The sequence below is a fragment of the Scyliorhinus canicula genome, chromosome 9, assembly GCF_902713615.1.
Source record: "Scyliorhinus canicula chromosome 9, sScyCan1.1, whole genome shotgun sequence".
In the NCBI taxonomy this organism is placed as follows: domain Eukaryota; kingdom Metazoa; phylum Chordata; class Chondrichthyes; order Carcharhiniformes; family Scyliorhinidae; genus Scyliorhinus; species Scyliorhinus canicula.
The window spans coordinates 24,382,973-24,852,487 of NC_052154.1; the positions used below are offsets into that span (position 1 = coordinate 24,382,973).

At 45.6% G+C, this 469,515-nt stretch overlaps 2 protein-coding genes across 3 annotated transcripts in view; both read right to left on the bottom strand.

Annotated features, from left to right (window-relative positions):
• Positions 1-114,972: 114,972 nt before the first annotated feature.
• On the bottom strand, positions 114,973-370,207 carry LOC119971159 (c-Maf inducing protein). 2 transcript variants are annotated; one of them, XM_038806355.1, is made up of 21 exons: positions 369,514-370,207; positions 236,919-237,044; positions 222,910-222,960; positions 193,681-193,842; positions 193,297-193,338; positions 190,311-190,373; positions 189,550-189,630; positions 174,912-175,015; positions 174,506-174,610; positions 172,950-173,336; positions 160,544-160,609; positions 159,439-159,465; positions 154,260-154,308; positions 149,791-149,898; positions 145,623-145,739; positions 139,421-139,561; positions 137,535-137,582; positions 124,353-124,499; positions 120,381-120,486; positions 117,502-117,572; positions 114,973-116,579 (listed from the first exon to the last, which is right to left on the bottom strand). In XM_038806355.1, exons 1-21 carry the CDS (start codon positions 369,808-369,810, stop codon positions 116,526-116,528), a joined length of 2,352 nt encoding a protein of 783 aa, XP_038662283.1. In that variant the 5' UTR covers positions 369,811-370,207; the 3' UTR covers positions 114,973-116,525. The 2 variants fall into 2 exon arrangements, with proteins under 2 accessions (XP_038662283.1, XP_038662282.1); XM_038806354.1 differs by having other exon boundaries at positions 149,773-149,898.
• A 91,534-nt stretch (positions 370,208-461,741) lies between these two features.
• Positions 461,742-469,515, bottom strand: part of LOC119971160 (gigaxonin-like) — a 58,615-nt gene continuing 50,841 nt past the window's right edge. Inside the window, 5 exon segments of the mRNA XM_038806356.1 lie at positions 461,742-463,518; positions 463,521-463,580; positions 463,583-463,663; positions 464,554-464,616; positions 464,619-464,662. Coding sequence (XP_038662284.1) covers positions 463,481-463,518; positions 463,521-463,580; positions 463,583-463,663; positions 464,554-464,616; positions 464,619-464,662 — 286 coding nt within the window. The 3' untranslated portion in view covers positions 461,742-463,480.

Here is a 469,515-nt window from a genome sequence, read left to right on the forward strand (position 1 = left end):
CAACGGCCGGTAGCCTTCATGTTTAACAACACGCAGCGGGGCAAGATCAAAAATGATAAAATCTTGCGGTGGAGAATCGAGCTCCCCACCTATAATTTGTATCGCCCTGGCAAACTCAACAAGCCCCCAGACGCCCTCTCCCGCGGTACATGTGCCAGTGCACAAGTAGACCAACTCCAGGCCCTGCACAACAGCCTTTGTCACCCGGGGGTCACACGACTGTACCACCTCGTCAAGGCTCACAACCTTCCCAACTCCGTCGAGGAAGTACAGACAGTCACCAGAGACTGCCAGGTCTGTGCGGAGTGCAAGCCGCACCTCCACCGGCCGGACTGGGTGCGCCTGGTGAAGGCTTCCCACCCCTTTGAACGCCTCAGCATGGATTTCAAAGGGCCCCTCCCCTCCACCGACCGCAACACGTATATTCTCAGTGTGGTCGATGAGTACTTCAGGTTCCCCTTCGCCATCCCATGTCCCGATATGACGTCTGCCACCGTCATCAAGGCCCTCAACACAATCTTTGCTCTGTTCGGTTTCCCCGACTACATCCACAGTGACAGGGGGTCCTCATTCATGAGCGATGAGCTGCGTCAGTTCCTGCTCAACAGGGGTATTGCCTCCAGCAGGACGACCAGCTACAACCCCCGGGGAAACGGGCAGGTAGAGAGGGAGAATGGGACGGTTTGGAGGGCCATCCAGCTGGCCCTACAGTCCAGGAACCTCCCAGCCTCTCGCTGGCAGGAGGTCCTCCCTGATGCACTACACTCCATCCAGTCACTACTGTGCACCGCAACGAATAACACACCCCATGAACGTCTTTTTACCTTCCCCAGGAAGTCCACATCCGGGGTGTCGCTCCCGTCTTGGCTCACAGCTCCAGGACCGGTCCTGCTCCGCAGGCACATCCGACTCCACAAGGCGGACCCCTTGGTGGACAGGATACACTTGCTCCACGTCAACCCCCAGTATGCCTACATGGAGTTCCCCGATGGCCGCCAAGATACTGTCTCAGGGACCTGGCACCGTCAGGTTCCAGCCAAACACACTTCCCCACCCATGCGCCACCCTCCCCTCCCCCGGCGCTACCAACATTAACCCCACCAGGTCCATCCCTCCTTCCCCTGCCCACGCAAGAGGACGAAGAAGATTTTGGCATGCTCCCGGGGTCATCTGACTGCAGGCCAGCACCATTACCGCCAGCACCACCGTCGGTGACACCAGCACGACATCACTGCCACCATTATGTCACTCCCAGAGAATAGTCAAAGCACCGGATCGACTGAACCTCTGATGGGCACCGGACCGTCAAAATGGACATTTTGTTTCCTTCCCCACTCATTTTATAAGACACTGTACATAATTCTCAACATTGTATATAGTTTCACACCAGCCCCGCCGGACTCATTTTTAACAGGGGGTGAATGTGGTGAACCACTGTGTGCACCTCTATTAGGGGATGTACTACAGGTTCGCCGGTAGCCCCTGCCGGCTGGCTCCATCCACTAGGAGCTGTATAAATATGCGTGTCCTCCAGTGATCAGCCATTTCGCCAGCTGCAGCAGGAGGCCACACATCTGACTGCAATAAAGCCACAGTTGTACCCAATGTGAGTCTTTGTGCAATTGATCGTGCATCAGACTCACCCTGCAAGCAGAACTAATCCCTGAGGCTCCCCCACCTCCTGGCGCTGCCAGTCCTGGAGGCCCGCTCTGGTCTCGGCCAGGGTCTGCATACTCGCAGCCATGGACCACAGGGAATGGCCAATTGCTGTCTGGACTGTGCCACATCACGCTGCGACTATGCCACCACCTTGTTGACACATGTAAGCGTGGTCTCACTTCCTCGCCCTCGCCCAATCTCCACCCTGGCGACCTGCCTTTCCTCCAGGCTGCTGACCACGTCCAGAGCCCTCTGCTCTGCCATGGTGAGGGGCCCACAGGTCCGACGGACCCCTCCTGTCTTCTCCCGCTCCCAATGGTTATGGGTGGCGGGGAAACAGTCTGACGCATGCAGCCCAGGGGGTGGGTAGCTGGTGGCCTCGGTTACTAGGGCACCTGGCCATGGCGGCCGATATGGTTGCCGGCATGTGATGGAGGGTGTGGGGTTGGCCGCCATCCGGTTGGGGGGGTTGGGTTATGGGTGTGTGGGACGGTGTTAGTGCCAGGGGCACAGTGTTGCCTACTCACCCTGGTCACCCTGTTGAGGTTGTGCACTTTTTTCCAGCACTGCTGGCCGGTACGGACGATGTTGCCCACGGCCTCTGCCACCTGCGCCCAGCCACGACGAATGCCGTCAGCCTCCTTCCCAGCCAGGGTACAGTGTCAACCAGGGGAGCGTCTGTAGGAGGGTGGGGATGGGTCCCGTCAGGGGTCATTTGTGTTGTGGGGCAGGGGTGACCCATGAGAGGCTGGGTCTGGGGTTTTAAAATACTTACTCTGGAAGTAGAAGTGATCTTTTTCACAGTAACTATCAGGGTAAAACTGGCAGAACCATCCAAAGTTAATAACTTAAGTCACTTCTGTTGGATGGTTCCCAGCCCAGCGTAGTTGCCCACAGGATGTTAACACATCTGGACAATTGTCTGGTAAACCCCCATGTGGGAACTTCCTGGAGAGAATCCCAACGCATCATTGTGGTACCGCCCAAATGCGACACCGAGGAACCAGGAAGTTACGGCCCAATGCCTGAGTCATCAGGTCTTGAGTTCAAACACCATTGCACAACTTGAAATGAGATGAAATGAAAATCGCTTATTGTCACGAGTAGGCTTCAATGAAGTTACTGTGAAAAGCCCCTAGTCGCCACATTCCGGCGCCTGTCCGGGGAGGCTGGTACGGGAATCGAACCGTGCTGCTGGCCTGCTTGGTCTGCTTTAAAAGCCAGCGAGTGATTACCAAATTGAGGCTGATGGCCTGGAGAACTGCTTTCCAAGAATTTCATTTCAAGTCAAATGTCAAACTGAGTTCAGGGACGCAATACAACAAAAACATTTCAGAGTCTGATTTCGGGCAGGTTTAGCAGGATGTTTCTTGATGCTGAAAGACCCCACTATTCAACAGCACTTTGCTGTTCTATTAGTCTCGGCGAGGCACGTTAAAGCCGCACTTCAGTAATTTCCTGTACCCGGATGCAGCCAATGCAGGAAGGCTGCCACTGATCGGGGGGCCATTTCTAAAGACATGGACGGTCTTTTGACCCCGTTCAGTGACCCCAGCGCAGCCTCCGAACCCCCTACTTCACCCAACTTATCTCTTCCGGGGTCCTGACACTGGCAAAATGGCACTGGGCCAGCTTGGCAGTGCCAGGCTGACACCATGGCAGTGCCCGTGCCAGCCTGGCAATGTCACCCGGACACCTTGGCAGTACCAGGGTAGAACTGCAGTGTGCCCAGGTTGCAGTGCCATGGTGCCAGGTTGTCAGTGCCAGGGGGCCAGGCTGTTAGTGTCAATGGGCCAGGCTGTCAGTCCCAAGGGGCTAGGCTGGCAGTGTCAATAGGCCAGGCTGTCAGTGTCAATGGGCCAGGCTGTCAGTGTCAATGGCCCAGGCTGTCAGTGTCAATGGGCCAGGCTGTCAGTGTCAATGGGCCAGGCTGTCAGTGTCAATGGGCCAGGCTGTCAGTGTCAATGGGCCAGGCTGTCAGTCCCAAGGGGCTAGGCTGGCAGTGCCAAGATTTTCAGGTGCCAGCGGGAGTGTCAGGGTACCACCCTGCCCTGTCCCTAGCCACTTAGAGGTCTATAATGGCGTGGGAAACCCTCCCAGGTACCATTACGACTGGTCCATGCTTGTAGAAACCAGTACTGAACAGCGCCCTGGCGACGTCACCCAGGCGTGGCTGTGAGGTGAATCCAGCGAGTGCATATTTAAATGAGCCTAAGAGAACACTACAGCACAGGGACAGGCACTTCAGCCCTCCCAGCCTGCGCTGATCATGATGCCTGTCTAAACTAAAACCTTCTGCACTTCTGGGGTCTGTATCCTTCTATTCCCATCCTATTCATGTGTTCATCAAGGTGCCTTTTAAACGTTGCTGTCACATCTGTTTCACCACCTCCCCGGCAGCATGTTCCAGGCATGCACCACCCTCTGTGTAAAAAACTTGCCTTGCACAACTCCTCTGTACTTTGCCCCTCGCACCTAAATCAATGTCCCCTAGCAATTGACTTTTCCCCCCTGGGAAAAAGCATCTGACTACCCACTCTGTCCATGCCACTCATAATTTTGTAAACCTCTATCAAGTCGTCCCTCAACCTCCGTCGTTCCAGTGAAAATATCCGAGTTCATCTAACCTCTCCTCATAGCTAATACACTTCAGACTAGGCAACATCTTCAGTACCCTCCCAAAAGCATCCATATTTTTTGGTAGAGTGGCAATGAGAATAATATACAATATTCCAAATGTGATCTAAGAAAGGTTCTGTACAGCTACAAGCATGACTTGCCAATTCTTATACTCAGTGCCCTGACTGGTGAAGGCAAGCATGCTGTAGGTCTTCTTGACTACCTTATCCACCTGCGTTGCCACTTTCACTGATCTGTGGACCTGTACGCCCAGATCTCTCTGTCCACCAATACTCCTAAGGGTTCTGTATAACTCCCACCTTTGTTAGGCCTTCCAAAATGCATTATCTCACATTTGTCCAAATTAAACTTATCTGCTATTTCCCCGCCCAATTCTCCAATTGATCTATATCCTGCTTTACTCTCTGAGAATCCTCTTTGCTATCCGCAACTCCACCAATCTTTGTGTCATCCGCAAATTACCAATCAGGCCAGCTACATTTTCCTCCAAATCATTTATATATACTACAAGCAGCAAAGATCCCAGCACTGATCCCTGCGGAACATCACTAGTCACAGCCTTCCATTCAGAATAGCACCCTTCCACCACTGCCCTCTGTCTTCTATGACCGAGCCAGTTCTATATCCATCTTGCCAGCTCACCCCCGGTCCCGTGTGACTTTACTTTTTGTACCAGTCTGTCATGAAGGACCTTGTCAAAGGCATTGCTGAAGTCCATGCAGACAACATCCATGCCCTACCCTCATCAATCATCTTTGTCACTTCCTCAAAAAACTCAATCAAGTTAGTGAGGCACGACCTCCCCTTCACAAAATCATGCAGCCTATCACTAATAAGTCTATTTGTTTCCAAATGTGTTTAAATCCTGTCCCTAAAAATCTTCTCCAATAATTCCCCTACCACTGGCGTAAAACTCACCGGCCTATAATCTCCTGGATTATCCCTGCTACACTCCTTATACAAAGAAACAACATTGGCTATTCTCCAGTCCTTTGGGACCTCACCTGTAGCAATGCAAAGATTTCTGTCAAAGCCCCAGCAATTTCCTCCCTTGCATCCCTCAGTATTCTAGGGTAGATCCCGTCAGGCTGGAGACTTAACTACATTAATGCTTTTTAAAACACCCTACATCCCCTCCTTTTTGATATCAACAAGCCCCAGAATATCTACACACCTTTCCCCAGACTCATCATTCACCAAGTCCATCCCTTTGGTGAATACTGATGCAAAGTACTCATTTAGTACCTCGCCCATTTCCTCTGGCTCCACACGTAGATTCCCTCCTCTGTCCTTGAGTGGACCAATCCTTTCTCTGGCTACCTCCTTGCTCTTTATATACATATAAAATGCCTCGGGATTCTCCTTAATCCCATTTGCCAAGGACTTTCCATGACCCCTTTTAGCCCACATGAGACATCACAAACGTCACGAATCTCACGAGAGGCCTCTCGTGATATTCAATGACCTCATCACAATGCCAAGTCAGGCATGGCGAAGCTGGTAAATCGCACCTCAGGTGGATGTAAAATATCTTAAATGTACTATTCAACACAGAGTAAGGCTTTCTTCTGATATTCTGGCCAACTGCACAAACAGCAAAAAAGCAGATTAACTGGTTATTCATCGAGGGCAGCATGGTGGCCTAGTGGTTAGCACAACCGCCTCACGGCGCTGAGGTCCCAGGTTCGATCCCGGCTCTGGGTCACTGTCCGTGTGGAGTTTGCACATTCTCCCCGTGTCTGCGTGGGTCTCGCCCCCACAACCCAAAAAAATGTGCAGAGTAGGTGGATTGGCCACACTAAATTGCCCCTTAATTGGAAAAAATAATTGGGTAATCTAAATTTATAAAAAAAAAAACTGGTTATTCATCTGATTTAATGGACGTTTATGTGCAAATCTATGAGCTGACATGCTTTCTTTTATATATCTATTCATTCAGGGTATGTGGGTGTTGCTAGCAAGGCCAGCATTTATAGTCCACTCCTAATTACCTCTGATATAGTAATGGCGAACTCCCTTCTTGAACCATTGCAGTCTATGTGGTGAAAATATTCTTTCAGTGCTGTTAAGAAAGGCCATATTGGGGAATGTAAAATATGTATGCTGGCTAAAGGGGGCGGCCACAATTGTTGTTATGAAGATGCTTACCTGTAAATATTCATGTTAAATTTTTGTGTTTTCTTTTTTTTTTTCTCTCTCTCTAATAATTTGTAATTTGTCATATATAAAATATGAAAACTCAATAAAAAACATTTATATAAAAAAAAAGAAAGGAGTTCCAGCATTTTGACCAGCAACGATGAAGGATCGGTGATTTATTGCCAAGTCAGCAAGTGTGACACATGGAAGGGAATTTACAGGTGATGGTGTTCCTCTGCACTTTGTCCTCAGTGATAGAAGCTGGTTTGACAGGTCATGTCGAATAAGCTGCCGGGTTTCTGCAGTGCAGCTTGTAGATGGTGCACACTTCAGCCATGTTACACCAGTGATGGAGGAAGTGAATACTGTATTTAAGGTGATAGATGGGATGATGTTCAAGTAGGCTGCTTTGTCCGAATGGATGTTGAGACCCTTGAGCATTGTTGGAGCTGCACTCACTCACACAAGTGAACAGCATTCTAACACACTCCCGACTGTGTCATGTTAGAAAGGCTATGGAGAATCAGGAGGTGAATTACTCACTATGGAATTCCCAGCTCCTGACCTGCTCTTGTAGCCATGATATTTATGCATTTAGTCTTGTCAAGTTTCTAGTCAATGGTAACCTCCAGGATGCAGGTGGTGGGAGGATTTGATGATGGTAATGCTATTGGTTGTCCAGGGTAAGTGGTCAGACTCTCTTGTTCATGATGGTCATTGCCTGGCATTTGAGATGATTGAATACGACTTGCCGTGTGTCGACTCAAGATTGGATGTGGTTCAGGTCTTTCTGCAAGCGGGCACAGACTCCTTCATTAACTGAGGAATTGAGGGTGGTACTGAAAGCTGTATAATCATCAGCAAACGACCTCACTTCTAACCTTACGAAGAAGAGAAAGTCATTGATGAAATAGCTGAAACGATGGGCCTTGGATATTGGCCTGAGGAACTCCAGCAGGGCTGAGGAGAACACCAACAATCACAAGAATCATCCTTCGTGCTGGTTTGACTCCATCCAGTGAAGAGTTTTCCCCTCATTCCCACTGACTTCAATTTTACTAGGACGCCTTGATGCCACACTCGGTCAAATGCTGTTTTGATGGCATGATAGCACAGTGGTTAGCACTGTTGCTTCACAGCTCCAGGGTCCCAGGTTCGATTCCCAGCTTGGTCACTGTCAGTGCGGAGTCTGCACGTTCTCCCTGTGTCTGCGTGGGTTTCCTCCCGGTGCTCCGGTTTTCTCCCACAAGTCCCAAAAGACATGCTGTTAGGTAATTTGGACATTCTGAATTCTCCCTCCATGTCCACGAACAGGCGCTGGAATGTGGCGACTAGGGGCTTTTCATAGTAATTTAATTGCAGTGTTAATGTAAGCCTACTTGTGACAATAAAGATTATTATTATTAGGCAGTCACTTTCACCTTTGCTGTGTAATCTAGGTCTTTTGTCCAAGGTTGGACCAAGGCTGTAAGGAGGTCGGCAGCTGAATCCCCTTGGCAAAACCCAAACTAAGCATTAATGGCTTTTTATTGGGAAGTACCACTTGATGACATTGGGAATGATATTTTCCTTCACTTTACTAATGATTGAGCATTGCAGATGGGAAGTAATTGGCTGGATTATATTTGGTCCTGCTTTTTGCGAAGAGGACATATCTGGATAATTTTCCACGCTGGCTGGTAAATGCCAGTGTTGTAATCATACTGGAACATCTTGGTTGAAGAGGTGGTTGGTCTGGAGCATGCATCTTCAGCACAATAGTATGGGTTGCTGTCAGCGTCCCTGCCTTTGCTGCATCCATTGTTACCATGTGGAGTGAACTGATCCAGCTGAAGACTGGCATCTACCATGGCGGGGATGTCAGGAAGTGGCTGAGATGGATTATGGACTTGGCACTACTGGTTCTGAGGATATTCGTAGAGGACAACCCCAGTCCCACCTCCTGTCAGTTACAAATATACAAACAATGTTGGACAGGTAAGGACACACTGGTCCATCCAGCCTGTAGCGCACAATAACGATTTCTTGTGTGTCACATTTCCCATCCCACTCAAAATAAAACAATGTGCGATCCTGGGGAGAGAAAAAAAAAACAAGTCAACTTGAGCGTGGAAAATACCTCTCACTCCCATCTAAGCGATGGAAACCCGTCCAGACGATCACTGGCTCTGAATTCCTTTTATAAGACATGATGACCACTTCAACCAGAAAGAGATCCACTTTGTGCTTGAAGGCATTCAGCAAGCTGACGTCCAACACACAAGGACAAACTGTTCCAGAAATTCATTATTATCTGGAGCAACCTCCTCACATCTAATCTAGACTTGCCTTTCACAACCAGACCCTTGGTCCTTCCTAACCAGTTTAACATAGAACATAGAACATAGAGAAATACAGCACAGAACAGGCCCTTCGGCCCCCGATGTTGTGCCGAACCTTTGTCCTAGATTAATCATAGATTATCATAGAATTTACAGTGCAGCAGGAGGCCATTCAGCCCATCGAGTCTGCACCGGCTCTTGGAAAGAGCACCCTACCCAAGGTCAACACCTCCACTCTATCCCCATAACCCAGTAACCCCACCCAACACTAAAGGCAATTTTGGACACTAAGGGCAATTTATCATGGCCAATCCACCTAACCTGCACATCTTTGGACTGTGGGAGGAAACTGGAGCACCCGGAGGAAACCCAAGCACACATGGGGAGGATGTGCAGACTCCGCACAGACAGTGACCCAAGCCGGAATCGAACCTGGGACCCTGGAGCTGTGAAGCAATTGTGCTTTCCACAATGCCACCACGCTGCCCTTAAGAACAAATTCATCTACACTCCATTATTCTACCGTAATCCATGTACCTATCCAATAGCCGCTTGAAGGTCCCTAATGTTTCCGACTCAACTACTTCCATAGGCAGTGCATTCCATGCCCCCACTACTCTGGGTAAAGAACCTACCTCTGACATCCCCCCTATATCTTCCACCATTCACCTTAAATTTATGTCCCCTTGTAATGGTTTGTTCCACCCGGGGGAAAAGTTTCTGACTATCTACTCTGTCTATTCCCCTGATCATCTTATAAACCTCTATCAAGTCACCCCCCCCCCCCCCCCCCCCATCCTTCTCCGTTCTAATGAGAAAAGGCCTAGCACCCTCAACCTTTCCTCATAAGACCTACTCTCCATTCCAGGCAACATCCTGGTAAATCTCCTTTGCACCTTTTCTAAAGCTTCCACATCCTTCCTAAAATGAGGCGACCAGAACTGCACACAGTACTCCAAATGTGGCCTTACCAAGGTTTTGTACAGCTGCATCATCACCTCACGGCTCTTAAATTCAATCCGTCTGCTAATGAACACCAGCACACCATAGGCCTTCTTCACAGCTCTATCCACTTGAGTGGCAACTTTCAAAGATCTATGAACATAGACCCCAAGATCTCTCTGCTCCTCCACATTGCCAAGAACCCTACCGTCAACCCTGTATTCCGTATTCATATTTGTCCTCCCAAAATGGACAACCTCACACTTTTCATGGTTAAACTCCATCTGCCATTTCTCAGCCCAGCTCTGCATCCTATCTATGTCTCTTTGCGGCCGACAACAGCCCTCCTCACTATCCACAACTCCACCAATCTTCGTATCATCTGCAAATTTACTGACCCACCCTTCAACTCCCTCATCCAAGTCGTTAATGAAAATCACAAACAGCAGAGGAACTGATCCCTGTGGTACGCCACTGGTAACTGGGCTCCAGGCTGAATATTTGCCATCCACCACCACTCTCTGACTTCTATTGGTGAGCCAGTTCCTTATCCAACTGGCCAAATTTCCCACTATCCCATGCCTCTTTACTTTCTGCATAAGCCTACCATGGGGAACCTTATCAAATGCCTTACTAAAATCCATGTACACTACATCCACTGCTTTACCTTCATCCACATGCTTGGTCACCTCCTCAAAGAATTCAATAAGACTTGTAAGGCAAGACCTACCCCTCACAAATCCGTGCTGACTATCCCTAATCAAGCAATGTCTTTCCAGATGCTCAAAAATCCTATCCCTCAGTACCCTTTCCATTACTTTGCCAACCACCGAAGTAAGTCTAACTGGCCTGTAATTCCCAGGGTTATCCCTATTCCCTTTTTTGAACAGGGGCACGACATTCGCCACTCTCCAATCCCCTGGTACCACCCCTGTTGACAGTGAGGACGAAAAGATCATTGCCAACGCCTCTGCAATTTCATCTCTTGCTTCCCATAGAATCCTTGGATATATCCTGTCAGGCCTGGGGAACTTGTCTATCCTCAAGTGTTTCAAAATGCCCAACACATCTTCCTTCCGAACAAGTATCTCCTCGAGCTTACCAGTCTGTTTCACACTGTCCCCTCCAACAATATGGCCCCTCTCATTTGTAAGTACTGAAGAAAAGTATTCATTCAAGACCTCTCCTATCTCTTCAGACTTAATACACAATCTCCCACTACTGTCCTTGATCGGACCTACCCTCGCTCTAGTCATTCTCATATTTCTCACATATGTGTAAAATGCCTTGGGGTTTTCCTTGATCCTACCCGCCAAAGATTTTTCATGCCCAGTTTAATTGGAGAAAACCACCCAAGGTGAAAAAGAAACATCGTGGAGGAAACAGACTGTTACCGGCTAGTTTACGGCCTAAAAAGAATTACAGCCCACCCAACCCCAAAGAGAGAAAGAGAAGAGGGCCTGGTACCACCATTATTCAGTGTTCCCGTTTTGGTCCGAAAAGTGTGAAGATTGCCCTCTCAAAAACGCAGTTTCATTTGTGCAAGAAAGGAGGCCATTTTAAATCAGTATTCCATAGCAAACAGCTTTTAACCGAATCATTAAAGGAAAAACAGCCAAGATCACGTGCCGTCCAGAAAATTGAAGACATGCAAGAAATGGTAGAAGGAAAAGAACCAGAAGTATCATTCTTGGGAAAGATTAGAAGATCAAATGGAAACTATAGGAGTGTAGGTGTTACGGTCAACAGCCATAAAACCAGCTTCAAGTTAGACACTGGAGCAGGAGCTTCAATTCTGTCAGGCACAGAGGAGTGGTTACATCCAGAGGTGCTGCAGCTAGCGACCATAAAACTCCGTGATCCAGGAGGCATTCAGCTGAACTGTCCAACTCCAGCATAAAGGAAGAGAAATCAATGAAACTTTGTATGTGAGTCACAATCAAGAGTACTCACTGTGAGGGCGGAAAGCTTGCACAAATTTACAACTTCTCTTTAAAGGAGATGAATGGGAACACCAGAGGAGAAAACTCTAGAGGAAACCAGACAGACAATTTCCTTGGCACAGCAGGTGAAGGAACCAGATAAATAGGTGCAAGGCAAGCACAAATCTACAGCAGATGCATTATCATGTAAATCTGAACAGCTGGGCATAAATCTTGTTGAGGAAACAGAGTCATATAGCTCGCTCACAACAAAATTCTTACCAGCAATCACACAGAAGCTGAACAAAATGTGCCAAGCACAGAAATCAGATGAATAATGTTCTGAAAAACAGAATACTGCAAAAATGAATGTTCAGAATATGTTCCTAACAATATTACCCGATAACGGTACTTTGACAACACAGTCTTTGCAGTATTTTGGATGACATAGTAACTCAGAGAATCATCATAAAATCTCTACAGTGCTCAAGGAGGCCATCTGGCCTACCGAGTCTGCACCAACCCTCTGAAAGAGCACCTTAACCAGGCTCTCACCCTATTCCTGCAACCCCGTAACCACACATCCCTGGACACTAAGGGGCGATTTAACGTGGCCCATCCACCTAACCTGCACATCTTTGGACTGTGGGAGAAAACTGGAGCACCCGGAGGAAACACACGTAGGCACGGGGAGAACATGTAAACTCCACACAGTCACCAGAGGCCGGAATTGAACTCGGCCTTGCACTGTGAGGCAGCAGTGCTAACCACTGTGTCACCATGCCACCGCAAACTCACGATGCGAGATTGGTTATACCAAGAGTCTTCAGACTCAAGATTCTTCATAGACTATACCAGGGAGACCTAGGCATTACAAAGTGTTATACTGGAGCATAAAATTCAATTTGTTGGCCAGGAATTTCAAAATCACTAGAGGACATGGTTTTGGGCTCCATCACCTGTGCAATCCATCACCAAGAGCAGACAGAACCTTTTCTGGTATCACCATTTCCATCCAGACCCCGGGAACATCTCAGAATGGGCCAATTTGAGCTCAAGGAGTTTCTCATGACTCCAGATGGATTGAGGCGGAATGTTTTCATGGAACAACTTCTGAAACATTCGTCAATACACCACAAGAAATCTTTTGCCACACGTGGCATTTCAGATTTTGTCATTTCAGACAATGGTCTACAGCGTGCGAATGAATGGTTCAAGAAATCTACAGAAGATCACCGATTTGTCCACTCAACTCAATTCGTAAGCAATTCGCAATGCCGAGCAAGGAGTAAAAGTGGTCAAAGCTTTGTGGAACAAGAATGATGGCATCAACGTAATACTGTGCTTTCACACCACCACAGAAAGGGTTAACCCTTGGGCAGCATGATGGCGCAGTGGTAGCACTGCAGTCTCACGGCGCCTAGGTCCCAGGTTCGATCCCGGCTCTGGGTCATTGTCCGTGTAGAGTTTGCACATGCTCCCCGTGTTTGTGTAGGTCTCGCCCCCACAACCCAAAGATGTGCAAGGTAGGTGGATTGAACACGCTAATTTGCCCCTTAATTGGAAAAAATGAATTGGGTACTCTAAATTTAAAAAAAAAGAAAAAAAAAGACATGCTGAATCCCTTCAGAAATCCAAATGGAAAGAAGATTATGTACAGAATTCACTATTCTTCCCCATACGCTACCATCACGTTTAAAATTCCACTGATATCATCAGAGTAAGGAGAAGGAGGATGAGTATTGCACCAATCAGTCAAAGAATTACAACCAACACTATTGAGTGCATGAGTTACCAGAACTCCTATCAGGCAAAACGTTTGGATCAGAGACCAGAATAGAGAGCGCCAAGTACTGGAAAGACACAACGTTTGAGGTCTTACCTGATTAAAACAGAGAAAGGGATAGTAAGAAGAAATAAAAGCACACTCATACCGACAGTGAGATGATCGTCAATTGAGTGGACTGACTAACCTTTTGATCAGGAAGAAAACCTGCTCAGAGAACCAACCGTCTCTGAAGGTTCATAGACCTACTCAAAAGAATCCAAGAGAGAACAAGGAGTAACTGACCCTTATGCAATCTCAGAGAGAGTTCGGAGCAAGGTTGGATAGATTAGTGAAACCACCACAATGCCTCCCTCTGCGAACCAGTGATGAAGGCCGAGACTTTGGGGAGGGATGTAGGATAATGTAAATAGCATTTACTGAGACAGAGATTTGGGGCGGTGGGGGAGATGTAGTCTAAAGGGTTAATATTGAATATGTAAATATTTAGTCGACATGATCGGCGACGTAAAATCACATGATAATAGAGCATGGAGAGAGATGGTTCCATGTAGAGTTTCATGCAGAGATTACCTAGCATAATGTTGAATAAGGGTTAGAGGCCAGGATTTTCCAGTACCGTCATGGCGGGACCTGTCACAGGAGATTCGGCTGTCCAGCCAAAAGTAATTGACTTTCGACAGGACTGGACATCCCGGTGGCAGGTGAGGCTGGAAAATCCTACCCGGAGTTTGCTAATAGTATTTCCTCCAGCCTTGACTGAAAGTCCAGGATCATGACGACCACATTCCAGACCAAACCCAACAATAACAGAGCAATTATACAACCTGGTAGAATATTTGGTTAGTTAGTTAGAATCGCATGATCAACAGTGTAAATTGTAGAAAGGCATCATTATAACAGTTGTGAAGGGCTTCTCATTCTAGGAAAGAGGTTTGCCAGCAGTGTTTTCAGACAGGTAGTTCTCTCTTTAACATAGAAACATAGAAAATAGGAGCGAGAGCAGACCCTTCGAGCCTGCTCCGCCATTCAGAATGATCATGGCTGACCACCCAACTTAATTGCCTGATATCGCCTCACCCCAGTCCCTCTGACCCCCTCCGCCCTGGGGGCTATATTTAACTGCTTCTTGAGAACATACATGTTTGGGCCTGAACTGCTTTCTGAATTAGCAAATTCCTTCTCTGTTATCTGCAGTTCCTCATTCTGCCAACTGAGGGAGCTAAACTGATGCTTCAGGAACTGAACGTGTCCTGCCCACCCCTGCAGTTAACATTTCAGATTATTTGGTGTGCTGATTACACTGACTAATACTCAAGCGGAAAAACTTGACAAACAATTTGATTTAAGAAATCTATTTTCACAAATGTATCAGATTGAGCCACAAACAAACATTTTTTTTAAATCTCCATGATTTTTACCATTTTTGGACTCGCTGTTAAATAATGAAAAATGTTGTGAAATATCCCTGTTTTATATTCATACCCAGATTTCAGATCAAAATGTTGCAATTGTGCTGTTTGTATTGTTAAACAATTTCGTGGAAAGAAGCATTAAAAGTTCATGATTGCCTTTGTCTTGCCCACATGTGGGGCATCTGGTTCTGAAGGGACATCTTATCCATTATCAGATGGCAGGAGTTACATTCAGCCTAATAGGGGTACAGTTGGAGGAATTCTTGGCCCAGGACCTCCCACACACATGCTCCAATGGTGGCGTTGTGTGAAAAAATAACCACTTTCCTGGCAGGAACTTTACAATCGTCACAAGAGAGTGACCAGACATCTGGGTCCTGCTCAAACACCTAATTTTCAGCAGTTCTTCTGTCTGAATTACGTCCTTCACAACTTCAGGGATTTTACAGACAGATTTGATGTGCAACATCAAAGCTGGGGGTTGGGGGAGGGGGGGGGGGGGTGGGGGGGGGGGGGGAACAAGGTGGCACAGCTGCCTCACAGCGCCAGGGACCCGGGTTCAATTCCAACCTTGGGTCACTGTCTGTGTGCAGTTTGTACGTTCTTCCCCTGTCTGCCTGGGTTTCTTCCGGGAGCTCCGGTTTCCTCCCACAGTCCAAATGTGTGCATGTTAGGTGGATTGGTCAGACTAAATTGCCACTTGGGTCCAAAGGTTAGGTGGGGTTAAAGGGATAGTATGAGAGCTTGGGCCTAGGTAGGGTGTTCTTTTAGAAGATCAGTGCAGACTTGATGAATGGCCTTCTTCTGCATTGTAGGGATTCTATGACTCAATGATGTTTTGGGGAAAACAAATATGTAAGACATTCTAATTGATGTGAAAGGGCTAGTTTGCATTTAATCAGTACATTAAGAGAAACAATTGTCATCAAATCACAAGCTCAGTGGCCGAATTGCAAATCAGATATCTTGTCCAAGTATTCACTATTTTCTTTTTTTAAATTTAGTGTACCCAATTCACTTTTTCCAATTAAGGGGCAATTTAGCGTAGCCAATCCACCTACCCTGCACATCTCTGGGTTGTGGGAGGGCAGCACGGTGGCGCAGTGGATAGCACTGCTGCCTCATGGCTCCGAAGTCCCAGGTTCGATCCCTGGATCACTGTCCGTGTGGAGTTTGCAAATTCTCCCCATGTTTGCGTGGGTTTCGACCCCACAACTCAAAAAATGGATTGGACACTCTAAATTTCTTTTTAAATCTTTGGGTTGTAGGGGGTAAATGTGCAAACCCCTCACCGACTGTGACCCAGGGCCGGGATATAACCTGGGACCTCGGCGCCATGAGGCAGAAGTGCTGACCACTGCGCTGTCGTTATCAATATTTTTCCCTCTTCTGGACTGTGATAGAAAGATTCAACAACGCTCGTTAAGAAAACAAAACAAAGCTTTATTTGCGAATTACAACTACATGCAGAATGGCTGAAACTTGGAGTCGGAGAGCAGTCAAATACAAGCTGCTGGATCCTTCCCAAGTCTGCGCTGTTACAGAGAAAAAGGACAATATTTATACATTATATGAATCAAGATTACGTGAATTCAGCTTGGTCAGGAATTTGATCAGAAGTAAAAACATAAGCAATATCATAAAACTGGCGTCACCTTGCTGACCTTTCAGGACTCGGGGTCTCATATCATTATCTTGTCTTTTGACCGCATGTTTAAGAAACGGAGCAGACTTATTTAAGTATCGTAAGAGACTAGTTCTGGCCTATCTTGTCGTATTTAGACTGCTTTGGGTTATGACGAGTTAGTTTAATCAGAGTTTACAGAGTCAGGCAGTTTTTGGAACAACTTGACCTTTCCTGATCTTATTCAGGCTATGTGAGCTCGGCTTTTTTTACATTGTACCAAAAGTTGACCGGTTTTCCCAGAATGCCATTAGTTACTTCGTACAACATCACAGCGCCACCGTACTACCCAGTATTCACTGTTAATACCATTTATTTCTGGGTTTTATTTTTCTTCATGGGCTGTGAGTGCTATTGACAAGACTATCATTTGTTTCCCATCCCTAGTTACCCTTGAAAAGGTGGTGGTGAACAGCCTTCTTGAACCGCTGCTGTCTATCTGATGCTGTTAGAAAGAGACTTCCGGGTGTTTGACACCGGGACATTGAAAGAACAACAATATAGTTCCAAGTCAGGATGGTGTATGGCGTGAAGGGGAACTTTCAGACTGTGAAGTTCCCATGCACCTGCTGCCCTTCACCTTCGAGACCAGGGTTTGGAAAGTGCTGCTGAAGGAGCCTTGATGAATTGCTGCAGTGCATCTTGTGGACAGTACACACAGCTGCCATTGTGCACTGGTGATGGAGATAGTGATTGTTTAAGTTGGTGGGTGGGATAACGATCAAGCGGGCTGCTTTGTCCTGGATGCTGTCAAGCCTCTTGAGAGCTGTTAGAGCTGCACTCATCCAGGCCAATGCAGAGTATCCCATCACACTCCTGACTTGTGCCTTGTAAATGGTGGGCAGGCTTTGAGGAATCAGGAGGTGAGTTACTGGCCACAGAATTGCCAGTCTCTGACCTGTGTTCGTAACTACAGTATTTATAATGCTGGCTTACTTAAGCTTTTGGTCTAACCCCCCAGGATCTTGAAGGTGGAGCATTCGGAGATGGTAATGATAATATTTTGCAATATCTAACATCCTCATTCAATCTTTGAACAAAACTAAAATGCTGGTCATCTAAAATAAAAACAGAATATGTTGCAAGTACCCAGGAGGTCAGGTATCATCATTGAGGAGAGAAGCAGAGTTAATGTTTCAGAATGGGGCTGAGAAAAGATAAACATGAGCCATTTGATAACAAGGGAGAAGTGGTTTCTGGCTCTTCAATTTATTTTTTGCACAGATTTTAATTTGCCATGTAAAAAATATTTTCTCCTTCAATTCCTATCCTCCATTGAGTCTTATCTATTGAATCATTGAGTTGACAGATGGCTGTATTCAAAAGCAAAAGTCACATTCAGTAAATGCACCCACAAAATGACACAGAGCAAGAGGTGAGGAGGATAATGGTCGGGAAAATATGGAGGGAGAAATAAAACCTGGTAACTTTAAACTTAACCTGCTGCTCAAAACTGACTGGAAGTAACTGCGGTTAAGACTGAACAACTGGTGTCAGGCGCTCAGAATACTTTTACTATTTCCCCAATGCCATGTAAAGTTTTCAACCTGGCCTCCAGGGCCTGACACACCTGAGAGACCAGTCGCTTTGGCTCAGGCCCTACCGAGGGGGAGGCCTTTCTCAGGACTATGTGGCTGATTGGAGCAAGAAATCCCATTGTCCTCATCCAATGCCTGCGTGTGGATGAAAGGCATCAGAATCTGTCTGCTTCAATAGCACGGAAGAGCTAATGTAGTGCATCAGGGATACCAGTAAAATAGAAATAGGATTGACTATCTCTTTGTGTCTTCTGCTGAAAAATATTCAGCTTTCTTCCCTGGGATATCAGGGGGAAACTCTGCTGCAAAGATGCTCTAAACCACAAAGCTATAGATTTTGTGTTCTTTCAGTATGATGCAGTTTTTAAGGCGTTTTAACTAAGAGTTGATCTTGAAAAAGTGCCGTATTGTAGTAATAACAGTATATGATCATTTGACAGATGGAGCATTTAATATCATACTCAGGCGCAATATTGGGAGGTGTCAACTTTCACATAAAATGTTAAATGCTCTTTCTCCCGGCTTACAAGCAGAAACTCAAGCGGGAGAATCCAGCTAAGAAGGTTGTGCAGTGCTGGTCCGAGGAGACAGAAGAGCTCTTACAGGACTGCTTAGAACTCAGCGACTAACTTAAATGAGTATGCCACCACCGTCACAGACTTCATCAGCAAATGTGTGGACGACTGCGTGCCAAAGAAAGCAGTACGTACATTCCCCAACCGGAAACCATGGCTCAACCGCGAGATTGACTCCCTACTGAAGGACAGATCTGAGGCGTTGCAGGCAGACGACCCTGACCTACAAAAGAAATCCAGGTACGATGCCCGGAAAGACATCCGAGATGCCAAGAGAGAATATCAAACCAAGCTAGAGTCACAGACAGAAACTCGGCGGTTGTGGCAAGGATTAAACATAACAGGCTACAAAGCAAAGCCAAGCAGTATCTCTGGCAGCAGCGCACCCCCTCCCCGATGAACTCAATGCATTCTATGCTCGGTTCAAGCAGGTAACCAACAATCCACTGTCGAGTGCCCCAGCAGCCTATAATTCACCCATACCCACCATCACAGTTTCCGAAGTCAGATCGGCTTTCCTGAAAGTGAACCCGCGGAAGGCGACGGGCCTGGACGGGATTCCTGGTCGTGCACTCAGAGCCTGCGCAGACCAGCTGGCAGAGGTATTCACAGACATCTTTAACCTATCCCTACTCCACTCCGAGGCCCCCATCTGCTTCAAGAAAATCATCATCATACCGGTACAAAAGAAGAACCAGGCAACGTGCCTCAATGACTACCGCCCGGTGGCCCTGACTTTAGTCGTAATGAAGTGCTTCGAGAGGTTGATCATGAAGCGCATCACCTCCATGCTCCCGGAACGCCTTGATCCACTTCAATTCGCATACCGCTGCAACCGGTCCACATCAGACACCATTTCCCTGGCCCTACACTCATCCCTAGAGCATCTCGAAAACAAGGACTCCTACATCAGACTCCTATTTATTGACTACAATTCCGCCTTCAACACCATAATCCCAGCCAAGCTCATATCAAAGCTCCAAAACCTAGGACTTGGCTCTCCACTCTGCAACTGGATCCTCGATTTTCTGACCAACAGACCACAATCAGTAAGAATGAACACCAACACCTCCTCCACAATAGTCCTCAATACCGGGGCCCCACAAGGCTGCGTACTTAGCCCCCTACTCTACTCCCTGTGCACACACGACTGCGTGGCAAAACTTGGTTCCAACTTCATCTACAAGTTTGCTGACGATACAACCATAGTGGGCCAGATCTCGAATAACGATGAGTCAGAATACAGGAGGGAGATAGAGAACTTACTGGAGTGGTGTAACGACAACAATCTCTCCCTCAATGCCGGCAAAACGAAAGAGCTGGTCATTGACTTCAGGAAGCAAACTACTGTACACACCCCGTCAGCATCAATGGGGCCGAGGTGGAGATGGTTAGCAGTTTCAAATTCCTAGGGGTGCACATCTCCAAAAATCTGTCCTGGTCCACTCACGTTGACGCTATCACCAACAAAGCACAACAGCGCCTATACTTCCTCAGGAAGCTAAGGAAATTCGGCATTTCCACATTAGCCCTTACCAACTTTTACAGATGCGCCATAGAAAGCATCCTATCGGGCTGCATCACAGCCTGGTATGGCAACTGCTCGGCCCAGAACCACAAGAAACTTCAGAGAATCGTGAACACCGCCCAGTCCATCACAAGAAACTGCCTCCCATCCATTGACTCCACACCTCCCGCTGCCTGGGGAAAGCGGGCAGCATAATCAAAGATCCCTCCCACTCGGCTTACTCACTCTTCCAACTTCTTCCATCGGGCAGGAGATACAAAAGCACAAACAGACTCAAAAACAGCTTCTTCCCCACTGTCACCAGACTCCTAAATGACCCTCTTATTGACTGACCTCATTAACACTACACCCTGTATGCTTCATCCAATGCCAGTGCTTATGTAGTTACATTGTATATCTTGTGTTGCCCTATTATGCATTTTCTTTTCTTCCCTTTTCTTCCCATGTACTTAAAGATCTGTTGAGCTGCTCGCAGAAAAATACTTTTCACTGTACCTCGGTACACGTGACAATAAACAAATCCAATCCAATCCAAATTAAGCAAAAGAGTTCTCCCCAAAGTCCTGGCCAGCATTCTTGCTCAAACAACATCACAAGAACAGTACTTTCTGCAGAGAAAAAGAGGAAGTAGAGCACTTAACTGTCTTTTATGTGGCCCAGAAGCTGTCAATCATAGCTAGATGCTTATAAACATCTCAGTTAGTTTCACAGCTGACTACTTGAAAACCACTCAAGCGTAAAGGGAAATAAATGAAACAATCCAGACAGCTGAGTGTGTGTGGAAGCTGTCAATCACAGCGTAGTTAAAGCAATTTCACATAGATATGAATGAAAGGTTGCAGGGGGTATTTAAAGCCAGCTGGCTGGTTTTCCATTTCAAGAAATTGACAGGTGCTGCTTCCTCTGCCTGAGCCAGCATGTGTATTGCACAGGTGAGTTTTAAAGCTATGATTTTTCTTCACTGCCTCTATCTGGACTGCTCTCTAGCTTCCAGACAGGGGTCTCTCTTTTGGGGGCCTTCCAGGAAGGGGTCTCCCTTATAGGGGGGTCTCTGGTGGGTGTCTCTGTAATTAGGGGGTCTCTTGTGGGGATCTCTGTAATTTTAATATTAATAATAATAATGATCTTTATTGTCACAAGTAGGCTTACATTAACAATGCAATGAAGTTACTGTGAAAAGCCCCTATTCGCCACTTTCCGGCGCCTGTTCGGGTACACAGAGGGAGAATTCAAAATATCCAAATTACCTAACAGCACGTCTTTCAGGACTTGTGGGAGGAAACCAGAGTCCCCGGGGGAAACCCACACAGACACGAGGAGAATGTGCAGACTCCACACAGACAGTGACACAAGCTAGGAATCGAACTTGGAACCCTGGCGCTGTGAAGTAACAGTGCTAACCGCTGCATCTCTGTTGGGGGTCTCTTGTAATTGGGGGTCGCTGGTGGGGTCTCTGGTGTGGGGGTGGAATTGCATTGCGGGGAGAAGGGACCAGTCGCCTGTCTTTGCTATCGGGCCATCCACTTAAAACATGGCCTGATAGCAGGGATCGTGAGAGAATCCTTCCCAATCCCCGACATGCATATCTTGCGTGGCACAGCATTGTGAATCGCTTTTAGACTGGCACTCCCAGTGCGAGAGCAAATCAGTGGCGATTAATTTCCAGTGGGATAACATAGGACGCGATCTAACAGCTGGCCAAGCCCAACTCGGGACACGAGGCCTCTCACAAGATTTACCTGGCTCATAATGCCTCATGGGATCTAGCGGAATCTCACGAGACATCGCAATCTAGATCTCGCCCACAATGGACATGGCTAAATTTATATATTCAAGTGTGCAGTCAGGTTCACTTGAATATGCTCTCACCCAGGAGTGACCTGAGGCGTGGGATCTAACCCCCACACCTTGGAGACCCCAGTGAGTGCCACTTAGCACTAGCCCAGGTAGAACGGCACTTCCGGGAGTCTCACAGGTGATTTGAGGGTCCTGGATGCTTTGGGCAAGGGTGGTACCCTGGCACTGCCGATGCCACCTGGGCACCTTGACACTGGCACACTGGCAGTGCCATCTGTGTGCCACCTTGGCACTCCTGGCAGAGGTGCCAAGCTGGCAGTGTCAAGGCATTTTGCCCGGACTGGGGATCGGGCCCGGGTTCCTCTGCCGTTATGAGGTCAGGTCCGGCGGGGGGGAGACTCGATATTACCGTTATAACTCAGTTGGGGCATTGGTAAGGGGGGGTCCGAAAGATGCGGCGAGGGGTCTAGAGATCCGGAAAATCTCTTCCTGCACTAGCGAACAGAGCTCATTAGTGTAGAAAATGGGACTAAGTGTGGTCTCAGTGGAACATTCCTCGCTGAGGCCCCCAAATGAAGCAGAGTCCTGGTTAATAGCGGGGCCATTCACGGCACTACCAGTGCTGGGAAACATCAAACTAAATGTGCTCGACAGGGGACTTTTTCATTTCCGTTAAATCGCACCCTAAATCTCCGAAACAGAGAACCTTGCTCCGGATATCTGGTCGATGTCACATTGCTATTTATAGGATTTTGCTGACTCATGTGGTTCCTATTCTGCAGGGAAAATATTAGTCAAGACATCAGGAGGAATCCCTGCCTTTCTTTGAGATAGGGACATGGAAATGAATCTATCCCATCTGACGGAGCTGACAGGGCCTTTGGCTCACATTCAGCTTCTGCCTTAAATGTGTCGATCTCACAGATTAATTTCATTATTCCGCCAGCATTTATATAGGTAGCGCTGGCAAAAAGCTGAGATGGTAGTCCTGATAGTGAAAGCGTATAAATGGAAATAAACTAAAGATAAATCTTGAAGATTTCAAGTGATGGGGCTGCGACTCTCTCCTTTGGCAACTTGTTCCATTGTGTGATTGTCCTCGGGAAGAAAAATTGTTGATAAACTGCCTTGCAAACAAATGATATTTGTAGTATGTGTGAATGGCCACCTTGATGTTTTGTCATTACCAGAGGGAATCGTCAATTACCACTCGTCCATTTCACATTTTATAGACCATGGTCAGCCTTCTTTACTCAGTCCTTTGCTGTAATGATTCTTATTTCACATCTTTGATTAAGGGTGTGACACTGGCATATTGCAGGGAAGGTCTTTGCTCGGATTGCAGATCCTGTCGTCATGCATTTACCCTGGAATACGCCCAAGGTGGATGTCACTTTTGGATTGAACATTGTCTGTTGTGACTCACTGTACGAGCTGATTTACGAGTGGCAGCCTCTTCCGCAGCAGGCACAGATGAACAACGTTAGCCCGAGGTCGACTGATAGATTTTTCTATCTGCCCGTCTCTCTGTTCCACCATTTAGTTATTTCTTTGTCCTCTGCTGTTTCAATGCCATTCTTGCCAATTTGCCCCCAGGCACTCCTAGTCAGCAGCGAAGAATTCCGATGCATCGACTCCGATCCTGATCGACTTGAGGTCGTGCTTGTAGACATCCTTGTATCACAGACGTGGATGACCTGAGACTTTCTGGTTGATTAAGCCATCAGAATGTTCTGGTCACGCCGATGGCATACTCGTGCCATGGGTTTCACAGCGGTGAAGGCTGCGCTAAATGGGAAACCCCATTGACAATGGCAAACCAGAAGATCCCAGCAGCAGTCAATGACACTGCGCCTCCCGCTGCTGCGAAACACATGGCAGATAACGCGGTTAATCCCGCCCCCATGTCTTTGGGGGTACGGCCGTCATCCATTTGGCTCACATGACCCAGTCAATGGAGTGTCCGCTGACTCGTGGTGAAGCATACTGGTCTTCCCGCAGTGCGGCTTCAGAACTGACAGATCAACAGTTGACATGATTGTCTCACTTTGGGAGTTCAAGGAGAAGTGTGTGTACAGCGCAGACCTCTCTGCTTTGCCTTTGTAGACCTTACCAAAGTCTTTGGTCTCATCAGCAGAGATGAACTCTTTAAATTGTTGCGGGAAATAGGCTGCCCTCCTGGACTCCTGGGCACTATTTCTTCTTCCCATGAGAACGAGCAGTTCCAATCGAGCAAATCAGACACCTTCAAGATCAGCAATGCGGTAAAGCATTCTGCCGCCAACTCTCTTTGGTACATTTTATCTCCATGCTGTCATTGTACATTTTCGGGAACTCAAATGTGGGCGAATGCTGTTCACCTGTGCCAGCTGCGGAAGAGACTGACATCCACAAATCGGCTTCTGTCGTCTCAACAGGCAACATTCAATCCATAAGCGACATACATCCCGGGCACAATCCATCGTCTCCCATGATGGATGGATACCATTCATTGTTGAGTATGAGGAACAAAAGTTTATTGAAAAATCTACCTGTTGGGCCAATTGGAATTTATTGCTGATAGGTTTTTAGCTGCTAATCAGAGGCTATTTGCTATTCTCATTGTCCACTTGACACACCATCAAAACTATCTAAACTTGGAGTAAAATGGAACTATCTGCTCTATGTATTCGTGTTGAGTGTCCTCGGACCTTTGTTAGTTTAACGTTTCATTTTGTATTATTTGTTTTATTTTACATTAGTCATATTTCCAAGATAGGTAAAACGTTGGTCTTGACCTAATAGTGGACTCCTGCCACATCTGTTGTTTGGTTATCTATTGCAATTTACACACAACTAGACATTTGCTTCTACGACGTGTGGAGAATAGAGTTTAGGCTTTAAGCAAATAATATCCAACCAATTATTAGTGGCCCATGTTCGCCCCAGCAAGATTGTTGGATCTGGAACATTTAGGTTCACTGAAAGAAAATTACATTTCCCCATATTCCCGAAAGTATTATATAACATTGCAGCGTTTGGTTCGGATGTGAGCCAACTCCTCGGATTTCGAAAGTATGTAGCTGGGATTAATCAATCCCAATCAAGGAAGAATAATTTGCTCTGCCGATTATAAAATGTGCAATCAGTTCACACGAATTGAAAATATTGAGAAATTCCCAGGACAATTTAAATATGGAATGTTATTCGGCTTCATTTGCCATCTTTTAAGATTATTTTGCAAAAGATTAAGCTATTCATATTAATTTGGCACCTACAAGACCCTGAATCTGGATTAGTGCTCAACGAAGGTATGGAACATTCTGTTCTCTATATTTGTCCGATATTTGTAATATTATTCAATGGTTGTATCCAGATGGAAGTTCGCTAAACTATTATTACTGGGAACTATATTTAGCCCTGATGCCACCGCCACCGGGTGTGGTGGCGGTGGCATCTCGAACATGTTAGGAATCGTCGAATGTGCCAGGGTGAAGGCGTCGTGCACATTGCCTGGGTATCAGGCGCAGACATGTATGATGCGCAGCTGATGGTCACTTATCAGCAGCACATTCATCAAGTGGAGCCCCTTTCAGTTTGTGTTGAGCGGTCTGTCATCTGCAGCTGCTCATAGGATGACATGCATCCTATCAATCACCCATCGTTTGCACCAGTTCAAGATTCCCAAGTTGGCTGCCTTTCTTGCGGCCTTCTGGAGTCCGTGTACAATGTATACGTTGCATGTTTTAGCCTGCACCCCCTTTTTAGTTTCTTATCAAACCTTTTAATAAAGTTTTGGTTGCACTTCAGCCTCCCGCTCCTGATCTGTAGGCACCAGGTGCGGAGAGGGGAGGGACGACCACCTCGTGAACCTGTTCCTGGGCCTGACACAACTTGCCATTAGCAGATCCAGGCAGCGGTTAATCAAACGGATCATCCAGCCCAACTGTCTGCCCTCTTCCGCTGGATGTCCCTGGAGAGGGAAAATGCAGTGACCACTGTCACCATTATGGCCTTCCGTGCCCATTGGTACCACAGGGTCTGGGGTACTTTATCAACCACTTTAATCACATTTTGATTTGAGTTTTTAAGTTTCAGTTATCTTTGTTTTGGTTTGGGCAGTACCACATTAAGGAGTGGCCCCTTTTGATCTGTCCCTTAATTTGTTTGCTTTAGTTTATTTCGTTGGAACTTAAAAATGGTTCAAGACTGAGGGAACTGGCATTTGCACAGGATGAATGGATCATTACCACTGCCAGGATAGCAGACATTCACCAACATAACATGCTAAGTATGGTTGCATACCAAGTGTGCATTCACGGAGTGGGATCCATTGTGGCCGCAGTTACATTTTGGCATTTAGGTGCAATGTCTGCAATTGATGGCCCCCCTTTCCATGGAGCAGTTAACTGGCCTGACAAGAGCACACATACTGATCAGAACAGCAAACTCCTTTCCTTTAACATAACGAGCATCAATCACCTCCCTCATGGCAAACTGGAAGATGTTACAGATGTCACCTGCTCCGGCTTGGAACTATCCTGATGGCAGGAATTTCAATGCCATAAGACCTTCTCAGACACTGGCCGCATCACCCTTGACCTGCCGTGAGGCTGCAGGTCTGCCAGAAAGAGGTGGCAAATATCCATGAGCACTCGCTTTGGCTGGGTTAGGAAACACATGGCAGGGCCATGACTGTGCTGAAGACCGTGGGGAAATAAGGCCACTTGCTGGGAGACTTCCTTTCCCTCTTCTCTGCCTGTGAGCAGCGTGTCCTCTTCTGTGCTATCTCTTCTGCATCTCTATCTCATGCTGCAGGTCAGGGGCGTTGGTCACCAAGGGACCCATGAGGCAAAGGTCTGACCTTAAACTAGGGCCTTCTATTTGTGCACGGCCATTTCCTGTTGACCTCAATAACTTCTAACAGCTCTGAAAACCACCAAGCATTTCTTCAAATTCAGACAAAGCTACAGTTGGAATTAAACTGCAGCTAACCTGAGAGTACTTGATGATCTCTTTAAGAAGCCCTGGGAGAGAGATCTTTCCTGCTACTGAATGGATATTTGGCTGGGCATGTTTAAGGGAAGGTGTTCGGAGCAGCGAGTTCAAAAATGGCAATTCTAGCTTCAAATACAATTACCGCACTGACTAATGTTACAATTCGTGCTCTTCATACTTGCGACACAAACTCTGGAGGAGGTGGTGGAAGCAGGGACGATAGTGACGTTTAAGGGACATCTTGACAAATACATGAATAGGATGGGAATAGAGGGATAAGGACCCCGGAAGTGTAGAGGATTTTAGTTTAGACGGGCAGCATGGTCGGCGCAGGCTTGGAGGACCGAAGGGCCTGTTCCTGTGCTGTACTTTTCATTGTTCTTGTTCTTTGTTCTTTTATAAAACTTGCACAGGCCAGGTGTTACCACATGCCAGGCCGGAAGTGTGTGTATATGGCGCAGCCGCCATTTTGGGTCAAAAGAGCACACATAGCATTGAGCGTCAGGCAATATGGAACCAAATTTTGCAGCCTAAAGGTTTTAGGTCACCTGACTCTACGAATCATCAAGGGAAGCAAAGGATTAATAATTGTTCCTATTTGACACTTACTGTGATCAAAGCAGTTAGATTGGGTGGGGATTAATAAATGTTGGAGGTGAGTGACAAAAGGAGTTATATTAAAATGGAGACATAATTTAGTTGAAATTTTAATTGAGTATATTCAGTAATTTTCAATTTCACAACCTCAAATTGTTAGTTAACCTTACTCGGTGATCCACTGCAGCATTTAAAAAGATAAATTTAACTGGGTGTCCCCCAGCATTTGTTGACAAAGTACAGAAATTCTACAACAGTGAGACATTTGCTAATCCTCACTTTAAAAAGAGTGGGCAGTTTGGTGTATGGGTAGAGCAGAATATAATTATATTGGCCCAGACCCTCTGGTTTCTGTATAGTTAGATGCCAGATACACCCTTCAAGATATGGCATGGGACTGCTCAGAAGTCCCAACGTAATGACTCTGTGGGAATTGCCCAAGAAGCTTAAATGTCTGATGGGCAATTCCCTGTTCCTTAGGATCCTCCAAAGAGATTTCCAACTCTGAGTAGAAGTTAGAGATTTTGAATAGTTAATGTAATAATAATAGCTTATTGTCTCAAGTAGACTTCAATGAAGTTACCGTGAAAAGCCCCTAGTCGCCACAGTCCAGCGCCTGTTCGGGGAGGCCGGTACGGGAGTTCCGATGTACTTACCAGAATAGTTATCCTAAGGCAGATTAATGCCTTGTCTAAAACTGAGTATATCTACAACTGGGTCAGTTGTCCCCCCCCACAATGATTTATACTGACATTCCCCCCATCGGCCTGACTACCCAACTCTTCCCAGAATTAAACATTGCCTCCAAAATATTAACATGAACTATGATATAGGTATTGATTACAGATGTTAAAGTAGACTTTAACTGGAGCACTGTGTTGAATTGTGGCCACTGCATCTCAGGATGATGTTGGGACTTAAAGAGTTAAATTACGAGGACAGGTTGTATAAATTTGACTTGTATCCCCCAAAACTTTGAAGGCTGAGAGGTGCAGGTCCTTAAAGTGGCAAAACAATTCGACCGAGTCCCCCTCTAGTGGAGGAATCCAGAACAAGGGCATAGAAGGTTAAAATGAGAGTTGGAGCTCTGCAGTGAATGCAGGAGGTATTTATCACACAAATGGGATTCGAGGTCGTGCCCTGACAGGTTTTACAATGCATGTTGTTAGGAATGTGGGACATTAACGAGATTAACAGTGAACTTGAAGTAAAAATAAATAACAGCCAAGTGACTAGACTAGCAGGCATCTAAGAACAAAGAAGAACAAAGAAAAATTACAGCACCCACCACCCTCTGCGTACAGAACTTTCCACGTATATCTCCCTTAAACTTTTCTCCTCTCACCTTGAACTCGTGATTTCTAGTAATTGAGTCCCCCACTCTGGGAAAAAGTTTCTTGCTATCCACCCTGTCTATACCTCTCATGATTTTGTAGACCTCAATGAGGTCCCCCTCAACCTCCATCTTTCTAATGAAAATAATCCTAATCTACTCAACCTGTCTTCATAGCTAGCACCCTCCATACCAGGCAACATTTGGTGAACTTCCTCTGCACCTTCTCCAAAGCATCACTTCCTTTTGGTAATGTGGCGACCAGAAGTACGCAGTATTCCAAATGTGGCCGAACCAAAGTCGCTGGAGGAATAATGAGATGCTATTTGCCCAGTAACAAGATTTGCAGGAGTCTAGCGACATTGAGGTATGAACGGCCATATCAGAAACACTGTTTACCAGAGATCAGTGGGACTACACAAATAAGAATTTTGAAGTTCAAGGAATTTGAGTGAGGTAGACAGCAGAATCCACAGAAGGGTATATCAAAGAGACTGAACAATATAACTGCTAGCACCCAGGGGAAAGGGCTAGTTCTCTTTCCTACAGTCGGACAGGCCGGTCCCATCTACGACCTGAACCATGGAGACCAGTTCCACCAAACATTTAGAGCCACGGCATATTGCGGATATTCTCCTTGAAAAGAAGATGTTTCATGCCGTTACTGAACCAGGAAGAGAATGTTCTCAGGCTTGGTCAACTGAGTGGTATTGTGTGATAACTATTAACTGAATTTGTCCAATAGAGTTACTAAAATTGGATGTTACTTGGGAAAAAGGTGTGTCTCGGTGAGTTCAAGGAATGTGGGTATATTTTGAGAACAAGAGGTAATTTCAGATAACTACTTCAGAGTGCAACTATAAATATATTTCACCCTATCCAACAAGCTTTTCTACTTCAGATAATAGGATGTGTTTAGTTATTCATATACTTAAGTGTCATATTGTATATTAGTCTTTTGTTGTGTGTTTTTTTGTCTTTTCTTTTACATTAATAAATATTCTTCATTAATTGTATACACAGCGACTGGACTGCTTTCTCACTGGGTTGTACATTGTTTCTTTATCCTTTGGGGTTTTCGGCACTCTCCCAAGTAACATCAGCGGGATTGTAATAAATGTGTCCGCCCCGAGTCCAGGAATTCTGGGAGAAATGCCCATGCGATTGAGTCTGGAAAAGGACCTCCTAACTTCTACAATCTTTAAATTGTCAAACTGAAGTCAGGAGTGTGAATAAAGGTGCACTGAAATCCTAAATATCTGACTGCAACATTGAAATAAGGCTACAATTTCTGCAAGGATAACTAGTTCAGGGTGCAACTATAAATATATTTCACCCTATCCAACAAGCTTTTACAGATCTCTGAGAAGTGGAAGCATCTATGAGTCTTAAGACAATAGTATTCACTCCCTTTCCTCAAATATATTGAGTCAGCCTTCGATCCTGCCCCACAATCCCTCTCCCCTAAAAAGGTTGCAGTAGTATAGGAAACAGCTGGATTTTTAAATAAAGGTAGCGCCAGGGTTCCAGGTTCGATTCCCGACTTGGGTCACTGTCTGTGCGGAGTCTGCATGTTCTTCCCTTGTCTGTGTAGGTTTCCTCCAGACGCTCCTGTTTCCTCCCACGGTCCAAAGATGTGCAGGTTAGGTGGATTGGACATTCTGAATTCTCCCTCCGTGTACCTGAACAGGCGCCAGTCACAGTAACTTCATTGCAGTGTTAACGTAAGCCTACTTCTGACAATAAAAGATTAGTTTTAAAAATAAATAAAAAGAATGTGGCGACTAGGGGCTCTTCACAGTAACTTCATTGCAGTGTTAATGTAAGCCTACTTGTGACACTAATAACGATTATTATTTTTATTATTAATGACTTTCACAGTGGTTGTGGCAAATCCTGCTGAATACCTTCTTCCCAATCGTTATCCAATAATATCAAATTGGTTTTGAGGCATCCAAAATCAAAGTGAAGCTCGTTTCACTGAACTGAATGTTCCTCAATCACGAAGGTAATAGGTTCCTTTCACCACTAGATGGGGGCACATGCTTGCAAAAGGGCAGAAATTAAAAACAAGTTTGCAATGGAGGAAATTGCAAATTTTGAGAACTGTTGATAGTGTTCCACCAGACTAAAACAAAATTGGGCTTCACAAGATAGCAGATAAGCTCAAGTAGTCCTGGATTGATTTCACTCCCACTGTTTGTGCACATGCCAGAGAATCATAGAATGGTTACAACACAGAATGTGACCATTCATCCTGTCGTATCCATGCAGACTCCACTTCCCCATCATTTTCCTCAGAACCCTGCAATTCTTTTTCTTTCCAGATGCTTACCTTATTCATATTTGCAAGCCAAAATTGAATCTCTTCCTGTCGCGCTCTAACCAAGTCTTTTCCTCAAGTCCATTGCTACTTACTTTAAATTGGTGTCCTTTGGTTTTTGCTCCTTCTGCAAGTGGGACCAATTTCTCTCTGTCTGCTCTGTCCAGACCCCTCGTGATTTTCAGCATCTCTGCCAAATTTCCTCTCAGCATCCTTTTCTCTAACGAGAACAACCTCAGCGCCGCCAATCAATCCACATAACTGAGGTCCCTGAAACGATACTTGTCAATCATTTCTGCACCTTCTTTAAAGCTTTAACACCCTTCCTCATATGTGGTGCCCATAATTGGACACAATACTCCCTTTTAGGCTGAACCAGTGTTGTAGAAAGGTTCACCATAACATATTTGCTTTTGTATTCTATGCCCCTAAGCCCAGAATCGTGTGTGCTGTTTTTAATTTCTTAACCTGCTTTTCCACCTTCGATGATTTGTGAGTGCATACTCCCAGAACTCTCTGTTCTTGCAACCCTTTTTTTTATACGGCCTCTCGCCATTCATCTTATCGAAATGTCCCACTTCATATTTGTCAGATTGCAGCTGCACATATTTGCCCATTCCACCAGCTTGTCCATGTCCTCTCGAAGGCAATACTTCCAAGTTTTGTGTCAGCTGCAAATTTTGCAATTGCGCCCTGTCCATCTAAGTCCAAATCCTTAGGATATATCGGGAGGGCTGTAGTCCTCTTACCAAACCCTGGGAACCAAACTGTATACCTTCCTCCAGTTGGAAAAACAATCATTCACCACTACTCATGGGTTCCTGTCGCTCAGCCAACTTCTCATCCACGCTCCTATTTCTGCTTTTTATCCCAAGGATTTCAATTTGGCTGGTAAGCCTGTTACATAGCAGTTAATCAAACATCTTTTGGAAGATTATGTCCACCACATCAACCACACACCCGTCAACAAGCTTCTCTGTTACCTCATCAAAGAACACAATAAAGTGCTTTGCAACTATATTCCGGCACAGTTGCAGTTTATTGAGAGGTCAAGGTAGGAGATAAAATTTGCTCAATTTACTGTGCAACATTTAGTTTTTAGTTCGAAAGATAAAGTTCAATGTGATTTCAAGGTTCTGTATTTTCTTGTTATGCTAATTCTTCACTCTGCTCTGGAATCAAGAAATTGCAGCCTTCGAAAGCTTGCAAAAGTCCAACACAGACTGTTTTAATATTTATAAGTACCGGGGGTAATAGATATAGGACAGAGGTCAGAGGTGGGTTTTTTACGCAAAGAGTGGTGAGGCCGTGGAATGCCCTACCTGCAACAGTAGTGAACTCGTCAACATTGAGGGCATTTAAAAGTTTATTGGATAAGCATATGGATGATAAGGGCATAGTGTAGGTTAGATGGCCTTTAGTTTTTTTTCCATGTCGGTGCAACATCGAGGGCCGAAGGGCCTGTACTGTGCTGTATCGTTCTATGTTCTATGTACTTTGCAGAGAAGCCCTGGGCTGGATTCTCTGATTCTGAGGCTATGCCCCCATGCTTGGAGTTTTACTCCAGAAGAAATGGCATAAAACGAGCACCAATCTTCCGTTTGCTGGGAGGCTAGCATGCCGACAGCGTAGGGCACCTGGCTCTACCTGCCGATACGGCATGGAGAATTGCTGGGTCCGTGGCCGCGCATACGCATGGCGGCGGCCTAGAGAGGCTGCGCCGTGCTACATTGCGGAGGCCGCTTGTGATGATATGATCTTCTTACTCGTCTGCCATTGGGCCAGAACGTCGGCTTACCATTGGCCCTGGTCGGTCATGTGCCTCTCGACCGATTGGCCGAGAGGCTGAGTTAACCACGCCTCTATCAACGAGGTATAAATGCTCAGAAGCCTGAGGATCGTCCCTTTCCACTGTAGACGATCGCCAGGCTGTGTTCTAGTTAATTAAAGCCTGACATTGGTAAATCACTCGCCTCACGTGCAATCGATGGTGCATCACCGCTCGCGTACCCGGCCCGCGAAATAGTGCCCACCCCCCCCTTTGGCGGGCTCATGCAACTCGGACCACCCCCACCACAGTGCCCCCAGTTCCTGATGAAGTCCCTTCTGGACACGGATCAGCCCTCCCCCGGCTGTGGCGGCGCCGGACTGAGTCCGCAGCCATCATGCCGAGTTCCTGATGGATGGGACCATGAGAGACCCACGCCGTCGGGAAATCGACCGGTCGGGGGCGGAGCATAGGGGGCGGCCCTCAGGCAATGACCTGAGGCCGTCGATACGTCGCGCAGCGTACTCTTTGGAGGGGGCGGAGCATCGCTAACGCAGCGCTGCCCGCGATTTGGTTGGGAACTGTGATTTTCTGGCCAATCGCCGAACGCGATTTCAAAGTCGGCGACCAGAGAATCCAGCCCAGGGTCTAAAGCATTGGTTTCCACACGTGTGCATGTGGACACGAGTGAGAAATGGGCATTGTCAACATTGACATATGCCTGGTTATTTAAAGGGTAGTCCTGGCTAGCCAAAGGAAGGTGGTGAATTCAATGCACCACATCAGCATGCTGAGAAAGTTTTGATTTTCGCGGTCAGGGTGAAGGATTGATGCTTGTCATTCATTATACTTACAGCTGATCTTTCACAGGCTTTTGAACAGTAACTGATGGTTATTAGAGCTCCATTTGAGTACAGTGCCCTTTACTGAGGATCTGTGTCAGAATTGAAGGAAAGCAGTGTTCTTGGAGGCATCTGGGAGGTTATAGAGATGGGGGTTGGCTCATTTAAATATACTATCTGGTTCACGCCTAGTGAGGGCGAGATCAAGATCATGACGTCTTGTGAGACTCCGTTAAATCTGGCGAGGTGTTTCGAGTGTAGCAAATCTCGCGCGCTTTCAAAGGCCTCGCCCTGACACCAAGTTGGGCATGACGAGGCTGTTAATTCACGCCCGCTGTTTCTGTGCCTCGCTATTAATTCTTGGGCAGTGGCAGAGTCAGTAACCTCGAAGATTTGTGTTCCTGCCGCTCGTTTCAGTGCCTTCTACGGTCTCCACAGCTCTACCCACTACAACATTTAATGTACTGAAAACTTCGATCCTCCGTTTGAAGTAGGCCCCAGGAACTCACTCGTATCCAATAGGATCATTTTGAAAACCTTTTATTTGTACTAGCAGTTGTGACGATTCTCCGGATGATTCGCCGACGCCATGCTACAAACTATACGATGTCCAAGTATTTACTTTAGAGTTGTTTTTATTTGTCACAATACTGAATTTGCCTTGGAAGGTCAACGATATTTTTCCCGAACTCACTCCTGAGTCGACTATCTATCTTATCTATGTTCCTCATTATTTTATAGACCTCTATAAGATCACACCTAAGCCTCCTAAGCTCCAGGGAAAAAAGTCTCAGCCTATCCTAACTCCATTATCATTGTCTCATGCAACTACCAGGATTGTAGAAGCTGGTCCACATAGGTCTTTTTCCATCTTGCAATTCCTATATGTTGGTATAAATGCGCAGGATATCTGTAAAGGCAAATTGAAATATGGTTTGGGAAACTAACGGTGGAAAGTATAATTCGATGCTATCTTCAAGGGAACAGAATATCTTTGAGGAAGATTTCCTCGGCCATTGGGGAAGAGATTTAAGCTAAAGCAGGGGGATGGGAACCTAAATTGTAGTCCCAGTGTACAGGATGTTGAGAGTAGTGAGGTCAGGGATAGGGTTAAAAGTTCGAAAGAGGGCACCGGCAAGCAAGACGCTGGTTTGAAGTGTGTCTACTTCAACGCCAGGAGCATCCGGAATAAGGTGGGTGAGCTTGCAGCATGGGTTGGTACCTGGGATCTCGATGTTGTGGCGGTTTCGGAGACATGGGTAGAGCAGGGACAGGAATGGTTGTTGCAGGTTCCAGGATTTAGATGTTTCTGTAAGAACAGAGAAGATGGTAAAAGAGGTGGGGGGGGAGGGGGGGGGGGGGTGGCACTGTTAATCAAGGAAAGTATTACGGCGGTAGAAAGAACGTTTGAGGACTCGTCTACTGAGGTAGTATGGGCCGAGGTTAGGAACAGGAGAGGAGAGGTCACCCTGTTGGGAGTTGTCTATAGACCTCCGAATAGTTCCAGAGATGTAGAGGAAAGGATTGCAAAGATGATTCTCGACAGGAGCGAGAGTAACAGGGTAGTTGTTATGGGGGACTTTAACTTTCCAAATATTGACTGGAAATACTATAGTTCGAGTACTATAGATGGGTCAGTTTTTGTGCAGTATGTGCAGGAGGGTTTTCTGACACAGTATGTAGACAGGCCAACAAGGGGCGAGGCCACATTGGATTTGGTACTGGGTAATGAACCCGGCCAGGTGTTAAATTTAGATGTAGGTGAGTACTTTGGTGATAGTGATCACAATTCGGTTGTGTTTACTTTAGCAATGGGCAGGGATAGGTATATACCGCAAGGCAAGAATTATAGCTGGGGGAAAGGCAATTATGATGCTATTCGGCAAGATTTAGGATGTATAGGATGGGGAAGGAAACTGCAGGGGATGGGTACAATCGAAATGTGGAGCTTTTTCAAGCAACAGCTACTGCGTGTCCTTGATAAGTATGTACCTGTCAGGCAGGGAGGAAGTTGTCGAGCAAGGGAGCCGTGGTTTACTAAGGAAGTTGAAGCACTTGTCAAGAGGAAGAAGAAGGCTTATGTTAGGATGAGACATGAAGGCTCAGTTAGGGCACTTGAGAGTTACATGTTAGCCAGGAAGGACCTAAAGGGAGAGTTAAGAAGAGCGAGGAGAGGACACGAAAAGTCGTTGGCGGATAGTATCAAAGAAAACCCTAAGGCTTTCTATAGGTATATCAGGAACAAAAGAATGACTAGAGTAAGATTAGGGCCAATCAAGGATAGTAGTGGAAAGTTGTGTGTGGAATCAGAGGAGATAGGGGAAGCGTTAAATGGATATTTTTCGTCAGTGTTTACACTGGAGAAAGACAATGTTGTCGAGGAGAACACTCAGGTTCAGTCGACCAGGCTAGATGGAATTGAGGTTCAAAAGGAGGAGGTGTTAGCAATTTTGGAAAATGTAAAAATAGATAAGTCCCCTGGGCCAGATGGGATTTATCCTAGGATTCTCTGGTAAGCCAGGGAGGAGATTGCAGAGCCTTTGTCCTTGATCTTTATGTCGTCTTTGTCAACAGGAATAGTACCGGACGACTGGAGGATAGCAAATGTTGTCCCCTTGTTCAAGAAGGGGAGTAGAGACAACCCTGGTAATTATAGACCTGTGAGCCTTACTTTGGTTGTGGGTAAAATGTTGGAAAAGGTTATAAGAGATAGGGTTTATAATCATCTTGAAAAGAACAAGTTGATTAGCAATAGTCAACACGGTTTTGTGAAGGGTAGGTCATGCCTCACAAACCTTATTGAGTTTTTTGAGAAGGTGACCAAACAGGTGGATGAGGGTAAAGTGGTTGATGTGGTGTATATGGATTTCAGTAAGGCGTTTGATAAGGTTCCCCACGGTAGGCTATTGCAGAAAATAAGGAAGTATGGGATTGAAGGTGATTTAGCTGTTTGGATCAGTAATTGTCTAGCTGAAAGAAGGCAGAGGATGGTGGTTGATGGCAAATGTTCATCCTGGAGTTCAGTTACTAGTGGTGTACCGCAAGGATCTGTTTTGGGGCCACTGCTGTTTGTCAATTTTATAAATGACCTGGAAGAGGGTGCAGAAGGATGGGTTAGTAAATTTGCAGATGACACGAAGGTCAGTGGAGTTGTGGATAGTGCTGAAGGATGTTATAGGATACAGAGGGACATAGATAAGCCGCAGAGCTGGGCTGAGAGGTGGCAGATGGAGTTTAATGCGGAAAAGTGTGAGGTGGTTCACTTTGGAAGGAGTAACAGGAATGCAGAGTACTGGGCTAATGGCAAGATTCTTGGTAGTGTAGATGAACAGAGAGATCTCAGCATCCAGGTACATAAATCCCTGAAAGTTGCCACCCAGGTTAATGGGGCTGTTAAGAAGGTATATGGTGTGCTAGCCTTTATCAGTAGGGGGATTGAGTTTCGGAGCCACAAGGTCATGCTGCAGCTGTACATAACTCTGGTGCGGCCGCTCCTGGAGTACTGCGTGCAGTTCTGGTCACCACATTATAGGAAGGATGTGGAAGCTTTGGAAAGGGTTCAGAGGAGATTTACTAGGATGTTGCCTGGTATGGAGGGAAGGTCTTACGAGGAAAGGCTCAGGGACTTGAGGTTGTTTTCGTTAGAGAGGAGAAGGCTGAGAGGTGACTTAATAGAGACATATAAGATAGTCAGAGGGTTAGATAGGGTGGACAGTGAGAGTCTCTTTCCTCGGACGGTGATGACATAGCTTTAAATTGAGGGGTGGCAGATATAGGACAGATGTCAGAGGCAGTTTCTTTACTCAGAGAGTAGTAGGGGTGTGGAACGCCCTGCCTGCAACAGTAGTAGACTCGCTAACTTTAAGGGCATTTAAGTGGTCACTGGATAGACATATGGATGAAAATGGAATAGTGTAGGTCAGATAGGCTTCAGATGGTTTCACAGGTCGGCGCAACATCGAGGGCCGAAGGCCCCGTACTGCGCTGTAATGTTCTATGTTCTGTGTTCTAAAGTTGTCATTTTGTTTTCTCGGCAATTCCACAGATGCGTCAATCCGATGCTCAAAAAGGATGTTTTTTTTTTAGCTTCCATAATTTCTGGTGAAGTTCTTTTTCAAGAAATTCTTGGAAAAACATTGCATGGTGGTTCCAAAGCGTGATGCATGGCGACAGGGATATATTTATTTTTCCTGTTGACATGAAAAGACAGAAAACAATTTGGAAACCACTCACGGAAGTTGGCTTTCAATAATCAAAATGAATAAACTCGTCATTCATTGAAGCAACAGATAGCTGCTTTAAAAGAGAAAGGAGAGCTGATAGAGGATTTCAAAGCCATATCGAGTTTTGTTGAGGTAAATGGGATGAAATTCTTACCATTGATCAGTAACCACAGGGCAAAAATTTAAGGTTATCAGAAAAGAGCAAGGTTAGGGTATTTGTTTTTCTAATGTCAAGATTTATGAGGGTGTGACATGTTTTACCTGAAACAATAGTGGAAGCAGAATCCATAATATCTGTAAATTTTAAAAAGGAAGTAGAAAAATACTTGGAAATAAGAAAGATTATGGGACAGGGCTGAGTAATGGAACTAATTGAGTCAGTCTTTCAGGGAGACAACACAGTGTACTAAATAGCATCCATCTATAAACTTTTTTTTGTTCATGGGACATGAGCATCGTAGGCTGTGCCAGCATTTATTGTCCATTGCTAATTGTCCTTGATGGGCAGTTAAGATGTGGGGCTGGAGTCACAAATAGGCCAGACCAGGTAAGGATGGCAGATTTCCTTCCCTCAAGGACATTAGTGAACCAGATGGGTTTTTACGAGAATCGACAATGGTTTCATGTGGACTTTTAAGTCCAGATTTTACCATCTGAACCTGGGCCCCCAGAGCAGTACTCTGGGTCTCTGGATTACTAGTCCAGTGACAATACCACTACGCCACTGCCTCCCATATTGGACCTATTCCATCGAACGTTTAGAGCCACGGGTAGATTGCAGATATTGTTCTCCAAAAGATGCAGTTTCATGCCTTCGCTGAACCAGGAAGAGATGTTTTTCCTGACTTGGTCACCTAAGCAGTATCATGTGGGAACTAATGACTGGATTTAACCTATATAGAATGACTAAAATTTTATGTTGCTTGGGAAAAGGGATGTCTGAGTAATTTCAGGGAACGTGGGTACATTTTGGGATCGAGAGTTGACATCAGATAAAACGGTGTGTTTAGTCACTAATATACTTAAGCATCATCGTGTAAATTAGTCACTTGTGTGTTTTTTTCTTTTCTTTTACTTCAATAAATATTTGCAGTAATTGATTACACAATGACTGGACTGGTTCCTCACTGTATCGTACAGTGTATGTTTCAAATAAATATACACCAGTAAGAATTAGTGTTTCAAGTTATTGTTCAGGGTTTTGAGTCACTATCACAACTCCCAATTCTGCCAGGAGAAGCTGGACGGGAAAAGAGAGTTGCAAAGATGCAAGTTTACGAAGGAGCAAGGTACAATTCAGATAACCACAGAATTGGAACAGAAATAATTTCTTACAATGACAGATGTTAAGAGAACAGAGGCCAATGTATTGTTCAGAAGCATTCAAGGAAAAGTAAACAAAGTATTCTGAGTTAATGACAATTGCAGGAAAATGGGACAGCGACTTCAGAGGAAAATGGAACATTTTGATGTCACTTTAATACAGTCTAGTTAAAGCAATTGTACAAAGAAATCCTGAAGGAGTTGGTGTAAATGCTGGATTGGATTCACTGTTCAAAGTGGAGGTGAAGCTCTATCTAAAAGAGCCATTTGTAAAACCTGGATTGGATTCCAGAATGCGAACTATGGGTAAGAAAAGTGTCCACCATCGCCATAATTTGCTGACAGTTGTGCAGCTAGCCAGGCAGTCTCTGTCAGGGCCGGGGAGTAGTGGAGGGGGCCAGGAGGTGAGCTGTGGGGTCAGGATGGGGGGCACGGAATACCATTGCCGCAGACGGCAAGGCAGCCATGCAACTGCGCACACCGCTGTCTGGGATGAGTGTGTGTGGGGAGTGAAGTGTGTATATGCGGCTGCAGCTTGTCAGCCTTCTGAGTGTCAACCATGGACCCGGCGAATCTGGCACTGCCTCCCATTGGAATCAGTCGTGTTTCACATGGCACCGGTGCTAGCCTCTCAACGGCCACTGAATCAGGCCACATGAGGCACCAGTTTTGTTGTCATAGAACTCCACGTATCCTGCCCCAGCGTCAACACTTAGTCTCAGAAATGGAGAATCCAGCCAACAGTCTTTTTAGCCATGGTTATAACATACTAAAGCCTTTGATGCTGACTACTTGTTTTCCCACAGATCCTGTGTTGTTGGCCCTTAATGCTGAATCCTCCTGGGCTTTCATTAGTAGGTTTGTGATGCATACAAAATGATTTGGGGATTCTAGTAGTACATGCCAAGCATTAATTGGCATACTCTTCATAAATCTTACTGCTGCACCAGCAAAAGATATTGGCTCAACAACTTGTTTCCCTCTCTTGAAAGTCAAAGAGAAAGGGCGCGATTCTCTGCAAAGGCGGAGAGTCGTGAAGGCTGCCATGAAAACGGCCGTGTTTCACGGCAGCCTCCGCGCCCCCTCCCGGGACCCGATTCTGCTCCCCGGTCGGGGCTAGCATCGAGGCCCCGTGAACTACGGCATTGCGGGCTTAACGAATTTAGCTAAGCACGCGCGCCAATGTTAGCGACGGCTGACGCGTATGATGACGTCAACCGCGCATGCGCGGATTGGACGACTGCAACCCGCGAATGTTCGGATGACGTCATCCATGCATATGCGTCAGACCCGCGCATGCGCCGACCGTAATGCCCCTCAGCCGCCCCGCGGACTGATCCAGCGGGGCGGCGGAGTAACAAAGAGTGCGCGGGGTAAGTACCCGCTGCCCGTGATCGGTGCCCACCGATCACGGGCCCATGCCACCCTTGGCACGGCCGTGGTGCGGCCGTGCAAATCGGTGGCATGGTTGTGCAGAACGGCACTTTGGCGCCGTTTTCACGAACTTGTATAGCAGGTGTATTCAAATTCGTGAAAACGGCCGTAAAGGCCTTGGAAATCGGCCCATCGGCCAGGGGAGAATCGCTGCTCGCCGTAAAAAAAACGGCGAGCAGCGATTCGTGTCGGGGGGGCAGGTGTGGGGGGGTGGGAGAATAGCGGGAGGGCGTCGGACCAGCGTCGCCATAAAAATTTGCGCCGCCCGCTATTCTCCGCCCCGTCGTGAGTGCGGAGAATCGCGCCCAAAGATTTTACATTTAATATGAGGCAATTTATGCTGAAAGCATCAATAAAAGAAAGGTAGATACTGAAGAACAATCTTTAATTCATTGTCCCAAATCTATTACACCCCAAACAAGAGTCCCAATAATATAGTGATAAACAGAACCATTTAATATGGGAAAGTTCCACTTGCCAGAAATTGTGTATGCTTTGTTTATGACAACAGTATACTGATCACACATTGCATTAGTCTTCAATTCATAAATTACATTTTATAGATATCACTGTTTCAATTTAATTCTTCCTCCATGTACATATTCCCATTTATCATTTTGGTAGTTTGCTTCTTCCCCACATCCTCTATTCAAAACTCCATCAGAAAAACAGTAGACTTGCAGCCTTACAACTATCTCAATGGAAAGTATAGTTGTGATTTCAGTTTCCTTATTCTAAACACAGCATAGAGAAATTGTATCATACTGACTATTAGATTACACTTTAGCCTGGGAACAAAGACTAAATAAAAGATGCAGTGTTACTGTTATTAAAACACTCAAGTGGGTAACATCTAATTTCACAAATATTAGCACCACAAAAGCAAAGAAGCCTGATGCTGTTCTCATCATTAAACCAGTGAACACATGCTGCTAAATCCATACTCTAAAACTCCACTGCCAGTGTCCTACAGCACACCATGTTCAGCGTGACCATTACTCCCGATTGTGCTGATATACATTGAGTCCTTATCTGCCAACAAGATGGATTGGCCACGCTAAATTGCCCCTTAATTGGAAAAAATGAACTGGGCACTCTAAATTTTTTTTTTTTTTTAAATATGAAGATAGTAGAGGGATTACCTAAAACTGACCAAACCAGGGGACTAAAAAAAGTCCGACACAAAATAGATAGAGAGGCTTAGAACCTCCAATTTATTTCTTTCATTCTTGTATTCAAATCCCTTCAGAGCCTTGCTGTTCTTTCTGTTCACACTCTATTCAAGCCCTCAAGATTGCCAAAACCTCTCTTCTCCCAACTCTGCCGTCTTGTGAATTTGTCTTCCTTTCATCACGCAATTGGTGATCATTCTTCAACCATTTCAGCTCGAAGCCTCTCTATCTCTTTCTTTTGGACTTTTCTAAGTCCCCTGGTTTGGTCAGTTTTAGATAATCCCTCTACCATCTTCATATTTAAAAAAAAATATTTAGAGTGCCCAATTCATTTTTTCCAATACAGGGGCAATTTAGTGTGGCCAATCCACCTAGCCTGCACATCTTCGGGTTTTGGGGCGAAACCCATGCAGACACGGGCAGCACGGTAGCATGGTGGTTAGCATAAATGCTTCACAGCTCCAGGGTCCCAGGTTCGATTCCCGGCTGGGTCACTGTCTGTGCGGAGTCTGCACGTCCTCCCCGTGTGTGCGTGGGTTTCCTCCGGGTGCTCCGGTTTCCTCCCACAGTCCAAAGATGTGCGGGTTAGGTGGATTGGCCATGCTAAATTGCCCGTAGTGTCCTAAAAAGTAAGGTTAAGGGGGGGTTGTTTGGGTTACGGGTATAGGGTGGATATGTGGGTTTGAGTAGGGTGATCATGGCTCGGCACAACATTGAGGGCCGAAGGGCCTGTTCTGTGCTGTACTGTTCTATGTTCTATGTTCTACACGGGGAAAATGTGCAAACTCCACACGGATAGTGACCCAGAGCCGGGATTCGAACCTGGGACCTCGGTGCCGTGAGTCAGCAGTGCTAACCACAGTGCCACCGTGCTGCCCCTACTACCTTCATAATTAACTCAACCTCGACTATTGTCTGATTACATGTAGGTCTCTTGGCATATATTTTGGCATTATAGATGCAATATAATGCAAGTTGATGTTGCTTAAACCCTCATCAGTCAGACGTTAATAATGCAGGTAGCAGTTAGTAATGAAAATTTTGTTCTCATACTTTTTATTGAAATATGCATTTATGTCTAGGAGTACAACAATTTGAAGGGTCAGTGAGCTTAGTTGGCTCAGCTGACACATACAGGTCAAAAACCTCCTCCATAAGGAAACAACAACGTACCTCCCAGATACCAGGACACTCGTTAGTTAAAGACCTGCTGGACACGGGCAACCTAGGGAAGGGAAATTGTGGGGACCTGTACGGCAGACTGTTTGAGGCAGTACGCTGCCCCCAGGACAAGACAAGGGAAAAATGGGAGGAGGAACTAGGCATAGAAATGGGGGGAAGGACTCTGAATCGAAGCACTGAACAGTGTGAACTTCACCTTCACAGGGCTTAGCCTAACGCAGCTAAAGGTGGTGCACAGAGCGCACCTAACCAGAACCCGAATGAGCAGGTTCCGTGTGTCAGTGGAAAGCCATGTGTCGCCAACACTAAGAAAAAAAATTACCTACTTACCTCAGTTCAAAAAGCACAATGTTATCTCTGATGGGAGCAGCAGCCTTCGGCCTGCATCAGGGTGGTCTGTGCAGATTCCAGCGCGATGCAGGATGAGTCTAGCCATGCCCCCTTACAATAGGGCCGGAATGGGAATGCCTATCAAAGTCATTGCTTTAAACATCAGTTTTGTATTGAAGACAGAAAGAAGTCTTACAACACCAGGATAAAGTCCAACAGATTTGTTTCGAATCACTAGCTTTTTGAGCACAGCTCCTTCCTCAGGTGAATGAAAAGGTGGGTTCCAGAAACACATATATAGACAAAGTCAAAGATGCAAGACGATACTTTGAATGCGAGTCTTTGCAGGTAATTAAGTCTTCACAGGTCCAGACAGAGCAACTGGAGAGAGGAATAATCAGAGGTTAAAGAGGTGTGAATTGTCTCAAGCCAGGACAGTTGGTAAGATTTTGCAAGCCCAGGCCCGATGGTGGGGGGTGAATGTAATGCAACATGAATCCAAGATCCCGGTTCAGGCCGCACTGATGCTTGCGGAACTTGACTATAAGTTTCTGCTCGGCGATTCTGCGTTGTCCCGCGTCCTGAAGGCCGCCTTGGAGAACGCATTCCACATGCATGAGTACGGCCTCAATCGGGACCTTGGATTCATGTCGCATTGCATCACCCCCCACCATGGGGGGGGGCAAAGCGAGTATCTTCATGAGATTCTCAATCAATGGTAACACCTCCTGCTGGGCCCTTTGGCCAGGAGCTGACCAGCTCAGAGACAGTGGCTGCTGGGAAAGAGGCGGCACCATCAGGGATGCAAGAGGTTATATCACATGGACAGGGAAGGGTCTGGGGGGGGGGGGGGGGGGGGGGGGCAACACAGAAGGAATTAGGGTCCCTCTCCCTCCAACACTGCTAACGCTACCTCAATCACCCCCTTCTCTTATGCATGTTCCTTTTTTACTTGTTCTATGCAGCTGGCCATCAGCTTGATGTAAGATGTGTTTATTAACATCTTTTAAAAAAATTTGTGTTTTATCATTGGTATATTTATAGCTTGTTTACTTCAGTTATTCCGTTATAACTATCTTATATTTAAATGTGTTCGATGTTGCAAGAAGACATTTGGAGAAGTCTGTAAAGTTGAATGGAAAACATTTATTAAGAAAAATAATGCGAAAATACAAAACGTTGATCTCCTGTTAACATTTAACTTAACTTTTAACATTAGCATCTTCAATATGATATTCTGATTAATAACTACCTCAACTTTTCCAAGTTTCATGCCACAAAATACATTTTTTTACTTTAACACAGCGGGCAATAAAATATATATATTTTTATTTCAACATAGCAGTTCTGTTGTCTTATTTTTGTAAATAGAGAGGGAGGGGAGAAAGGGAGTGTTTGGACATATCAATTGTCTGATCCAAATCCTGGTTACACCCCATTTTTACTGTGAACAGTTCTGGGCACCACACCTTAAGAAGGATATTTTGGCTTTGCAGGGAGCTCAATGCAGGTTGACAAAAATGATACCTGGATTACACGGGTTGAGTTACGAGGTGACATTACTTAAATTATACCCGTTTTCACTAGAATTTTAATGGTTAAGGGGTGATCTGATCAAACCATTCAAGATATTAACAGGGAAAGACAGGGTAGAGAAAGATAGAAGTCGTTATTCTCCCCCCCCCCCCCCCCATGCCGGGTAGGAGAATCGCCAGGGCACTGCGCGAATCGCTCCACGCCGCCCGACCCCCGCGCGTGATTCTCCCACCCCCCGAAACCAGCGCCGCGCGATCCACGCCAGTTCGCTCAGAGAATCGCCGCAAACGGCGAGCGCCGATTCTCCAGCGAAGATGAGCTGAGCGCCCGCTCCGACACGACAGGGTCCCGACGGCAGCGACCAGGGGTGGATGGCGCTCGGCGGGCGGTCTGTGGGGGAGGGAGGGGGGCTCCTTCAGGGCCTCCGAAGGGGTCTGGCCCGCAATCGGGGCCCACCAATCGGCGGGCTGGCCTCTCCCCCCCCCCCCCCCCCCCAGGCCTACATTCCGCCGTGGCCGGCCCCTGAACACCCACGCTATATTGTGTCGGGGCCGGCGTGCGTAAGAAATTCCCCGCGCATGCGTAGGATGCGCGGCCCAACTGCGCATGTGCAGGATTCAGCTGCCCCAACATTTGGCGCCGCGTAGGGAAGCTGGAGCGGCGTGAACTGCTCTAGTGCCGTGCTGGTCCCCTGTGGGGGCCAGAATAGGTTGTGCCCGGGCCTTGTTCGCGCCGTCGTGAAACGCATCGGCTTTAACGACGGCGCGGGCACTTGGTCCGCTGAGCCAAGAATCGCCCCCAAACTATTTCCACTGGTTGGAGATTCTAAAACTAGGGGCATAGTCTACAAATTAGCGCTGGACAGCTGGGGAGAGATGTTCGAAAGCATTTCTTCACGCAAAGGACGGCAGAGGTTTGGAACTATCTCCCACAAACAGCAGCTCAAGCTGGATCAGTTGTTAAGTTTAAATCTGAGATAGATAGATTTTTGTTAAACAAAGACGTTAAAGGACTTGGGCAAAGGCAGGTATATGGGGTGAGGTCTTTGATCAGCCATTATCTCATTGAATGGTGGGACAGGCTCGAGGGACTGAATGGCCTACTCTTATTCCTATGCTTTTATGTTCCTAATTGTCATCTAAGACATGAAACTTTTGCATTTCCATGCTTTGTTTCAGCTTTCCAGCATCTGCGGTATTTTGCTTTTTGACAAGATTAACTCGTAGATCAGTCGAACCATGTCATAAAACGTATTCATGAACCAAGGATATATTAATAGAATAGTAACTGTACTGAAGGAAAGACGTCTTGTCTCTGGCATCACTATTACATGCGAGAGAGTCATCTTCTGAGAAATCAGAAGCACTAAAATAGTAGAGACGTAATGTTCCACCGAGACTTTTCACATAATTTCTGACAGTAAAATAAATGTCCTTGTGGCAAGGTTCCCAATAGATTTCTTGTACACAATGACATTGTATTCCATTGTACAATATGACCCAGTAGTAATCCATTAATCAATTACTCCACTGTCCCACAAGGTCGAGTAATTTAGACATGCTGAGCTGAACAACGCAAAAGCTTCACGTATTAGATTCAAGCCACTCATTGCCTGATTGAACAGTTAATATTTGTCTGAAGCATCACATCCAGATATCAGGAATACTTTTGCAATAATATTTCAGCATGAATTATAAGATTACTTGCCATTGTTTGCTGATGCAGAATATAATGCAGAAAAGCAACAATACCAATAATTTACATTTATCCATAGGCTTCAACATAATAAAAGGTTCCAAAGCATTTTGCATGAGTGATATTAAATAAACTTAGAAGCAAGCCACAGTAGCAGATATTGTGGCAGATGGACAAATGCTTGGTTAAAGCGCTAGGTTTTATGGATTTATGAGGGAAATCATGTTCGACAAACCTACTGGTGTTTTTTGAGAACTAGTAGAATTGAACCAGTGGATGTGATGTATTTGGATTTTCAGAAAACTTTTAGTAAAGTCCCACATAGGAGGTTAGTGTGCAAAACTAAAGCTCATGGTATTGTAGGTAATATATTGCTCTAGATTGAGAATTGGTTAGCAGGCAGGAAACAGAGAGTAAGATTAAATGGGTCTTTTTTGAACTGGCAGATGGTGACCAGTGAGGTCCCACAGGGATCAGTGCTTGGACCCCAGTTAGTCACAATATACATCAATGATTTGGATGAGGAAACTAAATATATCATTTCCAAGTTTGCTGATGACACGAATCTTGATGGGAAGGTGAATGGTGAGGATGATGTTAAGAGGCTTCAAGGTGATTTAGGCAAGTTGAGAGAGTGTGCAAATACATGAGGCTGGATTCTCGGTCCTGCCACGGCAGATTTCTGGTTCAGCACACCGGCGGGATACCCCGTTTTGCCGGCTGGTCAATGGGGTTTCCCATTGTGGCGCAGCCCTACGCCATCAGGAAACCCCCGGGCTGCCAGAAAAATGGAGAATCCAGCCCATAGAGTATGATAGCGGATAAATGTGAAGTCATCCACTTTGGATGGTGAAACAGAATGGCAGAGTATTATTTAAATGGTGATAGATTGGGAAACCCTGATGTCCAAAGGGACCTGGGTGTCCTTGTACACCAGCCACAAAAAGTAAGCATAGGGATACAGCAATCTGTTAGGAAAGGCAAATAGTATGTCAAAGAGATGAAAGTGCACTAAGTGCATTCCAATCGCTCAAGCATGTGATTTCACAAAACTTACCACTCTTTGATGTGGTTAATCTTGACAAACATTGGAGTTTCACCACTTAGGCCACCGAAGAATGAAGGGATATGAAAGGATCAAAGCTGAAGATGTTTTTTACCAGCTGTGAATCACGAACCACTACTCCAAAGCCATGAATAGATTGCAGACAGTGGATTTGTGGGAACCAGACACAGGCACAGCTGCTCTCCTCCCAGGAATGGACACATGGAGCTGCAATGGAGCGAATTGTTCTCTAGCTTCCAAGCAGGGGTTCCTTTTCAGTGGGGAGGGGAGGGGGATCTGTGTGTGGGGACTCTTTGTGTGGGGAGATTTGTGGGGGGGGGGGGGGGTTCCTTTATGCAGGGAGTCCCTGGGTGAACTCACTATTACAGGGGTCCTTGGAGGGTCCTTCCTATTACAGGAGTGCCTGTGGGGGTTTCCCTATCACACGGGCCCTTGGGGGAATCCCCAACACAGAGATCCATGTAGGGATCTCCCTATCACAGGGACAAGTGACGGGAAAAGAGAATGGCTCGTCGCTGAGAAACACAAAACTGGGTGCCCTGGGAATCCCGCCAAGATCTCCTAAAGAGATCAATTTGAGAAGTGCACTTCAAATGTTTAATGCTTCTGACAAAAATGACGGTATGGATTGGAGTGATTTGTGGTCCCAGGTTCGATCCTGGCTCTGGGTCACTGGCCGTGTGGTGCTTGCACATTGTCCCTGTCCTGTGTTTGCGTGGATTTTGCCCCCACAACCCAAAGATGTGCAGGCTAGGTGGATTGGCCATGTTAAATTGCGCCTTAATTGGAAAAAATGAATTGGGTACTCTAAATTTATTTTTTTTAAATGAATTGGAGTGATTTGTCATGGTTTGATTTTTAAAAGGTACAAAAACTGTCAGTCTTTTTCTGTTTTGTTTTGTCTTCAACACTCCTCATCGTTTCCACTCCATAAATATGATTTTAAGTGGGAAATGTATTTGTACATTACCCTTTATTTTGTCTTCATTAAGAAAGTGAACAACAACCACGCCCATATGTTTTGGGCGTGCCCAGCATTGGGGGAGTTTTGGAAAGGGGTAGCGAGGACGGTGTCGAGGGTGGTGGGATCCAGGGTCGAGGCAGGCTGGGGACTCGCAATTTTTGGGGTTGCAGTGGAGCTGGGAGTGCAGGAGGCGATAGAGGCCGGTGTTCTGGCCTTTGCGTCCCTAGTAGCCCGGCGGAGGATCTTGCTCCAATGGAAGGATGCGAGGCCCCCAAGCATGGAGGCCTGGATCTCTGATATGGTGGGGTTCATTAAATTGGAGAGGGTGAAATTTGCCCTGAGGGGATCAGTACAAGGGTTTTTCAGGCAGTGGCGGCCTTTTCTGGACTTCCTGGCGGAAAGGTAGGGAAATAGGCCGATAGCAGCAGCAACCCGGGGGGAGGGGGAGGGGGGGTAAGGATTGGGGGGAGGGAGAACTGTGCACATGGGTTTGTGGAGGGTGCTATCTCTCTCTTTTTTGTTTTTTTCTTTTTCTTTGTTTTTGTTCTTTCCTTTTGTTTGAAGTTGCTCTTGAAGCTGGGGAGGGTATTGTTCATGGGGTGTCACCGCGGTTGTATGTTAATAGAGTTAAGATGTTTATATTTTGTATTTTGTAAAAATTTCAATAAAAATTATTTAAAACAACCCTTGATACCCTGGATCAGATTTTTTTTTTTAGTTCAGTGATTAGCACCACTGCCACAGTGCCAGGGACATGGGTTCAATTCTAGCTTTGGGTGACTTCTGTGTGGAATATGTACATTCACCCCATTTCTGCGTAGGCTTCCTCCAGCTGCTCCGGTTTCCTCCCACTATCCAGAGGCGTGCAGGCTAGGTGGATTAGACATACTAAAATTGCTCTCATTATCCAAAGATATACAGGTTAGGTGGGGTTACGGGGATAGGGTGGGGGTCTGTATCGAGGTGTATGGAGCTCTTTCAGAGGGTTGGTGCAGATTTGATGAACTGAATGGCCTCCTGCATTGTAGGGATTCTATGATTCTATAATTCATGAAATGCCGACCTGTACACTGTTGCGCCTTCCAAAATGCACACTCGCCCCAGGGCAAGCTCCTTATACAGCACATTACAAACTCCTGTATTTAATCAAACAATTCTTTTAAGTGTTCCAAATGCTCCTTCCACATTTGACTGAACACCACCATATTCTAATCAATTGTTTAGTTTTGTTGCTGGCATATTCTTCATTCCAAACGGCATAACCTCAACCTGAGGCAGAAAATTTGAAGTTATAAAAGCCAAAACTTCCTTCGCCCTGTCTGAGAAAGGGACTTCCCAATACCCATTAAGTATGTCAAGTTTGGTCAGAAAATGTTGCTTCTCCCAACCTTTTCAACTGTTTTCCAAACAAGGAATAGGATACGAATCTGACTTTGTAACTGCATTGCCTTTTCTATAGTCCACACAAAATTGTTGCGTTCCATTTGGTTTCAATACCATCACAATAGGTGAGCTCCAAGTGAAGTGAATTGCAATTCACTTCAATTCTATAATTGTTAAGCATGCTTTAAATCTCCTTTTGTACCTGTGCCAACTTTAGTGAATTGAGTCTTTATTGATGTTGCGTCATTGGAATAGAATTTCCTACATCTACATCATGCATAATAATTATTTTTGTACTTCGTAGTTTGTTGCCACAAAAAGCTCTATGTGACTGTAACAACTCTTTCAGGTCACCTTGATTTTCCTCTGGGAGGAGGCAGCTTGGTGGCACAGCGGTTAACAGTGCTGCATCACAGTGCCAGGGAGCCAGGTTCAATTCCGTTCTTGGATGACTGTCTGTGTGGAGTTTGTACTTTCTTGTTGTGTCTATGTGAGTTTCGTCCGAGTGCCACAGTTTTCTCCCACAGTCCAAAAATGTACAGGCTAGGTGGATTGGCCATGCTAAATTGCCCCTTAATGTTCAAAGATATGCAGGTGAGGTGGGGTTATGGAGGTAAGGTCGGGGTAGTGGGCTTAGGTAGGCTGCTCTTTCAGAGGTTTGGTGCAGGCTTGATGGGCCAAATGGTCTCCTCCGACACTGTAGGAATTCTATGGTTCTATGGACTTTCTAAATGGTGAGGTAACCAGAGCCAAGTGGCCAGTAGGACGCTCAAAACCCCACTTCAAGGATGCTTGCAAGCATGTCATGAAGGCCGTAAGCAGCAATTATCACAATTTAGAGTCAATAGCTGACAACAGAGGAAAGTGGTGACACCTCTTGTGGGCTGGCATGCAACACCACGGTGACCAGTGACAACAGCAGCTTGGCAACAGGCACCAACATTGAAAACAATAACCCAGAATGGCTCTTGGTAGCTTCATGTGCAGCTTGGGGTAGAAGCTGCCTCTCAAAGACTGGCCTCTTCAGCCATCAGAAAAGGTGAGCCCAATGAAGACGCCACATCTGAGATGGATTGGTTTGTTGCAGGTCCGTCATCTTTCCTAGATGGAAGGATGCCAGAAAAAATATCCACTCACTTACACAGTGTTAAAATTAGACTTGTCTTTGTATCAGTTAGCTTTGTATTCATCACTAACTCTGTCTCATTATCTTTAAGTACCCCAATTAGCTTTCTTGTTTTTATACAAACCATTGTGTACCTGTGAAACCATTCACACTGGTTGCCAAGGAAATCAGGTAGTTAATGGCATTGGCTGTGTCTTGGGGAAATGAGATCCACGTGGAGACGCTTATGTCATGCTGGAAGCTCTGGTAACCTCAAGTATTTTTTTAAACTGGGTGCATTGAAGTATTAAACTAATGGATACTGGATTGTAAAGTTTGTTCACTGTTTACTTACTGGACTTTAACATTTTAGTGAATTTTTTCTTCACTTTTAGCTCACTGGGCTAATTCGCTGGCTTTTAAAGCAGACCAAGCAGGCCAGCAGCACGGTTCGATTCCCGTACCAGCCTCCCCGGACAGGCGCCGGAATGTGGCGACTAGGGGCTTTTCACAGTAACTTCATTGAAGCCTACTCGTGACAATAAGCGATTTTCATTTTCATTTCGTGACAATAAGCGATTTTCATTTCATAATTAGACTAGCTGACCTCTATATTGTAATTCAGTGGTTTCCTTGAAATGATTCAGTTAATCAAGTCTTGGGTGTCATTTGGATTGATAAGGCCTATTGTGCAACTGTTGTATTAATGTAATTATGTATCTAGTGGTATTAGCTAAGCACAAATGATCAAATTTCTCATCTTCACAGCTTTATTTGGACATGTAAGTTCTTGTCTTTTGTTGTAAAGTGAAAGGCGGGAAAATGTACCCCGACTGACCTTGACCAGTTTACGGTAACCCTTTCATTACACGGTTCATTAGACGGTGACATAGACAAAGGAGACAAGATTCAGGTGAAGGTCCAACTTTATTGAACACTTTATTACGGAAAACAATATAAACAGTCTCAAATCTACACTAGCTATCCACCTCTGACACGCGCTCCTGAGGATTCGCTACTACACTATCCATGGATTCCTATCACTATATCTGAACTGTTTGTCTGAAAAAGACTGGTGATATCCATTCAATAAAGGCTGTTCTGCGGTCTTTGAGAGTTAGCTAATGTTTCAGGATATGCAGTCACCGAATGGCCTCCTTCTGCACTGTAAATTCTATGATAATCTATGATTTGAGCGTCCCCTTGTTGTGTTTGGTCCTTTGTACTTCACGAAGGAACTCACCAAACACTTTGACTAGTCCAAACCAGAATCTTTTATTAAGTCTTGTGTGGTAAGATAGCAATCTGATACAGAGCACGTAGGACAACACTGTAGCATAGTGGATAGCTCTGTTGCTTCACAGCTTCAGGGTCCCAGGTTCGATTCCCGGCTTGTGTCACTGCCTGTGTGGAGTCCGCACATTCTCCCCGTGTCTGTGTGGGTTTCCTCCGGGTTCTCTGGTTTCCTCCCACAAGTCCGAAAGACATGCTTTTAGGTAATCTGGACATTCTGAATTTTCCCTCTGTGTACCCGAACAGGCGCTGGAATGTGGCGACTAGAGGCTTTTCGCAGTAACTTTATTGCAGTGTTAATGTACGCATACTTGTGACAATAAAGATTATTATATCTTATTATATCATGGAGTCTGCTAACTACTCCTCTGGAACTTGCACCTATCACTGACCATTTACAGGTACGTCTTATTACCCTTTCAATCTTCTTCTGAAGACAGCCCTCTGTGATGCCCTTTATATCCAAATCACAGGTCACATGGCCTTGGTCTAAATACAGCACGGTGTGTCTGTACCGCCACCTGCTGGTTGGAGGTCGCACACCATCCAACTATGATATAGCCCATAGGCATACTACCACACACCATTCTTCGAGGATTGGTTCTGGTCTTGGGCAGTCTCGCCAGGGTGGTGTCTCGGAAGATGCTGTTGAAGAAGGTGCAGAGGTAGAGAGAGAGCTGGGATTCTAGGTTGTCCTTTTTATACCCCTCTTCGCGCCCTTCTCGAAGGTTCTGTATCCGATACTAGTTTCAACCGGGGGAAGGAAGGTCCAATGAGGTGGCTGCTGCCCATATTTGGAGGCCATAGAACAGGGTTTGGAACCTTCCACTATTAGGTGTTGTGCTGCTCACACCATCCATCTGACCGCTACTGAGCTGGGTGCCACTAAGTCTACGCAGAATTTTCCTAACAAAGCAGGTTCTCTGGAGGTATAAAAAATGGTTCATTCTGAAACAATGCAGCTTCACTGGATGGGTAAACAATGGTTCGTTCTGAAACAACATGGCCATTAGCACCTGGTCAGGCAATCTTAGATCTGTCTGGTTTTGATTGGAAGTTAGTTGTCTAAGTCTTTGCTGCATAAATACAGTCTGTTCCAGCTCTGCAATTTGCAAATTGCAGGGTTTGTCTATGTTTAAACTTGGTGTTCACATGTCGTGTTTTTATCCATGTTCATGAAAATAAAATATCAGTATTTCTGTAATAATCAGGAGGTCATGGGTCACCTGGTCACAATTCGTAAACATTTTTAAAAGTTTTAAATATTTTATTTCTGATGGTTTTTCAATGTTTGCTCATAAATGCTCATGTATACCACGAGCCAACGAGTATTTTACCGCCCAACAAATGAGGTAGCACACTCAGAGTTAAGGGTATAAAAGGGTTACCATATATGAATAATATGTTAATATTTCCATATGCTACAATCTGGTTTGAAGTTAAATAGTTGGAAACTGTTCTGACCACAGGGATGGTGCCCCACTTGACCCGGAGTTACAATACAGGTGAAATTAGATTTAATTTGAAATACCCAGGGACCTTGGTTGAGCCCAATAAACTACAGTCACCAGGTTTGTAACTTTATAGCACAAGTAACATTTTATTATGTACAGTATTATAGTTAAACCGACTGAAAATCTAACTGCCTATCTATTATCCATTTCCCAACCCCACTTTCCTAACTCACCCCACTCTCTACACACACATACACACAGACAAACAACACAGAGGGAAAAGGGTGGTGGAAAGCAAAATAAAATATAACATTAAAAGGATAAAGATCGCTGATGCACTTTCATTTGGGTAACTCTTCCTTCTAAGCTAGAGAGGGCGAGCTCCCTCAAAAGCTGGTTCCTAATGTCGTAGTCAATATTTTCCCGGCTTCTGGACTGTGATAGAAAGATTCAAACATGATTCATTAGGTAAGCAAAACTAAGCTTTATTTACGAATTACAACTGCTAGCAGTATGGCTGAGACTTGGAATCGGAAGGCAGTCAAGTACAAACTGCTGGGTCCATCGCAAGTCTGCGATATCACAAAAGAATAAGACGATTTTTATTATAGGATCAAGATAACATGAATACAGCTTGGTCAGGAATTTGATCAAAAGTAAAACATAAGTAATAATCATTATAATGGCGTCACCTTGCTGACCTTTAGAGGACTTGGGGTCTCATATCATTATCTTGTCTTTTGGTACATGTTTAAGAGATGGAGCAAATTTGTTTAAGTACCGACAGATACAAGTTTTTAGCTTATCGTATGTATTTAGACTGCTCTGGGGTGTGACGAATGAGCTTTATCTGAGTTTAGAGTCAGCCAGTTCTCGGGTCAAGTTGACCTTGGCTGTTTGTATTTGTGCCTTAGGTTATGTGAAGTCAGTTTAAATTCAATTGTACCAAGAAAGCTTGACTAGTTTTCCCATCATGCCATTATTTGCTTCGCACAATACCACACTAAGATACACTCAGTGCCGAAGAGTCTAGCTTCTCTTTTCCAAAATACAAAACCTGGGAACTCAGGGCGAAATTCTCCGCCCCCCACGACGGGTGGGAGAATAGCGGGAGGGCCTTCCCGACATTTTTGCTGCCCTCCCGCTATTCCCCTCCCCCCCCCCCCCCGCCGAAGTCCCGACCCGAATCGCTGCCGCCGTTTTTTTACGGCCGGCAGCGATTCTCAGCACGTACCACGGCCGTGCCAAGGGTGCCATGGGCCCGCGATCGGTGGGCACCGATCGCGGGCAGCGGGCCCGCTGCCTGCGCACTACTTGTCCTTCCGCCGCCCCGCAGTATCCATTCGCGGGGCGGCTGAGGGGCAACCCGGCCTGCGCATGCGCGGGTTTCGCGCAAAAACGCGATGACATCACCCGCGCATGCGTGGGTTGGAGTCTTCCAAACTGCACATGCGCGGCTGACATCATATGACGCGTCAGCCGGCGCTAACTCCGGCAAGCGGGCTTAACGATTTTCGTTAAGCCCGTCTTGCCGGAGCCTACGGCGTCGGGCTGCTAGCCCCGACCGGGGACAAGAATCGGTCCCCGGTCGGGAAGGGGCGCGTATTTCCGTAAAACCCGCCCGGGTTTTACGCCAGCTTTACGATTTCTCCCGTTTTGGGAGAATCGCGCCCTCAGTCGCAAATTTAAGTCGACAAATTTAAGTCGAGGATGAAACAATTCCAAGCTGATCCATACATTTTCTGGTCAAAAATAAAATGTAACTGGATGTTCAGACTCAGAAAGACTGCAAGTCCAATTGGCCAATTCTACCAGGAACATGTAAGACTGGTACAAAAGGTGAAGTCGCACGGGATCAGAGGTGAGCTAACAAGATGGATACAGAACTGGCTAGGTCATAGAAGGCAGAGAGTAGCAATGGAAGGGTGCTTTTCTGATTGGAGGGCTGTGACTAGTGGTGTTCCGCAGGGATCAGTGCTGGGACCTTTGCTGTTTGTAGTATATATAAATGATTTGGAGGAAAATGTAACTGGTCTGATTAGTAAGTTTGCAGACGACACAAAGGTTGGTGGAATTGCAGATAGCGATGAGGACTGTCAGAGGATACAGCAGGATTATCATTGTTTGGAGACTTGGGCAGCGAGACGGCAGATGAAATTTAATCCGGACAAATGTGAGATAATGCATTTTGGAAGGTCTAATGCAGGTAGGGAATATATAGTGAATGGTAGAACCCTCAAGAGTATTGACAGTCAGAGAGATCTTGGTGTACAGGTCCACAGGTCACTGAAAGGGGCAACACAGGTGGACAAGGTAGCCAAGAAGGCATATGGCATGCTTGCCTTCATTGGCCAGGGCATTGAGTATAAAAATCGGCAAGTTATGTTGCAGCTGTATAGTACCTCAGTTATGCCACACTTGGAGTATAGTGTTCAATTCTGGTCGCCACACTGCCAGAAGGATGTGGAAGCTTTAGAGAGGGTGCAGAAGAAATTTGCCATGATGTTGCCTGGTATGGAGGGCATTAGCTATGAGGAGAGGTTGAATAAACTTGGTTTGTTCTCACTGGAACGAAGGAGGTTGAGGGGTGACCTGATAGGGGTCTACAAAATTATGAGGAGCATAGACAGGGTGGATAGTCAGAGACTTTTCCCAGGTAAAGGGGTCACTTACTAGGGGGCATAGGTTTAAGGTGCGAGGGGCAAGGTTTAGAGGAGATGTTAGAGGTAAGTTTTTTACACAGAGGGTAGTCAGTAGCTAGAACTCGCTGCCGGAGGAGGTGGTGGAAGAAGAGACGATAGTGATGTTTAAGGGGCATCTTGACAAATACATGAATAGGATGGGAATAGAGGGATAGGGACCCCGGAAGTGTAGAAGATTTTAGTTTAGACGGGAAGACTTGGAGGGCCAAAGAGCCGGTTTCTGTGCTGTACTTTTCTTTGTTCTTTGTTCTAAAACACTGTAAACAAATACGAAATGCATCTGATTACCTTCATAAAGTAGAATGCTAAAAGAGTGAATGTGCATTATTAGCAACGTCCTCGGCACTTTTTCCCATGGAGCTTTATTCAAACTCCCATAAATTATGCATATGGATGACTGAAGATGATGTGTAAGGGTAACTCAGAGAAACCCTACAGTCACCAGTGTATAGTGAAAATGGGCACCAAGGTATTGAAGATGACTGGGCGATCTTCAGGGATATATGGTATTCTAATGCTCGAGAGACCCCTGCCCTACCTCTCAGAAGCATCAAGATTAGTTTGACGTAACCCAGAAACCGCAGGTGGAGAAATATCACCTCCACAGGGGTTACCTCAATGTCAAATCACCAGCATCAAGCACGGTGCCAAACAAAAAAGGAGGTTCAGAGAAAAGCAAGTGTGGTGATTGTCCCTTTCATCTGCTGTGTGGCCCTTAAAGGGACAATCACTACATCAAGGGACAATCACCACGCAAGGTACATGGCCTAATCAGAAAGCAGGTTAACTTCAGTCATATGAAGACCCCAAAGACTGGAAGAGTCTACGATGATCTGAAATCTGTTATTGGGCCATGGCCTACTGATTCATCAGTAACCCTCAGTAATGAGGTCAATACTGTTCACACGATAGCCCAACTTCTAGAAATCGGGGTAGAGCACTTTAACCACATCTTCACTTGGCCTTCATTCGCCAATTAAGAAGCAAATTCTGTTGCCACAGGTTGCCATCAACTGCTCTCCAGATGACCCTTCAATGCCATTAGAAACAGTGAACACAATCAAACTCCTGTATCGTGGCAAAGCTCAAGGAGTTGGTGCTACTCCAGCTGAGGTCACTGCCTGAGCAAGAAGCGCACTGAATTATTTTAGTATATGTGTGCCTCCTCTGTAAAAGCAGATAGGAAGTCACCAAACGTGGGACAATTGTAGAGGAATATCACTCCTCTCCATCACAATAAAATCTTCACCACAATCCTTCTTAACCACTTGCTGCAAGATCTGACCCAGAATCTGCTGCCAGATAATCAATGTGTTTTCAGAAAAGGTTGAGGAATAATTGATATGTTTGCAGTTAGACACCTCCAGGAGAAATGTCAAGAAAAAGATGGATCTCTAACTCATGTTTGTTGACTTGACCAAGGTCTTTGACATAGTCAGCCGTGAGGGCCTTTGGAAACTAACCAGAGAAATTCAGCTGCCCTGAGAATTTCAACACAATGGTTCAGCAGTTCCATGATGGAACATGTCAAGATACACAAATTCTTAAAGATCATGGAGTGGGATTCTCTGACCCTCCGCGCCGGAATCGCGCCCGGTGCGGGGGCGAAGAATAACTGTTCACGGCAGAAAACCGGTGCGACGGTGCTTCCATGATTCTCCGCCGACCCGCCAGTCACGTGCGTACGGTCAACGCAGCGCCGGTCGGGGGCCGTTGGAACAGGCCCCCGCAGCGAGAGGAAAAAATCCGGAGTGATTCTCGCCTGTTTTCCGGCGGGCATGGGGTCTTCTTCCCCAAAAGGGAGAATCCGGCCCCATGGGTGCGATTTAACGTGCAAGAAACAGAATCCTGTTTTGGCCGCATATATCGGACCCCGCTATCGAATGAGACTCTGTCGTTTTTTGGGGGGCTTGGTCGGGAACTCCCCACCGAGGCCGCACTTACATTATTTCCTGCACTGACAAGCTCAGCTCGCCAGCGCAGGAAGAGATCGGGGCGCCAATTTTAAATGCCACCCAATCTTGTGACCCCCCTCGGATACCCCAGGGCAACTGGAAGATTCAGAGATCTGACCTGAGGTCCATCCTCTGTATCTGGTCTGTTGTAAAACGCATCACATCTTCATCCCAGTTTTGTACTCTATTATTGAGCTATACTGAATGAACATTTCCCTATTTCGGTTTGAATAAAGTCAACTAGCTTTGTTCATTCCTTCAAAAACTCCAACATGAACAGATTTACCCTCAGTCGTAAATTCTTCAAAACATTTGATCAAGTTGTGATGAGGCACGTATGGCTGTTTTATATATTATTGTATTTACTCACTGTTACTGCTGTTGTGTTGATGTTGTTGTTGTTGGCTATGCCTGTAGCTCCGCCCCTCTGAGAAGGTATATAACCCATCGATCCGGGACAGCCTCTCAGTGCGGGAGGAGCTACTGGTGGGCACAATATAGCTGATTAAAACCACAGTTCTTCTTAACTAACGTTTCGACTGGATTGATTGGTATCAATTTAATCAGCTAGAATTCTTTTACGATGGAAGCCGTTTTAAAACCAGAACGCCTCGATCTTGACCCACAGGCGCCGGAGGCTACGGCAATATTTGAGCATTGGCTCAATTGCTTTGAGTCCTACCGCAGCTCCTTCGCCGCCGAGGTCTCCCCGGAAATTAGACAGCGTCTCCTCAACGCCCGGGTGAGCCACAGGATTTTCCAGCTCATCAGAGACACGGCCTCATACACGGAGGCAGTGGAGCTGCTCAAACGGCAGATTGTGAGGCCGGTGAACGAGGTACTCGCTCGACACCTCCTGCCCACACGGCATCAGCACCAGGGTGAGTCACTGGCTGAATATCTGCGTGAACTGAGAGTACTCGTCCGCAGCTTCTAGAAAAGGGGGCCCTCAACCTCAAGGAGACTGTGAAGCTGGCAACCTCACTGGAAGTGGCCTTCCAGAGCCTGAATTCCTTCCCATCCGACCACGCGGCATCCTCTGAGACGTTGGAGGCGCTGCCATCACCCAACCCAGGCGTGCCTTATTCCTGCACTGCGCGGCAGCTGTCCAGCTCCGGAGGACCATACTGTTACTTCTGCAGTCAGGGCCAGCACCCCAGGCAGCATTGCCCGGCTTGCAATTCCATATGTATCGAGTGTGGCAAGAAGGGGCACTACACTAAGGTATGCCTAGCTAAGCCTAAAAATCAAAATCAAAAACCAAAAGCCTGTCAACCCCAGTTTGAGACTCACAGACCCCGCAGCGTGGCATCGTGCCTGCCCGGAGCGCCCTCTGCTGACACGTCACTCACCGCGTGAGATCCATGGGTGCCGCCATCTTGTCTGATGTCATCGACACCGAATGCCGCGTGCGATCCATGGGGGCCGCCATTTTGTCCGACTTCATCGACACTGCCATTTTGCGACCAGCTCGACACTCACTGCCATCAACTCAGCTCCATTCAACTTGACCAGTCCCAGCATTGCCATCTTCAAAGCTCGATGATGGCCATCGGCCTCGACAGACAGGAGACGTCCTGCCTCTTCGACTCCGGGAGCACGGATAGCTTTGTCCACTTGGACATGGTAAGGCGCTGTTCCCTCCAGGTCCTCCCTGTCTCACAAGTCATATCCCTAGCTTCTGGATCACAGTCCGTGCAGATCCGGGGGTACTGCACCGCCAACCTGGCAATACAGGGCGTCGAATACACCAATTTCAAACTCTACGTCCTCCCCCATCTCTGCCCCCCTCTCCTACTAGGTTTAGACTTTCAGTGCAACCTCTGTAGTCTAACCCCGAAGTTCAGGGACCCGTGCCCCCTCTCACCAGCCTCGCGACCCTGAAGGTCGCCGCTCCCTCGCTCTTTGCGAACCTCAGCCCGTCGCCACCCGGAGCAGACGGTACAGTGCTCATGAGAAGGCCTTCATCACGTCAGAGGTCCAGAGACTCCTGAGGGAAGGGATCATTGAGGCCAATAATAGCCCCTGGAGACCACAAGTGGTGGTCGTCAGGACCGGGGAGAAACACCGGATGGTCATCGACTACAGTCAGACGATCAACCGGTACACACAGCTCGCTGCGTACCCCCTCCCGCGCATATATGACATGGTCAATCATATTGCGCAGTATCAAGTCTTCTCTACAGTGGACTTGAGGTCTGCGTACCACCAGCTCCCTATCCGGCGGGAGGACCGCCAATACACTGCCTTTGAGGCAGATGGCCAGCTCTTCCTCAGGGTCCCTTCGGCGTCACCAATGGGGTTTCGGTCTTTGAATGAACGATGGACCGAATGGTCGACCAGTACGGGCTGCAGGCCACGTTCCCATACTTGGATAATGTTACCATCTGTGGGGCAGCACGGTGGCCTAGTGGTTAGCACAGCTGCCTCACGGTGCTGAGGTCCCAGGTTCGATCCCGGCTCTGGGTCACTGTCCGTGTGGAGTTTGCACGTCCTCCCCGTGTCTGCGTGGGTTTCGCCCCCACAACCCAAAAGTATGCAGAGTAGGTGGATTGGCCACGCTAAATTGCCCCTTAATTGGAACGCCTCAGTATGGATTTCAAAGGGCCACTCCTCTCCATTGATTGTAACGTGTACTTTCTGAACATTGTTGATGAGTACTCACGTTTTCCTTTTGCCATCCCATGCACTGACATGACCTCTGCCACAGTCATCAAGGTCCTGCACAGCATCTTCACCCTGTTTGGTTTCCCCACTTATATTTACAGCAATCGGGGATCCTCATTCATGAGCGATGACCTGCGTTAGTACCTGCTCTGTAAGGGCATCGCCTCGAGCAGGACAACCAGCTGCAACCCCAGGGGAAATGGGCAGGTGGAGAGGGAGAATGCTACGGTCTGGAAGGCCGTCCTTCTGGCCCTACGGTCTAGAGGTCTCCCAGTCGCTCGCTGGCAGGAGGTCTTCCCTGACGTGCTCCACTCAATCAGGTCACTGTTGTGTACTGCCACTAACGAGACCCCTCATGACTGTCTATTTGTCTTTCCCAGGACGTCGATCTCCGGGGTCTCGCTTCTGACTTGGTTCACGACTCCTGGGCCGGTACTCCTCCGGAAGCATGTGAGGAGCCATAAGGCTGATCCCTTGGTCGAGAGGGTTCACCTCCTCCATGCAAACCCTTATTACGCATACGTGACACACCGTGACGGGCGGCATGACACAGTCTCCCTCAGGGACCTGGCCACCGCGGGTACCCCTGCTCCCATCATCACCTCACCGCTTCCTTCTACCTCCCCATCTATCCCATCAACTCATCCGGTGTCCATTAGCACCACCCCTGCGCCGTCACCCTGTCCGGGACCCTGTTGTGAGGACAACGTGCTCCTGGAGTCGAAGGTCTCGACGCCAGCGCCTCCACTACGATGTTCACAGTGGACAATATACCCTCCTGTGGGACTGAACCTATGAATCCACTTCACCCCCGCCGGACTTTTTTTTAAAAGGGGGTGAATGTGGTGAGCCACATATGGCTGTTGTATACAGTAGTCCCCCTTTATAACGCGGGTGTTGGGGTCCAAGACCCCAACCCGCGTTGTATCCGAGCCGCGGATATCCATGATGGGGGTTTTAAATTTATTTAAAAATCTATGCTAGCGCTTCCCATTGTGAGTCTACGGGGGGCGGGGGGAGAGGTCAGACCCCCGTAGACTCACAATGGGAAGCGCTAGCATAGATTTTTAAATAAATTTAAAACCCCCATCGTGGATCCAATTAAAATTTCAGCGGCCGGCTCACTTTGATCCGGAGAGGGAAGCTGCTCTCTCACTGAAACAATCAGCCGGCCGCTGAAATTGACACTGCCCGCTGTTCTCTCCCTCCAATCCAACTTTTAAGTTTTAATGTTTCTGATTGGAGGGAGAGAGCAGCCGGCAGTGTCAATTTCTTTTTTTTTCCCTCCAGCTCGCCCCCTCTCCCCCCACATCCTCCAACTAGACCCCTCTCCCCTCCACACCCTCCGCTCGCCCCCTCTCCCCCCCCCCCCACACCCTCCTGCTCTCCCCCACAGCGTCCAGCTCGCCCCCCCCTCCCCACACCCTCCGGCTCGCCCGCTCCCCCCCCTCTCCTCCCCCGTCCCCCAACACCCGCAGGGCCCTCCTCTCTCCCCCAACACCCGCAGGGCTCTCCTCTCTCCCCCAACACCCCCAGGGGGGTCTCCCCCACACCCGCAGGGGGGTCCCCCCCACACCCGCAGGGGGGTCCCACCCACACCCGCCCCCCCTCTTCTCCCCCCCCCACACCCCCCTCTTCTCCCCCCCCAACACCCCCCTCTTCTCCCCCCCCAACACCCCCCCTCTTCTCCCCCCAACACCCCCCTCTTCTCCCCCCTCTTCTCCCCCCTCTTCTCCCCCCCCTCTTCTCCCCCCCTCTTCTCCCCCCCAACACCCCCCTTCTTCTCCCCCCCCTCTTCTCCCCCCTCTTCTCCCCCCCCAACACCCGCCCCCCCTCTTCTCCCCCCCCCGACATCCGCCCCCCCTCTTCTCCCCCCCAACACCCCGCCCCCCCTCTTCTCCCCCCCCCAACACCCGCCCCCCGCCCCTCTTCTCCCCCCCCCCCCCCAACACCCGCCCCCCCTCGGCAGTGTCAATTTCAGCGGCCAGCTGATTGTTTCAGTGAGAGAGCAGCTTCCCTCTCCGGATCAAAGTGAGCCGGCCGCTGAAATTGACACTGCCCGCTGCTCTCTCCCTCCAATCCAACTTTTAAGTTTTAATGTTTCTGATTGGAGGGAGAGAGCAGCGGGCAGTGTCAATTTCAGCGGCCGGCTCACTTTGATCCGGAGAGGGAAGCTGCTCTCTCACTGAAACAATCAGCTGGCCGCTGAAATTTACACTGCCGGCTGCTCTCTCCCTCCAATCAGAAACATTAAAATTTAAAAGTTGGATTGGAGGGAGAGAGCAGCCGGCAGTGTCAATTTCAGCGGCCGGCTGATTATTTCAGTGAGAGCAGCTTCCCTCTCCGGATCAAAGTGAGCCGGCCGCTGAAATTGACACAACTGACAGTTGGGGTCCATAAGTCCATAAGCGAACCGCGGTATTGCGGAGCGCGGTATAACGGGGGACTACTGTATATTATTGTATTTACTCACTGGTACTGTTGTTGGGTTGATGCTGTTGTTGGCTCCGCCCCTCTGAGAAGCTGGATAACCCATCAATCCGGGACAGCCTCTCAGGGCGGGAGGAGCTACTGGTGGGCACAATATAGCTGATTAAAACCATAGTTCTTGTTAACTACCGTTTCGACTGGGTTGATTGGTATCACAAATATATTTTCAAACCTACAACCTCCACCATCAAGAAGGACAAGGAAAACAGAAGAGAGCATGACCACCTCCAAGTTATCTTGCAAGTCACACACCATCCAATCTTGGACAAGATTGTTCTTTCATCATTGTTGGAAATGTAACTATTTATATTCATGACTTTATTTTACAATACAATGTGATATGTATAATTGTTTAGAACATTTAGCAGTCCATCACTAATTCAGTCTCTCAGGTTTACGTCTCTGCCTTGTTGGTCACCTGAGCAGTGGTTGAACTTGTGGCCGTTCCATTTTCATCTATTGTCGCAGTTGTTTCCTGTTGTTCTTCTTGAAATTGTGCGTTTTTACTTCGTTCTGGCTCTGCATACTGAAATGTTTCTTTTCCAATTGTTTTAGGATTGCACACAATGCCTTCTTGATGTTCCATTACAAAAGGTTGCTGAACCTTCAGCAAAGCTCTCCTGTTTCTCCATAAGACTGTTCCATCATCAGTGATGATTAGATACGAATGAGGACCTGTCTGTTGCAGTACCTTAGCATACTTTAACCATCCGTTCCCATCTGATCTTCCAGCCTCACTGTATCATCTTTTTGCAATGGTTGGAGCCTTCTTGTGGATTTGTCATAAAATCTCTTTTGCCTCCTTTTTTTTTGCAAAATCAGTTTCCTCTTCAATCTTCGACTAACTGGTTCTTTCTGGGGCAGCACGGTGGCGCAGTGGTTAGCATTGCTGCCTCATTGCTCCGAGGTCCCACGTTCGATCCCGGCTCTGGGTCACTGTCCTTGTGGAGTTTGTACATTCTCCCCGTGTTTGCATGGATTTCATCTCTACAACCCAAATATGTGCAGGGTAGGTGGATTGGCCATGCTAAATTGCTCCTTAATTGGAAAAAATGTATTGGGACTCTAAATTTATCTTTTAAAAACTGGTTCTTTCTGCAGTTTGAACTGAATCTCCGTACACTGTGTGCAGTTTTTTGCCATTACTTGAAGATCACGGTTGGTGCCTAGCCAATAAACTGTATCCTTGGCTCTTTGCTTGCACTTTACTATTCCCAAGTGCCCTTCATGGATTTTATACAGAATCATCGACCTTAATGATTGCGGAATTACAATCCTTTGTTGTCGAAGAAAAAACCCATTTGCATCACTTAATTCTGCCCTTAGATTATAATAGCTGGAGCAGGAACCTTTAGGACATCTCTTTTAGAGATACTTAATCACCTTTTCTATGACCGTGTCTTTGTTCGTTTCTTCCTTTATCAGTCTTGATCTGTCATCAGATACGGGAAGGGAATCAGTGACACGATTCACATGGACTTGAACATCCTCATCCATCTGACGTATCTCTTCCATGCCTGTGGTTCGAGATAGTGCTTAAGCTACAATTAGATGCTTGCCTGGCGTATAGATTAGAACAAAATCATATCTTTGTCGCTTCATCATCATGCGCTGTATCCTAGGGAACATCTCGTTCAGATTTTTTTAAATTATTGCAACAAGTGGTCTGTGGTCAGTTTCCACTAATAATGTTGGTAGACATATACGTAATCATGGAACTTAGTAAGACCTTAACTGAATCTAAGCATTCTCTTTCAATTTGAGCATACCGTCGCTCTGTGTCAGATATTTACCTTGAAGCAGAGGCAATCGGAAGCCAATTTTCATCATTATCTTGTTGCAATAACACTGCTCCCAACTCATCTTTCGACACATCTTTCAATATCTTCGTCTTCTTTCTCGGGACAAAAAATGACAGCACTGGCGCTGTTGCCAATGCTTCCTGTATTGCTTGCCATTCCCGTTCATGTCTAGTAGACTATTGGAATATCGAATCTTTCTTGATTGTTTCTCTGAGGTGTGAAGTTTTTGCTGCGAGATTAGGAATACATTTTCCAACATAATTTATCATTCCTAACATTCTCACACACATGCACACACAAATGCACACATGCACACACGTATGCGTGCACACAGATGCACACATGCACGCACAAACATATGCACATTCACACGCACATGTGCACACAAAAACGGACACACGCACACGCACAAGTGATTATCTCTATGCCTCTCCCATAATTTCATTGTCTTTTTTTTTTAATTTAGAGTACCCAATTCATTTTTTCCAATTAAAGGGCAATTTAGCCTGGCCAATCCACCTACCTTGCACATCTTTGGGTTGTGAGGGGCGAAACCCACGCAGACACGGGGAGAATGTGCAAACCCCACACGGACAGTAACCCAGAGCCGGGACCGAACCTGGGACCTCGGCGCCATGAGGAAGCAGTGCTAAACCCTGTGCCACTGTGCTGCCCTTTTATCACTGGGTCTTTTGTTTAATCTTGACTCGCTTCCTCTCTTCCTGCGTCTTGAGTGTTTATTTAAACTGGATTATCTAAATGCAATGTTGCTGGATGGTTACACAAGCACAAAATGATGCCTGGTTGGTGTAAAGTATTTGGAACTCGTGTTGCCACAAGCTCTGATCACTGTTTCAGGCACCGCAGCAACATAACCAGCAGCTCGAAGAAGCAACAAGCATTAAATTACTTTTCTTTCCGATGCTTTGAAATGTACAGGGAGTTTCCACCCAGTGAAACAATTTGGCAGTAAATGATGAGCAGGGGAACACATAAGAAGAAAGTCACAACAGTGATGTACAACTTTTAAATGTATATAACAGATGTCCAACAGGCTTTTGGAACGGGACAAATATTGGAGCCACAAAAAAAAAAGGAGGGGTTTCCTGTAATTGAGGTGTGTCTGAGTTCCCCCTGTGCCGAGGAGCACAGGGTAACTGGGAAGATCACAAAATGTTACCAGTGGGACCAGGCCTCAGTTTACTGATTGCCTTGCAGCCTAACAAATGTTGCTCATGGTGCTGGCAGGCCCCCTGAATCCTATTTAAAATGGAAATGTGACCCTTAAAGCAAGGTCGCGTCCATTGCTTTGCGTTTTTACTCTCATACTTCTGTAGGGAAGGAAGTCATAGAATCATCGAATCTCTACCGTGCAGATCGAGGCCATTTGGCCCATCAAGTCTGCACCGACACTCTGAAAGAGTACTCTACCCAGGCCCACTTCCGCGCCCTATCCGCTGCAACTCCGTAGCCCCATCCCTGAACACTAAGCGGCAATTTAGCATGGCCAATCCACCTGACCTGCACATCTTTGGACTGTGGGAGGAAATCGGAGCACCCGGAGGAAACCGACGCAGACACGGGGATAAAGTGAAAACTCCACACAGACAGTCACCCGAGGCTGGAATTGAACCTGTAACCCTGGAGCTGTGAAGCAGCAGTGCTAACCACTGTGCTGCCGTGCCGCCCACAAGTCTAAGAAATGAGTTGGAGAGCACCCTCCAGAGTGTCTCCCTGATGATCCTGGTGGAGGATAGCAGGCCAATTCTTCCCCAGCACAGGCAGAAGACTGCCTAAGGCCACTACCCATCAGGCCTGGACAGAAGTGGTTGGTGGTATGATTGTCAACGGATCACACCCAGGATCTGGCTTCACTGTATGAGGAGGTTCACTGGCCACTGTGGTGAATGTATATTGCTTAATTCACACTATATAGCATTATGTCCTTGCGGGCTCTCTCTGTGAGCCGTTGCGCGGCTTTGCCCAGTGGGGAGATGAAGAGCTTGTACAGGGCTCCACCCTTGGCTTCGCCCATGGCTCTGCCCATGGCCCCTCCCACTACCGGAAGTATAAAGTGCTGCAGTCTTGTGAGTCTGCCCTCAGTTCTTCTGGTCGCAGGCAGGCTCAGTTGTAAGTCTATTAAAGCCACCGTTTACTTCTTCTCGTGTCTCGAGTGAATTGATAGTCACATCAATTTAATAAACCATTATGGAATCAGCCCTCAAACCTGATCGACTAGAACTCAACCCGCAGGCTGCTGAAGCGAAGGAAATCTTTCTACACTGGCTTCGGTGCTTCAAGGCCTACCTGACTGCGTTGACTACCTCCGCTACTACTGAAGAGCAGAAACTCAGTCTACTGCACGCACGGGTGAGCCATCGCATCTCTACGCAACTCGATAGTACCGACTCGTACACCGAGGTCCTCGCTACACTCGACCGACTATACGTGCGGCCTGTAAATGAAGTCTACGCATGGCAAATTTTCACTACCCGCCGCCATCTAAAAGCCCTTGCACGGGAATGTAACTTTCAGGCTGTAACTGCCTCCCAGCATATGGAACTTGCTGTCCGTGATGTGTATGTTGCAGGGGTCCAGTCTAACCACGTGCGCCAGTGCCTCCTCGAAAAAGGGGCCCAGAACTTGGAGGACACCGTAGCGCTAGCAACTTCAATGGCGTTTCAAAGTTTGAACTCGTTCCCCGCAGACCACGCGACCCCATCGTGGACCCTCGGCCAGAGACTGCTCCAGGCCTGTGCCGCGCGGCCACCCACCCACTATGGAGTGCCAGCATGCCATTTTTGCGGCCAGCCCCGACACCCATGGCAGCACTGCTCGACCCGCAACACGACCTGCAGCAGCTGCAGTCGAAAAGGACATTATGCTAAGGTATGCCTGTCTAAATCTAACCCTCTAACTCTCCTGCTGTCCAGAGCAATCGCTCCCCCAACTCACAGGCCCGCAGACCCCGCAATGTTGCAGTGTGTCTGCCGACTCCACCTCCACCCGACATGTGCGAGTCATGGAGGCCGCCATCTTGGGCGCCATCTTCCTCGCCACCCGCCACGTGCGATCCACGGGGGCGGTCATCTTGGACGCCATCTTCTTCATCGCCCGCCACGTGTGATCAACGGGGGCCGCCATCTTGGCCATCACCCGATGTTCGTCTTGACGACTACGACCTCCGCGGACAATCATCACGGGGCCACTCCAACACTGCTGATCAAGCTACCGACTACCCACAACCCAACGCAGTCACTTTGGACCAGTCGCGGCCAAAGCACCTCAGGAGCTCGATGATGTCCGTTCAGGTCAACGGATACAAGACACTGTGCCTCTTCGACTCCGGGAGCACCGAGAGCTTCGTGCATCCAGACCTGGTGAGACGCTGTTCGCTCCCTATCTTCCCTGCACGGCAAACTATCTCCCTCACCTCGGGTTCGCACTCGGTTTAAATACAAGGGCGCACCGTTGCAACCCTAACAATACAGGGCACCAGCTACTCTAATTTCCAGCTGTACGCACTCCCAGACCTCTGCTCCCCCCCTCCTACTCGGGCTCGATTTTCAATGCAATCTTAGAAGCCTCACACTCAGCTTCGGCGGACCCCTACCTCCTCTCACTATATGCAGCTTAGCGACTCTAAAAATGACCCCCCTCCACTCTTCGCTAATCTCACTGCTAACTGCAAACCCGTAGCCACTCGCAGCAGGCAGTATAGCCTGTAGGACAGGGTATTTATTAGAGCCGAAGTCCAGCAGCTCTTACGTGAGGGAGTCATAGAGGCCAGTAATAGCCCCTGGAGAGATCAGGTGGTGGTCGTCAAGACCGGGGAAAAGTTCCGGACGGTGGTTGATTACAGCCAGACCATTAACTGGTTCACGCACCTCGATGCATACCCCCTCCCCCAAATTGCAGACATGGTCAACCAGATCGCCCAATACCGCATATTCTCCACGGTGGATCTGAAGTCTGCATACCACCAGCTCCCAATCCGCCCGGAGGACCGCCACTACACGGCGTTCGAGGCAGATGGCCGCCTCTTCCATTTCCTCCGGGTTCCCTTTGGTGTCACGAATGGGGTTTCGGTGTTCCAACAAGCAATGGACCAAATGGTGGACCAGTACAGGCTGCGGGCCAGGTTTCTGTACCTGGATAACATCACCATCTGCGGCCATGACAAGCAGGACCACGACGCCAACCTCCACTGATTTCTCCAAACCACCCAGAAACTCAACCACACATACAATAAGGAGAAATGTGTTTTCCGCACAACCAGATTAGCTATCCTCGGCTATGTCGTGGAAAACGGAGACCTGGGTCCTGACCGTATGTACCCCCTCTTACAACTCCCTCTCCCTCATTGTTCCAGGGCCCTCAAGAGGTGCCTTGGATTTTTCTCCTATTAAACCCAATGGGTCCCCCAGTATGCGGACGAAGCCCGCCCACTATTTAAGACCACACTCTTCCCACTGTCAGCCAAGGCCCACCAGGCCTTCAACTTCATTAAGGAGGACATCCCCAAAGCCGCCATGCGGGCGGTGGATGAATCCGTCCCCTTTCAGGTGGAGAGCGATGCCTCAGAGGTCGCTCTCGCCGCCATTCTGAACCAGGCAGGGAGACCAGTAGCTTTCTTCTCCCGAACCCTCTCCGCTTCGGAACTTCGACACTCATCAGTCGAAAAAGAAGCTCAAGCCATTGTGGAAGCCGTACGGCACTGGAGGCACTACCTCGCAGGGAGGAGGTTTACCTTCATCACTGACCAGAGATCGGTTGCCTTCATGTTCGACAACTCGCAACGGGGCATTGCCTCGAGCAGGACTACCAGCTATAACCCCAGGGGGAACAGGCAGGTGGAGAGGGAGAACGCGACGGTCTGGTAGACCGTCCTATTGACCCTACAGTCCAGGAATCTCCCAACCTCCCACTGGCAGGAGGTCCTCCCTGACGCGCTCCATGCAATTAGGTCCCTCCTGTGCAGAGGCACTAACCAGACCACTCACGAGCGATTATTTGTTTTCCCTAGGGGCACTACCACGGGGGCTTCGCTCCCATCTTGGTTGAGGACACCGGGCCCGGTTCTCCTCCGGAAGCACGTCCGGACACTTAAAACGGACCCACTAGTAGAAAGGGTACTACTGCTATACTCGAACCCACACTACGCCTTTATAGAACACCCCGACGGCCGTCAGGACACCGTTTCCCTCCGGGACCTGGCACCTGCAGGATCCACCACCACCACCGTCGAGGTCCCCCTCACACTACACCCCACCTGGCCCCCCATACCCTGCGCCCCACGCCTACAGGTTTCCTGCACCCCCCTTCGCACTGGTCAGGAACGAAGCTCTGAACGAACCACCTCCGGAGTCCACCCTCAGATGCACACCGCCCGTCAGCACACAGCCATCCGAAGAGGCTGCAACCCCAGTGCTCCACCGATCCCAGCGGACGACTCGGCCACCGGACCGGCTCAATCTGTAGACCCGTCACCCCCGCCGGACTTGACTTTTTTACAGGGGGTGAATGTGGGGAATGTATATTGCTTAATTCACACTTTATAGCATTGTATCCTTGTGGGCTCTGTCTGTGGACCGTTGCGCGGCTCTGCCCACAGGGGGAGATGAGGAGCTTTTACAGGGCTCCACCCTTGGCTCCGCCCATGGATTTGGACCGAGCGATAGTGAAGGAACAGTGATATATTTCCAATTCGGAGTGGTGAATAACTTGGAGGGGATCCTCCAAGTGGATTCCCAGGTATCTGCTGCTCTTGTCCTTCGAGATGGTAGTGTTTATCAATTGAGCTGGTCGTTATTCATTTGTAATGTCTGCCAGCCACTTTAAGATCACCATCTCATGCAATTTCTTGTACAAACAACGACCTAATCCTTTTCTGGGGAGGGCTCAGCAGATACAACAGGCATGCATGCTTCTGAGCTGCTTTTTTATCCTTAGTACTCACAGTCAATTGTGGGGTTGGAAGGTGCTGCCTAAGGAACCTTGAAGAATTCCCGCAGTGCATCTTATAGATGGTACACACGGCTGCCACTGGTCGTCGGTGGTGGCGGGATTGAATGTTTGTGGAAAGGGGAACAATCAAGCAGGCCGCTCTGTCCTTGGTGGTGTTGAGCTTCATGAGTATTGTTGGAGCTACATTCATCGAGGCAATTGGAGAGTATTCCATTACACTCCTGACTTGTGCCTTGAAGATGGTGGACAGGCTTTGGGGCGTCAGGAGGTGAGTTACTCACCGTAGGATTCCTAGCCTTTGACCTGTCCTGGTAGCCACAGTATTAATGTGGCTATTCCAGTTCAGTTTCTAATCAATGGTAACCCCCAGGATGTTCATTATGCATCAATAAAGAGTTTGTGTAATCTCATGGCAGGGTGGACAGGGATTCATCTGCCAAACTGTTACCTTGTGGGGTTGACGGTCCTGGTGCCTTATTAAAATGGCACCCACATTGACATTCACTCAGTGCAGGCCAGGCATGTTGTTTCATTCTGTTTCTCATTGCCGCTCAAAAATCAAAACCCTCCGCTCGGCGATTCAGTGAAGCCTCCTGGAGATTATCCTTCCGGCTGTCCAGGAAAGGTGGGATGTCCCTTTCCTCGGGATGGAGCAGGAGGTGTTCCCACTTGACCAAACCAGCCGAGGCTGAGGTCGTCAAGGAGATCAACACCTGTGGCCAACAAGAAATGACTGACATACAGTGCAGGAAAAGGATGAATGATCTGATGCACTCCATCAGGGTAAGTGAAATGTTACTCACTCCAAACTAACACTCTTACACGAGCATGGGCAGTGTGAAGGTTATAGTCCACAGGGTTGTTACACACCACCAGCAGGTGGACACGAGTACTCACTGTTTGCCAGCCACTTTAAGATCACTATCTCACGTAAGTTCTTGCACAAATAATGACCTAATCCCTTAATGAGGAGGTTTCAGCAGATACAACAGGCATGCAAGCTTCTGAGCTGCTCTTTCTTCTATAGTACTCAGTCAATCCAATTGTCTTTATGCAGGACAAGGTAACACACCACTGACAAGAAAGTGAAGACCAGAGCGGAAACCCCAGAGCTGAGGACACTCTCCTCCCATGAAGAGCAAGGAGCAGAGCTCGCTGGCGGGCACACGTTTCGCTCCTGTGCAGAAGGTGAGGTTGGCCTCCCCCAACAAGCGACTGAGGGTCCATGCAGCATATATCAGCCACAATCAGATAATGACTGTGTGTCCTCCACTGTAGGCGCCTCCCTGGTCAATCACTAATTCTCTCTTCTCTCAATTCCAGCTCCCAGTGAGGTGGAAGAAGACCTTCAGCAGGCCACCTCAGATGAGGAGACCAAAGTACAATCTGGTGACGACCCATCACTGTATTCACCTGCACCATTCAACACACCTTGGTAGAACCTAGTTCTAGAGTAGACTTGGGTTTACAGTCATGGTGGTCACCTCACAGACATGTGTTCACAGCAGGCAGAGGCAGTGACAGCTGAAATCTCTGACACGAGGAGGACTGCTGGGATCTGGGCCCCTGCTAAGTCCGAGTCCGATGGCAAACCTCTGGAATCAGCCCTCACAGAAATGTTGGAGATGCAGTGAAAGGCACAGGAACATCAGACAGGGTTATAGAACATAGAACAGTACAGCACAGAACAGGCCCTTCGGCCCTCGATGTTGTGCCGAGCAATGATCACCCTACTTAAACCCACATACCCGTAACCCAACAATCCCCCCATCAACCCTACACTACGGGCAATTTAGCATGGCCAATCCACCTAACCCGCACATCTTTGGACTGTGGGAGGAAACCGGAGCACCCGGAGGAAACCCACGCACACACGGGGAGGACGTGCAGACTCCACACAGACAGTGACCCAGCCGGGAATCGAACCTGGGACCCTGGAGCTGTGAAGCATTGATGCTAACCACCATGCTACCGTGAGGCCCCATTTGTCAGAGGTTGTCACCTAACTGGAACAACGGACGTATTTTGAGCAGGTAACTGTGGAACTATTAGCACAACATTGGAGATGAGGAGTCCCAATGTGGCACTGCTGCCTCACGCCGCCGAGGACCCAAGTTCGATCCTGGCCCCGGGTCGCTAACCATGTCCAGTTTTCATATTCTCCCCATATCTGTGTCGGTCTCACCCCAACAAACCAAAGATGTGTAGTGTAGGTGGATTGGCCATGCTAAATTGCCCCTTAATTGGAAAAACTAAAATGATATGGGTACTTAAAATTTTTTTTTTTAAAGAAATGAGGAGTCTCAATAGCTCTGCCTTAGTCCAGAGCTGGCTGGACAGATATCTCGCCTACTAGTCTTTTGTGTTTGGTTGACTGGAATGTTCATACAATGCAAGCCACAAATCAGAAGGTTGATGGGTTTGTCCATTGGAACAGTTTAGAATCTTCCGGAACTACCAGCATGTGACCAGCTGTGGCCATTTTATCAGCCCAACAATTATCCATTTGAGGAGAATATGGAAGAGAAACAATTTTTTTCCTTCATGCCTCCTTGACATGGCACATCCTAGCACTTGCATAACTTTAAAATGTTTCAGAAATACATTTCTATTAAAAGACACCAAAATGTACATGAAACCATTTTTATAATGAAGGAAGGATGGACTTCAAAACAGAAGTTTTGCCAAAATCTCTGAAGTAAATAACAAGGAAAAGAAACATATTTCGCACAGATGTACGTTGGCTATACAGCATTTGGAAACGATTAATTCAACAGTTAACAATTAACAAATGCCCCTATAACTTATTTAGCATTTCCAAAGTGCACTGACAATTTCAATTCACTGAGGGGATTGGTGTTGCTTGTACAGCTTTCAGTGTAAGTGAATCGTCAGAAGCAGATACATTTTATTCCAATGTTTAGGCCAAATATTATTTGGAAACTGGATGATTCAAAGGTTAGCACATATGTCCTTCAGCTCTGGAGATGGTATTGAATCCATGCCTGGCTGAACTCTCTTTCACTCCAATTACTTTGGCAGGTCTCAATCCGCTTCCCAGTGTTTCTGAACCCACACATTTGGTTGTATGTCAGAATAAATTGGAACTGAACTTGCAAGGCTGGCTGGTGTGGAAAACGGAGGAAGATTTTCACAAGTGCAGAATGCTTTTCTCCTCTGTAGTTGAGGTAAAGGCATTTTAGGATCAATGCCTGATCTCCATATGTATTGGCACTGATCATATGGAACATAGAACATACAGTGCGGAAGGAGGCCATTCGGCCCATTGAGTCTGCACCGACCCACCAAGCCGTCACTTCCACCATATCCCTGTAACCCAATAACCCCTCCTAACCTTTTTGGTAAGAAGTCTTACAACACCAGGTTACAGTCCAACAGGTTTGTTTCAAACACTAGCTTTTAGAGCACTGCTCCTTCCTCAGGTGAACCATTCACCTGAGGAAGGAGCAGTGCTCCGAAAGCTAGTGTTTGAAATAAACCTGTTCAACTTTAACCTGGTGTTGTAAGACTTCTTACTGTGCTCACCCCAGTCCAACGCCGGCATCTCCACATCACGGCAACCTTTTTGGTCACTAAGGGCAATTTATCATGGCCAATCCACCTAACCTGCACATCTTTGGACTGTGGGAGGAAACCGGAGCACCCGGAGGAAACCCACGCAGACACGGGGAGAACGTGCAGACTCCGCAGACAGTGATCCAGCGGGGTATCGAACCTGGGACTCTGGCGCTGTGACGCCACAATGCTATCCACTTGTGCTACTGTTCTGCTCATGAATATTTTCTCCAGGTCATATTTCAGACCATAGACAGAGATTGCATAAACTGGACCCACATTCCCTCAAATTAAGAGGGTTAGAGTGAAGGTTTGTTGGACTTGATAGGACAGAGAGAAAGAGCAACTTTTCCAACTGGCGTAACATGAGCTTAAAATCTGATCCAGGCCATTCAGGAGAGAAGTTCGGAAACATGTCTTCATACAATGTGTAAACCAAAAGGGAAACTCTCTCCCGCAACATCAAACAGTAGATGCAAGTTTAATTAATAATTTTAAATCAAAAATTGATAATTTTTTACTAGCTAATGGTAGTAAGAGATATGGAACCAAGATGGATGAATAGAGTTTGGAAGCATGACCTAATTGAATGTTGGATAGCCTTGAGGTGCTGAGTGACCTGCTCCTGTTCCTGTATCCCGTTGTCCTAACAGTACCTAATTAGAGCATGTTTATGACTTTGCTACAAAAATACAAACCAGAGAAAGGGAAGTGGAGTTGGGAGGGGAGATCAATTGGGGAGTATGGAGTGAGGCACTGCGAAGGGTAAAAGGGACTTTCTCTTGTGCAAGGATGAGCCAGATACAGTTTAAGGTGGTGCACAGGGTGCATATGACTCGAGCGAAAATGAGTGGGTTCTTTCAGGGGGGTAGCAGATGAGTGTGAGAGGTGAGCCCACTTAACAAGAACCCGTATGAGTAGGTTCTTCCCGGAGGTGGAGGATAGATGTGAATGGTGCCATGAAGGCCCGGCAAACACGGCCACATGTTCTGGTCTTGCACCCGACTTGCGGGTTACTGGACAGCCTTCTTCGAGGAAATGTCCAAAGTGGGAGGGATGAGGTGGAGTCATGCCCAAAAGTAGCGTTATTCGGGGTTTCAGACCAGCCAGATCTATTCCTAGGGAGAAGGGCGGGTGCCCTTGCCTTTGCCTCCCTGATTGTTTTCATTTATTTTTTTGTGCGGGGTGTGGGCGGGGTCCAGCGAATCATGCACAAATGTTTTGAAGTTGTGAAAAATTGGGAAGTTTCTGGGCGGGAGTGTTCGAGGTCTTAGCCAGGATAGCGAAGGAGGAGGTGGACTCGAACACTTAGGTGGAGATATTTGGGGTTTCAGAGAAGCCGGAGCTCATGGAGAGGAGGGAGGCCGATGTCTTGGCTTTTGCCTCTCTGGTTGCACTGCACCAAATTTTGCTGGAGTGGCGGTTGGCATCGCCACTGGGGGTAGCAGCATGGCTGGGTGACCTGTACGACTTACTGTGGTTAGAGAAGATAAGGTATGAGTGGAGGGGCTCAGCAGGAGGATTTGAGAAAAGGGGGGGATGTTTGTTACTGTGTTTGAGGAGCTGTTGGTCGCAAGGGGGTGGGGGGAGGGGGAGGGGTCCCTCCTCAATTGTAGGTGCTCCTTATCATCTAAATGAGTTTCTTGCAATAAAGCTATGTCAACTCTTTCCTTTTTAGGCAAAACATTTTTCTTTTAATAGGATTATGTATTCCCTGCGCATTCCAGGAGCAAAGTTTCAAAGGAGCTACCGCTCACTCAGCCAAAGAGAGTATATGATATTGACACAAAGATTTTAAAAAAGGCTTACCCCCGGGTCACTGTCTGTGTGGAGTTTGCACGTTCTCCCCGTGTCTGCGTGGGTTTCACCCCCAACCCCAAAATGTGCAGGGTAGGTGGATTGTGAAGGGGGTGTCTTGCGATGAGACCCCTTAAATCAGATAGCTAGGATAACATTAGAATAGTTCGACAGAAGTTAGTTTATTGAAGATTGAGACTAATCATAGAAAGACTACCCAGTAATCATTATTAACCATTAAACATGTATTCTTAGGACAAAGCAGTAACACACATTTAAACTCTTGCTAAAAGCAGTGGCCGCAATGCATGATAGGATTTAAGCTAACTCACTTGCCCATGTTCTTAAGACAAACAGAATCAGACAGAAATAATGTGGTCAGCAATAATATAGCCAGCACAATAAGCAGTTCTTATCAGTAGCCCCAACATCCTGCGCTCAGACAAACAATGAATGCAGGCAGGAACCACTGAGATCAGGGAAAATGGGGGGAGAAGAGTACAAGAAGTAGCAGATGCAAGAATCCTGGAGAACAACAGATGGCCATTGGACAGGATGGGGTTAAATAATGAGATGATCACGCAGTCACCATTCTCCATTAAGCAATATTCATTCGTCAAGGTTAAAATCAACAGCTACAAGGATTGGATTGAGTCCAACTGGGGTGGGCTACTGATTTTTGGAAATTGTATGACTGTAGCACCTTAAACAATGTAAAGTAGAGTGGTTTTGGAATTTATCCAAATCATTCTCACTCGTACATTGACCAAGCTTGAAAAATAAAGCCATCTTAACCAGAGTTGGTGTGTCAAAGAACAAAGAACAATACAGCAGGTCTTGTGTTTAGCTGAGCCTCAGGAAGAGGTTAGTAAAAGCCTGTGTAAAAGCCAGCTCAATACTCAGTCCCTGAAAACAATCCTACAGATTGGCCATGGTAAATTGCCCCTGAATTGGCAAAAAAAAGAATTGGGTACACTAAATTTATTTTTTAAAAAGGCTTACAAGCCTGAGCTTTTCACATCTTGCTCAGGGGTGCACCAACACAAAGCTCCCCATCTCCAATTATCAATTATACCAGAAGTGCTATTGACACATTGAAATGTATTTTTCTAGGGTATGAAACCTGCCTGTACACCTTCAGCAACCAGTTAACAATTCTTTAACCACAATATATATATTTTTTAATCACGTGAAGTTGTGAGTACTAAGTGGGTATTCCTTATCAAATGTGAGGACCCATAGGACTATACCTACAGGCTTTCCATCATTACACCAAGGAGACCTTCCCTCAAAAAAGAGGAGGTACGGTCTACCACAACAAAGATGAGTATCGAATGCCCTTTCTGCATTCTGACCCCTCCCATTTAGACTGTAGCCACTCGTCCATACCCAGCAGTGGCCCTGCTCAAATTTATCATGATTCAAGCATAGCCCTAGTACCATACACACTTGATAGTGCAGTCCTTAACCAGAAGGTTCATGCAGAGGGGTATTTTCTATTCAAGATAAAAATAAGACCCTGGCATTCTTAAGGATAAAACAATCATTGTGGTGCTCAAACTACTAAATCATCCCTATCAGCATGATAATAACAACTGGAAGGAATTATAATGACGACTTGCGATGACGGCCATGGTGTGAGTTGTCGTACACTGGGCAACTCCTACTTGAAGGTGTGGAAAAGAGCTCTTTTTACCTGAAATCAGGTGTAATTTCGATGGAAAAGCATAACTGAAGGTCGGAGAAGAGGTCCTACCCCTCCCCTGCCGAGAGTAGCATGGCTGCTGGTTACCAGCACTGGCAGAAGAAGGTGAAAGACCTGGCCAAGGAGTTGGAGGAGACCTGTGGCGCAGCAGCTAGTGGAAAGATGGTGGACGGGGAAGGGCCAGTGCAAGCAGCAAAGATGCAGATGGAACAGTTGATGGCCTTCATCAAGGAAGAGTTCCGTCAGCAGAGGAAGGAGGTGCACGAGGATCGATCAAAGACCATCGAAGGGCATTCCTGAAGGGCTCGAGGGAGAGGGTGGAAAATGTCTGGAGGCTCAGGGGTTGCAGATCCAAGAGATGGAGAGGATGATCTCTGAACACAGTGATAGGGTGGTGGCACTGGAGGCAGAGGTAGGGCTCTGAGGAAACCTTTCCAAGATGTTGAGAGCAAAGGCAGAGGAGCAAGAAAGCAGGTTGAGGAGACAGCATCTGCGAATGGTTGGCCTGCTTGAAGGAGTGGAAGGCGTGAGTGTCACAAGGTACGTTTCGAGGATACTGGCGGGTCTGGTGGCGGAGGGGGTGCTGCACAAGGCCCCAGAGATTTTTTTTTTTTTTTTATAAATTTAGATTAGCCAATTATTTTTTCCAATTAAGGGGCAATTTTAGCGTGGCCAATCCACCTACTCTGCACATCTTTGGGTTGTGGGGGCAAAACCCACGCAGACACGGGGAGAACGTGCAAACTCCACACGGACAGTGACCCAGAGCCGGGATTGAACCTGGGACCTCAGCGCCGTGAGGCGGTTGTGCTAACCACTAGGCCACGTGCTGCCCTACAAGGCCCCAGAGATGGACAGAGCTCACAGATCTCTGAGGCAGAAGCCAAGAGCTGGGGAGCCGCTGCAGGCAGTGATCGGGAGACTCCACATGTTTCTGGTGAAAGGGAAGATCTTGCAGCGGGCCAGGAAGAAGCGGAACTGTGAATGGGAGGGGAACAAGATCCGAATATACCAGGACATTGGAGCTTAACTGGCAAAATGGCATGCGGGGTTCAGCAGGGCCAAAAGAGTGCCATATCAACGGCAGATCAGCTTTGGGGTGTGATGACATGCATAAACAATCTTGTATAAAATAATATACATGACCTCCGACCAGCAGGTGGTAGTCTAAACCTGCCACAAGTGTAGTGATGCACATGAGTAAAAAAACGTGGTCCCAGCACAGGTGGCTATTTTGAGTGGTCAACCCGACGCTCCATTTCATGCCAGTGAATGGAAAGATATGCTCCAACTGTAACAGCAAAAATCATTTTAGAACATAGAACAGTACAGCACAGAACAGGCCCTTTGGCCCTCGATGTTGTGCCGAGCCTTGTCCGAAACCAAGATCAAGCTATCCCACTACCTGTCATTCTGGTGTGCTCCATGTGCCTATCCAATAACTGCTTGAAAGTTCCTAAAGTGTCCGACTCCACTATCACAGCAGGTAATCCATTCCACACCCTAACCACTCTCTGAGTAAAGAACCTACCTCGGACATCCCTCCTATATCTCCCACCCTGAACCTTATAGTTATGCCCCCTTGTAACAGCTACATCCACCCGAGGAAATAGTCTCTGAACGTCTACTCTATCTATCCCTCTTATCATCTTATAAACCTCTATTAAGTCACCTCTCATCCTCCTCCGCTCCAAGAGAAAAACCCTCGCTCCCTCAACCTTTCCTCACAAGTCCTATCCTGCAAACCAGGCAGCATCCTGGTAAATCTTCTTTGCACCCTTTCCAATGCTTCCACATCCTTCTTATAATGAGGTGACCAGAACTGCACACAATACTCCAAATGTGGTCTCACCAGGGTCATGTATAGTTGCAGCATAACCCCACGGCTCTTAAACTCAAGCCCCCTGTTAATAAACACTAACACAATATAGGCCTTCTTCACGGCTCTATCCACTTGACTGGCAACCTTCAGAGATCTGGGGACATGAACCCCAAGATCTCTCTGTTCCTCCGCATTCCTCAGAACCCTGCCGTTGACCCTGTAATCCGCATTCAAATTTTTCCTACAAAATGAATCACCTCGGACTTATCAGGGTTAAACTCCATCTTTCGGCCCAGCTCTGCATCCTATCACTGACTCTTTGCAGCCTACAACAGCCCTCCACCTCATCCACTACTCCACCAATCTTGGTGTCATCAACAAATTTACTGACCCACCCTTCAGCCTCCTCCAACAAGTCATTGATAAAAATCACAAATAGCAGAGGACCCAGCACTGATTCCTGTGGTACACCGCTGGGAACTGGTCTCCAGTCTGAAATTTTTCATCCACCACCACCCTCTGTCTTCTATGTGATAGCCAGCTATTTATCCAATTGTCCAAATTTCCCTCTATCCCACACCTCCTTACTTTCTTCATGAGCCGACCATGGGGAACCTTATCAAACGTCTTACTAAAATCCATGTATACGACATCAACTGCTCTACCTTCATCTACACACTTAGTTACCTCCTCAAATAATTCAATCAAATTTGTAAGGCAAGACGTACCCTTCACGAATCCGTGTTGTCTATCCGGATTAAGCTGCATCTTTCCAAATGGTCATACATCCTACCCTTCAGGAACATTTCCATTAATTTACTGACTACCGAAGTAAGACTAACCAGCCTATAATTACCAGGGTCATTCCTATTCCCTTTCTTTTACATTGGAACAACATTCGCCACTCTCCAATCCTCTGGCACTATCCCCGTGGACAGTGAGGACCCAAGGATCAAAGCCAAAGGCTCTACAATCTCATCCCTTGCCTTCCAAAGAATCCTAGGATATATCCCATCTGGCCCAGGGGACTTGTCGACCCTAAGGTTTTTAAAAATTGCTAATGCATCCTTCCTCAGAACATCTACCTCCTCCAGCCTACCCACCTGTATCACACTCTCATCCTCAAAAACATGGCCCCCTCTCCTTGGTGAACACTGAAGAAAAGAATTAATTCAACGCCTCTCCTATCTCTTCTGACTCCATGCACAAGTTCCCACTACTGTCCTTGAATGGCCCTAACCTCACCCTGGTCATTCTTTTATTTCTCACATAAGAGTAAAACGGCTTGGGGTCCTTGATCCGACCTGCCAAGGACTTCTCATGCCCTCTCCTAGCTCTTCTAAGCCCCTTTTTTAGCTCATTCCTTGCTACCTTGTAACCCTCAAGCGACCCAACTAAACCTTGTTTTCTCATCCTTACATACGCTTCCTTTTTCCTCTTGCTGAGACAGTCAACCTCTTGTGAACCATGGTTCCCTCACATGGCAATGTCCTCCCTGCTTGACAGGGACATACCTATCAAGGACACACAGTATTTGTTCCTTGAACAAGCTCCACTTTTCATTTGTGCCTTTCCCTGACAGTTTCTGTTCCCATCTTATGCTCCCTAATTTTTGCCTAATCGCATCATAATTACCCATACCCCAATTATAAACCTTGCCCTGCCGAATGGCCCTATCCCTCTCCATTGCAATAGTGGTCACTATCTCCAAAGTGCTCTCCCACAAAGAAATATAACACTTGACCCGGTTCATTACCTAGTACCAAATCCAATGTGGCCCCACCTCTTGTCGGCCTATCCACATATTGTGTCAGGAAACCCTCCTGCACACACTGTACAAAAACTGCACCATCCGAACTGTTCGACCTATAGAAGTTCTAATCAATATTTGGAAAGTTAAAGTCACTCATGACAAGTACCCTGAGACCTCCACACCTATCCATAATCTGTTTTGCAATTTCTTCCTCCACATCTCTATTACTATTTGGGGGCCTATAGAAAACTCCTAACAATGTGACTGCTCCTTTCCTATTTCTAACATCAGCCCATATTACCTCAGTAGGCAGATCCCCCTCAATCTGCCTTTCTGCAGCCATTAAACTATCCTTGATTAATAATGCTACTCCTCCACCTCTTTTACCACCTTCCCTACTCTTACTGAAATATCAATACCCCGGAACTTCCAACAACCATTCCTGTCTCTGTTCTAACCATGTCTCCTTAATGCCCACAACATCGTAGTCCCAAGTACCAATCCTCGCTCCAAGTTCCCCTACCTTATTCCGGTTGCTCCTTGCATTGAAGTAGACACACTTCAACCCCACCTTCCTGTCTACCCGTACACACCTGCGACCTTGATACCCTCCTCAGTACCTCATTACTCTCAACATTGGCTTCTGGACTACAGCTCGTTTTCCCAGCCCCCTGACAAATTAGTTTAAACCCCCCCACCCCCCCGAAGAGTTGTAGCAAATTTCCCTACAAGGATATTGGTGCCCCTCTGGTTCAGGTGCAAACCGTCCTGTCTGTACAGGTCCCCCCTTCCACAGAATGTGCTCCAATTATCCGCATAACTGAAACCCTCCCTCCTACACCATCCCAGCAGCCACGTGTTTATCTACACTCTCTCCCTGTTCCTCGACTCGCTAGCACGAGGCACTGGCAACAAACCAGAGATGAGAACATGGTTTGTCCTGGCTCTCAGCTTTCACCCTAGCTCCCTAAATTCTTGTTTTAAATGCCCGTCCCTTCTCTTACCTATGTCATTGGTACCGATGTGTACCACGACTTGTGACTGTTCCCCCTCTGAAAACACGGTCCGAGACGTCACGGACCCTGGCACCCGTGAGGCAACATATCATCCGTGAGTCTCTTTCGTTGCCACAGAACCGTCTATCTGTCCCTCTAACTATCAAGTCCCCAATAACTATTGCTCTCCTGCTCTCCCTTCTGAGCCACAGGGACGGACCCAGTGTTAGAGATCCGTTCACCCTGGCTTACCCATGGTAGGTCATCCCCCTCAACAGTATCCAAAGCGGTATACTTGTTACTGAGGGGAACGACCACAGAGGATCCCTGCACTGACTGCTTCCTCCCAGCCCCTCTCACTGCCACCCCTCTATCTTGATTCTTTGGAGTAACTACATCTCAGAAGCTTCTATCTATGACCACTTCTGCCTCCCGAATGATCAGAAGTTCATCCAGCTCCAGCTCCAGTTCCCTAACATGGTTTCTGAGGAGCTGGAGATGGGTGCACTTCCCACAGGTGAAATCAGCAGGGACACTGATGGCGTCCCTCACCTCAAACATTCTGCAGGAGGAACATTGCACTGCCTTCCCTGCCATCCTCTCTAGATAACTTGCGGATAGAACAAGAAAAAGAAAGAAAGAGTTTACCTGATATTCACTCAACCCCTTAGGTTAGAGGAGGTGGAAGGGTGGGGGACACTACAAGTCTCGGGTTTAGGAATCGCCCAACTTAAATACAGGTAAAAATAAAACACTTAAGCAGCAACAACTGCGCCCCGCACTATAACAGCAATCAGCTGTTATGGGCCCGCGCAAACAATTTAAATATTTACTACTTACCCAGCAGTCACTCTGCCTTCACTCCGACCAGATTCAGCTGGAGGAGCAGCAAGAGCGAGAAGGAGGGAAGCTGTGATTGGAGGACCTGGAGTAGTCATCCTGGATGACGAGGCCGACATGTTCAATGGTGGAACGTGGGCATCCTCTGGGAGGGGTGCGGTACGTTTCAGCGCCGCCGTTTCAGCGCCAGGACATTTCAGCGCCAGAAAAAAAAAATTCTCCAATGTTGTCATATAGTTATGACAGAATTTTTTTTGAAACTAAGCAATTTACAAATCTGTAAGTTCATAAAATGAAATAAAACTCAAGTGTTAACTAAATGTTTTTATTGTAAAAGATCCACTTATAAAGATCCAAAAACAGTACATTAAAACAATTTACAAATCTGTAAGTTCATAAAATCAATCATTAAAAGGAAAGTTCATTGGACATTCATTGGATATTCATTGGAAAAAACGCATTTAGTTTGTTAAATTGTGCCCTATTGAACGAAGGTAGTCAATTTCATTCCTGCTGCCATATTCGGAAACAATTTTCAATATCCTCTCATCAGCTTTTCTATATTTAAGTAATTTTAATTGAGGTTCATTGCCAGCTAAAAGTTTCTCGAAGTGCTCGTCTCTTCCCTTTTGAACATGCTTAAGGACATCAATGAACTTCCAGATAGTTGGGTGTGACATTAACAGTTCACTTTTCAATCTCCTGTTGGCCGCCTCAGCATAGTTATTTGTTCTGTCATCCCCATCTAATGTTCTTTGATACATATTCCACATCTCGGTAGGAAATTAAGGACTTAGTCTGCCTGCTCCTCGGCGATTAGGACGGCCGATATAATTGTCTTCGAAATAGTTTAAAACCGGAATTAACTCCTCCAGTAAATTACCTGCTAAAGAATCCACGTGACTGTCAAGGTCGTCAACTGGCACAAAACATAGGGCAGTTATCATTTTCGAATGTAATGCAAAATCGGGATACAGACTCAGTATATTTTGAGACAGATGAAAAAGGCAGCCTCTTACTTCTATATTGGGGAAGGAGTCTTTCATGGCAGTAAAAGCAGCGCGTTCAAAATCACAATTGATAATGGCAGGTCCTGCATTTGTAATCATCTCTTTTACCATCATAAATAACAGCATATAGGTCGCATACTGTTTGTTTTGTAAAAGCGCGTACAATACAGGGTGAACTCCGTTATTTTTCCTAACCATGATGATATAAACTTGATAAAATAGGTGTGGTGCTACCGCAAATGTTCCGTCAGCATACCAAGTCGTGGAAGTTGCCATGTGTTCTAACCAACTCTCTCTCCCAAATATAATAATCCGTTCGTTGTTCGTACCACTATCCTTTAAACAGAAATTTTCCTCGGTTTCTGGGGTGGGTTTATACATCATGTATTCATGAGGTAACTGAAGCTCTTGAATCAATCTTGGATTATCGGGGACCTGATTAACTTCGTCTCGTTTTCTACGAATAATTTTTCGCATTGCCTGCCTGTTTGGTAACTGTGCCATACCTGCCACGGACATTTTTTCAATGCACTTGTTGATAATCGTACTTGGAGGCTCACAAGTCTTTTCAGCCCGGTGTCTCGCATCAGTTATGACCTTTTCCACTTCGATAGCAACTGCAGATGGGGGATGAGTATGTTCGTTGATCTTTTCGATCACCTCTCTTTCTAACGTGTGAATGCGGGCCTTGCACCTACCATCCTCATGGCATCGCCAAAACTTAACTTGCTTTTGTTTCTTGCTTTCTTTGTCAAAACGATATATAAAACCTTCATGACAGAACTTCTCTCTGCCTCGCTTGCTTTTCACTGATTCAGCCATGGGTTTAAAGATATGGAACTTACCAAATTTACCAAAAGAAATTTACCAAATAACTAAGTAAGTATAAAAACTTCTTAACTAAACTCTAACTTTATCTAAACAGTAATCATAATAAAACTCCAACAAAATCTAAAGACAACCAAATAACTAAGTGTAAAAGCTGGTATACCTGTGCCATAACTGTGACCATACTCAAGAATGATTTCTGAATGAATGAGCGCTGAAACGTCCTGACGCTGAAATATTTGGCGCTGAAATATTTGGCGCTGAAATGTCCTGGCGCTGAAACGGCGGCGCTGAAACGTCGGCGCTGAACTGTCCCATTCCCCTCTGGGAGACCCAGGGGAAGAAAGAAAAGGAAGAGAATGATGGAGCACCAGGGAGCTCAGTAAATAAGGAACGGAGCAGGCCTAGGGGAGCCAACTATACTGAGAATGTCAGGGCAGCAGCCGGGGAGAAAAGGTCAATCCTATTTTGATTTTCCTTTTCTGCCTGTGATGGTAAAAGATTTAATAATATACATATATAGACTCCATAAATTAGCATTTGCAACTTCAATTCGTAATGGAAACTTCCGTTTCAATCAAAATTGCTGTTACCCACGCTCCACATGTTTTCTCTGTTCTGGTTTTAAACCATTAATGGACAAACCATGTGTTGCCAAAAAATGGCTCTCCTTTGCAAAATAAGTTTTTAATCTAGCTTTAACACATGGTCCGCAGACTATTTTGATTTGATTAAATTGGCTTGTGATGGGATGAGCTGCCATACTGCAGACAGTCTTTCTGTAGTTTGTGCTATCTTATATATCCAAAGAAGGAGACTGTGTGACTGCCTCACTGAAGAAAGGAGTTAGTGAGGATGAAAAGTAGCCCTCAAGAAAATCTGCAAAAGAGCTCTCGGGAGAGTTGGGGGGGGGAGGGGAGGGGGGAATGTTTTGACCCCATGTTGGCAGCAGTAAGAATGAGTGGGAGTCTGGGCTGGTTTCCAAGAACTTGATTTTGGGAATGATTGTTCTGCTCTGGATCAGTCGTGAACCAAAGACTTTGAGCATGATCTGACAGCTGTGCCAAGCGCGAATCTGAGTGAACCAGCTTGACCATGGTGGAGTCCGAAATCGGTGACCCCGCCGAGCACGAGATAGCAGGGAATGTACGAATGGGGTAGGCCTGGAGATACCGGGATATCGGGGTGGAAGCCCAAACTAAGTGTTGGTGTCACACCCTCTCCGATTCCTTACAGATGTCACGGTATGGATGATATCGAGGTCCCCGCAGTAGCTGCCCTCGCAGTGGCAGTCCAGGCGGCCAGGCAGAGGCTCGAGATGGCAGCTCATGTGCAGAGATCCGGCCCACACCCTGATGACCCGGCCGCCCATCAGGCTAGGGAGTGACCCAGAGGAGAAGGCCGGCCATGGTCCAAAGTGTACAGGCTTCAATGGCCGTTCAAAGAAATGTGCCACAGGAGGCTCCGCCTCAACAAGGGGACAGTGCGGCATCTGTGCCCTGTCCTTGCGGAATTGGCACCACGTGGAGGAGGAGGCTACCTGGTCGTGGTGGCTGTCAAGGTCACTGCAGCCCTGAACCTTTACGCCTCGGGTTCATTCCAGGGCTCAAGCGGGGATGTGTGTGGCATATAGAAAATATGAGCAGGAGGAGGCCTTTTAGCCTTCGGGCCTGCTCCGCCATTCATTATGACTGGTCATCCAATTCAATAGCCTAATCCTGCTTTCCCCCCATATCCTTTGATCCCCTTCTCCCTAAGTGCTATATCTAACTGCTTCTTGAAAACATAAAATGTTTTGGCCTCAACTGCTTCCTGTGGTAACAAATTCCACAGGCCGACTCCCCTCTGGGTGAAGAGATTTCTCCCCCCCTCTCTCCTAAATGGTCTACCTGTATCGTCAGACTGTGATCCCTGGTTCTGCACACACCCACCATCGGGAACATCCTTCCTGCATCTACCCTGTCCAGTCCTGGTAAAATGTTATATGTTTGTATGAGATCCCCCCTCATTCTTCTGAACTCCAGTGAATACACTCCCAACCGATTCAATCTTTCCTCATACGTCAGTCGCGCCATCCCAGGAATCAGTCCAGTAAACCTTCATTGCATTCCCTCTAGAGCAAGAACATCTCAGAGTGTTGAAAATAGATGGCAGTAGAGATAGTAGATGCATTGGTGTAATTTTCTAAATTTTTTGAATTTCTGCAGATTTGAAGGTATTAATCGCACTGTTTAAGAAAGGAGGGAGAGAGAATTGCAATTGTTTAGCGTGTTGGTGAGGCTACATCTAGAATATTATGACCAGTTTTGGTCTCCTTATTTGAGGATGTGATGGCATTGGAGGAGGTTTGCCAGATTGATTCCGAAGATGAAAGGGTTGAGGAGAGATTAAACAGTTTGGGCTTGTGGTAGTCGGTATTAGGGGTATTACGGTACCCTGGACAATGCTGTAAGACCATTGGTGTGGGAGGTACCTGAGTCTGCTGTATCATTGGTGAACCCTGCCTGCTGGTTCCGCCCAATAAGGCGGAGTATAAGAGCCCGTGTCTCCCCAGCAGCTGCATTCTGTACCTGCGCTGCTGGGGGAAACATCTAGTACAATAAAGCCTTCAATTGTCGTCCAATTTCGCTTCTGCAGTCATTGATCGAGCATCCGGGCTTATACTAGCTGGAGTTCAGAAGGATGAGATGGAATCTGATCCAGGTATATGAAATACTAAAAGTTTGATAAAGTAAACGTAGACCAAAAGTTCCCCCTTGTAGGGCAATCGGGAATCAGAGATCATGAATATAGGTTGAGAAGGGTAGAATTAGAACTGAGATGAGGAGGAACTACTTCTCGCAGAGGGTGGGGAATTTGTGGAACTCGCTGCCCCATAGTGCGGTGGAGTCATCAAATGGTTTCAAGAAAGAGATAGATATATTTCTGATTTTTAAAAAAAACATGTTAAAGGGATATGGACAACAGGTAGGGAGGTGGATTTGAGACCAGGAAGAGATCAGCCATGATCTGATTGAACGGCAGAGCAGGTTCGAAGGGCTGAATTGCCTACTTCAGCTCCTAATTCCTATGCTCCTATCCTTCCTCAGATAAGGAGACCAAAATTGCACAGAATATTTCAGGCATGGCCTCACCAAGGTCCTGTATAATTGCAGCAAGACATCCCTGCTCCTGTACTCTAATCCTCTCACAAAGACGGCCACCAAGGTGGAGATGGTTGACAGCTTCAAATTCCTAGGGGTGCACATCACCAAAACTCTGTCCTGGTCCACCCTCGTCAATGCTGCCACCAAGAAAGCACAATGGTGCCTATACTTCCTCAGGAAACTAAGGAAATTCAGCATGTCCACACTGACTCTTACCATCTTCTACAGATGCATCATAGAAAGCATCCTATCTGGCTGCATCACAACCTGGTATGGCAACTGCTCAGCCCAAGACCGCAAGTAAACACATCCCAGTCCATCACACAAACTTGCCTCCCATCCATTGACTCCATCTTCACCTCCCACTGTCTGGGGAAAGCGGGCAGCATAATCAAAGACCCCTCCCACCCAGCTTACTCACTCTTCCAAAATCTTCCATTGGGCAGGAGATACAAAAGTTTGAGAACACGTACGAACAGACTCAAAAACAGCTTCTTCCCCGCTGTTACCAGACTCCTAAATGACCCTCTTATGGACTGACCTGATTAATATTACACTCCTATATGCTTCCCCCGATGCCGGTGTCTATGTATTTACATTGTGTGCATTGTGTTGCCCTATATGTGTTTTCTTTTAATTTAATTTTATTTTCATGTACTAAATGATCTGTCTGAGCTGCTCACGAAAAATACTTTTCACTGTACCTCGGTGCATGTGACAATAAACAAATCCAATCTAACACACCATTTGCCTTCTTTATCATAGAATTTATCATAGAATTTACAGTGTAGAAGGAGGCCACTCGGCCCATCGAGTCTTCACTGGCTCTTGGAAAGAGCACCCTACCCGAGGTCAACACCTCCAACCTATCCCCATAACCCAGTAACCCCACTCAACACGAACGGCAATTTTGGACACTAAGGGCAATTTATCATGGCCAATCCACCTAACCTGCACATCTTTGGACTGTGGGAGGAAACCGGAGCACCCAGAGGAAACCCACGCACACACGGGGAGGATGTGCAGACTCCGCACAGACAGTGACCCAAGCTGGAATCGAACCTGAGACCCTGGAGCTGTGAAGCAATTGTGCTATCCACAATGCTACCGTGCTGCCCTATTTACCTCCTGTTGTAGCTGCATGCTTACCTTCAGCCATTGGTGTACAAGGACAGCCAGGTCTTATTGTATATTCCCCTCTCCCAATTTATGGCCATTCAGATAATTGTCTGCATTCTCATTTTTGCTACCAAAGTGGATAACTTTGCATTTCTCCAACTTACACTGCATCTGCCATTCATTTGCCCACTCACTCAACTTGTCCAAATCACTCTAAGGATCTCTGCATCCTCCTCACAGCTTACTCTTTCACACAACTTAGTGTCATCTGCAAATCTGGAGATATGACAATTTGTTCCCTCATCTAAATCATTAGTATATATTGTGAATAGCTGGGGTCCTTAGCACCGATCCCTGCGGTACCCCACTAGTCACTCCCTACTAATTTGAAAAAGACCCATTAATTCCTACTCTTTGTTTCCTGTCTGCCAACTAGTTTTCTAACAATTCAATACATTACCCCTAATCCCATGCACTTTCATTATACACACTAATCTCTTATGCAATACTTTGTCAAGAGCCCAACCAAAAGTCCATAAGTGGATCCGTGAAGTCACAGATAGCCTGTTTGCCTGGACAGCCAACTATATAAACTTTGACCTGGACCAGTCCGACCAAGATACCCAGACAGCAGGATTCTCTGCCATTGCTGTGATGCCTCAGGTCCAGGGGGTAATTGATGGCATGGATGTCGCTTTGTGGGCACCGGATGGTCAGGGTGCACCTTTCATGAGCAGGAGGGGGTTCCACTCCCTGAACGTCAACTTGTGTGCAACCACCACCTCATGATCATGCACGTGTGTGCATTCTTTCCCGGGGTGTGTATGACAGCTACATCCTGGGGCAGTCGGAGGCCCCCGGCATCTTCGAGGGACAGCCTAGGGTGACCAGTCAACTCTTGGGGGGATAAGGGATACCCGCTTAGGACCTGCCTAATGACACCAGTGCGGACGCTGGTGACAGATGCAGAGACCCAATATAATGAGGCCCATGTGGCCAACCGACTGTCAATGAGGGGTTCATTGGACTGCTTAAAATGCAGTACAACCCGCAGAGGGTTGGCAGCTTCCTGCTGGTCTGCTGTGCCCTCCACGACCTGACACAGTAGCAGGGTAACGTGCTGAAAGTGCAGGAGGACGAACATGCGGCCTTGTCAGAGGCGGAGGACAAGAATGAGCCGGACCAGGACTGGCTGGAGGACAAGCCCGGGAAAGACCTGCGGGAATAACCAGAAGAAGGCGGACAGGTGTTACCAGGGTCTGGCATGCTCGGAGGGCCAGCAAGGCCCTCATCATCACCCATTTCTTATGGGACATGGCTTGACCTGTCACCCCACCCCCTTCCCACCCAGTGTCTGGTCTCCCTCTCCTGTCTTCCACCACCCCCCCCCCCTCGAACTATCACACCCCCCTCTCCCAAACACCACCACCAATCGCCTGTTCCACCTTCCCAGGTCCTGTGTTACATCACTCCAGTGTGATGGGCCTGTGTCGGCACTGCCCGCGGGTCATTATACAAGGCAGGAGGGTGATGAGAACCCGCTGTGAGGTGAGCTCTGGTGCTCCTCAATCTGTGCCATAGTCTGACTCCTGTCTGTCCGCTGACAGCACACTCACACCCATCACCTGCACGTGTTATTGGACTGGATTTGTTTTATTGTCATGTGTACCTAGATACAGTGAAAATTATTGTTCCACGTACAGCCCAGACAGATCGTTCCATACATGAGGAAAAAAACATAAGACATACATAAATACACAATGTAAATACATAGACACAGGCATCAGGGTAAGCAGGCAGGAGTGTAGTACTACTCAGTAGAGAAGATGTGTGAAGAGATCAGACCATCCATAAGAGAGTCATTCAGCAGTCTGGTAACAGCAGGGAAGAAGATGTTTTTGAACCTGTTAGTGCGAGTTCTTTTGTATCTCCTGCCCAATGGAAAATGTTGGAAGAGTGAATAACCCGGGTTCGAGTGGTCACTGTTGATGCTGCCCTCTTTCCTGAGGCAGAGGGAGGTGTAGGCAGAGTCAATGGTATGCCTTGGGGGAGGCGTGTGGGGACAGATCTACGACCACCCTGCCCGGGTTTCTGGGGCCGAGGGAGGGCGGAGGAAAGACCGGGGAGGGGGTGCAGGCCAGCCTGCAGTGCAGAATTACGTGATAGAGGCTTCACATGTCTCGGGTGTTTTAATGGTGTACAACTGTGGCCTTACTGTTCCTAGTTACTGATTGTACAATCCCTCCCTTCCCACCCAGTGCCCTCTCAGTGATCCTCAATCTTATTAGCCCTCCATGCCACTACATTTAGAGGTGTCCCCAGGAGACAGCCTGCTGTTAATGTGACCTGTGCTCTTTGATGCCCCCGGCGAGCATCATCTGGAGGTCCCCAGCCGACATGCCGGTGGCACATGCCTCTCTGTGTCATCCTGATCTGCCCGCTGACTCCAAGATGTGCCATTGTCAGGAGGGAGGGACTCTGGAGAGCTGGTGACCACCGTTGTCTCCTTGTAGGGGGGGTGGAGCGTTGGTGAAGTGGAGGGGTGCTCGGGGGTAGCAGGTGGAAACAAAGTAGCTTTGTAACTAAAATAAACTCTGGGCAAATCTGGCAGTATTCCAAGAAAAACTACGAGAGGCGTTATTTAATGTGCACTCCAAATGGAGTCAAAGAGTCATCAGACTCAAAACGTTAGCTCTTTTCTCTCCCTACAGATGCTGCCAGACTTGCTGAGATTTTCCAGCATTTTCTCTTTCGTTTCAGATTCCAGCATCCGCAGTAATTTTCTTTTATTATTATGAATTGTCCATTCCAGGACTAAGTCCTGTGACGGGGGCGGGAAGCGGCAGTGTTTCTCACCACGGAGAAAGGCATGCCATGCTGCAGGGTGCCAACCTCATTAAATTTGCAGTCAGGGGTTTCCTGACATTTGTTGTGACAGGACAAGCTGGATGGTGCATGTCTTAGTGTCATATCCGGGCATCATATTTGAAAGGCGCCCAGACATCACGTTTACTCATTGTTGAAGGAGGAGATGGCCCACCGATCATAGGAAGCTCCAGCCCAGGGATTCAGTGATGCATCCTTGGGAGTCACTGGTCAAAGCAGTGGAGGCCAGAATGGGTGTCCTGTATCCAGAGGACAGAAGGAGGAACTCTGCATGGGAGGAGGTTTTCAGAGAGGTCAGTGCCCAGAGGCTCCACCAGAGGGCTGCCCAGCAGTGCCATAAATGGATGAAGGACCTCATTTGCTCCTCCAGCGTTAGGGAACCATCAGCTGCTCTCACTCACCTTATTGAATGATGGATGGGACATGCGCCTCAGTGGGAATGGTGCCAGCCATGCGGCAGATGCATAAAAGAGCTATCAGATGTAATAACGCTGGTGGAGCAAATGAGGTCCTTCATCCATTTATGGCACTGCTGGGCAGCCCTCTGGTGGAGCCTCTGGGCACTGACCTCTCTGAAAACCTCCTCCCATGCAGAGTTCCTCCTTCTGTCCTCTGGATACAGGACACCCATTCTGGCCTCCACTGCTTTGACCAGTGACTCCCAAGGATGCATCACTGAATCCCTGGGCTGGAGCTTCCTATGATCGGTGGGCCATCTCCTCCTTCAACATGACTCGTAGACCCACTGCAGTCCATCTAATCTGCAGGTGGAGAGGCGACTGTGGACCACTCAGCTTTCCATACAGAGATCCCAGATGCCATCCGGAAGGGGATTCAGCTTTGAGGGCTAACGAAATGCTTCTGTGAGCCTTATCCTTCTGTCTGTATGGGTCCACGATCTGAAGGCGCTGCCCCAGAACCCTTCTGGAACATACTGCAGTACATCAATCGCATGCCTCACAATCCAGTGAGTTATTTGTAATCATGGAAACATGAGAAAGATACATGAATCCAAATGGCTGTCAACTCCACCTTCTCTCTTTGTGCAGGTAAAGCTGAAGCACAACAGGAGAGAGAGAGAGAAAGAAGACAGCAAAGGGCCGGTCTGACCTCAAGGATCTCTTTGAGGAGCGGGCAGTCCAGTTGGCTGGGGAGGAATCAGATCGAGCCTGCAGGGATGAAGAGGTTAATGTGCAGCCTCCATCCAGTAATGATCCATGCATGTCACACAGAGACCTCAGGGTCATGTGCTCCTTCATATTGGAGGCAGCTCATGCCATCACTCACTCTCTCCTCTCTCACTTAAAGGTGCCAACAGGAAGATGGAGGGGGATGCAATTGGGGAAGAGGATGAAAGTGGACCTAGAGAGGCATCACAGCAGTCACCTGCATCCTCCAGCGGCACAGAGACATACATCTTAGTGGTTAATATGATCCTGGTGGACACGTAACTGCAGCAGGAGGTGACAGGGTCAACTAAGCTCACCGGAACTTGGAGGACTGCTGGAGAAGAGGCACCTGCGACGACCAAGTCTGATAATGAAGCTCTGGGATGGACCCTGCACGAGATGCTAGGGAAGCTACAAAAGGCAAGAGAACATCAGGCCGAGATATCAAAGGCCCTTACAGAGGTGCCTCAAGATACCTGCATTCCTCCAATTCTGGCCTCTTGAGCATCCCCAGTTTTAATTGTTCGACCATTATCAGCGGCACCTTTAGCTACCAAGGGATTCCCTCACATTTTGCCTGATAATGATTCTGTGAAGCGCCTTAAGATATTTTATACTTTGTAGCTGCTACAATAATGGAAGTCGCTGCAAAACTTCCTTGCAAATCTAAGAAAAATATTTGCTTCGGAACGTCAGTCAGGTGTGTTACTTACTGTCGCTGTCGCTCGGTTAAGATCCTGACAGCGCTGTAGTTGTTCCCACAACACAGCGGCTGCAGCAGTTCAAGAAGGCAGCTCACCACCACCTTCTCAAGGGCAATTAGGAATGGGCAATAAATGCTGGCCGATGCCAGCAATATGAATGAATTTAAAAAATACATAACCTTCTTTCCTTGCTTTATTTGCAAAGGAATATAACTTTAAAACTGTTAGTGAACACATTGGGCAGGATTTAATGCCCTTCCCCATGGCAGGTTTGATGGCAGGGAACAGTAAATCAGGCAGCCGAAACCTGCTGCTCTGATAAGTCCATGGTAAGAAGTCTCATGAGCTGCCTTCCCATCCCAGCATCAATTGAGATCCATAAGTGGGAATTAATGCCCAATTTCTGGTCTCATCCTGCTGTTACTACCCTTGCTACTGATCTCTCTTTCCCCATGATCCCAATCCTGCAACTCCCCCGACACCCCCTCCCCCTTGCCATCATTTGCCTGTGCCTGAGACTATGGCATCTTAGGTCTTGGGTGGGTGCATTAGCAGCAGTCGTTGCCACCTCATCATGGTGGCATTGCCGAGCAAGGAAGAACTGCCAAATCTGATTGACCAGTAGCTCTCAAAGAGCGGGTCTTCCACCCCTGAGCTCCTTGATTCAGTTAGGTGCTTGATTGGCATTTAGTGCCAATAATTTTGTGCCGATAATTAGTGCCAATTTGGGCGGCACTGTGGCACAGAGGTTAGCACTGCTGCCTCACAGCTCCAGGTTCAATTCCGACCTCGGGTGACTGCCTGTGGGAGATTGCACCTTCTCCCCATGTCTGCGTGGGTTTCTTCTGGGTGCTCCCATTCCTTCCCACAGTGCAAAGATGTGCATGATAGGTGGATTGTGCATGCTAAATTGCCCCTTAGTGTCCAAAGATGGGCATGGTAGGTGGCTTGTCCATGCTAAATTGCCCCTTCGTGTCCAAAGATGTGCATGTTAGGTGGATTGCCCTTATCAATTGCCCCTTAGTATCCAAAGATGTGCAGGTTAGGTGGGGTTACATGGTTATGGGGATAGAGCAGAGGAGTGGTCCAAGGAGGGGTGCTCTTTCGGAGGGTCAGTGCAGACTAGATAGGCCGAATGGCCTCCTTCTGTAATGTAAACTCTATGGATTCTATGAATAACAGCTGAGGTTTCCCGATTTGTAGTTAATTTCTTCAGTGATTCTACATCAACACTCAGTGACATGCTGAGTTTAAAAAAATAATTTCACACTGAGCTTAAATATTTATATAAAATGTTATTGAAACTTTATTGTGTTTTGTGACTTCTCACTTATAATCCTGTGAAGAATTCAAGCACCAAACTCCCATTTTGCCTGAAGCAGCATAAGGAAAGTTTTAACAGCCAATGCAACATGTCAGGGGGAGAAGGTATTAAGATCGCTGATCCCAAACCCTATACATGATGCAAAGGGAGCATATGAATTCTCTTGTGACTTGTGGCCATGTAGTACACGTTTAGTACTGCTGTTGAGTGTATTGTAACATCTGGAATAGCAACTGCTGCAATTACTTGTAATCGGCATATGGTAAAATGCCGATAACATTTTTGTATGCAAAAAAAAAAGACGAAGAACATCAGCAGAATCTAAATGTCGGTAATGAATGTGTTGATTACGCTGCAAAAAAAAAGATGTAGACGTATTCAAAATAGCCTCCAGAATGGAAATGGATACTGTAGATCATAAAACATTGTGTTATGAAAGCGAGACAGAAACTTTAAAGATATGCTTCTTGAATAAAGGATAAAAATAGTTACAGATGAGGGAGTTCACCCCTCGTAGGAATGAATTGTCCCCTGTCCAGCATCGAAATGTCTCTAGAATGACTTGAGGTATTGTTTATAATAGCTTGCCCAAAATACCATTAAAGGCATTAATCACTCACTGCATAAAGAGCTGCTTCCTGACATCGTTTCTGAGTTTGCTTTTTCTTTTTGTTCTTCTATTCTGCAGCCAAGCTTTAACTTCTATTATACAGATCAACTTTTCCTATTCCATTTTCCATATTCTGTAAAACGCTTCCCTCATTCATCTCTTTTTGTCTTGTTACAAACGCTTTCCTCTCCTTGCTTCTCACAGAGTCAGAATGTTTTACAGCACAGAAAGAGGCCCTTCAGCCCATCGTGTCTGCGTCAACATTCAAGCACCTATCTATTCAATCTTTTTAACATTTAAAGTGCCCAATCCTATTTTTCCCAATTAAGGGGCAGTTTAGCGTGGCCAATCCACCTACCCTGCACATCTTTGGGTTGTGGGCGTGAGACCCAAGCAGACACGGGGAGAATGTGCAAATTCCACACGGACAGTGACCGGAGGCCGGGATCGAACCCGGGTCCTCGGCGCCATGAGACAGCGGTGCTAACCACTGTGCCAGCCTGCAGCCCTCAACTATCGATTCTAACTCCCTCACATGGGCATTGATATTCTTCAGGTTTGACATTGTACTTAAGAAAATCATGGCATGGTCAGACAGAGCAACATGGTTTTACAAGAGGGAAATTTATTAGAGTTTTCTTTGAGAATGCAACTAGTGCGGTTAATTAAGGGGAGTCTAACCATGTAATATATTTGAATTTTCACATGGAATCTAAGCGTCACAAAAGCTTGATATGCAAAATAAGGACTTGGAGTTGGGATGATTTATTAGCCTGGATGGAGGATTGGTGAATACATGGATATATAGACACATAGAGGATAGGACAGGAAGCAGAAAATAAAGGATAAAAGGGGCATTTTAAAGTTGGCAGGCTGTGACTACTAGAGTGCTAGGAGGATCAATGCTGGGCCTCAGCTATTTACAATCTATATTAATGACTTGGACAAAGCGACCTGAGTAATTTGTCCAAATTTGCTGATGATAGAAAGGTAGTTTGGAATGTAAGCTGTGAGGTGTACACAGAGACGGGAAGGATATGTAGATAGCTAAAGTGACTGAGTAACAGGGTGTCATTTGGAATATAAGCTGGGAAATGTGCGCTTATTGATTTTGGTAATAAGACTAGAAAAGCAGAGTATTTTTTTAAAGGCATAAACTTTAAAAAGCTGATGTTCAGAGATATTTGTCCTCTTATAAGGAGCAGAGAAAGTTAGCATGCAGAAACAGCAAATAAGGATGAAGGCAAATTACATCTTCGCCTTCATGGCAAAAGGACTGGAGTCCAAGAACAAGGAAGTCCTGCACCAATTGTATCAGGCTTTGATGAGACCACAACTAGAACACTGTGCAATATTTAAAGAAGAGTATACTTGCCCTGGAGGCGATAAAGGTTTACTAGATGGGTTCTTGGGATGAGCACGATAGCATTGTGGTTAGCACAATTGCTTCACAGCTCCGGGGTCCCATGTTCGATTCCCGGCTTGGGTCACTGTCTGTGCGCAGTCTGCACATTCTCCCCGTGTATGCGTGGGTTTCCTCCGGGTGCTCCGGTTTCCTCCCACAGTCCAAAGATGTGCAGGTTAGGTGGATTGGCCATGCTAAATTGCCCTTAGTGTCCACAATTGCCCTTCGTGTTGTGTGGGGTTACTGGGTTATGGGGATAGGGTGGAGGTGTGGACCTTGGGTAGGGTGCTCTTTCCAAGAGCCGGTGCAGACTCGATGGGCCGAATGGCCTCCTTCTGCACTGTAAATTCTATATGAGAGGGTTGTCCTGTTTTGAGAGGCTGAGTAAATTAGCCCCCACTCTTTGGAGTTTAAAAGAACGAGAGGTGGTCTCATTAAAGCCTACTAGATTCTGAAGGGGCTTTACAGTGTAGCAGTTATTGCCTCTGGCGGAGAATCCTGAACTTGGAAGCACTGCCTCAGCATAAGGGGTCGATAATTTACCAATGGAAGGAAGAGAAATTTGTTCATTCAGAGGGTTGTGAATTTTTGGAATTCTCTACACCAGAGGGCTGTAGTTGCTCTGTTGTCGACTATATTCAAGGCGGGGATGGATGGATTTTTCATCTCTCAGGGAATTAAGTGATTTGGGGAGCAGATGGGAAAGTGGAATTGAGGTAGAAGCTGAGACATGATCATATTGAATGGCGGAGCAGTTCCAAAGCTTTGTTCGATCTGCTCCTGCTCAGGCTTCTGTTCATTTGACTCCCATCATCCGACTTCAATCCCAACTCCAAATTCCTTTCAATTGCAATGTTTTAAAAACTGGAATTGGTGTTGTTTGTTTGAGAAACATAGAAACAATATGGTAATACAGTGGCTCCGTTAAATAACAACTGTAGATATGCTGCTCTGGTTTCTAAATTTCCCACTTGCTACAGGGCCCTTGTCACTCCCAGCAAGTCACAATCTTAACATCCAGCCCCGAAATGGATTCTTCAATCTAATTGATTGAAGAGGCATGCTGGTGATTTCCCTGAGTATGTAAATAGGACAAGATCACCCAGAGGGGAGGAAGGGACTATCGGGAGTACTTGGAAAGTGATTGACCTTTGAGTGAGGTCAATGTAGCCTGGCTGTGATGCTCTGATGGTTGAATGGCCTACTGCCACTTACTGCCAAGGCTCACACATGTTGATGAGATATTTGGTTAAATTGGCAAAATACTACCAGTGCTTGGAGAACTGCAACCTATCGACAGGCAATGCCTTCAGGAGATCAAAGAACATACAAAAAATACAACTAAAATAAAAAGGCTGAATTTAATATTGATATCTCTCAGTGAAACCGCACCAGTGAAGAAATCTTATGCGCCAAGAATAAATAAATGTGGGGTTCTTTAATAATTACTCAAACAAACTCCTCAGTGTAAAATATAAGTGGTGCACTTGAATATATTTTTGGATTACTCTAGCAGTGATTTAAATGCTTAATAACTAGTGACATGCACCATAGTAATGAATGTTATGGTACTGCTGCTGAACACAAATGTGAAAATAGAACCAAAGGACACTTGCATCAGATGGTCAATATCATTAATGCAAATGAAAATTGCCGTGGATGCTGGCAGTCCCAATTAAAAGGAGAAAATGTGGCAAGTACTCAGAAGACCTGATAGTATCAATGCAGAGAGAAATAGTTCATACTTCAGGTCGATGACCCTTTGAAGCTCAGCGACCTGATATGCTGACTCTGTTATTCTCTCCTCCAACAATGCAAGACATGCTGGGTATTTCCAGCATTTTCTGCTTTTGGCTCACTTCCATTCATTTTGTTTACATCACTAAGGCGTGAAAAATCCACTCATTGGTGTCAATTGACAGGGAGTGGAAGCAGCTCCAAGCTATGGAAAATAATCAGGACTTGCAACAACACATGTGAAAAAATTTCAAATTGTATGGAGCGTATTGTCAAAAATAATTGGTAAGAGGGAGTTAACATTTATATCAGAATCTTGAGACTAATATTTGTGCTAACAATCTCCAGCTGGAATTGTATGCGTCACAGAGATTATTAACTACTGAAGTTTACTGGACACAAGGTTGTTCTGACAATTACCTGACGATAGTGCAACAGATCATGCCAAAAGTTGTGTACATATTTGGTCATTGTATCGTGCAGTGTCTCATCCAGCAGACCTACGTTACTAAAACAAGGACGCCTGTTCTAGGGAAGGAATCCAATTGAGTGCTAAAATATAAGCATGTCCTTAAGGCATTGCGTTCAGAAACCAGTTGGGAAAAATTAAGGAATACAGGGTAGGATCAAATAAAGGATACAGTTCTCAGTGTACATTGCGGACCATTAAACAATGGAGATGAGATAGCTGTAGAAATCTGCAAATAGTTCAGAGAGATATCGCGTGGTTTTAACAATTGCTAGATAACCTGAAATTAAGCTAATCCATGTGGCCAATGTAGGAGGGCTCACTCTTTGAATTAATCCAGGGCACTTCTCTAGATGAGATACGTTTCGTGGAAAGAAGGATTGAATCCTCAACTGGACAGTGTGGAAATAATGATGACATAGTTAGGTTCCATGTAGAAGCAGGAATGAATAATGAAAATGTCAAAATACAGCTGCTCAACTGGAAAGGGACAAAGATTAATGAGATAAAAGGAGGTCTGCCCAAATTAACTGGACAGAAAAGTTAGCAAACTGGTCAGAAGCAGAAAACTTTCCAATATCAGATGCGCTAAGTACAAAATAAGTACATTCACATGAGGCAAAAAAGATGCATTAAAGTATAAAGCTCTGTGGAGTGGAAGAAAGATTGCAACTTTATTAAAATTTAAAAGATAAGCATAGGATAAAGATGAGTTCACAATAGTGAAGGTAATCCTGAGGTCTATAGTAAGAATTCTTACAACTCTAGGTAAAAATCCAACAGGTTTGTTTCAAAACAAACCTTTTGGACTTTAACGTGGTGTTGTAAGACTTCTTACTGTACTCACCCCAGTCCAACGCCGGCATCTCCACATCCTGAGAACTATAGAAAGTGCAGCAGGGAGATCGAGAGGAAGATCAGTCAAGGTAAAAGACAACATGAAAGAACTAACAGAAAATATGCACGGAAATAATAGGGGCCTTTACAAACATTGTTAGGCCATTTAAGAGAGGGTAAGTCTTTATAGTGATGAAGGAGGGAACCTAATTGTGGAGGCCAAAGATGTGGCAGAGATATGAAATATATACCTCACATCAAGTTTCACAAATGATGGTGGAAGTGAGATCAAAGGTGCTCTGGAGAAAAATTGAACACTAACAATAGAAAAGGAATTGGTTCTGGAGAAAAATATTACAGTGTACAGATAAGTCACTCGGCCCTGATGGCATACACTTAACACTGTTGAACAGAGACTCTGACCACAGTCTATCAGTCCAATCTAAATAACTGTATTGTATTGTGAGACTGGAGAACAGTCAATGTAATAGTCTTGTTCAGGAAGCAAAATTAATAGGGTAACAATAGCTCTGCTTTTGTTCGTCATGGCATGCGAGCGTTACTGACAGGGCCTGCATTTACTGCCCAGCTTTAATTGTCCTCGATATGGTACTAGTAAGCCACCTTCTTGAACCCGTGTGGTGTTTATGATGTAAGTATGCCCGCGATGCTTTTAGGGAGGGAGTTTGATGGTTTTGATCCGGTGAGAGTAAAGGAATGGCAATGTATTTCAAAGTCAGAATGGTGTGTGACTTGGAGGGGAGCTTGTAGATAGGTGGTCGTATTCCCATGCACCTGCTGCCTGTTCTCCTTCGTGGTGGAGGTCATGGGTGTGGAAGGTTCTATTGAAGAATTGGCGAGTTGCTGCAGTGTATCTGGTAGATGGAACATACTGGACCACTGGTATGCTCCCCAAATTCTTATGGGAGAATGTGTGTGGGCCAAACTGGGTCGGAATGAAAGGTTTTGCAAAGTAAATGGCTCTGACAGCTTGATTGCCACCACAATTCCCGGCTTGAGCGAAATTAGTTATGGGGGAGATCGGACCAGCAAATTTGCCCACAGCGCTGATCAATCTAAGGCACTGAAAAATCTCGGGTGCGATTCAGCGGACTTGAGATAAAGTCCGCTGAACGGCATGTTTAGTTGGGTGTTCCTTGGTGCATCCCTGCTACTTAACAGTACTTTGCCATATCCTTTGGCATTGGGGAGATTTTTTTCCCTCCGAGGTTGCACTTTGGGGAATTTCCTGCTGAAATGTTCCGCACAGATCGGGGGGCCCATTTGACCAGCTGACACATCTCCTCCTCCTCCCCCCCCCCCCCCCCCCCCTGTTTTTGTGACACCCCCCCTCATACCCTCCAGCCTGGTGGAGGCCCCTGGGAAACCCACTTACACCTCCGTTACCTGGCATACCCCCTCCCCGGGCCTGACCCTTGGCAGTGCCAACCTAGTGCCTGGGCACCATGACACTGCCAGAGTGTCCAGGGAGCTCTGCTAGAGTGACAGGCTTCCAGTGACAATGTGGCCAGGTGATTGAGTGCCAGTGCATGCCAGCGTGCTACCCTGCTCTGTCCCAAGCCACCCGTGGGTCTCCAAATGCCGGGCACCCCATCCCCCCCACCCCCGGAAGTGCGGTAACGCCTGGTCCACGTTTGTGTGGACCAGTACTATAGGACTCAGTAAAGTGATTTGGAGAGGTGACACTGGAAGGACTGAGTTTAGGGGACTCATTTGTTCCCTCTGCACTTGAATTTAGAGTGCAGAATCTGGATGTCACGGGGACAGACACGAGTGTTATGAGAAGTATTGTGAGTATGCTCAGAAACTCACTGGAAGAAAACAGTTTGCAATTGTGCCAGTCCCAAGCGACATGTCTATGTGTCAAACCGGTGGTAACTCTTTATTGGTTCATGTGTCTGTAAAGATATTGCTGGTGTAAAGGAGTAGTAGGGATTTGAATCTTCTTCTTAAATTTCTATTCAGATCCCCTGTGGGGGCAACCTGGAGACAAAACCGACTTACAATTCCTCCCTCCACCATGAAAGTCTGCCTCTTAGAATTGATATTTGGGATAAAATTAGCGAGTCTTAAGAAATGGACAGTTTAGTGAAAGACAGCCTGCAGGAATTTGTCAAATTGCAAGCTGTCCTGAAGAATTTCCTGATTGGACAGAAAGAGGAAATATGGTGGATGTGGCGTCAATGGATTTTCAGAATGTGTTTGATCCCAGCACCTCACAAAAGGCATGATAGGTTGGTGTATGGTATGAGAGGAAATGTGGCATCACATATAAATGATGGTTGACAAACGAGAAATGCTGCTGCACCTGGAGAAGAGTGGAGGTGTTGTCCGTCAGAATCTGTGTTGGGCCCACCTTTGCTCTTAATTTTCCTACGGATGATTTGGATTTGGATGTAAGGAAAACAACATCAAAATTTACAGGCAAAAAAAAAAGGTTAAGCGTTTGGTAAACAGTGCAGCCGGCTACAAAAGACTTCAAGGTGACGTGCATTTGTGAAAACTATAGGCAGGTGACGCATTTCATTTACTGTGGATTAACGTGAGGTAATTCATTGTGGGACAAATATAAACAAGGAAATAGAGTATACAACTCAATCATGCGTGTTCCAATAACGTCTTTAAGATCCCAAGGCACGTCACAGGAGTGTAATCAAACATAATTTGATACCAGGCCACCCAAGCAAATGTTAGGACAGATGGCCAAAAACGTGGCTTCAAGGAATATCTTAAAGGAGGAAAGAGGTAGAGAGGCAGAGAAGTTTAGAGAGGAAATATCAGGGCTTCTGTGGCCTTGACAGCTGATGGAATTATTAAAATCAGGGAAGCTAAAGAGACGCGAACTGGAGGTTGAGCTAAAGACGCTTACAGAGCTGGGAGAGGCGAGACCATGGAGGGATTTGAAAACAAGAACAACCCTGAATATCAAGGGGTATACCGTTTGGATATACCGTTTGGATAAGGGAAAAAAGGGAGGCCCCAGAAGAGTACAGAAAATGCAGGGGAGAGGTACTTAAAAAAGAAATTAGAGGCATGATTCCAAGGTTTTGAGTTAAATATCCGTAGGCGCCGAGAAACATCTAGCTATTTAAGAACATTGTGCTGTTTATTTCGGCTTTGGGGAGATTCTCTCCACCGAGGGAACACTTAGAGGGATTTCTTGCGGGCGAGCTTTTGGAAGGCTGTCCCAATCTTTACACCACCTCACCTTTCAGGACCCCCAACCTCGAGGAGGTCCCCGGGAAACCACCTTGCCCCCCATCCCCTTAATTCCCCCCTCCACCTGGTAAGGCCACTCCGGGCCAAATTCGCGGCAGTGCCAACCTGGCACCCGGGCACTCTGCCTGGCACCATTGAATCACGGGAGACATTCTGAGGGTCCCAAACCCTGTCGCGAAATTCAACGGTCTTGTCCCGACATAAAGTCTGGTGCGACGAGATCGCTGAATCGCGCCCCAGGAGAGCGAAGAGGGGGCATGAGAAAACACTGGCGGGCAAAGTAAAAGAAAATCCCAAGGTGTTGTATAAAGTTATTAAAAACAAGAGGGCAACTAGGGGAAGAGGAGGGCCCATTAGGGACCAAAGTGGCAATCTGTGTGTGGAGCCGGAAGACGTAGGTGAGATTCTATGAAGCTTCGTGTGTCTGTGTTGACCATGGAGGACAATGTAGGTATAGGATCAGGGAGGAGGACTGCGATATAAATGAACAAATTAACATTGGGGAGGGAGGATGTACTACCAGTTTTAGCAGGCTCAAAAGTGGATAAATTCCCAGGCCCAGATAAGATGTCTCTGAGGCGGCTGCGGGAGGCAAGGCAGGAGATTGCAGGGGCTCTGACTCCAAATTTCAAATCCTCTCTGGCCACAGGAGAGTAAATGTGGTACCATTATTCAAGAAGGAAACTCGGGATAAACCAGGTAATTACAGGCCAGTGCATCTAACATCAGTGGCAGGGAAATTATTGGAAAACACTCTGAGGGGCAGAATTAATCTCCACTTTGAGAGGCAAGGATTAATTAGGGATGGGTTTTTTTTCAGGGGGAGATCATGTCTAACAAATTTGATTTGACTTTTTCGAGGCGGTGACTCGGTGTGTAGATGAGGACAATGTAGTTGATTTTGTGTACATGGACTTCAGTAAAGGTTTAAAGACAAGGTCTAGCTTGGGAGACTGATCAAGAAGGTGGGATCCAGGGACATTTGGATCCAAAGTTGGCTTAAGTGGCAGGAGGCAGAAGATGATGGTCGAAGGTTGTGTTTGTTACTGGAAGCCTGTGCCCAGTGGTATACTGCAGGGATTGATGCTGGGTCCCTTGCTGTTTGTAGTGTATTTTCATGATCTAGATGTGAAAATAAGGGGTATGATCAGTATGTTCGTAGGTGACTCGTAAATTGGTGGTCTGGTAAACAGCGACGAGGAAAGCCTTGGAATACAGGACGATACAGATGGGCTAGTCAGATGGGCAGAACAGTGGCAAATGGAATTTAACCCTGAAAAGTGCGAGGTGATGCCTTTGGCAGGACTAACAATGCAAGGGAATACATAATGAAATGTAGAATGAAGGCAGCAGGGTGGCGCAGTGGGTTAGCACTGCAGCCCCACAGCACCGAGGTCCCAGGTTCGATACCGGCTCTGGGCCACTGTCCGTGTGGAGTTTGCACATTCTCCCTGTGTTTGCGTGGGTTTCACACAACCCAAAGATCTGCAGGCTAGGTGGATTGGCCATGCTAAATTGCCCTTAATTGGAAAAAAGTAATTGGATATTCTAAATTTATTTTAAAAAAATGAAAGGTTGAATGTTAGAAAGCACAGAGTGACCTTGAGGTGCATATCCATGGATCCCTGAAGGCAGAAGGCCAGGGAGATAAGGGAGTTAAGATGGCATATGGAATACTTGCCTTTATTAGCCAAGGGACAGAATCTAAGGGTAGGGAGGTTATGATGGAACTGCAAAACATGCTCATTAGGCCACAGCTAGAGTACTCTGTGCAATTCTGGTCACCACATGATAGGAAGGATGTCCTTCCACTAGAACATAGAACATACAGTACAGAAGGAGGCCTTTGGCCCATTGAGTCTGCACCGACCCACTTAAGCCCTCACAAGCAGTTGAAGCACTTGTCAAGAGGAAGAAGGCGGCTTATATTAGGATGAGACATGAAGGCTCAGTTAGGGCACTTGAGAGTTACAAGTTAGCCAGGAAGGACCTAAAGGGAGAGTTAAGAAGAGCGAGGAGAGGACACGAAAAGTCGTTGGCGGATAGGATCAAGGAAAGCCCTAAGGCTTTCTATGGGTATATCAGGAACAAAAGAATGACTAGAGTAAGATTAGGGCCAATCAAGGATAGTAGTGGAAAGTTGTGTGTGGAATCAGAGGAGATAGGGGAAGCGTTAAATGGATATTTTTCATCAGTGTTTCCACTGGAGAAAGACAATGTTGTCGAGGAGAATACTCAGGTTCAGTCGACCAGGCTAGATGGAATTGAGGTTCACAAGGAGGAGGTGTTATCAATTTCGGAAAATGTCAAAATAGATAAGTCCCCTGGGCCAGATTCTCTGGGAAGCCAGGGAGGAGATTGCAGAGCCGTTGTCCTTGAACTTTATGTCGTCTTTGTCGACAGGAATAGTGCCGGAAGACTGGAGGATAGCAAATGTTGTCCCCTTGTTCAAGAAGGGGAGTAGAGACAACCCTGATAATTATAGACCTGTGAGCCTTACTTCGGTTGTGGGTAAAATGTTGGAGAAGGTTATAAGAGATAGGGTTTATAATCATCTTGAAAAGAACAAGTTGATTAGCGATAGTCAACACGGTTTTGTGAAGGGTAGGTCATGCCTCACAAACCTTATTGAGTTTTTTGAGAAGGTGACCAAACAGGTGGATGAGGGTAAAGTGGTTGATGTGGTGTATATGGATTTCAGTAAGGCATTTGATAAGGTTCCCCACGGTAGGCTATTGCAGAAAATAAGGAAGTATGGGATTGAAGGTGATTTAACGGTTTGGATCAGTAATTGGCTAGCTGAAAGAAGACAGAGGGTGGTGGTTGATGGCAAATGTTAATCCTGGAGTTCAGTTACTAGTGGTGTACCGCAAGGATCTGTTTTGGGGCCACTGCTGTTTGTCATTTTTATAAATGACCTGGAAGAGGGTGTAGAAGGATAGGTTAGTAAATTTGCAGATGACACGAAGGTCGGTGGAGTTGTGGATAGTGCTGAAGGATGTTATAGGATACAGAGGGACATAGATAAGCTGCAGAGCTGGGCTGAGAGGTGGCAGATGATGTTTAATGCGGAAAAGTGTGAGGTCGTTCACTTTGGAAGGAGTAACAGGAATGCAGAGTACTGGGCTAATGGCAAGATTCTTGGTAGTGTAGATGAACAGAGAGATCTCAGCATCCAGGTACATAAATCCCTGAAAGTTGCCACCCAGGTTAATAGGGCTGTTAAGAAGACATATGGTGTGCTAGCCTTTATCAGTAGGGGGATTGAGTTTCGGAGCCACAAGGTCATGCTGCAGCTGTACATAACTCTGGTGCGGCCGCTCCTGGAGTACTGCGTGCAGTTCTGGTCACCACATTATAGGAAGGATGTGGAAGCTTTGGAGAGGGTTCAGAGGAGATTTACTAGGATGTTGCCTGGTATGGAGGGAAGGTCGTACGAGGAAAGGCTCAGGGACTTGAGGTTGTTTTCGTTAGAGAGGAGAAGGCTGAGAGGTGACTTAATAGAGACATATAAGATAGTCAGAGGGTTAGATAGGGTGGACAGTGAGAGTCTTTTTCCTCGGATGGTGATGACCAACACGAGGGGACATAGCTTTAAATTGAGGGGTGGTAGATATAGGACAGATGTCAGAGGCAGTTTCTTTACTCAGAGAGTAGTAGGGGTGTGGAACGCCCTGCCTGCAACAGTAGTAAACTCGCCAACTTTAAGGGCATTTAAGTGGTCACTGGATAGACATATGGATGAAAATGGAATAGTATAGGTCAGATAGGCTTCAGATGGTTTCACAGGTCGGCGCAACATCGAGGGCCGAAGGGCCCGTACTGCGCTGTAATGTTCTATGTTCCGCACTATCCCTGAGCCCAATAACCCCTCCTAACCTGGTCACTAAGGGCAATTTATCATGGCCAATCCATTTAACCTGCACGTCTTTGGACTGTGGGAGGAAACCGGAGCACCCGGAGGAAACCCACGGAGACACGGGGAGAATGTGCAAACTCTGCACAGACAGTGACTTAGCGGGGAATCGAACCCGGGACCCTGGCGCTGTGAAGCCACAGTGCTATCCACTTGTGCTACCGTGCTGCCCGAAAGGGTGCTACTAGAAAGGGTGCAGAGGACATTCACCAGGATATTGCCTGGGCTGGTGCGTTTTAGCAATGAAGGGAGGTTGGTTAGACTGGGATTGTTTTCCTGAGAGCAGAAGGCTGAGTGGACCCTGATCGAGTTGTGCAAAATTATGAGGGACATAGATAGACAGGGTAGATATGAACAGAGGTTTTCCTCTTAGTAGAGGGATCAATAACCGGGGGCATGGATTAAAGGTCATGGGGCAGGAGATTTAGAAGGGATTCAAAGAAAAACCATTCCACCAGAGGGTGGTGGGAATCTGGAATTCACTGCGTGATCAGATGAGGGAGGAGGGAACGCTAACAGCATTTAAGAAGTATTTAGATGAGCACAAAAGGCCATAGCATACAAGGCTTCGGACCAAATGCTGGAAAATGAGAATAGGATAGGTGCTCGATGGCCAGCACAGGTGCAATGGGCAGAGAGGCCTCTTTTTGTGCTGTAAAAATCTATGAATCTATGACCTGCTGAATATTTCCAGCATTTTCTGCTTTTATTTAAGGTTCGAGGCAGATTTAATCGAGGTGTTCAGAATTAGGTGGGATTTTGAGGAGTGTAAATTGTTTCCACTGGCTGGTGGGTCAGTAACTAGAGGACACAAAATTGATATCCAACCTGTTCGGCTGTGATATGCATGTCCCTTGCTTGGATATCAAGTCTGGGGTGGGACCCAGAATGTCTGGCTCAGAGGCAGGGATGCTATTCACAGTACCACTAAGACCTGCATAATCACACAGGTAGATGATGCATTTTTGGAGTGAAAACATCTCCTAAACACAGCCCATTTTGCTCACCCAAGAATCCGTGTTGTATTTAATCCATCGGACATGAGTATGATGCACATTTTATGCTGCTAAGGAGCTCATTGGGAGTTTGAGTACAAGTTAGCACTGCTGCCTCACACCGCCGAGGACCTGGCTTCGAACCCAGCCCGGGTTCACTGTCTGTGTGAAGTTTGCACATTCTCCCTGTGTCTGCATGGGTCTCACCCCCACAACCCAAAGATGTGCAGGGTAGGTGGATTCGCCATGCTAAATTGCCCCTTAATTTAAAAAGAAATAGTTTACAAAAAAATAGCCTAAAGTTGGAAAATAAGTGTGAAAAGAAAGCAAATTACAAATGCGAAGTAACTAAAATATGTTTGCCAATAATCTTTTAATAAAATCATTGAAATATTGATAGAGTAAAAAAAAGCAAGCAGGCCATTTAAAGTTTTATTAAAATCATAAATATATCTTATTACAATATGAGCCAAGTAATGTTCAAATAATATAAATCAACAATATTAAAGCCTTATTGTACCTTTGCACAGAATATCATGTTTATGATCTACAAGGACAGGGACTGTCCTGCAGCAATAACTGTCTGTACAATGTTAGCAATAAATATAATGATCTTTTTATATTAGAGCATCCTCATAGTTGCAGCAAACCTATCCAATAGAGTTCAACTCCCTCAATGATTGGGAAAATAGAAAAGAAACATTATTAGTCAAGGCAAGTGGACAGTACTGGTGCTGCTGGTTTGTTGCATCAACTTCAATAAACCTCTTGGAAACCCACATTTGTATTATCTGAGGTCACATCAAAAATGTACACGCAGTATAAACAAGGGATTCAATCCAACGTACACAAAACAACAGACTAATATATTGAACTGTCTGCCAAATATACAAAATCTCGGTTTAAAGCAAATTGCACCGTAACTCAGTCACAACTGGAACATACAGATTTATTTAGTTTGCTTCAGTCACAGCCATTCATTGGCTGACTATGTGATATCAGCCCAATAAGTGCATGCATTACTAATGAAATAGAACCGTGTCAGATTTTTCCCGTCATTTTTAGGATCAGAACAAATTTACGGTGCTGTGGAAATTCTGCCCACACCTGTGAAGTTATATTGCTGGGAGACCAATTGGTTGCTCTGTATGAAACCTCTGGTGCGTCAGCCATTCAGCGAATCCAACTCACTTAATTCGCAACATCCCCTCATCGTGTGCATCTTCAAGTCCAAATTGACTTTACTATTTGTTTGACCGCTGAGTGAAGTACTGTATGGAAATAAACTAATATTTACCTCACTTTACAGCTTCTGCTTTAGTTGTGTCAGCATCACGGACTAATATCTGTATTCCACCAACATTTATATGGGTGACACTAGCTAACCAGGCATGGCCTGCTGAAATGGCCACCATTAAGTGCTATGACAGCAAAACCTCTTGGTGTCATAATACCCTGTTGGTATTCTTCCTCAAACAACAACAAATGCAGGAAACAAGAACCGACTGAGGCCGTAGAAAATATAGGTTACCCCCCATTCTCTGATAATACAGGATAACGTGAAAGTTCCCATTCTTCCTTTTAACAGTGACGTTTGTGTCTATATTCATAGCATGTACCATTGTAAGTAGGCTGACTGCAGAAATTAGCCAAGAGTTGTGAAACTTACTTTCGAATTAGCATTCATGGTCAGGTACAAGTAATTGCAAGACAGATAGTCACAGTGGGGGTGGACTTCATCACATAAAATCAGGTGGGTTTGCGTCAGATGTTTAAAATTTTAAATATCTGAACCCTGACACCAACCTACCGACTTCTAGGTTTTGTTGGGGTGGGAGAAATGATTTCAAAACCCGCTCCGGCGAGCTGGTTTGACAATTTAAATATTTTAACGAAGAAGGCAGCCTCTGGTTTAACTACAGCGGCTTAAGTGAGGTGAGGACAGTTTCAGGGTGAAACTTCACAGGGTTGCCATATAAGGGCCCGGAGGTCAGGTATCACACTGCAACCTTTCAGGGATTGGACCAAACCCCCCCACCACATGGGATCAGATAGCTTCAGCCCCGGAGGCAGGCACCTGACCACCATCACCTTTGGATATGACCTTCCTGTGGCTTGCTCCCCACCTAACAGGGAGGCAGCGGCATAGTAGCGTTGTCACTGAACTAGTAATCCAGAGATCCTGCGTAATGCTCTCTCATGGGTTTGAATCCCACCAGGGCAGATGGTGGAACTTGAATTCAATAAAAAAAATCTGCAATTAAAAGTCTAATGACGACCATGAAACCATTGCCGATTGTTGTCAAAAAAAAACATTTGGTTCACTGGATGGAAATCTGCCATCCTTACCTGGTCTGGCCTACACGTGACTCCAGACCCACAGCAATGTGGTTGACTCTTAAATGCCCTCAGGGATGGGCAACAAATGCTGGCCCAGCCAGCGACGCCCACATCCCATGAACGAATAAAGGAAAAAAACCTGGAAACCAAACCTGTGGGGGAAAGCGTGAGGGTCAAAAGATGAAGGAAGTGAATTAAAACTCCATAGCATGCGAGGAAATCTGGACTTCTATCCAAAATGTCATCCCGCCCCTGCCTATCTGACCCATCCCAGGCTAACATTTCAGAAGGAAAGTGGAAGCAACAATTCCGATACCCTATACACCGAAGGAGGTTTCCTTATATGCAAATAGGAAACTCTCTACATTTTGGGGACAATAAGACCAGTAGATGCCCTAAAATGTTAAAATACACAACGAATGCATTTACAAAAACTAAAATATTGATGCATTTTGTATCTAAAACGGGCTTCATTTGTTCCTAGTGCTTAAACATTTAGGTTCTCTCTTGTGCAAAATCCTCCTCACATCATTTTGTTTGTTCTACATATATACTAATTACATAGTTTGATGACAAATAGTTGATCGTCGAGACAGCTTAAATAAAGCATTCTATACAGTTTGTGATCACGGGTGAGAGGACCTTGAAATAGCTTGGTACAGTACACCTGCTGGCAGTTGCTATAGCACCCAACTGTGCTAAAATACCTAACACATGGTGTGAAATGTGTCTTGGCAGCAGCGCAAAATGGGCCCCAGCAGCCAATCGGCAGCCGCTTTATCACCCACCCAGATGTTTTGTACATGTTGAAGAAAATCAGGCAATGTGTAACATGGGCTTGCAATTTACTACAATCTGGCTGCTGCCCAAGGTGAATTTCATCCCTCCTCTGTAGTGTTGTATCAGCATCAATTGTTCTACAGCTTTACCATGTTGTGTGTGAACACCACGAAATTACTGAACACAATTTTGTTTAACATTTTTTGAATCAAATTGTCATCAGCAAATCAAAGAATGAGCGTGCAAAATGCCAAATGGTCTGGTCCGCTCCACAGAAAATGGCTGTGTTTGTACTAATTTTAGTCAGTTGATGTCGTTAAAGATCTGATGATAAAACAATAAAGTAGACTGACAGACCATAACAGCACATCTGTTTGCTCTCGGAGTTGATCCGTGTCAAGTTCAACCATATATCAGAATAAAAAGACAAACAGAGGAGGTTAGGATTGTTATTTAACCCATTCGGAAAAGAAGGACTTTCTTCGGCTGGTAAAATTCATACGTCAGTTCAAAGTCTTAAATCAGGGTTCATCCTTCACTTGTAGGTGAAAAATCAAAGAGCTGAAACATGGGCCGGGATTTTCCCACCAGGCCGCCGCATGTTGTTTGGCGGCCAAGGCGGTCTGCCAGCGGGATCTACCAGTCACGCCGTTGTCAGTGGGATTTCCCATTGGCAGCACCCCTCCTCGCCGGGAAAACAGTGCGCGGCAGTGTGGGACCAGAAATTCCCGCCGGCGTGAAAAGCCGGTAAACCCCGTCCATTAACTGTTTCTCTCTCCACAGATGTTGCCAGACTGCTGAGTATTCACAATATTTTCAGTTTTTAATCATTCACCGGCCTGACAAATGGTGGAGTTATTTTAAATTCAGAAGTGCTGGCCTTGCTATGCCAATTAATCAACACGATGGAATCCAACACCATTTATGTATGTACTCCCTGTAATGGCTATGCATTAAGTGACACATCCACTGGAAAAAGGAGAAGTGTGACGAACGGTTTGACCTGTTAAAAATGTAACTAATTTGCTACAAAGAACCTCCAGGCAATGTGACAGGATGCAGGCTTAACCAATGAGGCCCCACACAATGAGGACCCTAGTACGTGTGCTGCAATATGCAATTGCCAAGTACATATGATTCATCCAGCGCAAGGGCTATTGACCCGGAGATGTCACTTCTGTGAGTTCAATTTGTGACTGGGCATTGTTTTCAAAATAAAATGTTTGCACTCATGGTAATATGATTGTAGAAGGTTCAGGAATCTGTCAGTTGTGTGAATGCATCAATTAATACGTACATCCAGAATGAACCAGCATCAATGGACCAGCATCTCAATATTGGGACACATTCACAGGCAGAAAGGCAATGTTGGCATTATCATTCACACAACAATTAATCTTCCATTCGCTGCTAGTGATCAACTTACTGCCACTGAGTGCAAATTCTAACCTGCTTGGTGCCATACAGTCAAATCCTCTTAATTCAAAGTTGTCCAATGTTGAAAAAGAAATCTGAATCTAGTAAGTCATGTCGAGCCATTTCAGAAAAACAGAAGAGGCTTTTCTTGCATAATTTGGAGGGTGGCTAGCACTGCTGCCTCACAGTGCCAGGGACCCGGGGATTGGCCATGCTAAATTGCCCCTTAGGGTAGGGTTGTAGGAGTAGGTCGGGGGATTGGGCCTAGGTAGTGTGGCCTTTCGAAGGGTCAGTGCAGACTCGACGGGCCGAATGGCCCCCTTCTGCACTGTAGGGATTCTATGATTCTACAAATTTCAATTTGAAATTTCAAGCGAGTCACCTCAAGACGTTCACCTGAATGAACGTTTGTAACTAGCTCAGAATATTCCAACCAATTTTGCATAGAATCCCTACAATTTGAGAGAACGAAGAAGAATTGACATAATTGCCAATATAGGTTGGTCTTCAGTGCAGCATTGAGGGAACATGCAATCTTTTAGTTGAGATGTTAAACAAAGGTCCCAAGTGGTTGCATGGATGGGTTTAAAGATTCCATTGTATTATCAAAGTAGAGCAATGATGTTCTCCAGGATTCCCTGGCCAATATTTATCTTTCAACCAACATCAACAAAAACATTATTTTTTTTAAATACAAATAAGAAACTATATAAACTTCAGCAGAATGTGAAGATTAGGTCAATATGACCAACAGATGCCCTAAGATTTTTGGTCTTTCATCTAAACATGTTTTTGGGGAACTTTATGTGTATATTGCCTCTGTGTTTACCAACAAACCAATAGTTTTTTTAAAATAATTAATTCGTTATGGAGCAGTTGAGGCATGCTTAAAAAGTAAGGCATAAATGGATCTTCCTTTCCCATTCACCTGGCCTGGGTTCACGACCAGCTGAGTGACTGTCGAGACTCACTCACTGTCCAGTCTCAATGCGACACCATGATTAAACGAAACCAACTGCACAAGTGAAAGATATTCACTTACTGTTTATTTTGCCTGAAATTATTTCACATCTCTTTGTACAACAGCTACAGAACAGTAGTAAACCATCTGATAAAAGCAACAGTGCTGATGATAAACAATGGCTGTATCATTTTTTTTTTCCAAACTTTTTTTTTTCCACGCCTGCATCATCATGCAGTTTTGAGAGTCGATGCAGAACTCTGGCACACTAACCTGATTAAGACTTAACCAGTTCAAAACAAAAGGGAAAGTGGAAAAGCTATCCAGCAACAAGGTATAAAACAAAGAAGCCTGGTCTCCATTCCTGGATAAATTGTATACAAAACAAAATAAAAAGTACGCGTTACAATCTTTTTTTTTTGTGTTTTTTTTTTTGGGATGCTGTAAATTTTGCAATGCAGCAACCATGCTAAAAATGACGAAGATAACTTTGCTCTATACAACATAGGCTCATATGAAATAAAGGCAACGGAACAGAAAATAATCAAGACATCCCATTGCCAAAAGGACCGCTCATAGTGGTTGCTATCACAAAGAAAGTGGAGCTATTGGTGTTGTCACAAGGATTGCCACCATGACCGTGCAAATCACACATGCATGTTGGGACTATGCACAAATTGGGCAGAGCAAAGGAAACAAATTTGAATGGGGCAAAAACATTTAAGAAAAACAAGAAGTTATAAAGCTTTCTTTCTAAAAGCTTGAACGCAGTGAACTCTGGTGGAACCTGACCGCAACTTCAGAAAAAAGCGATTGCCAATTTGGCCTTTGTAAAGAAAGGTCAGTCTTTAAATTTCTTCCAAAGTTTCAGTCTATTTGTCTGGTGGCGAAGCAGAAAACCCATCTGTTGTGTTGTTTTCTGAATCTTTGCAAAAGTCGCAGTGATCCAAGAGGACAGACAAGTTCGTCTAGACAAAGTAAAACCATTTTAAAGAAGAGTTTCCAGGCTATTAGGCAGCCAAAATAACTAGTTTATACAGTACTATATGCAAAAAAAAAAACAGGTAAAAGAATTACAATCCATAAATAAGAGGCAGGTCCCAGACCTGTAATGTGAACAATTTTTAAATATGTGTGTGATGTAAAACTTATGTACAAAACAATAAAAGGAAAAATCACTTTGCACATCACTGCAAGGATTTGTGATGGCAAAGGTAATGTATCCGTTGAACAATTGATATCTTGAGCCAGAGACAATAGTGCGAACTTCCAAATTGGTTTGACGTTGGTCCGTTCAAGTCGATGAAATGAATAAGAGAGAAAGATATCTTTTTACACACAGCATGAACACAAAGGCAATTAATGACCAGGGAGGTTTCCTTTTTGTCGCCGGCTTGCTGCTACACATTTTTTTCCCGTCTTCAGAAATCAAAAAAGCATTAAGAATGAAGCAGGGTCCATTACGAGCCCAGCAGTGTACAGGCTTCTGGTGAAAGAACCCGAGCTGGCAATCTCAGCAATCCCTGGCCCAAGGTAAAAAGGCTGGAAAAGAGTTTCTTTTTTCTGATCCTTCCACAAAAAATTGATGATTTGTTGCTGACCATCCAGCGAGGACTTCACCAGGCTTCTGTGTAGCGGACATCCACTTCTTTGAGGTTTGGCAGCTTTGCCTATCAGACATTAGGTTGGAGAAAAAATATATAGTTAGTGTTTGATCGGACGTTATGGAATACATCTCTCTCACTAGAACCAGAGTTCCCTGAATTTGTCTCAACACTATTAATGTCTCCCCCTTTCAAATAAATGTTCATCTTATTTTAAGCGGTATAGTCTCTGGCTTCGTGACCACTCATAGAATTTACAGTGCAGAAGGAGGCCATTCAGCCCAGAGAGTCTGCGCCGGTCCTTGGAAAGAGCATCCTACTTAAGCCTACATCTCTAACCTATCCCCGTAACCCAGCCTAACCTTTTGGACACTAAGGGCAATTTAGCATGGCCAATCCAGCTAACCTGCACTTCTTTGGACAGTGGGAGAAAACTGGGGCACCCAGAGGAAACCCATGCAGACACGGGGAGAAAATGCAACCTCCACACAGGCAGTAACCCGAGGCCGGAATTAAACCTGGGACACTGGAGCTGTGAGGCAGCAGTCCTAACCATTGTGCCACCGTGCCGCCCCATCATCCCCAATCCTATGTCCACTCTCCCCAATCCAGTGTCCACCATCCCCAATCCAGTGGGACGCAGTTGCATTCCTTGAATCCTCTGCCCCAGGTACCATGTTCCCGTCGTTGCAATATTATCAGCATGCACTTTCAACAGTTTGCCGCACAAAATTAAAAAGCTTGATCATGCAAGGGCGAGTGTAATTAACCGACATGATGGCCTACTATGACAAATTATGGCCCATTGATTTCACATTTCCTGCCCTTTGGCCAATAGGTTAGATTCCCTCCCAGACAATCATTGGGAACTAGCCAGCGTTGCAAAGCAAGGTTTCTACTACAAGCCTCAATATTTCGTTTCCAATTACCTGGTTAGTAATAATCAGAGAAAAAAAATTAAAGATACTGCTTTGCACAGGGCAGTTACCTTCAGATCCTCATATGTATCAGCTGAGAGTTTGGTGCTGTTCATATTCAAGCTGCACAGACTTCTCATGGCTAAAAAAAAAGTATGAAAAATATTTATATACGAATGCTCAATAACAAAACAAAATTTAAAGCTGCAGCATCGATGGTTACATTTCATTAGCAGGCAAATGTTGTTTAAGAAGATGTCCCGTCGTAAAATCTTTTTTCAAACCAACAGATTTTAAACTATTCAATTCTTTTTCTAAGGCCTTGGTCTACATACTAGTTTTTCTTTGCCTCAGAGGATAATTATTAAGTAAGAGCAAAAGAGTTCCTCTTTGCTTTCTCTTCTCCAAGCCACATACCATCCTCCAAAGAGGGACAGGTTTGGCAACCGGATCTCTACCCTTTGTCAACTCCACTTTGAAAACAGCCACTCAGCGGTGTGAGAGAGAGAAAGCGGAGGTAACTCCAGGTACTCTTCCTCCCTCTGGGAAGTCATCTGGCTTCTTAGCAGCACATTCCAATGCCGCATAGGTGTGATGAGAGCTTAACCGCTTTATACATATAGGTGCAAAAAGGCATTCTGTCCCCCACTTTGAGGCTCCAATAATATACAACCCCATATTATCCATGGACATTGAAACCTTGGCAGATGGGTTTCAGTTCAGGTATCCGTGAGATTTCAATCTAAAAAAATATTAATCAGGGTACTTTCCAAATGGCAAAAAAGGTAAAAGCAAAAGAGGATCAAAGAGACGTGAGAGGTCCATGTACAGAGATCATTAAAATGTCACGGGCAGGCACAGAAAATAATCAAAAAGGCTATTTGAACACTGACCTTTTTATCTAAAGGCTTGAACACAAGGAGGTTAGAAGTTATAAGACACAGGAGCAGAATTAGGCCACTCGGCCCATCGGGTCTGCTCCGCCATTCAACCAAGGCTGATATTTTTCTCATCCCCATTCTCCTGCCTTCTCCCCATAACCCCTGATCCCTTTATTAATCAATGGCTGTACACAGCCCTAGTTATGCCATATCTGGAGAGTGTTCAGTTTTTGGCACAACACCCGAGGAAGGATATATTGCCTTGGAGAGAGAGCAGTGCAGATTTATCAGAATGATTCCAGGGTTAGACAATGAGGAGATTAAGGAAACACAATGGTATTCCTTGTGAATTAGAAAAAAGCTGAAAATGGGAGCCCGGCCTTTCAACGGTGAAGTCAGGAAATATTTCCACACACAAGGGTTTTAGAAACTTGCAGCTCTCTGGCACAAAAGGCATTTTAGGCGATCCCAATTGTTAACGCTAAATCTTGGATTTATAGACTCTCGTTAATTAAAGGTGATGAAAATGAGGTAAATCCGGATGTATGGATTCAGGTCACAGATCAGCCATGAATAGCACAGTAGCCTGAATAGCAAAACAGACGAGTGACAAAATGTGGGGGGGGGGGGGGGGGGGGGGGGGGAAGGGAATGCAGGGATGGGGGGGGAGTGTTGCCCTGTTGAGAGGACTTTCTTGTCACCAGGGTGCTTGCCCATGAGCGGGCAGGGAATGTCTGCTTGCTCCACGGAAGTGGGGAGCAAACTGAGGTAATGAAGGCTGCGACAGGCTTGGGGTGCTGTCTATCAGAGCTGGAGGATTCATGCCCCAATGATGGAACTGGGGGGTTGGGGGGGATGCAATGATGGGAGCGAGGGGGGCGGGGGATTCACAAGAAAGGCCAAACCAAAAGATACACCAACAGGGTTTCCTTTCCGCTCTAATGGGCCCAACGGCTTTAACTCATAATTATAAAATATAAACCCTGGGCTGGGAGTGCCTACATGTAGGGCTGCTGATGCTCCAGAGTTGCCTGCCCTCTGATTGGACAATCTGCAATGTGAGCCGGCCTGAGGTGGCTAATTAGATGCCCGTCTCCAGGAAGACTGGACCAGTGGGCGCAGTGCTGGCAATTGTGGGTTTCAGACCTTTGGTCCTGACGCCGAGGCCCTCAAGCCCATGAAAAAATCCAGCCCCAAGTGTCTGTGGCAGTGAGATCAGGCAGTAAAAACCCCACACAATGTTTTCCATCAGCGAGGATCAGGTCAATGAGAATGAAGAAAGCTGAAAATCAATTACGACAGCATGGTCTATAATTATTAGACGATTGCTGCCTCATATAAATCCTGTCAAACACCTTCCTTTAGCAATAGAGTACAAATGGGTTTGTCCATGATAAAATGAATCAAAATGTAGTCAAAAATTGTTACAATGAAAGATGGGGATTGTTAGATATAAATAACAGACCAAGATAAATCTAGTTCACCGTTTACCATCTGGCAGTTGCACAATGCAATGGTAATTGGTTTACTGATGGACCATAGCATCAATTTTGTTTTATCAGTCTACAAGACAGCCGGACATGAGATGAGAAAAATCCCAGTGGTGGAGAATCTTGGGACCCAGTGACCCAAAGTCAACTTTTTCCTTTCAATCATGCTACACGTGTTTCAAAAGGTCAATATTTAATATTCACAAGGGCAGTCAAGGAACCTGCAGCTACAAAGCAGAGTGATATTGTAATGTTCTATCATGGTTTTATTATCTATAATCATGTCCCACAGTATTGGACTATCGACTGTTTTCACAAAGACTTTGGATTTCCATTCTGCAAGGATAATAGGGGCCAGTTTAGCACAGTGAGCTAAACAGCTGGCTTGTCATGCAGAGCGAGACCAGCAGCGCAGGATCAATTCCCGTACCGGCCTCCCCAAACAGGCGCCAGAATGTGGCGACTAGGGGCTTTTCACAGTAACTTCATTGAAGCCTACTTGTGGCAATAAGCAATTATTATTATTATTGTTATTATATTGGCGTGGAAGCTATTGGCATGGACACACGCTATACTCACAGCTGAGGGCCAGGAGGCCCGTGTCGGTGACTGGCGTTTCACAAAGGTTCAGAACTTGCAGTGACGTGAGATGCTCAGAAAGAACCCGCAACCCTGCATCTCCAAACTGTAAAGAAAGCACAAGTTCAGTGAACAAAACCACTTCACAACAACAGCCTGACCACATCAAATGTCGTGACACAGGACTGCCAATTCATCTCAACTTCTTTAGAATTTCCGTTAACACGCAGATCTCCCTTTCATCAGGGTTACGCGAGGAGCATTATGACATTAAAAAAATTTACTTATCAGGTTTTAGAGAGAGGGTGCCTCAAAAAGAAGGTCCAAATTTGTAAACGTTTAAATAAAAAGATTGACTCAGCAGTCGGGGAGCCATTGAGGAGAAGGAGCCCCTGGACGGGCCGGCGGGGTAGCACTACTGCCTCACGGTGCCAGGGACCCGGATTGAGTCCAACCTCGGGTGACTGTGTGGGGGGTTTGCACATTCTCCCCGTGTTTGCGTGGGTCTCACTCCCACAACCCAAAGATGCGCAAGGTAGGTGGATTGGCCATGCTAAATTGCCCCTTATTGGAAAATAAAAAGAATTGGGTACTCTAAATTTATTTTTTTTAAATGCGAGGGTGGCATGGTGGTGAAGTGGTTAGCACTGCTGCCTACGGCACTGAGGACCCGTAAATTGCCCCTTAATTGTAAAAAAATAATTGGGTACTTTAAATTTATTTTTAAAAATGTGGCGTTTCAGGGATGGGGTGGGGGAGTGGACCTAGCTAGAGTGCTCTTTCAGAGAGTCGGTGTAGACTCGAAGGGCCTCCGAGGGATACTGACTCCCAACGTTTCTGAGTGCTTGGAAGTAGAATGGAACAGCCAGTGCAAACCCAAGAGCCAAATAGCCTCTTTCTGAGCTATACTACTCTCTGATTGCAATCTTAACTATACCTTCCATACAGTTGACACACATTGGGTGGAAGTTTCTATGTGTGGTCTCCGGAGGGAAACGAGGTGCGATTCCTGCCGGGTGGTTGGACATGATTCACATCCTAATCCACCTGGGCCTCAGAGAGATCTGGGCTTCCCAAGAGACAGTAACGGACCAACCCCCGCAACATCCGCTGGCTTTGGGGTTTTAATGCCCCCACCCACCATACTCGCTAGCATCAGAGCCCACCCTGCTGGTGTGGTGTCCGCACATCTCAGCACCTGTGCAAAACTTGCCCCCTTCCAAAATAATTTCTCAGAGTGGGTAAATTGGGATATGAATCATGCCCAACCACGTACCTCGGAGCCCCCCTCAGAACTCTCCCCCCTCCCCCAAAGGTGAGCGACACTCTGCTATGGGGTCGTCAGGTGCCCTGTCCCTGCACCCACCCCAGCCACCCCATTCAGATCCCCCCCTTTCAGTCCTTGCCCCACCTCAGGCCGGGCGAATAGGTCTGAAGATAGAATTCCCTCTGACCTAGGTTACATGTAAGATATCATATCAGATTGATAGCTGCATGTATTTCAGAATATAGGAGCAGGAGTAGGCCATTTGGCCCTTCAAGCCTGCTCCACCATTCAATCAAATCATGGCTCATTTGATTGTGGTCTCAGTTCCACTCTGCTGTCTGCCCCCATCACCTCAATCTATTGCCGAACAAAAACCTGTCTAAGTCTGTGTTGAATAAATTCAATGACCCAGCCTCCCCTAGTATCTATGTCCACAATTTTAGCTACACCAAAGATCACGGCCATTGTGCCGGACTGTTGCTGACACTGGAAACACCATGGGCGGGATTCTCTGATCCTGAGGCTCAGTGCTGACGATATAGTAAATGCCGCCACGCTTTCCGACGGTGTCAACAGGCCCCCAAGATCAGCGATCCTGTGCCCTACAGGGGGCCAGCACGGCACTAGGGCAACTCACACAGCTGCAGCTGCCGATACCAGCACCATACGGGCGCCGCGGGTCACGCATGTGCGCTGTGACCGGCGCAAACTCACGCATGCGCGATAGTTTCCTTGACTGCTCTGGCCCCGACGCAACATGGCATAGAGCTACAGGGGCCCGCAGTAAAAGAGGCCCCCACCAGGAGAAGACGGCCAGCCAATTGGTAGGCCCCGATCACGAGCCATGCCACGGTGGAGGCACCTCCCCGGGGTCGGTCCCCCCTTCACCCCCCCCCAAACCAGGCCGCCTCCCCGCAGGATGGACACCGAGGTCCCACCGGGTAGGACCACATGTGAACAGCGCCGTTGGGACTCGGCCTATCTCGGCGGCCAATCGCGTAGTGCATCCCCCGACTGGCGCCGCACCAACCGCGACAATGCCGCCGATTGTCTGGTCACCGGAGAATCGGCGGACCGGCGTCGCGTTAATTGCGCCTGACCCGGCGATTCTCTGACCCGGCCTGGGGTCTGAGAATCCCGCCCCATGTGTCCCCAGAAATCCGGAACATTATCACCCTTCTGCATGTCTCAACATTGTAAATTCATTGTCAAGAAAAGGCAGGCTGACATGCGGATTGGCCTGCACACAGACTTGCTCTACACTTTCCCCTCATTCTGATAATACTCTGGTTTAGACTGTTAACTCAGTGATTGGGTTATCACAGATTCAAATTCTTTAATTCTCTGCCACACTCTGTTAATGTACATCAAGATTACAGCCCAGCACACAATGTTACTGTCTTGGAACAACACAGGTTCAGGACATTATTCCAAACTGTTCAGACTTCCCCAGCAACCCACTGAAACAATGACATGGACCAACCCCCAGACTTCGAGCAATAAGCATATACCATCCCTCTATCTTCAGACCTATTCTTCCTTCTGAAGTGTTTGTTGTTGTTAACGTTTGTTGTTGTTAATTCAGACAGCTTTCGATTGAAAATGACTAATTAGTTTAAAACTCTTGTCAGCTTTAATTCAGCATCGAATCACAGTTCAAACCTGCCCTACTCGAGTAGGTTGCCAGGAAAAACCAAATATTCTAGAATAAAGTGACAGCTCTGAATACTTGCCTGGATTGGGTTAATGGAAACATTTTTATGTTATAGCCAGGCCAATTAATTATTAGGAAGTTTGTAACTTTGAAACTAGGAATAAGCTTTTAATTCCGCAAAGATAAAGGGCTGGATTCTCCGGCCTGCCGCACCACATTTCTGTTTCATCCCGCCGGCGGGATGCTCCGTTACGCTGGCCGGTCAATAGGGTTTCCCATTGTGGGGCTGCCCCACACCGTCGTGAAACCCCCAGGCTGCCGGCAAAATGGAGCATCCCGTCGGCAGAGAATCCAGACCCAACACTTTATCCGAGAGATAAATTGAAATATTGTGTCATGGTTTATATTTTAACTATTAGGCCCCCGATTGGCAGAGCAATGCCAAACATTCACCTGATTCTGCCAGCCAGAGGCCTGGTTCATTATTGGGTCAGCAACAACCTGCTGGTACCAAATGGGCACCCCATTGCTGTCTGAGTGGTGCGGAGGCTCACTTGGCTGAGGCTAACCTGGTTAGCACTGGGACTACGGCGCTGAGCACCCGGGTTCGAATCCCGGTCCTGGGTCACTGTCCGTGTGGAGTTTGCATATTCTCTCCATGTCTGCGTGGGTTTCACCCCCACAACCCAAAGATGTGTTGGTCAGGTGGATTGGCCACGCTAAAGTTGCCCCTTAATTGGGAAAAAAATAATTGGGTACTCTAAAAAAAATGTTTTTTTAATCTTTTTACTTGCTTGAAAATTGCTTCATAACCCAATAAAGTACACCGTCTAGTAAAACATCCACTCCTTCTCAAATGACAAGCGGATTCCAATTTAATACCATGCATGGTGAATGAATTGGAGCTTTAATTAATGCTGGACCACAAAAGAACAGAGATGAAAACCACGGTTAGAAATAATTAATGAAGCACTTGGTCCGTGATCTCCGAGCCAGGAAAAACAGATCCTTACAGAGGCCATCATTATCAGAGAAAAAACAAACTGCTCACCTGGGTAGACCACAGATTCAGCTGTTTAAGAGATGGCAGTTTGATTAGTTGTTCTGCACAGGCACTTGTTACATTAGTGAAGGCCAGGCTTAGGTTTTCAAGATTCCCGAAAGATCCTGAGCTGAGAAGTCTGGCTAGGTCTGCATCCTGAAAAACAAAACACAGAGCAAACATTTTAACGGTCGTACAACTGCACATACTCAAGAGGTTCACACCTGCATAGATTCGGTTTTAACCCCAATTTGTTTTCAACAGGCGCTTCCAGTGAGATTAATCTGGGTTTTAGCTTGCGACTGACTTTGAAGGAACTAAATTCTTCTTCAGCTATTGGCTCTTGTAGATATTCTCAAATCATGAAGAGGCATCTCCTATAAAGCAGGGCTAGCAATAACGTTCTGAAACCCGAGTCACAGTTGTTCATGGGTTTCGTATTTCAGTGCAAGCAATGGCATTCAGGATATGGAATGGCACCAATCTGCAGACAGATGAACGGTAGTCAATGTAAAATAATTATATTACAATTATTGTCCCAGGTTTGCGTTTTCCAGAAGAGCTGACATGCAAGATTTACAAAAAGGTGTTCTTCAGTTGCACAGTGCACAAAACGGAGGGAAAGGAAAAGGTTCCATCAACCCGGTACCTTTCTCAACCTCAGGCCATCCCAATCACAGCCAATCAAATACTTTTTCATCTGACGTGCAGTCATATTTTGTAAGTGAATGCAACAACCAACATGGAAACAATAAGGTCCCAAATAGCAATGAGATGTTCAAGTGGTGTTAATATTGGCCAGGACATAAGAAGAACTTCAAATGGAGAATCCCACCCAGGATCTTGGATTCCCACGGGAATGCCGACCTAGATTATATATTCAAACCTTTGGACTGGGGCTTGTCTCCACAATCTTCTGACTGAGAGGCAAGAATTCATCATCATTTGGATCAAACCTTTAGGCAAGAAGAGAGCTTTTTGCATTCATCCATTTGTGCATGTACAGAACCGCACTCCCACCTGGGGGGCTGGTTTAGCACAGGGCTAAATAGCTGGTTTTTAAAGCAGACCCAGGCAGGCCAGCAGCACGGTTCAATTCCCATACCAGCCTCCCTGAACAGGTGCCGGAATGTGGCGACTAGGGGCTTTTCACAGTAACTTCATTTGAAGCCTACTTGTGACAATAAGCGATTTTCATTTCATTTAGCTATCTTGGGGACGCTTTCAAGTGCTCATTTGCTGTCAGTACTGGTGTAAATATGAATAAATGCTACTTATTCTATTCTGGAACAAAATGTTTGACCTTTTCATTCGGATTGCCTGTAACATTGCCTGATTCCACCCCCGTCTTATCTCATCTGTTGCTGAAACCCTCAATCGTATCTTTATTACCGCTAGTCATGACCATACCAACACATTCCTTACTTGCCTCCCATGTCCTACCCCATGTAAACTGAAGGTCATGTAGTCCCTGTCCTAACACAGGTCAAGTCCTGTTCACTCATCAAACCATGCTCGCTTACTTGCATTGGCTTCTGGTTAAGTAACACCTACACTTTGAAATTCTTATACTTGTTTTCAAATCCAACCATGACTTGGCCCCTCTCTATCACTGCAATCTCTTCCAGCCCCTCAACCCTCTGATATATCTGTGCCCCTACAATTCTGGCTCCTTGAACATCTTTGATTTTGGCCAATCCACCAGTGGTGGCTGTATCTTTAGCTGACAAGTTGCTGTGCTTTCAAACTCTCTCCCTCAAATTACTCAACCTCTCTTAAGACACTCCTTAAAACCTATCTACTTCTTTCCCTGTTATCTCTTTATTTAGCTGTTTAGTAATACTCCCGGAAAGCACCTTAGAGCTGTCAAATGCATTAAAGCAGCTGTTAAATGAATGTATTTGCGATGGTAAAACTAAATTGCAAGTTGCATCTTTGTTTTTAAAATCCTGTGTAGTCTCGCCCATCCCTTTCTCTGTCATCTCCTGCAGCCCAACAATCCTCTGAGATAACTGTGCTCCTTAAATTGATGAAAGATTTAAAAGGAATGCAAATATTCACTTATTATTTTATGAAACTATCTTAAAATTGAATGGAGGGTTGTTATGCGACAAATAAATCACAATCGGGGCAGCAGTGATTAGCACTGCTGTCCCATGGCACCGAGGACTCGGGTTCGATCCTCGCCCCAGGTCACAGTCCGTGTGGAGTTTGCACATTTTCCCGGTGTCTGCGTGGGTCTCATCCCCACAATCTAAAGATGTGCAGCGTAGGTGAATTGGCCATGCTAAATTGCCCCTTAATTGGAATATCTTGTCTTATTCTGTAACACTCCATTGATTAACTAGGGTAGAACAAATTGGCACATCATTGTTTCAAGCTGGGAGACATTTTGATAACGTTGGGCTGTAACATTGGTAATTTCAAATAATTACTAGTGATGCACAGTGAACTCTCCTGTTTATGTGAATGTTCATACAGTTATAGCTAGAGTAAAATTCCAAAAATATTCACTGGATTTTATGAGGAAAGATATTAGGCCCTCAAATTGGAGTTATATTTGGAGTTAGCTTTTGGTAAGATCCAGACTGAAAGTGTAGCTGTTCTAGGTAATCAAAAGATGATACTATCATGTATTCTGCAGAAGGATATATTACTATAAGCTAACACAATGTGCTGGGTCAGTGGTTGCTATCCACATCAACAGCTTGCTAGAACCCTCAAGAGTATTGACAGTCAGAGAGATCTAGGTGTACAGGTCCACAGGTCACTGAAAGGGGCAACACAGGTGGAGAAGGTAGTCAAGAAGGCATACGGCATGCTTGCCTTCATTGGCCGGGGCATTAAGTATAAAAATTGGCAAGTCATGTTGCAATTGTATAGAATCTTTGTGAGGCCACACTTGGAGTATAGTGTTCAATTCTGGTCACCACACGGCCAGAAGGATGTGGAGGCTTTAGAGAGTGTGCAGAAGAGATTTACCAGGATGTTGCCTGGTATGGAGGGCATTAGCTATGAGGAGAGGTTGAATAAACTTGGTTTGTTTTCACTGGAACGAAGGATGTTGAGGGGCGACCTGATAGAGGGGCACAGACCCTATGCCCCTCATAATCTACAAAATTATGAAGGGCACAGACAGAGTGGATAGTCAGAGACTTTTTCCCAGGGTAGAGGGGACAATTACTTGGGGGCATAGGTTTAAGGTGCGAGGGGCAAGGTTTAGAGGAGATGTCCGGGGCAATCTTGGAGGGCCGAAGGGCCTGTTCCTGTGCTGTACTTTTCTTTGTTCTTTGTTCTTACAGAATTTGACCCTGAATTGTGAACTCTGGCTTTTATTCAGAATACACCATCAGTATGTCATCCTGACACAATTGATCCATTGCTGCCCATGCACACATTGGTACGTTGTAACTTAGCAAAATACAATTAAAAAGGAGTTTACAAAAGAAAGAAATATTAATAAATAACAACAAGAATTGTCCTACTCGAAGACACTCTCCTGATGGTTACTGAGCAAATATACGTTTCTGTGTAGCATTGAACATGCTAACCAGGAAGATCCCAGATTTGATCCGTGGATTAAGTCTGTGCTAGTTAATCACAGATAGCGTGAAAGTAGGATTTCTGCAACTGGACACTGAGTCCATTCACAGTGGCCCCATCTCTCTCTGAGTTCAGGATCAGCTAGCCTGTAACAAAACCATTGTGAGGGAGCAAACAGTCAGTCAGGTGTCCCATTTATGATCATTCCCCACTCACCGCTTCAAATGAGTGGATGTCAGGTGAGAAAAGAGCCAGGCTTAGCGGCAATAATAATCATAATAATCTTTATTATTGTTACAAGTAGGCTTACATTAACACTGCAATGAAGTTACTCTGAAAATCCCCTAGTTGCCACATTCCGGCGCCTGTTCAGGTAGACAGAGAGAGAATTCAGAATGTCCAATTCACCTAACAGCATGTCTTTCGGGACGTGTGGGAGGAAACCGGAGCACCCGGAGGAAACCCACACAGACATGGGGAGAACGTGCAGACTCTGCAGACAGTGACCCAAGCGGAAATCAAACCCAGGACCCTGGCGCTGTGAAGCAGCAATGCTAACCACTGTGCTACCATGCCGCCCCATTACTACATTAATGGGGCAGCACAGTAGCACAATGGTTCGCACCGTTGCTTCACAGTAAACATTACCACAGTCAAATAATATGCCAACAGTCACTGTTTAAATCACATATCAAGACTGACCACTTGGGGTAAGCTACTGCAGCAAGTCATCCAGCATATGCCCATGCCTTCAAGAGAGGAGTCGGGACAAAATTGATCCTGATCCTCATTCCTTAGATTTCCGCAGCTTGTCTGCCAGTCAGCTGGTAACTCGGTTATTGATGTTGCAAATTCCTGCAACCATAATGACTGCAGACACGCTGGCTGTACAGTATCGTTCATTGCCTCATTTTCAATACTGTGTGTATATGTTCATAGCTCTAATTGAAATTGTATTCAGTATATAGATCAGAACCATCAATAGCATGTAAAGAATGAGCAGTGTGTATTGGAGAAGGATAAAAAGTGCACCATTCATGTGTGTGAATCTATAACTCTCATGTTTGCAGCGCAGATTACTTTCAATGTCACTCCCAATGTGTATTTGGTTTCTCAGCTTGGCCCTCTTAAGCTTATTCAATTGATAGCGCTTAGCTATTGTGTGACCAGCTACGTAAACACCAACGCTTTTTACATGGTGATCATTGCAGGAACTAGTCATGCCCTGTGCATATTTAGAATGAATGACCTTTTGAAGGTTAGGGAGGATTTATATCGTCTTGAACATCTTTCCTCAATGTCAGTGTGATCTGCCTGACAGCACAGTGCTTATTTGCTACTGTCAACTTTGCTAAGATATAGTAAGCCTTCACTGCAGCTCCCTTATTGGATGGCGCACTCATTTTAATATATAAAAACATGGAATTAACTGGGTGTTAAATCAAAAGAGACAACGCCGCAGTCACCTCTTTGTTTCTGAACATCTGCAGTTTCACAAAGTGTAGTTGACTCCCAATTAAATCTAAATTAAGGAACCTTTCCAAATATCTCCTGGCAGCATTTGCACTTTTGCTCATTTTAGCAGAAAAGCAAGCATGGGCATGCATCCGTGTGTGATGCAGCTCCCAGGATTCAAACCCTTTCAACAATGAACTCACAACTATTGTGGGGTGGCAGTGGGAGGAAAACCACTTGTTGATTCAACTCATTAACTTCAGGTTGGCATTAGTGAGCACAAAAAATTTGCATTGCCATTTCAAACAAAAAAAGTTCATTGCGGCCGCCTGCGTAAAAAAACTTCCCCTAAGCTCTCCCTATCTTTATATCAAAGGCCTTTTTTTGGAAAGTGGACACGATCCTTTCTGACTTTGTATGGGTGGGGAAGGTGTCGAGGGTGGGGAGGACCCTGCTACAGAGGCAGAGGCAGCAAGGGAGGTTGGCGTTGCCGAACTTGTTCATTATTATTGGGCGGCGAATGTGGACAAGGTGTGGTGGTGGTGGGAAGGAGAAGGGGTAGAGTGGGTTAGGATGGAGGAGGAATCTTGTCAGGGGTCCAGTTTCAGGGGTTTGAGGGCAGCGTTGCCAATGGCTCCGAGCAGGTATTCAAGGAGCCCGGTGGTGCAGTCCACAGTGAAGATATGGAATCAGCTGAGGAGGCATTTTAGGGTGGAAGGCTGTCTGTGCTCGTGCCGCTGTGCGAGAATCATGGATTTGAATCGGGGGGGATGGATAGTGGATAAAGAAGGTGGAGGAAAGTGGGGCTGGTCAAAGTGAGGGATCTGTATTTGGAGGAAGGGTTCGTCAGTCTGGAGGAGCTACGGGTAGAGCTGCCGAGGGGGAGTGAGTTCAGATATCTGCAGGTTAGGGACTTTGCGCGAAAGGTCTGGAGGGGGTTCCCTAGATTGCCAGGATACATCCTGCTGGAGCGACTGCTGCTTCCGGATGTGGAAGGGGAGGGAAGAATTGGGGATATATATAAGTGGCTGGTGCAGCAGGGAGGCGAGCGGGTGGTGAAGGTCAAGGAGAAATAGGATGCGGAGTTGGGAGGGGAGATCAATTAGGGAGTGTGGAGTGAGGCACTGCGTGGGAAAATGCGACCTCCTCTTGTGCAAGGATGAGCCAGATACAGTTTAAAGTGGTGCACAGGGTGTATATGACTTGGGCGAGAATGAGTGGGTTTTTTCAGGGGGTAGCAGATGAGTGTCAGAAGTGTGGGCGGGGGTCAGAGAATCACGCGCCCATGTTTTGGGGTTGCGAAAAATTGGGAAGATTCTGGGCGGGAGTGTTCGCGGTCTTAGCCAGGATAGTGAAGGAGGAGATGGACCCAGACCCTATGGTTGCAATATTTGGGGTTTCAGAGAAGCCAGAGCTCATGGAGAGGAGGAAGGCCGATGTCTTGGCCTTCGCCTCTCTGATTGCACAGTGGCGAATTTTGCTGGGGTGACGGTCAGCATCGCTACCGTGGATGGCGGTTGGTGGGGTGACCTGTATGACTTCCTGCAGATAGAGAAGATAAAGTATGAGTTGAGGGACTCTTCAGGGGGTTTGAGGAAATTTGGGGGACGTTTGTTACGATGTTTGAGAAGCTGTTCGGGGAGGGTGTGTGTGTAAAAGGGGATAAAATCTGTACAGACTATATAGTTGATTGTTGGGAACAATAATAATAATAATTGCTTACTGTCACAAGTAGGCTTCAATGATGTTACATTGAAAAGCCCCTAGTCGCCACATTCTGGCGCCTGTTCGGGAGGCTGGAACTGGAATTGAACCCGCGCTGCTGGTCTTGTTCTGCATTACAAGCCAGCTGTCTTAGCCCACTGTGCTAAACCAGCCCCTGGAAGTATGGAAGTATGTTTCCCGGGGTGTTTATTTGCAGTAACCTGTTTTGATACATGTTTATAATAAAATAAACTTTTAAAAACACTTCCTCTTATCAAAACTGTTCATCATTTTTAACTCTTCTGAACTGCATGAAAATAGTCTGCATTTATGTAGTAACTCCCTCATCAGCTTCAACAGTCTCTTTTATATTGTCTCCATGGCCTTGACTGTTACAGGTTAAGATAACCGGGCAATGAAAGACTGAAGCATTATCTTTATGTACGTACAAGTTTTATTTATTTACTAGGACACACGCTGCATATTGTGCATCTCTAAACCAAAAGCCCCAATTTCAGTCTTTTCTATAGGTGAGCACAAGTGAACTCCCAGTTGATGCACACCAGAATGATCACAGAAAATACAGAGCAGGAGAGACCCTTCGGCCCTTCAAGTCTGCACTGACACATGAAAGACTCCTGATCTGCCTACCTAATCCCATTTGCCAGCATTTGGCCCATTGCCTTGAATGTTATGACGTGCCAAATGCTCATCCAGATACTTTTTGAAGGATATGAGGCAGCTCACATCTACCATCCTCCCAGGCAGGGCATTCCAGACCGTCACCACCTCAAATCCCTCCTAAACCTCCTGTCCCTCATCTTGAACTTGTGTCCCTCGTCATTGACTCATCAACTAAGGGGAACAGCTGCTCCGTATCCACAAAGAGTCATCGGACTCGAAACGTTAGCTCTTCTCTCTCCCTACAGATGCTGCCTGACTTGCTGAGATTTTCCAGCATTTTCCCTTTCGTTTCAGATTCCAGCCTCCGCAGTAATTTGCTTTTATTTGCTCTGTATCCACCCTGTTCATGCACCTTATAATCTTGTACACCTCGATCAGGTCACCTCTCAGTCTTCTCTGTTCCAGCAAAACAACCCAAGCCTATCCAAACTCTCTTCATAACTTAAATGTTCCATCCCAGGCAACATCCTGGTGAAACGCCTCTGCACCCCCTCCAGTGCAATCACATCATTCCTGTAATGTGGTGACCAGAACTGCACACAGTACTCCAACTGTGACCTTACCCAGCGCCGGCCCTAGGGTTGCTGGCGCCCCGGGCAAGCTGAACTTCGGCGCCCTTGGGGGCAGGGCCGGGGCGGGGCCGAGGGGGGTGCGGACCCGAGAGGGGGGGGGGGGGGGGGGGGGGGGGGGGGGGCGGGGGACCCGAGGGGGGGGCGGACCCGTGGGGGGGGGGGGGCGGGGGGAGCGGACCGAGGGGGGGGGGGAGCGGACCGAGGGGGGGGGGGGGGGGGGGGGGGGGCGGGGGGAGCGGATCGAGGGGGGAGCGGACCGAGGGGGGGGGGGGGGGGGGGGGGGGGGGGGGGGAGCGGACCGAGGGGGTGGGGTGGACCGAGGGGGCGGACCGCGTGGGAGGGCGGCCACCGCGCATGCGCTGGTTGGCACCGGCCCAACTGCGCATGCGCGGGACCCGAGTCTCTGGCGCCCCCTACCACATGGCGCCCCGGGCGACTGCCCGAGTTGCCGGTGCCTTGAGCCGGCCCTGACCTTACCAATTCTATACAGTTCCATCATGGCCGTCCTGCTTTTGTAATCTATGCCTCGATTGATAAAGGCAAGTAACCCATATGCCTTTTTACCACCCTATTAACCTGCCATCTGCCTTCTATGATCTATGGACTAATATGTCAAGGTCCCTTTGTTCCTCAGAACATCCCACTGTCAGGCCATTCATTGAATATTTGCTGGTCAAATTACTCCTTCCAAGGTGTATCACCCCACACTTTTCAAGGTTAAATTCCACCTGCCATTTTTCTGCCCATTTGATCATTATGTCTACATCTTCCTATAACCCAAAACACTCAACCTCACTGTTAACCATCCGGCCAATCTTTGTGTCATCCTACCCCCGCACATAGTCATCAATGTTGTTTACATAAATGACAAACAATAGGGGGCCCAGCACGGATCCCCGTGGTACGCCACTGGATACTGGCTTCTGGTCAACAAAGCAGCCGCCCGTCATCACCCTCTGATTCCTACAGCTCAGCCAGCTTTGAATTCACCTCATCAAGTTACCCTGTATCCCAGATGCATTTGCCTTCTTTATAAGTCTCCCATGCGGGATCTTGTCAAAGGCTTTGCTGAAACCCATATAAACTACATCAACTACAGTACCCTCATCTACACCCCTGGTCACATGCTCAAAAAATTCAATCAAATTTGTTAGGCATGACCTCCCTCTGACAAAGCCGAGCTGACTATTCCGGATTAAACCTTGCCGCTCAAAGTGGTGATAGATTCTCTCCTTCAGAATTTTCTCCAATAGTTTCCCTCCCACTGACGTGAGACTCACTAATGTGTAGGTTTCTGGCTTTACTCTGCAACCTTTCTTAACTAGTGGGACCACATTAGCTGTTCTTCAGTCCTCTGGCACCTACCCCATGTCCAGAAAGGAATTAAAAATTTGGGTCAGAGCCCCTGCAATCTCCTCCCTCACCTCCCACAACTTCCTGGAGATTTGTCCAGTTTTAAGCCTGCCAACATCTTCAATACTTTGTCACTCCCTATGACAATTTGCTCAAGACCCTCACAGACTCTCTCCCTGAGTTATAATAATAATAATCTTTATTAGTGTCACAGGTAGGCTTACATTAACACCGCAATTAAGTTTACTGTGAAAATCCCCTAGTCGCCACACGGCAGCGCCTGTTTGGGTACACCGAGGGAGAATTCAGAATGTTCAATTCACCTAACAGCATGTCCTTTGGGACTTCTGGGAGGAAACCGAAGCACCCGGAGGAAATCCACGCAGACACGAGGAGAACGTGCAGACTCCACACAGACAATGATCCAAGGCGGGAATCGAACCTGGGACCCTGGCCCTGTGAAGCAACAGTGCTAACCACTGTACTACCGTGCAGCCCATATCTACCTCCTCATTTCTTGGGTGAAGACAGATGTGTACGATTAAAATTGACATCTCTCTTAAAGTAAGATATTCAACACCATGCACCATACTAACGTGACCAAACCATTGACGCTCATAGATTTAGGGCCGAATTCTCCGTTCAGCGACACTGGAATCGGGAAACGCGATCAGGCGAAGAATTGCGAGTCAGCTGAACATTAAGGCCGGCGGCAGGCACCCAACGGAATGCCGTCCCTCAACAGCGGTGTGACTGCGTTCCACGCCGCACGCTGGCATGGGCATGCAAATTGTACAGTAAAGGCCATTGGCATATCATTAACCAGCCGGACTCTGCAATTATACGTCAGGAGGAATTACCGATGGCGAGGTTCACTTGTGGTATTTATAATCGTGGCTGCTGAGGGAGAGAGGGGGTCCATAGTGTGCAGAGAGTTGCGCCGCTGGCTGAGGGGCTTCTGCCAGGGCCATGGGGAGTAGCAAGGGGCGGCCAGGAGGTGGGCCATGGGTCGGGGTGGATGAGCACAGGCCACCATTGTCAAAGCATGCAAGGCAGCCTTGCGACTGCACACGCCACTGACTGCCCACTGTGAACCTAGCACGACAGGTCATATGGGTGCCTCCCCAGGCCACCCCCAGGTACCCTCGAGCACCAGCCAACCCATCAACGGCATGGATGTGCTCCAGCACAACCATTGTCATCTTCTTGGCTGGTGTGTGGGGAGTGGAGTGCCTATATACAGCTCCTGCTTGTCAGGCTCTCGAGCGGCAATCCCCACTCCGGCGAGTCACACTCCAGCATAAGTTGGAATTGCACAGGTTTCACGTGGCACCTGTGCCAGTCCATGAGGATGTTCAGGGACCGGAGCTGCTTTCGAGGCCGTAGAACTCGCGATTCAGTCCTGGCATCAGCACTTAGTCTCTGAAATGGAGAATCCGACTCTTAGTGTTACCTCACCTCTTTTGTGCTGTATGCCACTATCTATAAAACCCAGGATCACAATTCCTTTTACCAATTTGTCCTTTTACCGTTAAAGTTTTATGAAGCTTTGGAATTTTTGTGTCACAATTTCAGCTCACCGACTTAAAATATCACATTCCTATATAGGCAACAAATCAGGATTGTAACTGGGAACTGTGAAGACAATCTATCAGCAATAAAAAAACGATGCAAATAAACCCCCATTTCAAATATTTTTCTCCCAGAAACTAAAATTTGTAATATTGAAAATAAGGTTTGAAAAAGACATTCAAAAGACATTTAAAAATTACATATTTCACAACAGGATTATGCAATTGTCTTTTGAGTCTTAATGTACCTAGATTGACTCACTTTTTCCAAGAAAACTTTAATCTGAGAATTCTTTGCCTGTATAAATAATATTCTTCCGAAAAGTTTAACCGTCAGCTGAGATGAAGTTAAAACATCTGTGCCTCCAATTCCTAAGGTGCCATAATCGGAGCCTGTGCTGAGACTGTCTCAGCATGCATCAGCCTGATTCATCGTTCAAAGGGCAGCTTCCCTCAGGCCATCCCAGTCATTTCATGTTTGTTTTCCATAAGATTTGGAAATAAACTGGGGCGTGAGGTTTCAAATTTTTTCCTCGGTACGTTTTTGCAGAAAAAGACTTCAAAGAGAATGGCTGACAGAGAAAAACCCCAAAAAAATGATATGCAGCGGGGGATGATTACAGCAACCACCTCAAAATACGTCAGCTCCTGGTGACTCAATGTGCAATTATATTGCATGACACTGCTGAATCATACAGACTAAGGTGACCGTAGGTTCATCGACCAATGCTCAGTCAATCTCAGTGAGGAAAGGGGATTCTACAATTTCTCTCATTGGCCTCAGACTTATGTCGAACATTAGACAGGGAGTTCCCGCTCCAACGCCAGGATTTTGAGGCTCCCGCTCGCATTAACCATTAATGACGAGAGGAGTGCAAAGTCTTGCGAGATGCCCAAGGCTTGTTATATGTCGGCGGGAAGTCCTGTCATGATTGTTCCTTCCCAGCCAGTGATGTAACGGGATTCCAGATGTTTAACACCAGGGACCCTTCGGGCAGCATTGTGGTGCAGTGGCTAGCACTGCTGCCTCACAGTGCCGAGGTCCTGGGTTCGATCCTCGCCCCGGGTCACTGTCCGTGTCGAGTTTGCACATTCTCTCCGTGTCTGTGTGGGTCTCACCCCACAACCCAAAGATGTGCAGGGTAGGCAGATTGGCTTGCCCCTTAATTGGAAAAAAATAGAATTGGGTATTCTACGGTTAAAAAAACACCGGGAACCCTTTTAGAATAAATAATTATCGGGCCTCTACCCATGACGATACCACCCATTACGTTATCCATCCACATCAATGTGAATTATGACTGGTGTCCCATGGCGTGCACCTGGCAGGCTGACCGGGCCAGAGGAGCACAAGTAAGTGCATCGCTCGGGAGAAAGAGGGTCATGTCCAGGCAGTGCATTTACTTTTCTGAATCGGGGGTAGCCTTCAAAAATGTGCTCGACCTTTAAAAAGCTAAATTGCTGACAGAGCGGGCTTCCAGTGTATCATCACAGGACCGCCACTTGGGAGTTTTCTTTATCTATGACCCTGGCAATATGGCGAAGAAATTGGAGCAAACAGCTTTGATGCTGCCTTTCCTGCCCGCTGAGACACTGCATTAAAAATGAAAAATTCAGCTCCAAATTACTGTGCACTCGGATGAAAGCGTCGGATGTTACTACATTGAAATTGCCGGTATTTATTTTTACACAAGCAGTCCACTCGATTGCCTATCTGCTGCTAGCTCGACATATTTACATTGTGCATTTATTGTCTGTCTGCAGACTGCCTGGACTGTCTGCAGAATAATACTTTTCACTGTACCTCAGAACACGTGGCAATAAGTCCAAATCCAAATATTGAAAGAATCTATGTCCTCTGCTTCAACCCCTCTTTGAGGGGTTGGTTTGAACTCTGAATGCTGAGAGCTCAAGTCTTACTCTACCCCAAAGACTTGGGGCCAGAACATAGGCTAATGCTTCAATGCAGCGCTGTGGCTGCGCTGCACTGCCGGTGGGGCTGTTTCACAGAGTGGGCATTTGTCCTCTCAGCTGGGGAGAAAGGGTGAGAAGGAAGGAAGTTCTTTCCGGCCAATATTTATCCTTTAACCAGGATCACAGTTCCACAAATAAAAACAAGAGGTGCTGCCACTTTTCCACTACTTTAAAAGCTCCCCTAAATGAGTTCAGAGCTGAGAGCTACACACTGCGCTCACTGCTAAACTAGAAGCTACGGAAACAGAATAAGGGAGGGCCCATTTGTGGTTGATTGATGACACTGGGGTAAGCATAATTATGTATGGAAAACGTCAGTTTAAATTACAACTTACTGTGGATTTGGATGGCAGTGTTAGTCGTGTGGGTCCACCCTTCCTTTGCTGCAAGCACAAAGAATTCACATGAATGAGGGGCATTTATATGTCAGACACAATTTCACCTCCTTTAAACACACAAGATATTTTGAACACGCCGCTATTAAACTTTCCTCACCCTACCTCACTATTTGCAATATATGAGGCAACACAGTGGCACAGAGGTCAGCACTGCTGTCTCACAAGGACCTGGGTTCAATTCTGGCCTTGGGTGACTGCCTGTACGGAGTTTGCACTTCGTCCCCGTGTTTGTGTGGGTTTCCTCTGGGTGCTCCGGTTTCCTCCCACAGTCCAAAGATATGCAGGTTAGGTGGGGTTACGGGGATGGGGCGGGGGAGTGGGCCCAGGCGGGGTGCTCTTTCAGAGTGCCGACTCAATGGGCCGAATGGCCTCTTTTTGCACTGTAGGGATTCTATGGTTCTGTAGCAATTCTACAACTTGTGCCTTTGACATTAGAGACCGTGCCTGGGATTTTCCACTCCTATTCACGTTGGACGGTTGGGGGGGTGGAAAATATCATGAGAAGTGCAATGGTTTAGCTCACCGAGGCAAATCACTGGCTTTTAAAGCAGACCAAGCAGGCCAGCAGCACGGTTCGATTCCCGTACCTGCCTCCCCGGACAGGCGCTGGAATGTGGCGACTAGGGAGCCTACTCGTGACAATAAGCGATTTACATTTCATTTCATTTCATGTTGCGTTTTATGTTGGCATGAGCACTCAACACAATTGACCCCCTCCCCTCATCAGTGACAATGGACATTTCCCAATGTCCCCTCATTTGAATACATTAACATGTCATTATGGGGCCCCACCCACGGTCAAAAAATCCATGCACAGCGGTGTGACAGAAGAATGGTGTGTGCCACAACTGGCCACCAAAGGCATGCACCTGGCAGGCCGACCTCCCAGGGGAGCTCAGGTGAGTGCAGCACTCGGGGGGAGGGGGGGCTCATGCCCAGATACTGCCTGGGTAGTACCAGTGTAGCACTGCCAGGGTAGTACCAGTGTAGCCCCAGGGGAGTGCCTAGAGCAGTGCTCGGTTTAACTGGTTTGCTCGCTGTGTGCTGGATCGGCCTTTAAAAATGGTACCTCGGATTCTCCAGTTTCTAAGTTGCTGGAGGGGTGGGAAGATTAGAGGCCGCGACACATCGTGGAACCCTCCCCTTGGCTCTGAGTTGTGACCCTGCCTCTGAGCCACAAACTGCAGGTTCAGAATCTGATGGTCAGGGAAGGTGCATTGGTAATACAGCCCAACAGGTTGCATATCAAGCGGCAAATCCTTCCTACAGATGCGGATGGCAGCAGTAAGAGCAGGAGGGATTCCTGCGCTGCCAAGTGATGGAAAGGAAGTTGGGACTCTCAACTATCTATAGCTCCAGGCTACAGCATCCATGTAAAAGTGCCTGTTGCCGCAGCAACTTGGACTTCCTGAGTGAACTGTAACGTGGCACAATTATTGAGATGAGCAATGATAAAGAATGACATTTTAGGATTGGAGCCACAGCCTCTGTTGCATTGATGTCAGACGCAGAGTAAAGCTCCTTCTGCTCAGCTTTATAGCCTCAGAAGATTAAACCAATGCCACATTTCAATTTGCCACATCAGTCAGCCTTGCAGACCTACCACAATTGAACATCGAATGATAGACAGTAGAACTCCTCAAACTTCCCCAAATGGAGCGCAGCAAATCAAGGGAATTTTTGGGCACTTCCCAGAAACAAAATTGCTGCGCAGAATTGGAAAAGACACAGCAGCAATCTGTCGAACTGATGGCTTCGGTTGAGATTTGACTGTGGTGACGCTATAAATAAGTAGAGAATGCCATGTATTAAAGAAAACCTACCAGCTCTTTAAGCTCCCTTTGCCTGTCACAGAGCAGTTCATACATTTTCTTTCCAACATCTGTGCTTTCCAACGTGGAGATAATTTGAAGCTGTGTGTCATTGTTGTCTATGATGTTGTATTCAAGCATCAAACATAGGATCTAGTGTTGTGGTAGAAATTGAGAGAATTTTTTCAATTTAAATATAAATTTCCCACCTTACTGACAATGGAACTTCACAATATATCAGTCCTCAAACAAACGAAAGGGGGGGCAATTCTCCGCTGCTGTCCCACCTTGTTGGGAAAATAGCAGGAGTGCCCCTAAATGGGGTTTGTGAACAGTGCCCGATGTTCCTGACCCACTGCAGGTGACACAATCCGGTTCACGTCCAGCAAGGGCATGAATCGCAATTGTCATAGACATAGAACAGGACAGCACAGAACAGGCCCTTCGGCCCTCGGTGTTATGCCGAGCAATGATCACCCTACTCAAGCCAACGTATCCACCCTATACCAGTAACCCAACAACCCCCCCCCCAATTAACCTTATTTTTTAGGACACTAAGGGCAATTTAGCATGGCCAATCCACCTAACCCGCACATCTTTGGACAGTGGGAGGAAACCAGAGCACCCGGAGGAAACCCACACACACACGGGGAGGACGTGCAGACTCTGCACAGTGATTCAGCCGGGAATTGAACCTGGGACCCTGGAGCTGTGAAGCATTTATGCTAACCACCATGCTACCGCGCCCCTTTAAAATGGGAGCCCTGTTATTGATACTTAGTCATTTTGGGGTACAATTCCACCCAGTGACTTCCTAATGGTGACAGCTTTCTTTCAGAGGCGGCACTCTTGAGTCCGAGTCAAAAGGCCCTGTCCTGTTCCATTCCAGAGACTTGGGGCGCAATTTAACGGCCTCATCACACCCAACTTGGTGTCACGATGAGGCCACTGAATCTCGCGAGAGACCTCTCATGAGTTTCGTAACGTTCGCATCATCTTGTGAGACTCAGCTGAAACTTCGCGAGACGTCGCTATCTGAACCTTGCCCAGCATATTTAAATAAGTCACTAGGCTCATTTAAACATGCATGCGTTGGATTCTCTGGGCTCCCGCGAACTAACAGCATCCCCAGCAAGGCCTCGTCCGGGCACCGTTCAGTGCTGGTCGACACAAACGTCGACGAGACGTAACGTGCCCTGGGGGTTTCCCAGGCCATTGGAGACCTCTGGGTGGGCACGGCAGGGCAGATTGGTACCCATGCTCTCCCTCTGGCACTCAGGCATTTCCAGCCTGGCACTGCCAAGGTGCCTGGGTGGCACTTTCAGGCTGGAAGGAGCACTGCCAGGGTGGCAGTGCTGAGGTACCCTGGAGCCAGGGTGGCATTGCCAAGGAGCAGGCCTGAGGGGGCCATGCCCATTAAAGGTAGGATGAGGAAGGGTATGAAGATGGGGGTGGGGTGAAGGGTGGAAGTGAAGAGGTCTCAAAGTTTGGGGGAGTGAAGGGTGGGGGATCTGAAAGGGGGAGGCCTGAAAAGTGGGGTAGCCCTAAGCGACATCATAGCAGGCTGTTCTCACTTGGGGTGGGGGGAGAGGACAGTGTAATGCCCATGTGTGTGGTGGGTGAAATTGCCTGTGTATGGGGGGTATGGGGACCCTCAAGTGAATAAATAGGGGCACCGTTGCAATATGGCGGCCCAATCTCAGAGGAGTCGATCTCGCCGGTGTGTTCAGCTCAGCAGTGGTGGTAAAATTTTGAACTGTGGGCCAAACACCCTAAGGCCCAAAGTAATCATTAAATGTGGGTGAATACCAATGTGGATCTTACCCAAAAAGCCGGTGGGTAACACCCCAACAAACTCACCCAAAATGACACTTAGAAATATTTTGGTTAAATCGCGCCCTCAATCAGATAAACTAGGCGGAAATAGACTGACATTTTAGTACAACAGGAGTGTATCAGAGGTGATTGGACATTAAACTGAGGCCACAGTTACTGGGGTGGGGGTCCACTAAAAGCAAGAGCTCTCTTTGATTTAGGGCCTTTTCTTCACAGTCCCGTTAAGGATTCTTGTGAAAGCTTCTAAAGATCCGTTACAAATGGGCAAATCTTGGCCGGAATTCTCCGTCATTGGGATTTTCTGCTCCCGCTGACAGCGGGTTTCAGGGTGGTGTGGGGTGGCTTCCCACTGACAAGCGGTGAGAATAGAGAAGCCCACGGCCCGTGAGCAGCATGCAGCCAAAAAACACGCAGCTGGGGGATCAAAGAAGCCAGCCACCCCGTGTGGGGTAAACAAGCCCGATCCACATAAATAATCAGCTTAATGCTCGTTTCAGGTGGGCGGCCATTTGAAATTAAAAGTTTCCCAGTTTAATATGGCAGCCACTGAACAATGGGTGCACATCGGACACGAGACGTCGCCACCCGGTTTGCGAAAGGTTCACCCTCATTTTATACGCACAAGGTAATCTTTCACCCGCATTCTTACTACAAAATACTTGGGAATATGAACACATCTTTCCAGTAGGTCATCAGTGACATATTTTTCTGCTTATTTTCTAATTGATTGCCCATGGTATTGCTGAGAGAATGTCAGATGATAGAGAGTGCTGTACCATGAAACAGAGAATGTATTATTCATAGGTGGAGCTGTATTCGTCTAAAGACACAAAAGATTAATTGTTGCTACGTGAAGTAAACTGGAGGCCAACCAGAGAACGGTGCAAAGTCAAGTCTGTGAGATGCATTTATATGGGGCGGGATTCTCTCTGCCCGGAGCCGATTCTCGGCCCGCGATGGGCCGACCGCCCGTCGTGTAAAACCAGAGTCCCGCCGGCACCGTCCACACCTGCTCTCAACCGGCGGCAACCCGGCGTGGAAGGGTCGGGGCAGCCTGGGGGGAGGGGGTCCGACCCCGGGGGGGGGGGGGCCTCCGATGTGGCCTGGCCCGCAATCGGGGCCCACCGATTGGCGGGACGGCCTCTCTGGCTGCAGGCCTCCTTTCTTCCGCGCTGGATCCTGTAGTCCTGCGCCATGTTGCATCGGGGCCGGCCGTTGAAGGAATCCACTGCGCATGCGCCCGTTGGCGCCGGTGCCACTGCGCATGTGCGCATTGGCTGGTGCCACTGCGCATGCGCGGATCCCGCGACGCCCAGTTCACGCCGGGATCAGCAGCTGGAGCGGCGTGAACTGCTCCAGTGCTGTGCTGGCCCCCTGTATGGGCTAGAATTGCTAATCCTGAGGCCATGTTGATGCCGTTGAGAAATGCGACGGCATTTCCGACGGCGTCAACACTTAGCCTCAGGATCACAGAATCTCGCCACTGGTGTTTATAATGTAGTAAAACATCTTAAATTGCTTCAGAGGACTGTTATCAAATCAATTTAACACTGTGCAACATAATGAGAAGTTAGAACAGATGACCAACAGCCTCCCCGGACAGGCGCCGGAATGTGGCGACTAGGGGCTTTTCACAGTAACTTCATTGAAGCCTACTCGTGACAATAAGCGATTTTCATTTCATTTTCATTTCAAAAGCTTGGTCAAAAAGGAAATTTTAAGGACCATCTTAAAAGAGGACAGAGAGGTAGAGTCGTTGAAAGGTGTGGGGAGGAAATTCCAAAGTTTCGGCAGCTGAAATAATTTCCACCAAGGAAGGAGCAATTAAAAGCGGGGACTTTTTTTTTAAAGGCATCATTGTGACTACTGCGTTGATAAGGTATTCTCCAGGGCTGTTCCTCTTTTACTTTCAAATTTTTAAACTTGTTCTCTATTTATAAAATAGATGTTTTGGTCCAAATTTGCATTGAGCCAACCATCTGCAATACATTAACCCAAAATAAACTTGTTTATAATGAAATAGAAAAGCAGTACGTCACAATTATTAGGAAATGCACATAAATGTTGCATTTTTATTGTAAGATACATAAACATTGACAAGTGAAGAGATGCTAGCAGGAAAGACATACATCTGTAGATTTTAAATGTAGTGCAAATGTTTAAAAAAACTACTTGCAGCCTCACGGCGCCGAGGTCCCAGGTTCAATCCCGGGTCACTGTCCGTGTGGAGATTGCACATTCTCCCCGTGTTTGTGTGGGTTTCGCCCCCACAACCCAAAAGATGTGCAGGGTAGGTGAATTGGCTACGCTAAATTGCCCCTTAATTGGAAAAATGAATTGGGTACTCTAAATTTATAAAAATAAAAAATAAAACTACTTAATATAACTTCAGGGCCGCTGTCACTGTAACTTTTGTCCTTCCTACTTCAATCAGATGCAGCCAATTCCTGTTCCCAAGTATGTTAATGGGTGCCCACAGAGACGTTTTAAAATAGGCTCTGACAGCGAGCAATTATAATGAGAACAACTGCTAATGTCAGCTGTGTGCCCAACTTTCCCTTCGAACTGGAACTTTCAATGACACTCCCTTAAAATGCCAACTCTTGAGCAGGCCAGTGTTCAGTTTACAATATATTACCTTGCTTGACCATTAAGCAAACAATCTTTTTAAACAGGCTTCTGAAGTATATCAGACTACACGCATTACTCACAGAAACAAACGTTTGGCAGTGAACTCACTGCAGTGATTCAGTCTCTGGGGAAAGCTGAGTGTCACTTGTTCCGTTTCCTTTTGTCATCAGAAACCTTCCATTGAATTACAGCATTTTGATTCACTGTCAACTACCGATTATAATGTATTTAATGATAGCCATTGGGGTACAAAGCTGTCCCAGCTTGGATGTCAACACAGCGACTATTCTGTTGTTGGCACCATTTTCTTCTGCCGCCCCCCCCCCCCCCCCCCCGAGCCCTAAAATTAAAATTGTGCGTAATCTTCAATCATTTCCTATTTTTTTGCCTGGAATGTTTGTTGCGTCACATTTGATTCCCGTAATCTGTTCATTGCGAAGCAGCACACTCAGTGAATGCAAGATTTAACTGCCACTGTTGTTAAGGGAGATAGTTAGGGGCAGCACGGTGGCGCAGTGGCTCGAACTGCTGCCTCACGGCACCGAGGATCCAGGTTCAAAAAAAAAAATTGGGTCCTCTTAAATTTGAAATAGGAAACAAAAGATAAGGAAGATAGTCCACAACAGTACAGCCTTCTAGTCCAGAAGGTTTTACTTCAAATACAGACATAGGGAGCGATTCTCCGATATGGCGGCCAAGTGTTCGCGCCGTCGTGATCGCCGTCGCGTTTCACGACGGTGCGAACAGGGCCCGCGCACGACCTATTCTGGCCCCCACAGGGAGCCAGAACGGCACTGGAGTGGTTCATGCTGCTCCAGCCTCAACCCGCGCATGTGCAGGTGGGTCGCGGCACCCTGCAGATACGCGGGGAACGTCTTACGCGTGCCGGCCCCAACCCAACATGGGGTCGGTGTTCAGGGGCTGGTCGCAATGGAAAGTAGGCCCGGGGGGTGGGGGCGGACCACCAATAGGTGGGCACCGATCGCGGGCCAGATCCCTTCGGAGCCCTGCCCCCGCCCCCCGGTGAAGGAGCCGCTCACACCCCCCACAGCCCCCCCCCCTTACCCCAAGTGTTCCCACTGGCAGTGACCAGGGGTGAATGGCGCCGGCGGGTCTCTGTCGTGTTGAAGCGGCCGCTCGGCCAATCCGGGCTGGAGAATCGGCGGCCTCGCCGAATCTCCGCACCTCAGAGAATTGCGCGCCGGTGTCGGGGCACTGTGGCGCAGTTGCGCCGATTCACTGGCCTGGCGCGGGGCTGGGAGAATCGCCCGATAGAGTGCACAAAACGGAAAGTCCCTTCCCACTCACATAAAATTAAATTAGAAAGTAAAAGAACGCTTATTCCAGTTATTACCAGCCACAAAATGTCTAGACATTTTGGCCCTCTTCAATATTTGACATCAATATAGCTTCACATTATGACAACTCTAGTAAGGACCGAGAACTCAACATTCACACAGCCCCCCCCCCCCCAACCTCCATCCACCCAACCCGTGCAGGGAGTTTTCTGCAGGGCAGCTGGATCACCATTAGTTACTGATGGGATCTTTCTACGGCGCTTTACATGGTTCGCCCTTCAAACTGCCAGGGACAAGGGGTGGGGGGGGTTTACCATTCTTTTTAACCATGTTGTGAAACGAAGGTACACGTATATTTGCAATAATGCCCGTGACAACTGCAATTTGCAGCTCGGGTACATGCAATGTAAAACAATCATGAGGTTATATAACCCATGCACGAGGCTTACCTCTACCATTGTTTGGTTTCCTCTCAAAGCCAGCAACATACAGGGTCCCAGTTTATTCTCAGCCAACGATAACAGGAACTTCTTTGTCTTATAACAGGAACCCATTAAAATGTGCACCTGAGGAGAAAAACAATATATGACTGTACTTGTGAGACAAGCAATATATTACAACAGACACACACACACAAATATCTGTCATTTTATTGGTTTTCAATAGGACTCTATGGCCTGCAGGAACCTTGCTCTGCCTACTTTCGGGAAGACCTGCTGCACGAAGTGCCAATCTGGGCTCTGGCAGGCCTTCCCTGGGACCCAGGACCCCAGGGAATATCCCAACCTCTGAGCTGTCAGCCAATCAGAAGCTAGCAGCTGTGCTGAGCAGTACCATTGGGGAGAAGGTAGTTGCTGCCAGCAATGCACCCACCAAAGCCTGGGAATGGCAAGGAACCGAGGCCACAGGTAAATGATGGAGGGAGAGCCATTTGGGACTTCCCATAGGGGGAGTCCTCACCTCCTGCTGGGTGGATACCAGCAACGGTGGGATGAGGCCCTTTACTGGGCATTAATTGCCCACTTAAGGGCCTCAATGGGCAAAGGGGTGGGAAGGCTGTCCATGTGCTTTCCCACCTCAGGCCTCAGACTTGATCGGGGCAGACCAGGAAGGCGATGGTGGAATCCCCCCCCCCCCCCCCCCCCCCCCCACAATTAAATGCCCACCACCACTGAACCTGCTTCGGGGAAGGGCTTTAAATTCCAGCCATATAATCCAGAGATAATGAGCTGGGCTACGCAATGGTATGTGTGCCACACAAATAGGGTTGCTGGTTTCATGTCTTAGTCCTATACTGGAACCTTTCAATCTCAGTCGAGCTTCATCAAAGAGGCCCAGAGGGAAGGCAAGAGCACCACATGATCTCACTACTCCAACTCTTTCACCCTCATCCACAGGGGTGAAAGAGAAACAGAAACGGAAGGAGCAGCAGCCGTGACTTTCATTCGTGGCATTTACTTTTAACGGTGAAATGGTTCTTGATGTCAAGAAACCCATGATGTGGAGATGTCGGCGTTGGACTGGGGTGGGCACAGTAAGAAGTCTTACAACACCAGGTTAAAGTCCAACAGGTTTGTTCGAATCATTAGCTTTCAGAGTACAGCTCCTTCCTCAGGTGAAACCCAAATAGAGAGGAAAATGCTTTACTGAAAAAATGCATTTTAATTTTCTCACTCAATAATGTCATTTATATCTTGCTAACTGAAGCCATTTACAACGTGTAAAGTTCTGTGTCGCTATCTGCAGGCAAGAAAATTTGACCATGAACAAAGATGAAACAGATCAGTATAACCTGGCCCTAGCTGAAAAGGTGAATCTTTCTCACAGTGGAAACAGAACAATCACATTATGTAACAGCGCCTTCCCCTGTCTCCTTGGCCTACTGGCCTAACCAGGAATTCCAGCGGTGAAGCCAGAGTAGGCTCACTTGGTTCCGCCAGATATTAATTGCGGACTCCAAATGGTTCATATAAAGTTCAGACATGAGTGACGTTATGTGAAAGCATCATTGGAACTTGCCCGTGACAGCAAACACAATGGCCCCATTTATCTACTGAGCTTCTGCCCCTCAAGCTTCTCGTTATAATACAGCTACAGATTTGAATTTTTTGTTGTTGTGAATTTTCAGCTCGAGGACAAGTGCAAGCCACGACGTAAAGTTATTTACTCAAATTACAGGCCAAGTAATGTCCCTCACTCTTCGTTCTTTGTGTGGGTCTTGGTCATAAAGGCAGATATTTGCTGTAGGCTGGTATCAGCCATGCATCTTCAGGTAACTTAATATCTCCTAGCACAGAAACCAGCTTGGAGCTGTTGCCTGCCAAAAACCTGAGGAATAATTACATTATTTTATTAAGTTGGGCAGAAGCTCAATGGGGGTTGGGCTGTTACTGAGTCTGCCACAATACAACTACGTACAGTTGTTCAGCCTTCAGATATAGTATAGTGGTAGCTATGATAATAAGCATTTTGTGGAGACTAGGCAACCATGGTGTAGATAAAATATGAAGCATGAGTTCTGCTCCCTGATGTAGGCCTGTACAATTGCAATCCTTACCCAGTATGAGAGCTCCTGATAGTTAAATAAGTGCAAATGTCTGTTGTTCTAGACCAGACCCTACTCTGAGGGTCAGCATTTAACTGATGTAAAATGGGTCTTTGTGGTCCAGAAAATGGCTCACCACTCCATTTATGTTTTTTTTAATACATTTAGAGTACCTAAATCTTTTTTTGCCAATTACACGGCAATTTAGCGTGGCCAATCTACCTACCCTGCACATCTTTGGGTTGTGGGGGTGAGACACACACAGACACGGGAAGAATGTGCAAACTGCACACAAACACTGACCAGGGGCCGCGATCGAACCTGGGTCCTCAGCGCCGTGAGGCAGCAGTGCTAACCACTGTGCCACCATGCTGCCCTTACTCCATTTACGTTAGCTGTCACGCCCCTACCATCATAAATGGATATCACCATTGGGTGGCCAAGGAGACCACTTATTTCAGTTTAATACATTTCTATGATACACAGAGGATACCAATTGGCATTTTAGGGTAACAATGGGTAAAAATAAGCTTTTATTTTTTTATGAGGCCAGGAGTAGGAGTGTTCCTGCTTTAAAATGAAGGTGGGTTTCTGTCTCACAGGTTACCCGTTTCCCTCTAAGAGCAGGCCCATCCCTCAACCTATCGGCGGCCTGGGTCTTGGGCTGTCCAATATTGCAGCGTACACTGCCCCGGGGTCTCCACAGAGGCAAGGACTGAAGCCCGTGGCACGATCAGGTGGACTACACCCTCTGGCTGCTCAGCCACTCCACAGTCAAAATCAAGCGAGCAATGCCAACCACAGCACTGCCTAAACAGATCCCAGAATATGCGCCAGGGACCCGGGTTCAATTCTAGCCTTGGGTGACTGTCTGCGGCATTTACACATTCTCTCTGTGTCTGCTTGGGTTCTTCTGGATGCCCTGCTTTCCTCCCACAGTCCAACAATGAGCGGGTTGGGTGGATTGGCCATGCTAAATTGCCCCATAGTTTCCAAAGATGTGCAGGTTAGGTTGAGGGGCAACTGGAATAGGGCGGGGAAATGGGCTTGGGTTCAGTGTTCTTTTGGAGGGTTAGTGCAGACTCAATGGGCCGAATGGCCATCTTCAGCATTGTATGGATTCTATGATTCTACGAACATGGCTGCAATAAACCAGTATACCTTTGGACACTGCTGAAAATTACAACTTTCCTTCCTGCTGGTATTCCCATTGGAAGGCCACGGATCAGAAATTGAATACAGCTGTTACAGAACTCCAAGCACGTAATTTGAGTTTGACTTTGCTGGCGTAGCCTCTTCAGACTTTATATAATCGAGGACATCAGCCAAACATGTGTGGTGATACAGATCCGAAAAGGAATGGAGGGTTGTGCCTTTTCTCCCATGAAGAAAGGCAGACCGATGACCTTATAGAGGTGTTTAAAATTATGAAGTGGACACAGTGAGTGTTTCCTCTTGTTGAGGAAGAGCCTGACTGCAGGCCACCAATATCAAACAAGCCACCCAGAAATCCAGTAGGACATTCAGCCCAAAGTGGTGGGAACGTGGAACTGGCTACTACAGGGAGTGGTCAAAGCGAACGGTTTGATGTATTTAAGGGGGAGCTAGACATGCATATGAGGGACAAAAGGAATAGATGGTTAAGATTATCAATTTAGTCAAAAGAACATGGGAGGAAATTCAAGCAGAACATAAACACCAGCAAAGACCATTTGGGCTGAATGGCCTGTTTCCATGTCGTATAAACTATGCCATCGATATTTCCAAGCACAGTTTGGAAAGCGTTTCACTTACAGCTGAAGCAATTCCTGTCAGACTGTGTACTTTTGAGAATAGAATTAATTGGCTCACGATGGGACTATTAGAAGCAAACACATTGTGCGCAAATGAAACTTTCTATCACTCATTTCCAATAGATGACACAGCAGCAGTAGAGATCAAGGGCATGGTCTTTCACTGCAGACAATATTGTATAAATAAGTGTAACTTTAACTCAGTTTAATTAAGTGTTATTTTATGCTTATTTGTAACATAAACAGAAGGTATTAACTCACATTATTGCAAACACGTACCATACTGGCAAAAAGCTCCCCGTCATCGTCACAGGCTACTCCTCCTGGACTGTAGAGCTGGAACCAACCATCTTTGCCAGCCCGAACACTCAATAAACAGGAATGAACCTGCCAAAATACAATTAATCAGCTTGAGTGCAGATCCCTATATTTAAAATATGCTCAGTGACCCACATTGGACTGGCACTGGGTGATGTTGACTTACTTTTTCATTTCCAGATCAATTTAAAGTTTTCACAAGCAAATTAATCAGTCATTCTGTGTACATGGCCTGACTAAAAGGTGGTATTTGAGGGCAAATGAATGACATTATCGTAATTCAGCTTTTTACGTAAAAAACTTAGAATGTGGTGCAAAAAGTTCAAAGAGGCCACAGTGTGCTACATTATGTACATATACACACACACATATATATATATATATATATACACAGTATATACACACACAGACACACATATATATATATACAGTGTAAATAATTACATGTCTAAATGTATATCACATACACACAATGTACAGGTACTGAATGTCATTCTGCCTACTTTTCTGTGTGTTGCCCTCGATTATACATTGTATAAAAGTTTGTAAGGGCAGGAGACAGGGGGCTGGATTATCCGTCCCACATTTCTGTTTGAGCATGCCGGCGGGATGCTCCGTTATGGTTAATGGGGTTTCCCATTGTGAGGCAGCCCCACACCGTCGGGAACCCCCCCCCCCCCCCCCCCCCCCCCCCCCCGGCTGCTGGCAAAACGGAGCATCCCAATGGTAGAGAATCCAGCTCAGGGTTTCTGACTAATTTGCCAACATCATGGTGTGCAAAGGGATATATATATTCAGCATTGAGAAATTAGATACTAATCGACCTAATCCAAATTGATCAAAATCCATGGAAACCTTAAGAGGTCAAAAACTGCAATATGGCTCACATTGCAACAATATTCAATATATGGGGCCTTTGTTCTTGTGAGTCCAACAGCTCGATTTGTTGTTTTGTGTTTTCATTGTGGTCTACTTCTTGGATACCTGGTGACCCCTACTTGAAACCAACCCACAATTTCCTATTACTATGCCAAATGGTAATTATTCTATAAGAACTTGCCTTTATGGTCATTCTAACAAAAGGACAATGGCTAACCATAATTTTGAGTTGTTCTGCAAACGTGGCAGTGACTTTGAGGGATCATTGCATCCAAGCCAGGCTCCACTTAATGGGTGATGAATTGAAAACCTGGTTAACGATTCTTTTCCCCTCCATATCCAGCAATAATAAACAAAATAAATCATAGCCCATCTGATGCCGATCAGCAAACTCAACACAGGCGGAGAGATTTGGGACATTCAAAAATTTATAGGGCCAGAATTTACCACAAAAAGATTGGTGAAATTAGCAGCAATCTCTGTTATTTATGTGAAAACTAAACAACATGAGCAGGATGCAGAGGCAAGGTTAAATGTAAATAGCCAGATGTTGTTGGCCAAGCTGTTCCAGTCCTCTAAACTGTGCAGAATAAATTGAGGTGTGCAGAATAATTTGAGGTGATTTTGCACCTGTGTTTGCTGTGAGCGCAAATAGTGACTTTGTCAGCTTAGATTTTCCAGCATTTTCTCTTTGGTTGTAGATGGTACACACGGCTGTCATTGTTCGTCAGTGATGGATGGTTCGAATGTTAGTGGAAGGGCGAGCAATCAAGTGGAATGCCTTGTCCTGGATGGTGTTGAGCTTCTTGAGTGTTGTTGGAGTTGCATGCATCCAGGAAAGTGGAGAGTATTCCATTATATTCCTGACTTGTGCCTTGTAGCTGGTGGACAGGCTTTGGGGGGGGGGGGGGGGGGGGGGGGGGGTTGGTGGTGAGTTACGCGCCTCAGGATTCCTAACCTTTGAACTGCCCTGATAGCTGCAGTATTAATATGGCTAGTCCAGTTCAGTTTCTGATCAATAGTAATCCCTAGGATGTTGATTGTGGGGGATTCAGCGATGGTAATGCCATTGAATGTCAAGGGCGATGGTTAGATCCTCTCTTGTAGGAGAAGGTCGTTGCCTGGCACTTGTGTGGCGCGAATGTTACTTGCCACTTGTCAGCCCAAACCTCGATATTGTCCAGGTCTTGCTGCATTTGGACACAGACTGCTTCATTATCTGAGGAGTCGCGAATGGTGATGAACATTGTTCAGTCATCTGCAAACATCCTCACTTCTGGTCTTATGATGGAAGGTTCATTGATGAAGCAGCTGAAGACTGTTGGCCTAAGCCACTACCCTGAGGAACTCCTGCAGCTGAGATGATTGACCTCCAACCACAACCATTTTCCTTTGTGCCAGGTAAGATTCCAACCAGCGGAGAGTTTTCCCCCTGATTCGAAAGGGCTCCTTGATGCCATACTTGGTTAAATGCTGCCTTGATGTCAAGGGCAGTCACTCGCACTTCACCTTTGACATTCAGCTTTTTTGTCCAAGTTTGAACCAAGGCTGAGTGACTCTGGCGGAATCCAAACGGAGTGTCCGTGAGCAGGTTATTGCTGAGTAAGTGCCGCTTGATAGTATTGTTGATGACTCCGTCCATCACTTAGCGGATGATGGAGGGTAGACTGATAGGGCAATAATTGGCTGGGTTGGATTTGCCCTATTCCTTTTGTACAGGACACACCTGGGCAATTTTCCACATTGCCAGGTAGATGCCAGTGTGTAGCTGTACTGGAATAGCTTGGTTAGGGGTGCGGTCAGTTCTGAAGCACCAGTCTTCAGTACTATTGCCGGGATATTGGGAGGGCTTATAGCCTTTGCGGTATCTAGTGCCTTCAGCCATGTCCTGATATCACATGGAGTGAATCGTATTGGCTGAAGACTGACATCTGTGATGCTGAGGGCATCCAGAGAAGACCGAGATGGATCATCTTCTCGATTACTGAACGCAAGCAACAGTGATTGTACTTTCTGCATGTACCAGGAAATATCAATACATGCTCACATTACTTAAAACTAGTCTGCACCTAGTAATGGGGAGGTTTGCTATGGCTGAAGCAGTTGCTGTGATTCCTGTGGGAGCTGAATTTAATTAGAGAAATATGGCTGAAAATGGGAAAGAGAAGGCACCCAGGCTTTCATTGCTACACTGAAGCTATTGATGGAGAGAGAGTAAAGGAACGGTGATGTTCTATACCCATAGGAGGATCAGCAAACGGTGAAAAGCAGTGGGAGCAAGTGGCTTTGGAGGAATAACTAAGGGATAGAAAACAGAGAGTTGTGGAGAATGGCCATTTTGGATTGGTGGAAAGCATACAATGAAATTTCTCAAACTTCAGTATTATGATTTGGCCTTCGGAGTTCAGGGCACAATTTCAGAATTTGCAGACAACATGAACTTTGAAGTAAACAATGGGGAAGTTAGTCATAAACTTTATGAGGACATAGGTTGGCGCACGTGGCAGGTGACGTTCAGCACAGAGAGTTGTGATGTGATACATTTTGGGAGGAAGAATAAGGAGAGGAAAGTGTTTGTGCATAAATCCTTGAATGTAACAGGACAGACTAACAAAGCCATTAATAAATATATGGGATGTTGGGTTTTATATAAATAAACACATAAACTACAAATGCCCGGAAGTTATCCTCCACCTAGTTTGGTCCCAGCTGGAGTGTTATATCCTACTGCGGATACCACGCTTTAGAATGGACATGAAGACTTTGGAGAGGGTTCAGAAGAGATTTAGTAGAATGGTTCTAGGGATGAAGCATTGCAATTACATGGATAGACCGGAGAATGTGGCATTGTTCTCTTTCGAGCAGAGAAGGCTATGAAGAGATTTCATAGTTTAAAATCACGAAGAATTTAGATGTTTAAGAAACTATTTCCAATTGCTGAGGAATCAATAACTAGTGGGAATATACTAAAGGTGACTGACAAATGCACCGTGTGGTTAATCCTTTTTTTATTCAATGAGTGATATGGATTTGGGTTGTATCACTTGATGTTGTAGTGAGTACGGATTCTACTGTAGTCTTCAGAAAGGCAATTGTATAAAGGCTTGAAGGAGAAAAACAAATTAAAGGGATGTGAGGAAAGGTGGCCGGAGAGGGGGGCGCGGTGGCGGACTGGGCCTAACAGAATTGTGCTTCAGAAGAGCCAATAAAGGCTCATGGGCTGAATGGCCTTCTTCTGTGACTCGTTAAAAGGAACGCATGTTTAAATGTGACTTAGAAAGTATGCCTAGAATTTACTGTTGGTTAAAAAAGCAGACGAATACTTAACATGTGTGAGACTGTCTATTATTTTAGAGGAGACATTAACCACTCTTATGCTTCACTCCTGCTGTACATCCAGGGGCGGACCTGAACCTTTTACAGACTACAATAAATTGATTAGCTCCTGCATTGGAGCAACAAATATCATACATACTCTTGCCTGCTAATAATGTCATCTGCAACTTCTAGTTTATAACCATTTATCAAGCTATTTTATGGATTTTGCTCACCTCTTGTCTTGGGTCTTCAGCAAATCTCTGTATGACATACTTCAATTCCCTGAGAAAAATTACAAATAGGTAATTATAAACCGCTTAACTCCTATTGTCTTTACAAACAATGTAAATGTGCGATAGGAAGTTTTGCTAAAAATAGGCACAGTTTCTACCCCAGCTGCTGCTGACAGCAAGTGAACTTGGGAGTGAAAAATCACAGCAGGTTAAAAGACATTAGGCTAAGGTTTGATTAAATGTTTTCCAGATAAAAGCTTGAAAAGACCCCAGCTATTGTAACTTCAGATGATTGGACTCCTGCCCAACTGAGGGCAAGACTAAGTAGAGATACCTGAAGAGGTAAAATTCATCAAATTTATTTCCCAGGCACTTCAAGGTGAAAGGCTTTTTTCTTGTAAAAACGTTTTCTGTTGTAAATTTGTGAGTAATCAGCAAGTGTTGCTGGTGTGTCCGATTAATAGAGTGTGTCCAGTTCAACTGTAAATCTATCTATTTGTTTGAGCTCTCAGTAGGAATTGTGTAGAAACCAAGTAACATCACTAAAGCACTATCTTTGTGAAGACGGTATTTAATTAAACCTTTTTTTGGGGGTGATGGACTGACTGGGACTACATGAGTCTCATTATTTTCATCACATCCCAGTGACAGGGTGATGTATTTCAACACAATTTAAAGCTCAAAGCATTGTTTGAAAACATGATTTGTTGTGTGTTAAATTGAGTATTTTAGAATAGAATCATGCATCATAGCTGACACATTTGATTACTGTATTGTACTGATGTGTAGGCACATTTCCCTCTGGTCATAGTGAGCGGGAATATTGGTGGAGTGCATTAGTTTATACCAGAATAACATAAGGCATAGGAGCAGAATTAGGCCATTCAGCCCATCGAGTCTGCTCCGCCATTCGATCATGGCTGATATGTTCCTCATCCCCATTCTCCTGCCTTCTCCCCATAGCCCCCGATTCCCTTATTAATCAAGCAATCCCCTTATTAACCTAGAACACTAGATTTGTACTTGAGGTGCTGTTACCACAAGGCCACAGACTAAGAGATGGAAGGTGGACTTAGACAAAATAGCTCTTTCTTAGGACATAAGAACGAGGAGCACAAGTAGGCAATTTAACCTCTCGAGCCTGCTCCACTGTTCAATACAATCATGGCTGACCTCATCCTGGCCTCATCTCCACTCTCGGTCCATTCTCCATAACTCTTCAATGCATTACCAATTAAAAATCTGTCTAATTCCTCCTTAAATTTACTCACTGTTCCAGCATCCACCACACTCCAGGGTAGTGAATTCTACAGATTCACTATCCTTTGGGAGAAGTATCTTCAAATCTGTTTGAAATTCACTACCCTTTATCCTGAAACTATGACCTTTTGTTCTAGAATGCCCCACAAGAGGAAGCAACCGCTCTACGTCTATTTTATCCATACTGTTTGTCATCTTATATACCTGAATTTGATCTCCTCTCATTCTTCTAAACTCGAAATGAACCTCCTCTGAGCTGCCTCCAATGCCACTACATCTTTCCTCAAATAAAGGGATCAAAATTGTGTACAATACTCCAGGTGTGGTGTCACCAATGCTTTTTACAGATTCTAACAATTTCCCAACAACAGATATTAACTAAACTGGTCTGTAATTTCCCACATTCTACCTCCCTCCCTTTCTGAATAAGGGAGTTACATTAGCATTTTTCTAACCTTTCCCATGTCGAGGGAATTTTGGAATATTATAACCAATGGATCCACTATCTCCGCTACCACTTGCTTTAATACCCTAGGATTATAGACCATCAGGCCCTGGGGACCTGTCTGCCTTCAATCCCAATAGATTGGTGAGTACTGTTTCCCTATTGATGTTGACGTTTCTAAATTCCACCCTTTCTATTACCTCTAAATTACCTATTCCTGTAGGAATGATACTAGTGCATTCCACCGTGAAAACTGAGGGAAAATATTGATTTGGCACCTGCGCCATTTCTGTGTGCCCCACTATTAACTCTCCGGATTCATCTTCCAAGGAATCAACATTCACTTTAGTAACTCTTTTTCTTTTATGTACTTATAGAAGCCTGTGCTATCCTTTTTTGATATTTTGCACTAACTTTCTTTCGTAATTTACCTTGGGTCCTTTTATTACATTTTAGTAACCCTTTTTTTATGTTTGGAAGTTTCCAAATCTTCCAGCCTGCCACTGGCCTTTTCAACATGGTATACCTTAGTTTGTGACTTAAAATTCTCCTTGAGCTCCTTGGTAAGCCTTGGATGTTTTGTTTTACCTCGCTTACCATTTTTCTTCCTCTCGGGAATATATTTTATTTGTGAGGAATTGAGTATTTCCTTAAACAACTGCCACTGTTTATCAGCTGTCCTACCTTTTAGTCTTCCTGCCCACTCTAACCGAGTCAAATCTGTCCTCATTCCTATGTAGTTACCTTTGCTTAATTCCAGAATGCTAATGCATTCTGCACTTTCTTGAGCCCCAAACTGAATTTTGACTTTGATCATACTATGGTCACTAGTCCCTAGAGAATCCTTAGCTATGAGGTTATCAATTAATCCCTCCTCGGTAGCATTGTGGATAGCACAATCGCTTCACAGCTCCACGGTCCCAGGTTCGATTCCGGCTTGGGTCACTGTCTGTGCGGAGTCTGTACATCCTCCCCGTGTGTGCGTGGGTTTCGTCCGGGTGCTCCGGTTTCCTCCCACAGCCCACAGATGTGCAGGTTATGTGGATTGGCCATGATAAAATTGCCCTTAAGTGTCCAGAATTTGCCCTTAGTGTTGGGTGGGGTTACTGGGTTATGGGGATAGGGTGGAGGTGTTAACCTTGGGTAGGGTGCTCTTTCCAGGAGCCGGTGCAGACTCAATGGGCCGAATGGCCTCCTTCAGCACTGTAAATTCTATTACACAATACCAATCCTGTGTAGCCCGCTCCTTGGTTCGTTCCACAACATATTGCTCCAGGAAACAATCTCTAATACATTCAATAAACTCTCCCTCGAGGCTACCCTTGTCAATTTGATTAATTCATTCTATGTGCATATTAAAATCACCCATGATTATTGCTGTATCTTTCTTACAAGCTCCCAGTATTCCCTGGTTTATATGTGCCCCACTGCGGAACTACTCTTTGGGGACATATAGATTACTCCGACCAGGGAGTTCTTCCCTTTGCTATTTCTTACTTCTACCCAGACTGATTCCACATCTTGTTCTCCAGTGCTTATATCATTTCTCATCACAGCACTGATCCCTTTCTTCACCAGCAAAGACACGCCACCCCCTTTTCCTTTCAGTCTATCTTTCCGAAATACTGAGTACTCTTGGATAATTAATTCCCAGTCCTGGTCTCCTTGCAACCATGTCTCAGTAATAATCACCAAACCGTGCTCTTTTGTCTCTATTCATGCCGTTAATTCATTAATTTTGTTCCAAATGCTTTGTGCATTTAGTTACAAAGCTTTTAAATGTCACCACTCTTTTATAATTATTTGCTGCAAAACAATATTCACTTGTTCTGTCCCTCATCTTTATTTTCTCATTCTCCCCGTGTCAACGTGGGTTCCACCCCCACAACCCAAAAAGATGTGCAGGGTAGATGGATTGGCCATGCTAAATTGCCCCATAATTGGAAAAAACGTAATTGGGTACTCACATTTTTTTGAAAGTTATCACACAATTACATTGCAACTACATAAAAAGCCTCAGATTTGTACATATGCATGCACACATTGCTAAAGTGTATATCCAGAGCACTAATAACCCAGGCAGTATATAGGCACCCCGCCAATGCAGAAGGTATGATTTATACCACTGCGCACAAGCCTAGGAGCTGGAATGTCTCTCTCAATAAATCAATAATCAAATTTCTGAAGTATTCTATTTCAAGAGAATTCAATCACATTTAATCAAACAATGTGCAAATAACATTGCATGCTAAATCGTTCAAAAGATCAGGGGCAAGATCGATGCAGTTTAAGGTACGTCTATTGTGGGAGCCACTTTTATTTTCTAAATTAACACAAATGATTATGTATCAGCATTTAAAATTCAGTGGTTGCGGAATAAACAAGTGCATTATGACAACCTCAAAGAGTTAGCAGGGTCAGATCTAGCTGTATGTCTTCTGCTGAGTATCCCTTAGTTAAGGGGCACATTTGTACACCATATATTTGTTTAATGGTTTCTCATATGAACCAATAAGAATAGTTTGCTTACTGAGTTCTGGTGAGGTTGGGTGGGGAGATCCAGTAAATGTGCCTGAATATATGAAATAAATACAGAGAGATCTGGGAGTTCAGGTCCATTGTACCCTGAAGGTGGCAATGCAGGTCGATAAGAGTGGTCAAGAAGGCATACAGCATGCTTGCCTTCATCGGACGGGGTATTGAGTACAAGAGTCAGCAGGTCATGTTACAGTTGTATAGGACTTTGGTTAGGCCACATTTGGAATACTGTGTGCAGTTCTGGTCGCCACATTACCAGAAGGATGTGGATGCTTTAAAGAGGGTGCAGAGGAGGTTCACCAGAACATTGCCTGGTGTGGAGGGTGCTAGCTATGAAGAAAGGTTGAGTAGATTAGGATTGTTTTCGTTGGAAGACGGAGGTTGAGGGGGGACCTGATTGAGGTCTACAAAATCATGAGAGGTATGGACAGGGTGGATAGCAACAAGCTTTTCCCAAGAGTGGGGGTGTCAGTTACAAGGGGTCTCGATTTCAAGATGAGAGGGGGAAAGTTTAAGGGAGATGTGTGTGGAAAGTTTTTTACGCAGAGGGTGGTGGGTGCCTGGAACGCTTTGCCAGCGGAGGTGGTAGAGGCGGGATCGATAGCATCATTTAAGATTCATCTGGACAGATATATGAACGGGCAGGTAACAGAGGGAAGTAGATCCTTGGAAAATAGGCAACAGGTTTAGATAAAGGATCTGGATCGGTGCAGGCTGGGAGGGCCGAAGGGCCTGTTCCTGTGCTGTAACTTTCTTTGCTCTTTGAAATATCTCACAGTTCAGTACATTCTTGCACATGTACTTTACTATATATATTGTTCCACGCTTGGGATATTAAAAAAGACATTGAATTGAATGGTAATTCTTTCAAAACACTCTCTGTATTCAGGAAAATCTTGCCATTATAAATTAAAAGATACAAAATACATGACTTACTTTGTGAACTTCACATGTGCGAGTGCCCTGTTGATGAAATGTACAGACATTTTATACACACATCCGTAAATACAGTAATGTCAAATATATTGGTTAGCTCTGCGTGGTTTTTAGAATATTTTCACCAAAGACATCATAAATCCCAGCCACAATTTAGTTAGATACATAAAAAATAGTAATGAGACATATTTGTTGATAACTTAAGTTTTTTTAATGCTCCAGTTGAATAGGCAAGCAATGTATAGGTATCTCCTCAAGGGCATGTGTGGTTAGAATAATACGTGAGAGAACCTGTCAAAAGGCTATTCATTGGATCATGTTAGATTTAGCAATTTAGTCTTTGTGCACTCTGGGATCCTATTTGTGGGTCACTAGAAAACAACAAAATAAAATGACGATATGTCAGCCATTGTTTTCCTTTTCCTGGAGTTTCAGTTGAAGTTGCCTGTGCTAACTAGATGACATGATGTAGACACATACCGAGTCAGAAGAGAGCCTGATTAAAGCTTCTAATTCTGACCCTTGGGTTGTACTTTCAAAATTGCCATACTCATTATTCTGAGCCCCTAGCTATTGCACTGCACACAGCAGAGGCTACATTTTGTATTCCTCCCCTCGCTAAACAATACAGTTTGCATAGAGAATTATTGAATTCAAATTTCACCATCTGCAGTGGCGGGATTTGAACCTGGGTCCCCAGAGCATTACTCTGGGTCTCTGGTTTGCTAGTCCAGTGACAATACCACTACGTCACCGCCTGTCCATTGTTTTACCACAGCAACCCTCTCCAGTGAGGAGCTCTGGATTTCCCATTTTAATCGTAAGATTCCAAACATTCATGTGAGGAGTCTATCACCTTCACACTCTGGACTTACTTCCTCATCATATTCTTGGGTGGCTCTCCATTGCCATTCTACCTAAGATCTTGCAGCTTACTCCAGGACCAAAGCTAATCAAAATTTGATTTCCTTTTCTCAGCCATTGATTTATGTGCCCACATTACTATGTCCCTTACTCAGACAAATAGAAGGTAAAACTGGGATTTTTGCATAAAAGAAAATACATTGTAAAGCATTAGATATGCTCTCTGTGTTGCTATACTTACTCTTTGGGGAATGGAATAGGCTGGAGCAGGCTAGCAAGTGCAGGTCTCCAGTCATCATAATCTGCCCTATGGGACAAGACAGACAAGATATCAACTCCTGCATAGTTATACTTCTGTTTATAATTAACACACAATTTTTCAAACAAATAAAATAAAATATGTGAAATTACACCACATATTTCATTGTGGCTGATAACACAAACTTTTCCAACAAGGAATTGCTCATACAATGTATTATTCTAATCTGAGTGTGATAAACAAATAAGGTTCCGAAATCTATACAAGGAAATAGGAGCAGGAGTTGGTCATATGCCCCTTTGGCCCTGCTCCACCATTCAATAAAATCATGCTTGATCTTCAACGTCAATTCCACTTTACCATATCTCCATGTCCCTCATTCCCTTGTGTATCAAGGGTAGAATAAGAGCATTCTGATCATTGGTGCTGGTTATAAATGTCCCAGATTTTATTTGGTGTAAAACAATTTATTTGCTCAGAGAACGTATTTCACCATCCAAAGCGAGCAATTAACAGGAGTGAAATATGAAACCATTGGTGCGTTTGTGTGAATTATCTAGTGATAATTTATAGCTGCACACAGTGTTCTAGAACTGGTTTAAAAGTCACAATAAGACTCAAAGGGTCAACTGCGCTGAGTGTAATTATGCTATCAATGGATAAATCCTTGACGGCAGAAATGTCTGGATGTTTTGCACTTGAGACGCCACAATAAAAGAAAACTCACTCTGCTGCTGGTAAGTTACAGCCATTTCAAACTTTCACACCAGGAACTTGGTCAGATAGGTTGTTACATATATATAGGCCCCACTAATCAAGGGATAGCTCATCTAAGACGGAGATGAGGAGAAACCTTTCAGAGGGTTGTCAGTCACTGAAACTCTCTTCCTCAAAAGGCAGTATAAGCATCGACTTTTTAAGGTAGAGATAGGCAGGTTCTTGATTAACACGCAGATGAAAGGTTATTGGGATTAGGCAGAAATGTGGGCTTGAAGTTACAATCAGACCAGTAATGAAAATCGCTTATTGTCACAAATGAAGTTACTGTAAAAAGCCCCTAGTCATCACATTCCGGCGCCTGTTCAGGGAGGCTGGTACGGGAATTGAACCGTGCTGCTCCTGGCCTGCCTTGGTCTGCTTTTTAGCCCTGTGTGCTAAACCAGCCCCTAATGATCTTATTGAATGGAGGAGCAGGCTCGAGGGGCCAAGTGGCCTCCTCTTGAGCCCAGTACATATGGATGTATTGCTGTGGTTTTTCTCTTTCCCCCAAATAATCGGAGGAGTCTCAAGCACAGAACGATTGTTTATTGACCGATGCTTTGGGAGAGTCCAGCTTCAGAGATAGACCATCGGAGCTGATTCTGCCAACGTAAAGAATCGGGTAACATTTATACAGATGTGGTTACGTAGGAAAGAATATGGGCAGGGATTCTCCCCGACCCGGCGGGGAGGTCCAGGCATACCGGAGTGGCAGGAATCACTCCGGCGTCGGGCGGAATTCTCCACACCTTTAGGGGCTAGGCCCGTGCTGGAGTGGCTCCCGTTCCGCCGACCGGCGCCAACAGCCTTTGGCGCCCCGCCAGCCGGCACGAACGGCTGGCCGAAAGGCCTTCGCTGTTCGGCATGTCTCCACGCATGGGTCGGAGCGTCAGTGGCCGCTGACATCACCCCGGCGCATGCACGGTGGAGTGGGTCTCTCCCGCCTCCGCCATGCTGGAGGCCGTGGCGGCGGTGGAAGAAAAAGAGTGCGCCCACGGCACAGGCCCGCCCGCCGATCGGAGGACAACCCCTGGGGTCAGATCGCCCGTGCCCCCCCCCCCCCCCCCCCCAGGACCCTGGGGCCCGGTCCCGCCGCCTGCTCCCGCCGGCACCAGAGGTGGTTTAAACCACGTCAACGGGAGAGGCCTGACAGCGGCAGGATTTCGGCCCATCGCGGGCCGGAGAATCGACCGGCGCGGGAGGCTCACCGACCGGCAGAGCGCGTTTCACGCCCCCGCCGATTCCCGGGTGGCGGAGAATTCCGGCCACGGCAGGGGCGGGATTTACGCTGGCCCCGGGCGATTCTCTGACCCTGCCGGGGAGGGGGGGGGGGGGGGGGGTCGGAGAATTCCGCCCATGGTTTCCATTGGATCATGTCTGATTTACATTCTACATTAAATAAGTTACATTTGTGCACCTGGGCAGAGTGATTATTATCTACTTTTTCTACCCTTCATCTTTCTCTGGATCCCTCCCTAACCTCCCTACTTGGTGCCAGACCTTTATGCTGACTGCTGATGATGGTGCCACGTCAGGTTTTAGGTGACATCTTTATGAAATTGTCCTTTATTGCTTTAGTATACTGTACTAGACTATATAAATCCCAAATCCCAAAGAATAATTGTTAAATTCCCTAATAGATTGCTATTAGTAAACCCTAATCACTTGACTCCCAGCGGATGGCTATGGCACTGTGGAGCACAATCCTGCTGCCCTCTCTGAGGGTGTCAGATTCCATCTCTGCTGCTCCACAGTCTGAAGCTGGAATTTCTAATCCCAGTGAAAGGAGGCCATCCCCCAAGGCCACCTGCAGTTCCTTCCACTGAGAATCAGTGGCCTTCCACCAGCCAGGCTGCAGCCACCTGGGATGGACAGTGTAGGAGCACCAGGACCTCCAGAATTCCAAGACGCCATCAGTGGCATGCAAGTATTACAGAATGTTGGTGTGCAGGTACAGCACATAATTAAAAAGGCAAGTGGAATGTTAGCGTTTATTGCAAAAGGACTGGAGTATAAAAGTAGAGAAGTCTTGTTGCAATTGCATAGGGTGTTGGTGAGGCCACATCTGGAGTATTGTGTCCAGTTGTGGTCTCCTTATTTGAGGAAGGATGTGGTGGCATTGGAAGAAGTTCAGAGGAGTTTCACCAGATTGATTTTGGGGTTGAAAGGGTTGACGTATGAGGAGAGATTAAACAGTATGGGCCTATACTCAAAGAACAAAGAAAAGTACAGCACAGGCACTTCGGCCCTCCAAGCCTGTGCCGACCATGCTGTCCGTCTAAACTAAAATCTTCTACACTTCCTGGGTCCGTATCACTCTATTCCCATCCTATTCATGTATTTATCAAGATGCCCCTTAAATGTCACTATCGCTTCCACCACCTGCTCCGGCAGCAAGTTCCAGGCACCCACTACCCTCTGTGTAAAAAACTTGCCTCGTACATCTCCTCAAAACCTTGCCCCTCGCACCTTAAACCTATGCCCCCTAATAATTGTCCCCTCTACCCTGGGAAAAAGCCTCTGACTATCCACTCTGACAATGCCCCTCATAATTTTGTAGACCTCTATCAGGTCGCCACTCAACCTCTGTCGTTCCAGTGAGAACAAACCGAGTTTATTCAACCGCTCCTCATAGCTAATGCCCTCCATACCAGGCAACATCCTGGTAAATCTCTTCTGCACCCTCTCTAAAGCCTCCACATCTTTCTGGTAGAGTGGCGACCAGAATTGAACACTATACTCCAAGTGTGGCCTAACTAAGGTTCTATACAGCTGCAAAATGACTTGCCAATTCTTATACTCAATGCCCCGCTCAATGAAGGCAAGCATGCCATATGCCTACTTGACTACCTTCTCCACCTGTGTTGCCCCTTTCAGTGACCTGTGGACATGTACACCTAGATCTCTCTGACTTTCAATACTCTTGAGGGTTCTACCATTCACTGTATATTCCCTACCTGCATTAGACCTTCCAAAATGCATTACCTCACATTTGTCCGGATTAAACTCCATCTGCCATCTCTCTGCCCAAGTCTCCAAAACGATCTAAATCCTGCTGTATCCCCTGACAGTCCTCATCGCTATCCGCAATTCCACCAAACATTGTGTCGTCTGCAAACTTACTAATCAGGCCAGTTACATTTTCCTCCAAATCATTTATATATACTACGAACAGCAAAGGTCCCAGCACTGATCCCTGCGGAACACTACTAGTCACAGCCCTCCAATCAGAAAAGCACCCTTCCATTGCTACTCTCTGCCTTCTATGACCTAGCCAATTCTGTATCCATCTTGCCAGCTCACACCTGATCCCTTGTGACTTCACCTTTTGTACCAATCTTACATGAGGGACCTTGTCAAATTCCTTACTGAAGCCCATATAGGCAACTTCCACTGCCCTACCTGCATCAATCATCTTCGTGACCTCTTCGAAAAATTCCAAGTTAGAGACACGACCTCCCCTTCACAAAACCATGCTGCCTCATGCTAATACGTCCATTTGCTTCCAAATAGGAGTAGATCCTGTCTTGAAGAATTCTCTCCAGAAATTTCCCTACCACTGACGTAAGGCTCACCGGCCTGTAGTTCCCTGGATTATCATTGCTACCCTTCTTAAACAAAGGAACAACATTGACTATTCTCCAGTCCTCCGGGACATCACCTGAAGACAGTGAGGATCCAAAGATTTCTGTCAAGGCCTCAGCAATTTCCTCTCTAGCCTCCTTCAGTATTCTGGGGTAGATCCCAGCAGGCCCTGGGGACTTATCTACCTTAATATTTTTCAAGATGCCCAACATCTCGGGCGGAATCCCCCCCCCCCCCCCCCCCCGGCTGGGTCGGAGAATCGCCCGGTGCCGGCGTCAATCCCGCCCCCGCCATGTCCCGAATTCTCCGCCTCCCCGAGATTCGGCGGGGGCGGGAATCGTGCCGCATGGTCGGTGGGCCACCCGCGCCAGTCGGCGGGCCCCCGCGGCGTTTCTCCGGCCTGCGATGGGCCGAAGTCCCGCCACTGACAGGCCTTTCCCGCCGGCGTGGTTTAAACCACCTCTGGTACTGGCGGGAGTGGCGGCGCGGGCAGGCTCCGGGGTCCTGGGGGGGGCGCGGGACGATCTGACCCTGGGGGGTGCCCCCATGGTGGCCTTGCCTGTGATCGGGGCCCACCGATCGGCGGGCGGGCCTGCGCCGTGGACGCACTCTTTTTCTTCCGCCCTCGCCATGGCCTTCACCATGGCGGGGGCGGAAGAGACCCCCTCCCCTGCGCAGGTATGACGTCAGCAGCCGCTGACGCTCCGGCTCATGTGCGGATTTCCGCCGGCCGGCGAAGGCCTTTTGGCCCCGGCTGGCGGGGCGCCAAAGGCCGTTCGCGTCGGCCGACAGAGCGGGAGCCACTCCGGCGCGGGCCTAGCCCCTCAATGTGAGGGCTTGGCCCCTAAAGGTGCGGAGAATTCCGCACCTTTGGGGAGGCCCAATGCTGGAGTGGTTGACACCACTCCAATACGCCGAGTCCCCCGCCCCGCCGGGTAGGGGAGAATCCCGCCCCTTGTCTTTTTGGATCTCAATGTGACCCAGGCTATCTACACACGCTTCTCCAGACTCAACATCTATCAATTCCTTCTCTTTGGTGAATACAGATGCAAAGTATTCATTTAGTACCTTGCCCATTTCCTCTGGCTCCACACATACATTCCCTCGCCTGCCCTTCAGTGGGCCGACCCTTTCCCTGGCTACCCTCTTGCTTTTTATGTACGTGTAGAAAGCCTTGAGATTTTCCTTAACCCTATTTGCCACTGACTTTTTGTGACCCTTTCTAGCCCTCCTGACTCCTTGCTTAAGTTCCTGCCTACATTCCTTATATTCCACACAGGCTTCGTCTGTTCCCAGCCTGCTAGCCCTGACAAATGCCTCCTTTTTCTTTTTGACGAGGCCAACAATATCTCTCGTTATCCAAGGTTCCCAAAATTTGCCGTATTCATCCTTCTTCCGCACAGGAACATGCCGGTCCTGAATTCCTCTCAACTGACATTTGAAAGCCTCCCACATGTCAGATGTTGATTTGCCCTCAAACATCCGCCCCCAATGTCGGTTCTTCAGTTCCCGCCTAATATTGTTATTATTATTGTTATAACTCGCTGGAGTTTAGAAGGATAAGAGGGGATCTGATCGAGGTATATAAAATGCTAAAAGGGATTAATAAAGTAAACGTAGACCAAATGTTCCCCCTTGTGGGCAACCTAAAATGAGAGATTACACATACAGGTTGAGAAGTGGTAGATTAAATCTGAGATGAGGAGGAACTACTTCTCGCAGAGGGTGGTGAATTTGTGGAATTCGCTGCCCTCTAATGTGGTGGAGTCTGAGTCATTACATGGTTTCAAGGAGATAGATATATTTCTGATTTTAAAAACGGGTTAAAGGCATATGGGCAACAGGTAAGGAGGTGGATTTGAGACCAGGAACAGATCAGGCCCGAGGGTCTAAATTGCCTACCTCTGCTCTTAATTCCAATGTTCCTAAGCACACCTGATACCTCTTGATAAAGGGGTTAGCGTGTGCTCACTTACCGCCCTCAGGAATCACATGGAGCAAGCAGATCATGATGACAATCAGCGTGCATCACTGATTGAAGACTAATGGCCCCACACTTCAGGCTATACTCCCTTTTAACCTTGGAAATACATGGTAAACAGCAAGAAGGATGTCACATCAGTGCTATTTAAATGGATCATCAACAGCTCACAGATTAGTTGCTGGTTGACTACTTCTGGCTGTCGCTACAGTTCTACACGCTTTCTACATTCGTTTCAAGTTTCAAAAGTGAGTGGGGCGTGCTGACTTCAAACCAGCTGCACAAACCAGCTGCTGCCAATCACAGATGCCTGCGTAGCATTCCCTTTGAACTCGAGCAGAGGGGGGGGATGAGCAGAGGCCACGCCGAGCATAGCAGGGCAGGTCACCAGAAAAGGGGAAAGAAGCATCTGGAGGAGAAGGAGGCAGAACAGGACGCCATGTTGGAACCCTGAGGGCACCCTGTGCCCAAAGAAATGGGCACTATTGAGCACAATTCCTGACCCACATTAGCATCTTAAAAAGTGTCAAATACAAGAAAACATTCCGTAGAAATAATGAAAGTTCCAAAATTAACAGTATTTTAATGGCAGCGGTTTGGTGCAACTGTGCAAGATTTGGAACTGAGCCAATCATTGCAGACAGAAGGAAAGATTTATTCCGTGAGTTGGCCTCATTGTTACACAGCTATAATTTTTAAATACACTCTACCATCTTGTCTGGGAACAAAACAACCCCTTGATTAAACATGTTACTTGATTGTTAATGCCTCTGCTGCACAAAGACCCTTCAACTGAGCACGAGGATCACGTTTGCAGATTTTCCACGACCATAATGTAACAGGTGAAATTCGTTCTGCAAAACTAAAGTAATCTGTTCAGTCTTTTTAATGAAGTATGAGATCAAAGAACAAGGAAAAGTACTGCAATCGGAACAGGTCCTTCGGCCCTCCAAGCCTGTGCTGATCATGATTCCCTAACTAAAAACAAAACCTTCTGCCCTTACTCGGTCCATATCCTCTAGTTCCTCCCTTTTCATGTATCCATCCAGTTGCCTCTTAAATATTGCTAATGTGCCTGCTTCCACCACATCCTCTGGCAGCACGTTCCAGGCACCCACCACTCTCTGAGTGAAAAACGTACCCTGCACATCTCCCTTAAACTTTCCCTTTCTCACCTTGAACCTGTGCCCTCTTGTAATTGACACTTCCACCCTTGGAAAAAGCCTCTGACTATCCACCTTGTCTATGCCTTTCCAGTGAAAACAATCCTAGTTTATTCAATCTCCTCATAGCCAACACCCTCGAGACCAGGCAACATCCTGACGATCTTCGGAGAATTATTATCAGCATCTTGAGTCATGTAGGCTACTAAAGTTAAAAAGGATTCCACTGATTCAAATATGCAATTAAACACCTTCCTACTGCCTTAACTGTTGCCAGGTTTTAAAGCCATCTTTTAACTTTCCAATATCACTGAAGTGCTTTAGAATGTAAATTTAAAGATGAAACACTGGCCCGTAACGTATGGCGGTGTCAATTGAGTGGGATTGCCGCTCCGCTCGTAATCACTCACCTCACGATCCAGCTGCTCCTATTTCACCCGACCATCCAACTCAGCCCTAAAACTACTCCTGGCTTTGGCGATTAGGGTACCACAACAGTTAAGCCATTGCTCCTCTTACAGCTATCAAAATACACTGAGGGCCGGATAGTCCATTCTCTGCAGAGTGATGGCTGAGGCGAGGCAATGAGCATGCGGCTCGCCGACTGGACAGCTGGGTCTTTACAGCAGATAATCCAGCACTCTGCAGAAATAAATCTGGAGGAGGGTCCACGTCATCTCCCTGGCGGAACGGGGAGCAGAAAAGTCAGCAACTGTGAGTCAAACAGCGTTTCTTGCTGGAGCCACACTGCGCTCTCCAAGTCTCGCATCCATGTCACCGTTTGTGCTCACGGCGGACGCAGGCACAAAATCACAGCATTCGTTTCAGCTGCGTGCTCGTGACACCATAGGCGGGTACTGCGACCCCCCCCCCCCCCCCCCCCACCCACCGGGGGGCGCGGCGTGAATCCCGCTCCCGCCAGCTGCCAAATTCTCTGGCGCCGGAGATCTGGTAGCGGCGGAATTACGCCGCATTGGTCGGGGGCCGTTGGCAGCGGGCCCCCCACCCCCGGCGATTCTCCGGCCCGCAATGAGCCGAGTGGCCACCCCTTTTTCAGTCAGTCCCACCGGCGTATATTACAACAGGTCCTTACCGGCGGGTCCTGGCTCCGCAGGCGGCCTCCGGGGTCCCCGGGGGGGCACGCGGGGATCTGGCCCCTGGGGGTGTCCCCACGGTGGCCTGGCCCGCGATCTGGGCCCACCGATCCGCGCGGGGGGGGGGGGGGGGTGGCACTCTATTCTTCCGCGTCGGCCGCTGTGGTCCTCCGCGATCGCCGGCACGCTGATGAACCTCCCCCTCCCCCCGCGCATGAGCTGGGATGATGCCAGCAACACGGTGGCGCTCCCGCACATGCACCGATTTGCGCGGCCAGCGGAGGCCCTTCGCCGCTGCTTGGCGTGCAGCCAAGCCCCTTCCACGCCGGCCGGCATGGCGCAAAGCACTCTGGCGCCGGCCGAGCCCCTGAAGGTGCGGAGGATTCCGTACCTTCGGGGCGGCCCGACGCCAGAGTGGTTCACACTACTCCTTCGCGCCAGAGTTGACCAGCCTGCCAGTTTCTGAAGATTCTCACCCCATGTCTTATGCTGCAATTGTATAAGGTGTCAGTGAGGCCACACCTAGAGTATTGTGTTCAGTTTTGGTCTCCTTACTTGAGAAAGGAGGGTGTGCAGAGGAGATTCACTAGGTTAATCCCAGAGCTGAAGGGGTTGGATTACGAGGAGAGGTTGAGTAGACTGGGACTGTACTCGTTGGAATTTAGAAGGATGAGCGGGGATCTTATAGAAACATATAAAATTATGAAGGGAATAGATAGGATAGATGCGGGCAGGTTGTTTCCACTGGCGGTTGAAAGCAGAACTAGGGGGCATAGCCTCAAAATGAGGGGAAGTAGATTTAGGATCCAGTTTAGGAGGAACTTCTTCACCCAAATGGTTGTGAATCTATGGAATTCCTTGCCCAGTGAAGCAGTTGAGGCTCCTTCATTGAATGTTTTAAAGATAAAGATAGATAGTTTTTTGAAGAATAAAGGGTTATGGTGTTCGGGCAGGAAAGTGGAGCTGAGTCCACAAAAGATCAGCCATGATCTCATTGAATGGCGGAGCAGGCTCGAGGGGCCAGATGGCCTACTCCTGCTCCTAGTTCTTATGTTCTTATGTTATGTTTCAAGGGATGGGTCAAATGGCTGCTGCTCTCAAGTCTTCATAAACCAAGGATGACATACATGAGAGATCACATGACCATGGCAAGCCAATGGCCACAAAACACAAAGGCACTTCTCCAAACAGGTAGTATTGCAGGTACCCTGGTGGTGGGGGCAGAGCTTATTCCTGTAATTGAGCGGTTCTAATCACTTAAACTATTCCGTTAAATGCAAAAACTAAATCAGATGAGAGAACAAAAGGCTGATGTAATTATAGTTGCTAAAATCAATAAATGTTTTTTCAAAGCAAATTATTATTCCATAGTATTGTACATGCTCTTTTATCCACGATACATTGAGGGAACAATCAACATTTTTATCATAATCTTCTCCTCCTTCCCCACCCCCTACCCGAACACTCATTAAAAGGTGGGCTTCATGATGAACCAAAATGAAACTCCCATGTTTAAATATTTTACTGTCACAAAGTTTACAAGAATGGCTCCAGGAATTAAGTAATTTAGTAACAAGGTTAGATTGGAGATGTTGGGGTTGTTGCCCGTGGAGCAAAGGAGATTGCGAGGAGATTTAATGGAGTACTAGATTGGCAGGCTTGCACATGGTAGTACCCTCAATAACGACAGGCGAGTGTGGATTGGTAAATGAATGCTTTAATAAGCAGAGAACTAGCCAGTTACCGAGGCGTGTGCTTACTGAGTGCCACCTACAGGGTGTTACCTTATATACGGCTCCCTGGTGGGCGGAGCCGGAGGCAGAGACCCCAGGGTTCCAAACCCGGTCTTAAAGGGCATCACCTACATGGTACGGGTACAGTAACCATTCATCACAGACATGGTAGCTGAAGAAAAGCTGTTCCCATTAGCTGATGGTACAAGAACTTGGGAACACAAATAAAGGGTTTGAGACAAGAGATGCCAGTTGGATATGAAGAAGAACCTTTTAAAGCAGTGAGCGGTAATGACCAGGAGCTTGCTGTCTATGTGCAGAAATGACCCATGATTTGCAAAGGAAATTGGGTTGTGCACTTGAGACTGGATTACTCTAGAAAACGGCATGGTCTCAATTACCCCCTTTTGTGCTGTTGTGACAGCAGCTGCCAGAAGGTCAGAGTGTGGACATTTTCCACAGAGTTGACTGATTAAATGTCTTTGACATACCAAAACGGATGCTACGGACTTTCAATGGTTTGCAACTCTGGGGGTTGGTCATTGTTTCAGTGTTCCTCAGGCATTCTTATGCTGGACACTTGATGAGCATACCTGGAAAAGGAATGTGGGCGGTGGAGCGGAGAGGGGGGGAGAGAAAGAACGACACTCCTAGCATCTCATTGTACAGTTCCTGTGAAACCTCACAAAAGGCGAAACAGTGAATGATGAGCATGCTTTTCAGTGAGAGTCAGTTAGATGGGATCCAGCAATGTGAGGCCAGCATTGGTTTGTGCTGTTATTCTGCAGCAAATTGTGGTACAGTACCTGTATGTGATAGACAGGGGGAGCCTCTGACATGAAAATACAAGACGTGTATTGAAAATTTTAAAAGGAGACAGTCCTCATTTAAGAAGTAAAAGAATCACCTCAAAACTAGCAAGACAAAAATCGGCGAACATTTCAAAATTGAACAGAGCCATTATTGCAGCCCTAGACCGAGAGATTCAGCCATTTCCAGATTCATCTCTCCATTCGAGCTGCACTTCAGCTGCAACCATTGCAAGCACCACTTCTCGCCCCCTTGGAAAGGTGCTTAAAAAAAGAGAGAGTTAAATATTCATGGCCAGGACTAATGGAAGGGATCTGCATACCAAGACTTGTATTCCATCTCCCTGTTAAATCGTGTCCAAGTCACTGGACGCCACGGCTAACATTTTTTCAGGGAGAGAGGGGAAAGAAATCGCAAATAAGCAAACGATTGCTCATGATGGGCTATGCGGTGTACAAATGCTTTAGCCTGGGTATACAAATTTACAAAGTTGTGAAAGGTGGGATTCTATAGTATTGAGGAGCTGGTTTAGCACACTGGGCTAAATAGCTGGCTGTTAAAGCAGACCGAGGCAGGCCAGCAGCACGGTTCAATTCCCGTACCAGCCTCCCCGAACAGGCGCCAGAATGTGGCAATAAGCGATTTTCATTTCATTTCATTTTCATTTTGTATTGCCGATGCGGAGTGTGCACCAACTTATTCTTCTGTGCCCCCTTAAAGCAAGTCGAAAACCCCAGGGCTGTACAACAGCAGGGTAGCATGGTGGTTAGCATAAATGCTTCACAGCTCCAGGGTCCCAGGTTCGATTCCCGGCTGGGTCACTGTCTGTGTGGAGTCTGCACGTCCTCCCCCTGTGTGCGTGGGTTTCCTCCGGGTGCTCCGGTTTCCTCCCACAGTCCAAAGATGTGCGGGTTAGGTGGATTGGCCATGCTAAATTGCCCATAGTGTCCTAATAAAAGTAAGGTTAAGGGGGGGGTTGTTGGGTTACGGGTATAGGGTGGATACGTGGGTTTGAGTAGGGTGATCATGGCTCGGCACAACATTGAGGGCCGAAGGGCCTGTTCTGTGCTGTACTGTTCTATGTTCTATGTTCTATGAGCAGCGACTGGGTTTTCATTCCACTTTTGTCATGCTTTGCGAGAGAGGCATCTCCCTTCTTGCGTATCTCAAGACCTCTCAGTACATGTTAATCCTTGATTTAGAATAAATTAGGACATGCGACTTAGGATAATCCAGACGTGCTTTAGAAGTGAATCTACTTACAGCATTTTGAGGATTTCCACATAGCAGCTGAGGACCCGCTCAGCCTGTGAGCTCAGTTCAATGACCATGGTGCTACAAGCAGGGCTGACCAGCAAACAGTCAATCAGGCTGGGCTCACTGTCACTGTTGCTGCTGCTGCTGCTGCTGTTGTTGCTGCTGCTGCTGGTGCTCCCTTTCAGTTTCTGATTCACCATGTTGCTCCTTTCCAATTCCACGTGGATCTCGGTCGAGTTCACAATGATGGATTTCATCCGAGCGTCGGTAGTGATCTCCTGCGACACCAGGTCAGGACTGCTGTGCAAAAGCCGGAGTGGCAGATTCGGCTTCCGATCACACTGTTGTTGACAGCCATTACGTATTTCCTTCAGGCTGGGGGAATTGTCACGACTGCAGAAAAACACAGATAATTGTATGGGCTGTTCAATGTATAATTAGCTATTTGCTTCAACACAAAGTGCTGAACAAATAACCAGAGCCAGAAATATCTGTACATTTATTTATATAAAGCACGGCAAGATCACGCCTTCAATCCAAATTTAGTTCTCCTTTCTGTGTTTTTTATCATTAGCGACAGATTAATCAGTCCTCTCAGATTTGTTCTACTTTGTTCAGTAACCAGTTCACTTTCAGTAACAATGCTGTTGGGTTAAGGTTAGGGTTCGGTTCACTTTCGGTAACAGTGCTGTTGGACAGTATTTGCAAACCAACAGAACAATGAGAGATTTCAAGCCATTTGTTTTAGGAATGCTCTAGTCTCAGGATGGATTTGCAGCCATGACTTTTGCATTGTTGATATAGGCGTCCTAGCTTTCATCACTTGCCATATACTCTTCACGAAAATCTGCTTGGACATTGCACTGATTCTCTGGCTGACAAAATGATTGGGTTGCAGATCTCTCCTTAAGTTGAGAGAACTATGTTCCTCCATGGATCAGCCAACCTGACCAGCAGAAACAAGCTTTGGATTTTGAATATCTGATGCAAATGCACAGTCTGTTGCACAGCCTTGAGGACTGAAAGGCATGTGTTCTACGTCAAAGCATAGAGATCATCAAAAGACATTTGGCATATATTTTCTTCCTTAGGGAGGGAAGTGGGGCTATGGATTCATTTGTATCATGAAATTGTCATTCGAAGGCAGCACGGTGGTGCAGTGGGTTAGCCCTGCAGCCTCATGGCGCTGAGGGCCCAGGTTCGATCCCGGCTCTGGGTCACTGTCTGTGTGGAGTTTGCACATTCTCCCCGTGTTTGCGTGGGTTTCGCCCCCACAATCCAAAGAAGTGCAGTCTAGGTGGATTGGCCACGCTAAATTGCCCCTTAATTGAAAAAAATGAATTGGGTACTCTAAATTTAAAAAAAATTTTAAAAACTGAACAAAAAAAAAAATGAAAGTGTCATTCAAATTTGAGGAAAGTGCATGCTTACTACTGCATGGAAGAAGGGGGAAGACCAGAAGCTATGTTACAGCCTAGTCAGTCTAATGAGACACCGCTTCATTATTCAGTCAGTCCCATTTTGTCTGGAGACTTAAATGAACTTCCGACTTTCGTACAAACCTGTTAATAAACTCTTCATAACAAGAATAAATGGCAGCTAAGCAGACAGCTACAAGGTTTGGTAGGACCCTTGGATGGGGACACTGCCCAGTCGGACCATGCATACTGTAACACAAAATGTGAACAACAAATTTAGCTAAAAGCAGTTTATCCACTTAAAATTTTAAAATATCTAAAATGTGCAGTTATGTTTTTCTAGAATTATTCAATTGAAAATTTCATATAAAAAAATGATTGAATAATTAATGCAACTGGGTGTTCAATTAATTTGAACAGGAGAGATTATTTTAACCTGAACTAAATTATATTGCAGCAACCTTCTTCACTATGAAACCCTATTCTTCTAAATTTATGGTTTAGCACATATTTCAGCAGTTAGTCTGGAAGAATGTAAAATTGTAGGTACCTGTGAATGAATTTCTTCACCACCTCCATTCCAGCATTTAGCTCATTCAAAGCAAGAATGTACTCCTGAGTGAAAAGTCTCAGTCGAGGACACTTGCCAAAATCCTGAGGGACAGACAACACAACATTGTTTTGATTCATTGGCGTCCATTGTCACTCAACCATCTTTTCCAAGCACAGCCCCAGATCCACCAAACGGCACTACAAGATAATTTGTGGCAGAGTTGCATGGCAGCCCAAGTAGCAGAACACTGAGGAAAATGCTTACATGATTTGAGGTGCCAAATCAGTAAAGCAGAAGTGGCCAATGAGATTAACAGATAATTCTGGCAACAGGTCTGGGGGAATCTGTAGAGATAGAAACAAAGGTTGGAATTTTCCAGTTCCGCTAATGCGAATGGAGATTTCAATGGCTCCCCAGCAGCAAGGTTGGGGGGGGGGGGGGGGGCTGTCAGGTCCACCAATTAGGCTCAGAATACAAAGTACATAGAGGTTGGCATCAGGTCATATAGTAACCTAGGGCGGCAGTGATTAGCACTGGGAAGACGACACTGAGGACCTGGGTTTGAATCCAGGCCCTGGGTCACTGTCCGTATGGCGTTTGCACATTCTCCCCGCGTGGGTTTCACCCCCACAATGTGCTGGTTAGATGGATTGTTCACGCCAAATTGCCCCTTAATTGAAAAAAAATAATTGGTACTCTAAACTTATTTTTAAAAAGCGGATTTTTCAAAATGTTTATAGTGTTAATGAAAAACAGATTTTGCAGATGAAAAAAGCATTAATGCCAAAGGTTCTTCCACTTTTAAGAAATGATCTTTTTCTTCATCACCTTCAGCATTGAAAATGGCATTGGCTGGAGTAGCACTAAACCATATAAGTGTGTTCCAAGTCCCATGTTATATAGCTGTCTCAATCAGGTCAGAAATAAGGATGTTTTAATTGGGTTCAAAGCTACCTGGAGAAGGAGGAGGAAATTCTTCCAGAGTTTCTGCTCCTTATTTCCACCCATTGGCCCCAGTGAGCACATGCATTACATTGAATATGTAGAGGTTTGAATTCGGTTCTGACATTTCCACAATTAAATAGACTAGTGATGTTCATTGTACAGGCTGAGGACAGCCACCTGTGAACTCATGTGCCAGGCAACCAAGGACCCATATCCCAGAATGTCTGCTCTTCTGCACAAGAGGAGCAAAACTGGAAGAACAATATTTTACACCCCACAATTGCCTCCATATCAGTCCAATGAAAAGATTTGTGTCAAACCGTCAAAAAGAAAATCAAGGTAAGAACCCAAGGATCCCGAAGTTCACAATGCAAAAGAGGAACAAATATGGGCGGTTTGGCCCAACTGAACCTACAATGCTACACTGGGCAGCCACAGCCGAGAGGGTGGAGGGATGGTTACTAGACCCCAGCATGGAATCGTGGGGGGGGGGGGGGAAGATGGAGGAGTCCTCCTGCAAGGGAATGGCTCTTCGGGCCCTCCCCATGGCAGCGCTCACTCCCCCCCTCCCCCTTGACGAATTACACATCCTGCCCAGTGTTCCATTGAAAACATGGAACCAAATGAGGAAACACGTCAGCCAAACCGAAATGTCCCCATGGCGCCCATCTGTGGCAACGACAAATTCCCTCCAGCCATGCTCGACGCCATCTTTAAAAATGGAGAGAGGGCAGGGTGGACGTTAGCAGTCAGGGTCTTTTACATAAGGGACAGACCCATGACCTTGGGCAAACTGACGGAAGACCTGGAACTACCGACAGGACAGGGACTTTGCCACCTTCAAATTAAACACTTTCTCCACAAGGAGACGGCAAGATACGCCAGGGCCCCAGAGACACATTACTGAGGAACTAATAAACATGGACAGTCAGGAGGGGAGGGGGAACTGTAGAAACATCTATGGACGGTTACTGGATAGGGTAAAAATACCACTGGACGGAGCCAGATGAAAATGGGAGGATGAACTGGGAACAGAAGTGGGTTAGGGACCCTGGAGTGAAGCACTGAGCAGTGCCAACTCCACCTCCTCGTGTGCTAGGCTAAGCCTCATGCAGTTCAAAGTGGTGCACAGAACCCAGATGAACAGGTTCTTCCCGGAGGTGGAGCATAAATGCGAACAGTGCCAGGGAGGCCCAGCCAACCACACCCACATATTCTGGGCCTGACTCAGACTTGTTGGGTTCTGGACAGCCTTCTCCGAGGCGATGTCCACGGTTGTGGGGGTGAGGATGGAGCTCTGTGTGAGAGTGGCAGTCTTCAGGGTATCAGGCCAGCCAGAACTACATATGGGGAAGAGGCCCGACACCCTGGTTTTTGCTGCCCTAATCGCCCACCGTAGAATCCTGCTTGTCTGGCGATCGGCAGCACCACCCACAGCTGCAGACTGGGCTGACCTGTCGGAATTTCTTCACCTGGAGAAGATGAAGTACGCCATCGAGGGTTGGATGAGGGCTTTCACAAAGCAGGTGGGAGGGGGGGTGGCATTCATCAGCCTGTTCCAAGGCCAATACCAACTATGAATAGTGGGGGGGAGGAGGAATTGAGTTTCGGAGCCATGAGGTCATGTTGCAGTTGTACAAAACTCTGGTGCGGCCGCATTTGGAGTATTGTGTGCAGTTCTGGTCGCCACATTATAGGAAGGATGTGGAAGCATTGGAAAGGGTACAGAGGAGATTTACAAGAATGTTGCCTGGTATGGAGAGAAGATCATATGAGGAAAGGCTGAAGGACTTGAGGCTGTTTTTGTTAGAGAGAAGAAGGTTAAGAGGGGACTTAATTGAGGCATACAAGATGATCAGAGGATTAGATAGAGTGGATATCGAGAGCCTTTTTCCTCGGATGGTGATGTCCAGCACGAGGGGACATAGCTTTAAATTGAGGGGAGATAGATATAGGACAGATGTCAGAGGTAGGTTCTTTACTCAGAGAGTAGTAAGGGCGTGGAATGTCCTGCCTGCAACAGTAGTGGACTCGCCAACACTAAACGCATTCAAATGGTCATTGGATAGGCATATGGACGATAAGGGAATAGTGTAGAGGGACTTTAGAAGGGTTTCACAGGACGGTGCAACATCGTGGGCCGAAGTGCCTGTACTGCGCTGTAATGTTCAATGTTCTATAACAAATAAGAGCACACACAATGGAAAGGAGCAGAGGGTGAAGGAGGGAACCCAAGGGAGTCACAGAACGAATCAAGGGGAGAAAAGGGAGGAGGAAAGTGGTCAGGAAGGCTCCCCCCGATCCCCACAAGGACAACAACTAAAAACACATGCAAAACTCTTTGTATTTCACAAGTGACTTTATATGTAAATATCACGTGATTGAGCAGTTACACTGTAAAAACTGGAAAATACCAATAAAATTTTTTTTTTTTTTAAATCAAGCTTTAACAGTCAAAGCCAACCAACTGCATTGTAAAGTATGGCTGAGCTAAGAGTAAAGACACATACACATGCTGATTTTTATGAAAACTCTTGGCAGAAAGGGCACCATTGTCATTAAGTTCATTTGAAAAGATATTTAGGTTGTACCTAGCAATATAGGGAAAACGCCATTAAGAGTTTAATGTTGCTCAAATGCATTGAAACAAAATGTCTGTCCCAGCAGAGTTCAAAATATATTAACCAGCATAAGTTTCAATTAGCATAAAACAATGTGCCATATAACTCATGGGAAATCAGTTGCATTCATTATAAAAATATTTGCAGTAAAATTAAGCCAAAACCCTCCTTAGTTTGTTAATATTTAATGATTATATCTCTAATGGTTCTGAAGTTCTTACTGATTGCAGTGACTGGTGGCTATTTATCAAATCAATGTGCCAAACAGACGATTGTCCAAGTTAACTATTAAGTATCAGAACAAATTATTCAAAGAAATAGATTTAGTTTCACTGAACAGTGCTTAAAGTTTGGTCTCTGAATCAACAAACCCTATACTAAATTATTTTGAAATAATTAGAGTTAATTCTCGTGTTAAAAATCACAGAAAATTCATAGAAGAGATTGAGACAAAAGCATCTACATCCTTTCAGTCTCTTGTTGAAAGAAGCTGCTCTTTGCCAATTTTTCCGAAGCTAAAAATCTTCGAGTAAACAGTCGGACAAAACCTTCTGGCAATCTTTCATTTTAAAATGCTATTTCATTTTAAAATGCTAAGCAGGAACTCGCATAGCCCTTCAACTGTGTGGCCATATATACTGTCACTCACAGAATATAATTACAGACAAAATGAAAAAAACCTGAAATTTGTCATTGCCTTCCAACTCAACTGAAGACAGATGTTTTTAACATAACAGATACTCGTCAGTAAAATTGTAACTCCAGCAAGCATCTTCTTGCCATAGCAAAGGAACCTGCTAGGTTCCTGCTACTACAACATGGATTCCCATTACCCCCAATATCCACAGACAGCCTGTGGCTTAAATTAAAATTCCATCTTCAGTGAACACAAAATCTGTCACTGTCTGTTAATAAGTTTCAATATGGTTAAATGCATAGTGTGTCATCGGCCATTGAAAAATGGTGGGGTAAATAGATAAAGAATTCACCCACTTTCTCTGTCTGTTAGCTTTGAGAAAGAGTCATTGGACTCGAAACGTTAGCTCTTTTCTCTCCCTACAGATGCTGCCAGACCTGCTGAGATTTTCCAGCATTTTCTCTTTCGTTTAAGAATTCACCCAATTCTGTTTTAGGGAAATATATCGCCTCAGTTCTGTCAATCATAAAACACAAATAAAGGTGATACGGGTGAAAGCACAGCCTCTGGTAGACTTTACTTTCAACTACAGGAAGAACCCAGACAAAGTACGAGGGACTTCAAGATGAATTGCATTCATTTCCGATTTTTGTAGATCATTAGGGTTTAAATCAAAGGATTTATCCAGTGAGACCTTAAACAAGTGTGCATATCATTGTCTCATCTTAAATCCGTTTATGTATTACAAATTAACAGATTAGGAGAATGTGAGCTCCATGCTAAATCAATGCTCACAATAGGAATAAAAGAAATTTGTTCTATTAACTGACACCTCATTTTGATGGCATTTTGTTTGCACATTACACTCATGCTAGTAGCCTAGATACGTAAATTCAACACAAGCCGCTTCTGCCGCTCATGAATATCGCTGCCAAATAGAAGTTGGCTTTGATTGGGAAACCTAAGCTCCAATTAAGCTTGGATTAAACAATGCAAACCCTGAAGCTCTTTTCAAACTAGGATCAACACTGCAGAGATAAATGGACTCAGTCGTACCTGGGATTACCAGTTCACACTATGGCTGATCTAGACCTACTTATTACAAAAAGGAGCTACACTAGTCGTCTGTTGTACTGAGGATTTGGAGCTTTGAACTTTGGTGAAATACCCATGTTTCAAATTTAAACCTTTCAGTCAGTGGGATCTCTGCCAGCTATGATCTTTTCGCAACAGCTGTAATCTTGTCTCAAAAGGGCCTGATTTCTATCTCCTGTTGACAGTGAGTTCAATCACCCAGAGGACCAAATGGCGGCGAGGGAATTGAAGTTTTGTTGAACGGAGTACTGAAGGTTACAAACTCCTCCCCAAACCTGGTTCTTAGAGCACTGCACGTGTGTTAGTCAATTCTTACCTTGTTCATGTCAGAAAGGCTGCCCAAGGTCCATACGAACATTACGAACAGGGGCAATTTACTTTGGCCAATCCACCTAACCTGCACATCTTCGGGTTCCGGGGGTGAGATCCACGCAGACACAGGGAGAATGTGCAAACTCCACACGGACAGTGACCCGGGGCCCGGATTGAACGCAGGTCCTCAGCGCCGTAGGCAGCAGTACTAACCACTGCGCCACCATTCCAACCCCCACCCACGAGCTCATGATGGAGATTTATGCACCCTCCCTGCCCAACACCAAAACCCTCATGGAAACCTGTTGGCTGGCAACTTGGCATAGGCCTCTCCCGCTGCTCGGTGGTGGCAGGGCGAGATCTAGGGATAGGGTGCAGGCGTGGGTTTAGGTAAGGTGCTCTTTCCAAGGACCGGTGCTGACTCAATGGGTCAAATGACCTCCTTCTGCACTGTAAATGCTATTATTCTGTGATAACCAGGTTTGAGGAGGAGTTTGTAAGTGTTTCCTTCAACAAAACTTTAAGGTGAGTTTTCTAATGATGAATTCATATGGCGTTTAATTAGCACCAGGAAAACAGAGTGTGTTGATCCTATCTAGGTTTGTAAGAGCATCTTCAATTAAAATATGATGGGCATTGATGCTTTGACTGAGTACCTACACCCTCCCCTGCTCCCCTTTAGTGTCAAGGTACAAGCTAAATTAACCCGTGTGAAGAAAGAGCAGGCTGGATTTTACGCTTCCCTGCTGGCAGGTTTTAAGGCAGGGGGACATGTTAAATCCAGCGGCCAGTCTTCCAAAATCCACTTGCCTGCCCGACACTAGTGCAATTTTACCAGTGGCTGAGGGGCATTGGGTGTCTACTGTGGAGACTATCAACCCTGTAACCCCACCTAACCTTTTGGACACTTAGGGCCAAGTTAGCATGGCCAATCCACCTAACCTGCACATCTTTGGGCTGTGTGAGGAAACCGGAGCACCCAGAGGAAACCCACGCAGACACGGGGAGGAAGTGCAAACTCCAAACAGTCACCGGATGCTGGAATTGAACCCAGGACCTGGAGTTATGAGGCAGCAGTGTTAACCACAGTGCCACCGTTCTTGGAGCACTGCACTTGTGCTAGTCAATTTTTATAGATAAATTTAGAGTACCCAATTCATTTTTCCAATTAAGGGGCAATTGAGCATGGCCAATCCACCTAGCCTGCACATCTTTGGGTTGTGGGGGCGAAACCCACGCAAACACGGGGAGAATGTGCAAACTCCACATGGACAGTGACCCAGAGCCGGGATCGAACCTGGGACCTTGGCGTCGTAAGGCAGCAATGCTAACCACTATGCCACCGTATTGCCCCTTTGTTAGTCAATTCTTACCATATTGGTGTCATAAAGGCTTTTAGCCCAGGCAGCGTTCACAACACTCAGACGCCTAAAAACCTCCATTCTTTGTGGGGATGGATTATTAAATTCAAAAATGCTGATATTTTTCAAGGCAAACCCCCAAAGTTAATGCCTGATCATCTCAATAATATTAGAGATTGAACGCATGAATGTCTGAACTCAACGTGACCAGTGTTAGGCCAAACCAAGTATTTGTCAATAGTCTTTGAACTCAAGGTAGGATTATTGCAAATGTGGCAGTGACAGTAAAGTGCCTATACATACAAGGCCATTCTTTGTAAAATGTGAGGAGATTGCCTATCAACTTCACAAGACTTTGCAAAATAAAAGTGTTCTTGACACTTGTGTAAGTTAACCTTCCTATACAGGCCTTACACATCAAAATCACATTTTTTTAGTGGAAGTGAGAATATCAAATGTATCAGTTCCCACACGAGTGCTTTTGCTTGAGGACCACAAGCATGACCAAATTATAATGATACGTGACTTCACAGCTTCTCTACATCTGCAATGTGGTTGGCTCCTTCTTTACTTGACTTTGAAATCCATAAGCTCATGCAATGTTGACTCGATGAAAATATGACAACACACAAGGAGTACTTTGATCACTTGCATGCACAAATTGTAAAACATTGAAAGGCCATCAGTGTTAACGAATGAAAATTACGGACGTATGATAACCCGATGTCTGAAACCAATAGGCAAGATCCAAACAATGATCATACCCATTCATAATTTATTCATATAAGTTTAGTCCTACATGTGCAAAGGCTGTGTTGGATGAACAGAAGTAGAGATAGAACTAGCTGCAGGAAAAACAAGTCCCATATGTAGTTGCATCATTAACTATGAACCCATTTAAGGGAGGTTAAGTTGTACGAAACTGCATATAGGGCTCCAACAGACTGTGCTCATTTTAGGATGTACGTTCATAACTGCAGGTGGGGGCAGCACGGTGGCCTAGTGGTTAGCACAGCTGCCTCACGGCGCTGAGGTCCCAGGTTCGATCCCGGCTCTGGGTCACTGTCCGTGTGGAGTTTGCACATTCTCCCCGTGTTTGCGTGGGTTTCGCCCCCACAACCCAAAGATGTGCAGAGTAGGTGGATTGGCCACGCTAAATTGCCCCTTAATTGGAAAAAATAATTGGTTAATCTAAAATTTAAAAAAAATAAAAAATTTTAAAAAAATAACTGCAGGTGGAATATTCTGACACAGAAAAAAATAGTAGAGGTTCAGGACATTTTTGCAGCCCTGCCCAAGAGGCATCTGCTGTTTGCATGCCCGGCAATCTTACCAGAAGCAGCCAATTATCAGGCTGCTTCTGCATTTGCCATTCAATTAAGGCCAACGGGCAGGACCGTGACGCGGTAGGCAGAATGAGAGGGTCTGCAGCAGCGAACAGCCGCTAACCCCCCCCCCCCCCCCCCCCCCCCCCCCCCCCCCAAGATGAATTTACATTGCTGAAGGAGGTTGTTGAACACGAGGGCACCTCAAAATGGAGGCAATATTGGGTGGCTGATGAGCATGTTTAAAAAATGACGGTCAAATGATTGTGGCTATGGCTATTTTGACCTTGCGGCTTTGTCACTGGTGGTTTGGCAGGAGGGTCTGGTAGCCCTCCGACATGCTGTCTGGAACCCACCATCAAGTAGTTGTCAAGCTCCAAACTCAAGAGTGGGCCCCATCCAACATCAGGGAAGTTCCATCGGCCTGGGATAATGGTCCTTGACTGGGGCCCTAATTGGAGTGATTGGTTACAAACTCCGTGAAGTGAATTCTCATGCCAGGCCACCCCTGGAGAAATTGCTCAGAGGCAGAACAGCATCGGGGACTTGTCCTGATGGGGTTTTGCGATACTTCCCCACCATCCCTCTCCCTCCAAAGGACCAGGAAGATTCCGCTCTCTGATTATTCCACAAGTTAATGTTTGTTAGGACAAGTGGAAAGGAACTATCTCCTCCTTAAAGAGGAAGAGAAAATGAATCATAAAAACAGGATTCAAGCTGCTTTCAGAGACATGGTTAAGATCAAAGGAGATGGATTACTTTCTAATCTTAATCAAGAACAAGAGTACACAGCACTGGAGATTTGCCGGGGGGGGGGGGGGGGGGGGGGGGGGAGGAAATAAAGCAACAGAATTTGTGGAGACAAAAGATTAAAGTACAGCAAAAACAAGCACCAATCATTGTTGGTCACATTGTTTAAGGGCTCGTACATTTTGACCGTGGTGACCGATTAACCAATCTAATCATTTTTGGAGCAATATGCAATTTCCTATTTGCGTTACTAAAAAAAAACTCCTGTTACTCAATAGCTGATTCTGAAGAAAAAGGAGTGGCCTTATACAAGTTGGCATGATGCCTTTGAATTCCTCTGTCCTCCTACCCCAACCCAGAAAAATAAATAAAGAGGAGCTTGTGTCCCAAGCCAAACCACAGTTTTATCTGATTCAAATCTATTTTAGAAGTATATGCTGTCCGCCTCAGAAAAGCCAGTGTTGACGTTTATGGATTCCTGTGTGGATTCTAGTGTTTTACTAAACATAAAGAGCATATTTGTTGAGCGTATTCAAAGCTGAGATCAATAGGTCAGGCAGGAGTGCGGAGTTGAGGTGGAAGACCAGTCAGGATCTAACTGGATGGTGGTGCTGGCTTGCATAGTTTATTCCTGCTCCTATTCTCATGTCCTTCACACTAAACAACAGCTTGTCAAGTGAATTCTCTCTGCGTACAAAGTGGAAATGTACACTGGTGATAAACCTGTTTTCAGCTGGATTAATAAAAATTCACCAGGACACCACTCTCAAATGCATTCTAACTGAAAGGAAAATGAAAATGATGATGTCTCATTGACTGCCTGACTGCGCTGGATCACACAAGATTTAACATTTGCGATTGTCCAAATGTATTTTACTGGAAATTTGCACACATATACATTGTACTTTTTTTTAAAAATTCATTCACACGATGTGGACATCACTGGTAAGGCCAGCATTTGTTGCCCACCCCTAAACTGAGTGTCTGACTAGGCCTGTTCAGAGTCAGCACATTGCTGGGCATGCAGAGTCATATGTAGGCCAGGCTGGGTGAGGATGGCAGATTTCATTTCTTAAATCACGTTATCATACCTGTTAATGACAATCTGATCTTGCTTTTTAATAAATTTAGAGTACCCAATTATTATTTTTTTCCAATTAAGGGGCAATTTACTGTGGCCAATCCACCTAACCTGCACATCTTTGGGTTGTGGGGGTGAAACCCACGCAGACACGGGGAGAATGTGCAAACTCCACACGGACAGTGACCCAGCGGCTGGGATTCAACCCCGGGTCCTCAGCGCCACAGTTCCAGTGCTATCCACTGCGCCACATGCCACCCTAATCTGGTCTTTTTTACTGCTGCCATTACCAGTGCTAGCTTTTTATTCCATTTTTATTGAATTAATTAACTGAATTCAAATCCCCCAGCTGCCATGGTGACAGAACTCAAATCTCCAGATCATAAGTCCAAACTGCTGGATAACTAGTCCAGTAACATAACTATTACCATTACCATAATTAGATTACTAGTCCAGTAACATAACTATTAGGAAACCTACATTACTGGCCCAGTAACATAACTATTACCATTAGCATAATTAGATTATTAGTCCAGAAACATAGCCATGACTAAACCTAGATTACTAGCCCAGTAACATAACTATTACACTACCATTTTAGCAATTCTGACCATTGTTGCAATGGCATCAAACAAAGTTTGGGGTCCGAGTGTATTGCTGGATATATGCCATGGCTTCTAGCCTCAGGCGCTGGCACTTTCCTGGCTACAGGATGTCGTATCACGTCCCTGAATTCACATCAATACTTTAAAGTTATCACTGTAGTACTATACTTAATCATACAAACCTATTCAAATGGACTCACACTTCAGCTGACATGAACTTTAGTCTTCGGACAGTCAGAAATATTTGCTGAATTTACTTTCTTTAAACAAAGGAAAATGTTTTTTCTTGTATAAACCCACTGAGAAAAGAGACTCAACAAATATCATAATTCCCACAAATATTGCAAACACTACTGAAAAAGAACAGCACTGTCAGTGTTCCTAAATTCCAGAACTTTGAAGGCAAATAACGTGGCAAAATTGATGCTACTATACCCATCTTCTAATGTGGGAATTCAATGTGAATTGCAATACTTTACATGGCATTTTTTACAGCTGCTAAACCTCTGCTACCCATTTTGCCACCAGTCCGGTGGAGCTCACGATAGAAAATTCATTTTTTCTATACCCAATTATTTTTTTTCCTAATTAAGGGGGCAATTTAGCGTGGCCAATCAACCTAACCTGCACATCTTTTGGTTATGGGGGTAAAACCCACGCAGACATGGGGAGAATGTACAAATTCCACACGGACAGTGACCCAGGGCTGGGATTCGAACCCGGGTCCTCAGCACTGCAGTCCCAGTGCTATCCACTGCGCCACGTGCTGCCCTGAAAATTCATTTTTTGACATTCAGAAGTACAGTATCAGTTCGGCGGAATAGAGACAAAATGGCATGATAGTGACATCCGCCTTTTAATTAGATCCACTTTCTCATTAACCATTCCTTAGTCATATTGGGAAACCTATACGAGTTGCTTTAGTGTCTGTACTGCATTTATCCCAACTGAAATGTAATGAAACCTTCCAAATTAACATGAATAGATACCCATTTTTTACACACATCTTTGAGCTGTTCAAGGCTGGAAATGAAATATTACCCTCCTTCATAAAAAGTTTGAACATCAATGATTTTACATCAAGCACAACATTGGCTAGATAATTAATAAAGAATCCACTGCACTGCCCAGCATTAGAACTCAAATCCATTCTCTGACAAGCACTCATTCTTTTGGCGCCTTCCCTTGACACTGTCAACAATAGGGCCAAATTATTAATGGTTTCCTTACTAGAGTTGTTTGTTCCAAGATTTAAGTTACACATGATCCTGGTTTTACATGGCCTCTTGAAACAGTATTGTTCTACGTTAATTAATGCAACTCGTGCAAAGAAACACAAAATCGCACCCATAAAACACACTAACTTTAATAGTAAATCCATTTTGAGATGTTCGACCCACAGTTAACATCAGGATTCCCTAATCCTACAATTTAATACGCTGCGGTCAAGCTATATCCAATTATGCAGGAAAGAGCAAATGAAACTCTTCCATTTCAATAAACATTCCTTCTTTTCAATGCCAAGGAAAATGAAACTGCAATTCCATCAGGGTATATTTTACTCTGGTCGTTGCCAAGCTATGAACCAACGGCTGTGCTACACTGCCAATAACAGCAGAAAAGAAAATTGGGAAATGTAATCCTTGGCCCCTTTAGCATGACTTTAATCTGTCTTGTCCACCTCCGTATATTCCACAAATCAAGATACTGACTTCGTCGCCAGCATTGTTACCCTTGTTTGACAATGATGAGCAAGGTTTTTAAAGTGTCCATTTTACTATCGTTTATGCCATAATCAAATTTGAAATAATAAACATATATAACTATTAAACTTTTTTTTATATAGCCACGAGAATCCCATTCTGACAGTGCTTCCTTTTTTACAGTTATTGTTGGGCACAGCACGTTGTTGCTATGTTTGAGCAAAGGAGCAGCTGCTGTCAGACAAAACAAAGTCCAAGGTCCAGCTGGTCTGCCTCCTCCCATTCTGATGGTTGCATGATATAACGATAATGCAGAGTTGTTGACCAACCATGGCAGTCAATCGCCATCTATTAGTCGACAGCAGGCCTCGGCATGAGGTGAGGAAATGGTGGAATGCCTTGGGCACCAACTGTCCTCTTCCTTCTAAGCAGCTACCCGGGTGTCCGTCTCAACCCACTCATTCACTGCAGCTCCAAATATGGATCGGTGTAGTTACAATTGCAACACATTGATTCCTTCTGTCATAGTTAATTATTTACAGTGTCCCAGGCTGCGCCTGCATGATTCCCCTTTCACTGACGACATTATCCTGCATATGAACATAAAACTTGGAGAACAGAATTTATTTCTTTGGCATGAAACAAGAACAAAGTTTCTGCTTTTGATTCCAATTTTCCCAATGTCCTCAGTTTGACTATTGTTGTATACATGATGTTTTTCTATTTAACTTTGCATATTGTTGCAATTTTTGAGTGCTGCATGTGAACCGGCTCTCTTTCTCTCCTTCTCCTTTGGGAGTGTCCCAAACCATTGCATTTTTGTTTTGCACTTATGTTATGACTCAGTGTATCTAAGTTAGGCTGATGGAGGCATGTCCAACCTTACAGCATCACATAGTGTCCAAGTTCAGCCAGAACATCAAATTAAAATTGAAAGAATGCCTTGAACTACGCAAAGTAAACTATGCCCTTCGTGACAAACATAAATTATGAAGCAAAAATTTACTAGGAATCGAATCCTTATAGGATTGCACAGCAGGTCTGGCTTCAGCAAAATTTACAAGTGCGCAAGTAAATTGCCCAAGTCACTTTTAAGGTTTTCCTAAATTGGTGAGAGGCTACATAAATTCACGCTAAGACCCGCCTAGTGACACGAGCCTTCCATAAATGACCATGAAACTGTTGGAATTGGTATAAAATCCTAAACAGTTCATTCAAGTTATTTAGGGAAGGAAACGTGTCATCTTTATCCAATCTGACCCATATGTGGTTCCAGTGCCACGTCAATAATGCTCGACCCTTGGGTCAGAATTCTCTCAGCTGCTTGGAGGCAGGGCTGGAAGCTAGGCTGCTGGGGAAATTTGCCAAGAGATGCACTGGGCCAGCTCCCAAACACTTTTGCATCTCCACGGATTTTTGCTGGGACCGCCATTGGGGCACTAATGCCGACCCGCCCAATTGAGAAGTTGGGTAGGTGATTAACCTTGAATTTTACCACGGCATTCCTCTTTTCCCCCAGATTCGACTAGGATGCCTACTATGTCCATGACTGAACAGCGCAAAGGAGGCGAGGGGATTGGTTGGGGGGGGGGGGGGGGGGGGGGGGGGCCTCCCATGTTACATCAGGTCTACGATCAATATCACTAACAAATGGGATGCCTGCTTACAAGTGTCTGCAGCAGAACCTCAGGCAGCCTGCTGCCAGTGAGCACGCTGTGACATAAGAGAATCAGCGCAGTCTCTTTCTCTTCGCCTCCCTCTTGCACCCCCAGTCACGGTAGCTGCACTCTCCACAACAGCTGCCAGCCAACTTCACATGGTGGCTCACGATTGGTCTTCCTCATCTCATCAGTCCCAGCTGGATGAGGAATGCGAAGGCAGCTGTTAACTCCCATAAGGTCGCGATACGATGCGCGCAATATAAATAGTTGTGCTGCAGCCAGAGGCCACTATCTTCGAGCCACAAGCCTTCGGCAATCCGTTTCTACCAAATTTGAGCAACTTGTTCTGTGGTAAATTAGAAGCGCGAATGATACGTGTTCTCTTCCAGCTGCTATCAGAGCACATGATGCATTGAAACGCATCTATTGTGTGGACAGTTCATATTAAAGAGGAATCCTAACATTTCGCTGTCAGGGCAGATAGTTTTAGCTCCGGAAAACACATGGGTGTCGATGATATAGATTAAATACAAACGTACCATATTGTGTTTGAGGATTCTCTGAACCACAGGCGTGAACACTTCGATGACGACCATCGATCGAGGCCTCTCTCTGCAGTGCTGCAAAATAAAACAGTTTGAAACTTCCACTACATGGGGCATATGATCAGAGAATCACCATCAAAAAGGAAAGCTAATTTGTCTATCGTTCCGCTGCTGGCTCATTGTAAAGCAACCCAATCTGTCCTATTCCGCTGCAAAGACTTCCTTCACACGTAGATATTCAATTCGCTTTTGAAAGTTACTATTGAATCTGCTTATTTTATCCGATTAGAAGAACTGGTCGTATTGAAACAAAATTCTCCTCATCTTAGCTCTGGCGCCTTTGCCAATTATTTTAAATCTGTGTCCTTTGTTTACTGATCCACCTCCTCTGAAAACCCTGCATAATTTTGAACAATCTCAATTAAACCTTCCTTTTCCTTTCTCTGCTCGACAGAGAACAACCCCAGATCCTCTGGTTTCTCCATACCGGGGCCTAAATCATTAATCTGATTTAAAGAGAATCCTTCAGATAGCACTTGATTAATAACAAAGATCAGTCACACTCGCGAAATGGTGGATATTTCCATATGATTTACCTTAATTGGCAGCTGCACCTGTACAAAGTATATTATGCGGCTTGGTTCCAAGTGATTGGCAGCAAATGTAAATTTGAATTGAACTGTGTTGCACAGAACTGTTCTAGCCTTCCTCCCAGCAAGCACGAGCATACATAAAGAATGACAAGAGATATGTACCTTGCAGAAAAACTCGCAGAGATCAGGAGGAGGGTGGTTGTTTTCTAGCAACGGTGCGATTGCCTGAAGGACAGAAAGACAACAATTCAAATTATTCCACATTCCCGCTTTTGGCAAATCAACTTATCCTTCTTCAAAATAGGTTTGTGAATGGTTTCCAAAGGAAAGTTTGAAGGAAAGCACTTTCTGTTCAATGTCATTCCCTCACCAACTCTCTCTTGTGATGCACTTAGATTTATTATCTTGTAATGATCCTCAACGGGCTCCCTTCTGGTAACAAAGGTTACAGTGATGGTCCACAAACATTCTTTTCCAGCTTTATATCCCAGTATTACCCCCACAATAAGTTGAACTCTGCAGCAAAGTCATCAAAGTAGATCACTGGCAATTCCTCCCTGAGATCTTCCTTCTGCCGAAGGGCTGGGTGGGACAAAGGCGAGCTCCTAGTAATAGGCCTTCCCCACCAATGTTCATTAGTAAACCAGGCAGGAGGTCTTGTGCCTCATTTGGTAGTTCCCCTGCCTCTGAACCGGGAGCTCCAGGTTCGAGTCCCAAGGCAGGTCTCGCTAGCCCAAACATGAAGCAGTTCAAACAGGTTGACAATTATTCTGCTAATCCTTGCAACACTTCCCCCGTGTTCCCCGAAGGGAAACCTGTGCGTGGGGAAGATACAAAAACAAACAAGTGAACCAGACGATAACAAGAACAGAAAATGCTGGAGAGACTCAGGAGGTCTGTGGAGAGAGACTCAAACGAGTTAACGTTTCGTGTCTCCAACAGGGCTCTTCATCGGGGCCCCGATCAGAAGTGAACCATGCTAGCTGATTGATCATCAGCTCTACTCTGAAGTACTGTAGGACCCGCCTGGCTCAAATAGATTCAGTGGCAGCTGACTCTCCTGAATGTAACCCAATTATGTTAGGCATCATGAACAGCCAGGTATGGGAGATAAATTTATCCAAGAATGTGGAGATGAACAGGGCAAATATTCCAGTTGGGTTGCTCACATTGCAGTTATCCAGTGACGCTGTCTACATGCCTGCATTGTAATAAATAATCCTTGTATTTATACTGAGACATCATGTTGAAACATCTCAAAGCACTTCATGCAGAGTTACTTTTGAAGGGCAGTGACTGTTATGCAGGCAAATGCAGCAGCCATTAAGTAACAGCAGTGTCCCATAAACAGCTTTGTAACTTTGCTGCAGAAGTCTGCACCTGTTATAGGAGTGAAAGTAATTAGCAAAAGATGTGAACACCATTCAAAATATAATTACTGCCTCACGACTCTCTTAATACCCCACTGCCTCAGTAATGATATCTTGTTCTTTTTTTTTACACTGGGTCCAGATTGAACCACAATTTGCTCCAAATAATCATTGAGAAGATTAAAGCAATTTGTCTTCGTCCCCGTCAATCAACTCTGTCCCTCACTACCAATTCTATCTCCTCCCCAGTTACTGTCGCAGACTGCACCAGACTACTTGTATCAATGGAATCCTGTTGACCCCAAGTTGAGCTTCTGAAATGATACACTCTCCTTCACAAACTGCCTATTTCCACCTCCAAACCATATCCACTTTCCACCCCTGCGTCAGCACATCTGCTACTGAAATCCTCACCACTGCCTTTGTTATCTCCTTACTCAACTATTCCAGTGTGCTCCTGGCTGGTATTCAATCTTGCACCTATCATAAATGTGAACTCATTGAAAGCTCTGCTAATCACATACTAGTCTGCTCCCCACTACCCCTATGGTCACTGGCCTACATTAGTTCCCGGTTCACCAATGCCTAAAATTTATAATTCTCATCCTTCTGTTCAAACGCCTCCATGGCCTCCCTGCTCCCGAATGTTGTAATGGTTCTATAACACTGTAGCTCTGCAACTCAGAAAACTTTCCTTCAACTCCAATGCAACACATTGTCCCTCTCCCGCCCCACCTTTGACCAGTTACTGGAGGCCAGGTAGGCTCCATAGATCAGTACAGCACATGTTCCTCCTTGAACTCTCCCTCTCCCTCCTTTAAAGGGTCTTCTTCAAATCTTAACCAAGTATTTAGTCACTCTTCTTATAATTGCTTTTTGTTTTGCTTTGGGTCGATTCTTGTCTGCTTACACTTTGCGAATGTTTTTTACATTAAAGGCACTGAGGAAAACATAAAACTATTGTTGGATGCAGCTAGATGAACATTGTGGCCTCCTTTGCAGTGACCAATAATGGCATAATGTGGTGCTTTAAAAATACTTTGAGTTTTGACTTGTGTTCTATAGACAGTAATATCTCTGAAAAATGCTGCTCCAGATAGATACAGCAAGAACAGCTGTCCCTGGACAATGTTTCATTTTGCCAAAGTATTGGAACATTGACAGAACCTCTGAATGTGGAGAAACAATTAGGATTAACTGGACATTCAACGTCTGCACTGGTTATCATGACGTATGTGATGATAAGTGAATACAATGAAGGGATATGACATGTACACTGAATCTTTCAAAAGGTCAAACTGGTCAACATTAACTTGAGGCTCCCACTTTCTCACGCTGCTCTGAAAGAGCCACACACGCAGTTTATTTTCATCTATTTGGCTGTAATTACTATATTAAATATTTGCACTTTTTCTCTGTTGACTACTGGCCAAAAGGTTACTATTGTAGTAAAGGCCGGGAGAAAGGAACAAATTCTATAGGTCAGTGATCCAGGCACGAAACTTCAGATGGGAGAGAGGATTGGTAAAGGGTGTTGAGGTCAGTGATATCAATCAGCGTCCTTATCACTAAAATAATAAGCAGACACTTGGCAAGTGCTGAGCAATGGCTGCATTGATCTCCCTGTCGAGATGGTTAATCTTTTTATCAAGTGAGGAATCTTGCTGCGAGTGCTAACTTGTAAAATTTGCCCCAAACCTGCAGCCTCATTAGAGAGTACTGCAGGTCCTATGCTTCATCTGCATAATGCACTGAACACCACTCATATACACACTTACCACAATAATATTTTCATGCTCCTGGGTAGTTAGTTTGAGGTTCTGGAAGGGTATGAAAGAGGAAAATGAAATTTTTCAAAAAAAGAGTAATAGCTGAATTATTATAACATTTATATTTTAAAAATAACATTGGCTATAGCCAACAAAAATTTTTTTTATTTAACTTAACCGGCTTTAGATTCTGGACAACACCAAATTGTGGTCCTTTAATGTCAATCAAGAGTTAATAAGATAGTCCACTTTCCATTGCATTTCAAAACTTTCAGCAAAATCAATACGTTCTAAGATGGGCGCCAGGAAACAGCTTAATTTGAATTGGAATGACATGTGCCGAAAAAAGGCCCATTTCAAAATCATCTTGCTTGACTTTTATTTGGTGCATACCTCTGAGAGAAGTTTGGAAACTATCTCCAGTGGTGCTTGGTGAATGGAATCATCCTGAAGTGGTGAGAATAGTGCCATGTCCACGAGAGTCCGAATCTCCTTCAACACAACCTCCCAGCGACTCGGGTTACTAAGTACCTTCTTGTACTTGTAAATCTTTTTCTAAAAGGAAAGAGGAAGAAGGAAACAAATATGAGCGAAGAAATGGAAAACACTTGAAACGTGAGATGACGGTCAAAGAAATTAGACCTCTAAAGATTTCTAATTAAATTTAGCCCGCCTGCACTATGGATTTAGTGACCACAGCCAAGTCCGAGGCGAGTGGATAACGAGATACCAGTTTTATTGCAAAGTCTATTACGCTCTCCTTGGGCTCCCCGTTCCTCAGTGGGGGAGCTTGTACTCAATGGGGCTCACGGAAGAGTTAGTGCTTTGACCCCCTTGGGTCTCATGCGGGCTATATCTGCACCCCCCCAGTCTTGCATTTAAATCTCCGATGTGTGGCATTGGGTATATGTTCAGCCTGGGAGCCCCCCAGTTTGTAGTCCATGCGGGAAGATGGATTCTCCGTCCCCGTGCTGGCCGTGATTTTGGCTTTGGGGTGCAGAGAATCCAGCTCCACAAATTACCTTTGGAAAGGTATCAGTTATAACAGACGGGTATCCCTCTATGACAGGAACACACCATGGGTGGGATTTTCCAATAATGGGGCTATGTCCCCACTCCAGCATCAAAACACGGGCATTTCACTCTGGATTTTCCTGAAGAAAGCCCAGAGTGATTCTCCTACCTGGAGGGGGCTAGCAGGGCCCCGGAGTGCTTCCTGCAGCTCTGGCTGTGGATACGGGGCCCTACACATCTGGTCGGGAGTCCGCGCATGCGCACGGCGGCGGCCCCGTGCGTCATGGCGGACTCACACCGTGGACCGGCCCCAAAAATATAGGCCCCCCCCTCCAAGGTGGCATGCACCCGCGGATCGGTGACCCCCGATCGTTAGCCTGACTCCGCAGCCACCACAGGCCTTTCCCAACAGGCAAAGCGTGGTTAGCACCATGCCATCAGAAACTCGGCCAGTTTTCAGCGGTGAATTGCGGGGTGGGGGCCTCTGTCAATTGCCCCCTACCCGCGTCACGTAGACCGCTCAGGCGTGATTTACAGCAATTCTCTGGGGACCAGAGAACCGCAGGAGCGGCGTCGGACCAGATTTCGGGGTTGACGCCAATTCTCTGCCCCTGTGCCGATCGTGATTTTGGCGCGGAGGTTCAGAGAATCCCGCCTCTCGCATTTGTAGCTTTGTTGAAAGCTTGTGTACCCAACATATTTGGTGTGCATTGCATTTTCACCAAGAAGTGGTCGGTAAGTTAATGGAAAAGGTCCTGAAGGATAGGATTTATGACCATTTGGAAAGATGCAGCTTAATCCGGGGTAGTCAATACGGATTTGTGAAGGGTAAGTCTTGATCACAAATTTGATTGAATTCTTTGAGCAGGTAATTAAATGTGTAGATGAAGGTAGAGCAGTTGATGTCATATACATGGATTTTAGTAAGGCTTTTGATAAGGTTCCCCATGGTCGGCTCATGAAGAAAGTAAGGAGGTGTGGGATAGAGGGAAATTTGGCCAATTGGATAAGTAACTGGCTATCACATAGAAGACAGAGGGTGGTGGATGGAAAATTTTCAGACTGGTGACCAATTACCAGCGGTGTACCACAGGGATCAGTGCTGGGTTCTCTGCTATTTGTGATTTTTATCAATGACTTGGAGGAGGGGGCTGAAGGATGGGCTAGTAAATTTGCTGATGACACCAAGCTTGGTGGAGTAGTGGATAAGGTGGAGGGCTGTTGTAGGCTGCAAAGAAACATTGATAGGATGCAGAGCTGGGCCGAAAAATGGCAGATGGAGTTTAACCCTGATAAGTGCGAGGTGATTCATTTTGGTAGAAAAAATTTGAATACGGATTACAGGGTCAACGGCAGGGTTCTGAGGAATGTGGAGGAACAGAGAGATCATGGGGTTCATTCCTAAGATCTCTGAAGGTTGCCGCTCATGTGGATAGAGCCTATAGTGAAGAAGGCCTATAGTGTGTTAGCGTTTACTAATAGGGGGCTTGAGTTTAAGAGCCGCAGGGTCATGCTGCAACTGTACATGACGCTGGTGAGACCACATTTGGAGTATTGCGTGCAGTTCTGGTCACCTCACTATAGGAAGGATGTGGAAGCATTGGAAAGGGTGCAAAGGAGATTTACCAGGATGCTGCCTGGTTTGCAGGATAGGTCTTATGAGGAAAGGTTGAGGGAGCTAGGGCTTTTCTCTTTGGAGTGGAGGAGGATGAGAGGCAACTTAATAGAGGTTTATAAGATGATGAGGGGGATAGATACAGTGGACGTTCAGAGACTATTTCCTCGGGTGGATGTAGCTGTTACAAGGGGGCATAACTATAAGGATGGGAGATACAGGAGGAATATCCGAGGTAGGTTCTTTACTCAGAGTGGTTAGGGTGTGGAATGGACTGCCTGCTGTGATAGTGGAGTCGGACACTTTAGGAACTTTCAAGCAGTTATTGGATAGGCACATGGAGCACACCAGAATGACAGGGAGTGGGATAGCTTGATCTTGGTTTCGGACAATGCTCGGCACAACATCGAGGGCCAAAGGGCCTGTTCTGTACTGTTCTGCTGTACTGTTCTATGTTCTACGTTCTAAGTGCTCTGTGCTAAACTTGACAAGGGAGACCGACTGAAAGCTAAAGTGATAGTTTTTTTGAAACTTCCTGCATGCTCACCCCCTGCATCACTATCAGTTCATGCAACTTGTGGACCAAATTGAAACAAAATATGGAGGCCTTGTCATGCACAGTGAAGTGTGCTGCTTGAGCCATAGCAAAGTACTGGACAGCTTTTTTGCACTTCTACCAGAAATCCAGCAGTTTCCTGCAAAGAAATCTCAAATATACCCAGAGTTAGAAGATGTAAGCCGGGATTTGGATGTGGCTTTTCTCGCTGGCATTACTACTGGTCACCTGAACCTGTTGAACGAATCATTGCAGGGGGAAAAAATCACCTCTTGCCCACATTAGCTGCTCGTGTAAGAAAATTCATACTGCCCCTGCAGTTGACATCCAAGCAGTTACCTTCAAATGACTGCACCCACTCCCCAAGCTTGAAAAGAATGGTGGCAAAACACTGATCAAGGAAATAAATATGATCCATCATTACATCTACAAGCGCCGTCTACAATTTAGCATGGCCAATCCACCTAACCCGCAAATCTTTGTGACTGTGAGAGGAAACCGGCGCATCCAGAGGAAACCCACGCAGACATAGTGAGAACGTATGAACTCCACACAGACAGTCACCCCCAAGGCCAGAATTGATCCCGGGTCCCTGGCGTTGTGAGGCAGCAGTGCTAACCAGTGTGCCACCATGGATTCGATGTGTCGATACTTCACTTTCATTATGTTCCAGCACATTTTGCAATGTACCTTCTTCAGAATTTCTTTGAGCAGGATATGATGGAACAGATTTATTTCTTAGAAGCTAAAACCAGTTTCTTCGCATTACTGAGAATCTTGCCGTTTGATCACAATGGGTCTACACCCAATCAGCTTCTGCTTACGTTACAACTGTACGAACAGCGACTGACATGACTGCTAATGCTGGGGAAACACAGAATGGGGTTGAAACTGCAACCCCAGCCATTCTTTGATGATCATAAAAGTCATAATTGTCACCTGATAGTCACAAATGTTCAATTAACCGAATTAATCTTCAGTAATGAGTGAAGTTGCCCTGTTGATCTGGAGGTCCTGCTTTGAATTCAATCTCAAGCAAATGACCCCCATCTGTTCTATTCTGTCGAGCTGGTATTCATGACAATCCCCTTAACTCAAGGGTGAAAAGAAAATGGGGATAATTCCATGAGGCTAGAAGCTACATGTATTATTATACAGGGCCTGTTCTTTGCAGACAGAAAGTATATACTCGTTACAACTAAACAAAATAGGTGATAGCTATTTTCTGGTTCACTCCCCAGGGATTTGGCCAATCAAAGTTAACCTGCTTGGCTTGAATTTAAACAATGCTTGGCAGTCAACTGTCAGTCATCGGTTAACTGGTGCATTCTCCATAGCATCACCTGTACCAATCAGAGTCCACTTGCCAACCCAAACAGCATTCTCTTCTCAGTAAGTATAAATTGCTGTTCCCTTTACATTTGCTATTCTTGCGAATAGTCCTGATGAGTCCAAGATGAAAAGTTTCAACTGCATGTCTTTTTCCTTAAACATATACACTTGACCAAATGTTAAAGAGGGTCATGTGATTCCTGTTACCTCTCAGGGTGAAGGCATCATATATGGATGGCAGAGCCACCGACTAGGGATGCTCCAGGTTCAATCCACAGTAACTGCATAAATAAATAAAAAACTGGGCCAAGTGTATCAATTTCAATTGAAATAGTGATAGCTCTAATTGGTCTCAGGGCTGGTAGGAATTAAAGTCTGACTGAACAATTCAGCCCGGTCTAGTCATGGTCAAGCTGTCTTTCTAAAGGTTGTTTCAGTCCACAATTTTCCTCATTCTAAGGCACTTCCAAAATAACCATGAAGAGTAACGCAACTTTGGTCGACCATTGTGATCAACGTGAATTGTATTTTTTGTGCCAAATCACAAAGTTATTTTCACTGGTGATGGCTGGTGAGTAATCTCAAAGTTCTGAAGTAAAGATGTTCTTACTGTACTTCGGTCTCTCTGCAATCATATGACAGGAGAACTAATTACAAATACCGACCCCCCCCCCCCCCCCCCCCCCCCCCTCCGCAAAGTCAACAGAAATGTGCTGGTATGAGTGCAAAGGTTGCTCAGAAACAAATTTTTCAATTCATGTGAAAATGGCCATTGTCCTTGCTTTACATCCTCCACAGTCCCTGTCTGCTTCATAGGATTTACAGTGCTGAAGGAGGCCATTCGGCCTATCGAGTCTGCACCGGCCCTTGGAAAGAGCACCCTACTTAACCCCATACCTCCACCCTATTCCCATAACCTAGTAGCCCCACCTAACCTTGTGGACACTAAGAGGCAATTCAGCATGACCAATCCACCAAACCTGCACATCTTTGTGGGAGTAAACCAGAGCACCTGGAGGAAACTCACGCAGGCATGGGGAGGAAGTGAAAACTCCACACAGAGGAAGTGAAAACTCCACAACTCACCCGAGGCCGGAATTGTACCCAGGACCCTGGAGCTGTGAGGCAGCAGTGCTAACCACTGTGCCGCTGTGCCGCCTCCTGCCACCGTTTCTCCACAGCACCAACCTCAGCTCCATGCTATATGTGCTGTTGATCAGCCTGCGCCTTTGGCTTCCTTTGTTTGCCTCCTCTAAAGCTATATTTATATTGCCGCTATTTTAACTTGGATTCTCGGGGATTAACAGCTGTGAATAGGTTTCCAGTGCTCTCGTTGCCAAATCCAGCTGCTTTGTCTCTGCGGCAAAGATGTGGAACTATAGAAGATGGCCCTGTATGCGTACGGCAATCAGAAGGGAATTAGCAGAGTGAATGCCAGGAGTTGACTCGCAGGCACTGGCGGGTCTTCCGGAATTGAATCAAGGTCGAGCCAACATAAGTCCAGTTAACGCAACAGAAAGTGAGGTATCCCCTCCTAATGGGGAGAGGACGAGTGAATTAAATCTGATGCTGCACTGTGTTTGCACATCACTAACTGAAATCAGCACTTCTCATTGTTGTCACAGGCTGTTTAGCAGGAGCTGACTGATAATCCAATCATCACCTACGTGTATTTGTTTACATTCTGAATGTACATTGAACCATGTGAGCATTACCTGGATCACAAACCATAGCCTGCAGCAGCCACAGATCTTTGACAAGACATATATTTAATAAATAAGAAAGGATGTACCTTATTATAATTAAGAGGCTAGTTGGAGGGAGATCTCTTCACGTTAAGGTATCTGCCTTTAAAGGAATTATATCAGCATTTTAGCAAGATTCAGTTTGAATGTCTTGCTAACACGCAGTTGCAAAGTGTTCATTTATCTTTATTCCATACAAACAATATGCCCATCATGCCTGCGCTGGTTATTTTTTTAAAATAACCAAGTTTAGTTCCATATTCCTTTTTTAAAATAAATTTTGAGTACCCAATGATTTTTTTCCAATTAAGGGGCAATTTAGCATGGTCAATCCACCTAACCTGCACATCTTTGGTTGTGGGGGTGAAACCCACGCAAACATGGGAGAATGTGCAAACTCCACATGGACAGTGACCCAGAACCGGGATCGAACCTGGGACCTCGGCGCCGTGAGGCAACAGGGCGAACCCACTGCGCCACCGTGCTGTCCTTCAGTTCCATATTCCTGCCATAACTCTGTTAAGTTCCTCTTCCTTTAGTCTCCATCTAACTCCATTTTAAAATTATTTATGGAATCAACTTCCACCATCCTTTCAGGTCGAGGATTCCAGATCTCGACAACTCAATGAAAAACATTATACTCATCTCCTCTCTACTCTTTGTTCCAGTCACTTTGAATCAATGACTTCTAGTTATTGACTTACTTGCCAGAGGGAATATTCTCTCCCTATTTACTTCATCAAAACCTCTCATCATCTTGAAAACCTCCATTTGGTTACTTCCTAACCCTCTCGGTTTTGGTATAATATCCCATAATAATAATAATAATAATAATAAACTTTATTCATGTCACAAGTAGGTTTACATTAACGCTGCAATTAAGTTACTGTGAAAATCTCCTAGTTGCCACACTCTGGCGCCTGTTCGGGTACACAGAGGGAGAATTTAGAATGTCCAATTCACTTCGCAAACACATTTTTCGGGACTTGTCGGAGGATACAGGAGCACCCGGAGGGAATCCACGCAGACACAGGGAAAACGTGCAGACTCCGCACAGATAGTGACCCAAGCCGGGAATCGAACCCGGAACCTTGGTGCTGTGAAACAACAGTGATAACCAATGTGCTACCGTGCCGCCCTTGAGGCTTGGTTGGGAATATTCCACCATGTAAGAAATGGATTAATGATGGTTCCTGGTCATTAATTTTGTAGATGAAATCAAGAAAAATTATTATTTGTACACTTAACAGCTAATTCAGTGGGCATGTAAAATAAGTCTCAGAACTCAGCAGGGATGGACTTTCTTTTGCAAATTTTTCCCCAAGTTGGACTTTTAAATTTCCCACAATTGTATATTTTAACATAAACCAGCAATAATTTTAGCAAGACAACAGCCAGAAAACTGTACACATTAAATTTCATAACTTTAACAGTCCATATTTCTCTAAAAAAGCAAATTTACATTCAGGAGGGGCTCTGCTGGTTAAGTGTGTCTTAGTACATACTTCCCATTTAGTTTCCAAGTAACGTTTTGTCACAGTGCATAGCTGCACAATGTTTTATAAGTTTGACGAATCCAAATATTTGAAAATTTCATGCAGGCAATTTATTTTCAGAACCAGGTGCTGGTTGTATCTCATATCTGGTTATTATCATGTTGCCTCGTGTGGGACTTTCTGCTGATAAGGAGGTTGCCACATTTCCGATTCAAACAAGTTTTCTACACTTTATGAGAACTTCATTGACAGCCATGTGCTTTGGGACACCCTGAGGTTGTGAAAGATGCGATATAAATGGGAGGTTTTTCATCTTCCTTAATTCAGAGAATGCACCTAAAAATCAGAAAGGAGTGATGGTGGGTTTTTGTAGGGTAGGGAGAAAGATTGAACTGTTTATTGTGTGGCAGCTTCCATCCCATAACAAGAGGTGAACAATTAACCATGGCTAAGTGTCCAGAGTGACATGTTACCGATTGAATATAGATTCAAATTCTTCTAAGCTTTGCTCCATTTAGTGATTCAGTGTCAATTTGGGGAAATGTAACTAGCATTAGAAAGACTGAGCTCTTTTAGTTTTTAACCACCCTCTTGAAACTTTCCTTCTGAGACAAAACTTCCCACCACATTTCTGGATGAAATAATTACATCTATGACCAAAGCTATGACAGTAACAGAAAAAGCATCCTTAGGCAAAAAGCTCTTACGGCCTGCACAGTCATTTCTTGACAATACAATCATACAAAACAATCAGGACAGTGCAGGAGGCCATTCGGCCCATCGAGCCTGCACCAACCCTCTGAAAGAGCACCCGACCTAGGCCCATTCCCCCGCCGGAACCCCGTAATGCCACCTTACCTGTACATCCCTGGACACTAAGGGGCAGTCTTATCATGGCCAATCCACCTAACCTGCACATCTTTGGACTGTGGGAGGAAATCGGGAGCACCCGGAGGAAACCCACGCAGACACGGGGAGAAAGCGCAAATTCCACACAGTTACCCAAGCCCGTAATTACCCAGCGTCCTTGGCGCTGTGAGGCGCTGTGTTGACTTTGCATTCCTCTCATAACTGTAGTGACATTGAGTGTGGAATGTGTTAGCCAATGTGGAAAGGTTCATTCTGCATTTATATTACCATAGGAAATGGAAAATATTTTTGCCTGCGAATTGCAGGACCTAGACATCAAAATGGTTGAATATTGCTTGGCTGTACATATTGTGGCTCATAATAGTTGGCTTGATTACTTGTTTTCCAGGATGAGCATGTTTATGTTCTGCTGGATAATTGTTGCAATTACAGATCAACAGAGAACATGGAGTGAGTGGTCTAAACAGGCTTCTTGATCTCCCAAGAATGACACACAAGATGGTGCTGCGCAAAGACCACCGCTGTAATTAGAAGTTCTCCAAATGGATAGTCATACAATGTAATAATGTTAATAACAGCCATGACGTTGCTTATTAGGTTAAGGACCCTGGCTCCAAATTTCTTGAAAAACATACATTTAAATAACCATTTCAAGGAAATGTGGATGTTCTCATAGTCACTTTTAAACCACATCTGAATTTCCTCAACCGCGGCCCCAATTCAGTGAAACCTGCTTCTATCGCTCATTAACATAGCCCTACCACAATGTAAAAGACCAGAGAATGGAGGTTTTCTGAGATAATGCATGTACATTTATGACTAAAACTAAAGGTAGAATCCTAGCATATTTCTGGGGCAGTAGGCAGATTGTAAATATTTTATAAAATGTGCTTCTTGCTGAGACCTTCTCAGAATTTTTGAATTGGTTGTCACTGCATCAAAATAACTGGCATTCATACAGAAATGGTCTTATACCTAATGTTCATAAAAGATGGTTTGAAGGGTTTGAACATTTAAAATTCAAAATTTTCAAGAAGGCATGCGCTGAAGATTCCACACTATCCTCAATCCCCCGTTATTATTCCAATTGTGGTTTGTTTTGTGGCAGCATTCTGGCGTACAAATGCTGAGAAGATTCTCAGGAAATTTAACTGCAAGTTTCCAATGTCAGGATAGTCACGGGTTTAGGTGAAACTTGCCACTTGTGCCATTTGAGGAAATGACAGAAGTTTCATTCTCAGACTGAAGTGGCAGTGGACATTTTCTTTTAGAACTATGCACATGAATGTTTTCGCGGCTCAGAAACCTCCAGAATGTTGCAACCAGATCATACGAACGTACATACAAACATATTAAACAGGAGCAGAACTGGGCTATTCAGCTCCTCGGGCCTACTCTGTGATTCATTAAGCTCATGTCCGGACTGATTGTGTTTTGGATTCCACATTTCCATCTACCTCCGATTTCCTTTCATTCCCTTGCCAAAGAAGAATCTATGTATCACCGCCTCAAAAATTTTTAGTGACCCCCCAACTCCATTGCCTTCTGAGGCACAGAGTTTCAAAGTTGGACAATCCTGAGTGAAAAACAATTCTCCTCATCTCTGCCCTAAAGAGGGCGCCCCCTAATTTCAGAACATTTCAGGAAGGATGCGAAGCATGAGAGACGGTGCTGAAAAGATTGATGAGAATGGTTCCAATTAGGATGGAAGAAGTATAAAAGAAATTCAAAGAAACAATCCAACGAGGACAACGAATATGCAGTATTTCAGCACTGAAGATTCATTATGATTTGGGGAATTACACAGAATTTACAGAACAGAAACAAGTCATTTGACCCAACTGGTCTGTGTCAGTGTTTTTTGCTCCACACAAGCCTCACTCGTCCCACTCTGCCTAACCCTATCTGCACATTCTTCAATGTTTAGGAAGAGCTCCCACCTGCTCCCACAACAAATCTTATTAACTTCCAAGCTCAAGAGTTATGCAAACATGTTATCATAAAAAAGATAGCAGCAGAGGAGCTACTGCCAAGCAGAACATCGCTTGCCTAGTGAATGACAACAAAATGGTGACACTGAGCCTTTAACTTTAGTGAAACAGGAAACACTCTCTGGGTGTACCACTGACACATTCACAATTTGGAAGATGAGGCGAAAAGGAAAGTCTACCAAGAAGAACACAGGCCGGGATTCTCCCCTACCTGGCAAGGCGGTGGGTCCTGGCGGGACGGAGTGGCGTGAACCACTCCGGCGTCGGGCCTTCCGAAAGGTGCGGAATTCTCCGCACCTTTAGTGGCTAGGCCCGTGCCGGAGTGGCTCCAGCTCCGCCGGCTGGCGCGAACGGCCTTTGGCGCCCCGCCGGCGGAAGTCCGTGCATGCGTCGGTGCATCAGCGGCTGCTGATGTCATACCGGCGCATGCGCAGCGGAGGGGGTTCTCTTCCGCCTCCACCATGGTGAAGGCCATGGTGGGGCGGAAAAAAAAGAGTGCCCCCACGGCGCAGGCCCGCCCACCGATCGGTGGGCCCCGATCATGGGCCAGGCCACCGACGGGGCACCCCCCGGGGACAGATCACCCCGTGCCCCCCCCCCACCCCCCCAGGACCCCGACGCACGCCCACGCCGCCATTCCCACCGGCACCAGACGTGATTTGATTCCCTCCGGCGGGAACAGCCTGTCAGCAGCGGGACTTCGGCCCATCGCGGGCCGGAGAATCACCGCGGGGGCCCCGTCGACCGGTGTGATTCCCGCCCCCGCCAATTCCCGGGTGGTGGAGTATTCGGGCCACAGCGGGGCGGGATTGACGCCGGCCCAAGACGATTCTCCGACACCCCCCCCCCCCGGGGTCGGAGAATTCCGCCCACAATGAATAGACATTCAAATAGCATTGGAAAATAAAACCGAAGTCAGCCTAGTAGTGACCAATTTTGATATGCTAAACTGATTTACCATTCACTGTAACTTCATTGAAGCCTACTTGTGACAATAAGCAATTATTATTATTACTATTATTATTTCAATTCTCTGGATATAATGCAGTAGTTTTGCAGTATTGAAGAGGTTTTACCATCCAGAACCCAGGGGATTGCTCTGGGAACCAGGTTCGAATCCTACCATGGCAGATGGTGAACGTTGAATTCAATAAATCCAGCCAGCGACCCCCACATCCCATGAATTAATTTTTTTAAATTGCTCTTTGCTTCAGTAAAGACAAGTGAGAATTAACTTTAATATAGATGATCTTCCTCTGATGCAATAACTTTGCAGTTGTCCTCTTAATGTTTTTGTCCTATTACCAGCAGAATACAGACACTTCAGCATAAGATCAGTATCTGTCCAATATTGTGAACTGTTTCAACAGATAAAAAACTGCAGTGAATAAAGGCAGATATATGCCTGTGACAAATGGCAGATATATGTGAAATATTCACAATGGATATGTATATGTGGACTATTTCAGGTGAAGGACTGACAGTAAGCGGCCTAATTATGAGGGGCAGAGGCAGAGTGGATAGTCAGAGGCTTTTCCCCAGGATAGAGGGGTCAATTACTAGGGGGCATAGGTTTAAGGTGCGAGGGGCAAGGTTGAGTGGAGATGTACGAGACAAGTTTTTTACACAGAGGGTGGTGGGTGCTTGGAACTCGCTGCCGGACGAGGTGGTGGGAGCAGGGACGATAGTGACATTTAAGGGGCATCTTGACAAATACATGAATAGGATGACAATAGAGGGATACGGACCCAGGAAGTGCAGAAGATTTTAGTTTAGATGGGCAGCATGGTCGGCATGGCTTTGGAGGGCTGAAGGGTCTGGTCCTGTGCTGTACTTTTCTTTGTTCTTTGTTCTTTATAGCACACACTTTCAGTTTGTACAGGAAATGCAAGTTACCTTGGTTAAGGGGCCCTGTAGTTACTCAGAACATGGGCAAGGCCCAAGGTCTATGGTAATTACGGTTCCGGAAGCCTGTTTCAGGCCCCTTTGTGAAACCGGTCAATTTTCTCAGGTGCACAGCAGTCAAACCAGCGGTAAAACCGAGACTGCAGGAAACTGTCACCAAAAATAGTAAGTAACTTACTAGAGCATGAAACCAGGAATAAGACTGCTCCTCCTAACTCAATATTAAAATTACAGCCTACTTGCTCATCTCCCCTTTCCAATTTCCTTCCTTTCCCCCATCCCAGGCTGCCCACGGGTCCAGAATCAGCACCCCACTGGCCCACCTTCATCTTTTACATGACCGCTGCTCGTCCTCAAGCGCCATTGGTGTTCACCAGCATGATGACTCAAGAGGACCAAGTTTGTGTGGTCCTCTGGCACATCCGATTTGCTGGAGTGGCTCCTGCTCATCATCAGGTTCATGGTTGAAGTAGACCTCCCAGCCACTGTAATCATACACAACAAGAGCAAAACAGCTAAGAGTTTCGGAGCAATTCAGTACCTTTGACAGAGGAGAGCCGAGTGGTCTAAGAATGGTACATCTGGGAGGAGGGTGGGTGGGGAGAAAAGGGAGGAACTTTGTGTGATATTTGAAGGAATAGGAGAGGGTCAGGAGGAGGGCGAGAGAAGAAGCAAGCAGTGGTGCTGTGTTAATGGGTGAAACTCGGAGCAGCATCTTTAGGAGATGGGAGGAACAGCATTTGGAGCAGTATTTTAGTGGGTGGCCAGAATGAAACGTGGCATCATAAACTGATATGGGGAGAAGGAAAGTCGTGCCAGTATTAACTGAGGTTTTAGCTGTTAGTTTTCTTCAGTTCTGTGTGATGGGAATGTACATAGGCCAGGATTTTTTGCCACATCCTGGCAGGACCCGCTGCGGGAGATTCGGCAGACCAGCGAAAAGTCTATTGACTTTCAATAGAACAAAGAACAAAAGAACAAAGAAAATTACAGCACAGGAACAGGCCCTTCGGCCCTCCCAGCCTGTGCCGATCCAGATCCTTTATCTAAACCTGTCTCCTATTTTCCAAGGATCTACTTCCCTCTGTTCCCGCCCGTTCATATACCTGTCTAGATGCCTCTTAAATGATGCTATCGTGCCCGCCTCTACCACCTCCGCTGATAAAGCATTCCAGGCACCCACCACCCACTGCGTAAACAACTTTCCACGTAAACACATCCCTTAAGGAGATGGACTGGAACATCCCAACAGTGGCGGGTGGGGGGGGGAGCAGAAAGTCCCATCCTATGGGCGCGATTCAACTAATTGGGACCAAAGTCCTATGGTGAGCACGTTTAGCCATGTGTTTCCTGACGCTCACAGTGTCAGGAAACACATGGCTGTACAACACAACTCATGTTGTATTAGGGACCTCAGTGGGGAACGCGTGGTCGAGGCTGCACATCGTGTTGTACACGGAGGAGCTCCGCTCGCCGGAACTCTCCAGTGTAGCTAGAATGGCGTCTCGATCTCCGAATCACCCCAGGTGGCACTGCCAGGGTGCCCAGGTGGCACCAGCAGTGCCAGGGCAACATACTGCCCAAAGAGCATGCAGCTGCGGGCCTTCAATGCCCTGGGAGACGCCCACGAATGCCGTTCCGTCTGGTCTCTGTTTGTTGAGACCAGCACCAAACAGTGTTCGCCCGAGGTCTTAAAGCCTCAGGTACCCCAGGAATCTGCACATTAAAGTGAGATGAGCTGTCTTGCTGTAATATGTAGATTTGCCAAAGAGTGATCCCGCCCACAATGGGTGGGATTTACATTGCAATGTCTCACAAATTCGCAGTAGATCTCGGGTGCGGGGTCTCCCGGCTTTTATCGGCCACGCTGCGCTGCGGCGTGCTTACATTCCGCCGCGGCGTGGCAATTGGATCGCACCCTGTGTTTGCAGCAGTTTCAGTTTGAACTCAAACTTTAATACTGCCTGAGAAGTGACCACTGAAATGGGAGACTTTGAATCAAGGAACCGATTGCAGCACTGAATAAAATGGCAATCATCACCAGTTCGGGTCTCATCAATAAAATATAGTTATTAGAGCAAATCACATGGTCCAGAATGGAGGTCACTTTGTGAACTGTTACTGACTGCTGTTACATTTTAATGTTTCTTTGCAAGTCAAACAAGCTGAGACAGGCAGGTAAATAGCATCATCGGTGACGCACCGGATTGGCGTATTGATGAAATGTAAAGATCTACTACAGGACCTTATTAGCGTCTGCTCCCGGCACTACACCGTTAGCGATTAGGAGGTTGGTTAGCTCATTTGGCTGGACGGCTGGTTCATGATGCGGAGCGACGCGAACAGAACGCGTTCAATTCTCGGACCGGCTGAGGTTATTCGAGAAGGCCCCACCTTCTCAACTTTTCCCCTTGCCTGAGGTGTGGTGACCCTCAAGTTAAATCACCACCTGTCAGCTCTCTAAGGGGAAAGCAGCCTCTCGTCTTCTGGGGATTGTGGTGATATTTACATTTACTGTTAATGATTAAGCACACGTCATCCGTCCCAGAAAATCTAGGACACCAACCCCCTGCCCCAAAACAACCTCATGGCCACCCTGATTTTGAAGAACGTAAGATTAGCGTACCAACAGGTAGAATAATGAAACATAACTTTTATATTGCACAGACAAAATTTACCTATCTGTAAACGTCTGTAAACTGGGGTAGTGTTTTTTTTTTCGCAATTGAAGAACTTGAAAGCTCAAGGGTGGGATTCTCCATCCCGCCAGACCCGTTTTCTGGTGCAGCGTTCCTCAGCCGGCAGCGGGATCCTCCGTCCCGGCGCCGGACAATGTGTTTCCCATTAAGGCCACCCCCACGCCGTCTGGAAATCCGCGGGCGTGAGTGTGCTGCCTGTGAAGCGGAAGATCTCACCAACGGAGAATCCCACCCCTAATCTGTGCCGAGTGGGACTATTGGAATCCAGCACAGACACAGAGGGCCAAATGGCCACTTTCTATGTTGCATGATTCTATATTTAAGACAAGACATTCAGTTGCCCCAAATTCACCGACAGTTAATGCCAAAAAGGATACCTACGGTTAACTTTGACGGGAAATTGTCATCTGCGGGCTGGAACTGCTTCTGTGTTTGCCCACATCAGCACATTTGACACGCAACATTTTACTGTTTGCTTAACGTTGCACCTTTCAGATAGTTGCGGTAAAACATCAGACAGTGAAGACTAAGCTCAGATTCCAGTCCGTAAAACTCACCTTCCTTCATACATCACAAAGAAGATTATGCAATCATAATTATGCAATGATATTTGCATGCTTTTTTTGAGGGGGAAATGAGTTGAAGTGGGTGGAATAAAAATATTCAATGCAGCTAACTGAAATTATAATAGCAGGCACGATGAAATAGTTCATAACAAAACAACTTTAAAATATTTTAAAATTTAAAAGTGAGAGTTTGGACTCAATAATCAGGTCACCTTAAAATGCCTGGTTCACAGAAGCAAAACCGTTGGTTAGCATGAGCAGAATTGGGCTTGGCATGGCTTGTATTTAACAGGCACAACTTGGCCTTAAAGACCTGACTGTTTTGCTACATTACACTTAGAACATGAATCAAGCTGAAACCTGCACCGTGCATCGAATTCCAGCTCTTTCCCTTTGAACACCAGAAGGTTTCTGAGATCTTGAAGAATGGCAAGGCTTTGTTTCATAGCAAAAATCTATTCAAATTCTGAGTACAGTGTTTGTTAACTTTAGGTTCTGTGACTGTTGACCGAGTTAGTGATGCTTCTCATAAATGTTGAGGTCACTGTCTTACAACAAAGTGTGGAATTAACAAAATATGTGAAACAAGTTAAAATACTGTTGCAAAACATGAGCAAATGAGAGACCTCTCAAAGAGTATTTTGGTGTGATAGAAAAAGAGCAACCAAAATGTTTTGATGCCACTACTTTTCAGAATTTGAAACAGGGGGTGGGCAACATGCTTTCTCAAGCAGCATGCTGGAGACTTTTGTCATTCTTTCATGGGATGTGAGCACTGCTGCCAGGGCCAGCAGCGGCTGCATTTGGGAAAGTGATGGTGATCTGCTTTCTTGGACACCTGCAGTCCTGTTGGGAAGCAAGCGCTAGGTTGCTGACGCAGTGACAGTGCAGGAACAGCAATACAGTTCCAAGTCAAGATGGTGCATGACTTAGAGGGGAGCCTGCAGGCGCTGGTGTTCCCATGTGTCTGCTGCCCATGATGTCCTTCTAGGTGGTAGTGGTCACGGGTTTGGGTGGTGCTGTCGAAGGAGGCTTGGTGAGTTCCTGCTGTGCTTCTTGTAAATGGTGCACACTGCTGCCACTGTGCGCTGATGCAGCTGCTGCAGCTGCTGGATGTCTGATCTAACTCATGATCATGGAACTGTTCAAATAAAATAACAAGAGGCAAGAAAGCTCACCAAACATAATGATTCCTCTATTACTCCTTTAGAGTGATCTCACTTGATCCCCCATTGTCTCGAAGTTTAAAGAATTGTAAATGGGTAGGTTGCGAGCAAATCCACCTTAGTAGCAATAAACTCTGAACTTCACTCTGTATCTAGTTAGTTTTGGCTAACCTGTGAGTACATTTAAAAAATATAGAATTTTTAAACTTTTGTGACAAGAATCAGTACAAGTGCAAATGGGAAATTTTTAAACTTTTGGAAAGGAAAGATTAGATATACAATTGTTTATATATTGGCATAGAACACTTTGATAAATGGCGTTTCTAAGGGTTGCTTAAACTCAGCACACTTGTATAGCTATTTTACATGCTTTTTAAAGCTGAGTACTTCACAAGAGGCCAGTCTAGCAGGAGGTTTATCCTGAATACTATGCCTGAACTGAGGGGCCAACACGGACATTGAGGGGTTATTTCTACTTTGTATTTACCAAACCAGTGGTGCTCCACATGGAACACAAGGTCTGCATGTTGTATTGTTTTCTTTTTGACAAAAACAAGTTGTCTTTAAAGCTTTTAAAGCATTTATATTGTGTCAGACTGGTGTAAAAAAAATACCAGCTTCTATCAACACAGCCTGAAGATTCATACGTGGAATCTTGCAATTTTGTTAAACATAATTCAGGAAAGTCGCAACTGCATATCATCATGTGGTTGGATGATGTCAAAGACACTGTTACAGAAAGTACTGAGTTTTAACAAAAAGTTCCAAACACAGGTATATCTCATGAAGCAGATAATATGCACATTCTGTGGCGTTCCTATCTCTTTAGCCTTGAATGGGTTTGTGTGGGCTGCAAAAGCTTCTCAATGAAAGAGTAGATTTTGTAAGCTTTGCTCGAGAGCATTTTTGTATCATATAGGAATAAATGCACACATTCAAGAAAGTTTAGTTTCCACCAAAAGACGCAAAGCAAATTGTCCTGAGTCCCTCTGGAGAAACCAAAACAAGGTGCAACTATCTCAGCATGCATCAATTTTGTTTCCTCCAGATTACGGAGAAGTCTAGTTTACCCAACATTGATGCTCTTCTCTGTTTATTTGGCATTCTACTTTTTATGTGAACTTTGTCCTCATTAATATGGGGGATGTAAGTGCTAGGAAATGAACCGCCATCAAGCACTTCCAAGATCGGGTATAGCTGCAAAGCAGAACACCATTTCCTCCAGCGACGCGTCACAGCCTCAGAGAAATGGCTCCCTTCACCTTAGCGTGACACTCTTCGGTTTTCCGCACCGGCATTCTATGATAACATCGGCAATAGTTTTTGGCTCCGCGCCCATGCCCACGAGGAGCTGCTTTGGGATTGTTCAAAAACATTTCATATGGGAATCCGAACGTCGACGGAGCAAGATTTACCTTTAGCCTCTGGGACAATGGCATGCAATCCAAGCAATCCAATTGTTATTTGAATTGAATTGCTCACTGTGAGCCCGTTGAATGGTCAATGGGGCAAAAAAAAAAAAAAAAAAACTTCTTTGTGCCCAAAGAAGGTTTGAATAGAAGGTTTGAGTTCGGAGCACCGTCGAATACAAGGTTTGCTGCTTGAACACCTGTCACAGTCTGTGCGTTATGAAACTAATTAAGCCATTTGATCCCATCTAGCTACACCAGACTTGATGCAAGATACCAAAATTGAAAGGCCTGTGTTCAGCTGCCTCCAGTTTCCACCTTTCTAGTCCACTCCTTCCATTTAGTTTGAACAGCAGTGCCTCCTTTGTGGTTAACGTTGACGTCACAGGGTTATTTTGATGTGACGTTCCAACCTTTATGAAGGAGGAGACAATGTGACTCATTTCACACACAGATTTACTCTGGTATTTAGAGACTACCGAAGTACATTCCAACAAAACTCAATCTGTCAAAATGCCTGTCAGAAATATCTTGCAATTCTGGCTTCAAGATCTCAACTATTAATTTAATTTTCTCTTGGGATGGTTCAAACAACCTTTCTGCTTCCCAACTCTCACGTTTCTTTCGCAGAAAGTCTGGAAACACTTCTACCAGGTTCCAGCAAAAATATAAGCTGTCGGGCGGCACGTGGCGCAGTGGTTAGCTCTGGGGCTGCGGCGCTGAGAATCCGGTTTCGAATCCCGGCCCTGGGTCACTGTCCATGTGGAGTTTGCACATTCTTCCCGTGTCTGCTTGGGTTTCACTCCCACAACCCAAAGATGTGCAGGTTAGGTGGATTAGCCATGCTAAACTGCCCCTTAATTGGAAAAGTAATAATTAGAATTAGAACAGTACAGCACAGAACAGGCCCTTCGGCCCTCGATGTTGTGCCGAGCAATGATCACCCTACTCAAACCCACGTATCCACCCTATACCAGTAACCCAACAACCCCCATTAACCTTATTTTTTAGGACACTAAGGGCACTTTAGCCTGGCCAATCCACCTAACCTGCACATCTTTGGACCGTGGGAGGAAACCGGAGCACCCGGAAGAAACCCACGCACACAAGGGGAGGACGTGCAGAATCCGCACAGACAGATTAGATACTCTAAATTTATATTTTAAAAAAATAAACTGCTTAACGTTTCCTTCTCTACCCATTAGAAACTGCAGCATGTCTATAAATGTATTTCTGCTTTATGGTAGTTTGTATCATTCACTGCTGTGGTCTGGAATACAGGCCAGCCAAGGGTACCTTGGCTTGGTGCAGTAAGGGTAGAAAGCAGAAATCATTATTCCTCCATTCTCAGCCAAGCTGCCAGCTACAGTTTCTTGTCTGGAAGCAAGGGAGAACCATTTGGCATCTCACCAGGCCTTCCATGAAGCAGTATCGCTTGTGCTACGACAGGATAATCTTTTTGCACTATGTGCCAGCATAATTCTTGAGACATTTTCACATTTTGCAGGAGAACATACTTATTTGTCACAGCAGGCTTTACAAAAAACTGCCCTGTCCCAGTTTTCTCCCACTCTTTGGCTTCAGCTCCTGAGAAGGTGACCGGAGCATATCCATATGCACTGACAACACTGCCGTAACTCACCCGAGTAGCCATCCCTCTCAGTTTAAGCGTCCATACTCAAGAATGGCCTGCAGACTAATCAAGTGCAGGAAAGCAATACAGCTGGGCCTGCTCCCTCCACTTCTGCATAAGTACGCCGAACCAGCATGGACTAGCTAAAAATTAATAATCAGAACTTTAGCTTTAATTTATCCGTCTCCTTCAGCCAGTGGCACGGGTTCGACCTGCAGCACTCCAACCAAAGCTCGACTCGTCTTGCAGTCTTGCAAGACAGAAGCTCACAGATTGGAGAAAGCGCTAATTCCACAGCCGACACTCCAGTTCTGTATGGCTCCACGCTGGAAATCTGAGGGTGACCCCTATGTACTTTGTGAACATTTTTCTCTGCATGACTTCTTTTTTTTCCTGAATTGTTGTTATTATGGACCAACAGCCATTCCGTGAAATGCATTATTCTTGGCAACGCTGACAGGAAAATGTATCATCATGAACCAAATTAGCAATTAAATACTTCAGATTGGATTTCTGCACTGATGTGGAGCTCGTGGTATTCAAAATGTTGCAACTCCATTCACAAAGACTGCTGCTGATTTTCCACATGCCCTCCTGGACCCTCACCATAAGTCCCGCGAGTGCCAGCAGAATTCTCAGGGAATCAGTGCAAAGACTGAAAACGTCCCAACAGCTCTCTGGGATTTTGTCAGTCTCCCAGAGGCTGTGATTCATGAGGGAACCAATTACATAAGGAGGGAATAGCTTGGAGGTCTTGCAGGACCAATTTCAGGAGTTAGGGAGTAGGTTGAAATGAAGGATCTCCAGGGTAGTAATCTCAGAAATACTGCCTGTGAGGGCAGCATGTGGAACAATGGTTAGCACTAGGACTGCGGCGCTGAGCACCCGGGTTTGAATCCCGGCCCTGGGTCACTGTCCGTGTGGAGTTTGCACATTCTCCCCATGTCTGTGTGGGTTTCACCCCCACAATCTAAAGATGTGCAGGTTAGGTGGATTGGCCACGCTAAATTGCCCCTTAATTGGAAAACAAAATAATTGGGTACTCTATATAACAAAAAAAAGAAACACTGCCTGTCGCACAAGCTTCATCATTTAGGCAAAGGCAGATCAGGGAGGTAAATGCATGGCTTGAGGGATGGTGTAGAAGGGAGGCGTTTAGTTTTTGGGACATTGGGATCACTTTTGGGAAAGGAGAAAGCTGTTCAGAAGAGATGGGCTTCATCTGAGCCGAAATGGCACTAATCCCCTGGTTGAGAGAGTAAACAATGTAGTGGGGGTAGATTTAAACTTGTAATGCAGCAACGTGAATTGACTGAAGGGCCAGTTTTAGATGTACCAGTGAGGGCAAATGAGAAAAGTTGGAGAATAGGGAAAAGGAAGTGGCGGATGCTTGAGTGTTGACAGTGAACAAGAAATGGTTGCCCCCCAAAGGGCAAGAAAGAGATAAGGGCAGGAATAAATTCAATGTATGTAAATGCACAGAGTATAGTGAACAAAATTGGGGAACTGGAAACAGAACGTGCTCAAGGGGGATACGACATAGTAGCATTGACTGAAATGTGGCCCAAGCCAGAACAGGACTGGATACTTAACTGGGTTATAATGTTTTTAGTGGAAATAGGGTGGGTAAAAAGGGAGACGGTGTAGCAGTCTTGGTCAAAGATAGTATCATAGCCCTTGAACAAAATGCAGTTCCTGAATCAGAATGTGTGTGGCTGGACATGAGAAACAGGAAGGGAGCAGTTACCCTTTTGGCGATCTATTATGGACCTTCAAATAGTGGGGAGGAAGTAGGAGAGAGCATTTGTTGGCAGATCTGCAGGACAAGTAGGGTTGTGATATTGGGGATTACAATTAACCTTTTTGTAAATATAAATTTAGAGTACCCAATTGATTTTTTCCAATTAAGCGGCAATTTAGCGTGGTCAATCCTCCTACCCTGCACATCTTTTGGGTTGTGGAGGCGAAACCCACACAAATACGGGGAGAATGCGCAAACTCCACACAGACAGTGACCCAGAGCTGGGATCGAACCTGGGACCTCTGCGGTATGAGGTAGCAGTGCTATCCACTGCGCCACCGTGCTGCTCGGATTTCAATTGACCTGAGGTAGAATGGGAGAAGGCTAGAGTGTGGGGAACGGAAGGGGAGAAATTCCTGCAGTGTGTACATGAGAACTTTTTGGAACAGTACATTTCCAGTCTGACCAGGAAGGAAGCTGTGCTGGATCGGGTCCTAGGAAATGAGGCAGGTCAGGTGGAGTAGGTCAGGGTGGGAGAACAATTGGGAAGTAGTGATCATAATATAATAAGATTCACTATTAATTTGGAAAAGGGTAAAAATCAGTCACGAATTAAGATCCCAGACTGCAAAGGGGCAGATTTTAGGGGTCTAAAATTTGAACTGGAGCAGGTTGATTGGAAACACATTTTGGTGGAATAAACAGTGGATGAAAAGTGGGAGACTTTCAAAAGACAGATGAATTCCACCCTGCCCACAGGGTATGCACCTGAGGGCCTCTGATCCCCTGGATGACTCCCATGAGTGCCGTTTCGTCTATTCTCCGTTTGTGGAGACCAGTACAGAACGGCATTCACCTGGGGTCTCCAACACCACGGGAAACTGCATATTAGAGTGAGACTAGCTGTCTAGCTCTAATATGCAGATTTGCCAAAATGTGATCCCGCCCACAATGGGCAGGATTCACATTGCAGGGCAGAGTTGAGGCAAATAATATAGATGCATTTAAGGGGAAGCTACAGAAGCATATGAGGGGGAAGCTAACAGAGGATTATCCTTATCAGAGTTAGATAAGGAAGGATGGGAAGAAACTTGAATGGAGCATAAATGCCACAAAAATATTATAAATACCAAAAAGTTTATTTCTGATCTGTATATTCCATTTAATTCTTCAGCCCTTCAGCAGCTGTTACCTTAACAGTGGAAATTAGTCCTGAAATAAAGATGACTGTTTATTTGGCTCCGAGCACCTGGGCTCGAGGCTGTGTTTTCATGTTCTCAAAACACCTCTTGCCAACCAAGCTTCCAGTTACCCCTCTTAACCCTCCTTTCCAGGCTCAGAGTGCGTTTTCCTTCTTCCTCCTCCTTCAGGTACCATGCCCTAAAATGGCATTGTTGACTCTGGCCTCCTGTTGGATTGGCCCATGATTACGCTTCACGAAGTACTGATGTGGTTTGCCGATGCCTTCTGCATTATAGTTGATCAGGAAACTCTCCCACTCTCCCTTACCTATGTCATCAGTAAAGTGGAAGGATTTACAGGCCGGTTTGGCCACATTATGAACACATCTTCCATGGCCGTCAAGTCCTGACTTGAACCCGGAATTTCTGGCCCAAAAGGTAGGGATGCTACCCGCTGCGCCACAAGACTTCCCCATGTGTTGCCCTTAAATTAGCTCTAATTATGAAGCACCTTTGTTTACATTGAAGGCTCCTTTTGGAGTTGGAAAGCCTTTCTGCTCTTTCTGCTGTATACTATTTACATGTGTTAACTGGCAATCCTCAGTGTAGTCCCAGCAGGCAGACGTATTGTCGAGTTTGCAACTCATGGGAGATTACAGAACTGATGCTATATGTCTACTGCTGAAGTTTAAGGGATAGTTACTCTGATGGCAGCTCATGAGATTCAGGATGAAGCAATCTTCAATGCTGTCACAATGTCAGAGTTCGGGGGCGCAATTCTCCGCTCCCCACACCGGGTGGGAGAATCGCGGGAGGGGCCCCCGACTAATTTCACGACCCCCTGGTGCCCCCCGCGATTCTCCCACCCCCCGCTCGGAAGAATCGCCGCTCGCCGTTTTTCACGCCAACCAGCGGTTCTCCGACCCGGATGGGCCGAGCGGCCTGCTGTTCGCAACCGTTTCACGACGGCGGCAACCACACCTGGTCGCTGCCGTCGTGAAATCGCCGTGAGATGCCCGTTTGGGGCTTGTAGGGGGCCTGGTGGGGAATGAGTACCATGACTGTGCTCGGGAGGGGACAGGCCCGTGATCGGTGCCCACCTATCGTCGGGCCGACGTCTCAATCGGACGCATTATTTCCCCTCCGCCGCCCCGCAAGATCAAGCCGCCACGTCTTGCGGGGCGGCTGAGGGGAAAAACGGCCACCGCGCATGCGCGGGTTCGAGCTGTCAGCCGTCGTGACGTTAGCTGCGCATGCACGGGTTGGAGCCGGCCAACCTGCGCATGCACGGCTGACGTCACATAGGCTCCGCCGTCGCGTCATTCTCGGTGCGCCGCATTGACGCAAGCCCCCCAGGTGGGGGTGAATTCGGTGAGAGGAGCGGGCTCCAAGGCCGTCGTGAAACTCGGCCGAGTTCACGACGCGCCCCACATCCTTTGCAGTCCAATGTCAGAAGGTGCCTTGTGTCAGCAGTGAACATCACTGGGATAAAGGCACTTTTATGTCACGCCACTTCGAACTTCAAAGCCAGAAGGAGTGTTGTAGTAACCAGCACGGGATTTACGGGATGGGAATGATCGTCTTCCTCGCGTCCCTTGCGGAGTATGAGCTCCCCGTTAGAGGACGGGGGAAACTCACTCTATGTTCGGCACTGACCTGTTAAGACCCAGTTGTGAACTATTGTGAGCTGTATAATATAGCCTTGCCAACAAATCGAGGTTTCTTTGACACAACTGTGTGTGGACTCTCCACGACTTCATAAAAAGTGTCTTTCAATCCATGAGTCCAGAATCAGTTCAAATTCAGTCCTCTAACCCCTCCTCCCGCAAGTTGCAGGTAGGCTCTCCATCAGCCGAAGGGGCTGATTTAGCTCATTGGGCTAAATCGCTGGCTTTTAAAGCAGACCAAGCAGGCCAGCAGCACGGTTCGATTCCCGTATCAGCCTCCCCGGACATGCGCCGGAATGTGGCGACTAGGGGCTTTTCACAGTAACTTCATTGAAGCCTACTCGTGACAATAAGCAATTTTCATTTCATTTCATTGTAGTCTCATGTACATCAAAGTAAGAATAAAAAAAAGGGATGGTACAGCTCCCAAGGAACAAACACACTTGGTTTCTTTGATCCGGAGAATGAGAGTGGAAATTCTGTGGCAACCACGAATCAAAAGCTGAGTGTAGACATACCAAACAAAGAGGATAATAGATGTTTGATTTGCTCCTGAAGCACCTAGGATACACATTGCTCGGTATCTCTTGAGACGAGCCATGCCAGCAGGCTCAGGTGCAATGTCTAAGCCTATTAATATAATATATTGTGTACAAGGCGGTAATTTATGGGACACAAGGCTGGAGTGTTTATTTATTTTTTTGCTTTAAAGGCAGACTGCTTTGATAGTTGTGGGAGCTGCCTTGGGCATATTTATTTGAATCTCCGCCTGCAACGCCAACAGTTTATGAAAGGAGTGCCATACACTTTTCAATTGGATAAACCTGTCTTATGGATGGACAAGGCAAAAAAAATGTCACAACACTGCCGTCACATGAAATTTATGACTGGAATTCCTCCATTTACTTCTCTATTAGGCCCAATAAAGTTCTGGTCAAATCATAGAATCTCTACAGTGCAGAAGGAGGCCATTCGGTCCAGCGAGTCTGCACCGACCCTCAGAAAAAGCACCCTACCTAGGCCTACGCCCTCTCCCTAACCCATGTAACCCCAATTAACCATTTGGACACTAATTTTAGTGTGGCCAATTCACCTAAACTGCACATCTTTGGACTATGGGGGGAAACCCATTCAGATACGTGGCTAACTTGCAAACTCCACACAGTCAGCCGAGATGAGAAGTGAACCCAGGTCGCTGCTGCTGTCAGGCACCAGTGCGAAGCACTGTTCCACCATTCGCCAAATGAAGATGGAGATCGTCCGCCACAGGAATCACTGTGGTTGGGGCAGAGAATTCAACAGAAAAGGCAAAAAGCTAGCTGACCACAGGTGGGAATGTCTGGTCCCGGAGCGGGTGTGACGGGGGAACCCCGCCCAAAGGCTAGTGAGAGTTTCGTCCGGGACATTATAAAGGCCAAGTGTACACTCAATTAGCTTTCGAACCAAAGCCTTCAGCTTTTTAGGAGATGAAGAAACAAGCATTACCTTTTTCCAACTTCAGCCGCGAGGTTGGGCCTTTGAGTCTCACTTGAAGAGTGGCCTCTTGGCTGGGGATACTAAAGGACACCCAACGTCAGTGGAACAATACCCCAGCAACAAACAGCAATTTCAGGAAAGGGGAGAAGAATTGGAAAGAAGGAAAGTGAACAGGAATGAGAGGAAAAAGATTTAATCCCCTCAGCAGCGATCCTCATTTGCTGCCATTTTCCAATTCATTTACCACGTCAAACAAATATAGCAGAATGGTAGTAGGTCTTCCATTCGATTTGCTATATATCCAAGAAATACTGAAAGAGCAACATGTCAGGTTTTAATTAGCACCCGATGTTTTCTGACAGATTTTTCCAGTTGCCTCCTCTACCTCAAAGTTCTTTATTCGCCACTTTGTTATTTAAGACTCAAAGGGGCTGATCTTGAATTTATGAGTTAATGTAAAATATATGCTAGTGAGTTGACAGCCCGTTTTCCATCTCGCCTGAATTTTACTTTGATTAAAGTCAGTGGAAATAAAAACTGAGGGAAGTGTAAACTAGGCTGTTGAACTGATCTCATCTGTTTTAATCATCCGACACGTGAATTCAAAATCTACTTCAGATGTTTGCTCCTGGCTCAGTAAAGTGCACAACTGAACCATTCAGATCTAAGGAACCCAAAGTTTGCCCCCTGGTCTTTGTAAAGCTTGCCGATCTCAACTGGGGTGCTTGAGTTCCCACCTGGATGGCTACCTAAGACTTCCCACTTCGGACGCTGTGCTGGATTCTCTGTTGGCGGGATCCACCGTTTCACCAGCGGCGCACTCACGGCTGCGGATTTCTCGACAGCGCGGGGTGCCCACAATGGGAAATCCCATTGGACTGCTGCCAGGACGGAGAATCCCGCTGTCGGCGGGTCGGAGAATCCCCCGCTGTGCGTGTGAACACATGATGAGGATAAGGTCACAATCAGCTTCAATGTCGTTGAACAATTTACCATCACTAAGTGCCAAGGCTCACATATAAATATTAGACACTTGGTCAACGCACTAGAAGACAAATAGGTCCTTGGAACCACTAACAAGAGGGTCGATGCCACAAAGACAGCAAGAGAGGGGGAACAGAAATAAATGCTGAAATATCTGCAACATTGGACCCTGTAACACTGGCTCTGAATTTACACCATTGATAGTCATCAAGTTCCAGGGATAATATTTTTATTTCTAGTTTTAAAATAATAGCAACCATGACAAGTAGCACTTACCTGAAGAATAGCTTAAACTAGGTTTTGTAACGTGACACTCGTTTAGAGAAAACAATAGAATAAGCGGCTTACCGGCTGCGTATCGGAACACTCACTTAACTCTGCTGACGCAAAATTGAACCAGCGCTTGGGATCTCCAGCCCTGCTGAGGATACTCCAACAGGGTGCCATTCAATACTGGTCACCACAACCGGGAACCAGGCAGGTCAGCACTCGCAGAGGTCTCCCAGAATGGAGGCCCCCAGTAGCTGGTATCTGGGTCAGGTGGCACCCTAGCAACGCTGATGCCACTTGGGCACCTTGGCACTGTCAGCCTGGTATTGCCACCAGGATGCCAGTTTGGCACTGCCAGGGTACTCAGGTGGCACTGCCAGGCTGGCAAGGTCATTGTCAGGGTGCCAGCTTGGCGGTGCCTAGGTGGCATTTTGCCCATGCCGGGAATCAGGCCCAGAATGCCCTGCCTGTATCAGGTGGGGTTAGAGGGATTCAAGGACTCAGACACATGAGCTTGGGCATTGTGGGGGGGGGGATCCAAGGGTTACTTCTGGGTGTTGGGAAATTGGGGCGCTGGAGCTCCGCTCATCGGAGCTCTTCAGTGCAAGAAATGTGGATAAGTGTGGCCTCGGCGGGGCATCCCCCATTGAGACCTGAAAAACAAACAAGAGTGCTGTTAGTTAGAGGGGTCATTCCCAGCACTGCAAGCACCGGGAATGATCCGTCTAATCCCACCCAGATCAGACTCTGAGCGCAATCTTCCGGCCACGCTGCGCCGGAAACGTATTGCGTGACTAGTGAAAGCCGGGGGACCTGACTCCTGGGATTCACCCAGCTCGCAACACTTCACGAGATTCAACACAATCTTGTGAGAAGTTGCAAGAAGAATCCTGCCAACAATGGGCAGGGTCAGGTTTTGTCAAATCTGCTTATTAGAGCGAGGCAGGAAGCCGTACTCTAATGTGCAGATTTCCAAGGTACCTGAGGCTTTGGGATTTAATCCCTGGAGGCCCCCAGCAGAGTGGTGCCCTGGCACACCTGGTGCCATCTGGGTACAGCCTGGCACTGCCATGGTGCCAGGTTGGCACTTCCATGGTGTCAAGCTGCCATTTTTTCACGTGCGCTATTAGGCCGGGCTGGCCCATCGTGTGTGTTAGGGGGTGCGAGGGACCGCACCATGTTGTTTTTGGAATGGGGAAGGGGTCAGGGTTTTATTTGTGGGCCTCGGAGATCGGGACGCCATTTAAAAATCTCTCGCTACAACGGAGAGTTCCGACGATCAGAGTCCCTTTTGTAAAAAACGGGGCTATGTGCTGCCTTGGCCGCGCGTTTTGCATTTAGGCTCCTTATTCAATACGAGTCGCGTTGAACAGCCACGTGTTTCTTGGCACTGAGTGCCGGGAACACGTGGCTAAACGTGGTTAGATCACGCCCATAGAATTTCCAACCATTTACATTTCCAAAGAAGAATATTATAATTAACAATAAACACACAAATGCATCATTGCATTAGGACAATCTTAGTTAACATAGGCTTCTCATATCAGACTTTTACAGCTACAATCATTGTTTGCTTTGCATTCTTTTTGCCAATAGTATTGTATTTGACTTGTGTCATATTACTGGGTTACAAAATCCATACAACCTTCAGGACAGCTTAATGCAATTGCAAAAATAAATGGATAAAGATACTTTTGGAACACTAACAATTTCATACTTACTCCTGAGATTTACATTCTAGGGGCATACATCTATTCCCAAAGTAAAATCAATGCCCCTCACATACAAACATTCTTGGCTGCTGTCTTTAATTTGTCCAGTACTTTCCCCCATCAGTTTGGAATGGCCACAACAAGACGGTAGCTAATGGTCTGTCACAGCAAGGACGTCTGATTTTGTGCTTACTTACATCAAAACATTCTGCTTTTCGCTCACCATTCTTCGTCTTGTCCAAGATCAGCCAAGGTATCTGCTCCAGAGACACAACTAATGCTGCACTCTGTAACCAGTCACCATTGAAGTGGTTTTTGGACAGTGCATCATCCAACATTCCCTCTTTGTTCGCGAGTTGTTATCTGACGATGAATAGCAACTTATATGCACAAGTTCAAAGGTTTGAATCTGTTTCTCTCTGTTCTGTAACGCATAACATCAGAATTCCAAAATGCCTGCCCTAAAAGCTTTGATTTGTTCTTAAAGGTCATTCGTACAGATTGCTCATGAATTCTTACTAAATTGCTCTGTTACATGCTGCACTGTGAAGCCAATTGTTAAAGTAATTTTCAGATACTTGTCCATCTGCTTACCTTCCACTGTAGCGAATGAAACCACTGATCTCGCAGATAACTGTTTGCCGCCTGAAAAGAAGATGACAAGATGTTAATCACACAGGAAAATTAAACATAACATAAACACCTAATTACATAGATCGTTTAAGCCTGAGTGATCATACTGCACTGGACCATAACACAACCAAAGTGCATCAAAACAGCCTGCTTCTGAAAGCACTGCAACGTATATTAGAGACAATTAAATAAGTGCATTTTAAAGTTATCTAATAAATAAAAGCTTCAGTATGGACAGTGTGTGCCCTGGACTCACTGCTTAGAATTACAGAAGTTGCCGGCCAATAACAATTTGGGGTCAAATGCATTGACTGGAAAGTGACACACTGAGGAAAAATCTCTCTGGGGATTCGCAAATCTCCAGCTGAAGTTATGACTGGAAAAATCGCTGCAGAATTACTGAGCTCATGCTCATTAGGAGCTCAAGATCTTAGATTTTTGATTCCATGGTCGGACGTGTGACATAGACAAGAGCCAAAGAGAAAAGAATTGGTCAAAAGTTGGGTCCTAAAAAGTGAGTGTCAAATTCTTCACATTCTGCAGAAATACCTTTTGTTTAAAAAAAGAATCATCTCTTTAAAAGTGACCTTGTTTGGTATTGGCATCGGTATTATTAGTTGGGGCCAGTTTAGCTCCCAGCTGGTTTCTGATGCAGAGTGAGGCCAGCAGCGCGGGTTCAATTCCCGTACCGGCTGAGGTTGTTCATGAAGGCTCCACCTTCTCAACCCTTGCCCTTCGCCTGAGGTGTGGTGATCCTTCGGCCTATGCTCATCTGGGACGATGGTGATCTTACCTTACCTTTATTAGTTGGTATTGTTTCAAGGAGTGGATGTATTATGGGTAATTCTAACCCCCCTCCCCCGACACACATACACACACTAAGCAGGATGGGTGAGGAAGTGTTAAAAAAAATGAAAATTGGGAAACCAACCATAGAGCACCTTCAATGCATCCACTTTTAATGAAAGCGTATTGGATAGTGGGCGAGTAACCTGCTCTCTAGAGGTGGACACTGAATTTAAATACCTCACATTTTAAATGTTTAATGTTTTAAATTTAATGTTGGCTGCCTGTTGCCTGGGCCTCGTGAGATTGGACAGCTGAAGGGAAATTAGGCAGCTGGAAGCAACAGCCATCGTGCCTTTCCAGTACTGATTGTGGGTCAGACGTGCCTTCCAACACCCTGGACAACCCCCAAACTTGCAAGTAAACCACCCCATGATGAACCCTTCCCTCCCCTCATGCCAGCTCCCTCTCTGATGTCCACCATGTCGATTCCCCACTTATGGTATGAAGCTGCTGGTTGCATTACTGGACAACCATTCACCTTGGCTGTGGACAGGAAACAGGGAAAACATCTTTTAAATCAGGACCTGCTATTAAATTCAGATTGAGCTCCAGTAACCTGTGCTTCTGTGTTTCCAGATTATTATCACTCCTCCCCATTATTAGTGGGGTTATTGTCACAGAATGCATGTTCACCATTTTGGTGCTGATTTCAGGAGTTTCAGTTTCTTTGCATGTAAGTTCCTGCGGTCGTGGTGGTATTTATGTTTTCAGTTCCTGAAGAATTGGCTGCTCCTCACTCTAACTGAAAAACTGCAGATCAAATGAAATAGCTCCAACCTCTGTGCGGTCACAGAAGCAAAATAAAAATGGGAGTGAGCCCGGGCTTTGACGTTAATCCGTTGATGACAAGGTAAATACTGCAAGTCCTTGCAAGCTCTCGTCTCTCTGTGAAATATTGGCAGTGATTCTGGTTCCTATCTCCTATTACATTGCGCATTATTCCTGTTCTTTTGGATTTAAAAAAATTTGCAACACATAGCAAAAACTCATGACAAAACAAAAAATAACCATGTTGGGAGGCATATGCATGCACTCAGAGACTTTTTTCGAAGGTTGACTCATGTTGAAATGTTTTTTTATGTACAGATTGGTTTTTATTTTGGCAACTCAGTCCATTAGGAATTTTGCTCATTATTATCTTTCCGTGAATTAATCTTCAACAAAAAAGATTTGGGGCGATTCAGCAGCCTGGCCAGCCCGACTTGGTTTTGGGAACAGGCCGTTGAAGCATCTCGCGGGTTTCGGGGCACGGGAAACTTCTCGCGAGATTAAATGGAATCACGCGAGACATCGCAGCCTGGGCATGATCCAGATCAGAGCCTAATGGATTATTTAAATATGTGTTTGCTGGATTCACCCAGCGCCTGGGACTCAACGGTCGTGCTTGGGTGACCCTGCCAGAACATCATTTAGTAGTGGGCCACATAAACGTGGGCCAGGCTTAACAGCACCTTCCAACACCCTGGACAACCCCCAGGCCATTGGAGACTCCTGAGTGGTCGGGGACAGGGCAGGGTGGCACTCTGGCACTCCCTCCAGCACCTGGGCACCTTGGCATAACCATCCTGGCACCCTGGCAGTACCATCCAGCCTGGATGGCACTGCTCTCCTGGCAGACGCACTGCCAGGTTGGCATTGCCAGGGATTAGGCTCAGGCCGGCCTTGTCAGGGAGAGGGGGGGGTTCCTGGGGGGATCGGCATGGTGGGAGGGGGGGGTGAAGGGATTAATCGGGGTTATCGGACAAAATTCTTCCCCAATCTGAGAGGAGCTTTCCCTGCTGCCGAGCTTCAGCTCACCAGCAGGAAAGCTTTCTAAGTGTTGCCTCGGCGGAGTGAATCTCCCCGAGGCCAGAATAAAAGGGTAAGTGCTGGGTGGGGGCACTGCACCCTTCGCGAAACACCCCGCTCCATTCAGTGGACTTTTACTTCAGTCTGCTGAATCTCACCCTTTATATCAAAGATTCATTTTTAATGAATTTCTGCTCACAAATTACTTAACATAAGGCCATTTGGCCCTTCGAGCCTGCTCCATCATTCAATACTCCCATGGCTAATTTTCTACCCGAATTCTACTTATTCCCGCACGGTGCCCAGATCAGTTTATTTGCATTTCTGCAAGTTCCAGAGAATAAGACAAAACCGAATTGAAGAAGGTCCAAGAGGAATGATCATTCTTGACCAGTGTAATTGATCCATTAGGACAGGTTATAGATGAAATAAGAAAGATTTGCATTTATGCACTTTATGACTTTGGGATATTCCGAAGTGCTTTACAGTCAATTAAATACATTTTGATGTGTAGTCACTGGTGTAATATTAGAAACGTGGTGGTCTATTTGCATGATGACATGGCAAGGTCCCATAAACACAATGTGATAATGACCTGGGCCTGGATTTTCCCCTACCTGGCGGGGCGGGGGCGTTGTGGAGTGGCGAGAACCACTCTGGCATCGGGCGTCCCCAAAGGTGCAGAATTCTCCGCACCTTTAGGGGCAAGGCCCGCGAATGAGTGGTTTCCGCACCGCCGGCTGGCGCGAACGACCTTTGTCGCCCCGCCAGCCGGGGCCGAAAGGCCTTCGCCGGCCGGCGGAAGTCCGCGCATGCACCAGTGCGTCAGTGGCTGCTGACGTCATACCGGCGCACGCGCAACGGAGGGGGGTCTCTTCCGCCCCCGCCATGGTGAAGGCCATGGCGGGACGGAAGAAAGAGTGCCCCCACGGCACAGGCCCGCCGGCCGGTCGGTGGGCCCCGATCGCGGGCCAGGTCACCGTGGGGGTGCCCCCCGGGGCCAGATTGCCCCGCGCACCCCCCCCCCCCCCCCGCAGGCCCCGCCCTCGCCGCCAATCCCGCCGGCACCAGACGTGCTTTGATTCCCGCCGGCGGGAACGGCCTGTCAGTGGCGGGACTTCAGCCCATCGTGGGCCGGAGAATCGACGCGGGGGGCCCGCCGACTGGCGCGATTCCCGCCCTCTGCCGATTCCCGGGTGGCGGAGATAATGAATAATGAATAATGTCTTTCAGAATGAGTTGGATGATCAATTCTTTGAGGAAAAGGTTTCTTTTTTTTGCTAAAACATTTTCTCCCTTTTCCTAGAAGACACATCAGGGGTGGAGTTTCAATTCCCTGTGGGGGGGGGGGGGGGGGGGGGGGGGGGGGGGGGGGGGGAAGAGTGCCCCATGAGTGAACATCTGGGCATTTGTTTCGGCAGCAAAGCTGCCTGCCCTCTGCTCTCCTTCCTCTGCCATTCCTCAAGGCAATGGAAAACCCAAAAATATGGCCGCCAGCCATATTTGAGAATCATCCTCCAGACAGTTACTGCCTCCCCCAGAAGGCACTTGCTAATTGGGTGTCAAACCCACCTGCGACCCAATTAGGGCCAATATGTATCAAAATAGCATCACATTAGTGATGCCGGCACGGTTGGGGGGGGGGGGGGGGGGGGGGGTGGGGTCACAAATTTATCGAGATATCATGTTCCTGACTCCAGATTGAAAATTCAGCCTCATTACCGGCCAGAAAGTAGGTTGGCAACAGCATCCTGAGGTTGCTCCATCTGCCTTTGAAGTTGGCCAATAGGTCTTGTGTTGTGGGGTTACATGCAGGCTTGCCTCTAGCTTTTCCTTTTTTGCTTGTCGGTAAAAGCTTTCTCCCAGCTGGACAGAGCAGACTAGAAGTTAAGCATAGGAGGGTTCTTTTAGCCACGTGCATGCCCTGCTGCCCTGGGTCTTTAAAAACTAGGTGGGCCATCCAGTGCCATTGCTATCACTGTAGAAGAAGCTGTGTTTGCCTTCAAGCTTCATCTGGAAATCAATGCCAATCTTTGCTCACAAAAGAAAATCATTTCTGTAAATATTTAAAACAAATCCAAATTTATTTGAAGACGTTTAGAGAAGTTTTTTTTTGTGGCCACAGCCAATCTTGATGCAACTATCCTTCATAGCTGGGAAAAGAGCCAACATCCATTTATTTTATTTCTCTCGTAAATAGCATATGGGCAAACATTCCAGATTTCCTGGGGGAAAGATCAGCAGTTATAATGGCAACTGAGAGTTAGGGGTGGGTGGGAGGGTGGTGGGAGGTGGAGGGGGCAGACAGAATAGAGCTGCGGTAAGCATTTTGTCTCAAAAAAGTTTTATGGCCATTTTAGGAAGCAAATTCAAATGATGACAGCTTTTCCTTAAAATATTTAATAATGACTGACGCTGGAAATGAAATATTTCACCAGCTAGTATCGTATTTCCAAAATTATTCTTTTCACTGCTGGATTTTAGTACTGTAGATTTTACTGAATCCCTTTTGATGTTATAACTCTTGAAAGGTCTAGGTATTAATTAAGTCGTACAGCACTTTGTACCATAATTACACCTCCCAATCAAGGGGGGAAAACATTTAACTGAATAAAACTTTTTTTTTTAAATTAGGGGGCAATTTAGTGTTCCCAATCCACCTACTCTGCACACCTTTGGGTTGTGGGGGCGGAACCCACGCAAACACGGGCAGACTGTGCAAACTCCACACGGACAGTGACCCAGAGCCGGGATCGAACCTGGGACCTCAGCGGCGTGCGGCAGCAGTGCTACCCACTGCGCCACCATGCTGCCCATAACTGACTACAACTTGTACAGCAATGCATTCACATCATATGGGTCTGAAGGAAAAAAATTCGTTTGATGAAAAATATCGACACTATTAAAAAAAAGTTAGCTCAGCTCAGTTAGTCGGTTTAGCACGTGACGAAGGTCACCTAAAGTTACGAGTTTGTTTTGTTCACACAAAATATATTTCAAAATCTCCGAGGATAAAATGGACATGTTTATTAATTAAACTTAAATTTAAAAATGCATGGAAAATGACGCTTAAGAAACATTTTTTTACAACTATGTACATATTTTTACATTCATTCCTCAGCATAGCTTTCAGTTTTTCTGAGGTAAAATTACCTTCATTTTTTTTCCCTTTTTATTTAAATTTTAGAGTACCCAATTATTTTTTTCCAATTAAGGGGCAATTTAGTGTGGTCAATCCACCTAACCTACACATCTTTGGGTTGCGGGGGTGAAACCCACGCAGACATGGGGAGAATGTGCAAGCTCCACACGGACAATGACCCAGAGCCGGTGGAAAGCACTGGGACTACGGCACTGGGGACCAGTTCAAATCCAGCCCTGGGGGGTCACTGTCCATATGGAGTTTGCACATTCACCCGTGTCTGCGTGGGTTTCACCCCTACAACCCAAAGATGTGCAGGTTAGGATTGGCCTCGCTAAATTGCCCCTTAAGTTGAAACAAAATAATTCGGTACACTTAAATGTATTTTTAAAAATACAGATGCACTGATTAATCATTTTGAAAGAGCAATGTTAAAAAAAAAATAATGATTTACAGGAGCCCAGGGGTGGCACGGTGGTTAGCACTGCTGCCTCACAGCGCTGAGGACCCGGGTTCGATCCCGGCCACAGATCACTGTCTGTGTGGAGTTTGCACATTCTCCCCGTCTCTGCGGGGGTCTCACCCCCACAAACCCAAATATGTGCAGCGTTGGTAGATTGGCCACGCTAAATTGGCCATTATTTGGGAAAACAAATGAATTGGGTAATTTTAATTTATTTTTAAAAGTTACAGGAGCACAAAAGAGAATGAAAAATAATTTTAAAAGGTTTACAATTTGCCTCATCATGAATAAAATTTAAACCAATTTATCGCGAAAGGTTTCTCTGACCCGGAACAAATCTACTACTTCTGCTTGTATTCATCTCAAAGAGACATAAAAATATATTCACGTTAACGGAAAAACACACATATAAATATAATTCCGCTCTGTTGGAGTATGGGAGAAAAAAGGCAAGTGTTCTAGTCACAGAGAATAGGGATGTATAGACACAATGAGTACCCGAACTTTTAAAAAATAAATTTAGAAAGTATATTACACTCCCGCCCCATCTAGTAGTTATATAGCCAGCCACCCCTCCTTGAGACAATAAAGAGAAACTGCAATAGTGTTTAAACATTAAAAATCTTAGGAAAGTATCACTGAAGATTTATGTTCGCTGAAAACAATTCAGAAATTGCTCCCTTCACCATTATTTCTGTCTGAACTAGGACCCAGAGTTATGTACTTTTAAACGAACAAGACACGGTGGTTTTGCACAATCTCTACAGATTTACTATAAACATCGTATTGCTTTGAAATGGATGCTAAATAGACGAGAACCAGCCCTTGAAATTAACCCGGATTTTTTTTTTATCTCATTGAACAAACTTTGTGGTGTGTTATTCATTCAAAAAAAACTTTTCTATTGAGATCGGTTTCAGAGAAAGGTACTTTCATTGTAAAATCACTGTGTCCTACTATGCTGGGTTGCAAAGGGAACAATGTTGAACGTTTAAAAAAAAAATTAAATACGAGAGTCCCTCCTTTTACGAATTTTAAAATGGAGCATTAGCAATGATTAACATTCCAACCAATGACTGACCGATGCTGTTTGCAAATGGTAATATTTAACAATGGTATCATTATCATCAATAAACACAGGGGGCTTTTAGCAAATGATGTCCGTTGGCAAACAACCTTACAAATGACTATTGTGGAGATACTTTGTTTTGGAAATCCTTGCTGTGAAAGTGTACTGTTGAGTGTAATCAATTAAGCTAACAGCTAGTCCTTCAAAAAATAATAAGCACCGAGTGCTGGTTCCATTCCATTCCAGTCTTGGGGGTTTATTACTTAGTGAAATACAATGTGACTGGAACCACCTTCCTGCTATGCCACAAAGTAATTATTTGTGTTGTTGCACCATTAGACATGTCTAAATGCCAGATGACAGCCATCCTTAAACAGTATTTTCACTGGGATAATATAGCATTGCTGTTATCACATGTGTGGGGCCAGTTTAGCTCAGTTGGCTAGACAGCTGGTTTGTGATGCTGAGCGAGGCCAACAGCGGCAGGTTCAATTCCCATACCGGCTGAGGTTATTCATGAAGGCTCCGCCTTCTCAACCTTGCCCTTGGCTTGAGGTGATCCTGAGGTTAGACCCCCGCCAGTCAGCTCTACCCCCTCAAAGAGGAAAGCTGCTATGTCAGTCGTGCTCAGTTGGCAACATTCTTGCTTTGGAGTACGAAGGTTCTGGTTGAAATCTGATGCCAGAACTCAAACACAAATGTTAAGGCTGGAACAACTGAGTAATTGCTGCACTGTCAGAAGTGCTCTCTTGTGGATGAGGGGCGAAATTCTCCCATCGGGAGTAAGTGCCGACGCCAGAGTGAAAACCAGGGTGTTTCACTCCAGCGTCGGAGGCCGCTCCTCGCCCCCTATTCTCCCAACCCCAGGGGGCTAGGAGCGACGCCGCGTAAATTACGCACGCCGGGACTTAGCGCCGCGTCAAAGCGGTGCCGCGTAAATTACGTGGTCGGTGGCGCATACACGGTTGCTGTCCTCCCCGCGGGCGCCCCGCAAGACATGGAGGATTGATCTTGCAGGGCAGCGGAGGAAAACAGTGCGTCCTTTAGAGACGCCGGCCCGTCGATCAGTGGGCACCAATCGCGGGCCAGACCCCTGCTGAGCGTCCCCCTGGTGCTCGATCCTCCCCCCCCCCCCCCCCCCCAGGCCGCACACACAGCGTTCGCGCGCTGTTCGCACCGGCAGCGACCAGGTGTGGTTGGCGCCGGCATGAAACCGTCGGATTGGGCAGGCCGCTCGGCCCATCCGGGCCGGAGAATTGCCGCTCGACCGTTAGAAACGGCGAGCACCGATTCTCCGAGCGGCCTGTCGTGAAACGCGGCACGCCGTTTTGGGTGTGGAGGGTGTGGGAGAATCGCGTGCGTGTGCCAGGGCGGCGGGGCGGGAATCGCCCGGCACTCCCGCGATTCTCCCACCCGGTGTGGGGGTCGGAGAATTGCGCCCGAGATGTCTGCCGTGCCACATGCATGTAACGATCCCATAGTTTTACTTCAAAGAGGAGCAGAGGAGATACACCCAGTTTAATATTTATTTATCAATCAACATCACAAAAACAGATTGTTTGGCCATTCTCAAGTTGCTGTTTGGGATAACTTGCTGTGTGCAAATTAGCTACTGCATTTCCTACATTACAGCACTGGCTGCACTTCAAAAGTACTTCATTGGCTGGGGAGATGAGATGCCCTGGTGGCCATGAGAAGCACGATATAAATGCAAGTATCTCTATCTCTAAGTAACTAGATGGCCAAGCTGCCATTTTCCTGTTCACTGAAATGGTTCCCGTAGCAGCGAAGGCCTACAGTTTTCTTGTGAAATGAAGATCAGCAAGTTCCATTTCTGTCCACTTTCTGATGGGAGAATAGTACCTGCTGGGAATCTGAAAGAGGGAGGCCGGCACTTAGGTCTCTCCCTGGAATCAAAACTGAAGGAAGCGAGCCTAAATTAGGCTGCAGGTGGTTTTACACAAGCCTCGGAGGTCAGGCTGGTGAACAGTACTTCAAGTTAAAAATTCCTTATCCAAAATGCTTGGCGTCCAGCGTGTATCGGATTTCGGAATAAACTGCGCATGTGCGGCACACATTGGGAACTGCGCATGTGCGGAACATTGGGAACCGCATGTACAGTGTGTGTTGGTAGCTGCACATGTGCAGTGCGCGTTGGGAACTGCACATGTGCGGTGCGTGTTGGGAACTGAACATGTGTGGAACGCTGAAATGGCGCATGTGTGGCACACGTTGGGAACTGTGCGTGTGCGGAAAGTTGAGAACTGTGCATGTGCGGTGGCATTGGGAACTGTTCATTGCCCGGGAGCCTTGTGGGATTTGCCACTTGTGAAGTCACGGCGGCACTCGCAAAAATAGTGCAGAATCCGGAATTTTTTATTTTAGAAATTTCGGAGAAGGGGGGAATCCTGGATATGAATGCAAGATTTTTGTTCTTACAAGTCAGGTTTTTTTTATAAGGAATGATTTATTTCTAAATAATGAATTTTTGCTTTGCTTAATTGATAACAATCTCTCTCGGTTCAGGGAGTTGGAGTTTGAATGTCATTCCAGGTGTTGCATTTATAATCGACACTAATACGAGGGTAGCACGGTGGCGCAGTGGTTAGCATTGCTGCCTCACGGCGCCGAGGTCCCAGGTTTGATCCCGGCTCTGGGTCACTGTCTGTGTGGAATTTGCACATTCTCCCCGTCTTTGCATGGGTTTCACCCACCACAACCTAAAGATGTGCAGAGTAGGTGGATTGGCCACGCTATATTGCTCCTTAATTGGAAAAAAAGAATTGGACACTCTGAATTTTAAAAAAAATCTCCACTAATACTAAGCAGTGGTTAGCACTGCTGCCTCACGGCGCTGAGGATTTGGGTTTGATCCTGGCCCCGGGTCATTGTCCGTACATTATGATTCATGTTGAACCCAAACTGTTGTTTTTTTTAAAAATTTGAAATGAAATGAAATGAAAATCGCTTATTGTCACAAGTAGGCTTCAAATGATGTTACTGTGAAAAGCCCCTAGTCGCCACATTCCGGCGCCTGTTCGGGGAGGCTGAAACGGGAATCGAACCGTACTGCTGGCCTGCCTTGGTCTGTTTAGAGTACCCAATTCATTTTTTCCAATTAAGGGGCAACTTAGCGTGACCAATCCACCAACACTGCACATCTTTGGGTTGTGGGGGTGAAACCATGCAAATATGGAGAGAATGTGCAAACTCCACACGGACAGTGACCCAGAGCCGGGATCGAACCTGGGACCTCAGCACCGTGAGATTTCCCACTCCCCCATTTTTGCTGGCCATCTTGTCAGCTGCATAGCCCACCTGCTCTGGAATTCACTTCCTAATCCCCTCAATTTTCCATTTCCATTAACACTCTCCTTTCCAGAGTTTCTTGCCATATGACCCAGCTTTTGGTCAACCGTTCAAATATTGCCTTCTTCGGATCAACCCAGGTTTCTCTTTATAAATCGATAAAGCACAATGCGGCATGTTTTATCCACTAAAAGCACGATGGGCGTTATTTAACTAAATGAGAACAAAGTCCCATTGCCAGCACGTTTAGCTGTGTATTTCCTGGCGCTCACAGCACCGAGAAACACAACGCTAACGAACAGCACTCAGGTTAGATAGGGGGTCCTCAGTGGTGCAACGCATAGATGAGGCCCCACATTGCCCCGTTTTCAGCACTGAGGAGCTCCACTCGCCAGAACTCCTCGGTGTAGTGAGAGATCGGGATGTCATTTAAAACTAGCATCCTGATCTCTGGAGCCCCAAAACGACACCCCCCCCCCCCCCCCCAAAGAATCAACTCACTATGAGGGCGTCCTCTGGCCCCCTCCCAACCTCATGCAGGGCACCCCCAGCTCCATCGCCACTACGTGACAAATGCCAGCTTGGCACTTGGCAGTGCCAACCTGGTACCCTGGCAGTGCCACCTGGGAAATGCCAGGCTGGCTACCCAGGTGGCACTGCCAGGGAGCCCCAATGGCACCAGCAGTGCCAAGATACCACCGTGCCCAAAGGGCATGCACCTGGGGGCCTCCTGTTCCCTGGAGACCACCACAGCTGCCATTCTGTCAGACCTCTATTTGTGAAGACCAGTACTGAACAGCACTCGCCCGAGATCGCCAAGGTGAAGGTGATAGATCCTGATGCCTTGGGAAACTGCGCATTAAAGAGACTAGCTGTATCGCTCTAATATGCAGATTCACGAGTAGCTGTGAGCCAGGTGTATCCCATTATGCTCATCTAAATATGTCTGCTCTGTATTGAATCATGGAATCACAGAAGGAGGCCATTTGGCCTATCGAGTCTGCACTGACGCTCACTTACCGAGGCCCAAGCCCGCACCCCCGTTCCCCCATCCCCATAACCCCACCTAACCATTTGGACACTTAAGGGGCAACTTAGTTAATCAACCTCACTTGCGTATCTTTGGACTGCGGGAGAAAATCGGGAAACCCGGAGGAAACCCAGGCAGACATGGGGAGAACAAGCAAGCTCCACACAGTCACCCAAGGTCAGAATCGAATCCGGGTCTCTGGTGCTGTGAGGTAGCAGTGCTAATCACTGTGTCACCGTGCCGACTGGGGCCCGGCAACTAACGGCCTTCCCAGTAAGGCCTCAATTGGGCGCCATTGAGTAGTGGTCCACGCTTATCGTAACGGGATGTGGGGAAGCTCCCAGGCCATTGGAAATCTCGAGGTGGTCGGGCTCTGGGCTGGGTGGTGTCCTGCCACTCCCACTGGTATCTGGGCACCTTGGCACTGCCAGCCTGGCACTGCCCGCATGCCTGGGTGGCTCTACCAGAGTGTCACGCTGGCATTGCCAAGGTGCCCGGCTGCTAGGATGCCCATGCTAAGGGTTGGGCCCGGGGTGCCTTGCCCTCAAGAGGTGGGGCTCGTGGACCGGGATTCTCCCCTACCCGGAGGGGCGGGGGGGGTCCCGGCGTACCGGAGTGGCAAGAACCACTCCGGCGTCGGGCCTCCCCAAAGGTGCGGCATTCTCCACACCTTTAGGGGCTAGGCCCGCACCGGAGTGGCTCCCGCTCCGCCGACTGGCGCCAACAGCTTTTTCCGCCCTGCCAACCGGCGTCGGGGCTGGCCGAAAGGTCTTCGCCGGTTGGCATGAGTCCACCCATGCGCTGGAGCCTCAGCGGCGCGGTGGAGGGGGTCTCTTCCGCCTCCGCCATGGTGGAGGCGGCGGAAGAAAAAGAGTGCCCCCAGGGCACAGGCCCGCCCGCCTATCGGTGGGCCCCGATTGCGGGCCAGGCCACCGTGGGGGCACCCCTCGGGGTCCGATCGCCCCCCCCCCCCCCCCCCCCAGGACCCCGAGGCCCGCTCGCGCCGCCTGTTCCCGCCAGCACCAGAGGTGGTTTAAACCACATCGGCGGGAGAGGCCTGACCGCGGTGGGCCGAACTAAAGGGTTGACTGCACGGAAAAGTAAGACTGCATCCCTGTCGAGAGACCTTCTCCTGCCTTGTTCAAAACTTACAGATGGTGGAAGAAAGCGGAAAAAAAGGACGGCCCAAATCAAAAGAACGAAACGTAAGGGGAAAAAAAGATTATTTGGGAGTGTATTCCAGCAAGCTGAGAAAATTGTTCAAATCTATCGGGATCAGTTACATTCACCGAAGAGTTGGGTTTGTGGAGTCGCTTGCTGGGTGAAATTTGTTAAGAAATTCAAATGCCTCATTCAGAATCAATTTATTTGATTCAAATGTATCTAGGTTATCAAGTCTGATCAGAATATAGAGCAGCATATTATGTGACTGTAATGGCAAAGAAACCAACACCATTTTCCCCCTCATGAAATCCAAAAGTTGCTGTCAGTGATTCCCTGCTCCTCCGCAGTTTTTTTTTTTTTTTTAAATTTAGATTACCCAATTATTTTTTCTATTAAGGGGCAATTTAGCGTGACCAATCCACCTACTCTGCACATTTTTGGGTTGTGGGGGCGAAACCCACGCAGACACGGGGAGAATGTGCAAACTCCACACAGACAGTGACCCAGAGCCAGGATCGAACCTGGGACCTCAGCGCCGTGAGGCGGTTGTGCTAACCACTAGGCCACCGTGCTGCCCCGCTCCTCCGCACTTAACTGATGAGAATCTCCCATTTTGCACTGCAAAATCACTGTTAATAACAACAGAAAACATTATGCCTCCTCAATTTGAGTTGTAATTGGGTTTTTAACACACTAAGTCACAACTATTGCTTAAATGCCTCTCTCGCCCTGAAAAACTAATTAAATATTTGTGTGATGCCAAATTTTTCTATGATAAATTTTCTATTGTTTTCTTTATCTTTTAAGTTTATGATGGTTCAGCTTCTAATGTGTGTTTCGCAATCTTAATTTCACTCCCCTGTCATGAAGCACGCTGATGATATGTGCGAGGGTGTCCCTAAATTGGAACACGGGATCGTGGGGGTGTATAGTTTTATTTTGTGATGGCTGACACACAAAATGCTCGTTGGGAGAGGTAAGCGGTAATTATTAGTTTTAGCTAACCTTTCCCTCTGCCAAATCTTCAAACATTTGTGGTCACCTTCTGAATGTAATCTCTCAGTCCTCTTCCACCCTTTCTCCCTCAATGAACTGGCTGCAAAATGGTTCACAGTGAGGTGCTTGAATTTCTCTGAGGCCAGACGTAATACCTTACCTGAAGTAGAACAGTGCCTCCAGGGATGGTGAGCTGTAAACAGTATTTAGGTGCATTCTCCCATGACAACAGCTGAACGTCCTCAATAGCACTGTATGAGATGGCATTCTCCATATAACCAGCAGGCTGCAAAGAAAGGAAAAAATGTATTCTGCATTAAATGACCAGCTTAAACAGCAATTAAGAAAACAAAATCAGTTATTGTCCACTTTTCTTGCAGGTGCTTGGTGGCAGCATTGGGAGGTAAAGATGCCCAGTAAGGGTATTAATTTTGTCCGACCTATGGGGCCCAGTAATATTTGGTGGTCCAGCCCAGTGATTTATGTGGTGTGATATTCCCAGTCACAAAATGGAGCTCTCTCAGAAAGAGTGAGGCTATGCTGAAATATATTCCTTAAAAAGGGAGAGAAAAATACCTGCATACCAGCTAGGTCAGACGAGAGCAATACAGCTTTTGCAAAGGTTGCTCCAATATCGCTTGGAAAATATCTCATGAGAAATAAAGAATTTCCAGTGGCAGTTGAACATAATTCTAACAAACCGTTTTACCTTCACACTGATATTTATTTTTAAATATGGAAGTCAATCCTGAAGAAGGGGCATGTTGCATTCAAAACATTAACTTGGTTTCTCTTGCCACAGGAGCTGCCAGACCTGCTGAGTCTTTCTCTGACTTTTTGTTTTTATTTCAGGTCTCTAGCATCTGCGGTATTATGCTTTTTTTTAAAAGGCCTTTTGAAGGTCAAAAAGGCAAAACCCATCGCTTATCAGTTTGCATCAAAGTTGAAGCGTTTAGCCCCTGTCCTGTACTTGCACTAGGGTACCATCCAATGCTAGAAGCCCTGCTGATACTGAACAAGCACACATGAACCATGTATCTCTTAGCTGTCGTTAACAAGATGGACGAGCATTTAACGTCTGACTCTCCGCCTGTAGAACCCAACACTGAGAACCCTGCCCGGGCCATGTTTCTTTTGGCTCCTGACCAACATTTCTAATACTGAATATTTACAAAGAGAAAATCTTCTCTCTATAAGCTGCAACTTAATTTATTCACGTAAGACTTATGGTTTGCCATAACAAGCTACTCCCCATGACTTTGTACAATAATGGAAAACAGGCAACAAGTGAAAAGGTTGATCAATAGAAGAGATATATTTATCATCTGCTTACGAAAGAAACAACAACTTGCATTTATTAATGCACTTTTCATGACCTCAGGGCATCTAAAAGCACTTTGCAGCCAATGAAGCACTTTTGAAGTGTAGTAATACTGTGGTAATATCAGAAAACACTGCAGTCAAAATGCACACAGCACACAAAATGTCCCACCAAAAACAATGTGACAATGAACAAATAATCTGCTTTCACGTTTTTTTTTTGAGGAGTTAATATTGACCAGGATACCAGGAAGAATATTTCTGCATTTTTTTGAATCATGCCATGGGATCTTCTAGGGTCACCCGAGACCAGTGTTTTTCAAACTTTTTTTCTTAAAACCCATTTTTACCAAACGGCCAACCTTCGAGACCCACGCCGGCTGAACTTGGGGATCCATTTTTACCAACCGGCCGACTTTCGAGATCCATGCCGGCCAACATTAACACAATTAATAAATGCATACCTTAAAAAATCGTCTTTATACTGCTTTGTGCCTGATTTCAGCTTCTTCTTAATGGGCTGTTCACCAGAGACCCAGGAGCTCACACCAGCACATCTTTGTCCTGTTGTGGATTCTCCTGAACAGCTCACACCAGCGCTGCTTTGTCCTATTGTGGATTCTCCTGAACAGCTCGCACCAGCACATCTTTGTCCTGTTGTGGACCCCCCTGAACAACTCGCACCAGCACTGCTTTGTCCTGTTGTGGATTCTCCTGAACAGCTCACACCAGCACTGCTTTGTCCTGTTGTGGATTCTCCTGAACAGCTCACACCAGCACTGCTTTGTCCTGTTGTGGATTCTCCTGAACAGCTCACACCAGCACTGCTTTGTCCTGTTGTGGATTCTCCTGAACAGCTCACACCAGCACTGCTTTGTCCTATTGTGGATTCTCCTGAACAGCTCACACCAGCACTGCTTTGCCCTGTTGTGGATTCTCCTGAACAGCTCGCACCAGCACTGCTTTGTCCTATTGTGGATTCTCCTGAACAGCTCACACCAGCACTGCTTTGTCCTATTGTGGATTCTCCTGAACAGCTCACACCAGCACTGCTTTGTCCTGTTGTGGACCCCCCTGAACAGCTCGCACCAGCACTGCTTTGTCCTATTGTGGATTCTCCTGAACAGCTCGCACCAGCACTGCTTTGTCCTATTGTGGATTCTCCTGAACAGCTCACACCAGCACTGCTTTGTCCTGTTGTGGATTCTCCTGAACAGCTCGCACCAGCACTGCTTTGTCCTATTGTGGATTCTCCTGAACAGCTCGCACCAGCACTGCTTTGTCCTATTGTGGATTCTCCTGAACAGCTCACACCAGCACTGCTTTGTCCTATTGTGGATTCTCCTGAGCCACTCTCTCCAGCAGGTTTAGTTGTGAGACCTGGGCCTGTTTGCGTCTCTGGCCCTCTCTTCCTTATAACAAAACGATCCATTTAAAATTTTACTTGTTTGGTGCTGACAAAATGGGGGAATCGCAATCGCGGCCAAAGCACGTGACGCAGCATCTGGGGCGCGTGACCTGCTCTCTGCCTCGCTTCAGGCAGGAGGATTACATTGAATTTTTAAAAAATCTTCTCCTGCGTCAGCGCTGACGTCAGGAGGAGGCAGTGCTTCTCGCTGGGTTCAGCGCATGTGCACTGATGAGCAGGCACGTATGCGCAGTGCGCTGTCATTTCCAAAGCCGCTCACAGCCGTCATTGTTAAATGCGGCTGTTGCGCGATCGGGATCACCGTGATGGACGGCTCTGTGGCCCAAGTAACACCCGCCCGCGAGCCGCAACCCCCATTTTGAAAATACCTGCCGTAGACAGTTTAATGCCTCATCTGAGTAACACAATACACAACAAAGTAGTGCTCCATCAGCAACGTGCGGATGTGCCGTCCTACATTATGTGAAGTCTCAAGAGTGGGTCTTGAACCAACAACCTTCTGACTTAAGAGGTGACAGCACAACTCTGAGATGGGAGAGTAAACCATACTTTAGGTCAATCACAAGTGTATTTTGATCTGTTTACATCAGTTCTGTGGGTGTCCCCCACCTGCCAGCACTTAGGATCCATCCTCAGTGGTGCCGTGGTTAGCACTGGGACTTCGGCGCTGAGGACCCGGGTTCGAATCCCGGCCCTGTCACTGTCGAATCCCGGTCACTGTCCGTGTGGAGTTTGCACATTCGCCCTGTGTCTGCGTGGGTTTCACCCCCCACAACCCAAAGATGTGCTGGTTAGGTGGATTGGCCACGCTAAATTGCCCCTTAATTGGAAAAAAAATAATTGGGTACTCTAAAAAAAATTTTTTAAAGATCCATCCTCAGACCTAAAGAATGGACATTTGGTTAAGTTATTGGATGGTTGATGACAACTGCTCCCCAGCAAGTCTTTGGGAAGCAAGGATGCCAGGACTAAAATTTGGAGACAAAAACAAACATTTCACCAATAACCTATTAACCCATTTAGCCTATTGGAAGAAGGTAACCACCTAAAAACATTTGAGTGCAATCAGATGGAGATATTTCAGATTTGGAACGTTTTTGTAAAACAAGAAACACTTATAGTTTTGTATGACATACAGCAGGAATAATTCATTTACCCTGGGTTCCCTCGACCGCAGAAAAATACTTTTCACTGTACTTCGGTACATGTGACAATAAATCAAATCAATCAATCAATCAATCAGGCAGCTCTCACATCATGCCAGCTCTACCATATCCAGTGTACCATGATAGATATATAAAAAAGAATCATTTGGATAGCCCAAAAATTGTTGAAAGTATACTTTTAAGAAGTCTCTGCATCCTTCTCCAGTACAGCAAGCTTCCAAGAACTCGGCATTCCTTCCAGTCTGGTCTCTTCTATATCCAGCAGCTCCTCTCACCCACTCCCTTTCTCTTACTATTAGTCTTGGTGCTTCAGCTGTACATTTGAGTATTTCCTCTCCATTTTGGCTCAGTGTCAGCTTTTCTCTGGTCATGCCCCTACAAAGTGCCATGGGGCGGGGGGGATCAAGGAATATAGGGAGAGGGTGGGATCAGGCTATTGAGTTGGATGATCAGCCGTGATTAACGAATGGCAGAGAAGGCTTGAGGGGCCTCCTGCTCCTATTTTTCCATGTTTCTATGCGAGATGTTACCATGTTAACGGTGTTATCTAAATGCAAGCTGTTGTCGATGACGCACACAATCTGATAATCTGGCATCTGCCCGGCAAAGGCCATTCATCTTAATTTTATTTGTTATTTGCTAGTTTATCCTGGTTGAAGGGGCAATCTTCGAATGGCCAATCCACCTAACCTGCACACCTTTGGACTGTGGGAAGAAACAGGGGCACCCGGAGGAAACCCACGCAGACACAGGGAGAACGTGCAAACTCCACACAGTCACCCATGGCCAGAATTGAACCTGGATCCTTGGTTCTGTGAGGCAGCGATGATAACCACTGTGCCGCCCCATTAACACTCCTTATGTCCATAACAAATTTGTCCATATTTCCTTTGTATGGGCCTATCCTTGTCCTTCTACTCTGCCCCCTTTCCAAATCTATAATTCTGTACATTTCTACCTTGCTACAGTTCTATAGAAGGGTCATTTAGATCCAAAACCGCAACTCGGTTTCTCCTCACAGATGCTGCCAGACTGGCTGAGTTTATTTTCTGTTCTTATTTTATATATAAAATAACTCAGTCTGAAAGCCCTGATTCTGTGTCCTGATTCTGATGGCATTCTAGAATAGAGCAAGCTTTGTTCATGCAGTTTATCATATTATTAAAAAGGCTCAATGTAATTTCTGCTTGTGACTAATAAGTCAGCCAGTCACTAATTAGCCTTACTTGTTAATTCCTCTTCCCCCACTTCCAAGATGCAGGCTCTGACTCACGATGGAGCTATGTTCCCACAGCCATAGTCTTCAGACTAGGACTTCAGACTGCCAACAGGCTAGTCCCACAAGACTTAACAAATCTGCTCAATCCATTCTCCCCTCAATGCTTAAACAAGGGAACATCTGGACAGGAGTCACCAGGTGGCAACCAAGAAGGGGGTCTCCTATTTAAGACGCAGGTGAGGAGGAATTTCTTCTCTCAGAGGGTCTTTAGTCTTTAGAATTTGGTTTCCCAGAGACTGGGTTATTGAATATTTTCATAGCTGAGTTGGACGCATTTTTGATCTGCAAGGGTTAGGGCAGGGGTGGGCAAACTTTTCCATGCAAGGGCCACATTCAGAAATTCACAATTCACAAAGGGCCGCATAGTATATTAAGTAAAATAATTACTTCACCCGGTTATGATTCTGGGCACCTCATATAGAACATAGAACAGTACAGCACAGAACAGGCCCTTCGGCCCTCGATGTTGTGCCGAGCAATGATCACCCTACTCAAGTCAATGTATCCACCCTATACCAGTAAGTAACCCAACAGCCCCCCCCCCCCCCCCCCCCCCCCCCCCCCCCATTAACCTTAAAAAAAAAATTTTTTTTTTTTTAAATAATTTTTTTTTTTTTTAATTTTTTTTTTTTTTTAAATGACTTGGTGGGCCGCAGAAATACCTTTGGCGGGCCGCATGCGGCCCGCGGGCCGTAGTTTGCCCACCCCTGGGTTAGGGGAACAGGAAGGAGAGTGGAGTTCAGGCCACAATCAGGTCGGGCGTGATCTTACTTCATGAGACAGCAGGGCTCAATGGACTGAATGGCCTACTCTTGTTCCTATTTCTATAATGATTAAGGAGAGGAGTGCCAGTTGATTTGTTTTTCCTTTTTACAGCCCAACTGTCAAGGTTAATTGCTTCATCCCCTAAGTGGCACCAGCAACAAGAACAAATTACCTGTCAGTACTGGGGTCATTTTTACTCTGCCTTATCTATTATTTGAGTGGTAGGCAAGAGCACATTAACTCGCGAAACTAAGGTGTGTTGTTAATGCACTGGGGAGCTTTCAAATCACCCTAAAATACGAGTGCTAAGAACTCTTAATCGATGCACATGACCACGCACAATGGGAAAAGCTTTACAAAATTTGGATTGCTGCACAGATACGTCTGTACTTCATTTTATGGCATCTTACCCTCATTTGTTACAGCATGTTCAAGTTGCATGGCACCGTTAGGGAGAGGCCAAGCCAATATACAAGGCACTGCTATTGCCATCTTTGAGGTCTGGCGCATGAAATAACTCAATTCTTCTGAAGCAGCGACTCTAGTAATTCCACATAAATTATGCCACTATATGGAGTGTGTGCTTCTCACAAAAGGTTGGATAAAACTTCTGTATTAAAGACAAAAGCAGCTTTAATTCCAATAATAAGCCTCTGTTCCCGGGGAGGAAATGAACTCTATTTGTAAAATTCCATGAGGCCAATTCTTCCCCTGCACACAGGAAACAAAGACAGAAACTGGATACTAAAAGCTCATTAAACAGCACAAAATGGTGGATTACAAAAAGTAACTAAAAGTCACAAATACTGCAAGGTTGCGCAAAGTGCAAAATATTACTGGGCACTTATTACAAGTGATGAACTTGAATGTCGCTTTTCAGATGGAAAGTTGGCAGTGTCTTAAACACATGCCTTAATGACAATATTGAAAAGGAGATTCAAATATCCTGCGTTTGCACGTGATCACTCAAACAAAATTCACAAATCTCCGAATACTGAGTGTTGAGAAATAAATGTTTCAAAACCACACCAAAAAGTAGATTTTAATCTTCACCACCTGAGGTAATCTACCAGAATAGAAATTCAAAGCAGACAGATTACCATCCAGCTATTGAAGACACAAATTAACCCCTACAGCATCTTGACATTGGAAATAGATAAAGAGGTGACGGCATGGTGGAAAAGTGTTTGAAAATAATAAAAATAAGCAATGAGCTCATGACTATATAACTTAACTGCACTATGATCAATCAAAAAGGGTGTTTACCAAAAGAGAACGCTTGTTTAAAAATGCCCCTACATTCAAATGCTTCAGGTTTTATTAAAGGATCAATTGTTTCCTTGGAACAGCAGAGCTGCACAAGAGATATCAATAAACATACACATATTGACATGAGTGGAGAAGCAAGGGCCTTTTCAAGAAATTAAGTTGACCAGAAATCCGGCTCTCTCTTGCAAGTTTCTATGCTTATCAGGCAAAGGACATAACTTGTTTGAGTGGCCTCTCCAGATAACACATCAACTGGAGCAAAATAGTAAAACAATAAAAAGTGAATTTCATGATAAAAGGTCAGTCCTTTTATTGAATTAAAAATTTTTACTTTGATGCATTCTGTTGGGATAAAATGCTCACGGAAATTCTTGTTCAAAACACTACCTCAGCAATCATCATAATAGACATATAAATTGTGCTTTGCCTGCTAAATCCAGCTCTCTAGTCAACTTCACTTCTCAGAACAAGGTTTTTTAAAATAAATTTAGGGTATCCAATTATTTTTTTTCCAATTAAGGGGCAATTTAGCGTGGCTTATCCACCTACCCTTCACATCTTTGGGTAGTGGGAGTGAGACACACGCAGACACGGAGAGTATGTGCCAACTCCACATGGACAGTGACCAGGACCTTAACGCCATAAGGCAGCAGTGCTAACCACTGCTTCACCGTGCAGCCCCAATTGTGATTTATTTGTCGCATAACACCCCTCCACTCAATTTTACGTTATAGGATTTAATTTGCTATTTATTGATTGTTTGAAATAGGATTCTGTGTAGGTCAACGTAAATCTGGAAGCAAGGCGATGTAGTAATTTGATAACAAGTCAAGCAATTCATACTTTAGAACAGAAAGCAGCCACTGAATGGTAACACTTTAATCCTTTCACATGAAGTAAATAAGAAAAGACTGAAATTTGCTAGCAAATACCAGTGGCGACCAATTATTGACAATGCACAGAGACTTGAATTTTTTTATCAGGGCTTCGATTTAAGCTGTTTATTTGTGCCCATCAAATGGAGGGATGTCAGTGCTGGGAAATGAAACTCTTCCCAAGTTTTCAAGTACATGACGTCTGATTCAAGCATTCCATTTCCAAGTCAGGCAGAAGATGTGTAAAGCTCCTAGTAGTCTGTTCAAACAATGTGTCTCAGTTCCAGCCTCAGCAGAGCATCACCTCCTGTGCCAATGTGGCTTTCTTTCTACTTCCCACAGCGCCCATCTCAGTCTCCCAATTAGTGCAATTTTATACAACAGCTGCTTGTTCAGTAGGAACCAGGCAGTGTCTGCCTAAATACATTTCAGGCAAGACTCTAACAATCAACAGACAGGGTAGCTGGGATATGAAGCCAGATTTGAGGTGAACGACCAGTACCAAACATACAATGCGGTCTGAGATGACCAGGGTGGGGCATCATTTGCAGTGGTGGTTTTACTGGTAGGTGGGCCTCTGCTTCGGCGATACCGTTGGCGTTGGGGGGATGGTTGCCATTGTGTGAGTGAAGTTGTGGACGACGATATCGGCTCCCCAACAGTTTATTGGTGCTCACACTGGTGAATTGTGAGATGTCTGAAAGAGAATGGATGAAATGGAGAAGAAAATCCAATCAGTCGATGGGAAGGTTTCCTCAGTGGGGGCTCAGTTTCAGTTCTTGGAAGATCTGCCGCACGCTAGGTCAAACATCCTGGTTGATTTGGGGAGATGGGGCCAGAGAAGGATTAATCATGTTCCAGTCTCCTGAGGGGAGCGGAGGCTGATGTTCTGGCTGAATTTGAGAACTGGCTGCCATTCTTTCACTTTTTTTAAAATTTAGAGTACCCAATTCATTTTTTCCAATTAATGGGCAATTTAGCGTGGTCAATCCACCTACCCTGGTGTTGTGGGGGGGCGAAACCGACACAAACACGGGGAGAATGTGCAAGCTCCACACGGACAATGACCCAGAGCCGGGATCGAACCTGGGACTTCGGCGCCGTGAGGCAACACTGTGCCATCGTGCTGCCCCTATTCTTTCACAATCTCGATTTGATGGTTGGCCATTTCGAGTTCGACAGCGCGCTTTGCGTCTGGTCTTCAAGGCCTGATGTTTGTTGAAGACCCCCGACCATTCGTTATACTTTGTCTCATCCTTGGTGTTCACCGAGAAGAAATGGAGGCGGCCGGATACGACGGGTCTTCACCAGCAGCCAGGGTCCAGTGTCCCTTTACCGGAACTTCGGGACAATGAAATGGCGGAGGTGTAAGAGCGTTGGTGAAACCTTGGATGGATCCTGGTTGTTGCTTGACGAACTGGTCATGCCTTTTGCCTTTCCAAGCTCCATGGATGGTTATATTATCCTGCAGTTCAACATTAATCCTGAACTTTGTTCCCTTGTGATTTTATTTTGGATTTTATGTTATCGCCTTTTATCCTGACAAGGGTGTATGATATATGAGCACAGAGGCATTTGTTGCCTATTATACTGTGAAAGTCATGCTGTAATGTTTCCTTGGTGGAAATGGTTTAAGTTTTCTGGTGATGGTGGAGCCTCTGATTTGTCTGGAGAGGGGTGAGGTGTGTTGTGTTGCGAGTCTCCGCATGGTGTAAGAATCCTTGGCTTACTGGCTCCTGTTTACGAGCGTACACTGCCAAACCATACATAGAACATACAGTACAGAAGGAGGCCATTCGGCCCATCGAGTCTGCACCGAACTGCACTTAAGCCCTCACTTCCAACCATTCCCCTTAACCCAATAACCCCATCTAACCTTTCTGGTCACTGAAGGCAATTTATCATGACCAATCCACCTAACCTGCACTTCTTTGGACTGTGGAGGAAACTGGAGCACCAGGAGGAAACCCACGCACACACGGGGAGGATGTGCAGACTCCGCACAGACTGTGACCCAGCAGGGAATCAAACCTGGCACCCTGGCGCTGTGAAGCCACAGTGCTAACCACTGTGCTACCGTGCTGCACATGTCTTGTACCAATGGTGGTATCCTGGTGTTCCCCATTTTCTGAATGGTGTGTTAAGTCCCATCTGCGTTGATGTCTTGGGATGGTGTGTTAAGTCCCAATTGGCTTTATTTTACCCCATGAGGGATCCAGTGTATTATGTAGCTGTCTTTGTTGTCCTGCAGCGGATGGCTTTATCCAGCTATCTTGTGACCCGCCCCACCCCTGTTCTTTTTGGTATCCTTTAATCCTTTCATTTTCCATATGTAAGGAGTCACAAGCCAAAACAATGATAATGATTGACAATCTGAACCAATTGTATGAATATTTGCCGGTCTTCTCAATGTTATGTGGAATAATGATCATTCTGTACAGTATTTTGGGTTTTTTTTGTCTTGGGGTTAAAGAACTGGATCCTGCAAGGTACAGCAGCTCTCATATCCGAGGAAAAGACGTAATGTGTCACTGGTACCTGTGGTATAACTGGAGTTGGGGGAGGTATGTTTTGGTGCATGCCGGAAAGGAGCACGAGAATCTTATCCTATATTTTCATTGGCTATTTGACCAAACGTTACATGTCGAAGGTGTGTGCCATTTTAACCTGGTTTCACGGCTTTACCCTCTTCTTCCCCCATTCTCAGGTCACTCTTTTTCCTCGTATAAACGAAGGCACCAGACTTAATGATTAAGCTGAACTAATTGTGTTGCCCCTCTCCTGTCTTTTTCTGCATTCATGTACGCAGAAGCATTTATGCTGTACTGTACTAGTTTTGAGGTTATGTTGCATAATTTATAAACATGGAAAAACTCTTAATATAAATATATATAATATAAAGAACTATGCCGCCCTATTCCCAGGAGTCTTGATTATCCTGACTTATGAATGTGTTCTAATGATCTGCTATCTCTTGGGAATTTTCTGATGCGAGACAATTGAGGTGGGATCTTGTTGAGGAGACAAGATGGCTGCTGACTGAAGGCCTGATGAACCACATGTCAATCAGGTAGCGACAGGGTCAGTGGTAGTCCTTCCTCTGGCTCAGGCCCCTAGGGGCAGAGGTCTCGCCTAGTGACCAGCCTCTTGCGCCCAGCAGAGTGCCAAGGGGGCAGCCATGACTGCTGCCAGAAGAACACCTCAATGGAGTACCAGGATTGTGGAGTGATCGGGACATGTCCTGGGACAGGGGGCAGGGTGTGGGCGTTTTCGGAAGCAAAGGCAGGGGTGCGGCTCACAGCAGGAACTCCTCCCTTTCTAATGTCTAATCCCGCAATGAGACACTGGGTGCCTTTAATCACCCTCCACACCGGAGGTAACAAGCTGCTCACAGGTCGTAGGGTTCAGGTACGACATCCCTTAAGGACATGTCTCACCCACCTCCAAGTTCACCAACAGAATGAGCACAAGATTCCGCCCTTGGAGAATGTAGGGAGAGTACCGCAAGTTCAGTAGTTATCAAAGCCATTGCCCAATTTAATGCAGGGCAGTTTTTATACCTGCCAGCAGCAGTTGTATCCTGCATGAGCAGACATTCACATGTACAGTTGGGAAGCAGTGGTGTAGTGATATTGTCACTGATGACTAGTAATTCAGAGACCCACGGTAATGCTCTGGGGGCACAGGTTCAAATCCCGCCACAGCAGATGATGAAATTTGAATTCAATTTTTAAAAATAAATTTAGAGTACCCAATTCATTTTTTACAATTAAGGCGCAATTTAGTGTGGCCAATCCACCTACCCTGCACATCTTTGGGTTGTAGAGGCGAAACCCACACAAACACGGGGAGAATGTGCAAACTTGTTCAAATTGTGCCGTGATGCAGCAATGCTGTCAATTTTTAAACATCTGGAATTAAAAGTCCAATGATGATCATGAAACCATTGTCGATTGTCGTAAAAACCCATCTGGCTCACGAATGTCCTTCAGGGAAGGAAATCTGCCGTCCTTATCTGGTTTGGCCTACATGTGACCCCAGATGCACCCAGCTGTGCCGTTAACTCTCAACCGCTCGCCCACTGAAATGGCCAAGCAGGCCACTCAGTTCAAGGGCATTTACGGATGGGCAGCAAATGCTGGCCCAGCCAGCGACTCCCATATCCGAAGAACGAATAAAACAAAAAGCCACATTGACCCAGCTCAAGTGCCATTTGTTTCATGATGCACAGGTCTTGCAAAGTTGGTGACAACCTGAAAGTAAACACACCAGATTCACAAAACCAGCTGCCTGGAGGACAATGGGATTTAAACGAAAGAGGTGCTGACAATGCCAGCAAGTGCAGTTTCTGTGTGTACCGGCTCATTATGTACTGGCTGTGTTCGAACCGCATGTCAGGAACCTGCAGCACTTAACCAACATTAAAGAGGCTAGTTACTGCCACTGTGGCAGATGCATCTGATCCCAATATTAGCACAATAAGAAGGTTCGAGTTGAGTGAGCAAAATCAAAGTAAGCACTAAATCTTCACTTTGCACCAACAACATCAAATTTCAGCGACTCATTTTTTTGGGTTCAATAGCTCTAAAATTAAGCAGGCACTGAAAGGCTGACCTGATGGGGCAAATTGGTGCTACGAGACTGCATTATTCATGCTTCATAACTCTGCTGGGTTTTTGAATTACGTTACATATCTGAATAGGAATATATACATTATCAGAACATATAGTAATTTTATTAATATTTATATTTATGATTATCTTTCGGTTTATAAATTTATCATGGATTGGAACTGTATTATTAAATGTAGGCGAACGGAAAGATGTAATGCAACATGTGCTGGAGTCTGTTTGATAGTAAACCTGGCTGGTTTAATTGTTAGACCAAAAGGAGAGTCACATTGCGTGGTTCAATAACAAATGTTAACACCTGGGGCCATTGACAGTTGTTTCTAAGTCCACAGTGAGAAGACCCTGTGCTACAAAACCCCAGACGGTTGTATAGGTATCAGATTGTAAATAGTTGTGCTGGAATCTGTTCCTTTGTTTCGATGATGAAAAGCAGTGGTAATTCGAGACAGCTGATTACCATATCGACTTGGACACGGGGCTGATATGCTTCCCGTCACCATGAGAGGGAGGAGAGAGGTAGCCATTTTGAGATTAGATACAGGCCTCATTACAAACCCAGACAGGAAGAAGTTGCAGTTTTTGTCTTGGGTGATTTCTAAGCCAACAGAGAACGGAAGAAGATAAGACGATGGCCGTGTCTGCACCTTAGCTGGCATGCTTAAGGCATGAACGCATGAGAAAACATTGATTCCATTCATTCACCAAGCAGAATGCAGTGGGGATCTCGTGTCTTGTTTAAAAATCTAGCCCGCAAGGTGTTAAAATAAGGCTGGAGGGTTCGCCAGGATGAAGCTAGAGGGAGAATCGCCAAATAATACTCTCACGGTGTAAGATAGGGTGAAGGAAAGGATAGAAATGAAGTCCTTGGGAGCGGGAAAAACCTTTAGATGGATTCCAGGAGAATGTAACATAAGAGACTGAGTAATGTAACAAAATTGGGCTTCCAGTTGTCGAAACTGGAAAGGAGCAAATACTTTTTTTTTTAAATTTCCAATCAAGGGGCAATTTAGCGTGGCCAATCCACCTACCCTGCACATCTTTGGGTTGTGGGGGTGAGATCCCGCAGACACGGGAGAACGTGCAAACTCCACACGGACTGTGACCCGAGGGCTAGGATCGAACCCAGGTCCCCGGCGCCGTGACACAGCAGTGCTAAACATGGTGCCACCTTACCACCCGAAAGAGGAAAATTCTATTCTGTTGTTTGAAGTCCATGCTGCTTACAAAAAGAGAATAATGTTTAATTAAGTGTTTTGTTTTTAGTCACTGATACAGTAACGGTTCTTTTAAGATATACAATCTTGACGTGCAACCCTTTCAGCTAATAGCTGGAAGTTCAAATTTCTCTTTAGATTGTTATCGGTCTCTACAGAGATCGTAACAGTAAATTCAACCTTGTCTAAACAAAGTCTTTTTAAAAAGAGGAGAGCAGAGTGTATTGAATAACTGAGTATTCGTGGCTGGGATAAATATTAACTGAATAAACACAGAAATCCACAAATCATTTGGCGTAAGTTCTAAATGATGGCATGTATTATATCAAAAATGCTCTTCAAGTCTGTTAGACACAATACAGTAAAAAAAAGTTCCATAACAAACCCTAGATTGCAGACTGCTACTGTTTCACATCAGCCTTCCACAGCCCAGCTCCAGCGAATCCTTTAGATCCTGTCCATCACGCGGAGGGGGACATTCCAGCCCTTCCCACTGGGGTCTTCTGGTGCCCCCCCCCCCCCCCCCCCCGTGGTGAGTTCTTCGATGGTGGGACGGGTGAGCCACGCAAATTGGCTCACATTGGCTGGACCGGAAGAAATTCCACCGGAGGGAAATCGCAACCGCCTCAGCCTCCACCGTGTCCCGGCGGGGAGGGGTGCAGGGGGGGGACACGCAGGTCTTTTGTGAAACAATTCAAGTTGACCGCATTCTACAACATTACTTGACAACACTGGGAGCGTCCAACAACCTGTCAAAAAGTATTGAACACTTGAACCCCCTCGGAGTGGCTATTAGCAGCGAACTGCGACTCCACTCCGAATTTCTTACCCAAAATATGTTGCGATATTATCTTGCCCAACCTTCTGATTCAGGCCAGGTATGATCTTGGCAGTGCAGCGCATCCCCAGGGCACAGCATAGAGGGCAGCTCCGTCGCATACAAGGAGGCCATGCCCCCTTTTCTATGGCACTAGCTGCTGTAAACCAGGTAATAATATTCCTTAATAACAATCATCATTAGTGTCACAAGTAGGCTTACATTTATTTATTTTTTTACTTTTTAAATAAATTTAGAGTACCCAATTAATTTTTTCCAATTAAGGGGCAATTTAGCCTGGCCAATCCACCTAGCCTGCACATCTTTGGGTTGTGGGGGCGAAACCCACGCAAACACGGAGGAGTGTGCAAACTCCACACGGACCGTGACCCAGAGCCGGGATAGAACCTGGGACCATGGCGCAATGCTAACCACTGCACCATCATGCTGCCCACCAAGCAGGCTTACATTAACAGTGCAATGAAGTTACTGTGAAAATCCCCTGGTCGTCACACTCCGGCGCCTATTCGGGTGTAATGAGGGAGAATTCACAATGTCCAATTCACCGAACGAGCACGTCCTTTGGGACTTGAGGACAGCGGAGCACCCGGAGGAAACCCACGCAGACACAGGGAGAATGTGCAGACTCCACACAGACAGTGACCCAAGCCGGGAATCGAACCCGGGTCCCTGGCGCTGTGAAGCAATTGTGCCAACCACTGAGCTACTGTGCTGTACTAAGGGGCAAGGGGGGGGTGTTGGGCCTCGGTGGGGGCAGGTCAGTTAGGGCCAGGTCTCCAGGTGGGGCCTCGCCATGTAAGGGTCGGTTGGCGGACTTTTGGGGGGGGGGGGGGAGGGGAAGGGGAGGGAGCGGGGTGTCCGACTGGGCCTCCGATGTGGCCTGGCCCGCGATCAGGGCCCACTGATCGGCGGGCGGGCCTCTGGGTTGGGGGCCTCCTTTCCTCCGCGCCGGCCCCTGTAGTCCTGCGCCATGTTGTGTCCGGGCCAGCGCGTTGAAGGAGGCCACTGTGCATGCACGGGTGGGCGCCGGTGCCACTGCGCATGTCCTCATTGGCACCGGCGCAATTGGTCATGCGGGGATCCCGCGCGTACAGTTCGCACCGGGATCTGCAGCTGGAGCGGCACGAACCGCTCCAGCGCCGTGCTGGCCCCCTGGAGGGGCCAGAATTAGTCGTGGGAGCTGCCCGTTCACGTCTCGTAAAAAGCAACAGCGTTTACGACAGCGTGGGCACTCTGCCGCAGGATTGGAGAATCCCGCCCAGGGAGTCACTGATGCAACAGCATATTTGCCAGGAACATCATTGTACCCTTTTTGTACCTGAATGGCATGAAAGGAAATGTGAACAATTTATGTCAGGTATTATTGCCATACTAAACCGCACCAGAACCTTTGAACTCAGCTCTGTGAGATTACGAAGTAAATCAGGACTAACTGGGAACAGGAAAAAGATAATGGCATGTAAATGAGATGTAAAATGCCATCACATTTGGGCTAACTTTATTTGATTTATGAATGGGATGCCAAGCCAAGACCCGTTCTTACACTGGAGAAAACAAACTAATAATAAACTGAGAGACCATGCAGCATGGTGGTTAGGACTATTGCCTCACGGCGCTGAGGGCCCGGGTTTGATCCCGGACCACTGTCTGTGTGGAGTTGGCACATTCTCCTCAGGTCTGCATGGGTCTCACCCCCACAACCCAAAGATGTGCCTGGCAGGTGGACTGGCTAAATTGCCTCTTCATTGGAAAAAAAGAATTGGGCACTCTAAATATATAAATATATGGAATGAGAAAAGCTATTAACAGCAGACATCCAGGACTTCTGCAGGTAACACAGTTCCTTAATATTGTATAAAAGGACCTGACTCCCACAATCCCTGCAACGCCAAAAGTCCAGAATTAAGAAGACGTAATTCTGTCGAGACTGACTTACAATTGAATATGCAGAGGCGGAGTCCCTCCCGACTAATTACTGATTTGGGGAGAGATTTCTTTCTCCAAAGAGGCCTCAAGTGAAGTAGCTGCACACAGCAAACACAGGTTTCTGTTTGAATGCTGCTCCTCTGGGACTTCTTATGATACAAAGTTTGCCTTGTAAACGTCTGTATTTGGAGGCAGAGGGAAGTGAGACCTGGGTAAAGAAAGCATGATCACAGGCAGAGGACAGGAACCACCAATGGGACAAAGTTTAGAATCAGACATCCTGGCGCTGGGAATACACAGTAAAAGGACCATTGTTGCCACACCTAACTGATTACATGGTGCAACTATTTCATCCCAATCTTGTCTGCAATTACCAAATGTTTACTTTTAGCAAGACTTTGGTTATATAAAAAACATACGGCAATTGTTCACACTGCAGCTGATGTGGCAATGTACCCGCATCCGATGAATTAATAAAATAAATTCAAAGTCAAATGTGTTGAATTTCTTCCCAAAGCAGGTATGTTGTTGCTGATGGATCCGGGAATTCAATCACTATTAACCCAATATTGTGATGTCGCTTTTTAAAATATCAAAACCGGTTGCTAGTTCTCAAGTTACGAGACATTTTTTGTACTTTTACATGATATTTATATATATGTGTACAACAACTTATATTTCCATAACTCCAAAAAACCACAGAATTCCTACAGTGCAGAAGGAGGCCATTCAGCCCATCGGGTCTGCACTGACCTTCTGAAAGAGCACCCTAACTAGGCCCACTCCCTGTCCTATCCCTGTAGCCCCATAACCCCACCTGCACATCCCTGGACACTAAGGGGCAATTTAGCATGGCCAATCCATCTAAGCTGCATATTTTCTGACTGTGAGAAGAAACTGGAGCACCCGGAGGAAACGGGGAGAAAGTGCAAACTCCACACAGTCATCCAAAGTTGGAATTGAACCCGGGGGCCCCAGGCGCTGTGAGGCAGCAGGGCTAGCCACTGTCCCACTGTGCATCCCTTTCTTTAACATAACCTTGAAGTGTGAAGGCACTTCACAGGAGCATTGTAAAACAAAGTATGACACATAGCCACATCAGGAGGTATTAGGTCAAATGAATAAAACTTTGATTAAAGAGATAGTTAAGGAATGTCTTATGATACAAAGTTTGCCTTGTAAACGTCTGTATTTGGAGGCAGAGGGAAGTGAGACCTGGGTAAAGAAAGCATGATCACAGGCAGAGGACAGGAGCAAGGTTTATTCTCTCATGGAACGTGGTGTGATTAACAAGGTCAGCATTTGATGCCCACCCCTAATTGCCCTCCAACTGAGTGGCTTGCTTAGCCATTAAGAGTCAACCACATAGCTGAGCGTCTACAGTCACATGCAGACCAGATCTGGTAAGGATGGCAGATTTATTCTCCTGAAGGGCATTCGGGAACCAGGTGGGTTGTTTGTGACAATCCATGATAGCTTCACCATTACTGGGACTGGCGTTTGCTTCCAGTTTTTTAAAAATTAAATGAATTCAAATTCCACCAGCTACCATGGTGGGATTTGAATCCATGTTTCCACAGTGAGCCTGGGCCTCCGGATTACTGTTCCGGTGGAATTCCTACCAAGCCAGCGGACGAAATTCTCAGTTTGGGAGACAAAATGTTGACGCCCAGACTGAATTGCCGGCAGTCCGCATTACCATTGGGGGCACTATTTGTGGAGCAACTCAGGACACGCTAATGGACCAGCACTCTGCTGGCGTGAATTCCAAGAAACTCCCGGCCCAGAGGGCGTTCTAACTGCTGGGGCCGGAGTTAGCTGGGGCCGGAAGTAGCACCAAAGAGCCTGGCAGGTGGAGCTGTTCTTAAGCGCTCCACTTACCACTCACTCAACTGCAGCCATCAAAATTGTTCAGAGAAGACCTGCACCGCCCCTCCCCCCACCGAGGTTGGGAGACCGAGGTGGACCCAAAGCTCCATGCCAGTGAGAAATGGAGAGGGGACGGCACCCTCCCCTGGTGTGGGCCACAGACCCGAGCCTGCCCTCCTGATCACTGCCTGGGAGGAGGAGGCAAAGGCAGCCAGCACTGCCAGTCTCACCAGGAGGAGCCAGCTGGTGATCCAGAGGGGTTGGCAGTGAGGGGGGTGGGGGGGGGTCACAGGTGAGTCCTCTTCCCTGACAAGGGCAGAGAACCGGTGAGGATCCAAACGGCTGCGGATTAGGTATCCTCTGGTTGGTGTGAGTTCTGCTGATCTCCTTCCTCTGCAATGGGACAGCACTTCTGAGGAGAGTCAACACCTGGTGGGCCTCTGATGTGAGCTTGGCCCTTGATGATACAGCTGATGCATGAGGCTGTCCAGAGGGGAGGCCTGGGTGGGCTCCCAGATGACCAGAGGCCTTCTGGGCATTTAAAGGAAACAGGCAGCACTCAGCAGTGTGAGCAGCCAGGAGACTGTAAGTAGCACCATCGGGGTGGGTTTAAAAGACAGACTGCAATAATGGTGGTCTGAGCCAGGTTACCCCGATCCCATGAACATGGCGCCAAGTTATTACCCACGTCTGCCCCTAGCCCGGGGCAGCAATCCCCCAGCAAGCCCACGTGTTTTCAATGGTTTTTCAGTGTTTTTCTAGCCTTCCACTTCCCCTACGTAGCCATGGTACCCAGTCCATGTTTATCAATGTTTGTAGTTATTCACGCCTGCGAGACTTCCGCCCGAGAGGAGCAGAGCATCGCTGAAGGGCGGCGTATACGGTGTCCATCCCACTAATCACATTTAAATGCATGCAAATGCCTGTATTATGTGCACAGCTGACACGGGGCGCAATCTTCATTTTTGCCGAGAAGGAGGGACTGGATCATGCTGCCCGAATCGGTACTGGGCATGGACCTTGATTTTGGTCAGACACCTGATTCTCCATCCAATCACGGTTCGAGTTTGCGGCGTTGTGAAGCAGAGAATTTAGCGCACTTTCTCCCCACCAGCCCATTTGGTACAACCACGGTGAGGTTAGGAAGGGAAATCCAGAATTTTGATCCCACAACAGCGAAGGAACATCTTTCCAAGTCAGGCTGGTGAGTGGCTTGGAGGGGAACTTGCAGGTGGTGGTTTTTCAAGCATCGACTGCTCTTATCCTTCTAGATGGTGAAGGGCGCAGGTTTGGAAGGTGTTGTCGAAGGTGCCTTGGTGCAGAGCATCAAGAACAGTTCACACTGCTGCCACTGTGCATCAGTATGCACTTATCCAGGCAAGTGGGCAGTATTATATCATGCTCTTGACTTCTGCAATGTGAACAGAGGTTTAGGAGAGTCAGTGGGCGAATTACTCCCCTCAGCATTCACAGCCTCTTGGATGAGCATTTTAAAATCGAATCATTGCTTGACACACAGCCAGCTTAGGCGAGTAAGCACAGGGGTGACGATGAAATGGGAATTGTTGCGAGTTGAGACATGGGAAGCAGAGTTTTGCGTGACTTCAAGTTTTTGAAGAGTAAAGTGTGGGAGTCCAGTCAGGGATGCACTGGAATAGTGAGGTTGAGAGATACTGAAAGCATAGACAAATGAATAATATACTTGATGGACAGGTTAAAACGTCTATTATCCCCGATTCTCCGGGCCCCGAAAAGCAGCGTACTCGCTGCGTATCGCCTACCTGCGGCCATTGCTGGAGGCCCGCCCCACCATTCTCCACCCCCAACCAGCCCAGGTCCCGGTGGCGTGGATCTAACATGGCCCTGCCGGTCGGGATACTTGCGTGGCGGCTGCAGACTCAGTCCGTGGCCGCCCTGGTCGGGGACGGGCTGATCGGAGGCCAGGGGGGCCTTATACGGCACCGGGCAAATTTTGGGCGGGCAGTCCGGGTCGGGTGCGCGGCCGATAGGGGGCATCATGTTTAGAATCTAGCTCCGGGGTCGGAGTCCACCATGGAGCACGGCGCAGCCGCTGGAGGCCGCCGCCGTATGCATGCGCGGACTCTGACCCGGAAGTGCGGGGGGCTGTACCAGCAGCAAAAGCTGCTAGTTTCACGCGGGTTCACTACTAGCCCCTGCAGTGCTAGGAATATGTGGCCCTTTCACGCCAGTTTTTCTGAAGTGGAAGTCCACAGTTTTTACGACGGTATGGGGGCATAGCCCCAAAAACCGAGAATCCAGCCCATTATGTCTGCTTTTATTCATTCTTGGGGATCCATATATTATTGGGAATACTGGCACTTATTGCCAATCCCTAGTTGCCCTGGGAAGGTGCTGATAAAACAAAGTGGCTTGTCATTTCAGAGTGCAGTTAAGTTTCAATCGTATTGGCTCCACGGGCTACTGGTAGCATTACTTAGACCATAGCTGATTTTTGGTGATTTTATTTTTCTGTTGAATGCATGAAAATGTTTCATCCTTGAGCGAACATTCATTCCTTCCAGGGCAGATTCAAGTTCCACTGAGGTCACAATTTGTGTGAGGTCTATGATGGAACACCAGCAGCACGAGGGAATGAAGTTGGCGACTCCGTAACAATGGCAACCAAGACAATCAAATGGTTCATTGAGGTGGAATAAAGTAGGGAGGAAAGAGGGAAAATAAATTAACGGCAGAAGCACAGGAGTGAAGCCAAGAAAGGAAAAGTTTTCACAGGGTCAATACGTGAAGTAAGGATGAAGGATTAACAGAGATGATAAGCTTTTGTGTTTGCATGAGGGTTACTTTATTCCCTGCTTCACTTTTTTTTCCACTTTATATGGGAGGTGCTGCGTCTGTACAAGAGGCAAAGACGGCAGACTGAATTTCCCATCGAGGTTTGTGGTGAAAATACAGCCTACAGCTCTCATTCTCATTGCACTCCCTACCCATTCAACCTTCCACTCCACTCATGGGCGGCACGGTAGCACACAGTGGGTGGCATGGTAACGCAGTGGTTAGCTCCATTGCTTCACAGCGGCAGGGTCCCAGGCTCAATTCCCGGCTTAGGCCACTGTCTGTGCGGCGTCTGCACGTTCTCCCTGTGTCTGCGTGGGTTTCCTCCCACAAGTCCGTAAGACGTGCTGTTAATTAGGCATTCTGAATTCTCCCTCTGTGTACCCGAACAGGCACTGGAATGTGGCGACTCTGGGCTTTTCACAGTAAATTCATTGCAATGTTAATGGAAGCCTACTTGTGACACTAAAGATTATTATTATTAATCCATTTCCTTCCCTTCTATCGCCACCCTGACATCTTCCATTTCCAACTATCCACTCAACTTTTGTATTCTTCACCTCCTTTGGTCGGCTGCCACTTGCCTCACCCTGAACATTACCGAGAAAAAGAATGTGGAGTGAAATATTTTACCCCAAAGCATTTTAGTTGACATGTGGAGGAAAGGTTAGCACAGCACCATGTAGCAGGCATGGCAGAGAACCATGACAGACAAGTTGTAAAACTCCTATTGGAATTCCACCAAGCGGTGCCACTGGTAAACATAAGAATAGATATTTAACACGGGACTCTGGATAGGAAAAATTTACATATGGAGTACGATTTATTTGGTTTCCAGCTTATGGAGTAATAAAGTATTCATAGGAACAGGAATAGGCCATTCAGCCCCTCGAGCCTGTTCTGCCATTCAATGAGATCATGGTTGATCTGTGGCCTAACTCCATACCTTTGGCCGATATCCCTCAATACCTTTACTTAACAAAAAGTTATCTCAGAGTCACAATTAACAACTGATCCAGCATCAATTACCGTTTGTGGAAGAAAGTTTCAAACTTGTACCTTCTTTGAGTGTTGAGGTGCTTCCTAACATTTCGCCTGAAAGTCTGGCCTTAATTGTTAAACAATGCCCCCTAGTTCTAGAACCTCCAACCAGTGAAAACAGTTTATCTTTATCTACCCTGTCTTTCCCTGTTAATATCTTGAAGCCCCCTTAACCTTCTAAATTTGAATGAAATATTTGTAGAATCTCTCCTCATAACTTAACCCCTGAAGTCCAGATATCATTCTTGGAAACTGGGGTAGCACAGTAGCGCAGTGGTTAGCACTGCTGCCTCATGGCGTTGAGAACCTAGGTTTGATCCTGGCCCCTGTGAAGTTTGCACGTTCTCCCCTTGCCTGCGTGGGTCTCACCCCCACAATCCATAAACGTACAGGGCTCGTGGACTGGCCATGCTGAATTGCCCCTTAATTGGGAAAAAAAGAATTGGGTACTCTCATTTTTTTAAAAAATCATTCTTGTAAACCTACGCTGCACTCCCTCCAAGACCAAAATATCCTTCCTACGTTGGAGTGCCCAAATCTGCTCACAGTATTCCAATGGAGTCTAACCAGGGTTTTGTATAGCTGCAACATAACTTCTGCGCACTTATACTCCAGTCTTCTAGATATAAAGGCCATTCTTGATTGCTTTCTGCACTTTTCATGGCATTTAAAGATCTATGCACCTGAACCCCCCTCAAAACTGCGGTGGGGGCTGGGTGGGTTGAGTGCATAGATCCTTAAATGCCATGTAGTTAACAGTCTCTTATCTGGAATTTTATCAAATGCCTTCTGGAAGTCCAGTTTTCAGTGGAGTGCATGGACTAATTACAAAATGGAATATACTGACCAATCATGGTGTTTCTTTCGCACAGGGAGACGAAACTTAGTGTAATGTTCAAGGAAGTAGGGGCAAAAAGTGAAGAGATCACTCTGATATAATAAAAGGCCCATTTTAATGTGATCGCATTCAAAAATGCTTTCAATTGCTTTTATTGCTTTTTTTTTAAAGAAAAGGACAGTAATCTGGGAAGAATTGGAGATGTGTCGGTCACATGTGAGGTTGGCGGCAGTACATGCAGAGTAGCTTGGAGGTTTACACACCACCACGGGCAGAAGGGTATCATTACAGCATGGCAAGTTTACATAGTCATTTGCCAGCAAAAAATATAAACTTAAAGATATATGAGATTTTTAACAATACAAAAGTTAGCGATTCCAGCTTCAACCTGCAAAGTGACCCGATTGGACTCAGAGAGGGCTGAGCGCAGTAGGATCTGGTAAACGAACAGCACATACTCAATGCCCTTTGTTATGAGTTCCCATATTTTCCAGACCATTTAAGTGAATTAAAATGTTGCCATCCACAACTGAGCAGAGGCTCAATCCACTTCAATTACTTCATTCTTCAGGAATGACTCACGTTATTTTGCACGGAGCAGCAGTGCTCACAGGAGCAAGACATGCATGAGTAAATTATCACTTCCAAATTTACAGCTTTCGAAGAATTAATTTCAAGGCATTGCTGGGATTCCAGGATTCAGTTATTCATTACTTGTCAGTAACGCTTCTTTGATCAATGCGCAACTGCTGGAAATTAAACATCTCCTCCACTTTTTTGTCTGCAGTGGCAGCGGCAGATAGTCTAGGTCAAATATAGGGCAGGCAGACTTTCGTTCCCCTCCTCAAGGCACTGACGTACTGTGGTACGGTTTCAAGGATGCCCACAGCATAGCAGAAACGTTCAACAGAAATCAGCCAATTCTCAAGCATGCACTCCCGCAGGTTGCATTTACACCATGGGTTGAGCGGAAGTGCAAAGTGCTTTTCACTGAAATTGCAAGGTAAATTCAGAGCCTGGCCACAAAGAAATAATGAAAATCGCTTATTGTCACAAGTAGGCTTCAAATGAAGTTACTATGAAAAGCCCCTAGTCGCCACATTCCGGCGCCTGTTTGGGAAGGCTGTTACAGGAATTGAGCCATGCTGCTGGCCTGCCTTGGTCTGCTTTAAAAGCCAGCGATTTAGCCCAGTGTGCTAAACCAGCCCAGACAAAGAAGTAAGACAGCGTGCAAGTATTGAATGAGCTATATGTGGTGAGGCACGATACCTGGAATCATGAGGAAAGGCTGGAGACCCTTGGGCTTTACAGCATAGAGGTTTTTATGACGTCCCGTTATAGTACAGAAAAATTAAAAATTATGCCAGAATATTACTTCAAATTAAGATGCACAAGTTCAACTGAGAAATACGGATTCTGGGAGACGGAAATTTTAAGACAGGCATCAGGAAATTCTCATTAAAGGTTTTTGCAGTGTGGGGGAATTATCTGGGCATCTCCAGGTGAATGAGCTAAAAAGGAAAACAAATGGGTTTTCCTCACCAATAACTGTCCTGTGGTCCAAACTGACTTTGGAGCTAGGCCGTCAAGTTTTGTTAAACAGGCTAGTCCCACTTCAGCTGGTTGCTGGGTGGAGTCCCACTCCAGTGAGGCATCAAACCTAGTTGGCAAAGTACCCACACTCAATGCACTTTATTCTAAATTTGAATGTTAAGAAGGTAGTGATTCTCTCTTCTCCATGAACTAAATGCGGAAACCTGGGGCTGGTTTAGCACAGGGCTAAATCGCTGGCTTTGAAAGTAGGCCAGCAGCACGGTTCAATTTCCGTACCAGCCTCCCCGAACAGGTGCCGGAATGTGGCAACTAGGGGCTTTTCACAGTAACTTCATTTGAAGCTTACTTGTGACAATAAGTGATTTTCATTTCATTTTCATTTTTAATTTCTGACTGTGATTGTGGAGGAAGTGGGGAGAAGGGAAATGTGCGGTGAACAATCCTTAGCTAGATGTGCACGGAGCTCTCAGAACGGGACAGGAGAGTGAGAAGTTCAGATCAGGCAGCATCCAAGCAAAGCAAACCAGGGTATTTACTGCCACTTGGCTGCAAACTGAACTACAGATACCACACTTCATCGTGTAATTAGAATGTTAAGACCCAGAGCTAACAACCTGCATGTTTCAGTTTAAACTGTTGTTAACAAATGCCTATCCATATTGCATCGTGGCATTTACAGGCTTGATAAAGTATTCGTCGCTGATTCGCAAAAAAGTACAACTTCTTAAATAAATGTTCTTTCCATTTTGTTCAGCTATGCCATGGTGCCTAATATTACTCAAGTGCATGCTGATTTTCAACTAGAAAGAGAAAGAGAGGCATTGCCAGGTTATTGTGTCTCTCCTCTGGCAAGTCAAGGGCACTAATGATGCTGCCAAAATGTTATCTCAGCCAAAGCATCCACAAACGGAAACTCCCGCCAATCTGTGCCAGATGAAGTCAAGTATTTTATGTGCAAGAGACCACCTAGGTGACTTGGTAATGATCAACTTTCAACACTCCCGCAATGCCAGTCCTAACATTTCCATCGCAGAGCTTATTGTCAGAAATAATTCATCCTGTGATCACAGACTTTGCTGGGTGGCAACAGAAATAACAAGTGCTTTCTGCAGCATCTTTGGCAGGCTTCTCCAGACCCATGGAGGATTTTAGCAGCGCACGTATGTGGGAACCAACTCTCAGCATCTCAGGCAGGTTAGCTGCTGGAGGCCCCATTCCAAACTGAGCATGAAGGTGATGAAAAAACCCCACAAAATTTTCAAAAGCCAGTATTGGTGGAAAACACGACAAACCTCTTCCCAAAGCAAGTCCTCGTTAATCTTTCATGAACAGTTTGATGGCAATAATCCTTAAATTGAAAATAAAAGTGCTCATGCTGATGGTGCCCAACCACAATATGTCACAAAAGCTCTTCCAGCCCGACAACCTTCTGAGATAATCCGTTCCTCCAATCCTGGCCTGCTTGAGCATCCCAATTTTAGTCACTTCACCACTGCTTTCCGTTGTCTAGAATTTCTCTTGGAATTTCTTCCTAAATATCTCGACCTACCTCCCTTCCTTTAAGACACTACTTAAAAGTTTATGTGTCTCGGAATCAAATTTTATCTTATTAGACTCCCTGGAAGCTTTACTGTGTCATATTAATCAATTCTGACCTTGGGTGACTGTCTGTGTGGAGTTTGAACTGTCTCCCCGTGTCTGCGTGGGTTTCTTACGGGTGCTCCGGTTTCCTCCCACAGTCCAAAGATGTGCCGGTTAGGTGGATTGGCCATGCTAAATTGTCCCCAGGTGAGGTTGTGGGGATAGGGTGGGAATTGGGCCTGGGTGGGCTGAGGGTCAGTGCAGATGCAATGGGCCGGGTGGCCTCCTTCTTCACTGTAGGAATTCTATGATGATTCTTTGACAAATGCGTGTTGGTTTTGTCGTTTTAGAGATGGTTACGAATTACCTTGTGTTGCCCTATTATGTGTTTTCTTTTATTTCCTTTTCATTTCATGTACTTCATGATCTGTTGAGTTGCTCGCAGAAAAATACTTTTCCGTGTACCTTGGTACACGTGGCAATAAACAAATCCACAAGAGAAATGCTGGGAGTTACTAGCTGTGCATACTTGTGCAACTCCACAATCCGAGGTCCCAGGTTCAATCCCGCCTCTGGGTCACAGCCCATGTGGAGTTTGCACTTTCTCCTCGTGTTTGCATGGGTTTCGCCCCCACAACCCAAAGATGTGCAGGGTAGGTGGATTGGCCACACTAAATTGCCCCTTAATTAGAATAAATGAATTGGGTACTCTAAACTTCTTTAAAAAAAGGAGTGTCAGCCCAGATTCTGTGCTCACGTCCCTAGAGCAGAGCCCGAATCTATAGCACTCTGATCCAGAGACTAGAGAGCCAACGATTGAATGAGCGCTGACGTCACTGCTCAATGGCCATTCACTTAGTGACAATGCCCATGACATACTGCACAAAGAAGTAACTTCTTGAAACCTCAGATTGCTCAGATTAGCGTGCAGCATTGTAGGACATACCACAGGAAACAACATGCTTCTAGTCCCTAAATCATATATTAATAACAAGATTGGGAATACACTCATTGTTACATGGTGCTGCATCACATTTATCGGCAATACCTCTCAACAACAGCTCAAAGGTATTCAGATAAAATCAATGATATTCAAGGTTCGAGACTGAGATTACAGAGTTGAATGGGGTGGCCATTTTACACAGCAAGATCCCATAAGCAGCAAACGTAAAACCTCGACGCCAACAAGAAAAATCACAGAAAAAGATTCTACCTGAAGGTATATTTGAAATACCTCAGGAAGTGCAGAACTTAATTGATGGATTCAGACAAGCTCAGAAACTGCTCACATTTGAGATCGAATCTGAATACGTAACTGAATTACAGCCTTGTAGCGTTGAATCTTTCCCGTTCTGTGTTGGTGGACATGGTGGCCGGGGGCTGCCAGGAAAAATTGGGGGGCGGTGCATCCGGCTAGCTCCCTGATGCATTCCCACTGCTGGGGAACTCCCCTGGGGCAGACTGGACTGATTACCAGCTCCATAGAGATGGGCAGCCATTTAACATCACTGAGACCCCATTTAGGGACGCTTTCGCGATCTCTCGTCATTTTGCCGAAAGCAGGGTGGCCCTCCAGGGGTTGCTGGCTCAATGGAGATGGCCTCTCAGTTGAATGCCATGTGGCCATTGAAACCAGACGCTGCCTGAGGCATTCACAAAAGTGCAATCAGAGCCGAGCATGATCCAGTGCAGGGGTTTCCCCCACAGCCCAATTCACCTACCAACCAAGCTGCCAGTTATCTGATGATTGACGTGCAGGCCGGCAAAAGGTTCCCCATGTTGAGGCCAATTCCAACCTGCTTCTGCAGCACCCAGCTTTCCTGGTGGAACTCCAGAGGTTCCAGTGCGGCTGCATTCCGAAGGGGGCAAAAGCTTCGGGTGCCAATGAGGAGACTTCCACCGGGAAAATAGTGGGAGTTGGGTTCGCTGCCAGAAAATGTGGATTCTGGTCCACCATCTGGTTCCCAGGTCGTGCAGGAAATCCGAGCCACAGTTCCTTCTGATGTATTAATTACCCTCTATAATAACAGCCTCACACTTATGAAGCACTAATTTCTTATGTCGCATACTTCTCAAACTACAGCATTCCGATTTATATCTTATGAATGCCAAAGGACTTTTTAATTATATGTTTGAAAAGTAGTCACCCTTTAATTCTCAAGTTTCACAGCTGTTTAACCGGGTGTAATTTTCAGAGTTATGTTTGAAGCAATTTTATTTTTTGGTTCCTCAGATTTTAAAAATCCATTCCAGAAGCTTGTCATAAAGCAAGAGTCCTTCAGCTGATTGCAGCAACAACAGATCCCTACCCTCAGGGAGATAAAATGCCCCCCAGATGTGACAAGAGCTTAGGAGCTGGATGAACAACATCAAGCAGGAAGACAACTCCAATTCCTTGTTTTCCTAAATGAACGCTTCAGATATCATTTTTAAAATGACGCTGCCTTTTCGCCAACTTGTCGTTTTCTTCCACACCGAAATCTTTGGTGAGTCAAGGCAGTGAGTCGGGGCAACCTATTCAACAATATAAGGCATCACAGCTTAGCCCAGACCTCCCCTTCCCTCAAGCCTGCATGCATAGACCTTCCAACAGAGTTTACTAATAACAGCAGTCAGAAATCCCAACTGACATCAACTAGTCCACAACAGTTTGGGGATTGAATTTTGAAAGAACTCAGAGCAGGACGGTGCGGATTGACCACCAGTTTTAAGACCCTGCTTCAGAAAGGGGGATATGGCAGATTGCTGAAAGTACACATGTTTTGTGCCCCCCCCCCCCCCCTCCCTCCCCAGAAGTCAAGCGTCATTCCTCTTGTTTCAGTGCATTTATCAGAAATGATGTGGAGATGCCGACGTTGGACTGGGGTCAGCACAGTAAGAAGTCTAACAATGCCAGGTTAAAGTCCAACATGTTTGTTTCAAACACTAGCTTTCGGAGCATTGCTCCTTCCTCAGGGATTTGCGCGACCGGGACCGGGACTTCGAAGAACACTGATTTAAACAGAAGTACTCCCTCCCCCCCCCCCCCGTCATAAACAACCATGTCAATTGCAGGTCAATGTTTCTCCCGCAGATGATCATTTTCAGCCTGAGCACACAGTCCCTGTGTTGATAAGTGCAATAAACTATGTGAGCAACATGTGAGCAACAAGAACTCGGGTGGGCAGGGCAGCATGGTGTTGCAGTGGTTAGCACTGCTGCCTCACTGTGCTGAGGACCTGGGTTCAATCCCGGCCTCGGGTCACGGCGGTCCATGTGGAGTTTGCACATTCTCCCTGTGTCTGCCTGGGTCTCACTCCTACAATCCAAAGGTGTGCAGGCTAGGTGGATTGGCCACGTTAAATTGCCCCTTAATTGGAAATTTTAAAAAACAGATCTCGGGAGGGCACTATTACTGAAAATAAAGTTTGGGATAGTGGACTTTTATCCAACAGTAAATCAGTTTCACTCCAGACAATGAAAGACCCAGACTAACGAGTGCTCCAGGTTTGCTAAACAGGAGTTGCTACGAAGTGATTCGTTTGACCAGATGATACAAGCTTGAGCAAGGTGCTGTGCCCCACCCCACCCCTCACCTTTCATCTACTACACAATATAAGAATGTTCACGTAACATTTGTAAAAATATATAATTTACGATGCAACAGCATTGTGTGCGGTTTCTGTCAGAGCAGTGTGTGTACACTGGGAATTGCTTTTCAAACATAACATGAAGCGCACAAAGTTAAATGGTGTTGCTGGATTTGACCTTGAGAATGAGTCATGGTTCTATAGGCACAGGTACATTACTGATAGGGAGATTGCAGGGAGCTCTGAGCCCCACCTATGACTGAGAGATTGACTGAGAACTAAGCTGCATTTCAAAAATTACTTCAGAATGCATTTAATTTACTTCACTACAGGGTCACACTCCACACTGGCCTCGATAAAAAGTGCCTCTGATTTCAATTTTATCCTCAATTTTTAAATGCAATGCATTTAATAAACCAGGGTAAATAAAGATTACACCGAACATGAAATTACACTCTAGAGCGTGTGCAATACAGAATTCACCAATTGTGGCCAAAATCTCAATTAAAACAGATCTTACTTTGCACCACTCATGGTAAATCAAATTATATTGTTTTACAATTATGTGAACCTCACAGGAAGTAACTCACAACGTTTTATTTAGATGTGAAGATGAATAGTGTTTCACATGCCATGTCACTTTAAAGTTTAATTGCTGTAACCAAACAAAACCTGAAGTCAATCATTTTAACGGTTATTTGCTGATGGAGATTTGCAGACTGGAAGGTGCTTGTAGGTTTATAGATTCCGACAAAGAAAATTGCCCCATGATTACCTCTTGTACTTTTGACACATTGAAATGGAGAGTCAGAATTCTGCGACACACGTCTAAACAAACTAGATATGATGATATTTCCCTTGCTCCATCTTTTCTACTACCTCTCCACAAGCTGGGCTTCCAGCTCCTAAAGTGTTGACGACTTTCTAATTATTCAACTCAATTGTCATTTTTTAAAATCTTCTTTCACGGGATGTGGCCGTCCATTTCTCGCCCATTCCTAATTGTCCCTGAGAAGGTGGTGGTGAGCAGCCTTCTTGAATCGCCGCAGTCCATGAAGTGTAGGTACTCCCACCGTCCTGTTAGGTAGGGAGTTTCGGACCTTTTACCCTTTTGCAGTGAAGGGACGGACATATAGTTCCAAATCAGGATGGTGAGTGACTTGTAGGGGAGCTTCCAGGTGGTGGTGTTCCCATGTATCTGCTGCCCTTGTCCTTCTTGGCAGTAGAGGCCATGGGTTTGGAAAGTACTGTTGAAGCAGCCTTATTGAACTGCTGCAGTGCATCTTGTAGACAGTACACACTGCAGCTACTGTGCATCACTGGTGGAGTGAGTGAATGTTAAAGGTGGTGGAGGGGATGCCAATCAAAACGGCTGCTTTGTCCTTGGTGGTATTGAGCTCTTTCCAGAGTTGAAGCTGCTCTTATCCAGACAAGTAGAGTATATAATCACACTCCTGACTTACATTGTAGATGGTGGACAGGCTTTGAGAGGTCAGGAGATGAGTTACTTGCTGCACAATTCCTAGCCTTTGATTTGCTCTTGCAGCCACAATATTTATATGGCTGGTCCAGTTCACTTTTGAATCAATGGTAACCCCCAGGATGTTGATAGTGGGGGATTCAGTCGTGGTAATGCCATTGAATGTCATGTAGAGATGGATAGATGCTCTCTTGTTGGTGATGGTCATTATCTGACACTTGTGGCATGAATATTACTTGCTATTTACCAGCCTAAACCTAAATCTTGCACAAGTCTTACTGCATATGGACAGGGACTCCTTCATATCTGAGGACTCACGAATGGTGCTGAACATTGTGCAATCAACCGCAAACGTCCCCACGTCTGACCTTATCATGGACGGAAGGTCACTGATGAAGCAGCTGAAGATGGTTGGGCCTTTGAAGCTATGCTGCGGAACTCCTGAAGTAAAGTCCTGTGACTGAGATGATTGACCTCAACAACCACAGCCATCTCCTTTTGGCTGGGTATCACTCCAACCAATAGAGAGCTTTCTCCTGATTCCTAGTGATTTCAGTTTTGCTAGGGCTCAGAGTGGCCCAGGCGGAGCCCATATTGGGTGTCAGTGAGCAGGTTATTGCTGTGTAAGACAACTAGATAGGACTGTCAGTGACGCCTTCCATGACTTTGCTGACAATCAAGAGTAGAATGATGGGACTGTAATTGGCCAGATTGGACTTATTCTGTTTTTTGTGTGTGGGATATACCTGGGCAATTTTCCACATTGCCAGGTAGATGCCAGTGTTGTAGATATACTGGAACAGCTTGGCTCAGGGCACGGCTAGTTCTGGAACACACAAACTATTGCCGGAATATTGTCAGAGCCCATGTCCTTTCCAGTACCCAGTGCCAGCCATTTCTCGATATCACGAGGAGTGAATCAAATTGGCTGAAGACTGTCATCTGTGATACAGTGGACTTCGAGAGGCGGCTGAGATGGATCACCCACTCGGCAGCTCTGCCTGAAGATGGTTGCAAATACTTCAGCCTTTTCTCTTTCACTGATGTGCTGGGCTCCCCAATTATTAGGGATGGGGATATTTGTGGAGCCTCCTCCTCCAGTGAGTTGTTCAATTGTGCACCGCCATTGACGGCTGGATGTGGTAGGACTGCAGAGTTTAATCTAATCTTTTGGTTGTGGGATCGCTGAGCTTTCTGCTGCTTTTGCTGTTTGGCATGCAAGTTGTCCTGTGTTGTAACTTCACCAGGTTGACACATTATTGCTAGGTGCTCCTGGCATACCATTCTGCACCCTTCATTGTACCAGGGCTGATCCCCTGGTTTAATGATAATTGTTGAGTCGGGGATATGCTGGGCTATGAGGTTACAGGTTGTAGTTGAATACAATTCTGCTGCAGCAAATAGCATACAGCACCTCACAAATGCCCAGTTTTGAGTTGCTCAGTCTGTTCAAAATCTATCCCATTTAGCACGATGGCAGTGCCACATAACACGATAGAGCGCATGCTCAATGTCAAGACTCGGCTTCGTCTCCACAAGGACTGTGCGGTGGCCATTGCTACCAATTCCTATAATGGCAGGCGCATCTGTGGGAGGTAGATTGGTGAGGATGAGGTCAGGTATTTTGCCCTCTTGTTGACTCCCTCACCACCTGCCACAGACCCAGTCCAGAAATAACATCCTTTAGATCTCTGCCAGCTCGGTCTGTAGTAGTGTTACCAAGGCACTGAAATTCCTTACCCAGAGTATATTCCGTGTCCTTGCCACCCTAAGTGTGCTTTCCAAGTGGTGTTGAACATAGAGGTGTTCTGATTCACCAGTGAAGGGGAGAAGAGAGAGAGAGACAGACAGACAGACAGAGAGAGAGAGGATGGGGGACTCGGTGGTAACCAACAGGAAGTTTCCTTGCCCATGTTTAAAAAATTTTTTTTTTTAAGAGTACCCAATTATTTTCTTTTTCAAATCAAGGGGCAATTTAGCGTGGCCAATCCACCTAACCTGCACATCTTTGGGGTGCGGGGGTGAAACCCACGCAGACATGGGGAGAATGTGCAAACTACACACGGGCAGTGATCCAGAACCGGTATCGAACCTGGGACCTCGGTGCTGTGAGGCTGCGCCACCGTGTCGCAGTCCCAGTGTTAACCACTGCGCCACGTTCCGCTCTCCTTGCCCACGTTTGACCTGATGCCATAAAACCTCTTGGGATCTGGAATCAATATAGAAGACGCCCAGGACAATTCCCTCTTGATAGTATACCACCTGTGGTGGGCGTATCTTGTTGTGGGACAGGTCATGCCCAGGGATAGTGATGTCTGGCACATTGTCTGTAAGGTATGACTATGTATTAATGTTGCACCATATAGTAAAAATATAAGATGCTGGAAATACTCAGCTGGTCATGCAGCTTCTGTGATGAGAGAAACAAGAGTTTCAGGATATCAGAACTTCCTCTGCATTTAGAGGCTGCTTGAACATTTTGCCACAATAATTACAGAACAGAGTAGGGACTTCCTTAATGCAAATGACATTCACAATGGTGGCACTTAAAGGAGTTATAAAGTTCAATAAGGTATTTGGGGTGGTGCCACTGTAATGCTCGATCCAAGGAGAATTTAAAAAGATGAAATTAGCTGCATTTGGGAAACAGCTGTATCTTTGCAATGGGGAGATGACACTGTCAAGAGACTGTGGAATGACCCCATTGGCATGGCAACTCAAGGGGGTTCAGTGTTGCTTCTGACCTATGCAGTGTTTATCTGAAATGATATAACTAGAACATAATTAAATGTTACATCCCTATAAATCCCACAATATCAGCAACTTAAGCCCACAAGCACAGAACCAAAGCTGATAAGTTTCAATGGGCGGGATTCTCCGGTCACTCGGCCGCGTGTTTCTCAGCGGCGCGCAGTTCGCTGGTGGTGGGATTCTGTCTTCCCACTGCTCGTCAATGGGATTTCCCATTTAAGCCACCCACTCTGCCGGGAAATCCGTGGGTAGGGGTGCGCTGCTAACGGGAAAAGAAGAATCCCAACGGCCAAAGAATTCCGGTCAACATGTTTTACAATGTTATGGAATACCACAAAAGATAATGGGCGGGATTCTTCGGAAACCGGCGGGGTGGGTAACTCCGGCGCAAAGGAGTGGCGTCAACCACTCCGATGTCGGGCCGCCCCAAAGGGGCGGAATCCGCCGCACCTTCAGGGGCTAGGCCAGCGCCGGAGTGGTTTGTCCCGCGCCGCCTGGCTCGGAGGGGTTTGGCGCGGGACCCAGCGCCAACCAGCGCCAAAGGGCCTCCGCCGACCGGCGCGAGTTGGCGCATGCGCAGGAGCGCCAGCTTGTACTGCCGTCATCCCAGCGCACGCGCGGGGGGGGGGATTCATCTCCGTGCTGGCCATCATGGATCGGTACACCAGCCGGCGCGGAGATGTAGAGTGCCCCATGGCACAGGCCTGCCCGCGGATCGGTGGGCTCTGATCGTAGGCCAGGCCACCACGGGGGTTACCCCCCCCCCCCCCCCCGGGCCAGATTTCCCCCCCCCAAGGATCCGGAGGCCGCCCATGGAGCCAGGTCCTGCCGGCAAATACCTGTTGTAACATATGCCAGTGGGACCTGCCGAAAATGGGCAGCCACTCGGCCCAGAGAATCGCCGGGGCGGGCGCTGCCAACGGCCGCAACAGGCGCAGCGCGATTCCCGCCAAATCTCTGGCTCCGGAGAATTCAGCAGCCGGCGGGGCAGGATTCACGCCGCCCCCTCCGTCGATTCTCCGACCCAGTGAGGGGGTTCGAGAATCCCACCCAGTGAATATTAAAAATGTCAAATGGCTACTTTCTCCTCAATAAAACAGAGATAAACCACCTTCTCGAACCACAGGAGCCCAAGGACATGGGGTCATAATCTTAAAATTAGAGTTAAGACATTCAAAGGTGATGTCACATGCTCTTTCCCCTAAAAGCTGTTTAGTCTAGGTTAAATAAAATATCAATGCTGAACTAGGGAAGATTTTTATTAGATAATGTTATTGAGCGATACAGAGCAAATAGAGTTCTGATACACATCAGCCATTATCTAAGTGAATAGTGGAACAGGTTTGAGGGGCTGAATAGATTCCTCCTGTTTTGGAAACACTACATCTGATTATATCTTCTGGATTACTGTAAATTTAAATTAAGAACACTCAGTAGATGGATTTCGCTTCTAATTATTTAAACATGTGTGCATTTGCAGACTTTACTGCAACAAAAAAACTCCAGGGACTCCTTCAAAATCCTGCTGTATTTTTTAATATATTTAAAAGCCCTGCTGTTTTTGGCTTTTTCCTTTTAATCGCACATCACGATTTCTGTTTGGATTAACGCTAAAAAAAGTGCTAGTTAAAAAAAGAAAACTGATCAAAATCCTTCCACAATTGAAGGATCCATCCACAGAAAAGTGCCATTTCATTCAGGAGAATGGATTCACAGTGCTTCACTCAAGGGTTTGGTGAATAGATCTCTGTGGACTAGAGCCACTGCCCCTCATTGAATTCAGTCCTTTATTTCTTTACAGATGCCCTGTTACCACCTCCTTTTGCTTTGCATCAGCATCCCTTTTCCCAAGTACTGATGTTCCCTATTAGTCTTTTCCCCAGGCTCTGTTTTTATTTTTTTTAAACTGTTAAATCTGCCAATTCTGATCAAAGGGGTGGGCAACTCTGGACCGAGTACATAGGCTGCTGGGCATGGAGGAGCGCTGAGCACAAGGCCTGCCTCTGTGCTCTGACACGGTGTTTAATTAAATAAAAAATTACAATAAAAAGCAAAGATCTCTCTGCCCCCCCCCCCCCCCCCCCCCCCCCCCCGGCCGTCACACACACTCCCGATGCCAATTTATGTCAACCCATAACCCCCATGCACTCCCCACACCAATCCATACATACCCTTCTGCTCATCCCCATGACCTCTCATAACCCCTAAGCCAATTTAGTGCCAACTCATGCACCATCCTTTGCCCTTATCCCTTCCATGCCAATTCACCTAGAATCCTTGGGTATTTCCTGCGCAGCTTAGACATTTCCTGGACAGATGGACAGCTCCTTAACAGCTTGATAGAATCATAACCTCTGTCCCAAAGGACGTCTTACCTCTCCCTGAGGCTGCCTAATCTCTCCCAAAGGTGTCCTGCACCTTATCCAAAGGTGCCTTACCTCTCCCTGGCTGTCCAAAAAATCCACCAAGTTGAGACTTCCCCTTACCTGGTGTTGTCTGCACACCCTGGGGTTCACATAGCTAGACTTCAGAAATCAGACGTCAGTGGAGACAGCAGGTGATTTAAGTGGTCAGCTGCCTTCATGAATCGCACATGCATGAAGCCCAGCCCAACTCCAGTTGCAGCCCTGCAAATTGTGGGGTTTGGGGTTCTGACTTCAAAAACTCAACCATTTCCAGGAATGACCCTTGTATGGACTGAACAGATCACTCTATGCATCTTCTCTACTGTTGTTAGCGCTCCATGCCATATACTTCACCAGATGTCTGTGTCTATGTATTTACATTGTGTATTTATTGTACGTTCTATGTTTTTTCATGCATGGAATGATCTGCCTAGGCTGTACCCTGAACAATAATGTGCACTGTACCTCGGTACACATGGCAATAAATCTGAATCTAAGGATATCTGTCATGGTTAGAATCTAAGCCCGAGACTTAGTAATGTTGACCACAAAAGGGCGGCAAGGTAGCACAGTGGTTGCTTCACAGCGCCAGGGACCCATGTTCCATTCCCGGCTTGGGTCACTGTCTGTGTGGAGTCTGCACATTCTCCCCGTGTCTGCGTGGGTTTCCTCCGGATGCTCCGGTTTCCTCCCACAAGTCCCGAAAGACGTGCTTGTTAGGTGAATTCGACATTCTGAATTCTCCCTCTGTGTACCCAAACAGGCGCCGGAGTGTGGCGACTGGGGGATTTTCACACTTACTTCATTGCAGCGTTAATGTAAGCCTACGTGTGACAATAATAAAGATGACTATTATTAAAACTATCATTAAAAACCCATCTGGTTCACTGATGCCTTCAGAGGGATGTGGTCTGCCATCCATACCTGCCTGGCCTATATGTGACTCTAGATCTACAGCAATACGGTTGACTCTTAACTGACCTCTTAGATGGCCCAAGCAAGCCACTCAGTTCAAAGGCAATTATGAATGGGAACCTAATGCTGTCCTTGCCGTCGACACCCACATGCCATCAAAGAATAATTTAAACAGAACTACTTTTCGGAACAGTCTCCAATGAATTCCCAACCATTTTCTTACCTATGGTTCCAACACCACTAGACTGATCTCTGAAACCAAAAGGGCGACCTGCTACTCAAACTACAAAGGCCTCAGTTTCATCAAAAGGGTGGAGACCAGGTGTGAACTTGAAATTTACAAAGTGTAGTTCTAATTTTTTTGGCAATTTAACAGTAGTCCTTCCCCACCACATATATAAACACCGACGTTCTGAACAAAAATGGCCAAACATGATGCCACAATGACGATTCATTGATTCATTGCTCCAGGCGGACTGTCAGCGATGGTGGTGTATGTAAATGGTCAGTAATGTAATCCAGCATTTAACCCTGAGCAGGAAACAATTAGCACCTCATGATAACGTAATTTACAATTTAATGAGGTCAAATGATAGATTAAACTGTGTTACCTATTTTAGATCGCATTGAGGAGACATTAAAAAACAGTCAGTGAAGCGGGGAATGGGTGGGGGAAAGAATGTAACAATGTAGCCGTCTTCTTCCAAGTGGTAACAATTGCCATGTGGAAGCATTAAAAACAATGTACAGGGTTGAATTATGGTTGTAAGCAACAAGCATCTTGTCTAACGCATTTCGAGGCAAACAAATACCCCTTTCATAATTAAATGCCAAAATCCTCCCTTGGGCTTACAAAAAGATTTTTGGCATGGTGATAGGCAGTTGATGAACAGAATAGTTTGTCACTCTGCTTTATTTGTTCAAAATGTTTATCACAGAGAAAGAGATTGTGTTCATTATCTATCACGGCAACAGTGGGTTAAATCTATGGCTCTGATGAAGGACAACTATTCAGATAGAAAAAGCTGGTGCTCATTTAGTTCCCAAACGCTTATGTTGTTTACGTCAATGAGGTTAGACCCACAGAGAATTCTGCCAAAAGAAATGGAAAACTGAAGCTGGTTTTGGCAGTAATCGAGCTTTTGTGCTCTGAAAATTGCAGAATTATAGAAGTGTATACATTTGTTGAATTATTTTTTAAAAGGACAGTTTAACTCAATGTTCTACAAATCCTTGAGCGTTCCAGGAATGGTCAAAAGTTAAAATCGCATAAATCATTCCACAACCAAGTACTGGGTTATTATTGAAAGATCATTTTGTGTCCTAATGTGTTGCACTTCATGAGTCTTTTCATAGAATTTACAGTGCAGAAGGAGGCCATTCAGCCCATCGAGTCTGCACTGGCCTTGGAAAGAGCACCCTACCTAAACGCAGACCTCCACCCTATCCTCATAACTCCATCAAACCTTTTTTGGACACTAAGGGCAATTTAGCATGACTAATCCACCTAACCTGCACATCTTTGGACGGTGGGAGGAAACCGGAGCACCCGGAGGAAATCCACACAGACACAGGGAGAACGCGCAGACTCTGCAAAGACAGTGACCCAAGCCTGGAATCGAACCTGGGACCCTGGAGCTGTGAAGCAACTGTGCTAACCGCTGTGCTACCATGCTGCCCTGTGTGCTATTGTGCTGCCCAATAATTTATAAAATACTTTCAAGATTTGGGTTCTGCAAATCAAGTGATTTTGCTGCAACGTGAATAATATTTCAATGAACAGAAGGATCAACAATTGAGTCCAAAATGTCTGAAAGAGACTGTTCTGTTCCAGAAAAACCAGTGGATGAAGGATGGAACTGGAGTCCATCTTTACATACTTCTACATTTATATACAGAGTTACACATTACAACCATACACCTTCTAACCCAACCTAGACCCACAAATCCACTTGTGCTGCATCTGACTAGGTATAGAGATTCAGGAATATCAACGGCGAGATTTCTAAACATTTAGTATATCTTCTAAAATCTCCTTTTTTATCTAACCAACAGGTTAATGCAGACTTGATGGGCAGAATGGCCTCCTTTAGCACTACAGGGATTCCCTGAACAACCCCATCAACCTCATTCTTCCTCTGTGTCTAATCATAGGGGCTTGACTGAAGTCCCAATTAAAGTGCACTATCTGCATGCAATTAAACACTGCCAATAAACAATTAACATGGAGGAGCTTTATGGATTGTTAATGGTGCAAAAAAGAGAATCTTAGGAAATATACTAAATGTTCAGAAATCCTGCCCTTGAGATTCCTGGACCTCTATACCTAGTCAGGTGCAGCACAGGAGGATTTGTGAGTTTAGGCTGCTTGCATTACCCTGACAAGCCCTCTCCCCATGACTAGGACCTGCACCCAGAAGCAAGGATGGAAGACCAGCCAAGCTGCAGGAGCAGTACAGCCTACGCAGCCTCCTCCTGCTCCAAGGAGAGAGCTTGTGATGGAAAAGGCTGCCTATATTTTTACACTTTAGGGCAGCAAGGTGGCACAGTGATTAGCACTGCTGCCTCACGGCGCTGAGGTCCCAGGTTCGATCCCGGCTCTGGGTCACAGTCCGTGTGGAGTTTGCACATTCTCCCAGTGTGTGGGTTTCGCCCTCACAACCCAAAAATGTGCAGGCTAGGTAGATTGGCCACACTAAATTGCCGCTTAATTGGAAAAAATGAATCGGGTACTCTAAAATTAAAAAATATATATTTTTGAACTTTCATTCTCTTCTTTCATGCTCCTCCCCATTCCGACCGGGGCCAGGAAAAGGACTAGCAATGGCTTTTTCAAATATCCCTAATTTTCTAGCAAACCTACAGAATTGAGGTGGGGGGGGGGGGGGGGGGGGGGGGTTGCTTCAATGACTCCCTCACTCATCATTTCCATACTTGCCTTTTTTGCGGGCTCCCGTGGTAGGGACAGGCACTCTATTGTCCTTGGGGTCAGAGGGGATAGGAGGACATAGCCCCATAAATTCTGCAAATGTGAAAATGTAGGCCTTTGGGAATATTTAAAAAAATAATATAAATTTAGAGTACCCAATTATTTTTTTTTCCAATTAAGGGACAATGTAGCGTAGCCAATCCACCTAACCAGCACATCTTTCGGTTGTGGGGGTGAAACCCATGCAGACACGGGGAGAATATGCAAACTCCACACGGACAGTGACCCAGGGCCGGGATTCAAACTCGGGTCCTCAGCGCCGTAGTCCCAGTGCTAACCACTTGCGCCACCATGCTGCCCGGCCTTTGGGAATTTTAGTTAGAGGCAAAAGAAATGGGCGTGAATTCCTGGCCGTGCTAATCTGACCGTTACAAAGGGTACGAGCATAAACTAGCTACACAGAAGGAATGACAACCAGTAAACTGAGATTGGTGACATGGTTAAAAATGTGTGAGAAATTAACTAGACTGATCAGCCAATTTTGTGGCTTTGGGTTCCGTACGCAAATGCATGGCAGATAATTGCTGTTTTTACCATTAACGGGCACATGGTTTTCATGAAAAAGTGCTTGGTAAAATCTTTTTAACATTTATTTACAGACATACAATAAAACGAATCATGCTGAAATGTATCCATTATGACAAGTGTGAACCAACAATGTCCCCCTTTTCCAGACAAATCCTTTTTTTCCTGAAGACAGTGCCTCTTTAGCCACGATTGAATCTGCCTCCACCACAGCGTCCCTTATTCACTCACTGAGTAAAAGTTAATTTTCTTCACGACATAGTTGTTTTTTCGTCAGTCACTTCAAATTCATGGCCTGTTTCTTGGCCCTTTCACCAACTTGAACAATTGCTCCCGATCTACACCCAAAGCTGAAGGCCCAGAACCACTATAGCCACAACATGATGAGTATCTCCAAACTCTTTTAGACAAAACACTGCAGTAACTCAGAACATTTCGAAATCATTCCTGGAAAGCTGCAAAAGTGTGTAACATGGTTCAAATTACTGCGCATTGTATGAACCTCACAATTTGATTCACTGCCATGCAATTTCCTTCCAGGTTTATAACATTTTACATAATCATTTTAGCTCATGATATATTTCTGAAGAATTGCGGTTAATTTGGAGATGCTGGGCTGTTCTGTTTGGGGAAGAGAAGGCCGAGAGGAGATTTGAGAGAGGCGTTCAAAATAAGAGGGGTTTGGGAGGAGATCGGGAGCAACTGTTCACGTTGGCAAAAAGGGCCAGGAACCAGAGGCTGGCAAAAGAAACAACTTTGACGTGAGGAAAAATAACTTATACTGAGTGAGTGGGTTACGAACTGGAATGCGTGTGTGTGATGGAGGCAGATTCAATTGTGGCTTTCAAAAAGCACTGGACAGTCATCCCAAAAGGAAAATTGTGTCGGACCATGTGGAAAGGGCAGGACGCTTTGTGGCTGTACAGACACAAAAGGACCAAATGACAGCTGACTAGAACTTTCCTGAAGAAGGAGCCGTGCTCCGAAAGCTCGTGTTTGAAACAAACCTGTTGGACTTTAACCTGGTGTTGTAAGACTTCTTACTGTGCTCACCCCAGTCCAACGCCGGCATCTCCACATCATTTATATTAAAGAAGCATACAGCTGATTTTTGTTGATGAACTCCGAAAACACTTACATAGAGATAATAAGAAGGGTAGCAAAGATTTTTTATGTCAGATCTTCCGGAGTGTTGACAAAATTCATCCTGATATATAAACTGAATTTATTGCTGCCACAACAAACCTGGTCCACCATCCCACAGTGTCCTTTATGAAGCACATTACATGAGTCTCCAAAGCAACTCATGCTCCTCGCAATCTGTGCAGTGGCGGCTTATTTCTACAGTGTTGCAGATAGCACAGTCGAATGCCAAATGAATTTGGTTTCAAAATTCTGTCTTGTCCCAAATGGCAGTTCATGCACTTTAGAGAGTTATAAATTTAGAGTACCCAATTTTTTTTCCAATTAAGGGGCAATTTAGTGTGGCCAATCCACCTACTCTGCACATCTTTGAGTTGTGGGGGCGAAACCCACGCAAACACAGGGAGAATGTGCAAACTCCACACGGATAGTGACCCAGAGCCGGGATCAAACCTGGGACCTTGGAGCCATGAGGCAGCAGGGCTAACCCACTGCGCCACCGTGCTGCCCCTCCACTTTAGAGTTAAATTTTTAAAAATATAAATATATTTCTCTGAAGAACATTTACAACTGCAGCAAGATATTGTATATTTAAGAGTTGCATGATCGGTTCAAGGTAGAGATGAACAAACTCGTCGCAAAGTCAAGATAAACTAATATAAAATAAAATATGGGGGCTGTAGAGTTCTGACATGCAGTGTCTAGTATCACAGGGCTAGTGCACGGTCAATTCTAGCTCCACCTTAGCCGGAGTCACAACACAGGTAAAATTAGATTTCATTTAAAATACCCACGGCTGAGTTCAATAAACTGCAGTCACCAGGTTTGTAACTTTAAGGCCAGTGACCTTTATTATGTACAGTCTTATAATTAAACGGACAGAAAAATGTAACTGACAACCTAATACCCCTTTCCAAACCCCACCCTTCTCACTACCGCATTCTCTACGGGTCCTTCCTGATGATTCAGTGGGGTGGGACTCGGTTCAATTGGCTGGTGGACAACGAATTGACCAAAAGGCTTTCTGCCCGGTAACGGGTGGTGCCTGAGTAGAATGATTTTCAGAGACCCAAAGGAGCTCAGTTTTGAATCCTGGACACACAGGGACAAGGACTAGCTCCCTCTCTCCGTTCACCAGAAAGGCTGCGGGGGCAGAGTGGTTAGCACTGCTCACGGCACCGAGATACCAGGTTCAATCCCGGCTCTGGGTCACTGTCCGTGTGGAGGTTGCACATTCTCCCCGTATTTACATGGAGGGTAGGTGGATTGGTCACGCTAAATTGCCCTTTAATTGGAAAAATTGAATTGGGTACTCTAAATTTAAAAAAAAGAAAATCTTCAACTGAAAGCAAAGTTTGAAGAGGAGAAAGATGCTAAAAACAGCCATTTGAAACAAAAACTCTTATCTTTCGACATTCATCCCTATTATTTTCCCTCTGTGCTTGTCTGTCTTTTGTGTGTAGACAGATAGATAGATAGATAGATAGACAGACAGACAGTTAGAGAATGGGGGTAAGTTAAAGTGAGGGATTAGGAATTAGATAATAGTTAATCAGTTGTATTTGCTGCATATTTCATTATAGTTCTTGTTATAAATAAAAAGTAATTGTGTTTAAAATTACAAACCTGATGACTGTAATTATTGGGCAGACAATGTCAAAGACTTTGGCTATTTTTCTAATAATTATTGGTTAATTCAATTGTTTTGCGACTCTGGGTCAAGTGGAGCTGGAATTGACCGTGCACCAGCCCAGGGTGTCGTAGGAACACACATAGAGACAAATAACAGAGGGCAAAGGGTGGTTTAAAGGTAAAGAAAATATTAACAAATTAAAAGGACAAAGGATCTTTGAAGCACTGGGATAACTTCCAGTTAGTGTTTTTCTGGAGTCAGGCTTTCGTTTTGGTACTTCTTTGTTCTCGACTTGAGATGGTTTTCTCTGGCAAGGTTGTCTACTTTCTCTGCAGATTGCGGTCACTTCGGCATTACAGCAAAGATTTGCCAGGTAGTTTTAGAACAACAAAGCAGTTCTTTCCTTCATTAAGCAGGAGAGATACTGTTCCTTTCACTTCCAAGGTTCAGTCACTTCTGCCGAGTTCTCTCAGAAAGCATCAAGCAGGAACCAATCACTGACTGTTGTCAGGCAGAACACGGTCACTGGCCAACCCACCTGTTAGCCAATCAAACCAACTTCTTCCAAAACCGGTTCCCAAAGTTCACTTGGCACCAAAGAGTCTGGCCTCTTCTCTCCAGACATGAAACCTGGGATCCTGACAAGCAAGCCGCTTCAGCTTGAGTCTTCTGCTTAAGGACACATGCCAAATATGGGTCCACAGACCAAAAACAATAAAATGAATGAATTAGGAACAAAGGAAATAATAGGAAGTGCTTTTAAATACCGCTCCTCTTTAAGGGATCAAGCATCATTTCAAGGATTTTTCATCTCAAGGTATAGGACACAAAATACAAACCACACATCCATTCATCCTTCCTTTTCCACGACTTAACTTCCCCAATTTCTTATATCTGCCACTTATCAATACTTCAACACGTGACAATGCATCCACAATAATATTGTCCGTTCCAGGAATATGCACAATTTTACATTGAAAGGTTGCAACAATAAACTCCAATAAACAACAAAACAATCTTGCGTTCTGAGTTTTATCTTTTTCCACACATGCAACGGGATTATGATCAGTATAAACCAGGCTTTGCTTATTATCATGCCAGACATAAACTTCAAAATGCTGAAGGGCTGGTAGCAATATTAAGATTTCTTTCACAATGGTGGAGTATTTTCTTTGGCACAGACTTATTTGAAATGTATCCCACCAGCCTCTATATGCCTGACTCATCATCCTGTAGTAACACTGCCTGCTCCTACCTGCAAATCGCCGGCATCCATGGTCATTTTAAAGAGTCTGGAGTGGCGGTCAACACTGGTTTGCTAACAGTGCCCTCAATTTCTCAAAAGCTGTTTGACATTCTCCGGACCACACCATTTTTCCTTGTTTCTACAATATATTACTCAAAGGTACCACTATAGTACTAAAGCTAGGAACAAGTGTTCTACAGAACCCGCACATACCTAGCACTTTACCATAGTTGCTCTGAGCAGCACTCGTCCCTTCCCACAATGTGGACTAGGTAGATCTTTTTTGCTTTGGCAGCTCACTTTTGGCCAGATTGATGACTAGAGCGACCAACTGCAGTTGTTCCAATAACTCCTCCAATTGTTCTACATGCTCCTTCCATGTGTCACTGTAAACTACCACATCGTCCAGTGAGGCACCCTAGCTACTGCTTGATGTACGAGTCGTGGAAATGTCACTGATGTGTTTTTACATCCAAATGGCACCAGTGTACACTGAGACAATCCCCTGGATGGCACAATCTCCTTGGAAGCTCAAAGGCAGATATCACTTTAGTCTTGGGTGTGAAAAGAACCTGCCAATACCCCTTTAACAAATCAATTTTCAAAAGGCGTGAGGCACTGCCTATCCATGGATAGAGTCCTCCAACCTGGTAATCTGATACAAATACATCTTGCTGATGGCATGACCTTCTGATAGTCTATACATAATCGAGTTGTACCAATCGGCCTAGGTACCAATACGAGTGGCGAACTCCTGCTACGCTTAACCCAGCTCATTTAAATGCTTCTCCAACATGTATTGGATTTCCACTTCCAGCTGAGCTAGTTTCTGTGGGTTCAGTCGATACGAATGCTATTTTATCAGGTCAGAGTCACCTATGTCTACATCATGTTCAGTTAATGTAGTGCACACCGGTCTGTCCCTGGAATAGTTACTTGATACCTAAACTACGAATTATGCCCTGGAAAATTTTAGATGTAGATTGTACTTCTAATGGTAGGCCACAGTATGTGAAGAACCACATGAACTCTTCCACTCCTTAGCTGTAATTGTTCTTAAAGGTATAGCTTCCGCAAATCAGGTGGTCATATCCATGACCGTAAGAGTATACTGATGCCCTGCCTTTATTTTTGGCAATGGTCCTACATAATCTACTAATACCCAACTAAATGCTTTTTCACACACTGGTTTGGGTATCAAAGATGCTGGTCTAATCACACGTCGTGGTTTTCCTATTACCTGACATACTCTACAGAATTGCATTACATCCTTACGCAATGCCTGCTTACTGATGCTAAATTTTCCGAATGTCCACATGTCCTGCCATTGGTATCTCATGTGCAATCCACGGTATTTCCCTACAATATTTGGGAAGTATCACTATCTGATGAACATCCATTCCTCGTCCGCAAGTTTGAGGAATTCTCTATTTCCTGATCAGTACTCCATTCTTCACGTAATAGCACTCTAGAACCCTCTCCACCTCAGCTTACATGAGAGGTGACTGTGCTAATCTAGGGTCTGCCTCCTGGGCCTCAAACTCTTCCTTGGAATTATTATCATCCTCGAGGATAGTTTGGGCTAGTCTATCATCCGATGGTGGTGTGACTTTCATCTCTGGTGGTGGATCTTGTTTAACCAAAAATAAAACAAAATAAAAGGGAACAAAGGAAAGCCTCTTATACGAGTCAACACACGAGAAAAGCTTTACTTCATTTTGGCACCCATATTTTGATGTTGCGCTCAGCTGTTATATATTTTCCCCACAGAGTTGAATATTGTTAACATTACAAATTTGAATCCCATAAGCACCAATATCCCAGATGGGCAAATTCAATGTGAAAACAGTTAACTCATCCTTAGTGCCAAGTTGTTGCATTGATTTTCCATGCTAATTTAAAATAAGTGGTTCAAAAAGAGGGATCACCTCCTGTCCCTCTTTGGAAGCCCAGCAGCTCTGCACAACAGGCACTTTGAAAACCTAGGAACCACTATATTGATATAATTCGATGGGAAATACATTTTTTTTGTACAAATGGAAAGATAGAATTATTTTCCTGTTTTATTTTGTGATCCTTTCCTCGCTATTTTAATAATTTTTATTTCATTCTGGGGGTGTGGGCATTGTTGGCAAGGCCAACATTTGTGGCAGACACATGGGAACACCACTACCTGGAAGTTCCCCTCCAAGCCACTCGCCATCCCAAATAGCAACTATCCCGCCGTTCCTTCAGAGTCGCTGGGTCAAAATCCTGGAACTCCCTCCCCAACAGCACAGTGGGTATACCTACACCTCATGGACTGCAGCGGTTCAAGGCAGCTCACCACCACTTTCGCAAGGACAATTAAGGGATGGGCAATAAGTGTTGGCACAGCCAGTGACACCCACATCCTTTGAATGTTTTTTTAAAAATCTAATTGGCTTGAGAAGGCGATGGTGAGCCACTTTCTTGAATCTTTGCAGTCTGTGTGGTGTAGGTACGTCCACAGTGCTTTTCGGGAGGAATTTACAGGATCTTGACCCAAAGACAGTGGAAAAACGGCCACATAGATTCAATGTGAGACTTTGGGGAAAATTGCCTGTGATGTTATTTCCGTGCATTTGCAGTCCTTGTCCTTCCAGGTGGCAGAGGTGCGTTTTGAAGGTGCTGTCAAAGTAGATTTGTTGAGTTGCTGCAGCGTATCTTCCAGAGCGTACACACTACTGCCACTGTGCATGGGTAGTGGAGGAAGTGAATGGTTAAGGTTGCGGATGATTTGCCAATCAAGTGGACTGCTTTGTCCTGGACAGCGCTGAGCTTCATGAAGGTTTCTACAGCTGGACTTTTTTGGCTAAGTGGAAAGTATCCCATCACACTCTTCACTTCTGGTTTGCAGATGGTAGACGGGCTTTGGAGAACAAGGAGTTGAGATACTTGTCACAGAATTCACAACCTCTGGCCTGCTCTTATAGGTAAGAGTATTTATGTGGCCGGTCCAGTTACGTTTCTGGTCAATGGTGATCCCCAGATTTTGATGGTGGGGTATGGTTTGCACAGAGTTTCATGATTCATACACTTGTGAACAAAATAAATGAACACTTGTATTTACAGAGCCCTCAGGACACCCCAGAGTGTTTCACACCTCATTAAATACTTTTGAAGTGTAAGCAAGATGTACGTTATGTAGTAAGTGTGGCACATGGCAGCCAGTGTGTGTTCAAAAAGATCCCTCAAACAGCAATGAGATAAATTAGTCAGGTTTTTTTTAATGAACACATTTGAATGAATTATTTTAATGATCAGGTAATCTGTTTTTTTTAAATGGTTGAGGTGCTGACCAGAGCACATTTGTACCTCTCTCTCTGTTTATCTTTCATATTTTCTTCCTAATTCAAATTAAACCCCAATTAAGACTGGGGAACTAAGATTTATTGGTTTAAGGAAGTGAGACTGGCTTGACATCCAATAGCAACTGGCTGAGGTGATGTTGGGATTCCAGAGTTCCCCTGTTTTATATTAAAGGCAGTTAGTCGGTGGCACTGACAAGACTACACATCCATAAAGGCAAATCTTCTAACAGTGAACCCACTTTCCAATACTCGGAACAGGCAACACCAAGAAAACATGACACAGTTACAATCAGCAAGAGAGGAATAAACTCCAGACCCATTTTTAAAAACTTGAACTCTTTTTTAGCCGACCGAGAGTAAAAATGAACATACGTCACATATGCAAATCATATTGTTCAACTGGCGCTCCCAAAGCGTGACATTAAGCAGCTAATATTATAATATGAAGCTGTTAACTGTTTTACAGGAGCAAAAAGCTCTGTGGCATAAAACAGGAAGTGTTAAAAGGAAGTGTAATTGTTCTTTAACCCTATATTTCTACAAACATGTTTGTGCAGCAAACAGGAAATAGGTTGAATACATTTTAGCTAAAATAGCCACACTAAACAAGCACACTGTTAGATCAAAGATTCATACAGTGTAACATTTTGGAGGGAATACCAATTATCTCCATTTAGATCGTTATTCTTATGGAACATAAACAAAAGCAAACAAAATTTCAAGGGCAGCATTTTGGATCAGGACCTCGCTTTAGTGTCAGCAAACCTCTGGTCATGTCATTCCTTCAGCTATTACCAGGAAGTTCGAGTTTCTTTTTCAAAATGCAAAGGTCTCCACGGGGGATCATAACTGAAGGAGCGGAGCCCATAAAGTGGAGAAAAGCATTTCCTCTTGAGGCGCCCTCTCATCAATTTTTAACAGATTCAAAATTAAAATGGGCCATTGCGAAGGCAGGGCAGCCAACAGACACAGCTTTAGCCAGGTAGACGGCTTGGGGTTTGCTGAAAGGCATTCTGGAGAGTTGGCGCCCTGAATCTGCTGCCAGCGATCTACCTCCAGGCAACTGCCATAGAACTGGGGCCGCCAGATAACTGGAGATCTCTAGTCAGCTTCTGATGATCGGCCTAATTAGTGACCTGTCGCTCGTGGGTGGGTAGCAGTTCAGCTCCTGATTCAGATCTTCAGAAAAATGTCTCAGTAGGGTGCAAGGGGAAACAAGATGTACCAGTACAAGGGGTCATCCTTTCTCAATACTATAACCAAGGCAAAAGTCCTGCCCCAATCTCACTTATACTAACAGTTCCAGCTTGAATGAATTTGTTCCTGGTAATTAAGTGAAATCTAATGTCACTCTCCCGGGGGAACAGGATCATTTCAGCCTCTCAATCCAATTACTGCTGTGTTTCTTTGCCCATTTTGCTTCCAGGTGCAATGACGTTTGCGTTTATACCGCAGGCAAAGGAAGCATTTGCCACTACTAGTTAAGCAGACTAGCTTTGGTGGGTGCATTTGCTTGCAGTAACTAACATCTTCTTCACCAGCCTGGTCCTCGGTACAGTCAGAATCGGTTATTAGGCTGGCAATGAGCGTGCACATTTCAGTTCACCCGCAAGCACCCACAACCATCTCACATGCCGCCCTGACCCCTTACCCCTCTCTGTCCAGTGATTATAACAGGAAGCCAAGATTTGCTTTTTCCAAACCTGGTCAGATAACATTAGCACGTTCATTTCCCCATCAGACCTGAATGAAACTCACAACTAACTACACAGCCTTCAACATGACCCATCTTCTTTCAGTAAGAAATCTTACATCAGGTTAAAGACCAACAGGTTTGTTTCAAATCACTGGCTTTCTGAGCACTGCTCCTTCCTCAGGTGAAGGAGCAGTGCTCCGAAAGCTAGTGATCTGAAACAAACCTGTTGGACTTTAATCTGGTGTTGTAAGAATTATTACTGTGCTCACCCCAGTCCAACGTCAGCATCTCCACATCATCATCTTCTTTCAGGAATAGGCATCCCCAATTGAAGGGCCTTACTTTGTTGTGGATGACAATAATGAAAGAACTTGCATTTATAAATCAGGATGTCCCAAAGTGCTTTTTAGCCAATGAAATACTTTTGAAGTTTGGTCATTTAGTACAAGATAACTACATTGCGGCTAAGCTCTCCAATTCTTAGAATGGGTGCACATTGTGAGTAACCATCTAACTTACAGTTGTACTATTCACACTGGAACCTGGTCCCAGCCCAAAGCTTTGCCTTCGCAATGTTTGGAGAATGGTATAATGCTCACCTACCAGCCAGTTCCCATGACTCACAAAATTGCTGAATGAAGAATTTATAGGCCAGGAAATTGTTGAGCGAGATCTCGACCACCAGTTAGAGGGCAGGCAGGAAAACCCGTCAAGTTCTGTGCCGGATGCCTGACATTGTCTGAAATTGGCCAACAGAAATCCTCACAAGGCGTTTTGATGTGAGGCTGTTATTGGATTTCTATGCTAACTGGTAGCTGGAGCAGCAAGATCTTTGTCGGTGGGCGGGGGCACTTTGGCACTGAGGAGGTGTTGTGGCCGAGTCCTTTTCTCCTTGACTTATGGCACCTAGATTGGCAGCTCCTGGCCTATGAACTCTGTAATGCCCAATTCAACAGTCATATTGCTAGGTAAGCATATGGCGTTGTACTCCCAGTGCAATTACAGGTGCTTAACTGCCTATTAATTGCAGTTCCCGGATGATTTAAGATGATTAGTGCTTCTACTCTTTCATTAGCTATCTCATTGTGTGGGACGATTGAACCACATTTTAGCCCACAGACTAAAATGAATAGAATTGTGAGTGAACCAGTCGTTTTTCTCAAAAGCTTTAAGTAACCTACAGCTGAGGGCAGCACGGTGGCGCAGTGGGTAGCATTGCGGCCTCATGGCACCGAGATCCCAGGTTTGATCCCAGCTCTGGGTCACTGTACGTGAACGTAGAACATAGAACATACAGTGCAGAAGGAGGCCATTCGGCCCATCGAGTCTGCACCGACCCACTTAAGCCCTCACTCCCCCCCCCCATCCCCGTAACCCAATAACCCCTCCTAACCTTTTTGCTCACTAAGACCAATTTATCAAGGCCAATCTACCTAACCTGCACGTCTTTGGACTGTGGGAGGACACCGGACCGTCACCCGGAGGAAACCCACGCATACACGGGGAGAACGTGCAGACTCCGCACAGATAGTGACCAAGCGGGGAATCGGACCTGGGACCCTGGCGCTGTGAAGCCACAGTGCTATCCACTTGTGCTACCATGCTGTGTGGAGTTTGCACATTCTCCCCGTGTTTGCGTGGGTTTCGCTTTCACAACCCAAAAGATGTGCAAGGTAGGTGGATTGGCCACACTAAATTGCCCCATAATTGGAAAACAATTAATTGTGTATTCTGAATTTATAAAAACAAAAGTAAACCTACAGCTACCTCTCAATAACATCGATACATGAACTTTTGGGCTTATTCCATCAGTATTCTCAGGGTCGCCATGGCATACTGATCTATTAATTAATTCTATAAACCTCACAGATGGAAAACTGAAACTTATGACAAGTACAATGTAGCAGTTCTGTGCAATGTGTTTGGTTCAAAGGGATTGTTATTTAAGACACAAGTTGAAATTTCCTGTCATGCAACAGAAAATCTCCATGTGCGAAACACGTATTTCCTGCCCCCAAAACAACTCGGTGTTACAGTGGCAATGGTTGGAAACTTTACTGCAACCAGCTAACCCGTACCGGCGATAAAATTCACAGTAAAATACATTATGCATACATGCAAATTTGAGCCTTGGCACTTTAAGCGTGTTGAGTCAGTGCTATCGTGGCATTGGGGAAGTACATCCAAAATATTAAATGGCCTTTAAATTGTGTACTGACAGGTGGTGTGGTGAATGCTAAATTGTTGCTAAGAAACAAAGAAGATATTGTATGCATGGATGCGCCCTTACAGCATTTTGGAGTGTAGTTTCTATCTGTTTACATCACTGAAATCTGTCACGTTAGACAAGGTAATGTTTGTCTCAGCTTTTAGTACAAGAGCCCTTCGATAATGAGGGGTTCCCACACTGATTGGCATTCAGCAATTCTGGCTGACATTTTGCACATGTTAATGCATTATTAACAATGCAGAATTTCAACAACAGACGGGGAAATCTTTCACTCGCCCCCAACCCAAACACTTTTCACGCCCAACATCCATCGACTGGAGGTTCAGAAAGCAAACGAATATGGTGTGTTTTGCAGTAATACAGAATTAATTTTCAGCAGGTGAACTTTGTCGATGTCAAATTGTGTTAAAGAGGTTAAATGTGAAAAAGAAATTTAATTTGAAGCGATTATAAAATCAAGGCTGACTGAAAGGTAAGTTGCGAGAGGGACACAAACAGTTTGCAAAAGAGATACTGATAGGTTAACTAAGTGGGCAAAAAGTTGGCAAACGGAGTATAATGTGGGAAAATGTGAATTTGTTCATTTGGAAGGGAGAACAAAAGAACAGAGAATTATTTAAATGGAAGCAAACTGTAGAAAGCTGCGCCACCGTGCTGCCCACGTTTAGCACTGCTGCCTCACGGCGCTGACGACCCGGGTTTGATCCCGGCCCCGGGTCACTGTCCGTGTGGAGTTTGCACATTCTCCCTGTGTCTGCTTGGGTCTCACCCCCGCAAAAAGATGTGCAGGCTCGGTGGATTGGCCACGCTAAATTGCCCCTTAATTGGAAAAAGAAAAAATTGGGTACTCTAAATGTATTTATTTTTAAAATTCGATTAGCCTTCCTGATTAGCCGCTGCCCCTCTGTGCTAGCTTTCTGTGTTTCGAGGCAGTTCAGAGAAGTTCACTACAATGGTCCCTGGTATGGAGGGATTTTCTAATGAGCAAAGGTTAAACAGGTTGGGAGTCTTCTCATTGGAATTTTGAAGAATGAGAGGTGATCGCATTGAAACATCTCAGATTCTTAAGGGGCTTGACAGCGTAAATGTTGAGAGGATGTTTCCCCTCGTGGAAGAGTCTAGGACCAGAGGGTATAGTCTCAGAATAAAGGGGTGTCAATTTAAGTTTGCGATGATGAAGAATTTCTTCTCTCGGACGATGTGAGTTTTTGGAATGCCTTGCCACAGAGAGATGTGGGGGCAGAGTCCTTGGGCGCAATTCACCCAACGGGAGTCTAAGTGCCGACGCCGGAGTGAAAACCGGAGTGTTTCACTCCAGCTTCGGAGCCCGCTCCCAGCCCCGTATTCTCCCGCCCCCGGGTCATTTATGCGCGCTGGGCCTTGGCGACGCGTAAAAAGCGGCGCCGCGTAAATGGCGTAAATGGCATCGCCCGCGCATGCGCGGTTGCGTCCTCCCCGGGTCCGCCCCGCAAGAAGATGGCGGATGGTTCTTGCGGGGCGGCGGAGGAAAGGAGGTCCTACCTTAGAGGCCGGCCCGCCAATTGGTGGGCACCGATCGCGAGCCAGATCCCATCGGAGGCCCCGCTCCGGTGCAGGAACCCCCCCCCCCCAGCGTTCCCGCGCAGTTCCCGCCGGCAGCGACCAGGTGTGGACGGCGCCCGCGGGAATCTGTCATGTTGGGGCGGCCGCTCGGCCCATCCAGGCCGGAGAATTGCCGCTCGCCTTTTGCAAACGGCCAGCCGTGATTCTCGGCGCGCTGGTTTGGGGGGGGGTGGGAGAATCGCATGCGGGTGCAGGGGCGGCGTGGCGGGACTCGCGCGGCGCCCCGGCAATTCTCCCACCCGCCGTTGGTGGGGGGGGGGGGGGGGGGGGAGAGAATTCCGTCCCTTGTCTATATTTAAGGCTGATATCCTTTTTTTAAATTTAGAGTACCCAATTCATTTTCCCCAATTAAGGGGCAATTTAGCGTGGCCAATCCACCTACCTTGCACATCTTTGGCTTGTGAGGGCGAAACCCACGCAAATATGGGGAGAATGTGCAAACTCCACATGGACAGTGACCCAGAGCTGGGATCGAACCTGAGATCTCGGCGCCGTGAGGGAGCAGGGCTGACCCACTGCACCACCATGCTGCCCTGAGATCGATAAATTCTTGATCAGTGAGGGAATCAAGAGTTATGGGGAAAGGTCAGAAGTGGAGGTGAAGAATGCCAGATCAGTCACGATCCTATTGAATGGCGGAGCAGGCTCAAGGGGCCGAACAGCCTACTTCTGTTCCTCTTTCTTATGGCCTGATGTGTTTAAAATGTCACCAAAAGAAAATAAAGTAAGAAATTAGCAGGTTTGTTTTTTTAATAAACAAAGATAATTGTTCGAACAGGGAATGGAGATGAGCGTCAAATCCATAATAGGTTTTAATGGAGAAATGGATATACGTTTAAAAAAGAAAAATGCAAATGTCAGTGGGAAAGGGCAAGGGAGGAGGACTAAGTGGGTAATTGCTCTTTCTGCAGTATTCACTTTTCTCTATCCTTCCTGTGAGTGAGCTTCAGTGGCCGGTGGGAATTCATTGTTCTTGTTGAAGGAGCAGACGGAAACTGGGACGTGAGGACAGGCCGTAGGATCACGTGGCGTAGGAACAGGATCAGGTTGTGGTGAGCAGGGGCAGAACTCTGGGGAGTAGGGGCTCACTGAACGTGGGTAGGAGCAGACAAAACATTGGAAATAGTGGTGCTGACAGCGATAGTTCCTGAGCTAAAAATAAATTTAATTATACACTATTCAAACGTGGATCATTACATTGCAATACAAGGCTCACTCAACCTCTGAACCACATATCCTCCTTCAAATCCTCTTTCTAGAATCCAACTCCAGGTCATTGCTTTTATCTGATCCAACATGGTCATATACTGTTGTCAACAGCGTGTATGGTAATCTTTGATGCAACCCAAGTGTTCACCTTTGCCACCCTCCTCTGCGCTCTCCAAATGCTACATTGGCAGCTGATAACATCCAATTCTCTCTCACTGCATTCTTTATTAGCCCAAGGATCACTCTTTCAAATTGCCTGTCTGATATGCAGGTCAGAATAAGAGACATTTCCTTCAGCTGAGCATTTGCAAAACTGAGGCCATTCTTTACAATCCTAGGCCACACCTGACAGCTCCCAGCCCCGAGTCGACCAACTTACCAGATGAGTCAGAAAGGCAAAATCTACAATAAAAACATTCAGTGGGTCGGGTAGCGTCAGGGAGAGAGAAACCGAGTTAACGTTTCAGCTTAACGGCATTTCATCACAAACTCCGTTCAAAATTCCCTCTGTTCTGCCCGGCAAGGTAATTGGATATAAACTAAGTAACACAAATTAGCAAATAAAAATCAGGGAGGGAAAAAAAACTTTTCTGAACAATAATTATAAATGTCAGACATGGGCAACAATTCTGATTGGTACTAGAGTACTCACTTTGGTCGGGCTGTTTAGAACAAAGTGATTGAATGTACAAAAGACGTGAGGAAATATAGCTTCCGCGACCTTCCTAACATGTGTTTTCCACAATAATGCTTTTTGTTCGGTCAGGAAATTATAACGTCTGTCAGACACACTGCAGTGAATTACAGATCTGAACAATATAAATAGACATTATCAGCATACAAACAGGACACAGTTTTTACATATGGGGACCTTATCAGGTCATGTTATCAAGAACTGAACTCTTCCACTGACTATAATAAAGCTTCAGTTAAGACCAGTGAACAAATCAAGTTTTCCATTCATACTATTCTCCCTTGATATTAATAAGAAAATTATTCTACCTTTGCCTCCAAGGAAAGGCCTCGGATCATGTTGGTTTTTGGCAGACAATCAGATTGGCATTACAACAGTCATTCAATGCCAGGGTCTGCCTTATTCTGTAAAAACCATCACTGATAAATTAAATTGAGCGACATTTACCTTCCAATCCACAGGACAGACTTTCACAGCCAGAACGTAAAGGATATCTCGATAGCAATGGGGCGTTAGGAAAGTTCTTTGTTGAGCAGGAATGACCCACAACTCGCTTCCAGATGTGCGTTAGGTTGAACAAATGAAATGAAAAATGAAAATCGTTTATTGTCACAAGTAGGCTTCAATGAAGTTACTGTGAAAAACCCCTAGTCGCCACATTCCGGCGCCTGTTCGGGGAAGCTGGTACGGGAATTGAACCGTGCTGCTGGCCTGCCTTGGTCTGCTTTAAAAGCCAGCGATTTAGCCCAGTGTGCTAAACCAGCCCCTTGCATTTGGGGCTGCATTTTCCATAGCCGGCTGCCGGTAGCGGCGCTCCCAACGTGGTGGAGATTCCAGCTTAAGGGGAAGAATAGGGGGCAGCAGGGTAGCATGGTGGTTAGCATAAATGCTTCACAGCTCCAGGGTCCCAGGTTCGATTCCCGGCTGGGTCACTGTCTGTGTGGAGTCTGCACGTCCTCCCCCTGTGTGCGTGGGTTTCCTCCGGGTGCTCCGGTTTCCTCCCACAGTCCAAAGATGTGCGGGTTAGGTGGATTGGCCATGCTAAATTGCCCGTAGTGTCCTAATAAAAGTAAGGTTAGGCGGGGGGGGGGTTGTTGGGTTACGGGTATAGGGTGGATACGTGGGTTTGAGTAGGGTGATCATGGCTCAGCACAACATTGAGGGCCGAAGGGCCTGTTCTGTGCTGTACTGTTCTATGTTCTATGTTCTAATTGAATTGGTGCTCGCGCCACACGCCAACAGGAGGATGTAAATAGATCAAATTATGAAAAATATGACACCAAATTATGAAATGAAATGAAAATCGCTTATTGTCACAAGTAGGTTCAAAATGAAGTTACTGTGAAAAACCCGTAGTCGCCACATTCCGGCGCCCTGTTCGGGGAGGCTGGTATGGGAATTGAACCGTGCTGCTGGCCTGCCTTGGTCTGCTTTAAAAGCCAGTTCTTTAGCCCTGTGCTAAACCTTATCCACACCTCCATGATTCTACTGCCCTCTGGGCAAGGATTCATGTGGGCATGGATTGGTACAAGTATTTCCCAGCGTGGCACTGATGCAGTGGATCCCGTGGAGGGCCAAGCAGTGAGGATTTAAGGTAGGTGCCCCCAGGTCCATTGGAGGCCTCCCCCCCAAAACAGTGCAGATCCTGCCCCCCCACCCCCCCCCCCAGCCCTCAACCAGGCCCCTCCACCAGAGACCCCTCCCATAACTGAGACCCCAAAGTCACCCCTGCATGGAAGTTAAAGAGCAGCCAAGCAGAAACAATGAATGAAAAACTGCTTTAAAACTCACCTACAGCTGCTGCCTCAGGCAAATACAGCGGCAGCTGTAATTTCATAGAAAGCGAAAACGCAACACCAGGATTTAAGCCCCCTCAGATCCTTTGATCTGCAAGGTTCCTGTGCTCTTCAAAAGAAAAAAAGCTTTTATTAGGCTGTAATGGACAGCTTCCAGACAGCCAGATGTTTGGATTGTTTAATTTTATTTCCCTTCACACTTGAATGAATCTCAAGTCCACTGCTTTGAACCTGACCGCAATGTTTATAAAATCTAGGAGTAAAGCACATTCACTTCCTCTTCTTCTCAGCAGAAAGCACTTAACTGCTTTTCATGTGGCCATGAGCTGTCAATCATAGCTAGATATTAATGAACAATGTGGCTAGTTTACCTGGAATTGTGTTGTGTGTGTGTGTTGGGGTGGGGGGGAGGCGTGGGGGGGGGGGGGGGGTGCTGGCAGCTGCCTGAACCCGTTATTGGGCCACTCTCTCAAAATGGCAGCCTGATAGTGGGAGATGCAACGGACTCCTTCACCATCCCACTCATGCATAAATTTGCATTGCAAGGTGCAGTGAATCGCCTCTGAGCACCACTCCCAATGTGAGCGCAAACCAGAGACGATGGGAGGACAGTCTCCAAAACGGAGAATCCAGCCCATGGTGTTTATGATACTTCATTTATTCAGTGGATATGTTACTCCACTGATGTTCGATACAAGGGAAAAGGTACTGGATCAATGTGTACAGACCACACAATTTTGGACAAAGCCTGCTTCACATGCAAAAGAATACTTTGGATTTTCACCAAATAACAATATTGCTGTTCAAGCATTAAAATAACCAACGAACAAAATTAGAGCTTACAATATCAGAATTCTGTTACAATGCATGAAATTAAGACAGGTTGGAAAAAAAGTACCACAGGCAGAATTCTCCGATTCCCCAGCTGCTTGCGTCTTGGTGGTGCACCATTGGCTGGTGGCGGGATTCTCTCTTCCCGCCACTTGTCAATGGAATTTCCCATTGAAGACACCCCACACCGCTGGGAAACCTGCGGGCGGGCTGCACTGTTAGCAGGAAAAGAGAATCCCAATGATCAGAAAATCCGGCCCAAGTTGCCATAAAACAGTGACTTCTATCTATATCACTGCAGACAATAAGAACAAATAATGGAATTGGGAACAATCAGCTTCAATTGCCACTGCACATGAATGATTTTAGCTAACCTGAAGCGATGTAGAACAGAAATACAGAGGTTTAGTGAAGCTGTAGAATAAGTCCACTGCAGCAAGCCTAAAGTTGCAATCAAAGGTCTGCCCTATCCGATACTAATACACCACATACACATCTGGAAGATATGCGGAAACATGAGAATTTCCAATTAAAGTGTTCTGTCATATTAATTCTTTACAATAAGTCAACATTTTAGCTTTATGCAACTTCTGATCTATGCATATATTAGGTTTCTATTCCCTTCAGTGTAGAAGATTAGCCAAGAGAACTAATTCAGGTGTCCAAGATGCTTGAAGGGTAGATTGGGAGATGCTATTTTGTCAGAGTTCAGAATAGGGAGCCATAACTTTAAAATTTAAGGCAGGCCATTCAAGGGTGATATCAGGTATACCTCCTCACACAAAATATACCGGGGATCAGGGACTCACTTGTTCCAAAAGAATTGCTGAGGTCAGGCCAATTGAAAATGTTAATATTGAGATTAATATATTTTGCTCCGGGTACTAAGGCATATGGAACCAACATGACGGAGTTTAGGTATCGGTCAGCAATAATCTAACTGATGTTGGAATAGGCTCAAGATACCAAATGGCAGACTCCTGCTCCTATTATGAATTTCTTTAAAATATTTTTGGAAGAAAGCATTACTCAGATAAGTAACACTGTTATTAAGAGTGCAATTGTTTCCATAATGTAGAAATGGTTTCAGATACCGGAAGGGTGGCACGGTGGCACAGTGGTTAGCACTGCTGCCTCAGGCGCTGAGGACCTGGGTGTGAATCCCGGACCTGGGTCACTGTCTGTGTGGAGTTTGCACATTATCCCCCAGTCTGCGTGGGTTTCACCTCCACAACCCAAAGGTTAGGTGGATTGGCCATGCTAAATTGCCCCTTAATTGGAAGAAAGAAAGAATTGGGTACTCTAAATTATTTATTTTTTAAATTCAATCAGCCTTCCTCCCACAGTCCAAAGATGTGCAGGTTAGGCGAATTGGCTATGATAAAATTGCCCTTTAGTGTACCAAAAGGTAGGTGGGGTTACTGGGTTACGGGGATAGGGTGGAAGCGTGGGCTTAAGTAGGTTGCTCTTTCCAACGGCTGGTGCAGACTCGATGGGCCGAATGGCTTCCATCTGCAATTCTCTATGTGTAAATTCTATGATTCATTTTTTAAAAAGATTTTAGAGTACCCAATTCATTTTTTCCAATGAAGGGCAATTTAGCGTGGCCAATTGACCTACCCTCCATGCAGACACGGGGAGAATGTGCAAACTGCACACGGACAGTGACCCAGAGCCGGGATCGAACCTGGGACCTCAGCGCCATGAGGCAGCAGTGGTAACAACTGCTGCCTCCGTGCCACCGTGCTGCCCTGTAAATTCTATGATTCTATGGAACAATGTGTGCTATGGTAAAGACAGCAGTGTGATGAGACACTAAAGGCGCTGCATAATTGCAGGTTGCTGTTGAGTAAATGGTGACCTTGGAAGAAGTCATACAAAATGGAAGAACTAGCTTTCTTATTAAAGGCAGCAGTGACTACAAGAGAGTAACAATATAAATGAAACAAGACCACCTGTGAGCCACTGAACTACAATCACCTCTTCTCCAGTGCAATTAGTTTCAAACAATAGATCCTGATGCAAAATGTACCTTTGAAATGTTATGACCCAATAATGCTTGTAGCTTTTAAAAGATGAAAGTCGCATGTAGAAACCCTAGGCTTTAGATCCCTTTTATCTTTTCAATATTAGTCTAATTTATGAACAGTACATTTACTGATCAGCTGTAGCACTATTATGGAACAATCCTAAATGAAGTGTTCATTTACTGTGCATTCAAGCACTTTGCAATCCATTTGGTACAAGACCAAGGTCTTTCATTATACACTCATATACAAAACATCAGATAGGAGTGTCTACTATGAACTGAAAGCTAAAGCAGTCTCGGATAAACAAAGGTACATTTCACAAAATAAATTCTAAAACTGTCTTTAACAGCACGGTGGCACAGTGATTTGCACGGCTGCCTTATTGCACCAGGGACCCAGGTTCAATTCTGGCCTTGGGTCGCAGTCTATGTGGAGTTTGAAATTTCCCACATGTCTGCGTGGGTTTCCTCTGGGTGCTCCGGCTTCCTCCCACAGTCCAAAAATGTGCAAGTTATGCGGATTGACCGGTGATGAATGCACGGGAATACGAGGATAAGGTGGGGGAGTGGGCCGAGGTAGATCGCTCTTTTGGAGGGTCGGTGCAGTCTCGATGGGCTGAATGGCCTTCTTCTGTACTGTAGGGATTCTATACTCATGTACATAGTATAAAATTAAAACAACACAGAGACCTGAAAATTCATAGTGCATACCTGACCAATTTGAACTTCCTCTTTCGACAACTCAATTTTTGAGAGTAAATGGTTGTTTCTGGCAGGGTGAACCACATTTAACAGTAGCTATTCAAACAGGCACATGTTTAACAAAAATACAAAGACTAGCCAGTTTTCATTTTTACGCAGTCTAGGTCCACCATTATCAAGCTGAACATTCAGCCACAAGTTCATAAACCTTGGTAGCACTGCAGTCTCACGGCGCCAAGGTCCCAGGTTCAAACCCGGCTCTGGGTCACTGTCCGTGTGGAGTTTGCACATTCTCCCCGTGTTTGCATGGGTTTCGCCCCCACAACCCAAAGATATGCAAGGTAGGTGGATTGAACACGCTAAATTGCCCCTTAATTGGAAAAAATGAATTGGGTACTCTAAATTTATTTTTTAAAAGTTCATAAACCTAATTCAATTAAAGGTATTCTGCTGTTCAGTACATTCTTAAAAGCCACAAACGAAAGGGAAAATGCTGGAAAATCTCAGCAAGTCTGGCAGCATCTGTAGGGAGAGAAAAGAGCTAACGTTTCGAGTCCGATGACTCTTTGTCAAAGCCACATGTTTAACAAAAATATCTGTATTGCATTCTGTTCAATACTGGGATTATTTCAGGAACAACCAAATGCATAAAACAGGCAAACGAGCAGTCACATTGAAGATAGGTTTTTTTTCTGGATATGTTCAAGCAGCTATAGCTTTTGGCTTCACTAATTAACCAAGGTTTATGTTGGCATTAAAGAGTCCAATATGAACATGACTGCCAAGCACTGGAAGTAAGTTAAGCCATTACCAACAAAGTGAACCTCAGTCAGTGTAATACTTGGACAAGCCTCCAGACATTATTTTATTTCATCTCCAAACCTTAAACATGATCATGAATCTTTCTTCCAGGTTTCCCAGCTTCAACCATAGGTACTCACTCGCATGCAACGTATTCGAGGTGCAGCTTCTAAAGTGAACATTGGAGGAATAGTTACTTCTTGGCCTACCCTGGATCACCATTAATGATCTCAACCTCTCTCTTAAGATGCCACTTACAATTTCAGCCACGGTAGAGAGCAGAAAAGGGGTGAAAACTGTGTGGTAATACCACTGTATATATATGTGTGTGCCTCTATTAGGGGATGTACAATAGTACCGGCTATTACAGCTTTGTCGATAAGTCCCTGCATAGTTTGTCGGTAAGCCCCTGCCGGCTAGCTCCGCCCACAGGAGCAGTATAAATATCCAAGAGGTCTCCTGAGCTGCCATTTTACAGCTCCACTTGAGGTAATAACATCTCACGGTAATAAAGCCTCTTTTGTACCGTTTCGTGTTTCCGTGTGCAATTGTTAGCGCAACAAACTGAACCAGAGATTTCTTTGTAACAGCCTCTGAGTCTTGAGAGTCAGCTGGGGAACAATGAGTGACTGCAGAACTGAATTAACACCCCAAAAAACTCCTTAAATTCATGCAAACAACTTTCAGCGATTGTACTATCTGGTGCTACAAATGTTAGCTTGACCAACATTTTTTGCATAACGATGGCCTCGGAGCATTGGTGATCTATTGCAAATTTCTAAATACACTTCAACTGAATGTTCAAGGATCCATTCTCTCCACCTTACCACCTTACACCTCATACATGATTCAGAAAGCAATCTAAATGTCAAATCTAAATAAGGGGTAAAGTTGCACAATCTGTACTCTGATCCATTTCATAGTCTGTAAAGCACTGTCCTTGTGTTACATTTTGAGTTGTTTATTTTGGTCCCACTTTAATGAAGCACCCAATGACCCGTTACTCCAAAATTAGCCAAATAATCCATAAATTCGTACAGTTTAGTCAATTTTGAATGTTTAAAATTGACCTGAAATTAATAAAAGAATACAGTGACATTATGGACACGGTAGTTTTCAATTAAGTTTTATTATTGTAGCATCAACCGTCTCAGTATGACATAACTATTTTACAACATTTTCCCGCTGTCAGCCCTAGCTCAGAGGCAGCTCTCCTGCCTTTGAGACAGGAGGTTGTGGATTCAGACGCCACACCATGATTTGAGCTCATAATCTCAAACTGCCACTTGAATGCAGTACTGAGGGTGCGTTGCACTGTTGAAGATGTGGGCATTAGAATGAGACTCCTTCTTCCCTCGCATGGGTGGCATGGTGGCACAGTGGTTACCTCAAAGTGACATGAACCCAGGTTCAAATTTGGCCTTGAAGACCGTGTGGGGTTTGCATGTTCTCCTAGTGGGTTTCCTCCGGATGTTCCAGTTCCATCCCACAATCCGAAGATGCGCAGGTTAGGTGGATTAGCCATGATCAATGCGTGGGGTTGTGTGGGGGTGAGGCGGGTGAGGGGCCTAGGTGGAGTGCTCTTTCGGAGTGCCAGTGCAGACTCGATGGGCCAAATGGCCTCCTTCTGCACTGTAGGGATTCTATAGGTGAATACACCAAAATCCCACGGAACTATTTCAAGGAAGGGTTCTCTCTGTGTCCCTGTTAACATTTATCCCTCATGCAACACCACCACAGTAGTTTAATTGGTCATTTCCCTCACTGTTTCTTGTGCAATCTTACTACACACAATCTGGCTGCTCCATTTCTCAACACTGCCACAATGACTTCATTCCAAAATTAAATTGGGATGTCCGGAGGTGACAAAAGTGTTTAATGAATACAAGTCCTTTCTTAATTATTGTACAATCCTCACTGGGTGAAATAAGCAATAGACTGGGGCACTAGCTACAAATGTGTATGTCAGGTGATCAGTGCTTGATTAGCCTCATCGTTCCCCCTACTCTCTGTGATCTTCAAGCCCTGTGCGATGGGAAGGTAGTGGAGGTACCAGTGTGAGGGCACAATATGCGAGTAGGAGACTATGATAAGTTAATGCCATGGTGAGCCCGTTTATTCAAACCTCAGAAAACACACAGCGCTTGAAACCTTCTGAGGGCTTTTTAATCACCAACCCCGGCCTTTGCTACAATGCATACGTTATTGACTAATTAACATACCCTGCTTGTATTGGCTGATAAGGAAACATCAACTACTGGACCCGATACTGAAAGGTACTGAATGTGACACATTAACACTCATAGATACTGAATGTGACACACTTCCCCTTTCTCGGCACACATTATATTACTGTAGACTGAATTAAACAGAAGCATTTAAGCCATTTAGCTCGTCTCCAGCTACTGACACCGTAAGAAATCTTTGGCAGGACATGATGTGCCACATGCGCAAATGCAATTTATTCTTTTGTGCATAACCACTGCCAATTTGCTTAAGGGAACAGACACCTTTTTTAAATTCACAGGATGTGGGCATCACTGGTCAGGCCAGCATTTATTGTGTAAGAAGGTGGTGGGTGCTGAGCCAGCTTCTTGAATACAACCGAGTGGCTTGTTTCGCCATTTCTGAAGGAAGTTTGAAGTCAACTGCATTGCTGTGGGTCTGGAGTCCTGCATAGGTCAGAGCAGGTAATTAGCCACTTTGTCTAGAATACAATGTGACTGTCCTGGATATTTGTGATATAGAGATGTGACATTGGTGACATCGTGATCCTTAAAAAAGCACTTGAAAAAGCAGAGAACTCGCAGATAAATTATAGCTTCATTCACAACCTCAGAATGATTCCATTGATTAAAGTAGAACAATACAAGTCAGAGTTTTATACTATCCTGGTGCAATACCTCCTGCCATTAATGGATGGTAAAGTTAGGTTGTTCGGAGAACTTCTGGTGACGGCGGGCAGGAGGAAGTCGCACATTGGAGGGCTCCCGTTCGGGAACAGCATTTTCGGGGATTAAAGCCCGGTCCCAGGGGCTACAGAGGCGGCAAAAGCAGGGAGAAGGCACAGTGAAGAGAAATGTCAAAAACAAGTAAAAGGACAGCCGTGAAAAAAGCAACTGAATGTCCGTCGGGGAGTGGAAATGTCGCCACGGGGACGGCAAGGAAAATGGAGGCTGGGGCATCAGGGGAGGCCGCATTGCCCACGGCTGAAGAAATGACTACGGTGATGGCTGCGGAACCCGAAAGGCAGTTCACAAAGCACATGGTGGCGATGAGGAAGGAGATGGGGGAGGTGTTGAAAGTACTGGTGGAGGAGGCGATTGCCCCGGCGAGGGCGGCGGTATTGAGCGCAGTGGCGGAGGTGCGGGAGCAAGGTGAGGTGCTGAAGGAAGTGGAAGAGACATTATTGCAGCACCGTGATCAAATTACCTCGATGGGGAAGGAGATGCGGAAGGTGATAAAGATCAACAAGGATCTGCGAGCCAAAATGGATGACTTGGAAAACAGATCCAGGCAACAGAATCTGAGGATTGTGGGTCTTCCTGAAGGAGTGGAAGGCCTGAGGCCAACTGTGTATTTTGCCACGATGTTGGCGAAGCTATTGGGAGAGGGGGATGATCCCTCCCGATATCAACTGGATCGGGCTCACCGGTCGTGGAGGCCTTTCCGCCAAGGGTAGTGACTCTGTGTTTTCATAGGTACAGTGTGAAGGAGAAGGTCCTATGCTGGGCAAAGCAGAAGCGGGTGGTGCAGTGGGCTGGAGCTGGTATACGCGTATATCAGGACTACACGGTGGAGCTGGCGAGGAGCGGGCGGCCTTCAGCCGGGTGAAGAAGGCACTGTACATCAGTAAGGTGCAGTGCGGCATAGTATACCCAGCTAAGTTGAGGGTGACCTACAAATCCAAGGACTTTTATTTCAGGACGGCAGAAGCAGCAGAAGAGTTTGCGAAGGCAGAAGGACTGTGGCTGAATTGAGAAGTGGACATGTATCAATGTAGCCTCATGTAACTGTATTTTTTCACTGCAGTTGGTGTATGTGCTAAATGAGCTAACGTTGTATACACTTGGACAAGGGAAGAGATGGGACTTTCGCTTGCAATTATGGTTCTTGGGGCCTTGGGGGGGGGGGGGGGGGGTTGTGTGCTAAAGGGGAGTTCTAGGTTTTCCTGGGACCGGGCAAGGGGAAAAGAGACCCGGGCAGGTGCCGCCACGCTGGCTGGTTTAAGCCATCCAGTGAACGGGAGTGAGGTGGGGGGAGGGGCTGCGGCCGTCGGAGCCCGGCAGAACAGGGCCCGATGAGTCTAGCCGGGGTGGAAAGTTGGGGGGAAGGAACAGAGGTTGGAGGGGGGGGGGGGGGTGAGTTCTGTAAAAGGAAGTGGAGGGGAGGAGTCGGGGAGGGGGGGGGGGGGAAGGGCTCGCAATGCTTGGGTGTCATGTACGGTACTCTTTCGGGGATTGGATGGCATTGAATGTTAGGGGGAGGGGAGGGGGGGACTCTACAGGTCACCGGTGACCAAAGGCGATTCTTTTTTTCTGTTTTTTACTCCTTTGATTATCCCGCCGTGGGAGGGTTTGTTTTATTTGATGCTTATATTGCCAGTGGGGTCATTGTTTGGGGTGGTGGGAGGATGGGATTGTTGTTGTTGATAAGGGAATTGACTTTGTAGTTGTTACCGTTTACTGCTTGTCGGTGGGATGTAAACTTTGATGAAAATATGAAAATGGAGAATAAAAATATTTTACAAAAAAAAAGTTAGATTGTTAGGAATAGATATAGCCACCAGACAGCTTTGGAAGCAGAAAAGGAATTATTTTTTAAAAATTTGTAATGTCGCGAAAAATAACCTAAATCGATCTAGAATTATTTTTTAAAATATGAAGCACAGAACTCAAAGAAAATATGGTCAACAGGGAGATTTCATAGAATACCTACAGTGCAGAAGGAAGCCATAAGGCCCATCGGGTCTGCACCGGCCCTCCGAAAGAGCACCCTACCTAGGCCCCCGATCCTTGCTCTATCCCCATATCCCCCCCCCCCCCCCCCCCCCCACCTAACCTTTTGGACACTAAGGGGCAATTTAGCATTGGCCAATCTACCTAACCTGGGCATTGTTGGACTGTGGCAGGAAAATGGAGCACCCGGAGGAAACCCACGCAGACACGGGGAGAATGTGCAAATTCCACACCGGAGGGCCGAATTGAACCCGGGTGCCAGGGTGAGGCAGTATTAACCACTGTGCCATTGTGCTGTACAGATACAGTAAATAGTTCCATTCATGTACATGGTCCTAATCTACGGTAGGTTGCTACTTGGGACTTATTCGGTCCTTTCCTCTTATTGAGATTTACATGGCTTCTCTCTCTACGGCCATCATGTTTCCTCTCTCACATTGCACAACAATTAGATACAAATGGCCAAATGATTGACACGATTAAATACTGGAGGTTTAAAATTTGCTGACAAGACTTGAGCAACTTTGCAAATTAAAAATACATCTGATTCATGACTCGTTTTAATTGCAAAAGACAACTTCTATTGATAGTGGAAGTAAGCTCTGTGATGCTGTTTCCTAGGCCTAATTTTGTTGTAAGAAGGCATCTCCACACAGCTGCTGACGCCTGGATTGCAAAGACATTATCAATAGTGTCTGTGTATTTATGTTTAGTGAATGTCTGGCAACTGGGAGGTGTTGTTAAACATGAAGATACTTATCAGCTCACCTTCAATAAAGAATGTCATTGAGAAGATTGAAAAGATGAAATAAAAAGTAGAGCTCCAATGTGTGTAGGTTTTGTGTTCTTGCCTGCATTCTACCGGAGCCATGTTTATTGAAATGTTGTGGCAAAGTATTGAGGGACGCCCTAGAAAGCAAAACAAAATGGCACCACAGAAAATTTAATGGGGATCCCTATATACTTCCCAGCGATAAAGGTCCAGAAAATCCAACAAACCAGGATTCATGCTATGAACAGGGAGATCAGAGAATGAAAAGACAAAAGGGAAAAATAGAGTCATAAAAAGGTCAGTCTCATAGGGGGCAGACTAGTCAGGTCACTGAACGTCAAAGTGTGTCTGGTGGAAAATAAGAATTGCACAAGTAAATTAAATCTGCTCTTTGAAATCATGTTAACTTTTGTTCAAACAAATAGCAATAGACTGTAGAGCCTGGAATTCGGCAACAAAGTTGAAAAATTGCTGGAATTTCACAGGTCAATTGTGGAGCTAGAACAGTGGAATGATTGTTTCAGAATAGGCTCCTTGTCAGAACTGGGATGATTGACCTGCTCCATGTTTACACCATTGCTTGCTAAATTTGCATTTAAGCTATCAGGATGTTTTTATTTAACATGATGTCATATTTTCCAGGAACCAGAACTGTTATCAAATAAGACATGATTACATAAAGCAGGAGTGCCCTGCTGATAACATCAAAATACGGGCTGGCTGGTAGCTCTAAATCATTGCTAACTTTAGCACACGTACATTCAACTAATGCTTCACAAATCTCCTACCCAATGGACGACCATTTTAAAAGTGGTACTGGTGGAGCAGGCTGTGACAGCACAGTGGTTATGTTACCCCCAGCAACCCCAAAGGTCATCAGCTCCTAATCTCGCCATGGAAAACTGAAATGGAATTCAATGGGAGGGGGAAGAGAGAGATTTTGAGCACTCTCTCTCTCTCTAGACCAGGGAGTGGGTCTAGATGGGATGCACTTTTGGAGGGTCTGTGCAAATTTGATGGGCTGAATGGCCTCCTTCTTTTGGAGGGTCGGTGTAAATTTGATGGGCTGAATGGCCTCCTTCTGCACTGTAGGGACTCCATAAGCACAGATGAGAATGCAGGTCTTCCCACAATTGAATACAGCACAGTACATTGTATAGCGCCAAAAATCTAACAACATCAGTTATTAGATGTAATTTGTTTTAATATAAATTTAGAGTACCCAATTCATTTTTCCAATAAAGGGGCAATTTAGCGTGGCCAATCCACCTACCTTGCACATCTTTGGGTTGTGGGGGCGAAACCCACGCAAATATGGAGAGAATGTGCAAACTCCACACGGACAGTGAAGTGACCCAGAGCCGGGTATCAGATGTAATCTATGTTAAATATAAAATAATGAACTTAAGAGCAAAGACAAAAAGGCTTGCATGGGTTAGAGCAATATTTTTCCCAAACCACACTTAGTAGACCAAAAGAAACCTGCTATTTCCCAATTAATTAAGTTCTCAGGTAGTACCAATAACAATCTCAAAGCTTTATGTTTTGGAAAATACCAAATCCTCCTCAGAGAGAGACTTATTATATTAGCTGTAAACACTGAACTGCACTGTGCTAATCATGGGTCTTTCAAGATTAGCTGGTAAGCTGATTATTCAACTACTGAGGGGTCTGGGATCCTGTTAGTCATTGCGCTGATTTTCTCGGAAAGAAAAAAAACATGGTAACCAGTTCTCTCTTTATGACGTCAACTTCCCATCAAAAACTGGTTCAGACTGAATAAGATCTTCAGCGGTTGGTACAATGAGCTTCTATCTTCTATGTATCGATGATACTAGCCACTCACACATTGACAGGGCTCAAAACACATGCTGGTGAAAATGGTGTCTCTACTCGTGTCAAATCTTTTCATTCTTTACTGCAAAGTATTTCTCACCCAGAGTAGAATTTAGTACATGAAACCATCGATCATACTGTACATTTCCTTTAACCAACTCCATAATTAATGTATTTTATGTGCATCATTATAATTTTAATAGTGCTTTAACTTTATTACGAGTTTTCCTTTAGATTCCTTGGTGGAAAACACTTGATAGCTTTAAATTATTTCAGGACGGGAGACAAAACACTGCAAGGGTGTTGGTTTGATGTGAACTGCAGGAAATGATTTTTTGCACAATTACGACATCAACACTTTCTCTGCCAGCATTCAGTGAGTTCAGCATGCAGTTGGGATACTCAAAGTGGACTTGTACAGCAATTTAACAAAGATGGTACCACACTATGCTGCAGTAACAAGGTTAGCAGAGGGCAAAGTGGCATCACCAGAAAAAGGACTATCTGCCAAGATGCTACCGAATAAAGGTGGGGATCTCTGTTTTCACCGATTCCTGGGATTAAATCTACCAGCGGCACACCAGTTTCAGTCACTAAATCAAGCTCAAGTGCCACACCCGGCACTGTACATGGGTAAAAATAAATCTTTCAAAGAAGTCTACATGATTAGACGAAGGGATTGATTAAGCTCCACGTTTAGGAGTTCCAGCAAAATGTTTTGTCAAGGTTCATAGTTACTCAAAAGGAATACTATTTTGGCAGCAAAAACTCATATGACAAGCCGTTGACATAATCGTTGATTGAGAAACTGATTAAGTAAAGATGTTTTTTCTATCTGTGCAAATATCTCAGAAGACGCGGTGCCCTTTCACCCCATGATTCTCCCTTTGCTGTGGGTGTTGCCAGGCTGGACACTTCCTGCTGTTTGAAAGGTGGTCCCCCAGTCCCCACCTAAGCAGTTCTCCAGTAGGTGCTACGGCTTACCCACTGCTTAATAAATATTCCTCTGATTTATCTACTTTGTTTGCAAATGAGCCAGACCATTACTTGGCCTCGTCCCACAGGAGCACCGACATAATTAGTAATTCAGCAGAATAAGAGAGAATCAGGCTTGTATCTACTCCATGTGGAACTGTGTATTGGCGCAGTAACACTGATAATTGTTAAGACGTAGATTTAATAAACTACCACAACTCTCAGAAGGCTTCACTTCTACCCAGTTGTCAGCTTTCTCCATTTCACGTTGTGTGTCCTCTCAGCTGGATGAGCATGTGCGTAACATAGTCACCTGTGAGAAAGCAGCGATTCTGGATGACTGAAAGACGATTTGTAAAACTCACAGCACAAAGTTAATCTTTTGTATAATACTTTAAAATTGAAATGCTGCAAGATGGAATTGGCAAAGCTGGAATAAACAGTAGAACGGGTAGCATGCAAGTTTTAAAAATAGTCGCCCTCTCATTCTCCCCATGCTTGCGTGGGTCTCACCCCCACAACCCAAAAAGATGTGCTGGGTACACCAATTGGCCACGCCACATTGTCCCTTAATTGGAAAAAAAGAACTGGGTACTCCAAATTTATTTTTAAAAAGTCACCTTCTGTGGCGAACTAGATAACTCATAGAAAGTTTAAGCTCACCTGACAGCACTGTTTCCAGGCGCCATCTTCCCCAATTACAGTCACAATAAGGTCAACAATATTTCATTTACACCATACTTTACTCTTTAGGTATGGTCATAAATGACCTTGTTTCCATCCCATTTGATTGTAACAGTGAAACAATAAGAAGTATTGAAGTAATAAATCCAACAGTTTTTTTAAAAGTTCCTTGAACTTCAGCAAATGTTAGGATGATGGGAGGTCAAAGATGGATTGTGCAGTTTTAAGGCAGTGACATGTAACACACTTTTAAAAACGTAATTTTCTATTTCCAATGCCCTTTTCCAAATAAATATTCTTCCATTTCAAATGTTTGTCTCAGTCCCTTTTAAAAGCTATGATTCTTTTGTTGAATTCCATGTTGTAATAACCACCTATGGAAAAGATTCCCAGAGCCTTCTTCCTTTGTTCTTTCAAAAATGAGATTAAATTTATGTAAATGAATTAACATTCCATTGATCAATGGAAATATTTCCCTGTTTACTTTATCAAAGCTCCTAATAATCATGAACACCTCTATCAAATCTTCTTTCACCTTCTCTGTTCCAGTGAGATGCCCAGTATCACCACTTTTTCTTAACAAGTAAATCTCCCATCCATGATATCCATAAAATCCCTACAGTGCAGGAGGCCATTTGGCACGTCAAGTCTGCACAGACCCTCCAAGGAACACTCTACCGAGGCCCTGTCCTATCCCCGTAACCCACTGATCATGGCCAATCTACTCAACCTGCACATCAGTGGACACTAAGAGGCAATATTGCATGGCCAACCCACCTACTTTGCACTCCTTAGACCCTGGGAGGAAACTGGAGCACCCTGAGGAAGCCCATGCAGATACAGGGGGAACGTGCAAACTCCACACCGATAGAATACCCTCGGGCCCGATCCGCAGCGTGGGGAAAATGCTAGGTTGGCATGCTGGCAGTGCCTTTGCCAGCTGGCATTGCCACTCAGACACCTTGCCAGTGTCAACCTGGTACCCTGGTGGCAGTGCTAGGGTGCCCAGCTGGCAACCATGCCCAGAGGGCAAGCATATGGTGGCATCTGATCCTCTGGAGACCCCCACAAGTGCCATTACATCTGGTTCCCGTTTGTGGTGACCACGAGGATCTCCAAGGCAAGGAAGTTAGATCCCACACCTTGGGTAGATTGTAGGAATGCATATTACAGTGAGACTAGCTGTCTCACTCTAATAAGCAGATTTTCTAAAAAGTGAGCCTGCCCACAATGGGCAGGATTCACATTGCGGCGCCTCGCAAGACCTTGTTAGATCTCGTGAGGCATGGCAAGCCGGGTAGATCCCGGAAGAGGGATCTCCCAGCATCTACCGGCCGCGCGGCACTGTCTTTTCGGCACAATGCATAAGACAGATCTCGCAATGTGTGAAGAATTTTATCAATTATTCTGGCCCATGCTATTTGCATGGTTCAAGAACACACCCAGGTGGGGGCAGCACGGTGGCACAGTGGTTAGCATTGTTGCCTACGGCGCTGAGGACCCGGGTTCGAATCCCGGCCCTGGGTCACTGTCCGTGTGGAGTTTGCACATTCTCCCCGTGTCTGCGTGGGTTTCGCCCCCACATTCCAAAATATGTGCAGGATAGGTGGATTGGTCACGCTAAATTGCCCCCTTAATTGGAAAAAATAATTGGGTACTCTAAATTTATTTTAAAAAAAGAACACACCCAGGTACCAGCATTAGGGCCTTTTGTTAGATAGCAGTACTGTAATCAGAAATGCCGGAGGCCTGAAGTTTCCTAGGGGAGAGAAAATTCTTCAAAATATTGGCTTTTCTTCTCCTTCCCTCAGGGAACGGTGCAGACCTTCCAATGGGCGGAGGGTTCCAGAACAAGCCTCACCACCACATTTCTTTGAACACTCTTCCATTTGAGCACCGGAGAAAGTAAATTTAGAGGGAAATGAGGCAAGCGGCCACGGAAGCCTCCTCTGGCCTCCCTGTAATAATCAGGCTGGCCGTGACCGGCACTTATCGACAGGCACAGATTCTATTCCACTCGATTGTGGAAGCCATGGAAATTCTGGGGCAATGCTGTGGGGGCAGAGACTTAACACAACAGAATTGCTGCAGCCATTTCCTCTTCACTGCACCTGGGAACGGAGTGTACTCTACTGCAAAAGAACAGCAAAATCTCTCCTAATGTGTGAACATTGAATAAAGAGGGTCACGCACACTGAAAAAGTTTGGCATAAGTACCAATTTCACCTATAGCGCTGGTGCCTGAAAGCACTTATTTTGACCATTAAAGAAAAAGGTCATTTTAAAAAAAAATTTGAAGCAAAACAAATTCGCTATCATCTCAATTGCAGATCATGGCAACTTGCATCCCCTCAAACACATTGGAGTTGAGCTTCCTGTCAGTAACGCCTGTTTTTTCTCGGGTTTACCCGAAGTTGGAGTCACCAGGATAAAAGATCCCAGCATTCTAAAACCAAATTCCAAAAGGGTAATTTAGGGAGGCCAATCCCCCAAGTTGCGGGGCTGAGACCCACTCTGCACGGGCAGTGACCCGGGGCCGTGATCGAACCTGGGTCCTCGGTGCCTTGAGGCAGCAGTGCTAGCCACTGTGCCACCGTGCAGCCTTCAAACCCTGAATTTTTAGCCCAAATTATAAAATCGAGCATCTATGATCTTTTGTGACTGTTTAGAAAGCATTGCGCTATGGGTCAGCTCCTTCCATAATCACTGACCGCATTCACAAAATGAATAAATCCCCATGGGGATCCCCAACGTGAACTGCGCTCATTTTGCAGGTCTCCAAGGAGGCTCCCAAAATTAAGTTGCTTCTTTTGGACACAAAATCTCTTGTCGGCAAGTTTGAAAAGCTTTCGAATGTCATTTTTTAAAAATTACTACGAAACTAACTGCTTAAAAGTCGTATATAGTTATTAAAACCCGAGTTAACTGAAATTAAATGCTTATTTGTTGTGATCAAGCAGTTTTCAGGTGTAGCAATCAAACCGCTGCAAATTTTCACTCAGAAATATATCAAGGAATATATTATTAAAGCAATTTTTAAAAGAAATTTTTTAATATAAATTTAGTGTACCCAATTCATTTTTTTTCCAATTAAGGGGCAATTTAGCATGTTCAATCCACCTATCCTGCACATCTTTGGGTTGATGTGGAGATGCCGGCGTTGGACTGGGGTGAGCACAGTAAGAAGTCTTACAACACCAGGTTAAAGTCCAACAGGTTTGTTTCAAACAAGAGCTTTCGGAGCGCAGCTCCTTCCTCAGGTGAAGTTCTTTGGGTTGTGGGGGCGAAATCCACGCAAACACAGGGAGAATGTGCAAACTCCACATGGACAGTGACCCAGAGCCGGGATCGAACCTGGGACCTCGGCGCCATGAGGCAGCAGGGCTAACCCACTGTGCCACCGTGCTGCCCTCTAAAATTGTTTTAAAGCTTTGCCTGATTGCGCTGGTTCATGGCAGACTTTGCATCCAGCAATACTAAAATGATCTTGGGAGAGAAGGTCAAGAAAAAAACAACACATTTCAAGACAGGCAGAATTCTGGGAGCAATTTGATCACATCCAAAGGAAAATCAAAATACTGAAAGCTTCATGAGGAGGCTACACCCATCTCATGACTCAGATGTGTTTTACTGCTATTTGCTTAAGAAAGCAGGTTGGCCTTGTTTGATGTGTCAATTTAAACAAAAATATTTAGAGTAGCCGATTATTTTTTTCCAATCAAGGGGCAATTTAGCGTGGCCAATCCACCTAACCTGCACATCTTTGGGTTGTGGGGGGTGAAACCCACGCAGACACGGGGAGAATGTGCAAACTCCACACAGACAGTGACCCTGGATTCGGGATCAGACTCAGGTGCTCAGTGCTGTTGGCAGCAATGCGAACCACTGCGCTACCGTGTCACCCTATTTGACGTGTCTTTCTTCTGAAGAAAGTTAGAAATCTAACCAGACGTCGGCTGACAAAGTAAACTGAGTGTCCAATGCCTTTTTCTTTCGCGGACACACTTGTCACTACACTATAGTATAATAAAAACAGAGGATGCTGGAAATACTCAGGAGGTCAGCTGTTAAGAAAACAAAGAGAGTTTTAAGGGATTTATATTTGTATTGCTAACATTAGAAATAAGGTAATAATGCTAAGTGGCTTTAATTTAATGTTTCTGTGCCCGAAAGGGATTCATGCTGAACAAAGTTGCTTGGATGTGTGGGAGTTGGTTAAGTTCCAAATGTACCTAGAGAGAGCTACGGCGTTAAGAATAAATACACCATGGGCAGCACGGTGGCGTAGTGGTTAGAACTGCTGCCTCACAGCACCTCGGTCCCAGGTTCGATCATGGCTCTGGGTCACTGTCCGTGTGAAGTTTGCACATTCTCCCTGTGTTTGCGTGGGTTTCACCCCCACAATGCAAAGGCTAGGTGGATTGGCCACGCTAAATTGCTCCTTAATTGGAAAATTAATTGGGTACTCTAAATTTAAAAAAAATAATAAATACATCAGCAGTGGCTGCTTAGCAATTGTGGCCTTGTACGGTAGAGAAGCTTTTAAGTTTTGGTTTAGCTAATTTGACTGCAGTTGAAGATAGGTAGTGAGAGAGAATGCAGCTCTGCTAGAAGCAGCTGGTTCAGAAGGCTAGAGAGGGAACATCTCTCTCAGCCTTGCTAGAAGAAAAGCCATGCTATGGTGTAATGGTTAAGAAAACAGATGCCGGAAATCTGAAGTCCGGTTGCAGATTTTTGCTTTCGATATTTTGGAAGCATTGGTGCAAATCATGGTATTGTCAGAATAGATGCAACGGGGGGAAAAAAAACTTGGGAGAATGGAATAGAATCCTTACAGCAAGCACAGTGGAAGGAAACGGTTTTCAACGTAGCTGTGGGAGATACTGGGTTTATCGTGATAGAACAAATGATAGAAAGGTCAAGGAAGAGAAGTCCAAAGATGTGCAGGTTAGGTGGATTGGCCATGATAAATTGCCCTTAGTGTCCAAAATTGCCTTAGTGTTGGGTGGGGTTACTGGGGTTATGGGGATAGGGTGGAGGTGTTAACCTTGGGTAGGGTGCTCTTTCCAGGAGCCGGTGCAGACTCGATGGGCCGAATGGCCTCCTTCTGCACTGTAAATTCTATGTAATCTATGTAATCAAGTCAGGGATGGACCATGTGAAGTTGAGAATGAGTGGAAATTGGAAACAAACTAAATGAAATTTTCCAGCTTGGGGCGAGAGCAGGAAGCAGCTCTGAGAGTCACCAACATTGGATAATAGCAGGGGCAGCACGGTGGCCTAGTGATTAGCACGAGGTCCCAGGTTCGATCCCGGCTCTGGGTCACTGTCTGTGTGGAGTTTGCACATTCTTCCCGTGTCTGCGTGGGTTTTCCCCCCATAACCCAAAAATGTGCAGAGTAGGTGGATTGGCCACACTAAATTGCCCCTTAATTGGAAAAAATAATTGGGTAATCTAAATTTATTTTTTTTAAAACATTGAATAGCTGGGGGGTTTTTTAAATTTAAAAAAAAAATTTAGAGTACCCAATTCATGGCAACAGATGAGAGTACATTGTGCCCAAATCTTAAATCTTCCTGATGGTTGGATATGTATGTACGAATGAAGGAACGAGATTGCCTCCACATTCCTGTCTGCCTCAACTACAAAGCTATTTTACACAGGGGCGGGCAAGGCCCTGGACAGGAAGCCTGCCCTTGCCTCAATTGAGGGCCATAAGTGATCAATTATTGGCCGCGAATGGTTGTGGATAGACTGCAAGGTTCCACAAGCGCAGCAGAAGCAGAACATCCCAAAGCTTCATTTTAAAATGCCACCTAAAGCACCACAGACCAAGGAAAACAGATAGTAGGAAGTCAGAGCAGGGACAGATTCGTTCAAAGAAAGTTCAACTTCTTTAAAAATAATGTTTCTCAGCAGGAATCCCTTTAAACATTGCAATAGTGAAAATATAGGATGCTACAACATCGTTTTGATGAACATGTAGATTAATAAGCAAATTAACTTCACATGGGTATTGGATAATGCTAGTTTAATGTAAGAAAATGGGTTAGTCAATCCAGAGACATTATAGAAATCTGCAGCGAGTTAACAGATCACAGAAGGAGCAGTACTTGAACTGGCCTTAATGTTCCTGGGATAGGGATGGCAGAGGTTTTTTTCTCCTGATCACTATCTGCTGGCCTTTGCTGGAGACTACACATGCATGGATTTTTGATGAGGAGATTCTGGATGGGCTGTGATTCCCCATGTTGTCAAATAGCCTGCCATCACTCACTGTTTGATTCACACATGAAGAATGATGTGCCAGAGAGCAAGTGGTACCTATGAAACTGTAGTCAGATGGGGGGGGGGGGGGGGGGGGGGGAAGAAGCCAGTTTGAGCTGTGCTTCAGAACTAATTTGTTCACAAACAAAATTCATATTTGGCTCAGCTCTATGTGTGATCTTCAATTAATCAATAGCTAATACATATTTCACAGCTTATTATCTTTTTTTGTTGCGGAAAAGGTATTTCAACCGTCACATAGCTCTAAAGTTGACTTAATCTAACTTGACATGGATACTGTGACACCTCAGAAACAACATAATCTGCACGGTTTCTAAAGCTTTGTAGACTCTATTTTTCATGGCACTTTATCTGCACTTGGACCAAAATTCCTCTTTTATGAAGATTTGGGGAAAGAAATGCGCCGTGGCAGCAAAAGCCAATTCATTCGCGAAACAAAATGTTAGAAAGCAGAATACGAACAAGCTGTGGCAGTGATGTGATTCCATAAAGGACAGTGCCTTCAGGACAGTTACCACGAGGTCACAGTGAACCGATACAGAAGAAAGGAAAATCCATCAACTTTGACGGACCCATTCTTTCATTCACGGTGGTGGGTGTTACTAAAAATCTGGGCCGCACTCCAAAATCTTACAAATCATAGAATGCAATGCTTCCTTTTCACCAAATAAACTCCATGATTTCCAAAATTTCTCAAAAAGAGTCAAACGGTTGATTGCCACTTTTAACATAAAACCAATAGGACTCTTAACTCAGTACGTTGCCCTCAGAAGAGGGCATGAGGCCTAAATGTGATAGCACCTGAGAGCTGACAGGCGGGATCACGTTGCCCAATTAACCGACACTCATTAATTGTAATAAAGACAGCGAGAACTTTGTACTTTCTTGTTTCAATTATTCCAGAGCCCGAGTCAATGCTATCCACGTTGTTGAACGATTGGCTTTGTTGGTTGCCTCCTCCCCTTCCCTATCCTTCTTTCTCCTCATCCTCAGTTATTCACTGGTAGTTAGTGGCCAGAACTGTCCACTCATGCTGACAAGGTTGCGCAGCATACAGCAGGCCACCATTCACCTTGATGCCCACTCTGCTGAGGACTGGAGGAGCTCCTCCAGTAGTTCAAGCAACGGAAGCATTATTTTAGCGGTCTTCTCCATTACATTCTATGTCACAGTACGGTTTTGTATGCACTGGGCTTGTGGGTTGCACATCAGAATGATCAGTTAAATGATCAGCAGATACTTGTCCCCCAGTGTGCCCACACTTTGGTTTGATGTGGTGATTCAAACATCGATGTCACAGTGGACTGCGGCATCATGACCGCTGTCAGGACACCAGGCACCGGTGTGCATGGTTCATTAGCTATTATCACACACCAACTGGACCTTGAGGGAGTGGGAGTGGACCTTGTAGTCCTGGTATTGGGCAGAACTGGCATTCGACGCCTGCAAAGTGATGTGCACGCAGTCAATGACACCCTACGCCAAGGGGAAACGTGCAATCGAGCAAAGCCAAGTGCCTGTTCTACCACTGGCAAGAGACAAAAAATGTCATCAGCTGTCACTAAATAGGCAGCCTCAGTGACCTCCCTTCTCAACAGTGGACAGCAAACTGCAAGATGTTGCAAATAGCTCCATCTCGACACAGCCTCGAAGGAGCCAGATTCTTAAAAGGTCATCACCTCTGTTCATTCTCCAAGTTAAGCTATACACCACGGGGAATGCCTATTGGCACACCCATGCCTAGGAGCAACTGACTATTATAGAAACCTTAAAGTCAGCAAAAACTCTCTTCAGCACTTGCCACACCACTTCCTGCAAACTTTGCAACTTCCATTATACTCTTAAGCATGACATTCTAAGACGTCAAATGCATAAAAACATAAAACTTATTCCACTGTGAGGTCGTAAATTTACAAGCACCAGCAAATCCACAAGACCCCCCCCCCCCCATCGAAACACAATAAACTGTGGATGACATCAGAACTGACAGCAATTAAAGCAAATCAAGATCATGTCATAGACATCTTCATAGCAGAATAATGTGAAATGAAATGAAATGAAAATCGCTTATTGTCACAAGTAGGTTTCAATGAAGTTACTGTGAAAAACCCCTGCTTTGCATGTTACACGGTATGTTGCTTCTGTCAGTACAAAGCAACACTTTTTAAAAATTTTAATAACCCAATTATTTTTTTTTTCCAAATAAGGGGCAATTTAGCGTGGCCAATCCACCTAACCTGCACATCATTGGGTTGCGGGGGTGAAACCCACGCAGACATGGGGAGAATGCGTAAACTCCACACGTTCAGTGACCCAGGGCCGGGATTACGAACCCGGGTCCTCAGCGCCGCAGTCCCAGTGCTAACCACTGCACCACATGGCACCCTGTACAAAGCAACACTTGACTAACAACAGCATCTGCCTTGCAGTGAGCTCGGGTGGATCCACTAATTCTTAATAAAGCGTGGTGGAAACAAAATGATGCTATGATCCGTTGTAAAAACATCTCTTTAAAAGCTCTCACTTTGTTATGTTCATATGAGTTATACAGCAGTCTAAAACAGTTTCATTTAAAAATAACACTCAAATGGGTAGGGTACAAATCTTGTGTGGTGCAAACATACACATACACCCTACAAGCTGTGTGTACATCAACCAACATGCGAGCGAAGACTGTTTACAACTCATTGAGTAAACAGATCCAACCCTCTGAAGCAATATTAATCCAAGCGATGAGACAACTAATCCAAACTCTCCATCTGTGTGTAAAAAAGGACTTAAGGTCAGGAGCATTGCCAACCAGGCATCTGACGCAAGGCGAGGTGCTGTATAAACAGACCTCTGTGCAGCAATAAAACAGCAAGTAAACAATAGCACCCAGCGCACCAATAGTCAGGCATCTCACAACACACCAGAACCAACTTTGCTGCATGGAATATGCCCCAGAAAATCTGTTACAAGTTTGAGTGGACACAGAAGATGGATACAAACTGGAGTGCATGTGTACATACAAAGACTATGTTATCCGATTAAAGGAATCCCCAATCAGACTGTATATGTAAACACATCAGGAAGTTATGCAAAAAATGTAAATAACAGGCACAACATTGAGACATACGAGAAGGGTATTGGAGGTCTTTTACATCCCGTGCCAGTGAAAACAAATCAATTCCAGAGATCTGCGAGGAAGATTGTATGCAGGCAATAAAGCAGTCTTCCAGTCAAACCGGATTCATTTTGTTTTTTTCTGTCCAGGTAATAAATAGAAGTGCCTAATTTCCCTAGAATTATGATATCTATAAGTAATTCGAACTCCATCCCTTTTCGTCTACCTCTTTCCTCAATCTTTCCCAAACACATACCAAGGCTGGAATTTTCCAAACACCAGTCCCCCTCACCTCCGTTGGGGGGGGGGGGGGGGGGTGGCTGGCAGGTGAGTGGGAGGTATGGAAAATTGGGTGGCATGGTTGTTGGGTACGATGACTGTCACCATGCCTGCCTTAGCTGGTATTTTACCAGTGACGAGTGGTCCACTAATGTTTGGGCCAACTAGTGTAACGTACATCCTGGCAGCCAGGTAGTATTCTCTTTCCTCCCTCCCTTCTCCTGACGGGCTCTGTCAAAGTCATTCCAACTCACCTGCGAATCTGGCCTCCATGTCACTACTCTTGTTGGATTGATCGCAGTCCCAGCAGTCGCCACTGCACCTGGTGGCACTGTTGGGTCTGCAGAACTGCTGATTGACCGGTCGGGAGAGGAAGCACTCCCTTCCCACCCACCCCGCCCCACAAAATGTTAGCAAAAGCCACAACCTGAGTTATTTAGTCTGATTGTGGCTTACCAGCTGTGCAGGCATAGGCTCACCCCCTGACTATTCATCGGGTGTGGGGAGCAAAGCCACTGGTTCCATGAAAAACCCCTGCCCACAAACATAGCTCTCACAATGGCATTTGGACTCCCAGCTGGGGATTGCAAGATGTCATGGCCTCCAATTTTCTTTCTCTCCTGCGAACGATACGGTTGACATCAAGGGCTTGTTGCATAGAGGATTCACAGCAGTTGAATCTCTCACCCGTCAGCCAGTTATACTCCACAACAACACCTCACAGGGTTGAGAAACTAAATCATCCGCAGAGGGCGGAGTGTTCTAATCTAAAAGGGAAACAGCACACATTTTGCCGATTGACCTACAGCAATTCCTCTCTAACAATGCTGGCCGAAAAACAAATTGTGCCGGCAAATATTAAGTTACGGAGGGCGTGTTGCATGCTGTAGACCTGGAAGCTGAATCCAATACATATTTAGCTCAAACACAGTAAAAAAGGAAAACAGAGATTTTAGAATCTACAAACTTTGAAAATGCATGCAGCACCAAATGATACCCCTTAGAAATATCTGAAAGTGCTTCAAATTAAATGAATTATTTTGTCATCAACTTAGTTAAACAGGCAAAATGAACAACACCACAAACATCAGTGAGGAGACTTGCCAATCTGCTTTTAGTATTTATTAGTAAAGAAAAACAAATGCTGGTCCAAGTACTGAGAACATTCCTAACTCGTGTCTCGGGTTTGCAACATAAATTCAGCTAACCCAATGCATGTAGTGATGTGTTGGGTAAGATGGGTCTGCGAGGACTGCGTTTACTGTAGCAGTGAGAGAGACAGGCTTCCAACACTTGAAGAAATTTTATTGAACTCTTAACTATCATACATACTTTAACTGTGGGTTGACACTATGCTGACTTGAATGGAGACCTGTGGCTAACCTGACCAGACTACCTTACTACCACATGGTGTGTGTTCTAGTTGCTGCTCACGGGCTCTGACTGTCTCAGAGGCTGGATCCCAAGAGAGCGGGAAAACTAGTTCCCTCTGGCTTTTAGTGGTTGTGTCCTGTCTGGTGATTGGCTGCTGTGTTCTGTGTGTTCACTGGTCATCCTGTGTGTCCATCACTGCCTGCCTGTGCACCATCATATACCTGTGTGTATATTATGACATGTAGATCACAGAATCCCTACAGTACAGATGGAGGCCATTTGGCCCATCGAGTCTGCACCGACTCTCCAAAAGAGCACCCTACCTAGGCCCAATCCTCCACCCTACCCCCTAACCCTACCTAGGGGCAATTTAGCAAGGTCAATCCACCTAACCTGCACATCTTTGGACTGTGGGAGGAAACCGGAACACCCGGAGGAAACCCACGCAGACATGGGAACAATGTGCAAATTGAAATCGAACCTGGGTCCTTGGTGCTGTGAGGCAGCAGTTGTAACCACTCTGCCACCCAACATCTCAACAACTCAACACCTCTCTAATCATTTGCCAACCCTGCTCCCTCATTCCCTGAAGCCCTTCTCCGTCACTTCATCAAATTTGGCGCTGACATTGCTTCTGCCTCAACTACTAACCCGGGAAGTCAATTCCACTTCTTTCTAGCTCTCTGTGTAAAGCGGATTCTCCTGTCTTCCAATCAATCTCTCATATTTAATATTGTATCTATGGCCCCTCTTTCTTGACACCTCAACCACAGGCAACAATCTGCTTGTATATAGCTTCTATCTCCTACAATTTAAACCATGACATCTTTTGCATCAACCAGAGGCAGGCAGGCTGTGGTTTATGCATCACAAATTAACGACAGTGTTTGCAACACATGTTTGCAATAAGATCATAATCATAAGACCTATGACCAGAATTGGCCATTCGGCCTATGGAGTCGGCTCTTCCATTCAATGAGATCATGACTGATCAGATGTGATAATCCTCAACTGCACTTTCCCACCTTGTCCCCATAAATCTGGAATCCCTCACCAATTAAAAATCTATCGCAGCCTTGAATATATGTAGCGACCCTGTCTCTACAGGCAGGCCTTTGTGGTAAAGATTCCACAGATCCACTACCCTGCGAGAGATGAAATTCCTCCTCATCTCTGTCTTGAACGGGTGACCCCTTACTCTAAAATTATGCCCTCTGGTCCTAGACTCTCCCATAGAAACAACAACTCAGCACCTACCCTGTCAAGCCCCCTGAGAATCCTATATGTCTCAATAAGGTCATCTCTCCTTATTCTAAAGTCCAATGAGCACAGCCCAACCTACTCAACCTCTCCTCATAGGAAAATTCCTCCATACCTGGAATCAACCTAGTGGACATTCTCTGGACTGCCTTCTATGCTCGTATGCAGTATCGCTAGAGTGTGGGCATTGATCATAAACACAAAATTTCCAGGACAGCGTTTAGGACTCAGATACCAGAGTATCATCAAGTAAGCCAAGCTCAAACACGACGGGATCTGGGATACTTGACAATTAAAGTAAGTCTTTAGCAAATGTTCCTTATTTGCAGTAATCTAAACTAGCAAATCTATATAAACAAGACTCAAATTAAACATTACAAGATAAACCCTTAAAAGAAAAGCAATCAGTGGAACGCAGGAGCAGTCATTCAGCACCTGGGGCCTACTCTGCCATTCGGTTACATCAGGCCTGATGTGGTCAGAATATTCAGGGTACGTTGTGAATAGCACAAGCTACTGTTTAAAAGAATAAGGGAACCTAGTGAAGGCAGTCATACAATTCCTCTTGGACACAAGCCAAAGATGGCTCTCTTTTACTTGTCCATTAATAATTGCCCTGATCAATCAATTGTGGGCAGTCCGCACAATGTTCGATCTAATTAAGCTGGTTCCTGATGACAGAAAATAGTTGTTAGCTGCAACAGATAGCCATAGCTTTCCCGTTGATCCATTGCTCTGGAATGTAGATGTGTGGAATCCAGACGGTCACTACAAACAAACACCAGTCAACATTCCTGAGGAGCCGTTGTTAGTCTTCAAACCATAGAGCTTTGAATTGTTTATACAGTAATGGTTAATACATTAGGACACATAGACACTGGACAAAGAACAACTGCCTGTATTTCCATTTCACTTCAGGACAACACCAAGGAGCAGTTGTTGATGCCCTGACACAATGGCCCATTGAGCAGGACAACCACAGCTCCCCATGAACTGAGTTTTTAAACCCAATAATTTGATCAGTCTCTTACCACAAACATCCGCCTCAGATTGGTGATTTCAAAGGAATTGGTAGGGCCTTTCTTTTATTGGGTATAGAGAAACCAAAACCAACTTCATATTGAATATACAAAAGCATAATATTCTACAGAGGCTGGAAATCTAAAATAAGAACAGAAAATTCTGGAAATACTTAAAAGGTCTGTAGAGACAGAACAGAAGGGCCAGGATTTTCCAGCAGGCTTCAGGGCTTCAATTTTGGAGACCCGACCCCTCTCACTAGCAACAAGACCAGCGGCACAATCTTCCAGGAGGCGGCCTCCTAACTGGTCAACTCCACATTCTCTGTCCTATTAAGGACAGTGGGCTGTCTCCTGACACTGCTGGCCCAATCGAAGAGCTAGCAGCTCCAGAACCTCAGCAGCCCCACTGGGAAGGTGAGTGCTGGCTGAGGCAGGCCGAGGGAGAAGGATTTAATCCACAAAAATTCTGAGGGCTGAAACACCTCAGAGTCAAGGGAAAACTCTTCCAGAAGAAATCTTTTGGGTCACAGGTGTGGATTTTCCTGCCAGGGGCCCTGTCATTGGCCCCGGGGAAGCTGGCTTCATCAAGCTGGTGGCTTCCGTACATTGCGGAGGAGTGTTCTATCAGTGGAAACCTGCCAACAAGGGCAGAAAATATTGCTCCTATCGTGCCCTCACCATTAGAATGAGCTGCCTGCCTCCATGGAGTGGAGATCACCCCATCCTGGTGGGCGGAATGCATCAAGGAGCCGTCCGGATCTCCTCGCACAATCCTGACCCATACCACCACCAAACCTGCCATGGCAGATCCTGGACAAATCCACAAAATGTTTTGGGAGACTTCAGGAAAGGTCATCCAACTGACACAGTAATGCTGGGATATGGGAATATTGCAGGAAGGCAGAGTTGAGGTAAATGACCAACCATAAATCATAGTGAATAGTTAAGTAAACCCTTGATGGGGTGGCCGACTGGTTAAGGCGATGGACTGCTAATCCATTGTGCACTGCACGTGTGGGTTTGAATCCCGTCATTGCCGATTTTTCATCCTGAATAGTTAAATATGGGGTACCATCTTTAAAATAAGAAAAAGCAACAAAAACCTCAGCAAGTGAGAAAAATAGTATTGAAGCAAAATTATTTACAACGCCCGAGTTGACTGATCTCATTTTTTTTGGAGCAGTAATTTCACACGATTAGCATTAACAACAAAAATGGAAATTTGAGATATTTTATTTGTGATTTAACAAAATTGAAGTAATTTAGGAGAGGGGGAGGGAGAGAGAAAGCAAGAATGGCCTACTTCTGCTTCTATTTCTCATGATCTTATGTTAAGTCAAAGGCTTAAACCATTATTTGGATATTTTGGCCTGCATTTTCCTCAAATCCTTCCCCTCACCACACTGGAGGATTGGCACTGAAAGCCTGATTGCTATTCTGTTCCCTTTAGTAGGATAGATTCTCAGCACTAACAAGGATAGCAAAACTATTGGCTGAGAATAGCACCAGCAAGGTTGCACGGACACGGTCTTGGGCATAATGTGGGGAAATGTGAGGATATCGACTACAAAATGCTGCTGTACAGAGAAATCTGGGTGCCCTCAACCAGGAATCACAAAATAGCATGCGGAGTTTGCACATTCTCCTCGTGTCTGCGTGGGTTTCACCCCCACAACCCAAAGATATGCAGGTTAGGTGGATTGGCCAGGCCAAACTGCCCCTTAATTGAAAAAATGAATTGGGTACTCTAAATTTATACTTTTTTTAAATAGCATGCCGGTACAGCAAGTGGTTATGAAGACAAATGGAATGTCGGCTTTTATTGCAAGGTGGACAGAGTGTACAAGGAGGGATGTCTTTCTACCACTGATCATGGGATCACAGCAAGAGTACTGCATACAGTCTTAGTCTCCTTAATTAAGCGAAAATGTACTTAATGCCCACTTGTGGGACTCATCGTGTCGCTGCTGGTAATCACCAAATGGCAGGCAGGGAACTCACAATTTGGGAAGCCCAATCAGCAAATGCAGTTGGGTTGCTTATAAGTTTTTGGAGGGGTGGCTCTCTTGTTCAAAGGCATTCAGTGCCTGATTCAGGGACTGGGCATCAGGAAGGATGGGCAACTGCTGAGAGTCAACTCCATCTAGCCTTGTTGTTGAACCACCACCCCCGCGACACTCATCCCACCTCGTCACATTTGGTCGAGGGTCCCAAATCGACCCAGGGCTTCAGATGGATACACTACCTGCAGCAGCTGCTACCTACCCAACATTGCTACTGAGCAATGAAGAACTGCAAGCCTCTGATTGGCCTACAGATTTTAGTGAGTGGGAATTCTGCCCGTACGTCCCTTGATCCTGGGAAAGGCCCGCCGCTGTCCAGTTAAGTGCCTGATTGAAACTTAACGCAGCAGAGTTCCTAAAAACAAGCTACATAGGACCCTTGCGGGCGAGGGCCTCATTGCCAACAGGTCTACATTAAATTCCGCCTAATGTTTCCTCTCGTTGGGAGTGCGGAACTGGGGGATAGCATTTCAGGATGATGGTCTTACATTTATGACTGAGATAAGGAGGAAATTCTTCTCTCAGAGGGTCATGAATCTTTGGAATTCTCCACTCCAGAGAGCAATGGAGACTGAGCCATTGAATACAAGGCTGAATTAGACAGATGTTTGAAGAATAGGAGAGTCAAGGGTTATGGGAAACATGGAGGAAAGTGGAGCTGAGACTAAGATCAGATTAGCCATGAGCAGGGCAGGCTTACGGGCCCATTTGGTCTACTCTTGCTCCTAGTTTTTATGACTTTTTCATTTTGGCCTCCATCTGGGTCAATCTTTAGAAATAAGTGGCCGAATCCATTTCAAATTATATTTCATAAGTTCCTGAAAATTCTTTATGCATCTGCTCATTCCAATCTGCTCATTCCACGTGGAGTGCCCATACCCATCATGCATTGTATTATTCACCATAATCAATGGCCCACTAATAATTTCCTCTTAATTTGCACCTTTGAAATGTAGGAAGTTTTTTTATAATGGGTGCTCCTGTATTTTTGTTAACAAATGAAATATGCTCCGAAACTGTGTGGTGACGTGGAACTCAATTTCACGTAAAGTTTAACACATCTCAAATATATATCGTGAAGCAACATTTCTGCCAAGTTTCAGCAATAAACTTTAAAACAAAAACAAACTTCAGTGGCCGGATCATTTTCTTCACAAATGAGGTCATGTTGAAAGGTTGGCTTTGCGTGCAGATCCTCACGGACCAGATGGCACACCTCAGTCACTGCCCTCCTGCAACTCACACACTGCTGCTCTGTCTGGGTGACTGACTCACTCTGGCGCAGTAAGTCCATTTTCTGCAGTAGTTAATGCTGAAAGTGGTGAGCCTCTAACTCTGCCACAAGCTGCAAAATGACACAGTCAATTATTCCCATCTCACCCACATTCTGTGGGGATTAAAACTCCTCTGCACAAGTAACTTGTAACATTACCGTGCAGGTACGTGTAGCTCTTGCACTTCTCGGAGCTTACTTCCACCCAGAGGTGCCAGGTAAACAACATTATTTTCTTTTAAATTAACCCACATAGGAAAATAAACATCTTTCTTAACTCAAGGTTTGAACATGACCTGCACAGTCATCAACATGTTTGAACAATCTTTTTATTCATTCCCCCCCAATCTAATTACAGCCACTCCAAGCTAAGAATAATACTACTTAAGCTGTGGAAATGACAGAACACATTTCCCCCACGTCTACTTGTTCAATAAACCTTTCCCACATAGGATGACCTCCACTCTAATTTCTGTATAGAAGTTCACACTGTCTGATAAGAGTATGCTACTTAAACCGGACCGTGTGGTAAACACCAGGGGAAACCTTTACAGGAACTGCGTATATGCAATGACAGCAATTACTGGTCTTGGCTCTTGGGAGGTGTCATGACAATCCAGGTGGCCTTAATAAGTCCATGCTCAGCTCTCTGACCAGCTCTGAAGCATTTCCAGCTACTAGGTTACTAAATGTGTGAGTAATGGATTGAAAAGAAATGATTTCATCTGAACTTTTAGAATTACTGGCTTTGAGACTTGCAACTTTAAGGCTACCATGTAATGGCATTACTCAACATTAACTCAGAACAAGAGCTCCTTCGGTTTCCGTACCAAAGACATTTAGGAGGAGGTTATTCTGCAGTGTGGTGATGCAAGACACTACAGCATATTTGTCTATAAACTCTATTTCTACTCTGTCCTTTGTTGCAGATTCCTTAAACCCAAGGTAGAAAATATAAAAATCTGAACTGTTGTCAATGGCTCATTAAAGAAATGGATTGTCCAATGATTCATCCCGACTCGCTCCCTGTTCTAGGATTGATTAGTGGGCCTTTGCCAGAGTGTTGACAAAGATATCACAACTGGTTCTCACACCCCTAGCTAGGTAGTTCTTGCAGTAAACCTTTGCAGGAAGCAACTTGCATGGACAGGAATCAGCTCAATTACAATATCACAAGCCTGCCTGACGATATTTACTATCTTCAGTCTAGACTCAGGTGAAGAAAGGCAACAGAGACGGATTAATGAAGGGATGTCTATACCTCTGGTAGTATACCCAAAGATTAATCTGGGAAAAGATGGGAAGAAATGTTTGTATAATTGTGTTTTTTTCAAAACTTTCTCTATAAAGATCGAAATGTATTTTTATTAAGCACAGGTGACAAGTTTTTTTTGCCCGGGGGGGGGGGGGGGGGGGGGAGCAGTTGGATATCAGGATTGTGCAGAATCTTATGCCATTTCTTTCAAGCTACCGAAAAATCAAATCGTTTGGGAGAGTTTTTGTCCCCGAACATGGAGGTGTACATTTCCTCCCTTTGGGTCATAGCCCAATCACCCAAACTAGAGATTGTCAGATTGACAGAACCCGGGTCTGATAATGGTAATACAGAGTCCTGTTGATGATGAACTCTGCGCGACCTTACAGTGATAAAATGCTCCATGTCGAGTCTGGACCACCCTACTTGCCTGAACATCTACTGACAAGGTTATCTGGCATTAGGATGAGTCTTAGGGTCATTACAGCACAGAAGGTGGCCATTCAACCCATTGAGTCAATACTGGCTACCTGTAGAACAATTCAGTAAGTCGCATTCATCCCACAGCCTCAAGTGCCCATCCAACTTCCTTTTCAAATCATTTATTTTAGAATGCAACTGTTAGGCAGTTTTTTCAAAATTCCAGTGATAATTTGAGTTCTGTCAGTGAGACAAACTGACTGGCCAATAATCAACGACCTTGGAGGTCAGTGGCTTAGTTATCCAACTACCCAATCTGCTATAAACAGTTGACTCGGGTCTAAACTTCTACTGACATGTTTTTTTGCCATATGTTGACCTTTAACCCCCACAAAACCACAAGGAGGATGGTTATTGGTTAGTGAGTAGCATTGCTTTTCTTTGGTTCATCAGAAATATTCCTAGTCAGAATTTTCCGATTGTCTATCGCAAAAAAAACAATAACAGAGAGCTAACTAAATGGTCAAATCAAAATCAATAGAGTGTTAAATATTAAATACTGCACAGGGAAACCAATAGGCTTATTAATTTGCTGGCTGGGATTAATAATTTAATTATATGCATTGCTTGAGGTAACAGCTAATTTGCATTTTCCTTCCATATATACATTGTTTCCAAAGGAAAACCTATATCACGATGAGTGAAATAGAGAGAAAAAAATAGGTAATGGACCTGCTTGTATTATCTAAGATACCGCAAGCAAGTTACCTTGGAAACAAAATCATGCTCAGTTACCCTGGAAACAATGCAGTACTGTTCATCTTTAACCAACGGTGGCCTGACAGCCAAATCACTTGAGAGTTATTTTAAGTCCAAAATTCTACAAAATAATACCAGAAATATATAAAATGGTATAAAATTGAGAGATCGTTTCTTTAATAGCACAAATTTCTGACAGGCCTAAAGTCAGGTTTTGCATCAGCCCATGTTGGGCTGGGCCGGGCCTTCGCCAGAACATGAAAAGCAATGAGGCGCAAAACAAGCAGGCATTTGGGCACAGGGTGATCATTCCAGCCTTAATATTGCATACTGCAAACAGCAGTGAATCCAGTTCTTTGATTTTCAATTTAATAGAAGGTATGAACCCACATCCATTAAAATAGGTCTGACAGTAGCGCAGTGGTTAGCACTGGGGCTAAGGCGCTGAGGACCCTGGTTCGAAATGCGGCCCTGGGTCACTGTCCGTGAGAAGTTTGCCCATTCTCCCCGTGTCTGCGTGGGTTTCACCCCACAACCCAAAGATGTGCGGGGTAGGTGGATTGGCCACACTAAATTGTCCCTTAATTGAAAAATAAACTTAATTGGGTACTCAAATTTTTTTTTAAAAGTAGGTCTGACGATGAATCCTGACTAAAGGCCATCGATCTGAAATGTTGTCTGTTTTTCTCTCCACACATGCCGCCAGATCTCTTGAGCATTTCTATTTTTTTTTCAATAAACATATTTTTGGTATAGTAACAACAACAAAATAAACAATATACATGAAACTATAAACATAGTACAAAACCCGTACAGGTCCCACCCTTATTGACCCCCTGCTCTAATCTAAACTACTCTCCCCCCCAACCCCGTCTGCTGATGATTAATTTCCAGCAAAGAAGTCGACGAACGGTTGCCACCTCCGGGTGAACCCTAACAGTGACCCTCTCAAGGCAAACTTGATTTTCTCCAAACAGAGAAAGCTAGCCATGTCCGATAGCCAGGTCTCCAACTTCGGGGGCTTTGAGTCCCTTCATGATAATAGTATCCGTCTCCAGGCTACCAGGGAAGCAAAGGCCAGAACGTCTGTCTCTTTCTCCTCCTGGATTCCCGGGTCTTCCGACACCCCGAAAATCGGCACCTCTGGACTCAGCGCCACCCTTGTTTTTAACACCGTGGACATGAATGTCCGCAAACCCCTGCCAAAATCTCCTAAGCTTTGGACATGTCCAAAACATGTGGACATGGTTCGCCGGCCCTCCCACACATTTTGCGCACCTGTCCTCCACCCCAAAGAATCTGCTCATCTGGGCCACTTTCATGTGAGCCCGGTGAACAACCTTAAATTGTATCAGGCTGAGCCTGGCATATGTTGCGGACGCGTTGACTCTACTCAACATGTCTGCCCATAGACCATCCTCTATCTCCTCATCCCACTTGCGCTTCAGCTCCTCAGTCTGCGTCTCCTCCGACCCCATAAGCTCCTTATAAATGTCCAAGATGCTCCCTTCTCCTACCCACCCTCGGGAAAATACCCTGTCCTGAATCCCCCTTAGCGGTAGGAGCGGGAAGGTTGACCCCTGTTTACGAAGAAAGTCCCGCACCTGCAGATACCTGAATTAGTTTCCCCTCGCCAACCCAAAGGTTTCCTCCAACGCCCTCATACTTGGAAAGCTCCCCTCTATGAACATATCCCCCATCCTCTCAATCCCCGCCCTCTGCCATAACCGGAACTCCCCGTCCATACTCCTTGGGGCAAACCGGTGATTATCAGTTTGGGGCCCAGACCGATGCTCCCACATGCCGCCTCCAGTGGCGAGTGTTTCTATTCTTATGCTAAACTGAGTTGGAACACCAACTTGCAAAAAGTGCATGTTAAACACTTTCAGAGAAAAATCACAGCAGCGTCAAAAAGAAAGTGCGCTCTTTTAATTCCTTTAAACTTCTGTATTAGTTATAAAGATAAGAGGAAAAGTGATGAAAACATTAACTGACAATCAAGAATTATTCAATTGTGCTATGAACTATCTGGTTGTCCTCCAACTGGCAATGGCTCATGGGGGATTGACATGTAAAGCAGCCAATAACAGGGGTTCAGCAATTGAATGTCATGCGATGAAACCTCCGTGAAAATATCAAGAGGTGCCAACCTTAGACCTGAGGCAGTTTGTACGATATCACGCATAAACCAATCTCCACGCATCATAACTTCAAGGCCTCATAGCAATATTAACAAACGTAAGAGCCTCAATTAAATGTGGAGTAGTTTCTTTAAAACTTATTAGCCCTCATTCCACAAAGTAAATATATTTTCTTCCTGGTGGGAATAATAGAACTGAAAAGTTCCAGCTACATCAGCCATGATAGAATGGCGGAGCAGAATCGTTGGGCCGAATGGCCTAATTCTGCTCCTATATCTTATGAACTTATCAGTATAGATCACTGAACGTACTGAGCTACTGTACGGATTTAAATACTCTTTGCAGCCTTCCCACAAACAAACTGGTTACTCCTGACTGATCCAAGAGTGGTGACATAATTCACTAAGTAATGTACGATAAATGCTCGCTTCATGGTCACTTTGAAATGTTATTAGCGTCGCAAAAGTAAGTACGTTCCGAACTTTTGCCCAAGTACATTATTATTTTAAGCGTATACATACGTAGATGGTAATGGGTTAGCTCCTGAACATCATCATCTTGAACATTCTTTCACCCAGTCAGTTCCTGTACGCTGACAACTTAGAATACCGTTTGAATTTAATGACCATTAAGGGTGACGGCAATGACCAGTCGTTTCTATGTAACATTATTATTGGAAAAGGATTAGCATAAATTCAACGTTTTAGAATTACACTTTTTCTTGAAAAATGGGGATTAATAAAATCGCTCAACACAACAATGAATCATCATGACAATAGCTGATAGGCAATCTGGTGCTATGGTGACAGGCTTTGAATAGAGGGATTAACACAACTGTTAAATAGCAAGGGAATCACATACAAATGCAGCCACTCACATTCAAACAACACAATTTCTGTTGAGGGATAAATGTGGCCTGGACAGCATCGAAATCTTAACCAGCATCATTAAAGCAGGTTAATTGGTGATTCGGTTCATTGCTGTTTGTGGTGCCTGCTGTGCTCAAATGAGATGAGGCAATGGTAACTGACTTCAGGGGCGAAATTCTCCGAACCCCCGGGGGTTGGAGAATCGCCTGGGGCCGGCGCCAATCCCGCCCCCGCCGTGTCCCGAATTCTCCCCCCCCCCCCCCCCCCCCCCGAGATTCAGCGGGGGCTGGAATCGCAGAGCGCGGTCGGTGGGCCCCCCGCGGCGATTTTCCGGCCCGTGATGGGCCGAAGTCCTGCCGCTGACAGGCCTCTCCCGCCGGCGTGGATTAAACCACCTACCTGACCGGCGGGATTGGCGGCACGGGTGGGCTCCGGGGTCCTGGGGGGGGGCTATCTGACCCTGGGGGGTGCCCCCAGGGTGGCCTGGCCCGCGATTGGGGCCCACCGATCAGCGGGCGGGCCTGTGCCGTGGGGGCACTCTTTTTCTTCCGCCTTCGCCATGGTCTTCACCATGGCGGAGGCGGAAGAGACCACCTCACCTGCGCATGCGTCAGTATGACGTCAGCAGCTGCTGACGCTCCAGCGCATGTGCGGACTTACGTCGGCCGGCGAAGTCCTTTCGGCCCCGGCTGGCGTGGCGCCAAAGGCCGTGCACGCCAGCCGGTGGAGTGGGAACCACTCCGGCGCGGGCCTAGCCCCACAATGTGAGGGCTTGGCCCCTTCTCCGCACCTTTGGGGTGGCCTGACGCCGGAGTGGTTCACGCCACTCCGACACGCCGGGACCCCCAGCCCCGCCGGGTAGGGGAGAAACCCGGCCCAAAAGTATGGGCAACAAATGCTGGCCGAGTCAACCAAGCCCACATCCCGTAAAAATGATTTTATTTTTAAATGTCCAAGTTCATGAAGCATAGCTGTTGTTGTACTTTAGCATGATTTTCTCTGAACGTGCTGTTATGTAACTTTTCTGGAGTTTCAAATTACTACGGGTGCATGACTTCAAGCACAGGGAAAGTAAAATGCTGGACTATAGACTGAGAAAGAAGTTTTACTCCAGCTGTATGTCACAGTCTCTGGATTTCATCTACATATATTTTGATATTTGGTCTGAGTGGGCAGGGGAAAAAAGAGCAAAGCCTTTCTTCACAAGGTGTATAATGCCCTCGGAGACCAAGCATTGATGTTGCAAATAATTATTTATTTACTTAAATAAATTTAGAGTCCCCAATGATTTTTTTCCCAATTAAGGGGCAATTTAATTAATCTGCACTGTAAATTCTATGAAATTTTGTGTGGTCAATCCACCAAACCTGCACATCTTTGGGTTATTGGGGGAGGGGGGGTGGGGGGGGGGGGGGGGGAGGTGAGACACGCAGTCATGGGGAGGATGTGCAAACTCTACACAGACAGTGACCTGGGACCGGGATTGAACCCGGGTCCTCAGCGCTGTAGGCAGCACTGTTAACGCTAACCACTGCACCACCATGCCGCCCTTCCAGTCACAAATATTTATGATGAAAAAAATATCCTTTGGTAAACAGACATTATTTGTTCACCTATTATGGTGCTTCCTCTTGAGCCTTCCTTTGTTCCCCAGATACCAGTCCCTTTTGCATTGTTGATAGTGCCACTTAAAAATGTCTCTTTCACAGTTGGGTGATGAACACTTTCATGACAGCTGATGAATGGATATCTTTCGCTGCCTCGGTCCGAAACTCTCCGAATTCCCTCCCTAGATTTCTCTGGCTCTCTACCTCACTTTCGTCCTTTGAGACACTCTTAACCAAGCTTTAATTATCTTTTTGGCTCAAATTAATAATTTGTTTAAAATGCCTCTGCAAAGTTCCTTAAGATGTTTGATTGCATAAAGGTGCAATATAAATACTAGTTATTTTGTTTCTTGTCAAATATTGTCACACAAGAAGGTAGAAACATTAGACTTGTTCACCCTGGGTTGAATTCCATGCAAAACACCCTGTACACAATAAAGCCCTCACCAAGGATGTGTTACAGAGAATCCATCATTCTGATGTTCTCACCTGAGGTTACTTTCAATAAGGGGGCAATGCAAATGGTAAATATTTTCACAAGGATGAGCATAGTCACCATTCCCCTTTCCTTCTTATACGCCCAATTTTATTTCAAATAAAATTCAGATATAAATATCCGTGCAGAAAATATAACTGCAACAGATGATGTTATGAGTATTACCCATGTTGGTCAGTACCATTTGTGACCATTTCATAGATGTCCATCTTTGTGCCAAACATGTCTTCTGAAAAATTTAATGGGGTCTCATTATTCATGAATGATGAGTGATCTGGAATCTTTTATGTAACAGAATATACAGTCGGTCTCGCACCAAAATGTAGCTACCAAACATGAGTGCCTGCTCACTCACTGCTCACTGCTGTGTGTAGATTAGAACATAGAACAGCACAGAACAGGCCCTTCGGCCCTCGATGCTGTGCCGAGCAATGATCACCCTACTTAAACCCACGTAACCCGTATACCCATAACCCAACAATCCCCCCATTAACCTTACACTACGGGCAATTTAGCATGGCCAATCCACCTAACCCACACATCTTTGGACTGTGGGAGGAAACCGGAGCACCCGGAGGAAACCCACGCACACATGGGGAGGACGTGCAGACTCCACACAGACAGTGACCCAGCCAGGAATCGAACCTGGGACCCTGGAGCTGTGAAGCATTGATGCTAACCACCATGCTACCGTGAGTTCTGAGACTTCTTCTAATTACTGTCTAGCATGTGCTAAATGCATCGAATGGATTTATTTAGTGTCACCTTGAGGTTGGTAGTCAGTGAGCACTCAAGAGTAAATGAGCTAAATCCAAATGGGACTTCAGCATGAGTTTGCACCACAAGTAATCTGTAAACTTTATGTTGAGCATCTAATAACACTGATGGATGGAGCTCCAAAATTCAAAAGGTGTCACTCAATCTCATAATAATCAACCGTGCTTTGTTGAAAAACGTCCTAGGCATGCACTAATTCTGAAATAAGAAGGTGATCAATGCCAGGCCTTTCAACAGAACAGCTTCTCAATTTAGTGGCCATCATTCCAGTTCGGAAGCTTTCTGCATCATATTAATTGAGACGGTTCGGAGTGGCTTTTCACAGATTTAAGCAACACTTCATATATTTGAAAATTCTTGTGCCTAATGATGTTTCTTTTTCCTGTGGCAAATAGGTCATTAATCTTCTATATCCGAAACCCGGCAGGTTTGTTCAGGGTTCAACATCTGAATATGAAAGTAACAATACTTAGAGCAATAAACCAATACAACAGGAACAGGGTAAGATAAGTACTCTCTTTGCCAAGGGTTAGGTGGTCTATACAGAGGTTGGTATCGAATTGTTTTGCAATCATTAGGCCAACCAACATCACAATGATATAAATTACATTAAAATTGCTGTTGAAAGTCCAAACCCTCATCAGGATCCGAACAAATATAAAAACATAGTAAGCTGAGGTACATTTATTTATCTAAGAAACTAGTCCTACCTGTCCATTCACTTCAGGATATTACATATTTGGCACTGACTGGTAATATGACTTCATGAGCTTGCTGTACGCCAGGGCACAGGAATGAATGTCACAACAATCAGGAGAAGCCATTTTAGTTTTTGATGAACGGTAGGGTCTTTATGAAAGACTCATTTGTTGCCACTGTATTTGGCAATATATGGACGAATCAATTCCTAAACATTTCTTGGACTCCGACGCATGCATCAATCCAATCTCCTTGGTGTGATTCTGTTTTTCCAATTTTGGGTGGTGGGGAGGGGGGGGGGGAGAGAACGATCCTACGCTGTTCAGTTATTTAAATATGCTTCTGGGAGTAGCTCGCTGATTCTTGGAGCGGGAGCCAGGAAGGAAATCACCACTTCTGCTGTTAACCCATGGGGCAGAAATTCCAACTGCCCAATAACACTTGTTAATTTCACCAATAACCGAAACAATGGTTGATTGGGAAAAATCATATTTCTTCAACTTAAATTAAGCAATCTTTTATGGAAGAACTCTCGGGAAGTTACAGACATGATAAACTTGTAGCAAGGTAGTCCCTCTGGATCAGTTCAATGCAACTTCCTGACTCAGCAACAAGCATGAACACATTGTGAGAAAGCTTTGAATTTCTAAAGGTCATCAGGCTCATGCCAGTCATATAGAGATACCTATAAAACATTTTTAAACCCCCAGCTAAAAAAAACTGTGCTGTTAAGAGTCAAGGTACAAACATGAAGTGTCAACCGTGTTGTGTTCATGCTGTAAAGTTTGTCCAATAGAAGTTACAGCTACAATAATGGATTAACAATGCATTTGTTTTTAATGAAATTGAATATAGATTGTAATACTTTTTTGGGGGAGAAATCATACTTCACTAATTAATACCTCCATTAATGGCGACCATGAAACTACCATTGATTGTCATAAAAACCCATCTGGTTCACTAATGTTCTTCAGGGAGAGAAATCGGCCATCTTTACACAGTCTTGCCTCCATGTGACTCCAGAACCACAGCAATGTGATTGCTCCTAATTGCCCCTCTGAAATAGCCGAGCAAGCCACTCAGTTCAAGGGCCATTAGGGATGGGCAACAAATGCTGGCCGTGCCAGTGACACCCAGATCCCATGAAAGGATAAATGAGCACTTTACCTAAACTAAGTGTGATAGTTGCTGCTCGTCACCCTTTTTCCGGAACATTCCATTCCAATTGTACATGCACGGCCTCCTTATTACCAACTCTCCCTCTGTGCTGCTCCTTTGGCATATTATGAAGTTACTACTTTTGATAAATTTCCAGCACTTCAACTCACTTTTAATGAGCCTGGATATATTGGACCCTGCTTTATGGTGGAAAACATGACAAATTTTCCAAATCAAGAGTATAGTTAAATGTGAGCTGAGTACTGTACTTTAGCTGGTGCGACCGTGGGAGTGAATTCAACATAGTATTCTCCCCCCCCCCGCCCCACAGTTAGTTGTTAAAGTCTAGAGTGAAGTGAATCTAAGTTTTCTTCTTACAATTTTCCTTGGACAGAAATTCAGCCTCGGATTCATGCCGACAGGCCACATCTGGGCTGGAAATAAAGCACGCAAAATGGATGAGCAGGAAAAGACTTGTTGGCCTTTCAGTCCATGGTGACCAAACTGTTCCTCCGTCCCCTTCCCTCCATTACATTTTTGTAGTCAGGGATACTGTTCAGAGCTGGATTCAAGAGGATTGTGGTCTGTAGGAGTAGTTTTTCGATGTCTCTAAGCCACTCACCACTCCGGGAACGGCAGCATCAAGTGATTTAAAAAAATTGATTTCCCTGAGCTGTGATTGATATTGACGAGCACAAAATCCAACAACAAAATGGGAACTCATGATTAAGCATGCTTCCTGAAAGAAGATACATTTTCACAACCATCTGACTTTGGCAGAAGAGCCACAGAAACTTCAGAAAATGCTGTCAGCACCATAGTTCCTTGGTTTTAGTGACTCTTCCACCAAGGTTACAACAGACAAGTGAGAAAAACGTTAAGTTACCCATTCCCACTGTAAGAAATTTCAAGTTGTTTTGGCATCGATATCTGCCAATCGTGTTTGTAAAATCCCAAAAATGGATTATGACTATTCATGCTTCCCATGTGAAAAGCGGTACCATAAATATATAGATCAGTATTTATTTTACCTCCCTCCTTTATGTATGCATATGCCCAATTTGTTGACGCTACAGGTGAGTGGGCACTTTGTAATTAAGAACAATGGACCAGTGACATCAAAGATACAAATATAAATCACAGAAGGAACAAAAATGTACGGCTAGAAACAGTGAAAATTCTCACATAGGAAAGAAAGTAACAAGCTTAAGACTCCAGGTGGGGTGGATAGAGGTCCATGTGGTGCATGGGCTCGGGGAGGAGGGTGTTTGAATTGAGGCGCAGACTTCTCCTACTTTGGGACATCCTGCATGGTCTTGCGAGGATAGGTGGGCCGGAGAGTGTGCTTACAAATGACACCTGGACCTTTGAACCTGCTGGCTGACAGAGGCTGGACAAATCAGCTGCTAGCCCGCCAGGTGATTCGGAGGCAAACCTGTCTGTGCATAATCAATTAGCTTCCAAGAACAGAATCTGAAGCAGGGTTCCTCCATTCTGCCCAGCGGGAAAGGCGCCATCGGAGCAGCCCCAACACCACATTTAGTCTCAGAAATGGAGAATTCCGACCAGGGAATTCAATGAGCAACAAGTACTATCTTACAACATGAATGAAGTTCCTGCACTTTTAAAATGGATATGGCAGGATCAAATCATGGTGATATAATTGAGGAATTTTCAAAGCATGAAATGTCAGCAGTTTGTGAATTATTTTGGAATGAAAATTTAGCATACATTAAAATCATCACAATTGGGCAGCACGGTGGCGCAATGGTTAGCATTGCTGCCTATGGCGCTGAGGACCCAGGTTCGAATCCCGGCCCTGGGTCACTGTCCGTGTGGAATTTGCACATTCTCCCCATGTCTGCGTGGGTTTCACCCCCACAGCCCAAAGATGTGCAGGATAGGTAGATTGGCCACTCTAAATTGCCCCTTAATTGGAAAAAATAATTGGGTACTCTAAATTTTTTTTTTAATTTAAAAAGAAATCAACACAATTAAGTATCATTTTTCTTCCTTTGTTGCCAATGGTTGGCATTTAAAATGGCTGCCCTATTTCTCTGAAGTGCAGAGCAAAGGCTGGTCACTTTGTTTCTTTCCAGGAATAGACATGTAAGTTTACAAATGAATGTATTTTAACTAAGTTGTTTTCTACTTAGGAGGCGCGAGATATAGGGATGGAAGATGTGAAGGCACAGACTCGGAGCGATGGGATACAGACTCGGAGCGATGGGATAACATGATTATACGTGACATGAGGCACTGATTTGTTTTTAAATTAAAAGCCAGGAAGAAAAATTGTTACAGAATACAACACAAGACACTTCAATCTCGAGTGCCACGAAAGTGAAAAATGGCTTTGACTCAACAGTTTGTTCTGTTCGTAGACGATCTTTATGATCACTGTAAATAGCCAGAACTTGTTTGTCAGCAAGCAAAAGTGCCACAAATTCTCCCACTGCAGGTAGCTAAATAGAAAACTGAGAAGTAATGTCTTCCGCCATTTTATTGTAGCGTTATCACGGCGGCCTTCACGTTATTTCATTTTAGCTTTTGTGCAGCAGGAACCAGAGAGAGAGGAAACCAGCCATCAACAAAGTTACAAAGTCCTCTGGATTAGGAACTATAAATTAACTTTGTCTGACCATAGTTATGTGACAAGCACAGGTTGGCCACCACGCCCTAATCAATGGATGATTCAGTCTTACGTCTTTAGTTCAGCAGGGTGCAGTGTCATGACTTGTCGTCCAAACTTCTGCATCATACACCTTCTCAGGGTGCCGACTGTGATTTACTTGTCTCGATGTACTATTGTACCAGGAGCATGTAACAACAGCAGAACTTACTGCCAACTGCATATTTTCTAGGATACAGGAAGGGTGTATCAAGTTTTATATTAGATCCAGGAATATACACAATGGGTGAATAATGCTTCTTCCATATGGACATTCTAATATTACAAGGTCAAATTTACAGCTTGACCCCTCCTAAAGTGAGTTCAGTCACAATCAACAGCATTCAAGCCTTTATCGACCACTATTTGTAACAGGCCCTTTCCTCAAACCTTGACAGGAATGCTATTGACATTGAATGAGAGCTAGCTTTTGATGTTCTAGATTTGAAAAAAAATTTAAAGTACCCAATTATTTTTTTCTTCCAATAAAGGGCCAATATGGCATGGCTAATCCACCTGGCCTGCACATCTTTTGGGTTGGGGGGCTGAGACCCACGCAGACACGGGGAGTGTGCGGAAACTCCACGCGTCCAGTGACCCGGGGTCGGGGTCGAACCCGGGTCCTCCACGTCGTGAGGCAGCGGTGCTGAACACTGCACCACTGTGCCACCCTAATGTTCTAGATTGTTGAATCTAAATTAGAAATCCATAAAAATCTGATCACTTCTCCGTCCTTGTTCAAAAACTATTAGCCGAGTGCCCCAGAGAAAGGTGGAAAGCAGCATAAAAATCAATATGAGACTAATCCATTGTGACCCGCCTTCTCATTTTTCTGGTCCTGCATTGAGATAATGGGAGTTGTGAGTTCTACACCTTGCTGAAAAACTACTGACTTCCGTTAATGTAGACCTACCTTGCTATAATGTTGTTTGAAAAAATACATTTTGTCAAAGCTTTCCATCTGCACTCATCAGGGCAATTGCAAGAATGCCAATGTTTGGGGAAACAACAACTTTATTCTGCATTAGAGGACAGTGCTGATTGGTTGGCAAGTGGACTCAGCTAAATTTTAGCTAAACAAAACAAGCAATAGCTATTCATAGGTTTATTACACAGGGCAATGTCTTGACCATGATGTAAATTTCAAACAATGTTTGGCAGTTAATTGACAGTTGCTATCAACTGGTCTATTCTCCATGGCAATGCCTCTACCTGTCAAGTCCACTTGCCAACCAATCAACTCCCTCTTCTCGTACATGTTGTTTCCCCGACATCGCTATTCATAGAATCCTAGAATTCCTACAGTGCAGAAAAAGGCCATTCAGCCCACCGAGTCTGCACCGACCCTCTGAAAGAGCACGCTACCTAGGCCAACACCACTGCCCTATCCTCATAACATGATAACCCCACCTAACCTGCACATCTTTAGACACTAAGGGGTAAGTTAGCATGGCCAGTCCACCTGACCTGACCTGCACACGTCTGGACTTTGGGAGGAAGCCAGATCGTCCAGAGGAAACCCATACAGACGTAGAAAGTGCAAACTGCACGCAGACAATCACCCAAAGGTTGGAATTGAACCCGGGTACCTGGCGCTGTGAGGCAGCAGTGCCCACAATCTAGCGATTGTCCCGAAGAGTGCAAGACAAAAAGCTTTGACAAAATGTATTTTTTTCAGCAACACTCAGGTTCTGTACTACCAAATGACAATAAGGCTTTTTGTTCTCTAGTTCAAATTGTTATGGACTGCATGCAATAGCAAAGGCAAAGCTGCAGCTTGTCCACTGACCTTTTGTTTTTTAATAAACATTTTATTGAGATTTTTTTTGGCATTGTAACAGCAGCAATATAAACAATGTACATGAAAATATAAATATAGTGCAAAACTCCCCCCCCCCCCCCCCCACCCCCCACCCCCAAACAGGTTTGTCCATTGACTTTAAATACAAACACAGCCTGTCAGTGCCTGCTGTTAGCAACAATTGTGTCAACAAGATGTTGGTTCTTGCAGCCGTTCCACCAATAAAAGTAGAAGCATGGTGCACATGGCAGACCAGATGCGAGGCAGTGGCCGTTCTTTATCATAATGTCATGATAGTAATACTGATATTCTCATCAATTAGTCTCATTAATTCCAAATGTCAGTAAGCATGGGTTTGGGTAAACTAGTATACTGAAAAATGTACTCACAGATACATGGGATTGATAGTTACTGCCATTAGTTGAGGCAGTAGTATATTGAACAATGCGAAAATTGAGGGTTTAGAAGTCTATAGGTCCAGTTGTGTTCAGAAACCTGTAATAACATGAAGCTGTTTCAACATGGGGCTGTGGACTGGGTGTGACGGTGTAGACTACAAATTCTGTGTGGCCTGACACTGGGGAATAACAATTTATCATAATCTTGCTGGAAAATAAAGAGGATGCAAATCTAAACAGCTCAACATTAGAAATGACATGGCGAATAGTGCCTTCTAATTGCAATAATTTGTTTCTGAGCTACAAACCTTCTCCAACTGTCTAATCCAATTTGAAAGAGCTGTTAAATATATAATGATAATATTTAATAATCAAATATCAGGGTTTTTAAACTGGTGGTTTTTGCTGCTTTCCACCTTTCTCTGGGGCACTCGGCTAATAGTTTTTGAACAAGGACGGAGAAGTGATCAGGTTTGGGGGGGGGGGGGCTCTTTGAACCTCACTGGTCCCACTAGATACTGACAAAGGGAATTATATTCTACCCCGCACCCCTCTCCCCCACCGCCCCAAAAAATAAATTTACAAGGGAATGAGAATGAGAGATAGACTGGCTGACCATTTTTTTCTTCAACGTTCACAATAACATCGAAAACAGGGTCATCTGCGCAAGGGATTGAAACTTAAAAGAAAATACATCTTATACCGCATGTCAGTTATATTGCTCACAATCATTGCAGATGGAATTTTGTCTCATAGTGTTATTTCCTTGTGAAAATTACTTATCCTGTCTACACCTCACCAAAAACATATAGCATACACTAACATAATAATATTTGAGCAGAAGGGCTACTGGATCCTCTGGTCTACTCTTCCAATCCACAGAGCCGCAGAAAGTCATATCACAAAGAGACCATTCATCCCACTGGATCTACACCAGCATAGAGCCGACACAATCTAAAAATAACCTAATTTCCCTCCTCTCTTATCGTTCTCTGTTTCAAATATTCATCAAGTTTCCCCCAAAATATGCAAAATTCTTTGTTTGAACAGTCCCCGTGGTGAAGCATCACGTTTCAAACACTTCTATTGTCATTGCCATGAATAATTCGTGATGTCAATATTATAAATATTTACAGCTTTACCGTGAACCATTACATATTCGACCTAAAGGTGCAATTCTTTCTGCTCCTGTGACATTGCACCCAAAGATTTGACAATACAACACAGGTTGTTTTGGAAAAGCTAGTTCCATTGGGCAACTTGGACTGGCAACACAATTATATTAGCCGAATGAAGACCATGACAATTGTGTAGAATTCAAGCACTTGGGCGATTATTTAATATTTGCTCAGAGAGCGGTAGGGCACAGTCACTGTGCAGAATAAAGCTATCACTTGGGGTAAAGAGACATTCTACGTAAAATTAAACAGAATGACAATTGTTTCAAAAAAACAGAAAATGCTGGAAATAGAAAAGAGATAGAAGGTGTTAATATTTCAGGGCAGTGTTCTTTCATCATAACCGGGAAAAGTAGGCACAATGGTTAGCACTGCTTCCTCAGAGCGCCAGGGACCCAGGTTCGATTCAGAACTCAGTGACTGTGTGGAGTTTGCACGTTCTCCCCATGTCTGTGTGGGTTTCCTCTGGGTGCTCCACTTTCCTCCCACAGTCCAAAGATGTGCAGGTTAGGCAGACTAGCTCTGCTAAATTGCCCCTAGGTGGGTCTACAGGGATAGATTTGGGTCTGGGCTTAAGTAGGGGGCTCTTTCAGAGGATTGGTGCAGACTCGATAGGCCGAGTGGCCTCCTTCTGTTGGGGTTCTATATATCCAGAAGTAACGAAACAAAAGGTGGGTTTAGAGGAAGTATAAATGGGAATAGCAGAATCATTATTAACAGCTGTTATCTGGAAAAGCAGGGACAATGGTTATGACCTGAACTTAACATCGAGTCTGGAAGGCCATAAAATGTTTAATGATCCATGATGCACTCCTTGTTCCGCAACACCTCAATTTAAAAATTTGCCTCCTGGTTTTCAAATTCCGCCCTCTCGCGGCCTTGCCAATCCCTTTCTTTGTAAACTCTGCCAGACTTTGAATCTTCCAAGATCTTTGTACACCAATTCTGGCGTCTTACTCATCCTCGATTTTAACTGTTATACCACAGATGGCCATGCCTTCTGCTGCCTAGGCCTAAACTCTGGAATTCCCTCCATATTTTCCACCTCTCTACCTGTCACTCCTTCTGTAAGATACAGTTTAAAACCTTTCTCTTTCACCAAGTATTTGGTCACCTGGTTTAATATCTCCCTATATTTGTTTGGTGTTAAATATTGTTGGTAAGGTTCCTATGGTGCACATGAGGATGTTTTACTATGTTAAAATAGATAAGTAAATGCAAGTTGTTGAAATAAAATTTTAACATCCCTGAACAATTTTAGAATCAAATTTTTAATCAAATCAAATCAATTGGCATCAAAATGATACAAATACTAGTTTGTTAATCTGACAAGTGTGGCATCTCCAAAAGCAAAACACACAAGCCATTACACGAGTATAAATCAATATAATGCAAGCAGAACCTCTTAAACAATAAGCACATGTTCACAAAATGTAGGTCAGTTTTGAAAGTGAAATTCAAGTCTGTTGGCATTTATGTGGTTCACCTTGTGTTCTGAATGTCACTGACTGATGATGGTGACGAGACAGAGAGAAATTGCTGTTTCCTAAAAGCCTAAAGGAAGATTGCCGCCCCCGCCCAAATGATTGCTAACATTTGTGTCTTTGGTCTACATTAAAATTAATGGTTGAAGAGATTCACAACAATAACAACACAGGGCAGCACGGTGGTGCAGTGGGTTAGCCCTGCTGCCTCACGACGCCGAGGTTCCAGGTTCGATCCCGGCTCTGGGTCACTGTCCGTGTGGAGTTTGCACATTCTCCCCGTGTTTGCGTGGGTTTCGCCCCCACAACCCAAAAATGTGCAAGCTAGGTGGGTTGGCCACGCTAAATCGCCCCTTAATTGGAAAAATGAATTGGATACACTAAATTTTTTGATTTGGGGTTCATGTGGGAAAGAGGATACTAATTTGCAAATAAAACTGCCTTAAACCAGCCACAAAGATGGTCATTAGAAAAGGCAGCAAAGTGACCTGACGGCGCTGAGGTCCCAGGTTCAATCCCGGCCCTGGGTCACTGTCCGTGTGGAGTTTGAACATTCTCCCCGTATTTGCGTGGGTTTCACCCCTACAACCCAAAGATGTGTAGGGTAGGTGGATTGGCCATGCTAAATTGTCTCTTAATTTGAAAAAATGAATTTGGTACTCTAAAGTTATAAAAAAAAAGAAAAGGCTGCATCATAGAAGAATCAAAAATAAGTTTAAGCGGACATAATCTTGTCCATATACAGACACCAGCACACATACTCACACACACTCACTCAGTCACTCTCCTTAAGTAAGGTTCACTGGTTAGCGATCAAGAGCAGGAACCATGACTAATTTCCACCTCCCCTCTCCTTGAAGTAAGCATTCAGATGCCAAATACTTACACCCTGGTTGAAGTCACTCAATACACATTATAAATCAATAAACTTTCGAAGTAATTAATTTTTTTTTTAAAAAACAGGTATACAATTTGTGGTACATAAATATTTCTCCTTATCCTGAGCTTTGAGTTTTGTATATTTACAACAATATAGAACAGAGCAGTGAATGTGAAAGTCAGGCCTCGTCCTGTTGAAACCTTGGATTGATGAGCTGATCTCTCAGGCACAGAGCAAAATATCACCATGGCAACTTCAAACTGGCATAAGTAGAGCAGGCTTAATAAATGTAACCATTCTTCCTAGCTCATTTTGATTTGTGCATTACCTATATGATCATTATCCTCAATGTGCGCATTACAAAATGTCCGTATCTACTGCATGGTACAAGCTCCTCTCTCTTCATTTCAATAAACAGCAGCTCTTTTAACAAATGTAACTGAGGCACTGCACAGACATGCAGAACACCAAATGGCAATTTCAAAACTGCCGTTTCCCACCTCAGGTTACGTCTGACCTAGGTGAAGAAAGATGCAGAGCGAGGCATGAGTCAATGTCCCTCACAACTGGGATCTGCAGTCAAAATCAACAGCTGACACATCCAGATAGCATTTCATATCTTGTACAGAAACTATCTGTTATTAGTGCCGTGCTATTATCGGATTTGAATGTGTTAGAAAAGCGCGTTGAATTATGAATTTGGCGGACGTAAAAGGACATGGTTTCAAATAGGAGAAAAAAGGGTGAACCTGCTTCGCAATAAAGAAGTGAAAGTTTATGGAAAGGCTGAATCTGCTGAAAAAGGTCTGGTCAAAATTATTAAGAAAGTTGGTCGAGACAGTTAGGATATCACTGGAACATTCAATTGTAATTTTAGGACTGGTTTGCTGAAGTCTTTGTTGCGGAATTACCTCCATCCTCAGTACATTAAGAGCACATATGGGTGGCATGGTAGCACAGTGGTTAGCACTGTTGCTTCACAGCACCTGGGACCCGGGTTCGATTCCCGGCTTGGGTCATTGTCTGTGTCGAGTCTGCATGTTCTCCCCGTGTCTGCGTGGGTTTCCTCCGGGTGCTCCGGTTTCCTCCCACGTCCTGAAAGACGTGCTTGTTAGGTGAACTGGACATTCTGAATCCTCCCTCCGTGTCCCCGAACAGGTGCTGTAGTGTGGTGACTAGGGCGTTTTCATAGTAACGTCATTGCAGTGTTAATGTAAGCCAACTCGGAACACTAATAAAGATTATGATTATCACAATAACTGTGATGTTTCTTCAACCTTTCCATAACTTGGCTATCCACATTTTTAATATATAATTAGGGGGTGGTGCAATATAAGATCTTGCTGACAAATCAATAAAATTGACATTGTAAAGTGCAACCCAATTTACAAATACGGTAAATGTGGCAGAAGAAGTTTATGAAGTGGTGCCAGTTGAAAATTAGTCATTCTTAGCAGAGTTCAACCTGAAACCATTGCAAAACCACCATTTTGTTCATAAAATGGTCATTGAACCACATTCTACAATTTACAACTGAAGGAGAGCTAAAACACACTGAGGTTTATAAATTATCACTGTCTTTTTGGTACTAAAAGTCTGCTACGTGGGCCTGATCATTGGACAAGTCAACTAGACGTGGTAACTATTTAGTATTTTGTTTAGAATACATGGAAATGTAGAGGAAATTAGTGTTTGTCAGACAAGTGAACCACTCAATTCACATCTCCAATTATTTTTTATTATAAAGTCAAATTCAAGATCCAATTGTTAAGGCCCAAAGATCGAGGATCATTTTTTTGACAAAAGAAAACTGGAGCAACGAACAATTTGTGACTCGGTGTCTTAAGGACTTCATCCAAAATTTCACATTCATACACTTCCTGCAAGACTCGTGTATGATGTGTCCGGAAGGGGTTCCACATGGGCACTTTGGCAGGAATCCATCAATCTATAACAGTAGATTGACTGGCAGGCCAGCTGGCCAATCCTCAATATAGGGAATTGTCGGGTCCGCTGGTCAGCAGTTAATTGTGTGTTTCTGACAAGGAGGACACAGTCCAGAGATGGCAAAAATCTGATAAGCAAGTCAGATACGGAATGAGCCAATAGGAGCAAGGTCAGTCGAGGGTCTGACGAGCAGGTCCACGGAGCCAGAGATAAAAAGATTTTAAAAGTAAGTGTAAAAATAAGCTGGCTCATTTCATTAGTCTCACCCTCACAACCCAAAGTTGTGCAGGGTAGGTGGATTGGCCATGCTAAATTGCCCCTTGTGGTGAGCCACGTATGGCTATTGTATATATTCACTGTTGATCTATTGCTGTTATTATCGTTGTCACTATTATTGTACATACTCAGTTACTGTTGTTCCATTGCTAGTTATTGCTGTTGTTGTATTGATGCTGCTGTTGACTCCGCCCCTCTGAGGAGGTATATAACCGGTCGATCTGGGACAGGCTCTCAATGCGGGAGGAGCTACTGGTTGGCACATTTCTATTTGATTAAAACCACTGTTCTTCGATAACAACCAACTCGGCTGAATTGATGGTTATCACCCCTTAATTTGGGGGGGGGGGGGGGGAGAATTGGGTACTTTAAGTTAAAAAAAAATGAGCCAGCTTAAGTGAGGGGAAATCATTGGTTTTGGAATGTATGGCAGGAATTGAAAAAGAACCACAAATAATGCAGGTACAATGGGCGGGATTCTCTCAGCCCTAGGCTGGGCCGGATAATCCCCGCGACCGGGCCACGCCGGGGAGATAGATCCATGCAGACACGGGGAGAATGTGCAAACTCCACACGGACATTGACCCAGGCCCAGGATCGAACCCGGTTCCTCGGCACCGTGAGGCAGCAGTGCTAACCACTGTGCCACCGTGCCGCTCCTTTTTATTGTTTTTGACTCCATTCAAAGATCCATTAGACAGTTCCTTTAAGAACAACTTACCACCATGGAAAATTCAGGGTTGGTGCTACTTTGAAAATGTGAATCCCGACAGTGGCAATTAATAATAAGAGCAACATTTGGGTTGAAAAACTTTTATTCGTCCTAAAGAGAATGGTCAGTTTGCATGAGTTGCAGGATTTTCCTTTCTGAAGATGAAAACTGAAAAGTGGCGTACTGTACCAGTATGGGAGCTACCCAAATTAACTCAGTATTACTCAGTCAAATGACTGTGTGATTACCAGCCATTGTGTTGTAATCAGATGCAGGGTACTAGATCATATGATTCCTACTTGGACATTGCTGGTCTGTTCATTAAAGTATTTTTGTAATTGACTTGTAAATAATTGCACTGAAAATTATTAAGTGCCTTTATAATTTGTTTTAAAAAGGTTTCTCATTTTGGTTCCTGCTTAGGGAAGGGTTAAAGCTAACCAATGTGAAATGTCGCATTACAACTGTCCTGTGAGACTTAAAGGGAAGTGTTGTGACAGAAAGATCCGGATATGGTGAATTGAAGATATGATGCAGTTTCAGGATTAAGCAATTCACTGTTGTTTTTCCCAAACTAGAGATCCAAAAACCCTCCTCAGTGCTCTCATTTCAAATTGACAAAAACAATATTCCCATTACAGTACAAAGTTCTGGCTAATGAGAATCCATGCTTGATCTTTGGTTGCCTTCCTAGTTTACTGAGAATATATTCCTGCCTTTAAGTGTTCACATGTGTCATTCTTACGCAGTAAAATATCCCCAGCTGCAGTGAACAATAGAAAAAAAAGTTTAAAAGTAAGACGTGTGTTATCGTTCATTGTAGTGCATTTGAGCTCCATGCCAAACCTGCAGGTTGCAGAATATAGGTTCATATCAAATCATGGAACAGCATGACCTTGGACTGGTCATTATGTGTGCATCACTGAGTGAAAATGCTTTGAAATTTCCCACGATGCTATTGAATAGCAAAGATGCCTGGGCCACAGTCATCTTTTTTCATGAACATCGTGTCACTATTGAAAAGTTTAGAGTGATTAACCAATATTTGATATTTTACTAAATAGCTGCAATGTATTTCAAAGATGATTTGCAGATGTTCTTTTAAAAAATATATATCAAGGGCTGCAGGGTGGCACATTGGTTAGCACTGCTGTCTACGGCGCTGAGGGCCCAGGTTCGATCCTGGCCCCAGGTCACTGTCTGAGTGTGTGGAGTTTTCACATTCTCCCTGTGTTTGCGTGGGTTTCACCCCTCAACCCAAAGATGTGCAGGGTAGGTGGATTGGCCACACTAAATTGCCCCTTAATTGGAAAAAAAATAATTGGATACTCTAAAAATTAAAAAAAAAATACATCACAAAAATGTTCCTTCATATTCATCAGAGAACAGAGAAAATCAGAATGGGCTCCGTGTTATTTTTCTTAAATAAGTGGATATTGGGTGTGTTATGCAATGACCTGATGATTCACAGATTGGAATGTAAACAACATGTAAGAATTATTCCCAATTCAATCCTTTTAGATTCTCTAAAATAAAAGTGATATGAAATTAAAGGGCAATGTTAGCAGAATCTACTTTTCTGGATTCAGCCTTGTGCAGCTTGAATTCCTTCCCCATTTGAGCAAAAAGAAGGATTCAGTCTCTGCAAGATAAGCAACAATAATTCAGTTTCTACTCATCTCTGAATATCACTGAGGTCGGTACCAGTGTCATGCATAAAGGTAAAATCGCCATAGTCCCAAATGACCACAGGCTGCTTTCCCTTTTGAGGGGGAGAGCTGACTGGTGGCGATTTAACCTGAGGATCGGCACACCTCAGGGCGAGGGTCAAGGTTGAGAAGTCGGGGCCTCCATCAACAACCTCAACCACTACGAGAATTGAATCTATGCTGCATCACAAGCCTAGCCCACCAAGCTAAACCAGCCCCATGTACATGAACTACTGGAAGTGTGTGTGTGTGTGTGTGTGTGTGTGTGTATCTCTATGCTGTCCCTTGTTCACTCAAATGTCTTTATTGTCATTGTTTTAAAACTGGGATTATGTAAGTGGAAAGTCTCCGCTGAAAACATGGTTTAAATGTGCTGTAACTGCTTACCACATTAAGATTATGGTTCTGGGTCAATTCATGCGGGCATTTACAATTGCACCAAATAATGTGCATTAGGATAGGTTTAATACTTATAGGTGGTTCGGTGGCGCAGTGTTTAGCACTGCTACTTCATGGCGACGAGGACCCGGTTTGATCCTGGTTTGATCACAGTTCATGTGGAGTTTGCACATGCTCCCCGTGGCTGCGTGGGTCTCACCCCCACAACCCAAAGAAGCACAGGGTAGGTGAACTGGCCACGCTAAATTGCCCCTTAATTGGAAAATAAGAATCGGGTAATCTAAATTTCTTTTTCTTTTTAAATATTTGTATGTAATGGCCACACTTCAGTCGAGAAAGAAAAGGATTAAGAAAAAATGTCGGAAATAAAGAGGAAGGAAAGATCAACATATACCAAGCACAGAACTTCCTGCCAGTTAACTTCAGATTATTTCCCAACAAACATGAGGTAATGATGTCAAAATCATTTATCTTCATATGTGATCATCAACAAACATTAAGAAAGTGAAGCACAAGGACAATTGGTTTCAGCACTGGAAACCACAATAGGCTCAAAAGCTAGCTACAGACCAAATAGCCCAGCACGTCCTCCTCTATCCTCCATACCAATCAAATTTAAACAGTCAATATAGATAACAGCAACAAAACAAAAACTAATTTCACAGTTGAAGCTTGATAACTTCTGATGGTTCACAGTTTTTATGCAATTTAGAGAATATTCGTGGCCACACTTATTCAGTCCAGGGCATTTATTACGTTAATAACAGCAAGCTGATTATTGAAGCTTATAGTGGAATGCATTGTAGAGCATGTCAAAAGTCCTGCCAGATTTATAACCCACAGCTGCTATGCTTTGAGCAAGTAAAGGCAGGTCATTGCTATTATTAAAGCACTGCCCATCAACCTCATAGATGCACATACCAAAATATAGAAACACTCTTTGACAAAACCTGTGTGCGCCAGGTCATCATGCTCTCAATTTAAGAGTGTGTTGCCATAGGCAACCGTTCTACAACACCGTTTAGAAAACAAAATTAAAAAGGATTCATAAGGATGTTTAGTAGCAGAATTTTCTGAAGCCCTTCGACAATATGGCTGCGGCAGAAAAGTTGCAGGTCTCTTGCACTCTTTCTTTAGTACAGTGTTCTTCAAACTTTTTTTCCGGGGACCCATTTTTACCAACCGGCCAACCTTCGGGACCCACGCCGGCCGACCTGCACGACCCACCATTTTTTCTTACCTTGTTTGCTACTGACAAAAATGGAGGAAATGGTTTTGGGTCCTTTGGCCCTCGTACACGCTCCTCCAATGGAACCTGTGGATGAAGGTGAAGCCTTCTGGTGTCGGAAAGTATGGAGTCTCCATCTGTCCAAAGTTCTGCATTTTTTTTCCTGTAAAATTTTATCAAATAAACCCCCCCCCGAAGTTGTAAAAAAAATAAAATGAGTCATATAAATGAAAAAAATGAATAAAACCCGCTGAACTTGTAAAAAAAAGAATAAAATAAATGAAAAAAATGAATAAACTCCCCCCAAACTTGTAAAAAAATAAAATGAATAAAATAAATGAAAAAAAAATTAAATGAGTAAAATAAATGAATGAATGAATGAATGAATGAATGAATGAATAAATAAATAAATAAAAACCACTACAGAACTTGTAAACCAAAAAGTTGCAACCATTTAAAATAAATAGCGGCCGCACTGCGCATGTGTGCCCGATTATCGGCGTGCATGCATGCGCAATGCAGCCAATTTTTTTAAAAACATGTTCGCAGAATGCGCATGCGCACCGATCATCGTGCGTGCATGCGCAATGCGGGCGACTTATTTTTTTTTAACATGTTCGCGGCCGCTTGCAGTCGGCGTTATGAAAAGCCGGCTGCTGCGTGGGATTTGCGTGATTGGGAGCTCCGCGGACAATGGCTCCACAACCTACCCACAGATCGCACCTCCGACTTTGAAGAACACTGCTTTAGCATCCATATTGCAAATGAATGTAGGGTGCTGAATGGATATCAAGCTCCAGAATGGAATCAGCCATTCATCCAGAATTGGTTTGGACTTCATTTTGTGAACTTCACCTCCTACCTCCCATTATCTGGATTTGAAGGGCAAATTTCCTTCCTTATTACTTCTGAATAGTAATCCAGCAATCTCTGTTTTAAATGATGTGGAGATGCCGGCATTGGACTGGGGTGAGCACAGTAAGAAGCTTTACAACACCAGGTTGGACTTTAGCCTGGTGTTGTGAGACTTCTTACTGTTTTAAATGGGCGACCCTTACCCTGAGATTATGCCCTCTGGTCCTAGACTCTCCCACAAGAGGAAACATCCTATCAGCATCTAGCCTGTTACGCCCCCCCCACCCCCCCCCCCGGCCCCCACCGAGAATCCTGTATGTCTCAATCAGGTCACCTCTCATTCTCCTAAACTCCAATGAGTACAGCAGCTTCAACCTACTCAGCCTCAACTCATACGAAAATCCCTCCATATTGGTAATTAACCTAGTGAACTTTCTCTGGACTGCCTCCAATGCCGGTATATCTTTCCTTGGATAAGGGGACCAAAACTGTTCACGGTATTCCAGGTGTGTTTTAACTACTGCCTCCTATAGTGTTTTGAAATAAATTTAGAGTATCCAATTAATTTTTTTCCAATTAAGGGCCAATTTAGCGTGGCCAATCCACCTATCCTGCACATCTTTGGGTTGTGGGAGCGAAACCCACAGAAATACGGTGAGAATGTGCAAACTCTACACGGACAGTGACCCAGAGCCAGGATCGAACCTGGTACCTCGGCGCCATGAGGCAGCAGTGCTAACCACTGCGTGACTGTGCTGCCTCTTGCCTTGTATAGTTTTAGCAAGACTTCTCTATTTTTGTACTCCGTTCCCTTTGAAATAAAGAATGGCAGGCTTATGAAGCAGTCTCGTGTCTTGGAATACTTTTTACCCCCAACTCCTATCTCAATATCATCTTTATTACCTGGTATAACCTGCCAGTATCTTACGGGGTGGGACTACTTCACTTCCCCGTGAAGCTTGCAGAATACGAGCTCCCCCGCTAAGGGGGTGAGACACCTCTAGACAATGTGTAGTTGTCTATGTGGCTATAAGCTATAAGCTATAAAGCTGGCCAGTTAGGCATCGGCAAGGCAGACTCAGTTAGAATCCACCGTGCGATGCATATAATAGTGATTGTAAATAAACTAAGTTTCTTTGAACTATGTGTGGATTCCATCGTGACCTTATTAAATTACCCTTTCATCTGTATCACACCAAGTGCATCATGCATAGTAATATCACCACATAAACAATGCTTTTCTTGAATAAGCATATTTTGTTTATTTTTTTAATAAAACATTGCAAACATTTGGCAGTGGTTTTTAGGGTTGTGATCCAATTGAATGGAAACATGGATGCTCATAAATGTCTTGTGCTTCATTTTCAAAGTTTATCCAAAGACCCATTTAATTGAACTGCTACCTTGTAATATCACAGGCAACCATTTACTTTCCAATATGTATTGTCTATTCATACTGAAAAACACATAATGACTCAACATATGTACACCAATAAATAGAGAGGATGAAAATTTCCCTTCGTGTCTGCAAAACAACTGACTTTAAAAACTGACAAATGAGTACAAATTATCCCCTCACAAAATTTTCAGCTTGATGTTTAAACAAGGCTGGAATTTGGACTGAAACACACTGACTACTAATTGGACTAGATGCAACAGTTCTGCTCCTGAAACAAAAGGTTCAGTCTCTTTCCTGGTTTACAATCAGATTAAGCAGGGTCAACTGAGAAACAGGTGCCATGTTATAAAAGGTGTTTAAAATGCAACAAACTCTTTCCATATGACATTTCAACATTCAAATGGAGCAGAGGGTTGAGCATTACAATGCCTACTGCAAATTATCATTTGGAGGACACAAATGACCCATCTTTAAGATCAGTGCCGCTGAGAAAGTGGATTAGAACTGTATCCATTTTTACCTATTGTGTACAGGTAATTCAGCAGGAACACGATAAAACCAATGTTGCTGAAAATTGGGCATGACTAATAGGTAAGGTCCAATTTCTGGGATAGTCTAATGACTATAGGAAAGGCACTGCCTTTCACTGGCACATTGATGACTCATTTATCATGTCTGGCAACCAATCCATCCACAATGTGTGTGGCACCAACCTTCTCATGGAGTGACGACTTGGGAAAAAGGAGCTATTTTCCCATCTGTGCTCATCATAGAATTTACAGTGCAGAAGAATTTACAGTGCAGAAGAATTTACAGTGCAGAAGGAGGCCATTCAGCCCATCAAGTCTGCACCGGCCCTTGGAAAGAGCACCCTACCCAAGCCCACACCTCCACCCCATCCCCGCAACCCCACCCAATCTTTCTGGATTCTAAGGGTAAGGGCAATTTAGCATGGCCAATCCACCTAACCTACACATCTTTGTAAGAAGTCTTACAACACCAGGTTAAAGTCCAACAGGTTTGATTCAAACACGAGCTTTTGGAGCGCAGCTCCTTCCTCCTTCCTGAGGAAGCTCGTGTTTAAATCAAACCTGTTGGACTTTAACCTGGTGTTGTAAGACTTCTTACTGTGCTCACCCGAGTCCAACGCCGGCATCTCCACATCATACACATCTTTGGACTGTGGGAGGAAACCGGAGCACCCGGAGGACACCCGCGCAGACACGGGGAGAATGTGCAAACCTCTGCACAGACAGTGACCCAAGCCAGGAATCAAACCTGGGACCTGGAGCTGTGAAGCAACTGTGCTAACCACGGTGCTACCGTGCTCCCCCCCCCCCCCCCCCCCCCCCCCAATTGGGGGTGCTATAGATTTGTATTCAATGTCTTCCGATTGTCATTTATCACCTCCATAAATACTTAAAAACTTAGGGCAGCACGATAGCATTGTGGATAGCACAATCGCTTCACAGCTCTAGGGTCCCAGGTTCGATTCTGGCTTGGGTCACTGTCTGTGCGGAGTCTGCACATCCTCCCCGTGTGTGTGTGGGTTTCCTCCGGGTGCTCCGGTTTCCTCCCACGTTCCAAAAGATGTGCAGGTTAGGTGGATTGGCCATGATAAATTGCCCTTAGTGTCCAAAATTGCCCTTAGTGTTGGGTGGGGTTACTGGGTTATGGGGATAGGGTGGAGATGTTGACCTTGGGTAGGGTGCTGTTTCCAAGAGCCGGTGCAGACTCGATGGGCCGAATGGCCTCCTTCTGCTCTGTAAATTCTATGATGTGTGATGCTCATCACAACAGTAGGTGACAAAGATGCACCAACAAATCATCATAGTAAACTAAATGTACAGCTTCTTCTATCGAAATGTTACAGAGACTGCTTTGCCTTTAATGTTTTTTGAAGGAGTCGGGCACTGACTTCCTCCAAATGTCATACATATCAGTTTCTTGGCTGGCAAACCAAAATAAAATAGTACCAGAAATCCCCGATTATACAACCTGTCATGTCCTGAGCCATACAAAAAGCAGCTGTGTTTAGTGTGAATGCACAAAAATAATTAATATTAGGATAACTTGTTTAAAAAAAACAGCATTTGAAAAGCACAGCAACTGACTTGCAAGCTTTTAAAATTAACAAAAGCGTTTCTGCATGTACTTAATACGATGTTGAGCAACAATACAGGAAAGAAACAAAATTGATGCTTTTTTAAAAAAGATTAATTTTTACAATTACTTAGTACTGTATCCACTACAGTAACATTAACAATAGTTTAATTCCAAAGTACCTGCCACCCCTCCCCCGCTAACCCCCAATCTCAACTGCTTAGTACCAGTCCTCTTAGACTGTTGGTGAAAGCATATTAATTACGAGAGACGGCAGAATATATAATGCGACATTTCAAACTAAAATCCCATCTGTGTTTATTAAAAGTATTCACTAATTGTTTAAACGCCACTGGCGCTTAATGACATTATTTGAAATCTGAGTCACATTTATAGAGCTTCATCTCACCCCTAATTCATCGTACACTGACTTTTTTGCCAATGAAATGGCCAACAGGGTATTATTTTGTGTAAATTCATATCTGCCACAATGCAGGCAGCTCAACAGGCTGGTGGGCCTGATCACAGATTTTTAGCAGCCTCCAAAACTACCATTCCATGGATTAACTGCCGGATAGCTGATTCTCAATTTGGGCGACGAGGTCTACGTGAAGTCTTAGTAGTCCGTATGACTCTTCAAAGTCCGCCTCCACTGACTGTCAAGCCAATGCCATCAAAAGCTATTGCCTTGGTAAGCCGCACATGTACACATCGTGGAATTGGCCGAGACCACCTTTAAGTTTAAAGTTGCTGATATTACTATAGGTTAGCACACTATATCTTGTTTCTCTGATTTAAGGTTTATCTATTCGTGAGGCAAGTGATAAAAACAATCCTTCTCAAAGCTGCCTATTTTCAGATAATTCAGCAGGATAAAAAACAGCAAATAAAAAATATTAGCACAAATAGAACTGAGTTGCCCATTTTAAGGGATGGATTTCCAGAGGTCAGGGGTCATGTGGCTCCAGGAACCAGCATGCATTAGCCCCAGCTTTCTACACTAGTTTACGAATATTTGTAAGCACGCCTCTCCCTCTAATCCTGTTGCATTGAAGCTATTTATGTTGTTTCTGTAATGCGAGGTGAAAATTATATAAAAAGCACTGGTTTGCTCAACATATTTAAAGCAAATTTTCAGTTGACATATGGCCTGGCTAAAGAGTACAGATCTCTGCCCTTTCGGAGTAATGCAATTTAGTCAGGTTGGAAGTGACAGTGCCAACTGTCTGAAACAGCTGTTTTCAGATTTGTGACCCATTTATACCCTTCTCCATGTTTTCAGTATCAGACCTTCTGTATATTATGTGGTAATGAGAACAAAAAAAGGTTGAGACCAAGCTTTATATATATATACACACACTGTTCCAAGTCAGGCCTGGATCTGGATTCTCCAAAAATGGGGCTATGTCACCACGCCAGCGTTTCACTCTCGACTTTCCTTGAAAAAGTCGAGAGTGATTCTCCTACCTGCAGATGGCTAGTAGGGCCTGCAGTGGCCGCCCCGTGCAGCATGGCGGACTTGGACCACGGAGCGACCTCGAAAAGGTAGCCCCCCCCCGCCGACATGGTGTGCGCCCGCAGATCCGAGGCGCCCGGGCCTTTCTTGCCCCCCCCCCCCCCGGTGCTCGATCAACCCAACAGCAGCTGCCACCCGATGTTTCTCACAGGCAATACATGGTTAAAACCATGCTGTTGGGAACTCGGCCAGTTTTGCCCGGAGAATCACGGGAGCGGCACCGGCCACGATCCCTGCATAAAAATGGATTCTCCACCCATGCGCCAAACACAATTTCGAGGCGTGGCCGTGAGTATCCTGGGCGGGATTCTCCCCTACCCAGCAGGGCGGGGGGTCCCGGCGTAGCGGAGTGGCGCGAACCACTCCGGCGTCGGGCCTCCCCAAAGGTGCGGAATTCTCAGCACCTTTAGGGGCCAAGCCCTCACATTGAGGGGCTAGGCCCGCGCCGGAGTGATTGGCGCCACGCTGACTGGCGCCAAAACCGACGCCAACGGCCTTTGACACTTGCCGGCCGATGTCGGGACTGGCCGAAAGGCCTTCGCCGGTTTCCGCATGCGCCGGTGCGTCAGCTGTCGCTGACGTCACCACCGGCGTATGCGCGGTAGGGGGGTTCTCTTCAGCCTCCGGCGGAAGAAAAAGAGTGTCCCCACGGCACTGGCCCGCCCACCAATCAGTGGGCCCCGATCGCGGGCCTGGCCACCCTGGGGTACTATCGCCCCCCCCCCCCCCCCCCCCCAGGACCCCGGATGGCCCGCTCGCGCCACCAATCTCGCCGCCACCAGAGGTGGTTGAAACCACGGCGGCGGGAGAGGCCTCTCAGCGGCGGGACTTCGGCCCATCGCAGGCCGGACAATCGTCGCAGGGGACTCGCCAATCGGTGCGGCGCGATTCCCGCCCCCGCCAATTCCCGGGTAGCGGAAAATTCCGGCCACGGCGGGGGCGGGATTTTCGCCGGTCCCGAAAGGTATAAACCGATTAGGGAGAATCAGGATGTATCAAGATGGTTTTATGAAAGATAGTTGCGCCCGATGAATATAATAGAATAATTGAGCCCACAGAGCAGCACAGTGGTGCAGTGGTTAGCACTGCTGCCTCACGGCGCCGAGGTCCCAGGTTCGATCCCAGCTCTGAATCACTGTCCGTGTGGGGCTTGCTCATTCTCCCCGTCTTCGGGTGGGTGTTGCCTCCGCAACCCAAAGATGTGCAGGGTAGGTGGATTGGCCACGCTAATTTACCCTTAATTGGGAAATATGAATTGGGTACTCAAATTTATAAAACAAAATTGAACTATAGTGAAATGAGAAGGATTAATGGATGTTGTATAAATATATTTTCAACATGCATTAGATAAGGTTCCACACAAGATACCTAGTCAAAATTAACACCCATGAAATTGGAAGTAACCTGTAGCATGGATAAGAAACTGGTTAGGAGCATGTAAAAAATTGCTTACAATGCTAAGTAAAATGTGAAGGAGAGAGCAGAAAGTCGCAAATAGACATCAGTAGATTTAAGCAAGCAGGCAGAAAATTGGCAGATGTATTTCAATGTTGAGTGTGGACATAAGAAAGAATAGGAGATGGGAGTATAATCTAAATTGAGAAGCACTACACAGAATAGAAAGAAAGCTATTTAGGGATTTGGGTATATTCCTATGACAAGACTGCTCCCAGGTACAAAGAACAATCAAAAGAGCTCAACAGGGTTTGGGACATGAAAACAAGGACATGTTTATAGCGTTATTGGAAGCATTAATCAGACCTTTTTTGGTAGATTTGTGTTTTAGCTTTCACTGCCCCACCTTAGGAATGATATATAGTTTTTGGAGAAAGTCCAGTGACAGTTCATCAGAATGATACCCGAGACGAAGGGATTACGTTATGATGAGAGACTGAGAGTAAAACTAGTCTCCATGGTGGTGAGATGAACGATCCTCTTGGTTTGGAATTCACAGGGTAGTTAGGGAATGATTCTTCACATTAGTCAGGAAACCTAGAACTAAATGGACACAATCCCAGGATTTCAGTAAACTGATTAGAGCATTTATACAAACGGTTGTGAGTATGTGGAACACAAGACCTCAAATGATATATTAATTGAGGTGTTCAAAAAGGTGAGGAAAGGGCAGCACGGTGGCGCAGTGGGTTAGCACTGCGGCCTCATGGCGCCGAGGTCCCAGGTTCGATCCCGGCTCTGGGTCACTGTCCGTGTGGAGTTTGCACATTCTCCCCGTGTTTGCGTGGGTTTCGCCCCCACAACCCAAAGAAGTGCAAGGTAGGTGGATTGAACACGCTAAATTGCCCCCTTAATTGGAAATAAATGAATTGGGTACTCAAAATTTTTTTAAAAAGGAATACTTGCTAGTTATCATTCCGGTGAATGTCCATTAGACCTTCTCCAACAGTATTAATTGCGATGTAGACCTTCAACATCATTAATTGCTATGAAGACAGGGAATTGGGATCAAAATAATAAAACTGCTGTGGTTAAGAAAAGGCAAAGCAAGCTTAGTGCCGAATAGCCTACCACTGTTCCTAAAGCATAATACTCTGTAGAGTTCAAATAATAAATCTTAAGAGTGGAACTTGAGCAATGTGAGGACAATTAAAATGCTTTATATAGTTCTGAGGATTCATTAAAAAATATATATATTTAATTTCGGACATGAATAACACCAAATATACCCCTCCAAAAACAATTTCCTGCAAGCCATGTATATGACAAAGCTCCTACATTATATGATAATATGTAAAATATCTTGTGTTTATATTGTTACGGCCTATTACCAACAGCTTTCCAGGAACTGCTTAACGCATGTCCCTGTTCAGAGCATGCCAACAGGACTTACCTGGGCAAGCCACATCATGTTTTATTCTTCTTCGACACTAATGACTTTCTAAGGGCTACTTATCAATCTCATTTGCCCACACTCTTTGGCTAAAAAAGTTTGCATTCAATTACATGACTGTGACCTGCAATCAGTTTTGCAATAATTGCTATTATGAAAAGTGACGGAAAGGCACTGACACGTAATATGATGGTTACTTTGGTCAAGACAGATTAATAAAAGGGCAGCACGGTGGCGCGGTGGTAGCACTGCAGCTTCACGGCGCTGAGGTCCCAGGTTCGATCCCGGCTCTGGGTCACTGTCCGTGTGGAGTTTGCACATTCTCCCCGCGTTTGCGTGGATTTTGCCCCCACAATCCAAAAGATGTGCAGATTAGGTGGATTGGCCACACTAAATTACTCCTTAATTGCAAAAATGAATTGGGTACTCTAAATTTATTTTAAAAAAGACAGATTAATAATGGTCTACAAATGGCATGGGAGGTTGCAGACCTGTCAACATTATTGATCAGTTCCATTTAGGTGAATTTGAACTTAGCCTCACGTATGCCTACTAACTAGGTCAGCTAATAGTCATCCCTGTGTATTTTCCACATCTATATAATAGCATTTTTTTGGCTCAAATCTAGCATGTATACTGAATGACTGGACTAATACTATTAAAGGGACACTATTCTTGTGAAGACAAATGTTTGGCAACTCTTCTGAGAGGCAGAAGACTCTTCTGGCAATGTCATCATGATGGCCAAATAGGCATGCCATATTCATCATGTTTCAATTACTTTTCTGTCATGTTGTAGGTTTGCAAATAAATTAATGTTTCACAATAATTTTGATGACAGAAGCCTCTTTCTTAATGGGGGCTTCAGTGCAGGCTCTGGTGGGTATTAGTTCACAGTACATAAATACTACCACAATTGGTGCTAATTAGTGTAAGTGGAGGGGGAACTAGTTGAAAATAGGGAATTAAAAAAAATAAATTTAGAGTACCCAATTAATTTTTTCCAATTAAGGGGCAATTTAGCGTGGCCAATCCACCTAGCCTGCATATCTTTGGGTTGTGGGGGTGAAACCCACGCAAACACAGGGAGAATGTGCAAACTCCACACGGACAGTGACCCAGAGCCGGGATCGAACCTGGGACCTCGGCGCCATGAGGCTGCAGGGCTAACCCGCTGCGCCACCATGCTGCCCCGAAAATAGGGAAATTTTTAAAGGAACCATCTAGTTTATGTCGAAGTTCAAATGCAATTTATGCAAATATAAGTCCATTCATCTGCATATGCAAAGGGAATAGCACTGGCAATTCTAGCAGGAGCTTGGATGACTTTAGATGGTTGTAAAAATGCAACTGCTCATTAATGTCCTTTAAGGGAAGCTGCTGTGCATATTCAGCCTCGCCTACATCTGATTCCAGTCAAACATTACACAGTAAATTCTTAACGCCCTCTGACGTGGCTTAGTAAAGCACTCATTTGTAAAAACAATTACGACTCAACGAAGGCCCACCAGCACTTTAGAGAATCATCTAAGGATTGGCAATGGATACAGTAAATGTGGCCCACACCAGAAACAAGAACTTATATTTATATAGTAAGAAGTCTTACAACACCAGGTTAAAGTCCAACAGGTTTGTTTCAAACACGATCTTTCGGAGCACTGCTCTTTCCTCAGGAAAGGAGCAGTGCTCCGAAAGCTCGTGTTTGAAACAAACCTGTTGGACTTTAACCTGGTGTTGTAAGACTTCTTATTGTGCTCACCCCAGTCCAACGCTGGCATCTCCACATCATTATATTTATATAGCACCATTCATTTGGTGGATTCATTTTTTCCAATTAAGGGGCACTGTAGCGTGGCCAATCCACCTCCCCTGTACATCTTTGGGTTGGGGCGAAACTCACGCAAACACATGGAGAATGTGCAAACTCAACATGGACAGTGACCCAGAGCCGGAATCGAACCTGGGACCTCAGCACCGTGAGGCAGCAATGCTAACTAACCAATGAGCCATCATGCTGCCCTCTTATTTTTATTCATTCACGGGATGTGCGTGCCACTGGCTGGGCCACACTTTATCGCCCACCCATAATTGCCCTTGGACCCAGCAGCTTTCTGGGACCATTTCAGACTGCATTTAAGAGCCAACCACATTGATGTAGTTCTGGAGTCACAGGGAAGGATGGCAAATTTCGTTCCTTAAAGGACATTAGTGAACCAGATGGGTTTTTGCGACAATTGACAATGGTTTTATGGTCATCACTGCAATGGTGGTGCACCCCAATCAATGACTCACAACATTGAAATCTGCCCCCTGACACAATTCAGTGGAAGGCTCAGAGAACTCCATTTAGCCACTGAGGAAGCTTCCACCTGGCTTGGTGATTACAGCACATGCTAAAAAAAAAGGAATACTAACGCCAGTGCGAGAATCATGGGTTTGAGCTGGGGTGGGGGAGTGGATAGTGTATACAGGAGATGGAAGAAAATGGGGCTGGTCAAGGTGAGGGATTTGTATTTGGAGGAAGGGTGCGCCAGTCTGGAGGAGCTAAGGGAGAGGGTAGAGATGCCAAGGGGGAGCGAGTTCAGATATCTTCAGGTTAGGGACTTTGCACGAAAGGTCTGGAGGGAATTCCCTTGGTTGCCAGGATACACCCTGCTGGAGTGACTGCTGCAGACGTGGAAGGGGAGGGAAGAATTGGGGATATATGCATGTGGCTGGGGGAGCAAGGAGGTGAGCGGGTGGTGAAGATCAAGGAGAAATGGAAAGCAGAGTTGGGAGGGGAGATGAATTGGGGAGTAAGGAGTGAGGCACCGTGAAGCGTAAACAGGACCTCATCTTGTGCAAGCATGAGCCTGATACAGTTTAAGGTGGTGCACAGGGTGCATATGACTCAGGTGAAAATAAATGGATTCTTTCAAGGGGGTAGCAGATGAGTGTGAGAGGTGTGGTTGGGGGCCAGCGAATCACAAGCACATGTTTTGGAGTTGCAAAAAAATTGGCTAGATTCTGGACGGGAGTGTTCACAGTCTTAGCCAGGGTAGTGGAGGAGGGAGTGGACCCAGGCGCTTTGGTGGCGATGTTTGGGATTTCAGAGAAGCCGGAGCTCATGGAGAGGAGGAAGGCTCATGTCATTGACTTCGCCTCTCTGATTCACGGTGGCAAATTTTGCTGGAGTGACGATCGGCATCACCACTGGGGATAGCTGCTTGGTTGGGTGCCTGTACGACTTCCTGGAGAAGATAAAGCATGAGTTTAGGGGCTCAGCAGGGGGGGTTGAGAAGAGGTAGGGAATGTTTGTGATCGTGTTTGTCGAGCTGTTCGTCGCAGAGAGGTGGGGGGGGGATGAAAAAGGGGGAAAATCTGAACAAACTGTATAGTTGATTATTGCGAAGTATGTTTCCCGGAGTGTTTATTTGCTGCAACCTGTTTTGATACAAGTTTGTAATAAAATACATTTTTTTAAAAAAGGAACAGAATTCACAAAGACAGGCAATGGAATACGTGTGACTTCAAGGGAACAATTCAAGCTTTTTTTTTTCGCTGTTCAAAATTAGTACACTTGATTCTTTTTAAATTATCAGTCTTGTTTTATTTTAACTGTAATCACAGTATGTCCCCAGAGAACACAAGTAGTTCAGACAGTTTTGCTAATTATCAAAACAACCTCACCAGAACAAAATACAATGGATGAAATTCCATAGAGAAGTATTTGAAAAGAATGGGGGGACGAAAGGCATTCTCCTTGTTAAACAAATCACCGTTTACCACAATCAGTCAGCGTTAAATCCAATCTGATTACTCCTCAAGAAAACAAAAGGAGCACATGTTGAACTATTAAAAACTACAGTTCAGTTCAGAGGTCATGTCATTCTGGTGGTGGCTGTAGGCATTCTGGCGTGGTTAAGTTCACTGCTAGTTTAAGTTGCACAAGCCAGCCTACAGAACGTCAACTCATCAAATAGCTCTAAGCGATTCAAATACACATCCGGGTTGTGTTGAAAGTGATTCAGTGTTTTAGGACTTCCAGTCTGTGCTAATATAAAATGTGTAGCAAAAGTACTTGACATGAAATTGCGAATGACAAATTTTAAATTAATAGAAGCTAAGGCAATGTTTAAATCAAGGTGCTGCATTCAACTCTGAGGAATTTGAATGAATATAATTGTTACCAGTTCCAATGTGCAATAACCGATGCAAAACAAAGCAGTCCCTGTTTCTTAAAACCATGAACTTGTCCACTGTAACCCTACAATGGTTACAGATTTACGTTAACATGCATCTAGTACTCTGCAGTTCCAGCTCTTAGTATTAGTTTTGTCATATTTTTTGATTAATAAAATGAAATCTAACAAAACAGGTCATAAACCATTTTGATTACACATTCTATTAATTTCTATATATTTGGCCACCCAATGTGAAACTATGCCTAAGGTGGTTGTTTTTAATAGTTATCCTTTCAATTGTACACTGGCCTTTATTTTAGAATGGTGATTATTGTGTATTTATTTCTCCTTTCCTGAGGATGTTTACTCAGGAACAAACAATGGGTATTCTACACTTCAACCAGATGTCAGTTCTTCATGTGTGGACCAAAAGAGTGATCACCAACAGATCGTTTCACCATGAAGTGGGATTGCATTCAAATCTAATCCTGCCTTCACCAAACATTCACAGTCAGAGACACACACACACACACTTCCAGCAAGAGTGGTTGAACACTAAGGGGATCAGGGGTTATGGGGAGAAGGCAGGAGAATCGGGATAAGAAAATATCAGCCATGATTGAATGGAGGAGCAGACTCGATGGGCCAAGTGGCCTAATTCTGCTCCTATGTCTTATGTTCTTATGGTCTAATCAGGTACTCTGGCTGGTTACTCTTCCTTTTCAATTCAGGAATATTAAGACTAATATAAGGCTAACTTCACCATCTAAAATTGAGTGACAACGCACTGGCTGGGAATCATACTCAGATCCTTCTGGTCTGCACAGTTCAGTTCTGCTCATCAAAAACAATTGTGACTCATGTTGTTGCAATTAGTGGTCAAAAATAGAACAAAGGACTTTTTGGATATTAAACTACATCTTTGCGCAATACTTTTAAACAATTTGATTTAGTAGATGTACAATCTACTCCTTTTTTAAAATGTGAGGCAAATTTTACATGTGTCTCTTGCAACTTGCAAAACAGATTGCCAAAGTCAGGTACCCGTATGGGATCAACATCAATTCACTGGAAAATTGCTCTGATGTACTGATTTTTCTTTCCTTCAATCACTTTTTTACAATTAAATAGAGACCTAAATTTCAAGTAGTGGAACTGGGTGGTACATTAAATTAGCACATAGTGCTTTAACTTCCAGGGAATGCGTCTTAATCCAGCCTGGGATTACGGTTTGAAAGTATTTTCAGGCTATAGTATGTGAAATTAGCTTGGATAATCGTAAAGCAATTCCCAGTGGTCACGGAGCTCCAGCTATAGCACAGAATTACCCTTAATTTCACATAAACAATCCCTCAGGAGGAAGCAAAGGAGCTAAGGTGCAATATTTCTTCAAAAAGAATGCTTTACCCAACTGTTTAACTGAAATGACAAATTATTTCTTATCCAGTGCTACCATTTCTTGTTGCGGTGTCATAAAATGTGAATCTTGAATTAACAGTTCTGAAATGTTCACATCTATAAAAGCTGTAACTCATGTTTTTGGCTTAATCACATAATTTTATTTGAAGTGAAAATTCTCTTCAATCAGAAACCTCTAACGATTGTTTATGTTGCACTGTACAAATTTGCAACTGATCTTCCTTCTGTACCTATATAACCAGGGTACATAATTACCACGGGAACATAATTTTTTTAATGACATTCTACATTTAGCTATTAGTTGGTGAAAGAAAGGTACTCAGGATACATTTAAATCACAACATAGGCTAAGTATCTCCTGTGCTAGTGACACAAATATTGTGTTTGGAAGAGTCACTTCCCCCCCCACCCCCCCACACACACACAGCATGTTTCTGTTTATACACAATGACTGGAGTTAAAGATTTAATTTAGAGTTCAAATGAGCATAGTCATATTAGTCACCAATTCTGAACGGAGGCTACAAAGTGACACCCATTGTAAAGAGAGTCTAAAAAGGTTTATCTACACCAGTAAGGGTAATCTGAAGGTATGCAACACTTTCCAATTCATAGATGTGTCAGCTGGCCAGCACGTAATTTCACAGAATTATAGAAAACAGCACAGAAACAGTCCACTTGACCAACAGGTGCAAAGCAACCTCCTCTCACCCCACTTTTAACCCGAACAGTACATCCTTCTATTCCTTTCATCCTCCTGTTTATCTAGTTTCCCCCTTAACTGTACTTTTCACTTCAACTACTCCTAATGGTTGCTTGTTGCCCATTATAACAACTCCCCAGTAAAGACATTTCTCCTGAATTCCCTATTGGATTTTAGGGACTATATTAAATTTATGGCACCTCGCCTCTCCCAAATGTCAAAATATCTTCTCCAACTCTTCCCTATCAAACTGCGTCATAATCTTAAAGGTTTCCAACAGATAACGCATTAGCCTTCACTTTTCTAGAGAAAATAATCCCGAGCCTGTTCAATCGCTTGTGATAAGTGTAACCTTGCAGTTCTGGTATCATCCTTGTGGTTTTTTTTCTTTGCACCTTCATAAGTACCTCTATATCTGTTAGATAAGATGGAGGCCAGAACTCTGCACAGTACTCTAGCAATGTGGTTTAACCAAGGTTCTGTACAAGTTAGCATAGCTTCTCTTTTCAATTCTATCCCTCTCAAAATCAACCCTCGTGCTTGATTTTCTTTTTAAATGGTCTTGTTACTAATCCATGTGACTACTTCTAGTGCTCTGTGTCTGTAGTTCCAGATTTCTCTGCTCCTCTACCCCATTTGGACTGGTGTTTTCTAAAGTTACTTTATTCTTTCAGCACAATGTGCCACGCTTAAAACTAGTGGAGCCTTAAGACAACAGTGTAAACTTTCCCCAAAAGAAACCAAAGAATGTTTGGTGTATGAAGTAACCATGCTTTAAATCATGATTATTGCTATTGCCGAGAGAAATCAATAACTCACAGTCATCAATTCTTTCCACTCACGAATCACCTTGAAATAATAGTCAGCAAACAGGTTTTGTTTCCATTATCACTCAGAGTCCTGACATATTTTGTTTGCTTCGACTTTAATAAACCTCAATCAAGATAAAAATTGACAGCACAATATTTCATATTTCTTTGCCAAAATCTATGCAGCAGCCAGAGGGACCAACAAAAGGTTTCGGCAGGCCAAGTACTAGAAGTTTCACTTCACCTTTTAAAAGGAATATTTCATTCTAAATCAACTTTTGGTAAGTCTGAGAAAAGAGTTCAGACACACACTGATGCATATGATAAAGAGGCATTCATTATGTTAAGGTAACAGGAGAGGTATGGGGGCAGGTTGGTGCTCTGCTGCAAGCAACACATATCCCATTACAGCCCCAACTGATTCAGGAAAAGCAGGAGGGACAAAAGTACAGAAAATTGAAACAATACATTCTGGTGTTTCCACGAAACAGAGGCACATCTTTTTATTTCACAGTAATGAATTCAATATGTTTTATCGTTCACCAAGGCCGGACACGAAGATGAGACGCTATCCACACTGCCAAATTCTAAGTGCCTTTGAGCTGATACGACTTTCCCAGATCCCGATGGACAACAATAATGAAATGGTTGTTCCTATAGAAATGTAGTGGGTAACTATGTTTCTCAAACAACGTGGTTTACCAAGTAACCAGCAGGTTTTCTGAAATTTCCTTAACATTGTCCTATTTAATTAAAGCTGTTTAAACAGAATTAATTTTCATCCCTGTTTAAATACATTTCACGGTCATGTTAATGACGATTGGAATTAATTCTGCCATTTCCAGTTCTGCACTAATGAAAACTGGGGCGAGTTTGAAACAGTTTAGGTGGGATAAAATATCATTGTCTTTTCAAATCCAATTACCAACCAAGCCATTCTTCTTGAGAGTCCAAGCATGTACTTGAATATATGCCATGTGCTCAGGGAAAGTTTGGCTGACTCTTAGTCCCTTGCATCACTTTGGAGTTATTACCACCACTTGTTGGAAAAAAGTTTGCTCCGCAACAATTTTGTGTGAATCCCATCAGATCACCAAGTTAAAATAAAATAAACCCACTTCTTAAAAAGTGTATAATACATCAGTTGAGGCCCCATCAAGATGAGGTTTCCGTGCACAACTCACCATTTCCAATTTTTAACGGGCCTCAGTGTAAACATCATGACACAATGGGCATTCCCCAGTAAGGTCAGTACTTAGGAGCTGGGATCGTTTAAGTGGGATCTGCCCGAGGTGATCAGCAAAGCAAACGATAATGGACAACTTGACAATTCTTGGGATGCATCAAATTCTGCCCTCTTCGCCAAGTATCCTAATCGGCTCATTTTGTTTTGCTGCTGACTGTTCGTTTCAACCCATGTAATAATCATTTGTTAAAATATCCATTTGACAATTTTTTTTAAAAAGGAAGCACGCGCAGAACTTTTAGAAACGTTTAGGAACGCAGCACGCATTCCAAAATCTGATCAGCCAATCCCGCAAAAGATTACTATTCACAACATGTAGCATTTGAAACCTGAGGTTTGGCCTTTCAACGAGAGCATATCGTGGCAGTTACTGATTTGATACCAAATTTCAGATTTATAGCTCTTTTAGGGTGGCACGGTGGCTAGCACTGTTGCCTCACAGCACCAGGGATTCGGGTTCGATTCCAACCCTGGGTGAATGTGTGGAGTTTGCACGTTCGCCCTGTGTCTGCGTGGGTTTCCTCCGGATGCTCCGGTTTCCTCCCAGTCTAAAGATGTGCAGGTTAGGTGGATTGGCCGTGATAAGATTGCCCCTTAGTGTCCAAAGATGTGCAGGTTAACTGGGGCATGGGGGGGGGGGGGGGGGGGGGATATGGTGGGGGGGGGGGGGGGGGGGGCCTCGACAGGATGTTCTCTCAGAGGGTCGGTGTAGACTCGATGGGCCTCCTTCTGCACAGTGGGGATTCTGTGGATTCTATGATCACATTGCAACTAGAGACTGCTACAACGTAAATCTAATCCTATCACAGCAATAACGTCTGCCGTACGGTTTCAACTGTATAACTCTGGCTTTTATTTAATTAACAGTTGAAACGGTCGATCCCTGAGTACTTGTCGATATTTGATCATCTTCGAGCTTTCCTCTCCGCGTTTAAAAATAAAATCAGTGAATTTCCAGCAGTGTAAATGGTTGCCGGCGATCTCGGAAACGACGTAATTCTTACCGGATTAATGTCGATTGTTTTGTTTCCACAATGGGGGATGGGGGGGGGGGGGGGGGGAGGAGGTGAAGCAAGCGAGAGAGACCCTTTCAGTTGACTTTAACCATTTAACAAAGTAAGTAAAGTCGGCTTAACGTGGAAATAATCGCGGCCAGTTTGGTCTGGAAGGGGAATGTGATGGAAACGGCGGGGTGGTGAGCGGAATGAGCTGGAGACATGTTCAATGTTACACTGCAACCACTTCCTATTCGTACCCTCCGTGCGGCCTTTCGGCCCGTTCAGTCAAAAAGAGAAAGAGAAGAATGATTATTGAATGCAAAGTGTCGGTCGGGCAGGGCAATATCTGGAGCCCGGGCAACGCTGCTGGTATATTGCAGGGACTGAATGGTGGAACATTAGCCACTGGGGTACACTGTGTCCGCTTCCCAAAGCATCTCCCCAGAATCTCCCTCTCCCCCCCCCCCCCCCCCCCCCGGTCTCTAACTTCCCTCAGGAGGAGTTGCTTTGGACACTGAAATTTCAGCCAGTTGATCAGTTTCCCTCTTAGCGCGTCCGCTGGAAACTAAAAGGTAGCGAGAGAATGGATACATTCGGAAACTAACAAATGTGTCTAATCCCGCGGGTTTATTCATTTTATTCCCAAGTGCCTGCTGATATTATGAATTCTGGCTTCCACCTTCCTGACCAGTTGAAGCAAATAACGAAATATACGTAGCGAAAGGAGGGCGCCGCCAGGACAATGGGATTAATGCCTGTCCCATCAGTCCGCTGAAATGGCCAGGATCCGCGGTCAAGCGCACAGCATTAAAACAGGGTGACTGCGGTCAGTGAAATACCACCCCATCCATCAAAATGTTTAACGAAATAAAAATAAGCAAACATTTCAGCTCTAAAAGCCGCAGGGTCTAGTGCTGTGCCCAATAGAATGAAGCAGTCGGTTTCAGCAAGATAGCTTCCACCAATACCTCCCCACCCCCACCAAAAAAAACCCAAAATGTGCCACAAAAACATTAGTCATTTCTTTCCCAGGCTGGATGAAGAAAGCCCGGATGTCAATTCGAAATCACACCAACATTTTATTTGTCATCATCCATCACCAAACCTGGTTTATATATATTTTTTAAAACCTCAGCCAAGGACAAACATTCTCCTTCACCCTCTTCCCCAGCAAAGAGCAAGTGCTCTTTCCGCACACCGAATTAGCAATTCGTGGTCCATCGCCCACAAGAATCGCCTCCTGCCTTCTTGCTTTTCAACGTTGGTTAACTATCTTGGAGTCAACTCACACAACAAATCTCAGCAAATGTGTCAAAGGGTGGATACATTTAATTCGATACTGTAACAATGATTGCAGTTTGCCTGTCCATGATCTGATTGTATTAGACCATTTCTGAATGCCCAGCTCAAATCTATTTACTTTCGCTCTTCGCTGGGGATTTTTGTTTTGGGGGTGGGTGTGCAGATTTTAATCACGTGCAATCGGTGTCATTTTAATGATCAATTCTATCAATACACTGCACTGCAACTGTCTTAGCAATGCTCAAATCCTGGTGCTGCTCCCTTTTGTATTCTAATTAGTGTTTAGAAACACATTTGGAACTTGAGCCCAGATCAGAAAGAGGAAAATATCTTTTAAAAGAATTGCTTCGTTTTTTGGAAACGGGAACACAAATAATCGAGATTAAAACATGTGAACGAACCAAGGTCACGGATAACCAATAAAAATTCGTTTTGTTGCAAATTTTGTCATCACTTATTTCCTGTGCATATTTGTACAGCGTTGATTTTTTTAAAAAATCAATTTACTGTTGCGGGTGATCTACTTAACTAAGAATGGCAATTCAGTTGGAATGCAGTTTCAATGCTGTTGGAACACAGTGGCTTTCAATACATGCTAGCTCTGTCTTGTCAGCAACCCTTCATCATGAAGGGAGGTGGATGTCCACACTTACCGTGGCAGAAGCCAGGCTGTTGTCAGCCAGCGTCAAGTGGTGGGGCTCCCATCTCCGCAAGAATTTGGAGGTGAGGATCTTGCTGAGAAATGTCCTGGGGTGCTTGATCACGCACACCTGTATATCCCCTTCTTGCAGCAGTTTGTATCTCATGCCATTGGTACAGTAGTTCGCCCGCCTGCAAGGTGCTGCACCCAGTTTGTTGAGATCGGAAGCCGAGGACTCGGGCAGGAGGCAGGATCTCTCCTCGGAGCCCTGCGTGTGATCGCCGCCGCCGCCACTGCTGTTCAAATCCATAGCAGCCACCCAAGCACTCCCAGCCCGGGAGGGGAGGACGAGAGAGAGAGAGAGAGAAAGAAACAGCCGTTCCCTACAGCCAACAAAACAGATCCCCTTCTCCGTAGCGTCTTCCTCCTCCTTTGGTCCTAGATCCGGGTTGTAGGATAGAAAGCCATGGTTTCCAAAATAGAGAGGGAGGGGGGGAAGAAAACCTTAAACCAAAAAAAAACGATGGCGATATCCTTCACCCCCCCCCCCCCCCCAAAAAAAGGACAAAAAGCGAAACGTCACGATTCCTGTGCTGAATTGACTGAGGATAATGTTGGTACAAGAAGCCAGGCAGTGAACATTGCAGAAACTCTTTCCCAGCTGGTTGGTTTCTACTTGATCATGTGGCTGTTCACTGACGTCAATGGACTTGGTGAAACTGACCGGAGCGGATATACTGCGTGGTTTGAAAGGGATGGGATCAGAGGCGAGAAATACCCACCATTTTAAGAACCCGGTTGACACTTTTTGTGTGTGTGTTTGTGTGTAGGACAGTGTATCAAAAAGGAAGGAGGGGGGGTTAATAAAACCCCACCCAGCTGGGTTTAACTCATGCATGTGGCGCCGACACAAAGCAGCAGATCTCCACCCATGATATCGAGGGTGATTCCTTTGTGAAAGGTTTCAAACACAGCATGCAGATCCCCCCACCATTTTAATCCTTTTTGTGTGTGTGGCTGGGTTCATTTTTCTTGTGTGGCAATGACCCACAGCACCACCGGCTGCAGGTCACAGTACTGGAGGGTGGTTTTGGCTCACTGGCCCACCCCAGACCAGACACATGGCAAGCACAGCCTGTGTATCTATTTAAAAATAATCACACCATTTTTTGTGTGTGTGTGTGTTTCGCTTCGGACGGTGACACTGCGCTGCTTCTTTGAGCGGGGATTGATGTTTCGATAGCAGCAGCCAGAGCATCGTTTGCAATCTTACCGGATACTGTAGGCGTGCATGCCTAATCGTGAGAGCCAGTTCACGGGAACGGTCTGCAGAGCACAAAGTGGAGGAAAATCCACCATTTTTTAGGTGTTGCACTGTGTGCGGATCGAAACGAATGTCCTCTCATGTTTTGATATTACAGCAATAAATCACATTGGGAAGGTCGTTAACACAAATGCCAACAATTCAGGGCCGCCAGGAAGGAGTAATTGAATTTAAAACGGCAGTTATAGTCATTACAATCAATGTTAAGGGGGGGGGGGGGGAGAGAGAGAGTATGCAACATGACCTTTTGCATATTGGATAGTAACATATCTGGGAAGCCTAAATGTCCCACATGGGGGAGCTATAGGGCATTTCGATTCATATTCATCTGCCATTTGTAATCTGCTTTATCAAAATGGGATTTGGGGGGAAGCTTTGCTACAATTGATTGGCGAAGGATCAACACTAGATTCCTGTACATAACCTGTTCTTCCTCTACTCTCCAATAAGCGTTCAAATCAGTCAGTGATCACTCAACCACTAATCCAGAGCCCCAGGGTAATGCTCGGAGTCTGAATCTGGTCGTGGCAAATAGTGAAATTGAAATTCAATAAAAGTCGCAAATTAAAAGTCTAATGATGACCATAAAACCATTGTCCATTGTTGTAAAAACCCAATGGCAGAATTACCCATTCTGGGATTAATTTCCATATGGTGGGGGCTGGAGTGGGGGTGTCCGTCCCTCCCCGGAGGCCGCTGGGAATTTGTGCCAGATCACAGGACCCGGCATCATTAATTATGTAGTTGTTGTTTTCCCGATGGCAGTGGGGTGGGAAGTTTCATGTCCTGCTGTCATAACTGGGCGCCACTTTTAAAAGGTGCCCAGACAGCAACCTTGCCAACATTGAGGGAGCAGAAGTAGCTCCGGCGCCCAAATTCAGCAATGCCTTCCTGGGTATCATGCTGGACAAAGTGGAGGTCAAGAGGAATGTCTTTACTCAAGGAGGTTGACCAGTGAGTCAAATCCAGCATGAGAGGGAAGTCTCCATGTCATTCAGTGCCCAAGGTGTGCAGGACCTCAGTGCTGCGTGATAAAAGTAATGCTTCGTAGCCTCACAGCAGTCCATCTATTCTGCAGATGGAGAGGCCACAGGAACCCTGACCTTTCTGTCATAATATACATCCATGTATATAATGGAGAGCAGACAGGCAGTGATTGACACACAGGATGACCAGTAAGCACACAGATCAGAGCAGCCAATCACCAGACAGGACACAACCACTATAAAGCCAGAGGGCACCAGTTTTTCTGCTCTTTCGGGACCCAGCCTCTGAGACAGTCAGAGCTCCTGAGCTAGCCAGTGCAAACACCATGTGGTAGCTAGTACGTCTGGTCAGGCTAGTGTCAGGTCTCCATTCAAGTCAGCATAGTGTCAACCCACAGTTGGTTTGTTTGCACTGAGTGCTGAATTTGGTGCATTTGAGTGCTATAGTGAGAGTTTGGTGACTGAGGGAGTTAGGTGAGGAGGGAGTAAGGTGCTCCTTCCATTTAATTTCCGCAAAGAGTGAGATGGGAACCAGGGGTTTACAGAGAGTGCAGCTGGCTGGGATCAGAGTCGGAGGGCAGAGGTCCAGTTGGTCCACAGGGCAGCTATATTCTTTAAGGTAAGAGGGGATGGAGGCTAGGGCAGTTAGGGCAGTAGGATGTGGGTGGTGAGGGATACCACCGGTGTCCCCACTGACTATACCTGCAGGACGTGCACCCAACTCCAGCTCCTCAAAGACCGTGTTAGGGAACTAGAGCTGGAGCTGGATGAACTTCGGATCATCCGGGAGGCAGAAAGGGTTATAGAGAAGAGTTACAGGGAGGTAACCTCACCCAAGGTACAGGACAAGAGTAGCTGGGTTACAGTCAGGGGAAAGAAAACAAACAGGCAGACCGTGCAGGGATCCCTCGTGGCCGTTCCCCTTCAAAACAAGTATACCGTTTTGGATGTTGTTGGGGGGGAAGGCCCTAGCAGCCAGGTCTCTGGCACTGAGTCTGGCTCTGGGGCTCAGAAGGGAAGGGGGGTGAATAGAAAAGCAATAGTAATAGGAGATTCAATGGTTAGGGAAATAGATAGGAGATTCTGTGGTCGCGAGTGAGACTCCCTGGAAGGTATGTTGCCTCCCGGGTGCCAGGGCCAGGGATGTCTCGGATCGTGTCTTCAGGATCCTGAAGGAGGAGGGTGAGCAGCCAGAAGTTGTGGTGCACATTGGTACCAACAACGTAGTTAGGAAAAGGGGTGTGGAGGTAATAAACGAGTTTAGGGAGTTAGGCTGGAAGTTAAAAGCCAGGACAGACAGAGTTGTCATCTCTGGTTTGTTGCTGGTGCCACGTGATAGCGAGGCTAGGAATAGGGAGAGAGTGCAGTTGAACACGTGGCTGCAGGAATGGTGCAGGAGGGAGGGCTTCAGGTATTTGGATAATTGGAGTGCATTCTGGGGAAGGTGGGACCTGTACAAGCAGGACGGGTTGCATCTGAACCAGAGGGGCACCAATATCCTGGGAGGGAGGTTTTCTAGTACTCTTCGGGAGGGTTGAAACTAATTTGGTAGGAGAATGGGAACCGGATTTGTAGTCCAGCAACTAAGGTAGCCGATATTCAGGACGCCAAAGCGTGTATTGAGGCAGTGGGGAAGGGAACACTGACAAAGGAGAGTACTTGCAGGCACGGAGATGGGTTTAAGTGTGTATACTTCAACGCAAGAAGCATCAGGAATAAGGTGGGTGAACTTACGGCATGGATCGGTACTTGGGACTACGCTGTGGTGGCCATCACGGAAACTTGGATAGAAGAGGGGCAGAAATGGTTGTTGGAGGTCCCTAGTTATAGATGTTTCAATAAGATTAGGGAGGGTGGTAAAAGAGGTGGGGGGGGGGGGGTGGCATTGTTAAGGAGAGATAGTATAACAGCTGCAGAAAGGCAGTTCAAGGAGGATCTGCCTACTGAGGTAGTATGGGTTGTAGCCACCTAAGATGGACGCTGGGCTACAAAAATGGAGAACTGCTAAGGCTGCAGGGAGAAAACAGTCTTAGCAAGGACAAGCAGTTTGCAGAAGGCTAATTAGCATTCTGCACATACAGAAACCAGTTTATGGCCAGGTGCAGAATCTCAGCTAAAGGTGTAAATGGCAACAACGATTTGCATAGTAATGAGGTGATCCAGATCTAGGCCCACACAATAGAAACATTTAGGTTTGAATGGATACTTTGAGTAGACGCCCAGACGAAACGGCACCATGAGTATCCATCACAAAGCACCATAGAGACCGCCCCACCCATCGAGAAGCGACCCTCAGATTGGGGGGTTTGGAAAATATCGGTTGGGAGAAGACCCAATCGATATACAGCAGGTAGAGACCGCCCTGAAGAGGCACGGACTTTGGGGGGGACCTATAAAAGTAGACCCCGTATATGGTCCGGTCTGTTGCTTGGCTCCGGCTCTGCTGTTGTTGCTCCGGCTTGCTGTTGTTTTGGCTCCGGCTCTCTGCTGTCTTCATCGCTTTGCTGATACATTGCATCCTGACTCCAGTTCCATCACCAGCCGTTGAGCCACCAGCCATCGAACTGTAAGTTTCACCACAACGATCGCTACGTGAGCCAGACTTGCTAGACCCTGACGACCTTAAACATTTTGAGAGTTGCAGACCAAGAACGGGACGAAGGCCTCGCTCCCTGACCTTGCCTGTTCCTGTTTTAGATAAGTATTTTAGTCGTTTAGTTTAGAAGTAGCTTAGCCTCTTTAGCGTATGCATGTGTATTTATTATATTGGTTATAATAAATGTCAATTGTTTGAACTTAATAATCGGTGTACAGATTTATTACTTTGAACCTGACCTTGATATACTTGTGAGGTGTCTAAATACGGCACCTGGCGACTCCGAGCAGAAATACATACACAGAGCTGTAGTAGTGTTAAGCACACGGCCTTTAAACGGAGGCGTGTTAATACACTCCAATAAAACGCGTAATACACTCAAGTAAAACGTGCAACAGGGTTGAAGTCAGAAATAGGAAAGGAGCAGTCACCTTGTTGGGAGTTTTCTATAGGCCCGCAAATAGCAGCAGAGTTGTGGAGGAACAGATTGGGAAACATATTTTGGGAAGGTGCAAAAGTCACAGGGTAGTAGTCATGGGTGACTTCAACTTCCCAAACATTGAGTGGAAACTCTTTAGATCAAACAGTTTGGATGGGGTGGTGTTTGTGCAGTGTGTCCAGGAAGCTTTTCTAACACAGTATGTAGATTGTCCGACCAGAGGGGAGGCCATATTGGATTTGGTACTTGGTAATAACCAGGGCAAGTGATAGATTTGTCAGTGGGGGAGCATTTTGGAGATAGTGACCACAATTCTGTGACTTTCACTTCAATGATGGAGAGGGATAGGTGCGTGCAACAGGGCAAGGTTTACAATTGGGGGAAGGGTAAATACAATGCTGTCAGACAAGAATTGAAGTGCATAAGTTGGGAACATCGGCTGTTAGGGAAGGACACAAGTGAAATGTAGAACTTGTTCAAGGAACAGGTACTACCTGTCCTTGATATGTATGTCCCTGTCAGGCAGGGAAGAGTTGATCGAGTGAGCGAACCATGGTTGACAAGAGAGGTTGAATGTCTTGTTAAGAGGAAGAAGGAGACTTATGTAAGGCTGAGGAAACAAGGTTCAGACAGGGCGCTGGAGGGATACAAGATAGCCAGGATGGAACTGAAGAAAGGGATTAGGAGAGCTAAGAGAGGGCATGAAAAATCTTTGGTGGGTAGGATCTAGGAAAACCCCAAGGCCTTTTACACATATGTGAGAAATATGAGAATGACTAGAGCGAGGGTAGGTCCGATCAAGGACAGTAGCGGGAGATTGTGTATTGAGTCTGAAAAGATAGGAGAGGTCTTGAACGAGTACTTTTCTTCAGTATTTACAAATGAGGGGGGCCATATTGTTGGAGAGGACAGTGTGAAACAGACTGGTAAATTCGAGGAGATACTTGTTAGGAAGGAAGATGTGTTGGGCATTTTGAAAAACTTGAGGATAGACAAGTCCCGTGGGCCTGAACGATATATCCAAGGATTCTATGGGAAGTAAGAGATGAAATTGCAGAGCCGTTGGCAATTATCTTTTCATCCTCACTGTCAACAGGGGTGGTACCAGGGGATTGGAGAATGGCGAATGTCGTGCCCCTGTTCAAAAAAGGGAATAGGGATAACCCTGGGAATTACAGGCCAGTTAGTCTTACTTCGGTGGTAGGCAAAGTAATGGAAATGGTACTGAGGGATAGGATTTCTGAGCATCTGGAACGACACTGTTTGATTAGGGATAGTCAGCACGGATTTGTGAGGGGTACCATTGTAAGGGGTATTAAACCTGCATCGGACATTTCATCTAAAATCTGCTGTCCAACTTTAACTCATTACACTTTGTTTACTCTTCATTGAATTCTTCCTAACAATACCTTGGTTTCTGTTCACTTAATTCCAGTCATTAAAACATTCTTTCTGTCCCAATTCCATGGTTATCTGGACTATAACTTATACGTCAGGAAACCCTGCCTCATTACAAAATCTGTCCTGTCCAGTCTTTCTCCTAGCAGAGTTGAGAGATGATCACTCCACAAGATTCTAGCCCCAACAGATCTCAAATTACCTAAACTAAAACTGAAAAGATTTTATACCTTACAAGGACATCCAATGGTCACCTGTTTTTGCCTTTTATTTAGTTTTCACACCATAGCCCTCTCTGAGCACAATAGAAACTCAGTTGGAACCTAACCAACTCCCACACATAAAAACATCTTTGTCCAGCATGAATCTAACTACATGTTTTAACCTGCAAGGCACAAATGCATTCAATTAAACCCACAGAGAACTATACCTTACAAAAATAAATCCCTTAAAACTACCTTTGCTTTCCTAACACCTCCCCCTTTGAACAAAAGAAATCTTCATAATCATTAACATTTCTTTATACTGGTACAGTATATGTGATGAATGTAGGAATTTCTGATATATTGTATTATATGTATTTGGTGCAGTCAGGGTTAAAGCCTGGGTTAGTGTGTGTATGACTGCTGAAGTAGCGTTTTTAAAGAATCCTGTTTGAAAGGTTTTGGGAGCCAGAGTGCAATTAAGGCATAAAGGCTGATGGAGTTTTGTTTGGATTAAGGGGATTCCCTGTGGGGTTAATTGGATACATAGGCTGAAATTCTCCATTGTTGCAAACAACTTTTCCCGCCAGCAGCGCATCCTCGCCAGTGATTTTCCTGGTGGCATGGGGTGGCTACAATGGGAAATCCCATTTTCAAGCAGCAGGAGAAAAGAATCTCGCCGCCAGATGGTGGACTGGAGAATCCCATCCATTGTGTTTCAGCTTGGTAAGATGATGTAATTAATGGGAGGAGCTAAGTTACCAGGGATTTTGCAGAAAAGCAGTTTGGTTGAGTTTTAGATTAGGATGTGTGCAGAAGTCAAGCATCTGCTCTCACTGCTGTTCAGTTAAAGATATGTCTGTAGGCAGATTAACAGTTTTTTTTCCAAGCAGCAGAATTGTGTGGCTGGAAGGTGAGCTGAAACAAGCTGAGAAGCAGCTTCTGAAGAAATATTGCCAGAGTTTCTGCATTGTTCTGACAGGATTCAGGTATTTTCTTTAAAACAGTCTCAAAGACTATCTTTGTGGAGCAAGTATGCCAGGGTCTGCTAATTCAATTTTGAAAGTGGATTGAAAGCTAAAATGGTTTTGTGGGTTGAGTGGGAATAAATATGACAGTTAAAGGTTATTGTTTCACTGTATTGATTAGCATTGTTTAAGGGGTAATTGTCAGCTATTTTCTTGTGGGATGCCAAAGATATTTTAATGCTGTGTTAGGAATGAAGTTGGTTTTAATATAATGTATCCTTACTTTGCATGAAATCATTCCTGGAGCGAGACAGTCTCTCCTCAGAGTCTTATAAGATTAAAATAAAATATTGGGATTTCTGTCCAGTATCCTAGCCACTGTTGGGGTCTGGTCTGAGATCATAATAGTTACATCCACTTTACACAAACTTAACATGACAAATGCCTAACCACACAACTTATTACATCATGCAAGTACAGTTTACTTAATTCACAATTACACATGCCATATTATATAATTACAATGATTTACCCAAACAAAGACAATGGGAACGATTTAACAGGGCAGAAACAGAGTCCCATTTCAGGCACGATTAGTGGGGTGTTTCTTGGCGCCTGCAGCTCCAAGAACAACACCATTCTTTGGCCTTGATGAGGAACGCGTCGCCGAGACCGCACTCACATATCATAGAATTTACAGTGCAGAAGGAGGCCATTCGGGCCCATTGGGCTGCACCGGCCCTTGGAAAGAGCACCCTACCCAAGCCCACACTTCCACCCTATCTCCGTAACCCAATAACTCCACTTAACCTTTATGGACACGAAGGGCAATTTATCATGGCCAATCCGCCTAACCTGCACATCTTTGGACTGTGGGAGGAAACCGGAGCACCCGGAGGAAACCCACGCAGACACGGAGAGAACATGCAGACAGTGACCCAAGCCGGGAACCGAACCTGGGACCCTGGCGCTGTGAAGCAACTGTGCTAACCACAATGCTACTGTGCTACTAGCAGATCGGGGGCAAGTTTGAAATGCCACCCTGATGTATCGACCCGCCTCGGCCAACCCACCAAGGCCTCCGGACACTGCCCCCCCCCCCCCCCGCCCCACTGCACCTAACCTACCTCTTGCAGGATCCTCAAGCTTCCCCCTCACCCCACCTCTTAAGGGCAAGGCATCCCCAGGCCTAATCCTTGGCATGGGCAACCTGGCACCTGGGCACTTTGACACTCCCAACCTGGCACCCTGGTGGTGTCCTGCCAGCCTGGCAGTGCCACTTGAGCATCCTGACAGTGCCATTGCAAAGGTGCCCAATTGGCACTGCTAAGGTGCCAAGCTGGGAGTGTCATGTTGTCTGGCTGTTAGTGGGGGGTGCAATGGTGCCATTCTGCCCTGAGCCCAACCTCCCAGGACTGACAGGCGAGGCCATTAGTTCCCGGGCCCTGCAAGATTACTTCGCAGACACATTTAAATGAGCCTAATGAGTCACTTAAATGTGTCAACGTCAATCTCGCCCGATGAGGGTGGTCATGATGTCTCACAAGGCTTCATTAAATCTCGTAAAGCCTTTGAAGCATCACAAATCTCACAAGAGGCCTCTCACAAGATACAACGGCATCATTGCGTCACCAAATCGGGCGCGACGAGGCCATTAAATCTCATTCAATAACTTCAGCAGCAGCATCAGAATCTATACATGGTAACATTATCATACTCAAATCTTGAGTTTCTTTGATTTCTGATTTCCAGCTTTGAACTCAGCAAAGAATGTTTCATCGAAATCTACAGTGCAGTTGCCCCTTTCCTCACTTGTAGACATAGTTCCATTCTTAACACGATCCCGGCCCAGGGTCACTGTCCGTGTGGAGTTTACACACTCTCCCCGTGTCTGCATGGCTTTCACCCCCACAACTCAAAGATGTGCAGGGTAAGTGGGTATGCTAAATTGACTCTTAATTGGAAAAAAAAGAATTGGGCACTTTAAAAACGTTCCATTCTTTTCAAATTTAGATGCGGTAAATTTGCATTTGGATTTAAAACTGTCAAACTGTCGTTTTTGTGCATTGCCATCTCTTTTCTTATCTTGTGAAATGCTCTGTTAGCTGTTTCAAGAATATTGTTAAGATGCTTCTTTTGTTCACCCAAAATAGTATTGTACTCTTGCTTTGTTTGTTCTTTGAACTTTTTGTCATCTTGGGGTGGATTCTCCATTGCCCAATAGTGGGTTTCCCGTTTGCCAGAGTATGGAGCGTCGGACGAAAAGCTGGATCAGCCCGGGCACCAATTCTGTTCCAATGCTCCAGTCTCCCACCTGCGCCAGTGGCAGTGAGCTATAGGCCCTGCACCAGCGGGAGGAAGCATCAGCAGAACATACAACACAGAACCACATAAGCAGATACTAGATCAGAGGACAAAATACCTGGAAGAAGAGATAGGTTTAAGAAGGGAGAAGTTAGAGAGGCAGAGTGGTACAGGGAGAGAATTCCAGAGCTTCGGTGAAAAGGAACATGAAAGTCGACTTCCGGTGACGGCGAGCAGGAGGCAGCCGCACACTGGAGGGCTCCCGCTCGGGAATAGGTATTTCGGAGTTTTAACGCCCAGTCCCGGGGGCAACGGAGGCCGTAGGAAGGCACAGGGAGGAGAAATGTCCAAGTTTGGGAGAAAAACGGCCGTGAGAAAGGGGGTTAACAGAAGTCCGCCGGGGAGTGAAAACATCAGCGCAGGAACTGTCAGGAAAGCGGAGGCTGGAGCACCAGGGGAGGCCGCATCGCTCACAGCAGAAGGAATTATCAAGGTGATGGCTGTGGAATTTGAAAAACAGTTCACAAAACACATGAAAACGATGAAGAAGGAGATGGGGGCGGTATTGAAAGTGCTGGTGGAGGAGGCGATTGCCCCAGTGAGGGCGGCAGTATCAAGCGGAGTGGCAGAGGTGCGGGAGCAAGGTGAGACATTGAAGGAAGTGGAAGAGGCATTATCGCAGCACAGTGATCAACTCACCTCAATGGGGAAGGAGTTGGGGACGGTGATAGAGACCAACAAGAGCCAAAATGGAAGATTTGGAAAACAGATCCAGGCGACAGAATCTGAGGATTGTGGGTCTGCCCAAAGGGGTGGATGGCCCGAGGCCGACTGAGTATTTTGCCAGAATGTTGGCAAAGCTGTTGGGGGAGGGGGACGATCCCTCCCGATATGAACTGGATCGGGCTTATCGGTCGTGGAGGCCGACACCAAAAGCGACTGAGTCGCCAAGAGTAGTAACTCTGTGTTTCCGTAGGGAAACCGTGAAGGAGAAAGTCCTGGGCTGGGCAAAGCAGAAGCGGGTGGTGCAGTGGGCTGGAGCTGGTATACGGATATACCAGGACTTTACGGTGGAGCTGGTGAGGAGGCGGGCTGCCTTCAGCCGGGTGAAAAAGGCACTTCCTTCACCATTCAGCCGGGTGAAAAAGACCTACAAATCCAAAGACTTTTATTTTGGGACGGCGGAGTTTGCAAAGGCAGAAGGGCTGTGGCTGAATTGACAAATGGTCGTGTACCGATGTAGCCTCATGTAACTTTATTTTTTCACTGCGTGTTGGTGTATGTACTAAATGAGTCGACACTGTATATATTTGGACAAGGGAAGAGATGGGACACTCATTTGGTTCTTTGGGGTTTGGGTGTGTATGCGGGGGTTGTGTGCTAAAGGGGATTTCTTGGTTTTCTAGGACGGGGCAAGGGGGAAGGAGACCCGGGCAGGGCCTCCACATTGGCCGATTTAAGCCGGCCAGTGAACAGGAGTGAGGTAGAACAGGTTTTGGTGAGTCTAGCCGGGGTGAAAAGTTGGGGGAAGGAACCGAGGTTCGGGGGAGGAATTTACAAGAGGAAGTGGAGGGGAGGAGTTTGGGGGGGTGTCTACAATTTCTGGGTGTCATTCACAATACTCTTTCAGGGATAGGATGGCATTGAACATTAGGGCGGGGGAGTTGGGGGATGGACTGTATATGTCAATGGTGACCATAGGTGATTCCTGATACCATTTTCTTCTTTCCTTTCTTTTCCACCTTGGGATGGTTTGTTTTATTTGTGCTTATATTGTCAGGTGGGTCATTGTTTGGGGGGTGGTGGGAGGATGGGATTGTTGTTGTTGATAAAGGGATTGACATTGTATTTGTTACCGTTTACTGTTTGTTGGTGGGGTGTAAATTCTGAAGAAAATGCGAAAATGGAGAATAAAAATATTTATTAAAAAAACGTAACATGAAAGTTTTGAAGAGTCAGGCTTAGCTTCAGACAGTTCCCGGAGACACGGATGGAGTTGGTGGCTGGGAAACTGAACTTGTAACGGAAACCGTAATCAATGGGGGGTGGGGGTCGGGAGGGAGGTTTCCAAGTATCGTCGTGCCGTGTTTCCCAGCGGTAGAGGTGCCAGTCCATTGGTCTCTGCTGTCAACGAGGCTTCCTGTTCCGTGCACCCCCTGCCATCTGGAAACCTATGGCAGTGATTCACTGTCGCCAGGACCGGACAATACCATTGGCAGGACCAGACGTTCCCGCTGGCAACAATGGCCGGGAAATTCTGGTCAATGGCTTTGCTCCCCCTTGTATTTAATTAGGGGAAGTTTCTGTTCATGCAGAACTGGAAGTCAGATAGGCAGTCGGATTATTTAGCAACAGAGGAGGAGTCGAAATGATGAGGTAGAGCTGGATGTCGTCAGCTTACATGTGAAAGTTAATGCTTTGCATTCTGATGATGTGACCAAGGGGGAGGATGCAGATGAGGAATGGAAAGTAGCCAGGGATTGATCCTTGGAGGAAACCAGAGATTGTGGTGTGGGAGCAGGAAGAGAAGCCATTCCAAAAGACACCCTAGTTAAAATTAGACTTTTCATTTGTTATTTTTCATTTTGGTTCTGTGGCGGGGAAGAATCCTGTTTGGAGAAATTCAAATATGGAGTTCAGAAAAAATGGACACAGATTCAAAAGATGACAGCATGTCAAGGGCTTTGGAAAGCAAAGGGAGGTTGGAGATGGGGAAGTGGATTACAAGGACAGTTGGGCCAAGGTGGAACACCATTGTATAGCGTTTAGTCACTGACTGAAGGACACTAATGTAAATCTTTCAGTCATAGAAAGGGTGAATGGTTTGAGAATGAAAAAGAAAGTGGGAGGAAAAATGCATAATTGGGGGGATTAAAATACAATGATACAGAGCATCAAAGTACGATTACACAAATTAACTCAGGGGAAATTGGTGGCATAGTAACTAAAGATTGTTTTTTTTCTGTTTGTGGCCTTGACTTAAATCTACTCTAGACGGAAAGGATGGACATTTTCTGGCTGGCAAAATCCATTGTGAGATAAGTTTGTGTTTGTAGTTCAATACTTTTTCAAAATTGATTGATGGGTGCGGGTATCACTGTCATTTGTTGCCCAGCCCTAATTGTCCTGGAGAGGGTTGTGGTGAGCCACTTTCTTGAACCACAGCAATCCATCTGGTGTAGGTACTCCCACAGTGCTGTTAGGAGGGGAGTTCCAGGATTTTAACCTAGCGGCAATGAAGGAACGGCAATGTGTTTCCAAGTCAGGATGATGAGAAATTTGTAGAGGGAGCGGCAAGTGGTGGTGTTCTCATGCGTGTCGCGTCTTTTCGTCCGACGTCACTTCGTCCAACGACACTTCGTCCACGTCTTTTGGTCCAACGTCTTTTTGTCCGCCCGTCTTTTGGTCCAACGTCACTTCGTCCAATTATCCAATTACAAATTAACTCCGTAGAAAACCATTTAATTGATAAAATACAAGTATAGTACAGCAAGTGAATTTAATTGCTAAAATGCAAGTAATTGATAAAATGCAAGTAAAATGCAAGTTGAAAAATGCAGTTTAAAAATCTAAAAATGCAGTTAAAAAATCTAAAAGGTTACTAATTACTTAAAATTCCCGAAATTACTTAAAATTGATGTAAATTGTAAGCAACATTCCTCAAGAAATCAATTTTTTGAGGCGTTCAGTTATTTTCTTATATCGCGTACATGAAGTCGACTGATCTCCCTGAAGAATTTGAGCCTTTTTGCCTATTATGAACCATTCCTCTTCCTTCAGAGTTTTGATTAACCTCCAGATATTCAAATGAGCTTCACCCGCCGAACGCTTTATGGCAGAATGAAACCCCTCAGCAGCATTATTTGTTCTCGGTAGATCTTCTAGAACACGCTGATTAACATTCCATACAGCTGTCGGGAATGTAGGTGTTTCTCTCCTTCGTCTGGCACCACGTCCTCTCACAATGCCTATGTAAGTCAAGTCGAAGTAAACGATGAATTCAGCAGATATTTCTTCATCGTCTATCAAATCTTCATAAGCCTCTTCGACATCTTCAACGGGGAGGAAAGCTAATGCTGAAAAACGTCGAATTTTAAGACAGAATTCAGAGTCTGTATTGTATTTTTCTTTGAGGCCTAAATCGGTAATTTTTCGAAACACAGATTGGCTCAAATGAAACAAACATGCCACGACAGATGAATTAAGGAATGATGAATTAATTGCCTTGTGAACTGCAGCTTCGAAATCTGCCATGATATCAATCGGATCTGCATTAGGTTGCATAATTTTCAATTGGTCAAAGAATAATTCGTATGTCTGCTTTCTTTTATTCGGCAGTAATGCAAAGACCCGTGGTAGACTGCTACCTTTAACTTGTACATGAATGCAGAACAGTTGAAACCACTGTTGTGGCACAATCTTGAATGTCCCATCACATGCCCAATGACGATATGATGCTAAATCCTGAAGAGCACTTTCTGATGCGAATACTAGTAAGCGCTGTTGAACCTCGGCGCCCGAATCGTATCTCAGAAACTGTTCGCCACTGTCAAGTCTACAATATTTTTCAGGTATTTCAGAACCGTGTCTAGCCGCTGGATTAGCGGGAAATCCAGAATTTTTTTTCGGCACCTTTGAATAGTTCTTGAGACGACGGGTAACCTAGGGAGTTGAGAGCAGGTATTTTCTGATAGCTGCGTAAACTTGGCCGCGAGTATGCTACGCGAACTTGCTGCTATGTTTTCCACTGCTTCATGCTTTATTTCTGCAACTGCTTTTCTAGCATTTAACGAATCAACATCAGCTGGATGAAGGTGCTCATTAGAGAAATAAATAATTTTCGGCTCATTGTTTTCGGTTACCGTGTGAATCCGCACTGAACATAGCCTTCTTTTCTCACAACTCCAGTATTCTTTTCCTAGGTTTGGACTGCTCGAATGAAAATCGTAGATATAGTTATTTCCATCAGCTACTTTCCTTTTACTCTTCGTTGACACAATGAACTTTGCTTTTTCGGGATGGGCGAATTAAGAAAGAGAACGATAATATCTATCCTTTAACGAGGCTCGTTAAAGGAAAGAGACCGGTAATAAAAATCCTTTATTGCATAAAAAGTTAATGTGGGGAGTGGAGTGGAGTGCTACAAGTTACAAAAAGTCAAGTTACAAAAAGTCTTAGACAAAAAAAATTATTAGTAAACTTTTAGATTTTTTAACTGCATTTTATGATTTTTAAACTGCATTTTTCAACTTGCATTTTACTTGCATTTTATCAATTACTTGCATTTTAGCAACTAAATTCACTTGCTGTATTGTACTTGCATTTTATCAATTGAATGGTTTTATACGGAGTTAATTTGTAATTGGATAATTGGACGAAGTGACGTTGGACCAAAAGACGGGCGGACAAAAAGACGTTGGACAAAAAGACGTGGACGAAGTGTCGTTGGACGAAATGACGTCGAACGAAAAGACATAGCACCGTTCTCATGCATCCAAGTTGAGGTGAAAAGAGCCTTGGAAAGTTGCTGTACTGCATCTTGTAAGTGGTATCAACATAATGTTCTCAATTCAGAATTAATTGACACAGAGAGGTTAGTGTGGGAGACAGGAAAAATGTCAGACTGATGCAAAAGTGGATTCTCTTCCAAAGTTATGTTTTTGGATCAGACTAACTGGGCCTTTACACTGCTCTATCTGAACTAAGAGTGCGATATTCCAACACAGAAGGAAATATAGGGAATTAAGATAGTGAAAACATTCCCACTGTCATAATGGGAAGAATGGCTTGTTTTGTTACTGTACTATTTACTTTCCATTTACACTTAATAGCAACCTTCATTTCCTCAGGATGCCCAATGTTCTTCACAGCCATCAAATTATGTTTGATGTACAGTCATTACTGTAATGTCTGTAGATGCTGTAATTCACACACAGCAAGGGCCAATAAACAACAAAGATATAAATGATGAGGAAATCTGTAGGGTTTTTTCTGCAGTGTGTGTTAACGGCTAAATACTGACCAGTATTATCTTTTTCATCCTTAAAATGCAAAATTGACTGCAGCCAAAATGGTCAGATTATTGCAGCGGAATTTACCGGCTATTCACGCTGGCGGGATATTCCGGTCCCACCAATGGCGCCGTTGTCAACGGGATTTCCCATTGACAACGGCGGGATCGGAAAGTCCCACTGGTAGACCGCCTCCATGCAGTGGGTTAGTCGGTAAATCCCACCCGATAGTTTACTGAGAGTTAAAAATGACAAATGACACATTTGGTTTTTTTTAATTTTAGAGTACCCAATTCTTTTTTTATCCAATTAAGGGGCAATTTAGCATGGCCAATTCACCTATCCTGCACATCTTTTTGGGTTGTGGGGGTGACACCCACGCAGACACGGGGAGAACGTGCAAACTCCACACGGACAGTGACCTGGGGCCGGGATCGAACCTGGGTCCTTGACTCCGTGAGGCAGCAGTGCTAACCATTGCACCCCTTATATGACACATTAGTTAGACGGCAGAACCAGAGAACTGTGATGGTATATACTATATGTACATTACAAATTTCTAACACAAGAATGCCAAAGAACGCTCCTGCCCTTTTTGCAAAAGTAACCAAAAAGTACATACTCTATGGCTTAAAAATATTTTAGGTAACCTCCCATAAAGTTGCTAAATTTCAAATGACATTTTATGAAAAATTCCCATCAGTTCATTTCAAGCTTGAAAGAATTTACTGGAAGTCAGAGGCAAGTGACCATAATCTCTTACGTTTAGCATATGTTCATGTTTCAGTATATAAGCAAGTTTACACTTCCTCATTCAAGAGTTATGCGAGTGGCAGACAAGACATGCGATTTGTCTTGGAACTGTTTGGTACTAGTTCCAAAAACAGAACTTCCCCATTTCTCTACACTCCCAGCAATCATCACGACAACCCGCAAGTTATATTAAAATTGTTTGAGCACACTTGCGTTTTACGCTGAGTTCACAAGACGTTGCTGGGAAACACTTTAGGCCATGTTTCGACTGCCTCTTAAATGATGTGGTTCACATGGACTAAGTTGACCAACTCATCCCTTACTTTTTCTTGCCTTCGAAGTGACAAGACTGTTTATCAGATAGCGGGAAAAGGCATCAATCAGCAAATTAGCTGTTCCACAGGGACAAAGTGCAGGAATATCCAGAAGGCATACCATAAGCAAGGGATTTCCCGAACGAAGGATATCACATCTGGTGGATTTAGTGACATCACTCATTGTAACCTAAAGTGGATTTTTAAATTGATTTATGGGATGTGAGCTTCGCTGGCCAGCCCAGCATTTGTTGCCCATCACAAATCTACATTTAGAAGGTGGTGAGCTGCCTTCTTGAACCACTACAACCCCTGTGATGTAGGTACACCCACGGTGCTGTTAGGAAGGAAGTTTCAGAATTTTGACCCAGCAAGAATGAAGGAACGTTCATATATTTACAAATCAGGGTGGTGGGTAGCTTGGAGGGCAACTTGAAGGTGGCGTTCTCATGTATCTGCTCTCCATGCCCTTCTAGATTGTTGCTGTCGGGGGTTTGGAAGGTGATGGTAAGGAGCCTTGGTGAGGTCCTGCAGTGCATCATGCAGGATGCCACATGGCTGGCAATGTACGTCGGTCGGGGAGGGAGTGAATGTTTGTGAAAGGAGTGTCAATCAACTGGGCCGCTTTGTCCTGGATGGTGTCAAGTTTCGAGTGTTGTTGGAGCTGCGCTCATCCAGGCAAGTGGAGACTATTCCATCAGAATCCCGACCAGTGCGTCGTAGATGGCGGCCAGGCTTTGGGGAGTCAGGAGGTGAGTTACCTGCTGCAGGGTTCCTAGCCTCTAACCTGCTCTTGATACCACTTTAGTCAATGTCAAGGATAGGTGAGTAAACCGGTGATAACCATCATACTACAGACAGTATTAAAAGAAGACATGCAGATACTTGTAAAACAATCAGAAAATCCAACATTTAAAGGAACCGGATATGGTTCATCAGCAAACATGTAAGCTTAAAATAACATGACCGCAATTAATCATCACACAGTGGAAAATAAATTGCTGTGTCTACTAAGGAACTGCAATATTCCACCCGCCTCCTACACCAAAATCACATTTTTTGCATTTCTTTCAACATCTCCACTGTCATGGTGCAAAAGAGATACCACAATGACCTCATTATTCTCTGAAGTAATTTCCTGTCAGCTGTTTTATGTGAATTTTCTCAGCAGTAATTGAAGCTCCTATTTCCTGGTGTTGGTTCTTCATTAACTGGACAAAATGGGTGTAGGAAGCCCAGCTTATTTGGGCACTTTGCAATTTAGGTAACACCCAAAATTGGCAGGGGTTTGAAGCTTTTTAATCATGGTCAAATAACACTGTCAGGAATTTGACACCATTTTGGTCTCTACCTGCTTTGCTGCTGCCAATACTTCAACCCACCCATAAACCTAGTCAGTGGCATTTAAAGGGATTCTAGGTAAAATGCTAGAAAGTATGTTTGAAATTTGCTTCTATTCTATTGTAAACTTTGGTTACTTGGATAATCTTAAAGCTCTTGTGGTGTCTTTAGAAGGTACAGAGTGCTTAAGGGATTTCTGCCATCATTTTCCTTTTTAAATTTAGTGCCCAATTATTTTTCCCAATTAAGGGGCAATTTAGCATGGCAATCCACTCGCCTGCACATCTTTGGGTTGTGGGGGTGAGATCCACGCAGACACGGGGAGAATGTGCAAACACCACACAGACAGTTATCCGGGGCTGGGATTGAACCCGGGTCCTCAACGCCGTAGGCAGCAATGCTAACCACTGCGCCACCGTGCCGCCCAGGGTATTACTGCTCATGTAGGTCCCTCTGGCGCATGGAGAAGGAGGATGATGAGGATGAAGGAATACACAAAGTTGCAGCTTCTGGAAGTCCATCTAGAAGGGTTTTCCTCTTCCAATAGGGTGTACAGACCCAGGAGAATATACTTGCAACTCTCTAATCAATAGTGTATAAGAAGCTGCACTTCTCTACGGACGCCATTATAATGTTATCCTGCAATAAGATCTGCAAGCCATTGTCACAGCTGGCACAGCATTACCTATTGCAGTGAAGGTCAATACAGCCCTCAGCTTCTTTGTCCCCGACTCCTTCCAAGCTATCACAGCGAATATTAGCAATGACAATAGGTCTGTATTTAATGCTTGCATGAAGCAGGTGGAAGTAGCAGGGTGGATCCCTGGGATTTTCTCAGATTGCAGGATATGCCCAAATCTAGGGTTTCATTGACTGCACTCATTCTGTAGCTCCCTTTCCATTGATTCCAGTGCTTCATGAGTTGTGAAGGCATCCACTTCACTAATGTGGTACTGGGACGTGATCACCAGCAGTGCATCATTTAAATAAAAATAAATTTTTGGAGCTTGAGCTGGATGAACTTCGGATCATTCGGGAGGCAGAGGGGGTCATAGATAGGAGCTTCAGGGAAATAGTTACACCAAAGACTGGAGATAGATGGGTAACTGTAAGAGGGACTGGGAAGAAGCAGTCAGTGCAGGGACCCCCTGCGGTCGTTCCCCTGAGTAACAAGTATACCGTTTTGGATACTTGTGGGGGGGACGACTTACCAGGGGTAAGCCATGGGGTACGGGCCTCTGGCACGGAGTCTGTCCCTGTTGCTCAGAAGGGAAGGGGGGAAAGGAGTAGAACATTAGTAATTGGGGACTCAATAGTCAGGGGCACAGATAGGAGATTTTGTGGGAGCGACAGAGACTCACGTTTGGTATGTTGCCTCCCAGGTGCAAGGGTACGTGATGTCTCGGATCGTGTTTTCCGGGTCCTTAAGGGGGAGGGGGAGCAGCCCCAAGTCGTAGTCCACATTGGCACTAACGACATAGGTAGGAAAGGGGACAAGGATGTCAGGCAGGCCTTTAGGGAGCTAGGATGGAAGCTCAGAGCGAGAACAAACAGAGTTGTTATCTCTGGGTTGTTGCCCGTGCCACGTGATAGTGAGATGAGGAATAAGGAGAGAGAGCAATTAAACACGTGGCTACAGGGATGGTGCAGGCGGGAGGGATTCAGATTTCTGGATAACTGGGGCTCTTTCTGGGGAAGGTGGGACCTCTATAGACAGGATGGTCTACATCTGAACCTGAGGGGCACCAATATCCTGGGGGGGAGATTTGTTAGTGCTCTTTGGGGGGGTTTAAACTAATTCAGCAGGGGCATGGGAACCTGGATTGTAGTTTTAGGGTACGGGAGATTGAGAGTATAGAGGTCAGGAGCACAGATTTGACTTCGCAGGAGGGTGCCAGTGTTCAGGTAGGTGGTTTGAAGTGTGTCTACTTCAATGCCAGGAGTATACGAAATAAGGTAGGGGAACTGGCAGCATGGGTTGGTACCTGGGACTTCGATGTTGTGGCCATTTCAGAGACATGGATAGAGCAGGGACAGGAATGGTTGTTGCAGGTTCCGGGGTTTAGGTGTTTTAGTAAGGTCAGAGAAGGGGGCAAAAGAGGGGGAGGTGTGGCGCTGCTAGTCAAGGACAGTATTACAGTGGCGGAAAGGATGCTAGATGGAGACTCTTCTTCTGAGGTAGTATGGGCTGAGGTTAGAAACAGGAAAGGAGAGGTCACCCTGTTGGGAGTTTTCTATAGGCCACCTAATAGTTCTAGGGATGTAGAGGAAAGGATGGCGAAGATGATTCTGGAAAAGAGCGAAAGTAACAGGGTAGTTGTTATGGGAGACTTTAACTTTCCAAATATTGACTGGAAAAGATATAGTTCGAGTACATTAGATGGGTCATTCTTTGTACAATGTGTGCAGGAGGGTTTCCTGACACAATATGTTGACAGGCCAACAAGAGGCGAGGCCACATTGGATTTGGTTTTGGGTAATGAACCAGGCCAGGTGTTAGATCTGGAGGTAGGTGAGCACTTTGGAAACAGTGACCACAATTCGGTGACCTTTACGTTAGTGATGGAAAGGGATAAGTATACCCCGCAGGGCAAGAGTTATAGCTGGGGGAAGGGCAATTATGATGCCATTAGACATGACTTAGGATGTGTTGGTTGGAGAAGTAGGCTGCAAGGGTTGGGCACACTGGATATGTGGAGTTTGTTCAAGGAACAGCTATTGCATGTTCTTGATAAGTACGTACCAGTCAGGCAGGGAGGAAGGGGTCGAGCGAGGGAACCGTGGTTTACCAAAGAAGTGGAATCTCTTGTTAAGAGGAAGAAGGAGGCCTATGTAAAGATGAGGCGTGAAGTTTCAGTTGGGGCGCTTGATATTTACAAGGAAGCGAGGAAGGATCTAAAGAGAGAGCTGAGACGAGCAAGGAGGGGACATGAGAAGTCTTTGGCAGGTAGGATCAAGGAAAACCCAAAAGCTTTCTATAGGTATGTCAGGAATAAAAGAATGACTAGGGTAAGAGTAGGGCCAGTCAAGGACAGTGGTGGGAAGTTGTGTGTGGAGGCTGAGGAGATAAGCGAGATACTAAATGAATACTTTTCGTCAGTATTCACTCAAGAAAAAGATAATATTGTGGAGGAGAATGCTGAGACCCAGGCTATTAAAATAGATGGCACTGAGGTGCGTAGGGAAGAAGTGTTGGCAATTCTGGACAAGGTGAAAATAGATAAGTCCCCGGGGCCGGATGGGATTTATCCTAGGATTCTCTGGGAAGCCAGGGAAGAGATTGCTGAGCCTTTGGCTTTGATTTTTAGGTCATCATTGGCTACAGGAATAGTGCCAGAGGACTGGAGGATAGCAAATGTGGTCCCTTTGTTCAAGAAGGGGAGTAGAGATAACCCCGGTAACTATAGGCCGGTGAGCCTAACGTCTGTGGTGGGTAAAGTCTTGGAGAGGATTATAAAAGATACGATTTATAATCATCTAGATAGGAATAATATGATTAGGGACAGTCAGCATGGTTTTGTGAAGGGTAGGTCATGCCTCACAAACCTTATCGAGTTCTTTGAGAAGGTGACTGAACAGGTAGACGAGGGTAGAGCAGTTGATGTGGTGTATATGGATTTCAGTAAAGCGTTTGATAAGGTTCCCCACGGTCGTCTATTGCAGAAAATACGGAGGCTGGGGATTGAGGGTGATTTAGAGATGTGGATCAGAAATTGGCTAGTTGAAAGAAGACAGAGAGTGGTAGTTGATGGGAAATGTTCAGAATGGAGTTCAGTTACGAGTGGCGTACCACAAGGATCTGTTCTGGGGCCGTTGCTGTTTGTCATTTTTATAAATGACCTAGAGGAGGGCGCAGAAGGATGGGTGAGTAAATTTGCAGACGACACTAAAGTCGGTGGAGTTGTAGACAGTGCGGAAGGATGTTGCAGGTTACAGAGGGACATAGATAGGCTGCAGAGCTGGGCTGAGAGGTGGCAAATGGAGTTTAATGTGGAGAAGTGTGAGGTGATTCACTTTGGAAAGAATAACAGAAATGCGGAATATTTGGCTAATGGTAAAATTCTTGGTAGTGTGGATGAGCAGAGGGATCTCGGTGTCCATATACATAGATCCCTGAAAGTTGCCACCCAGGTTGATAGGGTTGTGAAGAAGGCCTATGGTGTGTTGGCCTTTATTGGTAGAGGGATTGAGTTCCGGAGCCATGAGGTCATGTTGCAGTTGTACAAAACTCTAGTACGGCCGCATTTGGAGTATTGCGTACAGTTCTGGTCGCCTCATTATAGGAAGGACGTGGAAGCTTTGGAACGGGTGCAGAGGAGATTTACCAGGATGTTGCCTGGTATGGAGGGAAAATCTTATGAGGAAAGGCTGATGGACTTGAGGTTGTTTTCGTTAGAGAGAAGAAGGTTAAGAGGTGACTTAATAGAGGCATACAAAATGATCAGAGGGTTAGATAGGGTGGACAGCGAGAGCCTTCTCCCGCGGATGGAGGTGGCTAGCACGAGGGGACATAGCCTTAAATTGAGGGGTAATAGATATAGGACAGAGGTCAGAGGTGGGTTTTTTACGCAAAGAGTGGTGAGGCCGTGGAATGCCCTACCTGCAACAGTAGTGAACATGCCAACATTGAGGGCATTTAAAAATTTATTGGATAAGCATATGGATGATAAGGGCATAGTGTAGGTTAGATGGCCTTTAGATTTTTTCCATGTCGGTGCAACATCGAGGGCCGAAGGGCCTGTACTGCGCTGTATCGTTCTATGTTCTATGTACCCAATTATTTTTTCTTCCAATTAAGGGGCAATTTAGCATGGTCAATCCACCTACTCTACACCTGCACATCTTTGGGTTGTGGGGGTGAGACCCACGCAGCCACGGGGAGAATGTGCAAACTCCACACGGACAGTGACCTGGGGCTGGAATCGAATCAGGGTCCTCGGCGCGTGAGGCAGCAGTGCTAACCACACCGCCACCGTGCCGCCCCTTCCAGCAGTGCATCATGTAAGTGTGTGTCTACCTTCTTGAAAACTGCCTTGATGCTTTTACATTGCACCAATGCTGCGTCCCCACCCCCGCAAGTGTTCCCCACAACACCCCTCTACCAATTAGTTTATAAGCTCACCAATTTGTTGCCATTTTTATTAAAGCACTATTGTTGTTGTCATTCTATCTATACAACCAATTAGGATCGACTACAAACAATGTCGTGGTTGTGTTGCGTTTAATCAGTTTAGATCAACATAACAGACATAACACACTAATTACATGCAAAACATACAACCGTGACAAATAACAAAGGCTCTTCCAGGCCAGATCAGGGGTGAGGAGGAGGACAGCAAGCCTGTGCCAACAACTCTTTGTGGGGCTGGGAGCTGGGTGAGTGAGGGAGTGAGGTGACAAGGGGAAGGTTGTGCTCAGTTTTCTCACTTTTTCACCCTGCAGACACTCCAATGCATCATGAAAGGAGAAAGTTACCTGGACGTATTGTACTGGCAGGTGGTCACACATCTCAGGATAGGGTCTTCCGATTTGGTCAGTGGTCAGGGGCAGGAGGACGCGCCAATGAATGAGGCAGTTAAGGGGATCCAGGGGGGCAGGAGTGCCAGCGTTTACAATTGTCTGACAGGATTGAGGGTTTTTCAGCTTGATTGGATGAAAATGTGGGAGCTGCGCGATGGATCAGCTGACTTTCAATGGTACCATGGTACAGGAATCCATTCAGGTGGTGGGCCACAAAAGGTTATGTAATAGTGGTAATAGGGGACAGTATGGTGAGAGGGGTTGACAATGTTCTCTGTAGCAAAGAGTGAGAGTCCAGATGGTTCTGTTGCCTGCCAGTGCTAGGGTTAAGGATATCTGCTCACAGGCGGAGAGGAACTGGCAGGGGGGTAAGGGGGGAGATATCCAATAGTTGTGGTCCATGTAGGTACCACTAACATAGGCCGGAAAAGGAAGGAGATTCTGCATCGTCAGTATGAGGAGCTAGGCTTCAAATTAAAAAGTGGAACCTCACAGGTTCTGTGAGGTAATAATATCTGGATTATTATCTGAGCCACGTGAAAATTGGTGAAAGGCAAACAAGATTAGAGAAATAAATGCATGGCTCAAAGACCGGTGTGGCAGGAGTGGATTCCATTTTATGGACATTGGCACCAGTAGTGGGGAATGTAGGGGCTGTTCCATTGGGACGCTCTACACCTAAACCGTGTTGGGACCAATGTTGTACCTGTGGTGGTAGAGAGAATATTAAACGGAATAATGGGAGCAGGGGAACAATTTTGGGAACATGTGGTTAATCAAATGGTTGAGACAAGGCAAGAGAGAAAGGTACTAACATGGCAAATGATAAACAGACGGTGACAGGAAGGGATAGAGAGTATAAATCAAAATGTAAATCAGCAGATAAGACTAGAGGTTACAAAAATATTAAAAATCAAAACTAAATGTATCTGAATGCATATATTTGAACAAAAGAGATGAACTGATCATGCAAAGAGAAATGAATAAGTATGTCCTGATAGCCATTACAGAGACATTGCTGCAGGATGACATAGATTTCAACCTGAATATTGAAGGGTGTGTGGCATTTAAGAAGGGCAGGAAGTTAGGAAAGGTGAAAAGGCAGCTCTGCTAATTAATGATAGTATCGGCACAATAGAGAGGGATGCCTTAAGTTCAGGAAACCAAAATGTAGAAGTGGTTTGGGTTGATATGAGAAATATAAAGGCAAGAAGTCATTTATGGGAAATGTAAACAGGCCCACATGAGAGGGCAGAGTATAAAGGAAGAAATAATGTGAGCTTGTCAGAAAGGGGTGTCAATCCAGAGGGCAACAAAATGCACATAAAGTTAGTTAAATAAAGGACAGAATAAACCTCTTTGTCCAGTAATAATAATAATAATCGCTTATTGTCACAAGTAGGCTTCAATGAAGTTACTGTGAAAAGCCCCTAGTCGCCACATTCCGGTGCCTGTTTGGGGAGGCAGGTACGGGAATTGAACCCACGTTGCTGGCATTGTTCTGCATTACAAGCCAGCTATTTAGCCCACTGTGCTAAACCGGTAAAGTAAATTAGCGCAGGCAAGACAAATGTAATGTATACAGACAACAACTGTGTACAAACAAGAGAAAAGCCAATAAAAAGATTTTTTTTAAAAGAAAGGGGTGTCAATAATTATGGGAATTTTAATCTACACATAGACTGGAAAAGTCAGATGGAGTTCAAAGAATGCTTTCAGGATAGTTTCTTAGAAAAACATGTTCTGGGGTCAATCAGAGAGCAGCATTTAGCAAGCAGATAGGATTAATTAATGACCTCATAGTGAAGGTGCCCTAGGTAGCAGCGAGCATAATATTATCAAATTTTACATTCAGTTTGAGGGAGAGAATAGTGGGTCAAAGATGATATTTTAAATGTAAATAAGGACAATTATGAGGACATGAAAGCAGAGCTAGCAGAGCATTGGCAATTCTGGTCGCAGCTATGCAGTGAGCAGTTGCACAAATGGTGCCTCCCACCCACCAGTGTACTTTGTTTTGGTCCTTTTTGCCTGGTTCATGGGTGCTGAAATTCATTTGGTTTGATGGAATCTCCACATAAAGATAATTGCCCAGTAAGTATAATATAAGGCAGAAGTCTGGCAAGGGATTTTTGTCAGACTCAAAAGCCCCTTGAGCTCAGTCGGGGGGAACATGCGGGGGCTTCTGCTGTATCGTTGACCTCTCCATAGTCGACTGAGCCATTGGCTAGCTTCTTGGCAAATTTAAGAAGCAAGGATGGGCAGTCACTGAGAACTTGGAGAAGGCAATGGAAGGGGCTGTGGCTCCTATCTGGTGGTCCTTGAAGAGGATGGACCGGCAGATAAAGGAGCAAGGTGCAATGATACAGAAGGTGGCAGTGGCACTCTCTGACCATAATGGTCGGATTAGGTGGACCACTCCAGGCACCAAAATTTAAGAATCGTTGGGCTATCGGAGGGTCTGGAGGGCTCAAACTCCACGGACTACATGTCCAAGCTGTTTGGCAAGTTGGTTGGGGAGGGGGGGGGTTTGCTGTCCCCTCCTGAATTGGATCGGGCCCACCGGACACTGAGGCAGAAGCTCAGATCTGGGGAGACACCACGGGCGATCATCATCAAGTTACACAGGTACCAAGACAAGAAACGGGTCCTGAGGTGAGCAAAAGGCCATGGAAACTGTGGATAGGAGGACCACATCATCAGGATACATCAGAACTTTGGGGGGAGAGCTGGCGTGAAGGCGTGCAGCATTCAATACTACCAAGGCTGTGCTGTACAAGAGTAAGTGAGATTTGTTGTGGTGTACCCGGCTCGTCTTTGGGTAACTTTCAAGGGGAGTGATTTACTACTTCGATGTGCCAGCGGATGCAAATGAGTCCGTCAAGAAGCTTGCATTGGGGGTGAACTAAAGTGCAAACAGACTAAGAAGTGAGATATCTGTCCACTGTTTGGTTAATCTGTATCTGCATTTACTGTGTATTGTGGGGAAGGGTACGGGGTTGTGATGTGGCTTTGTTGTTGGATTCTCGAATTTTCCCCACTACTAACATCTTACTGGTTTATAATTTCCTGTTTTCTCTCTACCTCCTTTTTTAAATAATGGGGTTACATTTGCTACCCTTGTAGGAACTGTTCCAGTGTGTATAGAATCTTGGAAGCTGACCACCAATGCATCCACTATTTATAGGGTCACTTCCTTAAGTACTCTGGGATGCAGATTCTCAGATCCTGGGGATTTGATTTGATTTTCCCAATCTATATGCAGATTAAAATCTCTTATAATTACCAATGTTCCTTTATCGCACGTGTCGCTAATTTCCTGTTTAATGCCATTCCCAACATCACAACAGTTGGGGGCCTATAAAGAAGCCCCCATTAATGCATTTTTCCCCCTTGGCATTTCTCAGCTCTTCCCATACAGATTCAACATCGTCGGAGATAATATCCTCCCTCATATTATGTTAATCTCCTCTTTAAACAACAATGCAACACCACAACCATTTGTTTTTTCTCTGTCCTACCTAAATACTGAATACCCTGAATGTTCAATTCCCAATCTTGGCCACACTATAGCCATGTCTACAATTAAGCAAACCATATATTTCAAATACCACTTATGTATAAAGCTGACGACCAGGTTTTACTTGCTGTCCTTGGAAAGAGAAATCTTTCTTCAGGACCAAGCTGAAAACTTTCTGCTCAACTTAGAGCCCTGGAAGCAACTACTTTGCCAAGACAGACCTGGCCCCTCCCCTTCACTACATCAACTGCACTCAAAGCACACAACATTCTTTTGTCTCTTCTTACAAGATGTGCCATGGTTTGTTTAGCCAGGCTCAAACTGTTACAACACTACATGTGACACGGTGGTATGTGCGGCATGGTGGCACAGTGGTTAGCACCGCTGCCTCACAGCTCCAGGGTCCCGGGTTCATTTCCGACCTCGGCTGACTGTCTTTGCGGAGCTTGTCTGATCTCCCCGTGTCAGCATGGGTTTCCTCTGGGTGCTCCGTTTTCCTCCCACAGTCCAAAGATGTGCAGGTTTGGTTGATTGGCCATGCTAAATTGCCCCTTCGTGCCCAAAAAGGCTAGGTGGGGTTACTGGGTTACGGAGATAGGGTAGAGGCATGGACTTAAGTGGGGTGCTCTTTCCAAGGGCTGGTGCAGACTCAATGGGCTGAATGCCCTCCTTCTGCACTGCAGATTCTATGATTCGATGATGATACATAAGCTCTCTATCTACAATCAGGTAATGTGGCTTTTAATATCCAGTAGCAAAACACCAGCCCTGCAAAAATCATGGATGATCTCACTTTTAATCTCAGCTCCAGCAGACATCGCAACATCATCCAAAAATACAACATCAGGTTCCACATGCAGGTTGGTGACGCCCACCACCTCTACCTCACCACTACCTGTCTTAAGCTCTTCCTTTTCTCTGAATTGTTAGACTGCTCGTCTGCCCGATAGTAATGAATGGGCAAACATTCCTTCAAAGTCTGGGAAGACCAAAACAATTGTCTTTGGTCCCAGCCTCAGACTGTTTCCTAACAAGTGACTCATTAATCCTCCTGTCAATTCTCTGAAGCTGAACCAGACGATGTGCAACAAAATAAAGCAAAATACTGCAGATGCTGGAAATCTGAAATAAAATGGAGAGAGAAACAGAGATGACATTTCATATCCATATGACTATTCTTCAGATCTCAAGAAAGGGAGAAGTGTGATGGATAATATACTGTCTAAGAGGGGGTGAAGGGCAGCACAGTAGCGCTGTGGGTTAGCCCTATTGCCTCACGGCACCGAGGTCCCAGGTTCGATCCTGGCTCTGGGTCACTGTCCGTGTGGAGTTTGCACATTCTCTCCTTGTTTGCGTGGGTTTCGCCCCCACAACCCAAAGGTGTGCAGGCTAGGTGGATTGGCCATGCTAAATTGCCCCTTAATTGGAAAAAATGAATTGGGTAATCTAAATTTTTTTTAAAAGGGGGGGGAGGGGGCAGAGCAAAGTAGAAGGTCAGATTGCAACAAAGATGTGTACAAGACAGAGGAAGTGTTAATGGCGGTGTGAAGGACTGTGGAAGGTAGTGATGGTGAGATTAAGGTAAGATAGTAGAATGTGTTAACAAGTCAGTGCACAGTGTAAGTAAAATTTAGGAACAAATTACAGATGGTCCAGCGGAGGAGGGGAGAGGGTTAGCTGTCGAATTGGGACAAAACATCTTTTGGATTTAAAAAAAGAGTCAAGATGGAGGAGTAAGGTCACAATCTAAAATTGTTCAACTTAATGTTGACTCCTGAGGGCTTTAACATGCTTAATCAGAAGATGAGGTGCTGCTCCTCCAGTTTGCATTCAGCTCCACTGAAACATTGCTGTTGGCCAAAGGCGGACATGTGGGAGTGAGAGCATGGTGCTGAGTTGTAATGGCAAGTGATAGGAAGGTTGGGGTCAGGCTTGCAGATTGAACATAGAACATAGAACAGTACAGCACAGAACAGGCCCTTCAGCCCTCGATGTTGTGCCGAGCCATGATCACCCTACTCAAACCCACGTATCCACCCTAAACCCGTAACCCAACAACCCCCCCCACCCCTTAACCTTACTTTTTTTTAGGACACTACGGGCAATTTATCATGGCCAATCTACCTAACCCGCACATCTTTGGACTGTGGGAGGAAACCGGAGCACCCGGAGGAAACCCACGCACACACGGGGAGGATGTGCAGACTCCACACAGACAGTGACCCAGGCGGGAACCGAACCTGGGACCCTGGAGCTGTGAAGCATTTATGCTAACCACCATGCTACCGTGCTGCCCCAAAGGTGAAGGTGTTCCACAAAGCGGTCACCCAGTCTGCTGTTAGTATCCCACGTTCTGAGCAGTGAATACATTAAAAGCTCCCCGTCAGGATTCCTCAGGATTAGCTCCCTCCATGGCAACCTGGACCACTCCCCCACCACTCCCAGCTCTTCACCCCCGTTCCATGGTACCTTCCCTTGCAATCGCAGAAGGTGTAGAATATAAATTGCCCTTAGCATCCAAAAATGTTAGGTGGGTTTACTGGGTTATGGGGATAGGGTGGAAGTGTGGGCTTAAGTAGGGTTCTGTTTCCAAGGGCCGGTACAGCTTGATTGGCTGAGTACCCTTCTTCTGCACTGAAAATTCTATGAATCTCCTCCATCCTCACTGTTCAAGGTCCCAAACATTCCTTTCAGGTGAAGCAACATTTCACTTGCCCCGCCATCAATTTGGGCCATAAATATTCCAGAGGTAAAACAGCAGGAATAATAGTGGCAATTAATTTCTGGAATTAACTCTATAATCTCTCTCTTCAGGTGGCATGTCCTTGGAGGGCATTGACCACCATGGACTTCCATATTAATCACAATCTAGAGGTGTGGCTCCCCCCTGTCTACATCAATGATTCCGAAGTGGAGATGGTCGATAGCTTTAAGTTCCTGGGGGGTCACCATCACCAAAAGTCTGTCCTGGTCCACTTACGTTGATGAAACAGGCAAGAAAGCCCAACAACGTCTCTACTTCCTACGGAAACTAAAGAAATTTGGCATGTCTGCACTGACTCTCACAAACTTCTACAGATGTGTCATAGAGAGCATCCTATCTGGCTGCACTACAGCTTGGTTTGGCAACTGCTCTCCCACGATCGCAAGAAACTCAGTCCATTGCATCACACAAGCTTGCCATCCTCCCATTGATTCTGTCTCCACCTCCCGCTGACTCAGGAAGGCAGACAGCATTATCAGAAACCCCTCCCACCCAGGCTTTGCTGTCTTCCAGACTCTTCTATCAAGCAGAAGATACAGAAGTCTGAAGACCCGCACATCCAGACATAGGAACAGCTTCTTCCCCACAGCTATTAGATTACTCAACAACTCTCCCTTGAACTGATCTGTTCCCTGTAAGAATACTATTCACGATGCCCGATGCTGCTCTTGTTTGGCCCTTGTTCCGCACTGTAACCAATCACTATTTGTTGATGTACCATTTGTCAATGTACTCTGTCGATTATTCTTTTGTCTACTATATACGTACTGTGTCCGTTCCCTTGAAAAGCAGAAAAATACTTTTCACTGTACTTCGGTACATGTGACAATAAATACCAATCAATCAATCTCGTTTGGTGATATATTCATCCAATTTGCCAGACACTTTTGAAAGATAATTTCTAGTCTACCTCAATTGCTTTTACTATCAATCTTTGCCAACCGCACCAGGCTTTCTAAATCTTGATTTCTTATTATGATCCCAAAACATTCCAACTGTCTCTTCTTGACCTTGGTCAGAAGAGTTAATTGATCTCTAATTGTACTAGCACCTCTTCAGTGGTAGTGTGACTTGTACACGATATCTTCATTATTCGCCTCAAAAACCACAATTCTACAGCTGCAATACTTCTCTGCAGTGTTTCTGGAATTCTGGGACAGATTTCTAGAACAATATGTTTTCGAACCAGCAAGGTAATAGGTCACACTGGTTATGGTGAAAAGTAACAAATCATAATTAGTTGATAATTTGATAGTAAAGGAACATCTTGCAAATAGTGACCATAATATAATTGAATTTGATATTAGGTTTGAAAGATAAAAATGAAAATCACAAAGCATGGATCAGATTTAAGTGAGCTATGAAGGAATGAGAAATAAAGTGACCACAGTAAATGTTCTTGGGTGACCATGCAGATAAATAGTCATAAAGGTATTCGGAAAATACCAAATCAATGTGTACCCGCAAAACGTAAATGCTCCATGTGGGAGTTCAGCAACCTTGGGGAACAAATGAGGTAAGGGACAAAATGGATATAAAATGAAAGGCTTGCATAAATTCAATGAGGTAAAGTCTAGTGGACTGGGAGAGTGATAAATAACAGCAATTGTGACCAACTCAGAGACTACAGTCTGCCACGTGTGGTGGCTTTATTGAATTGAATATAACATGGCTGCCCTCAGTCATACCCTTTTGGCAGAGGTCACATGACATTGGCAAGCTAGGTAGGACACTAAGTAACAATTGCATTTTAAAACCCAAACACTCCCCTATCCATAATGAACAGTAGACAACTTTTCATGCACTATCATGTGTAACTGTGAGTTACCCACTATACCACAACTGTTCTCATGCATTAATGAACTGTTCATTATTCCGGTTAATCTCTGCAGATATATTGCACAATATGTATTGCACAATATGTATTGCACAATATGTATTGCACAATTGGCAAGGGTAGACTCGAGGGAGAGTTTATTGAATGTATTAGTGATTGTTTCTTGGAGAAATATGTTGTGGAACCAACCAGGGAGCAGGCTATTCTGGATCTGGCATTGTGTAATGAGGAGGGATTAATTAATGACCTCATAGCTTTTTAAAAAGTATTTTATTTAGAATTTTCAACATTTTACATTTTACCATAACAAAGAACACAACTGACCTATTAAACCCCATACACAAGGAAAGCCCCCCATCCGCCGCCCCATAACAGTCCACGGTAGCCAGCTCACCAAAATGCAAAATAAACAAACCCCACCTCCTGGGGAACCCATCATTCTCCCCCCTTAGGACAAATTTAAACTTTTCCAGGGTTATGAAGTCCAGTAGAACTACCCGCCACGTCAAGACGCAGGGTGGAGAAGCTTTTTTTTAATAAATTTAGAATAACCAATTCTTTTTTTCCAAATTAAGAGGCAATTTAGCTAATCCACCTACCCTGCATATCTTTGGGTTGTGGAGGTGAGACCCACGCAGACATGGGGTGAATGTGCGAATTCCACACGGACAGTGACCTGGGGCCGGTATCGAATCCGGGTCCTCGGCACCGTGAGGCAGCAGTTCGAACCACTGCGCCACCGTGCCCCCCCCCCCCCCCGAGGGTGGCGAAGTTGACCTCCACCGCAATCAGTGAGGCGAAGGCTAAGACATCTGTCCCTGCACCCGTCTGCAACTATGGCTGGCCCAACACCCCAAATATGGCTTCCAGGGCACCATATCAATGTACAGGACCGCTGAAATGGTGCTAACAACTGATCTCCAGAACATTCCCAACTTTGGTCATGACCAGAACATATGTACATGGTTAGCAGATCCCCTTTCACACCGTTCACAGACGTCTTCCATCCCCTCAAAGAGCCGGCTCATCCTTGATTTTGTCAGGTGCGCCCTGTGCACCACCTTCAGCTGTATCAGCCCCTGCTGCACGCACAGGGTCCAGGCATTCACCCTCCACAGCATCTCTCACCCCAGTCCCTCCTCTAATGTCACCCCCAGCTCTTCCTCCCACTTAGATTTGAGACCCTCCATAGACACCTTATCCTCCTCCTAAATCCTCCCATAAATCCCTGAACCGACTGCCCTCTCCAGCCGCCTCCCGGTCCCCTGACAACACCTCCTCCAACAACGAGAGGGGGGCGCTATCGGAAAGGTTGAAAAAAACCTTTGCGTAGTCCCGCACCTACAAGTATCAAAAGCTCTCCTCCCACGCCAGCCCAAACTTCTTAGTTCAACTCCTCCAAGCTCGCAAACCACCCTCCCAAAAACAGATCCTTCATTACCCTAATCCCCTTCTCCTCCCATCCCTGGAACCTCGCGTTCATCCTCCCCTGCTCTAATCCATGATTCCCCCTAATGGGCATCACCCTCAACCCCACTCCCAGCCGGAAGTGCTGCTGGAATTGTCGGCAGCCCCCGCAATCCCGATCCCCTACACAAACCTGCCTCCACCCGTACCCACAAAGCCCCCACCTCCCTATTGTACCACCAAATCCTCTCCACCCAGTAATAATACATCAAATGCAGGAAGCCTAACCTGCCCCCACGCCTGACTATTGTCCCCTCGGCAGTAGCACCTTCCCCGCCCAAACAAATGAGGAAATCAGCCTGTCCACCCCGTTGAAAAACCTGTTGGACAAAAAGACTGGCATGCACTGAAATAGAAACAGAAACCGTGGCAAAATGTTCATCTTCACCACCTGCACTCGGTCTGCCAACGACGGAGGAAGACTATCCCACCTCCAACAGATCTGCCTTCACCCTCCCCACCAAGCTTAGAAAATTCAATTCCCGAAGACCTGTCCAATCTGAAGCCACCAGTACTCCCAGATGCCTAAAATGAGCAGCTGCCATACGGTATGGCAACCCCGCTACCCCGGACCCCATCCCTGGGGCGGACCACAAAATGCTCATTTTCCCCCCCAAGTTTAGCATTATATCCCCCACCGAGCAGCCCGGCTCCGAAATGTATAACAACAAATTGCCTGTGTACAAGGACACCCTATGCTCCAACTCCTCCTTCCCTATCTCCTTCCACAACTCCAAGCTCCTCAGCGCAATGACTTAAGGTTCTATCGCTAATGGAAACAAAAGGTGTGACATGGGGCATCATTGCCTCGTTGCCCGATGCAGTGGAAAATACACTGAGTTCATATCATTCGTATGCATACGCACCATTGGATCCTTGTACAGCAACTTCACCCATGCCACAAACTTGGGCCCAATCCCAAACTTCTCCAACATCGCAATAAGATAACTCCACTCAATCCGATCAAACGCCTTCTCCACATCCAATGCCACAACCACCTCCACTTCCACTTCCCTCTGCCGGAGAAAGCACCACATTCAGCAGCCGCCGCACATTCGACAACACTTTACGAACCCGTCTGACCCTCCCAAATCACCCTCGGTAGGCACACCTCCAGCCTTAGCACCAGTACCTTTGCCAGTATCTTAGTGTCTAAATTCAGCAGAGATATGGGTCTATATGACCCACACTCCACTGGGTCCTTATCCTTCTTTAGCAGCAATGAGATGGAGGCATGTTCCATCAATTTCGGAAAACCCCCCTGATCATCACACCCTCGAACATCTCCACCAACAGTGACACCAGCTTATCCTTAAATTTCTTATATAATTCCATTGGGAAACCATCCAGCCCCGCCACCTTCCCTGTCTGCATTTTCCTTTCTTCCCAATTACCACTTTCACCTCCTCTACCCCACAGCCTCCTCCAACCCCTCCCCCTCCAGTTCACCCACCTTCACTATAACCTCCCCAGAAACTCCCTCATCACCTGCTCATATTCTGGCCACTCCCAATTATACAGGTCCATGTAGAACTCCTCAAACACCTTATTAATCTGCTCGGGGCCACCACCAATGCACCCGCTCCACCCCTAAACTGAACTATCTTCCTCGCTGTTGCTTGCTTACGGAGCTGCCCTGCCACCATATGGCCAGCCTCCCCCCCCCCCCCCCCCCCCCCATACTCACAGACAGCCTCCTTCACCCTTCTCAGCTGGTGCAATGCTTTCTCATGGACTGTAGATCCAACCTTGCCTGCAACTCTTCCTCTTCACCAAGAGCCCTGGGTCCGGGTCCCTCCCTTCCACTTCCAGAATACCTTCTATCAATAACTGATATTCTCCCTCTCTTCCTTATCCACTTTAGCCTTAAATGAAATAACCTTTCCCGTCACCACTGCCTTCAGAGCCTCCCAAACCACCGACGATGAGACATCCCCATTACAATTGAACCCAACATAGTCGTCGATCACCTTCCCCATCCTAGCACAGAAACTCTGGTCCGCCAACAAACCTACGTCCAATCTCCACCCTGGTTACAGAGCCAACCCCTTCTCCAGGACCACATCCATCCAATGTGGAGCGTGGTCTGAAATCACGATTGCCAAATACTCTACTTTGTAAACTCCAGTGCCGCAACCACAACAAATAAATTAATCTTCGAGAACACCTTATGCACCGGCAAGAAAAGCAAGTACTTCAGGACCCTCGGATGAAAGAATCTCCACAGGTCAGCCCCCCCCAACTTCCTCATAATCCCCTTTCGCCCCCCCCCTGTTCCAATCACGTACCTACCCCCTGGTCTGCGATCACCTTCTCCATCTGAAACCTTATCCGCTTATCCACCAAAATCGCAATCCCATGGACCCTACTATTAAAACCCTTCCTGAGCCTTATCTGGTCCTTCACCCTCAGGTGAGTCTCCTGCAACATCACCACACCAGCTTTCAAACTCTTTAAGTGTGAAAAAACTGTCACCTTCTTTACTGCCCCCCCCCCCCCCCCCCCCCCCCCCCCCCCCCAACCCTCGCACATTCCACATCACCAATCTGACCGGGGGCCACTCACTCCCGCCCCGTCCCTTCTATCCACCATTCTCACTGCCCCAGGCCCTGCCCATCTGATGGGTCCCACCCCAGGCTTTAGACACTGCCAACCCTCCTCCGCTTCCCTGAAACCTCACACCACTTCCTCTTGCAAACACCTCACCCAGTATCCATCCTCTCCCCCCACCATTTACACCTCCACAGCCAGGCTCTAACAACCGTGTCCCCTCCCCCACCACACACGTTCACTAGCCAACCTTCATTTGCGAGCCCGGTGACCTCAGCCAGAGCCCCCTCCTTCTCCCAAAAACACACTCGACAACCTGATCCCCCAAGCCCAAAACCCTCCAACCCCCCCACCTCACACTCCCACCTACAGTAAACCAACCCCCAGCCACCCCCCCCCCCCCCAAGAGTGGGGAGAATACATCTACAAAGAAAAAACACCAAAACCGAAAAAACAATCATAAACCAGTGAAAAAAATCCAAAGAAAAAAGCGATCCCAATCCACATGATAGAATTTACAGTGCAGAAGGAGGCCATTCGGCCCATCGAGTCTGCAACGGCCCTTGCAAACAGCACCCTTCCTAAGCCCATACATCCACCCTATCCCCATAACCCCACCATCCTTTTTTGGACACTAAGGCAATTTATCATGGCCAATCCACTTAACCTGCACATCTTTGGACTGTGGGAGGAATCTGGAGCACCCGGAGGAAACCTCCGCACACACGGTGGGAACATGCAGACAGTGACCCAAGCCGGGAATCGAACCTGGGACCCTGGAGCTGTGCTCACCACTATGCTACCGTGCTAACCACCATGCTACCGTGCTGCCCTCATCCAAGTCCAAGTCCCAAACTCATCTCTGTCTTAGTCCTTCAACCTTCACGTACGCCTCCGGCTCCTCCGTCATCACAAACTAAACGTCCTTCAAAATGTGGGTCACCCTGTCACCCTCGGCTTCGCTGGGTGGACCATTTGAAACCTCACACCGCTGCTGTATAGCGCCCCTTTCACCTGACCAAAGGCCGCCTGCCTTCCCGCCAACTCTGCCGCAAGATTTTGGTAGATTCGTATACCCACTCATTCCCATTTCGCTTCACGCTTCTGCTTCACCCAACTCAAAAGCTTCTCCTTCACCTGGTAGCTGTGGAATCAGACTATAACCACCCACGGTGGCTCATTCGTTCTAGTCTGTGGCTGGAACGACCAATGGACTCTGTCCAACTCATAACAGGAGGGCTCTATCCTGCTCCCCCATCAACTTTGCAAACATGTCTGCAAAATACTCGGTCGATCTCCGGCCCTTCACCCTCGGGCAATCCCACAATGCTCAAGTTTTGTCTCCTCGACCTGTTCTCCAGGTTACTCCAGCTTGGTCCTTACCCCGTATTGACCTCCACCACCCTGCACAGTTCCTCACCCATCAAGGTGAACTGGTCGCTTTGCAGCGACAATGACTCCTCCACCCCCTTCATCTTCGCCGCTTGCTCCCGCACCTCCATCGCAGTCTTCGTCAAAGCCATGTTTATCGGGGTAAGCATCTCCTCTATCCCCTCTTTGAGCGAGGTCATCATTTCTCTCCGATGCATCTTGTAGTGCTTGGCAAATAGCCTTCCAAACTCCCTCGATCCCACTCCAGTCAAAGCTTCAATCGTAATGGGTGCGGCCCCCTCTGACGAGCCAGCATCCGCCATCTTCCCTCCTGTTGGGTTCACAGCAGCCCTCGCTGGCAGACTTTCGCTTACCCCCTTCTTTCACTGATCTTTCTTCTTGGTCTTTGACATTCCACTGATTCCTCAAAACTTCCCGCACTAACTCATCCAAAAAGTACCCGTGAGACATAAAAATTCAAAGAGCGAATTTCACCGTTTCATAGAATCAGAGAATTTACAGTGCAGGAGGCGGCCATTCGGCCCATCGAGTCTGCACCGCCCCTTGGAAAGAGCGCCCTATCTAAGCCCATACCTCCACCCTATCCCCACACAAGCTCCCTATCCCCGTAACTCCATCTAACCTTTTTTGGGCACTAAGGGCAATTTAGCATGGCCAATCCACTTAACCTGCACATCTTTAGACTGTGGGAGGAAACCGGAGCACCCGAAGGAAAGCCACTCAGACACAGGGAGAACATGCAGACTCCTCAGAGACAGTGACCCAAGCCGGGTATTGAATCTGGGACCCTGGAGCCATGAAGCAACAGTGCTAAACACTATGCTACCTTGCTGAACACCTTGATTTTTTTCATACACAGATGCTACTGTTTCTATTTTCTGTAGCTTTTTCGCTATTTGCAGAGTAGTTTGGGTGCAGCATTACATTAGTCTTTGAACTGAACTGGTCGCCATGCCTTCAGTGTTTCTCCACTTGAGATTGCCGTGTGTACACCCATGCTAGATTTGCTAGACTTCTGGATGATTTCTTTAGTAATTTTCACGACTGCCTCAGCCTTTCAGTTTGACTGGGCAAAGTGTGAAGATGGTATACATTGTTGAATTTCCCAATCCTTTGTGAAGAAGCTGAATTCTTCGTTCATGAATTGAGGGCCATTGTCACTCAGCACAATGCTTGGATTGCTGAAGTGTGCTTTCAGTCATTCTACTCCCTCACCTGCCATTATTGAAGTCAGCTGGTCTACGTCCTAATAGGCAGACTAGGAGTTAACAGTGACAAGATAATTACCACCCTCTCTAGTGAAGAAGTCTGCTCCCAGCTTTGTGCAGGGCCTGTGTGGGCAATCATGTGTCATCAGTGGCTCTCTATCTTGTTTTCTTTACTACTCGTTACAAGCACCACACTGGCGGATGTGGTCATCTCCTGTTGATTTAGATCACAGAGAGTGTAAAAAAGTTCTGAGATGTAAGAAAAATGAACTGCAGATGCAAGGCATGCCTAACTCCCCCTCTCAGGAATACACAGGCGCAATAGGTTAAAACGAGCTGAAGATCAGTGGTTTGACAGTCAGAGGTAAGAAGCAACTTAGTCTTCTGTCATCCCTGCAAAAAAAGGAGCTGATTTTTTTTCTCCCTCTCTCTCGCTCTCTTGCTGGAGGCAAGCAAGCAGCAAGCTGGATGAAAAAGGAAACCTCTTCTTTTACCCCTGCAGAGATAACCAGACCATTGCGTCTTTTATTATTTTTCCTCTAACTTTTTAGTTATTAATAAACTTCCTCAAGAAAATTGGGTTGGGAAAACCTATCCACGGGGACAGAATTTTCAACAAACCTTTGTGGCGACCAGCTGAGGGGTTGAATTAAAATGGGGACCAGCTCATTCCTCCTTACTGAGCAAGGTTGTAGGATTCAGTCTCTTTGTTGGGTTGTTGACTTCCTGAGTGTGATGGCTCGAGACATACACTGGAGGCTTTGAGTAGTTAACATAGGGGTTTACTGATGAAAGACAAAAGCAGTTAAGTAACAGGCAAAGAACTCAATATAACAGGTCAGATCACTTTGGTTCTGGGAGCCACACTGCCTAGTGTCAAGCTCCCATGGTCTCATGCAAACTTCCCATTGGCCGGGCTTTGCAGATTACCACACGATTGTCCTGAGCTGGTCACGTGGCCCCCTGAGTTTGCCCCCCTTAAAAGGGCTGCGTTACCACACAGAGCATGTCAAAGCATTGCCTGGCATTGAATCTGGAAGATTTGACATTCTGTTGTCGCATCCTCAACTTTTTTCACGGGGACTACTGCTCTTGACAGCATATCAGTGAGATACGTCTGTTTCCCTTCTTTGTATGTCATGTCCAGATGATATCTCTGTAAATGAAGTAAGGTGGCACGGTAGCACAGTGGTTAGCATTGTTGCTTCAAAGCACCAGGGTCCCAGGTTCGATTTCTGGCTTGGGTCACTGTCTGCGCAGAGTCTGCACATTCTCCCTGTGTCAACGTGGGTTTTCTCTGGGTTCTCCGGTTTCCTCCCACAAGTCCCGAAAGACGTGCTTGTTAGGTGAATTGAACACTCTCAATTCTCCCTCTATTTACCCGAACAGGTGCCATAGTGTGGCGACTAGGGGATTTTCACAGTAACTTGCATAGGCAGCACGGTAGCATTGTGGATAGCACAATCGCTTCACAGCTCCAGCTTCCCAGGCTCGATTCCAGCTTGGGTCACTGTCTGTGCGAAGTCTGCACGTCCTCCCCGTGTGTGCGTGGGTTTCCTCCGGGTGCTCCGGTTTCCTCCCACAGTCTAAAGATGAGCAGGTTAGGTGGATTGGCCATGCTAAATCGCCCTTAGTGTCCAAAATTGCCCTTAATGTTGGGTGGGGTTACTGGGTTATGGGGATAGGGTGGAGGTGTTGACCTTGGGTAGGGTGCTCTTTCCAGGAGCCGATGCAGACTCAATGGGCCGAATGGCCTCCTTCTGCACTGTAAATTCTATGATTGCAGTGTTAATGTAAGCCTACTTGTGAGAATAATAAAGATTATTATTCTAATTCTTCACAGACACTCTGCAGCAGATAGGAGTGTTTTGAGGCAAATGCTTTGAAGGTACAAAGATATATATTGAATTGGATTGGATTGGATTTGTTTATTGTCACGTGTACCGAGGTACGGTGAAAAGTATTTTTCTGCAAGCAGCTCAACAGATCATTCAGTACATGGAAGAAAAGGGCATTAAACAAAATTCAAGAAAATACATGAAAATACATAATAGGGCAACACAAGATATACAATGTAACTACATAAGCATTGGCATCGGATGAAGCATACTGGGTGTAGTGTTAATGAGGTCAGTCAATAAGAGGGTTATTTAGGAGTCTGGTGACAGTGGGGAAGAAGCTGTTTTTGAGTCTGTTCGTGTGTGTCTCAGACTTCTGTATCTCCTGCCCGATGGAAGAAGTATAGAGGGAGCAGGAGGACCTGGACAGGCTCAGAGAGTGGGCAAAGAAGTGGCAAATGTAGAAAAGTGTGAAGTTATGCACTTTGTTAGGAAGAATAGAGGCATAGACTATTTTCTAAATAGGAAAAGGCTTCAGAAATCAGAAGCACAAAGGGACTTGGGAGTCCTTGTTCACGATTCTCTTCAGGTTAACGTGCAGGTTCAGTCTGCAGTTAGGAAGAAAGAACAAAGAGCAAAGAAAATTACAGCACAGGAACAGGCCCTTCGGCCTTCCCAGCCTGCGCTGATCCAGATCCTTTATCTAAACCTGTCGCCTATTTTCCAAGGATCTACTTCCCTCTGTTCTCCGCCCATTCATAGGAAGGCAAATGCAATCATGCCGAAAAGGCTAGAATACAAGCTCAGGAATGTACTGTTAAGGTTGTATAAGGCCCTGGTCAGACCCCATTTGCAATATTGTGAGCAGTATTGGGCCTCATATCTAAGGAAGGATGTGCTGGCCTTGGAGAGGGTCCAGACGAAGTTCACAAGAATGATCCCCGGAATGAAGGTCTTGGCATATGAGGAACGGTTGAGGACTCTGGGTCTGTGCTCGATGGAGTATAGAAGGATGAGGGGGGATCTCATTGAAACTTGCAGAATACTGAGAGGCCTAGATTGACTGGACATGGAGAGGATGATTCCACCTGATGGAACCATCGATTCACTAGACACGTGCTTTAAGATATGAACAGTGGTTTTAATCTACTTACTACAGAGCCAGCCTGTTACCCGTTGAACTCTCGATGAACTGCAGGCTGGCTCTGGACAAGGGTATTTATACAGTAGTCCAGGGGGAGGAGTTGTGGGCGGAGCCAAGGGTGCATCCCTGTACCCCTGAGCATTCCCAGAGCTACTCCCCCTAGTGGTCACTCCGCTTTTGTACTCCGGTTTGCACTCCGCGGTGACCGCTTTTACCTCCTCGTTGGAGAAAGGCAGGTTTCGGGCTCTGATGTAGTGGGCGAGCCGGGTGACCCCCGGGTGGCAGAGGTCGTTGTGGATGACTTTCAGTCGGTCAATCTGCGCGCTGGGGCATGTCCCGCGGGATAGGGCATCCGGAGGCTCGTTGAGCTTCCTGGGTCGATACTTAATATCGTAGCTATAGGTGGAGAGTTCGATCCTCCACCGAAGAATTTTATAATTTTTCATTTTGCCCCTTTGCGAGTTATCAAACATAAAGGCGACCGATCTTTGGTCGGTGATGAGGGTGAACCTCCTACCTGCGAGGTAGTGCCTCCAGTAACGAATAGTCTCCACAATGGCTTGTGCTTCTTTCTCGACTGAGGAGTGTCGGAGTTCTGAAGCGGAGAGGGTACGGGAGAAAAATGCGACTGGTCTCCCTGCCTGATTTAATGTGGCTGCAAGAGCGACCACTGAGGCATCGCTCTCAACCGGGAATGGAGTGGATTCATCCACCGCCCGCATGGCTGCTTTGGCGATGTCCTCCTTGATGCAGTTGAAGGCCTGGCGTGCCTCAGCTGACAGGGGAAATCGTGTGGCCTTAAAGAGTGGGCGGGCTTTGTCCGCATATTGAGGGACCAACTGGGCGTAGTAGGAGAAGAACCCCAAGCACCGTTTGAGGGCCTTGGGGTAATGGGGGAGGGGGAGTTCTAAGAGGGGGCGCATGGGGTCCGGGTCTGGGCCCAGGACTCCGTTTTCCACGACGTAGCCGAGGATGGCAAGTCTGTTTGTGTGGAAAACGCATTTCTCTTTATTGTAGGTGATGTTTAATTTCTGTGCCATCTGGAAAAAACGGTGGAGGTTGGCGTCATGGTCCTGCTGGTCATAGCCGCAGATGGTGACATCGTCCAAGTACGGAAACGTGGCCTGCAGCCCGTACTGGTCCACCATTCAGTCCATTGCTCGTTGGAACACCAAGACCCCATTAGTGACACCGAAGGGGACCCGGAGGAAATGGAAGAGGCGGCCATCGGCCTCGAATGCCGTGTAGTGGCGGTCCTCCGGGTGGATTGGGAGCTGGTGGTATGCAGACTTCAGATCCACCATGGAAAAGAGCCGATACTGGGCGATCTGATTTACCATGTCTGCAATCCTGGGGAGGGGATACGTGTCGAGGAGCGTAAATCTATTTATGGTCTGACTATAGTCGACAATCATGCGGAATTTTTCCCCGGTCTTAACGACCACCACCTGAGCTCTCCAAGGACTATTGCTGGCCTCTATAAACCCCTCACTGAGAAGCCTTCGGACCTCTGATCTGATAAATACCCAATCCTGCAGGCTGTATCGCCTGCTACGAGTGGCTACGGGTTTACAGTCCTTTGTGAGATTGGCGAAGAGAGGAGGGGGGGGGGAGATTCGCAGCGTAACGAGGCTGCAGATAGTGAGTGGGGGCAGGGGCCCGCCGAAGCTGAGGGTGAGGCTCTTAAGGTTACACTGAAAATCTAGGCCTAATAAGAATGGCGTGCAGAGGTCGGGCAAAACGTAGAGTTGAAATTTTGAGTAGCTGGCGCCTCGGATTGTGAGTGTCGCGGCGGTGCGCCCCTGGATCTGGACAGAATGGGAGCCTGAAGCGAGCGAGATAGTTTGCCGCACGGGGAAAACGGGGAGCGAACAGCGTCTTACCAGGTCTGGGTGTATGAAGCTCTCAGTGCTCCTGGAGTCAAAAAGGCATGGCGTGTTGTACCCGTTGATTTGGACCTCTGCCATCGAATTTCGTAAATGCTTCGGGCGTGATTGATCCAGGGTGACTGCGCCGAGTTGCGGGTCACGTGACGAGCACCCGGGGAGGTCGTACTCTTCCGATGAGTTGTCCGAGCATGGAGATGCAGGTCGGGCCCGTGGATCGCACGTGGCGGGCGGTGAGGAAGATGGCGTCCAAGGTGGCGGCCCCCTTGAGTCGCACGTGGCCGGCCGCGTGGTGGAGGTTTGCCAAGATGGCGGCCCCCATGGATCGCACGTGGCGGGAGGGGGCAAGGTCGGGGCATAGGCTGCAGCGTTTCGGGCCCCGCGGGCCTACGGGTGTGGGGAGTAATTACTTTGTGCCGCTGGGGAGTTGGAAGCTGGGGCCCTTTTTGCGAGGCACACTCTCGCGTAGTGGCCTTTCCGCCCGCAGCTGCTGCAGGTCGATTTGCGGGCCGGGCAGTGCTGCCGTGAGTGCTGATTCTGGCCGCAGAAATGGTAGGCTGGAGCAGCATAGTGGCTGGCTGGAGCAGCATAGTGGCTGGCTGTGGCAGCATGGTGGCTGGGCAGCCGCGTGGCACAGGCCTGGGGGAGTCGCTGGTCGGGGGCCCATGATTGGGGCGCGGGGTCCGTGGGGAACGAGGTGAGGCTGCGGAAGGAGACCTCCATCGTGGTAGCAATTTCCGCAGTTGTTTCTAAGTCTTGGGCCCCCTTTTCCAGCAGTCGTTGACGCACATAATTAGACCTGAGGCCAGCTACAAAAACATCGCGTACAGCAAGTTCTCTATGTTCAGCCGCGGTAACCGTTTGATAGTTACAGTCATTTGATAGATTATTGAGCTCTCTTAAAAATTCGGCGAGTAATTCTGTATGCCGCTGGCGGCGAGTCGTGAACACATGGCGTGCGTAAACTTTGTTAATGGGCCTTACATACATCTTATCGAGTATCGCTAGCGCTGCAGTATATGAACCGGCCGAGTTTAGTTGCGTAGAGATTCTGTGGCTCACCCTCGCGTGCAGTAGACTTAACTTCTGTTCCTCTGTTGTTTTGGCTGTGCTTGCTTCTGCCAGGTAGGCCTTAAAGCACCGCAGCCAGTGGGAGAAGATTTATTTTGTCTCTGCATCCTGTGGGTCGAGTTCCAGGCGTCCAGGCTTGAGGGCTGATTCCATGATCGATCCTGACTGTTCTTAAGTAGATTAAATTGATGGAACCATCAATTCACTAGACATGTGCTTTAAGATATGAACAGTGGTTTTAATCTACTTACTACAGAGACAGCCGGTTACCCGTTGAACTCTCGATGAACTGCAGGCTGGCTCTGGACAAGGGTATTTATACAGTAGTCCAGGGGGAGGAGTTGTGGGTGGAGCCAAGGGTGGAGCCCTGTACAAACTCCTGCACATTCCCAGAGCTACTCTCCCTAGTGGTCGGATAACGCTACTGCGCTTACAATGGTATTGGTAAATACAGTGTGAATTGCTAAGTTACATTCACCACACCACCATTAGGAGAAACTAGAACCAGAAGGCATAGCTTCAGACTGAAAGGGCGACTCTTAAAACAGAGATGTGGAGGGATTTCTTCAGCCAGAGGGTGGTGAATCTGTGGAACTCTTTGCTGCAGAAAGCTGTGGAGGCCAAATCGCTGAGTGTCTTTAAGACAGAGTTAGATAGGTTCTTGACTAATAAAGGGATCAGGGGTTATGGGGAGAAGGCAGGAGAATGGGGATGAGAAAAATATTAGCCATGATTGAATGGTGGAGCAGACTCGATGGGCCGAGTGGCCTAATTCTGCTCCTATGTCTTATGGTCTAAGGGACTTGTGGTCAGAGATCACTGTTATTTTGTCTCTCCCAAGCAGGTATCGACAAAAATGCTGAAAAGAAAAACAACAGCCAGCCACTCTTTCTTGGTCTGAGCTTAGCGTTGTTCAGTTTATGTTCATGCCCTGGATCCAAATGCGGCGAGTTGTCCTTGCTGCATTAGGATTTCTCCAAGACCTACCTTGCTGAGATCACACTGTAAAGTGACTTTATCGCTGACTTCAGCGCTGATGTTGTCATCACTAGTTGTTTGATTTTAGTGAACGCTGCTTCTCGTTCTGTGCTCCAATACCACTGCACATCATTGGCAGTGAGCTTGCATAACGGTTCACACTCTTACGACAAACCAGGAAAATATTTTGCTAAATAGTTCACAAATCCGACAAATTACTTCACTGCTTTCACATCTGTCGGTTGCTGCACCACTGCTAAATCGCTCACCTTGTTGGGATCCCGGCAAAGAACCTTTACTGTCAGTACATGACCTATATTGACTTGACTTTAGACATTTCAATTGGAGTTTTTTCTTCTTCCGTTTCAGGTAAATCTGGCGAGCTGTCTCTCGCAATCGTATTCAATTCTGATCACGGTCAGCTATGTTTCTTCCATTGTGTTTCCACACACGCAAACGAGCAGATCATTGACTATGTCTTCCAATCTGGGAAGATCATGACTATCTGATGCTGTCTGTGGCGATACTCTTCTGGAGCCATGGAGATTCCCAAAGGCATACAGCATGCAGAATGCAGTTAGGGAACTGCTGCTATCATTCAGCTCCACTTGCTAATAACCATTCTTTGCATCGAGAGTAGTGAAGATCTTTACCTTGCAATTTCTGGTAAAATTCCTTCAATGGTTGGCATGGGGTAGTGAGATTTCTTCAGCGCTTTATTTAGATTATTTGGGCCTAACCAAATGCTCACAAGCAAAAACAATAGCCAGGCACTGTTTCTCCATCTGAGTGTTTAGTTTACATTAATTCCCTGGTTTCAAATGCGGCTAGTTGCCCTTTCCAGCGCCACAGTGCAAAGTGACTTTATCGTTGACTTCAACACAGATACTCTCAACATTAGTTTTTTTTAATAAATTTAGATTACCCAATTATTTTTTCCAATTAAGGGGCAATTTAGCGTGGCCAATCCACCTACTCTGCACATTTTTGGGTTGTGGGGGCGAAACCCACGCAGACACGGGGAGAACGTGCAAACTCCACACAGACAGTGACCCAGAGCCGGGATCGAACCTGGGATCTCAGCGCCGTGAGGCGGTTGTGCTAACCACTAGGCCCCGTGCTGCCCACTCTCAACATTAGTTGTTTGATTCTGTGCTCCAATACCACCGCACACCCTTGGCACTCTCAGTTTTCCAGATTGTTTCATTGCTACCATGCTGCTAATCCAGTCTGTAGCAGGTGTCACTTTCATGATGATTCCTCTCTTCTCTTCTATCTTCTTCTTCGACTTGACTTGAGGGCAGCTGGAACACTTCTTTGCAGATGGAATAATAATAAAAATAATAATTGCTTATTGTCACAAGTAGGCTTTAACAAAGTTACTGTGAAAAGCCCCTATTACATTGATCTTACTCTCTCTTTGTAATGAACTCCAATTGGCTTTATTGGTTGGCCAATTGGAGTATGAGCTCCCTCAATGGTAGCTCATTGAGGGGGCCCATATAATCACCTGTGTAGGCTTTGTGACCCAGTCTATTGACTGGACTGGACTGCTAGCAGCACTGTTTGTAGCTGCTCCTGTAATATCGTTATTGTAAATAAATATTGGTGTGGTGACGGAACTCCTGCCTCCCGTGGATTACTACATTCTTTGAGATTATATTCTCCAGGTAGACATCTAAACCCTGTAAACACAGCTTTGTATCGTCTAGCATCTGTGAAGTGGTCAATGGTTTTGTGTGTTGTGACACGTTGTGAATCTCTGTTGGCACATTTAGAATCATAGTATACCTTGCACATTCTCCCCTTGTCTGCGTGGATTTCACCCCTACAACCCAAAAGATGTGCAGGTAAGGTGGATTGGCCGCATTAAATTGCCCCTTAATTGGAAAAAATAATTGAGCATTCTAAATTTATTTTTAAAAATAGAATCAGAGAATCCATACAGTGCAGAAGGAGGCCATTTGACCCATTGAGTCTGTACCAGCCCTTGGAAAGAGCACCCTACTTAAGCCCATGCCTCCACCCTATCTCTGTCACCCAGTAATCTCACCTAACCTTTTGGACATGAAGGGGAAATTTAGCATGGTCAATCCACCTAACCTACACATCTTTGGAGTGCGGGAGGAAACCGGAGGAAACCCGCACCAAGTGGGGGTTTCAGTGTCTATCTCTATGTGTGGTGTGGTGTCCGGGCTTGGGGTATCATGTTGTGTGGTGGTGTTCGGGGCTGGTGTGGTGTGTGGTACAGAGGCTTGTAACGCGCGCAGTTGTAGGAGTCCAGCGATGATCAGAATGTAGGTCATCAGCCCTCTCTTCATCTTGCCTTCTGTCTTCCGTCTTCCGTATATTCCTGGGGGGTGCAAGCATAATATCTGTTATTATCTTCGGTTAATAACTTGTTTTACTTGTCTTTCTCACCTTAATCCAATTTCCCATTATGATCGTCACCATGTGTGACTCCCTGATTTTTCTTTGAAATAACATCTTGAAAGACAAGAAATACCAATTTTTAAAGTACCGTGATTCTCGCAGCTTGTGGTCGATGCAGGGAGTGGATGGACAATTTTTCCAACCAGTCTTCTCTTTACTTGCAACCAGTGGTGGTTGAGGCTTATCTTAACAAGCCGAATTTTAGGGCAGCCAGTTTTATAAAGTTTCTTCATCCCAGGGTAGTTCTTGTGTAGCATCATATGTGGCAACCAAGTGTGTCATGTGTGTAAATAGCAGGTGGGGAACGACCAGAAGGCCGCGAAAGGTAAAGAGTTGAGTGAACAGACTATGGCAAAGAACATTCTTTAAACCACAACAAAAGAGCAGAGAAGGGAAACTAAGACCTGCCAAAGACAGTGCAAAGTGTAGGGAACCATTCCAGAGTACTCAAAGTGACAGGAACATGAGGTGCGTGTGGGCTGCGGCAGTGCAAGAATGGGTGGAATCCCCAGGTAGGGCGGTGATCAGTGCCGTTGCTCCATTACCCAAGCTTAACTGACCGGATGCATTTGGGGCCCTCAGGCAGGGCGGGGATTAGTGCCGTTATTCCCTACCTGGGTGGCCTAAACGAGCGGAAAGAATTTGTAACACATGTGAGATCCAACAATTGTTCCTTTAACGGCCATTGGTCAGTAAATGGCGTCAGAAGAGTAACTATGACTGTATCAAGAAATTGGGTGTGAGGTAGACATTAATTAAAACCATGTAACAAGAAGAAAGAAAGAAGAAAAATAAAAAGGCAGGCAGGCTCCATCAGGAAGTAGGACACGGTAATTCTTATGTGGCTCCTTTTTCTCATCATCTGGACATCTCAGGGTTCTGTACCAAAAAGCGTTGTATAAGGATTACCATAACCAGAGTCAGAATATGAATCATCACCATCTCCCAGTTGCCAGACTCGTGTCTTCCGGTTTTGTGCCGTGGCCACGTGGGCCGTTGTGGAATCCGAATCGTCATGTCTAATCAGTGTACGAGAGTTGTCGCGGTGTCAAAAAGGGGTTCGTTTTTCATGAGGCGTAGGGGTGGTGGCAGTGAAGGGCAACTTACTATTGTCAGGCGGTGGCGGTGGCTCTGGCTGTGGAAGGGGGTATAGGGGGCCAAACATGTCTTGGTCGTGGTACTGGGGGCTGGAGTGACTGGGGCTGGGGAGGCTGTACCAGTGGGCAGTGATCGTTGTCAATTCAGGGAGGTTGGCGCTGTCGTCGGAGTCAAGCTCTAGGTGGAAGGTCATATCTGTGAGTGGAGGCAAGGTGGTCGGATCTGTGGGCGTGGACTTTCTGTCAGGTCTGGGTGAGGGTTGGACTAGGTTGTCGAAGGACGGGGCAGAATTGTCTCCTATTGCCAGAGAGATGTGGTGGAAGTGGCTACATTGGGTTTCATAGACTTTGAGCTGGTTGATGTGGAACCAACCAGTTTTACCATTGAGGTACATTATCTTGTACACAGAGGGGCTTACTTTGTCTGAAATGGAGTAGGGTCCTGCAGATTTGGGGGAGAGGAAAGAACTGGGATTGTAAAGGGAAACTATTACTTGCTGACCGACTGTGTACTCTACGGGGTGGGCTGTTTTGTCAAAGCAGGCCTTACTCTGCTTCCTTCTAGCGCCTAGTCGGACAGCTGCAGCGAGCTGTGCTGCTGTAATATTGTCTGCGACTTGTCGGGCCGCTTTTTCATGGATGAGGGCGGTGACTGTGGGGCTTGCCAAATTGAAACCTAATAAATATTCAATTCCTTTCATGGGCTGTCCGGTCATGAGAGTGTGGGGGGTGAAACCTGTGGAACTGGAAACTGTGTTCCGAATGAACATAAGAGCAAATGGGAGGGCTGTGTTCCATGTGGTATTATTCTGCTGCACCAACTTTCTAATGGTCACTTTTAAAGTGAAATTCATTCTCTCAACAATATCGCTGGATTGGGGGTGATTTGCTATGTGGAATTTTCTTTGATTCCAAAAATCGTTAGGACATTTTGCATGACTCTGCCGGTGAAATTGGAACCTTGGTCTGACTCAATGCTCCGGGGGAGTCCCCAGCGTGTAAATATCTGTTGGGTCAAAATCTTAGCGGTGGCCTTTGCTGTGTTTGTCCGTGAGGGAAATGCTTCTACCCATTTTGTAAAGGTGTTGAGTACCACTGATACGTATTTGAAACCATTTCTGCAGGGGAGGAGGGGGCCAATGTAGTCGAGTTACAAATTTGTCCATGGGCCATTAACAGGTCGGGTGTGTCTCAATTTTCCTTCTTGGAGTACCTTTCAGGATTGTTCTGTGCACAGATTAAACAATTCTCAACATAATGCGTGACATCGGATTTTAAATCGGACCACCAGCAAAATGGTCTTAAATGGGCAACGGTATTGTCCATCCCCTGATGCCCATGTCCGTCATGAAACTGGCAAATTATCTGGTTTCTCTCCTGGGTGGGGACCACATAAATTCTATTTCTCAAACCTATACCGTCCTGTACCATCAGTGAGTCTTTGCATTTGTCGTAGGGGGCTGGGAAGTTACCGTCTAAAACTTGTTTGAGAGTTTCGTCAGCCTTTTGGGCCTGGGATAGATCCTCGATATTGGTCTGAGAAAGCTGGACTGCGTGTATCGGTTCACTTTCGGGGGGGGGGTTGCCAAAAGTGACCGTGGTGTGATCCTGCCTTGGCTATTGGCCTTTACATTACCGGGTGGGGAAAAACGATGATGGCTTCTCACTTTAATAATACCGTATGTGCGGACTTTAGCTGTCCTAAGAATGTGTTTCAACAATGGGGCTGAGGGTAGGGGTTTACCATCAGCAGATGCGAATCCTTGAGATTCCCACAGGGGCAGGAATTCTGTCAAACTATTGCTGTCCGAATGTATGTCGCTGGGGTCGGGAAAGAATCTGGGTGTTGCACTACATATGCTATAGCTGCTAATTTGGCTGCTTGTGACCCTAGATGCCCTGGCAATTTTAGAGAGATTTCTTCCAATGCGTGTCCCTGTGCGTCTTCTACATAAATGCTCTTTATTCTCTTTCCATTTTCAATTGTGGAGGAGCCCTTTACATAAATCTTTAAAGCGTTGTCTATGGCGTGTGGATTCTGTGTTTTACTGCCTGCTCGTTTGTACAGTGACTTTGGAATAAAGGGTCCTGTGTGGTGTTGGGCTGCTATGATTTGGCACTCATGTGAGGTCCCTGCATACTGAAGATCATCTGCTGGAAATGTGTGGGTCTTTGTATGTTTGACTGTAATGTCCCTTCCTTGTAACAACAGTGTCCAGCGAGCTGCTCTGATCTGGCTGACTGAACAGTCCTTTAACCTACCATCTAACAATAGCTGCGTTGGGGTGTGCTCGGTTAAAATCGTACTGGGTTAAGGCCTGTGATATATGCAAAATACTGTACTGCCCTAAAGACTGCAAGCAAGTGCCGTTTGCAGGCTGTAAAGTCTTGCTCCACGGGATCCAAAATTCGTGAGGCATAGGCTACAGGTCCTAAGTGGTCATGTCTTTCCTGTCGGAGTACTGCTGATAGGGTTCGGTCGGTTGTTGCTCCTTCTATGGCATAGGGAGAGTGTGGGTCTGGAACTTGCTAAGCGGGGGCTGTGCCGAGGGCGCGTTTTAATTCATCAATGGCGTCTGTGTGCTGAGGAAGCCATTCCCATGGGGCGTTCTTTTTAAGGAGCTGAGTGGGGCTGCTTTTGTGGCAGAACCATGTATATGGTTCCTGCAATATCCAACTAATCCTAAGAATGACCGGAGTGCAGTGATATTGTGGGGCAGGGGCAATTTAACTACTGACTCAATTCGCTTCTGTTCGATCTCTCCCTTCCTGTGGGTGATAATGGTGCCGAAATAAAGAACCTTTTCTTTTAAGATCTGGGCTTTTTAGGGGTTGACCTTGCATTCCAAAAGAAGCTTTCCATGCTCTTCCTTTGTGTCCGTCTGTAGGAGTAAGTCATCCACATACTGTATAAGGCACTCGGGGCGGGAAAATTTGGAAAGTCCGTTGGCCAATTGTCGGTGGAAAATGGAGGGGGAGTTGTGGAATCCTTGTGGGAGGCATGTCCACGTATACTGCTGCCCTTGAAATGTGAATGTGAAATTATACTGACAGGTCTTGTCAAGCGGGATGGGCCAAAAGCCATTGCTGATGTCCAGCACTGTGAAGTACTTTGCCTGTACTCCCTGCTCGTGGCAACATGGCAACTCGGTGGGGACTCGTGGCAACGGTGGGGGCTGCTGAAGGACTGATCTTGTTTAGTTCTCGGTAGTCGATTGTCAGTCGCCAAGAACCATCGTGTTTTCTTACGGTCTAAATTGGGGCATTATTTGTTGAGGCTACTGGCCGAATTATTCCTTGATCTAATAAGCTATTGATGACTTTTAAAATCTCACCCTCGGCTTACTGTGGGAAACCGTATTGCTTCTGCGGCTTGGGATCGGGACCTGAAATTGTGACCATGCCTGGGATCTTCCCACAATCGTGTTTGTGTTGGACAAAGGCTGCTTTATGTTTTCTGAGGAGCTCTCTAATTGTCTGGTCTGTACTAATTGTTTGCGGATCAAACCAATAGTCTCCTACTGAGCAAATCCTATGTTCATAGTCCCCTACTGTGAGCGTAGCGGGAGCTCTCGCTGTTTGGCCATTTCCATACACATCTATTCACGGGATCAAAGGAAAGCACACCTTTTTCTTAAAGAAATTTAGAGTACCCAATTCATTTTTTCCAATTAAGGGACAATTTTGCGCAGCCAATCCACCTACCCTGTACATCTTTGGGTTGTGGGGGCAAAACCCACACAAACACGGGGAGAATGTGCAAACTCAACATGGACAGTGACACAGAGCCAGAATCGAACATGGGACCTCGGCGTCGTGAGGCAGCAGTGCTAACCACTGCACCACTGTGCTGCCCGCATACAGCACACCTGACCAGAACCCGAATGAACAGGTTCTTCCCAGAGATGGAGGACAAATGTGTCCCAACATTTCAACAGCTGAATTCTGGACCGCCTTCTCTAAGGTAATGTCTCAAGTTGTGGGGGTGAGGGTGAAGCCATGCCCAAAGGTGGCAGTTTTCGGGGTATCGGAGCAGCCAGAGCTACACATGGGGAAGGGGGCCGACGCCCTAGCTTTCGCTTCCCTAATCGTATGCTGGAGAATCCTGCTTGGCTGGCGATCAACAGCCCCACTCACAGCTGCAGATTAGCTGGCACACGTTTTGGAATTCCTCCACCTGGAGAAGATTAAATATGCCATCCGAGGGTTGGAGGGGGTAATTTGTCGGCTTGTTCCAGAATCTGTTCAAGGCCAACAACAGCCAATAGAGAGGGAAAACGGAAGGATTAGAAAGGGAAACGAAAGAAAGACAAGGAGGAATGTCAGGGACACACAAACCAGGGGGCAGGGGGGAGAAGATACAGAGCCTGAAAGGGACAAAAATAAATAACGCAGGTGGGGGGCAGCCCCCCCCCCCCCCCACATCCGGAAAAAAACATGACTGAAGCTGACGGAGGTAAAAAAGGAAGGGGGGGGGGGGGAAGGGGAGGAACGAGGAGAAATGAAATGAAAATCGCTTATTGTCACGAGTAGGCTTCAATGAAGTTACTGTGAAAAGCCCCTAGTCGCCACATTCCGCCGCCTGTCCGGGGAGGCTGGTACGGGAATCGAACCGTGATGCTGGCCTGCTTGGTCTGCTTTAAAAGCCAGTGATTTCGCCCAGTGAGCTAAACCAGCCCCTAAGGAGATGGGGGAACACCTCCCCAGAACCGATCAGGGAGGGCATTAGGGCGTGGGTAGGGAGGGGGGGGGGTTAGGAAAAGAGGGGCTGGTGGGGCAGAGGGGATGACACGCCGAACTACACAGCAATCATGTGTAAATAGAGAAATGTAAGAAAAGGCCTTTGTGTATTGTATAATAAATGAAAACGAACGGCGAATGTACATAATTTTGAAAATGCCAATAAAAAGTTTTTTTAAAAATTGAAGCTTAATGTATTCCGAAATGTTATTTGGCCAAAGATCAAATACTAATGAGAAAATGGCAATCACCAGAGGACAAATGGGCAGAAATACACAAAATTGTATTTTCTCCTGAGTATAGAAAAGAGGTTCTAGGGAGGCATGGTAGCGCAGTGTTAGCACTGCTGCCTCACGGCGCTGAGGACCTGGGTTTGATCCCGGCCCTGGGTCACTGTCCATGTGGAGTTTGCTTTTCTCTCCATGTCTGTAAGGGTCTCACCCCCACAACCCAAAGGTGTGCTGGGTAGGTGGATTGGCCAGGCTAAATTGTCCCTTAATTGGAAAAAGAAAATGAATTGGGTACTTGAAAAAAAAAATGTTAAAAATAATTTCCCATTAAATAGTCAGACAGGCCAGTTCCATCTGTGATCTGAGCCATGGAGTTCTGTCCATCTAACATTTCGAGCCATGGTAGATTGTAGATATTCCTCTCTAAAAGATCCAGTATAATTCCTTCACTGAACCAGGAAATGACTTTCCCAGGATTGGCCATCTAAGTAATATTGTGTGGTAACTATTAGCTGGATTTGTCCTATCAAGTTACAAAAATTGGATATTTTGTGGGAAAAGGAGTGAGTTCAGGGATTGTGGGTATATTTTGCAAACAAGAATACATGGTGTATTTCAGATATCACGGTGTGTTTAGTTATCAATATACTTAAGTGGCATAGTGTATATTAGTCTTTTGCTGTGTGCTTTTTTTCTTTTACTTTAATAAATATTCTTTAAAAAAAAAAAAATTTAGAGTACCCAATTATTTTTTCCAATTAAGGGGCAATTTAGCGTGGCCAATCCACCTAACCTGCACATCATTGGGTTGTGGGGGCGAAACCCACGCAGACACGGGGAGAATGTGCAAACTCCACACAGACAGTGACCCAGGGCCGGGATTCGCACCCGGGTCCTCAGCGCCGTAGAAAGCAATGCTAACCACTGTGCATAAATATTCTTTATCAATTGTTTGCACGACGATTGGATTGATTCCTCATTGGGTTGTATATGGTTCCTCACATTATTCCAAACAAATGTACACCATTAAGAACCAGTATTTCAAGTTATCCTTTGGGGTTTTGAGGCATTCTCACAGGTAACATTCGAGGTGTTCTTAACAATACACATGTATATTTAGACTCTGGATATATGTGTACGTGTCTGTATATGCATGTGTATATATATATATATATATATATGTGTGTGTGGGTGCATAAACATATGTCAAGGACTTAGATGAAAGAATAGTTTTTTTGAGTCGACACTGTGTGAATGGTAATATGAACCTACAAAGGGTCACAGACAGACTAATGAGTGCAGGACAATATGGTTGATGACATTCAATGAGCGAAAGGGGGAGGTCATCCACTTCGGATACAAGAAAGGTAAATTAAAATATTTAACTAATGGGATAGTTTTGGAGGGACAGAGGAACAATTGGCTTCTATGCACAAAACATTAAACTTGAATATGCAGGTACAAAAAGTAATCACAAAGGCTAAGGGAATGTTGACCATCTCAAGAAGATTGGAATTTGGTAGTGAGGAAGTGATGAATCAGTTTTGTATAGAACTTGATGGGAATCCAGCTGCCATACTGTACTCAACTTTGGGCACCAACCTGAGGAAAGATGTATTAGCATTGGCAGAGTTACAGTAGATCAGAAGGCCAGTCGTCTTTTGGCTGGCCAGCTGAGGTGGCCAGGGGCCTCCCAGGAGATTGTTCAGGTTCAGGATATGGGAGGTGGGTTAAATAATAATCTTTATTATTGTCACAAGTAGGATTCCATTAACACTGCAATGAAATTACTGTGAAAATCAGTGTCTGCGCCGGACAAAGTAAATGCGGCATTCGAGGCATTTTACCAAACGTTGTCTAGGTCGGATGGGGATGAGTCCTGGGGATGAGTCAAATATGGCGGAGTTTCCGGAGGGATAAGAGTGTCCTACAGTGGAGGAGGAGGATTGGAAACGCCTGGAGGAGCCGCTGGAGTTGAGGAGGTGCGGACAGCTATAGGAAAAATGCAGGCTGGGATGGGGTAGGGGTCGGATGGGTCCCAGTGGAATTTTAGAAAAGTTTGCTGACTGACTGATACCATTGTTGGTGGAAATGTTTGAAGGTTCGATGATGTGGGGGTCTCTTATGGAAATAATGGTCCAGGTGTCCATTTTGCTTCTATTAAAGACAGATAAGGACCCAGTGGAGTGCTGGTTGTACCGACCGACCTCCTTAATGAAGATCTTGGCAAGGTACTGCCGCTTAGGTTGGAGGAGAGTCTCCCTCAGGTTGTTGGGGAAGATCAGACAGGTTTAGTAAAAGTTGGTGTTTGTCATGTGCAGCTGCTGTTAAACGTAGTACTATGCCCGTTGGAAAGGGTGGGACAGGAGGTTAGCGTGGATTTGGATGCAGAGAAGGCTTTTGATAGGATAGAGTGGGGCTATTTGTTTGCGACGTTGGTACGCTTTGGGATCGGACCCAAATTTGTGGCGTGGGTCTGGTTACGATATAAGGTGCCAAAGGCTAGTGTCCACACAAACAACACGAGTTTGAGATATTTACAGCTGCACAGGGGAATGTCCCCTCTCCTTTTCGAGTTGATGATTGAGCCTTTGCCCGTCGCTTTGAGGAATTTGCATAAGTGGAGGGGTAGAGTGGGGGTGGCGCTGGGGAGGGGTACAGCATAGGGTCTCCCTGTACGCTGATAATCTCCTTTTGTATGTCACGGACCCGGTCCCCACAATGGTGGACATGATGGTGCTGTTGAAGCGGTTTGGGGCGTTTTCAGGATATAAATTGAATTTGGAGAAAAGGGAATGTTTTTCGATTACACCGCTGGGGAAGGGAGCCAATCAGGGGGTGTTGCCATTCCGCTTAACGGGCACTCATTCCAGGTATTGAGGGGTTCAGGGAGCTTGGGATTGGGCTTTTCGAGCCTGGTGAGCAGGATTAAGGCCGATTTTCAGAGATTGGATAGTCTCCCTCTGTCTTTGGTGGAATCGGTGAAGATGAGTACTCTACCAAGGTTTCTGTTCCTTTTCCAGTGTTTGCTATTTTTTTCTCCCAAAAGCGCACTTTGCGAGTGTGGAGCGATTGATTCCATCCTTCATCTGGGCGGGCAAGGTCTCAAGTATTCGAAACACGGTTCTCCAAAGGGTCCAGCAGTCAGTTGGGTTGACGTTACAGAATTTGATATATTACTATTGGGCGGAGTATGCGGAAAAGGTGTTGTGCTGGTGTGAGGATCAGGAGGCAGTTTGGGTGCAGATGGAGTCAGGTTTGTGTAGGGGGTCGGGGCTGTGGGCATTAGTGACAGCCTCACTTCCATTCTCCCCAGGGAAGTATTTGGATAACCACCCGGTAGTGGTCTCCACATTGAGGACATGGAGACAATTTCGGCACAACTTTAAATTGGGGCAATCTTGAAGGTGGTACCGATTTGTGCTGACCATACGTGTGAGCCGGTGAGGATAGATGCCACATTTGGAGCGTGGGACAATAGGAGATGGAAGGAATGAGGGATTTCTTTTTGGAGAGGCGATTTGCGAGCTGGGAAGAGTTATCGGAGAAATTTGGGTTCTCGCAGTCAGAAACCTTGAGGTATTTTCAGGTACATCGTTTTGCTGGGAAGATTTTCCCGACATTCCCAATAGTGCCGCTATCATCGTTGTTGGAGAGGGTGTTGTCATTTGCAAGGACAGAGGAGGGGAGTGCTCCGGGGATTTATGGGAGGATCTTGGTGGAGGATATAGTATCACTGGAGGGGGTTGGGAGGAAGAGTTGGGGGCAGAATTGGATGATGGTGTGTGGTGTGAGACGCTGTGGAAGGTGAATGCTACAGCTTCTTACGTGAGACTTGGGGCTAATACAGTTGAAGGTGGTGCACAGGGCGCACCTAACCAGGTTTAGGATGAATAGATTGTTTGCAGGAATGGTAGAGAAGTCTGAGTGCTGTGGGAGGGCCTGGCCAACGATGTGCACATGTTCTGGTCATGTCCTGAGCTCGTAAGATTCTGGGTCTACTTTTCTAGCACCATGTCGGCGATTCTGCAAATTGAATTGGAGCCCTGTCCCTTAGGGGCCTTATTTGGGGTGTTAGGTCTGCCAGAGTTGCAGATGAAATTGGGGGCTGATGTTCTAGCCTTGCCTCGCTGATTGCTCGCAGGCGGGTTCTGTTGGAGTGGAGGTCAGCTTCTCCACCCAGTACCTGGGGGATCGCATGGAGTTTTTGCACCTTGAGAAAGTCAAGTACACCGTGAGGGGGGCTATTGAGAGGTTCTACAAAAGATGGCAGCCGTTCATTTTGTACTTTAAAGAGCTGGTCACTGTCAGCTGTTAGGGAGTGGGTAAGAATTTTTGGGGGGGTTGGGTATTGTTGCTTTTATTTGTTTTACAGTTTTATTGTTATGTATTTATCAAAAATGTTGAATAAAAATATTTTTAAAAAAATCCTTACAGTAGATTCTCACCAGAACGATGCTAGGGATGACATGATTAAATTATGAGGACAAATTGCATAAACTTGCCTTGTATTCCATTGAGTTTAGAAAGTTGAGGGACGATCCAGTTTAGTTGATTTAAATAATTCAATATGTTAGATACAGAAAAACTATTTATTCTGGTGAAAACAGGGTATAATCAAGAAATAGGCTCCTTAGGAGTAAATTCAGAAAGTACCTTTTCACATAAAGGGTGGTGGAAATCTAGAACTTGCTCCTCCAAAAGATTATGGATGCTGGCTCAACTGACATGTTCAGGACAAAAATCAGTAGACGTTTAGAAAGATGTCAAAGGGGCAGCACGGTGGCACATTGGATAGCACTGCTGCCTCATGTCGATGAGGACCCGGGTTCGATTTCGACCCTGGGCCACTGTCAGTGTGGAATTTGCACATTCTCCCCATGTCTGTGTGGGCTTCACCCCCATAACCCAAAAAGATGAATCGGCCATGCTAAATTGGCTCTTGATTGGAAAAAAAGAATTGGGTACTCTAAATTTAGCAAAAAAATTAAAGATGGCAAGAGGTAAAAAGCCCGGGTGGGGGCTGGGGGCACTATTCAAATTAGCCATGATCCACCTCCATGGCAAAACAGGCATATTGCCTGAATGGCTTACTCATGATCCCACATTTGCAGAAGTAACAACACAAAAAGTTCTATTCGGTGTTTACTTCCATGCAGGAACTAGTTCCAATTATAGCCACCTGGGATGGCCACTTACAAAGGGAAATATGGCCACTTGCAAAGAATCACAGGAAATATGGCCAATGCAGGATTCAGGCGAATCAGAACTTAAGTGTATATTTGCCACTAGATAACTAGACACGATCGAAACCCCCAGCCAATTTGCATTCTAATGGCCCATTTCCCCAGAACAAAAGACTTGTACTCAGGTATCAGATACAGATACAGACTCATCGGCACCACTCCCTTCACCCAGGAAGCCCAAACAGCCAAGGTCAATGACCACTCAGGACACGCCCAGCCAGCAAGGCACCCGCCCTTTTATTGGCTAAAATCGAAGGCAGTAATCGAAGCCTGTCGAATTATTGGGTCCAAAGCTAAGGACTGCCCAAAAGAGCACAAAACCACTGAAGGATAAAAAGAGACACTGCCATGTGTTCAGTCTATTTTGGCCCCAGCGCACCGGCACTCTCTTGGCCCCGGCTTACGCCTAACACCAATTGGAGCATCACGACCAAAAGCAAGTTCAAGACTAATGATCGCTACCAGACAGATGAGCCCAGCAGAAAGGAAGTCACTTCTCAGACCCAGCCACGTAAGATCCGAACAAAGGCCTTGTCCCTCTGCACAAAGCCGTGTGCCTGAAGTTAAGTACAGATTGTTGTAGTGTTAGGTGTAATTTAGCTTGTGGTGTTTTATGTTGCATGTTGAAGTAATTCTTGTTTGTAAATAAACTATCATTGAACTTGAACTAACTAACTGGTTGTTTGGTCTTTGATCGATATCTGGTAAAACCTTGTGCTGGTACCATTTGATTCCTGGCGATTCTGAAAAGCAATATCATTAATAACTGCCATATCTAGTTAATTTGGCAACATTATTGGTGCCGATTGCTGGAATAGTATTCCACTCATTAAAAAGAGCAACACAATGACCTTTAACAATCCCACTCACAGTTCCCTTCTTTATTTATCATCCACCCCTATCTAATCTGATCTTGAATGTTGACGTAGTTGTTACGGACTGAATAGGAAAAGAAACATTTCCTCTGGTTGTGAGTTGGTGATAAGGGATTATTTTAATATGATTAGTGACAGCAAAGTTAGTTTTTTAAAAAATATATAAATTTAGAGTACCCAATTCTTTTTTTTTCCAATTAAGGGGCAATTTAGCGTAACCAATCCACCTGGGTTGTGGGGGTGAGATCTACATAGACATGGGGATAATGTGCAAACTCCACGCTGACAGTGACACGGTGCCAGGTCCTCAGAGCTGTGAGGCAGCAGTGTTAATCATTGCACGGGAGAAAGTTCTTTACTCAGAGGGTTGTTGGAATACTCCAACTATGCTGACCATACCTGCCACAATTTGTACAAATGCATGCCCTGAGACAAGGGGGTGATTCAGCAACCCCATTGTGCCCGGCACGAATCCACGCGCAATGGGTGAATCGCACGATAGCCCAAAACCTAGCTCCGCGCTGGGCGCCAGGGTGAACGCAAGTCAGCCGTCTCGCTTCATCCGGCGCAATCTGGATCTCAGCTTGCTGGCCAATGAAGCCTAACTGGCTCTTTGTGGCATTTTCTGATTTTATTACTGACAGAGTGAACATTGATCGGCTCCGTCCATCACATGATGCTGTCGGAGCTTAATGAAGAAAAGATAACAAATCATAAAATTGTGACTGTCGTGGAAATTTCTTCAGTATCTCTAATATTACATATGCAAACTTTTATAAGATGGCTATGTTTTAAACTGTCTCCTTTCATTCAATGTAAAATGCAATAGTGGAGAGGGCATATGAGCCCAGACCAAGCTTTATTGAAAGTATGGTGCAAATTCTTAACACCCAGAGACAAAGTAGAAGTAATCATAATTGTCACAAGTAGGCTTGCATTAACACTGAAATGCTGTTACTGTGAAAAACCCCCACACTCCAGCGCGGGTACACGGAGGGAGAATTCAGATTGTCCAAATTACCTAACAGCACGTCTTTCGGGACTTGTGGGAGGAAACCGGATCACCCAGAGAAAGCTCACGCAGACATGGGGAGAATGTGCAGACTCCACACATTCAGTGACCCAAGCAGGGAATCAAACCTGGGACCCTGGAGCTGTGAAGCAACAGTGCTAACCACTGTGCTACCGTGCTGCCCACAAAAGGTAGTCGGGCTTAGTAATAACAGGCGTACTGACTCGGGGAACCTCGACAGAGAGGGGGAGTCAGAGAGAAACACACACACAGAACCCCCCCCCCCCCCTCCCCCCCCTCTCTTGTTGTGAACATCAGAGGAAATGTGTTTTTTTTTGTTAGTCACCAGGCAAAATGCTGGTGAGTTCACTCTCTGGTCAGAGACAGGACTGTCGAGACACTGGAAGAATTGTCTTGGCATGGCCAGCAGAAGGAGACTGCTCCTTCTTTCTGGTAGGTGTTGCTTTGGGGATTCTCAGAAGACTGAGGGTTGCAATCTAATGGCTGCGCTGCACCCATTGCAGATCTGGGTGAGTCGGTCAGATAGCGGGTAAGGCCAAAATCGAGATTCGTCATTTAACCAGCCCGGTCCCGATGGCGAGTTCCAGATCTCACCCAGTGATGGCGAGAAAATCATAAACCGCAGTTTGCATTCATTTCAATCTCATTCGCGAGATTGAAGTCAAATCTAACGGCCTCTTGGGATCTAACCGGCTCCCCATCGAGAAACCACATTGTTGTCTCGTATTTCTTTTCAAAAATGTGAAGCTGGCGCAATGGCTGCTGACAGCACCTGAAAACGTGAGTACCTATTTCGATTCATGGACAGGAAGCTCAAATGCACTGGAGTTGCAGCCCCAGTGCTTGGGGGCGAGTGGGGAACACACCAGGGGGTTCGGCTTGGTCGGGGGGGGCTAAAGTCTTCCATGTCAGGGATCTCCACATGGCTGGGAGCGGAGGGCAACAAGGGATGAGGCCTCACAAGTATCAAGTGTAACATGTTTTAATAGTGCACACAATAGACATTTCCATTTCCCCTAACTACAGATGGTGTGCCTGCACTCCCCTCAGTGCCCACTCAATCTTCTTCATTTCATGTGGTCCAGTGCTACGTCTAGGTGTGTCCTCAGGATGCACATCAGAGTTGGAGGCAGTCTGCTGATCTCCACGTCCTGTGGCCTTTGATGTCCTTGGCGGACGTCTCCTGGAGGACCCAGAGCCAGAGGGCCACGGCCGACTTTTCAGTGTCACTGGCATCGCTGTACCCCCCTGTTCTGTCCATTGCCTGTGAGATTCACTGTGTCAGGAGGGGGGATTCAGAACAACTGGGAGGCCACTGCCATCTCCCTGGTCTCCAGTGCTTCCTTCTCCCTGATGGTGCCCGCTGGGTCCTGGGGGACTCCATGAGGTGGAAGGGCAGATTGAGTGAGCTCCAGAAGCCTCGAGTCATCAGGCGCTGCCAGTCCTGGAGGCTCCCTATTGTCAGCATCATGGTGTTGACGCCCTCAGCAATGCTCCTCCGTGACTGGGTCATACTCTGCAATGCATCAGCAATGTCCACCTGTGACGAGGACATCCTATCGAGGCACTCAACCATGGCTGTCACTGACTGAACCACACCTTGGCCACACATGGTGCGGACTTCGTGCACCAGGCATTCCATTGCGGTTGCCACCCTAGCAGTGCTGGCATCGGTGCAACACGGTGCCGGTGCCGGTGCCATCCCCTGCGCCGGTAGCCTTTGCGACTCCTCCAATCGGCTATGGATTCACTGGAATGTTGCTGACATCCCCCTCAGAATCTCATGGCCGCACCCTAGCGGGTGGCAGTGGCATGGTAGTATTGCCACTAGACTGATAAACCAGAAACCCAGCTGAATGATCTGGGGGACCAGGGTTCAAATCCTGCCACTGCAGATGGAATGAAAAGTCTTATTATGACCATGAAACCATTGCTGATTGTTGTAAAGACCCATCTGGTTCACTGATGCCCTTTAGGGAAGGAAATCTGTCGTCCTTACCTGGTCTGGCCTACATGTGACTCCAGACCCACAGCAATGTGTGTGCTGTTCTTTGTGGTGCTTATAATAAACAAAGCTAATATTTATTCCACTACTTATTACGGTTTGTTCACTATTCCTAAAGCAAGCAATATTATAACTAAACCTACAGTCTACACTATACTAACACTTGTTTCATGCACACTACCTTAAATTGGACTCTGCTCTGCTCCTTGTCTCTCTTTTTAAAAATAAATTTAATGTACCCAATTCATTTTTTCCAATTAAGGGGCAATTTAGCATGGCCAATGCACCTACCCAGCCCTTCATTTTGGGTTATGGGGGTGAAACGCACGCAAACACGGAGAGAATGTGCAAACTCCACACGGATTGTGACCCAGAGTCGGGATTGATTCTGGGACCTTTGCGCTGTGAGGCAATTGTAACCACTGTGCTCTCCTTGTCTCTCTAACCTTCTATCACCTTCTCTGCACTTTCACCCACTCTCCCGGACGCCCGAGAGACATTCCTTTTCATAGATCTGCTCCCCACCACCATCTAGTGGTCAGTTATAATATTACATTTTTAGACATTACGCATAATGTCACATCCCCCTTTCTTTGAACATGTTTGAAACATTTCATACATACATGTATGGGAATATGCATACATCAATAATGCAAGATTGGTACATGGAATTGCATATTGTGAAACCTTAACAATGTAGTCATTAACTTTTTACAGTTCATGAATTGAGTCTGTACTCAATATTCACTGTGGTAGTGTGGTACATAACGAACAAGTTCAATCGATCAGATTTTCGACTGGTTGAACCACTTTTGTTTTCTGACGTGGTCCTTTTTCTGTGCTTGTGGTGTTGATTTCTTGTCTCCTTTGACTGGAAAACTAGTTTGTTTTCTGGTTTATAATTTGCTGGAATGATACTTTTCCCCAAAGAATGTCCTGCAGTTCTTTGCTCAGTTGCTATCTGGATTGCTTTCATGACTGCACTGCTTGTCAAATGTGACTGCAAGTCGACTTCCGGTGGCGGCGATGACGTAGGAAGCCACACATTTGGGAGCTCCCGTTTTAAACGGACTTTTCGGCTCTTTTTAGAGCCCAAAACGGAAATTTTTCGACGTCTCCCGGTGGGAGAAGGTGTGCTGATCAACTTTCCCTGCAGTCCATGACTCAAACTCGGAGTGGAAAGGGGGAAAAAACAGCAGCAGCTCCCCAGAAAAAACGGGGGAAGGAATCCAAGATGGTGGCCGGCGGAGCTCCAGAGGAGTGGAAGCAGTGGGCCCAGGATCAACAAGCTGCTCTCCTGCGCTGTTTTACAGACTTCAAGGCTGAGGTACTGAGCTCTCTGCAGGAAACGAACAGAAGGCTCTCGGAGATTCAGACGACCCAGGGTGCTGCCATCAAGGAGTTGCAGATGCAGGCCACCGAACGAGAGGAGGAGGCCGGGATCCTCGTGAGTAAGGTGGAGGGGCACGAGGCACTCCACAAAAAGTGGTAGGACCGCTTCGTAGCTTGATCACCGCATGAGGCGGAAAAACCTGTGGATTTTGGGCCTTGCGGAGGGGCTGGAGGGGTCGGACCTGACAACCTACGTGGCTACAATGCTGAACTCGCTAGTGGGGGCCGGGTCTTTCCATCTGCCCTTGGAGCTGGAGGGAGCGCACAGGGTACTGGCCAGGAGGCCTAAGGAGAATGAACCCCCGCGTGCGGTGCTGGTGAGGTTCCACCGGTTCAGTGATCGGGAGTGTGTGCTGCGCTGGGCCAAGAAGGTGAAGAGCAGCAATTGGGAGAATGGGGTAGTACGGATCTACCAGGATTGGAGTGCAGAGGTGGCTAAGCGGCGGTCCGGATTTAATCGGACGAAAGAGGTGCTCTACAGGAAAAAGAAAGTTTGGAATGTTGCAGCCCGCGCGCCTGTGGGTAACTTATTCAGACCGGCATCATTATTTCGATTCCCCGGAGGAGGCGTGGGCCTTTGTGCGGACGGAGAAACTGGACTTGAACTAGGGGTTGGGGGTTGCGGGGTCGGTTGTAATGCTTTATTGCTGGTTTCTGCTGTTGCTCTGTTCTCTTTTTCTTCTTTTTTTTTGTACTTTTGCAATTTTGATATGGTTATTTATGGGGGTGTTGTTCGGTTATGTTTTTTTTTGCTGTGGAGCATTGTTTGAGTTTTGTATCTTGCGGGGAGGGTTGGGGGGGTTTGTTGTATTCTATGTCGGGTTGGGGGTATGGAGTGGGGCTGGTATTTGGGAGCTGCGTCAGAAGGGTGTGGTGGGGCAGTGCGAAAGCACGGGCTTTCCTCTGGTTTCCCGCGCTGCGGGGCTGGGGGGCGGAGACGATGACGGGGGAGGCGGGGCCTTAACTGGTTCTTCCCCGCGCTGGAGCGGTGCCTGGAGGAGAGATAGATTGGGGGATGATCCCACTTTGGGAGGGGTTGGGTTATTGGCGGGAGTTTCCGGGGTCAGCAGAAGTTAGCTGACCCACGGAAGTACAATGGAGAACGGTTCGCGACTAGGAGGGTTCCTAGCCTGGGGGGGAGGGGGGGAAAGGGGAATACCGGGTTGCTGCTGGTAGGGTCAGGAAGGAGCTGGTGGGTGCTGGGGGGGTGTTGTCGCTGTGGAGACTGGGTCGGGCAGGGGGTGCTGACCTGGGGCGGGCAGTCGACGGGCTATGGCTAGTCGACAGGGGAGGGGGGGGCGGGACGCCCTCTGATTCGGTTGGTCACCTGGAATGCGACAGGATTGAATGGGCCGTTGAAGCGGTCGAGGGTACTTGCTCATCTGAAGGGGCTAAAGTCAGATGTGGCAATGCTTCAGGAGACCCACCTGAAGGTGGCGGACCAGGTCCGTCTGAGGAAGGGGTGGGTGGCGCAGGTTTTCCACTCTGGGTTGGATGTGAAGAACCGGGGAGTGGCGATTCTGATGGGGAAAAATGTGTTGTTTGAGGCATCGGAGGTGGTGGCGGATAAGGGGGGTAGGTCTGTTATGGTTAGGGGCAGGCTACAAGGAGAGAAGGTGGTACTGGCTAGTGTGTATGCCCCAAATTGGGACGATGCGGGCTTTATGAGTCATATGTTGGGACGGGTCCCGGATCTGGAGGCGGGAGGTCTGATCTTGGGGGGAGGGGGGGGGGGGAAACTTCAATACGGTGTTGGGTCCTTCACTGGATCGGTCCAGCTCTAGGACGGGCAGGAGCCCGGCGGCGGCCAAGGTACTGAGAGGGTTTATGGACCAGATGGGTGGGGTGGATCCATGGAGGTTTGTGCGGCCGAGGGCAAGGGAGTACTCTTTCTTCTCCCACGTACATAGGGTCTACTCTCGGATAGACTTCTTCGTGGTAAGTAGGGGACTGATTCCGAGAGTGGAGAAGGCCGAGTATTCCGCCATTGCAATCTCCGACCACGCTCCGCATTGGATAGAGTTGGAGATGGGGGAGGTGCGGGACCAGCACCCGTTGTGGCAGTTGGATGTGGGGTTGTTGGCGGAGGAGGAGGTGTGTAGGAGGGTCTGGGCAAGTATTGAGGGGTACCTCGAGGTGAATGATACGGGGGAGGTTCAGGTGGGGATGGTCTGGGAAGCCCTGAAGGCAGTAATTCGTGGGGAGCTGATATCCATCCGAGCACACAGGGAGAGGAGCGAGAGAAGTGAGAGGGATAGACTGGTGGGAAAGATGCTGGAGGTGGACAGGACGTATGCAGAGGCACCAGACGATGGACTGTTGGGGGAGAGGCGCAGCCTGCAGGCTAAATTTGATTTGCTGACCACTAGAAAGGCAGAGGCACAGTGGAGGAAGGCACAAGGGGCAGTGTACGAACATGGTGAAAAGGCGAGTAGGATGCTGGCTCATCAGCTCCGCAAGCGGGATGCGGCTAAGGAAATTGCTGGAGTGAGAGACAAGAGTGGGAATGTGGTGTGGAAGGGGGTAGAGGTGAATGAGATCTTCAAGGACTTTTACGGGGAACTGTACCGGTCGGAGCCAACGGGGGAGAGGAGGGGAATGGAGAGGTTCCTCGACGGGCTTTCTTTCCCGAAGGTGCAGGAGGAGCAGGTGGAGGGGTTGGGTGCGCCGATTGAGCTGGAGGAGCTAGTTAAGGGGATCGGGCAGATGCAGTCAGGGAAGACACCAGGGCCGGATGGGTTCCCGGTGGAATTTTATAAAAAGTTTGTGGACCTAGTGGGCCCCTTGCTGGTGCGGACACTCAATGAAGCGTGGGAAGGGGGGACTTTTCCCCCGACGATGTCGCGGGCGCTGATCTCGTTAATTTTAAAGAGGGACAAGGACCCCCAGCAGTGTGGTTCATACAGGCCCATATCTCTCCTCAACGTAGATGCCAAGGTGCTGGTAAAAATCCTGGCCACCAGGATAGAGGACTGTGTGCCAGGGGTTGTGCACGAGGACCAGACAGGTTTTGTGAAGGGAAGGCAGCTGAACACGAATGTGCGGAGATTGTTGAATGTCATCATGATGCCGGCGATTGAGGGGGAGGCAGAGATAGTGGTGGTGCTGGATGCGGAGAAGGCCTTCGATAGAGTGGAGTGGGGGTACCTATGGGAGGTGTTGGGGAGGTTTGGATTTGGCGAAGGGTTCATTAGATGGGTAAGGCTGCTATACGAGGCCCCGATGGCGTGCGTGGCCACGAATGGGAGGAGGTCGGAGTACTTCCGGCTTTACCGAGGGACCAGGCAGGGTTGCCCCCTGTCCCCCTTATTGTTTGCACTGGCAATTGAGCCGCTGGCGATGGCGTTGAGGGATTCAGAGAGGTGGAGAGGTTTGGTGCGAGGTGGGGAGGAACATAGGGTGTCGTTGTATGCCGATGACCTGTTACTGTATGTGGCGGACCCGGTGGGAGGGATGCCGGGGGTGATGGAGCTGCTAGCTGAGTTTGGGACCTTTTCAGGTTATAAATTAAATTTAGGCAAGAGTGAGGTGTTTGTGGTGCACCCTGGAGACCAAGAGGAAGGAATTGGTAGGCTCCCGCTTAGGCGGGCAGGGGAGAGCTTTAGGTACCTGGGGGTGCAGGTGGCCAGGGACTGGGGGACTCTTCACAAACATAATTTCACCAGACTTGTAAATCAGATGGAGGAGGAGTTCAAGAGGTGGGACATGCTGCCATTGCCGTTGGCGGGGAGGGTACAGTCCGTCAAAATGACGGTGCTTCCGAGGTTCTTGTTCCTCTTTCGGTGCCTGCCCATCTGTATCCCCAGGGCCTTCTTTAGTAGAGTGACTAGCAGTATTTTGAGCTTTGTGTGGGCACATGGGACTCCGAGAGTGAAGAGGGTGTTCCTGGAGTGAGGGAGGGATAGAGGCGGGCTGGCGCTGCCCAACCTTCTGGGGCACTACTGGGTGGCCAACGTGTCAATGGTGCGTAAATGGGTGATGGAGGGGGGAGGGGCGGCATGGAAAAGAATGGGGATGGCGTCATGTAGAGGTACGAGCCTGGGTGCCATGGTAACAGCGCCATTGCCGTTCTCCCCTAAGAGGTTTACCACGAGCCCGGTGGCGGCGGCGACCCTAAGAATCTGGGGACAGTGGAGACGGCATCGGGGGGGGAAACAGGGGGCTCGATGGAGGCTCCACTGGGTGGCAATCATCGGTTCATCCCAGGGAACAGGGATAGGAGATTTAGGGGGTGGCAAAGGGTGGGCATCAGTAAATTGAGGGACCTGTTTATTGGCGGGAGGTTTGCGGGCCTGGGGGAACTGGAAGATAAATTTGGGCTTCCCCAAGGGAACATGTTCAGATACTTGCAGGTAAAGGCGTTTGCTAGGCGACAGGTAGAGGGATTCCCTTTGCTGCCCTCGCGGGGGACGATGGATAGAGTGCTTCCGGGGGTGTGGGTCGGAGAGGGGAAGGTGTCTGACATCTATAAGGTAATGCAGGAGGTGGAGGAGTCGTCAGTGGAGGAGCTGAAGGCTAAATGGGAGGAGGAACTCGGGGAGCAGATAGAGGACGGGACTTGGGTGGATGCCTTGGAGAGAGTTAACTCTTCCTCCTCATGTGCGAGGCTTAGTCTCATCCAATTTAAGGTGCTGCACCGGGCCCACATGTCCGGGACTAGGATGAGTAGGTTCTTTGGGGGTGAGGACAGGTGCACCAGATGTACGGGGAGTCCAGCGAACCATGCCCATATGTTCTGGGCATGCCCAGCACTGGAAGAATTCTGGAAGGGGGTGGCGGGGACAGTGTCGAGGGTGGTTGGATCCAGGGTCAAACCAGGGTGGGGACTCGCGATTTTTGGAGTTGCGGTAGAGCCGGGAGTGCAGGAGGCAAAAGAGGCCGGTGTGCTGGCCTTTGCGTCCCTAGTAGCCCGACGAAGGATCTTGCTGCAGTGGAAGGATGCGAGGCCCCCAAGTGTGGAGACCTGGATCAGTGACATGGCGGGATTTATAAAATTGGAAAGGGTCAAATTAGCCCCGAGAGGATCAATATAAGGGTTCTATAAACGATGGTAGCCTTTTCTGGACTTCCTGGCTCAAAGATAGGTATCTTGGTCAATAGCAGCAGCAACCCGGGGTAAGGGGGGGGGGGGGGGGGGGGGGGTGTTCCTTATTGTAGTTTCTATTATGTAACTTAATATTGTGTTAATTTGCGTTGTTGTTAAAATGCTGTGTTGTTCATGGAGGTGGGGTGAATGTTTATGATTGCTAATATTATTGTTATTTTTGGTATTTTACTATGGTGCGTTATTGTTGTATAAATTCAAAATTTTTCAATAAAAATTATTTTTTAAAAAATGTGACTGCTAGTCTAACACTTTGTTTCTATTGAATTGCAATGCGTTGGCTAGTTGTTCTTTGATTTCAAAGTCGTACCTTTGTGCAAATTCTGTTGTTCTGTAGTTAAGCTTTGTGTTCTCAAGATCAGTTCCTTTTGGCTCATCTGATTCATTTTTGAACTTTTTACTATCAGTTTCTGTTGGATAATCTGATGTATCTTTGTGATTTTTGTCAGTTCCTTTTGGATTATCTGACATATCCTTGAGTTTTGCTGACGTATCTCTGGAATCAACTTCTCCAATTGTCTTCATTCTCTTGTTGGCTGTTCAGAATTGATGTGCTCTCAACTGATTTGTTCACTGTTGCACTCTCATTGTCAGTCTCGGTACAGTCCAGCTGAGAACCGTCCGTCTCTCCAGTGTCCTGCACAGATTGTATGCTACTTGTGATCATCTCGTCACTAGTTTGTAAATAAACTAGACAGACCTTTAGAGTCTTTCTCTCTGGCTCATCATCTGTTTCACCACTATCCTCATCGGATGACTACACCATCATATCCCGTGGCCAGTTACAATGATCCTCTGTCTTCACGCTGACTGAAATGTACAGTCGCTCAACAAGGGTCAGGGCTTCGCACGCTTTTGCTCCCAATATGGACTCTCGCTTTGTGCCCACAATGGCGAATTGCACAATGTGACTTCGATTGTGCATCCATGCTTCTAGGTCATATACCTCTAGTGTTTCAATCGCATTCTCACTGTAGTCAATCAGCCATTTCAATCAATCAAAAACTGTCGGTTCAACTCTCAGGCAAGTCGGAGAGGATGAGGAGATTGGCACTCATTCCCGTGCTGTGTCTGCAGTTGATTAATGTGGCCTCCAACATCACTGGAATTATCCATCTGTCTTTTGTTTTTCTTTTTTTAAATAAATTTAGAGTACCCAATTCATTTTTTCCAATTAAGGGGCAATTTAGCGTGGCCAATCCACCTAGCCTGCACATCTTTGGGTTGTGGAGGCGAAACCCACGCAAACACAGGGAGAATGTGCAAACTCCACACAGACAGTGACCCAGAGCCAGGATCGAACCTGGGACCTCGGCGCCGTGAGGCTGCAGGGCTAACCCACTGCGACACCGTGCTGCCCAATCCATCTATCTTTAATGGTATCAGCATCACCATCTGTCAGATTACTGCTATCCGATGTTGCATCAGTATGCAATTCCATCAATTTATTGGTTTCATCTATCTTTAGTGGAATTCAATTCAGGCATCTCGCCTGTAGCTAACGAGGATACAAAGATGTCAGTCAAGGCCCCAGCAATTTCCTCCCTTGCATCCCTCAGAATTCTGGGATAAATCCCATCTGGCCCAGGAGACTTATCTTCCTTAATATCTTTTAAAAATCCCAATATATCCTCCTTTTCGATGTTAACACGATCCGGACTGTCCACACACCTTGCCCAAGAATCAACTTCCTTTCTTTAGTGAACACTAATGCAAAGTATTAATTTAGTACCTCACCCATTTCCTCTGGCTCAACACATAGATTTGCCCCATTGTCCTAAAGTGGTCCAATCCTTCCCTTGGCCACCCTCTTGCTTTTTACATACAAATAAAAAGCTTTGGTATTCACCTTAATCCTACTTGCCAAGGATTTTTCATGACCCCTCCTAATTTCCCGCTTCAGTATCTTCCTACTTTCTTCCTACTCAAGGATTTTGACTGTTCCCACCCTTCTAGACTGTAGAAGTCTCTTTTTTATTTTTGTTGATGTTCACAATATCCCTCATTATCCAAGGCTCCATAAACTTCCCATACTTATCCTTCATTCTCAGGAACGTGACTTTCCTGAATCCGAATCAACTGTCGCTTGAAAGACTTCCACATGTCCGATGCTGATTTATTATCCAACAGCCGCATCCAATCCAAATTCTTCAATTCCTGTCTAATGTTATCGTAATTTGCCTTTCGCCAGTTTAGCACCTTAACACAATGGTTACCCTCATCCCTGTCCAAAAGTACCCTAAAACTTACGGAATTATGGTCAATACTCCCAAAATGTTGACTGACGCCGCCTTTAAAAATTAGGGACATGATGGAGGGACACTGACAGTCAGGGACCTATATACAGATGGCAGGATCGCAACACTGGACGAACTGACCGAGAAATTCCAGCTAGCCAGGGGGAACGAGCTCAGGTACCTGCAACTCAAAAACGTCCTACGGGGGCAGCACGGTGGCGCAAGTGGTTAGCACGGCTGCCTCACAGCGTTGATGATCCGGGTTCAAATGCCAGCCCTGGGTCACTGTCTGTGTGGAGTTTGCACATTCTCCCCGTGTCTGCGTGGGTTTCAACCCCACAACCCAAAGATGTACAGGGTAGGTGGATTGGCCACGTTAAATTGCCCCTTAATTGGAAAAAATGAATTGGATACTCTAAATTTTTTTTTAAACGTCCTATGAAAGGAGACAAGGACGTACCCACAACAGATATTACTGGAAGAGTTGCTGGATGCAAACATCCTAGATAAAGGAAACTGTAGTAAATGTATGATATGTATGAACGACTGGTAGAAAGGGCCGACACCGTACTGGACGCAGCAAGAAAGAAATGGAAGGAAGACCTGGGGATTGAAATAGGGTGGGGACTCTGGAGCGAAGCACTGCATAGGGTCAACTCCAACTCCACATGCAGAAGGCTCAATCTGACGCAGCTTAAAGTAGTACATAGAGCCCATGAAACAAGAACTCAAATGAGTAGGTTCTTTCTGGAGGTGGAGGACACATGAGAGGGTTACCAAGGAGGCCCGGCCTACCACACCCACATATTCCAGTCATGCCCCAGACTTGATGGGTACTGGACAGTCTTCTTTGAGGCAATGTCCAAAGTAGTGGGGGTGAGGGTGGAGCCATGCCCAAAAGTGGCAGTCTTCAGGATATCAGACTAGCCAGATCTATTCAAGGGGAGGAGGACGGATGCCCTTGCCTTTGTCTCCCTGATCGCCCGCCGTAGAATCCTGTTCGGCTGGTGGTCAGCAGCACCATCCAAAGCTGCAGACTGGCTGTCCGACCTCTCAGAATCTCTCCAAATGGAGAAAATTAAATTCACCATCTGATGGTCAGACGAGTTGTAGTCAGTGTACAGAGTTCCACAGAACGTGGGAGCCATTCACTCAACTGTTTTGGTACCTGCTTGTGGCCAATGAACAAGCAGAAGAATAGCCAAGTAGCCAGTAATCAGGGGAAAGCAGCCAAGGTGTGAGATGGAGGAAAAGAACGGGGCGTGAAAGGGAGGGGGGGGGGGGGGGGGGGGGGGGGGGAGAAAGGAGAGAGACCAGCTAAACCTAAGAGAAAAGAAAGGTCAACTACAGGAGAATTGGGGGGGGGGGGGGGGGGAGAGAAAGAGAGGAGGAGGAGACAGGGAACAATAGAGGGGAACCAGAGAGGGAAGGGAGGCGAGGGAATGAAAGCTGGAAGTAGAGCACGGGAAACGATAACAAACTCGGCAAATACAGTAACAGAGAGCAAGAAAATACGGGAGAAAGACGGACGAACAGCCGAAGGGGAGGCGAATGCGTAACAACGGCAGCGAAAACCGTCCGGGAGAAGCAAGTAACAACACCAACACCAGATCTATTCTCATATTGCCCTCTTTGTATTGGACATAATTACTGTAATTGTTTCTCCAGCACCCAAATGTATATGTACCTCCCCAGTTTCTCCTCTTCCCCCCCCCCCACATAAACAAGAGCCTACTTATTTGGTAAACGTAATGTTGCTAACTGTACAGAGTTAATATTTTTGAGCTGCTGTACAATATCCTACCAGTTTTCTTTGTATGTATATTTCAATCTGTGTACGTAACTGTAAAAATACTATGTTCAAAAACGCAATAAAAAACATTTATTTAAAAAAAAAATCCCAAAATGTTCCCCTACTGAAACTCAACCACCTGTCCAGGCTCATTCCCCAATCCAGTACTGCCCCCTCTCCAGTTGCACTCTCTACATATTGCATCGAGAAGGCTTCCTGGATACACCTTACAACTCTGCCCCATCCAAACGCCGAGCAATAATTGATTCTCAGTCAATTTAGGGGAAATTAAAATCTCCTACCATAACAACCCTGCTACTTTTGCACCTATCCCCAATCTCTCTACCTATCTGCCCCTCTATCTCTCGCTGGCAGTGGGGGGGGGGGCGCCTGTAATAAACACCCAACATTGTGATTGCCCCGGCACAGTGATTAGCGTTGCTGTCTACGGCAGGTTAGGCAGATTGGCCACACTAAATTGTCCCTTAATTGGAAAAAAAATAATTGTGTACTCTAAATTTAAAAAACCCCCATTGTGATTGCACCCTTCCTGTTCCTAAGCTCTATGCGGATTGCCTCATTGTATGAGCCCTCCAAACTGTCCTCCCGCAGTACTGCTATAATATTCTCCTTAACCAGTAATACTACTCCCCCACCCCTTTCACATCCTCCACTCTCTCTCCCTGAAGCACCAATATCCTCCAATGTTCAGCTGACAATCCTGCCCTTCCTTTAACCATGTTTCGGTGATAGCCACAACATCGTAATTGCAAGTACTAATAAGTGCTCCAAGTTCTTCTGCCCTTACCCGTTATACGTCTGGCGTTATGAAACAAATACACCTTCAAAACCACTCAGTGTTTGAACAGACAGGGTAATGTTGTTCTCTTATTTTTGTGCTCTATTTCCCCTTCAGTTTTCACACCTTCTAAGCTAGTGCTCTGGTTCCCACCCCCCGCCAGGCTAGTTTAAATCCTTCCGAGTGACTCTAGCAAACTTCCCAGCCAGGATATTGGTGCCCCTCCAGTCCTTCTTGTACAGGAGCAACCCGTCCTTCTTGTACAGGAGATAAAGAAGGTTTGTGGTGTTCAGTTGTTAAATTTCAATGGGAAGTAAAAAGGAGTTTACAGCTGGGAAAAGGTCATAAACAAATAAGGCAAAATTATTATTTTTTCCCCTCCAGCAGTGGTGGCCACAAGGAGACCACAAAGATCTTTACATCCTGGGGAAGGTAAATTTCAAAGAAGGATAAGGGTGACGAGAAAAGATGAAAGTGAGAAAATATATGTAAAGAGATTGGGAGTGGTGTCGGGGAGTGGGTTGGGAGACCTCCTGGAGTAATGCTCTGTGCTAGGAGAGAGCTGTGAAAAGTAACAGTCTCTAGCAACCCAGAAGGTGGCTATTTTTTCCCCCAAGTCAGGCAGGGTTTTGTTTTAAAGTCTTGAAGTCCGGTGACATCCTTCCCTACAGAAATGGGGTGTGCCTTGTGATAATATTAATGCATAAATAGAGAAAATATATTTAAAGACGGTTACTTAAAGGGGTGCTTATTTGTGAGTCTAATCAATTTGGAATCTTTTGGGGGGAATGTTCGTAAGATAAATTTTAACTGAGTAAATTGTAGTCTGATGTGTTTAAGTTTTCTTTTCTTAATAAATGTTTTAATTTAATATTTAAAATCTCCAAAAGTGACTTGAATTCGTGGCTCCTAACTTCAGTACACATATCTTCTTGTAGTAAAATACAAATTAGAAAATAGTTGTAATGGCTTGCCAAGCTTACCTTTGGGATTTGGTTTACATGGCACTTACCACCTGCTGGGTCATTACAATACTCATGTGGAAGTTGATAGCAAGGTCCCCTTTATGAAAGATCAATTATCCAACAATTTGTGGTGATGCACAATTCATGACATATCTCACATGCTTTATATTTTGTTGTTTAGAAATTCCAAAGTATATTATGGAGTTCACCTGACCCATGTCTTTTTGTTGAATTTGGCGAGGATGGGCACAAGAGTCTTCACTTGAGGTGTGATCTAACAGTCTTCCTAGACACTTTAATCAAAATAAGCTTTATTCTAAGAACTTAGGTAACATTTATATAAACACAGCAAGAACTTTTAATCAATTACAAACATAAAGATACCTCACAGCTACAGTAATCTATGTATAACACAATGAATTCCCCAAACTGTTCCAATTCAAAAACAAAATTCCATAAACCAAAACCCCTTTTCAAGGGCATGGCACAGCACTTTGCATTCTCACTTGAATGAGACTGGCTTTCCCAGATATTCTGACCCTGTCTCACCAGCAGGTTTAAAACCCTTCCGTCATGCAAACTATATCTAAAGCCACCACCAAGGTGATTTGTACTGGAACAGATATTTAAAATGAAAATAGAGGGAGACACAAGCTGAAACACTTCTGTTCTCTGTCTGAGTCCACAGTAGCCAAATGTGAAAGCGAAAGTAAAACAAACCTCACAGCACAGCTTAGCTCCACCCATAAAATGACATCACTGAAGCCATGTGATAAGACAAAAACCTTTCTTAAAGGGACACTTCCATAACAAAATATATATATATAAACATATATACACAGATTAAACATTATACCATGGGGCAGCATGGTGGTTAGCATCAATGCTTCACAGCTCCAGGGTCCCAGGTTCGGTTCCCGGCTGGGTCACTGTCTGTGCGGAGGTCTGCACGTCCTCCCAGTGTGTGCGTGGGTTTCCTCCGGGTGCTCCGGTTTCCTCCCACAGTCGAAAGGTGTGCGGGTTAGGTGGATTGGCCATGTTAAATTGCCCGTAGTGTCCTAAAAAAGTAAGGGGGGGGGTTGTTGGGTTACGGGTATAGGGTGATACGTGGGTTTGAGTAGGGTGATCATTGCTCGGCACAACATCGAGGGCTGAAGGGCCTGTTCTGTGCTGTTCTATGTCCATTATACTTTTAACAGTGCAACATCCAAATTCAAAATACACTACAAACGTTCACTAGTATTTATTTTTGACCATTAGAGATGATAGTTATCTTGGTTTCATGAAAACATACGAATAGGAGTAGACCATTTGGCCCTTAACCTTGTTCTGCTAACGGTGCCAAAGAGGCCTGGCCAACCACGCCCACATGTTCTGGTCTTGCCCCAGACTTGTGGAGTACTGAACAGCCTTCTTCGAGGCTATGTCCAAAGTGGTGGGGGTGAGGGTGGAGCCATGCCCGATAGTGGCGGTCTTCGGGGTAAAAAAACCTTGTTCTGCTATTGAATGTTATCATGGCTGATCTTCCAGCTCAATTCAGCTTTCGTGCCAGCTCCCTTGGATCCCTTGATACCAAATGATCAGAGATTGACCTCAGTCTTGGCGGCGCGATGGTTAGCAAAGCTGCCTCAACACCAGGAACCCGGGTTCGATTCCGACCTGGGTAGCCATCTGTTGGAATTTGCACATTTTCCCTATGTCTGCACGGGTTTCCTCCAGGTGCTCCGGTTTCATCCCACAGTCCAAAAATGTCCGGGTTAGGTAGATTGGCCTTGCTAAATTGCTCCTTAGTGTCCAACGTTTAGGTGGGCGTGCGGGGATAGGGTGGGGGGAGTGGGCTGAGATAGGGTGCTCTTTCGGAGGGTCAGTGCAGACACGATGGGCCGAAGCGTCTGCACTGTAGGAATTCTATGAGACTTAATGATGAAACATCCGAACCCTCCAGGTAAATCCCAATGATTCACAATTTTCTGAGTGAAGATTGTTCTTCTAATCTCAGTCCAAAATGGTTGGCACCACCCCAAGGGATGTGTCCCCGTATTCCAGATTCCCTTGCCAAGGGAAACACCTCTATGTCTACATTATGAAGCCTCTACAGAATCTTGTGTTTCGGTAAGATCACCGTTTCATTCTTCGAAACTCCAGATAATATATTTACTCAGCATCTCATCCAGGCACCACTTTATCCTACTCCCCTATTGTTTCCCCACAGGATCTTATTGTTTACAAATGTCAGTGTTTAAAAAAAAAAAGTCATATTAGCATAACAGGCTACAATAATGGAAAGCAGTTTCCATTATGGAACTGTGCTCAAGTAGTCACGACTAATTTGTGGAAAAGGACAATGAACATCAGCAATTTATTCAGCTTTGAAAAGCATAGTCCAATCGTGACCACACTATGCTATTTCTCAAAGGTGGAACAAGAAACTTAGTTGATTTTTAACTCCTCAATACAAGGATGCTGAGGCAATGATGACAGGGCTGGCTAAAATCAGCTAGTGATGGCTGGGAGTATGAACCTGACTAGTGTCTTTATCTGCCAGGTCATGAGATATGACAATCTAAAAAAAAAAACACTATGGCCTGAATTTTTCAGATGGCAGGGGACAGTTACTCTTCCCACATTCCCCACTTGGAGTCTCACAGTCATTTCAGACTCTAATGGGCATTCTGTGGTTACAAGCAGGAATTCTGGCCCTCACTCCGGAGGAAGGCCGCCTTGGAGATCTGCTGGCTGATCTGATTGGTTGGTCGCTCTCCAGTCCCTATATCAAATGAAAGAAGATGTTGGAGCAATTGTCCAGTCACTGGAAATCCAGGTAGGTTCAAGGGGTCCCAGGCGGAGAGGATAGGGAAGACAACAGGAGGACGAGAAGGGGGCAATATCCGGGGGGGGGTGCCAGATTTCAGAGGGGGCACCCCTTCCTGCCCGAGATGTAACTGTTCTTTCTTTGGGCTTCTCCATGGAAGTTCAAACCTCCTGCCAGTCTAAACATCGAGGCTGGGCAGGAAAATCTCGCACTTAAGGGCCTCAAAATCGCTGTGTGGCTGGAGCCGGTGGAAAGCAGGAGGTAGTCCCATCCGTTCAAATTCACACATCCCTTTTCCTCCCCAACCCTGCCTAAAAACCCAGGGAGTGTGAAATTCTGACCTATGAATCTTTTCAATACATTAGCGGTACTGAAGCAAAAGTGTGAGGTCTTTTCACCTGTCAGGTACTGGAAAGGCACTGACGCCCATGGAACTATATCCGTACTGTATCCACTCAGTACTGCTTGGAAATCTATTGTGAAAGTACAAGGCAAAGCCTGTAATCTTGAATGTACTACATTTTAAAGACAATAGTGAACAGTTTCATAAATTTGTGATTTTAGACATCCAAAGTCATGTAATGATATTCCATACCGATCCATTGAAATTTTTCAACTTACTTCCATTACAATAAACATAAACGTATTTGTGGACTAATGTTTTTCTCATTTATACTTAAATGGCAATCGATAGACAAATAATGTTAGTGTTATTAGATTTAATTTTGACTTACATTAATTCTTGTTCACATAAAAGCATTTAGAAACTGCTGTTTTCTAATACAAAAGAACATTCTAACAGCTGCATATATCTGTCTCAAATACATTTTAAATGTTGGAAACAATTAACTGGGAGGATGCTGCATTTGACTGTGGTGGAAGAAAGACTCTTCTGTTCTCTTTTCAAATGTCAAACCAGAACAAATTAAATTATTTGTGGCCTAAAAGCAGTAACTTCACCAAGAACACACCATTAGACTGAAATTCTTTTCACACTAGTTTGCTTCCACCAGTTTTATTAGCATTGTATTTGTCAAAGGTACATAATATGTTTCAACTAACCGTAAGCCCCTATTTCTGATAAAATAACTTTTTCCCCAAGCTTTAATACACCCTAATACATAAAGGCAAGCAGATCCAACCATTTTTGTTAACGTGACATGACAAAGTAGATTACATTTAAGTTAATCAATAAAAATTAAATTGGCACAAACCAAATGCCAATTGCAGCAATTTCATCAGTTTTTCCTCCGTTCAAAACAATTTTTTAAAAATAATCTTCTGAAAAAGACATCTTTCAATACCTTGAAATGAGCATTTATGTGGTCACATGAAAAAAAGCATATTCGTTGCCATGCTTCGCTTGATAAATAGCAACAAATGGCCAGTATGAAAAATAACACCAACTTTGACTTTTGAAACATTGCTCCAATTAAAGTAAGTTCTTGTCAGTCAGATTTACTCCAACAATAGAGAACGTGTTTTAATAAGAAAACTAATGTGAATATGGCCTGTTCATGGTGAGTTATAAGTTAGGAATAATAAATATGAGCAACCGTTGTACTTGCTATATAGAGTCACAAATACAATCTGCATAGGTTAGACATAAAACTGAGCTTCTGCCTGGCTCAAAAGTTTAGAACTGGTGATCAAGCAAACTTCTCTCAATGCCAACATTTGTACAATCAGTATTGAAACCAAATTTAAAGTGACGTTCGACCTGTTCACTCAACAAAGCTTTAAAATTGTAATTGAAGAGCAGAAGCACATCAGTTATATAAATAAATTACACAAGGATTTGTGATCTATATACATAGTACTGGTATTAGTTGCATATTAGGATTAAAATTTGACTACACCTTTCATTTAAATTTTAGCCAGCTATATTCCTCAATTGCTGGTTAATAAATGCTGCTGCGTGTAACAAGAGCATTTTGTTAACACCAGCCAAGAATAAATATCACATTCGGCAGCACGGTGGCGCAGTGGTTAGCATTGCTGCCTTACGACGCCAAGGTCCCAGGTTCGATCCCGGCTCTGGTCACTGTCCGTGTGGAGTTTGCACATTCTCTCCGTGGGTTTCGCCCCCACAACCCAAAGATGTGCAGGGTAGGTGGATTGGCCACGTTAAATTGCCCCTTAATTGGAAAAATGAATTGGGTACTCTAATTTATAAAAAAAAACAAAAAAATCACATTCAAGTAAGGCAATATGGTAACATTATACATTTAATTGTTTCTGAAATACAATAGCTTAATTCTTGCCCAGATTCAACAAGTTACATTAAAATCAAAACTATATTAGTCACCATTTTATTTTGCTTTTTTGTGGAGGGGGGGGGGGGGGGGGGGGGGGGAGGGGGAAGACAGGAGAACGGAAGAGAAGGTATGGTCAAAGTCTCTTTATAGAGTTATCTTGAGTTTCTATGTTACACATACCATCTCCGAGTGAGAAATGGCCTGCTCCCTGGCCTCCATTAATGTCACAGAGTTCTTGTATTTCAGATGCCAATCAATACAAGGATAAGGCCAATGGGATCCAGAGGTCCAATCTAAGCCTTACTTCAGATGTTTTGATATTAGCACATTACAACAAGGCAGAGTATCGGGTTTTGCTTTGAGCATTGAAGAATATTACAGATTATTTAAGGGTTGTAACGATTAAGTGGTAGCACTGTTGCCCCTCAGCACCAGGGACCTGGGTTCAATTCCAGCCTAGGGTGACTGTATGGAATTTGCATGTTCTCCCAGTGTCCGCGTGGGTTTCCCGCTGGTTTCCTCCCATAGTCCAAAGATGTGCAGGTTAGCTAGGGTTATGGGGATGGGGTGGGGGAAATGGGCCTAGGTAGGGTGCTCTTTTGGAGGTTTGGTACAGACAGATGGGACGAATGGCCTCCTTCTGCACTCTAGGGATTCTATTAATATTAATACCCTTTCTACCAGAATACAGTGCGTCACATAACCTTTTCTTTCTGGGGGTCATAATTTCAATGTAAAAGGACCCAAAGATCATATTGTTGATGAATAAAACTAACAGAAAAACAAATTTGTTTTTAATTTATTCACCCACATTTTTAGCTGTCCTCTCAAAGTATAACAAAATCCCATTTCTAACTAATACAATGGTCAGCACTGCTAGTTGAGCATACAATTGTTTCTCTTATTTATGGGGCCAACGACTAAAGAGATAGGGACTGGCGTTACTGCATATGTCCCTTTCAGCATTGTGTCTGGGGATTTTATACTGAAACACGCTGGAAGAGGGAAGGCGGTTAATTAGGGGTACAGTGACTAAACATGTATTACAGTTGACACTGCAGTGAAACTTAAGAACACTGCACTAAAATAGATCAGTACAAATGTCATCACCATAAAGACTCACTTGAACAGTGTCTCAATTGCTGATAAACTGAAAACCTGTACAGTCTATACAATATCACAAAATAGTAATATTGAACCTCGTCTTTATTATAATGATACTGGTGATCAGAAGAAAAGGGAGGAAACATGCAGTCAAGTTTTAATATTAAGACCTGATTTGGGCACCAACTGTGAGGTTAGAGTGAGAAGTAAACGATCACGAATGACTGACCGCAATACAATAGAGGTAATTAACACAAATGTAAGAAACAGTTTTTATGAAAAAATATGCTACATTCAAACATTCCTGATTGTCAGAAAAATTTTGACTGGTACCTGAAGTCATCAACACAGGCTAAAGTGACAAAATAATCCTTGTTACCCTGGTTTGACGGGAGAGAGAAACATTACTTCAGCTATCCACTATAGAGCAAAACTATCACAATATTAGGGACAATTAAATGTAGCTATCTGACAACAAGTGCTGGAACAGGTCATACTTTCACCGTGCCATATTCACCATTGGTGAAGCTTGAATTTTTGCACGGTAAAAACATGCCGACGTTTGTCGCATTCATCATTTTGCAACTCAAGGAATGCCAATGGTGAATGACGTAGCTATTTTGATGGGCTACCAAATTTATTGGCTACGGATGAACGTCTAACCCTAGCCCCCCACCCCAGTGATTTATTTAAATGTTTTTCACCCTTCAACAGCAGTGAAAGTTTTTCATAAATACTTGGGTGTCAGTTAAACTAGAATGATGAACACTCACTTCTGCATGCATACTAGCTGGGTGTCAAAACCTTGGGAATGTTATGACTTGAGTACAAGACAAAGAGCTGGTCCATTATATTGCAAGCAGCTTTACTTAAAAATAGTGGATTAGGTATGGATTTTGTTTATTCTATGCTGATTAACTCTAATATTGAGCAGAATTACTTCCTAAAAATCCACTCTGGATTAAATTCTGGTAACCTTAAATTGATTACAACATACATTTAACCTCAAGCGAAGATAGCATCACAGATCAACTAAATAAGAGTTGATAGCGATAAAATCGGTCACTCAAAGAAAAACAACACCTTTCACATGGCAACATGTCAGATTATTTTATATTTCAGCTTTAAATGTAAAGCTATATCTAGTATAGAACATTATTCATGTATGTAAATCATTGTAAAGTGCAAATCTGAACTGATTCACAGAAGCGGGAGTTGTTCTGTAGTAATGGTTTTTAAGACCATCTAGATTCTCCTTTCCTTCCATTTAAACTGTCAGTATTTTAACACTGTACTTTCAACATTACGATGCTTTATATTAAGCTCAAGTGGTCGACTGCTGAAAAAGTGCATCAGGTAACCTCTTTTAAACAGATTGGAGCTTATTCACACACTTCCCTAGCTTTCATCTGTCTAAAGTCAAGCACCTTAACTTAAGAGTTATTTCTGAAGCTTCTGATACTGAAACACAAATGGTTGATAACGCAGGACAAGATCAGGTCTCATATCACTGCAGTGGAATTATCATACACAATAACTGAACAAACATTGTTAATGGATCTACCGAGCAAAAAGTTAAAAAAAAAAGTATTTTAATACAAACATGTATCAGAACAGGTCACAGCAAATAAACATCCAAGGAAACATACTTCCCACCCATCAACTAAACAGTTTGTACAGCCCCCCCCCCCCCCACCCCCCCCCCCCCCCCCCCCCCCCCCCCCCACCCCCCCCCCCCCCCCCCCCCCCCCCCCCCCCCCCCCCCCCCCCCCCCCCCCCCCCCCCCCCGATGAACAGCTCCTCAAACATGAACATTCCCCACCTTTTCTCAAACCCCTCTGTTGAGCTCCTAAACTCACACTTTATCTTCTCCAACTGCAGTGAGTCGTACAGGTCACCCATCCAAGCTGCTACCCCGGTGGCAATGTTGACCGCCACTCCAGTAAACTTCGCCGCCAGACAATCAAAGAGGTGAAGGCCATGACATTGGCCTTCCTCCTCTCCACGAGCTCTGGCTTCTCTGAAACTCCAAATATTGCCACCAAAGGGTCCGGGCCCACCTCTTCCTTCATTACCCTGGCTTGGACCACGAACACTCCTGTCCAGAGTTTCTCAAATTTTTCACAACCCCAATTAGCAAAACATGTGCGTGTGATTTGCTGGCCACCTCACACACTTCTCACACTCATCTGCTACCCCCCTGGAAGAACTCACTCATTCTTGCCCAAGTCATATGTGTACTACCTTAAACTGTATCAGGCTCATCCTTGTGCAAGAGGTCCCGTTCACCCTACGTAGTGCCTCACTCCATACTCCCCAATTGATCTCCCCTCCCAACTCCCCTACCCATTTCTCCTTGATCTTCACCACCCGTCACTCCCTGCTCCCCCAGCCACTTGTATATATCCCCAATTCTTCCCTCCCCTTCCACATCCGGAAACAGCAGTCGCTCCAGCAGGGCGTATCCCGGCAACCGAGGGAGCTCCTTCCATTCAAAGACCCTAACTTGCAGATAGCTGAACTCGCTCCCCCTCTCTCCCTTAGCTCCTCCAAACTGGCGAACCCTTCCTCCAAACACAGATCCCTCATCTTGACCAACCCCACTTCCCTCCACCTCCTGTATACACTACCCATCCACCCCCAGCTCAAACCCATGATTCTTGCACAGCGGCATTAACACTGACACTCCACACTAAAATGCCTCAACTGGTTCCAAATCTTCACCGTGGACTGCACCACTGGGCTAACTGAATACCTACTCAGTGCCATTGACAACACTGCCGTCACCATAGCCCTTATGCAGGAACCCTTACAAGATTCCCCTCCATCCTAACCCACTCTACCCTTCTCCTTCCCGCCATCGCCACACTTGCCACCCAGTAATAATGAAGCAGGTTCGGCAGCGCCAGCTCCCTCTGCTGCTTCTGCCTCCATAGTAGGGTCCTCTCAACCCTCGGCACATTTCCCACCCATACAAAGCTCGAAATAATACTGTCAAATTTCCGAAAAAAGGCTTTTGGTATAAAGATTGGGAGTGCCTGAAAAGTAAACAAGAACCTTGATAGAATATTCATTTTTGCCACTTGGACCCCGCCCCGCCAATGTTAAGTGCAGTGTATCCCACCCCTGACCTCCTCCTCCACCAGCTCCGTTAAGTTCCACTTATGGAGCCCCGTCCACTCCGTTGCTACCTGAATATCTGAACCTATCCCTCGCCACCTTAAATGGCATCCCCCCTAAAGTAATCCCAGCTCATTCACCGGGTAAACCTCGCTTTTCTCTACAGTTTGTACCCAGAGAACTCTCCAAACCTCCCCAACAGGCCCATGATCCTTCCCATGCTCTCCGATGGATCCAAAACATACAGCAGGAGGTCAGTGGCATAGAGCGACACCCGATGTTCCCTCTGTCCCCTCATAATCCCTCGACAACTCTGCCGACCCCGAGTGCCATTGCCAATGGCTCTATGGCCAGCGCAAACAACAATGGCAACAACGGGCACCCCTGCCTCGTACCCCTGTGTAAATCAATGTTTGATCTTCTGCAACCATCACCCAGACATAATCCTCCATCCTCCCCGCCAATAACTTAGCCAATACTTTCACTTCCGTGTTCAACAATGATAAGGGCCTATACGACCCACATTCCACTGGGCCATCCCCTTTGTCGGGATTAACATAATTACTGCCTGCGTCATAGTCTCCGGCAGCTCCCCTACTCCCGCACTTCATTAAATGCCCTCAACAGATGTGGCGCCAAGTCTGCTGTGAACTCTTTATAAAATTCAGCAGGGATTGGGCAGCACAGTGGCTAGCACTGCTACATACGGCGCTGAGGACCCGGGTACAAATCAAAGCCAGAGTGGAAAACCTGCCTGACCCACCCCTTCCTTAACCTAACCTTGTCCTTCACGCGGATGTATGTCTCCTACAGAAAGACCATCCCTGCCTTCAAGCTCCTATCCAATCCCTTCGAGTAGGAGCTGCCCTGCGTGCGACCACTCACACCATGGCCGCCACTGAAGGTCATACTGAGCAAAAGTAATAAAATTGGCATCTGCAATAGAATGCATTTCAGTTTTTTTCTGAAAAAACACTACTAATCAAGAGATTTTATTATTCACAAGCTCACTTTTCATCTCCACTAACTCTGACTCCTTTTAAATGAAGTATCATTTAGCAATATCAGAGAAGCTTTGTTCATTTATATCACAAGTGACTGCTTAAATTAAAAGTAAGCCCACTCTGCCATTTTTTTGCAGCTTCATACCAATGATTTATAGACTTGCTAAAATTCTGTACTCCCGCTTTACTAAAATATAAGCCCTTTTCATAAAATAATTTTTAGACAAATATATTTTTCAATACTATAACTGTTAGACATGTCAGACCAACTTATAATGAACACTTAAAATTAGTGCGCTGTTTTGCTCCACACAGAATTTTGGATTTGTTTTAAATAATTCAGCAGCACAATCACATGGCATAATAAAGTATAACATTCAGAATGTTAATTTACTAACATATCAAAAATGGAAAAGGAAAGGATTATCACTATCACCTTTTAAAATCAACACTAGTCATCTGTGCACAATAATATTGGCTTTCTCCTCCCTGTGCAGAAAATTGTTAATTACTCTAACACAGGAATTGCAGTGCAGATAAATGCATAGATCAAAAGTAGAAAAAGTATGCTACAGCTCAACTACCTCTGTTCTTATACAACAGATTCACATTGAAGTGCTGAAAGTGCAGCACCAGGTTGATAAAACACAAAACATTCTGCTTAAGTTCACAAATGTAGCGGGGAATGAAAATTAAAACCTTCTCAGGCAAAAGGTGATATTGGAAAGGGTTGCACAATTAACAGAAGGTGCTTCTTTTGATTGCCTAGTTCGTATTTTTTTAAAATTTAGAGTACCCAATTCATTTATTTTTCCAATTAAGGGGCAATTTAGCATGACCAATCCACCTAGCTTGCACATTTTTGGGTTGTGGGGGCATAGTTCGTAATCTCAGATGATATACTTTCTGCTGATGGTTTTAACAATATATTACTTTTGCATTCTTAACAACTGGCTCAACAACATCACTGACCGAGGCTTGAGCTGCAGGCTTTAGCCGAGATAAAAGGGGATGGGAGCTCGGAAAAGGATATTGATACTGTGTAGCAAAGTTACAGGGAAATTTGGAAATTACAGATCAGCTATGTCATAAGAAGAAAATAAGTGCAATTTAAAAAGATTAATTAAAATAACAACAATAATCTTTTTTAATGTCACAATGAGGCTTCCATTAATACTGCAATGAAATTACTGTGAAAAGCCCCTAGTCGCCATATTACAGCGCCTGTTTGGGTACACTAAAGGAGAATTCAGAATATCCAATTCACCTAACAAGCACGGAACACCCGGAGGAAACCCACACAGACACGGGGAGAATGTGCAGACGCCCCATGGACAGTGACCCCAGCGATAATCGAGCCTGGATCCCTGCCGCTGTGAAGCAACAGTGCTAACGACTGTGCTGCCGTGCTATTGTACAAGGCATTTACTTTTCCCCCCCATAATTAAGTGCATTTCTCACTCAGTTAAAGGGGATGTTCGTGCTGCTGAGTTTATGATACTGGTGGAATGTGACAAATAATAAAGCGAATATTATATATTTGCATCGCCAAGGAGATTGCATGGCTTTTGGCTAGGATGGCTTTTTTTTTTTTAAATTGGAGAGACTAAATGCATCACAATTGTGTGCAACAGGTTAAATAGAATAGAGGCTCTTTTCCTGTTCCACCATTGGTCTTATATCCCAAACTACATACAGTAGTTCAAAGCATAAAACATCTCAAAGGTTTTATATTACTGTCTTTGGAAAGTTTGCAAATATTCTAAAAGTACGGATGGAAGAGTTTGGGTATTCGGGCAGAATTAATAATATAAAAAACAAAATTAAATTTGGGGCAAATGGAAGATGTTACGTTAGAATACGGTGTGCTCCATGAGGTGCAGCCATGCAGTCATTTTGTAAAGGTTTGCATTTCACCAAGAACCATCAGTTGACATCAGGCAACGCTCAGTTCAGCAACCGAGATTAAATTCTGCTATGATTCTGCTTAAATTTTATGAGTTCTAGTCATAGTCAAGATGCAAATACTTTGGGGTTTTCAGATCAGTCATTTCTTTTCGTGAGAAACTTCAAGCAGAGCATTACACTACTTCTGCTTAGAATTGATGGTACAGAAACATATTTGTCCCATGCCAGCCAACATGCAAATTCTCTCCTTGCGTTGGCATGCCCCTTGTGTGTTGTTTGGGGGGGGGGATTTGCGAGAGTTGGAACCATTTGAGCCTGAAACAGAGCAGTGAGTCAATATGTGGAGTGTCTACTACTGTTCTTTAGGTGTCAACAAATGGGGGGGGGGGGGGGGGGGGGCACACAAGAGGGTTGGAAGCAATGCAGGGCTCAGATTTACTATCTGATTCCAAAGTCGTGCCTTCTCCAGGGGCTCCAGACCACAACTCATTTGAGCAGCTGGTGAACTGGTCAAAAAGCACTATCACCCAAAGTCATCAGTGATAAAGCAGCAATATAAATCAGATCTCCAATGAGAAACCCAGGGGGAAACGCAACAATGTTCATGGCACAGTTTAAGGCGGTTCGCCGAACAATGTGGAATTCGGATTCGACACTCAACGAGATATTCAGGTAGGTTGGTTTGTGGTGTGAATAACCTCATCCTACAGAAAAACTCTACAAGTAGAACCAGAACTTACCTTGTCAAGAGCGAATAAGATCCAGAATAGAAAACACTGAAAAAGGTGCACGAGTTGCAAAGCCTGTGGGTTGGAGGAGGTCATGGCGGGAAACCTTGGGTAGTCGGGCCGTCAGGGATGAGAGCGCTGAAAGCACTGAGGTCGAAGAGCAGTGAGCAACACAGGGTCCAGAGATTACAGACAGTTCAGTCTGGAGATCCAGAACTTAGAAGAATGCTAGGGTGTGCGGGGAGAGCACCCCCAGAGAGGTGCAAATTTAAATATGCAAGGTGTTTCGACTGTAAGATGCGTGGAGCGCATTATAATTAAATGCAGACTCAAACAAAGCCTACCAAGGAGTCCAACAAAGACTTTGGGCATAGTTTAGAAATAGACACCGAAGAAGAAGACAAAGTTTACAGAAGTAACAATATTTAAGTGAGCAAGTCAGCCACAATTGTAATTGTATTAATGGCGAATTGTTCGGCGGCCACTAAGAATGGAGGTGGATTGAGGAGTCTCTCTGCCATCGTCATAGCATTTCAGATATTTTTGGTATTTGCAAGGTGGGATTCAGCCCCAACGCACAATGGCCAGGTTTGGTCACATACAACAAGTATACAAAATATTGGGCTGGATGTGAGTTATAAAACGTGAACACATCTAGGTTTGGAGGACATCATAATCGATATAACAGAGAGTCAAGTTGTTTGTAAAAGGTTATCAACCAAGCTCACAACTCATTCAACATTTTACACTGCAGAAGCTATTTTAAAACTTATTCACGAGAAGTTTGGGATCTTGTGTCTCCTGTTGGCTTTGAAATCAACTCAATACCTGACTACCTTTTTTGGCCATTCAACAGAATGAGAGGTTACAAACAGCAAGGCCGAACTGCATCATCCTATGGGATTATATGCAGCATAATTCCCTCGGTATATTTTGTGTAGTAACAGTCCTGTATCAGAGTTGGACTTGACCACCCTTTTCTCATGCAGTGTAAATTGTTGCAGCCTTTGAATTTTGGCATTCCTGATGAGTGCGAGATGAAAAGCTTCGACAACAGTTCTCTTTTTTTCAGCCAATACTCGAGTTCCGTACTACCAAATGATTATAAATTTGATGGTTGCAATTTTATATGCAGAAAGTGAAAAGGGGTAAAGGGTTCGGAACAGAGAAATGCCCATATTTTGCAGTCTAGACATACTGCTTGGAGAGGTTGCCGAATGAAAATTACTGGCTGCCTGATTTTTTTGGTGCAAAAGAACTGAATCAACATGAATAGAGCATTGTACATATGCAGCAGCATATGAATTAAACAGTACTGTTGCAAATCTCTGGTACTGAAAGTTACTATAGAACTTCTGGAAACTTACATATCCAAATTCAATTTAAACTATAAAGCTCTCCTTTAACGACTGGGCAACATTAAATTAAAATTTAATTAATTAAAATAATTAAATTAAATTAAAATAATTAATACTGTCTCAGAAATAAATGTGAATTCATCTTCTATTGCTCTGCACCAATAATTTAACACATCTCACTACAAAAAAAAGTTAAAGGGTCAAACATTTCTGTTGTGGTTAAATTATATTTGGTAAACTATATTATGGCATGATGCCCAGCAGTATGGGTCACATGGATGTTTCGTGTTACTCTGCCCCATCATGTTGCATTAGGTACATCCCAAGATCGCCATTTTAGTGGCATTTTAATTGTTCGAGCATAAGTTAAGTGCCCTTAAATGATGGTAGCATAGTATACTGCATAAGGTGATGAGTTTGTGGTACTTAATCTGGTAATATACACTTAGGTTTCAATACAAAATTGATGTTTATGTATTCATGTTTAACCATTATGTAAATAAACATCTTCAGAAAACACTTGAAGAGATGTATTCAAAGTCTCCTTAGACTTGATGTTGTCTCTTTGTTCTCCCTCCTCCTATAGGTAGTGATTCATACTGAAAAACAGTTTAGGCAGATGATGTCTCTTTGGTACCTCAATTAAGTGAGGACTGTGCAGTGAAAGACAGTAAACTATTTCACCATGGACACCACCAGAATTATGCCTGATTCCTTATGAGGGTGTAATCCATAGTGCACTTCCCAACAGATCACTGACGTTTAGTCCTAGTGCTGGATACATAGCAGTTTCTTTTCCTTTGTGCCCCAGGTACATTTAAGACAAATCCAATCAGGCCTGCATGTCTCTACAACACGCTGAAGAGATTATTGGACAAGCTCTAGGTCCAACTGAATTTGGCAGCATTAATTCAACAAAGGGTTCAAACAACACACTGCCATCATTTTGCTTCAGAAGATTACCTAAGCAGTTGCCAAATCACTGCTTTCCGCCATACAGAGGACAGTGATCTTATGAAGTCTTATGTGAACACCAGCGACTAAAAATAAGCCATAGAAGCAACAACTTTTATTCTACATGAATACAAGTACACACTGGGCAGCTCTTATCCATAGAGCAGTGCATAGATACAATGTGGTGCTTAGCTAGTCAGAACCGAAACAGGCCAAATTCAATTCTGGATCTGTGCTAAGTCAGCCAGTCTCAGTTGGGCAGCAAATAAAGACACAACAATTGCTCTCCACTTTATTCCCCACTTTCAGATATAAAGGGAGTTAAATTCAATAGGGATGGTTTGTTTTAATAATTTGCCAATGACACTTAGTGTATGTGTGCGGATACATACATGCGTGCATATAAGAATGGGGACAGGGGCTGGCTTGAATTTAATGCTTTGTAAGATCAATTAAGCTGCTGGTACTCACTGGCTCAGCTCACACTATTGGAATTCAGTATTTAAGGCTTGTATTTAGCCAAGGGTACCAGAGGCTAGCAAGAGACTGCAGAAATATATCATAGCACAAAATCACCATATTCAGAAGAGATGCAACGGGCGAGGAAAAAATTTAAAAGCCTAAATGCTCGGTAGAGTGTAATGGAGCCTGAAGAGTTAATATGAAAGAATTATAGCTGAAACTGTTAAAGCCCTATCATTCATTCTTACAACGCATGATGAATATAAGTGAATATCTTGATGGCGTGCTTAAAAAAAATGCCAAATGCAATTTTGTGCAAGTGAACCCAACTTGTTGTATGTTAACGCAAATGACAGAACATTCAAACAGCAGTCAGCTGTCAGGTACGTACGTGACCTCACCACTATGTTACATTTTGTAATGCACAAGCTACAATTACACTACGATAATTCTATTTGTAACTACTCCCATAAAATCTGACAGGCCTGAATACTGCTTTTTTTTCAAAAAATTGAACTTCCACAGATAAAACAGAAGGTATACGCTAAGTTGAACAGCACAATTTCATCACAGGTGGGGTAGCCAGTTAACACACAAATGAGTTACTATCAGCACCGTGAGTGTAACAATCTGCATTTATGTAGTGCTTCTTACATTCAGAAAGATATCTCAGTTAATTTGTTGCAGTTAATTTGACACGGTGGCACAGTGGTTAGCACTGCTGCCCCATGGCACCGAGGACCCGGATTCGATCCCAGACCAGGGTCATTGACCTTGTGGAGTTTGCACATTCTCCCCGTGTCTGCGTGGGTCTCACCGCCACAATCCAAAAGGATGTGCAGGGCAGGTGAATTGGCCATGTTAAATTGCCCATTAATTGAAAAAAAAGTGGGTACTCTAGATTATACTCTAAAAATTATAATAATTAAACAAGAAAGAGGAGAGGAACATGTTGGAAAGAAATTAAGGTGACAGAATGGAGAACTTGAAACTTGACACAAGGCAAAGAGAAAATTTAGACCAAGTTCTAAAAGGGAGGTGACAAGACAGAGTGGAATGGATGGATCATTTCAGAGGGCAGGAGTATCCTGTAGCGCAATGCCTACTTTTTAAAACCATGCAGCAAATAGTTAATTAAGATGGTAAAGTTTCATGTATAAAGTACATTAATGTGCTGGCAGAGATGTCTCTGGGATAGCACTGCAGTTTATACCCTACAATGCTGTCAGTTCATAATTTATAGTTTCATGTCAAATAACATTTTATGGAAATAACAAGTGTAATCATCCGTGGTTTTAAACATACATGCATCTGCTGAAAAAAAAGACTGATTTTGCCGAAGCTTTTTATCTTGCCGTCACCAGGATACAATGCAAGAATGCCAATGGTCAGTTTCCCCCTGATGTTGGGTATTCTTGCAAATTGGACCTGATGAGTGCAGATGACAAGCTTCAACAAGTCTTCTTTCTTCAGGAATACTCTTTTGTACTACCAAACAACTATTGCACGCAATGTGATTTAGCAAAACGTTGAAAAGAACAATAATCTTGCTTATATAACGAATGGAAACTGCTTCAATTTCATGTCAATGTGAAACTTTACAGCAGAGATGTAACGTTCTTCGACAGGTCCAGTAATTATTTTGAAGTTGCCAACTATTGAACTTGAATGTTGCTAGGAAGTTAGGTGTAAGACATTAACTTAACAATCGATTAATTCTAACACTAACAACCTTATCCCACTCTGATGTAGCCAATCTATAAGACACTTCAAAAACTGCTATCCTCATCCAGAAATGAACAGTGGTCAAATCTAGGCTTTCTGTAACCAATTCTATTGCCCATCAGTTCCATCACCCAAGTGTGGAATTGGTGCTGTATGGTCCATGCAAGCTGGACATACAATACAGCCACTTTTCGCTGCTGTTTGTTGAAATTTAATTTTCTTTTTGCTTTTACAAGCCTGAACTTTAAGCGATAAGTTATTAATTAATGCAACATTTTGTATCAGAATGACTGTTTAACAGTGAAAAAAATAAAACTTATTTACAGTTTATATCAGTACTTTTACATGAGAACAGAGTTCATTCTCACTGGGATAGTAACTATCTCCAGAATTATTTTTTCATTTCATTTCATTTCTCAAACAGCTACCTTCTTTTCAGATTTGTACCCAATAAATATCAATTTATGATTACTTTATATTAGGAAGCTGAAGATTTGATTTCACTATCCATTAATGGCTTGCAATTTTAATTCTACAATTAGAAACACCATAACTGAGCCTTCAGAAATTAAGGAAAAAGTGCAACCGTCCTGGTTCACAATGTGTGTGATAATGCATTGCCCTTGCAGGATATATTTTTAGCTGTGACCAATCTGTCACAATGAGAGATATGACCAATCTCAATGAGAGATATCAGGCGTTGCAAGATTATCCCCCATTATGCCAGAGAATGTATTGTCCCTAACTGGTATAACCACTGACCATTTCTATTATGGTCCACTTGGCCCTACAGAGGGAATATGCGTATGCGAAAAAGACCTTGTGTAACTGTAGTCTGAAAAGTTTGCAATTTGCAATCCGCAGAGCTGCGCAACCTGTTCTCCGAGGTCTGATGGGAGTAATGGCTTGGTATGATGCCAAGTTCCTGTACTTCTTGCCGTAAATTCTCTGACAAAGTCATACTGTGTGCCTAGAAGTAATGAAGGTAAGATGTCAAGTTACTGCTTTTTCGGGCACCACTGGGAGCAGTTTCATTGACTACGCGGTGAAGCAAGTGTTCTCCCAAAATAACTATAGTTAAAAGCCATTTAAATAAATACGGAGAAATTTTTGCCACTTAAAACATCAGAGAGAACATTTATGATTGACGCTCTTTTTGTGGTAAGAAAATGCAACACATGATCCGTCTTCCTAAATATTCCACTGCAAAATTCTTGCTTTCCAGGCAAATTGTTCGAAAACAGCCTTTATCTACAGTCCAAATGCAGGACGGCACGGTGGAGCAGTGGTTAGATTTGCTGCCTTACATCCCTGAGGACCGGGATTCGATCCCGGCCTCCGGTCACTCTGGATTTTGCACTCGCCCGTGGTCTGTATGGGTCTCACCCCCACAACTCAAAAGATGTGCAGGGTAGATGGACTGGCCACGCTAAATTGCCCCTTAGTTGGAAAAAATATAATTGGGTACTCAAAATTATTTTTTTTCATAAAATCGACAGCCAAATGTATTTTATAGTTACATTAAAAAATAAACTCCAAAATGTAATTAGTAGATTAATTAAATGAGCAAAAGGTACTTTCAAGTACGCAACTTTCATCAACCCATTCCATCGGCAGCTGGGAGGTGGGCAAAAGTGACAGGAAGTTTTTACTTAATTCCTTTATCCAGAAACACACCCTTTGTCCAGCAGTTCTCTGACAGCTTGGTCAGCTTTCAATATATGGGATATGAGCATGAAAAGAATCTCAGCTAAGAGCAATATCCCACCACTTTGTAATATAGGATGATTCTATACCAACATAATATTCTGCCTTTGAAAATCAGGTTGAATCCAAACTTTTAACGACCCAGACACTTACCGGTGTCCAAATCTCCAATAACGTAAATGCTGGCACCAATAGGCACAGCACCATATACAAAGAGGAGCTTGTTGGGATGCACAGCGACTGATCGGTCAAATATATCCATCTGCAAACACATATCATGCATTACTGACAATAACGGCGTGATCAGAACTGCAAGTGATGTTTGGTTCATTTTGATTCTATGTATTATGAAACAGGATCGTTGCAAGATAGTTTAAATGTTCGTTTAATTAGAGTGAGCATCAACAGCACGAAAAGATAAAAAGGGTTCAATAATAATGTATGTCCTTTTTCTACAGGTTGTGCAATGATTTAAATTCACAGCAACAAAAAACATCAATCTATGCAGGCCTATAAAAAAACGTAAGAAATAGGAGCAGGATTAGGCCATTTGGCTCTTCAAGCTTGCTCTACGATTCAATACTATCATGGCTCAACTACTTGAATTCAACTGTCTCAGACTATCCTCATATCCCCAAATTCATGCAATATTAAGGTATCTGTCAATCTCGCCTCGAGTATATGATTGAGTGATTTGAGTATTTACATCCACAGATGATTTATTGTGTTTTTTTCTTCTACAGCACACAATTGAACAAACTAGTTATGGTTAGTTGTCTGGTAAGCTGCAGAGAATACACACCTAGAATGCCAAAAAGATACAGGTCTGAGTGAATAGTTTATTACGATTGTCCTGGAACAGAACCAAATCACACAGAAATAAGCGTTTGGAACTGACCGATGAGTTAAATCACCCTACTCAAGGTTCTGAAAGGGTTACAAAAATGTATCACAGAAATGACACATCTAATGCAAACTGCATCACTGTGGATCCAAAATTACAGAAAATTACGAGGTGATTCGTACCATTATGCAGGCCATCCCATCATTTACCTCCTCTCCTCATTAAAGAAAAAACACATCAATGGGGAAACACTCCTGGACCAGACTGCAGTTTTTACTTTAGCCATTGGCTTTCTAAAATATATTTGTTCATGGGATGTTGGCGTCTTATTATTCATCTCTAACTACCCTTGAGAAAGTGATGGTGAGGCGCCTGCTTGAACTGCAGCCAGTTCATGCGGTGCGGTTACAACCCATAGTGCTGCTAGGGAAGGAGTTCCAGGATTTTGACCGAGTGACATTGGAGGAATGGTGATATATTTCCAAGTTGAGATGGTGTGATACCAGGAGGGGAATTTGCAGGTAGTGGTGATCCCATCCATCTGTTGTCCTTCCCCTTCGAGGTGATAGAGGTTGCAGACTCGGAAGGTGCTGTCGAAGGAGCCTTGGGGAGTTGCTGCAATGCATCTTGTAGATGGTACACCACTGCTGCCACTGTTCGTCGGTGGTGAAGGGACACCATAACCCTTTATTCTTCAAGAAACTATTTATCTTTGTCTTGAAAATATTTAATGAAGGAGCCTCAACTGCTTCAAATGCTGTCTTGATGTCAATGGCAGTCACTCTCACTCTCGAGTTCAGCTCTTTGTCTATGCTTGGACTAAGACTGTAATGAAGTCAGAAACCGTGCAGCCCTGACGAAATCCAAACTGAGTGTCAGTGAGAAGGTTATTGTTGACTAAGTGCTGCTTGATAGCACAGTCGACAACACTTAATTTGGCGATGATCAGTGCTGCACCACGGACCTTTTAAGGGGGCGGACTCAACAGACCATTTGACCGGCTTGGGGTCAATCGCACGGTAACGAGTAACCCCGGGCAATAGGAAAACCCGGATAGAAGAAATTCTGATTGAACCCATCGCCATTTAAGAATGCCAGAGGTGAACTGTTACTTACAGAAACCAGAAAGGGGGAAAAATAAGAGAGGTAGCCAGTGTGAATAAAAAGAAATCCAAACCACTGTCAAAAATGTTCCTTCACAAGATACAGGACAGACACAGGTAGGAAAACTCACAGGAGGTTGTAAAGGCAAATGTGATACAGGATTTATTGAATCTGGCAATAACCTTTTTAGAAAAGTCAATAATTTCACTTATAACTTGTGAACTTGTCGTGGCAAAAGTGTACTGACATTGTATTACATGAACCATTAAATTAAATCATTCTTAATGTAGCAGGCAAAATTATCTGTCCCAAGCCTCCTGAAATGTATGAAAAAAAGGGAGGAAAACTCGAGCAATTTACATTTTAATTATTTTGTCAGAATTTATGCCGTATAATGCTATATCTTCTTTGAGTCGTTCAGACATGCATTGATTATATTATAATCCAACAATGAAGACATCATTATGCACCAACTGCATGGAATGTCCTGACCATACAAATAATTATCCTCATCTCATTGATAGTAACCTTTAACTGTAAGTCACAGTAGAACGAGATAACAACAGTCATGGAAATAACAATTTATACTGCACGGCGCAGTTGGATAAGAACACTGGATGTCACTTCAATATTTAATAAAGCCATAAATTGTCCTTTTCCGTCTGGATTTTGGATCGCGTCCCCATGCAAATATTGCGAGTAGAACAAACACATTTAATCTGAAGTTAGTTAACATTCAAAGACATTCTATTCAGTTTTGGTAATCTACTGAGTTTTTAATTAAAAATTAATGACCAACCATAAAATCATTTTTCATTTATAATTCTCATGTGGCATCGTTTCTGCAAGAAAACTATTTTATAACATTGCTTGCAAGGTCATGGCAAAGAGTGGGGTTCTTATGAAATGAACAGGTGAACTGAATATCTTCTCCACCACCCATCATTTTCAAAACGACAACAAATCTCCTTTCTTGTGACAATAATAAAGATTATTATTGTTAATGCATGAACCAACAGAGAGTTTGGATCGACTTCAACAGGTTGCAGGCTGCATTCTAACTCCACAATTCAATTTGCCACATGGTTGTGATACCCTCTGCTCCCATTCCGAGCATTTCAGTCTCTTAAAAGTTTAGAAAATTGCCAAAACAGCACTGTTGGTGAAATCCTGGGGGTGTGGTGATGGTGGGAGTCCCAATGTTAGGGATATTTCCTGGCTTTCTCTCTCTCTCTCTTCCCCGCCCCCCACCCCAGGAGCCAGTAAAATTCCCCCCATGATTTCATTTACCAAGTGGATTCTTCTCTCCTCCATAATAATTGCATCATTGTGAGAAGTCAGATTCTATTTGCCAAATTTGAGAACTAAAAAAAAAAATCTCAAAAGGTTATTTTTATATTAACAAACAGTATTTAAAATAAGGGACATATTTGTTTTTGAGGACCTGATTATAATAACAATAATCAGGCAGGGTGCAAACAGATTGCCAGTCGCTACCAGGTGCAAGCAAAAGGGAACATTCGCCCAAATGCATTTGCGATTGTGTTCAGAACTTTACTAAAGTCTTATTAATGCAAAATGAATGGAAATCAAACAAGAACTTAGTGGTGGCCAAGATTCCAATGATTAAGCAGCAAATGCTGTAAAATCACCATTCTTTTGCCAGGACTGAAAATGTCATTGTAGCCTCCTTTCAGTTGACCGGGCACGGCAGATTTACACATGCCAAAACCCTCGTTATATTGAAATCATTTTCTGAAGTTTTGATTGCAATCCTTTAGCAGTAGACCCACAAACCAACTGAAATAGAAGCGGCGTGTATATGTGTTACAATAAAAATGAGAGAAATATTTTTGTAAATCCTTTATTTCCAAGTTTAAAATAGAAAGGAAAAAAGTCTCATAATATTAACCATGATTTCTTGTAAAATCATACTTTAGAATATCCAAAGGGATTCTATCTTTGTTTAAATTAAATTACGGGATATCTTGCTGGTTAGGCCAGTATTTATTGCACATCCCTCGTTGCCCTTCAGACGGTGGTGGTCAGTTGCCTTTTTGAACTGCTGTAGTCCCGGAGGTGTAGGTACACCTACAGTGCTGTAAGGGAGGGAGTTGACACAGAGACAGTGAAGGAGCAGCGATATATTTCCAACTTGGGGTGGTGAGTGACTTGGAAGGGAACCTCCAGATGGTGGTGTTCCCAGGTATCTGCTGCCCTTGTCCTTCGAGATGCTAGTGGTCATGGGTTTGGAAAGGGTTGCCTAAGAAACCGTGGTGAGTTACTGCAGTGCATCTTGTAGATGGTACACATGGCTGTCACTGTTCGGTGGTGGTGGAGGGATTGAACATTTGTGGAAGGGGTACCCAATCAAGCCGGCTGCTTGTCATGGATGGTGTTGAGCTTCTGGAGTGATGTTGGAGCTGTGCTCATGCAGGCAAGTGGAGAATATTCCATTACATTCCTGACTTGTGCCTTGTAGAGGGTGCACAGGCTTTGTGGGGTCAAGTCGTAGGATTCCTAGCCTTTGACCTGCTCTGGTAGCTACAGTATTAATATGGCTAGTCCAGTTCAGTTTCTGATCAATGGCAATCTCCAGGATGTTGACTGTGGGGGATTCAATGATTGTAATGCTGAGACATGTCAAGGAGCAATAGTTAGGTCCTCTCTTGTAGGAGATGGTCATTGCCTAACACTTGTGTGGCACGAATGTTACCACTTGTCAACCCAAGACTGGATATTGTCCAGGTGTTACATTTGGACATGGATTGCTTCATTATCAAAGGAGTTGCGAATGCTGAACATTGTGCAGTCATCTGTGAGCACACCCACTACTGACCTTATGATGGAAGGCAGTCATTGTTGAAGCAGCTGAAGATGGTTGAGCCTAGACACTGCCGAGGAACTCCTGAAGTGATGTCCTGGAGCTGAAATTATGGACCTCCAACCACCGTAACCATCTTCCTTTATGCCAGCTACAACCAACCAAGAGTTTTCCCCGATTCTCATTGACTCCAGTTTTGCTCGGTCAAATGCTGCCCTGATGCCAAGGGCAGTCACTCACCTCACCTCTGGCATTCAGCTCTTCTATCCATGTTTGAACCAAGGCTGTAATGAGGTCAGGAGCTGAGTGATCCTAGCAGAAACCCAAACTGAACGACCAGGAG

What these genes read in the sequence shown, in the direction of transcription:
- LOC119971159 (XM_038806354.1), bottom strand. Translation starts at nt 369,810, where the DNA reads ATGGATTTGAACAGCAGTGGCGGCGGCGGCGATCACACGCAGGGCTCC. An exon ending in GTGAAGAAATTCATTCACAG is followed by an intron (nt 174,611 to 174,911) that starts GTACCTACAATT and finishes TTTGTGTTACAG; the next exon opens with TATGCATGGTCCGACTGGGC. An exon ending in TGAATCTGTGGTCTACCCAG is followed by an intron (nt 120,487 to 124,352) that starts GTGAGCAGTTTG and finishes CTTTCTTTACAG; the next exon opens with TTTGGAGATGCAGGGTTGCG.